The sequence below is a fragment of the Anopheles stephensi genome, chromosome X (genome assembly GCF_013141755.1).
Source record: "Anopheles stephensi strain Indian chromosome X, UCI_ANSTEP_V1.0, whole genome shotgun sequence".
Lineage (NCBI taxonomy): Eukaryota > Metazoa > Arthropoda > Insecta > Diptera > Culicidae > Anopheles > Anopheles stephensi.
The window spans coordinates 10,356,438-10,928,609 of record NC_050201.1 but is presented as its reverse complement, the minus strand read 5'-3'; the positions used below and the strand labels follow the sequence as shown (position 1 = coordinate 10,928,609).

The following is a 572,172-nucleotide window of genomic DNA, read 5'->3' as shown; positions in this document are numbered from 1 at the left end:
AAAAATCCACCCCAACCCAGTGCCTCCCTGGCAAATCTACTCTACGCACCAGGGTGTGGTGGTGTTCCGAAGCGTAAGCGGCTTCCATCCACGGTAATTCTGGGCCTCATCCAGCTGCTACTGAGCGTTACGTTGGCAGCGCTCGGTGGACTCGTCATTGCGCGGAACGCTTCGCTAGCGATGGCCGGTACGGGGTTGTGGTGTGGCGCGATAGCTGGCATTGCCGGTTCACTTGGTTTGATGAACGTGAAGATGGCCAAAACCGGGTTTCTGGCGGTGAATCTGATCTGCGTTGCGTCTAGCACGCTCGGGCTAGCGCTCACTGGCATTGGAGCAGTTCGGGACGCAAATTTGGCCCAGCAGGATGAGGTAAGTGGACACCGTGGAGTAACCGTCGACCGGTAGTATTAGGTGCGAATTCTTGGTAGCTGTGCCAAAGCGACTCATTTGAAGTACTGCATCTGCTGGCATCCACGAAAAAATAGCTTTGCAGCTATAGAATAGACAACGCCTTACGAGTCTTCTGGAACATATGAGCTTGTGGAACTACTTTGCTAAGGTTCAGATCACTGCTATCGGGGCCATATCTCTTCTACCACTTTGAGATCATCGCCGTCAGCTAATATTCTGCTTCCCATGCGAATTCTATCCCTAACACAGCCTCCGTCGAACTTGTTCTTCTCTTCTTCATTGGCACTACAACTTCAAGAGGTCTCGACCTGCCATTTCTAGCTTACTGTGACTTAATTTAACCCGTAGTAAAGTAGTCAGCCCAACGTACGGGGAACTTGTTCTTACTGTTAGCCAAACTGATCCTCAATCAGAATTCTCAGTCGACCTCCTGGAGCTCAGTCCGCATACGTGCGCCTTATGAATCCAGTACCATCATTTCTTTATCCGAAGTTGTCAGATGATCCGTGTTCCGGATGTTGAAGTCGGGGGTCACTTCTCAGTCCTGGTGCATCCTTAAGGTACCTGTAAGCATCAGGACTGAGGATTATTGGCTCGAACCATCATTCGAGAACACTAAGATCTGCTAGTGATATCTCTCGTGAAACAGCTAGTACACGAGATGCGCACCTAATATTACAGGCCACCAACACAACCATAAGACAAACCGTGTTTTTTTTTGTCAAAAGAGATCTCTTTTTAGTTTAGGAAAAGTGAGCGAGAATACAATATGATAAATTTGTTCTATGGTCTTTCTATTTCTTTTCTCTCCCTCTCTCCCTCTCTCCCTCTCTCTTCATTCTTATTGTGTTCCTTCCTAATGCTCGGCGCACACACACACACATACCAATCGGCCTCATCGGTCTTCTAATCTGGGAATGCTGCAGCTTATCTGGGGTGCTGTCACAGCCGGAACGGGGCTGCTGGTGGCGCTAGCGGTACACTTCCTAATCAGCGTCTTTTCCGTGTACTACTCGGCGCTCAAACTATGCTCAAGGTAGGTTAAACGATTTATACCAACATCACACGCACACACAAACACACGCTATGGAAAACGGAACCACTAAGCAATACGGCACTTCCACGCGGCGTGTATTCTATGTGTTGTTCCCAAAACATGATGCTCTAACGGATGTATGCGTGTGGATATGTGACTGCAAGTGTTTCAAATACTCACATAACGTCTATAGCTTGCATTGTTGCAGCATACCACACCACTACTACAGCCTAGATTTGTGTTTTGCTTGGGTGCTAAGAGCATGCAGATAGTTGTTACTGGCGACCCTTGATAAACCGTATCGTGCTGGTCGCGTTTCCTAGGAAGGAACGTTACATTGTTCTAGCCACACGTCTTACCGCTTACGTATCAATACTTCAAAGTTTAGTTATGCCTTTAAATTTATATATATATATGCTACACACTGCACGCTCGCCAAACCGACTTCCGGCGTACAGCTGTCCGATAAGATAAGGTGTTTGCTGTCTGCTAGCTTCTAGCATTAGTGGAATATACCTTTTCTTATATGTATAATTCATTATTGTATTGGTTTGAGCGCGCTCCTTTCTCTCCTCCTCCCCCATCGCTTTCCCCTTATTGCTCTCTCTTCCTCTCACTCTCTCTCTCTCTTGCCGTACCCCTTCGGTGTTGGCCGGGGTACGTTTAAAACAAAACATACATCTACAAAGCGCATTAAGAGACATATATCACTAGAACACAAAATTTCAATACAATGTGTGATTTCTACAACACGCGCGCCCACACACAGTAGAGTTCTTCCTATCGCCCGGCGGCAACCAGCTTTTACTTCCCCGGAAGTGCATCCGCCAGCCCCATCGGTACGGTTTTGCCTCCTGCCGGCTGTAGATTAATTGTGTTGAGATTGTTTTCGGCCTCCTGGCCTTCCTCCGGCGGTTCGGACGATTCGGACGATGAGCTGTGCTCGGTGGTGGTGGCCGAGCCCGGACCCGACGGTTCCTGGGTCGCTTCCGCCACCGGTACCACCACCTCACTCGCTGCGCTTCTCATCTGATTTCGGGCGGCAACCGTTTGCGTCCACTCGCGGTACTCCCGGTAGTACTGGTAAACCGGTATAACGATCACGGAGATATCGTCCACGGTGGCAGCGGCACGCGAATCCGACAGCCGCCAGTGGCCGGATTCGTTCGCGCGGCCCCGCGATCTTGCCACCAGCTCCTGGGCCACCATCGTGTACCGGTGCCGTTCGGCCGGGAAGCGTTTCAGTGTGCCAAACACCGTGTTGGCGACCTGCTGCGATTCGCTCACGTCCCACAGACCGTCGGTAGCCATCACGAGAATGCCGTACTCACCGTCACTGTTATCGTCCGCACCGGGCTCGTTGCGCACCTGGCACAGATCGAAACACACCACGTCCGGGTGTGCGCTGAGGAATGGTTTAATCGGCAAGTTGCTACCGAGCGCCTTCAGATCGTGATCGCCGAACCCACGCGTTACGCCAATCGTGCCGAGCAGCCGGCTCCGCTTACCGGCGCCGGTAATGAGCGGTATCTTTAGATCGGTTGCGGTAAGCGTCTTATACGTCCAGCCCTTCATTGCACCCTGCCGGTACAGAATCCGTGCCCCAAGGTCCTTCGTCGTCGGTTTCTTCGCGTACTCCATCGCGATGTACTCGCCCCCTAGCAGGGCCGGATTGTGTTTGCCCACCGTCAGCAATCGGGGTCGCTCCGTGTCCGGTGTGTGGTCGAACGAGCACGGTTCCGCTACCACCTCAAACTCATCCACCTCCTTTTCTCCATCCAATTCCGCCCCACCATTGCATTCGGGCCGCTGGGTCACCGTTGGCAGCTTCCGGCGCTTCACCCGCCTACACAGCACACCCCGCGAATCGCCCGCATTCGCCACAAACAGCTTCCCGAGTATGAACAGTGCCACCAGCGCGGTACACCCGCCCGCATTCCGATACTTGTCGCGATCCTCCGCCAACACGGCATCCATGTCGGCGAACGCTGCCTCGAGCGCACCCACGATCAGCTCATCCTTCGACACCTGCTTGTGGAACAGGCTCGGATGGGGCAGTGTCGCATGATGGTGCAACGGCATCGCGAACCCATTCTCACTCTCCACCCGCGGCATCAGCAGATCAATCACATCCACCAGCTTCTCGTGCAGTATGTAGTGGAACTGGTTGGCGGCGGCCAACGCTGCCCCATACCCGGCATGCCCATCGTAAATTCCAAAGTACGTGTACGGCAGATCGTGATACTGTTTGGACGGGTGGGACAGCACCTGCCGGTGAAATGCTGCCTGATCTTCGTTCCATTTCGATTTGCCCGAGTTAACGCACTCCGCGTACCCGGTGTTCCACGGCAGCAGCGAAATGTCGCGCGGCACTATGATCGGCCGGACGTTGTGGTCCGCGCTCGCCTTCAGCTCGTCGTACGTCAGCAGCTGCAGAAAGGGGGGCCGGGCGTACTGAAACTTTTTCGGCAACCGCTTGCCACCGGCGTCATAGTCTTTGCCGCTGCCCCGACTGCCGCCACCGGCGCTACCTCCCCCACCGTACGCTTGATGTCCCGGGCCGGACGGAAGCGCCGGCTGGTCAAGGGCCACTGCCGTGAGCACCTTGTTCTTGAAACGATTAAACATCTCCAGCTCGACTAGCTATCGGTTTGGCGGTGAACTGGTATCACCACCGTACGTGTTTAGACCAATAGAAATACAACTGCCTTCCAGGGAACGTTACGCTCTTGCTGCTGCCGCAGCTTTCCTTCGTCACACTTGAGTATCTGGAGGCAGCATGTGCATAGAAATGGGAAGGTACAAAAGAAACAAATTTCACATTTCGCTGAAAGCGTACAGGCACACCGACACAGAAACACAGAGACACTTACCGCAGCAGCTTATCACCAAATGAAAAAAACCTTCCACCGACAAGCGGTGCTCTCTACTGCAATGCTGCTCCGCCTAACACCAACCGATCGAAGCAACCATAAGGAAACGCGAATCGAAGCAACTGTGAGGTCGGCTCGTAAAACAGAAACTGAAACACTGGTTAGGGCCCTTAATCCGCTTGCATCGTTACTTCCATCGTGTTCGGCACCGCCTCCGATCCGGTGCTGCGCCTTCTCACTGGCCACACTACCGTAGTCGAGTATTTAGAGTTACTTTTTTCACGGAATTGCAGATAAATTAGCAGTTCATGTTTTTGTTCGGCTGTGTGTGTTTTTTTTTTCTTTTCACCGTCACCACCGTCACCCTGCCGTTCCTTTGCGCAATGCCTGCCTGTATCTATCATCTGCTCGGCTGTCAAACGCCGAGCTGGTGAGTTTTGCTTCACGCACCTCTCACCACAGTGAGCAAGCTGGCGCAAGCTGAGAAGGCGATGACGTGAAGCTGTCTCACTATAGTGAGCAGCGCGACTGTGTCATTCACTTTTTTGTTATTTGATTGATTGAAGGTTTATCACAGTGCGGTTAGATTTTTTACTTGCTTATTGTTTTTAACGTACATTTGCTCGGCTGTATACGATTCGGCGTAGGGGAGCATTTTTTTTCCCGCGAACAATATAACTCTATAGCTTGTTTTGTACCGTGTTAACTCAGCACATACAGCACAAAGCTGCTGTCACGTAGATGTAACAGATGGTGAAACCCTGCAGCGCCATCTGTTGGTCGTGTAGCGTAAGCTTGTAATTCAAAATTTCCACCAGCTCGGTATTTGCACGTTAAAGCGCTTATGTTTCTATCTCTATTTTCCATCCCCTGCCCCACCAGACCAACGCAGAAGCTGCAGATGATCGATAATGTGATGCATAGCAACTCGCAAGCGTTCATGACCCAGCAGAAGGTGGAGGACTACATTAACTCGCTGCACGTGGAGCCGGGCGTTAAGGACATGATGTATCAGACCATGCTGAAGCGTAGCTACGGCTCGATGTACGGCGAAAAGCATCGTGGCGATAACTACAGCACCGGTACCTCACAGCGCGTGATGCTCGTTCCAGCGGGAGCAGGAAATGGGGTAAGTAGTACATTCCTCTGCGGCACAACGCTCCTTGTTGGCTAACGTTTGCACGCTTCGTTTCCCTGTTTAAGCTCCCCCCAATGATGCCAATGTACCCGCCGGTTCAAACATCGCCCGGCAACTCACCGATGATCTACCCACCGAATCTGATGCCTCCCGGTGTGCCCCAGTACCAGCCGTACCCGGAGAGCGCACTCATGGAAGCGCAAATTAGTCGCGCCAACCGGAAACGGTCGACGATGCGCATGAACAACGAGCGGAACAGTGCGGAGATGGAGCGGCCGCGGCGAAAGTCCGACTCCGATCTGGAGAAAACGTTCACCTACACCGGGCTGGACCGGGACATTGCGGACAGCTATCTGGCAAAGGAGGAGGAAAAGCTGACGGGCAGCATTGTCAGCAACGGTGGGATGCACGTGACGCCACCCCACACGTACCATCACGATCTGATGCTGATCGATCATCGTACGCATTTCGAGCGGTACAACGATATCCACATGTGAGCGTGTCGAGACGATCCACCCCTATTTCATTTTGCTACCAACGCAGCGGAAGCTATTCAATACCACCCCCCCCAAATGCTCAAGAAGAATCGTTAGTCGTTAGGGAACTTTGTTATACATTGTAAATGTGTTTTTGTATAGTATTTGTATAAACTATGTTTTACTATGTTTTCAGTGCATGTTTGATTTAAGCGAGATAGAGAGAGAGAGATACAGGAGGAAAAGGTTTGAATGTTGCGAAAATGGATAATGAAATAAAACGCCAAACTACTCCCGGATCCGAGCGCACTTTAAAAGTCCTCATCGCTGAGATCCACTTTCGCGCCCCTGTTGATGGTGGAGCTTTCTCTGGGCATTTTTGCGAGACTTTCATCCTCATCGTCATCGGTACGCAGGCTGCCATCGATCACTGAAACGAACGAACGAAAAAAAAACAACCCCATTTCAATGAAGACATCCTCAGGGTGTCTAGGTGCAATGGATAGTTTCTTCACTTACAGCGATTGCCTCCCATTTCGAGCTCACTTTCCGACTCTTCCGAGCTCATCGAGCTGTCCAGCGGTCCGAGCTCATCCTCAATGCTTCCAATCATTTTCGACCGATCTTTGCCGCTCGGCGAGGCCCCGTCGATGCGCGACCTAAACCTGGTAGAGCCACGATCGCGATTAAGTAGCTCACTCCTCAAGATGCGCCGGTCCGTCTTCAGCTTCACATCGTCCCGCTCGTCGAAATCATCATCCTCGTCGTTTTCATCCTCCGACTCGATCAACCCTTCCGGCAGTATCGTCATGCTGCTGTCCGTGATGCGGGCCACCGGGGAGGTCGGTGTCGGCGTACGGTTTTTGCTGATCAGCTGGGACCGCAGCGCATCCACACACCTTATCCGCACGATGTACTGCTCGTACATACCCTTCAGCTCCAGCTCCAGCTTTTCAAACTCCTCCAAATATGCGGGCCGCACTTTCTGCAGCGCTTGCAGCCGCTGCCGGGACCGTTCCAGCTCGGACGCTTTGCGCGAAATTTTCGACGCCAGGTTAGCGTTGTCCGCCTTTAACCCTTCCAGCACTGCCTTCGAACTGGCAAGCTTGGACTGTAGCGAGGCAATAGCGTTCTTGATTATCTTCTCCGTAGTTACCAGCTCCAGCGAACGTGTCGACTGGACGTTCCGTATTTCGCGGTTGATCAGTTCCTTCTTTAGCAAATCGTACAGCGCTGCACCACGGTTAGTAAGCTCGGACGATAGGCCACGCACCTTCTTCAGGTCATCGATTTTGTCGGACAGATCGATCTCGACGTGCGATTTTATTTGCTCCTCCTCATGTCCGGTTACTTTGGGCGATGAGATTAGCAGCGTAGTTACCTTGAGCAGTTCTTTGGCCGCCGCCACCGAGCTGGCGTACAGTTTGCGGGGATTTATTTTGATGCTCGATTTGGTCACCAAAAATTCGGTAGCCGACCGGACGAACTGGATCCGTTCCTGTTCCGTGCGGGTGCCACCGCTCAGCACCAAATTCGGCTCCAACCGATTGATCAGCCATTGCAGAATGTCCGAGTAGGCTTTGAAGCTTTCCGGACCCCCGTACGGAGTGTTAAGCACCGAGATGGGAATGTTGTTTGGATAGCCAAGCAGTTTTAGTTGCTCGGCAAGATCTACAAAAGGGAAATGAACGCAGACATGGTAACATTTAACCGAATTCTCCGGAACACACTTACCTCGCACATCCTTGAACGCCATTATTGATTGCGAACAGTGCGGCATTTTCTGTGTGTACGCTTTCTAGTTACCATGGTGATTATGGTTGAACGGTTTGCTGCGTAGATAAATATTTCCATCAACTTTTCCGTGCCTGTTTGAATCGGAGAGAATTGGATGATTGTTTTGTTTTATCTATGGTAAACGTGTTTCCGAAAAACATTTCGCAAGCTTTTTAACGTAATTCGAAGCTAAACTGCGTTAATAGTTTCCACTTGCGTAAAAGGTAACGAAATGAGCTACAATAATGGATTTAATTTGATTTACCCGTTTATTGCAGATTTTGCTTGTAGCATTTTGTACGCGCCAAATGTCAAAATTAAACTTGACCCATGGCTTCGCTGTACGGAACGAAGGAAAACAATAGCACGCTCAAATTTATTGAATTTTTACTAAATTTAAATTCTAAATTTGCCACAATTTTTTCTAAGCATTTTTTTAAATGAAAATTCAATTGAATAAAACCCGCCGTTACGCGTTGCCACAAACCCACCTGTCAAACTGTCAAACGGCATTGACGTGCCAGCTGTCAAACGTGTACGAACCCGCTGCACATTCCCATTATCGATGTTGAAAGCAAAGCAGCTTGGCATTTTGGAGCCGAAGTTTTTTTTGTTTTTTTTGTGTCCCTCCTCCACCATCGGTGTATTAAAACAACACATATTTTATCAGCAATCAACGCAACAAATCGTAGCGCAGCTGTGCGTAAAGCCCACCTGAAGCAAAGGTAAGGGGTCGCGTTATAAAAGTGCATTTCGGGTCCGGGTGCAGGCTAGAGCCTGGACGTGCAGGAAAGTGCATTGTCGGTAGCCAAAATAGCAGCAACTAGCCATATGCAGGTGGGAACGATACGAACGAGGCGAAAGCATCCGTGGAGCACGTTCATCATCGGTTGCATCGCCTACACACGCAGGAAATGAACCAAAAGCTAGCTATGTGTGTGGTTGGCGTACGTGCGTGTGTGTGTGTGTGTGTGTGTGTGTGTGTGTGTGTGTGTGTGTGTGTGTGCGTTTGCATTGGCTGGAATAAGAAGGAGACCTTTTTTTTTTTTGTTAGTTATTTGATAAATAACTTGTTTGATGCTATCCAAATGGTAAAGCTCCACTGTGGGAACCTGTGCGAACATGGGTGAACAGTATTGCAAAAGGTTGCAATATCGCAATGTGCCCCGCTTCCAGGCGCCGTGAGACGCTGTGTGTTTGTGTTGAATTCACACGCAAAACAGATCAATAGCGGCAACAAAACGATACTGTCTTATTGGATTTGATGTGGGATTCGGTTCCCGCTTGCTACTGGAAGTTGGCTGGAAATCGGCTTTGAACGTTCTGGAACAAGGTTAAACTTTAACTCGTTTCCAATATTCGTCAACGTCACCGCTGGTTGATCGTTTTGTATGTTTTACAATATCTTTTTAGGATCGTACCATCCTGTGGGCTCAACAAGGAACAGTTGAACGCTCAATTATTTGTCGCTAAATATAGCGAAGCGGATAGGTAAGGGGTCACAGGAAGCTAACCGACGGCACAAGCCATGCCTGCTCCAGGTGTTGACGTGCCTGTACAGAATTAGGGGCGCTAGCTATTCTCCTGGGAACCTGAGTTAATTTCCCGTACCGCACGACATCCGTAGGACGCAATAGCGATTCCCCCGGGGGTTGCGGGAATATTACGTTGCCAAAATAGCTTTAATGTTCCTTCGAGCAGTGAGCTTCGTTCGGCGCGCGGCTAGAGCGAGCGCCTTATACCAAGGCTAACGAACGGTAAAAACCAACAACGGCAGCTTCAAGAGCTGCTGTGTTTGTGTATGCGTGCGCAATTCAGTGCTTACCTATTACTTCCGGTACGGCCTGGTCTGGCGGGTGGGCAGGGTGGTAGGGAGAGATGGTTCATTCTGTTGCTAGTACCGATGACTAACGGGCAATGAAACGCGTTGGTTCATGGCCATGTACGTACAGGTTAGAGTAGCTGCCCTCTGACTCATAGATAATCGCGGTTTTCGCTGACTGTGCGTTCCTTCCAGTAACTCGCTTGTGATGCAGTTTACGTTGGTTGCGTTTTTTTTTTTATGCCAGACGTGTTTAGTCTATTGACATTCCACAGATAACATCCCAGCGAGTAGGTTGCAGTCGGTATCACATTTAACCTCCTATGTTAATATGTTTTGTGCTTCTCCTTTTGTGCATCTTCCAGCTGACACGTTCGTGTAGCAGTTCTCACCGAGTTAACCCGTCCAGGACCGCAATCAATGCAACGATCGAAGTGAGCAGACGAAACAGAACGCACTTGTTTGTCTCGCCAGTCAGATCGGCAATCGCAGAGGAGAGTTATTCGGCAAGTAAGCATACGTAGCAAGACAACGCGTCAAGATGCCGGAAAGTGGACCCGTGTATCAGCCGACGACGGTTTCGTTCGAGGCACGCCCGAGTGCCGGTGGTTTGCTGGCCCAAACTACAGCCGCCTCGTCGATGAAGATGCTCCGCAAACCGGCCATACAGGTGTCGATACTGGTGTTTGGTTTGATCATGTTCGCTACAGGTACGTTCGAGAGTTTTTTTTTTTCTCCTATCGCCCGGAAGTAACTAATCGACCGCACGGGTCGCGTTCCATTACAGGAATAGCACTAGTGGCTAGCGGATCTGCAGACTACTCCGATGCCGAACAGCATCCGGAAATCAATCCGGAGGGTAAGGTGCAGGAAGAGCAAATCGATGTGGGATTGATCGTGACCGGTGCGATCATTACACTGTTCGGAATCATATTCTTAGGTAAGCTTTGTCTCGCACGCACGCTTCCCTGCGCAACACGGACTCATTTTGCATCGCATTTTGCAGGTCTGTACGTGAAGGTAGCCGATTGGCGCCGTAGCTGCGTCTGTCCGTGTGTGCTGTCGAAGAAGCAGGGCCTGGCGCGGCAGCTGCAAGGTAACGGCGGTGGTCAAATACTTGCCCTGAACCCGAGCACGGATCCGCTGGTGTCGCATACGCAGTATGCGCCCGTGTCCGAAATTCCGACCCGCCAGGAGGACGAGGAGCGACGGAACCTGATGCCGGACAGCAAGGATTCGTGCATGAGCAGTGCGGAAGAGTCGGACCGGATGCTCGATACGGATCCGCGGATCGTGCTCAGGCCGATCGGGAGCACCCTGGAGGATGCTTAAATGTACGTACAGCAAAACCACCCTCCCCCACACACACACCGATGATAGAAAAAGAGTGTAGGCGATTGTTTGCCAAGTATGTCAAGCAAGGGAAGGCATACAGAGAAAGAAGGCAAGGTAGTAGAGGAAAAAGGAGGAGGAAAGGTTTGCAAGGAAACACCGGTGTTATCATTTAAGCGCAATTTTCCTCCATTTCCTTTTGGTTCATTCCTTCGCGAGACCAGATTAACGTACGATTAGTATTCAAATTTATTATGTTTTTGACAATACACAAACAGAGAAAGAGATCTTACAACTAACACACATACAGTAGCATCACACTATTGTGAAGCGAAGGGTCAGCATTCTTTAACGTGCATTTTTGGTTTAAGCAGCCGCATAGAGAGAAAGAGAGAGTGAGGGAAAACCGAAGCAAACAAATAGTATTGATTTTGTTAACTGTGTGGGCGCTATGTGTGGAAGTGTTTAAGGGAATATTTTTTTCGAGATATTATTATTTATACCTGATACAAATAATGTGCTTAAATGCTAGTGCTTTTTTTTTTGTTAAAGTAAGAGAAAGTGCTTGTTTAACGTTTATCTCACGAAAGGTTCACCGGAGTACCTTTACGAAGCAGTCTATTAATAAGCGCGTTAGGAAAATTGTCTTTTTTGTTTAGATTTTGCACTGATTTTTTTTATATATATGTAAGGGGTTCGCGCTAGGTGAGTGAGGAAGATGGAAGATAGCAAACGCTATACGCAAATGAAGCAACTTAGTGACAAAACAAAAATGTACCTTTTTATACATTTCATTACTACTTATTCGTACTTAATTTTCTACTGCAAGGAAGTACTGGAACTAGTGAAGGACTAATTAGCTTTTCATTTTTTTGTGTACCGGTTCGGAATTTGAAACGTTCGGAATCTTTTTAATCAAAAAAGGCAATTTATGAACAGGGAGAGAACCGTCCAAGTGCATCCTAATAAGCAAAAAGTCCCTTTTTTTCTCTCTCGCTCGCACGCCAGTAACACAGCAAGACTTTAGGTTGAGTGAACACCGAACTAAGCGTGTTGTAGTGTAAGCAAGGGCGCGTTAGCATATTGTTCTTCTGCCGGTGCTTGTTTTATGCTTGCTTTTCCCACGCGCGAATCAACGAATCAGCAACAACAACTAAAAGAGCCAAGATTGTGAACAAAGATGGCCTAAACTGTGTATGGCTGACTAAAATCAACACGTTTTTCCTTTCGATTCTGATGTTCGGTTGTTTGTAATAGTGCCACAGGGAGCGACAAAGCAAAAAACCAAACATGTTACAAGGATTCAGTATTCAAACAAGGAAAACACAACACATTGGTCTGGTTTTTGTTGGTGTTTTTTTTTTACGTTTTGCGCCAGGAAGTTAAAGAAAACAAACAAATTCATATTTCAAAAGAAACGTTCGAGCAAAGGCAACGGTGTTCCAAACATATTCCACGGAACCCACGGAACAGGGGGAAAAAACTAGAACGACGATCGCAGTACACATTTTTAAAATAAATCTCTTAATAGTAGGTTAGTTTACGGATATGCTGATGTATGACTATTATATTGCTGTTAAAGAATGGTGTGAGAAATAGTGAAGTTAAACAACTGTGTCATCAGCGTTCAAACAACCCTCAGACAGCTGAAATCCCACAAGTCGGCTGGCAGCGATGGGCTGGTGGCAGAACTGTTCAAGGTGGGTCCGGAGAGGCTTATCGTGCTTTCCGCGCCATCACAGTCCTGAATGTTGCCCACAAGATCCTGTCCTGCAGACTTGCGCCCCTTGCTACAGTTTCCTTATGAAATTCCTAAGCTGGATTTGTTGGCGGGACATCGACGACCGACAAAAATCTTCATTCTACGGCAGACCCTTCATCCTACAATACCATAGATCGGACCGAGCCTTGGACCATCATGCGGCAGTATCGCTTCCCTGCGAAGCTGGTACGGCTGTTGATCACTACTATGGACGGTGTGCAGTGGAAGTTGAGAGTGTCGAACATGCTGTCGGGTTTCGCGCGAATCTCATCGGGAACTGACTCAACATCGCTCTCGAAGGTGTCATGCTGCGGGCTTCAACATCAGGGGCACGATTTACACCCGGTCTCTCCAATTCCTTAGCTTTCTTCGCGGTTGACGTCGACATCATCGGACGGACATCTGCGGCGGTGTGCGCCAGATTTGATTTGTGATTGAGGATCAATGCGATCTGCTTTACCTGCTTGCCAGAGTCCCTGACCGTGATGGAGCACGACTATGATATCCTGGACTATGCTGGAGGAGCACACCAATGCGCTCGCCATTTTCGAGCGGCGGGTGCTACGGAGAAGGAGAATACCAGCGACTCGTTCGGCACGCGAGGCGTACAGGAGCACAGCGAGCTCGTTGGCTGGATCAAGTGGAGTCATACCTGAAGGAGATCGACCTCTCTTAGGGTCATGCCTGCCACTTCTGGCTTACTAGACTTAATGCTACCACGTAGTTGGCATAGTCAGTCCTCACGGGGGAGAATGGGTCGGATGAGATTGCAACTCCACCACCGGACCTCTTCATCCCCCTACGGACACATAAAGACCCCAACATGATAGACCAAATCCTCCTTGAGGTTTGATTCTGCCGTGTGTCCGTCGTGTTACATTCTTTTGCTTAACCGAGCCAAACAGCTTTCTCAAACACCCAAACCCCATCGGTAGTACGTCCGTGTGCTTAAGGAAAGTGAAAAGTGTACAACCCAGCTTTATTTACATTCCTGTTCCAGATGCGCGCAGATCGAACCACACGCACACAACGGCTCCCCTGTATGCTGTAGCGCTTCATTCGAGCAGCGCACAGAAATGCCTAAACTGATATATTTAAGCATTCAATATCCGAACCCGGCATCGGCAGCTTATATTTATGCAAAACACACGCGCGCGCACACACACACACGTAGTCACGGTGTTATGCGCCACGTCCGTTGTCCAAGTCTGCTGGAAATGGAAATCGACAAACGTTCCCCCGCGCGTGTCCGCTTACAGAACGCTTATGCATGATTTAACCTTTTTCGAGTGGGTGTCCACGCAGCCGGAACTACAGCATACGGAGCCTGAAGGCGCATAATCCGAGACCCGCTTAGCGTGATTGCGAGTGAAGCTTCTTGAAACGCATCACGGTGCAATGGTTGCTCAACTCAGGGAAAGAATTTCTCCGAGTCGCGCTGTTGTTAGACACCCTATTGTTGTGTTAGTCGCGGGCTCTGCACAGACCTCCAGACACCAGAGGAGTTTGTTGTTATGTTTTACGCCTTTTACTATACGGTTGTTGTTCCACAGATTGATATGCTTCGCGTCCCTCATGCAATGCGGATCGCCGCCACACACACACACACACGTTTCCCTTGAGGTTCCCCATCGGGCAGATTGGAGGGTTGTGTTGGAGGTGCCTGTATCTGTCGCTCGGAGGCCGATCGAACGATGCCGACTTTCCCGAGGACACAACACCCTGATAGCTGTGCAGCCTAAAGGTATTCTCTTCCACACCTTAGGTCCGGTGGTAGAAAGTTGGGGCAGGCGGGAGGAGACATCATTTGGGGGGAGAAGACATCATCTGGAGCCCGGCAGCTGCTGCGCAAGTATGTTGGGGCCTCGGAGGGTGCGCTCGTCATGTACTGTGGGAGAACTAACTCCCCCCCCCCTCCTCCCCCTCGGTTGGGTAGAGTGGGGGAGATCGCCGTATCTCTGCGTGAGCCCACAACAGGAGGGTGTGCGCGTCGTTGGCATCGCATACGCGGGTTTGCTGTGCTGTGCGCTGCTCTCCCTTCAGTGCCAACTAAATGCTTGCTCGCGACGGTCGTCAGTGTTTCGGTATTATAGTGCGCGGCTGCACGGGAACATCACGCCCGGGGGTTTTAAGGGTGACCAAGAGTCAGAGTGAGTGAGTGAGTGAGTGAGAGAGAGAGAGCGATAGAAAGAGAGGTACAAGAGAACAACAGAAACGAAACGGAACGAAACCAGAAGTAGAAGAGCAAAAAACAAGCGTCGCTCAGTTCTTGTTTTCCCTGTACCCTTTTTGTTTTGCTGACCTGGGTGGGTGCGTTTGTGTGTGTGTGTGTTTGTGGACCTTGTTTATGGTCGGAAGAATAGGGGGCGACATCACACAAATCACATCAATCAACGCGTGTGGTGCATCAGCGACTACAAGTGGAATATAAGTTGGAAGTTGTAAAGTGCGTGCGGAAGTGCGGTCTTCTACCATACCAAAAAACGGAAGTTTGCAATATATTGTTGTGATCGGTGTTACAAATACATCGGAGCACAAACAGAACGTGCCTACCTTGGCATTACGGCGCCATGTGCAGTGTGGTGCGATGTGCGCTAACGTCTAGCCAGAACGAGAATCACCCATCAACAACCTGTGTCTGCTGCTAGTAAAGGTGGACCACCGGACGGTGTCTCCTCGTATACGTCGTACACCTCGTACACCAAACAACCCATTCAACCTACCCACCGAACAACCGACCGACCGGGAAACGGCGCACCAGAAATGGAAAGTGACGAAAAGAAGGATCAGGTGAAAGAACCGGCACCATTCTCCTACATGCGGGTAAGTGTGTGAGGCATCCCTCATGACGTCAGCTAGCAGAAGACTCGCTCTCGGCGCCATTAAAAAAGAAGCGATTCATAGCTACCATTTGCGAGGTAACGATCAACAACCGACGACGACGTGACCAGGTTGTTGGTCGTGTACAGAGCTCTAGAATGTACCGTCAAGATAAGCGGACCCTGGGACCATGGAACCAGTGTTCCAGTAGAAGAAGCAGGGGGAAACAAACACAACAAACCTAAGACCCACAGCTAGGGCTCCCCCCCCTCTTCTCCGATAGTCTGTTTTTGCGTTTTTGGATATCGCGTACGGTGGTGTGACTCAGCCAAACCACACCGAGAGCGCTGGTACGTGTCTATTTACGACGGACGGTGCCAGAAGCCTTGTGACAAAAGACCGTATTTGGGGTAGCATTAGGTACGGGCCCGCGGAATGCAACAGGTTGCCGCTGCAGGTCAACCTGCAGCCATGGTGCGTGCCACGCAATCACGTGGCACGACCGGTCCTACCTTCCTGCTAGCCTTGCCGCGTAAGGTCGGTGTAGTTTGCGCGCGCGATGTTCCAATTTGGGTTTATCTTCTCCCCCACCATGCGCCCTTTTCACTAAGCAGTTGTTTGCCAAGAAGGTAGATTTGTAATTAATACACAGGCTTTGGTGTTTTTGGCCGAAATTCCCGCAAATCCTTGCGCTCGTTGGTCTTTACAGGACCCTCCCGACGATGATATCCCAAACTAGCATTTGCTTTATCTTATCTCGAATCACCTCTCACGCTCACGGAATTGTTGCGGGTGGTTCGGATGAATGTTCTAGCAACTTCTTCTAGCCATCGACCGTCTCTGAGTCATCCGCTCACCAAGGAGATGATTTATACGGTTGTTATTGCTGGATTCTAAATGAGATATTAAGTACTTTGATGTAAATGATTGCCCACCGCTCTGCAACTCGTAGCCGGCGTTGTTTATGAGCTCACTATCTCGTGTATGACGCGAGGATACGTCTGTAGGTTGTATAAATTCCAGCGAATGATTTATCTGCCCCGATAGAATTGCTGGAAACGGGCCGTGTCGTTTCCGGGTTTGATTTTTGTTTTCAAAAAACATTCAGCGATGACTCATAGCGGAATCAATTGATGCTTTGTGATGAAGTTGCTAATTCTTGAGCATAGAACAGATCCATGAAGTCGTTCCTGATAAGAAAAGTACATCCTCAATCTCAATATGAAGCTGATGAAGAGGGGATGAGCTGAGTAAGATAGTTTCACAATAAATACTTAAGGACTTCTCCGAAATATTTCCACGTATCGTGAAGTTTCACTGGTCGGTATCAAATTCTTGCTCACGATAGCCATTTTGTTGTAAGAGGGAATCGACAACTTGTTAGCCCAATGTCCAATGTTCGATAGCAATACATCTTTTACTCAGGAACCGTAGGGCGAGTACAGATATCAAATTGTGGCTTATTTGACACAGGTTTTTATAGTTATGGATAGCGTATATTACACCAGGAAACATAGCGACAGCTCCCGGGTCATCCTCCGGTGGATGGCTTGGTGTTCGATGTTTATTAGGAGGCCAGTTAGAGCACTGAGCGGCTGGTTACACAAACAGAGCCGATGGCCGTCACTAGCAGACCGCATCCGAGGATATCTCCAGGTCTGCATGATGTGGTCTCATAACAGTGGATTAAGAAGTATCCGGATCGACCTCCGAAACGGGTTGGACACGGAGTGACTCCCCAGAAGGTATTAGACCAGCCGAGAAAGCCACGAGACGTCCCACCGGCATATCAAACTTTCGGGACTCTGGCAATGTATGAGAGGCATTTGCTGGAACGCCTCAACAATACTCTCATAACAGTGGATTAAGAAGTATCCGGATCGACCTCCGAAACGGCTTGGACACGGAGTGACTCCCCAGAAGGTATTAGACCAGCCGAGAAAGCCACGAGACGTCCCACCGGCATATCAAACTTTCGGGACTCTGGCAATGTATGAGAGGCATTTGCTGGAACGCCTCAACAATACTATTACTATGCTATTAGATAGCCAGTAAGGTGAGGTTTGGCGTGGGCGCAACTCCACCGGAGGAAGATGCTTTGATATCCAGTTTGCGCCCAAGATCGATGGGAGGTCTCAATCCACTTCAATAATACTGTTTGCCGTTTCCAACAGGCATTAAGGTACCTATTAAGGTTTGTGTAAGTCGCAAGTCAAGAAGTCCCCTCAGTGTAGTGAACATTAACCGCTAGCATTGCGAGGAATCACAGGGGTCCTCACTTGACGACATGGCGATCATAATCAATCGAGATTCCTTTATATTCCCTGGCACACATCAGAACGTTTAGTTTCGGTTGAAGGAACGCTTTGTGTCAATGAAAGCGTAACAGCAATCATGTGGTCTGGTGTGGCTGGCGTCCATCAGCTAGCCGGTATGAGTAGTCGCGAGATGGATTTTCATTTCACCCAGGGAAATTCTAGGGGAATGAAGATGACCACATTTAGTAGTCAATATGTCGACACGTGTTGTTGAATGATAAGATTCTTCAGGGTTATTTGGAGTTCTTTCTTGACCTAACGACCTCTTAGGTGCCGGCATGCCTCATGCCTGGTATTTCTGGCATACTATACTTCTTGATACTACGTAGTTGGATAGTCAGTTGTCACTAAGGGTCCCAGATGGCCGTCCAGATGGGTTTTGAACCCCGGTGTGTAGACCGGCGCCGCTGTCGCATCTATCAGGCGGGCCTGTCAACTGTCAAAGGACGTGTGTCAAAATGGCCAACACGAAAATGGTTTTCAGAACAGAAAAGTATCCTGCAATCGATTGTCTTAAAATTCTCGATCCAGATTGAAAGGACTCGAGAACCGGAGACTATCCGCCCGGCATCATCAAATCTTCACACGTGTCTGTCAACGTTCAGCAATCAGACTGAAGTTGGTCTCAGACGATGTGCTCATAGGTTGTGTTACATGTTTTTACTCAAGAATTGAAAACCTTTTAAGCCTCGTTAAATGGTTAGTGTTGGACGGGGATTAAACAGCCACAATAATACAGTCCCCGTACTCGCCTGCACCTCACCCCTGTCCAAAGTCGGACGTCAAGCCTCTTAGCGCTTGTGTGGAGGAATAATGGAGGAGTCGCACTACAACGGCGACCATCTACACCAACACAATAGACGATGACCGACGCACACATACCTTTACCTTTGATGATAAAAAAAAGCTCCCACACCCCCTTTCCCACCCTCTCCTCACCTCTCCCAATGCTGTTGCAATTGTTATCCAGTTTTTCGTAGTTGTTGTTGCTGGCCGTCTGTTGGACCCTAACCGTCAGCGAAAAGATTTCGCTTAGGTTCAGCCCTTGTTTCATGTTTTCATGTTGTTTTGTTTAAACTAATTTATTTCCATCTCATTTGTAGGGGGTGTGGGGGGGCGAGGGAGGCTCCGGAAGCTGGGAATGGTGGCGAAGAAAAGCGAATGTGTGAACGCCAGACGCTAACGCTAAACGCCCGCGTGTTTTGTGCCGGGTGTTCGAGCAGAAAAACTGCCACCATTTTTGTTTTTTCTTTTTTTTTCTTCGAGTTGTAGCCCATTGTTGTGCGGGCCCGCGTGTGCCTGCCAATCGACGTAACAATGGGTTCGTGTGTGTGAGTGCCTGGTTTGAGTTTGTTTCGCTTCTAAAAGGGCAGAAATAAATCCATTTGCTGCTATTCCAACGGCCCAACCCATCGGAGGAAGATATACAGATGTAGGCGATGATGGTGGTGCGTTTGGAGGATTTTTGTGTGTTTAACTCCCACTCTCTTAACTTCCAGCCAAGATTAGCAGCTAAGGGTTATTGCACCAGTTTGTACGTGGGCTTAAGCGTTACCACGCCGATGGGCAACATCTACGGTAGGCTGGATTTGTTTGGCCCCTTTACAAACTTCTCGACCTCCACTTGAGGTAGAGTGGAGATAGCGAACCTTCCAAAGATAACAACCAAACCAAACATAGAGCCAAGCAAACCTGATATATCCGATGTGCCAGTGAGATTGGAAGGTCTTATCTGCTAGAAGTGTTTATCACCGTCCCGATTTGATTTCGTATCGTGTGACCGTACCGGAAAACAGGTTTTCTGTTCCTGCACGAACAAAGCATTATCCGGCGCGATAACAATCACACGGCCACGGTTAGGACTTGAGACCTCACCAGCTTGGTTCTTGATAGCCACCAAGAGAGCCTATCTCATTGCAACGAAGACATCGATTAATCGATTATTAATAACAATGATTACAGACACAGATACACACACACACTTCACAGCCCACTGGTTCCCCGGTGTCTTCAGGGAACACTCCGCAGGGAAAAGAGATCACCACAGAAGGGCCCGCAGCAGCGGTCCACATCTTCAGCCAAGGAGCAACGTCCGCAACACGTCGGCAATTAGCTACTTTCCGAGATAATTGTCTCAACACCGCCTGCGGTGTGAGTATATTGCCCCCTATCATTGGCTGGTACGCACCAGCATGAAAACCTCGCGGCTAGAGGGTTGCAGCCAAGGTGCGGTGGTAGATAATCACAGGAGCACGATGGCAAGATGAATTGTTTAGCTGGGCCCGTCTCTACCGGCCTGCTATGCTTAGTGGGAGTCCACAACTTCCCCCGGCGGGATCTGATTCATTTACATATCGGATCGGTTATTCTTCTGCTCTCGGCTTTCGTTCGCCGGCACGCCATAACCGGATGCTTGATGGTTTAGCTCTGGCAGCTTCCTCCCCAGGTCATGCTGGTTTTTTGACTGCGCTGTTTAGAATTTTAAAGGGATCTTGTCTTGTCTGATGCTCGAACAGAACGGGTCTGTACAATAGGGATAGTAAGCATATAGGGAATGGGGCATTTTATTTAGCTTTTAAAAGCAGATTTCACTGTTATTCACGGTGTTGAAATTAATCACCTAACTTCACGGATCGGTGAAGAACCGTAAGCAATATTCCGATTCAGGATCACCTAGGACGGATATGTCAAATATGCGATCCGTCGACCGGATGTGACCTTCTAGTGCTAGGAATCCCACAAAACAATGTTGAAGGAATTATCTACTAAGAAGTAGTTTTTAAGGATGATTTCTAGGAGACATTTTGATACATCAACCTTGATACCTCGAAGCATGACATCATTCAACAACACGTTTTTTAACAACAAAATGGCCTCTTCTTGAGAGTAATTTGACCATAAAATACAAAAGACCCTAACGTTTGTGTCATGTTGATTAGTTTTTTAGGGCAGTTGGAGGAAGATTTCGCTCGAAAACTGCTTGACTTCAGCGATGAGGTTCCTTTCTGGATGAACACTGTTGAGTCGGGGAAAAAACCAATCCACCCGGAGTTAATCAAGTCGGTATCTCCAGAAAGTCACTGTTAGGTTTTTACCCTCCGAAACAAGTAATGACTCTTTTGGATGATGATGTCAAGATCTCCATGTTAGCAGAGTCAGTCATGATTTCATTTCCCCACCTCCATTGATGCGCTAGAGGCATGGCAAGTTTGAAATCCCAGGTGCACGCTCGCTACTAAATGGATTCTAAGCGAAAAATTATTATCCTGCATTAAAGTTTTATTCCCACAACTTTTCAGACCCGCAGAAGCTCTTTTCGGCTCTTCTCTTCTTCTTCCTTGGCTCTACAACAGCCTTGAGAGGTCTTGTGGCCTGCCACATTTCTGGCTCTCTGTAACTTAATTTTATCCGTAGTAAAACAGTCAGCTCAACGTATGAGGATGTGGTCTGAATGGGATATGAACCTCGGTCCTGCCGTGTGAAGAACTGCGCCGCTATCGTCTCGGCCACTGGACCGCTCCTCTTTCCCCGAGTTAAAATGAGTTTTACATCATTGATCTATATGTTGTAAATTTAAGATCACTTTAAAAATAAGGAACTTCGAGAGTGCCTGAAGGAAGTTCTACTATTGGAAGTGTCTACTATTGGAAAGTATTGGACTCTTGCTATAAGTGTGGAAGAATATCTCAGGCTGAAGGATGACTGGTATACCCGACAGCCTTGCCTACATCTCATCATCAATTTTGTTGCGCGTGGTGAAAACTTTTGAGCGAAGATAGAAGAGCTTTGAACGAAGACTTCCAAGAGGTCTCGTCTGCGAAGAGACCTCACTTTCTGGGGGATTTGTCGTAGGAGCCTAAGAGATTAAGGAGACTAAGGAGAATAAGTCTTGACACAGCAGTGCAATGGTGTTGATGTCTGTGGCATATGTCAGGACTCTGGATAAAATTGTAGAAGATATTCCCCGCGAACCTCTCGCGAGTGTCCAGCTGTGTTCTTGCCTAGAGAGTCTGGGCTTCAGAAGATTAAAATTTGTTCCTGAAGTTTCTACCTTCGCAATTGCCTAAGTCATAGAGAATTGATGGTAGCTTGCTTAACGACCTGACAACAAGAATAAGTTCTGTCCCAGCAGGAGTATCCCTAGAGCTAATCGAGATGATGCCAACAAAACGTTCTCATCGCTAGATCTTTCTGCATGTCTCTCTACAGCATCCAATTTTTTATTTTAAACCGTTTTTCGCTTTATGCTTTTCAATAGCACATTAATGCGTTAAAACAAACGGTTATAAAGCAAAAAAAATCACACATCATTCTCGCCACAGAGCTACCAGCTGTCCGTATAAAAAAAATAAATCCCACAAAAGCACATTCCACTTGCCGAAGTTTTCCTGGACCCCGTAAACCATCCATCCAGCTGCTGCCCGGCGCACTGACTGACTTAATGGTAGCTCTTGTTGTTTTTTTTTTCACGGCAATCCACATGTAGATTTCCTTCGAAAGCGAACAACAGCAATATATGAGGGATTCGACCAGGTAAGGGCGGATGCCATACATTAAAGAGAGGGAAAAGCCCTCCTCGAACGGCCTGGGGAGGGAAGGGAAATTGTTGAACGTTGTCCCGTTAGATTATGTGATGTGCATTGTTCAATTTTAGTATCGCTCTGGCTGGTCTTGCTAGAACGCAGCACGAACGTGGCACGGTTGTGGTTAGCCGCAACCCACCGACCATATCTAAACAGCGCCAGAGCTGCACAGAAATGAATGGAAAAACGTGAAGATGCAGGATGGTGGTTGCGAGGCTGCAACAGCGAGTTGATGTAGGGAAGCTTGTGTTTCGACACAGATTTTCCGTTTGTCCGTTAGCCCGGGCTGCTTGGGGTTTTGTTCGGCGAACAGGGAGCCATAATATATTATAGCATTTTTTATGGCGAAGAGATATTGCAGGTAGCTGCTAGAATTAGTTAGGCTTATCTAGGGTGAAGATCTAACTTTTCTATCCAAATTCTGTTATCTGGAGAGTAGATCCAAAGACTGGGATCTAGATAAAGAAGAACCAAATTCTCTGTCCAAGTTCTGTTATCTAGACATGGGATCCAAAGTCTCTATCCATATTCAATTATCTAGACAGGAGCTCCAAAAAAGAATTCTTGAACAGCTCGAGATAATAGTGAGGAGCTCCACACACACACACACACACCAACCCAATTAAGCGAACTCCCCAACGTTAATCGCGCTTGTTGCTCTGAGCATCATCAGCAGTTAAAGTTGCATCAAATTTTCATAATCAGCACGAAGCAGAGACTCCACCAAAAAACAATGAAACAACGTTTTGACTGGGCTATTTTTCTTCTCACGAACTTACAACCGCCAAGAAATTCTATTGCTAATCTCTCTGGAGTGCGTTGGCGCAAGTTGCCGCAACCAGCGTTTGCCGTGTTGCACACTAAATAGCATTGAGCGCGTTGCGTATTCTTGTGAGCTAGAAGTAAGCTGAAGTTCCCACGCCGTTTGATTTAGTTTTAGACTTTTCCCAACAACTTCTTGGTTAAGTCACTGTATCGCGTGTATATATCTACTAGAATCAACCGAATCTATCACAGACGCTCAACACGATTCTGGTGACCTTGGGATGCATTTCGAGTTTGATTTGATTCCATTTAAGAAAGCTTTGCGATATTACTCAAACTTCCTTTAATCTCCCGGCTATGCCCGGGGCAGCTCTGTTACTGCATCGTGCCAGCAAGTGCATGACCTTTCGAGCAAAACACACAGATGGCACAGGTGGCGTAACACAGGAACAGAGCACCGGCATCTTCGATAGGGCAATCGGCCCTTCCCAGCACAGGGTTGGGTGCATAATTATTTCGCTCTTCTCCATCCCCGTTTTACTTCGGCTTTTCCGCCCTTTTTTTTCAATCATCCAGTGCCCACAACCAGGCGGCACGACGACGACCCATTACAACCGTTACAATGCCATCGCAGAAGCTCATCGCGTGGTTCTTTTTTTTCTTCTCCCTCGCCGTACGAAACACGGCGATGAGCAACGGGCGGACAAAACCCCCCCGAAGCTCTTCTGCTCCGGGAAAAAGGGAATCCGCAAGCGTATCGTGCCCGGCTTCGGAGAAGGGCACAGCATTGAAGCGGAACCGACGCGTGGAAATGTTGATGAAAAATGGAAGGCCCCGCGCAGCGAGCCCGCAACGCGATCGCTTCCAATTGTGTGCTTACGGTGGGAGTGGGCAACCAACAAAAGGGAAACAAGGGATGCGGTATGTGGAAAATTGTGAGAGAAATAGATCCAGCAAATTGCTTCCCTGCAACGAAACGCTAGCCAATGGCGAACACACACTGTGAATCAATGATCAAGATTAGATAATTGTGCTCAGCAACAAAAACTGCTTCTTTTAATGTAAATTTTAGGAACGTGTTCTGGTGTGAAGCGTATAGGGCGGCTCGTACCGGCTGGAACCTGTCAAGGCCATGTGCCATGATGGGCGGGCGAAGGTTTGGATGGGCGAGTTGGGCATATAAAGGTCGGCGCAACATGCGATAATGTATGATGCAAGGCAGGAACAGCGCACCGGTGCGATACACACCTGACAGCAGGTGCTGTGCTGTTATCGAATGTTCAGGAAACCCATACGCCGATAACGATCAAGATATCGAATATTAAACATGTAATGTGGAAACAGAGTGGGCGTGTGGCGCAATGTCATCAGTAAATTACAGGCAGCAGCCAGAAATTCTGCCGAAAAGTTAAGAAGCTCTGAACACCATTGAGAGTAATAGTTACTTTCCTGTAGAATATCTACAGGGACATGTTTTGGGAGCGTCAGGAATATGCTAGAGGATGATGTGGTAGGCTCAATCCTACAGAGATGTTTGAGACTATCGTGAATATCCAGAAAGTCTGAGGACTACGTGACCTTAGGCGTCAGAGTAGTTGGTGCTGGATATATGAACCTCCATCTCCACTCCATTACGAGTTGTAACGCAACCAACAATAATGATATAGTCCAGATAGACAATGTTACCTATATCAAATAACAGAGAACTTTAGATTGATGGTTACTAAGGTATCAGACAGACAGAGATAAGAAGGCACATTAAACATCTAGAACTGATATCATCATAGATGTCAAGATACGTTCCTGAGTCCAAAAGAACAAGACTTGTTCCAGACAATGTCTTGTTTCAGCAATTCTGTCTCAAAGTTGGAGATCCTCAACGGCGCTCATGTTCTCTTATGGAGCAGCTACAAGAAGCAACATGCTGAAATTCTGTCTCAATATTGGAAATCCTCAAAGCTGCTTATAACTGTTTAAGGAGCAGCTACAAGGACCAACATGCAGAACTTTTGCCTCAAAGTTGGAGATCTTCAAAGCTGCGAAAACTTCATAAGGAGCAACTAAAGGGACCAACATTCGGAAAATCTGTCTCAAAGTTGGTGATCCTCAAGGACACTCATGACCTTTTACGTCGCTTCTACAAGAAACAACATGCAGACATTTTGTATCAAAGTTGGAGATCCTCAAAGACGTTAAGAACCTGTGTGCAGAGCTGCTACTAGGTCCTACATATGGTGAAAGTTGTCTGTCTGAATCTGTCTGAAAGTTGGAGATCCTCTAGCATGCAGACATTCAATCTCAAAGTTGAAGATCCTCAAAGCTGCTTATGACCTCTTACGGAGCTGTTACTAGGACCAACATGTAGAAATTCTATCTCAAAGTTGGAGATCCTCAAAGACGCTCTTACGGAGCAACTACTAGGACCAACATACAGACATTCTATCTCAAAGTTGAAGATCATCAAAGCTGCTTATGACATCTTAAGGAGCTGCTTTAGCACCAATAGCATTCTAGACAATCAGTTGTTGATGATTATATCACTTGTATACAACTTGCAGTTAGAGCTAGAAATCAATGCATCAGCTTTGGAATCAAGCTTTGGAGCTTTGTTGAGATTTCCACCACATCTTCAACATTACCCAGTTTTGCTCCGACAACAACAAAAAAGCCGTACACAAATGCCAATGCCAACGTACCAGCGTCTTTTCGACCTACTAACCTCATCCACCACGAGAGCAATCCGATGCAAATGCCAGCATCGCGTTCGTCCACCATCTAATGGTGAATAGCAAACAGCAACAGTACCGAAACAGCTCGACAACTTGTGTACCAACACCAAACAACAACAAAAATGGACCCCCCAGCTCAAGAAGTGCAGTTTGGTGAGTGTAAAGCAACGGAAATGGCATGGAATCAATTGGACGGGAAATTGGGAACAATGTTATGGGGTACGATTGTCTTTGCTGCTGGTGGCTTCTTATTCGAATAATGACCAGTATGGTTGCTCCTAGTGCTACTACTACTACCGCTGCTGCTACCACTACTACTGCGCTGCTACTCCACGCCGGAAATGCGGCAAAGATCGAAGTGACCTTCTTTCTGCGTTGCTCGTTTGTTTGCTCGAATGGGAGTGTTTTTGGGAAGGAGGCGGGTGGATGTAGAGTGGTGTACCCGTGAGGGAAGAGGGGAGGGAAGGTGGATTGAAATGTTTCTTACTAGCATCCCCGCTTGCCTCTCTCTGTCTCTCCCATCTACCGTGTAGCAGGCACATTGAGCGTAAGAGACCGTGTTTAATAGAGAATACAACAAAATATGAAACATTCACTTCACCTACCTTCTTGACTTTGACTTTGGAGTGTATCGAGTGTGTGTGTGTGTTTGTGTGGACTTTACCACGCTACAATTCATCCACCAGAAAAGGTAACAGTGATTGACTGTACCGAGCAGCAGTTATTGCTATTGGTAAAGATCTTTCAGCGCGCTGTGATTTCCTATTATTCCTCCGTTTTCGTCTTCAGATGTGTACTTGGCAGCTTTCTCCTGCACACTCTGTCCACTTTACATTGATGATTGATCGTTTGTCCGGTAGGCACAGGAAGCAATCGAATGGTAACAGCCACTCTCATCACCAGGGTACACATATCCCAGCCCACAAAGGTGATGGAATGTAATCTAAATAGTTTCATCCTAAATGCTTTCCTAGTACAGGGTTTGCCACGACAAATTGGAGCTGGAAGATGGACAATGATTTGCTTGTTTTTTTTTTATTAATTTCTACTCGCTAAAATCTCTCTGTCTCTACGGTAATAATTAATAGACAATCTCTAAGAGACTCTCCAGCATCATTTTACCTTAATACTTTGGTTCATACAACAGATACTTCGTACCGAACACTTGCATGACAGTTGCTATTTTGGTTTCCAATACTGTAGGTGGACTTTAGAATAAGATCAACATTCTTAGACTAGCATGAGAGTTTATAGCACATTTAAAGTCTCGCCACATGCGCCACGTAGAATCTATCCAATACTGAAGAAAATTCCTCTGAAAAAGAAGCTGCTTTCGAGCGTAAAGAGCCGAGAACGATCTATGAGCCTATATGTGTGGAACTACAATGGAGAATGGTGCTTTGGACTGGTCACGTCATGAGAATAGTACCAGATGACCCAACCCGAGAAGTCCTTTTAGGCCTTCCACATGGACAAAGAAGGCGTGATAGGCCGTTAAAGAGTTACGGGTTCAATTAACGCTATCAATGAGTAGGCCGCAAGTCCAGTATATGGGATCGGTGAAGGACTGCTGTGAGGTTATGGCTTCAGGTAAAATCATAGTAGATCTTACAAAGATGTAGATAGCAGTAAAACTCTTTTCCTGATAAAAACTTAGATAATGCAAATGAGAGAATAAAATAAGACCATTCATTTATGTAGATTTTTTTTCGGAAATCATTTTGGGCATATCCTACTAAATTTTTTTTATAACTTCAACTTTTAACTTCAAATCGTATTTAGGCGATTTCTAATATTTTTACCATATTTTACTATGGATATGAACCTGCTGTAAGTGATAGCTTGGGTTATAGATATATGCGACAATTGATTGATTTGTTTGATGTCCTATAAAATATTGGAAAGTAAGTAATTTTATAGCATTTCAAGTGCGTACTTAAGCTTTCAGGAGGAATGTAAAAATTTGGAAAAACCCTCCTAAGACAATGTTTTTATTCAAAAGTTATTCTCCCGCCCCACCGATACTAGCGCTGTGTTGGCAAACCCTGTAAAAATAAAAGAAATGATGTATACCAGCCGTTGTTACCCTTTTCTGTTTGCACCAAACGCACGAAGAAAGTCCTCGTCCTATCGACATTGATTAATTAAATCAACCAGTTTGTTTTCACGTTTCGATCCGTTCCGATATCGAACCGATATTGCCAGAGAAGCGGGTAACTCGTCTGTAGAGACCCGCGTAGCGAAGGTGAGATATGCGTTACAAACTCTGGCCGGGCGCATAGTGATCTACTTCGCGCCCGAAGATCGTAACCGCAGCGTGGTCCACCGCTGTGCGGTGCTTTCTTTCGCGCGATCTCTTCTGCGCCGTCCAATTTTTCCCTGGTAACCGGGACCCCTGGTTGCAGAGCGTGACTCTCTCTCTCACACACACACACTAAACCACACGCATCGGAGTTATAGCAGGGCTCCGGGTTTGGGAACGGACCGCTTGGTGCCGTCCGTCGACGCGGGCTCCACATTTCTTCGCGCGACGTTATGCAAGACGGTTCAGTTTTGTGGGTTCCGTAGACCGAAGGTCTCACACTCATCCGTTGAGGTACGGCGGGCGTGCATTTTGTTGGGTTGGCGTCCGTTGGTTGGAGGATCTGCTCCAACGCCGACTTCGGTTCCGCTTCTTCACATTGACTTTGAAATTTTCAAAGGCCAAAAAAAGGCGATGCAATCTTGCCCTGCTCGCTCGTGTTGTGAGTGTACGTGTGACCAACGTGGCGAACCGTGTGCGCGTGTGATTTGTGCATAAGTGTACGAAAGGAAATTGGACTGTTTGTGGGAAAAGATGTACGACCACACTAAATCACAGCCATCGGACATCGGTCAGTGGAGGGAAAAACAGTCACAAATGTCACAATCAACCTCTGGAACGAACTTCAAGATATTCAGCGTTTGTGCTCTGTGACATTATTGTTAGTGACAGCTGAAGAACAACGGATCGTATCTTTGGACTTAGTTTAAGAGTTGCGATCCATAAGACAATTGTCTCAAAGTGCTTTAAACTGTAAGTGATACTGCTTGATCAGTGTTGCCAAATCGTTCAAAACGACTCAAAGCACCGCCTGAGGCCGAGTAGTCGGAATAAAGTGTCGATCATCCATCCGACACCGGAAACGGTCTTTTGTCTTCTTTCCTTCATCACGTTCGTTCTTCGGCTGCGATCGTTTGGGCGATGATGGCCGTCACCGGTACCGTTGGAGTTGGAGCAACCGATCATGCTCATGCTCACCGTCCCATGGAGCCGGACAATCAAGCCACCAGTCAGTTCGTTCCCTGCACGGGACTCGCAACATCTGCCACCAGTGGTAGTGGGGCGAACGGTGGGATCGCTGCTGCGCTCCCATTCCCTCTCACTTTACCAGAACTCACCGATCAAAAACACTGTCTTTAGTGTTGCTTCGTTCCCTTATTCGTGCGCCTGCAAGAACGTGACCTACGGTGAGGTAGAGAATTGTCTGTAACGCACCAACGAAAAATTTATTGGCGGTGAGCTGAAGCCCACAGCGAGTGCGTCGCCACTGTCAACACAGCTTTCGGGGAGGGAAAAGATTCAATTGTTTTCCTCGTCAAGCTCGGTGTCACATCGTTTCCTCGGTTTGGTTAGCTAGCTGGGAACGTTTGTTTTGTCACCACCGAAAGTCCGATCCCGAGTGCACAAATTGACCTCAAAAAAACAGACAAGCGGCGCTGTCAACGGTGTGACGCCAATGCTTCTACGATCAACCATGTTGCGTACTACCCGTTGCTGGAAAAGGCTGGACATGCAGTACAATCAACCGTGCGAAAGGGGAATCCGATTGTGAAAAGTTTGATTTGCGAAATGTTGGTCTGTGACTTGGTGCATCACAACTTCAACTCCAAGAACATGAAAGTGGACGCAAGCGGACGTGATAGTTGTGTAGACTTGGACTATACGAGACGAGCAAAGCTGTTAGAAAACAAGCAAAAAAAATAAAAAAAACAAGATGGCATCTCTGTTTGACAGTTTATTGAAGGAGAAAACATACTGCTAAAATAAGAGTGAGAGAGAGAGTGTGTGACGCTATCGAAGTACACCAGCGGAATACTAATATCCTGTGGCTCTGCGTGTTTTGTTTTTCCCCGTATTTAAATTAAACCAGCTAATAGCTTGAACGGTGCCAAGATGGCGGCGCATCTCGTTTAGTACAATGAGTTTCCATTTCCTTCCCTAGTTGCATCGTCCATCCATACCGTCTACTCCGGAAATTAGTTTTTTTTTTCCAAGGAGAAAGAGAAATAGAGAGAGAGCGAGGTAACTTAAAGTTCCGTTTGATTGATGAATTGGAGATTGAGTACAGGAAAATGGAAACTCGCAAGAATGTACAAGTTCTTGAATATCTGAGGCATGGGTTTTTCGGCGTATTAGATCAATTTCGAGGTTCTAGTACGCTGGAAGAAAACAGTCCATTCTAAGCATTCCACAACAACCATTCTTGGAGGTACCTCGTATTGTTCAAGTTTTGGAGTGATACTTTTATGGCACATCCCGAGGGGAAAACATGGCTAACCTCCAAATTCATTTCACAAAGTCCGTTTGTTGTTTAAAGTTGTTTAAAGTCGGGTTCCACCCAAAACCCTCCACTTCCAACCGTTAGCGAGCTTCCGTACCAGGCAAACGCGCGAGCAGCGGGCGACGTGCGAGTAGCGGAAGGAAAACAAAAATTCTCCGTTACGGGAACCGTTGAGCAACCGTGCTGTGTGTTAAAATGCTGTTAAAAGCCCTTAAACATTCCGGACATGCACGTCGATTGAGTGCTGCGTACTAAAAACGCTGGTGGGGAACAACAACTTCCATAATGGTGTGAAGGGCTCGTGCGAGTGCTTTAACAGACGGAACCCTATCACACCTTTCGGCGGCACCTTCGGCAGCCATATTGATAGGGAGGCCATGTTTAGTGCGGTACTGCATAACACCACCAGTCGGTGGCCCCAGTGGTGGAAAGTGTTTCCTGAAATAAAATATATCAAATTAACTACCACGCACACAGTACTTCCAGTATCGTGACTCCTCAACACGATACAGCCAGTATCGTGACTCCTCAACAAAAAAGAAAAGAAAAAACAGCAGAACAAAAGAATTGCGTGTACTGGGGAAAGGTACTTAGCGAGTAGCAGGTTCACGATTTTTGAGTACTTCAGATGTCTTGAGGAGTACACCAAACCTAACCTCTCTTATACTAATAGCTTAATCGTAAAGCCCTAAAACATTGCTTCAGTGACTTCAGTGTGCAATAAGTGATTGATTCTGGAGGTTGAAGAGTGTGTTTGCAGCTGTGATCGTTCTGGACGAACCGGACGGCCATCATGGGCTTTTTGCAGGATTTGCAACTAAAGGTATTGTATGAAGATTTCATATGCTAACATCCCTCCTGTATCTCAAAAAATTTTACCTTCCTCATACGTGACATCAGTTTTTTAAGTTGTAAGTGAACCTTCAAGGGTTTCGGAGTCCTCCCAAGGAGCTGACCTTGATTAGCATCCTCCCTGTAGCGGCCTGGTCCCCGGACCGACCATCATCGTCTGTTGGCCTCATTCGCTGACCCAGCTGGAACTCTTACGTGGGCGTAGGCCAAGGTCCCTCCTCAGAAAGCCGTAATTGACGTAATGGATACACCGACGATTCGGTTTCTTCGATCCGGCGGGCAAAAAAAGGCGTTTGGAAAACTTTTTCTTTTTTTTCTCCCCCCCCCCCGGCTATCGTGAGCTGGGGATTTCACTGTTAAGATGTGGGCTTTTTTTGGCTGCTGCCAAGATGGGGATGACAATCAAGATTTAAAGTCATCCACCGAGTTGGTGGACGTATTACCCGGATTCGCGTCACCAGACCAATTCTTCATTTTGTACATTCTTCCATTTCCTTACCACTGATGTCGATGAACTTGAGGTGTGTGTGTGTGTGTCTCTATCGCCCCTTCCTTAACGCTGGATTGTTTTGATGCAAATTTACAATTACTCAACCGTTGCAAAACGCCTCCATTTCCTTCGTCATTTCGTCCAAGGCGTTAATGTTACGCCTCTGCTGCTGATGCCCAAGGTTATCATCATCACGATTCCCTAAGCGAGTCGTGCGTCTTATGGGGGGTTTTAGCTTCTTCTTTTTCCCCTACCACCATCTTTCTTGTCCGCCATCCGCCAATGCCAAACTTTCATTTCATTTCGAGAGAAACTCTCGTTTGCAGCGCCCCGAAGGGAAGTCTAATTGATGGGGTTTTTCGCTTGTTGCGTGCGTGGTGCCGCAGGGTGGCGCAGTTTTGTGTTTTGGCGAACGTGCCCCAGCTCCTTCTAGCTCCATTTCGTACCTGGTGGAGCGTAAATCATTATCATCAACCAGGACCCTCGGCACACGGCGACGGCGGACGCAACCGTGTGCAATAATGCGCAATGTAGTGTGATGGCATGAAAGTAAACAGTGCGTACTTTTACTCTATTTTCACTTGTGTGTACAGTGAGTCGGTGTTGTTTTTTTTTCTTTCTTGGCGTCTAGATGTGCTTATTGGAAAGCTGCTATAATATTAGACGATGTAAGTGCCGCCATGTCAGCACAAAAAAAATGTTGTATCGTTATCGCCATGCTCATGGCGGATCGTTCCGCCATCTTTGTTGAAGATACTTGGCGAAGGTGCTTATTGGAGATGATTGATAGGGTGCAACCTGTACTTGAAAGATGTCGAAGATGTTACTACCTCCAGGGCAAATGAAGTCATCAAAAAATGCCAACTCAAATATCGCTCCAGACCTCCTTATGTCAGCAGATGATATAAGAAACATCAGTAGCGCCAGCTAAAGCGTGAGCTACGAGTAGAAACTTCTATTTTCTGCGCCTCACCTAACCAGCAATCCTGCCGGTCACTCTTTGTTTCACCTGCTCCGAATACCGACTTGACACAGTTTTGCCCAACCACGCGCAATGGATCGTAATTGAGAGTTGCCCGATTACCCGGTTATCGCAATCAGCCCGCAGCCTCCAGCAGCCATCCAGCAGAACGGAACCTCATACAGCAACTTCCATGTCCAGCGCCCCCAAAAAGCGAGAAAGATGGAGGTGGAGGACACACTGCAAAAATCAGGCTAATGGTGGCTCGCATACGCACGCAATTGGAAGCGAAGAAGGCGCACGGCGAACAAGAAACAAAGCTGTTTTGCAAAGAATAGAAACAACAGTGGAAAGGAGAAAGCGAAACGATGCCAGGCAAGCGCCAAGATTGCGCGCACTTGGTATACTTCCCCGGTTGCCCTCCAACCGGCTGGAGGAGGATCGCTGGCGAGTGAATGGAAAACCAGTTAGACGCTCCAGAAAAGCGGGATGCAAGTCTCCCGTGCTCCGGTGCGGACGGTTTTTTTCGAAGCGTCCGAAGGAATTGGGTCAACAAAATGATTGGGCAGGATTATTTATTTCCCTTCCCTGCTGGGTCCAATTCTTGTAAGCCGCTTAGACGTAAGGGTTTGACCAAGAGCAAGAAGACCGGCTGAAGATGTCCACCCTACGGTATGCGTTAGCTAAAAACATTTCCCTTCACACGCAGCAATCGTACAGGAATGGTGTAGCGCGGGAATGTCCGAATCTGACTAGCGAGAGCGTCCTCGGCACCGTTCATTATCTTTCCATCATCGCGCTTTCATCGCGCAGCTTCCCGGGGCTTATTACGCAGCACGGAGAAGCGATGCTTGCCATTACACACTCCACACACACACACACACACACGCACACGACGTAATGATGGGCATATCTGAAGCCATTATTCTCGGTTACGGCCAAAGTGTGCCAATGTTCCCCTTTTTCGGTCGTGGCTGTGCCCGGGTACGAGGAATGCTCGGAGATGCTGACGAGCCTAGTGACCCATTCATTCGGTCCACTTCCAGGAACACCAGCCTCCGGTGTGGCTTCGGTCCAACCGTACCATTAGGGTTGGTTTCATTCCGTTCATGCCGCTAACGGTTATTTACCTCGGATGCCACCTGCGCACCGGTGAGATCGGCCACCAGCATGCCGCCCGTATTACGAAATAGGACGCGCAAGATGGCGTAACTATGGCAGCGGACCGACCGCGGGGGTTTTGCGGTGAGGACGCACCACCGTATCTAATCGTTAGACAATATCCCGGCTCGTACAATCCCGCTCATCAACGCCACGCCGGGAAGATCTTCAGGTTAATCAGCCTGCATAGGGGGTTGGGGGATGAAGATTTTATCTCCAGGCTCTCACAGCCTTAACTACTTTATATGCGGTTCAGCGATACGCGTTAAACCTTGCCGGAGACATTTCTGTATCCGGCATGCGCAATCTTCTCGTATGCGAGTTGATGATGCTGTTTGGGCAACGAAGATCTCCCCAAAACGTACCAACAACAACCAAAAAGACACACAATAAACCACAACAGGACGCGCAACATGGGTGTTTCCTCCTTACGTCTTGATATACCGGCCGAGCATTAATGCGCGTTGGCTTTCGCTACTCGCCGCCTGGAATGGAATGGAGGGAAGAGACCAAAAAAACAACAACAACACCCCAGAACCGGTAGGATTGTGTGTGCCGGCACAGTCTTTGTGGTGTGGACATTATGTTTCAAGCGGTTTCCTGCATAGTTTCTCAACCTGCCTCGTGCTCGTTGTGGCATGGGAAGCCTGGGAATTCCGAAGGGGAGGGGGATTTTAATATCATTGTGAGGGCTTTATTTTTGTCGCTCGCTTTCCTCGGGGAAGCAGATCGTTATGTGGTGTTTGCTGGCGGATAAGGGAATGTTGTTTTTTTGCTTTTCTCTCTTTCAGACTTTTTTGATGTCATTCAGGGTGTGTGCTAGTTAAGCGTAGCCGCACGTCACACCGGCTAGAAACCTGCCGCCATTTTTGTTGTTGCCTTTTACGTGCAGCAAAGCTAAAGTACCCACGACAGATCGCTGCCACAGATAGCGTGCTGCTGCATAGGGTCTTGCGTAACGAACCCGATTTCCCGGACAGGTGTTGGTGAGAGTGTGACGGTGTGTGCATAGAAGATGACACCTTATCTTGACATTTCACCACCGCTGTTAGCAAAGCCGCAGAAAGCTAAATTTATTCTAGTAACGTATGCAAAACGTTAAACGAAGCGAACTAATTTGATTAGCAAATTTGTAGCCAAAATATCTTACGTAACGTTATCGGGACTTTCACCTGTACCTATGGCTTCTTGGACTGGGGATATTGTATTACCAACAAATCAATGTCACCATGAAAGTGTCGCACCAAGATACGACGCAACCCCGAGCCTTCCTGGTCCTTTTCTAGCTGACGCATTATCACTTCTTCATGATGCAACGATACATATACGTCCGTTCTCTTTTGCTGACGTTGCAGGGTTCGGACCCGAGGGTGGCTACGTGCCGCGGTAAGCTGCAGAGCAAGCGGTGCAAGCTTAACCAGGAAATCAACAAGGAGCTCCGGCTGCGGGCCGGTGCCGAAAACCTTTACAAGGCCACCACCAACAAGAAGCTCAAGGACACGGTAGCATTAGAGCTGAGCTTCGTCAACTCTAACCTGCAGCTGCTGAAGGAGCAACTGTCCGAGCTGAACTCCTCCGTCGAGATCTACCAGAGTGAAGGGTAAGGCCGGGAAGCATTCGCCAGTCCCAACCCGGATACGCTTGAACCGTTGGCAAAATGAAAAACGGGTGCCATAAAACGTTTACCAAAACCAAACCTTGCCCGCTACCACTACTACTACTTTCAGTCTCGACTACGTTATACCGATGATACCGCTCGGGCTGAAGGAAACGAAGGAGGTAAACTTTATGGAACCATTCTCGGACTTTATCCTGGAGCACTACAGCGAACCGTCACACATCTACGAGGATGCAATTGCCGACATTACCGATACGAGACAGGTATGGTGCTCCCTCTCTCTCTCTCTCTCTCTCTCACACCCACTTGCCGACACCCTGTCTGGATACGATTGACTGATCAGCAAGTCTTGATGCAAACTTTCGAATTCGCACAACTGTTTTTTTAGGCCGCAAAAACACCAACCCGAGATGCGCAAGGTGTATCGCTACTGTTTCGCTACTACAACCTGCTGTACTACGTGGAGCGACGCTTCTTTCCGCCGGACCGTAGCCTGGGCGTGTACTTCGAATGGTACGATTCACTGACAGGTAAGCGGGGTGGGGCACACCGGTTCCGGTAGAATGAGAACGGTCTTTGTTAATGATGGGGGTTGCGTTGACAATCACGCTCTCGCGCGTTACAGGCGTACCCTCGTGCCAGCGGACGGTCGCGTTCGAGAAGGCCTGCATACTGTTCAATCTGGCCGCCATCTACACGCAGATCGGGGCCCGCCAGGACCGCTCGTCCGAGAAGGGTTTGGATGCGGCGGTGGACAACTTTCTGCGTGCGGCTGGCGTGTTCCGCCATATCTTCGATACGTTCACGAATGCACCATCGATGGATTTGAAGCCACAGGTAGGTAACGGGGGCCATGAGCGTGGCGGTTGGCACTAGCGTAAGGTAATTCTGATGCTTTCTCTTAGGTGCTGGAGGTGCTAGTAGCGCTTATGCTCGCCCAAGCACGCGAGTGTTTGTTCGAGAAGTTGCTGCTGCAGGTGGAAAATCTTCCCGCCGGTAGAGAGTGTGTGCAGGTAAGAGAGGTCCAATTTGAAACACCTCAATCAGTCAATTAATTCAATCACTCTCCACTCCAACATCTAGAATCATCGTGATCTTTCCGGTGAAGCGACGCAACTGGCTCTAGAATATAGGGAGATACATCAGATTATTCACAGCAATGATGCACACACATATCTACCAGAATGTTGGGCAGGACTAGTTCCGCTCAAATCCGAATACTACAAAGGTTAGTATAATTAGAGTAAGACTATTGAGTCATGAGGACCTCGCTACCGCTCATGGTCTAGCACCATCGTCTCCCAATCAAATGTCCATGGCAGCTGTTTTGTCGGGCGTATCAACGTCATCACTCAATCTAAATTAAGGTCTACGACGGCTCCTTTGTCCTTGTGGATGGGCTACATGACATAGACAACCCACAGAAGCCTTGTGATTCTTTATTCGTGGTATAGCAGTGAAGTCATAGTACTTATCATAGATCTCTTCACACATATGCTTCTGAGCATCTATCTCTCGACCGTCACTTAGAGGATTTGGTCAGCTTTTTCCAGAGTCCACGCCTCAGAGGCGTATGTGAGTGCTGGGACTATAAATGTTCAATACAATCGAGAATTGTAGTAGAGAAGCTTGCTGTAGTATCTTGCTGGCTGGCTGGCTGTAGACCTTTGATTTCAGATAGATCCGATGAACCTATCTGCTCATCATGTTGGGTATCGCCTCGTGAATCTCGTGAATCGAGGTTTTCGAAGCCTGTTCGATCCTTAAGTATGTCTACGTCATCAGCATATACCAGGATCTGTATTGAGTTAGAGACAGAGAGATGGTCCCCGAAGCTTCCACCTCCAAGTCCAAATGGCCCATCTCCCTGGCGCAGATTATTGGTGGTAGTAAAATGACCTGGGAGGTTTTAGAAGATGTTGTTACCTTATGTAAGCTGACCTACCTACAATTTCCCTTCGCGTTCCTATCATCAGCACTGGCCCACTATCACGCAGCAAAGACGAAAGTCGGATCGAGCAACGCAAACGAAGACAGCTCACTGATCAGCAACACCGGCAACAGTAATCGGTGCAAGCAGCAACAGCAGCAGCAACGGTACGGCCGTGGTCTCGAACCGAAGGATACGTTCATTTTCGACGAAACATCGTTCGAGTCCGATCTCGACCCAACCGCGGTCCGGCGGGCGCACCTGCGTGAATCACTCTCTAGTCACGAGGAAGCACAACGGCTCCAGCGTATGTGCCGCGAGCTGAAGAACAAGATCGCCCTCTCCAAGGTGCTAAACTACGCGCACGAACGGACCAGCGAGGAGCTGGAGGAGCTCGAGATCGATCGGACCTGCACCGTCAGCTCGAACCTGTCGTCCGCGCTGGACGATTCCGACCTGGACGTGCTGGACGTAACGCTGAACGCGACCTCCAAGTTTACGATCTCGCTCACCGGGCCCGACTTTACGATGCACAAAATTGAGGACCCGTTCCGGAAGCTCGGTCCGATTGCGATCTTCTCCGCCCGACGTCACTGGACGGCACCGCGCAGCGTGCGGCTGCAGAAAGGTGGCACATCGTTCATGCTCGGCGGTGGTACGCTCGATCGCCGACAGCCGTACCGGGACGGGGCCAGTGTGGGGAACAGTAGCAGCAGCCGAAGCAGCAGCAACCAGCTGCAGCGCAATCAATCGAGCCGGTGCTGTGGCGAGTGTGCCAACAAGACGAACTACTACAACGATAGCCGGGCGTGTGACGTTTGTCTGAAGGATGTGTGCAACGTGTCGGAGCGGGAGTTCCGGGAGCTGAAGCTGCAGGACGGTGCCGACCAGCAGACGGTCGGCAGTGAGAGCGACGACGGTAGGGATATTAGCAGCTTCGGCTTTAACGTGCGCGGTGATGCACCGGTCATGATATCGACGGTGGAAATCAATTCCCTGGCAGATGTAAGTATTTGTTGAGGGCCGACTGTTGTGTTTTACTTAACTCATCTTCACCCTGCTTTCCGCAGCTGGGTGGCATTAAGGAAGGTGACTTTATCGTCGAGCTGTGCGGTGTTGACGTCAAGTGGTACACGCTCCAGCAGGTACTGAAGCTCATTCGCAACTGTGAAAACAGTCTCGAACTGAAGGTCATTACACCGATGGATCGGAACTATCTGAAGGTAATAGGGACCTATTCCACACCGACCAAACCCATCCAGACGATTTCTCTAACCTATTTGCCTTAACATTCGCAGCCAATGGCGATGAGTCACAGCAGCAAGGGTTCCATCTCGACGCTGTCCGGCAGCTCGTCCGGCATCTCGTCCGGTGCACCGTCCCCGACCGGTACCACCACCAAATCGACCAAGACACGCTCCAAGCTGGGCAAAACGCGCCTGAGCAGCTTCACCTCCGGCAACTGGAACCCGTTCCGGCGAACGCAAAGCTTGGGCAAGATATTCTGATCGAACCGTGCTTTTGTTAACAATTTTAAGAAACAGTCCCATTCACCGTACAATGAATGTGTCTGCCATGCCATTTCCGTAAAGCAAACAGTGTATAGTGTAGTAGAAGTATGCTAAACTGTGCGAGTAGTAGTGTATGTTATTAAATAGTAAGCTTAACAGAGATTACTTTTAGGTAGTGCAAAACGATTGCGATAGTGCGGACGGGAGAGGAACACACTGGAACAAAGTGTAAGAAAGAATTAAATAGATACATCATGAAAACTGTGCTGTAGAGTTTAGTGGTTCCAAGACAATAAAATTTTACACATAATAAATCTTATAACCATATAAAGCAATAACCATATCGTCTAGTTTTAATAATAAAAGATGTGCTAAATCGGTTTCACTTACTTTATGATGATCAGTATGCTCCAGAAATTTAAACTATTAGGGTTATTGAACTGTATGTGTATAACTCGGATTTCTACTTCCGGATCTCAGGACTAAATTCGGGTCTCAGGACCCATATTCTTAGATACTGGAACTCTGATTTGGGACTAAATGATCCTTTCTCTGCTCTCGGATCCCGTACCGTCTTCTTCTTGTTTGGCACTACAAGGTATAGAAAGGTCCCGGGAGAACATGTCCTTGACTTTCCTTGATTGAATTCTACACGTCGCTGGTTAGTCCAGGGTACGGGGGGACAGTTCGGACAGGATCCATACTCTAAGATACCTGATCCATGATTTGGGATCCAACTCACCGATCCCGAATACCTACTTTCAGTCCCAGACCTCTGTTTTGGGATCTCTTTTTCTTGTTCTTTGGCATAAGAATCTAGAGAGGTCTCGACTTATCATGTCTGGCTTTCATCTTCTTCCTTGGCACTACGATCCGAGAGGTCTCGGCCTTTCTTTTCTGGCTTTCTGTGACTTAATTCTCTGATTTGGGGTCCCAGGATCCTTATTCTTCGATGCAGTATACACTGCCCTCTGTCTCCCAGATCTCTAATCATGGCTTCTAGATCCCTTATTTCTTGGTAATCAGGGATCGGGGATCGCCAAAGTCGTATCTCGTCTCGTGCGAAAATCCCTGTTACGTTCATCACAGGTTTTCTTTACAACACTCTCGATTCACCGTGACCAGGCCCTAGAGGGGGCTGGAGTGAAGTGTTGCGACCCGAACACTAGATGGCGCTAGGCTCAGGAGAGAGGTCTTCAACGATCAGTTTACGAAAGAGAAGAGCAAATTTATCTCAATTAATCAATTTATTCTTTAACTTTTACTAGCAAACGGTCGATTTGTGAAGACATTTACTGTTTAGTCGACGTTCTAGCAATTGTCATCCACGGAAGGGATAATGTAACAAAACATTTACTTCACCTTTTACTGTACGATCTTAAATCTACTTTGAGGCGATGTCTACGGTTTGGCCGTTCTGTCTAATCCCGAGTCCCCGTTGCAACGAGACCGGCCTAGCCGTATTACTATAGGACTATTAATTACAGATAGTTTACTAAAATGCAAGCTAACAGCCGTAAGAACATCCGGGATGGGATGGCAGTGTAGAATGCTTTTTGGTTCCTAAAATTCATCCTATTTGTGTATTGCATGCTTAAACGACTCTTTTTTACCCTAACTACGAAGGAACGGTCCGGGATGAATTCACTACCGAAGGAACGGTCACCAGACCACTCCTTCATTACGCTATCACCCCACTCGGTTTCAATAGTAACCGCTCCCGCAAACATTCCCTAAAACAAACGCTTCCATAGCACATAGAAAACACTTGCCAGAAACATTAGCAACCCAAAGATGGCCAGTATTTTATCCGTACAGTCTCGCCGGCTATATTTTTGGAGCAGTTTGCGTGACTGATGGATCTTACCAGCCGTATTGAGCAGCTCGTCCCGGGTGCTCTCGACCGTGCCACTGGTCGTCACAAGCATGTCAAGTGTGGCGGCCGACTTCTGGGTCGTATCGTGCAGCTGCTTCGAGATGGCAATCATCCGATCGGTTACACTTTCCTGCTGGAGCAGCAACGACGAGCTGCGGTACGTCTTCGAGCTGCCAGAAGCTGCGTTCGCTAGCTTGCGCTGTCGCACCTCGCTCGCTTCCGGGCGCATCGCAAACAGTTCCTCCTTGTTGGACTTTTCGATCTCCAGCATGGTCGTTATGTTCGCTTTCCGGAACGCTTGCAGTGTTCTGTGGAATAGGGTGAGTGCGTAAGGAAAAGGACGAATTGCGAAAGACTAGCGTTTACCAGCGTCTGGGAACGTACTTGGCATACTGTTCGCGGTTCTTTTCTACCTCCTCGGTCAGCTTGCTGTCCGTTTCATCCCTTGCCAACACATCCATCTGGTCGATGCACCTTCGCAGAGCGGCCAGCTTATCCCTGCCGGCTTCGTTCAGTGTTTCCAGCTCGAGCAACGTACCGCGGAAGTTGGTGATGTCCTAATGCAAAAAAAGAAAACAAGTGTGAGAAAAAATGGGAAGCAAACACTTTTCATCGCCAGCTTACCATGATGATTGCTTTCGCACGCAAATTATTATCCAGTATCTCTTGCCGGACTGCCGACAGGTCTGTGTAGTTGGGTAACACCATTCTGATCGGTATCGGAAACGTTACTCGATTAATCCTTGGAATGTATCTTTGCCCTTTCAAAGCTGAATTAACACAATCTTTGGGTTACTTTCCGCGAGTTTTCTTTTGTACATACGTGGTTCTTACTTTTCGGTGACTCGATGAGGTACTAGGTGATCCGATGAGCCAAGCTTCTATAATCCTTCGGCAATGGGTAAAAATGAACGCCGATTTAATTGCAGAAACAGTTTGTTTGTGTGGAATATGGTTGAGAATTTACGTTTCTTTTTCCGCACGTTTGAAATCCGGCAAATGTTGGCCCTTTGCCCCAAGAAATACGCTCGAATCGCTGTTTTGATGTAAATAAACCAGCCACGACGACTGACAGCATTGAACCCGACAATATAGACGGCAAGGTTGGTTCACGCGCACTACATATCGCAGTTGGATTGTTTTGTAAACAATGTTTCCCACTAGCAGGAAATATTAAATAAGTCTTTCCACTAACTAAGAATGTGCCTAAAAAAGGATGTAATTTTTTATGAGATTTTATTGTTTCATCGGTAAATTGATTTCTATCCCCATGCTCAACTGTCATGCTATATGTCACTTTGGATAAATGGATTGTTTACATCTGTCATTCACTTTCGTGTTTGGTTATGTTTATAAGACCCGGAAAAATGCGTTTGGTTATGTATTTTTTTTAAAGAATTGTAAATGTGATACTGATCTTCTATTCCGTACACGCCGGTTTTTCTTTCCCCGAATGCACGAACACATTTATCATCATAACGCCACTGGCAAATTAGCGCACGGAGTAGACAAAAAAACTGCCACGATAACAGTTTGAGCGATGTTTGTATCTAGTCAAACCATCCCATCTGATCACCCCACCCTGAGACCACCCACCAACACCACCCGTGAGCGTTGGAATGAACGAGCACAATGGGCACGGAGGGTGAGTCCGGGGTGTGGGCTTAAAGATTGAGTTAGGTCCAACAACAAAACCACCCCATTCGCCCCATCCGCGGGCGCCGTTTGTTTGCCCATTCACAGCGGGGCCTTTCGCTGCCAGTCTGCCGTAGCCAAACTCGTTCAGACTATATTGCTATGCAAGCGCATACCGGACGCATTCAATGGCGGGATTCCACGCCAATCGCACGCCAGTACAGAGCGGAAAAGCCACGCGGCGGCAAACCAGATCCTCCAGATTTGCGTCTCGTTTGTGAAAACGCCGTGGGTGTTTAGTAGTGGTGAGTAGCAACAAAAAAATAGGCTTGATAAACAATACAGCAAACAAACTCGCGCGCGTGTCAGTGTGTTTGTGGCGTGTAGTGTGACAGAACCCCGAGAGGTTACCTGAGACGATTTGACCAGTTGGCAAGGTATCAACAAAAGCGTGGCCACGGGACTGAGTGAAAAACCATCGCTAGAGGGTACTGAGATGCAATACCCTGCATCCGCTATCGTACGTCTACGATTTTCTTGCCCATATTTTATGCCACAAGTTGTGTTCCCCTAATCTCGCGGCAAGGGACTAAAGGGTTCTTGGTCCTTGCCGCAAGCACGCGAAACCGGAATAGGGAGGTTGTTACAGTTGCAAAATTCCGTTTACTTCGAAGGTGATCCAGAAAACGAAACCGATTCCGCATTGTACGGCGCGACCGCTCCAATCAACACAAAACCGCCACACGAACCACTTCGAGGACGTCGTTCCGCCGCACTAGCCCGGGGTGGATTGTGGATGATCTGGTTTCGCCGCTGAAGGGAAAGTGCACCTTTAAAGCAGAAGGCCGTCTCGTGCAGAGTCGACGTGCTCAACCACACAACACCGAAAGTTCGCTGGTGCGGTGAGCGGAGTTTTCTTTTGATTCCCGTTCGAATCTTACTACATACATACAGCGCGAGAGAGAGAGAGAGAAAGCTCCACGATGTATATCGGAGGTGTTGAAGGGTAAGTTAGACCTTTTCTTGTTCCACTTCTTTGGCGTTAAAACTTCTGGAAGTCTAGGGGTCCTACCATTCCTGGATTCCTTGGCTTAAATTCCCTGCAGCTGGTAGTCCTTGCATACTGAGGAACAGAGTCCGGATGAGATTTGATGCCGGTGGTCCCATGTCTTCATGCCCGCCATCTAATGGCTTACTAGACTTAATGATACCACGTAGTTGGATAGTCCGTCCTCACTTGTGGTTCTGGGATAGGATTTGATCCTCGGTCCTGCAATGCAAAGACCGCCTAGATTACTGGATCGCTCCAACAATGAAATGATTTTTTTAAACTATTCTAAATCGTACGATACGTACGAAAATATGTTCTGCGATATAGTTAGCAATTAGAATAACTTGCAACAAGATCAACTAACTTAAAATATTTAATTATTCTAAGTTAGACCAACATGCATACTAGCCAGTGAGTGCCCTTTCGCACTTCGGAAGCAATTTCGCTTCCATAAAAAACCAATCCAATCACTCTTCACCCACTATGCTTCGTCAATTCCAATTTTAGAAGAAGCTTGGCGTTTTATTTTTAGAATCCCGTGTTTGGAATTGATGGTAGAATTCAATCGCTAGCAGAAGCGGGTGCCCCTCTAGTGGACACACGAGGAAGCGTCCAGCTGTTGAAGTCTTACAATCTACACCCGGAAGCCATTGGACCGGAATCAACCCCATCCTAACGCTTTTTACCGATGATGCATTATTTCATCCAACAAAACGCAAACACCACCACCGAACAACATGTGGTTACGAGTGAGCGAGAGAAACAAAATTGACCAACCACCAAACACCGTACTTTCATAACATGCGACGTAACAGTTCACTGCAGAGAAAAAGAAAACCTTCGAAATCAAGCAAAAAAACGAACGCAAAGCCTAGTTTGCTTTCCTTCACCTCACCCAAAGCAGCATACAGAAAGGAAAACAAATATCCAAAATGAAAGTGAAATCATAACGATCAGAGTTGATCAAAACTGGCTGTTCCTTCAACGCACATCCATAGTATGAAGATCGGCACCGGAAGCAGTTGAAGTTCTTTAACTTTTTCTTGGGAACGTAAGCTTCCATAGTTAGCAATAAGGCCAGGCAGTCTTACAAGACTTAAAAAAGCCTCCATAATGGTTGAACCTAGCGAACCCTTACTTCGTTGACTTTAATAGTCCTCTACTCTCTATAGTCAAGTCTTGCGTACGAAGTTACGGTCCTGATGAGAGTTGATACCGGTACTTTCGTGCTACCAACCGATGCCACTACTACAAAACTCCTCCAGGTCCAAGGCGACTATTCTCTTTCACTACCTTTTCACCACACGCATTTCAAGGTGAGCGATGCAGTACCATAAGTACCCTGAAAGGTACGGCCCCACCGTCAAGATCAATCCGTTTCAGATGAGTGATTGTTTTGCATTAGCCGGAGGTTTGTTTGTCGTAAAGCGTTGTTAGCCCTTCTGGCTGCGGCTTATCAGTGGATGTGACACATTAGCCCAGACCTTGCTCTACAGTTGTAGTCAGGCGAGTGTAGTTCACTGCCAAGTTTAGAGATTGTAGCGACGAGAGTGCTGCGGGCTTAGCTTTTCATGGTTGATGCTCGACTTAGATTAAGGTTCTCGCTCTCGCTCTTGCTTCCATAGTTGCTGTACATGACCAGCGTAACAATCCTATCGAGTGTCTATTATTTGGAACTGCAACTTCGAGAGTACTTGGGGCTTCCCATTTCTGACTTCCTTGACTTGATTTACAACCAACTTGTTAGTCAGTCCTACGTAGGGCGGGAATGTTCTAGATAGATTTCGGTTAGGGTCCTGTCAAGTCTCCTGTAGTCAGCCTAGGAGTGTCTATTAGTTGGAACTACAATTGCGAAAGATCTTGAGGCTTTCCATTTCTGAACTCCTTGACTTGATTTACTACCAACTTGATAGTCAGTTTTATGTATTCTGGATAGATTTCGGTTAGGGTCCTGCCACATCTCCTGTAGTCTGCCTAGGATTATATGCCTCAAGCCTCCTATATCCATAGGATCGTCAAATTCCTATTGACAATCCTATCGAGTGCCTATTAGTTGGAACTACAATTCCAAGAGATCTTGAGGCTTTCCATTTCTGACTTTCTTGACTTGATTTAGTACCAACTTGATCGTCAGTCCTATGTAGGGCGGGAATATTCTGGATAGAGTTATGATAGCGTCCTGCCAAGTCTCCTATAGCCCCCCCTAGGGGATTTTGTGCCCCAAGCCTCCTTTATCCACAGGTACGTCAAACTCTACGTTACCTCCAAAGATACCTCCAGCGATCGTACACCCAACACCAACAATCTGTATCGTTTCCGGTTTCGGTGAACAAGTGGTTCGCGGAATTGACGTTCTAACCTTGACACAATCTATATCCAACGTTCACCACACCCACTGTGGGATGCACATGGGACATGGGTTCAGTGCAGTGTGCAACAGCAAAGAAAGAAAAAGAAAAGATTAACCGTATGCTAGTTAATTCCGGTTGTATTTTAATTGTACCGACCAAGTGCATAAACACTCCAACCCATCCAAAACAAAGCACTCGAAGTTTAATCGTGCGTCCGATAAGGCGAAATCAATATTCTTTTCCTCCCGCGGCGTGTTTAGGCTAATCGGTAGGGGATTTTTTTTTGTTTGTTCTTTGTTATAATTGTTTGCTACATTCGTGTTACGGCATTACCCCTGTTTTCTGGTTGCATCGTTTTATTAGACGTCAATATTAGGTTAGGTTTATCTGTAGCTGCTTGACGACCCTGCAAAAGTAGGTTTTTGCGCATTTAGAAACGTTTTGATAATCTAGCGAATGGTGGTGATGCTTTACTGAGGCTTCGCGACAAAAAGTGTTAATAGTTTAGAAAGGAAGTGAGTAGCAAAAAAAAAAAAACCCCCCACCCGATTGCTTACCATGTCCGCCGGGGTACAATTGATGGGCTTGTGAATAATCGCACCAAAACACCACATGCCATAGCCGAGATCCACTCCAGATAAGGGGGCGCGTGTGGTGTCGTAGGGTTCGATAACGCTGTCAAATTGTTTGTATCGGACGCCTGCTGTTGGTTGGGAGAAATTGGCAGATCCCGCGATGCCGATAACACGTCAGACTTTATGGGTCTAGCCATCATCATCATCAGCAAGCGCTACAAGCGATATATGGTGAGCGCCGTGTTACATCAGCCCTTTTTTTTTCCTACACTTCTCTCCATCTTCTTGGACCTCGCCAACACCGTCAGAGCGCTAATTGATAATTGAAATTTCGCATTCATTGTGCCCTCACACGCGCACACGCACACATAAATCAGCGGTCGTTCACGAATAGATCGTACCATATGCCGGCATACAGTGGGGCGTATGGGTTTTGATCACCTCGCCACAATAGCTGCCAATGATTGACTTCAATAAGTGCACGAGCCCGATACGTGGTGCTGTCAGTATAATCCGGACCGGTGATGTGAGGATGATGAATGCTGCAGATTGAGATAAAAATAGTCGTTTGTTAGTGGTCAGCTATTCAGGCTACACGAAAAAGCCCCAGTGGGCCATGAAAGCCAGACCAAGAATTGCTGTACAATTTCATGTCTCGATGGACCTGTGTCCTTAGCACAACTGGTCATCTTTTTTTTTGTATCGTGTACGGACGTACTATTACGACAATGTCAGTTGATTCGAAGTAGCTATCGCTAAAACAGTTGAAGACTTTTGATGATGAGCACAAAAGTAATAGGGGATAGATTCCAGTCACCAAATAGTGTTTTAGGACCTCCCTAATGCATCAGAATTTATGAGAATTTCAAGTTAGTCCAGTACTTCTATTGCTGTCAAAATTGCATCCAGGAGTCGGGAGAGCATACGTCTAAACGGTGGTAAAAAACTTGAATAAGATGGATATTGTTTGTAGTAGCGGATTAAGCCCGTTGGAAGCCCTAAGCGGAACGCAAGTTGGGAGATCCTGTCACATCAAGTTTGCTGACTATGGAGGAGGTTCTGGATGAATCTCTGATGCATTCCGCTCTGAGCCCTCAGTCCGCTTACAGTGACGAATATCCAATTACCAGAATCTAAGCCAGAGACTCAGAGGTCAGAAAACACTGAAAAAATGGCAAGATTTATTTCATGGACAGCCATCGCCACTTACTTATCCCGGACTTGGCCAACTTCAACAATTCTCGATACCGCTCACGGTCTAGCGGTCTACCGTATCTCAATTGAGGTCTACACCTTCGCTGTCCATGTGGACGGCCCAAAGGACTTTACTGGGCTGGGTTGTCCGGTGCCTTTATCATGACATGCTCAGCCCACTAGAGCCTGATGAGTATAATTCGCTGTACGATGAAGAGATCACGGTATAGTTCGGTTTTCATTTCGTTCTCCAACACGAGGTTTAGTGTCGATTGCTTGATCCTTTGGTAAGCTTCTGCTACATAGGAGAGACTCCAATTAATGATGTCTAAGACAACCATCCAGGCTGACTTCATACGGCAGGACCGGGATTCAAATCCCAAATCCCATGAGGACTGACCATCCAACTACGCGGTATCATTAAGTCTAGTAAGTCAGAAATGGCAGGCATGACCTACGAGGTCGTTAGGCCTAGAAGAGAGAGAGAGAAGACAGCCATCGTTACGATCCACACACAGCAGGGCCACACAGATTCAAACAGCAGGAACTCTCATCTCCAGCTACCCATATAAATAGCTATTAACCCGGTATAAATTTATAAAGAATGCATGAAAATTGAATGTCTTCCTAAATATCCTTACTAATTAAAACAATGTTATCCTCTCTTTTAGCGGTGCGACACATTCCACCTTGGTGATTTGCGATGAGGCCGGCCAGATTGTGGGTCGCGCAAAGGGCCCTAGCACAAACCACTGGGCCGTCGGTATACCGGGCGTTGCCGAACGTATCGATGCGATGGCGCGTGCGGCGAAGGCGGAAGCGAATCTACCCCTCGACCAACAGCTGACCGCTGTCGGGCTGTGCTTGAGCGGTGCCGAAGCGGAGGAAACGAACCGCGAGCTGGAACAGTATCTCCACACGAACTATCCGACGGTGGCGGAACGGTACGTGGTGTGCAGTGACACGGTCGGCAGTATTCAGGCTGTCTCGAACCTGGGCGGCATGGTGATCATCGCCGGTACGGGATCGAACACGCTGCTGCGCAATCCGGACGGAAGTACGCACGGGTGTGGTGGATGGGGTCACATGATTGGGGATGAGGGTGGTGGTAAGTGTACAGCTGGTCGGGGTGTTCCCGACTGACGTTTATCGCTCATGCCAATGCATTTCAATCGCTCTTGCAGCTTGGTGGATTGCAAGGAACGCAATCAAGACCGTGTTTGACCATCGGGACAATTTGAAGCGTTCGAAGCATCCGATCGAACGGGTCTGGCAGCTGATCCAGGAGCATTTCGGCGTGCGAACGTTGCACGATCTGCTCGACCATAGTTACGGGCGGTTCTGCAAGACGGCGTACGCGGGGCTGTGTGCCAGGCTGGCCACAGCCGCCCTCGACGAGCGTGATCCACTCTGTCGCAAGCTGTTCGACGAAGCGGGCCAATCGTTGGCCCGGTCCGTCTGTGCGTTGCAGGATAAAATCTCACCGGAACTGTTGCGCCCCTCGGCGTCCGGTGCGTCGACGCAGCTGCTCGATATCGTTTGCGTTGGCTCGGTGTGGCTTAGCTGGGACCTGTTGCGGGATGGCTTTGTGTCCGAGCTGCGGATGCAAGGATTTCCGCACGATTTGCGCCTGCTGCGACTGACCACAACGATGGCGCTCGGTGCCGCATACCTAGCGGCGGACACGTTCAAGCTGGGTATGCCACGCGACTACACCGGCAATTACGACGTGTTCTACACGTACCGGGCGGTCGCGAACGAGAACGGGAACGGAACCGACGCGGAGCATAAAACGAACGGCCGCAGCTAGGCAGTGTTGCTGAGCAGGAGCTCGAAGCCGCGTCCTATGCCCGTACGGTACACTTGCAACATTGAGATTCGATACCGTGTGATACAAGATTAGTGAGAAACAGATACTGTCCGAGTGGGTGGGCAAGCGCATTGTGAATGTGCAATTGAGCGAAGGGACATGATAAAGCAACGAGACCTGATTTAAGAGGCGTACGACACGTACCCTTTTCCCGAGCGTCATGTTTCCATTTAACTAGTGAATTTGTTTTTTAACGATAGTAGGCAGATCGCTTTCCCGGCAGAGGGAAGCAACCCTATTATCAATCGTCATTCTATTTCAAGTATTCAAATGCGCGCCGTGTAATCGAAGGTGTTTGATAGATCTATCACGTGTCCTTTGCTTTTGGTTATTGCATTCTGTAATCTGTAAAAAAATCACACACACACCCCCTTGATAGGTAATGCATCCAATATATCGATTTCAATCTTATTGTTGTGATGTGTGTGTGTGTTTGTTGTTGTAGTGTCTTTTGAAGCATAATAAATAACGTTTATGTCTATATGCGAACACAGATAGCTCCCCATCTGGGCCTTATTTTGTACAACAATGCTTACTTCTATAGAGTTATCACGTGAAACATCATCATCTCTTAATGCACACGTTACAACAAAGAAGAGGTTAGCAGAGATAAGAAGAGAAAAAGCTATTACTCGATACTGTCCCTATTACCGTTTCTGGCGGACGCTACAATGCCCATCTCAGTTTGGCCCTACCGCGCCTTCTCTGTCCATGTGGACGACCTATAAGCACTTTACGGGCTGGGTCGTCCGGTGTCATTTTCATGAGATGACCAGCCCACCAGAGGCTGGCAAGTCTTATTCACTTCACAATGGTGAGATCAACACTTCGTGCTCGAATCTGTAAAGGAATCTTCCCTCTCGAACGTGGGGGTTTCATCAGATTTGGAAAGAGTCCATGTCTCAGAGGCGCATGTGAGTACTGAGATCATAAATGTCCTGTACAGTCCCAGCTTCGTCCGTCGCGACAGGTTTTTAGAGTGAAGTAGTTTCCCCTGGCTGTAGTGTAACCGGTTGGCAGCCAGCACCCTTGCGCGTCACAACGAGAGTGTCTGCTGAAAGCGGCGTTCGCATTCAGAACGGTGAAGTACGAGACAGCTGCAGTACTTGCGGGTGTAATACCGATCTGTCTGCTGGTGAAGGAGGACGCTCGCTGTTACCATCGGCAGCACGCTGCAGCAGACATAGCCATCAGTGGGACACCAACAGCAGCGCAGATTCGGCTGGAAGAACGCCAAGCTACGATCCACGCTTGGCAGGAGCAGTGGAATACTGACGCGGCAGCGCCGAATGCCTCACGATTCGTTCGTTGGGCACACCGCGTCATCCCCAACATCGAGCAATGGCACTCGCGGAAACATGGAGATGTAAACTTCGCTCTGGCACAGGTATTGTCGGGACACGGATTTTTCCGTGACTACCTGTGTCGCATGCGGTTTGCATCGTCCCCGGAGTGTCACCGCTGCTCCCACGAAGCTGATACAGCCGAGCATGCCTTCTTCCACTGCCCAGCTTTTGCAGCTGTTCGGCATCGGCTCCTGAATGGTGGAGGGTTCGAGGACCTGAACCCAAATACTCTGGCATCGTATCTCCTTCGCGATCGGAGATCATGGAGCACCATCACGGAGCTGGCTGCAAATATTACTTCCACACTCCAGCGGCAGTGGAATGAAGAACGTGCCAACTTGGCGGCCACAAATGCAGCAACCAGTCAACCGGAGGATCCGACAGCACGTCAGGCCGTGTTGACTGCCCGCAACCAACGGCGGAACGAAGCACGGCGTATTGCTCGTGCCGTTGCTCGCGAAGAGAGGCGCCGTAGCGGCCCTCTTCAATCGCCCCCGTCATTGGCGACTCTCGCGAGGCGGGTTTTAGTTCGTGAGCGGGTGCGACGCCATAGGGCACGAGTTCGACAGCACCAACATCAGCGTGAGCAGGAAGAAGAGGAGGTAGCCTCTTCTTTGCCCGAACTGTTCCGTAGCGTCGAGCCCAGAGGTGATGAGTCTCGGCGACAGGCTATGTTGTCGGACGAAGATGCCGCCGTCACCTCTGCTACAACATCCGGCCGCTAGCTGCGCTACAACATTCTCCATCAGAGTGGTGAGCCAGTCACCGTACAGCGCCAACATCAGCGACGTCCACTGGATGGCAAAGAGCGGAACAAAGGGTCCGAGCATTAATGCCCGTTATAAGGGCCAGATCCCACCCTCCACCATGCCTCGCGGCGCTTGTGGAGGGGATGCGGGCTGCGCACGTCGTGGGGTTTAGTCGGTAAAAATCCTGCATGCGGCTTCGATGGAGAAGCCGTATCTAAGAAGATTCCCCACGACGTAAAAGAACAAAAAAAAAAAAAAGCATCCTTGCGCGTAACTCAACATCAATGTTGTTGCCGGTGCTGACTTTTGACCTCAGAGAGGTGAAGCTCCAGATGACTTCAAAAGTGCGGTCACTCGTTTGTACATCACCCCGGCGTAAATCAGTGCCTGTTAGCAGTGCTACTTGAGATATCACCATCACTTTAGATTTCGCTTTGTTATCATCCTACCCGTGGGTTAGTGCCGCTCGCTCGATTCTGTCGTAAGCTGCTGCTTTGTGGGAGAGCTTCTAACAAGTGATGTCTATGTCATCAGCGTATGCCAGGATCTGGGTCGACTTATAGAAGATAGTCCCCGAAGTTTCCAGCTCTGAGTCACGGATGGCTCGCTCTCTCTCTAGCGCCAGATTGAAAAGACGACAGGCAAGCCTATCACCCTGGAGCAGGCCTTGGTGGAGAGGCCAACTTCTCTTAGTACAACATGGCTGAGCCGATAGCTACATGTAGCCTGGGGCTTAAGGCTCCTAGATTGGTCAGACGACAGCACTCCACCATTAGCTGTTTAAAAGATTACTACATCAAACTGCTTGTAGCACCCCGGATAGCTATCATCTTAAACGCTCTATCACAAGTAACTATAATTCAAAACACTCTTCGTTTAAGTCTCATAGGTTCTCTTTTTTTTTTAAATAGAAAATCATACAATATCTACAATCGATTAGTCAAACTCCTAACAAACCCTTTAGCATGACGGGAAAATAGATACTCTCTTCCGCCATTGCTCTATGCAGTAGTGTCCTCCGGGAAGACGTGCACCGTGGTAAGCTGTTGCCCGCGGTAGATCGATATTGAAAGCTTTTTGTCCTGCTCGAGCAACAGTTCGTACACATCGCTCGAATTTTTAATCTCCTTGCCGTTGATGTGCGTTATGATATCACCCGGTTGAAGTCCTCCGCTGTGAGAACGAAAAAAAGAAAAGAAAATGGAGGAAAATATAATTAGGAGAGTGCCTTTACGAAGGATTCCTCAGCTCATCCTCTTCCGCACCTGTAGGCTGGCGATCCTTGGATTACTTTCCACACCAGCACACCGCCCCGCACGCTGGGCGGAAACTTGTGATTGCGTTGCTGCAGTTCGCTCAAAATTTCCGGCGTAAGGGTAAGCATCGTAATGCCGATGTATCGCCGGTACGTATGCGCATCACCAGCCGCACGCCGATCGGTCCCGGCAGGTGATTCGTTAATTTTGCGCAAAAACTCCTTCGCGTGGTCAATCGGTATGGCAAAGCTGATGCCCGGCGTTACCTTCATGCTGTTGATGCCGATCGCTTCACCGTCGAGGTTTACCAGCGGACCGCCCGAATTTCCGAACGTAATGGCCGCATCCGTTTGGATGTAGTTGATGTCCTTCCCGCGCAGTCCCAGCTCCTGGGATGGGCGCTGTGTCGTGCTTATCACGCCCGCCGTTACGGTGTTGTTAAGGGCGAGTGGACTTCCCAGCGCTACCACCCACTCACCCGTCCGGAGATCCGCCGATTGGCCCAGCTTCATCGTTGGCAAGTTGTTGCAGTGTACCCGTACGGTAGCCAAATCCGACGCCGGATCCACATGCTCCACGTAGCCCGGGAAGGTGCGTCCATCCGGTAGCTTTACCGTTACCATCGTATGCGGTTTACTCACGACGACGTGTGCATTCGTTAGGATTAGTCCGTCCGATTCGATGATAAACCCGGAACCGGTCGAAACCGTCAACGGTTCGCGGGTGAAAAAATCCACATGCTGCCGGTCACGTATTTCCAGGTACACCACAGCCGGGGCCGATATTTCTACAGCGTCCGCGATGAAATTGAAATCTTTCCGCTGGCTACGTTTTGTGGTGGTGTCTGCATTCGTTTTCGCACCAACCGTTGGCCAAAGGGACCAACTGTGGCGCCGGCTTTTATGTTGTTCGTCGTTGGACAGTGTCTGTTTGTAGGCAAGCAGTCCGAACACACCGGTTAGTGCCATCGTTGTTCCAAACCTGCGGTGTTTTCCCTGCTCGTGACGTCCATCATCATGGTGCTGCTTGGTAGTTTGTATAGGCCGTGAGGAATGGTGTGCAGATAGATGAACACCGACCAGCCACCGGTGCTGGAAGATGCTGGCGGACCTTCTCAGTGCACAGCAGTACATGGTTTTCGCCGGCTAGAATTGAGCAGGAAAGGATGACAATATATTTTTGTTTGGCCGCGTCAACAACTTGGCCGATACATACGTGTACTTTGATCATCCGTTGGGTACGAAGCGCACACGTTTATAGGACGGTTTGACAGCTCACCTACACCGGGTTTGTTTTGACGTGCCACTGGTTTTGTTTACGTTTTTTTCTAGTGCGTGTAGCCGGAAGGCGAGCGATGCGACTGCGTGCTAGATGCGTGTGATTACCACACCGGCGACTATCTGTGAAGAGAAATATATATTTATTTGTTAAAAATAAATCAATTGTCATACTTAAAATCCTACATCATCAAAGTTCATTTCGTTTCCGTACAAGAATATCTTTTTCTTCCTAGGCCTAACGACTTCTTAAGGTCATGCCTGTCATTTCTGGCTTACTAGACTTAATTATACCACGTAGTTGGATAGTTAAGTCCTCACACTTCGTGGGAACGGTCCGGATGAGATTTGAACCCCGGTCCTGCAGTATGAAGACCGGCTCTGTGTCACCTCTACCACCGGCAACAACTCACCAACCATCAGCTTCCATCCATCATCCAATCTACCCGCCGGGGTATACGTCCCTGGTATCACCGTACTCCTGCAATAGACTGGGAACTAAAACTCAAACTCCAGGGGATCGGAAAAAGCAGCCACATCGCCAATAGCACCTTTACACACCCGATCCGTACCAAATATAAACACCATCAGCCATCCGACTTGCCGCTGACGAAGGACATCGCACCGACATACCGAACGTCATCCTCCCCGACAGTGCCTGTGTGCTGTGGCTCCAACACGGCACCTCTAAAGATCCGCACATCCAGCTCCTAGATGACATTCCTTCATCTCATGCAATAGCCTTCTGCGGGATTCCGGGTCATTCCGGAATCCAAGGAATCGAGATAGCCGACCGACTGGCCAACAGACAATCGGCTCCGTCAAACTGAACCACACGACTCCCTATCTCGCCGAGAAGCCATCCGCCTCATCAACACGGCAATCGCTCAACATTGGAACACCACCTGGTACAACCTAGACCTCTACTCGAAACTCCGTACGATCAAACACAACGCAGCACCATGAGATGATCCTGATTCCAGCCGCAACCAACGAGTTCTTTCCCGTCTCCGCATCGGACACACTCGCCTGACGCACTTCTACCTCCTCGAAAGAACCTGTCCTCCACTCTGCAGCTTCTGTGGCGTTGACATCACGGTCCGCCACATTCTCACCGATTGCCATGGTTACACTATATACCGAAACACCTGCCAACTAGATAGCGACCTAGCCACCATTCTCTCACCCGACAAACATCAACAAAACCGCCCAAATCGATTTTTACACATCAGTAACCTTTATAGAGCAATTTAGTTTTAATCCGCAATCCGTTTTCTATGAGCCACACTTGTAATAGTCCTTAGCTACAATCTAGCCATAACCACAATAGCCATGTAACCTTCATACCGGAAAGAGGCGCATGAAGTCTTTAAGACTCAAAGCCTCTATAAATAAATGATAAAAAAAAAATCTCTACCACCGGACCATCCAATACAAGGATACAAGTATTTAGTTCGTCTTATTTATAATAATTGAACTTTTTTTCCTACCAACAAAAGTTCTAGAACTTCAAGCGCAAGCACAAGCGAAATGTAAACATTTCCTCTACGCAATACGGCATCCATCTGATTTTCACTCGACACGTGGGTAAATATTAACACGACTTGCCGAAAGGACCGATGCGACATGTGTTACCACCGAGATACGGCAGACTCATACCGGCCAACCTCTACCGTACAGGCAACACAACAACAAGTGGTTGGTTCAGAGGGAAACAGTGCCGAACCTTTCATCCGATTGGGCGTTAGCAAACCACTTAGTCACACATCTGTCTTACCCCGAGACATTAACAAAACAATCTAAACCGCACAGCTCTATTACCTAATACAGATGGTTGTGTTGAGGAAGGCTTACTTTTAAAGGATTTCACTGAGAAACGTTGTTTTTCATAACAACGTACATTGTGCTCCACTTGAGATGCGATGCCAGGTGTTGGCTACCGTTGAGGAACAGTAGCAAAAAGTGCAGTATGAAGGTAGAGATCGTCAGCCATTACAAAGCATTATTAAAGCATCATTAAAAAGCAAATGTTTTATGTTAAACACTTCAGTACATTAACTTGCAAGAAAATGCATTTTCTGCCCTAAGCAGAAGACCACCTGTCCAGTGCAAAATGTCTATAATTAGTAAATTCCGAAGTATTTTTAGCTACCAAGTCTTCCGCAGAACCCTTATCGCAATCAGGCTTTCGGGAGTTCAATGCTCAAGAAGCTCCCCAGCAGCTCTAGAGCCGCCCAGCCCAGAGATGTGTTTTTAAAATACGTACCATCGTTTTTTTTTGTTGGTTCCAAACTGATTATCGGTACCGGGGGCTTGGTCTTGGTCGTGTTCGTATACATCTGCTGCTATGTTTTAACTTATGTTCTAAAGGTGTTTTAGGTACTAAGTAAATGTTTTGACTCAATAAGCATTCATGAATGTCTATACTTCAAGAATTCTATAGAGATTTATCGTAGTTGCATAACGACAAGTTTGAAGAATGTTCATCACTCTAGTAACCATGCGCTACTGCCCTATCATCTCTTTTTTGTGTCAAAATCCAATTCAAAGTCACACCACAACGGATTCAGGATCTTTAGAACACAGCCACGATACAAATAATAGAGCGTTTCATAACACCAGCGCCGTAAACAAGCTGCCTGATCGAACCATCTGCACACGACGTACACAGAATGGGGAAAATTTGTGTAAAGTGTAAAGTATATAAAGGAGATAATGAACGAAAAAAAAAATGTTCTCGCTACTGCTACCGTGTCACTCACAATGCGCAAAAAGGCACAAACGAATTGTAAACCCACGGGCCTCCATCCAGCATCGACAGCGTAACTGCTCCGAATCGAAGTCGGCCGCTTTATAAGAGGCGGTGCCAGCGCGCACATCCTCCATTGCTAGAACAGCTGCTACTAACGATGGAAACCGTCTACACCAGCAAGCGAATATTTCTCAACGGTGCAAACGTCCCGGCGGAAGTGTTTCCCGGTGGGATCGTCGTGTCAGGGATCGATGGTAAGGTGACACGCGTGCTCAGCACCTGGGCCGCTGTCGTCCGATACTTGAAGGACAACGAAGGTGATTTTGAGGTTAGTTGCCGTGCACACAGTCACACTATCAATCAAACCAACCTATCAGGATGCCAAACTGAGCATCATTAGGACTGAATAAGGTGAGCGCTTTCCTTAAAATCCGTGTGACTTTGTCCCTTCAACAGCATTACGATTTTGGCGATCTGTTGCTGATGCCCGGTTTGATCGACACACACGTCCACATTAACGAACCGGGACGTACCGAATGGGAAGGATTCCATACCGCGACAAAAGCAGCCGCTGCGGGTGGTTTTACGACGATCTGTGACATGCCGCTTAACTCCATACCGCCGACGACGAGTGTGGCCAACCTGCGTACCAAGGTGAAGGCGGCTAGAAAGAAGATATTTGTGGACGTTGCGTTCTGGGGCGGACTGATCCCGGACAATCTGGGCGACCTGCGCCGCATGATTGCGTCCGGTGTGATCGGGTTCAAGTGTTTCCTGTGCCCGAGCGGTGTTGAGGAATTTCCGCACGTCACGGAGGAGCAGGTGTGTGCGGCGGCACGCTTGATCGAGGGAACCGGGACAGTGTTGGCGGTAAGTGATGTGCTGTGAAGTGAACTACGACATGTGCAGAGATTAGACTGTTCAGATACGTGGCAAAACTAAGTTTGGGGCAAACGAAGTCGTTGAGCTCAATCTAGATATGAAGAGGTCTCTTCAGGAAAATTTGTAGTGGTTTCAGGAAAACGAATCTGCTTCATTTCGTACCGTTTTTAACTTATACAAACAATCCTCTTCTTGTGTGTATCCTGGATCCAGTTCCATGCAGAAGTCGAATGTCACCGGCAACAACCCGATAGCCTGATCAACGATCCGTACAAGTATCGCACCTTTCTCGAGTCGCGCCCAGATAGTATGGAGCAGCGGGCGATCGAGCTAGTGGCGAAGGTGGCCCAGGAGTACAACGTTCGCACACACATCGTACACCTGTCGTCGGCACAGGCACTACCTACGATACGTCACGCCCGCGCACATGGTGCCGAACTTACGGTCGAAACGTGCCATCACTATCTTTCACTTGCCGCCGAAGAGGTCCCAGATGCGCGTACCGAGTTCAAGTGCTGTCCACCGATACGCGATCGTACGAACCGGGAACAGCTGTGGCGTGCCATCCAGGCGGGAGACATCGATCTCGTCGTATCAGATCATTCGCCCAGTACGCCACAGATGAAGCTACTTACCGATGGTAAGCAGCGGGGTAACTTCCTCCAAGCTTGGGGCGGTATATCTTCCCTGCAGCTTGGATTACCACTGTTCTGGACGCACTGTCAACGGTACGGGCTAACGTTGGTGGATACGGTACGCCTGCTCTGTACTGAGCCGGCACGTCTGAGTGGACTGGAGCATCGCAAGGGCCGGCTCGAACCGGGCTACGATGGGGATATCTGCGTGTGGGCCCCGGAGGCCACATTCACCGTCACGGAGGACATGATCGAGTTCCAGCATAAGGCAACGCCGTACCTACACCGAACGCTGCAAGGCGTAGTACATGCGACCATTCTTCGCGGTACAATCATCTACCATCGATCGGAAGTACCGGCGTTTGGTCCACCGTTGGGCAATATTCTTCTTGCGCGACGGCACGAGAATACCAACAACGATGTTGAAGATAACAAGCTGAAGCGCTGCTTACGTCAACCGGTGAATACATCTTCGGAGGAGGAAGAGATTGAGGATGATGTAGATTTCTAAAGTTCGATAGTATTTACATTCTAGTATAAATTCTAGCACACTGTTAGATGTAAACTCTCATGCGACGACACGCCACCATAAGACAATCATCAGGCCTATAGCTCAGATAGGAGTCGTTTCATAATTATTTACTGACCAACCTATTGACGGTGTACTGTGGCGTGTGACGTGAGCACCGCACCTCTTGCCACGGGGTCATTGAGCCAATACGTAGATTAATTGAGTGGAAAGTTTTCAACATTGTTTTGCGTTTAATGAGACTTTTGCTTGATTTTTGGTCAACAGGTCGGATCTTCCTAGATGATAAGCGATGGATTGCGTGAAGCGCGATCAGGTTTAGCCTCGCCATACGTTTCGGCGATTGTGTTTTAAAAACTGGAGTACAAAAATAAACTACAATATGCCATCTGACCTTGCGGATATGTTGCTGTAACTCTTTCAAACAACCTTCTGTTGTTGTTTGGCCTTCTCTCGCATGGCTTGCTGGGTCATGGCACGTCTGCCTTATGTCAATGGCTTGCTAGGTTTCTTAAGACATCCTGGGGAGCTTGAGGCTGTCTATTTCTGTGTAGAATATGAATCATGTCGCTAATCAATCGGACGGGCCTCCGCACGCTCAGACTCCACACCCCAGGAAGACTCTATTTCTGATGCTGTCACTGAGCAGGCTGTTTGAAGTCTTGTGGACTTCAAGTGGGCTGGTGCATTATGATATTGTTTTTTTTTTTCTTGCCGGACCGCTGAACTGGACCAACCTAGGGTGAAAGGGTATCTGGCGTGTTTTGAGAGATTAAGAAATGATCAGTACGGGTGCAGCTGATAATCCCAGACCCCCCCTCGAAAATTTGACTTTTGCATTTAGAGTTCAGAATCTAGTTCTAAATGGATTGCCATTTTACCACCTGGCTGATTATAAGGACTTAGAGCTGGACTGATGTTCATGTGAAGCGTTAGGAAATGAATTGCGGTCGTCAGAGGTAAAGGACTTCTTCTTCTTGTTCCTTGGTACTACAACCGCGAGAGGTCTCCAGCCTGCCATTTCTGGGGATGGGATTTTAACCCCGGCGGCCCTGCCGTGTGAAGATCGGCGCCGCTGTCGCCTCGGCCAATAGGACCCGGAGGAATAGGACAGCTCCTCTAAATTACATCCGACACTATACACACCCCGTGATAGGTTTTTTCGCCTCGATATCCCATCTCTTGAAACACCTCCATCTTTTACAGTAATGTTTAAAAAAACGTTGTAAATGAACTACCCTGGCGCAACAAGTTGTGCCGAAAAAACGTGTTTAGAGTCGAACACCATTGAAATTAGGATTTCCAACCTGTCTCGGTGGCTCAAACCCACCCATGATCTAACCAAAAAGCATCTTCTACCCAACCTCCCTACCTCCCACCACCCCTACTACCAGCAGCTTGAAACCGCAACAAAAAATACACCAATCGGAATATCATATTTCGAACTGTCAATAATTTTGGGGGCCCACAGACTGCCGCCATACTGCCACGGGGTGTCGTCTATCGTGCGTGCCTGTGTGTGTGTGTGGGTGCTGGTTAAAGTTTTTTTTTGTTCGCTTCTTAATTCAAATTAACGCCTATCAAGTATCGTTGGTGCGAGTACATGTGTGTGTGTGTGTGTGAATTTTAAGTTGCAGAGATGCCTCAACTGATGCGGAGATTCTACCCACCCTGACGTCATTCGGTTCTCGGAACAAGTTTTATTTTCTAAAGCCGCGGGTGTGAAACAGATTAGTTCCATAAACCATCACACACAGCAAAGCAACGTCAAAACAATCGTGTCGAAGTCACCGGAACTTACCACGCGATACCGCTTTGATTGAGCAACGTTGTTTGAAACGAGAGATGCGACTGTTTGATAACCCTCAAGCATCACTTACAGTCGGGTTGCAATCAGATGTCCAGGACTCGTCGCATGCCCGTACTGCACCATTAGCCGTCGGTGTCTAAAGCGCGACCGAATCACGTGTACTGTTATAACACACCAGCATTCACCAGCGTGGTAGATCCTCACCGTGCCAAAGCAGGCGTAAGAGGATAACCAGGAAAGGAATAAATCAGTATCTGACGCTGTGTGCCACTTAACAGCGCACGACGCGCTAGATGCGAAACCCCTGTTCCGGTGCTGCCTAGGATCATCTTCTGCTTGGTGTTCGTACCCCTTCTTTCAATTTTGGGACGCAACCTGGTGGTGGGAGAAATCTGTACTACGAGCAAAAGCTGACACTGTGACATTGACGGGAAATCGCACAGACTACGCGGTTTCTGTATCTAATGATCTAGCAGGGATAACAGCGGAGATAGAGCTTACATGATCCCAATCTCGAAAGAGGAACGCGCCTCGAACGTTGTTCCAGTGTAATCTGATGGAAGAGAGTAAATTTATTCAGCCACCGTTTTGCGCGACTTCTCTAGGGATCTGTGCCGCAAAGCTTCAACCCACGAGAAGTTTAGGCGGTCGTACCGATATTTCGCGTGGCTGCGAGTCGGACGCTCTGCACACAGGACCTGTCTTAAGCTGGACACGGTTGTGCGCCCCTCTCCAACCATCTCTCCCCCCCCCCCCCCCGCCCCTACCAGCTGTACTTCTGCAGCTCAAGACGACGAAAGTCGCCAATCCTCTCGCACAGCACACCTCAACTTGTCTACATCAGTCAGAAGACCTTTATCGCTCTCCGGCCGTTTCGCTCGCTCTGTCTTTCTTGCTTCGCTTTATCATGTTCGCTGGCGAAGTGGTTCGTGCCGCCTCGACCACTTCACACCGCTGCAGGATCCCAACCCGCTCGAACCCACCCACCCACCAGAAAACCAAACCCCCCCCCCCCCCCGCCTCCTCCACCGCCCCCGTCGTACTCGAGCAAAATGTCGCGCGAGGTTGGACGCGCGCGGATGCTGCAGGCGACGGGCCACGACGCTGCAGTGTGTGCCCTGGCGAATCAGATCGAGTCCGGAGAGCAAGCAAACAAAAACAAACCCCTACCAAGGCATTGAAAGGAAGGCGCTGAACGCGCTTGGTGTAGAGAAGCAGGCAAGCAGCAAAGGGAAGAAAAAGACACACGGCAGAAAACCTGCCGTAAAGTGACACTCTGCCGCAACACTCTAGGCTCTCTCCTACAACTGTTCTGCGGTAAAACATCACAACCACGGGCGGAAGGGTAGAAGTACAACAACAGCAGCAGCAACAACAACAACAAAAACGCACAGCCCCCAAGTGTGAAGGTTTCCCGCGTATCGAGTATCTCCCATTCAGGCGCAACCGTCTTAGCTCATTCGACTAGTTAACGCCGGACGGTACAGAGCAGGCTTGATACCGCCAAACCGCTAAAGCCTAGACTACGCGCGCGATCTCGCTCCGTTTGAGCTCGGGTGGGTAGGACCATATAAACATCGATCTGAATCACTACTATCAAGCCGCAACACACACACACACACGCACACTAACGTGCAGAACAACACACACACACACGCACATGGCGTTGCACGCGGATGTATAAGTGATGTGTTGCTTTGTATATTCATTCGCTCTACGTATTCTTGCTGAGATCCCCGAGTACTAAGTGCGTTGGAGTAGTGTCTACGTCGAGGGAACGTAGTGGCCAAGCGAGAGAGAGAGAGAGTAGTGTGTGCGATTAGTAGCAAACGAGCTAGTGTCTAAGTGCGATACGATCAGTGATCCTCCGCCATTCTGTCTGCTGTAAAGCCTGTCAAGGCATTTCGCGTATGTCAAAGCAGGTTGGTAAATGTGTCGTGTGTTGTTTACTACCGTTTAAAGTTTGTTTATTTTTTTATTTTTGGGAGAGAGAGTCCTGACACTAGTGACACGAGTGCCATTAGAACAATTTTTGATCAGAACTCTCAAAGAGAATTTAGATATCATTACACATAAGCGTATTCCCTCAAATATCCGCTTTTGAAAAAGGGTGGAACAACTGAGTAGTAAAGTGTCAGGAACTCGTTGTGTGGGAAGCATGTGTCTTGTGTAGAGCGACGGCGGGGATAAGTGAGCAACAGTTGCAAACAACTTATCTGATCAAATCCGTGCTCATCTACAATCAAATAAATCCGATCATCAATCACAGGAAGCAGATGTCCTACGCTCCTTACTTTCCCCCTTACATTCGTAGGCCATTTTGAGAAGCGGTGTTTGTTTTGTGGAGCATTGGAGGTGGACTTCAACCTATAGCTAGTCAACTCAACTTAAAGTCACTCGAACGTTGGATTAGCTTTAGATGTTTTTTTTTTCAATCGCCAACTTTACCAAGAAATCATTATCTCAGCTAAAGCTGAAAATCAGATCGATCGTAAGTCGCTAGTGCAACCAAGCAAAGGAATGTGTTTGTTTGTTTGTTTGCATTATTGCTTTGCATCCTCTGTAAACACAGTACCCCCACCACAAACCTAACGCTTTGCACTTGTTTGTTAAGGAAGTTGATGTGATACTACTGCTACATAGGCAGACTCTAGTGGTGATGAATGTCGACTTAGGGCGAAGAATAATGTCGCAATAAAATCTCACCAACGAACAACATAGCCAGAGAGCCGTGGTAGACTCTGTCGGCTTAGGGGTACAAACAAATGTGTTTTGAATCGTCCTCCATTGATCAAACACATCTGAGAGTCGATTCTCCTGTTGCAAGGCTTACCAAAGTGATATCATCAGAGTCGTCTAGAACGTCTAGAATGTGTCGTGAAGAATGTGTCCTAGAGCGCATTAAGTTTTGGAGAAACTACTTTGCAGTACTCTGCTCACTGGACAACCGGGCGCCATTTTTAGTTAAAACCCTTCCGCCAGGGTAGCAGCTCCGGCGAGCTCGAATGCAAACAAGTGGTTTTTTTTTATCACCAAACCAGAAGCAAAAAGTTAATTTGCATCCAATTAACCGCACGGTACAGCCACCCACCCAGCCCTATCCTTAGCGTACCGAACATTATACCAAGTCGTCCAAACCGTCACCGTGATGAGTTCGTTCGGTATACACGGCCCTGGGGTTTCCTCGCGGTTTGCTTCAACTGCACGGGGGACAACATCCCTTTCGGGCATCATTACACACGGTAGTTGGAAGCTGGACCATAGGTTCAGATCCGGCACCCTATTAGCCGTTGGCCGGATCAGCGGCTCGACAACGGCAATCACGCAAACGACAAGCCACTGCGCAAATAGTGTTGAAGGGGTGGTGCTGTGTGTGGCGGTGTTTGCATACTGCAATTAGGCGTACGAGATGCAATGAAACAACTTTTCCACATTCCACAGTGTCGGAGCCCCCCTCCACTCCCATTCGCTCCGGGCCACTGTTCTGTCCCACATCCCTTTTACCCTTTATGTAAGCACCTAATGCCTGGTTTGAGGTAGAGCAATGGAAACGGACACGCACACACACACGCCACTAGGCAAACACCCATGTAGAGACTTGCTGGACATACGGCTGGTTCGAGCCGTGGTCAGAGTTAAGGGTGAACGCAGTAGTCGACTCCTCTTTCCGCACAGGAGCTATTGTTCGGTTGCTTCCTACCTTCGAGCTGGCACATCCATCCCAGTGGGGAGTCATGCAAAACGCGAACACTCCTTTTAGTCCTAATTAAAACGCCATTTAATCCTAACTTTCACTTACGATTTGCGATCGTCGAATGCCTCTTGCGCAGTGAAGCAGCTGTCAAGTCTAGATTCTAGTGAAGAAAACGAAATAAATTGTCTCCATCCATCTAGCTTCTAGGCAATGGTGGCAAAGTAGGATATTCAATACCACATCTTGGACCTCCGCTTTCACCGTTCCAGCCTCTTCTTGCTAGTCACCCAAACCAAACCCCCGCTTGTTTTTTTTTTCATTCACCTCACCATTCACACTTCCTGCTCAAACAAATCCACCATCTGGCAAAAGGCAGAAAATACCGTGAAGTTATTATTTCCTAACATATCGACATCGGCGAATGCTTTATGTGGATGCTGCTGTCTCGCTGATAAACATCACCCCACCAGCCGAGACGGTTTGGCTGGGTGCGCGCGTACGTACCGGTCCCTCCAGACCCGCCAAGACGGGTTTGTTAATGAACACCTGTCCTGCAAATTTAATCCCCCCCCACCCCCCCCCCCACACACACACCTTGATGAGTCACTCGCGCAGCTAACGTACGCGGATGACTTAAACCTCCCCCACCTCCCCCTTGTACAAGGAAGCCATCAATCATCCTGCGGTGCGGTGATTTTTATTCACCAAAGTCAAAGCTTTCTTCCACTGCAGATACGTGAAAAAAATCGTGCACAACCGTTTCGAGCACAAACACCGGTTTGCTTGCATGCACTCCGGTTAATTAGAAGTCTTGAAGTTTGCTCGTTCAAGCCGCGTTGAGACAATCGGTATGTTAATTAGGCAGCAACACAATACGGCGGACAGCCCACGAGACCATCCCAAGCGTATTGATAGATGTGTCGAAAAGTGTTCGCTAAAATGTGTGTCTTTTAGCAATAACGGCACTGGCCTTTGGTGTGCCTTGCACGTCGCGTTTCTCCAGCTCGAGTGAACAGCCCAACGGCTGGCGAAACCGTGCTCTGCCACCCGTTTTCTTACAAATATTCATGCTTAGCTTATCGCTCTGTCAACCCACACGCTAAGCTTCACCAGCTCCTTCATTACCTTGTTTTTTTTTTTTGTTGTTGTATATAGTTTTCACCCTCTCTCACGCTTTGCGCCTCCACCGAATTATTCACCCTGCCTGCCGTGTGTTGAGCCGCCGGGTGGTTTGAGGAGTCGAGACTCCGGTCCGCTGAGGTCGGGTCCTACCCTTGTGTGTCGCAAGGTACAGCTCTCAGCGACACGCAAAAGCTCGCTACAGCAGCAACAACAACAAAAAAAGGGCAAGAAAAGAAATATGCACAGTGTTAAGATTTCCATGCCCGGCCAGAAAACTTGTTTGGCGAGTAGCCGAGCATGGAATTTAGCGATAGTTTGCTGCGATGCTAAGTGGTGTTAGATGATCGAAGCTAGAACTAGTTTGCGCCACGTCTGAAGCCAGCCAAATCCGAACAATGGGAGTGGGGGGGGGGCGATTGGGGTGTAGGAGAGAAAAACGCTTTTCTAATCCAACACTCCAACATCCCGCGCGGGTGCGCCACTAATATTCGCCAACCAGATGCAACCACCCCTATCAGGGGTGATCAGGAGGCTATTGAAAATGAAACTAATACTTGTATGTCTCTCGTTTCGTTTTTTTTTATTTCGGTTTGCTCCCACCCCACAATACACAGCTCCACTAGACAGGTTTTGGTGGAACCAGTGGTGGTGGACCACACAGTCAAGGTAGCAAGATGGCAACAATGCTGAATGTTTGGCTATCGCTGGCAACAGTGATCCTTGCCACGATGCATGGCATACCGGCAACGGCAAACCGAGAACACAAGGTAAGACCACGGGCAGGAGAAGGACCGGGACGCAGCTGTCCAGCTAGCCCAAATACTAACCTTTGGTGTTTCTGTCCCAGGTGCACAATATTGTGCTTTACCCCAACAAACAGTCCTGGTGTACGACGCGTAACATTAGCCAGGTGATAACGGAACCGGGCTGCAAGCAGGTAACGATCGACAACAATGTTTGCGTCGGTGCCTGCTTCAGCTACTCGATCCCCCACACGGAACCGTCCGATCCGGGCGAGATAATCGGACCGTACTGCGATTCCTGTCAACCGTCGGACGTGTCGTACGTCTTCGTGAGTAGTACCACCGGCAGTAAGTTGGAAAATCTTCCTAAGGATCTCATCAATTCTCTTTCATTGCGCAGGTTAAGGTGGATTGTACGGAAAATGTGAACATGAAGAATCCGTACCTGTACAAGCAGGTGCAACTGATACACAACTGCACCTGTACGGCGTGTGACGAGCAGTCGACGCATCGGTCCACCCCTACCGGTAACCATGACCCGTCGGACGGTTCACAGGAGCAGGTACTTGGTTCTGGGGAACAGATTCACCATCACCCAACCCACCATCAGCCACCGCTGGCTTTGGAAAAGGAGCAAAGTTTGAGCCCGTCCGAGCATCAGCACACGAAACACACTCCGGCGGGTAGCGTTGGGGATGCGGAAGAAACGCCGGCGGACAGCGATATGATCCAGGACGATATACCGGAAATACTGGAGGTGGTACACTACAGTGAGAACGATACCGAACCGATACGCCACACGCCGGTGCACGATCTGCAGTCGCCGCACAGTGGTACGACGTACCTGGAGCAGCAGCAGCTTAACCACTACGAACACAACAGCCACACGGACAACGTGAAGAAGCTGTTGCATCAGAAGATTGTCAAGCTGTTGCGTTCGATCGAGGAAACGAACTCCCAGTCGGACCGCGAGCAGCTGATCGAGATGATACGGTTGATCAAGGGTACGAGCGACCGGAACTGGGACGAGCTGGTGGAAAGCTTACAGTCCGAAAATTCCATCCTCGACTTTAACCGGCTACGGTCGGAGCTGGTTGAGGATGAACCGCTGAATGTGCCATCGTTCGGTGCAGCCAACGGTACGGAGGAACCGGCCAAGAAGCAGGCCGAAACGCCGGAAATGGAAGATCATCAGCGGTTGATGCATCACCAGTACGATACGTTGCGCCATCGGCCGAACCATCTGCCGAACGAGCATGAGGATGGTGGTGCAGCGGGCACGAAGGAAACGGTAGCAGATACAGCGTCACACGAGGCTGCTCCGGTCGGGACACACAGCCATCATGCCCATCCGCACCATCACACGGTGGGCGAGCGTATCGATGCGCATCATCATCTAGGGCGTGGACCGCACGGTGCACTGGTGATCCAGGCGGACCGGGACGAGCTAGAGATTCACCGGAGCATCCAGAACGGGCACGAAATTAAGGAAAAGATCCACATACAGGCGCATGAACTGAAACCGAACCATGCCGGTACGGTCGTCACGTACGACGGGCATGTACCGGTACAGGTACCGATCAGCTCCTCTAACGTTACGCCGGCACAGGTGGGCGAAACCGAGCAACGGGAGCAACACCATTTCCAAACACCTCATATGCACCCGAGACATCCGCCGGGCCATGGTGGGCATCATAACAATCCGGCCCGATTGCACGGACAGCACGAAAGTGACCGGCACACCGGCGGACACCACAATCACGACCAGCATCCGGACCAGCATCACCAGCAGCAGCATGGGTCACATCAGCACAAATCGCATCAAGTGGCAGTACCGGCACCGGCTGGCGATACCGAACACTGATTGGGAGTGCTGCAGGCATAAACCGTTTTTTTTTTTTTGTACGAGCTATACCACCATTCTATTTGCACCATTATTAAAAATGCCCCGTTTAACATCGGTTCGCCATACCTGTGCGCAGAGAGGTGAAGGAAGTGGCAGAATGCAGCGGGTGAAGCAATCTTCTAACGTTAAATTTACTGCAAGGATTGCAACATGATTTACCTACAGTTTAAATTTCTAGTCGCTAGGCGAGGGTTTTTGTTTTTTGGGAGATGTGTATGTGTGTGGGGAAGTGACTAGTATGCGAAGATAGGGAATATTTCGATCAAACCAGTACCTAAGTTTGTTACACAAAACAAAAATTGAGCAAAATTAATTTAGTTTTTTAGGCTTTTTCTATTCAGCTTACCCCCATTGGAATTAACCGTAGGAGACGAACGAAGGCGAACAAAGAACAGGACAGGGCAGGCAAGGGCTATTGGTTATACATGTTATGAACACAATTCAATCAGAGCAGCAAGCACCACACGCATTCGGTTGCTCGTGAGCTGTGTGCGCTCCTCAAGCAAAACTTTGTATAAAAACATAACAAAAAACGAAAGAAAGAAAGTAATACATTCGATTGATGCAATCTGTTTCCATTATGCAGCACGGTGCATGTGCAGAGCGAAACCATAACTCAATACTATCATTGTTGTATAAACACCGCTTTTTCTGGCAAGTTTGTTATAAAAGAACTTATTAAAAACAGTAATTAATACTCAGGTGATATTTGAACGAGATATCACTGTTACACGCGTGTACCATCATTTTAGGCCCCCTTTAATGCCCGAATAGTACCATCCAAAGTAGTGAGTTGCAATAACTCTTCATGATGATTTAAATGGCTTTAGAATATATTTGGCATTCACTTATTCTGACACATGACAAATCCAAAGGCGACCATCTAACACACGTTTGCACGCCTCCTGATGCCACTTTTTTAAGAACAAAATTGGTTTTATTTTACAATAATATTTACAATAATAGGTCGCTTTGAACATCCTGACAGGTATCCTGCAATTTAGTGTTTGCGCTGTAGTTTTCTACTGAATTTAATTAATTTGAAGAAAATAAGTCAGAAGGACTATATTTTTATGAAGACCAGTTACACTAGCTGGTAGTGCTTAAGCTGCATTTAAGCTGCCTTCATGGAAGGAATCATCCCATTTATTATTTGAATCTACTAATCTATCTTACGCACCCAACGTTTCTAACTAACTTGTATAAATTATCTTATTTTAACAAGGCAATATTTAAAATATGTAAATTTTCGAATCTCCTGCCTAATCATCAATGAACAACGTCTGAATCATCCTAAAATTGGATGAGAGACATTTATGTTTAAGGTTATCCAGATTTTGTTGGATCTGATCCCTGACAAGAAGTGTTCCAGCTTTCTTGTGAAGCTGTGCTGTGCGGTATCTTAGCGGGTGATTGAGGATCATTTTCAAAAATTTGTTTTGTATTCGCTGAACGACAAGCATACTCCTGCTGGATCATGACCCCCTAGATGTGTGATCCATATAGAATTGCAGGAAGTATAGCCTCCTGATGCCACAGATGCAGCATGCGCTTAATGTACAAAATTGTTCCATTTTACACTTTGTATGTTGATTACCCCGCTTGATATGTATGGCAAAACAAGGTAAAATAAATAAATTTAGTTTGGAACCATCTTCGAATAAATGAGTTCAGAACCGACTCCGGTGCAACCGATGGCCCAATGGACACCCGGCTACGGAGCAATAGGTTTAACATTAGCTTCGGTACAGGTGATTTGGATTTGTTCGGAACCGGCACCGGGTTGAAGTCGGTCCGTAACTCCCATCACTGTTCTGTAGCAGCACCACACGCCGGGAGAACCGCTTTTCCGATGGAAGTCTCAGCATCAAAACAAGAACAAAAATGATAAGGCCATATGACCCACAGTTGTCGGTCCTCTTTAAAAAAAAAAAAGGTAACACAGTCACGAACACGGACCGGACCAGGAAGCTGGATTCCGTTGCCACATAAGAAGAAGACGAACAAAAAGCCGGCTCCGGGAGGAGAAATAACATTACAAAATACATAAATTACAACTTAAGCTACAAAGAAATGCAAAGAAATTTACCTTGTTTTCGTGCCGCCTGGAACCGGCACCGGGACGGGAGCAATAAAAAAAAGGTAAACAATGATCAACCTTCCCGCTCGAATCGAACGTGCTACAAGACGGCCAGGCGCACAGCGATCTTTCCGCACCGAAATGACAACAGTGGTCCCGCGGATGCAGTACGGCCGCGTTGTGTCCCACAGCACCGAACCGGAACCCTGCTGAAAATCCTGCGATCCTGGTAGAGGGCTGTTTTTAAGGCACTAGTGCCATAAGCGCTATATAGTTTTATAGGACTGTCACTGTGTGAGCTGTCATCGTGGTGGCAGCTCCTCCGTATCGTGCGGCCGGTTTGTTTTCTTGCCGTTGTTTTCCATTGGTTTTCTTTTCGATGCCGGAACGTGCGGGAAATACCCTTGCAAATAGATAGAATCGATAAAAAATCAAATTTCCCATATTTTAACACCCCTTGTACGATTGTTTTACGCTCATTTTGTACAGGTACACCACAGTCGAGCGTGCAATCCGGCAGTATAAACCGACACCGGTGCTGGAACCGATCACGATGAGGCCTTCGCATACAAACACGTCTTAGTTCTTTGCAGAACGAAAACACGGCAACACATTTTCCGCGCTGCATGAGTTTTTCCTAAGGAATGAAGCTGTTTGTGCATCTATATACTACGAAACAAACTATTCGAGGGATCGATTCAAAATGATTTATCAAAAAATCGCTTTACAAACCCGGGCATGAATTGTAGGTTATGTTTGGCATTCTTTAAGGGGGACTTTAGAAGGGAGGAAAATGAGATGTTTTTTTTTGCCAATTATTCTGCCTACAGAAAAAGAGCTGCTTCCGATGGGCTATGTTTACCCTCACATTTCCACCTTTAAACGTTCCTTAACGAACCGAAGTGCGGCATAATTAGCTTCCTTTGATTAAGATGTTGACCTTTTTATTTTTATTTAACGAATGGTAAAAGGTTTATTGCACTGCTCCATAAATGAAAAGGGCAGACACATTAAAGATTGGTAATTTTCTTGAAAGAAAAAAAATGCTAACAAATGAATTGCAGTACGATTTTCATTGCCTTATTAAATATTGGCCCCAAGCAGTCCTGACCCATACACACACACGTACATAAATGGCCAAAACCTGACCGACGCCTGAATGTCGGTGCTGTTGAGTGATTACGTTATGGGCCTCTCTTCCCGGTTCAAAGCCGCGGTTTCCAGAAGGTTCAAACGCAAGAAACTCCTTCGACACACACACCCATACACGCACATGCATATACTGTAGCATCGCGAGATAATAAGCAATAGTGTGTGTGTGTGTGTGTGTGTGTGTGTTTGGGAAGAAAACAATGCAACGCAGAAAACCATTGGGCCAGCTAAATATTGCTTACGTCGCGATGACGTAAGCGTGTGGCGTGTAGAAAGAGAGAGAGAGAGAGAGAGAGAGAAAGAAAAAAAAACGAAAAGGAAGCACGGTTCACGGTGCTTCGACGAGCAGCTTACCGACACAGTAGCCGTGGTACGAGTAAGCAGATGGATGACGTGATGCTGGCAAACCCGTACCTTCATGCCCTACGTCTGCGTGTGTGTGTGGGTATGTCTGTGCGCACGTACAGCGCTTTTGCCTGTCTATTTCGGTAGGATCGCATGCAGTTTGTCATATCCCGGGGATTTTCAACGATCCGCGCACATGCGGATACAATAACTTTTCCGACTCCGCAAAGGCGAATCCTTGCTGGCAGATCGCCTTTCTAACGTTCAAGGTGACCACCACCCCAGCACTCCCCACTACCGCTGGAAAGGTCTGGTGTGTTTGTGTGTGTGTGTGTGTGTGGGGATGACGTCATCGCGTGATTACGTATGCCATCATCGGATGACATCATCAGCAGCGCCCTAGCGAGCAACGTCACCACGGAAAGGGTGGTAGGGTGGTTTGGTTGGCCTCCACCGTTCGACAATTTATCTCGCCGACGTCGACGGCACAGAATCGTGTTTGAACCTTTTTTTTTAAGCTGCCTTAATTTACAGCCCCACCAACATCTCTCGCACTCGCTCTCCCGCACGCTGGTGTACTGCTTTTCCCCGGGAGGGGGCTATTCACATGTGCAGGCTTTTAAAATTCCTTGACTGGTCGGAGCAGCCGTTTCGTCGTAGTCATCCATCGCCGTCATCGTCAGCATCAGCAGCAACGTTTACTACACCGTCGGTGGGATATCAAATGCGCCGGCTGTGTGAAGCAGGGCGTGGGGGGAAATAAATTAAATTACATTTTTACGATTTTTAAGCTTAAAATAGAGCGCAAACTAGCTTATTCAGAATTAATTTTTTTTTACAAAAATTTGCGCAAAAATTTTTCACCCCAAAACAGGGCGCCCCATTGGAGTATCCCTCTCCCGAGATTACGAAGCTGTTGAGCTTGTCAGTAGAAGAAAAAGCCCCTCCCCCCCCGCGCTGGTCTCCCTCTCCCCACAAATCAATCCCTTCCACATGCTCGTGACGTTTAGCTTGCTATTGCGATATAATGGGAGAGAGCGAGATAGAGCAAGTACATTCCAGCTGCTATTGGTTTTCATGACACACTCGGGGCGCGCGCTTGTGTGTGTTTGTTGTACCGCTGGCGTAGAGCTCCGACACTAGTGCGAGTAAAAGAGAGCGCATGTATAGAGGGTTGTTGTGCACACACTACCATCCGCTATCGAAAGGCTGCCAAGCGCGCGTATGTGTGTGTGTGTGTAGGAAAGAGAGCGAAGAAATCGCTGTTCTGTTGCACGATGACGGCGCTCAAAAGATCCCGACTTTGCAGCGCACAACGGCCGGTCGTCTCGCTCGCACGCACACGCGCACACCGTGCACCAGGGCCAGGCCAGCACTGGCAGCGGTCTCGCTCGTGCCGGGTACGAGCGCGGCCATAGGCTCGGCCACCGCGATGACGTTCGAGCTAACTGTCAAAAACAACGCCACAATAGTTCCGTTTCGGTGTTCGCAACGAATATGACGAATTGTCCGCTTGCTGGCAAGCGTGAATTGTCGTCGCCGTCGTCGTCGCTTTCATCGCGCTGTTATCGTTGTTGTTGTTGTTGCCCGCCGCCAGCAAGCATTGCCGTCGTAAGCATTTATCCTGTTGTTTCTTGTTTGTTGTGCTATTCTTACACTGGTTACCTTCCCATTACCGAGCACACACACAGTCACACACACGCGCGTGTATACTCCGGTGCTTACAATGGGGAGGGGGGGAGGGGGGGGGTTCTATTCGCCACCACCACACCTCCCTAGTGGTTCCCTAGTGGTTTTCCCTGTGTTTGCGCGCGCGTTCTTCCAATTTCCAGGTGTAGGCAATATTTTCGGTTGTGCATACACACACACACACACGCACACATGGGCGCACGCGCGTGCATACGCGCCAGCCAGCCAGTCGGCCAACCAGCCTGCCAGCCAGCTAACGAGCCAGTTAACACCACACACAGGGGGCCACACAACGGTCAGCGGTGAGTCGTGTAGAACCCGAGGCCCCGTGTGTGAGCCACAGTGAGGGATCGCGCTCACTCGCCCGATTAGCACCAGCAAGAAGCTGCTATGTTGTGTATGCGTGCGCGTGTGTGTTGGTGATGGTGGTGATGTGTGTTTGTATACTCTTGATGGCTATTTTTTCTTATTGTTGTTAAATGTGTTGTGTGTGTGTGCCCTTCCCACTGTCTCTCTCTCTCTCTCTCGCGCTCTCTCTCTCTGCGGGTGTCACGCTCTAGGACGCCCATACGGCCTCGAAGACGTTCGGTCAGCTTCCACCCTATGGCCTACTAAAAGGGGGGGTAGGGGGACCACCGGGAAGGTGCGGTGGGCGGTATGGATTCTTCGCTTTCTTCCCTCCCCCCTCCCCCCAGCTGTCTTTTCTAAGTGTGTGTGTGTGTCGCGGCTGGCCGAGCCTGGTACGCGCAGTGTAAGGCCGAAACCCTTAGCAGTTCTGTTGGGGAATAATATTATTGTTGTGCACCGTGTTGTTGACGCGTCCGAGAGAGTGTGTGACAACCGCTGAAGGCCGCGAAGCAATATCAGCTCGCCAGCCCCCACCCTCCCCTCCGTCGGTGTGGATGGGCAGCAAGACGACACCGAAGGAAGGCGTTTGTGCTTACCGAAATTCGGTCCGACTGGTGTGTTTGTTATCTATCTGTCCTATCTGTTTATTTAGTGTGTTTAACCTACGCCCCGAGGGTGCCGGTGTGCTCCGGTGAGCCGCCTTACTGCAGCAGGGCTCTGTACGTGTGTATGTGTGTGAATCACAGTGTCGGATGCCGTGTTGTGTGTGTGTGTGCGTGTGTGTATGATAAGAACCACACGGTGTTGTAAGGGAATTTTTTTGCTCTGGGATCCGCTCACACGGTGTGACGAAAGTCCGTTTTTGGCGGCACGGAACCACTAGCAGCCAAGTGTCGCCGTGACCCGTGAAAGCAGCACGCGCTCGCTCACGCTCACTCCACCGCCGTATGGTACGCCTACGCCAGGCACACCTATCGCTTTCTCTCGTTCCCATTTTCTTACCAGAATGCTGAGCTCATCGATTGCCGAGTCGAACGGTGGACGAAGTGGAGGATGGTAGAGAGAGAGAAAGAGGAAGGGGGGGGGGGGGGGGGGGAGGGGGCTGTGTTAGGAACATCCACACTGCGTGTGACTAATATGTGAGGGAGACTTACGCGTGCGTGCCCTTCGTGTGACGGACCGTATATGCGTGTGTGTGTTTGTGCAAAACGGAAGGCACGGTATGTGTGTATGCACACGACGGTGGCGGCTATCACGCGTTTGGTGCGTGACCGTGTTATAAGGACATAGGTAACCTTCGCACAGCATAATACCTATATAGAAAAGGTGCAACACATTCGCAACACCATCACACACACGCACGACACACTGCAGTATTATTTACAATGGCACACACACACGTACAGCACTTCTTGGACGAAAAGTACGTTAATTGTTGTTGATCGAAATGAGTCCATCAAGTCCACATACCTTTTTGACCCAGTGAAAACTGTGCAATGGTTTCCACTGCAAACGTGCCCAGGTAAGAGTGTGTGAACGTGCCGTGCCTATCATGTGTATTTGTGCGACAGCTGTATGTGTGTTCTCGGTGCTGTGCTGGCTGTTTGCAGCAGTATGAAGTTGGTTTATTCACTAGATAAGATAGGCAGTGAAGCAGTACGCGCGATATCAATAGTCCGTACATGCACACTCACACACACACACACACACATACACCCGAAAGTCCCAGCGCCGGTACTAGACGGACGTTCTTCTTGGTGGTTTGCTGCATTTTGCTGCGTTCAAACTCAACTACTAGCAACCGGCGTCCACCGTGATGATGGTGATCACCCTACAATCAATGTTATCCCAGCTGGTCAGCAAATCAAACCCCCCGTGATCGCCACCCAGAAATCCTCTCTCGCTATCAAACTGCCGTCGAATATCATTCGTGGCGTGCCATTTCTGGCTTCCTTGACTTAAGTTACCCGTTTGCCGCATGTCTTTGCAAGGATGTCTTTGCTCTAGTAAGGAACGAGAGGCTTGCTCCAGACAGCGAGACCCAACAGTATCTTGAACGATCCGCAGGGTGAACGGTACACGGACGCACGGAAAAGGTTTCCCGGACACACAAAAAACTCGCTTCCAATCCGCAAAATCGATGTGACAGGTGGCCCCGAATTTCATTCCGCTTAGAGGCAAAATCCGCTACTGATGATCAGGAATATATCGAACGAAGTGCTGCGTATATCTTCTTCTTCTTCTTCCTTGGCACTACAACCTCGAGAGGTCTCGGCCTGCCATTTCTGGCTTTCTGTGACTTAATTTTACCCGTAGCAAAGTAGTCAGCCTTACGTACGGAGAGGCGGTATGGATGGGATATAGGCTGCGTATATCAGACTTGCCTTATTTGCCGACAAGCTGCTGGCTTGCTTGACATACCCCGTTTACCTGAGGGAATCCCCTTATCTTTATCGGAGCCATTTTGAATATCCTTACAATCGTTCCCTGCACGGAAACGTCGCCATCGCTCTGATGAATATGAAGATATGGAGATTGAAATCCAATGGCTGTGTGGTGGGGGGGGGGGGGGGGTGGTGGTGTGTAACATGAAGCAATTCCACGGCGATGTAGGAAATCGGAATCGGATAAGGCCTCTTCTTTGGCACTAGAACCTCAGAAGGTCTTACTTTACGAATTATGGAAGCACGCCAGATGAGTTGTGATACGAATACTAACGTATGAAGGATCACCACTACTACTACTCCTTGGTGAATGTTTGAATCCTTACAAAAAAGACGAGACTGAGGGAGACTCAGAATCAGAGGCTGGATTCCTGGTCATAAGTAATATGCATTAAGTGAACCATGGAGACGACGATATGATTAAGGGTGCCAAGTAGTGGCGCATTATATCCCTTGGAAATCTTAAGCAGCATGGAATTTTGTGGCCCTCTAACACTTCGAACCTGCTGTCTAGGCCAGAGTAAGAGGCCAATATATTAGTATAGGCTCTTTATGGAATACGTGTCCCTCTAAATGTCCGAGGCTCACAGGACCTAACAATCAGCACCGGAAGACGCTCCTGGCGGCTACAAGCATCATATGTTTCATTACAACCACTGCGCTGACTGTTTACAATATCTCCATATATCCCAACGATGTACTCCATTGCACTCGGCTGTTTTAACCTCCGGCTAGAAACGTCCAACTGTTGCGTACTAGCCGCATTCCGCATTTTGATGAGACATCAATCTTCCGTTCTAAACCGCCCGTTCTGGCCTTGCATATCAAACGGAGGCCAATCGCTCGTGGGACCCACGTCTTTATTTGCCTTCGTCATAAAGCCGGTTTTTCGGTTGGTTAAATGACGTCATCCCGCAACGACGTCGAGCCTACAGCCGACGTCAACCAGAAACGGTCACACGCCTGTCACGAAGCCAAAAACGTGGGGTGGTTGGGGGAGGGAGTTGTTGCTGCCCGCGCCTGTTGCGTATGGGAGCAAGTAAGTACATCTGGAAGATGTTTCTTTTCGTTTCGCTTCGTTGTTTTTAACGAGCGTACTCCACGAACTCCTTAATTAGCAAAGTTAACTAGTGAAAAGTTCTCGTTGTTTTTGAAGCTCCTCGTCCGGCGGCGCACATCTCGGTATGCAAATTGCATAGATGCTGTTTGCAGTACATCATAACAATTACCAGCCCGAAGATCTTCGTCCCTAAGTGTAACCATCTGGCTGCGGCTGCATCTAACGTCAGCATGCTTGCCGGTTTTACGCTACGTTATGTCCGTACGTCTTTACTACCAAGAATTCCAATGTTTCTCCATCATCCAGCTTCCCATATGGACTGACACAAATTCGGAAGACCTTCTGGGTTTTGCACCACCCAATTTGCGCGTCCAACTCCACCGATCGACGACTTACTGGTGGGTGTTCGGTTGAAAGATTTTTCTCACCTACATCCCGTACCCGGTTCGCCAACGGGGGTCCGCACGCATGTTTTGCATTGATTTCTGCACCGTTTCACCTCACCTAGCTCGCTCGTTGGAATGTATGCAACGTCCCCCCCCCCCCCACCCCTCCCACCCGTACGTCGTGCTCGTTCCAGCAGATCGCGTACTGTGCGGCGTATGTTGGGCCGCAAAACCCTTGACGTCGTTCAGATCGTGTATACGCTAATCGAGGTAACCCTTTACTGCCCTGCCCTGTGTTGGACAAACACAGCCGCTTGTGCCGACGGTGGAGGCCTCACCCAATGCCAATATTATCTTTCATCTCATCCTGATAATCACGTCGAACGGGCGGGTTTCGACCCGAACGGTTTCGGATGACGTGACGAACCGTTTTATTTTTCGCCTGCGCCAGTGTGTGCTGCTGTGTAGCAGGGGCTCGCAGAACGCTGTTGCTACGTCAGCGCGATGAGTTTGCTTACGTACGTAGTTGAGAGAGGTTATGTATAAACAAACACACAACCAACACCGTCGCAAACTGTGCGGCGCAACAGTGTCGAAAATGTTTGCTCTCCGCGTTCGATGCGTGGCCGCTGGTTCGAAGCGATTGCTAACCGCTCCTCTTGTTTGATCAATTCGAAAAATCTGTTTCAAATTTTCGAGGCCCACACCAAGGGTTTTGCAAGCTGTAAGTGGGGCCGGGTTTGGGAGCAATGTAGGTGGAATAGTTTTTATTTTTTCGCTCTCAAAATATTATTTAATGATTTTATATTACTGAATTTTATTTTTAGGACGTTTAATTATGCAAGCGAATCCATGTCGACTAGCGCTTGTTGTAAGAAAAAACAGACAGGAACGAACTGCCTGATTTTCCTCTCGCCTCATCCGTTTTTGTTTCCAACTCATCCATACTTATGTCCTTGAGCTAGCACTTAAGCGCCCGGAATAGGATGGTACGCGTTTGCTAGAACGAGCCAGCTACTTGGCAGCTCTAACAGAGACAGCCGGTGGTGACGATGTCGGAGTCATCCTTGAAAACATATGGGATCAAAGACACATGTACCCATCGCACCAACTGTAGCGAACCGCAGTAACGAGCAGCAAAAACGCAGCGAAAAAAAAAAGGGGAAAAGATTTGCCTTCGCCGAGTGCTCCGCCAAAGTGAATTCCGAGTCTTGGCGAACCGCAATTTTATTTATTCTTTATTCCACTATTCACCATCGCAGACGTGCCTGGGGCGGGTGTGTAAGCGGCGCGAGCAATCATGCTCTACTTTATTGCTGACGCGATTTTTAATGTTTTGTTTTGTATGAGTCATGGTGAGCTGCCTGTCGGCTGCCACGGCTGATGGCGAGCTAGCAGGAGGAACGTATTGGAAGTGGATTTTTCTTGCGATGTAACATACCAAGCAAAGAAATCGTAATCACTCGCGGCTGGGGGTGGAGGTTTGACTCACTGCTACTCACTCGCACGGCTTCGCTTGAGCGAGAAGAAGGAAGGAAGGACGAAACGAGCTCAGACACATATACATACACACACCCTCAAATACTTCGTGCCTGTATGGGTGTAATGCTCTCTCGATTTGTGTTGTCGGAAAATTGGAAGAAAATTCTCAAACATAGCAACGTGTGCGTTGAATGTCTTGAAGGCAGCAGTGAGGAGAACATGAAGCTGACGAGATGACCGTGAAATGATGCGAACTATTTGCTTGGCTAGCAGTAGGATGGGACTGGGTGAGCACATCAGAGACAAAATGGAGCATCAAACTGGAGCAAATGGGTGTGTAAAATCGTTGCGAGGTTTATTCGACGTCTTGCTACTAGACATACAGAAGCACAAATATTCACGTACACAGGGATAACGCTCAAGCAACCGGTGGTAAAAAAGGCAAGGAAGCCAATAATGCCAGACCAAGTCCTCTGGAAGTTATAGATCCAAGAAAAGAAGACAATTCTAAGGCACGGTTCCCGCCGCACAGTATTAGCTGCTTTAACAGATTAAGCAAAGCACTAGACGGACGCTCTAATGTTTCGAACGTGGTCCGACCATTTAGCGCCATTCTTCACGCGAGGTGTAAATTGACTCAGCAATAGTTTTGCGTTGTTTAGCACAGCGCTGTTCCGTCCTGCACAGCTTAAATCCCCAGCGCTATCTTTTGCGAGGAAGTTGTTGCGCACAGAGCAGCTCGTCTCGGTGACCATGACGTATCGCGTAAATAGTTGGAAACGGTCCAGAAAATCGCCAAGCGAAGTGAAACCACACACATCACATGGAAAATTTATTTTTAATCTTTCGAGCGCAATTGATACACTGGAATGTTTGTGCATTACTTCCTGGTTGCTGAAGTACCGCAGCACGTGGTATGTCCGCATGCGGTTGCGAAACAACTGACAACTAGGAATTTGGTGTAATAACCAGTCTTGTTCCCACAAGTAGTATAGAGGCTTTGGGTCTTTGAGACTTCATTCGCCTCTAATACGTCGAATAAGCAATACAGGGCATCATTGGTGAATCCTGGTACTGAGAAGATAGCTTAAGACATCTAAGATATTTAATCTAAGAATTTTTTTAGGCAGCTTCGGAATGAACTGGATCTTAGAATGGAACTGATTTTAAGATCGGTCCGGTGGCGGGGCGACTGCGGCGCCGGTCTTCACGCGGCAGGGCCGGGGTTCTAATCCCATCCATACCGCCCCCCATACGTAGGACTGACTACTTTACTACGGGTAAAATCAAGTCACAGAAAGCCAAAAATCGAAGGCCCGGAGACCTCACGAGGTTGTAGTGCCAAGAAAGAAGAAGAGGAAGATTTTAAGATCTTTCCTATTTCTATTCCAAACCAAAGTTGTGAACCGTGTGTCGAAAAAGCGTTCCTTGCATCATTACTGGGCTGTTAGATCGCCTGGACTTCGTGAAGAACTCTTCAAGAGCCCAACGTAACTCGAAAGGATACAGATGATTTTTTGATCAATGTTCTGGGCAGCCACTTACTCAGTCGAGTGAGTTTCTTGGCTAGAGGGACAAATGTATGGTAGGAAGCTAATCCTGATGCAATAGTGACTTGGGTATGATAGGACATCAGATTTACACATCTCAGCACAAAACACTACAACCGAACCAGAGTTGGTGAACAGAGCTCTAGTAGAGAAGAAATTAACCTAACAAAAAAATGTTAAAATGAGTACAGAATGCTGTAAATAATATGGCTACTCTGCTCGGTAGTCAAGTCAAGAAGTCAAGGTGAATTAAGGTCCCTTACGGTTTGGAGATCGTAATTCTAATGAGTCTTACATATGTATGCTACGGCGATGGCCTTTGTCACGCAATGTTCTATTAAAGCAGATAGTTACGGAACACCTAACCAATTTTCCTTTACCTACCCTCCTAGCACATACAGCATTTGCGTTCTGTGAGTACACGAGATGATTTAATGCTATGACCTTTCGCGTTACATTATATTTTAGCAACCTTTTCGATGCTCCACTCGCCCTGTAGTAAAGCGAATCATTATTTTTTGCCCAAACAAAGACGCTTCTGACATTCAAGGACACAATGGTTGGTTTGCCTTCTCCAAGGATATAGCAATTGTCTAGATCAGTTTCAAACTCAACCTTAATCCGATCTCTTTAAGTCCTAGAAATATTCTACCTCGATTCTTGAAAGTCTTCGAATGAAACTAATTTGAGGTAGCGCTATCTCTTACGCACACACACACAACTTTCTCGTGTCGTTGTATTGTCACTTACAAGATTATATCCGGTGGACCAACACCGTCTGGGACGACGGCGCGGTGTGCATTGACGGCTGCGTGCGTTCAAGGTCATGTAAGCTCCTCAAGCCGCACCTTCCTATTGGCTAACTGCCATCTTCCTTCCGTTGCTGGTGGGTGGTATACCGACGTAAAGGTGTGATATATCTCACTCGCTCGATTGCTTGCCCTTGACCTTTCGCGACACACAAAATCCGCGATACTGTTACAATTTCTATGAAACGCATTATTTGTCTTCAATGGTTTGTGGTCATTCAGTGGTCAACTCTTTGCTCATCCCATTTTTTTCATGTCTCATTACAGCGCTCGCTAGTGCCGGAATGCTAAAGCAAGTGACGATGAAACATTCACGGAAGGTTCCATCGGCAATGTAATGCAGCAGCAGCAACAGCAACGGTGGACGATTGTTGGCCACATCATCAGGACGAAAGGGTTTTAAGGCGGGACATGCCTTGGTTTGCGCACGTGCGCACCGTGCAGTAGTGTGTAGCAGTGCGCAGCAACGGCTCTGATGCTGCAAAAGCTTAAAGCTTTGCCACCCGAAACGCAAGTGTGTAGATGCGCGCAACAGCGAACCCGCTAAAGACTGGAATGTGAGTCGATTGAAGGATAGAGGACACACACATACACGAATTTTGTGCGTACATGATTGGCGATAGGCGATAGTCTGTTAACCAGTAAGGACATTCCCGGAAGAGTTGGAACCGTGCAAGTGTGTGTGCGTGTGCGTGTGTGGGGTGTGCTTGTCATATATAGAGTTTCCGTCCCGGGTCCGGTCCGGGTTTTACGGTACGTGGACGGTGCCGAGGGTACGAGGGTATTTTAAATGGTGCGAGAGCGTTTAAACAAGCACACAAACATGCAACATACAACCAAGCTAGACAGTGCACAAGAACTAAAGAGAAAAACGTACTTTACTATACGGTTTCAAGCGAGACGTACTTAATCCGGTGGTCTAGATGAACGAACCGTCTGGCCTGGCTGCTCCGTGAGCTGTTGCTTTACTGTTCCGACCCAGGACGCAAGGGACACGATCGTCTGCGGATCAGAGGCGTCGTCGGGTTTTGTCGTCCTTTTTTTTTTCGATTGACACGTAGCTAGATGAAATTATACCCTAACCACCCGACACCCCGTGTGTGTAGTTAGCCGTAAAAGAAAAGAGCGGTATTGCGGTGTAGAACGTCCGTAAGCGGAAAGTGGTGAATAGTGTTTGGAGCATACCCCACAAAGTTAGGCCCGGAAAATCTTGCGACAAACGCGTAGCACACCAAAGCATTCAGCTATACGGGGGCAGGGCACGGCGGTGACGGTGAGGGCCTGGAAGAGGCGCAAGACCAGCGGGCGGATTATGGACAGTAGTATGGTCGAGGAGAACGGTTCCTCGGCGATAGGCGATCCGCTCGGTGGTGGTGGTGGTGGTGGTAGTGGTGGTACCGGCCCAAACGCAACCGGTTCGACGGTCGGTGAGGCGGTGACCGGCGGGGGTGGTCGTGGCCCCGCGTCTGGCGTTGGTACGCAGCATCCAAACGAGCTAATCAATACCTCCAACAACGGCAGCACCGACAGCAGTACGGCAATAACGGTGGCAGCATCTACCGGTGAAGGTGGTGGGGGCGGAGGTGGCGGCGGCGGCGGTGGTGGTGGTGGTCCGGCTGGTAAGGGTGCGGTCGTAACCGGAAGCGGCGGTGCAGGATTGGTGGGTGTGTTAGGGACGGCCGGGTCTGGCAACAGCAGCACGGTGACGGTCGGTGGTGCCGCCGGTCCAGAAGTGACGCTAGTGCCGGCAGCAGCAGCAGCGGTAACCGCCACCGGTACCAACATTGTCCAGCTACTGTCGACATCGCAATCGCCCGGGCAGGTTAGTGCAAATGCGTGTGCTTCCTTCGTGCGGTTTCCGGTGATTTTTTTTTCTTCAATTTTCCCACTTACAAAACCGAATCATTGTAAACTGTAAGCTTAATAGGCGTTATTACTAGAAAAGACCGTAATTAACAATGTAGTGACTGTGTGTGCGTACCGTGTAGGGCCGTTCTAATTTTATTCGTTTCCGATTCTCTTTTCTTATCCCGGTGCAGGCACAATCTGTTATACAGCAGAACCAGCAGTCTGTTATACAAACGGCGGCAGGCAACGTGCCGATAGCGAGAAGTGTACTATTAGTGTGTAACAAACCAAACTCCGTGATCCACACAACTACGGGCAATTTGCAAACCATACACGTAAGTTTTGGACCTACTCTGACATATCTACCCACCGTGGGCAAGCATCAAACCAACGACTGCAAGGAAACGAGATAAGCTTTAGTAGTGATGGGAGTGGTTCAACCCGAACCTACCGGTCGAACTCGACTCCGGGTTGATCCGTGAAAAGATTTGCATGATCCATATACTTCTTTACCGTGTTTACCAGCCCAAAACGAATAGCGCGTCAGGATACTTATCAGTTCGAATTAGTGATGGACGCTCGGAATCGGAAGTACCTGGTTTCGATTGCGTTGTCGGAATCCATTCCAATTCCGATTCTGTGTTCGGAATTGATCTTCGGTTTCTGTTCGGTATCTGATTCCAGATGCGATTCCGGGTCCGGTACCGTATCTGAATCTGGATCTAATTCCGGATCCGAATCAGCAGTTAAGATCTGAATCACATTCGGAGTTAAGTCCGTAACCAAGTCCGGACTCAATCCCAACTACGATTAGGTAGTAAATTTCGGCACCAAACTTCTTATTCCTCTGTTGTTCTACAATATCGAGAGGTTTCGTAAAAATCATCAATGCATAGCTAAATAACTCCCGATCCTGATTCCGAATCCGATACCGGAACCAGTTCCGATACCAGATTCAATTCCGGTTCTGCTTTCGGATGCGGTTCCGAATCCGATTCCGAATCCAACTCCGGATCGATTCCGGGCCTACTTTACGATACCGCAAAATTCGGTGCGCTCCGGGCTCGATTTGCTCATCACTAGTTCGAGTTTCAAGCCTCCTTTGCTTTCTTCTTGTGATTTGGTTTTTGTTGTCCTGGTAAAACTCTGTATTACAAGTAATACGGTCCGCAAGACATCAATTTAACGTTTGCTATTCATCTTGTTTTTTGTATGTACACCCACAACGCGATTACCAATACGCCAGATCAAACCCGAACCGCACATCGTCACCGGATCCGGTAGCATTATGACCGACACAAACAGCGACGATACACTCTCGGACGAGGAAGCGTCTCCGAAGAAGCGGAGAGACCTGCTAACAAGGCGACCATCCTATCGTAAGATATTGAGCGATCTCGGCGGAGCGGAAATCGGTACGTTTAGAGTTTGTGTGTGTGTGTGTGTGCGGGTGTGTGTGTGTGAGTATGAGTCTGCGTGCGTGTGTGTGTGTGTGCGAGCGCCCGTTGGAAATGACCAAATCTTGACCCCAACTCTTCTCTGCCGAGCGCCGAAATCAGTTGCCCTTTTCACCACCGCGAGATAAGGAGGGGGCGTGTGTGTTTTTGTGAGTGTGTACGTTTGCTTGAATGTATGGAATGAATGAAAGGATCCCCCCTCATTAAGGATCTTTGGTCATTTTTGTTTTCTACTCAAAACCACGAAAAAAAAAAAATGAAATTGACACAAAAATTAAGAGCATATACAAAACGAATTGAAAACAAAACGAAACATCACCATCGACCACCATATATCGCCTGTAACGCACAAAGAAATGCATCATTTAATATCAAAACCTCGCCTCTCACTCTCTCTAACCACCCCCCCCCCTCCCATCGCCCCCTAAACTACTACTACTGTTACTGGTAGCTTACAACACTAATCTGAATGATATCGGGCCTTATATCCTTTTCGCCAGTTTCGCCGCACACTACTACTATTAGCATCACTTTATAATACAATCACACACATATAGCGATCGTGCAATGCAAATTGGAAAGAATGTGTGTGTGCCATTGGCAGCTACTAAGTGTTAGCTGTCTGCTGACGCATTGGATTCATTTTTAATCAGGTTTAGCAAATGTTTGTTTTCTTTTTATTTGTTTTAAAGTCATTCTTTTTAAATGATTTTATTATATTGATAAAATAAAATAAAAACTTTAACTCTTGTTTGATTTTAGTCCTAATCGTGGGCTACCTGTCAGTGTTGTTTTTATTGAGAGGATATCAGTACAAATTGTTGAAGAGACTGCAAAATGTTCACAAAAACACACAATCTTATAATAAATGTTCACACACATTGTGAAATTGATAAGCACCCGGTCACATACTCACATCGTAACCAAGAGGAAGAACAAAAAAGTTGACAGCTATTAAGTAACGCTCTCGTAACGCTTCTTTAACGATCAACCAGCAAAACAATAATATTACAGTCTTTTGTCATAAGTCAGTCGTTATTGGAAGATCAAGTAGCGATGATAATAATTTTGTTTTTGGTAAAAAATGGTAAAAGAATACCAAAAAATTGCTAAATGTAATTATTTTGGTTGTTTGGAAAACCACTGAGAAGCGTTACTTTAGTAGCCGGCTATGGTTTCGTTGCGATGGTGTTTTTGTTCCGTGACTGGTGTCTAAATTTTCCTAAATTTCAGTGCCATTATTTTGAAATATTAAGAAAAAAAAGTGTCCCAATATTGTTGCGCATGATTAACTAATTATTTTTTTTAAATTAGATTACTCGTAGTGTTTTAGATGGGGGTTGCGAGATTAGTTGTATGCGTTCTGCGCATGCTGAAAATTGTTTTTCAAACCCATTAGCAAATTTTCGGGTAGTAATATGCTTTGTTGTTTGCTACGGTTATTTTTTAAAATAGAATTTCTATACGAGCTGTTATACTTTTAGACCCTATGCTTATTTTGTATGTTTAATACTGGAAGCAAAAGTACAACAAAAAAAAAAAAACACACAAACTTTAATTGTTAGATTCTTATGCTTTAGCTAGAGCTCGTTTTGTGTTTTTATTTCTTTCTAAAATTTTAAATCTAATGGATCGATATTTTAATATTTCGTAGGGGAATGCATATTGTAATGGTAGTTTTTATATTACAGTTGCGACATGAAGACTCGAGTAGATCTCCATTGTTCCTCCATATATTTACCTACAGCTCCATGACATTCACCGACTTGAGCAACTGCTACAACCAGATGAATTCTTTAAGAAATAAGCATTTTTTTGCGAAAAAAAAATTTACACAATTTATGGACAAAGTTTTTATTAGTTTTTTTTTATCGCTCCATTATTTGACGCTTCACGCTTAGACGTGCCTTTAATGGCTGAGCTACTCTCATTTTGCCAATCGTTTTTGTTTCTAATATCAACGGCTAATCGGGGTACAGTTCGCACACAATCTACGTATGGTATGCTAACAAGCTCATCACACTTCAAACTTCAAACCCCTCCGCCCCCCTCCCCTCATTACATACATCTTAACGGAATTGTTACATCTCGGGGAACATAGCTACCTTGGAAAGCATTACTTGCCATCGTCCAACGACGTCCATTATTCATCCCGAATATCGCGCTCTCCACCCTACGAAGAAACGAACCATCCTTTTACTAGACCGACCGTTACTGTTTTGTTCACACACGCACACATCCGCTTTTGAATGACATATAAATGACTACAACTGTCAACTGCTACTACCCACTACCACAGCCAACACCCCGAGCGATGGTTCCGGCCTGCACACGATAGCGACACCTGGTGGTGTGGTGCAATATTCCCAGCCCCAGGAGGGCATTTACGTACCTCGTAAGTATGACCATGCTCCGTCCCGTAACGTTTCTCCCGTCCCGTCCTTTCTAGTGCCTCCCCGTACTCCCACCATACGCCCTTGCTCCTCTCTTGCCTGTGGGCGGTGAAAAGCTCCCAGGTCCTCTCACAACACCACATTTCCTGTCGATGTCGATTTGTCGTTTCCATGTCGAACTAGTAGTAGTGCGCTAGATGTTAGATTTGATTTTGACGGTTCGTTTAGTAACGTTGATCGTAGGGTTTTTTTTTAGCATTGTAAACGTAGTTAATGTAGCATTTCTGTAAAATTTTGACATGTGTTTTTACTTCGTCGTCGTATGTGTGGTGAAACGAACAGGATTACTTTATTGCACCCGAGACTACTGCTGATGCTAGAATGAGATGAATGCGTAATGTCAAAACTGGCCAATCAAGCCTAAAAAAAATTGTTTAACTAAAGTGGAATATTAACCTCGATTGGAATATCGAAACAGGTCGCAAACTGCTGTGTTCCATATCCTTTTAGCTGTGAGGACACCTCTTAATACATCTTCTCACCTCAGGACCCGCCAGCAGAATCTAGCTTCCTGGGCCTTCCAGAAGTAATCCACAGTACTTAATTATGTTAATGAAACTCGTAACTTAGGCCATAAGTTCCTAGTCCCTATGTTCGCCCAAGTCATGTAAGAAAATGGGCAGCAAAAAAGGCGTTGATAATTGTAATCGGTGGGTCGATCCGTACCTAATGGGTCGGAGCTATCTGTCATTGGCCCGGAATCGATCGGGTTGTATTTCTAGGTCCAGCGAGTTCCGGACCGGAGCTTCCGGTCCACCCGTGGATGTGACGAATCCGTATTGACCTGGAGGTGCAGTGAGTTCTACGAGTTAGGTCTAATCCATGGGTCGTACCGAAATTGCTACGGGACGACTTGGAATCGTTACACCTAGGGGTCGACCTGAACCTACGGGTCGAACTCACGAATGCTTTGCTGCACATACGGGTCGACTCGTACTCATTGCACCCTCGGGTCGAACTCGATTCCTGTAGGTCGATCCCTGAAAAGAATCGTATGTCTTTCGTCATTTTCTTCGGTTTTAACGTCTCAAGGATATTGTGTTAAGACCTAAAATAACTTGAATTATCTCAAAAGATCGGCCATATTTTCCCCTTACTTCATGTCAGCCATATAATGGCTTACTAGACTCATTTATACCACGCAGCCGAATAGGCGGATTATCTCTGGTGTAAATTTGTTTACCATACCAACATAAAAGCATCAGCAAAAAGCTAGTGTTCAGTTAGCAGTAAACAAATCGTGTTTAGTAGTAGTTTCGATCTCTTATTCTCTTCTAAGGAAAAGGCGCATGTTGAGTTTTCTTCCCTATCTCTCTTTCTCTCTCTCTTTCGCTCTTTATCCAATGTGTCCCCGTTAAACTGTTCCTTTTCTTTGTTCCTTTAGAGAAATCTCTCTAGAATCGTTCGGTATTTGTACGGAGAGTTCGTAGCAGTAGTAGTTGTACGTGTTGTATAATGAGTTTTTCTTTTTCTCTTTTTTTTTCTTTTTTTTTCTTTATTTTTCTACTTTTAATTGCCTTCTATTTGCATTGTTTTCATCTCTGCCACCCACCCCCCCCCCCAAAACCCTTCATGCACCACTTTCAACTGTACACAAAACTATTGGCTACTGGATTGTTGTTCATCGCATCACTTCAAAATGCGTTACTGGCGCCATCTTCTAACCATTTACCTGCTGCTACTCGCTACTAATAAACATTCACATACTGCCCTTACGGGGGTTGCCCTATCGAAACGCGTACGGAAACTGGCCTATAACACTGACGCAACGTTGTTGATAACTTGTTTATGTTTGTTTAACTTTCGATGTACACTCCGCTGCTCCCTCACACACACCCATACTACTAATCTCTTCCAAATCTCCTCGTGGACCTTTCCCTTTGGTGGTGATTTCGTTTTATCATGTCGCCTTAAACTCGCTCGCCAACTTCGCCATTGTGTTCTCATGCGTTGTTCATTCATACTGTCTGTACGGAATTTCTCATTCGCGCGCAAATACCCTCACCGGGCCGATACCCGAACCGCTCCACCGATGAACGTGTCATACTATATATATATATATATATATATATTTGCATATAAATGTTCTCCCCCATTCATCCTGTCCCGTGTCAATATCTAACCCTTGTCGAATTACTTCCCAACCCGATCCATTCACCATCATCCCTGAACGCGGCCTTGCTCATCTCATCCCGAATGCACTTGCCGGTGTACTGCTGTCACGATGCGTTCTGTTCCGTCCCAACGTCCCAAACCCCATCGTACCCATCATCATTACCATCATCGCGGAAAACTTGAGCAGATATTTTTCCCAACACAGTCATGGGCGGTAACGTGCAGCTGGAGGATCAGTCGCGCAAGCGGGAGATGCGGTTGCAGAAGAACCGGGAAGCGGCCAGGGAGTGTCGCCGGAAGAAGAAGGAGTACATCAAGTGCCTAGAGAACCGGGTGGCGGTGCTGGAGAACCAAAACAAGGCCCTAATCGAGGAGCTGAAGTCGCTGAAGGAGCTGTACTGCCAGCAGAAGAGCGACTGAACGTCACCGGCCGGCGGTGGCGGCGGCACGGTTACTGCCAGCGTCGCGGTCGAGGCAGACCGGCAGCAGCGTGAACGTGTGGAACCGGTCCCAGACAACAGCTTACCTGCCGCTAGTCCATAGTGTCACACTGGCACGACAGTATGGCCGTCGAGCATCTGCGTAACGACGGCAGGCAGTGTAATCCTCCGTATGGAGCACGCCGCGCCCAGTTGACAGTTTTGCGAATCCTATCTCGATATAGCACCCGTGTTTGTGTGTGTGTGTGTGTGGGGATGCGTGTCTGTGCCGCAAAGCCGCAACGATCGAAGACTAGATGCCAGATTTCAAGATACTAGTTTAATCCTTGCAACACTTGTTGTCGCAGAACCAGACCGACTGGTTCCCGCATAACTGTTGAAGGTGACGAACCATCTCATCTTTATTTTTATACACCATAGAGTTTGTGCCCCCGGTTAAAACATATGGGAAAAGCATAGGGGTTTAAACAGTTGCCGCCACCTGCACAACGATTTTTATTTTTGATTGAAAAGCTTACCCAAACCGTGATTCGTACCGGCATCTTGTTATCTAGGGCGTAACGCCTTACCGTTACGCATAGTGGTGTGTATGGATTTTTCTCCTTTAAAATTTGGCACCGTTACCGCTGCTTGCCAACGCTCGCTTTGGCAACCAACCTGTTCAGCCACCGCTCCAAAGTGACTAACATTAACAGAATTGTACAGACAAGGGATATTTTTAAATTATTATTTTTTTAAACAGCGCACCACACGCGCCATTGTTCTGCCTTTATATCGGCTAGATTAGGAGTTATTGGTTTAATGCTTGTGGCAACCGGGAAAGGAAGGAAGGAACGGTCGTTTGTTTGTTCACGATTCTACCGATTCCGTGTGACACAAACGGATGTGTACAGAAAGTTAGGTTACTATGAGTTATGGCTACCACTACTACCACCCCTGCACTACTTAAGCGATCCCATTTTTGGCTAGACGAATGCCTCTGCCGGATGATTCGGATGGGAGGATTTCCGATGCTGCAGTCGATACTTTCGTTTGCCATAGGTATTTTAGTGTTCAATGTTACATTGGCGCCTTTCTTTTATGTTTCCCCCCTTTCCCCCGTATACACGCAGACACACATGCATGCTTTAAATCAGAACTAGTGCAATTCCGGATTCCGGGGCTCCTACACATAGAGATATTGTTTTATTTTTTTTTAACCGCAAAAACGTAACTTTTCCCCCGGGAAAACTCAAACGAAAGCGAAAAATAGCCTCCCCCCCGTCACGCGGGGGTGTACCGTTGGTTAGCTAGTGTACAGAGACTTTGGGGCGACGTCGAGACTTCATCCGTCTCGTACCACACAATGTATGATGTAGATACTTCTTGCGGAAGAGATCGACCCGAAAAAAAAACAGCTAGGACACAACAAAACCGAAAGCGCGCGCTAGCTTTAAGAAACAAAAAATAGGAAGTGATGGAACACATGGAGAAAAAACGGAAAAACAAAATGGGAAATTGAGAACACACAAAGCAGGGGGATGCGAAACATTGTTGAGGAATTGAGTTTGTTTTAATGAGGACACAGTGAACGAACGCTAAAAGAAAAAAAAAACAATCCCGAAGATAATTAGTGTGTATGTGTGTCTGTTTGGTTAACTGTTTGGTGTGTAGCAAATCAAAAAAAAAAAACGAGGCAAATTTGTGTACAGAGCCAACCAACAACTGAAGCAGGTCCGATTTATATCTCAAACAAAAATTCAAAGTTGGTGGAGAAACGTTGCGTAAAAGAAAGGAACACTTGACCAAACACCCGCTAAAATGGCGAACGATTTTATTGATATGTGTGTGTGTGTGTGGGCACGCGACATGCAACAATCGTAATCAGGATACTTGTTACTGTAGCTTCTATGTGTTGTGTTATGATTTTCTTTAAAAGAAAAATACCTTCCCCCCCCCCCCCCCCTTACTACTACCGTACCCTACCTTCCACACCCCCCCCCCCCCCCCTATATCACCATATTTGTAGTGTGCAAAAATGTATTGCAAAGTAGGGTTAAAGGAAGCTTTTTTTTAAGTTTTTTCTCTTGTTTCGCTCGGCAACCCCGTGGTGTGTTTGCTGCGTCTCTTACGGAGGGTAGCAGCGATGTAAAACTGCTCGCAACAAAAAAAGAAATGAGAGTCAAGTGCGCACTAAGGTTGACACGGGATAAAGAAACAAAAAAAGAAGGATAAACGGAAAGTAGAAAATAATGCAAGCATATTAAGTTAACGTTTTAGATGCTATCTTATTACACACTGAGTAATGTTCAAAATGTTCGTGACGTGAATGAATGGTGTGGAAATAAAGAGACGAGACATACCGGCAGTTCCTGCAAAATGATGCGCGAACAACTAACACCGCCTTTTCTCAACCTTTTTTTCTGTCTTCCTGTTTTTTTTTCTATCTCTCGGTTGTTTGCATTAAATGCGTTCAATTATGTTGTTTTAGAGCAAATGATAACATATAATGCGTAGGTGCACTTAAAGAGCGTACCCCCTCGATTCCGATTGTCCGGTGGGTGTTGGCACCGTGCGTACCGCAGTGGTTGCGATGGAGGGTTATTTTTCCGGTTGCCCGAGCTGCAGTCCGCTTGTCCGCTATCCGGAGCGGCGCATTTTTTGTCGGCGAAGGATAGAACACTTAGTACACAACGCGGGAGAACAAATCGATCTGCGTTTGTGGAAGGATTCACACAAAAATCCAGGCAAAATCCAGGTGTAATAAGGAGTTTTCCTTTCAAAGTTTTTTTTTGTTGGGTTAAATTTGTGCCTACCATCATCCACACACACACACACACACACTTACACACTCGCGGCTGCGGTGTTGGCTGAAAGCAGAGACTTCTTATATACCAGCTCGAGTTCGAGTTCACGGTTGCATTACAGCTATTCTGTTGCTGTGAGTGTGTTTGTGTCTGTGCGTAAAAAGCTTTCGTTAAGCATTAAGAAGTAGTTGTGGTAGTAGTGGTAGCACTACTAGCAGCAGTATGTGTATAATCCAAATGATCTTAATTTGAGATAATTTGTTAAGGTTTTAATAAGTTGTTGCTTTATCGATACGTTGTAAATGTAAATGATTCTAATTTTGAAGTGTTATTTTTTTTGGGCCCTTAAAATAAGCGTCTACATGTGTGTGTGTGTAATAACTAAAAACAGTAATATTTGTTTTATACATACTTAGTTTTTCCGGACCTGGTTTTCTTTTCTTACCTTTCTCTTCTCTTTCCTGTTTTCCCATTTTATCCCCTGTGAGTTTTATTAAAATATTAATTATTACAGAAAAAAGGGCAAGTCATTGCTGTTAATGCATCCGTGATTTTTCTGTTTGTGTGCATGTGTTAGTTAGATAGAGTGTTAGGTTTTTAGTAAGTGTTTCCTGATGTTCCTCCAAACATCCAACATACATCGCGAAAAAGAAAGAGAAAATTAATGAAAGAGAGAGAGAGAGAGAGAGAGCAAAGAAAACGAAAACATAAAATCAAAACCACAAAAAAGAAATAAGCATAAAACACAGACAAATAGACACACACAGAAACAAACAAACAGTATCAAAACAGTAGATAACGAATAAATTAAAAATGATTTGTAAAAAAGCATTGAAAAGCAGCCAAATAATAATAGCAAAAAAGCCACAAATACACACACACAAACACACACAAACGAGAAGAAAAAACGTACCAACACACCCATACAGTTGAGCGAACACTCGTTGTAAACAAAAACAAAGGAGAAAAACCAGCAAGCTTGTTTGTAAGAAAATAGTGATCGAAAACAAAATGGAAAAATCAAAACCCTCCCAAGAAGAAAAACAAAAAAAGGGTAAAAAACAAAGAAACAACTGTAAAAGGGATAAGAAAAGTAAAGAAAAATCGAATTTGATTAAAAAAAAAGCGGAAAGAGATAGGAGGAAAACCGGAACAGATCGATCAATCGAGAGCCTTCGTGGCGTGTTATCTCTTCGGTGGTAAATATTTGATCGTACGGTGCACGATGTTTGTAATATTTGTATAAAAAAGTAAACAAAAAAAGGGCGATCGTTAATGTGAGGTTCTCTGCGACGTTTTTTCTTTCTGGTCCGCGTTATGATTCGAGAGTGTAGTCGTTTGGATGTTGGCTTGAGCGGTCGCTTTTAAGGTAGAACCGGGTAGTAGTACGAAGGACCAGATAGTAAGCAGCCAGGCTGACAGTAGGACTGTTGTTGTTACTCCGATACGCTCCGGACGCATTAGAATCGATCTTAAAAAACATAATGGCGTCAAATGAGCCTACACTCGGTGCATCATACAGTGAGATCGTCCTTTTTGGTTTGACTTTCCGTGTATGTGTGTGCGCGTGCCCAATTAGGAATGTTCATATTTGCCTTACAAGTACGGTTTTGGGTTCATTTTTTTCTTGTTGGTTTCCTGTTTCGCGGACCAGCCACGCAACCGACATTTTGAAAGTCGTTCCAACGACATAGTTAAGAAATCTGTGTTGTGAGTGAGGGACTCGCAAACCCCATCTCAGCAGCAGCTAAACAATGGAAAATCGTAACTATAGTGAGAGCAGATTATTTACAACAACAAAAAACTATTTGAAAGACGCAGCGCAAAGAAGCTAGATGCATTTGCATACTTTTCGGCGCACGAAAGCTCGCCATCTGATATTTTTGTCTCGTTCGGTGTGGATATTTGAATGTCTCCCCGCCCCCCCCCCCCCCCCCCCCAATGGTGTGGTTGTATTGATGGGTGTTTTGTAGGTGTGCGTGTGTGGAAGGAGACACACGGACATCCTTTTGGGGCGAACCGAAAGGCAAAACAGGAAGGAAGTTTAATGAAAGCGAAGCAAAAGCGAAGAGATTCATGTACCTTACCACGAAACGCTCCGTGTCTATTAGATAGATTGCGCATGTGATACGTACGTGTATGTGTGTGTTTTTGTGTGTCCTGTGTGTACTATTTCATTTCTAAGCGTTTCTGTGTGTGAGTGTGTGTGCGTGTGTGTGGGGAGCATTATTGTACGTGTTTTGATGTATGAGGAAAACAAAAAAACCAATGGAATTATTAATTCATCAGAAACAGGTGGGATTTGTGATTTTAGTGTGTGTGTGTGTGTGAGAGAGAGAGAGAGAGAAAAAAGCTGGGAAACAAATTTACTCTTAACTGATCTGTAACCACCACTAACGGGTGACAGTTAGTCCGTGTTTTAATTGATGTAATAGTGTGTGTGAGTGTTCTGAGTATACAGAGAGAGAGAGAGAGAGAGAGAGAGAGAGAGAGAGAGCGAAAACGAAGAAAAACAAGCAGACAGGACTAAAACAACGATCTTACGCCCTTTTTTTTAGAAAAGGCGGCCATTTTTATTGATAAGAGAGAGAGAGAGAGAGAATATCCTTTTAATGGTAATCCTCCATCCCTTAACCTGTTCCACGTTTGATGTTACACTCACACTCACTCACACACAAACACGTACAGATGAGTAGGACTCACACTAAAATGTTAAATTTGTATTTTAAATCCCCCGGGACGATTGTGTTGGTGAGATAAAGTAGTAAACCGGTCCAAACTTGATTCACTCCCCCACACACACACACATTAACCGACTATTAGTATACCACAGTAACAAAACAAAGTGGGATACTAGAAATCAAACCATTTGCACGATGAAGAAGAAAAAACAAAATGGCGTATCTTTGAGCACCTGCAGATTAAGATGTGTAAAGAGAGAGAGAGACGGAGAGTAGGAGATAGTTTTTTATTGGTGTATGATAAGAAAGGAAGAAAAAAGAAAACAAAGCACACATACATACACACACACACAAACACGCGTGTTTAAGAAGTGAATTGTGCTCTTGGAGATAAGGCGGTGTAAGCGAAGTGGTAGAGAAAGTATGCTAGTAAGTGGTTGAGTATAAGATAAATGGATCTTTTTGTTAATATTTTAATATAATATAAATACAAGTATATATATATACATATAAAAAGTAATAATATATACAACCACACTCACACACACACACAAAGGAAGATAGTAAGAGGCTGAGCTCTACTGTGTGTGGGTTACAAACGAAACCAGTTGTGCAGAACAAAACCGTAAACTGTAAATGTGTATAAGAAAATATTTTTCAAACAAAAAAAAAGGGAAATAAGAAGAGAAACAATGCAACAAGAAACGAGCGGAAGCGGAAACATTTCGTTTTGGGAAAAGGGAAACAAAGAACAGGAATCGTTACCGTTCAACCCCATTTTCTTCACCGTCCTCCGTGGTGGGTCTCTCCTCCCTCTTCCCCCCTTAAAAATTGTCTCATCTTGGGTGTGTGTGTGTGTAAGTGATTGGACACACAACACTGTTTTGAGATATGAAAAAGAGAGAGAAAACCCCCGTTTTGTTGCAATTTGCTCGAACCACGCGCTAAGCTAAATGGCTTAATACAAAAGGAAAACAAATTAACCTAAAATGAAAATTAAAAACGGTAAAACGGGCAAACAGCCAAGTATAAAAGCAGCAGTGGAGCAGAAGAACAGACAACAAGAACAGAAGCAAACCAATTACAAAGCGGAAAAAACAATGGGAAACAGTGTGTGTGTGTCTGTATGTTAAGTGGACCGAGAGGAAAAATGTTACTTTGATGAGATAGATAAGACAAAGAGAGAGAGAGAGAAAGAAGAAAAAAAGAAAAAAAAACGATTTACATCTTTATCTTTATTATCGCCCAGGAGTTCATTGTCTGGAATAAAAACAAAAAATGTGAACAGAAAATAGAAGAAAAAAACGCAGAAGGGAAAAATCGTAACTTGAGAGTGTTAAAGGTGCGTGTTTTGTTTTTGAAGAAAATTGAATCCGAAAATGGAAACTAAACGGCATAATTAGGTATGGTAACTAAAACTTACTTTTCACGGTGCTTCACGATCTGCAGAAGTCCTCAATGCCGGTCATAGTCGAGCGTCGTCATCTGCCACAACCCACTATATATTGGTACCTCTGGCGGACATATCAAAGCCATCTCTCCATATCAAATAGGTTCTATCATGGCTTCTTTGACCATGTCTTCTTCTTCTTCTTTTGCCTAACGAACTCTTAGGTCATGCCGGCCACTTCTGGCCCACTAGACCTATTGATACCGCATAGTTGGATAGTCGGTCCTCACTATGGGGGAACGGCCCTGGTTCGGAGCTGCTGTCGCATCTACCACCGGGCTGTCCCCTGACCATGTGGAAGTCCTAAAAACAAATTACAAGCTAGATAGTCCGGTTCTATTCTAATGGCATGATCAACATGATCTAACTCACTTCGGTTCAACTGACTCACTGAGACCCTTGTTCCCTAAAGGCCTTAGGTAAGTTCGGGTTCGTACCAAGTAACGGTTGGATCTAGAGATCTACTGACAGGGTGATCCCCCGAGCTACACTAAAATAATAAAAAAATCTTATGCGACGCTGGAGGCTGGGGGGTGGCATCTCACAGGCAACTCGCTGCGAGGCACCTCAACTCACAAGTATATTAAAACTTCAGTGAATGAGTGGCTGGTCGGCATGGAGAGTTAAATCATTTGGAGAGAGTGAGTGAGTTGGAATAACTCTTAGTGATGATTTGAATCATCTGATTCTATGCTAAGATTTAACACATTCACCTGTTTCTGACTCAATTTGCACTTCACTACTATGTACGCACAGTTGTAGTGATGGACAAAATGATGGTTTGGTCGGAATCGATTCCGGAGCGCTCCCTGAATTTTGCGGAATCGGTTTCGAAGCGTAAGTCTGCAATCGGATGCGGTTTCAGGTTTGTGGTTTTAAGTCTGGTGAATGATGAACAGCGGACTTTGGAACACAATGCTCAATAAAAGGTAAATGTTTAAAAGTAACCATCTACTCGTACGCTGGGCTGATTCTTCTGCTGTGGGTATAAAACTAAGTCAAGGAATACAAAGATGATAGGCCTAGATGTTGTTTGGTTCTGAAATTTGTTACCTGTTCGTAATTGGGATTGATTACGGATTTGATTCTGGACTTGTTTTCGGATCCGGAATTTGGTTCGGAATCGAAAATCGAAATTCCGGCAAAGGATTCGGAGCTTGTTAGTATCGATTCTGAGCTCCCACCACTACACAGTTCTACACAGTGTCTATACCGTCAAAACCAGTTGATTTGAGAAGAGGAGTTTCCTTCGACTATAGTACGGCAACATCTCTGTTGTTATCTCTGCTGACTTTTGACCCCAGAGTTTTGGAAGACACAGATATCGCTTTCTAAACTTACCAGTTACTTGCATGTTCCTTACAACTTTTGCTTAAGACGAACCCAAATTTAAAATATATTGTATTATTCTTTTAAAGAGATCGGACCTCCGTTATCAACCATAAAGGAATATCCGAGCAATCCTCGAAACTGTTATCCAATCTAAGAAATTATCCCAAGTATGTAGTCCAGTATTGTCAAGAGTCTGGATTGTAAAGAGGTCTGTGGTCGGGTCGTAGATGCTATCAATACGTCAGTTTAATCTGCTTTTGTTCGTGTTCCCCACAGTACCCTTCAGGCGATTCTCCACAAAGTGGTATTTCGCAATTCTTTCGCTTTTTCTGGTTATAAACTCCTTCCGTCTTCTTCTTGGCCTACTCAGAGTTGAACACGTCTATTAGACCATAGCTAGGTCGTCAATCCTTTTTCCAGGAATCTCTCGACTCTGAGGTTCGAGTCCATCTGATCTAACCAAAGTCGCTGACGAGCATCTTTCTGGCAGGAAGACTGCCCTTCTCACGCTACTCCTATCCTTCCGGCTTTAGTCACCGCCAGTTAGGTTGCTTCTCCTAATCCATCTCACACACATCCTGGATCCTGGCAATCGTCGATGATATAGACATCTTTGATATACTGTTCGCCTAAGAAGCTTCAAAGCTTCAAACATGTTAGCAGCACAAAACATGGGGTTAGAGATTAACGAGGTGAAAACCGAAACGATGTTGTGCAGCATCAGCGAACCTGCTAACAATACCTTTTTTTTGGCTGACGGGTATTGCAGTCGGGCCAAAAGCCATCACCTACAACAGCATAGAGGTTGAGAGACGCGCAAGAGTACAGTCTTCATACAATATACAAGACACCTCAGTCTTAACATGCACTCACTCCAAGGACCACGAGAGAGACTTGACTATTTGACCGCGTACGTGTGGTCGCTACGATGAGCTCACAATTGCACAGCGAATTAGACTCGTCAGGCTTCTGGTATCTGTTGGGCTGATCATGTCATGAAAATTGCACCGGACCACCCAACCCAACTTTGGTTAAGTCGTTTTACCCTGTCCACAGGAAGAGAGGACGCGTTAGGATAAACTGATGGCGTTGATACATCCAGCTAGAAAGTCCCTGATATTGGCCCTCGTCTGTGAGCAATATCGAGGACTCATACCGAAGCCCAACACGACCGCAAGGTTTCTAATACTAACAAAGAAAATAATCGTTTTCGGCATTGGTTTCGTTTTGTCTTTCTTCTAGTTCCCAAAATGCTTTGCCCAGTTTTGTTTTGTTTTGTTTGTGTTTTGTTTTCTTCACCTCACCTTTATTTAGCTCAATAATGTATTTTCTATGGATGAGACAACCAAATATATTGCGTCTTTTTCTTCTTCTTCTTCTTCACTTCGATCTTTTTTTGTTTGTTTCAATGTGTGTGTGTGTTTTTAATGTACTCGTATTGATATTTGTTCCTTTCCCATGGTTTTTTCTCTTCTCTTTTCCACTCTTTTCTTCCTGGCGTGGTTTTTGCCCATTTCATCACTCACACTGTTTGTTTGGCTCTCGGTCTCTCTCACAGCGTTACACTTAGCTATTCCCCTGTGTGTATGTGTGTGTGTGTTTTTCCTTTTTCTTTTTCTTCCGCTTTCATATAGGTAGTATCAACCCCCGTTTCGAAAGATTGATACTATTGTTTCTTTTGTTTCCTTTTTTTCTGTCTTGTGTTACCAATGTTGTTTGTCTGTTTTGTTGTGTTTTCTCTCTCTCTCTCTCGCTTATGCTTGCTCATTAATTCATAGATTTTTTTTTTGGTTGGTTTTGTTTTACTATTCACGATTTTATCGGTTAAGTTTTGCTTCCTTCCGTTTTGCGCCTTAATTTCATAAACTTTGTTCAATTTACCTAAACGAAGAGTTTTTCTTTTCTTATGTTTTGTAGAGTGAAAAGATGAAAGGGAAAAGTCGAAGGTAGGTGTGTGAGCGAGATGAGGAGGTGAACGACATTATGTGAGGGGGGCGTAGGGGGAGGGGGAGGGAGGGGTGTGATGTATTTTACTCCACACAGCTTGCTCTCCTTTTCTTTTTGTAAGTTTTGATAACCAGCTAATAAGCACAAAAATACGATTCGATACGAATTTTGGAAGAGATTTAGTGTTACCTACTTCCGTTTGTTTCTCTTTTTTTTTTTGGTTGTTTGCGCTTTTTCCTTTATGTTTCAGACACCGATGTTTAGTTTTGTTTTAATGTGTTTCTGTTCTGTTGTTTTTTTTTTCTCTCTCTCTCTCTCTTTTCTTCGGTTTCGGGTTGTGTGTGGTTTTTCTTTTTCACGTGCTTCACTTCACTTCTAACCTTACTTCATTTTATTAAGTGTAACAGCAAAACAGTGTTGACTTTTCTTCTCTTCTTCTTGTTATTGTATTGTGTTTGTGAGCGTATTTATGTATTGTGGCAGAAGTATGGAAGGTGTTAGTACATGTTCCGGTTTGTCGTTCCAAACAGGGGGTTTCCGGTTTCCTGTAGTTTTGCTTGGGCAGGGACAACTAAGAAGTAAAGCTACAAGCGAGCCAGCGAAAACTAGAGGATAGTGCAGCCAAGAAGGAAGGGTGAGGGGGGGGGGTAGTATTCAGAAGTCTTTCACCTGTGTTTGTGTGAGTTTGTGTGTGTGTGTGTTTGTGTACGTATGATTATGAGCTTTCTCTAACTCCCGGTAGGACCTGCCTGATTATGGGAGATTTTTTTTTTATATAAATATTTATATCCATAATTATCTTATATGATTCTTGTTTTTCCTTTTTTGGTTTATCCACTCTTGCATTTGCTTCTTTCCACCTTTCCACCTTTCCTTTACTGCTTCCTACTGAGACTTCATGTGTGTGTGTGTGTCTGTGTGTTTTTTCTTCTTCTTCTTCTTTGTCTTACTGCACGAATCAAACTTGCTTTTTTCTTTGTTTTTTTTTCTTCTAAGTTACACTGATATTGTTTTACTTTTTCTGTTTTTAACCTTTTTCTATGTAATGTTTGTTTTTTTTTGTTGTGTCTTTTCTCTCGTCTCGTTTTTCTGTTCTTTTATTTCTTTTATCTGGTTGTGTGTGTGTGTTTTGTATCTCGTTTCTCTTTTTTTTCTATTAATTTCCAATTTACTTCTCTTTTCTATGCTTAACCGACACATCTCTCTCTCTACACATACACACACGCACACGCGCTCTATATACCATTACAGGGGTTTCCAATTTATAACAAGCCATGTCAGTACACCGAAAAATACACCATTTTCCGAACGAACGCGTCTCCATATGTTATTTGAGTGTGTGTGTGTGTGTGTGTGTTTTTTTTCTGTCTCCACAACATATATCTCACGGCGCGTATGCGCAGCACCTCTTTGAAATCCAAAATCATAATGTTACAGATATGCTTTTTAAGCTATTTTAAGCTTTTTTTTTTTCAAAACTTCTCCTCCATTTTTTGTTGTTGCTTTTTCGTCTCTAAGCTTTGTCTCGAGGGGGGTGTTTGGTTTTTCCTTCTCATTTTTGTTCTGTTTTGTTTTTTTTTCGTGTATGTGGTAAGTACAGAGGCGAAAAAAAATTCAAACCAACAAAAAAAAACGAACCCTCAATCCTTCCTTCGGTGGTGTTTACGTATATGTGTGTGTGTCTCTGTGTGAGCTAAACCTACTAAACAAACAACTGAAGAAAATCATTTACACACACACACACACACACATCAATTACTATACAAAAATGGAGACAAAAAAGTATAACAACCATGTTGCTTTCAGAAGGCGTTACTTCCTGTTGTGTTGCTATGTGTGTGTGTGTGTGTGTGTTTTAAGTGTGATTCGTGGACATTCCCTTACTGCTACCTCTGCTAGTGCTACCAGCACAGCTTAAAAACGATAATAATTGGTAACCATTGATACTTTTTTCCTTGGCGCGCGTTTGCATTTTTGGTTTAGCTCCTACCAACTTTCACTATTCTAATCCGCGGCGTGCGCACCTTGACACTAACACTGAGTTACTAGCTGTGTGTTAACATTTGTCTGTCTTTCTCTGAGTGTGTGTGTGTGTCTGTAATACAAGCTGCAATGAAAGCTTGCCCCTAGAACCATATTCTGCCACCGGATGTCAGCCATATTGCTCCCGCGGTCCGGTGACTTACATCCACACCACCTAAATGTTTACATGTAGACACGACGACTCACTGTAATGCAGCATCCACTTCCATTTCGCGCCTAACACTGAATTGCTATACCGGTTGGTATGGTAAATGGTGGTTGGATTGGTGCGATAGCCATGAAGGATTAACATCCACGTGGTTAAGGAGCTGGTCAAGACCCTGTGTGAGGTGTCTGTGTATGTGTGTGTGTGTGTGTGAGTGTGGCTGCAATTGATTGAGTTCTTCACAGGTTCTTTAGGTTCGGCAGAAGCTCAAGAATCGTTTGCTTTTCTCTCTCTCTCTCTCTCTCTCTCTCTCTCTCTCTCTCTCTCTCTCTCTCTCTCTCTTGACGCTAAATACTTCTATCAAACACAAACACTCTCTTATATGTATATGTATATATGTATATCTATGTATATATATTTGTATGTGTATATATATCTCTGCAATTTTTGCTACCGATTCTGTTCATTGAACCAAAACTCAGGTGTACTGTTCATTTGTTTCTTTTTTTTCCCCCTAACATACTAAACCCACTTCCTTCCCGCAGAAGAAGGGTTTATCTGTTGTTTGTGTGTGTGAGTGTGTATGTATGAGATTGATGATGTTCCTCCCCTTTTTTTTTTGATAGCGCTGCACCGTGTCTGTGTGCACTCCATCTGTGTTCGGCGCCATTTTGTCCACGAAATATTAACTACCATTGCGCCTAGATACACTCTGTAGTTTCACATAGGCAGCTTACCATATTGCTGTCAAATTGTTCGCATGCGGTACCCGCCAGCTGATAATATCGTCTGCAGTTATAATTTGCTAAACACCCACCGACGCACACACACACACACATAAATATACTACTGGTTACCAATACACACACACACACAGCTACAGACATGGCGCGTACATCACCAAACCCCCTGTTTTTTCCCCAAACCCATCAACGTTTTTCAGTCCTTTTTCTTTGAAGGAGTGTGTTCTTGTGTCTTCTTTCCAGCAGAAGATCCTTGTGCTCCAATATGTATGTGTATGTACGCGCGTGTGTGTGTCTGGCACAATTTACAGGCCCCCACTCGGCTGTTAAAGGGCCGGTTGTCTGTCTGTTCAAACTTCACAACAAAGTTTCCAAAAAAAAAAACCAAAATGAACCTAAAACAAAAACGGCAACAACAATAACGAACCATTTTGAATCGTTCCGTTCCACGGTATAAAATCTTTGCTCAACAATTTACCAGACAGTAAACGATACGCTGGTGTGTGTGTGTGTGTGGTTCAGGGGTTAACAAACTTTGACGTGGAAAGGATGGAACGGATAGCCTTTGGCTCAGTTGCTGCGTGTTGGTGCGCATTGTCATTTTGCTTTCCATTTTGCTTTCGGCGGCGCTTGGTGTCGGTCATGATGATGCCGTTCACTGTGGTTCCTCCTGTTCCGGGTTAGCGTTACTGTCTTGCTCGAACTCGTCCTCCTCCTCGTCATTCTCGGCTAGTGTCATCTAAAATGGAGAATGAAAGCGAATCGATCAGAGGAAGCTCTCATCTATCAGGGTTTTTTGGGATATTGGAAACATCTGAGGTAAAAGTACTGGAGCAACAGACAATATGTAATATCTGAAGAATCTCTGGGTTTTTCTGAATATCCTTCATTTTTTGTATACTTTGACATGGGAACAAAGCTGCCAAACAGAATGCTCTTTAGAGTCAAATAAGTATCCAAGAGGTGAGATTTAGAAGCAAGTCCTATATTGGAGAGATCTGGGGCAAGATCAAGAATAGCTGTCAATGTGTCGTTCCTGAGGACCTGTTAGGATTTGGTTAGGTTAGGACCTGTCATGTTTTGACCTCGGATAGTACAGTTTTGTATCCCAGTCATGGCGATTACTGGGCTTACTATGTAGTTGTATAGTCAGGATTCCTAGGGAAAGAGTCCTCTACAGAGTGATTTTGAACTTTGAAAAATGAAAAAAGGAAGGATTTCTTGGCACACGTTAGAATGATCTAACTACCAAAATCGAGAGCAAACGAGTTGATCTGGTTAGCTAGAGTTGGCTTGTATCCTGGTCATGGCACCAAAAACATCGCACTACTTACCTGAAATCGTAATCTTGCGGCCAGCGCTTGCGGATCGATGGGCATGGGTTCCTGCTGCTGTGGTTCGTTTCGCTTACCACCATCCTTGTCCCCCTGTTCCTGCCCACCCGTCTGAGAGCTTCCGGACTGCTGCTGCTGCTGTTGCCGATTCGCTTGTTCCTGCTGCTCCTCCTCCTCCTCCTCATCTTTCTCCTGCGAGGGTGGTGACGGTGGTGGTATTAACGCCTGATAGTACGCACGATTCTCCTCCAACCGGTCCAGTATGTCCTGCGCATCGGGCCGTACCAGCTCCGCCCAAGCTTCCCACAGCGGATGGACAATGTAGTCGATAAAGCCCACCTGCGAGCTTTCTACCGTGGCCGACCGTCTGTCACACATCGGCGACACATCCATACCGGCCGCCCGTTCACGGTCACCCTGCCGGAAGAATTCCTCCATCAGCCGGCGTACCCAGCGCCGGTAGAGCGGCAGCGGTTTGGTGGGATTGCTCAGATCGGCACAGTGGACCAGATTCTGCAACACCTGGATACGGTCGGTGTAGCTGTCGAGCAGGCGAAGCAGAACGCCGCTACCGCTGGTGCGCGATTCGGATGGGTTCTGGTTGCCGGATATTGCTACCTTCTTTGTTTCGACCATCGTCTTCAGATCGGCCAGCAGCGTCATGTGTTTGGACATGTCCGTCGACAGTACCATGTCTATCACCATCTTCCGGAAGGTCGCACGTTGCTTTCTGTGGATTATTTGAAAGGCAAGCAGTACGGTGTGATTGTACCTCAGGCGTCGTGAGGATCAATATACTCACTTGGGAAGATTGCGCAGGATGTTACAGTCATCGTTCTGCATAAGTTTGAAGGCCACCGCCAAATGATGATTCTCCAATACTGATTCGTCGTTATACATAAGCGCCAACTCAGAGCCTGCGAGGTGGGTAAAGTAAGATTTTCCATCCAAAACATCATCTCTGCGGGTGGCTATACTTACTAGAGTTAATAAGAAACTGATTCGTCAGACCCGGATGGTCGACGTCGTGTATGCAGGCGGCGACCAGTGCCGCACACACCTCGAGCGGCGTAAACACACCGTCCAGTGCCGGACTGTGCAGTAGCGCGTGCGTACTCTGGGTCACGTCAGCCGCATGCAGCGAATTGTGGAACGGATTGTCCGCGACGTAATGATCCTCGACCGTGCTAACGAATGCCAGCAGTACCGTTGGCGGTATGGTAAGCGTGCGTGGGATATTTCGATCCTGTTTGATTGACAGAGCAACCGAGAGTGAAGAAACCGATTATTAGATAGAGTGCTGTTGGATGAGATCTCTCCGATAATCAACGTCACCTGGAACACGGTGTACGCAACCGCTGTCAGTGGCCGGCTACCGCTGAGCGTTCCGATGCGGAAGATGTCCACACCCCACTGGTCGATCTGACCCAGCAGAGCCCCAAGTTCGGCTTCGTCGGCGGCCGTCGCCGTCGGCACACCGTACGGTGGTAAGCGTTCGGCCAGACTGTTACCGGCACCGGCACCGGCCGCACCGGAGAACGAGTTCGTGTGCTGCAGCGGGCGCTTGAATCCGCTGATCTCCGACATTCGGCCCGCGGCACCCGTCTGTCGACCGATCAAGGCACTACCTACTACCGGAGCGGATGGTACGTCCGGTTCCTGCTGTTTGTCTGCAAAACAGAAAGGAAGAATTCTGATGTCTGATCCTTCTTGCTTGCATCAGTCTCGCGCACACATACCCAAGAACGTTGTGCAGATGTATTCGCTGATCTGATTGCCAGATTTGCTAGATTCACTCAAATGGGACAATTCCTTGTTCAGTAAACGTTTAAACTGTGAACAAACGAGGGAAAGAAGTGAGGTTAAGGAGAGGCGGCTTTCCGAAGTAAAAATCAAACCCCGTTCTTACCTTAAGAGATGCCATGTCTGACACGCTGCGATGCGTTTGAACTGTTTCCAGCTGCTCCAAGCACCATTCAAGCTCATCAATCGTTTCCGTGGTAAGTTGTCGCAGGTCACCTTCCTTGTCCGGTTGGCTGTCATCACCTTGCCCACTGCAGACATGACAAGATGTTTTTTTTTTTCTTGCATTAATATCACCCTATCTCTCTCTCTATCTCACTTGTGACCGCTTTACCTTCCCGGATCAGTTTCAGCACTTTCGGCACCGGCAGAAGATCTCCGTGTAGCCAGCTCACTCTCTGCTACCGATGCCGGTATCGCGGACGAAAGGACGTACAGGTTGGAACGCACCGTGCGCAAACTAGCTAAAATCTGCGCAAACGGTGTCACGATCAGATCATCATGATGTCCACTGGAGCCACCACCACCGGAACCGCTCATAACCCTAACGGAAAGAGAGTGGTGAGAGTTTGTAGTGGCAGTGTTCGCCGATAAGCATCCGCTGACTTACGTAGTTCGCTCGGACGTGGAGGACGTGACGACGGTGGAGGCGGCACCAACCACGGTCGTCGCACTGCTGGACGGTGACGAGGCGATCGACGACAGTACGGTCGGTTCCTCCAGCGTGGTGCTTTCCTTCCAGTGGAACGCCCCATCCCGGCCACCGGCGTTGGATGTGAGCGTTCCACCGCTGCCGGTACCGCTCGTCACGTTCGAGGTGGACGTACCGGACCCACTGTTGGCGCTGCATCGTGCTGCCAGCAGCGATACGGACGACACCTTCGGCGATATCTCAAAGTCCGAATCGGACCGGTACAGGAACGATTCGCGACGCTGCGGCAGGGCGGCGGACAGTAGCGTTCCCGGTCCACCGGGACCACCGTCGCCCGACGGTAGCAGCAGCGGCGACCGGCGGCTCGTGTATCCACCGACGACGCTCATCACACCGCTCGGCGGCCCACTGCCGGACCCGTCCGCATTGTCCATGAAGCTAGAACGAACGATGGGTGCAATTAGTGGGTTAGAAAATGGCGTCACCGGCTGTAAAGATTAGCAAAAACATCAACGTGTACGGTCTTGATGCACCTGGTGCGCATCGATCATTCTGGGTCAACGGCGAAACATCTGTTTCGAGGTTATCTGGCATACGTATCCAACACCCAAACAACCCGCAATAGATAGCTACCTCGGTTTGGGGTTTTGCTGGGGGGACTTGATGGGTACCCCTGAAAAGCCGAAAACAAGCGACATTTAGTCATCAGAACATTGCCCCACTCATTGGGGAAAGATGTCGGTAGGAAGCTCTTGCTCCTGTGCTCAGTGCAGTTGGGACCAGCGCCAAAGCACGTCATCCGCAGAGTGGCGATGACATCTGGGTTTGATGGTAATTGTCGAAAGGTTCGCAGTAAGTGAAACAACTCTCTCTCTAGCCTCTCGGCAGAAACTAAACCCTGTGCTCTCAAACCCTGTGGGTAAAAGGTGCTATCAGTGGAATGACGCGAAATTATGTGATGACACAACACCCTGCTACCCTGCATAGAGGGCACGGGTAGAGCAGTAGTAGTAGCTCATTAAAGACCGACCCAGGCAGCAGGGGGAGCAGTAAAGGAAGAGAGCAAAATATATCGTAGAGAACCGCACAATGAAACAATCTGGCTGATTTCCCGAAGCTTTCCCCAACCGTCCAAAGTTCCCAGCCAACCATCCACCCGCATGTGTAGGTCTACGGGCTTAATGAATTGAATCAATTACGCGCGCCGTATAACGTTACACGGCTGCCGCCTGCCACTCGCAGTCGCCCATCTCACTACCAACAGGCGTGAGTTCACGTCCAAGAATCAATGTCCATTTTGGTATTGCCTTAGGGTATTGGTGTTGGTGGTGTGTACGCGTGTGTCACAAACTGTGGCAATCAATAAACTTTCGTTAAAAAAACTCTGGTTGGTAGGTAGGTTTTGGGCGCACACGAAACAGATTCTCACAGCTTGCAGCGCTGCTGGTGGAAGTTGCCGATGCCTCCCGGACCACCGAGCAGCGCGAGCGCCGGGTTCTGCCGCATCATGGACGTTGTCATCAGCATATTTCGCGACGGCCTGCTGGCCGCATTCAGCTGTGCGGTGGGTTGCCACTGTTGCTGCAGTTGCTGATAGGGTTGGTCGACGCTGGTCGCGATGCCCGGACCGCGCGCATTGATTGATGAGGCGGCCGAGTGCGATGTGGAGGACGAGGTGGAGGACGAGAAGAACACTTGCTGCTGGCTGTTCTGATGGATCCGGACGGTACGGTACTCGAACGTGGACGAGTCCTTTGATCGTAGCGCACTCGCACACTGGGCGCGTGGTGGCGGCACTGGTGGCCCATCCGGTGTGCCTGGTTCCATATCCTAGAATTTTTTGGAGCTTCAGCAGCTCTGCCACATCCGTTCCTGACAGCTGTTTCGCAACAGGATGCACAAACCACACACACACAGAGTGAGAGTCACAAAACTCGAGAAAACGGGGGAACACTAGCACTCTTCCCACAGTCTGGCGGCTTCTGCACACGTTTGCTGCTCGCGGACCTCACGAAACCAACTCGAAACTCCCGACCCAGACTCTCGGGATCGTGAACCGTGATTGCACACTTCCAATGAACCCCAAAATCCCGCGCGCATGTCCGCTTGGTGGTGTGTGTGCGTTTGCTTTGCCTCCCCCCAGAAAAGAATGCTTCTGCCCATCTAGATAAAATCCAACATTGCAGGTTGGTTATGTGGCCGGTGTGTATGTGTGTGTGTGACTCTCGTACAACAACGGTTCGCGGTAGCGTCGTAGTTGTCCATCGTCGTGGTAGGCCCTTCAGCTTCACTGCTCGGAGATCGGTGCTGATCACACCAAACATCTGACACGTCTCTACATCTCTCTCTCTCAGTCGCTCTCTCGCTCTCGCTCGCTCGGTCGGACGTTCGGGACGATCGTGGCAGCAGCCGTGGTCAACTATATTTAGAAAATTTCGGCCACCAACACTCCCCACAGGCGGAGGGACTTCCCGCGGATCTGTTTCCCTGCCCATGCGTTTTGTTGGGGTGGTCGTCGCGTCCGGACGTGTGTTTTGCTGGTGCTAGCACGCGCCAATGTTACGCCACCCTTCCCAGACCTCCCTCCCACTCCGCATTTCGTCCTTATCCCTCCGAAAGACCGTGTGTGTGTGTGTGTGCGTCTTCTACGGAGACATTCCAACGTCTCCACCATTCTTCACACGATCCATTCTTTGACAAGGGGGCTGTCGGCTGTCATTCCTGTGGGACGATCTTACGGTGCAAAACATATCACACCGCACTATGCCACGGTCGGCGCCATCCCAACCAGTCCGCGTGGAAGGCAATTTTATGACCGCCCTCGCCCAACCGATGCAAAGGAAGGTGGTGGAGTCATCGGATATTATTAGGACCATTAAGAAAACACAACAACCCCGCTTATGGAGCGCGGCGTACGCTGTGTGCCGCTGATGACGCTGATCAGCAAAGCGGTCTATCATCCCCACATGCGGATGCTATTTGAGGATGCTGTTGATGATGCTGGTGACGATCGAAATTGATTGTAGATTCGATTTCCCCCCCCCCCCCACCCGACGTGCTGACGGCCCACTGTCTCTCTGTCTAGCTCTGTTCGTCCGGCCGGTCGGAGGTAAATACTAGTTGGATTGGACCTTGGATTGGACCCCCTTTGCAAAACATTAATCGTACTTAGAGCCGTGCATCTGCATCTACTATACACCAAAGAACACATACCAGTTGGGTAGAGCTGTGGATCCTCTGCGCTTGTTGCCACTGCCACCACCGGTACCGCCGGCGCCACCGCCGCCACTACTGCTAAAGAAGTACTTGTTGCGAAACATGGCTAGCAAGTACGGACGGCGAATAACGTCCAGCTTTTCTCAGGCTGCTAACCTGCCACTTTCCACACACTAATACTATTTTTGGCCAGCTGTTGTTGCATACGGCGTCAGGATCTATAGTCACACGCTGCTGCCGTGACAACACCGTTCGCGGACGATTTCTCCGGCACTCTGTCACGCTGGGTTTGATTTTGGATCGCTGGCAGCGAAACCGTCAGCGATGGTGGCAGATTTGATCGTGTGTGGGTGGTGTGTGTGTGTTTGGTTGTTGGCATACGCCGGGGTCAGGATCTCTGGAGAGTCTATTTTCACCAGAAAAGCGCGCGCGCGTTTGCTCGCCTGCCACAAACTCACACACAATTATGCACGGCACACACGGGCACAGGTAGGCGCTGGCACCGATGTCTCACACATCGGCCTTTTTGTTTCCCCCTCCCCCCCCTCTTAAGTGCAACCTTGAAACAGTCTGTTTACCACAACACTAGCGACGGTAAGGGTGGAGAAAGTGTCCACGACTTTCCGCGAGGAAATAGGAATTCTACACCGTAGTTCTCATCAGGTTTCGGCGCGAGGTTTGTAGAACTAGAATGACCGTCAGCTACACACGTCCACCGAACCGTGGTTCAAGAGCTCCAGCATGGCCAACCAGAACCTCCCGCTCGGACAAAACTCCACGAAAATCTAATGTCACAACTGGGACGTTTTCAGAAAAAAACACACGGTTGTCCAACCGGTGAGGTTCCCCGGGGAGTGCTCTCGGACGCACGACGTCTCACGACTACCGAAGGGACGGACCTGCGGATCCGTCGCGAACCGGTGCCATCGGGAACCCGGGCGTTCTCGTGCGACGACAAGCCCGGGAGGGTGGGGGGGGGCGTGTGTCGGCAAGCGCCCTAAATCATGTAGAACAAATACGCAATCATCGGTGGAACGCTGCACTGCCCGTCGCACGCATCCCGGACCACCGATCTGCGGAGCCGTTCGCCGTCAGTGTTCAATTGAAGTGAAGTGAAATAGAAAACCCACTCACTGCGTTCGCGCGCGCGCCATTTTTCGATGGCGCATCGGTGTCGAGAGTGCATCATCCGAGTGAATCTTCGAACGCGCCCCGAGCGGGAAAGGGGACCACCGCCCAGCATACACACACACACACACGCACACACGTGCATACACCAAAAACGAAACGTACGGAAAACAAAAGATCGCGAAACCAATCAATAGGCTCAATGCCTGCCCCGCTCGCCCCAAAACCGGTGGGGGGGTGGGGGGGTGGGGAGGGAAGGGGTCGGAAACACTCAATCGGTTCGGTCCGGGGCTGTAATCAGCGTCGATTCTAGGTTTGGTACGCGCGGGGATGCTGCTAATGATGATCATAGTACACGCAGTAGTGTCTCAAACCCATGCAAACTGCAGCTATTGCGCTCCATTTGCAATGGACACAGCCACACACACACACACCGAGTCTCGGAGGAACAGTTCCCACGCGACGTCACGCGTCACGTCCCACCGTTGTTTTGAATGGGTTTGCCGAAAGCTGGATGCACCGGGCGGCTGTTTCGGTACTTTAGCGGCTTTGTGTCGGACGCTAAGTTTGAACTGTTTTTTTTTGTAATATTTGCGAAAAGTGAGGTTAACGTTATTGGATATTGGGAACCACCTGTTAGCGATCTCTGGGATGTCTCAAAACGCCGTGAGTTGCTTTCTGTATGGCGTTAAACGATCTAATACCTCGCGATTAGATTTAATACACCGGAAGCCGTCGATCGGAATACCATCGGATGAAATTCCAGCAAGCGCGGGCTTCAATATCTGAGAGTTCCTCAGCGTGCCATACCGCTGGAGATCAGTTGGCATGATCTACTAGCTCGTTAAGCTAACGACAGGGCGGAGACACTAAAGCGTGTAGTGTCCATTAATAATACGCTACGATGAGAAGCTGATGACAGTAGCAATTTATGCGACAATGTCTCAGTACAGCAACCGCTCACCGGTTTGTCACCTGGCGCACACCAAGATCGAGCTTGCGCACCCTTCAACATTAGAGCACAACTTAAGGTAGCACCCAATAAATCGATACGTGTCTAGGGTTCCTTTGTGTTTGTTTACTACCTTCAGCGTTGTTGCATCGAGCGTAACCTGCCAATTAAATGCCAGCGCGCAAATGAATGCCGATTCTACAACACAACCGAAACCGAGGGAAGCAGATCATTAACTATCGAGGGGGGGAGGACGGGTGGAGGGCAGATCGCGGTCCAGAGCGCGATCAAACCCATCCCCCATTACATCCGAACGCTCACGCGAATCCGATTACATGAAGCGCACCAAGTGCTCGCGAGCACTCGAATTAACTCGAACCTCGGACGGCGTCACCCTGCCAGTGAGGCAGGGCAGTAGGTCCTCGCGGTGGCGGTGGAAAATGGTGTAACCGACTTTATTCGGCGATTCGGCATTATAAACATCTGGTTGATGGGTGTTGGGCGGTATGTCTACCCATTGCACTGGGGGGGGGGGGGGTTTCTTCTCGTGCGCAAACAAATCGCATCGAAGATCCGGCCTCACCGATGTACGGCGAGACGTATACACAGACTAAAATATTGACAAGAGTAGCCATTGAGGAACGATTGTGTCTAGGAATTGTTGATAGTTTCAATTTTGTTGTTTTTAGTACTTTTGGAGACTCTAGTTATCGAGATCTTCAAAACCTTGATCTCGGATATAGTCAAGAATGAACTAGATATAACTAGACCTAGTCAAGAAGCGTTCCCAGAGTTCAATACACGACAGAGATGATGGCATCTTCAACTGCTACAATAAACCAAGACACATCTTGGACATCTGGACGTACTTACCGCACGTTCGCTAGCGTATGGCGCCGGTTACGATGATATTTGGGATGGGGCGGTGGGAGTTGTTGCTGTTGCTTGCCGGCCGTACTGTTGCCGCCAGCCTGCTGATACTTGCCCGAACCGGCTACCGTCGGTATGAGTGGAACAGCGAGGACCCGCCGCGCCGAATCGTCCTCATCCGCACTGTAGCCATCGTCGTTCGCCTCGTTCTCGTCCTCCTCCTCCTCGTCGTCCGGTGCCAATCGGTCGTCGATCGGCAGCTTACCCTGCCCCAGCTCGATATCCGCTTCCTCCTCTTCCTCCTCGTCCTCCTCCATCATGGAGCCACTGGTGTCGGCTTCGTCTTCCAGCGTAGCACCACCACTGCCATCCTTCCGTACGGTCGCGTCCGAGCTACCGTTCCGCTTTCGTTCCTCGCGTATATGGGGCAGTGATTGTGGGTGCTGTTGGGCCGATGTTCCACGATGCCTTCCGGTTGCCCGCTGATGTCCACCCGTTCTGCCACCCGTTCCACCACCAATTATGCCCAGTCCGATCGACGGGTGCGCATGCGATGGCTGAACCGGTTGGTCCGGCCCGATCCGTCCCTTGAGTGGGTCGTCCTGCTCCAGCTCGTCCGTGTCCGCGTCCTCGTCGTCCTCCTCCTGTTTGGCCAGCGACGCCTGCAGTACACCGCGCGCATTACTGTTCCGTGGCCGCCCATTGCCGGTAAGGTGGGTGGTGGTGAGGCCGCCGGTTGTTTGCTTCCCGTCGCTCGACACAACCGTTGCCATCGCCACCGGGTCCACGGAGCTGTTGGTACCGGCGCCGGCGTCGCCGACACCGGCGGCGCTCACCGCTGGCCCGCCCGCCGCGCTGCCGTCCGTCGAGTCGGTCGCCTCCCCGCCGGCCGACCCCCGTCCGCCTCTTCGTCCTCTTTCTCCTCGGCTGCCGCCGTCGTTCCGGTCTCGGCCTCGGCCGATCCCGGCACGGTTGTCCTTGCCGTGCGCTGCTGTCCGGCCCTGCGTACCAGTGTCCTTCACTGTATTGCCACGGGCCGCGCCGGTATCGCTGCTGCCACTCCCACTACTACTACTGCTCCGTGCACTGTCTCCCCTTCCTCCTCCTCTTCCTCCGTCGCCTCCACTTCCACCTCCGCCTCCGTCGCCGCGGCACGGCAAACAGCAGCGGAACAGTCTGGCTGCCGCTTTCCGGCTGGGACTTTTACGCAGATGACACACAGACAACCGGGCACCGGCGATCGCTTGCGGGGCTGTGGTGGCGGCGGTAGAGGAGGTAGCACCGGTGCTGGTGGTGGCAGTGGTGGTGTTGTGACACCCCCGCAACAGTAGCTTCGATTCGTCGTCCTGCCCAACCACGTCCTTCACTTCACTCTCTTCCTCCTCCTCGTCCCCGTCCCCGTCGTCGGTGTCGTCTCCGTCGTTCTCAGCGTTCTTTGCCGCACCGTCCAACTTTTTGCGTCGCCTCACACAGAAAATCGCTACCGGAGTACGCACGGTGACGACGGGAGGCTTTAACGGGCCACGAGCGACAGTGGAGCAGCAGCACCGGCTACGTTACAGCACCTGCAGCGAGGCACGCACACTAAACCACACGCGTCCACACGAAAGCCACGGGCAGGTTTACGCTTCTGCTCCATCCAGGAGACAGCACACAGGTCTAGCCTAGCTGATGGTTGTGGTGCGGGCGTACGGGCTGCGTAAGAGAAGAGAGCGAAACGATCCAATCGTTAGAAGAAGTGTATTGCAAGAATGTTAGTACTCTGTGATTAGGTCTATTATATGTAGGGCTACTAATAATAATCCTCCTCTTCAAAAAAACTTTATTTCAATAATAATCCTTAAGAAGACTTCACTAGACTCCAGACCTTCGTCCTCTTCTTTCTCTCTATACCCTCGGGAGATCTCGACCTTCCATATATAGTTTCCTAGACCCGTCTTTGGATAGTCAGTCTTGCTAAAGATTTCTAATACTAAAAATGACGTCCGATTACTTCTTCTAGGCTTAACGATCTCCAAGGTTACGCCGGCCATCTAATGGCTTACTAGACTTATTGATACCACGTAGTTGGATAGTCAATCCTTACTACAGGGGAACGGTCTTGATGGGATCCCTGGTCGGCCACCGGACCAGGTCCAGTTTAGTTTAGAGTCCTCTGATTTCTTCGATTTCAATTCCAAAAATACAAAGCTTCGAATAAAGTTTTCTTCGAGAGCTTATAGGAGTTCTGGTAAGAGATTAAAGTTCTTACAGAAATGTTCCAGCTACCAACAAATAAGAAACTATCTTGACCGAGTTTTTCTGAGGTTTGCACCAACTTGCGGTTAATATCCGGTGCAAGCAACCAAGCAATCGTCGTTAGTCTCCCTCCCCCCGATCAGGCTACCAGACTAACATTTTCTCGGCTGAAAAGCCCGGTACCCCATGCCACAACCACAAACAAGTTACAGCAATAATCTGTTTGTGATTAAATCACGACAAGGACACCTCAACACACACACACACACATACAAACACACAATTGCTAGTGCTTGAAAAGTATCAGGAAAACAGAAGCGCGAAACCGCGCAACCGAAGCCGAGGCAAGTGGATCTGATAAACCCTAAACCATCTCTCCTGTATCGCGCTGAAGCAGGTGCTTACGTAACGCTGTAGCCCAACAGCACACGGACGCTGAATAGAACGAGAACTCTTTTTTTTTTGCTCGGCCAACCGTTTGTTGCGCTTGCCCTTTTTATAGCCTTTCTGCAGGACACTTCTAAAACGGCACAAACGCTACAACGGGCCCGCCGCTGCATCTGCGATAGAGCTGTGAGCTGATGTGCTTCGGGACCGTTTCCTGGCATAATGAATCTTGTAGCAACGAGGGTAGCAGCAATAAGCGGTGCCTCTTTTTACATTTCGCCAATGCCACACACAGCTGTACGGCCAGCACACACAGAACACACCTCCGCCCGGCAGCGCGGGGGAACCCTCTGGCCACGGTTGGGTTCTTTTATTTCGCCTCCTCCCAAACCCATGAATGGACGGTGAAACAACGCCAATCTGTTGCTTTGATTGTGGGTAGCTTAGCACTACAATACTTCTGTCTCCGTCCGTTCAGTCCAAGGTTGGGTCCTTATGCTATGCAAAAGACAGAGACGCTGCTATACCGCCTGGACTGTGTGAAAGATGGGACCGCAAGCAGTCGGGTGGGACACACTGCGAAAAGAGCACACTACCTCCTCCCCCCCAGCGAAGACCACCGCGTTTTGCTGAGAAAATCACACACAGAGACGGATTTCCAAGTGTGCATCAATTAATGGCCGCTTTTGCCTGCCTAGTTGAACTAGTTCTGCACTCTCTCTCTCTCTCTCTCTGGCTCGCTCGCTCACGCTCGCGGGTGCCTATGATCGGTGCTCAGATGCTTCCTGCCTTTTCGCAACGCGGAACGCTGTTTACATTCATGTGTACACGGTCGGGTGTTATTCTACTGGGCAAACCGTAGCATGCTGCTGCTTGAGACAAGCTCGAGAGTGTCCGTGACAGATGCTGATAGCTATCGGGATGCTTACGTAACGGGATGCCCAGGCACGGATGAAGCACACTTCATCACGACCGCACACAAACAGCACCGGGAGAGTGGGTAAGCACTGTACATGCCCCGGTCAGACTAACGGGAGCCGTTATGCAGCGTACACATCACTTAGTGACACTTTTAATCAGCACCCAGGTAGCACGGTCCGTGACGGTATTCACACCAGCCGGAGAGTGATGGGTGATTAAGGGTGAGATAAACAGGACGGAGGCGCATACAACTGTAAGCACCCGAAACAAGATAATCACGGGCTTGTTAATGGTGTTATTAAGAGATTGTTCCGTGGGCACGATTGTTCTGCTTTGAACGTCCTTTCCCATCCTCGGCCATTGTTGGGTCAACCTGTGAAGGTGTACTCCTGTTGCAGAGTAGCTACCTACACTCAAACAGAGGTTTAAAAGAGTGGCTGACCCATCTATACGGGGTAACTCTAGGTGTTCGTTGCAGGTAGTCAACCATAGGTTCCCATAGTCGTTTGTTTTGCTTTTGTGTTTTTTCTTGTGAACAGCTCCACCAGAGGTAGAAGGACGTCACTGTTCAACACCACACAACACCGCTTTGATCTAGCTAGCTATCTCTCTGTATGTGTTGGCTGTAATATAGCGGGCTTCTCACCGTTTCAACACACACACACACACACCACGCGTTGCGTTTGCGCGGAAAAAACATAACAGCTGGCACCTACTCGCTTACTCGCTCACCAATTTTCCAGGCACGCGTTCTCCGTCCATTTCTCTCTCCCACGCAGAAACAACAACACCACATGTACGGGTGGTTGTGTGCCGTTCTGTTGTATCCTTACTGTTGTATCCCCCATTTTTTTCCGGTTCGCAACCAGCTTTTCCACTTCTGTCACTGTTATTCGCAGCCTTTTCTACTCTTGAGGAACACTTTCCAAAAAAAAAATCCCCCAAGAAGAGGTTTTCCAATAACAGCAACAACAACAACGGGGGGGAAAACAGTTTTACTCTCTTGCTCAATGTCACAATTTCCCTAATGTTGTTAGCCCGTTCTTGTAATCGCTGACGATTTCCATGAAAGGAAGTGTGACTGTAAGAGCTTGTAACGCTTGACTGACATTGCGGGGAGGGGGGCGCCCCGATTAAGAAGTAGATTAGAAATAATTAAAGAAAGAAGAGAGAAAATACATCCACACACACACACAGACACTAATGAGGATGTAATGAAGATGAACAAATAATATGAGACCCTTTTTTGGTGTTTTGGTCAAATCTCCAACAAGAAAGGATATTCGAAGGACACCGGGAATTTAGTAAAACTTGGATCCTCCGTGTACGTCTCTACCGAGGTAGTCGGGATGCCCTGATCGAACGTCTTGATTGGTTGGTAAAGCTCTCTCCCCCCCAAGGCAACCTGAACGCCATTTAACCTTCGTAGAATTTTCAGGTCAAAGGAAACGGTGCTGGTTCACGCGTGGATCGGCTCCGATTACGTCCTTGGTTCATTATTACGCTTGGTTCGTTATTACTGTGACCTGCGTGCGTTACCAAGAATCTGGTTCTGCGTGCGGCGAGAAGGTGTATCACCTTCTAAACGTTCCGATTAGTGTCCGATCCGATCCAGCAGTCCAAGAAGTAGTCCAGAGCATGGCTAAACCGGGTAGCGATAAAAGAGTTCTGACCGAGAATAAAAAGGTTTACTACCGAACAAATTTGACACATCTTGACCTACACACACACACACACGCACGCACACAAACACACTGATAGACACTTTCGACTCTATCTTCTTCGACCAGGCGTCTCCATCAGTCAACGCAAATGGCAGAGTCTCTCTCACTCGCTCTTTTGATAACGCTTATTAGAAACATTTCATTGAGGCGGTTGGATCCTGAACAGGGACAGGGACAAGATTGCTATATGATTGGTGTGCCTATCCCTCCAACACATGCGAGCGCCCCCGTTGGTGGTCCACCACCACCATCTTGGTTACCTGGTGGCCCGAGAACATCATACCTTTGGGTGTTTTTTTTTTTTGCTTCACGTTGTAGCAGGGCGCCCAGCAGCACACACACGAACCAACAAACTGCCCATAGCCGTAGCCTGCCTGCGATATCCTTCGGCCGGGTGTCCTCCCAGGACGGCTAACAGGGCAAACAGGCAGACCCGAGGAGACACACACCAGCCAGCCGCCCTTTTTACTTTGATTTGTATCGTTTCTGTTTGATTGCTTGCGTTTGAGTAAACGGGGATGTTGGGGGGGGGGGGGGATCTCTCGTTCGTTCGCTCGTTCTCACGGACACAGGCACACACACAGAGACGCGCGCGTCCGCACACACACGCTTCACACGCAAGGCTGATATAATATGAACGTTGCTGGGGGTTTCCAGCCAAAGAAAAAGCCCCCAGGGGCACGGGCTTTTGTTCGTCCTGTTGGTATTGCTAAGCGTCGTGGAATTGCTGCTGACGACGGAGGGCTTGAACCGGTTGAATGATGAAAGCGCGGTAGACACGAACCATAGAGCGCACCCAGCTAACGTGGACCCCGCTGTTGAGTTGATGCCAAAGCGGGCAACCAGCACGGTAACGCTAACGCATAAATGCTCAAAACACACACACACACGCACAAGCACGCACGCACTGGTCCAGGGACACCAAACACCGAAACCTTACTCCAGCGCGATTAGGGTCTATTATGGATATTATGACATCCTGGCTGTTGAGAAGCACGCGCGTCTCAGATATCACCACACCACAGTCACTGATCGTGTCATTTGGCGGTGTCCTTCGACTGTGTCGGCCCCTCTTGGACGGTGGTGGAGAGACCTCACGCGCACATTCTTCCCGTTCAGAACTCCCGCAGCTACGTTACGTCGACTGTTGCACCAACTAACCTTCGGCACTGGCTATCCTTGCACCGTCGGTTTGTTGTGTTCCCTTCCAGTGCTAAAGACCTCTGCTCCTTATCAACACTTCACAACGCGTTTTTTGTTTGTCTTCTGAAAGGGGGGCCACACACGGGCGGCACGTTCTGATTCACACACCGTATCTGATTGATGGCAGGCGGTGACTAGCGTTGTCGATTCCAGGATGATCGTGCCTCGTCCCCGGTGGTACGCGCGAATCGGATGATTGTGTGATGCGCGTTTCGCCCGTTTTCTTTGCTGTCCTCTGTTTGTTCTCTGCAACGGGCGCGAATGTGGCCACTGCTCTGCCCGCGAATGGCGTATAACCCGCGTTGTGTACCTCAGCAACCAGCACAAAGTCGAGCTCGAATGGAACGGATGGAAAATTTGTTGCTTCTTCGGCTCGTGGAGAAGCGAACACACGACCGCTGCGTCTGCGCAGCCGGGATCCCATTCCCCCGAAAAGAAAAAAAAAAACAGAACCCTCCCTGACGGTGGTGGGTTGTATCGGGTGCTGCTGCTACTGCTTTGGCTCGATTTTCTGTGTTTCGTACTCCGCCACTCTCGCCGCCGCCACCCGTCACGCGTTTTTGTTTAGAGCGAGTTCCCTCGGTTCCGACCAGCGCCAAAGGTGACCAAGGACGGAACGGAAAACGATAGCTGGAAAATGGGAAAAATAAACACACGCACCACACACTGAGGGAGAGAGAGAGAGAGCGATAGAAGGAGCTGGGTGGGAAATGGAGCAGGATAGGCAATTTTGAGAGACTCTGCGTTTGCTACTGCTCCTTGTTTGCTAAGGTCAGCTACATATATGTGGGATACATTTTTCTTTCCGCCTGCTTGACGGATGCGAGAGACTGAGTTCGGTGTATCGGTATGTGTTGAGGATAGGTTCACACTCCTACACTACCTCTCATCCAGATTCTCTCTCTCTCTCTCTCTCGCTCTCGCTCACGAATTCCTCACAAAACCCGTCGCAAGTGTTGTGGGAGGAAGTGTCAGCCGCTGGACGTTACAGGATGCGAGTCCACATGGAGAGACAGGTCGGAGACCCAGACACACCACCGTGAGGACTGCCCCATTTTATAATTGATTGCACCCGTAGGCATCCGCTCGTGGTGAGGGGGGGGGGGGGGGGGAGGGATCCCCGGAAGGTGAGCGCCTCTCCCTAGATGGGAAGGGCAGAGTGTGTGAAGCGTGTAATTGTCTCCGGTTTCGGGACGTACAGTACGAGCGGGTTCTAATTTCGCATCCATGATGTCCCCAAAACCTCCGCTTCGGTGTATGTGTGTGTGTGTGTGTGTGTGTGTGTGTGTTATACTACCCCCAGAACCAGATCCACAAATACGTCTCGGATGTCTTTGCTTGGGCATCCCCATCGCCCATCGAGTGGAACTGCTTTTGATGATTGCCCGGTCCAGTATCCCTCAACTTCGGATCCTTCTTATTCCAGTGGCCTGAAGTCCTGCCCCGAGTGCAGTCCCGGGAGGGGGAAGAGTTGTGCAACCGATTACTTTCACTAGACCTGTTTGCTGCTTGCTGTTGGTGCTGGCGCAGGCATGAGCATCTAGTTGGGTGCTTCTGGCGGATAAGGTAAGTGGTTTCAATCTACGGGATTACATTCTCAAACACTATTAGGTTGGATTAGAACGCCGGCGAACGTCTACGTGGTACGTGTTGAACATGCACCCACTGGCGGATGTTAAGGACGCAGCTACCTAGGCATCGTTGGTTGCTTAACCACAAGAACCAAATAATCACGAAACTCAATTTTGGCGGCTCTACTATGCCTACTGAGGTAGACCGGGAGGTAGGCAAACTAGATGAGAGTTTAAAATTACGCCCATAGATAGCTGCTTCCTTGGCCAGCACTTCAATGCTTGCGAAACCACAGATATTCTAATGTTTCGGTTGATAAAATTTAAAACCAGAAGAAATTGGTTTTGATAAGGACTGTTGAACATTCTAGTAATGCACTGTGCATTCCTAGAAGGGCAAGCAATAAAACAGCCGACCATAACTATAACATCTCGATCTTTGGTTACGGTAGCAAACTAGCTAGGTTAGAACTAGCTAAGGTTCGGAACACCACCAGTCGGAACACCAGTTTGGACAGTGGTATCAAGAACCTAGTTAAATATACGACCGGTTACGGTTCTCGAGTCCTTCTAATTCGATTCGCAGAGGTGTGACGAAACAATTGACTACAGAGGAGTAGTTTTAAGAAAAGATTTTCTAGTAGACATTTTAGTGCTTTGAGTTTGTGACAGTTTCAATAGACATCACAAGGGTTTATAAATTAGGCTTCGGGACAGTTGGAAACAGACCGAATACAGACCCAAATATGCGTGACTCCAGCGATTGCGGAATTCATCAATTTCTTGACGAAAAGGTAAGTTTTACGTAAAATTGTAAAAATTGAAACTAGTCAAATCCACACGAGGTTCATAAAATTGCGAGGAACATCTAGGAAGACTACTATTTGGTGAGCGATCAGAGGTTGGGAAACAACAGATGATTAAGATTTCTTGATGAACTGATTGACTGTCTTTCGATGAAGTGCTCAACCTATCCTTCATGATTCCAACTCGATAACTTCCCACAAAAATTGTGTGGTTAAACCCTGCTAGACTTTTCCTTCTTTTTGGGGATTTGGTGAAGAAGATGGCGTCGGACTTCCCCATGACAGTACCAGACATCAAATCCTGTCCCTCAGAATGCTAATGCTACTGGGCTAACTATCAAGCTAGGAGTAAAATAAATCAGAAGTGGGGGTAGACTTCTTTATTTTGTGGAGTTGTGCTCCGTGTGGCTTGCCAAAACCTTCTCCTGGATCCTGCCTACATGTGTTCCTTATTATTATTTATGTAAACTGGTTGCCTCGAGAGCTTTTCAGTAGCGTCAGATACAAAGCAGATAAAGCGCGAATCCAAGGGACATATTGAGAAAAGCGCGATCGTCGCAATGGGATGAGAAGTGGAGGGCGAACACGCAAGCGGTAGGATGGGATATAGTTGGGAATGGCTGCCAGGAAGGTAGAGGAGTCAATGTTGGCAATAAAATAGGCTGCGCGCCTGACAATGACGATCTTTTAAGCCAACCAGTCCCAGCAACTGACACCGCACCGAGTATGGAGGAGAGGCCGCAGTGGGGTCGTTTAGGAGAATCCTTATGGCGATTCTAGTACCCTCTCCAACCTATCAATAGAGTTGACCCCTGGTGGGGACCAAAGGACGCTGGCGTAATCCAAAATAAGACGGATCCAGCAGCAATACAACACCCTCAAGCACAACGGATTACGGACCTCCAGAATAATCCCAATCCCAGAATATCCCAGATAATTTGTTGACTCGCTCGAAGACTGAATTGATATGTGGCTCAAAAGACAGTTTATCATCGAGCCACACACCAAGATCCTTTACCAGAGTGACTCGTGGGAGTGGTGAGCCACCGAGAGTTGGTAGCTATACAGCTGCTTACTGTGAGAGTGGTCGAACGAGATGAGACCGGTAGACGAACACCAATCCGCAAATGCATCAGCGTAGCTTTGAAGGCAAAGGAGGTCTTGAAACGAGGACACAGGAAGACAGAGCGTAACATCATCAGCATACAACAGACATCCTTTGGGATCCTTCCTTATACTATCCGTGCAACTGCTAATCGCACCTTATTCGACTGTATCGTTGGTACTTTTGTTCTCACACTAGTAACGTGGGCGCTACAAATGCAAAGAAATCAGAATTGACAGGCCGCGAGTTCTTGAGGTAGTAGAGCCAAAGAAGAAGATGACCGATTCTTATGAGGTTATGTTTAATCCCAGGTCTATGTCAATGACTCACAATCTACTGATGCTCTGAAAACCAACTATTCGTTAGCCATCAACGAGACTTTACTAGACTTAGGCGCCAGAGTCACGGACATTTTGACCACTCAAAGCAAAGTCTAGGCGGCGACCAATCACGAGAGGCGACAATGACGCTGGTCTTCATACGGCAGTGTCCGTGTTCAAATCCCATCCGGACAGTTCCCCCGTAGTGAGGACTGACTACCCCGCTACATGGTACCTATAAGGTCTCGTTCTACCATTTCTGGCTTCCTGTAACTTCATGTTACCCGTAGCTGGATAGTCAGTCAGTCTGCATACGGGAAGGAGGCGTTCTGGATGGGATTTGAACCTCGGTCCTGCCGTCTGGAGACCGCTGCCGCTTTCGCCTCTAACATACACATTCCTAGACTACTGCTCCATGTGTCCAAAATATGCTTGACATCACTGAGGTAGAGTTTCTGAAAAAAAAAAACAGAATCCACAGTAAATCATACATGACCAGTAAACCAACGGCAACCAATTCAATGGAAAGAAAATAATTAGCTACCTACAAATCAGCCGATAAGTTTATAACAATTTCAAACACAGTATGGATATGCAATCCATACTCCAGGAAAACAAAGCAAACAACTTTGTGGCGATGATCTGAGCTACATCATGCCCTTCGCGGGGGAAGTATATCAACTAACCCATATCATCCTTCTTTTCAATGTCCTTTTATCCCTCCTGCTTCACGCTATTAATACCATACGTTACCGATGGTTGAAATGATAATTAATTTCTGTTTCCTTTTCCATAAGGACACACCACATGCTCGGCGGAAGGTATGCAAAAGTTTTTTTTCGTTTTTATCAACTTTTATCAAACTCTGCGTAGGTTTCACATTCGCTCGGTGATGCTCGCTACCGCTAATGAAAGAATCGACAATACACGCGACACAAACATCTCACCTGCTTAATTAATGAACATCCGCACCATCAGCTGCTAATTAGCAAACTAAAAAACACAACTCAATAATTTCCTTCAATACAGTCAACAATAAAATGATAGAGGCATGCAACAAGCATTCACAACACAAATTCGTTTGGTTTTTCTTCCATTTGTTTTTTGTTCGTGTTTTTTTTTTTTTGTTGTGTGTGTCACATTTTTGTATATTTTATAGAATATTTATTTCTTTAGTAAAGGGTTGTTGTAGTAGTGTGATAGGGGTTTGTTAGCGGTAGCAGTAAAAAGTTTCATTTCGTCATTTGATCCCCCAACCGAGGATTGATTTTCGTTTCGATTATTGTTCACCATTCCAGTTTTTTTTCTTCTTCCAGCGATATTACTAAGAATACACACACAAGCGAGCTTCACTTGGTTGGGCCTTAAGGGACCGGGGTGTCCGAGGGTATCGCCCCGCCTCACATATCATATCGGGCTCTGTCTTCGCTATCGGTTGGTTAGCCCTTCATGGAAGCAGACAGGATGGGTGCGTGTAAAAAACAGGAACCGTAACCATATTTGTTTTCTCTTTTTTTTTTGGCGCAACCACTACTCTGTCCTTGGTTGCTCTGTTCTGTTTCCATAGAAAAAAGAAAGAAAATTAATCCTCAACGTTCTACACTGTGTGTGTGTGGGTGTCCTTTCTTGTGTTCTCAAAATGTAACTTAATTGCAAAAGCTTGCTCTTGGTAGGCGAACAAAAAAAAGGGGGGGGCTCATCTCCAAAGGTGTTTTGAGTGAGCTGAGATGTAAAAGAAGGTTGAATAAATCATCAAATAAAATAAAAAATATATAAAATAAACAGTGTGGTAAATATAAATACACGCCAATCATACCGAACACGCGACATGACAAGAGTTGTCATTTTGATGCTTTTTGTTTCTCTCTTTCTCTCTCCACAAAATTGTTTTGGGTTTCTTTTGAATTGTTACTGACTGTGTTTAGGCTGTTCTCCCTTTTTTAATACCATATTTTTGCGTGTGTTCTTTTTTAACATTTACCGACAACCCACCAAATACAAATACAAATACTCAGATGGTTTGACAAGAGAAATATACTGACAAACAAATACTGCAAAGACTACTAACACATTCGACACACGCACGATCAACACGTCCGGAGCTATCCTAACTGTCAAAACCGTTGGGCATTAGTGTGGCGAAAAAGCACACACACATACTGATCTTCAAACTTCACTCAAACTTAGTATAAGAGATCTCGCGTTCGGGGATGTTCGGGTTTGCTTGATCAAATAAGACTGGAGTCACGCTGCGCAGTCGTATACGGCTGTGTTCACAGAATCTGTCATCCGAACCGCCATAACCGACTGGTGCAGTAACTGCAGCCTAACTCCACAGGCGTTTCTCAGATTGTAAAACAAGTGTACACATGTTTAAAACAATCGAGCGATTTTGTCACAACACACAATCGAAGCAATATCGACGGCTACGTTCTGTAGTTATATTTCACCGTACGACCTTGTTTTAATCATGGAGCGCCTTGTTTTATGATCTGCTAAACACTCTCGTGTCTCTATACGCGCGCGCGTGTGTGTGTGCTTTTCCTGTAAGCCTTATTATCACTTTTGGTCTTCGGGGTGCTCTCGCCGTTTGTTTTGCATTTTCGTTTGTTTTTTTCCCCCTAAAAAATGGTAACATACAGAGAGCTGGTGGAGGTGGGGCGTTGTGTGTTGCATAGGAGAAGTCGATCACATGCACATTCGGACATTCACGTTGGATGTAGCTTTTAACCAGCGGATGATAAAAAAAGCAATCCTCTACCGCCTGCAATAGTCACACGGTATTTGCCAAATCGAACAACAAAATAATCCGCACGATCTCGCGATCCTCCTTGGACCCCCCGCGGTACTGAGATTAATGTGGTTGAGGAGAAAGAAAAATATAAAAAGGAAAGGATAAGCTACTCTTCCCACACACACACGCATCTACGGACAGAGGACAACCCACGAAACCGTCACAGCTCGTTGAAATTCTTCATCACACTCACATCTATTCTACATCGCTCGCAAACTGTTTTTGTTTTTTTTTTTTTTGGGGGGGGTCACCCTCAGTCAGCGTACAGCCCCCCACCAGGAGGATTGATGCCTACGTTTGTGTTTTCCTGTAAATTTCCTTTCCAAAGTTCGCGGCTCCCGAATTGCATCCCTTTTTCTTTTCTCGGTTCTTCAGTTCAAGGTGGTTTGGATCTTTCGATGTTGGTGGCGGGAGTTTGTTGAATATTGTGTGTAGTGCGCACACGCGCACCACTGAGTTGTGGTAGCAACTGCGGGTTTTAGCGTGGCCCAACACATCCTGCCTGTTTCCTGATGTCTTTCACATTTTTTTTCTTGCTTGAAGCTGAGAGCTTTACAAGTAGGCAATAGGAAGGAGAGGGGGGGGGGTCGTTTTAGAAACAGTCGGCAGTGCGGTGCCTATGGCAACCGACCTACCCGCGGGCGTTTGATTTTTTAAAGTTGTTGTGGGTTTGCTGGTAGTTAAAAACTTTCATTCCTGACTTTGCTGTTCGCTCCAAAAATACACTCACCCTATACGTTATTTTAGTTCTCCCTACATGTGTGTGTGTGTGTGGTAATGGAATTATTGGTTTTTGGGTGGGGCGTCGTTGTTGGTGGAAAGCCCCCACATATCTAGCAGCACAGTTCTACTGTTTTATCACTCAGTGTCTATCGATATATCGATGTTTCATACGAAAAGGAACACGAACCAGATGTGCGGGTCCTTGCCCTAGTGAAATATAATATCACTCTCTCTCTCTCTCTCCCTCACACACACCTTCTCTTGCTTTGCAGTAGAAAAAAAATACTAGTTAATAGTATTATAATTTGACAAAATACACTCGTGAGGACGTAAATTCGAATTTCGGTCGCCCTTACGCGCGCACACACACGCACGCTAATTTTTGCTGTGTGTCAATTATATCACCCCCCCCTGCCATATAATCAGCAGCAACAGTCTTTTTTTCATTGTATATGTAAGGAAAACGAAAATGTATGCGTAGGAGCGGGATTCTATACAAACCCCCCGCCCACAATACGGATATCTTATGCAGTGGTTCGCCCAATATTTGGAAACTCATTTCTCTTCGTGTGTGTGTGTGTTTATGTGTTTTGTTGTTAAATAATAATTATTATTTCTATAAGTAAATCATCGCACCGCTCATCCATCATCCCTACCCGCACAAAACGTACAAAAAAAGCATGGGTTAACATTGAATCTGTGTCTATCTCTCTTCGTGCTTTATGCTGCTGTTACTATTGCTCTTCTATTGGTTCTTTTCTTCCTTGTTCCCTTTTTTTCATCCTTTTTTTTTCTATACTTCCGTCTACATTTCTTGTTCCTTTTTTTTGTGTTATAAAATTGAAAAACATATCAATCAGTCCCAACACCCTCACCATTGCTAATAGCTGTTCTGCTCCTGATCGACTGGAGTTGAGAGGGTAAGTAGAGGACGTGATTGTGTAAATGCGTTTTATAAATGCTGTCCGTCCCCTTTACGCCAGCGCGCAGTCGGACGTTCAATTTGCTATTCTGTGCTTGCTGCCGATCGCCATTATGGAAGGAACGTGTATTGGTTTGCTGTTTTAGATCGAAGACTGATCGAAGTCGTCTAGCAGATGATGGATCTCGTTTAAAACAACACAGGAAGCATTCGCAATATAACAATTGTTTCTTGGTTTTGGTTTCCCTCTCCGTTTTTTCTTTTTTTCGTTGAGCCCTTTCAGGCTTGGCTGACATGTTTTTTGCATAGTGGTATTAGAGAGAGACAGAGAGGCTCCTTAGCAGGTTTAGATGTAAGGTTTAGAGATGACCAGATACAATATTTCCAGAAATTAATTTAGAGGAAGGATATTTGGGGGTTGGAAAATACTGCCGAAGAGGTAGGTCGGGTAGGCATGATGGAGGAGAAGAACGGATTGCGGGGCGAATGTGTGGCCGGGGAGGCGTAGACAGCAATCATAAATGTATATCCTCCTTCGGGCGAAGGAGAAGAAGGAACATCAAATGTCTCCCATCATGATGGTGTGGTGGTGGTGGTAGTGTCCGATGTCTTCTCCTTTCGCAGTACGATCGCATCGATCTTTTCGCATGCCTGTTGGGCTCCTGTCCACAGGATGATGAAGCTTTTCCGTGTTGTCAAGTTCTGCCTACCACTACCGCTGCTGGATCGTACTCTTCTCTGTGTCTTGTCATGTTGCTGCTGCTGTTGCTGTTGCTGTTGCCGCCCCCAACCAATTCTGCGCCCCTTTTCTATGCGCCGCGCTCCGCGTGTGTGCGTTGTGCCCTAAATTAACACGACGACACGGATGGTGTTTGCGGATGCGCTGCCCCCTAAGCTGGTGCGCACTTAGGCGCGCTTCTCCTCCTCGATGGTTTCGCGCGTCGGCAGTGGATTTTTCTCCAGCGTCTCGGCATGCTTCAGGCGCGAAGTATCGAACGATTCGATACCTTCGATGAATCGCTGGACGCCCTTCTCAGCCTGAATAGCTGCAAATGAAAAAGTGAAGAAAGAGGTTAACATTTTTATTTAAAGTAATCGCTCAAAACTCGCTCTTCGTGGCCTAGGGGGGGGACCTCTCTGCTTATGAGTCTGGCTCATTTCTGGCTTACTAGACTTTACGATACCAAGCAGTTGGATAGTCAGTCCTCACTACGGGGGAACGGTTCCGGATGTGGCAGGAATTCAAGTGCGCTTGAGTCAACAGGATATTACTCAAGATAAAGAAAATAACTTCAACATTGCAAAGCTAAGCATAGCTATCATATAACCTGATCGTTTTCCAAGGTTCCCAGTTGCTGACAAATGCCTGGATCTATATAAAAAGCCCCATGAAAAGAAGTGAACCAGAGTCCATTAGGAAAGATTCACCAATGTAAACATCATCACTGCAGAGGAATGTGTTTGTCACAGCATAATGTGTCGATAAAACGATGAAGCTACTGCAACTGTGGCGAAGAACATGGGCACCACCACTACTACTACTGCGCTACCCCCCCTTGCGCCTGTGCTGAACGGCACAAAGCACAAGTGCAAAACGGACGGTAAAGAAATTCCTCGCCGATGTTTCATTGCAAACGTGAGTTGCCTTGGCAGTGCAAAGCAAAATGGAATCCATAACCTTGTGCACACGGGACACATCCGATGGGTAGGTAAATAATGTTTTTATTCCGTTTCAATCAAGCCGTCACCACGTACGCATCTGTGTGGTTGCAGTTGCTGGGACACCGCAAACCCACCCCCTTTCTTAGCACGACTCTGGAGGCTATGCCGGGGGACACGACGGAACAGCGGACCGTGTGCCGATGCATATCTTGTCTCGCGTGTGACACAACACGGCGCTTGATTGATTCGCTCACCAACAAAGAGCGTACGAGAGCCAGGACACACGGCGCAGCGAGTTCGGTCGGGTAGTGGGCGATCAATTCTGTGCCGTTTGTACAAGTGCACAATTTAATTGCGTCGCAGCAAACGGTACAGAGCAACAACAAAATGTTGCCTATTAATCACACTAATACCATCCTCCCCGCCTTGCTTTGTGGTAGTGTATTGTTACATACCTTCCGCATCCGGCAGCGGGTTCTTCTCCTTCGTTTCGGCGTGCTTCAGACGGGATGCATCGAATCCCTCAATGCCCTCGATCACGCTACGCTGGGCCTTCTCGCTCTGTACGTCGGCGGCGGTCGGCAGACAGTTCTTCTCCTGCGTGTCCGCCTTGGCCAGCGTCTCCGTGCGGAACGATTCGAGCTCCGACTTGAAGTCGGGCTTGACGCGTGGGTACGAGGTGGCAGTGCTTTCCTGTCCGGCAGCTTCCATCTTTGCTGTTGGTGAGGGTTTTTTTTTTTTGGACGTTCAGAGAATACTGCTTGTTAGCTCCTGGTGGATGGCTACCGCTGTGGAGAATACAAGTGGAAAGGTTGCAGGTTAGATTTGCGATGCAAAATATTGTTTCATTGAAAAGAGGTTATTTAAAATAAGACAACGTGTAAAAAATAGTAAATTCAATACTTCAACTTGAAGTTCGATGTGGACACCCGATGTGGACACCCGGGATGTGTTGAGTTTTCACACTCAACACTTTCTCGATCGATCTTCAACACACTCAACACGATCCTCCCTAGGTGACAGAGTTCATTTAGCAAAACAAGCTTCATACGTATAGCTAATTAGCCACAAAACCATTCCAAATCATTGCCCAACAATGCATCCACACGCTAGCCATTCCACGTTTTCGCGAAACGCTTTAAATAGAAACATCAGGGCAGGCGCAGTATAAAGCTGTCGGGCAAGAAATTCGTCTCCAACCAAGATCTCACGCTCGCCGCTCGCAAGGATGTTGGTCAAGGTCTACACTCCATCATTCGTGTGTCGTCGTCGTCGTCGTCGTCGTCTGTTACACCTCGCTCGTTATGACCTCTCCTAAACCACCCTTTTTCATCAGACAACCCTTAAAAATGGAATTATCCAAACGTACACACACACACACACCAAACCGAGAGGTTCGATAAAGAGGCAAATTATGGCTGGAAACATGGCCACAGCAACACAGGCAAATGGACGCCACCGGCCGACTTAGCGGTGAACCTGATGCGCACAAATAAGGCAATGGGCCGACGACGGCGACGATTACTATATATTACGGATTGCAGTCGTACACCACCACCCTACCAGACCCAAGAGCCGAGGGGGAGGGGGGTCACAAACCCAAATGCGGTATCTCGGCCAACAGTTACAAAAAAGGACCGGATCGATAGAGGGACCGGAACGGGGGGGGGAAGGGGCAGTGTAAGTGATTGAGTGTGTGTGTGTGTGTGTGTGAGGGGGAGCGACAGAGCGAGAGAAATTCGGTCATGCCCCGCCGGGGTGTAATGGGTGGTCGGGCAAAATGAGGAACCAGCGCGAGCCAGCCACCAACGGGTTACGCTTACGTCGGAGGCACCGTCCGTTTCCTTTGATTTATTCCTTATATGGTCATCTGCCAACGAGTGGTATTTTCGGTAGGGTATAACACCGCACAACAACACGTCGTCGATACACCGTGTGGCCTCCTCCTTCTCCTCCTCTTTCTTTCTGACGCCATCTTTCTCCTCGGCCTTTTTTTTGTGTGTGTGTGTGAGTGGCCATCCTCCTCCTCTTTGGAGGTTATGCGCCTTTAAAACACAGCCTCAGACATGTTGTACCACTGTGCGCGTTTGTGTGTGCATGCCCGTTTTACGATATATTCAAGTGAATTGGTAAAACCGGCTGGGAAATGGAGGGAGCGGTTGCTGGTTCTGACGTGCAAACGCCGCATGCTTTCGAGGTTAAGATTTTTATGGGAGAGATGAGAGATTTCGGTGAGCGTGTTTACCATACTTGGCAAATTAGCACACCGATTCTTGCGGTGCGCGCCATATGTGCACCAGTTACTACTACCCTAGGGCCTCCAGAGCTGTCACTGGGAGACCTCACATATATGGAGTGATCCAACGTTGTACAACCGACCCCCTCCTTTGCATCGTGTACATGCTCCGTTCTCCATCGCAGAATAAACGGCGAACAGTGTAAGACGACTTCACAGCCTCATACATATCCACCAGAAGAACTATATCTTCGCACAAAGTTAGCAATAAAAAAAGAGCTCCTATCAAACCTATCAATCCAAGAGAAGGTAGCAAAGCGCAATAAAAATCTGAATCCATAGACATCTCCCATTCCCACGAGCAATCAAACCGAGCCTTGTGGATAGCTTAATCACAGCTTCCAGATAACATCAGCTTCGGGGTTTTTCATAAGTGCGCAAAAAAAAAAAATTAAGAAGCGATCCTAGCATCCCTCAAACACGGATGGTTCAATCCACCAAGAAGAAGGAGTTCATTTGCGGCAAATCAGAAAATTGCACTGCTTCCTTTGCTTCCAAAGTTCGCGTGCGCCTTCCAATACTCCAGAGGCAAGAATCTAGGCAAACAAGAGAGAGAGAGAGGCGTGCTTCTTTTTTATTCGTTTAATTTGATTTTCTATTCGATTCTGCTGGCAGCAGAATTCACCTGTCAGTCTCGAGTTTCTTCGCCTACGAGCGTTTGGTATCTAACCTCCACCAACCCTCCTCTACGGAGCTATCTCACCATCCGGCCTAAAGTATGAAGAAGATACATACTAGATGACGTTGGTGTACAACACCACCCCACACAACGGCACCAGCAGGAGGCAATGGGAAGTAAAAACTGAAAAATTCTGATGATCCTCTCGTCAGCAAAGCCATTCCAGTGGGTCCGACGGTCTCGCCCGTTTCTATCTTGGTGGGGAGCTATATGTGCGATGGGTTTATACACAGACGTTTCCGAACTTCGTGCATAAAAGATGACAAGGCATCGCGCGCTCACCACCCCCCCCCCCCCCACCCAAACTCACTCAGACATATTTTCTACCGGCCCTTGAGAGCTCCCACAGACGTAGCAACTCTTCGAGAATAATATAATACAGCAGCAAAGTACAGTGTGTGCGGTGTTGCCCGGCTATTCTTCCTTTGCCGGTTCTTTCGTTTTTCCTGCACACGGCCACCATTCGCTTCGTATCGAAGCGGAATCGAACCGGAACAACTGAACTGAGAGCATGTCGGAGGGGGAGTCGGGGTCTTGGTCGTGTAGGGGGGGGGGGGGGGCGTGGACGAACGAGTGCGCCCGCGCGTGTTGCTTACTTATGCTGTGCTGCACACAGCGCAAAAGCCGCTTAATCATCTCGCTCCCTAAGCTTCGCTTCCCATTCCCGTTCGTTTCACAGCGTTTTGCATTTTCTCCTTTTTCCTTGCGTCGTCGTGATACCACCAATTCAGAGGATTTTCGGGGGGTGTACGCGACTGTGTCTAACGCTACTTTTATAATCCATAGAGTGCGTTAATACTGCATGTTGCGAAGGTGTATATAGAAGAAAAAAAAATGGCGAAGCAACCATCGCATCTTTCTGCGTTGAAGTTTTCTCGCTGGCCACCAGCAACACTGGGAACGGGTCGGGCAAATCTGTCCAGTTCGTGTTGCTTCGGTGTGTTCACTTCCACCATTTCTGTGCGCTGCTGCTTCCTGCGGGTTGCCTCTTCTTGCCGATATCGATTGCAAATTTCGAATTTGCTCAATCGTGTGCGCCTATTTTACGCTTTCGTTCCCTTGCTGGGCTCTTCTTGATGCACCATCGCAACGGATCGCCATATTTTCGAAGCTCATTTCGAGCCTCGTTGAGCATGTGGCCTCTCCTCGAGTGCCTCCGGCAGGTAAAGGAAGAATTGATCATACATTAAGCAATTTAACCGAGACGGTTTTACGGGCCGCGCTGGGGCAGGCACGTCTACTTTACCGGGATGTGTCAATGCTTCTCTACGCGCCACTTGTTGTTTCGTGGCAGATGTACAGCATGGACAAGCGCAGGATGGTTTAAGCGGCCGACAAGAATTTTTGAGGCGTGTTAAAAATTCTACTCCATTGCCCGTTGCCAGCTCATTAATAATACATACTTCAATCATTTTATTGGACCTCTTTGGTTCCACACAAAAATGCATCAGACGGTTCTACGGATGGATAGACAATCAGCTACCAGGTTACGAGGGGTTTCCAAAGCTTTAGGGTTCGTCGAGTTAACTGCTTAATTTGCTGCAACTCTTTACTTTCGACGATTGCATCGGAGGGTTCGATGGATAAGCTACGCGGATTTTCAAATTTAACGGTAACGGGATCTTGATTCATGACTTTAAGATATCAGTAGATATATTAATACATCTGTTACTTCGATATCAGTGATTACTTCGGTAATTTTATATGTAGAAGCTCCCAGTTCTTCAGCCGTCAAATGTCTCTAGAAACGAGGATTTTCCTGGACCACATTATCCATGAAACAACTCTCTCTGTATTAAGCTACAGAACTACAGCACTAAACAAACTCAAAGCAAATCTTCAAAGACCCCAACCAATAAAAAGAAAATCAAGTACATCCCTCATCCACAGGGTCAATGGATTCTATTCATCTTCTTGCAGGGAAAAGAAAAGCCCGACAGCATGTCTATAATTTCAGATTTTCAATCCGATTTTCCTTCGCTGGAACAGGAACAGCAGCACGTAACGAAGTAACCGAAGGAATAGAACAAAACTGAGCTGAACAGCTTATGGCAAAGAGCAATTCACACATATTTTCCCCCAAACCCCACTCCACAAAATGGAGGACGAGGGTGGCGGGGTTGCAAATGGTGGTGGTGGTGGGTTTCCATGCCGTTTCACTTCGATGCCGTTCCAATTTCGGAACGGCAATACCGCCTCCTCCTCCTCCATTTTGAGTTAAAATTCATGAACACAGTCATAAAATTCAAAAACGTTAACGTCAACGATGCAAACCGCCGGGGGACCGGGGGACCGGGGGGTCTTGGCGCACACATGAAGTTTTCGGTTCGGTAAAATGCTTCTTTCTCTTTAAGTTGCTTGCTCACTTGTTTTTTTTTTCTTTAAAGTAAGAAAAGAAAAAGAAAACTGTTACCGATATACAGCACACAAGTGTGTCTTGCAGTTAATGAGTGTAAGGCCCACGGGTCTTGCACAGAAGACCCACACACGCGGGGGTTTTTTTTCTGAGGATGCTTCCACTGTAATGTTGTACATTTTATGGACAAGATTTTATTGCCTTTGTCCAGTTGATTTTCGCTTCACTTGATTTGCGCTTTTTTTCTTTTCTTTTAAATATTGCAGCGCGCAATTAATGTGTCAATGCCGAAATTCGATCCGGGTGTACGGGGGGGAAGGAAACAGACCCTCAGGAATGCGCTTATCGCCCGGGACATATGCTCCCGGTGTGGGTTGGGCGGGTTCCTGTTTCGTTGCTTTAATTATGAATGTGAGTGGTTTCTTTGTTTGGTTTGCTGCGCCTGCCTTGCCTGACTGCACAAGAGATATCGGCAGAGTGATAAGAGGGGCAAAAAAAACGAGCAAGTCAACGCAACTGCATTCGACTTTGAGGGATGGATTTTATTTGCTGCAAAAGTTGCTATCTCTTGCCCTTTTTTTTAGGGCACACACACACCGAGACTTCCGTTTGAGTTCGATATTGTTTGATTCTACATAAAGAAGGCGAACAAACAAAACAAATGACATTAAATTGAAATCAGCACCGTCATAGCGCTAATGCATTTGTTTCCTGCAACAAAAGAAGGATTGATAAGGGCTGGAATTGGGGTCATCTAATAGGAGGATTCTTGAGAGATGTTTATTATATCTGCTGTGTGTGAGAGAGAGAGGTCTAGTTCATATAAAGACAGAACGTCAGATCAGAAGTCTTCCATAGTCTTCAAGGAAAACCTCCCAAGATACTTATGTCTAGATTTCTAGATGGGATGTGAGGTTCAAGAGATAAATGTACAGGTACAATTCAGTCCTTGAAGTTGTTCTAGCCCCGAGAACGCCAAGTTTAAATACGCCAGATATAGAACGCCAGTTCAAAACTTGCATAGCCCGCTAACTTCCAAACGAATCTAGGTTGGGCATTTGGAATAAATAGAAAACATTTGAAGTACAACTAAGTAGGACGTAAAAATATAGGAATTTTCCATAACCCACTCGCAAATTCCTAGTACAGTTGTAAGTCTTGAAACTAGTCAAGTTATTTTCGGCACCGTTCCCGAGGGTGGGATGTACACTTGCGGAGTAGCAGCCAGATTGAGCAAGCAAAAAAGAAAGGAAACTAAGAACTTCAATGCGCGAACAACATCCAAGATGTTTGTTGAAACCGTAACCCACTCCCAAAGACCACACACTTACGCCTTTGAACATTTTCGGAGAGTTTTTGCGGGCCGCAAGCAAACTAAAAAAAGACTTCTCCTACTGTTTCCGCTCAAAGCTGCACGAATCAAGAAGTTGTGCTACCAGGAATTTCTCCAACCCAAAAGGGTGTGTGCCGCACACAGGTCGATCTTTCCGGCCGCCGTCGTCTTATTTCACCTCCGTTCGTTTGAAGTGCTTGCATCCCGGACAGCGAACCGGAGAACGTGCGGGAAATAGCATCGATGCAACATACACCACATGCTGGGTGTGTGGTGTGTGTGTATGCTGCATCGGAACGGAAACTCTTCAGATAAAAGGCAGCACACAGCTCTCGGGTGTTCTGTATCCCCATTGGAATGTCGCCCGACGAATGTGTGGCAGCGAGCAAGTGGGTTTGTTTACTGTTTTTGTTGTTGTGGTGGCTTTTTTTTGCTGTACACTCCTTTCCTGGCCGTTCGCAGTTCCATGCTAGAGGAAACGCCCTTCGAGTGGGGGGGGGGGGAAAGTTGGGTGGCCACACTACACCATCATTCCACCAAAACACATCCGCAGCAGCGACAGCAAAAAAAAGAGAGGCTTGAATAATGCTGATTGTCCCCCCAACGGGTTGGTTCTCGGGGCGATATCGACGGTGAACCGCGGACCCTCCCCTCCTTTGTACAGTGGTGTAACCAAATTAATCGCCAGCCCGAAAAAAGCCCCGAAACCGATACGGGGCCACGTAGTACGTGCGGGGAGTTTTTTTTTTTTTGTCCACTGTTTACCATGGGCGTAATGAATTCGTTGACTCATCATAACTTGGGCCCACCACGCCCAACAAACCAGGGCGTGTGTGTGTGTGTGGAGAGGTCCACCACCCATCCGCTGGGGGAAAGCAGCGGAGTTATTTGCACCTAAAAATGTTCGTTTGAAAAACGTTCAATTAGTATTACTTGGGATGCAAAGAAAGAAAATGTGAATCCTCACCAACGATACACACGCTCACATGAAATGCACCGGAAATGAACCAGACGCATGTGTGTCTCGCGGTATCTCGCGCCCGTGCGAAGAATACTGGAAGTTCGACAGATGTTCACGAACTTTCTCAGCACTCCCACAGCGAGACATTCGCGCGAACATGTGGCAAGTGCGAGATGGAGTTACTCTTCCAGTTTTCGCCTTCACAATTACTCAAATTGGAAGGTTTGCGGCTCCGGGAACGTTTCAATAGAGCAGGACCGGGGTTCAAATCCTATCCGTGCCGTTCTCCCGTAGTGACTCCAACTCGAAGGATGGAGAGAGAGGCTTTAACCTCACTTCCGGTATGGTGCGCTAATCGAAGTAGTGATAGCGGTGCTGGTTGCTCACAAAACAACCGGCATCAAATTCTCTAAGGTACACGGTACGATGGTAGTGCCTCTCTCTCTCTCTCTCTCTCTCTCTCTCTCTCTCTCTCTCTCTCTGTCACTTGCTCTGTATTTCCAAGATACAGTTTGCAGAAGGCATGATGCACCCGCAAAAACCTTAAAAGTTATCAGATTTTTTTAGTTTTCACATGCAGATCTTATTAACTCGTGCACAGAACTGATTGCTAATATCGTTGGTACTACAACCTCAAAAGGTCTAGATGGTCTGCCACTTCTTCTCCTTCATTTTATTGAACTCGGAGCAGAGACAGTACCGAGACGGTATTCGATATCCGGTTCCTGTCGGGAGTGAACACCGGTACCGCTACTGTGTGTGTCCAAGACCAAGAGAAGACGACCTTCTCCCGAGGTTCTTCTGGCGTTACAGAGTGCCAACAAGAACAAGAAAGTTAGGTCGTAAATGAATCACAATTGTATATAATAAAACAATAAATACAAATCATTGCTGCAATTTCATACCACTCTTCAGCAACTCAAGTCTCTAGCGTTATGACTCATACATATATCCCCCACTTAAGTTCCCCGATTGGCTCTTTCTTCGTTTTCTCTCTCGCTTTCCTGTTGGGGTACGGGCGACTGGTGATGAGTCATGTCGCAAAATGCATCTGTGCACACAAGAGCACACGCGCGCGCAACACCGCCAGATAACCGGCATTAAAAGGAAAGACAAAGGAAGTAGCATTCGAAATATTATGACCGTGGTATGACTGCTTCTGACAGCATAACAAAATTGCCAATATATCCTCAACCACACACACACACGCACGCACATGCACGCATATTGCTACTGGCTGGAAGTGGTAGTGTCTTTGCCTGCAGCAGGAAAGACAAACTTAATTTTTCGTTTTCCGCACACAAACACAAACACTATTGTGCAAATAAAATTGTTGTTTAGTTGTACCTAGAAAGAGAAATGATAATGTAGCTCCCTTTTCTTCGAATGCGTAATAAAATGGACAGGAAAAAGGTGAAATCACCCTCCTTCTTCTAGACCCTCAATTTCCCTCTGGGTGTGTGTGTGTGTGTGTGTGTGTGTGCAAATATATTCTTTTCTCCTTTTTCCAGCCATCCAGCCAGCCAGCTAGCCGGCCGACCGGGGTCACGCACTCACACAGCGAAATGTACGCACGCGTGCGTCTGCATCCATACAAGCGGCCCTTAAGAGAAAAAGCCGGCTATGAGTGTATGTGGGTGGTGCTGTGCGCGCCATGTAAAACCGAATCTGGGGGGGGGGGGATTAACCCCGGATAATAATGCCGGCAGCGAAAGTGCGTAAACCCGCAGCGGGCCCCCGGACCGGGGGTTTTTTTTTTTGACAGTTCTTAATAATAAAGACGACCGATGGAAAAGATGGCGTCGTCCTGGATTGGGAATTCCACATTCACCGCTGGCCGGCTGCTCTGTTGGTTCTCCGGTAGGACCTGGGCTGGGAGGAAACTATTTCCAGACACCCAGCCAACCAAACCCCAGCACCAAAAGTGCCGGAGGACAAATGGCTACGTGACGTTCCGTATTTCCCCCCCACACAACACACAACCGTAGCCATAACCTAATTTAGCGAACACTGCCGGGATTTCGCCGAATATGAAAGCAGCGAACAAGCCGGAAACAAAAAAAAAATGGAAAGCGTCTGTTCCAGGGGAGCATTTTACATGGAAAATAAAAAAAACCTGCGTAACCTAACTTTTTCGTACGCTGATCGCGAGAGATATCCTTTTTTCTTCTGGGCGGCAGACAACGCCATTTCGCACACAGAACACAGGCGTTTTTAATGCGAAACAAGAACACACACGCACACGCACATTTGCGACCGGCAGCCGGTACAAGGAGTGCTGCGACCAGAAAAGGAAATTCTTTTCTTCATTCTTTGCTGGTTGATATAGAGATAGAAAAAGGGCTGCTGAAGTGGTAGTGTATTCACCTTGCGTTTGTTGAGGTTTGCGGGGTTTTCTGGTTCTAGTTGAAAGTTGATTCGGCCCTAGTTGGGGTATGATCGGGAGAACACTGAAACACCGGGACACGAAACGACGGCACGTAATACGAACACGAATGTCTTGCTGCTGCGAAAGAGCGAACCACACTGCACGGAAGCACAACTGCAAATGGTAAGCGTCGCGTGCCGAACCGTCGAATACATAGCTGGTGGCCGTCGAAACTAACACACGCACACCACCGGACACGGCCCGCTGTGTAGCGGTGCATTGCGCTGTGCGCCGCCGTTCTTTTCTCCAGCGGCAACGTATTCGATACACTGCGCGCGTGTGTGTGCGTGCGCTTGCCGGGTGAAGAAACGAACCTTGGACGCGTGTGTGTGGGTGCGTCAACAGGAAACTTCTTGGTGCGTGATCGTTGGTGCTGTTGGCTGTTGGTGTGCATGCAATATCTTCAGCCGTTTTTGCTGGTTCGGACTTTCGGAAGCTGAACAAACATGGCGACCGATGGATACAAGGGGAACATTCGAACGGACCGATCCGATGGTGTGTAAAGTTGGTAAAGTAATTTTTTTTTGTTTCAACCCTAGAGAAACATCTTACCCACCTCCCGCCTCTAGTAGCGGCTTCGGCCGGTCTGCCGTTAATGTGTGGCTTTCCGTTTCGTCCAAAAACGGTCAACGAGCGGACCAAACCGGCTAACCATGATGATGCTGATGATGTTGGAGAGGACCGCAAAACCACCAAGCACGCGAGAGTTTTGGACGAAAGGAACACAATTTAGGGCAACCACCAGTGAGGCTGATTTTTTGAAGAGACATGCAAACGACCCTGGACCTCACACCCCTGGCTGGGGGTGGGGTGAGACATTGTTTTTCACTCCCTCCCCGTGCTGCTGTTTCTTCTGTTGCTTTTCGCTTTCTTTCCTTCCATTGTTTTGATTCTGCATCTTCAAGCAGTAGGGTCTGCGACATTCGAAGACGAAGCGTACTGTCGTTTAGCCCCGGGTCGCGACACATGTGCACACACATGTTTTGAATTAACAAGTTCAATGCACCCGGCACTGCAGTTTTGCTTGCTTTGGGGTGGCTCGCTAGGGATTTTTCAAATACTCCCTCACAAGTTGAAGCAGCACACTAAACGCTCAAACGGAAGTAAGTTTGAGGATAGATTGTCTCCGGTCGATTCGGGACAGAAGACTCGCTGGTTGTTAGCAGATGTGCTCTTACTTGGTAGACCATTTTCATTTGCTACTTCACAGCAAGAGTCCACATGTGTAAAACAGCACGACGATGCGAACTAACAATGATCTAGTGTGATATGTTGAGCCATGCAGCCATAGCCAGGTACGTGCCAGGAGAAAGCTTGCAGACGCCAATAAAGATCATCCAAATTGGTGTGGAATCTATAGCCCTTGCAGAACCTACCGCACGTTTGCCGGCAAGCACCGGCTGGACCTAACGTCACATTTTAGGGTGTCTCGTACATTCGACCGAGCACGGGACAGGGTGGAGGGTTACGGCGAAGGGGGTAATGTGGCAAGTGAATGTGCATTCAAGAAGCGCATGTGGCAAACCTTCGAACTCGTCTTCTCGCTTTTGTTCACCCCCTCATTTATGATATCCCATCCCTCTCTGTCTTTAGGTGGTGTTCGGTGTCTTCGCACCCGAAGTTCACCACCCAGCCCCCAGAATAACCCGAACTCCCGATTGGGGGTATTCACTTTCTTCCCCAGTCCCGGGGCTTTGCACGAGGAAAGGGTTTGCCCCTAAGGTTGCCGGTGCATTCATGCGCAAAGTATAGTCCGGGGCCGGATGGCTAGCAACCATGCCTACCATCCTAGGTTTAGCGATACGAATGGATGGGTACACATAGGGGGGGGGATTTTTTTTTCGGGTGGTGATTTCATTCTTCAACCTCCGTAGTCGTAGTTGACTGACCGTTATTACCTTTCCTTTCCCGTTTACGCTACAATGCAACTTCCAGGCGCACACGTGGCGGCGAGGGACGGTCGAAGAATCGTCGGCTGTACCTGATTGAATTATTGATCGTAATGGGTGCTCGGGCATTTTCTTGGTGCTCCTGCGTTCCTGACGGTGCTCCTAAAACCCAAACCTTCATGCTATAAATTGAGCAGTTGGATAAGTTTCCGTTGGCCGCTTTTACTCTTTGTTTTGTGATTTGCGCGTGATAATGCACAAGGAAGCCACGTGCCTTGCCATGCTTGTTTCGGTATTCTAGCTTCCAAGGGGGTGGGCAAGAAACCCTGGACAACAATCTATAAACTTTGCTCCGTAGACATCCGGAGCAAACATTGAAAGAATCGGAAAGGCTTTCCGGCTGAGAGATTAATAATTTCTGATCGACATTTAATCGGCCACATGTGCTTGGTTCCCTCTAGCGTTCAAACATTGGAGCAACCGTATCCGGCACATGTATCGAGAAAAAATATGGAATTATTGAAAACTCACCATATTTGTACATTATGTTGTACTTCAACATTCAAAAGTTACATACTTTTTAAGTACAAAAGCGTCTCGTCAATGTTATTTCCACCACATGGGTTTATCCTTCAATGCTGCAACACACCACGCGCAATATGCTGGTGAAGGCCGCCTGAGGTCTGTCCCATCCACTGGCATCACTAATCTAGGACGATTGGTTTTAAAAGGCATCGGACTCAGAATCGTTAGGTCCAAAACAAGCAGTATCAATAGCAGTACCATCAGAAAAGGAAAAAAGGTCATTGTGATGCATATTGGTGCCCGATGCGTTCGTGAGTCTCCCTATCGGAGTATGTGTGCGTGGTGTGTGTGCCAGCTACCTGTTTTGGTTCCTTGAGATGATCCACCACAGAGTGGAAAACATCAACGATCTGGTTGATCGCCATCATACAATCAGCTGCGCTTTCAATAACCATTTTGAAATAGATGTTTGCCTTGAGGTTAGCAGTGCATCTTTGCACGTTTTGTTTGTTGTTTTGTCGATTGCCGATGTCCAACCTTCATAACGATACATTCGGAGATTAATTAAGCGACATAAAAAGAACGCGTGTGTCGTGAGCGTATATTTTAACCCATTTAGTAATTTGTTGTACGGTAGCAACTCTGGCAACGTGCATCATAAATTGTCCTTGACTGTAATCGACACGACCGTTTTGAATCAATGGTTTGTCAAACTTTGACGTTTAGGATTTAGAGCATTCAAGAGCGCAAAGCAGACGAAATAATGATAGCTTATCGAGGAGGAAATTGTAAAAAAGCTTATAAAAATAATTAAAATAGCAAGGAAACTCGTTTAAAACATTTGAATACAAAAAATATGAAAAAAAAATCAAATGTAGATGTGAACGTCACTTTCCGATTATGGTTATGTCGACTAGAGTCGACGAAACGTCGACTTTGACAGCTGCTTGCCGTTCATCGACAGCCGTCACTGGTCGATGGTGTCGATTGTTGTGATTCGCCAAATAAAATCAAAACAATAGAAATGTGTTCGGAAAATGGTGAAATAAAACAGTAACCATTCATTCCACAGTTTTGCCGTATTGCGCGGAATAATCTCGCCCGTCCGCTGGTGCATAATTGCAGCTGCAACGAAATCGCGAATTTTATTGCAGTTTTAGTTGCTTTCTGTTTCCGATCAGTGTTTGTGTATGCGCGTAGCTGGCAACGTTGATGATGTTTAATTTTAGTTTATTTTGTACCAAACTGTGATTGTGTGGGCTGTTGAACGGGTGAAGCGTATAAGCAAGAAGGTATGTAAAAAAAAAGGCGATAGTCGATAAGTTTCTCTGGGGAATGAATGGGTAGCTGCCTGATCTGTTGTGCACACGATGCACAGTACCAAATTTTAATCGTTAACCGCCTGTGACAGTACGTACACGGACGGTCCGACATTTAGCTGCGAAAGCGCCAAAGCCTGGCCACCTGTCAACGACGGTACATCGTCAGCCGTTTCCAGCTGGCCTTCGGATGTTGTGGCGGATGACGGTGCGTTAAAACCACGCAAACACGCACACAGACACGCATCACGTATCATATCCTTGTCCCTGGTGGTGTCCTGGTGGTCGGTCGTCCGCTTTGGTTTTAATCATCCGGCGTCCATCCGCGCTTCATACGTGCCTGGTAGCTGCCTGAACCTGTCCTGCTCTGCTCCAGAACTGCGCTGATCATCCTCATTGACAGGTAACAGAGCTTCGAACGGTGACCGTGAAGTGGGCGAACGAAAACAAAGACCACCACTGCGCAATCGTCCTCCAAAAAGCACAAAAGAAAACCCTGCCCTCCTAACACTCCCCCCCCCCCTCCCCGCGGCATCAGTGTTGTTTGCTGCCAAGCATCCCACCCCTCCTGAAGAGAGCCCAAAGGTTTTCGTTTGTTTGGTTTCTTGCACGAGCTGTCACGCCATCTAGTCACCATCTGTGGCTGCTGTCACAGGCGTGAACGTGCAGTGTGTTGTTTTCGTTCACGAAACTATTTTGCATCTTAATAAGTGGCCGCAAACCCCTCCCCCCCCCGCCCAATTAGCAGCTTGTTCCGATGGTTCGATGTGAGTTGAGCTGCAAGATGATTCCGTGACTTTTGCAATATCGCAGCAGTTGCTCGGATGCATCGACGGATCGCTCGCAACGGGGCCGCGATTGTGGATTGCATAAAGGCAGCAGCAGTATAAAGGATGGTGTATGGCTGTGTTACGCTCGTCATAGGTGTGTTTACGATTTGCTAGTATCTGTCGTGTGTGTGTGTGCGTGCGTGTGTGGTTCAGTTTTATCTCAAACCCAACGGGTACCGAAGGGCTCAATTTGCGCGATGACGGACGGTATACGATGTGCAAAACAAATGTAAACCATTCCCTCACAATCAATAACAATTCACATCATGTAAGTGTGTGTGTGTGTCTTTGTACGAAAGGGGGTGGGAATCCCCAAGAAGGGAGTTGGGTGTGCGATCTCACTTTCATGCATCGAAGGAGATAACCTTTTTCTCGGTCCCATTTACTGCGTGTACTCCCAGCTGCAGGTGTGCAATCGAGAGGCAATCAACCAACAGAGCAAGCATTATGCATGCATTCAATCAATCTATCAATAATAATTGATGTACAGCTTGCTTCGGAAGACCCTGCATAAGTCTTCTTCTTCTGCTCTACAACCTCGCGAGAGCCTCCTTTGGACGGTCCTTCAGTTCTGGCTTCCTTGACTTGATTTTACCCCATGGCAAGATTAGTCCTGCGTATGAGAGGGAAAGAAAGAGCTACAAGTCCAGATGGGAATCGATTGCGATTCTTTTCACGTTAGCAACCTGCTCACCACTCCATCTGCTTCCCGGGAGGTCTTGGCCGGGGCGATTACCCGGCTTCCTTGACTATGTGAATAGAAGATAGCCGATCCTGGCGTGTGAGAAGTCAATTCAACCGCCACCTCATACGCAAAAATCTCATACCATACGTATTTCTCTAAAACCTTCTTTCAGCATCGTACGCCATCGAAGCCGCCACTACGGAACCATCGGTAAATCGGGACGGCCACTCGTTAGTTGTGTTTGTTTCTGCGTCCCGCTGTCGCGGCCTGTATGGGCAACGGGGACATCCGGGCTACCGAGCCTGCGATAAGCTGCGACAGCAATCCCACACCACGCACGAACGAAGCAGTGAGCGTTCATAATCAGGTGGACGTACCGGTGCAGGTATTGGCGCGACCAGAGCGAAGAAAGGACAATCGGGTCGTAACGTTTCAGGTATGTGTGTCCTTGTACGCATGCAAGTATAGAATCTTCCTGTTGGCTTGAAGGCCTATCTGCATGATCATCCCGGCAATCTAATGGATTACTAGACTGACTGGTACCACGTAGTTGGATTCCTTCAGAATGGGATTCGTCCCCTTCTAACTATGCCCAGTGTACAGTATCGTAAGGCACTTAAGTGGCAAGAGAAAAAGTTGTTTCTTCTGTCGGGTGTTTGAACATATTTTACCAATGGAATCGTCTACCAGCACATCCCTAACGAAAACGGTTGCAATAAGCACGTAACGGCAGTAAACACGTGTCAATATGATGGTAGTAGCGATGAGTAGCTTTAAAACAAAGGAAATTGCGCATTTGCGCGCGTTAATCCTTACAAAATGCGCTTTGCGCTTTACTCTATTTCCCATAGAACCTGTCACATGGGGGGTTTATATTTTTCTATAATTTATAACCCTGGCGTGCATTTACTGGTTGGCGTTAATTGTTTTGTTCGCTCTTCCTAATGATGTAAACAAACGATTTTGTAATGTGCTTTCTTTTCACACGCGCAAACTGCACACTGCCTGCGGCCCGTGTCAACACGACCGACGTGTGTGATCAACGTTACCACTACTTATCAGCTACCACAATCAGCTGACGGTGCGAATTTGGGTCTGGTCGGGCGGTGGTACCATGAAACATTAGCACATCGCCGCTCCATCGTCTGGCTGCAGGGTGTTGTCTCGCGGGTGGCGACTGTATTGCGTCCCAACGCTTCCCGCCAACACGACGATACTCGCCGGACACGACCACTAGCACGGATTTCCCGACGACGGTACGTTGCGCGCTTTCACGCCAAGTTTCCCCTGGACGGCCTTTTTTTAATATGTACAATGCTGTTTTTTTTGTTTTACAGGTGGCTTCAAACGACACTGGACAGTGAGCCACAGCTGCTGAAGAGTTGCTGGCCGGTCCCGCAAACTGAACGCCTCTTTCTGCCAACATTCCCGATCGATGAGCAACGGTCGGAACGATACGTTCGTCGCACGCATCTAGCGAACGGTGCATTCGGTCGGGTGTATCGCGTACTGGACGACGGTGCACAGCATGGTGTGGAGCGTGACCAGCACTGGTACGCGTTGAAGGTTTTACAAAAGTCCACCGTAAGTGTGTGCAAGTGGATTTGTGTGCGGGATGTTCTAACTTGCCATTTATCCACCTTTCCACCATCCAGATCGTACTGTCTAATGCAGTTGGGCAGGTAAGGGACGAGGTGAAGATACAGACAATCTGTGGCCACCATCCGTTTATAGTGCCGTGTGTCGATTATTGGCAAAATCGTACGTGCATATTTCTGTGTAAGTACCGGGGAGGCGGTTGCAAACACACCTGGTATACTAACTATACGAACACCTGGTTTTGTTTCTGTAAAATTTAAACCAAAAATCTTGATGCAATAGAGCAAATTGAGGTTGTAGTAAGTTGTTAAGGATATGAAAAAATATCGCGGATTATTGCGGATTATTGCGGAAATTATTGCGGAATGAGTTTACAAAAATTTGTATAATTTTTATTAGCTTAAAACAGAATCGGCCTACATTAAAGTTAATATTGTTTTTACTATGTGAATCCCTTACTAAAGTCACTTACTTTCTGGGCGTGTCCTTCATGCTTATATATATTTACAGTGCCGGACAATGGAATAAGACCACCTAAATATTCGATTTTCATTACTTCTCGCAGATACTAATCACACCAACATTCAAGAAAAGCATAAAAACAACTTACCTTTGTCTAGCACTAGGGTAACTGCTCCAGTTTCGGCTTATTTGTACTTATTTTCGGCAGGTCGGCAAAAATAGCAAAATTATGGGAAAAATCGCACAAAATGATCTTTCAACTACTTTTAAAGGAATAAATCATTGTTTATTCTTTAAATACGAAGTTTTGACGCATTTAGATCGATATTTACCGAAGTATCGAATTATTTGTGCCGAGCTCAAAACATTTCGTCAGATTGGCTTTGTGCCGATAGTTCGGCAGTTCTGAGATTTAGCAAACTTGAGCTTTGCTCTAGCGCTAAAAAATTTGGGTTTCGATTTTTCTGAACAATAAAATAAGTTTTAAATTTATTCAAAGCTCATTGATAATTTAATAATCCAATAAGTGATTAATTTTTCACTTTAAAGGCTGCCGAAAATAGGTACATGATAAATGTTGATTTTTGACAGCTCAATCCAGTGCAATACATCAAAATCTGGTAGTTTGATATCCAAAATGGGCAACATAAAATTAATTATTTAACTACTTTCTATCAAGAATTTTAGCAAATTAAGAGTAGAAAATTGTTTAAAATATTCTTCTTTAACTAATTACACCTTTTCGAGTGTGTCAAATCGTCTATTCGTGCTGCCGAAAATAGGAACACAGCCTGCCCAAAATAGGAGCATTCTGCCCAAAATAGGAGCAAAACCAATGTTTGCATTTTTACTAATATTTATTGAAAACTGATTTAAATCAATAAATCATGTATGCTGAAACATTTTTTTGATAGTTTTACAACCAAAATAATACCACTTTCAATCAAAATTATTGAGTTTAATAATTGTATTTGTATTTTTTTTCTGATCAGCTGCACTAACGTGTCGAAAACTGGTACAGTTACCCTATTGCTTTTCTTCGACACTCTGACCAAATCTTTGCATAAAAATTATAAACCTGAAACAAGTTTTAAAGTTTTGCGGCATGAAAACAAGTTTTTTTTTTAAATATACAGGTTACTCAGCCAATTGGTCATCGTAAAGCGCCTAAATATTTTCACGACCTGTCACTTTACCATCGCAAAACTGCAATTCGCCATAGTGAATAAGGTGGAGTAGTCACAGTTCCAACGTATACTTTTTCTACGCATGATTTTATATGGGATTTGACAGCAGACCTACCTAAAACGATTACTTTTTTTTCGTAAGGTAGCAATTTTGTCAAATGAGATAATTTAAAATATAAAATATAAAAATATAAAAATTATAATGATGAATTATAAAAATTAAAAATGATGATCAGTTTTATTTGAAGTCTAAAGAGTTTCGGCCATATTGTTATCAGAATGGCAAAAGGAGACACAGGATAGGTTTTCCTCAATCCAATTTTCCGCAATCATATTTATCAATATTTTCAGTTTCTTTTTTTATTTTGAAAAACGGTGTTCGTATAGTTATGTTTAGCACTGTATTTCATCACGATGGCTACGATACGATGATCCGATGATCTCTTCTATTTTACAGTGTCCGAATTTTACGGTAACGGAGAATTGTTTCATCGTCTTAAAACCTTCACCGCCCAGTTGGTGCAGCTGTATGTGGCGGAGCTAGCCTTAGCCATTGGTATGGATGAAAATTCTTACCAGTAACACAACTGATTTTCCATTTTCTTTGATTATCGTTTACTATTCTCATGCAGCTTCTCACATACATTTATCTTACAGTTCACACTTGTGTTGTGGAGTTTTTAGATTTAAAAATTCTAATTCACGGTCCGTTGGGTTTTGTTTGTTTGCTTTAAGATTTTCTGCACAACGCCGGCATCATCTATCGTGATCTGAAGCCGGAAAACATACTGCTGGATGATCGGTTCCACATCAAGCTGATTGACTTTGGGCTAAGCAAGTGGCTCAGCATCGGCAACCGGACTACGACGCTTTGCGGCACTGTACAGTATATGGGTAACGAAGCATACGTACTACACAACCAATAGCAATAGCCGTAAGCCTAGTGTTAGTTCTGTGGGTGGTTCTGTGGATGCGTACCGGTACGCCAAACGTTTAATGTCGGTTCACGTTAGCCTGGTAGTAACTGTTGGTAATGCAAAACAAAAAAACTAAACACGCAACCACACTAGTAAGGGTTAAACATGTTACTTCCGGGCTATTACATTGTTGCTTCACGGTGTCGATGAACGCGTTGTGAGTTGGGGGCGGGTCCGTCCGTAGTACGGGATACATTATGAGATTTAAAATATTACTTTTCGGCTTCTAAACAACCAAACTGCAAAACCACAAAAAAAAAATCCATTCCTAACTGTAGGAAGGATCCATGCATCAGTTTTAGTTGGCAGAGAATGATATGTGAATGTGTGAAAGGTTGTCTGTATGATACCGTTTGCACCGACACGATTACAACGTACGAGCAGTTGAGCAATCAACGCATTCGAGGAAACGGCTCCGGACGGTGTCTAGCTTGCTGGTACGGAGTGAAAGCGTGTAAAGCGTCACCATGAACGCCCGTTCGCAAACGTTCGATCTGCGGATGGAGGGCCGGCAGGTGGACGAAGCCGTCCTGAGCATCTTTCACACGATACTGTTCCACCGCAGTCTCGGCAAGTTTATGTACACCGAGGAGGCGATGTATTCGGTCGGCACGATCGGGTACCGGGATGTGGACTGTGACTTTTTCGACTTTACGTACGTTTGCTGCACCTCGCCCCGGCTGGAGGAAACGCTACGGCGGGAAATTAGCAACTTTAGCCGGCAGCTGCGCAGCAACGACAGTGGCGGTACCGGGCAGATTAGTTTGGAGTTTTTCCAGCGCAAAAAAACGCGCTGGCCGTTCCAGACCGACTGCATACCGTGGGAGGTGTGGACGATACGGCTCGAGCTGCTGACGCTCACGAACGAGGACGATTGGTTGGTGTGCCGGGAGCGGGTCAGCGACATGCTGACGGACAAAATTTTCTGCATCACCGAGATAATGAACCGGCACGACTACGTGCCGAAAATACCGAACCAGACCGAGCTGGACATGGTGTTCGATACGACGTACCCGGACGTGCAGCCGTACCTGTTTCAGTTTAAGTTTAGCACGGCCGGACCGAGCGGTACGTCCGTGAGCAACACGATGAAAAAGCTGATCAAGGAAACGTTGAACGTTTCATTGTGACTAACACGCGACCGGGTACGCGTACGGTGCGCGGCACCATGCATCCGCTTGCATCAAACGGCTTCGTTCGGCTTCGTTTGCCCGTGGCCGTTTCCTTCTCGCTGTTTGCGCTTTACACTGTCCCTGCTGTGAAGAATGGTGATTTGCGAGGAACTGAGGTCCTTCTGATTTTTCTCCTGTGTTTGCATGCGTTCGAATGCTTGTTTGCGAAGTGTTTTACACTTGTGTGTGCGTGCGTGTGTTTCGTGCGTGTGTGTGTGTGTATAGGTAAAGTAGATCTATTTATTTTGTAAAATTTTGGCGCAAAACTGCTGCTATTTTGCTTTGGAAATGCTAATTTTCGCTTAATAATATGCATCACATGAGCTGACAGTTGCTTGAACAGCTTTATGTCTTTTAAACGGTTTTAATTTTTGGCTTATAATTTATAACTCTATGCGGGTGTGTTTGGTTCGGTAAGAATCATTATTTGAGGCACAAAAACCGGAAAAAAAGAAAACGCATTTCTAATCAAAAAACAGGACAAATGAACAGCGGAATGGAACAAGTTAATCAAAGGCGTGTAAAAGAATGATTGTGTGTAGAGCATACTACGCGGGGGAGGGGAATGTTTACAACCACTGCAATACATATATCCATACATACATAACCCAAAACTCAAACAGATACAGACAGAAACCGTCGCGAGTAACAGTAGAAATGAATATAGAGATTATTAGTTGCCTACATCGAATAGTTTACAGGCAAAGGTTAAAGAAAAGAGGTTTTTGTTGCGCATCTAATTTAAGATAGCCAGCGTGTTGTATTTGCAATCCAAGTGCTGTGACTGTGTACAGACTGTGTCCGCTGTTATTATTCACGCTTGTGCTTTGGGATTCGATTGGTCCAAGAGTCCCCTATCCAAGAGATCTTTGAGGCAATCTTGGATTCTAGTTTTTTTTTTCATGGAATGCTGGATGCTGGAAATAAAAAAAAACAGTTGTTTCGTTCCTCTTGCCACGAGTTGAAGTATTTAAAGCCACAACAAGTGTTGAATTTGAACTTGAAGACTTCTATAGAACCGCAACCCAAACCACGTGCTGATGTATACCAACGTTGGTGGGTTAAAGAAACGACCTTCTTCTTCTTCTTCTTCTTCTTCTTCTTCTTCTTCTTCTTCTTCTTCTTCGGAACTACAACCTTGAAAGGTCTCGGCCTGTCATTTCTGTCTTTCTGTGACTTGAAGTTTACCCGTAGTAGCTGAACAGTTTGCCCTATGTACGGGGAGGCGCGGTCTGGATGGGATTTGAACCCCGGTCCTGCCGTGTGATGACCGGCGCCTCTGTCGCTTTGACCACCGGATCGCCCCTACTAAAGAATCGACCTACTGCGATCCAAAGCACGTTGCAAACAACAAAGTACTGCAATCGTTCCGGGAAGCGATCGAAACCGAGCATAAGTGCGAGCACGCGCTTTTTGATATTCTATCCTATGAAATATTAATTTAGCTTTTTAACACAATCGCAATCAACACGGCTGTATCAGGCTATAGGATTGTAGCCTTCTGACGAACAAAGAAACATCACTATAATGGGGGGCTTTAGGTATTTGTTTGCACTATACCTTATCCCCCTTAGTTAGCTGTGTACGACCTTTGCCGTGGCGGTTGGCTGTCTGTGACTTACACTTCTTCTTCTTCTTTTTTGGCCTAACGACCTCTCTTATAGGTCATGCCTGCCATTTCTGGTTTACTAGCCGACTTAGTGATACCGCATAGACTGGATAGTCAGGCCTCAATATGGGGGAACGGCCCAGATGGGATGTGAAGGCCGGCGCCGCTGTTGCATCTACCACGGCGTCCATCAACGTCGACTAGGTAGTCCGATTATCCTAATGCACCGGCACCTTACTTTTCTGTTTTCCTTCGGATAGCCTAACTTAATGGCCGCCAATCTGTGGGATGATTCAAGCGGAGATGCATATCAATGATTTATGGTCACACAGCAACGTACGGCGTGATAGGGTGGTACCGAAGAAGTGTTCTAATGTTTAAACCAGTGTGCAGTTTGAGATACAAGTGTTGTTGAGGATATAATTGACAAGAGCATTGAGATGATTGATTGAAGATGATGATTGAATGTTACTGTCGCTTAAATACACCCACAAACGAGCGATCGAGTCGCTGTAGTTGCTCAAGGAGTAGCCGAAGGATACAAGAAGGAACGCTAGATCAGCCTCTAGTTAGGATTTTGCTGTCCACAATGTGATGATCATGCTTGAGAGATCCTTAAAGTTGAGTTAAAAGAGTCATTAACAGACGAAAAAGTTAACAAGAGATTCTGAACTAACACACTCACTAAGACCAATACCAGTACTGATACCGATGTCTCAAAGAAGTTGCCAATAATATCTTCATAATTCTGATTACAAAAGAGCGGTCCAGTGGCCGAGACGACAACGACCGTTCCCCCGTAGTGAGGACGGACTATGCAACTATGTGGATACCATTAAGTCTAGTAGGCCAGAAATGGCAGGAATGACCTTTACGAGGTTGCTAGACCAAGAAGAGAGAGTGAGAGATCCTCAAAATTCTTGCAAATCGTAGATGGCTGTGTGTATCTCAAACTGTGCTTTGTGTAAACCATATGAACACTTGTTAAGTAACCTGAAAAAATTTATCCACCATTCGGCGGCACCCGGACCGTTTTGTTGCGTTACTGACTGTTCGAGCTGTCAATCCCTGCCCCGCACTTACTGAAAATTAACCCTTGTTTTTGTTTTGTAAATACCAAACAAAGGTCCCAAAGATATAACCACTCAAAAACGAACAATTTTGGATGGTCTTTGTGTGCAGGTGAACACACCTGCAAAGCTTTTAACTGACAGTTCTCATACGTACGGATACAAATCAAAATAGCTTGTAAGACACTTACCGGATACTCTTAACCACAAACAGTACACCGTCAGGGTTTTTGATGTACAATGCAACCCACCCAGAGGCAACTCTTTAATACCATCACATACATCGGGAAGAGGAGGAATATTTTAGGGGAAAAAAAGTCGATTAACTTATAAACAACACCTGCACTAGTCTTCAACCGTTGCTCTGTACACTGGCAAAGTCCAAATCGGGATATTATGCCGTACCTCATCATAGCTCCTTCGAATCGTACAATACAAGAGCCACCCAATACAAGAGCCAATACAAGAGCAAAAGTGGGCGGGGGCGTTTTAAACTAACGGAAAACTATAACCCCAAAGCTCAACAGACTTTAATGTACCGTGGTCTCTTTATCTTTTTGTTTCATCTGCCTCACTGATAAGCAAGCGCTTGTGGCGCTTGTGTTTGCTGCTAACGAGCGTTTAAGTAGCGTGAGAGTAACAATTGATCTCCAGAGACAAGTTATACAAAAAGAAAGAACCTGCATTCGAACCGCCTATTAACAACACACGGGCACTACTAAATTGCAAAATGGCGGACACCTGATTAGTGTTGCTGTCGTGTTGTTGGACGTTACCAATGGCTTGATTGAAGCGATTTGAATGGCGCGTTTAAACTGTGTGTAGTTTCGCTACATTTTAACGTGCAGCAAGTGCTTTTTTCTGTGATTTGCTTCACTTTTTTCAATATGTCTTGTGGCAGATGAATTTTATACGGGTTACGCGAGAGAAAATTTGAACCTACACCGTGTGGGAAGGCTTTTTGTTTGTAGCTGTATGGATTCTTTCTTCTAGTTGGTGAACGAGCGTGTGTATGCGAGCATGTATGTAGTGTGTGTGTGTGTGTGGGTGGATAACGCCGAACACTTCCTTTTGCCCCGAAAGACATCTCAATAGCTTTACGCTACACTGAGCCTACATAATGCTTCAATACGTAATATACCGTCGATTATACCTAGTAATGAAACTTAATAGATTTATATACCTTTTTTTTTCGCTCTATTGTTTCGCTTTAATAATTTTTGTTGTTGACGTTTAACCGCCTGTGGTGATATAGTCTGCTCTGATGAAAGATTTATTCAAATTCCACGAAAGATTTAATTTTACCGACAATGAAAGCTCACGACGCAATACACCACACTATGGAAGCGTTGTTCTTCATGCAGGGAAAGATTTTTGTTGTTTCTGTTTGTTTTGTGTGTCTTTTACACTTAACAATAATTGCATGACGTTTGTTCATCATACGAGTCATTATTTTAGTACTATTAGCGGTGATAAATTGATTACAGATGTTTCTTTTAATATAGTTATAGTTTTCCGTGATTTTTTTTGTTTCGCATGTTTTCAATTTACGTGTTACGATTCTATTGGTACAAGCGCAAATGGTGAAATGGTGAAAAAACAATATATAAGACATTACAGAATAAAAAATAGAAAGATAATTTAACGTAATAACAAGAAAAGTGAATAGAGAGAGAGAAGAAAATAAAGCACTACAAATAAAATCGAAGCAAAACTCCAGATGACGAGAGCAACTACAAGCAAAACGTAGAAACAAACGAACGAAGTAGCTACTGAGCAAGCTACAACAAGCGCATGTAAATAACGGTGACACACTAAATACTTGTACTACGCAATGTTTGTACTATCGTTTAGCCTAGTAAGTCATATTACAGACAGCAAAAAAACAAAAAGCCCTCAATAGACCTTAAATTAGTACGAAATAGTGTACATGTATATAGCAAGAAACAAGATTGGTGTGAATATGTACTATGGCGTTCGATTGGTTAAAGGCAGGCAGGACAGAAGTAGTAGATTGTCACGCCATTATGTTTTTGTTTCTATACTTGCTTTGCTTTAATCTATGTTTGGGATTCCTTGTTGAAGTTATAATCACACACACATACAATTTACCGCCCCTATGAAAGACCGCTTATAGACCCTTTAGGCTGTATGTATTTCGTTGTAGTACGCCTGTGATTAAGTGTGTATATATATAAATATAGTAACGACTAGGTAGCGGCGTATGTGTGTGTGTTAATAGTGCTTTTTAGAAGTTGACGTCTACAGTTCGTGTATATAGATTCAGAAAAGAAACAAACAAAAATACAGCATAAGCAGAAGTTTTTACTATGACTCTTTCGCTGGTACAATGCGGATGGTCAACACACATACGGGGTGTCCAATCGTATAACGAAGTCATTCAGAATCACTCAGTAGAATATTTCGGCTGGAAAGTAGAATATTACAATCCCGTTGTGGAATGTTGCAATCATATAATGGAGTTTTACATTTAGTTAGGGGGCCTTGCTTTGCAATTAGCTGTGGTGTAAGGAAATGAGTATTTAATAATAATATTTCCGACTAATATTCGTGCCAAACCTGTTCGAATGACAGGGTGTGGTGATGTAAACTAAAATGACAGATGGACAGAATTGAACCAAACAGCTCGGTCCCCAAAATTTCCATTATATGGTTTGCAATTCTCCCCAACGGGTTTGCGACATTCCCCTATCCAGTTGAAACATTTCAACAAGTGATTCAAAACTTTCATTATATGATTCGAACGCTACCCCGATCCCTGTAACTACAGAAAGCCCTCGATTTTGAAAGATCCACACAAAAACACCCACGATGCCCGTCATCGCCAGCAAATGGAATGGCAACTACTTAAAGGGGCTATATCTGTAAGACGCGGATTTATGTCGAACGTAGCTTTTAGTGATTCGATTTCAAATTGAACACGGTCTACCTTTAACCTGCTAAGACAACACCGCGTTCGAGAGTGCATTAGAAACAGTTTAAATGAAACAGAGAAAGAGAGAGAGAGAGAGTGAGAAACAAAATCGGCGTTTAAAAGTTACGTTCTGTATTCGCTTGGTTGCTGTAGGGTTAGTACTTAAGCACAGTGTTAATTTGATGTTGTTTGCTCTTTTGCTAAACAAACTCACACACGCAAACACACGCAACACACTCGGGCCATGCAGATACCTTTTTGTTTTGTTTTTAGTATTAACGCACAGATAATATGCTCGGATGTATTAGCAGTAGGGCGGAGATGATTAAGGACCTGCGAGAAAGAAAACAAAAAAAACCAAACCTACTAGCTCCGGGTAAGCTCGGACAGTTTAGGGGTTCCTGAACATCTGACACTAGTGGACATACGGAGAGTGTGATGCCAAAACAATCACTATCACTAATGCGATCTGTCACGCGATCGTTCGCCTGTCACAGTTGACGTAAAAGTTGTACAGTAGAGAGCGAAGATACACTAAGTTGTTTTGCAATGTCAATTTAAGCATTAAAACAATACAATGTAATTGCGAAACAAATGAAAGCCAACAATATGTTTAACCATGTACCGGGTGTCTCACCAACCAGGGCATCAAAGCATGCGGCTGAGTGGGTAATGTCAAATGTCAAACGAAGAACTCTTATACAAACAAACATTGCTTAAGTGTATGGGAATAAAAATAGATATGGTTGTCGTGTAAGCGAAATAAGTTAGTAGTAAAACATCGCAAAAATCTAAATATGGTGGAAAAGAGCGACAAATGAACGTAAAGAAATAGCGATGTAATCAAACTGTAATCAGACGAAACAAACAAACGACAAAAAAAAAGAAGCCAACACGTGGACGAAAAACTTGACCAGGAAGTGGAACAAAATAGAAGAAAAAACACTCCGGTCAAGCGAAGTTGTACAAAAAAAAAAAACACACACACACAAACTGCAAGAAGTATAAAGAAATGATTCTTGAAAACAAAACCCCAACAAACAGAAACCGCGCCATGGTTATCGAGGTTGAGAAAATTAGTTAGCTCTCTAAACTGCGTAACTTCCTAGTCGTTTACGTATGTCTGGAACATGGAAGTTGCATTACTTAAGATGATGTACTATACACCCCGCTATACATCTGCTGACGACTGACGACTTCTTTTTTTTCCAGGTAAGTAACTGCCACTGTCTGTCTATCTAATTGGTTTTTATGTTTTTTTTGCTTCTCTTCTGTCTCCCCCCCCGTTTCTCGTGTCCTCATCCAGCACCGGAAATACTGCAAGGAATCCCGTACGGACATGCGGTCGATTGGTGGGCGCTGGGAGTGCTGGCATGCCGCATGTACACCGGCCGGGTAAGTACGTGATACGTATTTCTTTCGGCCCCTCGCGAGAAAACAAGCTGTCAATCTCTAGACCTTCCCGCCGGTTAGTGGTTTTGTCAAACGCGTTAACGAGATTTTATTACGGAAAGTAAAGTTGCTGTTTGTTTCGGATCCGCCCGCTTCCGACCGTACCCTCTCGCACGCTATCGTTTACACTAGTAGGTACGGTACTTGGTAGTAAATGCTATGTCGTATGTTACAATCTACAGTTTCGTACCACGCACGCAGACACGAGTTTGCTCACTTGTTGGCGCTCTTCTGTGCCTAAGTATGTCGCTTGCTTCGTGGCCATCTTTCTTCCAAAGGGGTTTTTGCTTGAAGTTGAAAACTAGTGTTGAGAGTTAGGTTTGTGTGGAACGTTTTAATATGTGGTCCTCTGCTCGTCTAGAAGTAAACGGCGCATGTATGATGGATACCCTCGCTAAAGTGTTCCTTGACGGATATGCCGGTGTTTCCCTACCTAGTGAAAACAGGGTTAAGCTTTACGCACTCTCCGTCGACCCGGACGATGAGTCGTTGGACGCATCAACCTCCGTCGAAGCAGCGGTAGTAGTGGTGGTGGTGGTGGCGGTGGTGGTGGTAGTAGTAACGTCAGCCACTACCGGTGCGGCAGAGGTGGTGGATGCCGATTCTGTAGATGACACAGCTGCAGCAGTCGATACGGTTGAGGTGGATGTAGTTGTGGTCGATTCGCTCACCTCGGCAGCCATTACAGCGGCCGGAGAGGTTGCGGTTGATGATACGGGCGCTTCACTTGTCTGTGCCATGCTGGTGGCGTCGCTGCTGTCAACGGCAGGAGCTTGCGTAGCGTCGGCGTTCGATGCCGTCGTCGTCTGCTCGGCTGCAGGTTCCGTGTTGGTATCGGACGGATCTACCGGCGTGCCGGTTGAAGCTACCTGAGCGAGTTGTGTTGTGGCGACGTTACTAGCCGGTTCCTCACTCGTGGCTCCCTGCACACTGACAGATTCGGTAGCAGCGGACGATTGTGTGGCGGCGGGCTGGCTAGCGGTGGAAGACTCCGTAGCCGCTTGACTGGCAGTGGACGATTCTGGGACCGCCTGACTGGATGCTTCCGAGCTAGGAACTGCCGGCACGACGGTGGTCTGCATCACTTCGTCCATCGCGGAAGAACTCGCAGCAACCGAGGTAGTCTCCACGGGCGTCACTGGCTGTTGGGAAGATGTGGACGGTACGGTGGTAGTAGTAGTAGTGGTAGTCGTCACGCTAACCGTAGTAGCTTCTGCCTCGGTTTGGGCCACCTCCACCGGCATGTCTGGCATCTCTTGTGGGGCAGGTTTCGCCCAACAGAAGGTGACACCGAGCGTCAACAGCAGCACGGGTAACAGTTTCATCTTGATGCGGAAGCTTTTGAAGAGATGAATGAAAAGAGTTGTAACATTGGCGATTTAAAGAGGGACGCTATTCTCGGGGTAGAGTATCTAAGGGTATCCAGGAAACATTTTTTCCAACTAAGACTAAGAAGGCTGTGACATTTTGCGTTGTTACAGAATCCTCTCCATTCTTAACATTCCTACATTCAATGATCACTTTGGAATGGGTCCAGATTTCAGGATTCCTCATGGAACTAGTTTGGAGACTCTCAGGTCTAGATCACTTTTGATTGCATATTCACTTCAGGGCTTCACACTGCTTTTTTAAAAACACTCACACAAGCACTAAAGAAGAAGCAAAAAATCCACCTTCCAAGCACACTGGTACGCTCTGTCTCTGTGTTTGCTGTGGGGTAGGTTGATTGAAATGGTTGCCAGAATGCTGGTGGGACTCCTGTTGCTGGACGATACACGCTTTCGGATTCACTTGGTAGGCTGCGCACTAACGAAATCCGCGGGAATGTTCAAACTCCGGACGGTCGAACGAGAACCGCCCAAGCTTCAACCCAACCCAACGGCGTATGTCAGTGGGATGAATGAAGCACAAAAAAAAAAAACAAACCAACAACCCTCCAACAAAATCTACGATAGCATACTTACGCTTTTAAGGTCTGCAGAGGCTTTCGAAGCAATAGAAAAACTTGTTGTCTAGTTGGCGTGCGAGTACCCGTACTCGAATTCGGCACCGGTTTTTTGTTGTTTGTTGTTTGTTGCTTTTGCAGTTTGTAAACTCGAACCTTCGGCACGTTCTCTTTTCAACACCGTACGATTCAGCTTCCGAATAAGCAATGAGGCAGGAGCTGGCTTGCGGTCCGGTTTTATACCTTCTCGCCTGCCGGTGCCTACTTTGCACCGCGAGGCGAACGAACGAGCAAGCGAGCAAGAGTGCACCACGAGAAAACTGAGCCCCCGCCGCCGGCTGCGATGCGCGCGCGATGCCGTTGGCGATGATCTCCCTCTAGGTTGGCACGGCGTCTGTGTGTCGGTGTTTGTTTGTGTGTTTGTGTGTGGCTAGTTTTGAATTTGGTTGCTTCTTGGGCTGGTCGCTGCGGGAGGAAGATTTTTGTTTCCCTTCGTCACGAAAACTAGCCAACGATGTGGGTTTCCTTTACATGGGTGTAGCGTGTACCGGGAAGCAGAAGGGACCGCACATACAATTTGGAAGCGTGTGTCTAAATTATCTCGCTAGATCTCCAGCCCTCCCGGAGATGGTGCTGGATGGATTATTTTAACTTTACCGAACATCAGCAACTTGGAGAAACCTTTTTTGTTTACCTTCAAGAGCCCTCTGCTTGAAGAATCTTTGCAATAACCCTAAATTTGGGAATATTCTTGTGATGACCCTCACACACACACACACATTTACTCCAGATTCTACGAGACTTCAACTTGTTTGGATGCTTTCGCTGCGGTGTATCTCCGCACAATCATTCTTATCGCATCCACCAAAACTCGGACTGTCATCGATCGATACTACGTCCTTCAACCGTGCCGCGCACACATATTTGCCGGACGGGGGGTTGGAATTCCGTCCGTCCGTGTCCTTCGAGAATTATTTATCCTCCCCCCGGTTTACCATTTCTTCTCCGAACCCCAATATTCGTACGACGGCGTGGAAGATGGCAAGAATGGTTGGCTTGTTGTGTTTTTTTTCTTCTCTTGCAGTAATGTTTAAAAAAGCAAGCTGCCGTAACTGAATATTTCAGCACGGGGTACAGTGTGCTGTACTTCCTTTAGCCTTTGCCTTCTTGAAGCAGTGCAGGGCGATCGCAGTAAGGGCATCGGTGGCTGGGTAGAATTCGTAATTCGTACTAAAATAGTACGAGCAAGTAAGCGAGTGGCAAAAATCAATAAATTCCTTAAGGGATTATTGCAAATGGGCAACGGGGCTGTGTTTCCACCCTTTCGTTCGTTCGTTTATAATAAATGTTACGCTGATTGGCAACGTGCAGAAGCCGTTGCTTTGGGATACGGTGGAGATCCGCAAGTTAGCGCTAAAGCTTCGACAACTGTCAAAGCTCACCAACACCGGATTGTGAAGTTGTTTGGTGTAGTAGGCGACGGCAACCATCACACCGAAATAGCTAAACCCCATAAAGTCTGCTGATCTGCGCAGTTCGCTTCCGGAGTGAAACAGTTCACACGCCACCGCCTCCGGGCACACAGCCAAGCAAATGGGTGTCAGATCACCAAACCCCCAAAACCCCTCTTCAAAGGATGGTATCCTTCCCTCTTCCCTTCCCCCGGGAGGGGGGTTTCGTAGCCACCATCCATGACCATGAGCAGCGTGTTTGGACCACTCCTTGCGCAGGTGGGGGGGGGGGCCTGGGTTTTTGGACCAAAAAGATACAAAACAGTGCTCAGAACTTCACAGAACCCTATGGCAGCTTTTGGAGGCGAAAAACTTTAAAGGCGCAACACGGGTTTCGCGGTGGGGCAAAACGAAAACCTCATGCAACTCGTGATCACGGAACGGGCAACTTATCTATCGGCGATCGGGTCTAGCACCGCCAGCACCGCCAGCATACATCCCAAGACAACAGCATCCACAAACGTGGCTGCCCGCACACCCAGAGAAGCTCTGGTTTTTTAGCATGTGCTTTTGTTGTTGTTGTTGGTCTTCTTTCCCTTAGTTCACTCCCACTGTTTTTATTTTGTTCAAAATCATCGTGTATCGTGTGTGCCGATTTGTTTTCTTCTCCCCCCGCCGGCCGTGGGCTCTATTATGCTCCAGCGCCGTATGTTAGACCGTACAATATACGTCTTCTGAGCGCGCTCGGCGGCTGTGTCGATCAAGGCCGGATCGACGGAAAGGGACGGAACGTCACGATGCGCTCTGTGGCAATGTACCACGCCGTGCGTTCCGATTGCGCATTTGAATGAATGGCTGCGGTGGCTGGTATGCCTCCGGTGCCTGTGACTTCGCTCTGCATTCGGGGCGCTCGAGGCCACACCAAAAGGGTAGTAACATTCGGCTGTGTGTCGGCTCTATATCTATCCATATAAAATATCGATCGGCGTAGACCGAAAAAAATCACCAACACCTCCCCCCCCCCCCGGCTGATGTGCGTACGGTCTGTGTGTGTGTGCACCGTTTTTTTGCGGTGGTGAGATAAATTCCGGCAAATGCTGGTAAGATTCCAGCTCTCATAGGTTCGTGCACTATGTGAAGGTGAAAGAGCAAAAAACTGTGGCAATAAGGAACAACAACAACAAAAAAAAACCCAAACCTAAATAAAGACGCTATATTGAGAAACGCCGCTCACAGCCTGGGCACGCCTTGCCCGGACACTGTGGTACGCCCGCTTCACGGCGGCAAATGATTATGGGCCTCCGAAGTGTGTGTGTGTGTGTCTGCTGTCCACGACGTCCACACAGCCTCTGGGAGATAATGGGAAAATAATTATGGTTCGCGGGTTGCGGCAGTCCTAGGACTTTGAGAGACCTCACTAAGGATTACTCAAGCGCGAAGAGAGCTGCACACACTGCAGCTCGTCGCGGTGTGACCTTTCGGGTCAGAACCGAATCCCAGTCCCTCCTCCCCCCCTCCCATGTTAGACGATGAAACGATGCGGCCACAATTGAACACAGGGGGCCGGGTACCAGCAGCTGCAGCAGCTAATGACGATTGATGGGCGAACAACAGCGCCGCCCAGCCACACACCGCTAGAGCTTAGGGAGCCGTGTCGCTCTGTCCCGTTAACAAACTGTTAATCGATGGCGATTAACATCGGAAGTAGCAGCCGCCAGCGTTGATCAGCGCGCAGTGTCCTCCCCGATCCGGGCGCACATATTGCCATTGCTGGAACGTTCCGTCGCATGGGATTGTACTTCCCCTACGCGTGTTTCGCTCTGCATTTTCCAAGTGCAGCGCATCGGTGTGGTACGGGTGCGCATATGCATCTGTCGGCATATATTCCCAAAAGGCTGGTCGGTGCTGCCCGGGTCCCGGGATTCGGGATATGCAGCTTCACACGGCAGGTTTTTGAACGCCCGGGAACTCTCGGGGCTCGGGGATTGAATTTAATAGTAATAAAAATTTCCGGTCGTTATTGAATTATTTAGCGTCGTTAGTGGCGGCGGCAGCTCGCGGCTGCTGCTGCTGATGGACCCGTACTTGCCGTCTCCGGACCCACCAGCACTACGCGGGCGTCGGGGTTGGGTGAGAAGGGAGCAGAAGACGCGGATCGTATGCAGTGCTTGCGAGGATGCGGACGACTACAAAACCGCCACCGATGACCAATCGCTTGGACCTTGGTCAATGACCACCGGACGGTACCGTGGTGGCGCAAGAATCCTCTCAAGCCCTCGGAGGTCCTCAAACATTGACCAGCAGGTTCACAAGCGGCAAGCGATTGCGCGGTCGAATGTCATTGCTTTGCAAGCGCTCATGCAGCTGTTGATCCGTGTGGCGGAAAAACGTATCTGTACGGTGGCGTGTTGCGTGGCCGCTGTTGGTAGCCGCGCGACCTTCGCCCGGGATGACGCATTCGCTGCCCTGATGCCTCCACAGCATCCGGAAATACGTGAGGAAAAATGTAATTACCCACGGTAATAGATTAGCGATGTACGGAATGAACGGGTAGGACAGGTGAAGGACAGGGGGCAAACAAATGGAGGAAGAAAATGGCTCATCGTGTCCTTGGATGGTGATGGTGAGGCGAAGATCGCTCAATTTCTCCGCGCCGCGCTTAGCGAGATTAGCAATTATAGAATTTTGTTCCTCCTTTTCGTACCGTTTTGGAGGCCTTTTCACCTGACGCATCCTTTGAATGATCTGCTCGGACAAGCCGTGTGTCAGCCATGGTTTTTGTTTTGTTTGCCCTCGCTGGTGCCTGCAAGTGGTAGCTTCCGTCAACGGCGAAGGTAGTCCGGGGGCTCGATGTGAACACCCCCCCCCCCCCCCCGGGTTGATGATTGTGGAATTGCGTAAATTGTCGTAAATTGGCATGCGACTCCAGCGAATCAGCCTTGCTGGTCCGAACCCCTGCACGTTACGCTATCACCTTCTCTCCCGTACTTCCGACTCCGGCTATCGGTAACACTTTCGGTATTCTTTGCGTTTTGTTTCTCACCCATATATAGTACCCGAACGTGGATCCGACCGAGTATTTAAGGGCGGCAGCGACAGCGACATCACCACCGCTGGTGGCTCCACGTGCCTCCGCATACGCCAGCACCGCCATCAGCAACAATCCGCCGCCGAACGTGGAGCGGCTTCTGCCGGCCTCGGTCCAACGCTTGGTGCCAGAAGGACGTGATCTGCTGCAGCGGTTGCTTCAACCGGATCCGAAGGATAGGCTACGGTCGCTGCTGCAGCTGCAGCGTATCGCGCTCTATCAACGCTACAGGTGGGAAGATGTACGCAGCATGAAGGTAAGAAGCGATTATCGTTTCAGAGTGTTGTAAGCGTACGGGTAACATGCTGTTTGTTTTCTACTCTAGATTTCACCGCAAGATCTGTTCGATGAAGAGTGCCTAACGGAAGTGGAAGATGTATCGTTTCCGGAGTTCTAGCGAATAGCGTGATCGTGTCTGCACATACTAGAACCGCTCATCACCTTCGAGCATTAGGAGTAGTTAAGAAATTTTAAACGTCCAATAGAACAGTATTGAGTATTAGCATAACATTCGAATTCGATGCTTGTACTTGTGGTCTACATCCAAGAAGAACTTACCCTACTAATATGTAGGTCACCAGAGGCGAATGACACATTCGGGTGATTCAGAGTAGCTGATGCCCACTTATCGAATTCATTTCTGTGCCGGTAACGCAACCATTAGCGTTACAATCACACCTCCCCAACCCCCCATCCTCAGCTTGTAATTGTCCGGCGCACGGATTTATTGGTGCGAACATGTTGAAGGTGATGACGAGTGTGATCGTGATGTGATTAGAGCGATCGTAATAATGATGATGCTCAAGAGAGTGCGAGAGACGTCCAATGAGATGATGATGAACCGAATGCGCGCGCTCGATCGCGTGCCACGGGGCTTCGAGAGAAGGACGCGCTTTGCTGCACAGCCCACTCATTCGCGAAGATGAGTGTGCGCGCGGCATCACAAACGCGGGGAGGTCGCGCGCGTGGTGGGCACGTTCGTCGAAACGCTATTATGCCACGATTCGTTCGCAGCGAATTAATGAGCGGGTTAGGTGTAGTGTACGCGATACCATCACCATTGCATTTGCGGAGGCTTTTTATCTCGACGCAAAATTGGTAGCGCGTGATGCTGCCGTGATAGGGCCGGAAGAAACTAGATCTACGTGCCGGTGGAAAATTGTTTGATAAGCCCGCGAGTTGGTAACCCCCTCCCCCCGGGCATAAAACCTTCCATTCATTCATTGACGGTGAAGTTTACTGATTTAATAATCTCACGGTCAAGTCTCGCTCGATTGGTGTGAAACTGTTAGAGACCCTCGACAGACGCCATCGAATGCGATGCAAAATGGGGTTCGCGCCGGGTCCAGTCGATCGATCGGGGGTGGGAGGCCGGAAATTCGGAAGGTACGAAAGAAGACATTGATCATTTTCCGATCACGCGAAAACAACAACCACGATCGCACGTGCTCCAGTGTGCGTGTGTATGTGTCGGGTTTATTGCTGGTAAAGAGGGTGAAAACAATGAAAAACGCAAATAAGTGTTCAATGGGGGGTTTTTTTTTTCTTCGCTGGAGACAGAGACCACACGTCGGCGATTTTTTGTTGTTGTAGGAAAAATAGCGTTTCCGGGGTATGCTCCGGGCGAAGGTTGCCTACAATTGGAGGCTTAGCTGTTTTGGCCGGTATAGGAGGTTTCCGGATAATTTGAAGAGGATCTCCAAGGTCACCAACCCATTAAAGACCACAATTTGTGCAGCACTTCAACAAAGCGCCACTTACACTGTACAGTGTGGGCTTAATTTTTTGGAATGGCTTTGGTGCAGTTTTTCCGGCCGGTGAGGGAGCCTAGAATAGAATCGTCCGAAATGTGTTGTGCTATTCGATTCGAATTTTAACTGCCATTTTATTTAAATTACTGTACGAAGAAATTAAGGTTAAGAGATTTTGTTCCGTACAAGAAAATTTGTAAAAGAATATTTGTTGAACCCCCCAACGTCTAGACTTCGCCAGGAGTTTGATAGTGAAAATAAAATATTCTCTTCAGCGTTGCATAGAAATGTCAACAATGTTTGATATCTTACGGATTAAAAGATTTTTTCTATTCTACACATCATCTCTTTCTTCTTTTTTACTTCTTCTTTCTTGGCCTAACGACGTCTTAGGTCATGCCTGCGATTTCTGGCTTACTAGACTTATTGATACCGCATAGTTGGATAGTCAGTCCTCACTTTAGGGGCATAGGCCCAGATGAGATTTGAAGTGCGGTCCTGCCGTGTGAAGACCGGCGCCACTGTTGCATCTACTACCGGGCCACCCCGCCGAATTATATGATGGCACTTTTGAATCACTCAGTACAATATTTCAACTGGATAATGGAATATTGCAATCTCGCTGTGGAATGATGCAATCATATAATGGAATTTTGCGTTCAGTTAGTGGAACTTTGCAAACTCAGCTGTAGAGCCTTGCAGTTAGCTGTGGAATAAAAAAGTGGTAATTCAAGTGGGGTAAAAACGGCACCGATCTTCACACGGTAGAACTGGGGTTCAAATCCAGGGGCCGCCTCGCCGTACGCAAGACTGACTATCCAGCTACAGCTTAAAATCAAGTCTCAGAAAGCCAGAAAGGGTAGACTCCAAGACCGCCCGCTGTTGTAGAGCCACCTAAGAAGAAGTTGGAATTAAAGCGACGATCTAATGACATTTTCGAATGACAGAGTTGGACGAAAGATAGAAATTCCATATCACTGATTTGCAAAGTTCCACAACAGAGCAGTTTTCCCCTAACTGATTCATCATCATTCCATTCCACTAATTAGTTGAAAAATTCCACTGAGTGAACCACAGTGATCCAGCTATATGATTCCCAGTATCTGTTCTTTATACCTCAATAGGTATGTTCTGATATCTCGATACCTCAATACCTCGAATTTGACAGCTACCGTATATGTAGCATTTCAAACCCGAAAAGCTCTGAAGCTCGTTTTCTTTGTGTTCACAGAGATGACGTTTATTCCTTGTTTCTCCAAATCGCCCCCCCCCCCCCCCCCTAACTCCTCTACGGGTTTGTTTTTCAACTCACGTTTGACGGTTGAACTTCTACGCGCATGTGCCTACGTTAGTGGGAGAAGCGCATCTCTGCTGACGAGCACGGGAAAGAATCGCCTCCCAAGTCGATGTTTGCAGTCTGGGCGCTTACCGTCCGGATTGGTTTGTTCCCGAAACAAACAAACAAAAAAAAAAACAGGAAAACACACATTGTTTCTAAAGTAAATCAGAGTTTAGTTTAAGTGATTGGTGCAAGGTGGTTTGGTTTTTTGGCTGTGCAATCGATGTAAGAAGGCGAAGGCGACTTGGTGTGGATATGGTAAGGTGAGTAAAAGATGCATCGTTCGCTACCATCTGTTAGCCCTCCCGCTATGCTTTGTGTAGTAGTAGCACAAATAAGGGATTGTAGGACGTCTGTGTGTGTGTGTGAGAGAGAGCGAGACAGGATAGAGGGAAAGAAAAGAGATGAGTCAACCACTACCATCAACCAAAACCGTTGCGTTGGCGCCTTCCACCTTGTGAAACGTAAATAAATCCCACAAGTGTCGCTAGGACGCTGTCAAACGTACTGCATCCGTTGGCGTTGTTTGTGTGCAAGAACGGGGTGGTTTTTTTTTGTTTGTTAGCGAGACGCATTTATGAGCTCTACGCAACAGTGCCTCCTGGTGCAATTCTTCTTCTTCGGCAATATTTTGATATCCTTCCGATCTAGTACTATTATTGGTGAGAGGTTCACGTGAGCGGGATAGGGGCAGACAGGTAGGTATCGCTGTGCTGGCAGAAGGTAGATAACACCTTGTTGTTCACCATCAAGAATAAATTCCTTAATATGTTTGAAGAGTTAATTCTGTGACTCTGGTAACTATTTGCAAACGAAACCCGAAGTTGAAGATATTAGTCCACAAGACTTTGTCCGGAGCTCAGGAAAATACAGGTGTTACAGATATGTTAGGTGGGGACAAGGTCTAGCGAAAATCTAACGAGAGCCTAGCGGGGCTCGGAAAAAAATCTTCCCGGAAAGAGGAACTTCCCATTCCCCTGGAATGGGGGAAAAAGTGGGGGACTTGCGGGAAGTGATATGCAACAAATATCAACCTCACATGGATCGCACGGCAGGCAGAGTCGATTTGTGCGCATATACGCGCGTCCTTTGTAATACAAGCGCGCGCGTTTGGTGGTGGTAGTGGCGTGCCTGGTAGAGGAACGTTGACCGAGTTGCAGTTGGACGTCGGCAGCATTACAGCAGCAGTCTACGCTACCATCGGCCTACCATGAAGAGTCCTAATAGCTGTGATGGCGCGTGTGTCGATTGTCTGTGAAAAGATTCAGGATCCTGCACGGGATGGGGTTTCGCGTTACCAAACACTGTTTCAAACGAATGTTTGTTTTCGGTGTGTAAGTTTGCATCTGTGTGTGTGTGGGAGTATCTGTGAGTACTGTTTTAACTGCAACTGAAGGACCTGCTTGTAGCGATTTAATGCAGGGAAGGCCTGTTAATTAGTTGGAGTTGTGTTATCCCTGTGGAACTCCAATATTGTTCAATTTTCTTGAACACATCAACTCTCAGTGTAGACTCTATATCTGAAGAGATTCAAGAGATAGTGCATCTGCCCATATAAAAACATCTAGACACGGCATTTTACACATAGGGAAAAAGACTCACACACACACACATACACACATTCTTTGTTCCCTGTTTTGTCAAGCCACTCGAACCAGCCTACCGATACGTCCGTCACCCTGAGCGTATATAGCGCGCGTCTCACTCATCCTATTACTCCAGCCCTCGCTTTTCCAGCATGTGCATGTGTGGTTGTGCTAATTGATGGGTTGCAAATATGCGAAAAATGTCCGACAAGGCCGTACGGTACGGTCTGTAGCCAGTTGGTGGTGTGAGACCACGGAACCCAATTATGTGCATTAGTAGCGGTGGCTATCGGAACGGTTGCTGCTGCTGTTGCTGCACATCGACGTAAACGTGCTCCCATTTCTGGCTGTGCTAGCCCACCCCCCCAACCTGTACGTACAGAGACGTGGATAAACGAAAAGCACAGTGCAGTGGGCATATTTTGATGGAGAAGAACGTATACGACCCAAGGTACTGAACGCACGGTACGAGAATTCCTCGCGACTCTATTTAGCAGTAGCGCCCGACACTCACGACAACATGACGGCGCACGAATCGTACGGATTCATCGGGACGTGGGAGGTAAGAACTGCAACAGCTGTTGTTGAGTTGTGCAGCTATGTTCACGCCTCTACATCCGTTTCAGATTGTCGAGTCCCATCTGGAAGGCACCACGGAGAAGCTAGGTCTCGAAGGGTAGGTAGAGGTTGGGGAAAGCCACCAAATTACGACACTAACCGCTCACTATCACTCCTTACTCCGTCAGAATCAAGTTCCGGCTGGACGAAATGGGAGACATTATCTGGTACAATGATCTTATCAACACGACCTCAAACTCCCAGAATGGCGGCGCACGGGAATCGCAGTTCAGCAATCCGCGTCTAAGCTCCCTGAATGGGGCGGGCTTCTGTCCGATCAATGATTCGGCGGCAGTGCTGTTCAGCTGTGAAACGTTCGAGGTGGTGGAACTGTCGTCGAACGGGCCAGGTCTGATCTTCGGTGCGTACACCGGACATAGTATTGAGTTTCGCACCAACCACTACAATCCGGGTGAGCAGATGTCGCTGCGGTGTGACTGTTGGTGCGAGCTGCACTGTCAGCGCGTGAAGGAGGACCAGTCGGTTGGGCAGGAGGAACCGTTCACGCTGATCTCGGTGCTGGATGATGGCAACTTCTGTGATGTGACTCTCAAGAGTTGTGATAATGTAATCGTAAGTCGTGTTGACCCTGTTAAATGTTGGTTGGAGTCCCTTAACCTAAACACTCTCCTATTCCCATTTGCAGTACAACGTTCACTCGCCGATTTTGCGTTTGAATGGATTCGATTGCAGTAGTATGACGGCGGCCTCCACCTATCAACATCTCGCCAGCCGGTTTGAGTGTGCCGAAGCGCAGGCACAGCAGGTTGCTGCCAGTGCCGCCGCCCATCCACCACTGATGAAGGTTTCCTCGGTACCGTGCGCCCGGGCTGTTCGTACCGGTGGCAGCACGTACGGCCGTGGATCACTGGCAATGATGTGCAGTGTGAGTGCGAGCGCAACGCCCAGCTTGCATCCGAGCGCTCACGCCAGCCCAACGATTCTGAACCCAAACTTTCTCCTACCGCCAACATCGCTCGACTCGTACAGCCTGTCCCCGAAGCTGGTGGCCAACATATCGAACTCGTTCAATTGTCTTATGCCGACGGATGCGCACGGTACCGACGGTGGTAACACGTCCTCCATCTTTCTCGATGTGCCAAAGCGGACGGCTCACCAGACGTCCTCGTGCTCGGACTCGAACCTGCACATCGATCGGAACGTGTTCTTCTTTCCCGACGCGGTACCGGTAAGCTGTCGGGTGAAGTTTAAACCACCGTCGTCACCGTTCCGCGCCCGGAGTCCTTCACCGTTTCCGGTGACGACGCTCGATACGCCACCATCGTCACCGCTGACGCCACTGTCGGTGTTGAACAATATACCGGCGAAGATGTTGTCGACGATACTGCACTGGCTGTACTGCGAGTGTTTGCCGGATCAGCTGGATGAGGAGACGTGCATACAGCTGATCAATATGTGCGAAAGCACCACACCGCTTAGCCGCATGAGTGAACCGTGCAAGAACTATCTGCGAAACATACAGCTCAAGAAATGTAAGTTAGAGACCGTTTGCGGTAGAAGATTGTGTGTAGTCTGTTTAACAAGTTTTTATCTCGCTAGTTGTAATCGATATCATCAACGATCTGCATGACAGTCTGAATAATATGATACAGATGGTCAATCCGAGCACCATCTCTCATAGTCCCTGTGTGCTGTGTCAGGTGTTTAAGGAAGGCGTTAAAGAGTGTCTCACAGGTAAGTGATGTGTTTGGCAAGCTATCGCTTTTATTCTAATCTCACTAAATTGGAACTCTCTTTCGCTTTGTTTTGATCCCCTCTTCAGCTTTTGTGAAGCTGCTCCAATTTTGTAACATCTTCACCAAGGATGCTACAACCTTCACCCGCCAGCAAAGGCATGAGATCATCAAGTACGTTCGAACCCGGATGCCAATCTATCTGTCCCAGGTGCATCAACTCCTACAGAACGTGAACCTTGTCCTAGGCAGCCTATCGCCAGACGATCGTAACGATCTCGTATCGTATCTGGTGCCAGAAATAACTGGTGCCCTAGAGGTGCTAACGTCTGCCGTGTCCGAAATCAAACTCTCCCTGGAGGAGGTCTGTAAGGATCTGAAAAGCAGCCAGCAGGAGCAACAGCAACAGCAGCAAAAACTGCACGAAAGCTCCGTTCAACCTCAGGGACGCTCACCTACCGGGAATCGGAGTGGTGGATGTGGACGCAGCACCCAGTACGCACAGCTAGCCGGGAACCGGTCCGGTACCGAGCGGAACCGTAGCCATGGTCGCAACACGTCCACCACAATGCAGTCCCGGCTCGGCCAGAGCACGTCCGAGTCCGACCTAAAGTTCTTCCTGTACATGTACGAGGTGAAGAAGATGCGTGATATTTATGGGCGCGTAACGAATGCGCTCGAGGTGCTACTCCACAAGAAGAACACGTTCAACGAGATGAACCTGCTGCATCAGCATCAAACGGTGCGGCGCAATTTGGAGCAGTTGGCGTTGGAGGTGCCGGCTGCGATCGGTCAGCTGGAGGAGCTGTGCGACACGATCGACGAGAAGATTGGCTGGAAGGAGTTTAAGTTTTGCTTCAAGTTTCTCACCAGTCAAGTGGTATGTGGGTGTGAGGTTTGGTTGTTATGCTCTAGAGGGTTTAGCAGGTCTACACTCACAGTCTACGACCATGTCCACATCTAAATATTGAACTTCTACTAGGATTATCAGTTTGGCTGAGTTATCTTTATCAACTATTTGAGTCTTGCCCAAATAGTTCAGTTTGTGTACAAGTCGTAGACTACTGTGTATCTCGTACTTTGAACTTCTATTGAAGGAGAGGTTGATTGGTTTTAGTCTTGTCTCATAATATCCCATCCCGTTACAGAATGGCATCGTTTCAAAGCTGCTGGAACACAAGTCTGCCCTGAACGATGCAATGTTCTATGTGAGTAGCCTTTCATCAGCTCCGGCATTATCCGAACCATCCATTTGCTAACGATAGCCTCCAACACATTTCTTTCAGATCTCCACACTCGTACAGAAGGAACAGTTTACCTGTGCGCTTGTTGAGTTGGGTCTGCTAGACAAGCGAAGTGTCGATCCGGCCCTGCTGCACGAATGTGCTGCCCGGCGCAGTACCGTACGTTCGAGCAGCCAGCGCCAGCTCGAGTATGCAACGGTGAAAATGAATCTGGTGCAAAACCTGTGCGAATCGCCGACTGCCTCCCACAGCAGCCTGTCGAAGAATGCGCTGAAGTTGTTGCATTCGGGCCAGTTGGCGGATATGGAGTTTGAGGTGGTTGTGCCGCAGATGGATCTGCAGCACGAAACGACGGTCACACCGACGACGGCGGCCTCGTCGTCGTGTGACTTCAGCCCGGACGAGGGCCTATTGCTCAACGGTGCGAACACCAAGGGTGCTATCGGTGGTGGAGTGGGAAACGAAACCGCAACGGCTGTGAATGCTTCCAGTAGTACCAGTAGTAGTAACGCTAGCAAGGGTGTGAATGCGCGGGGCGCTCAGTCACACTGCTTCAAGGCACACCGGGTGATAGTGGCGGCCCGGTGCGAATGGTTTAAGAAGGCGCTACTGTCTGGTATGCAGGAGGACATTAATCGGTAAAGTGATGAAGCTAGCTGGTTCGGCGATGGACACCGGAATCTAATGGTGTTTGATTGTATCTTTGCAGTAAGATTATTATTTACGATACCTCACCGGTAATATTTCGCCGGTTGCTACTCTACCTGTACGGCGCACCGGTCGATCGATCCGTTGGTGTGGATCAGCTGTGCGAGCTGATGCTGCTAGCCGATCGGTACTCGGTCGACAATCTGAAGGCTATCTGCGAGCAAACGTTGGTCGCATCGATCGACAACGAATCGGTCATCTGTCTGTACGGCATCTCGGATCGGTTCAATGCGGCCGCCCTCAAGGCCCGGTGTCTGTCGTACCTGTCGCAGCACACCGAGCTGACGCAGCTTGACATCTTCCAGGAGCTGCCCGTGTATCTGCAGGTTGTATACCGAAATTGTCTACCGGTTTTGAAATTAGGAATTAAGCATGGGTTTCGCTCTTTTCCACAGAATGAAGTGCAGGAGCTGATACGGTGGTGCGGACGCGCACCGGAACCGTGGTGCGATCGGGGACCGGAACGTTCCAGATCAGATCGTGGCTCACGCCACAGCCTCAAAAGTCCTTCGAAGGCGTCCAAATCGTCACGGTCGCGCAAAACGTCACCATCCTTCATGTGACCGTGATGCCATTACGCTTAACCGAAGAAAAAGAAAACTTACTTATATAATTCATTGATTGCTGTGACTGTTAATCATCTGCCCTAGGCAAACGATTGCCTGAACCGGTGTTGGGCAGATGCTTAATGAATACTATACCTAAAAAAATGAAGAAAAAAAAAACACACACACACATACATCTCCGGTAGTAAGTAAAAAAAAGGTCGAGAAACAAACATGAAAAATCGATAACAACTCAATACATACATAAACACACACACACACACTTAAAAACAAGGGATTTACTTTAAGCGGCTTCTGTGGCTGTAGATAGTATTTGAAAATTTTGAACCGGAACCGACCTAAAAAAACACCGGCTGTGCAAGGGAATGTAACGCTTCCTTCAGATCGCGTGCACTCGCAGCCGTGAAAAAATAGGAATGATCAGGTGCAACTACACGAACGAAACGGGCATTGGCGTTGACGTGCATAGGTACAGTGCAGGCTAAAAATTGAATCGTTGGTATCGTGATATCGTTTAATTTTGATTTAGTTTTGGGCACTCAGTAAACGATTGAGTTAATGATTGATAGAGGACAAATAACATAATACACCCACCAGCAGTAGCAGCAATCCAATATGGCGACGTTTTTTTTGTTGCAATTTTACGGTTATCGGTAGTTAGGATAATGGGTAGGATGGGTAAGAAAAGATCACAATCTTTTTTTCGGAGGAAAAGAAAGCAGAGAGAGAGAGAGAGAGAGAAAGAGAAAGTGGAAGAGAGAGGAAGGAAGGGAGAGAGAGAGAAGAGAGCGTGCGAAAACGGTAACGATGATCAATTGCGATGGGATGATAGCTAACAGAAACTCATTTGTTCAACATCATGCGCTTAATGGATTTAAAAACCTAGCAATTAATTGAGATGTGTATAGATGTGAGTGTGTGTGTGTGTGTGAATGTCTGTGTGTGTGTATGTGTAAAGTGTATGTTGGCATGCCAGAAAAGTGATAATTGTTTTATGGTTTTTCTTTGTGTTTAATCTGTTTCGTGATTCCTAATTCATTAAAAATGTCGTGCAAAGTGCATACATTTAGGCGCTCCTATTTTAAAGGACAATTAATCTTCTCTGTAGCCACCTTTATGACTGTTTTAGCCAGGGGTCTAATGGCGTTGCAAATAATGGATGGATTTAGACAGTTCGAATAGTTGCTAGCCAAGATCTTAATCTAGTTTGTATTTTATGACATTTTTTTTTTAGTTTGAGATTGGTGATTTAATTTACTCAGTGCTCTGGCATTTAAAATTGCTGAAAATTGAAAAACCACAGTGTTTGTCGTTTGGTTTACAAGGCAATTCGTTTACGTTCTGTTTATCATTTAAGATTCTTCAGTGTGATGCACATTGCATACCTCTAGGCGCCAAAAACTTTGTTTGTAGTATATGAGGCAATTTTTCTTACATAAAGTAAATGCTATACTTTAAACTAATGCGTGTGTTATGTGGAATCAGGATAATGTTAGACCCGTGCCGATTCAAGGTTCAATTAGACAAAAACAAACCAGACAAACAATTTCTGTGGGATTGCGCGAATGTGATGACGAATTCAATCGTTCTGACTGTAACGGATAGGATAGTAGCTTCTATTACTCCTATCACTACTATTACTACATCTACTACTACTACGCGGTGCTATACGGTAGAATTGGCCGTTTAATGTTAGCATCCTTCTTGGTAGGGGATATGCCCTAGTGGATCATATGTTACCGCTAGCTGTCTTGTTCAAATCATGTTGGTCGTATCATATCGTAAGAGGGCTGCTCGTTTTGCACGGTTTTTTTTCCTCTATTTTGATTTGTTTAGCTTTGTTGTCGAAAAGTTTCTAAAACAAGCAGTTTGCGAAAGTTGATCAGACGGATTTGTGTGTGGAAGCATTGAGAGCAAATCGCCAGTATCTGTAGAACATCAGCGACTTGTTAGTGGTTAGGCAGTTTGATTTATGCTTCACCAAGATTGACTGATCTAAGAACTGTAAGAGGCTCAAGCACGTGATAACTGACTGGAACCAGATTGTAGCCAATGTCATTTTTATGCTTAAAAGAAACATGATTTAAATGGAAGGAAAATAGTTTATAAAAAAGTAATTTAATTAAGTGGTTTTTAGGTAATGAAACAAGTGTCTACATGTCTAACACAATAAGCAATTTTGATACCATACACAATGGAAGTACGTCTTATTGTTGATATGCCTCTAACAGCACAGCATTGTTTTGGAGACATGGTGACATTTGTTTTAGGATCTGAATGGCACTGTACATTCTTATAAGTTAGCAAACATTTCTATGTATTTAAAAAAATATTATTATCAATATATTAAATTATATTATATTACCAATGGAAAAAGTAATTCAAGTGGTAATGTTCTAGAATGATTACAAGTGCTTACAATACTTTTCTTTAGAGCTATGCCTACAAAGGGAAAGGTATTGGTCAGATCTTAATGTTTTTTTGCTATATCAAAAGCGCAGAAAAACAAAATCTCAACCAAACGCTTTTGATTGATTTATGTTTAGGAATTGAGCCTAAAGGACTACTGAGCATAAGTGAGACTGGTCTGCTTCCGTGTGCTGAGTGCTAGCGACACGCGATAGGCTATATTGTGTCTAGACAACAATAAGAATTTGACGAGGGAAGCAAAAAAAAACACGTATCAGCTAACGAGGAAATGTGCATTACTGTTCTAAAGTAAATAGCTGGAACCACCACCACCATTAACACTAGAAGTCAATATACATACAAAAAAGTAAACAAAAATAATAGTAAAAAAAAGCAAACAAACGATTAACATACAAATATATAAATATAGAAAACAAAATAATTATAAAATTGAAACAGAACACATTGCGAGCAGGCGACGAACAGAGGAACAGTTGAAAAGAGGAGTGGCAAAAAAAGGGGAAGTTGCTAAGAGGAGCGAACGGGAAGGATAAATTCTAAATTACATTAAAGTTGCTGTGAATGTATTGTATTTGCCATCAGAACCTTGTGCAGAAAAAAAAATTGTTCTTCTTTTGTCAACAAAACAAAACAAAACAAAAACCTTTTTCACTCTCCACACATTGTTGATGTGAAATGCTGTTAGGGTATGAATACTTGTAAGTGAGTGAATTATCGATGCGTCAATAAACACCTACATCTACTTAGTATCGGTTTCTCTATATTTTTTTAAAATATTTTTAGTTTTTTTCTTAGTCAAAAAGATTGGCGGTTAATATCAAATTAAAAAAAAATCGGTCATTAAAAAGTTCGATTTTTTTCAGTAGTTTGATTTGATTTAAAGTTCGTTAGGTAAAGTATTTATTCAATTGTGGTACAATTTTTTTTTAGTTATTAGTAAAATTTGATTGAGTACAAACAACTGGCTGGCTTAATTTGATAAAGTACTGGGCGCCTCCATAATTTGAAAAGTACTGGGCGCCTCCTTTTGACAGCCAACGTTAGTCCTTCAAAAATTAGTATTTTTTCCAAATTAAAATTAAACATTTTTTTTATGATGTTTAAAGTATTGTGGTATTGAACTTTGCTAAACACAACTCAATATTACTCTGTCTTCACCGAAAAAAAAATCTGCATAGCAGTACCCATAAGATGAGCGATTTCTTTATCGTTCTCTGCCTGTTATCAGTATCCACCGACGTGCACAGCCGCCGAAAAGCTAGGCAAACACACGTGCGTTGCAAGAACCGGGGCAAGAAGTCTGTCAACTGCCAACCAGTGTCCCATGTCCAATGTAAACAGTACGGGATTGTTTTTTTTTGCCTTCGCACGATTGCACAGTAGATGCGGCGCATGAGCAATGCAACCCCCGTGTAAACATCATAATATTTCCAAATCCGTTACCATAGCTACAAAATCGGCAAGTTACTGTACGCTGTAAGTGCAGATACCGCCCGTGCAGGAATACTGGTGCAAGCGGGTGCACACGAACTACTAAATCGATTTCGACATTTTGTTTTGTTTTACAGAACAGTGACATACAAAATGAATTGTCAGTTAATGTTTTGTAGAATACTCAAGCTTAGTAGATTGATGGACACCAGTTGAAGAGTTTATGGAGAGAAAATGCTCGAGTAAAGTCTTTCCTTCCGAAGACAGCACTTCTCCAAGTATCATCTCCAACTGTCAAACTGTGACGTTTGTTTACTATCAAAGAACGCAAGTTGGGATATTTAATTTCTTGGAGTACCGAAGGAGCTCCTTCCAAGGTACATCTCCAATTCCAGAAAATTTTTGGGATGTCTCCAAAAAACTAAAAAACCCTCCGAAGCTAACAACCCTCACATTTGACAGTTTCTGCGCTCCCAGGTCTGTCCTCACTAAGAACAGACAGATGGCAGTTTTACCCGCTCCGGAACTCCGGACCAAAGAAAACAACACCTTTCCCTCCTGGAACGTGTAGAAACAGCAAGCTCTCCTGTTTCCTCTCTTTGAACGCCGAGAATCGAGAAGTCGCTCATCTTTTCCCGGGAAGATGCTTTTCTTCCGTCGGTTTTTCGTTTGATACCCTCCCACCGACCACCGACCACCCTGGAACTGCTGGAATAGCAGTAAAAAAAAAAAACGGTTGCAGCTCCGGCGTACAATGCCAAATAGCTGGAGACACCACGATGCGAGCACCACACACACACACACACACACACACACACAGATTGCCACAGCCTGGGCTGAAGAGTATTTAGAGTGGGAGGGAGGGGGTGAGGGGAGGAACCAGTATGGAACGCGTGCGCAAACATCGTCCAAACATCGTCCGAAAGGGAGACAGGAAGTCGCGTTCGGGCCACACTCTCCTCACATACACGGAGCCACACAGACACACGGCGAGGTGGAGACGTCTTGTACAAAACGTCAAAGAAACGCATACACGTGCGAAGACACGTACAGGCGCGGGATCTCGGGTTCGGTGAAACGTTTTTATAGTTTGTCTTCCAGCTCCAGTCACATCAAGACTTCCTCTGCGATGAGTTTACATAACCCGCGCTAGATTGTGCCCGAAACCGTAGACGGGGTTTTGTTTGTATGCCCATATCTCACTAGCTGGCTGCTGTTGTGACATTTAGCTGGACTTGGTGCGTGCAACGTGCGTGGCTGTGTGTGTGTGTGTACGTTCGTGCGTGACCCCGCACGGCAAGGTGGCCCGCATTCTTCACGGATTTCGTTACAGAAGTATGTGCTGGTGGTGGAGCGGGTGGTAGTGGTTGTCAGCACCTGGCGTGCTGTTTGTGCGGTCTGTCAAGCTTGCCTATTGTTTTTCTACCACGCCTCGTGCTGTTAACAGAAGGAAATGGGTTTTGCCGATGACTGCCGACCGTGCCAGTGTGCGGGAGTGCGACAGCACGATCGGTGGTGACGTTCGGTTTGGTGCAACAGAGAGGCACAACGTTGCATGCGTGCGTTCGCCAGTGAGCGAGTGAGCGTGTGAACGAGAGAGTGAGTGAGCGAGTGAGTGAACGGTTCCTTAGTATGGAATGTTCGCAAGTGATTCCTTAGCGTGTTACGTAGGTTGCTGGCTTTCGTTTAGGTAATAGTAATTTAACCCCATCATCCTCGGTCAAACCGTTTGCCCAAGCGCTGATTGTTGTCATCGACGGCGAATCCTTCAACGGTTCTCTACACCCCAACGATCAAGCTCCAACCAGTAACGGCTCAACACATCGCTTACCGGTCGGTACGGATGACGCATGTGTGTGTGTGTGAAATTGTATGTGTGTGTGTGTGCGTGTCGTATTCCGGTGCCAACAGCAGTAGCCCCCAAACAGACACCGATCAACCTCCAACTCCAAGTAAACTCTTCAAACGGCACGTACCGAAGGTGATCTGTGTCCTTTTGCGTGTCCTTTGCAATAAGGAACCGAGCATAGATTGTATGCGTGTGTGTGTGTGTGTGTGTTTCGGTGTGTATTAGAAAGAGAGCGAGCAGAAGGCAGATTGCTATTTTTTTGCGACGTTACGTCTCGTCTTCCCCGCTTCGCAACGGCACCAAGCCATCTTCTGCAGGGAAAATGCCCACAAATTGGCCATAAAGATGCGAGCGGTATCGACGAGTCCCAGCTACTTTTCCGTGCGACCTTGCCCTTTTTGCCTGGCAAACCATGCAACGCCAACCCATCAAACAACGCTGCGAGCTGCTTGGGCCGATTACGACCCCCTTGCAAACAGAGCGATAAAAACGGTCTCCACCTAGGGGAGGCACCCTCGTGCCAAATTGTCTGCGACGTTCCTAGCAGTGAACTTGTTTCGATTGTCCCAACTGTCTCTGGTTCGTTCCAACTGTGCAAGTGGAACCGAATTGCACAGAGGTACCAGGTTGCGTGATAGAAACGGTCTTGCTGGACGACGAAGCCACGGAAGACACGGGGACGGCCTCTGTCAGGTGTAGTGAATAGGAAGATGTAGGGATCGTGGGGGTCAGTGTGATTTTCGGTTTGGAGAATGATTTACTGTCTCCGTGCAAAATGACTCTGGTTGATTCATTGCCGTGGAGCTTTGTTTTCCACCGGTCCTCCTGGACCGAGACAAAAACGGCAGGTTAGATTGAGCGTATCGAGGATGGTCCGTGTAAGGGGGCGCTCGTGGTAACGCGGCAGCCACTTAGGAGCCTTGGAGCTTGAAGTGTACCGTAACCTGAAGGATCCCCTCTAACGTGGGGTAAACTCACGAAGTGGCAATCGCTGTGTGTACCGCTTATAACCGACCGTAGCAAATATAGCTCGCTCTCCGTGCACGTCACTGCACATGTGTGCCCTCGACGAAGAAAAAAGGCGAATCCTGAGCGACTCGGGGTTTTTTGGTGCGGTTTTGTTGTTGTTGTTGTTGGTTATATTTATTCCTCCCATGCTTTCCCATCCTCTACCGCCCGCTGAAGTTTGACAGCTCTGCTAGATCCAGCTAGCGCTCCGCCACCAGAGCGTCATCTTCAGGTACTGCTACCCCGGGCACGGTGCTCCTGCCGGAACGAGCGCGCGCACCGTATGCGTACAGCGCTGGGTGGGACAGTGCTAGGGGGTTGTAGGGGGCACATCAACATCTGCCGATTGCGAATGTGAAGTGGTTGGAGGCGTTCTCAAGGAAGAGCGAGAAAAGAAGCAGGAACGATACAGCCTGCTCAAGTCGTACACTAAAAAAAAAGGAACACTAGACGGAAATGTCGTGAGAGAGATATAGGGAGAATGAAAGACAGAGAGAGAGAGAGAGAGAGAGAGAGAGAGAGAGCGAGAGTTAGAGAGCATCCGTACCAATCTAACGTCGTCAATCTTGAAGCAGGTAACAGCAAAGACGGTAGTAATTGTAAAAAAAACTGTGGGGCGGAGGCGAAGGAAGATCAAGCGAAAGCCACAAGCCCCGAACCCTGTGAGCCGGGCCGAATCGGGGGTGGGGTGGCCGAGAAAATCTGTTCTTTGATGAAGCGAAGCGCGACTTCGTATGAATCGATGCGAGCAAGATTGGCAACAAGCGTATGGGGTACGGGAAACCCGTGGGTCCCCAAGATATTGAAGATGCTAAGAATTAGCAGCAGCAGCAGCAGCTAGATAAGAAGCATTTGTGGGGGTTTACCAGCAAGAAGAAGAAGAAGAAAAAAACACTCCAACAGACAGGAAGGCATGGTAACGTCATTCCGTTCAGTTCACACTCGGTTCGCGCGCGCGTGTGTGTGTGTGTGTGCATGGATGAGTTATCTACTTGTAGAAGTTACCAACCATTACCGGGAAGCAATGTGATGACGACCCTGCCAGTGATAGTCTTGAGCATTTTAAAACGAATTCTACCAACGTCTTGCGTTCTAGAGTTCTCGCTACGGATCTCTCAACACGCTGAAGCCGGCAGGAGGGAAAAGATTGTTTGCGGGGGGGAAGGGGTGGGACTGGGGACATTCCTTTACCGTGCATAAAGTATCTTCATTCCATCGCAGCCGCTTTATCGATATAACTTCACCAGAATTAGATGGTGAACTTTATGGATGCGCACGGTGAAGCGCCTTGGTATACGGTTGCTTGCGATTCGGTTCACCTTTGCCATCCAGTTTTGATACCTTTGAAATAGTTGATTAAGCAAGCTGCCTTTTATAGTTTATCGGAGGGGGCGAACCATCCCGGATGAAGCACGATAGTAATCGCACCACATGTAGCTATTATAATACTAATCTAAAGTGCACACATATATTCGTTAATGTAAATCAACTCCCCCGGTTTTCCAACTGTGTGAATCGTCCCGCAGGGGATGAGTGTATGTGTGTGTTTGCTCACCCCTCCCCCCGTTCCCCTCTCGGAACTCCCGCTTGCACCCCCCTCATTGTTTACGTAACCTGTCTCTCTGTCGCAATAAAGTACACCCGATCGAGCTGCGCTTGGTTGGAGTGGTGGTTTTATTTCTTGCTCTCCAGAAGATGCTGTTTGTTTTAGTATGTTTTTTTGCGCGCCCGTCTTCCAAGTGTAGTCCACTTACGGGCCGGGTGCTTCGAAGGTGGGCCGATTGCAAAAACAGCACCACGGTTGCTGCAAAGCACAGTGCATGATGTTGTTTGTTTGGGTGACATCGAGCCGCATCGAGTGCAGCGAGCAGAAGCGCACTCGGTGGACCGTGCACGCACTTTTGCGTTCGCGAGCGTCATAAAGATCAACGCTGATGGTTGGGTGTGCAATAAATTTGCGTCGCATCCTGTGTGAAGGAATGCCCGGCTGGAGTTGGGTTATCGAGTTGTGAGCGCCTGAAAGTATGCAACAAGCATTACGTTCGGTTGGAATGCTTGTTTCTGAGGTATGTGCATGCAATGCAATTTCTGTTTGTTTGGATGTGCAAGCCAATATATTTCAACTAATCATAATAGTTCGATCGAGCTTTGGTGGTAATGGTCTTTATACGGCCAGTGCATCGTTTATAGAATTCCGTCCTTTCGAACCCCAGGGCCAGCAATTAAGGCTAAAGCTTCTCTAGGATGAAAAATTGTCTCCTTCTACCTAATTACTTGCCGATCGTCAGCAAACATTTTTCGATCGATTGCATACTTTTAGGCAAAGTCTGACATTTTCGAAACTGGAATCTCAGCGAAACCACTTTGAGTTATTGTTGAGTGGCACTTATATTATTGAAATCCCCGATGGAGGGACGATATCGAACAGTTAGAGCCTGAAAGTATGCAACAAGTATCAAATTGAGCTGGATTACGAGTGCTGAAGCAAGTCCGTTTGATTCTGAAACCTTCTGGCCTGTGGAAAGGGTGTTGAAACGTTAGCATGGGCTGACTACCGAGTTTTGGTTGGGGTGCTTGATTTGAGTTCTTGGAAGAAAAGGAAGAAGAAAGAGATTACGTGCATTCAAAAGCAAGGACAAAACTTATCTCCCAAGCGATTGCATACTTTTAGGCAATGGCTATTATTTTAAAAAGACAATTCCGAGTGAACCACTTTGAATCATCGAGCTCTTGGGAAAGGAATAACGAGCTTCCTCATGACGTTATGATTTCGAATAGGGGGCCGCCTAATAGTATGCAACAAGTATAGCTGCATTCAATCCAATTCTATTGTGCGGTCTGCCGGTCGAGGTGAAAATGGCGCTGCCGCTGCGGATCATTAATCGAGTCCCGTCCGAACCGGAGTAGGCTTCCTCCAAGTGTTTTCAAAGGAGGTAGATCGTAGTAAGACCCTTTTAACACATTGAATTAGGAAGAAATTGATCGTTTGACATTTAGTTGACTGTAGCAACTGTTTGGATTTTTCCTAATTATTTCTACGGCGTAAAACCACTCATCAAACAACTTTCAATCGATAATACATTCAAAGGAATCTTTTTTAATCGAAAAGTTGTTGATTTATTTTTTTGCATCGATCATTCTATCTATCAAATATTCATCTCAGTGGCTGAAGATGCAAAAAGAAGAACTGGCTCTTACGTTGGTTGGTACGCACGGCAGGCTATAAGCTTGTTGACGTTGGAGAGACGCAGAGAGAGGAATAAGAAGACGATGTGCATTTAACAGGAAGCGCTATTTGCTACTGTCAAGAAAAAGATTAATAACGTACAAATTTTCTAGCGATTGCATACTTTTAGTCAAACCCTGAAAATTTAGAACAACAATTTCAGTCAAACCAAGCTAAACGTTTTTGATCGCTTGCGGCTTACGTTTTGCTTACTTTGGTTCATCTGTGTGCAATAAATGCACTTATGATAATGAATTTCCTGATGGAAGAGTGATAGCAAATTATGAGCGCCTGAAAGTATGCAACAAGTAACAAGGTTGGTTGAATATCGTAAGAGTCCATTTTGTCATATACTTGAGCGATAATTTTCTTTATCCAATCCAGTTTATATTGAACTATGGAATTATAATTTCCTTAGCTTATTGATAGAAGCAACAAGCTCTCCTGAAACACACACATTACCTTAAAAACAACACCCTTCACAATGGTCGTTTGCTATCTCTCTAGGTTTGTGCAGAAAAATAGCAAATGTATTGAAAACATGTAGGAATGGAAATTATGACAGAAAGAGCACATAAGATGCAAATCCAATGCATCTAATAATTGTGTTGGATTAAAACATTCTACACCGATTGTGTAGTCCATTGTTGTCAAGTAACCTGCCAATAACCCCTGCATCATGAGGTTCGACTCATCCAAATCTATATGTCTTTCTGCAACCGTTGCATGCTTTCCGGAATTTTCCTGATGGTCCAATTTTATATGCACCTAGCACGTTGATCGATCCGAAGCCGTTCCCTCTTAGTGAGGGAGCTGACTGTTCAACTGCGTGATATAAATAATAGTCCAGTAAGACATTCTATGACCGGCATTGATCTAGCAGATCGTAAATACAAGAAAGAGAAGTGCTGAAGGAAATCGATGCCGGTTCACATGGCAGGAATTGATGTCGAATCTCATAGACCCCGACTGGCTGTTCAGAAATGGTAACACCCGGAGAACATATGAAGTAGAACAAAGTGTCTGTACTTCCAGGAAAAAAATTACGTACTTTACAAAACAAATAAGGTTTTTTTGCTTCTGAGAAAAGATTGAAAAATGGCTGAAATGGTCGAATTGGCGCAAAAAATCATCATCAATCAATCAATCAATTCAATCAATGTGCTTTGGTCAGTGGTTAATGTAAAGGATGTACATCAAGATAAATGTGAAAAAAACCATTTTGTATTAGTCGTGGACTTTAGAATCGTTCTCAAAGTATAGTAAATTAATTTTACATGTAGAAATACTAAGTCTGTTTTGGACTGACCTATACACTGATCTTCATCGGAGTAAAGAAACGAGCACAGGCAAAATTCAAAACTATTGGTGAATATAGTCCTTTTTGTATGTAGATGTAAAGGCGGCCGAGGTGGTAATGGCGCCTGTCTTCACACGACAGGACCGGGGTACAAATTCCATGTAGACCTCCTCTCCGTACGGAGCGCTGACTACTTTGCTTCGGGTAAAATTAACTCGCAGAAAGCCAGAAATGGCAGGCCGAATCTTTTAGAGGTAGCAGTGCCAAGGAAGAAGAAAAAGAAATATTTTTTGAAAAATAAATAAATTGAAAAAAATTTTTATGCAATTTGGAGACGGATATAGACAAAGTCATCTCTACGGCAAACTTAGCAGCAGTTTAAAAATAATTACTTTACCATTGATAATAGATTTTTCTATCTATGGGACAACTTATTCTTCTTCTTCTTCTTCTTCTTGTGCCTAACGATCTCTTAGGTTATGCCTAAGGTCTTAGGAACTATATAATTTTCTATCAAAATAAACGTGATTGACTTATTCTTATACTGAAGAAACATAGAGCGAAAATTTCATAATAATTTGGGCGGCTGTTTAATAGGAGGTCGGTAACAAACACTACGACACTAGATAAATTTTATTCTAAGGATGGACATCATCAGTTGAATTCGTTTAAAAACGAACCAAATAATCCTCTTGCCTTCTTTAATACACACAGGTCTTAATATTGTGAAAATTTGTTTATTATTTCTAATTATATAAAGAAATATGAAATAAAATATAGAGCAGTGTTGATTTTAGCACTGATTTGGCTGTGCTTTTCTAAAGAAGATGAGCTATCGCTGTCTTAGTTAAATCTTGCCAGCTATCGAACATTGGCAAAGTTTATTCCATCACGCCGATTACTCGTGGGATGAAATCAAACCTATTTAGGAACGGGTCAAAAAACAATCTTAATTAAACATGTGAAAATAGCTTATGTGAAAAAAACTGGTTTGACGTAAAACATAAAAAATTATAGGCTAAAAATTATAGGCTAAAAATTGAACAGGTTCGAAAATTTTGCCTTTTACCCGCAACTAATTAGTCACACTCCAATTTATAAGCGATTGCATACTTTTAGGCAATGCGTAATATTTTAGAAAATCAATCCGATCCAAAGCACTATAAATCATCAAACTCCCGGAAAAGGCTTAACGAGGTGTTTGAAGTTAACCTTTCACTTGGACTTTGTTTCACTTCTGGGCGAATAGAATGCGTTGCACTTATGCTAACGAATTTCGTAAACTTGTAGCGATTTCAAACTGTGGTCGCCTGAAAGTATGCAACAAGTTTTAAATTGGGCTTGAATGCATGGCTTTGAAGCAGGTGCATTCAATTCAATTCGATTGGATGGCCCGCTGGCCAATGCGATATTGGTGCCAGGATACCAGGGACCGTTTATCGAAACTTGCTCGCACCGGATAGTCTCCCCGTATACAGAGGCTATCCAGTGATGTGGTAGGCACCGAAACCGCTTGAGATTGGCGAGACAAAGAAGAAGACGATTTGCATACGCAACAACTATCTTCTCGTGTTAAGTATACTCAAGCACTATCTCATGGCAATTAGCAGATCACTAGCAAACGATTCAATTGTTTAGCGATTGCATACTTTTAGGCAAAGTCCGATTTTTTATAACAGCAATCTCGGCGGAATCAATTTGAATCATCGAACGCCAGGAAACTTTAATTTTGTTTCACGTGTGTGCCAATAAAAATCGGATTGTGAGCGCCTGAAAATATGCAGCAAGCATCGAACTGGGCTTTAAAACATCGTCACTGATGCAGTATTTATGTACCAAATATTAATAATATTTGTTGTCCTTTGTTGTTGCCTGTTTATCGGATTCCGTCTCGAACCGGATAGTCTCCCCATACCCAAGAAAGCAAGTTATAGTAGACCAAACCCTTTAGGATTAGAAAAAAATCAGCGGAGAAGACAGACACACAGCTAATAAGCATTGAATAACAAGGTCTTCAAACGCGCTCAAGAACTATCTCCTTCTACCTCAGCACATCATTAGCAAACGCTCCAACGTACTAGCGATTGCATACTTTTAGGCATTGGCCGATAGTTTAGAAAACAACAATCTCAGCAGAATCGTCGAGCCCCGGGGATATATTTATTTTTGCAAATCTCAACGAGCTATTTCGTGTGAGCTGATCGAGAGGGATGTGGGGGAGAGGAGAATGCGGGTATGGTGGGAGTGGGTGGAGCAAAAACAGAAAAAAAGCAACAAATGGCACACGCGTTCGCGTCGGTCGCATCGATTCCCGCGTATCGAAGGGAAAACAATAAACGTCGCGGGCAGCAACAAGCAGAAACAGGCATACAATCCTGGAGAAACCATCGCATGCCGTACCCGACCCTGTCGATGCTGTGTTGCTCTCGATTGTACCAACGCGGGCCATGGATGCTTCGTGCCCTTTCTGACCGCGCGCCGGTCAGATGGTTTCCTTTCGATTTTTTTTTGTTTTTTGTTTTGGTTGTTGTTTGGGCCAGGCAAATGAGCAGCATTGAACTTCGCGCCGAGCGTGTTGCATCGGGAGAGCCATTACTGGTAGATCCCTGGTGCAGCTGCTTACCATCGAAAAGGGGTTTGGGGGATAGCGTGCGTGTGTGTTTGTGGGTGTATGCGTATGTCTGTTGCTTCCTCGCTGCCGATGAGAGTGTGCGATGATCGGCAAACGGTAGGCAATGGGGGATGTGCGTGTGTGTGTGAGTGTGATTGCAGTTGGAGGGTCCAACTCCCGGACGCACCTCGGAATATCTCTTCCAGCCCGAGTGACGACCGATACGATTCTCTCCCATATACCGACGTCCACTGCGCTGCGATCTCCGGGCAGCTCACGCAACAAACCTCCAAACAAAAACAAAAAAACCCTCCCCCCGGAGAGCGAAACGGGGCCAACTATCAACCGACCGTGGGCAGAAGCGCCGGGAAAAGAGCGGAGGTGTAGGCGAGTTGGTCCGGGTTGCGTTTGACTGCATATAAGGCGGCCACACGGCCGACAAGCGTTATTCCAGTGCAGTGTCTCGTGCAGTGCGTGCAGTAGTGGTGCAAGTGCAGTCGCTGGTGCGTTTGCTACTTGTCATAGCGTCGGTTGGTTTGGTTCGCTCGGTTATAGTTCTGGTGTCGTGCAAACTCCGGTAATTGTTTGTATTGATGTTACCTTCCACCGAGTGCTAGAGAAATTCACCTAGCGAGGGTCAGGGTTTGCGCTTCCTTTTTTTTGTGTTGTTGAACCTTGCTGGATTTTGTGCAGACTTTTGGGGCAGCCATCTATCAACATCTTTTCCCTTTCGGGGGAAACGATACGCAACAATCAACTCGCCGAACTCTTGCCAAAGCAGATGCGTTGATGAGGTTCGCTACAGATGCACGAATTTAGGGTGTTTTGCGCTACATTCTTTGTTTTGTCCTAGAGTTGCTAGAGAGATCTCTTGTCTTCTGCTAGCAAGAAGCATAGCTCAACTTCAAAATATTCGTTTAATCCATTCGAGGAGCTCAAGAAACGCTCAAGTCACAGAGAGAAGTCCCTTTTGTTTTGCTATCTACCGCATCAGACACCCAGTATATCAAACTCCCTTTACCGTCGATCGGTTCCACAGGGCTTCAGTACCATCTGTTGCAAGTCCAGTACAGTGACGATAAACCAGAGTGATCGAGTGTAGATCAGACCAACCGAACCACTGTGTGTGAATTGATAGTGCACAACCAACTGTACGGCGGTGGATGGAGTAGAGTGGACGGACGGCGCCATGCAACACGCTTGATTCAGTCGGTAAGTACCGTGCATGAGCTATTTTTTGTTTTTTAATATCTTCCACCCAATATCCTCCCCAAAAAGGTGTCCTTATATGTTCAGTGATGTGTTCAAACCAGTGCGCAGTGCAATATCTGGTTAGGTATGGTCGAGCATTGTGAGGATCGCTGGAACTGAAAAGGGACGCTTCAATTATGGCTTCCAGTGAAGTTGGTTGTCATAAACGTCTGCCTTGTGCCGCACTGCAATATCCATTAGCCAGTCCGGGCAACCTAAACCTTCCCGGGCAAGGTCTTCGAAAAGGCCTCACGCCAGCTTTACCCCGAACGGCTAATTGTAATAGCGCCAAATTTCGGCAGCATATCGCGATTGATTACTATTAGCGTGAATATTACCGCTGCCCAATCGCACCAGCTCGGCACGAGTTCGCGCCAGAGCAGACTGTCGCCAGGTGGCAGATGATACACCTCTGTTCTACTGCTAAGGAAATCTTGACCAGGGAACATGCACCACCGGATGTGTATGTCCGCTTGGCCGTGTGGGTGTGTGTGAGTGGTTTGCTGCTTGCATCAGCCTGCTGGTTTTCCCTGCTTTGGAACCGTAAACCACCATTAGCCATTTGTGATTTGCGATTGCTCACCGGTGGCGAAGAAGCGAAGTTGACGCCGTCGTCGCTGCCATCCGGGAAGGATTCCATCCGGAGCTGTTTTGGGGGCTGTTTCTGTCCCAAGTTCAATTACTTAGCCACATCGGGTTTGATGCAGATGCGGTTTGTGGTGTCGCCTTTTTAATCAGACACTTTGTTGATGAATTGATTCTGTGGTTTCGGCACGCGATTCCGATACAGTGTGTGTGTGATGTGTCTCATTTTTGTTCCTTGACCGAGCATTCCAGTTAAATCTGTCGTGTTTTGGCCCACCGTTTATTGGTGGGGGGGGGGAAAACCCACCCACCCACTACTAATCACACAGCTCGGTGATCTAGTGTCAACAGGTAATTTAGTGTCGGTTTTGTGTGAGTGTGAGTCCATTTTTTCTCTTCCCTCTGTGTGTGTGTGCGAGTTTGATTTTACTGAAAGCTAAAGCAACGCTAGCTAATTGCCCGAGCATCCCTGTATCTATAATCATTTGTAATTAACTAGATTAAAAGCATCACAATAGTTGGGGGACGGCTTTCTAAGAATAAAAGCAACTATTTATAGGCAGATGTGAAATTCGAATTTCACTACGTCGGAAGGAAGGAATGAACGTATGGGTGCCGATCATTGTGTGTATGTGGTTAACATGCATTTCTTACTGGCTTACAAAGCTATGTAAGTGTTTATAAATTGTTAAGTGATTTAGGAATACAAATCTGAGTTGAAATGGTAAACATAAATAGAGTAGAGTGAGTGTTGAGGTCAAATATTAAATTATAAATAAAACAAAAAAAAAAAAACAGGTTTTAGTGCAAATATTTATACAAATTGATATTTTCATTAAATTGGTAAGTATTTCAATGTTTGCTGTCTGCCAATCTAATTTAAAATTCTTTTCTTGACAATAAACCGGTCTGGCTGGAATTTTACCTTCAAGTTGCTATTTTTATTCTAAATTGTTTAATCTGTTTAATTGTGTATTATGTATTCAGCTGTTATCAATCAAATGAAATATTTCACCTAAAGTAAGCTTAAATTTCTTATTTTTCTACTCTAAACCAAAACTTATTTCCTTATAAAATTTGAAATAAAAGAAAACCTTGATGGTAATACATTGCTCACATCAGACCGCCTGCAAGTATGCAATCACTGTATTCACTTTTGATGATGATCGGCGTGGTTTCAAGTTTTGCAGGCCAACAAATAAACATTTATTGGCCCAGGCCTGACCCGAAAGTTTCCTGTACCTCTTCCAGTAAAAGATTTTTTTTTATTTAGAAGTAGATAACATGTTTTTTCTAGAGAAGTAACACCAGTTTATCAAAAACATTCACTAGAACCAAGTTCTTCATAAGGACATTATTTTGACATTATTGTTGCTTTTTCATGAACATTTTAATAAACTACCGAAAATTTAAGTATTTTAGTTTTTTTATAACAAAGTAGACTTACTTTGTTATAAAAAAACTAAAATACTTAAATTTTCGGTAGTTTATTAAAATGTTCATGAAAAAGCAACAATATGGAAAAGTTTTTAATAAGTCATAAAAGTTTTTTTAATTTTATTTTACTTTTTTTAATGAAGAACGGGCTGGCTGTATTGCTAATTTTGAATTTTATGTTGAGTAATCGAAATCGAAAAATTGAAACTTTATTTTCATTAAAACCAAAATTTTTTTTTTTCCAAAAACTTTCTCGCATTTCTTTATAAAAATTTTCAAAATTTTCAATGTCTCATAAATCCAATAAATATTTTACAAAAAAATGAAAAATATCCTTATCAGGAATTTTACATGTGTTCATATATGTTTTTATAATGAATATATGATTGCGAAATGAATGTGATCACCCTCGAAAAAGTTCACTTTTATTTTGAAAATTCAATAAAATTAAACTTATTGTGAGAACTTAATACAGAACTTTATAAATTGCTCATGGTAAAGCAACAGATTAGTGAAAAAGAGATAAATTAAGCAAATGGCAAATGAATATATTGATTCATCTATGAATAACAATGGAGGAAAGAACTTCAATGTGCGATCAGGCTTTAAATTTCGCTGCAGAATTTTCACTGATCGCGATCGGGAAGCGGACTTGTGATATTTGGCACTGGTTTACTCAAACTTGTGTTGCTCGCTTGGCATTCAGTTAGTTACTGTGTATGCATTGTCCGTTTACTTGATTCATTTGTCTGAGTTCATTCTATAATTCATTCATTAAACGTCTAACCATAAATTCATACCAATACTTTAATCCAATTGATATGAAAAGCATATTCAAATTGCAACAAATACCTAAAACTTTGCTTTTAACCAAGAAATTTGTACTTTAAACAAATGTCTCCAAATAAATTGTTCATTAAAAAAACAATAACCTATTGACAACCGAATAATAAATGAACTTTTAATTATTTTCTAAATTCATGATTCAATAACAAATTGAAAATTTTACATCACAGCACAACGCAGCTTGAAAAGATTTAGTTTTATTGGAATTTCACAAAGCTTTAATACATCTACCCGGCGTGAAGCTGAATGACCGAACAGGCACTTGTTGCATTTGATGTCCATTGTAGAATGCTCGCTGCCTGTTGTAACCGGGGAACAACAGGTAGCTGCAAGAGCAGAATTTTGCAAATGCACCGCATACAATCGGGCTGGTTGCCGCACAAAATCAATTATTCAAATTGTCTCTCGCTCTCTCTCTCTCTTAGATAAAAGCATAACTTAATTAAGCACTGTCCTTCGGTTGTCAATCGTATTGCAATTGTTTCATTCAATCAATTTGGTTGATTGCTCGATTATGGAGAATTTCCTGGGGCTGGGTGAGAATGTGGTTTTTGGAAAAGCGTAAACATATTTCTATCTATACTGTTTTGCCATTATTACTCATGGAAATAGCTGTGGACGCAAATAGACAAAGGATCCTATCGGATGGAGAAGTCACAAGTGGTACTGGTGCAATCGCTTTATAATGTTAAATGAAATGATTATATCTTTACAAATGGATCATGGTTCAATCATAATCATAATGTCAAAAAATGTAATTTCATTTCTATTTTTTTATTCAAAGAGTTGATTTATTATTCATTTGTTTATAAAAAATGTATTACGAGCATATCATACAGTGCAGATGATGAGGAGAGGGTGAGTTAAGGGTTAACGGTCAGAAAAATGTGATTAGAAAAACATATTTAGGCACCTTACGATGTCTGATTGACTGTGCAAACCCTGTGTCTCAGGTCATGATCAGTTATAGATGATATATTATTTAGAGTATTTTACAATATCATTTCAATTTGACATTTTTTTTAAATACAGCTCTGTAAGCAAATTAATTATTTTATTTTTATTTTTTGAAATCTTAAAATTTTATTATATCTATTTGGCTTAATAGTTTACAGTTTATTTGTAGAGATTTACACTTTTAAAAGATTTCGTTGTAATGTGCTGAGTGCTCGAGTTCCAATTTGCTACCGTTTATTCGCTGGTTCTCCGGGCACGACCGGGGTTCAAATGCCATCCAGACTACTTTGCTACGGGTAAAACTAAGTCACAGAAAGCCAGAAATGGCAGACCGAGATCTCTCGAGGTTGTAGTGCCAATTAAGAAGAAGTAGATTCGCTGGTTCTACAAAATGATTGCATTGCACAAGTTCATTTCTTTAGAGTTCATTAAGAACTTGGTTCATTCCTATGTTTACTTTTTGCGTTCGATTTATACTGCTAGCTCCAAGCGTTGTTCAATTCTATTATATTCAAATAAATTATTCGACGAATCGTAAATCCATCAATATTCATTAAATTGGGTTTTGCAATATTCTTATCATAAATTAATTACGAATCTCAGTTCGATTTTTTAGTATGAAAAAAAATCTCCCAAGCTCAAACAAGCAGTGATTACGTTAAAATAATGTAAATCAGTTAAAACCTTGGATAAGGTTTTCAATCTCAAGCTTGCAAAGGTAATGCGAGTGCATCAGTTTGAGCATGCAGTTGTTGGAAAATTGATTGTAATTAGTCATTTTATATCAGCCAGTAAATGATTTAACCATGTAGAATATCTATTTTACAACGATTTTCTTGTGGTACAAAATTTAAAATATTTTGAATGCTTTAAACTCTTCTATTCTCATGTTAAAACTGTGATGTTTTCTCATGTTTTAATTTAAAATTTATTTTGAATTACGTTGCAAATAATGATTTAACATAATTATCTCAAAATAATAATTTTGAGCAAAAATACTTTGTGTGCTGGGCATAATTCTCATCAACTCAATCCAGCATCACATAAACCAATTAAAAGTTTTATCAATTGCAGAAAATCTGCAGTAAATTTTTAACGTGCAATTTTTTCACAAAAAATATCAAATTTTGTAAAAGCTTTCCCCCCCGCTCCCCAATTTTACCTTACCTCGAGAACCTGACCTTACCTCGAGAAGCGCGCCGTTTCACAGTAACAAAGGTTATAATTATAATGAATACATTTCCGGCTAACTGCACGCCAAAGTACGTGGGCCGCAAATATCATTTTACTTCAGCCTGGCACACGAAAACTTGCCGCGACTGCCGCGTTTTTCAGTTTATTTTAATGGGTAGAAATATAGGTTTGGATTGATATCTAGAGGGCAGTCAGCGAACCAATCGCTTGCCCCCAGTTGCCTTTCGCTTTGCTGACAGTGAGTAACAGTGAACAGTACGTTTTGCGCGTCACATTCGATATCGATAGATGCTCGCCCCCCTTGTGTTGTGCTCGTTGGTTGTGGGTTTTTGTGCGGTGCAGCCCGAAGGTATGCAATCATTTTAATGGGAATTGTTTTTCATATGTAATGCACCACACGTGCTCCGGTGGAGAGGAAGGGCGAGGGGAGGAGGGGGAGGGGTAGAGGTTTTGAACTTTTCAATTCACCAATTTGATGACCCCACGTTACCGGAAGTCAACTCACTGGTGTGACCCCGTGTGATCGGTGATAAGTGATTTCATAATTAAATTGCATACTGGCAGGCGTAAAAGCCATCAACACGGGTTTAATATTAGGATCGCTTTTGTTTTTAAGAGCTTTTGGCACCTTCCAGATGCATTTTTCCTTGAGACAGAAGCGAAGTGAAAGCTTTTGTCGTAATAAATTAATTAATAGTAAAATCTCACACTAACAGCGCATGTGTTAAGGTGAAGTTTTAATTCCACATCCAAGCTATTGTGCCTAACATACTCGGTATGGTACAGAATGCAATAAACCACGTTTCTCAAGTGGCAGGATGTACAATTGGAGAATGGCTGTGTGCTGGTTGCTAATTAGCGCAAGAGTTTCGCAACAGGTCACGCAAAAGAACAATCGGTGCTCTGTTCTCGCGTTGATGTCGTTGGAAAGTTGAGATATCCATAGATACACCGGGATGTCCTGGATATACTCGAGAATAATGTGTCAGAGCCATACTCAAAACTCTGTGGCGGGAGTTTGTTAAACAAGTCCACCGACGCTAGCCGATACATCATTAATGTGATCTGTGCTCATCGAAACAGGCAAACGAAAATGGCCGACTAGTTTGCCGAACTGTTTTTTTTTTCTCGATAGAAGACAAAGGGAAGAAGTTTGTAAAGCGAAAATAAAAGTCTGCATCTGCCTGCTTGGCATTGAAATGGAAATCACTAACGATGGCTGAAACCCGTCGCTGCAGATCAGGTAACAGGAGCCCATCAAGAGTGGTTGGACAGTTTTGCGGGTCTGCTTCCACTGGGAATTTCTGGGAATCGGCTAGGCTTTGCGTGAACAAGCTAACGAGCGCAACAAGTTGTGGCAATGCATTATCCCGGAGATCGTGGGTGGATGAGAGCTTTTGTTTTCGTTTCGACGGTGTTTTGCTAGGGTGCACATTACGCGCCATTCCGCATCCCATTTGCGTTGCCAGCATCAGCCGGTTTACCATGCCCGGATCTAATTGTTAAGATTCGATCATGGATGGCAGATGAGAAAGCTCCGTGCTGGTCGATGAGTCTGGCTGTTTTGTTGGTCGAAGGGTATATTTTTAGCCGCTGACTCGGTGGCGTTCCATGGGTAAGGCATCCTTGGAGCCACTGAGTGATGGGTGACCGGGCCTGACATTGATGCTCACATCATCGGTTCGTTACCCCGATATGCTGCTGCTGCTGCCGGTTTTTCGCATCCAATTTCGCTAGGCGATAAGTGACTTGATCGAGCCGGTCCGTGGATAGTGGATTCCACCCTTAATGGAAAGCAAAGTCAACCGTGACAGCTCCACACGCACGCCATGTGTTCATTTCGCCCTGCAATGCGAACAAACAAAACTGACCACCCCCGAATGGGTACGAGAGATATAAATAGGGTCCCCAAAAAATTGCACTGTTTTCCTGGGTGTGTGTGTGTGTGTCGCCAGTCGCCGTCGTCACCGCCACCCGTGCGTGGCGACAATTAGGTTTAGCGCGAATGATGGATACGCGGGTACGCTCGAGCTAACCTCGCGATAGCATTAATGGATTGATGAAACCCGCCTGCACCAAACGCTATATGGGACACCCGAAAATGCAGTCCCGGTGGTGTGGTGTGGAAAACGCAAAAGTTTTGCAATCCAATTTCCTTCACATTGACGGATGAATTTTTCGGGGGTAGACACACACACACACACACTTTTCCGCGAAAATGCTCGCTCGGTTCGGGAATTGAATCCGACAGGCGTTCATGCGGGACTGGCCCATCTGCGTTTTTGCCAGTTTTTCATGGTCAATGTCACTCAATTAAACGAGCCGGATTTAACATCATAAATGCAACATCATGTGAAGGGAGAGGGGCGAAGGGGGGGGGGGGGGAGTTGGTGCTGTCGGGGTTAGTGGGATGCATTTCTTACACGATTGCACCGTAAATCGAGTGTGAGATATTCCCGGTTACGACGACGCGTTTTGACGCAGTTTGACAGGCTGCAGCTGTCAGGGATTGTGAATGGATAATTGATTTTGAGGGAATTTATGGGGCAGTGGGTTGGAGAAGAGAGGGGGGGGGGGAAAGGGATTTTCGTTTTCCGAAAAGCGTTCGGCCCCATATTGGATTGGGAGCCTTTTTTTCGGGTGCGATGAGTGCGAGCTCTATTTAATTTTCTCATTAACAAACGCTGCATCGGAACGCCCACAGACAGTCAATAGGGAAAATTTTTGGGTAATAATTTTGTTGAAGTTTTTGATAGAAAGTGATTGGAAAATACATTATTTTCGGATAAAACTATCTTGGCGGTATCCTTATTGTCATTCGTCTGTTTTGAACCGATATTAGGGGCGGTCAGTTGGATCGGCGCAATGGTGCAATCGTATAGGTGAAGATCTTTCACACAACATGACGTGGGAACGAATCCCATGCGAGAGGGAGAGGATCCTTTTCTTTAGTATGAAGGGGATGGTTGTTTTTGTCTGGGAGTTATGGAAGGCTAATTTGTCAGTTAGCTGTGAAAAGAGAAAAAAAGTTCTTTCGTTTGTGTAAATATGTTAAGGGAATCACGAATAATAAACAGAACCGTTAACTGTCATATTTATTTTAAACAACTTGGGCATTTGGGAGACGGTAAAAAACCTGGGACTCTAGTATTTTTAACAAAAGTATTTGGAAGCCGTTACACGGCAGGAGCGGGTATCGAATCTCAACAAGAAAGTATACTTGAACAAGGTGATTACCGATGGGTCATGGGGACAGATCTTTCCACGGATCGACCCGGAGTCGAGTTCGTTCCTATAGGAATCGAGTTCGACCCGTGGTTGGCAACGATTCCGGGTCGACCCGTAGGTACGGGTAGACCTGAGGGGTGTAACGATTTCGGGATATGAGCCATGGATTACGCTAGGTTCCGCTCGACCTGCTCATCACTAAAGGAGGTTACTATCTTGCTACAGTGTAACATGATGAAGTCAAAGAAGCCAAAAATGACAGGCCGTAAATAAAGGTAAATATTATCAGTTATTTAGAAAATACGACGTAGGGAAGTATGATACACCCGTAGTTATTTACTTAAATAATTGAAAATGGGTATTTTATTTATAAAGCTATAGGAGCGGATTAAAGGCCACATTAACTATGAAATAATGTAAGTGTATAATGAGGGCGGTCCAGTGGTCGAGGTGATAATGTCGCCGATCTTCACACGATAGGATCGGGCTTCAAATCCCATCCAGATCACCTCCTCCTACGCAGGGTTGATTACTTTGCTACGGGTAAAATCAAGTCACAGAAAGCCAGAAATGGTAGGCCGAGACCTCTCGAGGTTGTAGTGCCAAGGAAGAGGAATAAGAAAGTCCTTATTACCATACTTGGGAGTTTGGTATAAGCTTTTTAAATCGAGAACTCAGTATTATGGTTATCAATTTGGCTTTCCGTTAGAGAGTGAAGAGCGATTGAAACTTAACGTATGCTTTTACTCTAAATATACACAGAATAGAGCTAAATATACACAGCTAGGGTTGTCGTGACTTAACGTAAGCACCTAGCTTGATGAAAGTTTGACTTCTCTAACTCGAAGCCGATAATATCGGTCCACTCGATATGTGATTAGCAATGGTTTGTTTGGGCATTTTTTTTTTAATTTCACGTGGTGAAGTGGCGGTTGTCGTCACGTGTTTTCGGGACGGGAGGCAGCGCTTCGAGAGTTTGATGACGCTGTCCTCTGCGTCGAACTCCCTCGATAAAGCTTCGAATCTCCAAACCGTTTGTTCCGGATTGCGTGCTAATGTCGTCACGGGTGACCATGCCGCCGGCAGAATGCCTGGCTTCGAGCACCACACCAGCTTAGTTGACTGGCGCACCGTTGGAGTTATTGAGCGGGACAAACGAGGAACAATAGTCACATAGTATACTATATTATCTTGGACAATCAATAGTGCGTACTACTACGGGATAGGAAGTGGGAAGGAATCAGAGGGTGATTCCCATCTCTTTGGCGAAGCCGAACAGGGTCCGCGCGTATTCGTAGTCCTTCTGACCCAGGATGGCTGATAGTAACCCGGGTCTTGCCGCATCGAATTCCACGCAGGGCCAGAGGATGTGGTCAATGTCGTGATATCCGTGGCTACAGCTTCAAACCTTGCTGACGGCACTGTCTACACGATGGAGATGCGCGTTCATTGCATAATGGTTCGACATGAGTCTAGACATCATGCGAATAAACGCACGATCCACCAGGAGCCCTTGAAACCAGGGACGCAGAGATACCTGTGGTGAGATTGAGTACAGGAACCTCCCTAGTTCATCCTCATCCGACTGGCTCTGCCAGCGGGCTATGCAAAGCTTTTGTGGGGTAAGGAGGAACTCGTGAGGGGGAATCAACCTCTCAAAAAAGTTGGAGGCACCTCGTTTGGTCAAGGAGTCTGCCTTTTCATTATCGGAAATACCACAATGAACAGGCAGCCATATAAGCGATATTCTGAATGCTCTGTCGAACAGAGAGCTGAGAATATCCAATATTTTGCGGAGGATTTGCGCTTAAAATTTGAAGTGCATAACAAATAGCAGCCAGCTCGGCAACATCGATAGAGCATCGCTGTCTAAGCTTTTAGAAGGCCTCAGTATGCACTGATGTTATGTTAAATACACCGAAGCCCTTGCCCGCCTTCGAAGAAGATCCGTCTGTGAAGAACTGCTGTGGGGTAGGACGGCCATACTTATCCACAAAAATGGTGGGAATGGTTCTCCTGCGAAGAGCATCTGGGATGTTCTTCGTGTCTTCTCGCAACGAGATGTCGACTACCAAAAGGGAATTGTAGGACTCTGGTAAAGGGGCGCGAGTTATAGTTCTAGTACTACAAGGGTTCGCCGGTAAGGAGACAAAATCATGGTAAACCATCAAGTTCTCAATCACCAGCGGGTTTGATACTGTGGATCTCAGTAGAAGGCGAAGCGATAGCTGCAAAAAACGTAGTTCTAGCGGCATCACTCCGGACATCACTTCTAGGGTTGGGCTTTTGTCTATTAAAGAACTGTAATCAGCCCTGTTGCACCATCTAAAATGGAGAAATCGTGTGAGTTCTTCATTTCCCACAGAAAACATTCGTCGGATGGTTTAGCGTTTGCTCTTTTGCGCCTAAATGTAGACAAACACCCTTTCCGACCGCTACAACGGCCTTATGCATTTTACTTTAACTTTTACTTTATTGAACTTAAAATATTCATCAAGAATGGTGTTTTTATTTCCAGCAACCGTAATGCAATACGCTGATAGGTTTTTCCTGCGGCAAAATTCGGACGTAACACCCCGTAACATAAAAAGGTTTTCGCACAGAAAGAATTTTTCCGATAATGCATCCTACACGCATGGGAAGCATTAACTATCATTTTACTTTCGACGGAAAATTGAAACCTGTGCCCCATCCACCCATCGAGGGTAGTTATTTTTAATTGCGTTGCCCGTACGTCTTCGCGCGTTCAGCTTCAAATTGATGGTCCGTTCGTTTTTTCGAATCCAAAAGTCCAGGAAGCGTACGGGAGATTTTTATTTTGGTTTAAATTTTAAAAATATGTTCCATTTTGTGGAAAGGAAAAATGCCATACATCTTTATTTATATAGGTAAACGACACGCATTAATTCTTGAAAAATCCGGACGCGCACTCGACAGGCTTCCGAGGATTGGATATGCGATTGCGTTGAAAACAGGCGGAAAAATATGACGAACCAGATGACATGGTAGGTTGTCATCTGGCCGATCGGGCCCCATTTTGTTTTGTTGTTGTCGCATGCGGTCCTGTTGTCGTGCCGATATGGCGAGCGTTTTCTATTTAATCATATTTGCAAGGATAATCCCAAGAATCGCAATCACAGCCCCGGGCAAAAGCGCTCGGATAAGAAGCACGAGGCAACTAGGCAAAGGCAACACGGAACAGGTTGGCCACCGGGGGACGGGTGGCCACGATTGTAAGCGGGAATCGAGACTGATCACCGCACCACAACTCGACGGGCGACGTATTAGCGCCGTCTCATTAGCGCGATATGAGCGGTCGGTGTACATTACCGATCCCGTGCTCCATCAATTGAAAGCGGACAAGATTGATTGCTCATCGCTTGCACGCGGGCAGCTGGGGACGGCTGGTTTGGTCCGGTAGTCGGCTGGAGCGGGAACCACCGGGCTAATGGATTCGCATGAAATCTGGAACCACTTGTAGAACGCAAATAGAGAATGCAACTGAGTACACTTTCTTTCCCGAAGCCTGTGTGCCGCAGCAGCACCGGACGTCCTCCTCCACGCCAACGTTGAGCGTGTTGAGATACGCTGCCCAACGATGGCGTGTGTACCGAACGAACGTCCGTTGTTTTAATGGTGTCCTGACACGACAGCTGGCGAAGCACACGAACCACGGTCCACGGCAAATCGAAAGCGCTGCAGTTCACCGCTGTGTCCACACCAACGGGGGTTTGCGTGTGTGTTTTGTTTTTCTCGCCTCCATTTTCTAACCGTTTGCGGTGAGTCAATATTAAATCGGTGTCCGATTCATTGAGTGCGTACTGTGCGCTTGATGTGATATCTTAATGGTCCGTGCCGAGCTTTGCGGGCAGATCGAAAATGGTTCGCGAGCGCTCAAGCGCAGAAGGTCGTCACATCTTCCGCCATCATCATCTGCGTGGCAATGCATATGGCGTGGAGATGCACACCGGCCGGCAAACGGCATCCGGTAGATGAAGGCGCCGGAAATTGCTTTACATGCGACATTTCTGTATCATCACTTGGCGAAATCCTCGCAACCCTTTTTTTCTCTCTCTCCATCCAGCTGTTTGTGTATCAGCCCCGTGTTCTGCATTAATTGTTTTACGTCCTGGGTGGGGGCGTTTGAGGGAGTTCGGTGCGAGGAAAAGCACTTTGCTTGGAGCAGTAGTCTTAGGTTTTATCGGTGGACCTCTGCTGCTAATAGAACCGGTGTCGGTGTGCATATCGCGTTCTACACACACACACATAGATATACCAGGGCTGGTCCACATCGGATGCTTCGGCACGAGTTCTGCTATCAACAACCCATCCCAGGGTAGCAGGAAATGAGCACCAGGAATGCAGGAAGTGTTTGGCGCATCGGGAGAAGGATCACAATCGCATCGTACGTCATTTACCAGTGCCGAGCATTTATTTTTATGCGTTGCGGAATGGTTCAAGGTCTGCCTGGCGTTCGCCTGAGGGGACAAATTAAAATGGTAAACCTTCCGCAAATACGGTGGCACCGGCTTGTCTGGCCACTTTATCAACCGTTGGGGAAGGGTTCTTGAAGTGCAGCTTTTATTTGACAATTATTATGATGTGGAGTTCTCGCTGGATCCGAAGCGCAAGGGTAGCGGAGCGTTGAGGTACTTAATTAGCTGAGATAAGTTTGACTAGATGGGTCTGAAGTCTTGCGAATATGTCTAAGGGTGTAATTTTCGTGGAGTTCGGATCGGTTTAGGAAGAAATCCAGATATCCTAAGAGCACAAACTAATCTAGCGTTTATCTTGGAGGGCATGACACTATCGAGTAATTTCTGAAACGCGGAGTTGAAGCGTCCGGGCTGATAATTTTGCAAAGATCCTAAGATTAAATTTACATTCATCAATTCCAGATATCCTTAGAGCCCAAACTAATCTTGAGATTATCTTGGAGGCCATGCAACTATCGTGTGACTTGTGAAAGGCGGAGTCGGAGCTTCAGGACTGATAAGTTTTCGCAGATCCTAATATCAAATACATATTCATCAACTCTAGAGATCCTAAGAACACAAACTAATCTTGAGGATGTCTTGGAAAAGATATGAAAGATTCGTCTTACTACTGAAAGGTGGAGTCGAAAGCTGCATGGCTGATATAGTTTCAGAGATCCCAAGGTCTAATTCAATTTCATCACCTTTAGAGATGCTAAGAACACAAACTAATCTTGAGAATGTTTTAGAGGATATGAAAGATTTGTCTTACTTCTGTAAGGCGGAGTCCGTAGCTCCAGGACTGAGAAAATTTCAAAGATCTGAGAATCTCAAGCCAATTTTGCGTATATTTAGAACAGATTGATACTTGCGTCGAGCCTTGAGCAAGCTTCCCACTAAGAACCCGAAGCTCCAGGACTGATAACACTGCAGAGTTCCTAAGATCACAAACAAATTGTGTGTATGTTTGGAAGCTCAACGTTTCAGCACCAATGTTGACCACAGATTTGATTATCCTGAGGCACAGAGATGGATCTTTTGAGCATCGGCAGTTCTTCAGAATGTCTTCAGGAATTCTACGATTTTTTTGGCACTGCAACTTCGATAGACCTCAGTCTTCCATTTTTGGCTTCCTGGTTTTGATCTCGGGATTTTGTATCAGTATTACGTGCAGATATTCATGTTTTTGTTGGCTCAAATGAACAAGATTTCTGAGCTTTAGTTTAGCCAAGAAGTTAGTTGCTTAAAGCATCAATATTTGTAAGATCCTAGAGATCGTAAGAGCTTGTTCAGGCTGTTAATCAGAATACCTAACAGGCCCTGAAACTCTCGGCTGTCCTAGAGCTAGTAGTCTAAGAAATTCGTGGACCATCATGGACTAGGTTGTAATATTATTAGATATTACGCAACAGTTCAATTATTACGTAGAGTTCTTGATGACTTAGAAATCTAAATAGTATCTTGGTTATCTTGGTGTTATCTGTTTCCTGTACCGAGTGCTACATTTCACAGATTCCAAGAGTCTAACCAGGAAATTTTCAGAATATCTAACAGAGTGCCTGTGCCACTCTCAGTTGACCTTATGTGCGTTATCTAAGAAATCATGCATATCTTGAACATAACTTGACTCTGACATCTAAACTTTAAGCGTTGACTTCAGGCTAGTTGACCGAAGTTGGCAACACGCAGCAGAGATTCCCGTGCACCATACATCATAATCTTTTCTTAATCATTTAGAAAACAGCCACCGATTTACCAAGACGTTAGAGATACCGAGGAATGCAAACAACGCGCAAGAAAGCGATTGTTTTGCATTCAAAGTTGATGCTCATTTCATTACCAAGAAATGTCACGATTTCACAGGATGCTTACCCGGGTGCGCTCCTGTCAGGTATAAAAGAACGCGGATGCGCGATTATTGATGCACCAACAAATCGGTACGTAAACTTGGTGGAATAAACTTGTTTACCCAACAAAAATTCGCTACAATTCGTTGGACAGGGTGAGTTTAACTGAAGTATATTTCCTGGAGGAGATTCTGTTCCTCCTGAGTTATTTAAGAGCCTATCCGGGGGTAAGTCGGGAGGCACCACAAAAGCAGGTGGTGTGGGTAGATTTGAAGTTGGGATAAAAATCTCGTCTAATCGCACTCCAGTGCGCATCTCCGGAAGACGAGGGCCTGATATTGATGAGAATGAGGAGGCATGTAGAAATGGCGCCTCTCATCGATTATTCACAGATTTTGCATACGGTTCGAATGAGTCCCCCCGGGTTGCGTGAAGTAGTTGCGACTCCTGAGCTCCTGCACGCCGCTCCATCGTTGGTCGGTGGTGGTGTTCAATCCTGTCTGCGCTGGCTTTTAGGCCGGGATGGGTGTGTAAACCTCTAACCAACGTCTGGTTTCGCCCCGATGCTGGCGCTGAATCCGTTCCGACCATTGTGTCGTAGCTAGTGTTCATCGTTACCGGGAGTTAGTGAAGCTCGTTAGCGAAACTTCTCGATGCATCATCGTTATCGATTCAGTATCGTGTCGGTTTTGCGCGAGTTTAGTTGAAGCGCACTGTTTTGATGATTTGTTTGTTTGTTTTTTTTTTTTGTTCCGGACCACTGGTTTAGTTAAGGAAACGAAGCAAGCAGCTCGATGGTAAGAGTTTGTTGTTGTTTTTTGTTTCGTTTGCGCTTCGACTTTCTTCTCCGTATTTTGACAATCAGCAAATGTTTATTGTTCATAATTTTATCTCGAAGCTGCAGTGACCTTGCTTGCTTTGGTTCGGGATGTGATTGGATGCATATCCACGGAACCACCGGAACCTTGTCTTCCAATATTACACCCCCCCTCCCCCCCTCCCCAGGGGCAGCTGACCTGTTGCTGCTGCAGGCAGTCAGGATTAGCAGCAGTTAATGGAAGTTTGGACGCTGCTTACGCTGCCGGATAATGCAGCCCGTGTTCGATTTCTATTGTGCTTATCCCCGGCGCTCGAATGCCGGGAATTGCATCAATGCTTTGTGCAAAAACTTTGAAAATAACTAGTTTCCCGATGAACTCCCCGCTTCGCTGCGAAATGCGTTTGCTGCGTTGTGTGATTTTGCGCTGGTCTTTTTTCGTTGTTGTGCTCGCGTTGCACTGCAATTGTACCAAGCAGGCAAACAAGAACGAACGTTTCACGGGAGTTGTGATTAGATTCGGCGTTGATTAATAATCAAAACAGCAGTTTCAAACAATTGATTTACCGATAATTGGGAAAGGAATAGTTTTGCGTACCGGTGCCGTTTGTTTTTTTCCCCATTTTTGTAACGGTATCGGTGTTTTAGCGGATCATTGCAAATTTCGGTACATTATTGTTTGCTACCTGGTACGTGGTGCATAGATATAACATGCATCGCGCGCGCGTAATTGTAAAAATATGTACGGTTTTACAAAGCGTACGTGGTACGAGGCACTGGGCGCCTCCATTAGGATCGTCATCCACCAGGCGCCTCCATCGTGCTGATTTGGCAAAATAATTTGGGGGAAAATAATGTCTATTGTTGTAATTTTGGTTTTCAGAAAAGGAAAAAAAAATGCAACGAACGTGTAATATTCTTCACCGGCAGACAGTGCACATAATTTTGTGAAATTCAGGTTCACCCCCTTTGTATAGCTGCTTGATTTGACGATTGAAAAGATTGCGCTGGGTGGTAAACTTTTATACACTTTGGTGAGATATGTTAGCTTGATATTATTATAAATAAATTAATAAAAATGCTGAAATTTTCTCCCCGGAGATTAGCGATCTTTCAGAACAATGTACTTGTTTTTGCATCCATCACAATGGTATTCATTCCATCCGAAGTGAATACAAATATTGCCTCTTCTGGATGAAGCAGTGATAATGTAACAAAAGGGCACACAAAGGGTTTTTACAACTAGATACTAGCGTTTTCAGCCGTAAGATTCGTTGCAAATTAGGAAGTACCCTTTTAAACAAAAAAAGCGGTACTAGGAATGCTAGGCTAAGCATTTTTAATGCCCAAGCAATTAACTTGTTGATCGTATGATTATAGCAGGAAATCAGCGCATAATGCTAAGGAAAATTGTTCTAGTTACTCACAGTATTGCGTCGCATCACGCATTGTTTTATCTCCAAGCATGCATTAGGCATAGGAGGGCAGATAAAAAAAGCTTTACGGATAAAAATTATGTTTGGAATAAAAAATGAAAAAAAAACACCCACACACACGATGGAATAAAACTAATTACGCCTTATTATGATAACAAGCAGTTTTTAATGGGTTTGTAGCTTGTTAAATGCAACAACAAAAAAACATTCCTCAACGGGCCAACGGGCCAGGTGTAGGTAAAAAAGCAAACGCAAAATGCTAGTGAAAAGAACCAATTAAAATAAATATTGAATGGATAAGCCGTGTTGCAAAATTTCTTAGTAACGCTAACGTATAAAAAAACAAATGGCAACTTTTTGGTTGTTATGTTAAGCACCGTGGCAGTGTGGTTAAGCTGTCATCCGGGAAACCTCGTGCATATGCATTCGCTTAATTAATTCCACCCAATATAGTGAACACATCGGTACGGTTTCCATGCTTTTTTGCTTTTATGCCGCGAAGCTTGACGGGATCCTCGTGGGCGATTTCGCTTTTCGCTTGATTCTTTCGCCCATAATGATTATGGTGAATTGGTTTGTCTGTATGCGCTTCACGTACGCTTCACACTTTTCATCAGAACCGAAGAGTTAATGATACAAATTTTCTCCGAAAATAATTGTGTTTTTCACCATTCGGGTAGGGTGGCGTAGCAACTTTTACATTCCCCATTTTGTTTGTCGCCGAATAAGGCTGAAGGCTCAGTTATGGAAATGGATCATTTGGGGCTTAAAATGGGGTGGTGTTTTGAGCTGGGACAAAGAGCTGTAGCTTCTTGCATTTGCATGCGTGCAAGCAAAATAAGCAAATATATTAAAATTTGATTAAACTAGTCGTTGTGGCTAGTACCGAACTCAGAAACTATCGGCGAGTTCCATCCCGTAACAGCAGGGTCTCTGCAAATCACGAGGTTAGACCCGCTGACCACCTTTGAACCCAACGCTAGGGAGAACGAGCTCGCTCCATCAAGGCTAGATAGAGATGAAGAATACTGTTACAGAAAATAGGCAGCATCCCGGTTTCACGACAAAGTCGAAATTGACCCCGGATGCTGTTGCTCCGTCAACGGATCACCCGTGATAATACAAAACACCCTTAAGGCAAAAACAACGCAACGAATAACAAAAAAAGAAAGAAGAAGAAGGACTAAGGATTGGAAGGATAATGAGTATATGGAATCAAAAGATAAGACTGTCAGTCTCTGGTGAGTCGGTATATGAGCCTCATGTAGACGAGGTCTCTGGTTGCCAACACGTCTCTTATGTCTATACCCATTCGTCTGCCGATGCTCTCGACTGCGCTCAACATGGAGAGTCTTGCGGTTGCAACTCCATCCAGGACCACACACATCTTCATCCGAGCCAGAGTTAAACGCTGTAGATGAGCATTCAATGCGAAATGATTCGACATAAGGCTAGACATCGTGTGTATGACTGCCCGGTTTACAGAGAGCCCACCGTGCAAGAATAATTATTTTGGTTTTGTTGATGCTGTTCTGCTTTCTAATCATGCGTTGGATATTTTCCACTAAGCTTTAATCCAACTGTTGACCGAAATAGCTATCCAATTAAGCGTTGCTTTCATTGGAATAAGACTTTGGATCATAAAAGTTATAAACAGCTATATTTATTACAGAGGGGAAAATGGTTTGTTTCGGTGAATGTTTGTTTATAAATGCTTCTAATTCGTTACAGGGCTACAATTAAATCTATTTGAGTCTATTTCACAGTAAAGTTAAAAGCTTCATAGCCTCCCAAACCATGCCTACATATTCTTCAAAATAGCTCTTTATATGTATCTAGGTTTTAGGACTCGGGATCTGGTCATAGGCTAGCATATTCACTTTAACAGTCTCTATATGGACCGGAGAGCGTGCCTTTTTCAGCATAAAAAGATCATCTCAGCAAATACTCATTAAACAGTTGTTGAGTTTTCATGAAAAAATAATTTTATACAAGGAACATATTCTACAACACGATCATATTCGGATTCTTCAATTTTTAATGATTCGATACCCGATTTTCGGTCCCATAATTGTTTACAAACCATAAGTAAACAATTTTTTTCTCCGGTATAATAAACACATTTTGCATCTTGAGCCTGAAAGTATGCAATTCAGTGGATCATGTGTTTTATTTTTTTTTAAATCTTCAAGGCACTGGAAGCTGGCCTAACGATCCCACTATGGGTAAAGTCAATGGAAGCTGGAAAATGGTAGGCCAAGAATGGTAAAATATATCTAATTGTAACGTTGATTTGATACTACGGGACGAAATTAAGCTTTCTTCTTTAAAGATTGCTATCAATTGCATACCTTCTGGCGGTTGCAGCCAAAAACGATTATGACCAGCTCAATTTGTATTTCTATGAGAAACTGATGAGATAATTTTTTTTCTCATATATTTAAAAAAAATCTTTATTTGTTTTTAATTTGTATAACTTTTATAACACATAATACTACAGCAAACTCTAGATGTATTATCGCATTTCTTAGAAGAATATACACTCCCTAATAAAAAAAACCAACCCTATTATTTGTCAAACAAATGTTTTCCTTTTTTTCACTGAAACCCCCTCAATTATCTTCTCTTCATTTTACTTTATGCAACTACTATTACACCAAGCAACATTTACCGAACAACATCCTCCCGACATTCTGCTAAAACCTAGCACGTGTTTGTCTTTGCGTGCGTATGTTAGGCACACACAAAAAAAAATCAGCACAGCCACCATCTTGTATGGCAAGCCGCAACGGTCGCTATCCATCGTCCAGTGGGCCACGCGCCGTTCGCCGACCAACGATACTGGCCAAACAAAACTGTTCGGCGTAAAATATTCATGTTTCCATTACCCCACGGGCAACGTGTGGCATGGATTCTGCTCGGGTGTACTGTTCGGGTTGAGAAAATCACTTCCAACCACTAGGACGGGACCACGAGGAAGGGGGATGAAGGGAGGACGTCTGGCACAAAACCAACACCAAACGATCGTGCATCAGGGGGGGGGGGGGGGAAAGAGGGGGCCACAGATTACAAAAAACCCTGGAACCAAAACTATGTGACACGAGCGAAAGCGTTTAATCGTTCAAGCAGCGATAATAAATCGTAACTCTTCTACGTAGCGGGCATGAGTCAAAGGATGAGTAACGGAGTGTTGCTCTGGGAAAACGGGATGAAATAGTCTGCTTTCTGTGTCTTTAGGTTTTTTGTTGCCTGTCCTTTTTCTTTACATTAGCTCTATCGATTGTAACGAGCCGTGCCTATCTAAACAACTTCTATCCTATCCCGGTAACGAGCTCTACGAATTAATGCTTTCGAAAATTAACATTTCGAAGGTTTTCTCGAAGGCTGGAAGCTTTATGTACTATATTTGCGTACTCTAGAGGTGTGCATGTCCTTTTTTATTGTATAAGAATATTTTTTATGCATTATTATGATTTGTCTTACCAGACCAATACCCAGTAAGACAAAAAACCGTGCCTCGTACATATTTGCCAATAAGCCACCCTTTACGAGCCGCTCGGTTAAAGACTCGAGAAGGACCTCTCCCGCCCCTAGAATCTTTTCGTTTGCTAAGAACATTGTGCATTGTTCCTTAGAACTGTTATTAGACAGCGAGTAGAGCATGATAGTGCACATTATAACAAGTGATTTGCCCGGCTTAAATTCAGCTTTCTCCTCCTTCACTGCTTACGTGTCCGAGAATAAGAACATAGCCCCCTTAAGCCAGGATGACTGCTCAGGAATTGGGGGGAGAGGGTGGTGAGAGGATTTAATTGAATATTATGCAACATTTCATTCGACTTTGTTCAACAATGTTTGACCACATTGAAAGCACACTGTGAAGCTTTCGCAACGTGTACTGCGGTTTGCATACTGTTTGGCGTATAGCGTATAGTGACAAACAAATTTCATCATGGGGGGCCTTCTTGAGTCTTTTATCCTACTTTTCTCTGTTTCGTATTACATATTACTTATATCCACCCCCTAACATAGTAATCTTATCAAAATGATACTCTTATACGCTTTGGGATTTGGTTTTAAACTAGCTCTATTCTCAATTCTATTCGTTAACTTATTGCTTGCTTAAAACCTAATAATTACCGATCAGAAATATTTGGAGATGTTGTGTGAAATCGAACCCAATACCATCGCAATGGATAGTAAAACAAGCTATCGAAAGTTGGTCTTCACATCTTCAAGCTTACAAGAATCTCAAGATATAATTACAGTCTTGCAGGAACGTTTGCCCAGAATAGCAATCAGGGTAATGTTCGTCATATTTTTAATTTAAAGTAATAAAATATTTTTAGAATGCTAAAATTGAGAAGTAATGTGTTTGTACAGTAAATTATGTTGATAACTATATTGTATAAAAAAATCCTTCATGGCGAACAAATTTGTTGAATTAGAAAAAAAGTTTTAGCATTCTGTATAAGTTATGTTGAATTTTTAATTTCCAAACCCCATAAATTTTTATAAAAATAAGAAATAAAGAGCTTGAACTAGATTAAAATTGCCAATGGAGAACTGTAGAATGTTGTAAAAGCTTTAAGTCACCCAAAAGTAGAATGACAGCATAAAATAAGCTTCGAACCACCGTATGGCAGCTTTGGAGTTGAACACACGCTACTGGATGCTGTTTCGTTGAATGTGCAGAATAAAATAAGTTTCAGTAGCGAATCACGAGTCGCTAGTTTGCTATAAATTAGCACCTGAAGAGATGTTTAGAAGTTTATAAGCCCATATTAAGACAACGGCACCGGTCTTCAAACGACAGAGGCGGGGTTCAAATCCTATCCGGACCGTTCCCCCGAAGTGAGGAGTGACTACCCCAGTTACGTGGTATTATTGCGTCTAGTAAGCCAGTTATGGCAGGTATGACGTTTACGAGGTCCTTTTGCTAAGAAATTTGTGTGTGTGTGTGAGAGAGAGAGAGAGAGATAGCTCGAAAATCTGTCATCTAGAAGAGCTTTGATAGGCCAATTCAACATGGTTATTTCGATCTCATATACTGAAAAGAAGCTCTCTCTTGCGGGTTCAAGTGAATTGTGCTGGTTATTGGCCGTATCCTGAGTAAGAACTGGCCCATTGTGACGTTCATATTTTGTATGGAATGAACTAAAATGGGCCCTAGTAGTTGGAGCACTTTTACATTGAAACTTATTGGAATCGGAAAATGGATATTGAAAGGTTTTTCTTCCAAAATGTGCAAACTTTATCTATTAGTAAAAATATTAATGATTAGCATCCAAACAATTTGTTAAAATTCAATTTTAAAGCAATGTCCTTTGGCAGTGCATGCGAGGCTCTAATAAAAGTGCAGTTATGCAGTATTAGTTCATTTTTGATATTTTTTCCAAGTTTTATTATGATTCTGAAGAGGAGTTATGTGTTTTATGCTCTTAATTTGGCTCATCTCACGTTAAATCCTGCTGTAATTAACACATATTGAATCTAGGCGCCTGAAAGTATGCAATAAAGAAATATAAATATAATTTTTTAATCATTGCGCTGTAAAGAGCAGGTCTAACGATCCAGATACAGATAAAATCAAGTCGATGGAAGCCAGAAATGGCAGATCGAACATGGCCCGAGACAACCAGGCCGGCAATACCTGGTTTTGCAACGTTGGATTGACTTTCCTGGAAGCGTTCGCTTTGCTTCCTTTAAGTTTGCTGTCAGTTGCATACCTGCTGGCGCTTGCAGCTAAGAAAATCGTAACCTAGAACGAATTATAAATCCCTGCCCCTAACCACCAATCCACATTCACCCTCATTTATGGCAATGTTTACGTACTGCGGCAACAGGGAAGCTACATTTTAGTGATTTATCTTACCGGTCGTATGTTTTCGCCTGCAGGTAATGGGTGATGTGCGATTAATATATATATAAAGAGAGAGAGAGAGCGAGCGAGCTAATCGATTACACTGCTCGCCAGTCTTAAATGGCACCCATAAAAGGTTATGATTTGCACCGTTGCCGCGGGCAGAAAGCCATCACAGCCAGGGACGCTCGTTGCTCAGAAATTGCGTTTGGGTGCAATTGATGCCGGATCAGCTGCAACCAATCCCGGCCAATTGGGGCTAAGTATAGATTTTTAATCGTCGGAAATCATCGCACCACAGAGCTTCATGCCGTGCTGTCCGATTTTATCCGTTTGCTTTATATTTTGCCCCCCTTCAAAGCAAGGAAAAATAACATTGCGCTGTCATCGAGATGGTTTAGGTGCTCTAGTTTTTACGATTCTTTGTGAGAGTGTTATAATATGTCGTTGAAGGGAATGTTCTTCCACAGCGAATGCATGTTTGGTGAAGAAGGGGTGAAAGTGTATTCGGCGAGGAAATAATTTCGCCAAGGGAGATTTAATGATCGATTGGGTGGGTGTAATTCAGCCCGAATACTTCCAAGGTAGTTGGTTTTTGACTAACACACTACTACTACTACTGGCTTTCGTTAGCGCACTATGTGCCTTTTAGATGAAATTTGGTAAAAAAAAATAATTTAGACGTTTAAATTTTTATTTTTTTTAAAATTTAGTTTGCCTTTTTTATTTTAACTTTACTTCTTTGCATTTCTGTCCTATGACATCAGGTAGTGCTAATTTAAGTTTCTATGAGTGCTTTTAAAATTTTATTAATAAAGCTCAGTGAATTTAGAATCCGGACGCGAATTGCTCGCTAAAACTCGGTTGATCTTTACAATCAAATACGTTGTCATTGAATGTTCAATTTTAATTCACTTTGAATGGCGTCGCCGTATTTATGGATTAAAAATTTTAAATTATTTAAATAGAAAATAATGAAAAATATAATGTTGGCGTTTGGTTGACTGCGCGGACCTATCTCTCGATGTCAATTATTAGCTTCTAAAACATCGATCGATATTGACTTCAGCAGCTATTTTTTTTAGGCAGGTTTCTTTGACCGAAAAATAAATTTTTGCATAAAAAACTGCTTGCAGTTGGCTCAAAACTTTGGTGTCCCAGGCCTTATTTTTAATCACAAATCACATCATATACTCAGATATTTGATCAACTGTGGAGAGCAAGGCGTTTTGTCTTTCAAAATGGCTCATTAAAATCTAGCAATATTATGGCCAAATTAGATGAACTGTCAATGTCAACAAGGTCAACAAGTGGTTCAACAATAATTTAGTGGATATCATCAGAAATAATATGACTTGACTGCTCCGATAATCGTAAATCGCTGCTTGACTGATAATATGACTGTATATAGTTGTACTGTACTGTAGTTGTAGAAGGGGAAAGGGTTTTGGGTTGGAGGAGGTTTCTGCACTTTTTGGCAGGTTCTTTACTTTCTTCAGGATCGTTCTTTTTAATAAGTTTATTAGGTTCAAAATTTTCGAGCTTTTGCAGAACGGAACGAACCTGCCAGTTTCATTCCGGAACACGACAGGAGCTGGAATTGCATCTCGTACGGTTTGTCTCACAGTACTCAGGACTTGCTATCCAGTTACTGCTGCTATATTAAAGTCAAAGAAAGTCGGAGGTTGTTGGCCGAGACCTACCAAAGTTGTTAACGCAAAGAAGACAACGAATAGTGCTGGATATTGCTACAATATTCGACTCTTTTATTAGCTTGTGACATTATCCATAACTTTTTTCAAAATTGAATATGATACATAGGTTGTTATTTTGTCTTTTTCTTATTAGTAATAACCTTGAATAACTTGATGGGAGTAAGGAAAAATTTAATCAAAGTTTTAGAATTTTATCCACTTATGCGCTCATAGTGCGTTCATGCGGTGTGTTAGCTTTGGCTTGCTTTGATCAAGGGCGGACTGTGATTTATTTATTTTATTTGCGATTGACAGCTGAGTGTGAGAGCGGGAGAGAGAGAGAGAGAGAGTGGGTTAAATTTATCCACACTTACAGCTTATTGACGTACCTGTGATATGTCCGAGCGCTAGCAGATTAGACATTTAATATTCCTCACGGAAGTTCTAGAAAATTATGCATAAAGTAATATTCCTTGCTAATACTATACCTTTCCTAGTTTTAAGCAACATCTAACTGTCTACCCATATCCTAATCTCCACTTTCCTGTCTCTTTACATCGCAACATCCCGGACATCGTCGGGGATACGGTTTTGACGGCCAACCATTCTGCCCTGCCGGACACCAACACACCTGGCTAGTCTGGATACATGAGGGGGTGACATCGAGATGGGCCAGGGGCTCGAACCGTCAACTACAGATCTCTTTCTGTTCTCCCGGTCGCAGCCCCCCCAGCTTCCGTCTCGTACCGATTTCTTCGAGCGATCGAAGAAGCAAGCGCATACTAGGGACAACAACCGAGGTAGTAGCAGCAGCAGCAGCGAGGGAAGAAGCGGCAGTGTTGCGAGTGACTGTAACGAACCGAACGGCGTACGGTTTGCGTTGAGTGGATGCAGCAATAGCCACTGTCCGGTCGAAACTTGTGCACAGTCCACAGGTGCAGTTGTCCATCACGCACAGCGACGGTGGCCGCCGGTAGTAACGTACAACTCACACTACCAACTACCTGCTGCAGTACATCAGTGCGATTGGCGTACGGTGGATGTCATTCGTTTGACGTAATTCTTCAAAAACTTTCATGGTAGGTAGGTGCCGGACACTCGGACGGCACCTCGTTTGCATTGAATGAATAATTGCTTCCGTTCTCATCTCATCTGTACGTTTGACTAATTGTAACGTTGCACACACCTTTTCACACAGAGTTTTCAACTAACGCACAAACGATGGAGTTTGGCTAGGAATGCAACGCCGTCAGTGATCAGCAGCTAAGGTGTAAAAATCTCGTTCCGGATTGAGAGTGAAGGCAGATGTAGTAGTGAAAACGCACATACAACACACACAAACACACGGGTGACCGAACTCCAAAAACTGAACACAAGCTGCAGCAGCAGTAGCAGCAAACAACTGAAGACGACTATCGCAGACGCATTCACATCACAAGTCCCAGTAAAGGATTTGAAGCCAGCGGCAGATAAGAATACAAAAAAAAAAAACCATCACCAGACACCGTCATCGTCTGGACGGATATTCCGACTAAACCATCCTTCAGCATCCGACTTGTTATAGTTCCCGCACAACACCTAACAGGCAGGCACTCGACGAGGAGCAGTTCCACGGTGGTACGTGGTAGGCGTTGGAAGAGGCACCATCAAGCTGAACCAGTACACCGAACCCGTACCTCTCCGTGGAGTCTTTTAGAGTGCTTGCTGTCCCATCCACTTCAACAGCAAAGTAATCTCAACCTGCTATGACTACGTGATCCAGCGTAGTCAGATCAAAAATCTTCACAAACACAATATCTTTGTAAGATTCTGTTACGATACCGGGGAACTACTTTTTTGTTGCTGTGAACTTCCGGGCTCTTCGACTGCTATCATCACTTTGGACCTATCTGTTACGCTCTTTGTCTGTTTTTGTGAAGACATCCACCGTAGTCAACTTGTTGGCCCGAGTTTGAAACTAGCGGCGTCAAATCTGCATTGTTGGGGATATCTGGACATCTGGCGTGAACCCGCAAAGAAGCAGTCCAATAGAACAGATCACCCAATACCCATAATCGAAACCACCATACAACCAGTCCCGTAACAAACATCCACTATCAATAACAATCACGGCATATTGACGCAAGGTGTTCCAGCCCTGTCACGGACGTGAACTGCACACGCCTGGTGTGACGGAAACAAGCACACGAACACACACGCACACGTAAAGATACTGGCAATGGCAATGGATCCTCCCGATGTAGTTCTATCGCCGGAACGTGAGGCAGTCGGTAGCAGCAGTAAGACAACGCCGGCAGCACTACTACAGCTGCAGCACCGGGCCCATCCACAGACACCACCGGCTGCCTTCCATCTAGCCGGTGATGGGCACCAGCGTTCGGTAGTGTTACTGCAGCAGTCGTCCACCACTACATCGACCGCAACGTTGGCGACGGTAACGGGTCCGTCCAGTAGCAGCGTTGGCAGTGCTGGTGCTGCGCAGCTCACCAGCATTGCCGTGCCGACGGCATTGCTAGCCTCTGCCGGACAGCTGCAATCGGTAGCGGGCGGTTCGAACAGTTCGGCTGCCGCGACTCCTTCCAGCCTGACGGGTACGAACGTTTCACAGCCAGCGCCACCTATCGAGCGGTTGTCGCGTCCCATGGCATTCGACAAGGTAAGCTAGTTGCAGGTGGACGTTTTAGCAGGTGGACTTGAATAACTCCAAGCTGTTTCTTATGCTTTAACAGATGGAATCACTAGTGCGTGAGATGCAAGACTCGGAGAACGGTGTACCAGTACGCAGCCAGAAACTGTTCCTAACGTCGATTCCTTCTGCGTTTATGGGTATGTTTGCGGACGATGGAGTACGTCACCGTAGCCAGGTCTTTAATCTGTGCTTCTTGTGCATTTTCTCCGCAGGATACGACCTGATAGAATGGTTGATGGAGCGATTAAGCATCGAAGAGTCGGAGGCACTGAACATAAGTAATCAGCTGTGTCAGCACGGTTACTTTTTTCCCGTCTCCGACTCGAAGACGCTGATGGTGAAGGATGACTCCTCACTGTATCGCTTCCAGACGCCGTACTACTGGCCCTGGCAGCAGAAAGCACCCGATCAGATCGAGTACGCAATCTATCTGGCGAAGCGGTCGCTGCGCAACAAGCAGCGCCACGGCCTGGAGGACTACGAAACCGAGGCACTGGCCAGCCTGCACAAGAACCTCAAGGGCAAGTGGGACTTCATACTGATGCAGGCGGAGGAGCAGGTGCGGTTGGCGAAGGATCGGAAGAAGGGCGATAAGATCGTGGGCGATTCGCAGGAGCGTGCGTACTGGCGGGTGCATCGACCACCGCCGGGACAGTTCACACCGCTCGAGCCGTGCCCGATACCGTCCCGTGATCGGCAGGGTAAACCGCGCAAGCGCACGGTCGAGGACTGGCAGCGCGAGGTCGACATCCTGAAGGCGTCGCTCGGCCGGAACCGTGTGAAGATGTCGCAGGCGTGCGAGAGCCTCGTCGTGTACTACGAAACGTTCAGCGAGTACGATCCGATGATGCAGCCGCCGCTACCATCGAACCCGTGGGTGACGGAGGACGTAAGCTTCTGGCAGCTGAACAACCCGGTCGTGGAGATACCGACCGAGAAGCGCGTCAAGCGCTGGGGTATCTCGATCGAGGAGGTCGTGTCGGACCCAACCGGGCTGCAGGAGTTTACGCACTACCTGAAGAAGGAGTACTCGCACGAGAACATACGCTTCTGGATGGCGGTGAACGACCTGAGACGTTCCTCTCACTCGCAGATATCGCGCAAGGTGAAGGAAATCTACGAGTAAGTGTAGCGGCGTTTAGTTGTTGCGAGTAATGCGCATCGTTAACATGTGGGTTTTATCTTACTGACAGAGAGTTCCTGGAGCCTGGTGCACCCTGCGAGATCAACATCGACGGTAAAACGATGGAGAAGGTACAGCAGGGTCTAAAGAATCCGTCCCGATTTGCGTTCGACGCGGCGGCCGAACACATCTACATGTTGCTCTTGAAGAAGGATTGCTATCCACGGTTCGTGCGCTCGGAACACTACAAGAGCCTGATGGTGAACGCGATCCAACCATCGCTCAAGAAGCGTTTCTTTGGCTTTGGTGGTGGTGCGAAGAAGAAGGGTTCAACCTCGACCGCACCGAATCCATCGATGCTTACGCAGGTAACGATCAACTGACCTCACAAAACAGTGTGTCGTTGGTAACTATGGCGTCTTATACGCTTTGTTTTTTCCTCGCAGCCATCTTCCGGACAATCAGGATCGGGCAACGTAAACAGTCTGTCCAAACGACGCGGTAGTGACCGCAGCCTATCGGGATCAGCGCACGAGCTAGCGATATCGGGCGTGAAGGATTGTTCCAAAGTGCCACATTCTCATAGCCAAAGCAATCTGAGTGACATTCCCTACAGGTAAGCAGCAACGTTTTGCAATTTTGCCTCCCATACTCTCCGTACACGGTGTAGACGAGGTGTTCGAAGGTCAGCATCACTGCACTCTGCCGATGTTCACCATTCATCGATAGCTGCGATCTGTTGCAAACGTTGAGGTTGTTCTGCTCAGGCGTCATACGATTGCACTGTTTGTTGAATCTGTTATCTGCTATATCTACCACACTTTCGGCTTTTGCTGAGTTGATCGTTTTTCTTTCCTTCGTGTGTTTTGCTCGGGACGACCTGGCAGCGTGTCGATCTACCGTGGTGATATGCCGTCCGGTGTGTACGAGGGTGTCTCGGCATCATCCAGTAGTACACCCGTGCGAGGAAACGTACGCGTGACAGGTGGAAAGCAACAGTAAGAATACCCCGCTAGCACGGCTAACAACACCTTGATACTAGTAAAATGATCCGCCCGCGGACCAGACTATACCGTTAACGACTACCATCGCTACTACTACCCTTTACCACTATCTCACTATCTCAACAACACCTCTCATAACAGATGTTTGTAGATTTCTTGTACCCTCTAACGGTGGTGTTTATGATTGTGGATCCTCAGATATTGGAATATCCTAGCATTTCGTTGAAACAAGTGTTCCAAGTTCAAACGAGTCTGGTTTGAGTAGTTCATTTCCTCAACAACAAAAAGCATTGATTCCTTAACGTTTACTGTGGAGTGTATGTGTGGTAAACAGCTTTTACAATCATTAGTGTGTTTTGACGTGACGCCATGACTTCATCCAGACGTACTCTTTCTCCCAACCTTCACACTCTCTATCTCTCGTACTCGTACTATGTATTCTCTGTGTCTGTGTGTATCTCTGTGTGTTCTTGCTGTTCCACCATACCAGTCAACTTTGCCAATCTGATCCTCCTTCGCCGTTGTTCCCTTCTATTCTGTTTGTGCCTTCTTACTGTGGTTACTACGTTTCTCACTCTATACTACTGACCTACACATCATTCTGAGTGCGTTCTGAAGTTGGTGATAGTGGTATCAACCGTTAATCCTTTCCATCTCAGCTAACGACTGTTAGACCTGTTCTGATTCTAGCTTACAGCTGAACCATTGCTCTCGGTCATGTCTTAACCATAATTCGTAGTGCATCTTATCTAGCTAGTACTAAGATAAATCACCACGAATGTTGTTCGAGATGTGACCCTCCCCTTAGCAGGCGTAAACACTGAGCCATATTCGAGTGATGTCAGGACCGAACCTATTGAAGCACTGTATTATTGTGACTATAGACTTCCTCCGTCTACAAATCCAAGTATCCGAAAGTTTCGTTTCGTTTAGTAGCGGCACTATACAAACGTTCATTTCTTACAAGAAGCACCACCATCTCTTTAACTGCTGTCCATAAGATATACCTCTTCGGTCCCCACTCTTTCCAAGTTATTACTACCCTGTATGATGGCTTCAAGCCGTTGTTGATTAATAGTTTTGTTTTCGTTCCCTTAATGGATGTTACGGCGTTTGTACGACGCTGTTCGACGTGTTATGTTCTATCCTCCTTCTAGCACAACCATTCACCCATACACACTTCATACACCTTCATCTCGTTCGCGTACTCTGTATCTATAGCATCATCCAGAAACGCCATTCATGCTTTCCCGTGTCCTGTATTCTGTTCTAAAAAGCTTGTTCTGAACACCACACGCCTACGTCTGTTTACTGAATGTATCCGTTGTCCGTTGTGTACCGTTGTACCGCATTCCAGCATCTAGGTGTCTTATAATCCGTTCTCTCTCTCTTGCACTCTAGCTGAGTGTTTATATAACGTAGAACGGGAGGCCCCGTTCCGTACGCAGCCTCGCTCGAAGCTCAATGCGCAATCATACTTCATCACCGTCTCTGTATTCTTTCCCACCTGCTAGGGAGATGAACAAAAACCTAGGAACTACACTGGAGGTAACGTTGGAGGGTTCAGTATCGGGATCGTGTGCCGTATGCCCTTGGGACACGCCCGTCATCGAGAAACCGGCCTCGGATAGCTCCGTCTCGGTGTCTGTATGTCCGTGGGACAGTGCCGATGCAAAACTCCCACCAAAGGCGGAGTAAGTGTTAGATAAGTTTGGTTGCCCTTTTTGCTAGTCGGTAAGGCTAACAGACCTTTGTATCGTTTGTACAGCAACAGCAAGCTGAAGCAGCACAGCGATCTACCGCACAGCACTACCGAGATAAGCGAAGTGTCCGAACGAATGAAGAGATCGTGCGGTTTGCGCCAAAACACACTCGACGGTGACTTTCACAGCACCAAACGTTTGGCACCGGTTGTGACCGAACAGCGACGGGCTTCCATGACGATGGCTCCGAGGTGAGTAGAGATCTCGCGGACGAAGCTGCATATCTGGGTGAGGGTAATGTAACTTCCTCTTTTTTTTTACTTTGTCGTCAGATTGTCGGATCTACAATTCTGTATGCGTGCTAACTCCACCGGTAGCGGTGCGACACCACCCGACAGTACTGCTTGCTTGGCGAACCTGCAACAACAGCCGCAACAGCAGTACCTGCAGCACCAGTCGTCGATCCGGATCTCGCAAGGATCGCTCTCGACGAGCTTCGAGGAGAAGGAGGAAGGGTCCGGGACCTCTTTGTGCCACATTCCAGAGTCCGTCCCGGTTCCGGCCATCTCCAAGGAGACCGTTGCACCGGCTGCGGATGGTACCACGCACCGAGAGCGATTGCAGGACCGTCACCGGCAAAGGTCGGGCGAGGAGGGTGGCGAGGGTGGGAGCAGGAGTGAGGGTAGCGATGTTGGAGCTACCAGAGCACGCGACGGCGCCATACAGCAACCATCGCCAGGCACTGTCTGCAGTACGGGTACTATCTATGCTGCGCCGGCAGACACCGCCGGCACGGCAGCAGCACAACACACAGTGGTGGCGGTGGACAAGGTGCAACAGAAAACATACGGTACGGGCAGCGTCCCAGCAACTACAAAAGCGGTGTGCCACACACCGACTACTACTACTATATGCACATCGTCGGCTGGTATAGGCGGCGGCGGCGGCGGCAGCAGCAGGGAGACGATCGGTGCGAACAGTCAACGTCCGACGAACGTAGACACTGCACCGGAATCAACCACCAGCACACCTAGGATAAGTGTAATCTATGCTAATACACCGGAAGAAGAGGAGGAGGAGGAGGAGGAGGTGTTGGAGGAGAATGCGCATGAAGCGGAGGGAATGAACAGAGTCGGGAAGGAGGAGCAGGAGGGGGAAGGAAAAGCTATTGGGAAGCAGCAAGTGGTAGACCTCTATCGTATGCAATCGCTCGACAGTAGCGCTAGTAGAGGCGCGGACAGGCATACCAGCGTAGCGGCCGACGGTGTCAGCAGGCCTGAGCAGCACCACACTGCTGGCATGAGCAGTACGGCGGCTAGCGTAGCAACGCAAACGATCGACGTGCTGCAGGGCGACGCAGGGCAAGACATGTCACCGCTCACCGAGGTAGAGGACGGGTTCTATGTCGAGACGCTCCGGCAGCAACCTCACGGCCCCGGAGGACTCGACACCAGCGAGTACGACATCATCATGGAAGGTGGTGATAGCGGTTTGCTGCCGGGTTGCGTCGCACCTGCACCGACACCCGCCCCATCGATTGCGCCGCTGGCCGAGGTAGAGCTGGACCCACCGGACGACGAGGCGGACGTGGACGAGCCCGAGCAGCAGCAGCAGCAGCAGGAGCAGCCGCGCCAGTCGACAGATCCACCGGAGCCACCGTCTGGCACGTCCGGTACGGCGACGGTCGTTATAGTGGACGATCTGTCCAAACGCCGCAAGCGCAAGGAGCGCAGGGATCGAGGTCAGGAGCCGGACACGATTCGTGCACAGAAGAGCGAGGAGGAGAACAGCGAACGGAAGGGCGACGCCGTTTGCCCATGGGACGATGAGTAAGCAATCCCGCTGGTGACATTGTCTAGCACCGTGTGTCTAATGCCTTTTTTTTCCTTTCCTTTCTTTTGCAGAGGAGAATCAGCAGCGGATGACGCACCGTACGTGAAGACTTACTCCACCCTGGGATATCTGTAGATAGTTTTGCTCTGAGCCCGAGACACTATCACGGAGTGTGCGTGGAGCAAGTGTAGCACTAATGTGTGAATTGAAAAAGCACACTCACACATATGCATCGTCGGCTGCTGAGCAGCGGGTGCAAGATCGTTGGAATGACCCTAAAGCATCATGTATTGGAGAGAGAGAGAGAGTGAGAGAGATAGAAGTGTTGCCATCGTGCTGCTGCTCTATTGCTTACCCAGAGCTATATTGAGTCAATGTCACCAACATTACTGTCCACCAGTTGGATGTTTAGTTGTCATCAGTTGCATTTTTGATTTTTGTTATACGTGTGTTAGTAATCAATCGCAATTCCTACGTTTCCGTTCCTGCACAGAGACTTTTGGATGGGTTTTCTGCCAAGATGGCCTTTGTTTGCCGAGTTTTGTTGCTAACTTTTTGTGTGTTACAGATAGTATCAAACTGTTTGTAACACATGCTTACCCATACATGCCTGTTAGTGTTAGATGTACGCGAAAGTGACGCCACCTGGTACGTCTTGCAGGCCCGATATTGATTCCCGTGCGTGTCGTATACAGCTGCGCAAGTTGACTTAGATAGGCGGTCGAGGGTCGCGAGACGTTCGAACACCCTGGACATGGACGATGTAGATAGGCTGTAAATTATCGATCACTCTTGCGACTTGCGGCGGTAGCTTACTGTGAAGCGAAGGCATTGTTATACTACGCCCCGAAATGTAGTATATCAGCATGCCCCCCCCGTGCACTACGGCTACATGCCCAGCAAGTCGTTCAATGTGCGATCTTTACCTACCTATCTGCGACTCCCTATCCGTTACACGCTGCAGGAGCCTGTCGTTTGTGGAACCAATCCAACGTATTGTCAACCTGCCAAGCTATTTGCACACGCCGGTGCAGGTGGTCATGCGTGTCAGATTTGTGCAGTGAAGTGAAGCCATTTTGTATGTTTAAGTAAGCGTCTCGGTTTGCCTCGGCGCTAACCGGGTGTACATCGCAGATAGCTAAAAGAAGCAAAGAACAAAACAGCACTCTTTTAGCACTTAATATCAGTCTTCCGATTCGAGAGTGATTTATAGCGCGTACGAAGGATGTGCGGTGCGCATAGCTATACGAAGACTCAGGACAACCCAGTTGAGGTGCAATAAATTCAATATCTCAACGTGTTTACTCATAGCATACTCGTACTCGTAATCTTAGCATTGCACACCCCTTGTATGGGTGTATTAATTACCGGTTACAATATTATACAATATCCCACCCGTTACTAGGAGCGGGTTACATATAAACATAGCGCATTACTCAAGTAGAACGTTTAGACAGAGGACGCGGAAGGATCGAATCAGCTGTATAAGTGCGAGGGAAAGTTTGATAGAAGCGGGGTAATAGATACAGCTGGTAGACAGGCAACTTATCAGCTTTATATACCACTTGTTTTGGTACGGTCGCGTCGGTAGTTCAGTGAGGGCGTAGAACGCGTAATGTAGAATAGTCTGTTGCAGTCTATAGCTAACAAACTAAGCTCTTTGCGTTCCCGTTCGGTTGAGGTTTCTTCGGTTGGTTTACACTCAGTACACCCACAAAATAGCCAGGTTATTAGGATTTGTTGTGATTTTTTCACCGTATGAATGGTACACTTCATACACTTTGGTGAACATCTCTTCCCTGCGGGGCACCCATCAAAATGTTGCTTTTCGGTTGCGTACCGTTTCAAGGATTCACGAAGGAATCGTCTAGCATCAACGTTCTTAACCTTGGGTTGAAATGGGTTTGTACAGCAAAGCAATAGATTAGCGCTACGTTTCACCAACCATACGTTTTGGGATTGGTTGTTTGATTTTGGAAACCATCGTAGGACACCATCGTAGCAATGGGTCACTACAGTGTTCACACGCAATATAGAGTATAGGTCACATCGTTCACCCTTTCATTCAGCACAGTACGAATGCTCATCTTGTTTCACCCTTCTATCACTTTAATCGACAACATCGCTACCGCTCGGAAAGCCAGAGCTGCTGGGAGAAGCTGGATCTGGATGATGCGTGCGTGATTGTCTACATTTAGGCGTTCCAAATTTAAATCGCCCGTTACGGGGGGCACCAATACTCCACTCTAATCAGCAGTACATATCGAGAACCATACTAAAAAGCTTCACCTTTACCATCTCATCATCAGAAGACTTAAGGAAAAGAAAATCACACAAGCAAAACAACTACTTCAACAGAACAGCAAAGCAAAATAAAAAAAAAAAAACCATCGCAATAATACACCGTAGACGGTTGTAAGCAAATCTAGTAACCGATGCCTCTAGTCAACCGATATGCAATACAGACTGGCAGCAGCAGTGCAACGCGCAGTCCGGAATCAAACTATCTCAAGTAGTGTTAAGAGCTTTACTTAGCGCACTAGTAATGTAGGGTTCAACACACACACACACACACACACACACTAAATGCCTAGAGGAATGGCCATGGTTGCAGCTACCGTGGATACACGTAGGGTACAACAGTTCTTTTGCGTTTTGCCGGTTGTATGTAATACTTTCGGTAAACAGGAGTAGTACACAGGCCAGGGCAGTATGGTTTTGCCGGTTGCAGCTCGTACAGCAGGTGTCTTTCATGTTTAGAACTTAGAGCTGACAACAACTGATGGGCACACGTTTTATAGCAAACAAACGGAGTGTCGATTGTGTTGTTATAAACATGTGGACACTTGCTGTATGCCACTGTTGCAAACGCTGGCGGTAATTTGGGATTGAGCTTTGAATGCTTTCCAAAGCTTAGGTTTATGCAGACGGGAATCGGTATCGGGGTTTGGGGATTGGTTTAGCCTGGTTGGCTTTCGCGGATTTTGACACCTCGGCTCTTTTAGCTTTCGCGCTTTATTTTAATTTTGTTTTTGTTAGCTTTTCGCTGTGCGGTGTGTTTAATTTAACACACATTTTTGATTTATAAAAATATTTAAATCTTACTTCAAAATTGTGATAACTGACAGTGAACCGTGACAAAGATTCGATAATGGGTCGCCTAGAAGTATGCAAAACGGTTGCAAACTCACCACTAATGTGATCGCTCTCACCCTCTCTCTCTCTCTATTTGGCGCGTGTGATGCCGTCATGAAACGTTTGTATGTGTGTGTTAAAGTTGTATACAAAATGATTGAATCCAGTCAACGGACCCATCATCACCACAATTCACCATTTGCTACACACGTGCTATTTGGAACACGCCTTCAAGGTCACGGGTCACGGAATATTTGACAGCTGTCAAATTACGTTATTTATTTTTATTTACATTTTCTAGTATGACGGCTTGGCGCGGTATTGACAACAGCTGTCAAATTGTTACTCAAAAAAAGGTTAAAAGGTTAAAGGTAGAAAGGTTATATTCTTCCCTTTTTAATTAGGACCAATGTACTGTGATTAACTTAATAGTTTCTACATAAATATTTAATCTTGAAGTATTTTTTTAATGCAGAAAAATAATTGGCGATTTTATTTAAAAAAAAGTTCTAAATGCCATTGAGTAAGATATCAAAATTTATTTATTTTCGAGATTTTTTTGTTGTAAAATTCAAATTTCACCTCCAATAACGTTAAGCTCCTGGCCGGCGGCCTAGCCCAGTGGTTGAGGAGGACGAAGCGAACGTGTGTATCGACGCTGTCTGAACGGTACGTACGAACGAATGGGATGGAAAGAGTACAATAATTGTTAATGATGGCTAGGAGGGGGGAAAAAAAACGGTTAAGCAAAGCTACAGAAGGATATGGCAAAGGCACAATAGAATGGCGAAGCGAAGAGAAAAGATGCAAGACAAAACTACTTAAGCATAATCCCAATTTTCTCGAACAATAGATGACAAACAAACAAACAAAAAAAGAGATGTCTGATTAACACACTTCATATTAATCCATGTGAATGGTTGTTGTTTTACATATAAATCCGTGGAAGCAAGAAAGAGGAGGAGGAAGAAGAAGAAATCTACATTCAAATAAGCAAACGCGCACACACACACAAACACACAAACATGCAAAAACACTACGATGCTGTTTTCTATTTACCCGATTGCTAATGTTGAAAAACAAAAAACAAAATAGAACAAATCTACAGGAGATAAACCGAACAAAAACCCATCATTAAATGTAACAACACACAACAAAACACACACACATACAAAAAACGCGTAAAATTGGTTAAAGCAGTAAGAAGGCAAACGGTACACTTTCGTACAGTAAAAATGAAAGAAGAAGAAGAAGAAGGAAAATGGGAAAAAGAAACGGATCGAGAATGAAAACGAAAGCTCAAGCTCAAGTAGGAAGAAGAAATTGGAAAACAAAGCAAAAACAAAGAAACCCCAAACTGATTGTGAACCAATCCGTACAACCGTATTTGTGTGTATGTATGTGTGTAGTATTTAGCTGTTTTTTGGGCCGATTCGAACGTGGAAATAATACAAATGGAATGCAAAAACAAAACCCCCCCGAAAATCATCTTCTCACACACACACATTGGCTAAACGTCTTGCTAAACACGCAAAGTCCCCGTTCGGGATTTGCCTATTAATCAATCATAAATATCTTAAACGCAGTAAAAACACCCCTTTTTCTAGCCAAGTGTTGTTTGCTGGAAATGGATAAAGTTGGGCATGAAACGGGCATCGATTGAAGTCACAACAGGGCCATTGAAGTCTGGCTGACCATGTTTGCTGCTACAGATATAAGAGCTCAGTCTTTGCTGCCCTTATTTTCTCTTTTATCTTCTTATCCTTTGTCTTATTAAACATATGCTTTTTTCATTTCCCTTTTTCTTCCTCTTTTAACTGTTTTCTTCGCGTTATCCTTTCTATTTTCCTTTTTTTCTCTTTCTCTTTCTCTTTCTCTTTCTCTTTCTCTTTCTCTTTCTCTTTCTCTTTCTCTTTCTCTTTCTATTTCACGTTTTCTTTCTCTTTCGCTTTAATTTTGTTTTAATTTTCTTATACAATCCTGATTCACTTTATACTCCCTTTTTCAACTTCTGCGATCAGTTTCTCATCTGACAGCTGTTATAAATGTGTGAGAAGAGCGATAAAAGATAACGAGTGAGAACAACAGCACAAAACGGAAGCATAGAATTATTAACAAATCAAAGCAAACATGAACAAGAAAAACAAAACAAAACATCATGCCCAATAGTATTATTGCTAATGGAAAAGAGACTGTAGCAAGCAGCGAAGAAAGGAAGAAGAAACGGTAATGCGTTGAAAAGTGACACAGCACGAAGTAACGAACGTATGGAAAACATGCCACCGGTTAGGAAGTATTTGAATAATCACACTGGATGCATACTCAGCTATACCCTATTGCACTACAACGTTTAGCCTGTCTGTAAGCGTATTTGTTAACTTCAAACCTTTGGTCAAGAATGGACAAGATGGATGAAGAAAAAAAAGCAGCCTAATTAGAAAATGGAACATCAGAAAACAGACTTTTCAAAACGTAAATACTAGACGGTAAAAAACAACCATGAAAAACAAAGAAGAACACAACGTCTTTAAAAGGGTATTATTATAGTACAATGAGTAATAAAATCTATCAAAAAATGTAAAAAAAAACTCGAGGAAAGATTAACAAAAGAAGGAAAACGAAAAGGAAAAAGAGAAGAAAAGAGAGAAAGTAAAGAAGGAAAACAGATGGCAAAAAGTTAAAAAAAACAGGACAAGTAAAGGGATCGATTAGACGAAATTGGTGAATTTATTAAATTGTTACAAAATTCCAAGTCTAAGTGTTACAAAAAAATGAAAAACTAAAACAAAAAATTATTCGAAAACAATAGCTTCATTGGGAGGTTTAGCAAAACAAAACAAAACAAAAAAAAAACATAAATTTAGGGGTGGGCAAATGAAAAGGTAGGTTTAGCTAAATTATGCGTTTTACGTTTTACCATCGGTAAATTGAACATTTTTGCGCTTTTTTTTCGGGTATGGCAATACTTTAGAGAGAGAAAGAGAGGAAAAGAAAAGAATGTGACACGAAAACGATGCGGCATACAAAACAATGTTATCTTACACACACACACAACACACACACATGTGCACGTGAGTCGGTGCGTGAAGGGTTAAAACGAGTGATAGTGATAGTGCGTAATACAGTGTAGAGAGCTAAAGAGTGTTAGTAAATAATAAGCAAAAGACAAAAAAAGAAACATTATATAACAAACAAACGGGAACGGCCCTTAAACCGGGGCAGCCCTGGAACGCTAGATCGTTCAATCAAACAACTATATACTCAAGAAGAAAAAAAAAACCCCATTTTGAAATCGATATGTATAGGAGGGCAGATATGTAAGCGTGTTGTTTTCCCGCCACGGGTGCTTTTTTGTTTAACCCTTTTGCTGATAATGGTTCGGTTTTCTATCTTCCATTCTATTCCTATTGTTGGACTGTTTGCATATATTCGTAATTGAAAGGTTTCTTATTTGTTAAGTTACTTTTATTTATTTTATATTTGTTTTACTATTTTATTTCAATTTTATTTATCTTTTGATTACTTTTACTACTTTGATATGTTTTCTTAATTGTTTTTGTTTCATGATTTGATTACTTAGTTCGTCATACATTGTTCATGTTAAGGTAATTTTATTAAGTTTTTGACTGTTTACTTATTTGTTATTATCATTACGTATTATTCTCATCAAGTTACAAGCCTTTTATTTCAACATTTTAGCTTCTTTTATACGCTTTCGTTATGTCTTTGTATTACTTCAGCTACTCCAGATCTGTTTTCTTTCTTTGTTTCTTTGTTTTAAGGTTTGACGATTTTTTGCTCGTTTCTGCTTTATTTAAGAAATCTTTTTATATTTATTGGCTGCTCTAGCATTAATAATTTAGAGTTTATATTATTTATATATGTTTTTAAATTGTTTTACATATTTTTTATGAACTTAACCTTATTTGTTCCTTTGATTACTTTAATTACTATTAATACGCTTTGCTAACTCTTAACTGTTTTCGAACGTTTAATTATTTAACTCGTCATGTACTTATAGTTCTCTTCAGTAAAGATTTAGTTTAGCGCGTTAACCATAGCAACAATCAAAATGATGTTTAGAACAGGCAATAGGTGCTTCACTTTTCCGTTTTCTTTCTATACACACACACATATATATAACTCGCCGGTGGTTTCGCTTCCACGTACGAGAGGACGTAATAAGTTAGCCTTGCGTTTACCTAACTAAAGAAACAAACCCCAAAACTCTTAAAAATTGTACTTGTACTTGGCTATTATAGTGACATCGAGTGGCTAGAAGTCGCTTTCGCAGATCGTTCACACCATCAGACTCCATACTTTGGGAGCAGCTTCACCGTAGCGGTTCCTTGTCTATCTCTCTCTCCCCCCCCCACCCCTTTTTCTATCTTTCTCTCTTACTATTACCGATTGCTGATTTAGTTTGGTGCGGATGGTGCTGATGAGGTGTTTAGTTTTAGTACGCTTTGTCCGGTAAGCTCGAACCGGAAGCTCCGGTGTTTGGCGCAAGATGGCGTCCGGCCGTTGGCAAACCAAAAAACACACGCACAGACACAAAGGCTGCCAAACACCAGATATGTGTATATGTGTGCATCCTGTCAGTAATGTATGGTAATGGAGGTAAAGCAAACCAAAACAAGGGTATATACATAGCGAGCGCAGCCAGAACAATTTCCCGGATTTGGCATAAAATCAAAAGCATCTCGTCACCATTCGTTAACCTAAACATAAAATGCAAGCAGAAAACAAAACAAAACAAAAAAAACCACCAACACGACCACCTACCCCCACGCAGACCCCACGTACCCTTTCTGCAGTTTGGCATTGGATAGATGTAAAATTCAAAATTCAAACTCTGCTCCCTCTCGAATCCCCTGCAACAAAACAAATCTTACAACCGCTGTGAATGTTAAGAATAATTAAAGATATAAACATTGATGCGGCGCGACTGGAGCGAATGCTGTGAGTGTGAGGAACGGAACGACGCGGAACGAAGCAAGACGCTTGCTAATATGGATGCCCATCTCGTCCTGCACGGGCGTTGAGGGTTGGTTAAAGGTAAACGTCAACATAGTAAACAACGGGAGCGACTAAGTACAAACGAAAGATTTTGGCCGAGTGTGTGACAGCTTCGGAACAGGCATTGTGATGAACACACGGATTTAGGATACGGTGATGCTTCCCGGAATGTGAAAGAGACATGAGGCAGAGGCGCTAGGGGTTGGGCAGGGTGAGGGTGAGTGAGCGGGAAATGGAAGGTCACGGGAAGCATTGACAGCTGTCACACCCAGTCTCACGCACCATCGAAGACGCTGGAGGACGGATGGAGAGAAAGAGCAGTTTTTGGCAAAATGTTGGCAAACGTGTTGAGAAGAATTCACGTACGTACAAAGCGAGAGTGGGAAAAGAGAGAAAGGAACGCGAGAAGAGAAACACAGATGAAACATTACTATATCATTATGTTGTAGAGAGAATCAAATAAAACTACAATAAAAATATAAACACGCTGAACGGGATGAGTGTTTTATTTAGAGCGGAGCTTTACCATGACGTGACATTGTGTATTCTTGTGGCCCTTGTGACGTTTAGTATAGATATGTGTCTTACTAAGTGCATCGTTTGAATTGTTGGACAAGCTTCTCAAGATTTCTTGAAGTTCAAGTTTAGAACTTCTGAAACTCTTCAATGAAAAGCTTCTAAGGATTTACTGAAGCTCAAGGACTACTACAAAGACCAGCTACTTAGAACTATCCAGCGTGAAGTTCATCAAGATTTCTTGAATTTCCATTACAACTACTTATAATTTCACTATTACGCATAACTTCTTATCGCCCTCTCATGAACAGCTCCCCAAGATGTCTTGAAGTATAAGTACAGCTAGAAGCGCCTCAAGAGAAGTGCAACCTCTTAGAATTCTCCAGCTAAAAGCTGCTCATAATTTCTTGAAGTTCAAGTACAACTTCCTAGAACTCTCCAATGAGAAGTTTCTCAGCATTTCTTGCAGTTCAAATACAACTACTTACAACGCTCCAGTGAGAAGAACCTCATAATTTCTTGAAGCTCAAGTACAACTTATTAGAACTCTCCAACAGGAAGCTCGCCAAGGTTTCTTGACGTGTAAGTTCAATAACTTTAAAATGATTTAAAACTCTCCAATATGAGGTCCCTAATATTTCTTGAAGCTCTAGTAAAACTACTGAGAATTCTCCATCGAAAATATCCTCAAGTTTGGTTAAAGTTGAAGTACAGCTACTTAGAACACTTCAGTAAGAAACTCCCTACAATTATTTGAAGTTCAAGTACAACTACTTGAAGTTCAAGTATAATTACTCAGAACTCTCGTGCGGAAAGCTTCTCAAGATTTCTTGAAGGTTAAGTACAACTACTAAAAACTTTTCTATGAAAAATTCCTAAAGTTTTCTTGAAGTTCAAATACAACTTCTTAAAACTCTCCAGCGAGGACTTCCAAAAGAGTTCTTGAAGCTCAAATCCAATACTTAGAACTCTAAAGTGAGAGGCTCCTCCAGATCTCTTGAAGGTGAAGTACAAATACTAAGAGCTGTCCGATGAGAAGTTCCTCAAGATCTCTTGAAGTTAATGTACATCCTCTTAGAACTCTCCAGCCAAAAGCTTCTCATGAAATCTTGAAGCTCAAGTACAACTATTTAGAGCTCTCCAACGGTATCTCACCAAGATTTCTTGACGTGTAAGTACAATTATTTTACAATTGCTTAGAACTCTCGAATGAGAGGTCCTTTATAGTTTTTGAACTTCTAGTACAACTACTTAGAAATCTTCATCGAAAACCTGCTCAAGATCTTTAGATGTTTGGAGTTCAACTTCTTAGAACTCTTCAACGAGAAGCTTTTCAACATTTCTTGAAGGTCAAATATTACTACTCAGAACTCTGCAGCGAAAAGCTTCTCAAAATTATATGAAATTCAAGCCCAACAACCAAGCAGACTGTCCTTCATGAATAAAAAAAGCACAACAACCACTAAAAAGTTCATGAAGATTTCTTAAGTAAAACTTCTTAGAACTCTCCAGTGAAAAGTTCCACCAGCTTAGAACTCCCCAGTGAAGAGCTCCTCAGGATTGCTTGAACCTCAAGTACAAGTGCTTAGCAACTCTTCAGCCGATTGTCCAATTTTAGACGCCCTCTTTGCTCATACGCGGCTTTGCCATTATCGAATCAAGGTGGTATCAGCGATATATAAACCGTGATATGTGTGCAAGTGGCTGCAGGTTCGCAATTACGTGAACCAATCGTCATGGCTCGCTTCAATAGAAGCTCGCTACCACACGCAGGCGGACTACAAATCACTACCAAACTACCGGGCTAGAGACTAGCGCGTGTGTGTGTGAGTGGCTATACGTTTATGGATTATGCTTCCCAATCCAGCTATTTAGTTTCGTTAGGCACCAATCTCGCACCGGTCAGGGCACCGTGCGCTGGAAGACGTAAAGCCCGTCGTTCCGCGAAATAGGTAGTCCACCGCAACTGCAACCGGAACGTGCGAGTAGGAGAGGCCACTCGGCCACGAATCTGGCCCGGCGGTTTCGCCTTCGTTCCACGCTAATGGACGTTCGGCCGTAAATAGGATTATGCAAAACCTGCGAATTGCGCGAAGGCATCGACACCGGGCCCTGCATTGCCTGTGCAGTCCTTGGAAGCGAAGACCCGACGAGAATCGGCCGAACGGAGCGACCCTAGCGGGTGACCGCGGGTGTTGCTAACGGTTTTGCGCGAACGGGCTCTCGTGCTCAGTTCGATCCCGAAGATAGACCGGACACTATCGTCACCGTGGTGCTGCTTCCTGCTCTGGGGTTTCTTTGTAGTAGGTGTTTTGGGTCTCGCGACGCCTCACGCACACGGTGGATGAAGGTTACAGTGGTAGCTGCGCTTTGTAAAGTGAGATTAGCTCTGCTCTAACAGATCTTCGGAGATCCATCGAGAGGATTATCAACATCTGCTTGTATCATGCTGACAGACTAGTGGTTCATCCTCTCCCAGAGTGAATGTCCCAGTGTGCGATCGCAGTTAATTAGTGGCACCAAACTCAAGCCTCCTGTTCAGCAGTTCAAGCAGTCAGTAGGTCGCGAACAGGGGTACGATTACATCAGCCCGTAGGCCCGTGTTTTTTTTTCTTGCGTTCTCTGCCACCGGCCAACAGCACCGACCGCAATGAAGCCCAAACCAAGATGGTGGTACAAGTGAACGGGCAACCGGGGGTTCGCTGGTAGGTAGGTGGTTGGATGGGGGGGGAGCGAAGAGGTGTGTGCGGAAGTTAGTGCAGCTGTAAACGAGGCGAAAACGCGACGACAAGGTTGTTTATATCACACACAGGCAGGGCAAAAATCGATGACGATTAGTGCCGCAAAGGGCGGGGAGGACACACCGAAACACAAAGTACGGCCCATCACCCCTACAGTGTCACCTCGCGCAACACGGGAGCACACCAACACAGGGCCACACAAATTACAACAATCAGCATCATTACTGGCGAACCAGAGACAAAAAGGCAAGATTGTAGTGAGCTGGAGGTGTTTGTGTGTGTGTGTGCTGTTTTTGTTGGTATTGGTGTGGGATTGGACCTTGGAGATTCTAAAGATCTCTCCAACGATCTCAAGGGAGTCGTCTTCTTGGTGTGAGGACGATACGAAGCTCACCAAGTAAAGATATCCGGAAGTTTTTGTACTATTCCCGTCCGACAACGCCACAGAAGGCTTTCGACCGGATATGGCGACCAGGGTAGCGGTGGTGATTGGTTTGGTGTTGGCCAGCCTGAGACCGATGGCAGTCGATGGGAAGAGCTATAGGTAAGTTGCATTTATAGTGAACCAACACATTACTAGCAATAGAGCAATGTGTCATACTGTGGTGTAAAAATGGAAGACTCGACAAAAAACTGCTGCTGGCTGCTTGAAGTAGGTCAGCATAGTCTCGCTGCTGGTTTGGGACGCGTGGCTTGCAGTTGAAACACTTCTTTCAATAGAACTTCTATCAACACGATACCGCACCATGGTACAATCAACTACTTGCCACTACCTGCTCATCAATCACAGATACACAAAGCACCCACAGGCTGTTTGGGCTCGTTGATAGCATCGTCAGCACTGTTCCTGATGTTAGAAAGCTCAACCACTGGTTCCGTTACCCTATTTTGCAGAAACTATTCCGACATCGGTGAGCTGTCCAAGAATCATGCGAGCTTATCGCTATCCGACATACTGCCAACACACCAGAAAACGTACGACAAAAACCGTGCACCCAAGCTGCTAGGTCAACCGACCGTCGTCTACTTCCATGTCACCGTCTTATCGATCGACTCCATCAACGAGGAGTCCATGGTAAGCGTGCTACGACAATCTGTCAACCGGTACCCATCCACTTGCGCCCTCTTGCAGACGTACGTGGCGGACATCTTTTTGGCACAAAGCTGGCGTGATCCGCGGTTACGGTTGCCGGAAAACATGAGCGAAGAGTACCGGATACTGGACGTGGACTGGCTGCACAGCATCTGGCGGCCGGACTGTTTCTTCAAGAACGCGAAAAAGGTAACGTTTCACGAGATGAGCATACCGAACCACTACCTCTGGCTGTACCACGACAAGACGCTGCTGTACATGTCCAAGCTGACGCTCGTGCTGTCCTGTGCGATGAAGTTCGAGTCCTACCCGCACGATACGCAGATCTGTTCGATGATGATCGAAAGTTGTAAGTATGTGGGCGTGCTGTTGGGGAAGTAAGTTTTGGCGAAGCGTTGTCTGGTTGGTACGATGGAAGGACTTTCGCAGAAAACATTAATGAGATGTGGGGAGTTCCTGTACATGTGAGATCTCCAACAAGAAACAGTCAATTGTAGGTAACATGTAAGTAATCTTGAAGACTTTTGTCAAGGCTATGGTCTATATTCTGTAGCACTAGACATCTGTATCTGTTGCATATAGTATTCCATACAAAACCTTGAAGAGATGTATTTAAAGGTACTTCAAGGACTTGAGGTTGTAAGCTGTAAGTGTATGAGCTGCATGAGTACATGATCAGTTCCAGAGATAATTGCGGGGCTACTTTTTACTAGAACTGGTAGAGATCAATGATGAGTATCTTCTTGATGATGCCTTGGTCTAGTAGAGTATAGCTATAGTAGCAACATTGATAGTTTGCTGGAATATCTAGCTATCCCTGTAAGAGCTTCGGTTTTCCTTTTCAAATAAGTTGACTATATGCTAGCCACTTCCAACTAGCGATTTAACTTCCGTAACTCTATCAAAAACATCATCACCGAGTAGCTTGTCTTCAGCATACTTCCAAAGGTTTCCCAGGACACTTCGACGATATCGCTGCCATGAAAGGACAAGCTTCGCTGTGACACAAGCAACACAATGCTCATCGTGATGCGGAACTGGCGTAATGCACCCGGCTGACGCTTTCCATGCTGCAACCAGGCAGGCCAGTCATCAGTGTAAAGCGCCCATCCGATACGTTTGTTCTACGACAGAGACAGTGTTGAGGTGAGTGGATTTTGGTCGATTGCTTAACGCAAAGTCTGTTTACCGTAGCTTGCAGGTCTTCGACGAGTTTGCAGCAGTAGTACCACTCGAACACGAGCAGCACAGAGAAGATGAGCACCGACAGCGAGACAAAGTCTAGACCGTTGTACGAGATAAAGAAGGTATCGATGGCGAGTGACAGGAGTGCGGTGTAGTATTGTACCGTGATGGAGAAGCTGTGCACCCGATGTACCTCCCGTATGTGTCTGGAAGGAAGGAGTTGAGCTGGATGAGGTGTTTTGATGTGGGTTCACTATGCTTCCGGGCACACTGTTGCCACGTACTTCACAACCTCACAGTGTTCCCGCACGCAGATGCCAAGCTCACGATTGAACGTTTCCCACAGCAAGCGTTGCCGAGCGTCGTCCTCTATCGCACCCTGCAACACCTGCTCCTCCACACGCTTAAGCAGCCCCACGAACGCAAACTCCACCAGCAGAAACTCGGCCTGCAGCCCCGTAAGCAGCGTGTGCATGCTCAGAAAGCTCGTCACGTACGCACCCAACCCGTTCAGCGTCATCGGATGCATGATGATCTGCAGCGTCCACGCTAGCGGACGGTTCATCTCCATCAGATACGGCGGCATGCGGAATATATCGTGCCACTGCAAATCGGACGCTTCGTAAATGAGAAAGTTTATCATGCCGTATATCATCAGCCCGATGATCAGGATGTTGTTGGTGCGAAACACACGCTGTCTCAATCCTTGCGCTTTGGTGTGATCGCGGAGAAAGCGCCGGGCGTTAATGTAGCTACGGACGGGCTGTAGTTGATTGTGTCGCAGCAGCAGCAGTATGAAGCGGAACATGATGCTGGTAAGGGCGAACTGTCCACAGAGCAGACTTAGCGCGAGGTTCTTGTTGCGTTCGACGTACGCCGCAGCCCAGGTCCGATACAGCCAGATAGCGCACTGCGCCGGGAGCAGTAGCCGATAGAGCAGGTACAGAGCCCGCAACCAGAGACGGTTGGTTTGAAGCTGTATTCCTGGAAGGAAGAGGCGGGATTTGGAGGAGTTAAATCTAAGATTCTAGCGATAAAGAGGAAACCTACCATTGAAGGCATAGAGCCACTTGAGCAGTACAAAGTAGTCACTATCTTGACGAAGATCCAGAATCGGTGATAGCTTCCGCCGGAGATAGCTCCAGAGCGTCATTGAGGACAACCAGCTAGCACTGAATGGTAAACGCTAAGTAAGGAAGACTCTGGTGGATATTGATTTCTTATATACAGTAGCAGGTCTCTTGAAATATTTATCAAGAAAAATGTTTCCTGTAAGAACTTCGTTTAGTGATGTCCAAATTAGGGGGGTGAAAAGTTTGTTTGACTTGCGTGCTCTCCTGTTTCCAAACAAGCGGTGAAAACTTTGATAATTGACGTGAGTCAGCAACGTGCTGGCTGCAGTGAGAGTTAGTCATACAGCCGTACAATAATTTATGTTCCCCTGTTGCCATAAGAACCTGCCAACTTTAAGGTCCTTAGTGACACTGCTCGGTGTAATTGTTTCTCGTTTTCCAGTTCCACTAATCAGTTGCGCGGTGTTTTAAAAATTCCACACCGTAATGAATATTCAACCCCGGGTTCAGTGGTAGAAAGCTGAATCTTCAGCAGATAAATCAACACGCGCTGACATGCCTGTAATTTATCCGTGATCGATGGATGGATGGTCCACCAGTGGTCGTTCCCGTGGCTGTGTGTTTTTCTTCTTCCGCTGCACACGCTACAATAAAGTCTTTAATTTACAGACTTCTTCCCGATGCGCGATCCACTGCACGTCGATTAATTGCCACCGCGAATTGGCAAACTCCGGGGGCGAAGCTGCGTGTTTAATTGCAGCCAATGTTGAGGGGACAGCCCCGTCGGTGCAGCGTTTCGTGAATAATGAAGCCATAAAAGTGTTAGCGCAGGGCAGCGTAGTACCATCGCATCAGCTGCCCACTCGCCGTTACCAGATGAAGCGTTCAATTTCCCCTGGTGCACTCGCGCTGACAACTCTTTGTTTGCGGTAGGCGTACTATTATTATTCATCTGGCGACTGGTGCACTAGGGTGCCTGCAGGAAGAAATTTTGTTTGGAAATTTAATAGGCGCTTAGCAGGGCCGATTAGTGCGCGCGTGATTCTTCGCTTTGATTTATTCGAGGAACGAACGCTGGCTAGGCACAGACCAGGAAGTACCGGGAGCGTACGGGAGTGCGAACGAATTCTTTGTCCATGTTTATGAGGAATGTAACCTTGTAGGTGGTGGTGGTGGCAGCCCATGTCTGACCAGGACAGAAAGTGAGATTCATTAGCTATTGAAATGTTCGCGAGATAGGGACGAGTTGCGAAAAACGCGGAACAGTAAAGGAAACTGTAAAATATGACGCAGCGTCTACCGGTCTAGACGAGTTTGAGTTGTGTTTCGGGAGAAGACCTTCGAAATCTGGTCGACTCAGTGTAATGGAAGGTTTCCACGAAAAATAATGTTCTCCACGTGGAGAATACGTTATTATGTGTAGATTGTGTCCTTAAAAGCAATTTAATAAAGTACTTTCTCATGTAAGACTATTTTTTTTTGAATTCCTGATGAAGCCTTAATAATCCTTAACTTTAACCAAGCTTGGATATTGAAGCTATAGACTGCAAGATGATAACCTTTTCAACAAGTTAAATAGCCTCAGAATCTAGGGCTAAGATGCGTCAAAGATTCCTTGCAAACCCCTATGTGTATATCCAACCCAATAGAGAATTCTTCACCCATATGGCCACACAATTAAGGCTTCACTGTCACTAGGGCAAGGTCCTTCAATTAACATTTGCGAAACGAACACACATTCAAACACACACACCCACACGAATGCAATCCTTTCATACATACTCGACCCCGAAATCAGGTCAGTGTGACAGTGCGTGACTTCCATCGCTAAGCCTAGGCGCATTCTCGGCGTATGCTGCGGGTTACCCATTGGATTGTCCGAAAACAAAAGTCGTGCCACTGCCATACACACTGTCGGCAGTGTGATCAGAACCAGCGGTGCAGTTTCGACACAAAAAAAAAAACAAACCAAAACAGAAGTATCACGATCAGTTCACGAATACTGATTTCACATGCGGTGCCCACGTTTGTTTTTGAAGCAATGATCGTGATCGATTGTCTCTGGGACTTGATTATTGGTAGTGAAATGGGGAAAAACTGTGTCAATAATTTATATGCGACCGAGGTTAGTTGGGTGGCCGTTATTTCGTCACCGGTTGTAAGGGTTTGCTATATGTGTTGGATAAGTTAAGCTGGCCAAAATGCAGTTTGGGAATAGTAACCAAGTTGTTCCTTGGGTAGATATTGCGTCAGAATATTGCCACGGTTGGATCTTGTGAGAAGAGCCAAGGAAACTCCACCAGATTTTATGGCGACTTGGTGTCTGTAGAATCCATGTGGTTTCAAGACCCTGTATGTTGGCTTTCTCCTCAAGTCGGCTAAATATCCTCAGGAATATCCCACAAAAGAGTTCTTGTGGAGACCAACTCTCTTCAAGCTATATTTGTTACCTTGCAGCCATTTGAGTTTAGGGAGTTTGAATCACCGATCAAATTCAAATCACCGAACAAGGTCAACGAAGGACCCTTTGCACTTGGTCGAAATCTGAGAATGGAGGCATCTCCCCTCGATCACACCGATGTTACGTTATAAGACGTCCTGTGGTGATATTTATCATCTCCTGTGAGTAGCATCTGAATGTTTCTGGTTACGTACTCATTGGCCTAATGTATAAGTTGTTAGCTGCTACAACTGCTTCTTGGTCTCGGTCTTGGCGGTGTCTGCTAATCAGTTACCTCGGTCTTGCTGGTGGAAGCATCGATGCCATCACTTCTACTCATTTTGAACCTACCGTCGCCTTCTCTGTCCCATACGGATGACTTAATACGACTTTAAGAAGTAGGTCGTCTGGTGCTATTCACATAACATAACAAACCAAAGAGAGTCTGACGAGTCTAGCTCACAGCCACGACACATATGGTACCATCCTTCTGAGCAACATCCTCTCGAAGGTGGCTAAGAGGGTCTCGTCTCATTGTTGGACAGAGTTTATGTTTCAGAGGCATATGAGATTATTTGGACTATAAGTGTTCTATCCACTCCGAACTTCGTCCATCGCCACCAACTCATGATGTCAGTCTCGATGTCATCGAGGAGCAAAGCTACTGGAGCGCAGATTCTGACGCCCGAAGGTTTTTTTTTGCCGAATTTTTAGCTCGATATTCCCAAATTACCTATGGTAATGCGCAGCTCGAATATGACTGTAGTATATATCATCGATAGCGACGCCTGTCTTCACACAGCAGGACCAGGGTTCAAGTCTCATCTGGGCCGTTCCCCCCATAGTAAGGTCTGACTATCCAACTAGGCGGCTAACATAAGTCTAGTAAGCCAAAAACTGGCAGCCATGACCTAAGAGGTCGTTAGGCCAAGAGAGAAGAAGATAGTACATATCATCGAATAACTTCTGAGTTCTTCTCTCCTAACATTCACATTGAGTGAATATTTAAAATATGAAATTCTTGATTAATTTAACTAAATTGCAAGAATTGATTTCCTCCACAAAAGTTTACAGTGTACCGGCCCTCGTCCACGGTGCGCTGAGTTCGCTAAGCAGCGAGAGAGGGGAAATTTCCATTGCCGTGCCGCTTCCATGCCACGGCTGGTGGACCAATCGCACGCCGCACTCGGTCGACGGGAACCGTTCGGGTAACGTGAGCACCCCTCGCTAGACCAATCCGGAAAAGACGACTAACCCCCGAAGACGATTCACGCGAGACCGACACGAAGCGGACGCTCTCTCTCGCGAAGTGCCCGAAGCGCCACAATGGAAGTCACTCATTTTCCTCCAAACGAAGCTCTCTTTCTCTCACGTGTTGCTCGCTCTCTCGCTAAGCCGCGAGTGTCTTGCAACGATATCGCTTCTTCCGATATCTCTCGCTTTTCCCATTCTATGCTCTAGCAGTGCGATTTTCCCATGTTGGGAGTCGGGCACTCACTGTCTCTCTCTCTCGCCGACCGTTCGATGGCGACGGCGCTGTTGCGCTCGTTTTTCTGTTCTTCGTTTTGGCTAAGCGGCACCGGGGTTGCCGAGATTTGAGAGCCACGCTGCGAGGATACTGTGCAGCGTCGAACGCGGCTTTCGTTCAGTTGAATCTGTGTTTCACGACCGTGTGGATTGTGGTGTTTGGCGGGTTGATCGTTCGTCCGTTTAGACGTCGCCTCTAGTTTAGCTTTCTATGCGTTTGCTACCCCGTACACACCACACTGCCTTTCGTGTGTAGTTTCCGGTGTGGCTGTGCTGTTTTTGTGTGGTGTGTTCTTGCCCCTCGGTAGTGCAGCAACAGTGTCCAACCGGTAGAACAGGGTTCACCGAAGCTGCAAGGGGCCTGCAAGCATCCTTAAAGTAGAGAAAAAGAGTAGAAACGTTTGCGTTGTCCTGAGGTTATCCCGACAGCACAAAAAAAAAGGTAAAAGTGCGCGTGTGCCCGTGTGTTTGTGCGCGAGTGGTGTGTTTGTTTTGGTTAGTTGTACGCGCGCTCGGGCATTGTTTTTCGCAAAACAAAAACAAAAACCCGAAGGAAGTTTGCCTGTGGTGTTTTTGCTGTCTGCCGGCTGGTTGGGTTTGTTGGTGAGGTGTAGCTCCTAGTGGCGTTCGTGTGTGTGTGTGTGTGTGCGTATGTGTGAGTCTTTTTGAGGCAGAAGTGAACGCCGAACGTGAAGAACCCACTACAATCAACACCGTAAGCTACTATCAACAAAGCAGTTGAGCAGGAGCATCACCTCACGAGACATTGATCTGGCGGAAGCTGGAAGCACATTTGAAGATATTTGCGCAAAAGCGCATTCTGACTGCATCTCTACTCCAGGAGATAGTCGGAACGCGGATAGAATCCATTGCTTGACACAGCTTCCGATAGCGTTTCTGAAGTTGAAGATTTTAGAGTTGGAGAGCACTCCAATTTCTATCAGGACAAGCCTATTTGCGTGTCCTTTTGTGTGTTTCCGATATATTAGAGGCATTTGCTAGTTGGGGTGAATCCTTCAAAATTTAACTTTGGGTGGCTTAGAATTTCGATTCGAACCAGCTGATCTAGAGCGTGGAATTTTCTCTCGCAGGTTTTCTACCCCATTTTTTGTCGATATCTCAACTCCGCGTCAACACCCTCCTGAAGGCGCAGGGTAGTTCGTTGGTGTTTCGCGTGATACGCCCCACGCGGAAGGGGACGTGCAGTGTGTCGCCAGTATGCGACGACCGACAGCGACAATGGTGCCCGGCGTGCTGCTGTTAGCGCTGCTGCTGGCCGGTGACGGTTCGCTGGCCGTCCACCGGGGCCAATATCTGCGCAGCTTCCCGGTGCACCCGGTAAACGATCCGTGCTACGACGAGGATCGTCCCCGCCGCTGTACGCCCGACTTTGTGAACGCGGCGTTCGGCGTACCGATCGAGGCGTCCTCCACCTGTGGCCAGGGTAAGCCGGCCCGGTTTTGCAATATGAAGGAAGCGACCGACGGTACGCATGCCGGTGGCCGTTCCGGCCTGGTAGAATCGAGCTGCGAGATCTGCGACGAGGCGGACGCAACCAAGCGCTACTCGGCGCTCGCCCTTACCGACGTGCACAACACGAACAATGTGACGTGCTGGCGGTCGGAACCGCGCAGCGGCACGCTGGACGCCGGACCGGACAATGTGACGCTGACGCTGTCGCTCGGGAAGAAGTTCGAGCTGACGTACGTGAGCCTGATGTTCTGTCCGCACGCGATCCGGCCCGACTCGATGGCAATCTACAAGAGTGCGGACTACGGGAAGAATTGGCTGCCGTTCCAGTTCTACAGCTCCCAGTGCCGGAAGCTGTACGGCCGGCCGACGAAGGCAACGATTTCGCCGAGCAACGAGCAGGAGGCACGCTGCGTCGACCACAACCGGTACAGCGTCGATGGGGTGCAGGGTTCGCGGATCGCGTTCAGCACGCTCGAGGGCCGTCCCTCCGCACCGGACTTTGACAATTCCGTCATCCTGCAGGACTGGGTGACCGCCACCGACATACGCGTCATCTTCCACCGGCTCCAGCCGGCCAGCGGTGGTGGTGGTGGAGGTGGATCCTCCTCCCTTGCCAAATCGCAATCAACCGAACTGCTCGGCGGTGGCAAGTTTGGCGGCGTGCCGAAGAAAGCCGCCGACTTCCTGACGCATCCGAGGGATGCGGGCTCGCCGGGCGTTGGTTCGGGCGTGCTGACCTACGCACTGTCAGACTTTGCCGTTGGTGGGCGCTGCAAGTGCAACGGACATGCGTCCAGGTGTGTGAAGGGTGCGGACGACAAGCTCGAGTGTGACTGCAAGCACAACACCGCCGGGCGGGACTGCGAACGCTGCAAACCGTTCTACTTCGATCGACCCTGGGGCCGCGGTACGATGCGTGACGCAAACGAATGCAAAGGTAAGTCACTGACTGTATTCCGGAGGGGCTTGGGGAGTTGCGAGAAAAATTCGAACGAGTTCGAATGTCCGGACTAGCTGAACTCCGTACAACAAGTTGTGCGTGGTTTGAAGTTACAAAAAGCTATACATTACGGTACAGTCGAAGAAGAGTCGGGTCCCGGTGTCCTTACCCATGGGAGGTGAAAACATTCAATTTTAGCTCTACGGAAGCATCCCAGCTTCGTTGCAGAATGTAAAAAAACGACTTGGGAGCACGCTTAATTCACCAACGGGAGCTTACCTTTGAGACCGGAGCTGTACAAGTTTTGTGTGTGTGTTTGTGTGTTTTTCTTTCCCATGCACTTCCACTCCTGAGATGGTCTGGGTGCAACGCAAGAAAAATGGATGCTGTGTCCTGTCCCTGCAACATGCATCCTAGCAATGTCGTTGCACAAACACGCCAGATAAGGGTGGCAAACGGGAGGATAGAAACCAAAAAAAAAAAGAAAAGAAGAAGAGAAAAAACACTGCACACGTAAAATGTAGTTTTGTGCCCGTGTTGTTGCTCGCTAGGCACCATAAGCCCTTGCCACAACCAGGAAAAAAAGCAAACTGGAAGAAAAAGTTCACCGTCTAGCAACCGTTTCGGAGGTAGTCCGTGTCGTAAGGATAAATATTTATGCTTTGCCGTGTTTGTTACACACACACACACACACACACACTCACCTCACGGAGCACGTTTCGCCACTCGGCCCCATATCGGCCCTTGCACGCAGGACCTTCCGCACGGTATTCAGCGACAGCAGGTTCTTCATCATCGTATAACTTGATTATTTGCACTCGGCACTGCACCCGGCAAGTGTAATTGAAAATAAGTCACCCAAACCTCTCGCCCACCTTGAAGATTGAGGCGTGCCGGGCCGCATGTCTGGAACCGAACCTTCCATGCGTATGGTTGACGGGAACGGATTCGGAGAATATGATACAAATCTGTTTGCAATCCTGCTAGACAAGCTGACTTTCCAGTCATCGATGCGTTCCAGATGTCTGGGCTTGTTGTTTCGCCTTCTTCGCAAAAGAAAAAAAAACCTCCGCGTCCCATCCATGACCCGACCGGTGATACAATCGATCGGTCCTAGTCGGGCGAAATAATCTAACGCGTCCCGAGATCCCGGAACGTGACACTTGCCAAGACCACCGGCGACGGGCTGGCTGGAGATGCGAACCCAAACAGTCTGTCCCGCGCGTACGGGACACCGTTTTGCATCTTTCTTTCTGCTGGACGGCCCTCACAATATCGAGGTCGCAACACGCTGCACGCGATCGAGAGAGAGCGAGAGAAGAGGAAAGTTTTGGTTTTTTTTTTTTGGTTTCATCTTCCCTTTCCGGGGTTCGCCCTGTCCGAACCTGAATCCTCGAGTGCTCGAGGTTTTGGCAGGAGTCCTTCCCGCGCTGTACCGTGTTTTGTTCGATCGAAATTTTCCCTTTTACAGGTTCGTTTCTGTGTGTGTGTGTGTGTGTGTGTGTTGTGCTTTCCCTCGGAAAAAGGGATTACTGTCCACAGCAGGCGGTCGTCTCCTGCCTAGTGCTGGACACGGGCGTGTGGGCGAACCACAGACGGGCTAAGCATGTCGTCGATCCTTTCCGGGACATGGACGACTGCACGTGATGGGTTTTCGGGTAAACACTGCTTGTTCTGTGAGGGTTAATTTTGCATTTGTTTGCAACAGATGCAGAGGGTTGCTTGAAAGAGGATTGATAGGTTTAGGTGCCTAAAACAGGCTACCAAACACATAGAGTCCATGAATTTTTGAACCAAATTCTTCCTCTTCTCCAGAATTTCTTATTTAGTTTCCTCGCGAATTGTTTGAAGTTAAATTTAACGTAAGGACACTTTATGGATCGAGAATGTACATGTATAAATGTCCGAAAAACATTCATCAAAATCAACAATCGTCAACCGAATCCTTCCTCCCTCCCTGTATTATCTGCGCCCAACTTATTCCTCCCGAGGGCGTATCGAATCCCGAACGCTGTGCTCGGTTGGGATGAATTTTCCACCACTTCCGTGCTTCCTCATCCTTTTGTCCGTGTTTTGCCTTTCCTGAGGTAAGGTTTGCCTATTTTCGCAGCTGTGCTCCACCACGCTGACTCGTTGCAACACGCATCCCGTAATCCCGTAAGCCCGAGAGCACTGTGGATGAAGCAGAACGAGCGGAAGATGAAAACAACAAAAATGCTCAGCCGCACACACATACATACGCGCCTCAGGGTCCTTGAGCTGGTCTGCTCATGCATCCATGGTCGAGAGCCCGGTTGCCTGGCTCTTGTCTGCTCGATGTCTTTATCGCGTCGTTTCCGCGGGGGTTACACCCGACGGTGGCTTACGACGCTGAAGAGGAAGATTAGAGATATCCTTGTTGTCGAATATATCGGGGTTGGTTTGGATATTCGCATCCGTGCGCCGTGTGCCCGCACGCGCACGCTTGTACGATTAGCCGGTTTGGTACCTTTCGCAAAATTGGGACTGAGTCCGTAACGTTTCTCCTCTCTGCTCAGTCACCTTTCCCGGGTGTTGCTCTGCCGACCGGCAGCTGGTACGCGAGGGATTCAATGTCCGCCGATGCTCGTTTGCCCGGCGCTTGGAGAAATTGAGGAAGCCATTCGCCTTAATAGGCTGCATTTATATTCATTAACCTTACCGCTCACCGTGAAGACCGCGGTCCAACCGTTAAGCGTCCTGCGGCTTCGGGCAGCAGCATCCTTGCCGGGAAGGCATCCCGCCCGGGTTCCGGCTTCTCCCCAGGGCGGTAGGTCCTGCTGCTAGCGATTTGTGGTACTTTTGCGGTTGAAAACAGGCAGACGGCAACAAAAAAAAACCAAGAAAACTTTGCTTTTTTTTAATGACTCGACGACGCGAAACTGCTTGTCACTCGGTACGGGAAGTGTCACGCGACTGGTGTAAAGGTCAGTTGCCGACTCGTTTCAACCCGTTTCCAAGGATGTAAGAGATTTGCAGCTTAACTGGTAGATCGGGAGTGTGGGCAAAAAGCAAACTCAAGTACAAGTCCCACACCCAATTTCCGGTCAGCTCCCCGACAATAACGAGAACACCCAACAAGACAAGAAAGACAGAGCATCGATTTGGATTCCATTTTTACTGGACATCGTTTTTGAGGCACATGTGAGCTACAAACGTCTGCTATCAATTGCTATTTATGGTAACACGAGTTGGAATTTATGTCGCTAGAATTCTGAAAACTAAGAGTTCTATGTTTTCCCTCGCCAGTCGCATTACTCCCAAAACAATACGCTTTTGTTGGAAGTGTATTCCACCGGGCGGGCAAGGCTATCATCGCCCCGGATCGGTTCGGAGCAAACGGCAAAACGCTGTATAAGGGTCGATTGCTTGCCCGACGAATGGATCGAAGCCGTATGTGAAGTGGGCCCTTTGCCGCTTTGTGTGTCTCGGGACGTTCGGGCTAATCGGTACAAATCTGTGCGCACGGGAGTGAGAGGGTTCGGGTTTTCGATTTGGAAATGCGATTAAAATGCCGGCTTTTGTTCATTTTTGCAGCAAAGCAATGTTTGAAGTTTTCGGGAAGAGCTCTGTAGCGAGCGTTACGGCTTCTCAACAAAAAACGGCAAAACATTCCTGAGCGTTACTTCGTTAAAGGGAAAATTAATTCTTTGCTTCCTGCTGGAGTGTTGTTTGATTGGTTCTGTGTTCAGATTAGCAAGAGTATAGGCAGGCTTCAACTATTGCTTCGATGTGTTCCGGTGTTTTATTTGTTTTGTTTCCCAAAACGAAATCTGTGCATAAATCCGAACATTTCACACACCGGAGGGAACACCCGTTCAGCCCCGATTAGATAACGCACTATCGGGGCGGAAGTTCTTTGACTGAGTCATCGGCACCGAGCATCGACCGTTTCGAATAGGTGTATCACACGTCAAGGTGGTTTAGGCTAAATGAATGATTCCCGTTGTCCATCGGGAACACAACGCAGCGAGCTGACATATCGGCTAGAACCAAGTGTCGAGCGTAGATAACGTCCACTGTACAAACAGTCAGTAACTTTTTGCTCTACGTCAGCCGTGAGCTTACGTCAACCCGATGTCTTCAGTTTTGGAACGCAATCCAGGACAGCAACAAAAAGAAAAAAGAAAACAACCGCTTTCCGTTCTTATGACACTTGAGTTGGCTGAGAGTTGGTCATCCGAAAATGATCCGTCGAAATATGAGTCACGGTGTGATTGCTGCTGCTCGGCAAAGCACATCGGACCGGGAGGGGGAGGGGGGGGGAGCAGATTACAATCGAGATGCAAAAGTTTTCGTATTAAATCACATCACCACAGCAGGATCAGCTCGCAGGCACAGGCATGGTGACTGTCTGCCAAAGCGTCCTCAGCAGGCGACTTCATCTCTTCTGTTTATCGTCGTATTCGCGCACTTCTGCCGAATGTCGTCTGACACGCACCCGGCACAGGTTGATGATGGTTCTAATCGTTGCCAGCAGGCTCCAACGTTTTCCGATCCACACAGTGGGCAAATATGGTGGACAAAAAAAAAAACTTTTTTTTTAATTTGAATATTTTTGTTGTTGTAATTCTCAATAAAGTTTAATACAGGGGTTTTCAGTTGATAAGGCAATAGCATCCATTTTTATGGCAGGCTTCTTCGATGAAATGGCAAACAAATTTTTTTGAAATGGAATTGGCTTCAGATGTAGGGGAAATCAAATATCTTTTATTGTGATGTCCTCAGAAGGTATGGTCATAGTAGCCGTTGATATTGTACGCGTCCTCCTAACGCACAGGTAAGTACGTACTATATCATCGGCTGCTGTGACCATATCTTCTGAGGACATCACAATAAAAGGTATTTGACTTCCCTGTCATCTGATACAGTTTCGATGTCAACTAGCTTTGTTTGCCATTTCATGCAAGGATCGTTCAATAAAAATGGATACTTTTGCCTTATCAACTGAAAACCCCTGTAAGTTATGCTATAGTAACTTAAACTAACCTAAATTTGGTGCGGTCCCGTGGAAGAGGCGATAGCGGCGCCGGTCTTCACACGGCAGGATTGGGGTTCAAATCCCATCTAGAGCGCCTCCCCGTACGAAGGGCTGACTACTATGGGTAAAATCAAGTCAAAGAAAGCCAGAGATGGCAGGCCAGAGACCTCACGAGGTTGTAGTGCCAAGGAAGAAGAACCTAAATTTCAAAGTCAAAAATTTCTTACACTCCGTATCACATTCTTGCTCACTGTTCCGAGGATCACAGTTGGCAAATACCATCATATAGCCATTAAACGGCTGACGGTCGGCCGCTTCTTTCTTTCGTTGCCAGACGGTCGTAATTTACACATTTTCAAATATATTAACATTACTAATGGTTGCGCGGTAGCCGGCAGGAAGATTCACCATTACCAATCCCACCAGACATCCTCAATCCACCATCGACTATTAGAAGTTAACAAGAAAAAACGGCGAACTGTCGTACGGAGAACACACGCAAAGGTAACTATAACAGGGTTACATTATCTGGTCGCAAAGTTACTTCCTAAAAAACCCCTAACGAAAAATGGTACAATTTTACCTTCATTCGCTGTGGTGTGCGCGTGGTTTTGTTTTGTGTGCTCACGTTGCGGACCACATCCTGCTCCATCCTGGCGAATGGAAAGCTCGCGAAGAGTTCCCAACAGCAGCAGCAGCGTTCGAGCTGGTTAAAGGTTGCTCCTAATTAAACATCTTGCATGTAAGTTGGGGCGCTAACTTTGCAGCACAAGCTGAATGAACAGTTTGAACGGGGAGTTTTGAGCCCCGGGCTCAACGGCGAACCAACGAAAAGAAAAGTTGGGTCATGAATAATCAGGTGAAAATAATAAATATGCTAGCTGTGTAGGAAGTAACGCTTGAAACGTTCGTTGCAAACAGGGTAAAAGTCAGTTGGAAAAAATTGGAGTCTATGACGTCCTGATCCAGCTTTTTTTTTTGGTATGCGTTTTGACATATGGAGGCTAAAGTGTTCTTGGATCTCGGAATGAATTTTGGATTTTTGAGAGAAGCAGGCAAAAAACTTTCAAATATTCTAGCTCAAGTCTTCATACACTCCCACTATGGGATTTCTTATCTACTCATCTCAAAATATTTGCTAATGAAAGTGACGTTTAAGCTAATGGACGTTAGACACTGGGCAAGTGACAGCTCGCCTATCGTACTTACTACTACCGCCAGCGCTCAGCAACCAGCATTGGACAGAAATTGTTGCACCCGGATGACGCACGGCCCACCGGTCTTTAACTGGTCCACCGCTTCCTGTGTCCGGTGAGAGTTTTTTTCTTCCGCACGCTCCAAAACCCAACCGAGACTCCCTCCAACGCTGACTGACAGTTAAATTAGACCCCAAAGCGGTTTGACCCCAACGACGGGTTGAGCCCGCCAACAGTGCCCGGCGGATCGAGTTATGCCTTCCTGCAAGCACCTTGAGCCATTCCCTTCCACCGGCGGGTACGGGAGTTGGGACTTGTGAGCTTCTGTTCGAATGTCCAGATCGTTCGATAATCAAAACCGATCGGCATCCCCGCTGCGGGAACCCAAGTGGTGCGCGTCATGGACATTTCGGGCGGGTCCGAACGTTTTTCTTTCGTTTTTGCGTGACCTCGTAAACTATTCCAACAAGGGGGTCCCAACTTCCCCCTTTCCCCCCTCAAAAACGCAGCAAGAAGCGGAAGGTAAGAATGGACGGAAGAAAACGGCTAGACAGTTTATCGAACGGTAAGATTGAGAGATGATACCCGATACCCTCGGCCCGCTTGCATACGGTCGAATCGTTTGGAACGAGAAGCGCAAAACCTCCCGAGCGCAACATGACATCGATACACACCGGATTGCTCTCCTGCGTTGAACCGCACGCCCGGACTCGCCCTAAACGATCGTCTAAACGTGGCAGAAAAGCGATCGTCGCCGTATGGTGGCAGCGCAGCGCCATTTTTGCTGCGGCTAATTTGGAGCCGCGCAAATCGGACAGGCGGCAAGTTTTCGGGAAATGGTTTTTTTTCCTTCTTCGATGGCTTAGGGACCTCAAGCCGAGCTGGAGCTCACGTGCGTACAATTAAATGCGGCTCACCCGGTCGGGGACGTCTGTGACGGCTGTCCGGTGCCCCAAGGTTCCATGAGACCTCCAGCTACCTCTGCATGTGCGTGTGTCCTGCAGACGCGTTCTCAGCATCACAAACTTCTGATCCATTTTTACCTCACCCGCCATGCTTGTTTTTTTTTTTTTTGTTGCTCGCCCCGATCTGATCTGATATGCATAGAAAATCGAGCAGTAATGCGAGAGATACTACGTGGAGTTGTTGATGCGAACCACACGTCGTCGGATATTAAGCGAGCTGCAGACCAAGAAGCAGAGGGAAGAAAAACAAGCATCGAGGATGTATATAACGCTCAGTTAGGAACGGAGGATAGTGTTACGGTGCCACATCGCCCAGGTCCGCAAGGTTCCGGCACGGACTGTCCCGATCGCGGTGGAGCAGAGCGCACCGTTGACCGTTTGCCTAATTGGATTTGATTTAACGAGCTGGCAGGCGTCTACAAATTTGCTTCTTTCGCCGTTTTGCATTTCGGGCAACGATGGATTATAAGGCTCATCTGCGAATCCAGCCCATCCAGAAATGTGGAATGCGCACCCAAAAACCGGGCCGCTAATGAAGTCACCCATTTGGGGGTTTTTTTTTTTATTCTGTAAGCCGGCTCCGGAGGTGATATATCTCGCTATAAAGTTAACAGAAAACCCTGCGATTGGGTTGTTAATTTTTGGAGGTCGAGCAAACGTGCCGGTAGACACGTTTTTCGGGGACGGTTACCGTTTCGCCAGCGACAGACGAAAAATAAAATAAAAATCGATCAGGTCTCTAAAACGATCAACCTGCCTGGGCTAGCTTATCTGGATCCGATATCTGCCTTTGAATCATCTTTAAAACTGCGTCTTTCCCGCTGAATCTTCTACCTTGGTCTCGTTGGATCCTAGCTGGATCGCTATCGCGTTTCCCACGATTTTTATTAGCCGGTTTATGGGGTTTTACTTATCTTTAAATGGTTTCATCCTCGCTACCTGCTACACGCTTTCGGCCAGCGCTCCCACTGATTGACGTGCCAGCTTACGGTGGGTTTATTTGTTTAAAATCAGTAGCCGAAACGTCTCACACCGGCTTGTACGTGTGCGGTATCGGTCGGTGGAAAACCAAGCAATTAAAAAGCGACACCAGGCTAGTGCCAACCTTCAGGAAGGAAATGTTCCAGCCCGGAGTTTCACCGCCCAGCACGGGACACGAACTCGGGAAAGGAATTTCAATAAGATTGTGTTTGAAAATATTTAATTTGTAATTAAAATCAATCTCCAAACCGAACGTCGGTGCGATCGAGGAATCGAATTTCGCCCTCGTGAAAGAGGGACAGCCGTCGTTTCTGTACGTGGAAGCGAGTGAGCGCTCGTTTGTGTGAATTTGAAACTTCCCAGCCCCGAGGACGAACGTTTCGAACGAGGGCCGCAAGAAACACATTTGGATACGTTTCGGAAGCCGAACGTGGCACAGTCGCCACCTCCACCACATCTGGTCCGGCTGCTTCCGTGCTGGTGAGATTTAATTAGCTACTGTCACTTCACATTTGTCGAAGTTGAGCTGAATGGCAGTGCGACAGGCAACAACCGTCAGGTAGAAACCGGTAGCCCTGGCTGACAGGTTCGATATTGCTCTCGGTGTCTCTACCGATTTTGCAACCGTTGCGCTGGCCGGTGGGCGGGCGAACGAGCTAAAGCACGAAGAAAGAGAAAAAACTGAAACACATGTTTTCATTTGTGTGATTTGTTTCCGTTTTGAATAACATTACTGTCCGGCCCGTAAGCGTTCGGCTTGCGGGTGCAGGCCCATGCAGACGGTAGCAATCGCCTAATCGTGCTAATCGTTATCACAACCAAATTTGCCCTCCCCAATCGTCAACACAATAAAAACAAGTTGCCGGGGGGAAAAAAATGGGAATGCAAATGATGTTATGACGGTGGTTCGGGCGCGGCAAGACACGCCATCCTAATGATGCTGTGAAAATAGACCCGGCTTTTCCTAAGAACAAATTAGCGCTCTCTAACTGTAAGCAAAAGTCTGGAGTCTGGTGTGTGTTTTGCTTACCATTTCGAAACAAAACAAAAAAATCGTTCGTGTTAAAGATGATTTCGAGCGCAGCCCAACGAAACCTGCGTTTTAATGGTAGGTTTCGGCTGCGCTGTGTTGCATCTCGCTTAGCATCAGTTCCGAAGTTTGTGTGTCTCGAGGAGCAAAAAAAAAAACAATCCCCGCACTACCTTCGAAGATGATCGAACGTATCGATCCTGCTGAAAAATCAGGCACTCGAAAACAACATAATTCCGGCTGTATGTATCCCTCTCTCTCTCCTGATTCGCAAACGAGACCAAGGCTTAGGGTTTGCTGATTTTTTTTTTATATCCGTCCTGTAGCTGAAACAGATAAAAAAAACGATGCACGAACGGCGGCCATTCAATTACGGCGATGAAAACGTGCCTATCAAGACTGCAATTTACGAGCCACGCACACACAAACGGATCGGGAAGAGCTTCGTGACTACTGCACGGAGTCCGTTGCGTTCGAAGGTGTGTTTTGGGTTTGATAGTTGAGGCTCTTTATTTATTCTTTAGCTTGTTTTTTGTTGGTTTGGTCGTGGCTACTGCATTTTGGTACGTTTGGAGAATTTTTTAAAACTGATAATCGTGTAAAGGCTGCTTTATTATTATATCAGGCGAGATAAGGACTTGGAAATAGATAGAATAATAGAGGTCTTTATATGGGTCCTATTGAAGCCTTTCGCTAACATGTAGGCAGATAAGTCTAGGTGGCCGAGGCGATCTAAGCGCGAAGGTCTTCAATCGGTAGGACCGGGGTTCAAATCCCATGCAGACCGTCTCCCCTCGCACGCAGGGCTGAATACTTTGCTACGGGTAAAATCAAGTCACAGAAAGCCAGAGATGGCAGGCCGAGACCTATCGAGGCTGTAATGCCAAGGAAAAGGCGAAGTATGAATTTGACAGCTGTCAGGCAATTAATCTACGAGTCAAAGTATTTTGGGCTAAGTTACTATTGTTCAGGAAATCTAGTCACTGGAAAGAATTCTTCAAAACTGATTCCTATGTTGAGGCTGAAGACGAATGATATTACAAAAATATCTTTGAAAAGTGTTGCTTTAGTGAAGACCCAACTGTTAGGTAGTACAAAGACAAACAATGTCACCTAAGCAATTTTTAATCCTATTATTTTGGTTGTACAATCACGGGAGGTTTTGAATTACAATTAATGACTTCCCTGACTGGATTATACCCTTTAGCTAGATAGTCAGTCTAAGATACGGAGAGATGGTCTGAACGTGATTCGATGTCCGATCTTGCCGTATGAACCTCGGTTAATGAAGGGCTATGAGACTATGGCCGCACTCACCTCAGGAAACTACTAATGGCGTCTATGATTCCTTCGACTAGAAAGTTTGCATAATTCTAGCTAATCTCTGTCCAAAAGTCAAGTTAATCCGAGCTGTCAGTTTGTATGGAGATCTGGCAGCATAACACATACAAAGAAACCTGGCTTAGGATATCATATCACCTCAATAACAGAGGGAGCCACTTGCAGTAGACAGACTGCGCACTGATAAAAAGATCCAACCGAAACCGTGCGACACCACTGTGTGTTGTGTGTGTCTAAATACTCTCACACTAGCGCTCGCCAAAACGTCAAAGGTCAGACACCGGTACAGGTATGTTTTGCCACAGCAACCCCGTATTCACCTGCCGCCGATACACGGGTCGGGTTAATGCATTTTTTTTGTTTCTCGTACATTTTTTGGCACACTCCACCATCCCAAAGCGGCGTCGCACGATGAAGGTTGAGGCTATTTTCAGTACCCTCGGGCGGTACAGCGGCACTGGTGGCGTCAGTGATCATCGTGCAAAGGGGCAACGCCGGGAAAAGCACGGGAGGGGAGGACCGGGCCCAGAAGCCAGAAGTTTTTGACTTCAGTTTCCGGTGGTGAGCGCTCGGACCGGGGGGACGGACGATTTTTGACCATCCGAGCGTTGCGATCACCAGGTGTCAATGATGCAGTCGAAAAATCCGACCCGTTTCTCCCGGGGGAACAATCCGTTGCGGCTCACTGACCAACACCCTCAGATTATACAAAGTGCACGCAGATGTAATAGGGTTAGAGGTGTACTCAGCGTTGTATGCCGCTGTCAAACAAGAATCTGCTCGATCAGCTCATCTCAATCATTTGACACTTTTCCTTTTTGTTGGGGGTCTTGTCTGAGAAGCTGAGAGTTACGCAGTGCGGTTCTTGCCAACAATGCGATAGGTGGGTTAGGTCGTAGCTATAGTTATCTTGCCTTCCAGCTTATTGATCCACCCCCATGTTTTGGCCACAGTTTACACTTCCCAATCACCGTACGAGCTTGCAGCGGAAGAGATGCGTCTAGTTAGCTCTAGTTAAAAGAAGGTACGAGTTCAGAGCAGTGCAACGGTGCGGAATTCGTCCCACTGGTACAGTGCACACATACCGATCACTTGTCCGACACGTCGTCGATCTTTGATCTGACGTACAGCTCGGTTACCGGTGCCCCGCCCTACTGCCGATCGGTGCAAACGTCAAACGAACCACCGCAGGTATCGAGAGGTATTAATCGGATCGCTCCTCAACGGTTGGCAGCGGGCCAAGTTCGGGCGGGTAGTCTGAGCCGTTCGTAGACGGTGGTCTACGGTGTAGTTACGCATTAGAATCTTTCCGTTGGAGATCACACAAGCGATCTTCGCTAGAGCAGAAACATCCATCGGGATTCTTGCAGCTGGTCTAGCAGCGGTCAAACACGATCGGAAGCAAACCCTCACTTCCAACAAACGGCACAGAAACGGACTGAGTGGGTCGGTTCAGCCAGTAGTAGTAGTAAAATGTCGCACAGGAAATGGGGCGAAAGTCGCGCGACTCGGCTATGAGTAATCATGAGTTCCGACCGGCCTCCTCTTGCACGTCCTACGCAGCAAGATATTACAACCGGCCGAGGTCTGCGAGACATAATTACGTGGAATGAAAAACGGCTGGGAAAATAAGCAAAACAAGCAGCAGCAGCAGCAGTCGAAAGCAACACGGAGAGAATAGGGGTTGTCTAGCGACTGTTAGGTGAAACCCATAGTACGCGCTACATGTTGCGAAAGGAAATGACACAACTGGCCGTGTAAAATCCGCCCGGGGGGGTTTTGCACCAGGGTTCGGTGACAGTGTGGTGTGTGTTTCCATAAATTTAGCCCCGGCCCGTCGTCTGGTGCACTGGTGTGTCTTCCGTTTTTTTTTTGCGGTCGGGTCGGGAAATGGCCCGTAAGAGATGCAGCGAAATTGGGAATCGGGTGCATCGGCACATCGGCTCGGCACGGACCATCATCATGCTGCAAACCGCCGTCTGTCGATGAATGTCGTTCGGCGCCTTGGTGTGATAAACAAAACGCCGAAAAGGCAAAATAAAACACAGCAAAGAACGAACGGTCGCACAGGCCACATCACTTTCTGTGCAGCACACCGCTCGCCCTCCGGTGGTTGTGTCACGTTGTCTTACCGTTTGAGGTCCGCCAGCTACTTCCGCTCACTGCTTTGCATCCGTGGTCCTGGGGTGGGGGGTTTGTTTTCTTTTTCTGATATCGTTGTGGCGTAAACCGGCATACTAGTGGCATTCCACATGTGCGGACCGAGCTGTGATGATTCGGAGGAGGAGGAAGCAGAAGCTGGCATATATTTCGGGTGTGCGAATCGTTGAAGAAAGAATTTGGGGTTCGACGAGCGCCTCACGCCTGTCTGCTTGCCGTGTACACGCTAGACGAGCGCTGGGTGATGAATATTTTAAAGGTAGGAAGACGGAGCGAAGCTGCGCCGAAGAGTATTGAAAGAGATGTCTGCGATTTTCTGCACCGTAGTCACTCACGTGTGTGAAGCACGTTGATAATGGACTCTCGGCACTTAGAGAACACTATTTGATTAGTGACCTGACTTGGCTGAGCGTGCCAGGTATGAAAGCCTATGGCGGATGGGAGTTTAGCGACTAATCCACCAGAACCGTACCTCAAGTAGGTGTAAGGTAGACACTCCTCTTGCGTCCTCTTGAGAGCGCTTATGAATTAATCATTAGCGAGCACCGAAAAGTAGCGGAGCTATCTGGTAAAATGTACGGCCCCGGCAGAAACGTGCCCGCGTGTGTCGTACAGCCACACAGACAACACCAAGTACAACACGTTTTGCGCTGCAGGTAGTTTCACCAGTTTTCCAACCAGCTCAGCTGTCACGATATGTGCGCGATGCGTTCGGCTTTCCTTCGGTGACACCCGGTTCCCGATCGTTATCGCAGCCAATCGATCGTATCGATCCGCTGCACGACTGCCGTGGCCAACATCGCTGACCTGTCAGTGGTTTGCACATGCGGCTGATTCTACATTAACATACACACACATACACACGCGCGTATAGAGGCGACACGTGACGATGGACAAATAATATTAAACATGCAAATTTCGTCTCGACAAACAAAAAAAAAACTGTATTGGATGGTCGTGTCACGATTTATGAATGGTTCGCGTAGGTATCTTGTCGCGTACATGTCGTCGAACGTGGCAGTTGACGATTTATCGGACGCACCCTTGAGCGTGACCTTTGGTTGGTTATGACTGTGACGGCGCGTCAATTCTCGCGAAAGAAAACAGTTTATAGCACGATTCCGTAATTCAATATTACGGATATTATAGCACCGAAAACACTTACCGAACCAACTGTCACATACGTTTATAGCAAGTAATTAGTACGCGCTACAAAAAAAAAAACTGACTTCTTCAAAGACCGGCTTTCAGTCTCCCACACAAGCGTCTAACAGGTGTACGTGCGCTTTCGATTGACCGGTGACAATAAATAACCACCCGAACGATGGTCGGTGAGCGTGTGTGTGTTTGGCTACGTTGTTGCTTTGTTTCATCCTAGCTTCCGGCGGTTGATGCTCCGAAACACGCACTCTAGCGTGCGGTGCGAACATTTTAGCGATGGCGTTGGCTATTTTAGGTCCTCCGATCTTGCATCCGGCACCGCGGGACGCCGGCCTGAGGTACATCCCTCAGGGAGACCTAAGTGACTGAGTGATATGCTCATTTATTTACCCCTTGGTCGACAGTGTGGCAAAGAAGGTGAGATGCACGGAACGAAAGAGAGGGAGGGAGAGAGAACAAAAAGCTATCCACAACATGCTAGACCACATCCACGCCATTGGTGCTCCCTGTAGTGCTATAAATCTAGCACCAACTATAGGGCGGTGCGGTTTCAGTTTTATAGCGGCGAGGTATATTAAGAGCAACATCTGACAGAGTTTTTCTCTTGTATGGAGATACTGCTTTCAAAGCATTGTGCAAATATCTATCTGGAAGTTCGCTGAGGTCGAAGTATTGAGGTGTCTTGCTCTACATCATATATTGAAGAGATCCATATTGTAAATGCTCCTGGCAGTTGAATTGTAAACCATTTAACGCTACTTGGGCCAGATTATCCAACTCGCAACACAAGCAATTCCTGGGAGTTCTTTCCTCACTGACTCATCTTTTGAAGTAGCTACTTCAGAATACGGGCAACATTAAAGATTAATAGTAAGTATCTTAAAGTATCACAACAAAAGCTTACAGGACATTCCATCCCCACTCGTGCTTAGACACTGGAAGCCGCCAGGAAAAGCCTCTCGAGAGTTACCATGACTATTCCAGCTGTCATGCGGCTAAGTCACGCCGGGCAGAAGTCCTTCCCGGGACGATTCTTCCGGAACCTTAACTCTACGCTTATTACTAGCACACCATCCGCACCGTGCGAGTTGTGGAATTGTACTTGAGCAAAGTGAAGTGGTTGGTGGTTGGCAGGTGCACCGTATCTAAAACTAGTTATAACTCAACCCCTAAGACGCGACAGACAATGGCGCTTCGGAGGCATAGAATTTTTTTTCGTTTGACTTTTAATTGCACTGCAGCCTAGGGTCGTGCCTTCGTGATGTGGTTTGGTGAGTGTCGCGTCGAGTGATGGAGTACTACCGCCCATGCTTATGCTATCAGCATGATATGGTTGGGCAGACTTTGGGAGAGAAAGTGAAACCTCTCTAAAGTGATGGGTGACTTCTTCCTTTAAATTGAGTGCGTGTGTGTGTGTGTCGCACCATGCACTTCAAGCGTGGAACTTCAAAAAGCCGCAAGTCGCAAATGTTAAGGACATCATCAAGTGAGCCTCCCCCACAGGCGGGTTTGCGAAATTCATCGGGTGATTGACATCATTATAGCTAAGCGGTGGGAAAAGTGTATCGAATCTCGAGGACACTCTCCTGTCAAACCGCGTTAATAGAGCGCCAAGTGATGTCACACCGTACCGCATGCCGCGAAAACCCATAAACACCTTCGCAGCCCCGGGGGCAATGAGCAGCGTAAAAGGTGTGGTAACTATTGCACTTAGCAAACTAATTGCCACCGCTAGGCGTCGACAATATCGCGTCTTCTAGCAGAATGTGAGGGGGAAACTAGCCCTTCCCCTCCCCCCCTCCCTCCCGCAAAACCTAGTTCGCACGGATGCTAGAGTATCCCATCTATGTCGCGTTCGATGTCGCGTGAGAAGCGCCGCGTGTATCGGTACCGCGAATTCGCGGCACACCGACCAGGGCGTCCGGAAGGCGTTTTCGTAAAAAAAAACACGTTTGAAGTACACCGACACCTCCGATGTTCGGCTGCTCGCAACCATGCTGTAGCTCGGCCTGCTCGGAGGAAGTGCAAAATGTGCACGTTTACACTGCGCTTCATACCGGCCTATCTATGTATGTGAGACCTTGTCAGGGTTTCCTCGGTCCTCCGACGGCACTGTACGGTCGTCGAACGAGGTGTTGAGTACAGAGAGAAGCGAGCAGACCGACAACAACAACAACAACAACAAAAAAAACGGCAAAAACCTTTTGACGAAGTCGATGATCGATTGCTTAATACGAGAGCGAGAACGACTTTCGTCTTTAATAATAGTAGCCCGCGCGTGTAATGACGGGTACGCACGTGCTTTTTTTTTGAAGTTTTTCTTCTCCGTTTTCTGTCCGCTGTGCAAGTGTCGCTCGCTGCAAAGGCGCTATGCTGCTTGCCCTGCGGAGGGTGCTGATATGCCGCTGTTGGATGATGTATCGGTGCGTTCCGGGCGAGCGCAATGCTGGCTTGATCGGAAGGAAGAACCGGGCAGGTGCAGCGAGACGATGGGTTATGATTAATCAGGCTCACGGTGCAATGCATCATGCCGGTCGATTGACGAGCTTTGGCTCGGTGGAAGGGGACAGGAAGAAGAGCAGGAGGGAACAGGCTGTCACTGACAAAGTCGCAACCAGTATCGCAGATAGCTTAACTGATTGGGTCAAGTCGTTACGCCGCTTGTTTTTTTTTTTTGGGGAGGACAGTTGTTTTGGGACGTCATCAAAACATGACGAGATACGTCCCAGAGCCTATTAGCGCTTTGTCATTGGAGAATGTGAGAGTGAATGCGCCTCTGATGGAAGAAGTTAGCAAAGATATTGATATCTGTTTAACGTATAGTGTATTGGAATTTCTGTAACGTCTAATTTGATAGAAGTTGCAAGACATTCTAATGCAAGAGTAGGATCCTTGCAGTGAAAGATCTCAACTAAGTCTATAGCATTACAGTAAAAAAGTTCCTGAGGAGGTTCCAGCATATTATTGGAGCTCAAGCCAAGATTATGAGCTTCATATACGATGCGAACTAGATTTCTTTAATATTCCTGGAATCTCTCATCGCTAAGATATCTAAATCCATATGAATAGTTGGAATCGATCTTTACATCAGTATATCCATACTTGGTGTATGGAGTATTCTCATTAACATCTGCCATAATAGTGATTCAGGTCTTCAGAATATGATTCAACATCGCATAATTCCCGTAGCTGAATAATAAGTCGGCCCTGCGCACTTCGAGTTTTGATACCTCGTTCTGCCATGTCCGCCACAGTAAACAACAACAGGAAGACGTTTAAGAACCGCCAACAAACCGCCAGAAAAAAACCAACAATCGCGATCGTGGGAGTGTCCGTACGGTACGGTAGCCAGCGGCAAGCGGTTAGTTTGTTAGTTCAGCAGCAGCGGAAAAGGCCAAAAGTTTATGAGCGCACAGTGACTAAATATTCCGCCCGCTGTACCGGCGCACGAACATCGAAATGTGCAACTTGCCTACATCAAAGAGATTTCATTCGCCGGTGCTCCGTGTAGTTCGTGCTCCGCATTGCGCAAAAACAATGGCGGAAAAGGGGAAGCGCATTCATAACTAGCCGGTGTAGAGAATTGGTTCACGTTGTATGCTCTAATGTCTAACACTTGCTAACCATGTGGGCCGGTAGTGTGGCGGAATCTGTAGATACTCTGTGCAGCAATAGTGTGCTGCGATTTACGATCGATAGCGCTGGTAGTCGAGCAGCGTTCGGCAGGATGCTCACGAACTAATATTATTAGTACTATCATCTCCATTACCATTAACACCAGACCCGGCTCAGAATTGCTCAGAGCTTATTTTTAACAGCTAATTATCTCGCATACTTACCGATCGTGGTTACCGGTCTTGGCACCGGGGAGGGACGATTAAAGGTGACAGGATACAATACTTCAACACGGCAATTGCCTATCAAAATGAGGCCCGTAATAGCTCGAACACAATATGGCCACTTTGTTTACAATACAGGAGAGTTGACAAGATCGTATTGCCTTACGCAGCGGGTAAAAGCGTTCCTTAATTGAAATCATGACTAACGACAAACACATGCGAGGTTCGCGCTTACCAGTGTGGTGGTACGGTTTGGAGAAAGTACACACCCTGAAAGACCGGATGACAATCTATACACACAACCGAACGCATGATGATGAGCAGCAGTTTGAGTGGTTTGTTTTATGTTATTCCATTTCGGCTTCAGTGACAGTTGTGTCGTCGGCCGGCCCAGTGCTGTTGATGCGATATTCTCAGCGTAATTGAGGGTGTATAATTAAGGAGGTGTGGAAATGAGTGTGCGCGCGCGTGTGTGTGTGTGTGGGCCATTCAACCGGTTAGCATCAAAAGGACTGGGGAGAAAAAAATAAACACCACGTTGACAGTTCCCTGTCGTGATTAGTTGCGATTAGTTACGATCAAGTACGGACACGGGAAAAAAAATCCCAAAACAAATTAAATCTATCAGGGTCGCTTGGGTTGCTGTTGTTTGCTTTCCAGTGATGGTTTCGATTTCACACTGCTTAAGTACTCCCGGCTAGTGATAGTGTTGCGGCATAAGGGAACCTTGAACAGCCATACGTCAGTTTGTTTTAATTATTACATGCTGCGCTGCTGTGAACGACCCATTCATACATTAGCCGGCCCGGTACCGATGGGTTTCGGGTTTTCCCCTTTTTTGGATGTATATTCCATTTGGGGTTCTTGGTTGCACTTTCCGTATGGTGATGTGGACGTACATTTGGGGAGAGAACGATTGTTGCTACCATAATTGGTGTGTTTAAGCAAGCGTTCGCTGTTGCTGCTCAAGCAGTGTGGCGGTGGTTGAAAGATTTAAAAGACAGCTGAGGATTGGTAGATGCATGGCGTTGTTACTCTAGCTCCGATAGGTAGCTTCACATCTTCCCGCTGTAATGGGACATAAAACAATGGAGTTATGGGCGATGTTGGACGAGACTCTTGTGTACGGATCGATTGATGCCGATGCTTTCGCACCAGGAAGCATGAAAGATTTCCCACCACTGGTGATCGAGTCCTGAGATGATTCGCTTTCGCTGATGCATCGGCACGTCTCCTACGATTGGCGACGCATCAGTGCGTGTGGATGACTTTTATGACGGCAGGCTGTGGTTAGGAGCAGTTGGTTCGACCGCTCAAGAAGCAATGCGTGGGAACAGGGCCCAGGCATCCTGCAAAACCACGCACTCCGTACGTGTGCTTCTAACACTGTCGGCATTAGATCGATCGGCATGATCGTGATCGATGAACCGATGGCCGCCAGTTTTATGACCCAGCTAGCCAAGATGTCATATGAAATACGAAACGCAATCTTACTGTTACTCCACATCGCTGGTGGTGATCGATGATTACAGTCGTGGAAAGAATTTGCCATAAAGTCTCTCAGGTATGCGAGTGCGAGTTTTGGAGTTCTGAAGCTCTGATTAAAAGTGAAGTGATAGCTAACAAGACACAGTGGGCGGCAGTAATTACCGTACTTTTACGACCGCGGGAGCTAACAGTGGTTCGAAACAGTGATTTCGGTCTAGGGACTTCCAATTCCCGACAGACAGTCTGGCTGTGCTGATGGCTGTGGCCGAGAGCATCTACCGTGTGGGTGTCGTCTCGTTCGCTCGTTGTGTAAGGGGGAGCAGTTTTATGATGTGGGAGGCTGAGACAGTTTTTTGGGGCAATCGTTTAAAATCGAATAAAGTCGCCCCCCCCTCCACGTAATTGGTGGATGATTCTTGATGACATCTATACTGGTCTGGTGTTGTGCAACAGTTGTGGTAGAGGGACAGTCTCTTTTGGACACATTAAAGTCAGTTCGCGGAGCTATTAAACTCGAGCGTGAGTAGCTTTATATAGACGAGCTAAACGTTCTTCAGTGTTCACAAATTCTTTGTGCATGCACTTTATGGCATACGGCTACGCACGTACTGATGACACTCCATTTTCACCTGTCATATACGGGCAAAGGAGCAGACGAAGGGTTCAAGCAGTGGAAGGCACTCAACATTATCGACAGTGCTCTCAGCAAATGGATGCCCGTAGAGGACCAGCAAAAGAACGCTCCGTGTGCAATCGATACATGGCGACACCTACGCGACTGGTGCAGCTTCCTTCCGCACAAGTACTGTCGACCCGGGGCAGATCTTCGACCTTTTCGCTGGTCTCCATGAACCTGCCCTAACCGAGCAGAGCACCGAAAGGCTCAGCAACCGGCTCCGGTACAATGCGTTGCCCTGTTGTGCCTGTCGCCGGCCCTGTCGTGCGTGCGTGGCTTGTTTGTCGAACGATTACGACCCCGTTGATACGTTGATGGTACACCACTTATCTCGATTGGGTTTGGGAGCTGCAATCGCTGCGCCTATGGATATCGTCATCCGGTGTCTACAACGGGGCAAGACCAACGCGCCCCGGGTTCACAGATTATCGTGCCGATACGATGTGACTTTTTTGTTTCTTCCTCCGACATCTTGGAAACACTCGAGCGCAATGAGTACTTGCCGATTAATGGACGGAGTACGCTCGTAGCTCCGTTTTCTTGCCGAGCAAAAGAGTCAAAGTGTCGAGCATCCACGCTAGTAACCGGCATATCGTAGATGACCTCTCAAATCGGTACGTATTTCGGGTGGATTTCTAGCGCGTCGTTTCTCACTTGACAGCTACGGCGTAACGTTCCTTTTTTTTTTTTTTGAATGCTAAAAATAACATTTTGTGTACCTTTTTTTTTTGTGTGTTTCAGTTTATCTTTGTTGTTGTTTTCGGGGATGGGTATGTATATCTGTTCCGCTGCCCAGTTGCATTCTGTCGAGCCCTTGCGTCGCGCGCTTGCTTCAACGCTTGTTTCCGACGACAGCTTCGTATTTTGACGTTTGATTGTTTTTGTCTACCCATCCGCGTCACGGACAAATTGTTTGCATACCTCTCACTCGCCAGTGTGCGTGTGCCGGGTGTGACAGTTTTGTGCTCTTATTTTATTATTTGTCTTTAAAAACGTAACGGAATCGATACAGGCGAAGGTGTTGATGATGATGCGGCACTGCGTCTTGCCGGCGATGACAGACAAGATGGCGAACAGATAAACAAAAAAGGCCCGTTGTCCAGTGAGTGAAACTCGCTCACTGATCTCCGGGAGTGTCGCGCGCGCGATACCGTAGACATGGTGTCGACGCCACTGCTCAGCACGTCCATAAATCTTCGTGCAGGCTTTATCAACGAGCCCCCTGTTTCGTGGGGCCGGGCAGGTACGGAGCAACCTGCCATTGGGGCAAGTGTCGCGATTAATGATCGTGTGCACCCTCTCTCGCCAACTCCAAGGACTCTTGGGACTCCGGTAATGGAGGTGCGAATTGTAGAATACCTGTTCCGCGCAGGCCGAATCTGACAGATGGTTAGTCGGGCTTCCTTGTTGCTCTTTTGCGAGCTTCGGCCTGCTTCCTGTACACGGTCGGTAAAGGTCGGACATTGCGGCGGTGCAGAACATATGTAGTGTGTAAGTCTTCACGATAGCGGGTGAATAAGCGGGATGACATTGTTTATCGAGATCGTGCGCTCAATCGTATCGTTCGCGATCCCTCTCCTGTCTGCTTCTCGACGCGTAGAGGAGACATCCCTATCACTATCCTGCACTCCGCTGTTGGTGTATGTGTGATAATTAATGTTCGGGATCTGCATGCGTCGAGTGCTGCTGGGCGCGCTGCTTTCACTTGACACCCGAATATCTTACTTATCCAAACATTTAATTTCTATTTTCAGTGTCTCGGGGCGCTCGGCGTTTTACAGCAAGCCCACAATTAATTTATTATGTTGTTAACCTCACTTTCTCGCACTCTTACACGCGGCGTTCTGTCTCTCTCTCTCTCTCTCTCTCTCTGCTACCTCCTATTTCGTGTCTGTCATTTCGACGCTTTGATACTGAATTTCTGAAGCCGAAACTCACACAGTCCCACACCCCAAACACATTTCATCACTAGAGATGGTGTTAGCTGTTTCTGGTTCGTTTGTCGCTGCTTCGCCGTGGTGTGGTTAACTCTACCTCAGGCGCGTTAAGAATTTCGGGACGAAACGGCACCCCAGCGCACCAACAATTTCTCCAGAATGTTTCGCAAATTTTCCGGATGACGAAGACGCTACCCCAAACAAAAAAAAACCCCGTGTTGAGTGTGGTGTCTTACTCGGAAAGCCGGCCGTGTATACATTCAGCATCATCAGCTAATGATCATGCTGACAAACATATGTGCAAAAATAAATCAACCAAAAATGTTTCATCCACACCAACAAGATTCTGGGGCCGGGTCTGGCTAGGGGTAGACATGTGTGAAGGTGAGGAGCGTCAGCGTACATCTGCCCAAACCCAAGTGCGCCAGAACGCACCTACTTGCCCTGATCAGGAAGATGCAGATTACATGGCCGGCACATGTAGTGAGACCGATTTTCAAACTTGGCTGTAGCGTGAGTCTCTCTCTTTCTCTCTCGCGCAGACACAGAGGTATCTCCATTGGTCCTCAAGAGTCTTGGGTGCTCTGTCAACGCTGTCTTAGAATCCTATGTGTACGTGTTTTCGTCCCATCGCAAGAAAAAAGGGACCTGCAGAGGGCTTGCTGGCACAGGCAATGAAAAATGTCACACGATCCATGCAATCGTTGACAGATGGTGGTGGGTTTTTCTCTCGCTTCTGCTCGCCCTACGAAATTCGTGCACTCCTACGCACACGCGTGGAACCCGATTTGAGCCCCAGCGAGGGACGAAGGTGCGAAAAGCTGTCACACTAGCAGCTCGAACGGCAAATCAAACTACACGGCCGAAGGGACGCGGCGTATGCAAAAATTGGCAAAAGATGAAGATTTATGTCCGCCTCAGTGGACGCCGTCGCCCGCTAGCTGCTCGGCGTGATGATGGGTTCGTAAATTGAAAATCCACCGCCTGGAACGTTCCCGCCGAACAGGGCGAAGCGGAAAGCAGTTTGGGAGGATCTGGAAGCTTTTTTGCTGTTATTGTATATCATCAAAAAAATATTACGATTCAAAAATCTCTGTCTCGCTCATAGTACGACGGCGGAGATATCACGTTATGGATGCGCCCGGCTCTGGTTGACATCTCTTCAGCCTGACGCGAAAAATAATAAAATCGTTTGACAGCTTGCAGTTTGATATCCACTATGCCAACTATATCCGTGCCGTATGAGGCGTATCTTCTTTCCATCGCAATCTCGGTCGTTCTCTCCGCTTTCCGCTAAAAACACATTACCGAACTCCTGTTGCGCGACGCCCTCTACTCGGTCATCCACCACCGGGCAAAGCGAGCTCTAAATCATACAGCAAAGGGACGCTCACGGACAAGTGTGCCCCAGTGATAGAGTAATACGGTAGTTTACGAGCCGTAAAAAGCCCCCGAGACCGAGGATACTGTCTCGCTTCGCTGCCCGGGACCCCTGCCGGGGCCAGAAATCTTCACTCGCTGATAGCTTATCGTTAATTTCGGCCCCAACCGGCGATCGTGATTTATCATCTGATGATATTTAGTGTCGCTCGACCAAGGCTCGCCATATTCACCAAATTAAGCTCCGCTTCAGCTGCTGGCGGGATGCGTATTCGTTGTTTTTTTTTTAGTTGCCGCGGCGAAACCGCATATCATCCACGTTCCGTAATCTTTCTTATCTCCCTTCCCAAAAACGGTTGTCTCGTTTTGCAAATCGCTTTTTTGGGCGAGGTGAATTCATTTCGCCAAAAGCTCGCCCCCCTTCCACCCTCCCGCGGCCCCGAGAAGCCATTATCGTCGGGTTTCGATCACTCATTTTCGGCTTATCCGTTTAGCATAGATTATGGGCATATTATGCTAATTGCCGGTCGTAAACATTGGCAGCGATAGCGACCATACCGTTAAGAAGCAAATAGAACGGAGCAGCCAAAGAACGGCCAACGCGATACGGGAATGATAAACAAACCCCCCGCCAAACCATCCGTACCTGTCAAAATGGAGCTTTCGGATGGGAATGTGTGTGTGTGTGTGGTAGTAGACAGTCTCCAGTGGTGACGCATCACTAAGCGCGAAAACGTCACATTTGAATAAATGGTTAAGATTCGCCTGCGACTTCGCCTGTCGCCCTGGGGGCACAATGGGTGTCTTTTTGTGAAAGTTATACGTGCAAATTTAAATGCAAAACTGATGCTGCGTTTAATCCTTCCTCGCCACATATGACATATGAATGGCTTATGTTTACTTAACCGACATTCGTCGGCGACTTATTGTTTCGGTGACCTCCAGCGGTGATGCGCTATTTTGTAACCTTCTCGGATCTCGGCCGGAGCGGAACAAAAAACAGTCGCCTCATTTGTTCTCCGTTTATAGTTTGCGGTTTATTACTTCGCTTACGTACAGGGATGCTGTCGGTGCCGTGTTGAGGAAGGTTTTGGGAAAACCTTGCCAGCACTGATATCCTTCCCGGCGAAGGTCTCGCTAGATATGGGTCTTGTTTGTTTTTCCCGCTCCTCACGCACCTTCAAACCCTTAAAACACGAGTTTTGGGTGGCGCTCGGTGGAAAGGTAAATAATAATAAAAAGCGGAAAAAGAAATGTACGTCACCGCACATTGCAGGGCGGCAGTTGCGACTCGGGTGTGCGTTAAAGCTGGCTGTCCGTAATCGGTGCTTTCACAACTCGTAAATTATTGCTCGCGTCTTTACTTTGTTTGTTTTGATTATTTTTGATTACGCCTTTAACGAAGCGCAGTGTTGATGTCTTCCTGGTTCCTCTTTCGGGACATCTTTCGGGGGGGCTTCGAGGTAAATGAAATAAAAACAGAACAAGGGATATAAGGATAACCCTCCACTGCACCAAAAGCTTTACGGTACGGTCGAACGAGAAGATATCCAGACGCGTTTGCTTGTTTTTTTTTTCTTCACTTTCGGTCTCAAGTCTCCATTCGTAGTCATTCGTACATTCCCCAGGCACCTGAAGAACAGTGCGTCTTCCTCACTGTTACCGTACGGAGCGCGATTTTCGATCGTTTTTTTTCTTTCTTGGTAGTGTCCACAAGCTGTACCAGCTTCGTTCCCACCTTTCGACGCGATTTTGGACGTGATCGAGCTCCTCCACCAATCCCCCTTCGGCTACCCTCGTCCCACGGCAGGAATGGGAGATGATTGCTCCCGCCAGGTTTAGTGTCTGCACTTGCCCGTGAACCGTGCCGCAGAATTTCACTCAAATTGTCGATCAAAGTAATTATGTTAACCACCCGGTCCCGGCCGGCCATTGGGTGATTGCAAATCGGTTTCTTTTCTGTCCGTTTCCACGCATTTCCGCACAATAATTTTGGACCATTTTTGTTGTTGTTGTTGTTGTTGGTTAGTTGGGCCCACAAAAAAAAAAACTGGACAAGCAAAAACAAAAAAAAGGCATCAGCCGCGTCGAAGTGCACGGGCTCCAAAATTGCATTCGAATGGGGGTTTGCGCTGATCCGGTTTCGTGTTTCACAACCACACAGGAAGGGCTGCGCCGATTTACGAGTTAATAACTTTGTTACCTTTAGCGCGTACATTGAAAAGATGTTAAGGCAGGGCAGCACAGAAAAAAAACCCGAAACGAAAACGAAACAAACGAGACTAAAAGTAAATAAGTGGACCAACAAAAAAAAAATAATGTTTTTTTCTTCCTCTCCCTGGGTGGACCAACATCGGTCGAAGAAAAGTGCCCACGCCATGGGTGGTTGGACCCGTTCGCTGTGTATTAAGCGTCACGTACTGTGTTCGGGATTGGGACACTTGTGGAAGAGGAGCACCGAGCGGGAGAGAGAGAGAGAGCGAGCGAGGAGCAAAGGAAGAGGGTAGATTCTTGGTTTATCTTGTTTACCGAACGATTCGCCCGGGTCCGGTGACCACATCTTCGACGGTGCAGGACTAACGGGCGCGAGTTAAGCTGGCACGTGCTTTATCGCTGGTGATCCTTGTAAAGGGGTTTTAAGCGGCTACTTCAGGCATTGAGCAACGAGTTAGATTAACCTTTTGCGAGGTGGTTTTTTTAACTTCCAAGATGCTCTTCATGACAAAGTGTCATAAAAATATTAACCGAAGTTCGTTTTTTTAAGGCGACAAAATCGATGTTTCGTGTGTGCTTCGCGCCTTGAAGTATGCAATAATTGATTTTTAAACTCGTTTTTAAACTAGAGTGGAATCTAGATATTCTGGAACAGCAATAAGAAATAAAACAAATATTGATTTTAGGAAAGTCAGATGAAAACTGAAAGTTTCAGAAATATTTAAAATAATGTTATATCTCTCCACAATTATGCACCCACTCAGCCAGCTTTAGAAGAGAAGAGATTTATTGCTTCATTAGTAAGACACCTTCATATAAATAGGAAAACAACTCCAAATAATGGAAGCGATGATAACTTCAGCTACAAAATCTGAACATTTTCACATTTTTACGTTTGACATTTGATCTGCCAATTTGACAGATCAAAATTTTCAGAATTATTCAAAATAAATTGATTAATATTTTAAGAATTAACAGCATGAAACTATAAATCGAGTCGAGCTTTGTCTATCAGTTTATATTGTTAGCTAGCAGCATTTTAGGCGCAAAACTTACGATGACTTAGGACATCAATAACAGATTCAAATGACATTTACAAATTCAATGTCACTTTTAACGCCTGAAAATAGGCAACAGGTGAACATTCTGTCGCGTAAGATTTATTGCACTTTTTTAACCCTTTTTCCTTCCAAACTTCCATAGTCAGAATTTCTTTTTTTCTACCTGGGCTAGAAAAAATGTGACTTAATTGCTAATCAGCTTCAGTCCTGCTCCGGTGTGTGATGTTTAGATAAACGCCGCACGTACCAGATAATATGCGAATTAATAGGGAATGCTAAAATAAAGCCAAAAACGCTGCTGTTGCTGTCCGCTTGTTGTTCATAATTTATGGTCCAATCGGTTTGAAGAGGGTCCGAACGGTACGCTGGTGCCCTCCGGTCAGTCCCGCATAAGCTTAAAGCCTTTCTGGCACCGGATATTCGATCGGTATTTGTATCGGTGGTTTCTTATTTGCTCTGTCTCGCGTTGTTGCTTTCGCACGCAAGACGAAATAAAATCTACTTGCGCCCAGTAAGGTGCCCATTCGGTGCTGGGGCTGGTGGTCCTGGTGGCCAGGTGGGAAAGTGTCGAACAGCGTTCGATGTGATTGATTTACCGTTTTGATTGGAGGCATCCAATACCAAACCGACCGAACGCAACGCGTTGTCGTCGCCGGTACCCGTGCTGGCAGTTCCATTCAAATCTCACGCCTCGATGGAAATTGGGAAAGTGTTCGTGTGGTGGCAAAGGGGGCACGGTAAGAAACCAGCTGACAGTTTCATTTGACATTCGCAACGTGTGTCGAACAGGTTCGGTGTTCCGACCTCTCCCGCGTTTTGGCAAACGGCCAAGATTTATCATTAAACGGTTCGTGTAAACTATTAAACCGATGCGGTGCAGATGATAAGTGTGATGCGGAAACAAGCCGTACGGAATGGGTTGGAGCGTTATGTGGGTCCTGTCCGAAGGGGAAACGTTTTTTGATGATGGTCGATAGGAGCGGTCTGTGGACAACTGTGGGTTCAGAATGAGATCAAAGGCAAAGTAGGGACACGATTGGTCGCAAAAACCGGTTAGAATGCGGGCTCCTAGCGCAGGTAATGTCCAATCTTTCTGATCCAATCATCAACCACAGAGCTGTCACATCGATTGATGCTATATGCAAGGTACAGTTCCACTCGGTGTAACTGCAATGTAACGTTGGTGGGAGAGTCTTTGCCTTCCAACGGCAGGTAGTAGAAGGAGAGCTATGGGTGACCTACTTTAGACGTATGAATTTTCGCAGGCATTTAAACACTTCGTCTAAAGTAAGCCATTAATTGCTCTACCACGCTCAAAGTTCGTTCTGGACATGCATCCAACACTTGGAGCACCTTTGGCTCGCGGACGAAAACAAGAAACACATCAATATCCGGCCTGGCAAACGAACCTGGAGGCGGCTATTTTGACTTGCCGCTCAAAACACACTCCAGACATCGTGGCCATCGTCATCCATCGAACGGGTCATTCTTGCCGTTCCAAGCTAATTGTGTTGTGTCTTCTCGCCGCGATATATATATGGCTATGGGACAGTTAAACGGTTTGACGTTGTAAGACACTTCTTAGACAGCTCGCTAGATGGTTTGTAAACAATGTAAACAATCAGCGCCGGGCAAGATCGAGAGTGCAAAAACATACATTTGGAAAAGTGAAGTGAGTGAAAACATCAGCACCGTAAAACGTGACCGAGATGGTCGTAACGTGGTCATTGGACCCTTTACTTCGCCCCGGATCTCGCTGCCCACGAGATCTCCGAACGTGCGTGTACGGATGCGGGTGCATTGATTTTTCTTTGCGCTTTTGGGCCGACCTCGAAGTGATGATGGGGGGAATGAGCATTCCCGCCACTTCATTAATCCAACCAAGGCACAAAACCAGCAGCATATCAGCGGTGCGATATGATTAATTGTCGTGCGTGTGTGTGATGGAGGGTTTCTGGCTTTCCGGGAATTTCTTCCTGCTGTGAGCTGTCAGGAAGAGTAAGGTGCCGAAGGTAGCGATGACTTCACGATTGCTAAAAAAACGATTGCTAAGGGCCTTAGCCCGTTGGCACGCACCGTATTAATTATGGCGAGAAGCTGGTTTAGGGGCAGACTGACAGAGCGAGAGGGACGCACCTCGAACGGCCAACGCCGGTAGCCTTTCACACGAAGATGCGACAGATCGTGGCAGTGTGGCACTGATTCTGAAGCGTCCCCTCGGACCAATTCCAACCGTCGCGCCTAGAAGCGCGCTAATTAGCGACCATAAAATTAATTGAATGGTCCCCGGGATCTTTTTTTTGTTGTTGCCCCTCGAGCGTTTGGGCAGGAACGCTGTCTGCGGCGCTGATCTGGTTTCTGTCTGCTGGCAATTTAGTAAATGTGGCAGGGGTAAACGGGTGGCTATGGGTATTTACACTCCATTTCAACACTCGACGCCCATCGTTCGGCCCCGGTACCGGTAGGAAAGCTAGGGTTGTGATGGGTTAAGGAGATGCAAGAATGAGAATGCCTCAAACAAAATATTCGAATCGCGCGCCGAGCTCTGTCGCTAGGGTTGTTGTAGCTTTTTTTTCTTCTTTTTCTCTCTCTCTTAACAGCAGGAAAAAGGGCCTCGGGGTGCTCTCTTTAGAGCAGTTTCGATTCGATCGAGCTCGAGAAATCGGGTGTCGATCGTACCATTTTTTTTTTTGTTTTGGGTGGGGAACGTCGATTTGGAGGCGTCGAAGAGTGTTGCGCCAACAGATGAAGGTGGAGTGGAGTTCGTTCAGGGAGTAGGAATGCGGACATACAAGGGGCTCACCCGATTTTTTTTCTTTACTATTATCAAGATGGAAAGAGTTGTCGTCACGTTGACTTGGGTCATAAATTTGTTACGGGGTTAAGTTCCGCACCCGAAGTATCTACTTCAACTTCACGCGGGAGAGCCTTTCTCGCCCGCTGTCAGATCTACAGGAAAACAAACACACACACACAGACTAAAAACCTTGATTGCTTTGGGTGGGATTTAGTATTGAATGTGTGTGTGTGTTGTTAGCTCATTTCCTGAATGGAATCGGCTTGCCTATGAATCGCTATAAATATGGTGTAGGTTTTCGTGGCGCTGAGTGTGGATGTGGGCCTTCCGCATCACACAAACCCCCCCAGTGCATCAGCAGCAAGGCAAGGCAATAATAAAATGTAATTAAAAGCAACCCTTCGAGCAAGCTGTTCCCGGGCTATCAAAACGCAACTTCAGCAGCTTTGACAGATAACAACCCCTGGATGGGAGATGAATCCTACTTTGCATGCATCCTCACGACAGATTGCAGGTGCTTGCGCGCAGTATTGTGTCTCATTAGTGGACAGCAAACTGCCCGGTTGGGACGGCGAATTGAATATAATATCTTCAACCACCCCACCCCCTTCCCCGGTAATGAGCATCATCGGGACAGCAAAAAAAAAACAAACCGGGGAAATAAAAAGTAAACACCAATAAAAGTCAGTCACGGAGGTGATGTCGCCGGGTTGGAGAGCCAAGGGCCGTGGCCGAGACGCAGCAAAACGGTCATCATTCCATTGGTTCGCCAATTGTTGGCCGCGTTCGGGGCGCAGGCGAATCGCAAAGGAGGGTTGCGCGGGAGTTAGGAGAAGCCTGCAAAGAGGTTCCTGGCGGATGATGCATTCAATAAATTTTATTATTCTGTTTCTGTCCTGCACACCCCGTTTCTTCAAGCTCGGGCTCAGGAAGGAAGCTCTTGGAAGGTTTTATCGGCGAAGAGATGCTATGCTGGGTTCTCTTTCCCCACAAAGAAAGGGACAACTTCAATGCAGAAGAAGTGGTGGCTTATGTTGTGGGGGGGGGGGGGGGAAGGGATTGCGGGATGGGAGAGGTAAGAGGATTGGCTTGCTTTTTTGTTTCGCTTCTTCTGCTCCTCAACTCCTCAACGCCCTGAACACCCTGAGCACCATTCGGCCAACTGATTGAGTCGTACCACGGCTCTCAATGAGCTGACTGGTGATGGTCAGCGCGCGTGCAGTGTGTGTGCCGGTCGTAGATTAAGTAGAGTAGCTTTGCTTTTCAATTACACGGCGCGAACGGATTCCGTGCCGGACGGTGCGAAGGTAGACTTAACGACTCTCGGCAACACGCTGCTCTCCCTTTTCGGTACCGTGTGAGGGACGCGCGTCAGCCAGCGTGTTGCATATCGGTGGATATGTGTATGCGCAACTCAGAATCACAATCCGAATCAAATACGCCTTGACATTTACGACGTTAATACGGTGCAGGGGGATAATCCTCAATAATTTTAATTCTGCACGTTGCATGAAATTTATCTTGCTTTTCTTACACTGTTGGTTGCTTTTTTTGTTGTTGTTGCTGCTGCTGCTGTTCCCCTTCTTCCCGGTGTTATTTATGCGGTGTACCGTGTACCTGGGGTAGGGTTTGTGCGGCATTCGTCAGAAGCTCGGTGAGTCGCGGAGTAGTAGACCTAGCACGGTGTAGTATATTTCATCATGCTGTCACTATTTCACGATAAGGCGTCACGCTCGCTCGCTCGCTCTCTCTCTCACTCTCTTTACAATCAATTTGTCGCACGACCTACTCGATCCTTGGACCAGAAGTTATTTACGATGTTTGGTTCCGATATTGGAACTGACATCTGTTAAGGTGAGGTACTTGCGTCCCATCAATTGTGGGCTAGAACTCTGGAACTCTGAGCTCCAACAATTGTTGAACCACAGAGAGAGAGAGAGAGCTAGAGAGTTCCCCCCGTGCTAGATCTGAATGATAGGCGACTTTCTTCCGAGAACGCTCCCAAATATTCCCAGACTCTCTCTCTCTCCCCCAAGGAAAACAAAACCTTGAGTGCGGCTGTGCCGGCTTTATTTATGGTGTATTAAAGCATGTATCATGCCACTGTGGCTGTTTTATGGTCCGCTAATAGGACGCTAAAAACACGAAACATTGCCTTTTGTTTTGGCTTTGGCCTCGCGTGGCCCCGTGTGGGTGTGGGTTGGAAAATATCGCGTGTTTCGCTAAAAGGGCAGGTCGAGCAAACTAGCTGCTCGGAGATCGGATTGGAATCTTCCTCCTTTTGTTTTTTTTTTCTTCTTCGAGTCACATTTTAAAAGCGCATCTGTCAAACGGATGAACGGATGACTCATTAGTGTTGGTGATTGGGCAGACCGGACAAAAAAAAAAAACCTGGCCGACGAGGGCAGGGAATAAATAAACATACCGAAAACTGTTCGATCGTACTGGGAGTACCGGGCCGAGGGCGGAAGGTCAACACAATTAAGTGGCAGATAAGAGGATGCGCCATCTGGCGGGATCTGGCCACCAAACGCGGACAGGAGCGCACAAAAGCAAACACACGCATAAACCTGCTAATGCGTTCGAGAGAGAGAGTGTTTGGTGTTGGTGGCTGCCTCGGACTGGATAATAAGTTTTACAGCCGTACCGGTTCCGTCCGGTCTAATGCATGCGGTGGCTGTGTGCATTAGGATCACTGACAGATGACACTCGAAAACATCTTGCTACCGCAGTTGCGGTGTTTGTGTTGGAGAAATTAAACCCTTTTGCTCGCAGCGCTTTCGTACGATTTTGGAAATCAATTAGTACCCGCTTGTGGGGCAGGGAGCAGAGTCTAATAGCAGAGGCCTTATAGCGCGGAGTAGCAGAGAGAGAGAGAGAGAGAGAGAGAGAGAGAGAGAGAGAGAGAGTCTGGCAGAGGCCTTACAGCTTTGAGCGGTACCCCTGTCTCGTCTGTGCTGGAATGTTTGCAAACGGGTTTTGTCTCGTTCTTGACCACCAGCAACATATTCACAGTCCGCGTGCGTGGTTGCTTCGTGTACTAGTACTTCCCGGTTCCCCCGGCAGGCACTTGGGCTCTTCCCACAGCGAGTGTGTGACGGTGCAGTGCTTGCTATCTATCTGGTCCGACACACACCGTGTGTGCACCGGTATCTATCTTTATCCTAGTTCAGGGATGTTTACCCAACGACTCTAATCCCGTTGGCTTAACAAATTCGTTGCTCGAGCAGTTAATTTATTGCCGCAAGATTTATGCCCGACCGCACCACTTCCACCAGCGCGTCGCCCGGAGGCCTTTGCCGGTGGTGGACGTTTAGGCCCCTACCACACCAGAACCACGTAGGAAAGAACGAACCCCAAGGAGCGTACACAGACTGGGCACTTTTATTTTCAACCACTCTGCCCGTGCACCCGCACGCTGGCGTCACCAATGGAAGAGGCACAACCATTAGAGGCGAATCGGGGTCTGGATGGAACGTGTCCCAGCAGTCCCAGCATGTCTGAGGACATCCTGTGCACGATCGAGGAAAACAAAAAAAAAACGAAAAAGGGGTACCCAACGATAACTCTTCGTGCGACCGGGTGAGCAATGAATTGCTGCCAGGGAGAGGATGTATTTATTTACGAAAAGACATACCCCGACGACTCCGCCGTGTTGAATGTTTGGACGTCGGTAAATAAAAAAAAAACACACACACACGCACACCCTTCCCGAAAACTTTCTTGAGCACGTGTCCTCTAACCGGCCTGGTGCTAATACCGCCGCCTGTCACATTCGGCCCGAAGCGGCTTGACGGCTTGCCGTTGTTGTTGTTCCGTTAATCTTTGCCCGGCAAGATGTTGTTTGCTTGCGGATGTCTCGTTATCATCAGACACACCTTCCTAAGCTACATAATACGTGCATTGTTTTGAAGTGGAAGTTTTCACGGGGTAGGATTCAAACTCTGGGCCACCCGAAGGTGGTAAGAACATGATCCCACTCATCTTAACCACCCGCCCGCGGTGGTTAATATCTCGCAGCCGAGAAGACACGCGGTTTAATCAGTTTGCAGCAATCGGTCTTGATTGTGGGCGGACCAGCGTACTGCGACTACTGGGGCGTACGGTCATTCGAATCATTTTCGCCATTCGCTCACACATTCGCGCGTTTCGTTTTACGGCGAAGACATTCATCTTCACGCGGAATCGCTGGCATACGGTGCGGCAAATTGCACGTAATCGGTTGCGCGAGCGAGATCTCTGGAGGTGCGCTCGTCGGACTTCCAGGTCGAGACATTCTCGAGGCAACTGATTTTGTTTTTTTCTTCGGTCCGTGGAGAACTTGGTCCGTGGTGTGGTCAGTGCTGGTACAGGTCCGGTGGTGCCGCCTGCTTCACCTGCCTCGGGTGCTCCACACAAACGCTGAGTGACATTGGCTTAACATGGCTGACGTTTATGATGACTAAATTACCTTCGAATGAAGATTTATGATGGCAATTTTATGCAAAACCCCGACCGAATGGTTGTCTGAGGGCATGGAGATGATGCCGATTGATGCACCCGTGGGACTGAGGTTTTTGGGCGGAACTCTTGCGGACTTCCAGAGAGTGTGTTGCGTGTGGGATAAAACAACATTGCCTTAACTTTAATGCAGTGCGGATTACACGATAGTAAGGTTTTTGTGTTGTGCCCGAGGAAGATAAATGAATCGCTAAACTCTAAACGCATTCTTCTAGACTTTCCAAAGAAACCGAGCGAGGGAGCGAGAGACCTTAGTGATGAGAGATGTAGAAAGCAGTCAATGCTACGAAGTACTTGCTGCAATCATACCGATGCCACTTGTGGATACAAACATCACCGGTCTTGCGTCTCGTTACATGTGATGTGTTGCAATCACCTTCACCTTCGCCGAGCCAATAAAGTTAATAAGGCAGCACGGGTAGCAACACCCTCGGCACCCAACATCAGCAGATGGTTTGCGAAACTCAAAATGGCGGAACAAGATCAATCGAAAACCGAATATCTTCACGTCTAATTAAGACTGGCCCGGCAAAATTTGCAACTCCCTTCACTGACGCGTATGCGTGTGTGTGTGTGAGCTGTAACTGCAGGGATTAAGGTTATAGACGGTAGAAAACCGTGGAGCACTACTTCATCCATTAGCGTTAGCAGCTAGATCTCAGTGCTGTAACTTCAGCTTGATTCTGTCGAAATCTTTCGGAAGCAGTTGTACGGTGTCACCAGCTCTCCAATACTCCAGGGTTTACCTAATCCGTTTATGTGCCTGCACGCCGCCACTCGGTCCTTCACATCGGTCAGTAATTCGCTTGAGGACCTGTTGGCCTTACGTTTGACTCATAATACTATTTTAATAGTAAAACATGCTTCTTAACTTCAGCCGAATTTAATGATCGCTGCTCGGGCTAATACTGTCGCTCGTCAGCTGTTTACTGTAGTAGGTCCAAACGGTCCTGCCGGAGAGCTGGGAAGTTTCGCTGTTATGGGTGGAACCCTGAAGTACATTTAAAAATTACGATACCTCCATTAACGTGCAATCAAACGTGCGCGCTCCGGAGGGGAATTATCATTACCCGGACGACGATCGGGATGGGCTCTGGCCACCGTCCGTGCCCGCATTCGGATCGTTAACTCTTGCGCAGTCGTTAAATCGTCGATCGTTGAAGGTTGAGTCGTAAACGCTGCATCCCAATCCCGCAGTCAGTCAACGCCTCGCACCCGATTATGAGCGTGGCTCGCCTCGTGGCCGTATTATCTCCGCATTGATGATGCGATTGGGTAAGGCATGTAAGCCGTTCGTTCGATGGTGGTCCTCGGTTTCCTGCACTCGGTTCGATTGCAGGGGTGATATGACAGTTTAATGTCGAGGAAAGTTGGTGAGTTGTTTACGGCGCAAACCCACCCAGCCTTAGCAAATTGGAACACGCGAATCAAGCTATAATCCCTAAATCTTCCGATCAGAAAGAATGGTCCATTATAGGTACACACTGAACAAAACAAAAAAAATGGCGATTGATTGAAACGATCTATCAGCAAGATGGATTGGTGCTATGAAACACATTTGGTTTTGGCATAAATTTTAAATCCATCACTACCGAAAGTGCTCCCTGGGAATCACGGAAAACGCGCGTGTGTGGTAGGTCTGAACAGAATCAATCTCTCTCTCTCTCCCTTCCTCCCTGTGGCGTTCAATAATAAACTAACCCGATTAAAATTTGAACCTTTCGGGCTCACCGAAGTCAAACAGACGAGCGCCATTTGGTAGAAAAAAAAAGAAACGTCAAACGTGCGTGTAGGGGGACGAAGATCGACGAAACCGTGGCGGACGGTATCAATCGTGGTTTCGTGCATTAGGATCGATTTTCTGACGGATTAAGCGGGCCAACCCGAATGGGTTATAGCCAGCAGCGGAGCCGATGAAACGTACTCGGCTACTCGAAAATGTCTCCGTTAGGCTGACGCGCCCTGGGAGCTTACCTCACTGGTGTTACTCTGGCGCGGAGTTCCACGAGACACCAGCACACTGCGATACGATTTTATGTACGTCAGCGGTCGGTGTAACAAATTGATAGTGATCGTAAAAATGGACCCTCCGAAACGCACCCATGCCGCGATGATACATTGATCGTTTCCATTCCATGGGTAAACTGATACTAGCAAACAACATGTCCCTCGGTACATCGCGAGTTTAATCGGCGGCACAGAGTTTGATGGAATTTCTCTAAACGAGCGTCATTGGCTTGGGGAGATGCTGGAAACTGTGGCGTTTCAATCAAACACCATTTACTAGCGCCCATCGATTGTATGACCGATTGCATCGAAAAATGGGGGGATGAAGGCACGCCGGACGTTGTTGCGAGCAGATGGTACAAGGTTTCCCTAGTAGGGCTATAGATTAGACCTTTGTTTACCTTCCCTGCACTTGTGCACTGTGTCTAGAAAGATTTCTAGAAAAAGGCATCGATCTCGATCACTGACCCGGAGGGATTTGATCAACCAATCAACCCGCAACTGGCTGCATACTCACGAACCGGTACGAAAGATCCCACACGATGGGTCTTTCACAACGCTCGAGCAGAAGATTGCTTAGCGATCTCGTTTACTTGCTTTCGCTGCGCGGGAACAGCACTGCCGAAAACTGAGGCCTTCCCGGACGTTAACCGGTAATTTGGAAATTATTATAATTCGATCTTCTCGAGCCTCTGCTCATTCTCGAGCCTACCGTTTTCGCAAGACCGGAGAGCCCACTTTAACCTTTTTCCCTTCCCATGAAAGATGTGTGTGGTTGTGTGCTTATGTAATTAGTGACGTAGGCTAGCGAGGCTTTTACCTACCGCCCAGTTGCGGCTCTACCCAGGCCTTACATTGTGTGTGAGCAAAGGGACCGCGCAACGGTCAACATTGATTGGTTTTAATAGCCTCCCGCCCGTGATCGCAAGTGTGAACTCCACCATGGGTGTGGAGGTCTTGCGTTGGAGATGATTATTTTTTTTCGTTAGACGTACCACTTCCGTAAGATCGTTGAGAGAGCGAACCCAGCTTCACGCGTTAACAGCTGTGTGCAATCGTAGTTGTCACGTCTCAGATGGTAACCATTAGCAAGATAAAACTGAAGCTTCTCAGTGGAGGTTGATCGGTGCTAGTAGCTCATTGTTTAGCGACCGTGGCCACATCCGGTCTAATGCTCCGGCGTGCAATTTGATCCACTCCGTCGATGCTCCCTCGGTCTAGAATGTCTAGAAGATAATATTGACACCATTACTGTTCTGTAGTTTAGAATTGCTGAGCTTTATCACGACTCTATCTTCCCTGCAGACAACAGTACCTGAGTCATCTATTCTAATGCCGCTGTGTTTTGATATCAGTTTTGCTGTACTGCACTCGTCCAACGACTGTTCCATGGAATCGGAATCGCGCGATCCACACACAGTTCGCTTGGTAGCAAAAATAAAACTTGTTGAGCGTGTTGTAAACAAACGAGTTGATTTATCGACAGACACGCGATTGCTTTCTCAGCGATCCGCTACTGCAAACCATGCGTGTGATGTGCCGTGGTGTGAGCAGCAAAGCATGGGAAGAAAAATCGCTTATACTTAAACGGGCACTAATTAAGTGATCGCTGTCAATAGGCAATCCAAATAAACAATCCGCAACGTTTGCAGCGGGGACGACTCAACAATGCTGAGCCGGGTTACAAAAACAAACCCTTCGGAGAAGATGCGATAGTCTGGATTTGTTGTGAAGAATTTTATCTCTGCTGACTTTGCGCGATGTTGAAGAATAGAGTAGGTTCGATCATCACTGACTAAGACTGTATCGAGAGTTGTTTGTACTTCAATGTACTTGAAGTCTTCTGGCATGAGTCACTAGAAGGTTAACTATCGTTAGGAGCTACCGATGTCTCTTTTGCATCTATTGCGCTAGGTTAAGCTACTGAGTTGATACTTATTCTCACAACTTATACTTCTTCTATTGGAAGCTGGCAACAGACCGGTCTAGAGGAAGAATTCGCAAGCACTCTCGTGTGAAATACGCAACCACACAAACGCACACGAGTTCCTGGCACAGTTGTTGACCAGATGCTGGCCGCTATTTTACGACCGCACTGCTCAGGCTTCCCGGCAGCACGCTGTTTATTTGGAATAGCCCCGAAGGTAAAGTCTATAATGTCTCGGCAAAACTGAACCGTTTCCCACGGGGAAACGTAACTGGCCCCTCCCGGCTCCGAAAAGGAAACAAAAACCAAAAACCACGACGTCAATCCTCATCCTTCCGGCGATAGCCTTCGGTCACGCTTCTGACCTAAATGGGGCCATCTCTTTCCTTTGGTCTCTCTCTCTCGCTCTCTGTTTCCACTGATCTATAATATAGGTAGCTCGCTTTTTGGAGCTGTCTACAGCACTTGACTGGAGCTAAAGCTCAATTTTCGCAGTTATCGCGTGGTGCGTTGGGAAGAGTTTAGGAGTGAAAGTGAAGTTTTCGTTGGGGAGATTCGTGACAGCTTGCCAACCCACGCTGTCGCTTCCGCGGGTTCCGATTCCGTTGTTTTACATGGCGGGAGAGGGTTTTTTTTTGTTGTGGTCGAAATGATCGAAGATCTGATTTCGTCCGGTAAATGACTGGGGGTGGTCTAGCGAGATCCAAGAGGGAAGCTAGTGAGACCTTTCCCAGCGATTTGGAGCATGAGTGAAAGTGATTCGATAAATCTGATTGAGAATCTATCTCGCGCATCTAGACATCAGGTTTCAATATCACAACGGATCTTCAAGGTTTTCAGGAGCTCTCCCAGATCTCTTGCTCAGGTGCTGAGTTTTAGTGAAGTTTTTGTTTTTGATTATCAACGGGAAGTATTTCACAAACACCCATAATCCTGGGCGTCCTACTCCGAACGAGTTCCACGCATTCCGCATACCGATGGCCCTTTCGTCTGGATGCCATTTAACCCTTTGTGCGCGATCATGGTAGAAGTCAAGAGGCCGTTGTGCGTCTTTATCTGTATCCTACATTTAAAGCAAACCCCCCTTCTTTCGGTACGTGTAGGCAGACCTCACCTGGGAGTGTACTCACCAGGTATATAGGCACCCCCTTCTGAGGGGTGCCCGCCCCGAACAGCGGAACAGCAAAACAAAGCATGCAATATTATTGCGCTCATAATGGCCAACCATAATCGGTGGTACCGCTGGTAATGATCACCATTACTGGTAATTTATTATAATTTTATTGTAACCAGGCAAACGCTCGCACAGGACGCAACGTGGTGCGCGTGGTGGTAAGACGATTCCGTGCGCAGTCATTTGTGCCAGAACGACCAGTGAGAGGCGTTGATGACAGTCGCGCACGTACCTACTCGCATCGTCATTCGTCAGCGCCGGTTGCAGAGGCGAAGGCCGCTGGTGTGGAATCGTGCGGAATCGGATACGGCTCACCGCAAGGGGGCACAGCAGCAGCAGCAGCAGCAGCAGCATCCGCCAAAGAGATCCCAGATGTGGATGACGCGTTGGATCCGCGGTACCGCGTTCTATCCGGTCGCCGATTGTTTATTTACGCGATTGCCAAACGCTTAGATCTGATGCCGTCTAAGATGGATGCCGACGGGAGCAAACTAGGAGTACCTAGCGTAGTGGGACGCGCAGCGGTGGCGCTACTGATCGTCGACTTCCAAGTAACCAGCACCAAAGTCGTCGATAAACAAGCAATAAATCATTGCACATGCTTTGCAACGCAACGACTGCGTTTATTTGTCTTGGCATTTCCTTAGATTTGCTCTGGGACTGCGTTGGCCCAGAATGGAGCGGAGCGCACAGGATGCGATCTCTTTTGGGCAGGATTATGTGTGACGCGTTGCCCAACGACCGGACAAAAGCGTCACACGTTACGCGTGGTTTCGGCGCCACGCCACAAGTATATTTTTGAGTATCGTCCAGGGTTTGAAGTACGTCAGTGAGGGCACCACAACGTTTTATGACCAGCTCGTGGTCAAGTTGACCGACGGTGCGATGGGCTGGGTGGGTTACAATGTTTTATTTTCGTAAGGGCGACCTTCAGATATTGGATTGGATTGCTGTTTGGCGAGATTTACGAGGCGAAAAAACACTTAAAAAGCAAAAGGGCGGGTGATAAAATCCGTCCACAAAGGGAGTCATCCGGTCGGTGTGGGAACGGTGGGAAACGTTCGAAGAAGTAGAGACCATTAGGTAACCGCGTACTTGTATAGGATTTACGTTGGGTAACTATGTAGTTAAGAGTCATCCTACGGGGTTTCTTGTTTTTTGCTGTCGATCCTATAGATGCGATAACTCTTTCTTACGTCTGAGAAGGCAAGACACTTCGGAAATGCACTTCTTGTGGGCGAACCCGGCAACCTTATTTGGAGTGTGCCCATGTGCACATCATCAATCTAAATTAATTCGGCTCTGTCGCCCTTTATGATGGGAATCGTTTCAAATCCGATTAATTGATCACATCAGCATTCGAACAAGCTGGAAGAAAAGATTTCAACTACACTTAGTGCGATGCACACACCGTTCCATTGCTTTACGGGTCATACTAGAGATGGACACAACTGGGAAGAAAAAAAAACTCGGAACTGGTTCCGGAGGGTTACAAAAAAACCGGAATCAGTACCAGTTTCAAACGATCGTTTTGGAACCATTCGGAACCGTTGGGAAACGTTCGGAACCGTCGAAACCGTTGGAACTGTCGATACCGTCGGAACAATCCGGAACTTTTGGAACTGTCAGATTTATCTGGAATCGTCAGTAGCCGTCGGGAACCGTTGAAAACGTCGGATCCGTCCGAAAACGTTAGGAACTGTTAGAACCGTTGGAACTGTCGTGATTGTCGGAACCATCCGGAACTGTTGGCACTATCGGTTCCATCCTTAACCGTCTGAAGCCGCCCGGAACCGTCGAAACCGTCGGAACTGTCGATGCCGTTGGAATCATTCGGAACTGTTGGAACCGTCAGATTTATCTGGAATCGTCTGTAGCCGTCGGGAACCGTTGAAAACGTCGGATCCGTCCGAAAACGTCAGGAACTGTTAGAACCGTTGGAACTGTCGTGATTGTCGGAACCATCCGGAACTGTTGGCACTATCGGTTCCATCCTTAACCATCCGGAACCGTTGGAATCGTCGGATCCGTCCTTAACCGTTCGAAGCCGTTCGAAACTATTAGAATCTTCTGAATCCGCTCGAAATGGTTGGAATCGTCGGAACTATATGGAATCACCGGTACTACTGGTACCACCTGGACAGTCTAGAATTATTGAATCCGAATCACAACCGGTCAGTGTAAGTTAGCAGTCCGATGATTTTAATGGAGTAAATGAACGAAGCGATCCGAGCGGATCTGATCGATTCCGGACGGTTCTAGATGGTTCCGAACGATTCCAGCCGATTCCGAGTGGTTTCGCGTGGAACCTACAATTCCATTTCCTCGGAATTGGAAGCAGAGTCAAACTGGTCGGAGTGGAACCGTGGGTGTATTAAAAAAAAACTACAACATACTGACACTCAAATCTTCTTCACAATCTCTATCAATCCCTGAAGCTTTCGGAGTGTGTGTGTGTGTTGTGTCGTTTTTTTTTCGCGTGAGGCAAATCTTTTGCCAGCCCGCACCCGCATCCCGGGTACGATAAATCGATATTAATTGCTCAGATCGTCATAAACACGGACCCCACTCACATAAATTCCAATTTGTCCCGTAAACCTCAATGTGGAGAGATCTAGCGATGGGAGCGAGAAAGATCGTTTAAGCGTACGCAGTCCGGCAACACCCCCAAGCAAGAGGATGAGTCGTCGCCATCGTCGTCGGGTCTCGACCTCGCCTCAAATTCCTGTGCCCGGCCGGACGGATTGGAATTCAAATAAATTTTCCATTAAAAACCATTTGATGCTTTTCCGATGATGGATCCAAGCTTGATACGAAAGGTCAAGACTATCACCACTCGTGTGTGTGTGTGTGTGCGAGATTGTGGATAGGATTGATGAGATATGTTGACCAGGCATTTTGCAAACGATCAATCGCAATCCGGACCAGTATTGGTGCCGCTTTACCCACCCGGTCCTGTGTCTTCGGGATATTCGAAACCGTTTTTCTGCATCGCATGTCACCGCAAACTGTCACCAGCCCCCCCACCCCCATCCCGGGAGAAATGGAAAACGGAATGGATTGGCGGTGATGAATCGAAAGACTTTGCCGACATCGAACATAGGGGACGGCACGAGGACTAAGCCTTGTACCTGTCCTGTACACAAGCCACATTCCAGATCTCTACCAGATAGGAATCGATACCGTGCACGCTGTACGCCGTTGAAATGAAAGAGTTTGTTTTGCCTTCATTTCGCACAAGCTTTAAGCCGTATGCAGTATGGAACCAGGTCCCATTCGCAGATGGGCTGGAAATGCTAGCACGAAAGCGTGTAACACGGCGAGACGGCAGGAAGCGACCGGGTAGGCCGGACTGATTATTCGCTTCACGTTTCAAGCGCCAACCGCTCATAATCGTACCACTTTGTTCCTGCTCGCCAAGAAGCGGTAAACATGTGAGGCAACCTCACCGACAGCTGGCGAGGGCCGATCGCGAGTGGCGAGGGCGCAAAAAACTAATAATAAGGTGTGAGAGGCTCGCAAACCCTTGCATTCCGCGGCCGGGTATACTCGGTTCGATGGTTGGGCCGATCCCCGTGCATGCGTGAGGTGAGAATTATTTTAATTGGCGTGTCATTAATGCTAATGACGATCGTCGTAACCATACTGTACCCGGTCGAGCGCACTGTCAGCGGGAGACACAGGTGACGGTGGTGAGCCTGGGCGCCTCAACGTTTTGCTCGTACCTGCAGATCTCGTAGCAATTCAAATATAGAAAGAAAGTGCACTCGAATTCGCGCCTCAAGATTGCGCTGTCGATTGCTCTGATTTTTTTTTTCTTTTTTGGACATTAAACTAAACACATCTGGTGCTCGGGGTGAGACGGTGTTGGAGAATGAGCATGTAAAAGACATAATAGCGGTTCAGTATCAGTAATGAGTGACATTACCTGTGGCTCTCTAGACGGATAATGAACGCCGGTAATTTGTGGATGCCGTCCTCTCGAATGCGCGTCACTTTAATTGTTCGATAGCGTCAATTTTCGAGACCTGGAACTGAACTGTGAGAGAGTGAGAGAGAGAGAGATCATCTCCATCATAGCGCTCATCATTCTCCATGCCAGGAATATCCAACACATCTCCATAACTTCACGAATCTGATGTATGAGTGCTCCAGGTTGACGCTTCGAAAACAGAAGCGCCTTGTGCCGGGGTGAATAATGTGCTAGCGACTTTTGATTTGCGTGATCAGGTTACAGCTTTATCTTCCACGGTGTACCAGTTACCCTGCCAAAGGCGTACGATATTTACGAGTTATCACACACCGCCTCGCTACGAGTGTCGATATGTGTCAAACATGCGACCTGGTGAGTAGATAAGCTCTCGTCCGTAGTAATCCGAGCACACGGGCTAAGGTCGGCGTCTTGCACAACGACAACGGCACCAACACGCGCTTCGCTTCCTTCTTAAACCAAAACCAAAACAGAGGAAAACGAAACAGAGAAACAGATATCGGGGATATGGGTATGTTCATTATTTTTATGCTGTTTGCATAATTTACATAAACACGCCCCGATAGCAGAGGGGGGGGGGGAGAAGGGGGGAAGGGGAGAGGAACAGGAAACCTGTTGAAGCTGTTGAAGTTGAAGGAATCGGGCGCTGATAGCAATTTATGATAGACGAAGCAGAAGGCTATGAATTTCGATCGAGCTGTCACATCGCGTTTGACACGTCGGGCCCATCGTGGCGATTGGTGGGCCCGGATTTTGTCCGTTGGATCGGCCGCGCGCGGTAACCGGTTGCCACCGGTTGGTTGGAGCTGGGTTCATCTTGTGCTAATTCTAGCTATTTCTTGGAAATGTCACCCAAAACGAGAAACAAAACGGGAAGGTAAACAGAATCAAATAAACATGAGCGGTTCCCAAAATCAAGCGATTTGCGCGGCGATTCCTGGGAACGTTGCGTCTATCGAGGTTTCGCGCGGAATTCGATTATCAGCTCAATATATTGTGGAGATACGCTTCGGATCTGTATAGCAGCATCGTTCTACCTGTGCTCCCCAGCAGCAGTCGACTCTGGAGCCCCTTCCAAAAGGCTTCGCGGCTAATCGAACTTTAATTAATATAATCAACTTTATCTCTTGATTGCCGCTACTGGCAGAACGCGTTTCTCCGAAGCGTGTGCAAACTGCGAACTAGCGTCCGGAGGTAGTTTACCCATATGTATTCTTGACATATCAAGCGCACGTCACTGGGGACTGCTCGCTAGGCAGTGTGGAGCATTAAATGCGACCCGGAAGTCAATGGCACCATTGGTTGGACTTTCAGGCGAATCGCTTCCAAACTCCTGGGGCTTATCGAAATGGAAATGTTAACGAAGACGGGCCTGCCCCGAAAGAGCCTGCCAAAAGTTTCTGCTCACTCAAAGAGGCGCAAAAAAACACCCGAAAACGGGGCCAACCAAATCCATCACCCAACTTTATAGCCACCGTTCCCATAAACTGATTGGAGAGGGCACCGGAGTGGTTTGTTAGCTTTTATGTCGTTGTTTTATTGGACGTGTGGCTTTCTACCCTCTCGTATGTGTGTGTGTGTGTGCCTTTTTTTTCTTCTCTATTTCACCCAAGTGTCAAGCGGCAGGTTGCGTTTAAATTTCAATTAATTCCGTTTGCCACTCGGCCCGTCGAACGTCGTAGGTCAGAGGCGTTAGCAGGCACTAATTAATTGATTTATTGTACCTTTCTTTGTTCCTTCGCTCCGTTGTGAACTCGTTTCGGGGAACCAGTAAAAAGGAAAATCCACACAAACACGGATGGGCATTAGAAACGAAGGGAACGAATGCTTTGCTTTTATGCTTCCCATGCGCACCAACAGTCAAGTGAATTTCCTGGAGAAGAGCCTCTGGATATCCACCGAAAAACTTCCTCGATGGCGCTCTGCGTGTCAAACCTTTATCGGAAACATAATTATTATACGACAGAACTTTAATAGTACACTAACGATGGACGTATATCTCACGGTCATACATCGAGCCACTTCTTGCTGAGCGAAACCCTTTGCACGGCTAGCGACTGGTGCATCACCACCCGACCCGTACTACACTGTTGTGCGGTACAGAAGCAACACATGTTCCGTGTGTTGCTTTAGTGCCATATTTGGCTGTTGCCGATTTGATGGTAAAAGACCCCGATTTGGGTTTGGCAAAGCTGGAGGTTGCTGTAAATGGACGTGTCTCGTGCCTCATCGTGACGGTGGACTGTTCGCTGTACGAGCCCTGCGGCTACCTTGAACAATTCAGATTTTAAACCGTTCTTGCAGCTAAAAGCTCGCTAGCCGTAACACTGTGTCTGTGGAGGAGCTTTCCAGCTTTCTTTTAGCGACGATTGAATGGTTTGCATACGGTAAAGAAGGATTTCCTTCTTGTTGCAGCATTAACTGTTATGACAGCAGCTGTTGAGAAAAGGGGTAGCGAACACGGTAGCGCATTAAAATTAACATTTCTGATGATGAATTTGAAAGTTCGGGAAGATGATGCGCGAAATATCAAGCAAGAGGCAATGTCCTCGTTTATAAAGCGTTTTTTTTAGCGCTTCTGGGCTATTTTGCGACTCTCGGAGCGGTTTATGATAGACTTACGGATAGGGGCGGCCCGGGGGAAGAGGCAGAACTGGGGTTCAAATCCCATCCGGATCGTTCCCCCGTGGTGAGGACTGAATATCCAACTACGTGGTACCAATAAGTCTCGTAAACCAGAAATGGCAAGCATGGCCAATGAGGTCGTTAGGCCAAGAAGAGAGAGAGAGAAAGACTGATACCGATATCAGCGAGATTGGGTCTTTATCTAGAGTCCGTAAGCAGCACAAAGACTCTCCAGATTATGAAGAACTCAAAGCTACAATGTATACACGCGCGTTACATCACATTGACCCTTACGTATTATCTTCCATCGGCCATCTTGATCGTCTTGGTCCATAAGCGACTGGATGACCTTTACCGCTCACAAACGCTCCTGCGCAGTGATGTCGCAGTGATGCGACCAAACAACAGTATCAGCGGTAAGAATTTCGGACTGATCGAACGGCTGACGCGGAAACACGACATCTTCTCGGCAGTGACACAGTTCCCGCCTGAAGCTAACCTTCACTAGCTGCCCTTTTCCGTATCCTGCCAGCAAACCACACACGCACGTTTGCGTAACCGACCGCCGAAACAAACAAAAAAGCGTCCATCGTATAACCAGAAACACACACACACACACGCGCGCACGCATGCGAGTGCTAGTTACTGAAGACGAATTGTCATGAGGTTCCAGTGGACCGGTTGCCGTAGCATGCGACTCCAATCGATCGATCGATCGATCAACGCCAATACGTCACTCACTCACTCGGCGGGCTCTCAGGGTTTTTCGTTTCCGTTCGTGGCAAATGATTATTGATATTAATTTGACTGCCTTTTCTGGGCATTGCTGGGGCACCTGCACCACACGACACCTTTCCACAGGAATGTGCGAAACGGGGCCAGAGGATAGGAGGCGCGAAGCGAAGCGAAAGAGACGGATAAGGCCGTCTCGCACTTGCTGGCAAGCTTCCCAGAACGATCCCGCACCAACACGCACCCGGCAGACGTGTCGACAGTCAACCGTTTCGGTGTCCCTGCCTGGTGCGAGCCGGTGTGGAACCAGTTCGACGTCGCGCCTGGATCTTCACGTCCTTCGTGTGTTCGCCTGTTCGTTGCAGTTGGCAGCGCGGCCAGCATGGTGGCTCCTACTTTGGTGGAGTTGATTGTGTGAAGCTCACGGCATGGGAGCACCAAGCCTTGTTAGATATTAGTAACAGAATTAGTAAACTGTACCATACCGAAGCTAACAGAAGGGTGCTCCCAGTCACCGACAGCATTGCACCAACACCTTGTTGTTTCGGTTTGTGACAACGACTCTCGGTACCCTTTACGGTAAAGGTTTTAAATTGAAATCCGCCCCAAGAAAAAAGGTGTGGAAGTTAAAACTTCAGCCCGCTTTCGGTTGCACTCCCTATCGCCTATCTTACTCGAGCGAGTCTCGCTGTCGCCCTCACGCCAAGTCGCACTGCTGAGTGGTGGTGGTGTAGCAAATTTGTTGACAATCAATACCGGAGCACAGAAATCGTGTCCCCCGGACGGGTTGCCGCCTGTTGGAGACAATTTTTGTGGCTGGTGAGCCCCGTAACCTTCAACCAGACTCACGGCTCAAAAGGGAACTGTCACGAACGGCAGCTAAAAGCTTGGCGGCATCGTACATCGATCGCACGATCGCAGAAAACCGAACATGGCTCCCGGTGCTCCCGGATGCTTTTATTGTTCCATTGTGCTCCTTCGCAGCACAGGCAAAATGGATCTCCGAATTATTTTCGGCCATACACACACACACTCCAGAGCAAGCCCATTCTATGGGGCACATCCATACTCGCAGATCTCGCAGAGGTCCAGGCTAGCGCATACAGTCCCGAGGCAATTCCCGCGAGCGTGCGCGCCCGATCCGAACGATTGACTTGCCATATACGCGAGACTGTGCGGAACTGTGCAGACGGATTCCACGATTGCATGGGGAGGTTCTTCTTTTCTGTTTTGTTTGCAAAAACCGCAATAGCCCTCTATCACACGGTTTCGTATCTTGCCGTTTATCATGCCGTTTCTGGGCTGCATTGCCTTGTTGGTGGACGACATGGCATCACGCAGGAGCAGGTTTCCATATTCGTCGACACGTCGTCCGCTGCTCGATTGATCGTCCGAACATCGTTCGCCGAACGTACGAGCCTGGGAAGAAGACCCACCGTATAGGTGTCTTTCTGTCTGCGCGTGTGTGTGTGTGATCAGGGGTACCTCAGCAAATGCACTTTCTCATTGAAGCGACAAATTGCTGATGTCTTCCTTTTTGCTTCCTCGCATCCTTACCCGGGGTAATTCTCTATTGGCGTAAGCGCCTTAAAAGGGGTGCTGCCTGCATGCGTCCATGTCGGCGCCCTTTTCCGTACAATCGTTCTTCAGGTGTCTCTCTCTCTCTCGGTTGCTCTCCCCGGGGGAGCAATGAATTATCAATTACGTCCTTTTTTTTCTTCTTCTTCTGGCCCCATGCACTCCTTCCACTCCACAGGGTGTCGAAATGGGGGGGAGGGTTTGTGCCTTTTGATTTTTAAAATATGCGACCCAATTTGCAGCCCATTCCAGAAACCTCGGTGCATGGAGTACAAAGGGGGAAAAATGCATACCAATTCCAAGGCAATCTCGCCAACAAACAAAAACACTCTGGGGAATGCTGCTCCACTGTCAAATAGAACCTTTTTGGAACGAACGGGCTTCTTCGGTGGATATATTATTGATCTCTCTCTCTCTCTCTCTACCCGTCCTATTTCAGCCTGTCAGTGTAATGGCCACGCCAGGAAGTGTCGATTCAACCTCGAGCTGTACAAGATGTCGGGACGCGTTTCGGGCGGCGTATGCACGGACTGCCGGCATGATACGGCCGGGCGCCACTGCCATTACTGCCGCGAAGGTTTCTACAAGGATCCCACCAAACCGATCACGCACAAGAAAACTTGCAAGCGTAAGTATCCGCAGGTTCTAGTACCATTCCGGGTGATTGTCTAGATCCGCTTGAACGAAGGTCGTTACACAATGTTTGGTAGGCAGCGTCTTTGGCGAGACAAAAATATCAGCTACAACCGTAAATATGGCATCAAATCAAGCTTCCGAATCATTCCGAAGCTCAAGAGTCTTGAAAACACCCGCGCTACTGGGACGGTGGTTGGGATACGGAATGAGCTCACGTTGTTATGGTAGCGACGTGGATGATTATCGCTCAGCACGAGGCACCATTTGTCATCGCGGCACAAGTTGCCCTACGTCTCGGTACATTACGAGTCAAGGCAGGGTTCGTCAACTACTAATCTGGAGGTTGTATTAGCAATTCTCTCAAGTATATCCAAGCAAGTATTTTGAAGTATTTGCTAGGTGTCCTTATTATTCTGAATGTAACGAAACTAACCTCAATATTGGGTGCTTGGAAAGGAGTTATTTCCACCAGGTTTTTCGCTCGGAATACTGAATATATTAAGATAGAGATAGTGAGCATCATCGAAGTGATTAATGATGAGCGGCATGTCTGTAACTCACCCACGCCACCAAAAGTCTGCCAACCCCTGGTTTAAACTTATCCGGTTTGATTTCAATAAATAATTGAATTGAAGCCAACATTACCGAGCACTTTTTGCTGGAGCACCAGTGTGTGTGGTAACGGACCCGCGTGCCTGGGTGAACACTGTTCGCAAGTTTTCGCCTCGTAGTGCGCTAGCCCGCTTTGAAGTTTGGTGCGGGAAGGTGCTCTCGTTGCTTAATTTTGATCCGCACAGATGTTACCCCACGTGGCGGTATTGTCCTTCAACACCTGGACGATTGGGCGGCACCGCCGTACTGCCCGTCATGTACATGTAACAACCGTCAGATATCACCGTCAGAAGACGAATTCTTGAACCCCGGTTGAGCCGTTTTTTTTCCTGAAGAGTCTCTCTACTGCCCACTCACTCGTTAAATGATTTGGATGTGTGTGTGTGTGTGGTTTTAAGCATTTGAAATGATTTTGCTGTGTGACGAAAAAAAAAAAACGAAAATGGAAGACATTACAAATCCGAAGCCCGTGAAGGAGCATTCACCTTTTTGGCGTCGTATTACGCTCCGGCTCTCATTCATGTCGGTCGACAGCTTCTGTGCGGCCCTTCTGTGTTTTTTTTTTTTTGTTGCTCTTCTACGGGCTGTGCGTGATGAACGAATGGGGTTTGTTTTAATTAAGGTAAATAATAGAGACGTTCCGAAGTTGCACTGAAAGTGAATTGCGGTGCCGCGGTCCCGTCACGCGACAAGATTTATATGTGCTGGGCGGTCGTATCATGCGGCCCTCCTTTGGATGGTCTGCGGTGTGCTTTGTTGATGAATAGAAGCTGTTGTTTGTTCGTAGCAAGTTCGAAACAAACGAATGGGCTTCAGAATATCTGAGGAACTCCACCAGCGAGCGTTTCGAGTGTTCTAGCCTCGTTTGATAGTGCGCTATCTTCAACCAATGTCCGGTTATCGATCGCTTTTGATTAAAGATCACTGTCAAGGACAGACACTGCAGAACCTAACTACTGCACCAGACAACAGTCTAGTTAATGCTCAAGGTTGTCCAGCAAGCGTTTCCGGAGACATCCCAGACAGACAGGACTAATTAGCCTACTGTGTACCGTCTGCATCGGTCGTACAGGCGGGAAACGCATACGCTCGATTTGCAGGAGTCAATCATCATTAGCGTTCGCTTCCCAGCGAACCCCCGCCACTCCAGCGCTCGTTCCAGCCAGGTTCAAATCAATTTAATAACGGTAAAACGGTATTGCTACAACAATATGAATTGGAATATTGGACGGAGATCTACCGCCTACCGAGACTTCCTTCGAACTGCATCGTTTAGTTTCGCTGTTCGGCGTGAGCGGAGCGTTCGGGCGGAGGCTCAGGCAACCTTCACCAAAAGGTTGGGAAGCTTGATGCAGGCAGAAGATAACAGTTCCCGGTGGCCTTGCCTCAACCAGATACCGTGAGGTTACTAACAATCGATAGATCTCACTCTCTCTCGCGCGCGCTGGTGCCTGTCTGTTGTACTTCCTTTATTACCTCCTCATCCACCAAACAGAGCGCTCTGGAATCGGAAACACCGCCGTACCAAGCTCCATAAATCATTCCACTACACACTATTACTCTAGTTTCGTTTGATTTATTTTTCCTTGTTCGACGTTCGCCTCCGTTCCTTTCCCTTGCTTAACTCGCTCTTCTTTCGCACTCTCCCACCAGCCTGCGACTGCCATCCGATCGGGTCGTCCGGCAAGAGCTGCAACCACACGACGGGCCAGTGCACCTGCAAGGAAGGCGTAACGGGACTGAACTGCAACCGATGTGCCCGCGGCTACCAGCAGAGCCGCTCGCATATCGCACCGTGCATAAGTACGTAAACCTAGACCACGGAACGGCATGGTTGTCCAACAAACAGCGAACCGCTACGCCTCGTCTACCTTCTCGGGCCCCAATCATCGTCAAAACGTCCGTGCGTCCGTGGAGGAAAGAAAGTGGAAGAATCACTACACTCGAATGCGACAGTTAATTAAAACTGAAGCGCAAAACCAACCGTCCAACAACACTGTTTCCATTCGGGGTTGGTTTGGTGTTTCTGCTGAATGCCCCAGTGCCGTCGTAATGCCTTATCAGAAAGTCCCAGAAGGTAGAGCGGGCTCTCGGTCTCTCTGTTTTGTGCTGTGCAATTTGAATGACAAAAAAAAAGCCATTTAAAATCTCTTATCGTTATTGAATTTGCTTCTCAATTTAATGCAGAAATTCCGCGCGTTATTAACATCAACCATCAGGCACAGAATACGGCCCCGGAGTCCTACCAGTACGATCCAGATGCAAGCGAAAGCACCAAAGAAAGTAAGTAGAGGGCTTTTCGCAATAAGTGCGCAACAGAACTATTTTGCTTGTTAAATTAACTATCTTTAAGGTATAAAAAATCCTACGTTTTTCGCTACTGTCCAATTATTAACCACCATCGTTGGCTTTTCCTTCCTGGAATATTTCGATTTTCGCCTCACCCTCCGATGTTGTTTGGTTTGATGTGTTAGTTCTGTTTTTTGTTTTGTTCTGGTCTAGAGCCAGAAAAGTATTGTTATTGATTTGCGATTCGTTTCGCAGCATTGAAATTTATATTCCGTATAATTCTCATTCGATGAGACTAAGGCGAGGCGAGCGCAAAACATAACAAAAACCAACACGCTTCACGTTTCGCTTATCAAATCGTGGGAGCAAAACGAAACAAAACAAAAAATACTGACAACCGCTGAGAATTACATATTCAACGGGTTGGAGCAAAAATTTGCATATAGATATAAAACTGGCCACAGATTAAAAACAAAAACATTGTTCTGTACGGGTTTTGTTATGGCTGCTGGGCCGAATTGGTTAGCTAACACCCTTTTTTTTGCCTGTGTTTGAAGGGGGATTTTTTGTCGGGTATATCCATGTTATGGATTATGCAGAATCGAGTGATGTAAACATGTTGATGTAAACATAAAAATAAAGAACAGAACTGTAGCAAAATTGTGAGAAAATTTGTTTTATGAATAGTTATGAATTTCGTTGAAATTCGATTAAAATATTATTTTTTGCTTTCTCATATCTAACTCATTGTTGTTATGTCATTTTTATAACTTTATGTTTGTTTTACTAAAGTTTTATTTTATATTATTTCAATCTTTCATGCTTTTGATAAATGTTTTTGTTATTTTTTTCTTTTCTGTTTCTTATTTATTTATTGCTTCTGCTAAACCCCTTTAATTTTTTAATTTTAATTTTTAAAAAAATAATTAAAACTGATTTAATATTTATTTTATAAAATGAGCCAAATACAGAAATCTTCAAAAACCTTTAGAGGTATAACTCAGGACTGAAATTTTTCCATCGTCAATGGGTGCGCCTGGTTATTTGTACAAATTGGGAAATAATTTATTTAACCTCCGTTTTACTGTACTTATACTGCTCCCTATTATTGTGTCTGCATTCATAAAAACTAAAATTCGTTTTAAGAGCCTCAGATCATTTGTATTGTATTCTTCATTTGTAATGCCATACATATCCTAGTAGGAAATATATTTTGTACGGGAGTTAGAGGTTTTTCCGGTTTGTAAAGCTTATATCTTTCATTCTGATTGTAGTATTTAATTTACAGTAATTATGAGTCTCTTTGCCATCAAACATAGAACATTTCAGTTATTAATATTTCACATCTAAATCATTTAACTCCTTATCGATATAAAAGTGTACCAAGCGCCAAACATACATTTTGTATGAGAGAGCAGGGTTGCTCGGATCAACAAATTCCATGTTAAGATTCAAGTTTTAATTCATTCAAGTTTTATTTTTTAATTTAAACATGGAAACACGTGTTTTATGACTTGAGAACTATACGTTCCCTGCTGCTCAAATCTTTTTAAAATAAAATAAAATTTAAAGAAATTTATAAATAATGTCTGTTGCGTCATTCATACAGCTTTTCTTGGTCTAAATAATTTATACCACATCGTTGCTTATCAAAACTGAAGACAATAAGATAAGTCTAAAGCTGGACACAATCATCATTGTTTTACTTACTTAACCAATGGCAAAAAAACTGAAGAATCGGTTACTTAATGAACGAAATGGAGTTCCGGAAGCTTAACGGAAAATTGGACCAGGTTTTTATTTTTGAATTATTTTTTGCAAATTTGTTAATCATGCTACAGCCAATCAATTAGATAATCAATTAGCAATTTATTAGAAACAAAAGGACTAAACTTTATCGAAAATTTTCAAGCAAATGTGACGACCAAATCAAACGACACAAACGTCAAAATCCGTAAAAAATCAGTTTTTGCTGTGCATGCTTGAACGATTTCCCCTTACAAAAAGGATGAAATTGTCAAAACTAGAAAAAAAAATAATCAAGAGAAGGATGAATCAGTGACATACGGGTTGAGACAACATTTTCACTTTTTTGTTCTTCTTATTTTCCTTCTGCTCTCTAGACTGTGGCAAATGCAAATTCGATACGAAGCGGCTCAACCTCAACAAGTTCTGCAAGCGCGATTATGGTAAGCGATTTTTTACTGTTCCAATTAGGCACCGCTGGCAAACCCTGCACGGTATCTCTATCAACAAAACCATGTTACCTTTACAATAACACCTTTTCTTTCCTCTCTCTCTCTCTCACACACACATGCTTTTAATAAAAAAAAATACAGCAATCATGGCGAAGGTGACAGGCCGTACCATCCCCGGAGGCAAACATTCACCCCGCGACGAGGTACGCTTCAATCTCCAGGTACAGTCGGTATTTAAATCGAACGGACCGCTACTGCTGGCGAGCCAGCGCAAGTCGAGTATTGCACTGTTGGTACCTTCGAAGAATCTGGACTGCCGCTGCCCCAACATCAAGATCAACAAGTAAGTAAACGCTGTACTTTCGGGTTTGGGCCGTTTGGTTTGTATGCGCCGCACAACAAGTACCAAGCATCGCCGTCTCTCCTTATCACGCAGGTCCTACCTAATCCTCGGCATGGACGCGAAAAGCAATGGGGAAAATCTGCAGCTCGGCCCAAAAACGATCATCATCGAGTGGAAGGATGATTGGAATAGGCGGCTGCGCCGGTATCAACAGCAGGCCGGTTCGTGCTACTAGACGACCGCTGCTGAGCGAGATGGCGTCTGGACGTGTCGACTTTCCGTGTATTTTTTTGCGCCCACTCTGCGTACAGCGTGTCGAGGCAGGAAACTCCAGAGTTGCTGTGGAGTTGCTGTTCTACGACTTGGAGCTGTAATCGGGATGGGTGGGCATAGCGGTGGATCGTCTGCAGCACGTGGCATGGCATACCGCCAATAGTATTGTGTCCTTCAAAACAAAAAAACAAACCCCCCCACCCCCTCGAATAAAGCAATCCCCATTCGACACCCTGTTTCCACAGCCCCGATTGCCACCGCAACAGTTCAATCTGATTTGTGTTTAGAGAATCTGGTTGCGAATCATGACGTTTCTTGCCGGCACCAGCAGTAGTGCGAAGCTGTTTTACTTTTCCAAGCTAAATTATTATTATTACCCCTATGTAATCTCTATTAATCGTGCTGTACGCGTTTAGTGTCCGTGCCGCTTCATCTGCGCATCCGGTAAGATGTTGTTTTATTTTTTTTTGTTTGCATGACCAGAAGGGTCATCGCACTCTTTCGATCAGCATCGTCATATCATTGAGCGGTAGTTGAAGTACACTTGAGGTTTTTTTTTTGACATAATAATAATTTAGAAGCTTAATTGTTAACAGATCGGGGAAAAGAAAAAACGATGGCGAACGCGAGTAAGCAAGGATGAAACGGTGGAAGGCAGATCAAGCTAGAGAACCATTCTTTCCCAGCTATCCCCTTCTCTTCGATATCTCTCGGCCATGTCGCTATCCACTGGATTCGGTCCTGACTGAACCCTGTTCGTTTCGGTGCCATTGCAGTTTGCAGGGAGTTTTGCGAAGCTGCAGAGTAAGCAAAGCACAAAACCCTTCCCCCGAGAGAAGTTAAATAGTAGAACGTAAGCGTGTGTAGGGATCGAGACTAGGGACGTATATAGCCGTGGTACCGTGTTGCATGTATGCACTTAGCGTGACAGTATCAATCGTGTCGTGTACATCGATGCAAGATCGACAGTTACTCGTTACTTCAGACCAGGGACGAATTAGCGCGTGTGTGTGTGTGTGCGTAGGTGGGCGTCTGGAAATACTAGTGTGTGTGTGAGTGGCAATGTGATTGACGTTTACAGTGGTTCTCAGGACATCCAACAGGTGTCTCGATGAGAACCAATGTAGAGATTGTGAGTTGTGTCAAAATTATTGTATTCAACACGGAAACACATGTTTCATGATGTGTGAGAGATTTTTGTTTTTTTCTAGTATTTGTATTATTTTTTTTGGTATTTCTTTCTTTTATTTTCTACCAGTTTTATTTGATATTTTTTATAAGCTTAATGCATTCTTGTCGATTTACTTTCTTCTACTTTCACACAATTTTATTTACTCTTCGAACTTCTTTTGTTCTTCTTTCATTTTATTTTTTTTCTAACGTTCTTTACTTTCAATTGTAAATAATTGGTCATTTTTCTTTTATTTAAAGTTTTCTCTTGCTTAACTTTTTTATATTTTTAGTTTTTCTTTTTATATGTTCACGTGTCAACAGCACAAGCTACATATATGCATACATCCGACGCCACACACACACACGCACACAAAGAACTAATCTTGACTTGACTTGGTAGGGTCCATGTATGATACTAAAACTATAATTAAAAAAACAAAACAAACCGAAAGCACACAACCCGAAAACGAAACCAGTATAAAAGTTTGACTAACCGTATAAAAAAAATACACAAAACCAAACAAAAAACGAAATAAAACGCACAAATAAAATGCCGTTCCCGATCGGTACAGTAGCGCAATATACATGCGTACGAGAACAAACAAAAAAAAAAAAAAACCAAGCGGTAGATAGCGTTTTGTTTTCTTTTGTGCGTTGTTTTTCCTGTGTTGTTGTTTCGGTCATTTAGGATTCACTTTTACATACAACCGAACACACATAAACAGCAAGTAAGTATAGGCAAACCACCAATTGGGTATTTTATGATCTGTGCATGGTCATACATGCAGCAGAGATCGTTTACGAGCGTTACTTTCGATAAACATAACATAAATCTATATATACATGTATACACACAGAAAAAAAAATGAAAACACACACACACGCATATATATAACACTTTAGCTGTAGTTGAATCATCTCATTTTTTCATCCTTTGCCGTTCAAAATTAAAAACAAAACAAAATCGAAAGGATGCGAAGGCAAAGGCGAAAACCCCTGTAGCGCATACCTGCTACACACCAAGCATAATTAATCGAACGAATACTAACACAGTCACACACAACCACACAGAAACAAAGAGAGAGAGAGAGAGAGAAAGAGAGAGAGAGAGAGAGAGAGAGAGCGAGAGGGAGAGAAAGCGAATGGATAACATCTAGTGTAGGTACAAGCGTAGTCGATGTGTAGTAGTAGTAGTGACGGCAACGTTCAAGTGGGAAAGAATTTGACAGTTTTGACAGATGAAGTCACGGAAGTGAGCAGGAAAAAAAAACGCAAACAAACAAGGAAATGTGTGCGTACACACGCACACACACACACATCCACACAGAGAATGGAAACGATTTGCATGATGATTGTGATGAGAATTTTATCTGTATATATTATAAAAGTTTTCCTAACCAATAAGTGTCAGCGCTTTGTTTTGTTTTTGCTGTGTGTGTTTTTCTTTTTATTTTGATCCCGTAACGCATCAGCGATAAAAGAAATTCTGCCGGTTGTTCGGCGTCCATTTTCGTGACGTGAGCTAGGGTCAAACGTTACAGCCAAGCTCCAACTAACCGTTCCTGAGACCGTAGCGAACGCTGTCCATTATTTACGTCGAACTGCTTGCAGTTAAGTGGTGTCGGTTTTTTCTATTTTCAGTTAAGTTTTTCGGTTGTTTTCCGTCGGTACACGCACGTGGTAATTTGGAATTTCGGAAAACAAAAACGTGTACACAGAGAGCGTATTAAGTGTTTTATGTCGAAAGTTTTGTGTCGTCCACCGTATAAAGCTACCGTCCCGACGGAGTGGAAAGCAAAACATAAAAGCACAGAAAAGTGTGTCTGTGTGGGCACACCGAGGAAAACTCGGCAAAGTTTTTCCACCTGCCGTTGACGGGTTTGAATTTGGTGGGGGGGGGGGAGAGAAAAAAAGGAGGCACACAAAGCATTTCGGTAAGGTCGAGAAACAAACGATCGGAATGGAAATGGTTTCCTTGGTGAAGAATGGTGAAGAACAGCCGGACGTGAAAAAGCGGGGGAAAAAAGGTAAGTGAAAATGTAAAAGTGCGCAAAGAAAGTAGTCGTCTTTGACGCTGGTTTTTGCCCGGTAGTGGGAAAAGTTGGCCCATTTTGCTTCTTTGGCAGCGTTGTGTAAGCATTATTTGCAGCAAACACGACCCAGCCGACAAATGGTGCTGAAGCGCGCCAATGGTTGTGGTTCTGGTTGGCATTTTGTTTGTGTGTGTGTTTGTGTCACAATATTCTGGCTTTAAAAAAAACAATGGAATGGTCTAGCTGTAAATAGATGGCCGCTCTTAACAGGGGCAAAACTTTGTAAAGGTAAGTTTTCGTCGCGCGTCTGTTTTTAATATATCTTTCTATTTTTATACCAAGTTTTTATTCCAAGTTCTTTGACATATTTGTTTTATTGTATCTTAAAAGGGTTTTCCAGGTTTGAAGTTATCGTAATATATTTTTCATAGTTTAATGTCTTATTTATTTATTTTTTTGCTTATTTTAAACAAAATATTGTTTTGCTACCTATGTTTTATTCTAGGTATATATTTGATGCTGTAGCAATGTGTCTTATACATTTTTCAGGTTTATTTTGGTGCATTTTTGACATGATAAAGGCATCACTATTCACAGCATATACATTTTTATTACATTCTTTTGAGTTTTAACTTCCTATAAAATTTTCCTATTGTTTGTTCTTTTGTTATTGCTCATGTTATGTCTGTTTTTTTCTTTTAGTAACCTGTTTTTAGTTCTGGAAGTGTTTTTCAATCATCATTATTATATGATCAAACACTATAGTTTTTTTTTGTTTCTCTTTAACAAGTCTTTTATTGAAAATGAAATGTTTACTCAATTTTTCTTAGAAAATGTTTTTAATTAATACATTTATTTAAAGTACAGGATAAAATAAAAACAACTCCTTAGTATTCAATATTCGTTACGATTGCCTACGATACTGACAGTGAAGGGCAATCAAATAAGGCCACTTAATTTTTTAAATACATAAGACAGAGGTTATGTTGGCGATTTTCAAGAAAACTGCTTTGTTTTGTAAAACTCGGTTAAAGATCATGAACCATTCCACTATTGAATAAATATCAAATAGAACAAAGTCTTTTTTCGGATAATATGAACAAAACCTGTCGTCAGATAGGCTTGTAATAAGATCCGATCCAGTTCGACCTATTGGAATGCGGAGGGGACTGGGCCCAAGGATGCCAAGATCAGCAAACTTGGTACTCTTTTCATTTCGTTCTATATGGTCAATGTAGATCTTGGCCGAAGGTGACCAGATTCGCAAGCAGCACTCCAACAGCGGCCTGAGTAGCGATCAGAATAAAGCCTGAAGGTGTAGAGGCGGCCCGGTGATACAGGCGACAATGGCACCGGCCATCATACGGCAGGACCGGGGTTCAAATCCCATCCGGACCGTTTTCCCGTAGTGAGGGTTAATTGTCCAACTATGTGGTATCTTTTAGTCTAGTACTATGAGGTTGTTATGCTAAAAAAGAAGAAGAAGAGCATAGTGGGGTAGCCAACACTCCAATTTGTTTTCTGATCTTTAGAGGCTAGGGAGACGATATGGTTTGGGAAAGTGAGATCAAGCCAACCTTGGCCCTTAACGATTGAGGCTTTTCTAACAGAGGCAGATAGTGATACAGTTTTCCAACTATTGAATTTTTTCTTTATTTATTGGAAACGGCTCGGCCGTATTGCCGGAATCGGATATATGGTTGGTTCTAAACCAGGAGATAGAAAAAAGTACCAATAAAATCATAATTTTATAATAAAATGTTGAGTACCATCAGCTGCCAAATCTTTGCGTAAGAAACAAAAGCCTGAAAGAATGTCATATAATTTTTTTTTTCATTTATTTAAAATGGCTTTGAGTCTTTGGGACCTCATCCCCCTCTAGGTCTTAAAAGCGATATAAAAGACACATTTCATCATGAGCCGTCCGTCCTTAATTTCAAAAGCTTAAGGAAAAAATCAGCATAAATCTTTTAAAAAAATTCAAATTTAATGAACAATATTATTTTACTAGCATCAAAATATGACCATAATAAATGAGAATCGATTTTTTTAAATTCAGCCAATTATATTCTCCATTTGAGAAGATCTGAAATTAAATTTTACTAAATTAAACATCAAGCCATTTCTTTGAGTATAAGCAGCTTATCCTTACTTTAATATTTTTGCAAATCTAGGTGTTGATAATCTTTTGTCCATCACTGTATAATATTATATTATTACCCAACTACGTGGTATTAGAATAAAGTCTAGTAAGCCTGAGATGGCAGGCATGACCTGGGAGGAAGGTAGACCAAGCATAGACAGAGAAAGGCATACATGTGTTATAACATATTATTGAAATATTCTTGCTTTAACATTCTCCATACGAAAACAGAGAGTAACGCAAATATATCACATCCGTCCCCGTATCGTCGGTGCATTCACAGGCTATCTAGACATGATATTCGAATTCTTCAATATCCAATACTTGCAACTGCTCACGATAATGATCGACATTTAATAGCCTTTAGATACCCATCCACCTTCCACCCATTTCCTCTGGGTAAGCTATTCTACCCGCATCTCCCCGTGCGGCGGCTCATGTAAAAAACGCTTTCCGTAAAGCAACATTTATTTTGCATACCACAAACCGCAGACAGAAAACAAAAAAAAAAAGGCCGCACTTGCGCGAGCCCGACTGCAGCGAAGAACCTGCTGCGCCAAACTCGGCACCCCAAACTTTCACCATTCATTGAACAGCGGGAAGCGCAGCGATCCTGGCAAACCTGGCCGCAACAGATCTTCGAGCACCCTCATCTTTGACCTCCTCGACGCGGGATCCGAGCGCCACCGATCGCCTCCTCACGACTGATTCTGCCGCGTGGATTCGTGTGCATCTTTTTAGCCCCCCCTGTCTGCCGAAGAAAATTGTTCACCTTTCCCGGGCACCCCAAGATACCGACGCTAGAACGGAACGTGCAGGGTATTGCTGCCGTTCTAGGGTCGGTGGTTACACGGTGGTGCATTAAAATATTCACGTTTCGGGTTTGCTGTTTTCTGCTTGTTCAATGCAAATGCGCAGTAGTCGGCGAACGGGGCGTACTCCGTGCGACGACTTTATGCAACGTCAAACAATGCACCCGTAGGGAGAGCCGCGATCGGGAGGGCGGTTGGAGGAGCGGGAAGAAAAAATGGCTCTCAAGCCCAACACCATCCGCCACCTTTTTCTCCCGTTCCGCGCGGCGATGTATTGTTACAATTATTCCACGATCCACGATCGGTCCACGCCGACTTCGCCATCTTCATTCTCAAAAAAAAAAAACAACATCCCAGTCCCCAGGCCCCAAAGGTATCTGCGAGATCCCGTCCAAACCGGGGAAGCTGGCACGCCGGCAGGATCGGTGAAGCAGCGCAGCCAGCGGGACTGACTGATTTATACATCTCTTCAAACGGGACGACGTAACAATGGTACGGAGCTAGAATGCGCGTATGCGTAGGACCTCCCGTGGATCTTCCGGTTTTTACGCGATGCGACCCTGTTGACTTCCCAAGCCTGGTTATTCAACTATTTGCCGGCAAAGTGACATTCAGACATTCAGGGAAAGATGCCTTACTGGTCGGTCACTTGTACCTTGGGCGAAGCGTGTTGCGGACCGGGTCATGGAAAATGCCGTGGGATAGTGAGCGGTTTGGAAAGGTTGAACCGTTTCTTGCTGTGGATCGATAAGAAAATGAAGTTGTTACTGATATGGGCATTTTATGAGAATCGGTTAGGATTTGACATTTCTCAGACAAACAAGCTACATCTCATACTCAACTTCTTTAAAATGTTCGTGAAAGTAATTTTGGCCTAATAAAGTTCAAATGCCGTGATAGAGGACCTGACTGTTGACTAAGCGACAGATTAATAGGGGGTGACTCTAGAATTCAGAACTTCACTTTAATCCAACACTGTTAGAATGATCATCAACACTATGTAAATGCAAGGATTATCTGCAGAGAATTTAGTATCACATTTAGAAGTTGGTAAGGTAATATATTGAGAGTCCTGACATCCTGAAAAATCATTAATATTATCAAGCTTTCAAATAAATCCCCTCCTACACACTTTGATAGATACTTCTGTGTCTAGAATTCGCAACTTCATCATCCTTATCATTAAACACCTCATGCTTCATGTCATGTCTGAAACGCACAGTTGCCTCAAATCCTGTTTAGCATCGCTCAGTTGTATCCATTAATCTAATCCACTTGAACATTTGAAGCGTTTCAAGACTATGTCATGGATGTAGATCGATAAGAAAATGAAGTTATTACTGACATGGACATGTTATGAGTATCTCTAGGATATTGACATTTCTCAGACAAAGCCTCCAGCATTTCGTGCTCAACTTCCTTCACAAGTTTCTGAACGTAAATTGGCCCTGTTTTTAAGCTCCCACATTGAGTGGCCTAGTAGAGATCATATTTCTGATAGAGAACTTGCGACATACCTTAAGATAATAATAAAGACTCCAGGATTAGGAACTCCGAGATGTTCCAATGGAATTAGAACGATTTTCAACGCTTTACTTATGTAAATATTATCTGTCGATAATGTTACACTTTATTTAGAAATTGGTAAGGTTACTTGTTGAGAGTCCTGCCATCCTCAAAACTCCTAAACATCATCAAGTTTTCAAATAAATCCCCTCCTATACACTTTGATGGATGCTTCTGCGTCACAGAATTCACAACTCCATCATTTTTATCAGTAAACATCCCCATGGTTCATGTCCTCTTAGATCCTCGCGATTGCACCTACTGCAACTTTGCAATCTACCATTATTTTCTCTTAACGATAAACCTCCTTCCAAATCCCTCCAAACATCTCTCATTTTCACCCATTAATCTAATCCATTTGAGCTTTTGAGTGCTTCTCCCATCGCGAAAGAAAAAACACCTGCAAGAAACTTTCGAGCCATTCTGCATCGAGAACTGCATAAACGGCAACTTCCAGACTGACAATGTGACTGCCAGGTGTAGCTGCTTCCCGTGCCGCAAGCTCAATCCTCCTGCACACCCTTGCACAGGAAAACTTCCTTAAAAAGTCATCAAATGTAATTAGCCGCGGAAACAGTTATGCTTCCAGCAAAGCCCGGTAAGAAGTGTGGGTGAGTCGTCGGAGTCGCTTCACCACCGGTAACGATTTACCAGTAATTATTTCATGAAATTTCATCCCCATTTACACCCACGTGCTTCCGGAGCGTCTCCCCGGAGACGCACTCACTCACTCACGGCATTTGATGTGAATCAGCAAAGTGGCAGTAAAATGGTTTGCGGGCTGCTCGCGACTCCATCCAGCAACACACAGCTTCAGGTTGCAGCAGACCTGAAGTAATGCGAACCGTCTGACGGGGTTGCGAGACGCGACCAGCAGACTGCAGTTGGTGTGCTTCATCCTGCCCGTGCCAGTCGCTCACAGTTTTCAAGTTTTGCAACGTGAAAGTATCCTTCCGTCCCGGGTAACGCTTACCTCCGGGTTCGGCTTACCCACCCCAGCTAATCATTCACACAGGTCGCCATATTAATCTGCCTAACGACCTTCTCGACCTCTTCGAGGGCCCGGGCCAGTTCGGGCAGACGAGGGCATCTTGATCTCTCACTCTCTCTCTCTCTCTCTCTCTCGACGGAAAACCGCCATCAGCGCCAGCGGCGTAGCAAATTCGTTTAATCCTAATTTAATTAAAAAACATCAATCTTCGTCCTCGGGACGGTTACTGACGACGGGCGGCAACCGACCGACAGGGGTTTCGGCCATTTTTCTGTTGCTCAACTGCCTGCTTAGGCGTACGATTTTCGTGCCATCGACAGTCCATCTAATCACGTTAGGCGTTACGAATCGGAGATGTTGCGCGTCGCCCCAAGAAGAAAACTACTTTCGGCTGTTGGCTTTCCTATTTCAAATCTCCTCCATGGATGATGTCGCTCCCTTTGTTTTTTTTTGCACGTTTTGCTGCCGCGAGGGGAGTGAATTTAGGGAGTCTTGGGAATCCTGCAACGCTAGAACTCCTTGCAGATATTCTGAGCATCACATTATTATTCACACCCGTTTCAAGAGTAATTTTCTGTTTACTACTTCCGCCACAATCTAGCATTGCTGTTGAAAGGGCATCAGGTTATGTCTTCAAAGCTGTTATTTGATAGTAAAATATTCTCCAGCGGTGTAAGCCGAACCGAGAAATACCACCAACTGGAAGCTACATCATGCACACGTGCTCATGGCGGCGGCATCCACTTTGCCGAATGCGAAGGAATGAAAATTAATTGATCCTATTACGACTGCTAACCGACGGCTGCTTTACGAAGCCACTCGCTGGAAGCGTTAGCGATCAGATGTTGCACATTCGCCCGTTACGGCTGAACTTATTAATCAGCTCACACACCTTGCCCCCCTTCGCCCTAGCGCTTCTCCTCCAGCCCAAAGGACATTCTAGGCATTCTTGTACGGTTCGGCGTACGCGAAAGGATGCGATACGCTGTGGACGAAAAACCAATAACGATGGTTCGGTTGTGGCTTACACGGGGCCAATTCGTTTAAGCAAAATTTCTACTCATAACTCAGTTCTCTGTAGCGTGTGCCTCTGTGAGCTGGAGAGGCACGACGGCAGAAGTGAAGCTTGGCTGAGCTCGGACACGCATGCCTGTACGTTATTACTTCGCATAAGTTGTGCACGGTTCAGCTAGCGTTGTTTATAGTACTAATCAACCTTGGAATATAAACTGGAGTGATAAATAAGCGCTGCTCAGTGTGTGTTTGTGTTGCGTGATATGTGATAGATGTAGCCTCCGAAGGGGGCCAAGTAATTACTCTTCGATTTAGCAAATGAAATGGTGGGTGAAATAATAAATTGTTTGTTTTATGTTGCACACCGCAACATATTATTATAATAAATGTAAAGTGTACGGTCGCTGTCGAAAAACATAGTTTATTGAACATTATCTACAATTATTTCTAGTGTATTAATAACGGTTAAAGACAGGCTACTTAGAGAAGTAAAGGAGTTCGATTGTCATAAACATAATACAAGAATTTATTACTCTATTTGTGAGGGAAGATCTAGAGCGTGTTAGACAGGATCCAACAAGCCATAAGACTGGAACAAAACCATATAACTACAATGCGTTACTTCATCACAAACCTTAAGAACATACGCCAATAACACACGACATCGAACGAGACAGATTGATCCTGCCTGACATGACCATCGGTAATATCTCTACTCTGAGAAAATAGTTAGAACTCTCGTTCCTCCATCCAGGGCTTGCTTTGATGATACTCTGACGCTTCGGAACAGCTGTAGTTCGATGTTGGTATCTAAGCAAATGGAGACTTCGGATTGATTTTTTGTTTTAATTAAGTTGAAGTAGTTATCTGTCGAATACAGATTATACCGCAAGATGATATCAGATCGAGACGAATAGTTTTTGTCTTTCACTAGGACATCCAGATGCCATCCCTTCGTCCAGAATATTCTTGGTCATCCTCATGGACCTACACTTAATGATACCATGTGATAGGATAGCCAGTCCTTACTACGGAGAAACTGTCCGGATGAGTTTTAAACACCAATCCTGCCGTATGAAGACCGGCGCTTAAGACCTAAAATTAAGACTGCAAGCTTCTTCTTCTTTTTTCTGGCTTTCTGTAACTTGATTTTACTTGTAGCAAGGTAATCAGTCCTGCATAAGGGGAGACTGTCTAGATGCGATTTGAACTCCCTTCCTGCGGGTGAAGACTGGCCCCCTTTTCGCCTTGATAACTGGGACCCCCCAATTACCCAGACTACCAACTGTCCAAAATTAGAAGTTGAAATGTGCTATACTTTCTTCTCAATCATCCAAACCAAAACGAGTCCGGAACCCAAACGAGTTCGGAATCAAAACGAGTCCAGAATCGAAAACGATTCCGGAACTGGTCGGAATCATTCTTTCGGATCGGATCGGACTCATTTATATGCTGGATCGGATCGGAATCATGATTCCGAACCGGAGCAGGCATCCCTAGTTCCTTGCCGCATTCAGATTTCTCAGTTAAAGTTCTTCTTCTTCTTCTTCTTTGGCACTACAATCTCGAAAGGGTTCGGCCTGCCATTTCTGGCTTTCTGTGACTTAAGCAAAGTAATCAGCCCTGCCAAATAAGAGGCGGTCTGAATGGGATTTGAACTGAGGTCTTCCCGTGTGAAGACCAGCGCAGTAGTCGTCTCTACCACCGGGCTGCCCCATGAAGGATCATTGAATCTATGTTCCGGTCCATATCATTGAACGAAGATTAATTCCTTCTATGAGTTCATGATACGTAGCTTCGATTGTATTCTGCTGGTTCTTGCAGTAACGAAAGTCAGGGATATAGACTTCAGCGATGTTGTTATGTTTTGACAACATGCAAACAAATTAAACAAATAAAAAATGCAAAGCCCAAGCTGCTCAAAGCTCAAAACCAAAAACCTTTTACGAAGAGAAGTCTGACCATTTCTCAGTTACTTTGTTGGCGATATCGACAGCAAATGGAATGTTTTTTCTTTATAAACGAATCGCATTAAACAGAAGAAAAACAGCGCGAAAAACAAAACCTCCCGAAGAGTTTTAGCTAAAGTGCCATAAGTAGCGTTTTACCACCGGATCGTAAAAAAATAAATCTTCCATTCCTCACCTTACCACAACCCGCCCCCACCTTTCCCATCCGGCGGTGTCTTCCCGGGCCCGGTGCTTGTAAACCGAAAGTGCAGCGGATCGCCTAGAAGCGAGATAGCGATCGGCAGCCATAAATTCGCCACACACAAACCCGCTGACGACGTTGTCATCGGTTCCGCAAAAAGCAACAAACGGAACGAAAAAAGAGAAAAAGCCACCGCCGTATGCACCGCACAGCGAAACCCGCACCGAAAGTCCACTTATGGCACGTATAATTTGTCAAGCGTCGATCAATGTCTGATTTACGATCGTATTATGCGTTGCACAATTGCTTGCCGGCATGCATGTGAGTGGTTGTATTGTGGTGGTGGGGGGTTTTTTTTTTGCTTCCCCTGACTTTTTCATTGCTGTATCTCACAGTCGGAATGCTCGCTCACCTTCCTTTTGCCTTTTTTCTTATGTGTCGTGTTCCAAAAACTGTCCGCTGACACATACACAGCAAAATCTCCAAAAACCGCGAAAATATTGAAGACGAACCCCGGTAGCGAAACACAGCAAACACGGCAGCAGCAAAACAATTCAATTCGATGATGAGAAATGTGCAAACGGAACGGTACAACAACAGCAAAGCGCAACAAAAAAAACACACATACACACACCGCAAAGTCCTTAAAAGGCGAGTGAAACATTCTAAAAATTCGCTGCATTCCACGCCACGCTGCAGAACAGTGGGCCGGAAAGCGGTCCGCAACCAGACTAATGCGAAACAAATCGAAGTAGGGACCAAAAACAAAAAGGTGCATCTTTTCTTTAGAAATCAACAAGCTCCTGGTTTGTGCAGGATGATTTTATATGCGTTCGACTAGTGAAGTGGACCGTGTAAACGTGCGCACACGAGATGCGCATCTTCGTCTCCACCGAATCCGTGGCTAAGTTCGTCTCATTTACACACAATGGCCACAGCAGCGGCTTCCAAGGTGGTTCGGGTAGGGGGCTGGTAGGGTGGAGGAGGGCGGGAAAACCCAACCAACCAACCCAAGATGCCTTACAGAAGACAGCAGCAAAGCAAAAAAAAACAGTTCGAGGACAACAGCTCACCAAAACCGATAAAAAGAGGACGACCTTAAGGTCGAGGTCTTGGAGATGGTGTGTTTTCTCCAGAGTTGGTTCCCGAATCCCGAGTGATTCTTATTTTGCACAGAATTCTTTGTTTGCTTTTGTCTGCAATTTTATACCGGGTCGGCATATTAAAAATTAAATTCATTCCCTACCACTTGCTATAAAAATATGCTATAAAAGCTCTTACAAATCATTTAGCGAGTCTGAAAAAAGCTCACTCGCAGGGTGCCATGACCAGGATTTACTACCTACAAAACCAACCCTTCCCCCCCCCTCCCACCCGGCACACTTGTTTGTGCAGCAAAACGAATGTTGTTCAAAGAGCAATTTAATACTGTCAAGAATCAAAATTATAGTTGCTGGTGGAATCTCTTGGAAACCAACAAGGATACTAAGTACACTCGTGCTCGTTTCCGTTCGCTGTAGCAAAATGGTGGGTTCGGGTGGCCCCATAAAAGCTGCCCGGTGTCGATGTTACATTAGCGCGCAATTAAAGCTCGGCAACGCGGGCGTACGTAACTTGCCCCCTCCACAGCACCCGCACTCGCGCCAACACCCAGCCAAAGACTCGGCAAAGGGGGATGATTTATCGCTCACGATATCGCACCGTGCGCTGCTAATTAATGGCGCTCCGAGCTTGATCCTTAAATGGGACCCGACACTGGCGGGCGGGGAAGGGTGAGCGCGTGCGGTGAGTGCAACCACGTGGCAGGGAAAACGGCGGCAAGTAACGTACAAGCCGTGAATCGATAAATTCACGCCTCAACCCGGCTCAGTGTGTGCGTACAACCAAAACCTACCATCGCCTCGGTCGGTAGAAATGCAAATTCTCTGACTCCCAGGCTTCCCTAGCACACCATCTTGTAGCGCTGAAATCGTTCTAGAATACGTGCACGTACGCTTCCCTGGACGGGGCGTGTGAAACGCGGTGTCGCACCGGCACGATGTACCAGGAATAGTAACAGTGCTCAAGCTTCGGAAAGCTCTACCGAGCTGTGTCATAAATTGTTTCGTTCCCATTTGCTCGCAACAACTATCCTGACGTCATACGCGTGATCCTCAACATCCACCTTGGTTGGAGCAGCAGGTCCTGCTCTTGGTTTGGATAATTAAATGGGTCACCGTTTTAACTGCATTGGTCAACACGGCAACCGATTTAATGACGCCCGCAAAAAGGGGCAAATCGGCTATATCCTCACCAGTGAAACCACCAGCAGCTGACAATCGACACTTTTAAAATTTATGAGAAGATAATTACGGAAGTACCGTGGAGGTGACGTGCGTAGACCTGGCAAGCAGCACCGGCACGCAAACTCTACATTCTGACCTTACCCATTAGCGCAACCACCGGTCCAGGATGGTTGAGCATCCGATCTATCCGTTCGATCGGTTGATTAAACGGCAGCGACTACTGCTGAAACTAATCGGTGTTGATAGCTTCGATCGCCGGTATCGGTTCAACAAGCTAACCGTGATGGTGATATTTCTCGCCGGGTTCTTTCTCGTGGTATCGCTGTACGATCTGTACCTGTTCCGGCACGATATGTTCAACTTTGTGTACGTGCTGATAACGATCTTTTTCGCCACGATCGGGATCGGCCGTATCACGGTGTTTCTGTGGTACAGCAGTACGCTGTCGGGGCTGCTTTCCCAGACCTACCACACGTACCGGCTGGTAAAGGAGGATGACGAGCGCAAATGGAACATTCTCGCCTGGTACACGCTAATGTTCCAGCGTGCGGTGAATGCGTACACGATCCTGTTTATCGGGACGTCCATTGCTACCGGTATACTGCCGCTCGGTATCTATCTGCTGTCCGGCGAGCGCGTCCTGCCGTACGGTGTGGTGCTCCCGTTCGTCGATCCATCCTCCCAGAAGGGGTACGAGCTGAACTATCTGTATCAGGTGAGCTGCATCATCTGGACACCGCCCGGGCTGGTTGCGTCGGAGTGTATGATGTTTGCCCTGGTGCTGAACATCTGCATACAGTACGACATACTGGCGGTGCAGCTACTCGATCTCGATCAGGTGATACGGTCGCACGATCCTGACCGGGAGGCACTGATCTCGCAACAGCTGCGCGCCATCTTGCATGGTCAGCAGCGTTTGATTAGGTGAGTAAACTACCTGCATAGCCGTAGCCTTCTAACTGACCTTTCGAGACTCTCTTTTTCTGGTGGCTCGTTCCTACAGCTATATCTCCAGCATTGAATATTCGCACACGGTAGTGGCCGGTGTGGAGGTACTCTCAGTTGGATTGCAGATTGTCATCACGCTGTTCGTAATGCAGTTTGTACGCATTTGGATCCTTTTATCTCACACATCCTTCAATCTTATCTAATATAAATTATTCCCTTCCCTTCGCCGTTTCTTCCTTCTGCAAAGTCTCTCTGGATCCCTGGACTGGTGCTTATTCCAGTCTTCTCGCTGCAGCTGTTTCTCTTCTGCCTGGTCGGCACCATCATCGAGCAAAAGGGGGAAAAGTTTTCGGACGGCGTGTACAACCTAACCTTCAACGAACTGTCGAGGGAGCATAAGCAAATCTTTCGTCTGCTGCTGCTGTGCTCTCAGCAACCTAAAACACTCACCTGCGCCCGTATGACACGCATCAGCCTAAACCTGTTCGTTAATGTCCGTACCATGGGCCGGATTGGTTCTTCCAATCCAAGAATCCAAGAGGAGCAAGATTCATTGCACCATTTTTGTTTTTTTCTTTCCCGTTTCAGATGTCACAAAAATTTTACTCAATTTTCATGATGTTACGTAACATGTAACAAGCATTACACTCCTATCACAGCCAAGAACCTGAGCGATTCTACTGCATGCCCTTCATCAGCAAAGTGTTCCCACCAATGTAAATGCTTCTAGTGTATGTTCACGTTTGCTCTATGAAATGCAAATGCAAAAATTAAATTGTGCCGCACACTCCCACACATGCACACACACACGAACGTGCCCTTAATGTTTGATTCTTCAAAGTCCGAAATGACCTCGAATGGAGTTTTGAATATTTCAGCAATACCCGGTACTGCGCTAATGACGAAACCTTATTAAACCTTATGTCAGAGTTAATTATCTTCGCACCAATTCCGCTGGTCAGCAGTTACTTTGATGTTTTTTGGATTTAAATATCATTCCAATCAGGTACGGTCGGTACATACCAACTCAGTGACCGACCGGCACCTCGTCTGTTCTAAAATGGCAGCGGTCAAGGAAAGTCCAATCGACAAGTTCAATCGTATCCTGTCCTGGCAGTTGCACATTCTTCGCATGCTGGGCCTGGATGCGTTCTCCTGCAGGCTTGTGCTTAACCCACTAGCCCTAACCATATTCCTGATGGCGGGCCTGTTTATGGTCGTGTCGTTCTACGATGTGCTGGTACTGTTCCGCGGCGACCTGTTCGGTACGTCGTTTGTGTTGACCACCATATTCTACGGCTTTATCGGGTGGGCACGCATACTGGGCGCGCTAGCGTATCGCAGCAAGCTACCGCTCCTGATGCAGATGACCCGTGACACCTACCACCGTGCGGTGCGCGACAAACGGCAATCAGCCATCCTGGCCCGGTACACCGGCATCTTCTGGCGCGGTGTAATGCTCTACTCGCTAATGTTTCTGGTCGGCGTAGTCATCGCGTCGGTCGGTCCGGCCCTACTGTTTCTGTACAGTGGCAAGAAGATACTGCCGTTCGGTGTGTACCTGCCGTTCGTCGATCCGAACAGTGGGACCGGATACGAGCTGAACTATCTGTACCAGATGAGCTGCATCCTGTGGACACCGCCCGGGTTGACCGCGACGCAGAACATTTACTTTGCCTTCATACTCAACATTTGCATCCAGTACGATGTGCTGCAGCTACAGCTGGCCGATCTGAACCAGCTGATACAGTGGTCTGGGGTGGAGAATCAAGATAACGCCGTCCGGAAGAAGCTGCGTGAAATCATCGTCTACCAGCGACGGTTGGAGGTGTTTGTGAACACCATTGAGCAGGTGTACAAGATGCAGGCACTGGTGGAGGTACTGTCGCTAACGTTCCAGCTCGTCCTGACGCTATACGTGATGCGTACCGTAAGTTATCGATCGCTTGCTTGTGCTTCCGGTCGAGAATTTCACCTTCCGTTCGACGATTGCAGAGTATGTGGCCCCCGGGGCTGATCCTGATACCGCTCTGCACTGTACAGCTGTTTATCCTGTGCGTACCGGGCACGCTGATCGAGATAAAAGCTTCCCACCTTACGGAAACGATCTACGGCATTGACTGGCACGATATGCATCAAAAGAACAAGCGCATCTTTCAACTTCTGCTGCATCGGAGTCAACACCCACGCTTTCTTACCTGTGCCCGGATGGCCATCATCGACCTGAATCTGTTTTTGAGCGTAAGACGCTTGGCGGGTGTTGAGATGAGATTGGGCTGGGTTTACTATACCGATCCATTTCGTTCGCAGGTTATGAAGAAGGTGTACTCCATATTTATGATGCTGGAAAACATGTGAAACCTTCAAACGCTGCTACCCCTGACGTAAGCCCTGTCATGCACCTGTAATCAGTGCGATCGCTTATTAACCTTTAGCCTAACCCGCCGATTTCAAATCAAACCTCCAATCTACTTTAATCTCATATCCACTCACATACTCACAACAAAAGCAATCACAACTAAGAGTAGCGATGCACGAATGTCGTGCAGATAGAGAGCTCATAGCATCGGCATAATTAGTTTGACAGCTTTACTCGTGCTTGGTACAACCAGGATAGCTTTGATTGGTGTTCGCGACTGACTGGTAGATGCTGGCAGGACGAAAACCGCAATTAACTGCGCTTCGCACGGTTCGTCAAACAATGCTCACTGACTGTCTGGATCATGCATCCGGCAAGTCAGGCTCTGAAAAGTATGGCTTTCTCACCAGGCCGAGCTAATTAGTGGGCACCGAAAGGAACGCTGACGCCAAACCCAATTCAAGGGCAAACACACGAAAAAACCAAACGACGGCTAATTATTAGGGCTGATGTATGTATGGCCCCGTGTGCCTATAGGACGTGGGCGTTGTTGTAATGATGCGCGTTTGCTTAGAGATGCATCGGATAAGTTCAACCATTTCGGACGAACAAGCGCTTCAGCGTGTGCGATGCGAAATTTCGTCTGACACCTTTAACCTTTGCTAATCCTTTTTTTGTGGTATATGTAACATTCAATACGGCAATCGAGTGAGTAGGAGTATTGGTGAGCTGTACAACTTTCTGCAACGTTAATGCCGTGTAGGTGCGTTCTCGTTAGTTCTGTGTTTTTGTGTTGTAATGAATCTTTTCTGACATACCTGCCGATATGCGTACCAGCCAACCATCACCACCGTATCCATCAAAGCATTTACGCAGCAGATCGCTCACCACCATTGCGGAGAAGAAAACGTGATTCCGGATGTTGACACATGCCCCGCGTCTCACTGCCGCACCATCCCACCGCACCTTGCCGGGTGAAGGGGCACTGCCGTAGAGCCCTTTAGCCTTCTGTTTACTTGTTTGCCAAGCGCTCAAAAGCGTTCGCACGCATCGCCCCGTACTGTTTGATGAGAAACGTGTTAATACATTAATTTGTCTAATTAATTTCATATCGCAGACCACGAATATACGCACTCCCGCGCTTCTGACGAGCCTGGCGAACGCGAAGAATGTTTATCGATGAACACTTTCCGGCCACACTTTTCCACTGGCGGAGTTTTCTGTTTGGAGCACCGTCCCGTTTTTGTTGGAGTGGGACCCGGACCAACATCTACGTCTAAGTTTTCGGTTGAATGAGCAACAAACTCGAATAGCTGCACGTTCTAGAAAGGAAGTGTGTGTGAGTGTGTCTGCAGAGCACACCATCGTTGCACAGTGCGAGATTGTGTCCTCGTTCGATTACGCCAGAACGAGAGCGAACAGATTGTACCTCCAGTAGTGCCATCTCGCTCGTGTGCTTGTGCTGATATCGTGGGCGTTGGGAGAACGATTCTGGCACATCCACACAACCACTCGAATCTAGCAGGAGAACACTGAAGAGTTTGAAACTTTTCAAACTCAAACATCGACACCGGTAGGTAAACAGTGGGTACAAGACGACTGACCGGGCCAACCGGGTTGGGTTGGTAGGTGGAAGCAGAGCGGAGAGAGTGTGAACAGACGATAAACGTGTACGGTAGGTACAGCTTCCTCTCGAAAACGACTGTCAGCGAGGATGCGTTAGCTCGAGATAGAGCTCTAATTTGCCTAACTCGAAGACCAACCGTCACCGGAGATCAGGAGATCAGATGTCACTAAGCTGTAGCGCATTGTTTTGCGATTCCTATTTTCCACAATGTTTCGGCGGTACGGTGTCCCGTGAACCTCGCTGTGGTTAATGGCTGCAGCTAGGTGAGCCGATGACTGCATAAGATATCCATCACCACTGCGCCTGGTGTGAATTCTGATTCTGAAGGCATAAATATGGCGGACGATAAATCATCGGCAATCTAACGTCAGACATTAAATTATTCGCACCGTTCGTTCACGCATCTCAATGAACCAGATACATCGCAGAAGTTAGTAAACACAAGTAGCAATAGGGCAGGAACAGCCGTAAAGCGGCAATGTTTATTTTGCCTTCCACAGCAATAATGTTTGCATTTATGGCACCAATAACCATTCCGTGTGGCAGTATCTAGTGTCCGTGCTGATTAGGTGGTTTCGATTAAGAGGACGCAACATTGTCTTCACAGCGGAATCTCTGCGATTCTGAGTAATGCTGGGCTGGCAACAGCAAAGGAAAGAAAACTGCTCCGCTTGAGGTTTGGTGAATGAGACCTTCATTAAAATCATTCAAAATCTTACATCACCCGGATATCTTGCCGGAAATAAGATCTTCTAAAGTGCTGAAGACGGGCTCTCGGACGGAAATTAGAACGCATTCTCAAGTTCGTCGGTTTCTAGAACGAAGCGTAACGAAAAAGAAAGCACAACAGACACGTTACTTCTGCCGAGCGAAAGGTCACTTCCGTCATGACGCACTCTCAAGGGTTTGCCGATAAATTGTATCTCCTAGTTTCTCTTCGCTGTGCCTCTTTAGCCTTCGAACCTAGCCAGAGCGCACACAAACACGCCGGGCACACCGAAACTCGCTCATTTAATTTATGCCTCGGTTTAACGTGCCAGCAGCTTCACGCAAAGGGCGCACCGAAAGATCACGCCGTTTTTTTTTTACGGCCCAAAACACACGCAACGTTCAACGCGACCGGTGGTGATGGTGGTAGGCTCGCACCGTCCATCATTCCCAGCGACCCCGAGTCGAGCCGCTGTGTGCGAGGCATCAACTTCCATAAAATATGATCGAAATCAAAGTAGCCGATACGAGGGAAGCTATTAGCTAAGACACTGTGACGGGCTGCGCGCCACTAAAAAACCTACCACGAATTCACCGTTAGCCCACCGGCTGCGTGCGGCCGGTGGGGAATGACGGGAACGCCGTGGACTCGGCCCAGCATTCCCACACCACCGGCCGGGCAGGCTCGCCTCGCCAGCAGATCAATCCGGCAGATAGAGAAATCAAAAGTTGTCCAAAGATAACACCGAAGTGCTAAAATTTGGAACAACGCGTCATTTAATGCACCGCTGGAGATTTTCTTGATGGAGCCATTCTTCAGGTTGCGGAAGGTCACCCTTGTCCACTGTCAACCGCTAGCCCACCACCACCACCGCTGGACCCGGTCTTTGGGGATCCATTTCAGAGGCTTGCCGACCGTACGCGGTGGATGTGGAGGACGAGGACGCCTTTTCACTGGGGACCCGAGTCGTTGGTTTCGGATCTCCGCCTAACGAGAGTGACAGAAAGCAAAATCGAATCTCGAATATCTTGCTCACCCCCCCCGTCCCCCAAGACGGTGGTTTCCTGAGTGTTGGGATTTCTAGGCGTGTAGGGTGGGCAAATTTTGACCACCGACTGGCTGGGTCCGCTCAGGGGAATGAAAATCTTGTTTCACTTTTTTTTCCCCACTCTCCTGCATGTTCAGTCGCGCGTACACCGGGCACGTCTAAGTCAGCCCACCTCATTCGCTCGCGCGGGCTCGTGTAAGAAATCAAATCAAATCGATCCGAACATGATTAAGTTGACATAATCGGCGAAGGTACTCGGGTGTTTGAGTGGCACGGCGAGGCTTCAAGCGTTGGCTTCAGCGGTGAGGCAGGGTGTAAAATGGATTTTGATCGACGACGGAGGCCAAACGACGGTCCTCCCCATACCGGCCGTGTTCTCAGAATGCGCGTATGTGAAACCGGCGAAGTCGGACGAACATTTTCATAAAATTCTGATAACTCATTTCATCGCACCATGACATCCGTTGGACGACCGATCAGCATACCTGATGAGGGAATTGGCTGGTTGCGGCGGAGCAACCGCGCAATCTCCGCGAGATAAACGGGATCTCCTCGGGTGCCCCGAGAGCTTGCCGCGCAGAAGACGGCGTGCGGCGGTTTCGAGCAGGTGAGCGCTCATTTGCGCAGCATTCTTCCGCCAGCACAATTTGCATTGTTAATCATCTGTGCGCAGCAGTAATCAACGGGCTCATTGTCTCTGCGTGCATTCCTGCCTGTCAGCTCACGGGAAAGGTGTTGGCATTATGGCGAGAATGTCGGTGAGTGTGACTGACGCGGCTGCAATTGGCGGGACCGCACGATGCAGTTTTATTCTTTACCATCCGGCGCAAACCGATCACGTACTGGCGTGCTAGAGTGATAAGAATGCTCTCCTGCAGATGGCACTGTAGCTGTGGCACGCTGGAGCACGGTGAGACCCTGCTTGACAGCGGCACAGGACGCTGGATGGCGGGCACGGCCGTAGCAAATCGATTAATTGCTGGGTACGAGATTTATCGATGTCAACCTGGAACAGGATCGTGACACCGAGAAACATTTGATTTACTGAGGCTTATCAATTAACCCTACCACAATGTAAGGGCCGTTTTTTTGTGTGCTATTACCGTTGGTCCTCCCAGGGCAGGGAATGCTCCCAAGTGGAGGTGATGGTGGTGAGAACGCTTGACTACGCAAACGCTTTGCGAGACGTTCTATGGGTGTAAATTGGTCCGGCAACCTGCAGCGTTCCACCTAGTGTTAGCTAAATGCATGCAGCCCATTAACACCTACCGGTGCACCGTGCCTCGTCGTCCAATTTCCGCCAACTACTCGTTCTGGGCGCGCGCGCGAGTGTTGCATTTTTGTTTTCCATATTTTGATTTATGTGCCATACGGCTCGTTGACGCACCCCCCCCCCCCCCCCCCCCCGACGCGTGACCACCCGTCCTCCGCGCGCTCACATGACAAAACCCTGAAGTTTGAGCCCGTGGAGAACCTCGGACCCGCTCGGATGCTCGAAGTCAATTAGCTAATGGTTTCGAGTGGCGATAGTTGCCTGGGATTACGCACCGATGGTATTCCAACCGATCCGATATGTGTGTGTGTGTTGGTGCGTCGTGGCTGTGCGTATGTCGATCTGCCGATCGGCAGGGGTGGACGGCGCAGTTTCTCACAAATGTCACCTAACAAAGTGACGGCCATCAATATGCTGCCGGTCGCTGGACGTGAGCGGAGTTTGATCCTGATAGCCTGCCCAGTGGACGTGCGAACCATCCGTAACCGCCATCGGCCGCTCTTCCCATGGTGGGGGTCCACCTACACCGAGCCGGTTTCCACATGGTTTGCCAGTTTTGCGAAACGGGGTGCGTGATAAAGTGGCAACTATTATTGCTTTCGCCGCGTTCAACCTGCACCACCAACTCCCGGCCCGGCCGTACCTGGGGACCGGGCTGGCAGGTGACAAAATGGTTGCTCGCTTTATGCGGGTGCTAAATGGCTGCCGGCCATTAGTCAACCGGTATGTTTGCAGAGGTCCACCCAACCACGGCGATACGCTTGCCTTGGTTGAGACAGTCGGCAGCAACACAAATGCGGAAAGCGAAACAGAAGGGATCCGAAAGGGAGGACATTCATTAGATCATATCGTGGCGGTTTGATTAATATTTCAGTCATATCAGACCTGCTACCTGCCGCCGACGAAGGCAAACCCTGCGGGCACGATGCAAAACCGTTCGTGTGTGAGATATGGCACAGTCAACTGTGGGCCGCCGATTAGAATCTAAAACAGATAAATTCGCATAATTTAACAAATGTCTCCGATATGTAAACACTGCACCGAAACGCTGGAAACCCACGCGCCCGAATGCTTCCGCGTACCGGACGGGATCGTTCGGAGTTTCTCTCAGCAGTTGGACATGGAATTGATATCGGGGGATTTTAGTGTTCGTTTGTCGAGGGATCTTTATTGAAGGTGATTTTGAGCTAAAAGGATAGCTCAAGACATTAATACTCACAACGAATCAGACTTGTATCACAATATCTGGAACTTCAAATTTCTAACCTACAATAGTCAAAAGATCTTTACTCTGAAGCATTGCTGGATGAGGTCCGATAGTCCATAGGAAACATAGAGCTCCCGCAAGTCAAATATCTCATCACTGCAAACCCCAACCGTCATTAGATTTTATTGGACTCGATTTCTTCGTGCAACTACCGCAAATGTGGTCCAGAGAAACGATTCTCCCGTGGTTTGTTCTTCCTTTCTTTTTTTCTGTTGCTTCTCAGAGTAGACCAGCTTAATTGTACCAGCAGTACAGCCAGCCACCCACAGCCATTGGCCGATCATAGGCACGGTTTGCTGCCGGCCAACTCATAAGCAGAGAAATCAACAATGGGCAATAAAATGGAGATGGAGAGTTCATCCGCCAACCCCCTCGGTTTGGCAGGCGACTCGTGCAGCAAAACCCCGCCATGCCAATGGGGATTAAGTGATCCAAAATGTATGCGAGCGAAATACGTTTGACCACACGGTCCTGCGACCGAAGCTGAAAGTGCTCTGAGCGAAGTGGAAGCCGAAGATGACGAAGCGGATGAATAAAAAGGGTAGAAGTTCTTGGTAGCCCAGTGCGAAGGATGCCGCCTTTAATATCCGTCCCGGTACATCCGAACGGCTACATCACATCTTCCGATTGGAATCGATGAATTAAATACGATGTCGTATTCCGTTTTGGGGGTGGCGAGGGCTTCACTTGCTTCTGGCCGGTCCCCTCCAACCCATTTGGACCTTCGGTTTCCGCGCGGAACACACACACACACACACGTTCGATAAATATCAAAAAATGGAGGCAAACAGCAGCGACAAAGCGATCGGGAATAGTCGCGTCCTCCAAAAAACCCGGGAAGGTTGGAGTTGCGGGAACGATTTGCACAAAACGGGATCGGGTTCGGACGATCGATAGGTGTGGTGGTGGGGGGGTGGGGGGGATCGGTTTCCTTTTTCTTCTTCTTCTTGTTTTTGTATATAAATCTGCAAAATCGCGCACTAGCGCAATGCGAATGCCGACAACAAAGGTCCCTCGTGTGGCAGCGGCCGGCCCGACATTGGAGCGTTCCATGTGGCTACGGTGGCTGCTGGAATTCTGGAGGCAGCAAATGGGAACAGCCGCGTCCCAGGGTTTAATGTAGCAATTGAAAATTACAAGCATAAAACCGGTACCGGTGGGGACGGTTTGTTTTTTTTTTTCGGGACGACGATTCTGCATATGCATAAGGAGCGTTCTGTCGAAGCGATGCAACGTTCCGTCGTGGGGCACAATGACCGGCGGGAGGGTTTTCCTGGAGAAGGGGCGTCAAGAAAATATGAAAAATATGTTCCATGATTGTCATCGGTTTTGTCGTGCGATTGCATTGCGGAGGTCTGGTTGGGACGGGCGAAGCTGCTACAGCGGTGTTTTTTTTTTTCTTCCGCCTGCTTGGAAGTTCCAGGGACTTCCGAGATATCTACGGAGCTGGAGGATATCTTGGAGCATGTCTCGTGGCAAAGGTACAATCATTCCGCTTAAGATTGTAACCGGGCGTGATTGTATGCGTTAGACATACTCGACACACTGCTTTTGGTTGGGATCTCCGTGGAGGATAAACCTTGAAGAGTTTCAGCAAGCCTCTAGCAGCTGTCAAACTTTAGCGGCAAGTTAAAGATTCATCGTCTAAAGTCTCTAAGCGCAAAGCATGTGGACCCCGGTTTTGGTGAGTGTTTTGATTTTAAAAACTTTCGAGTCTTTCTTGTGAGCGGGACTTCGAAAGTTTCCGCTTAAGCTTCAGGTTGTTGTTGTTCTTAAAGGTACCATTTATTCATACTCCCCTCCGCCGTGGTTGGATACTGCGAGCAACAAGGCAAAGCGCCAGGCAAAGGAAAGGTAAAGGTGAATATTTTATGAAGTTTTAAAGAATTTCTACCAAAGGTACGATACGGCAGCAGCAGAAAATATGTAGCGAGCGTTTAGTGTCACGTTTCGTTAGAATGTACTGAAGTTGTTGAAGGCCTCTCATATGGGAAATATGTATTTATGGTTGAACTTTGAGCGTTCGTCGTATGCCTGCCGAGTTACGGCAACCATTTCACCAGATTCCTTTATTGATCTTCTTACGCTAACTGGAAGTAAGTTGTGAAAACTTTCCCATTCCCCGGCCGAAACTCTATCGCGTCCCCTATGGTTTCGGATGGTTAAAGTTTTGGATGTTTTACTATGCATTCATGCGTAAACTATATACTCTCCCGCCCGTACTGACACACAACTGACACGGCCACCTTTTCAACACCTACTAACACAAATTTTCCGACAGCATCGGCCGGCTGTTTTGTTTCTTTGAAGGCCCCCCCTAGTTGTTGTGGTCAGCAAAAGCCAAACAAGTGACATGTGTTTCGGGCAGGATTTACACACCTCCCTGCGCAAAACGTTCAACAGCGCACTGCCAGGTGCATCGAAGGTTGGTAGTGCTGACGATGGGGAAACTAGTTACCAACCAATACATGGCCTCCGGCAAAGTTCCGTATAAAGTCGGCGGAAAGATGGCATTAAAGCTGAGGCTCCCTATGGCTGCTGTAGTAAGTCCGTCCGTACGCTTCACTGTGGCGCAGAGTGTTTTAGATAGTTACTGGCGGGGGAGCCCCACATATGAACCAACAGAAAAGTTGGTGGTTTTCGTGGCACACGGTACGTCAGAATATCCGATAGGAGGTTACCACTCATCGGAAGGCGCGCTTACCCCTTTTTAACCCACAGCCGAAAGCCTCGCCAGGAGAAAGCTACCATAAAACCAATATAAATTATTCATAATTTAATTAAATATAGTAACGATAGCTGTAATTACTTCTAGGTGATCCCTAGTTTTACGAGAAGCGATTGGCTGTCGTGCCGGTAAAGCGTGCTGTAAAATTCATCACCCTACGACGCGTTCCAGCACCGGCCGGGTTAGCCTACAGCGGGGTGTTGATGTGTAGGTGTATGTGTTGTAATTTCGATTATTTCCATACCACAGCCACGTTCTCGTGGCCCTTCCCCCCTTGTTTTTCTGCTACTCAGCAGATTAGTTTTCAATCTTGCAGATGGTTAACACCGGGAAAATGGATTACCTTTTCCTGTTTGGCCGTGTGTGTGTGTGTGAGTGGGCTCGAACATGAAAGCAACAGCGTTAAAGAGACGTACGATATGAGGACACCGATATGAATATGAAATTTATTTGCAAAACGATGAAAAAGAATGTGAGAGGAAGAGGGACGATAGCAGACCAAGCAACACGAGATAGAGATGAGAATGAGACAGAGCTTTGTGTGGCTGGATGTGATGAGAAGCAGAGAGCTAGAGAACAAAGCGGAGGTTGAATGGCATTGCTAATTGTTTGCCCGATTGCCTGGAAACGAAATTATTGATTAGGTGCACAGGTGTGAGTGTGACATCGAGAAGATCTGACCTACTGATACACTAAGCTACGCTAAAGGTGTCCACCGTGTGACTCGTGCTCGGTCAGTTCTCTTTCATTAGTGTCCAGTGACGGGTGTACGTTTGTCGCAATTACTTCACACGCTGCGTATCGGTGATAGAATTTCTATCTCGGTGGTCTATCCCAAAGACCAAGCGTTCTACAAAAGCGCTACAGCAGCAGAGCCCTCACATTATCTCGCCGATGATGAGCAATAATGCTACAATCATCATTACGGAATTACAATAATTATTGTAACATTACGCGTGATTGACACGGCCGGGATAACCTGTTTCAGTCACAGGTTGCTGCACAAAAAAAAGCAACAAGACACAGGCGAGTAGAAAAGAACGCGCCGCAACGCAGCTCGCTCGAAGAGATCAACCGGAAACAATTGACACCAGGCAAAAGAGCACTCGTGTCATGCAGTAAGACATCAGAATTTTGCTGTCATGCGGAGCCTCCCGGCAATGCTAATAATTGAGCATATATTATCGAGTTGGAATGTTGGAAAAGAAATTAAAACGAAATTAGATAAAGAAATTGTGAAGCCGAACAGACAGTGAATGCTGAGATTGATGAATGAAGAAAACAGTCCCAGATGGTGCTCGTCTCTTCATTGCTTCACACTGGAGCACAATCTGGAGCATAATGGGGACTGTCACCGTGTGCTGAGGGCTGGAAGTGTTCTGCAAGTTCCAGTGCTGTGTGTTTCTGCTCATCATCATCATCATCATCCTTGCAAAAGCGTGCAATGCGTGCGCAAACGTCAACGACACATTTTGCGTGCGCCCCTCTGAACGGTGTAAACAAAAAATTCAACCGTAACTGTTGGGACAGCCAGGACCCCCACCGACACAACACTGTCATTATCGTCATCTTCATTACGCCGCTCTCATTCCCAAACGTGAAGACCATCATTAACGGGACGGATCGGGCAACCCCCGGCCGAAGGTAACAATAAATATTTACATTTTACTTCACCGTGGCACCGCCAGATATCAATCAATATCTGGATGGAATGCTTGTGTCGTCGGTTACAACTGGTTCGGATGCAAAGGAAAAAAAACAACCCTGTTTAGACCATGAGCAGCCATGAGAATAGAGAGAGAGAGAAAAAAAGTCCAGTTCGCGGGAGCGACTGGCAAGAACGGCATTTGCAAGCAGAATGCGAGCGCAATTGATTGCATTGTGTGCACGGGGCTAGACAACTTCCCTGGTGCCGATTCTGCACTGACGTACGAGCAATTATAACGTCACTTGGAATGTTGGGTGATGCAGCAGGTCGTCGCAGGTCGAGTGACAGGCGGCCCGACTTGACTGTGGATGTGGGATGTGTCTCAAGAGGACGTGTCGTCTGGACGACCCAGGCAAGCACACACCAAGCAGGGGATTGCCTTAGCTGACAGGTACAACAATCCGGGACAAGCCGCGACACTTATCAGCTCCTATTCACACCTAATCGAAGGTGTCAAAGATCATCTCGAGGTGATGATCGCTCTGGCTTGGAGCAATGCAATGGAACGACGTTTAGTGCAGGAGTTGGTGTTTTAAGAGTAGAATAGCGATCTAGAAATTGTACCGAACAGCATCTTTGACCCGAATGACTTCATCCAGCAGAGAGCAGCTAGGTCAAGTGAAGGAACTAGTGTTTACCTATTACCAGCCGGATTTCTAACTTATTGCAAGGAATCTGGTTTCAATATCCTCCCAAAAAGATCGGAATGAGCAAACAACGCATAAATGAAACATCGCATGAAACCTCCAGCCCCAAACGCACATAGTTTTGTTCAATCTGCTAACGCCTCTGCTGGCCTCCGCTAGCGAATCGATAAAATTCAATTAACATGGCGCTTCCGCCCTACCTAACACATTCACCTCCCGAAATGTGGCCACATTTTCCAGACTCGGTCCAGAGAAAAGAAAATACGCAACGGTGAAAGAAAACGCCAATGGTACGCAATAAAAATTATAATTAAAGGCGAACAACAGTAACCGTCGGGCCGACGCTTGGTATTTGAGGGTGGTGCATGCGTCGAAGATGAACGTTAATGGTCACAGCTGAAATCATACAGAAAAATTCCGTGGAAAATCTGTGCCAAAAATTCCAACTCCAGGTTGGGGTGGCGAAGCATAAACATCGATATCTGCATTTCCGGTGTACCTGTGTAAATCTCTAGCAAAGGTTACAGAAAAGTTCCTTGACCAGTACCAGCAATCAGCGGTGTTTGGTTTATGTCTGCATCACCTTTTTGGAGTTCAAAAATAATCCTGGTTAGTTTATTACAGACAAAATGGAGCTGTAGGTAGAAACAGGAAACGATATAGGATAAACATAGTTACGCTGAATAAAATTATCGCATAATTGCAACATGTTATAATCCAGTGTATCATTCTCGAACATACTTCAAAACCATACAAAACAAAAAAAAAACGTTTCAGTACCGATAACACAATGGTGAAATCGTTACATATATATGTTGCGCTTTGTTAAGTTAATAAAAGCAAGTCCCCATGGTAGCAGAAGGAGAGAGAGAGCAAAAAAAAACGATATACAAATATGCACCTCCACGATAAGCTTGCCAAATGCAAACAAATAACAAACACGGAACGGAAACAAAAACCCTACCGTTTTGATAAGCTTCTCTGTAGGTTGCACCCAAAAAAAAAGCTGCTTAAAACCTCTCACACAGATAAAGAACAAACAGCACATAGTGCAACAAACAACCGTACCAACACCTTACCTCACAGCCATGATCCATGCGGAATTAATTGCCAGCAGTAAAATAGTAGTAGTTGTCGCTCGCTTGTTGTTCGTCCTGTCCTACTTCCAGCGGCTGTTTTGCACCGGTCCCATGTTCGGGATTAAGAACAAATGCTACGCCTGCAACAATAACACGGGCGGACGAAACATATTTCGTATGTGCGTAAGCTGTGCTTAATGTTGAAAATGCATGATAGACGCACATGTACACAGTCACACACGTGTACGGGATAATTTTCCAACATGCTGTGTGTGTGTGTGTGTGAGTAGAATTTTCAACTGCACGCTGTTATTGCCGAGTAATCTGCTGCTTGCCTCTGAAGGGTGAACGACACAATTAACGTTTGTGTTTTTGTTTTATTTACATGTACATGTTGCATGGTGATTATCGTGAACAAATTTTTCATAACCATTCATAATGTGATAATTAGTGTATGGTTTAAATTAGATTATATTTTATGGCAGCTGCGAACCTGGTGTGGTTCGAGCTTAAACTGACCAGGTATGAGATATTACCATTTTTGATAACCATTTTAATAAGAATATATTAAAATAAAATTCAAACCAGTTTTTATACTTAACTGCTTTTGTAAAAATTGCCCAACATACTTTTAATCTGCACTTAATTACTTTTAAAACTAGCTCACAAGCATCATTGCTGACGCCGAAGCGCTAAAAACAAAGATTTATTCATGCTAAGTATGGCCGCTCAAATAGCTCCAATAGGTAAGACATAACTCTATCAACACGCGCTCGGCCTGCGTTCAAATCTCATCAACTCCTTCACTCACAGCAGTGTTTTTCTGCTGCGGGTAGCTATATCTCACTATGTTTTGGAATCGAGTGAGGCATTTCAGAACAGAATAAAGTTAAATCCTACGCTGTTTAAAAAAAAATAAAATAAAAGTAAACTAAACGATTTTGAAGAAACTCTGTATTTTTTCCTTAAGTGCTTCATACGCACTAACCGAGCATGCCCTGGATAAGGCAGAATAACAGGTAGGAAATGCCTTGTTAATTTATTTGTACTTGTATTCGTCAACACACGCGGTGTTGTCAATACGGCGCCAAGCCGTCTAACAAGAAATATAAATAAAATAAATAAGCTTCATACGCTTTCATTATAACAGTCTGGTCTAGTTTCAGAAAATTTACAAGAAACCCCAACATTCATGAAAATTATTTAACAGTGTACAGTTTCATCCTCATCTTTCCATCTCATGTTGCACTCGGCCCGAATGTCCATCTGGCAGTAATCTGCACTCGGTACGACGCCTGTGAGTCTGCGAGTGTCTTGAGCTTGGCACCGAGCAACCAAGCAACAGCGTGATGGTCTCCCGAGTCACTCACCGCTGAACAGTGCGCGTGCGTCTAGAACGCCGAAGATGGTTCGTTCGCACACAAAAACAGGGGAAAATGGTCACTCACGGCCAGATGCTGAACATTTCCAGCAGACACGTAAGGCGAAGACACAAACGCAGCATCCGGAGTAAAAGAGGCTCTCATTCCTTAGCTCTCTCTCTCGCGTTCTCTTTCTCTCTCTCGCTCTGCCTTTGGCACGTTCTTCTTAGGTTTGCATGGTTCCGGTTGTGTACGGTTGCTCTTATCTCTGCCACCCTCTGGGCGCAGGTATCCTTCCGGGGAGGCGCGTCTTTCGCTACCATCAAGCAGGATTCGTTACAAACTGAAACGAAAGCCCCCAAAACTCCTATGTCGGTCGAAATTCGCAACAACGGAAGTGCTCTGAGACCTGAGAACGTGCAGGCAAGGCGCAACACCGGGATGGGTTCGGGTCAACGTTTCACCAAGCGCTTTCCCGTCCTGTGTCCTGTGCGGCAAACAAACCCCCGGTCCCAAGAGTTCCCGAAAAGATGCCGGGAAAGGCCGAACTCGCGCGCGTTACTCGCCACGAGCAGCGAGATGAGCCTGTCGGTGCCGAATTGTTGTACCCCGTAGTCAGTCAGTCGCCAGCCGGTTTATTTAACGGTGTGCAGTTCTTCGACCAAAGTCCTTTCGGGTGGACGGTAACGAATTCGCTCTGATGTTCGGATGCAGCACGTCACAGGACACACACACACTTCCAGATGGTGATGCATGTTTGGTGAAGTAGCAAAGGACGTTTGACATCCCGGTGCGCGGTGTTGCGATAGGATCGTGAGCGATCGGTTGTGATGTTACGGTGAGAAGAAGTTTATAAGTTGTGGAATTATAGGTGAAGATACGTCGGTGTCACATGATCTGCAAAACAAAGGAAGAGAAGATATTGTGAGATACAAGAGACAACAGTGACTAGTGCGTGACTCTAGCGGGAGATCCCTTGGTGAAGTGGAAGATTCAAAGTGTAAGTTTAGTTTGTAGCGCGCGTTGATCGTACATGTGGTTCAATATGGTGCGTTTAGTGTCCGGAAGATGTACACTCTCCTTCCCGGTTTTGGTAGTACTGTTTCTAGCCTCAACACCGACCCACTCCGTCAATCTCGATGAGGGTGCATTCTCGAAGCATGCCTCGTACGATCCTTGCTACGATGAAGATCGTCCACGGCGTTGTCTTCCCGACTTTGTGAATGCCGCCTTTGGCATGCCGGTGGTAGCGTCCTCCACCTGTGGACAACGATCTCTCGAGCGGTTGTGCGATGTACAGCAACCGGTACGGCCACGCTGCCTGCAGTGTGACGATGGGAACCCCCGGAAACGCTATCCACCTTCCGCATTGACCGACGTTAACAACTCCAACAATGTGACCTGCTGGCGTTCCGAACCACTTCGATCACCCGCGTCCATCAACGATCCACCGGACAACGTCACGCTGACGCTGTCGCTCGGCAAGAAGTACGAGCTGACGTACATCAGCCTAACGTTCTGCCCGGGCACCATCAAGCCGGACTCGATCGCGATTTACAAGAGTGCGGACTTTGGCAAGTCGTGGCAGGCGTTCCAGTTCTACAGCTCCCAATGCCGGCGGGTTTACGGCCGACCCAATCGGGCCACGATCACGCGCGCCAACGAGCAGGAGGCACGCTGTACCGATGCTCATCGGCATGGCGGTGAGCTGGGTGTTGGTGGAACCGGACCGAGCGTTTCGCGGATCGCTTTCAGCACACTGGAAGGACGACCATCTGCGCCCGATTTTGATTCGTCCCCTGTGCTGCAGGATTGGGTCACCGCTACCGATGTGCGGATCGTGTTCCACCGGCACCAGATGCCGCCGGAAGATTCGTTCGAAGATCCTTGGTATTTGCTGCACAGTTCGGCTCAGGTACCAGCATCCTTCCGCCGGCAGCCACGCGAGCTGGCGGAGTCACTAGAGGACGAACACAACATTTCCGAGCAGGATGAAGTCAGCACCGTGTCCACCACTCCAGATTACCAGTCGGAGGAGGCACCTCCGGTACGACCACAATCAAACGCTTCGGAACCGGCTAGCTCATCCATCAAACCACCAGCCGAGGTGATTAGCATCGGGCAGCGGGCTGGATCCTCTTCACGGCAGCAGCAGCCACCACATCACCACTACGCGGTGTCCGACTTTGCTGTCGGAGGACGCTGCAAGTGTAACGGGCATGCGTTCCGCTGCATCCCGCTCGGGAAGGATGGTGAGGTGAGCTGTGACTGCAAGCACAACACTGCCGGCCGGGACTGTGAGCGTTGCAAGCCGTTCCACTTCGATCGCCCGTGGGGACGCGCCAATGCTCGGGACGCCAACGAATGCAAAGGTAGGTCTGCTCCTGATAACTTTCACCGGTTCAGAAATGGCTTTGGACGCTGCCGGAGATGGTTGGCATTAGTCGTGATAGTAATGCTACATCTCCTACTCAATAATTAGACTCTCCGAGCTGCATCCGGCAGTGTTACTCCTACACCTTCCAAAACAATTCAGCCCGGTCACCCGGGCTCGCCCTTGTGCAGCATGTACGAAAATTAAATGTTTGCCCGTAGTTTAGGGCAACCCTCCCGCTACTGGACAAATCTAAACAATCTGTTTCACATAATTGTAATAAACCCAACCCTCTGATGGTGTGCCGCCTGTTGTGACCCACGGCACGCGCTACAGTAGGCGAAAAAATAATTGATTTACGGTCAATTAAAGCAAATATTGTAGCACCCCCTCGACCGGCACGACAAACCGGGGTTTCGCTTCCTCCCGAGATGCCGGTTCAATGAAAAAGAGTCCGCTGGCGTTAGAGAGAGAGAAAGAGGAATACAGAGAGCGAGTGAGAGAGAGCGAGAGCTAACTGAAATGGGTTCTGTGTTCCCTTTTAACGTTTCGTACTACGGAACGAAGGGGACCGGTCGCTTTTGTCGCTAGCTAGCCGGATAATGGATAATATTTTCGGGAACAAAAAGGGGGACTCGGTTTTCATCACCGTGTCCCTATCCATTTCATGGATTCTCAAGCTGTCCGTACTTTAAAGTTTTTCCAAATCCCGATATATCCCGAGGTTCGAATGAGCACACGAGTAGTGCAAGGGTGTATGTGTGTATGTCTCGTTGGATAAAAACCATTCGTGTAGTTCACAGCTAATGGCCGAAGGGTCAGAATCGCAACATCACCGTCGAGCTTATGGAACACTTCTTACAACAAAATCATCCTGCACGAGTTTAATTGTGCACTTTCGAGGGAATGATGTGAGTCAGCTATTTCATTAGCTTGTGGGTGAAGTCTAGATGACGTTTCGTGACGTTCTCAAAAGGAGTCTACTTTGAAGTTCACTAGCTAGATGTTTGTTTCCTCTGCGACCAGAGCAAGACATTCCAGGTTCGATGTAGTGTTGAGTAGAGCAAACCAAGTACGGAAATCTGCACGTATCTTCCGATGACACATGGTCCGCATGCAAATAATGAACAACCTATGCGGTAGGGACCGACCAGATTTAATTCCTTATTGTATTTGTTCAGCGTGCGCCGGGAGCACTCGGCTGGACGTTAATCCAATAAGGAATGTTTACCGACCGAGTCCCACTCAATTCCAGGGTGAGCATGGGTTGTGTTTTTGGGATATTTGTTTTGGAGAAAAACTGAAAAAACCGTATGAATTGCTAATGTCTGGGTGAGTCGATTCTGAAATGTTTTGCAGCGTTTTGAGTGCGTTGAGAAATTGGAGATATGTTTGTTGTTGCTTGTTGCTCCCGAAAAACCACATATTTCTTTCAATTCATCCAGCAGGATCAACACCTCCAGCTCGGCAACTAATCATCCCCGTGCACGATAAATCACTCTCCCATAATATTGTACGTTATGTCCCGCCCGGCTCAACTCGTACCTCGAATGTGTTAGAGATTAAATGCAACAAAATGGCGGAGCTCGATAGGGGACATATATAAATCAATCGCTAGTGTCTGTTAGCTGGTGCTTTTCAGTTGGCGCTCCTTACACCTTGAAGAGATCTAGCGCGATTGTACTACCGGCAAAGAAAAAAAAAAGAACTGTAACGCATTGCCAAACGGAACGCCAACGCCTTGGTAGTTACCCCATACCGAAGCCAACCTTCGCCCGTCACACACGAGCGCAGTTTATCGCAAAATTTAATTTAAGGTGCCGGGCACGATCGCTAGTGCACTAGGCCAGCTGATAGGGTGGTACCTTCCCACACCCGGGTTTAGTTCGGGTGCCCGCACCAGGACGTCCTGCTGGGCGTCCCTGGGTTGGAATGTCGTGCGCACAGCCTCCTCTAGCGCAGCGCAGGCTCATTTACGCTGGGCCCCCGTTCGCGTCTGTGAGATAAAGAAATGGCTGATCAATTTATGACTCTTGATGACGAGAACTTGGCCGACCGGAGCTGGTACACCCGGTAGCTTGCCCCCTACGACCGGGACTTACACATTTTATCTATTGTGCAAGTTGATTTCTTGACGAGCTGGATGGGGTGATCCCGTTCCCCAACCTGCTAGCTGCTGTCATCAGCAGAACCTTAGGGATTTCAATTTTTAGCTCGCAACTCGCAGGTCAGGAATCGTAAATCCTTGGAGGAGCCCGCAGGATGGTGGGAGTTTTTAATTATTCGCATGAGTTAGCTCACAGTTGAAAAGGATTTTCAAGCGCGGCTATCACCAGTCCAGATCACGGCATGGCGTACTTCAACGAACTGTCTCGCAGGAGATATACCTGAAGCGCACGGTAGCGATAGCTCCCTCCTAATAATTGACTCTGTATCACCCATTCGCCTGGAGGTATGGACGGCTTTTGATTTGTACATTATTTGATTGTAATGTACGTCACGCAGATCTCCTGTGCCTGCTTTGGTTCCCGTACGTGACCAGATTTCCTACGAGTGTCACGAGTGTCCTGACATAACCTCAACCAGAGCATTCCCAGTAGCCGCCGCAGCTAGGAAGATAAGATAAGAGATTCTTTGGAATTTAAATTCTCCACCCAAACTGTAACGTACCGGCGCGCGAGATGAGAGCACGCTTTTCAATTAACCTCTTTTAAATGATTGCTGTTGACGGCATCGAGATGAGTGCGGATCGATAGTGACGTTATTGAGCACGCAAGCCATTAGATACGTGATTTTGTAATGAAGATTTTTGCTTGCTTGCCTGCGCTTGCCAGCTCGAATGCAAGTGGCCGGCAAGAAAAGCTGAAAGAAAAAAAAAGCAAACACATACACACACCTTTGCATGGTACGTGCCCCGTGGTCAGAGCAGGTACGTGCGAAAGCACCTGACACTGACGAAAAACTGATGTTATCCTCACACCGTTCGCTGTATTTTCCACCCAGCAGTTTTCGTTCGGCTGCCGTCCACTGTACACTTCATCCTTCCAGCAGCCGAAAAAAGAACCGGTCGCCCCGGTAGCCCCGGAGGTATTCGCCGAAAAACTTATTAAATATTAAAATCGCATCAATATCTCGTGATCATTAAAATCATATTCAGCTCATTAGCATACCTGAGCGAATGCGCTGCGTGCACGACGACCTCGGTACGTTCAGGATTCGGGGACGCATTGCTATATAGTTCAGCGTGCCCTGGTTTGCTGGTGCCAGGCCAACACAGCATTAGCATGCAACGGGGCTTTCGCCGCATCGTTGATCCTTGATGGGCTCTGTGAATGTGTGTGATGCAAGAAAGAGCGTCCGTGTGTGTGTGTGTGATAATGGTTTTGCAAGCCGTCCACGTAGCTCGGCTTCGTCGCTCTGCTCTTATGAAAACGGAATCCCAAAATTCGCTTACATCTGACCGACGCCTGAAGGGGCTTTTTCGTTGGGCTGACCAAAACGCGTGTTCTTGCTGTTCTCTTTGCTGTAAAGCTGTGAAGTAAGTGAACGTTCTACACCTCAAACAGGGAACGTGAGCTTTATTCGAAAAGGGAGCTGTTCTGATTCCAAGTGATTGGCGTTTTTCCGATAAAAAATCCAACGTCCAATAAAGCAACTGCGGCGGTACTTTGCTACAAATCCGTGAACTTGTAGCTCTAATCAAGAGCAAATCACACGCTTCATCTAAAGGAACGTCGCATCCCGTTCCACATTATTAATCGATTCCAGAATAATCACACGAACAATAGTCTAATGAGCGCATTTAGGCTCTCGTCCACGTGTCTAGGCACTTGGTTTTTTTGGGCAGATTGTTCGGGGCGAGATGTGGCCGCGTTAGGCGTTGCAATCAAAACCACAACATCCCTGATCTCGTTTCGATTGTAAACCTAGAACAACTCCCCAATTCCAACATCCCAACCCCTCCCTCGCCAGGGTCAGTTACAGCCCGGCTTACATAGACCTACAAACGCCAACCGGTTGACGTGGGTGATGTTCAACATGTTTCGGTGTGGTCCGCGTATCGGTAAAGGTGATGCGATGTAAAAATGTACCAACGAGCGGGGGGGACAAACGAAGACAACAACAAAAAAAAAGCATCACCATAACAATAGTGCCTACGAGCCTACGAGTTCTCCCGAAGGGACCGTGGCGCGGTGGAAGGGATTAAAATCGATCAAACTAATTCAAAATACATGTTAGATGAAAATGATTCATTTCTACCTTTCGCGATCCCAGCATTGGCCCACCCGTCGCCAAACACCTCACCAACAACCTGGTGTGGGGGGGGGGGGGCCTGCCAAGACTCCAAGCTGGAGATGAAAGTGATAATAAAGCGAAGCTTGAGCGCAATGACACGCAACCCCGGTGAGCGAGCGGGCGAGCGAACGAGCCAGCAGAATAATGGGTTATGGGAGCGACCGACAGGAAACACAAGAATCCATTAGCGGTTCCTGCGCGTTCAACCGATGCCATGCTAGAACGGTGGGTCGGTGTGTGTCTCCCAACCCTTCCGACAAAACAAAAAAAGCTTTCGAAAAACAAAACTGGTTCCCCACTGGTAGCCATCAAGCGCGAGAGTACCCTTTTAAAAGCTCTTAACAACATCTCTGCATACTAGGTCAAACAAGCATTTGATTGGCCGGACGCAGTGATGCAAATATTGAAAGTGTCCTGAGGCGACAGTGATTGGAAGTTTTGTGCGTTTAATCACGATTCCGTATTGCTCTAGGTAGTAAAAACTTACCAAACTTCAATAGCCCATCATACGGGACTCATGATTACAGAATGATTTGCCTGATTTGATGACTTCCCCAGTCGAGATGCTCGTATTGCGTAATATTTATGAAGATCTACCCCGTGCAATCGGGCGGCGCTTTACGCAACCGTACAATAACTTTGAATGGGAACTATATCCGGCCCCAGAAGTGCCGGAAAAGACACTAAGCACCTGCACTCGCCAAGCAACTCAAACTCATCACTGTAAACGAAACAAACCAGAACGGGAAGACCGATATTTATGACTGTTTTCCCTTTTTTGCATCTAATGCCCGACCCGACACGGATTAGAGTGGCCAGCGTTTGAGAAATGGTTTCGTTGCCGTGTCGGGTCGGGAACCCTTTTCAGAGTACGGTCACGCAGCAGGGTAAGGCTTACTGACCACTCGTCCCGATCGCATCCTTACGAGCGCCGTACAGTTTTATGGCAAATGGTGAAAGTTTTCCCCCCCCCAAAGTACAAAAACAAAAGGAGCAAGTTGATGTAAAACGGGGCGGTTTTTCGAAGGAAACGTCCATCAAATTCCTGATGATGATGGGGATGAATGTCACCTTCTGGGGGTATCGAAGTTATACCGTACCGTATTCATAGGACACTTTACGGCTCTGGCTGATGCGTGATGGATAGTAAAAGGTGTAAGAAACTGGGCGGCTTTAATTACTGCCCAATCTTCATTTGGGAAAGTCCCCAGCCATATAAAGGCCACACATTCAGTAGAGCTGTAGTAGGATGGCTAGTAATATCTATTAAAAATTTACAATGAACACCGAGTCGTTAAGGGGAATCGCCACCTCAAGGATTAGTATCCAATTTCAATAGAGATCCCCGTAAAAAGCCAGGTCTTTAGTTTCTGTTCTCCAGGAAACCAGGAGCACCTTTTTCTTGATGAATGATGGATCAAATTCAAAACGCACCAACTGTGGGGTGGATAGTGATCTCTACGACAGAGTCCTGGTAATCGTTCTGTCAACCAGCAATCGATGTGAATAATGTGATGCAGATATCTTGTCAACAGTCAAATCATTTCTTCGACGATGTTTTTTTGTATACTCGTCGACCACCGATCCTAAGCTCCAAGAGAGGAAGTTAATAGCAACAAGATAACTGCATTGGACGTAGCTGTCCCAACAACGAACCGCAGGGCAACAGGAAAGCAACAACAACAACGAAAAAAACTGGCCCACCAAAGCAAGTAAAGGAACTCCCGAGGAATGGGAATGGAAATTAAATTAAAGCTAAATAGATGCGTACGAGTTGGGGTGTTTTGATTAAATTTATTAACCAAAAAGGATCCGGCCTACAAACACACGCAGACGCAGGGGCGAGGACACAGACTCGCTCTCGTCGTGCATCTCGATTGCCTCCGGCTGTATCGGGTTAGTCCGGGACGAGTGGTGTCCTCGTCAGGATACGAGTGGCAGCAAGTGGTAGAAGCAGTAGCAATCGTCGAGTTTACGAACTTCATACTTTCTTCCACCATCGCTCGACGAGTTGTCCTCCGGGCTTCACGGGAATGAAACGATATTTTTTTCCACCCGTGCCTTCTCGGTTCGCCCCTGCCCCCAGCATCACAGCGGCCATCATGGAATGCGCTCTAGCGCTCTTAGCGTCGTCCGCAACCCTACCCGTACCGGGGGCTTGGGTTTGGAATTCAATCCATCTTTTCCTTATACCCGGGACATCCATCATTGAGCTTCCGGGCTGTGTCGAGCGAACTGCTGCCATTTTTCGCTACATTTTTACGACGTTCCGGGGTGTTTTTTCTTTTCTTTTTTTTTGCTCCCTCGACAAACCCCTTTGCTGCTCTATCACAAGTGAAGACCCGCCGGGGTGGGTGAGAGAAGGAGCGAGTGGACGTGGGGGTACTAGACCAGGAAGTACGCAGTACGCTTTGTGTAAACAGCAACTGGTATGTCGATGAATTTTAATAACCATTAGGAATTTATGACTTTATGATGGTAGCGCTGCCGGGAGCAGAACAGCCACCACACTTGCCGTGCGTGAGTTACCCGGTTTGTGTTTGTGTGTGCGAGTGCATCCTTTTTCAATGCAAAGTGGTGTGTGTGTGTGAGCTTAGGGGGGGGGTGAGCTATTTTCAACGATGGTATTTTAATTTCATCCTTACGGTACAGCACACCCGGGGAGGGTGTTCCGTATCGGGATTCCAACGTTTAAATGCTTGTTATTCAATATTTGTTTGGCTCAAGCCGCTACAATGGGAAGGGAGCGTGAGAGTTACTACGACTTCACGACACCAGTGTACCGGCGAGTCATTTATCTTGACACTTTTAGTAATTGAACGAAGGTATAAATGTGCTTGTAGCGAAATTCCTTCCGGTTGGTTCCAGAATAATGGTGAGTTCCTGAAGATAATGAAGTTTTTTTTTTATTATTATGATCTTTTAAAATCAAACAACCTTGGAAAAGTAGTTAAATAGTTGAGTTGATACATTATTTAAGTTTTACAAAACTTACTACCACCACATTTACCTATTCGAAAGTATGAACTACTCGATTTGAAAAAGACGCAAAATGGCGTTGAAGCTATGTCATAACACATTGAAATAAGCGGTATGGCACCAACAAAAATTCTGAAAGGATTCTCCTGGATCTAGTGAAGACTGTGGAAGTTGTAAAGTTTCATATTAGATCCTCTTTATTCCTTCAAGTGGTTGATATAGCTCCTAGTTCTAGTTGTCTTCGGTATACTTATTAGCGTTTGACAAGTAGTTCGGTTACTGTTTCCATAACCTTTCAGAGACCTTTAAGCGTTCCAGTGGCAAGGGAAAAATCCCATCCAGACGGATCCCTAGTAATGCGAACGGACTATCCAACTACGCTAGCTATCAACAAGTTTCGTTTGCTATTTAATGGCTGGCATGACCAAGCAGATCGTTAAGCTAAGGAGAAAATGAAGAATAACATTTCATCAACTACCTGCAACCTGAGCTAGTATTAGCACTATAGCGCTTGCCTCTTGGAGGCCCTAAACGGAATGAAGGAGGCCCCTAACAAGTCAAATCTGTTGACTAGACCAGAGTCAGAGGTCAAGTAAAGATATTACACAAATTCCTTTATGGAGTTCGGAGCCTTCTACATGATCGAGGCTTCCAGGATCTCTCAACCAGATACTCCATGGGACCCCTTGATAGTTCCGAATCTGCTTCTTGGTCTTCTTCTTCGTCACCACAACCTGGAAAGGCTTTCCGTGACTTGATTCTTCCCATAGCTGAATAGCTAGTCTTGTGTACGGGGAGGTGTTCTGGGATGGGATTTAATGACCAGTCCTGCCGTGTGAAGTCCTACACCATTATCGCCTCGGCCCTTTACCTAACTATGCTTATATTTTGTCTAGATTCACTTTGTCCGGATCCAAAACTTGTCGTAAGATTTCGTCTAGGGTTCTTGATTTTGATCAAGAAGTCTATATTCTAAACCTGACAACTCTGGCTTGCCCAACATCTTCTAACAAGGTACATCGAAGGTATCTGAACTCTAGACATTTGATGATGTTTTGGATATGAAAATTCTTCCATCTAGAAGAGAGTCTGGACATGCATTACTGATATGCTCATGTATGTACTATGCATAACAGCATGTACTATAGAGCCTAAAGCTCGTTTACACTGTAAGAGCTTTGTCCAGGAAAAGAATTCGAAAATCGTTGACCTCCAATCCACCAAACGTCAACTAACTAGACTTGCTCCACATCTTCACCACGGTTCTACACGAAACTAGAGCGTGTGAAAAATGGCATAATATCGACACAAAATGCTTACAGGCTCAGAGGCACGGCTTAAACCTGAACCGTAACGAGCATGCCTGCACGCTACTACAGAACGTCTTCCACATGTCCGTCCAAAAACCTACAAAGCGAAACCCCTTGCCGCTCCACAAAAGAAGACAAAACTAATAAACCGGTACCGTGTCGGTTGTCATAAAAGGTGTTGATGTTCCTGGAACAGATGATGGTCGTAACCGAGGTCCGGAGGTCATCATTTTCACCTGAACGGACTTTCTTCTTGCTGCGCTTGCTTTACATCAAACACACACACACGCACAACCTCAAACTTTCTTTGGTAGTTTCAAACCAGGTTTATCTTCTTCCAGAACTCATCCAGAGCAACAACAACCAAACCTCTGGGCGGCGTTTCCACCACGCACAAACTTAGGGCATCCAAAAAATTGGGTCCTCAACAATATGTCCACACCACCGCAACATACCTGTTTTAGTGAGGCAAGCCGAGGGTGGGGTGGGGAGGTTTATGATTCCGGCCCCGGCCGAGTGGTTGGCTTGCGCGACCACCGCTTATCGGTGGCATTTATCATCCTCGTATTGCCGCATCGTGCGCGCCCCGCCCGATATCTTCATTAGGAATGAAAATATTTGTTCAAGAAATAAAACCACAGCCTGCGGGCGGCTTGGATCGTTGGGTTTTTGGCTGGTTGGTTGAGTTTGGTTAGTTAGTGGTTTGCTGGATGCGAGGAAGCTGCCGCCAGGATCCACGGGATGGTACTTTTGGCGGGGCCAGTTTAATTAGAGCCGAAAGATTTCGTAGAATCAACCGGGCAAGGCTGAAGTCACACGAGTGGGCGAAGAGAGCGCATTCTACGGTCCTGGAATGCTACAAACATTTGGGGGGAAAACTTTATCCTGTAAGATCTGTTCAGGCGTTCTATCTGCGGGGATAGACATCTTGGTGGTATCTCCTGTTGGGAAGGAGGCTTTAATGTGAGCTTTTAAAGTTCGAGAACAATAAAAACCTGCCAAGCTCAGTAAGGTATGTCTTCAATGATTGCTAGCCCTCCCGTAATCAAACACACCCGGGTTCAAGGGACACTTTGAATGGCGTTTCACGGCTTGATTTGCAATCGATCATACCGTATGCCGTATGCGCAAACAGGCGTGAGGTTTTAACATTCCGCAATCATTACTGTCACGATTGGATAATGAACATGACTTTCCTGACACACACACACACGAGTACACGGGTCCGCGAGAAGAATGGGCCACGGGCATGTATCCATGACCACAAGTCCATTAAAGTCTCGATGACTTCCCGCGATTCCACACACCATCATCACCACCGTGAGCTCCCCGGCTACACCTTAATCAATTATCGACTAATAGGATTGTGCTCGGAAGCTGCCATCGGTGGTTTGACGTTAGCGCGGGTCAGCACTAACGAACACATTTCAAAACACAAATTCTCCTAACCGCCCGTGCTGTCGCCGAACCGCTTCCAATCGTATTGTCTTAATTTCAATATGCCTTGCTGCTGGCTGCGTTCGGGGTTAGACCGTTTCAAGGCAGTACCGAGCACGAACCCATGATGACAGGCTGGCTGCTGGAAGCGGGATTTCTGTGTCGCGAGATCGGCTTCACAACCGAAAGCGTTCCCACAGGTACGACGTATTGTACCGAGTGAGTCATTTGAGTCCATCGGTATTGTCTAATGCGTTTGACTAGCCTGAATGACTTCATCTCACCAGAGTTTTTTTCTCTTTGTAGTTAGCTCGGAGGTAACTCAATGAAGATTTCTGGACTTCGTATTAGCTCGCAGTAAATAACGATTCTTTCGCGTTTAATGTTTGTATTATTGCTCGGCTCCAAGAATTCCACTTGATATCACATCGGAGGAACCGCTCCGTCCCGATGCCCGGGAGGAAGTAGTGATGAAGGCGGAACACCGATTGAGCGTTTTATTACACTTTCGATCGAGCCCATGATTACAACAAGATCAAATGTGGACGCGCGTGTGTGTGTGTGTGTGTGTGGTTTTGTTTAAGATGAAGCGAGCAGACGAGATAAAGAGCGAAACAATGTGAAACAACACCGATACGAGAAGTGGTTGGTGTCCGCTGGTGTCGGGGCCTCTTTCCACCCGACCAATCTCCAAGCCGTCCCGGAATTCACCATCATCACCCGTTGGCATCCGTTGGATTGCATCGCGGCATCGGTATCGATGTATCGCACCGGTCCACGACCGACGATCACAGTAAAGGGAGCACCCATAAACGTCAAATTAAAAGGAATTGAAAAAAGGGAGAACATGGCTTTTAGGGAGAGCCCAGCCAGAAGAACATCAAGAGGATGAAGGGAAACGGCCGTGATACCGGAATCAACACTTCGACGAAGGTGAGACGGAAAGAACTAAAAGGTAAAGATGGCGAAAACAACAACCACCAAGCAAAGAATTTAGCCCCGAAAACATACCTCCCGAGAAGACGGGACCTCGCTAAATCTGGCCCGTTGCGTGAACGGAAGACCCAACGCAACGGCACACATACCCACCGAAGCATTCCCGTCGGCCAAGGTTTTGGACGCCGGTGTGCTGGGTGTAAGTGTGTAAAAGCCGTAAAAGAGCTTAAAGTTTTCTGAAACCGGCCATCCGCAAAGAGGATATCCGTCAGATCGGGCTATAACAATATATTGGAGATGCAATGCGAAGATAAGCGGAACTCCGGCAGCAACCAGGAAAAAAAGACCGGGTATTTACGGCACACATTTTGCCATCGGACGGTTCAGGGTGGACAGAACCTGATGCCGTTGCTGAAGCTGCTGGTGCTCTCTAGCTTTTGCTACGTATGTGCCATTAAGCAAGCGCTGCCATTTCGCTTTTGTCTTACCGGTGCTCTTTCCCCAATGCTCGAGCGCAGACTAAATCGAACTTCCTTGGTGGGCGCATAGCTCGGTACATATTCCCAACACGTCCGGTGGCCTGCCTTGAGCGATATGGAACCATCGAATGTTGAAGCATGCGATGAAGAATTCTAAATACGCAGCTTGATGAGCGCAGCTTTCACGCTCCGTTCCAGTTCCAGAGGGAAGATGAGCATTGGAGACTCGTACGGAATATACCGAGCTCCAATCGGAGGGTATTGATGAGGAGCATTGACTGTGGGACTCAATTAGCTTTCTGAGATATGTATTACATTTCAAATAGAGCTAGCCATTGTCCAGAGCTCTTGCATCGTAATTGTGAGGTTGTTTGCCATTTTGGAGCACACCTCCAATATCCCACCATCCGGACATCGCATCGGAAAAGGATCAGGATCGGGTCTCACTTCTTCATCGGATACCAATTTCTCCAAACAGTCCCGGAGCGGTACACCCGATTTCACGATTCGGGATCAATTTCCAAATGCTTACTCCCCCCCCCGGAGGCACATCCCTGTACCCATCAAATATATGTCGGATATCGGAAGTCAATGCAATTTATTAACTGCCTGCCGGGCAAATACACATCTCCCAACTACGTTATACACACACACACACACACACACACCGGTTGGTGGCTAGTGGATCTTCGAAATACCGGATCGAAAACCGATGCCGGCTCGGCTTCCGTGCAAACAGTTCGATACATCTATATATATTTCATTCGCTTCAAAACGGTAAACGGTCCCGCTCGACTTCACAAAACTGGAGCACCTCCATTGAGCGAGCGGTTGAGGTTCGGTAAATACGCAAGACAAATAGCGCGTCGCACCGGCTTTGCAGCCGACGGAATCCGGCCTGGAAAATATATGACCAACGAGGCTGATGCATCTCCTCCTGGCGGGGTTGCCCGGAGGGCAAACTGGGCTCGCTCTAGCTCAGTGTTGTCTTACCCGTTGCTTAATTGATGAGGTTTGTCAGACGGAGGCCGAAACAGTGCTGGAAGCGAATACAAAAAACTAATGCTAGAATTGGTGACTCGTTTTTTCAATGCACTTCAGACATGCCTTGCTCCAGCAAATGATACCTCAGAAGGAAAAAAAAATCCCGGAAGTTCTTTCAGTCTGGGTGAGATGAGTTCCGTTGGATAATTAAAGTTGAAGACCCCAAAATCCGACTAACTGATGCATCGGAATGCTCAGATCTGGTTATGCTCAGTAGCTTCAGTAGGTCTTGTTTACTCCTATCACGGTCGAGCTGTATTGTGCAACGTTATGCGTCATAATAGCACAATGACTTTCAGGGAGTCTTTAGAGTGAAAAGTGTACCTACCAATAATAGAATTCCTACCAGGCGTATGTGTTTATTGATGTATGGACAGCATCCTCCCATAGCAACAGCTTCAGCATTGAAAGGTCTCTAAATGTCACCGAAAAACAAACCAAGCACCCACAGTTATTGTCACAATAAAAACACACACACACACAGCAAATCTTATTTTTGGCCACACATTCCCCGAGCACACCTGTTCACCCATGGTGTACGGTCACGTTTCCGAGAATCGGTCCTTAAAAAAAAAACAACTGAAGCTGACTCTTCCAGCGTGGTAAGGCAGAAGGTAAAACGTCACCGCACACCGTCCCATTGTCCATCGGGTTCAGTACTCCCCGGGGGTAAGCATTGTCCGCAAACATTCCATGTTTCGTCCTACCAGCTTCCAGGGCCCGGTCCGCGGGACGGACGAACGGGTACGTTGGGCGGGAGTGTTGGTTACCACACACGTTGAACGTCGGCGAGTCGGGGCAGTTGTCGAAACACTTTGCTCGAGTATTGTTTTGCTGCTCCGAAAAAGTGGTAGCAGCGGTACCGAATTTGTGTCATTCTTTTGCGGCGTTGTTGGCATGTGGCTTGTAGCTTGGTAGCCTTGCGGTAGCTTACCGTGATGAATTCCTGGACAATAGAGCGACACAGTTCACACAGTCAACAGGCTTAGAAGGATGGGATAACTCCGGCGCGAGAGATAACACTTCCTCGACGGGAACGTCAACAGGCGAAGATACCACCGATTGAAGCCAGCTGTAATGCGAGAAGTCACAACAAACGCTAATCCGATGCACTAGTGTACTAATACCGTGCCCCGTCAACTGGGTTGACAGGTGTGACAGGTGGGGTGTGACAGACGATGACAGTTACAAACGGTGCTAGCGTATAATCGACTAGATAAAAATCACCCCCCACCACAACCGTGCGCTTAATTCACTCGGCAACGCGGAAGATCCCGATACATAACCTCAAACACACCGATCCCGATAGCTGCGTAAGTAAACGAACCGAATGTTTGTGTAGCCGTATTTATACACGGACGATAAGGATGCTGCGGAAGACGAAAACAAAACAAAAAAACGACGAAGATTAACTAGTACACCGAGCCCTCGGCGGACAGTGCTGAGCTGTTTAATTATTCCGGACACTATTAAAATCGAGCGAGGGCGGTAGGATGGTGGCGGCAACCAGATTACCGGCAACCGAACCTCAATCCCTGCAGTCAACCGGCGAACATCCAAACCGTTGGCGAAAGCCGGATAACATTGCCAACGGCCGGGTGATTTGCAAATCCGTTCCGTTTTTGTTTGTATATCATTAGTGCGGTTATCACTGCCGTACCATGCACCGTTTGCCCGGGGAACGCATCGCCATCTGTCGGGGTTTGGAACGGGCTGCTTGCTTTTATGTCCTGCTTCTTGCATCGCGAACCACATGTAGACTTCACCGCACCGAGCTTGGCAGGAAGTATCAGGAGACTATTTTTCTCCCCGCCAGCTTCAACCTTCTTCGAGTTGTTGGTGAGGGTGACGGGTTCCTCTTCTTCTTTGCCGCTTCCGATTGCGAAACGATGGGGTTTGAGGGGTTGGAAGGATTTTTTTTCTTCTCTTCGTTCACCTACAGTTGCGGAAAGGCAAACACGCTGAGCTCTCGCTACATCTCGGGCTATTATCCCACCACCTCCAGAAACCTCCACCATCATCATCCTCAACCGGTGGTATCATTGGTAGAGAGTCGTTATTTGTTTAAGCTGCTGTCACGTGTATTGTCTTGTGCAATGTTTGAGGTTAGGCTTTGCGCTGCTGTCCGATCCTTGGGTTGGCGCGCTACCGGCAGACGTCTGTATTTGTAGCCGATGCAAAATGTGTCAACATTTGTTTACGTCGCCGTCACCGTTCTGCTGCTGTGCGTGTTCCGGGGGTTGTTTTTCCGTATTGCTTTGATTAGCTTGCTGATTTTCCGTTTTCTTTTTTCACTTTCCTTCACCCCTTTTTTCGCTTTTCCCTCTTTTTTATTGTCTCATGAAGTTTTGTTTTATTCCTCTGTTAATGCTATCTTCTACTGCCCTGTTCTCCTTCAAATAAGGCTGATTTTTTATTTTCTTTAATTTGCTGTAAGCATTGCTGGAATTGATGGATCTGACAAGTGGGAATTTCTTTTTGGCTAATTTAAGGGTATTAGATAACTTCATTTCCTGTCTCTATACTATTTGTTCCATAAGAGAGATCTTTGTCAACGGTTTGAGCTAGAATTCCCATCTCTCTAATACAATAGCCATTATGAAATAAATGAGTCAAGATTCTAATAGGTCCTCCTTGAGAGTTCCTCATCCGATCCTGTCAAAAGCAAATCGTACTTTGTTTTTTTATTGGAGATCGCATCAAATATTGGGATTTTGCATCAAATATTAACTTTGGGAGCTCATTTCATCTTCATTTTCATCAATTTCCTTAGATATCTTAATGCTCAGATCCTATTTAACCTGTTGAAACTCTAGTCTATCCTGGAGATTCCCAAGTGACTACAAGTACTCTAGAACATCTAATATTATCGTCAGGATATACAAATCTCTCCAATACAATTGCCTTGATCAAACGGAAAAGTCAGGATAAAAGGAAGTTCTTGTTGAGAATTCTTGTGGCAATCCTTCCAATAGCCGATCATGTTTTTTTTAAATGTTACTTTATCACCAAGAATTAACTTTAGTATCATTTATGACTTTATATTGACCAGTACAGCATTCGTCAAAAACAGGTAAACTCTAGTTACTTACTCACTTATCAGGCGTTACGACTGCTTCGCGATCTTAGCCTGCTGGCGGACGCATCAACGCCGTCACTCCATCTCAATTTGGGTCGTACACGCCTCCTCTGTCCGTGTGGACGGCCTAAAAGGACTTTTAGGGCTGGGTCGTCCGGTGTCATTCTCATGACGTGACCAGCCCACCGGAGCCTGGCGAGTCTAATTCGCGCTGCACGATGGTGAGATCATCGTATAGCTCGTAGAGCTCGACATAGTAGCGGCTCCTCCATTGTCCTTCCACACATACGGGGCCAGAAATCCTTCTGAGCATCTTCTTCTCGATCGCGACTAAGAGGGCTTCGCCAGTGTTGGACAGAATCCATATCTCAGAGGCGTATGTGAGTACTGGGACTACAAATGTTCTCAGCTTCGTCCGTCGCGACAGGTATTTAGAGTGGAGAAGTTTCCTCAGGCCTGCAATATGACCGTTTGAGAGCCATGCAGCCTTGCGCATAACTCAACATCAATGTTGTTGTCGGTGCTGACTGTTTGACCTCAGATAGGTGAAGTTTTGGACGACTTCGAAGGTGCGGTCACCTATCTGTACATCACCCCTGCGTAAATCAGTGTTTGTTAGTAGGGCCGCTGGTGGTGCCACCATCATTTCGGTTTTCGCCTCATTAATCTCCAACCCGAGGTTCTGTGCCGCACGCTCGATCCTTTGATAAACTTCTGCTACATAGGAGAGTCTCAAACCAATGATGCCTATGTCATCAGAGTATGCCAGGTCCTTAATTGACTTATAGAAGATGGTCCCCGAAGTTTCCACCTCCGAGTCGCGAATGGCTCTCTCTAGCGCCAGATTGAAAAGGAGACAGGCAAGACTTTCTCCCTGGCGCAGGAATAATATCTGCTCTATATATAATAGAATATCCTAATATTCTAAAAGATCCTGTTAATCTCTCTTGTTGAACTCGCGAATCACAAATAGGTTCGACAAGGTAAAATGTCAAATTTTATTTGTCAAAATGTGAAATTTGAAGTTAAAGAAATTTATTCAAATTTATTAATCTAAATCAGTACAGAGTTCCGTTCCATTTTCAAAAAACTTTGAAACGCTCAAGTGATGATTATTACAAGTATAATGAGGATTTTTGCACTCAAACAATGGAATCTTGCAATGGCAAACTAATTGTACTAACTGACTGATTTCAAATCCTCAATGTCGCGTTGCAAATTTCCCTTAAATGTATGCCATTTTCCTTTATATGATGGTAAAGTACCAAAACACGCTGTTGATACTCCATTATTATTTTAAAACAGAATATCTTATTTTCATTTTTTTTGTTCGTGAATGAAAAAACATAATTTATCTTTAAAAAAAATTAACAAAAAAAAATTAAAAGAAAATGACTCAGTATTCTTTTTTTCCCTTACTTTATATTACTTTAATAACAACACAAATGGAGAGCAAGTGGAAAATTAGGGACAATTTTTCCGCTCCTTCCATATTGCCAAACTTTCGTTACCTTCGTCAACTCATCATTGCGAAACGTCCCATCCAAAATCACGCAACATTTCAAGCGTCTCTCGCTTTATTCCCCAAATCCAGCCCAGGAAGTACTCAAAACCTCTTACACTCGTTTGAGTTTTTCAAACCCACTCACACACACACATACATACTGGCATTTTCCCGGGGCGGGAGACAGCCAAGCAAAGCAAGGAAAAAAAGACGCAATTTTCCATTTTGGCTTCGTTATTTTCCAAACCCCATCCCACATCCCAGTCAAACGATTGTTCGTCCAGTCCGGTAAAGTAAGCCGGAGCAAACAAAAAGGAATGGAAATCTGAACCCTTTTCCCGGCCAAAAACTGAGGAACAGGGGGTAAAAAAATCATTTAGAGGCTATCATTCATTTTGACTCGTTGTGTTCGAGGCAACAACCAACAAAAAAAGAGCCTCAGGCAAATATCTCCAAACCAGCGGGAATGGCGTGACGATCGGGTTCGAATTTTGCACCATCGGCCAGGGAACGTGAGACGCGTAATGGAAAATGCGTTCATCTGGGCTGGGCAGCGTACGCCAGCCAAAGTCGACCGAAGCTTTATAAACACCTTATGATTGAGATGGATTTGCGTGAAAACAGTTCCCGTACAGCTTCATAGGAAAGATTGTTGTTGTGCTTCGTTTTCTTTGCTCGCCATATTTCCTCCGTGAGTGAAGTCCTGTCCGGGAAGTTGGCTGAGCTGAGCGCATCCAGCCCAGTGCTGCCAATCGATGTCAAGTGGGAAATGGCCGCTTTTTTTCGGTGTTTTGCATCCCTTTCTTTTCCCTTTTGGGACACAGACTGGCCACACAAGCCGATCCGTTCGGTGGTACAGTGTCCAAGTGGGGAAGGTGCGGGAAAATTCATAGAAATTCAATGAAGGTTTACTTCCTGCATGTGAAAAGCCGACGGTGGGCCTGTTTTTTTTTATTCGATAGAAAAACGATCAGTTCCGTTTTGGGCCAAAGATTTTTTTTCCCCTTCGAAGGAAAAAATATTTCTTGACGCATTGTACGGAGTTTTTTTTTGCGTCTATGTGTGTGGAAGATGGGGATGGGAGGGAGGGGTGAGGAGGGTGGAAAGGTATGGGAAACGTCTTTGTTCGTATCGGTCCTATGATTGATGATGCTGGTGGAGAATTTGGACTTTTTTTCTGCTCCTTCAAATCACTCTCACTCTCATACACCCGTACATTGGTGCATTGCGCGAATCGGGATGGACGATGTGTCCTTGCTGTTTGTTTTAAGTTTTCGGCAGCACGGGGAAAGTAATTTTTCATACCAACGCCGGACTAAGATTGATACCGCTTGCTGCGCAAAGAAAAAATGGCCCCCATGATTAATTACGCAGACAGTTGTTGCAAAATGTTAAGCATATTTTTTGTTACACACCTTCTTACGTTTGTGATCATAATCGCTAACATTTGGGTGGGAAGGATGAATCACGGGACTTGACACGGGACGAAGAGCGGCAGCAAAAAAGGGAGCAAAAGATAAAACATTATGAAATATATTTTGATTGAGATTACATCTTTTTCCCGGTTGATGATTATTAATGTTTAACGCTTTAAGCGCTTAGAAATGGTTGTTTGGGAAGAGCTTTCCATTCGTAACACCCTAACGATATCCATCACACGAGTTGCTATAAAAAATTTAAGTATATTTATTATAGTAGTTTCCAGGATGCTATAAATTAGTCAGTTTGCGTATCAGAACTTCATGAAAAGTAAAACTTCCATTACAAGGTTCAGTCAATATTCTTCTTCAAGAGTGCTGATTGCCAGCCGGTCATACTACAGCCTGAGGAAACTTCTCCACTCTAAATACCTGTCGCGACGGACGAAGCTGCGTTCTGTACAGAACATTTATAGTCCCAGTTCTCACATACGGCTCTGAGACAAGGACTCTGTCCAAAACTGACGAAACCCTCTTACCCGCGTTCAAGAGGAAGATGCTCAGAAGGATTGTTGGCCCCGTATGTGTGGAAGGACTATGGAGGAGCCACTACAATGTCGAGCTCTACGAGCTGTACGATGATCTCGCCAGGCTCCGGTGGGCTGGTCACGTCATGAGAATGACATCGGACGGCCCAGCCCGTAAAGTCCTTTTAGGCCGTCCACACGGACAGAGGAGGCGTGGTAGGCCCAAATTGAGATGGAGTGACGGCGTTGATACATCCCCCATTACGGTCGGGATAACGGATTGGCAGACGACGGCGCTAAGCCGTAAGCGGTATCGAGGATTGTTGCAGCAGGCCAAGACTGCAAAGCGGTTGTAGCGCCTAATAAGTAAGTGATGTGTATTCTGGCCGTTTTTCACGCAGTGCTCGGCTAAAACTCATCAATTGTTTCAGGCAGCGGTGATTGTTTCTCCCGGTTTCGTAAGTTTGTAGTAGGTGAAGCCGAGCTGGTCCCACCAAATAATCAGTATAACTTACGAGCTATGGATGTTCGGCCGAGCTGATGTTGTTGGGGAATGACCGGGCGATCCCCATGATTTTTTGCGCTCAGGATGGCTGAACAAAATCGACTTCTCATCTCCCGTCACGATTATGTGCGCGAACCCTTTTTTGTTGTGCCGCTGGACCAGCAATTCACCCATGACGAGTCTTGTCGTTCAATGTCCCGTGGCATCAACTCGTGTGGTATCCATTTGCCCTCCTTCTGTATCATGCCTAATGCGTTCTGTCGTGATGCTATGGCCTGACGAGCTGCACAAAGCATTGCGGCAAGCTTTTCTTGCGTTTGGTAGTGATTTTCCTCCAGTAAAGCTGTCAATTCTTGGTGGACGAGCGTTTTGGCGTCTTCCTTCACGTTCGGCAAAATCACCGCTTCAAAAGCGTCGAAGCCAATCCCGACACCTTGTTTCGCTTAGAGCAGCATCGCCGTAAACAGTCTCGATTCTCTCGATGCGCGTCGATTGCCGTTTTCTTTGCCTGAAACAGAAACAGCAACACCTCCCGCATATGGCGCTTATCCGGCACAAAAACAGACATTTTCAAGAACTAGGAATTACTCGCACGAAATAATCACTAATCTGTTTACAGGTTATGTCAAAATCGCGCCACAGTCCACAGTGGCTCCATCGATTTTAAAACGGCCGTTATTTATTTGCGGACCTAATAACATAACTTACTATACCAACTTACTGGCCGAAGCCTCCATTTTTATGTCTTACATTCTCCAAACGGCTATTCTTCAGAATCCGCATCAGAGTGAGGAGGTCTGGAATACTTGGTAGAGGTCCATACTCCTACTTACTTACCTACTGACCTATTGTAGTGCAGCCATAATGCTATAAGTGCTATAATTGCAGCGTAAGTTAATATTAATGTTAGTGATAGCGTTAGGATTAAGAGTCGCAAGCGAGAAGTCAAGAAAGAACGTTGTGTCTTGTTCCACCTGTAAAGTAAGATACTTATCAGAGTCTAAATCCGCTTCGTTGTAGTTGTTGTTGTTTGTAGAGTTTAAAGAGACTTTGGGACTTCGTTGTAGTGAACCTTCCTCGACCGCTGAGAGTCTAGTATCGTCGTATTCAATGAATTCTGACATTCTCATTACATGACTTGCCCACCATAGCCTGGCGAGTCTCATTCGATGCAAGATGGTGAGATCATCGTACAACTTTCCTAGCTCGTCATTATAACGGCATTGTCCTTTTACAAATCCTTCTGAGCAGATCCATACTCCTAAGGAACCACAAATTTTTGGGCGAAAACTTGCATGCTTTGCTTCAGACATTATTTGGTCCTAATTGTCGTATAAAATTGTGCTCTACCTCTAGATTAATCTAGAGTAGAATCTGAGTCCTTCAAAATCCCGATACACACAGATTATTTTATTTGATATCAGCCTCAACAGAAACTGGCACGTGGCGTTCAGGTATTCAAAACATCGGTCGTCACCATGCCAATCATCCTGAGACAGAACTCTTGGCTTAAAACTTCAACATTCTCCACTCTGACTGATGTGTGCAGTGACCTGTGTATGATTACTGGTGACAACATCGATACTGAGCAGCTTTGCGTCGGGGGACAGCATTATAAGCTACTCCCCGAAGCAATTTCTTCGAACGAGTCACTTGTAGTTTCTTTGCACTTTCTTTCGATCTAGAAAGTTGCGTAAAAGTCTTCTTTGGTGATTCTCTGCATGGATTTTGCAATTATATTTGCAGAGGTATCGCCATTTTTTTCATAGATCGATTATCTACTCATTTGGCGTACGCACGGTTATATGACTTCTTTTTTCCCGGCATTCACATTCTAGAAACTTCCCGTAGAACATCTTCAAGTCTTGTAAACTTTTGTTGGAAGACGGCTTTAACGCTTTTCCTTATTCTTCGCTATGTTCTAGATAAGAAGGAAAAAGGTTTGCTATAAAATAGTTCGAATATTCCGATGCTAATACTTTTCGATCAACGTAAGAAAACTAGTTGATTTTTAACAGCTTCGTACATGTTACGATGCTATAAAAAGCTAAATTGAAATGCTATAAAAATTAGAGTAATCATTTCCTCCTATTGTCATTCTTACTTTATTTAAAAAGCTCCATTTTATTCATTTGTAGTCCATTGATCCTTCGACTCAGTCTCTACTAAATAGATTGATGAGAATAGTTTCGGTCGTTTTACGCTAGATGGCGCCTTAATTTTGTTTAGTACTGAATGACCACTTAGCTCCAATCTTATAAGATCGAAGTGCTTGAACAGCATTAAGTCCAGCTAATTTATTTCTTAAATCATATTTTAAAAAGCACATGAAAGCGTTCAGAAACCAAATGTTTACCTGAAGCGCGCACAATGACATTAGAGACGAAGAAAACTGCCTGTTAGTCATCTTCAAAAAAAAAAACAGTCATCCAGCTGAGGTATTGGTTCCGGCTTAATTTACTTTGCCAGCAAACCCCTTTCGATTTCGCGGGCCACATTTCTTGCGCCAGCAACATTTAATTGAACTGACGAATCCTCTTAGTGTTGATTCAAATTTAATCAAGTACTTCGCCGCACCGGTCCCTACTTCGCTGACACTAATGAAGCAAAGTTTCTTTGTGTGTCACCGCCAGTTTTTACCCTCTCTCTCTCCCTCTTTCTCTCTCTCTCTTGTGGCATCTATCACTATAGTTCCAAAAAGACTGTTCCAAAATCAAGAAAGCAATGGGCAGGGATGCGCCCCATTCAACCGGTTGGCATTTAACGCCGAAAACCGGTGAGCTTTAATTACGGTATTATCGTCACAGCACGGAAGCGCCTAAAGCGACAGAGCGTCTACGGTGCCCGCCAAACAATTCCCGAACGAAGACGATGACAATCAATTTAATGGAAATATTTAATTAGCCTAATGGTGGCAGACGGTAGCAGAAGACGCTTGTGCCACGCGTTTTTCGGCCGGCGTAACGTTGTAGGCCGCGGCTAGCTGCTCCCGCTGTAAAGGATTCTCTATCCTCTCGGCCAGCTCCCGAGAAGAAAATGTGATGGTCGTGTCGGATTACACTGCTTCTGTTGCCTTGGTAACGTAACGGCGACAGTCTGTGGTTGTCGTCGTACTGATAACTTACTTCGAGGACGTACTGCTCGGCTTCACAAAAAAAGAAAGAAAAACATGAGCAAAACATTGAAGTTTGGGCCTGCCTTCTCCCCCGAAAAATATCTACCGCCGGTAGCGTTCGGAAAGATTGCAAAGTGAAATTTCATGTCACCAACGGCCTAGAACCGGAAGCGTCCTGTTCGGTCGGTTGTCGAATGTTGCAAAAGTGAAAATGGCAGCAATGGAAGGGATGGATCCACCATCTCACCACGGGGATCCGTTCAAGTCCCGGAACGTCGCGTACAACTTGCGTTACAAGTTGGAATACACAATCCTTCTTGACGTGATGCGAGCGCGCGGCGAGTAGACAGCCAGACAGACAGACGGACAGATATATGTATATATGGTTGGCAGCGCGTACCCCCTCTCGCCAGAATGTGCCGGAATGTGTGGTTCGAGACGCTAGACAGCGCACTCGGGTTTCGGGCACCGGGAGTACTCGAGCACTTCCTGGAATGTCAAGGATTTGCCAACGCGACGTGTGTACCCACGTCCAACGGAACCGCTCGCAAAGCTCCGAATCAGCTGATGATGGATGGCAGGAGAAGTTGCAGGATAATTCGCCAACGATGTCGAGAACCTGTGGTACTCTACTCGGGCCGGGCCGGGCGGGAAGTGTCGAAAGTACAAATTACCGTACTGTACGTAACCGCAAACTGGTACGTGCCATTTTTGCTCGGTACCAGTCTGACGGCTGCGGGTGAAGAATTCCTGGCGTGAGTGATGAACTTATCAGTGTGCGGTAATATTTCAATCTCTGTTAACTTCGCTTTGCTAACTTCACCGGCAGCGAAGATCTAAGGGAATGCAATGCATTCTGGAGTGAGCGCTCATGTTACAGGAGTGAATGATTTGTGAAGCATTCGTGTTTTTATTGGCTTACTTAGTCCTCTGTTTGTTTCTCGGTACTTCTAAGCACGCCTCTCTGGTTTATTGTGTTTACTCGTTGAGTGTTATCATGTTTTATATGCAAATGTTGAGATTGTATTATTATTTTGCGATTTATTTTAGTTTTGGGAGTCTCTTTCACTATAAACTAAACTCTTGCACACAAAAATTACCCCATGCACGTACTAAGTACATGCAAAGCACGGCACGGATTTCACAGATGTCATTGTTGACAGATTAAAATTTCCATCTCATTTTCGCCCGAACCAAAAACAAACCAAAATCTGTCATTCAAACGCGTGAACTGCATGCAGCCGGACATAGAAAATGGTGCTACACGGTATAGTAAAACAACTGTCAACCCAGCTGTCAAAATATGAATATTTTAGCGACGTAGCGAGCGGTTGCAACACACCCAAAAAACCTCAAAATAGTACGTGATGGGTTGAAAAATTGATTAATAGCATTAAGTTTTCGCTGTGAAACCTTTTTTTATTTTGTAACTTCCCCATTTTATGCACCTTTGCAAAGAGCGATGTGTCTCTGCGTTGGTCCATATTGGCGTGTCCCGGTGCGCTACTTCCATCGGATATGTGCATACGATACGTGCATACGGACGCCATTCATATCGGGCGTCTCTGACCAACCGTAAAATCCCGGCCGCACCTTTCCTGCACCACCTGGCTTCCGGTGGCTTCCATGGGTCGGTCAGTGGGAAATTGCATTTGATATCGTTTTGTGTGTGCTGCCGGTTGGTGCACAGGTATTAAAATTGTATCTAGCCGTACTTCCAGTCCGCTGGCTAGCGGACAGTGTGGGTAGTAGGAATAGGTGAGCGCGTGATGGATAAATATTTTAAGAACTTATTTTTTATCATCAAATTTGTTTTAATATTGGAAATTGTATCAATAATTTATAAAAAAAATACATCCTTATTGCAATTTTTTTATTTACTTTATTTTTATACAGAAAATTTGGAGAATAGTTAAATTGCGAATGTTTGAATTAACCACGCTGGGTAAATTAAAAGAAAAGCATTATTTTCTTTTAAAAAACTAGTTCCACTTATGATTACATAGTTAAATGAGTCACTGATATTGAGATCGATGATGACTTATGATGATGAAAATATGAACCTTGCTTCTGTCAAAAATTCATTTTGATCAATCACTGGAAATATTCATCCCGAAGCGTTTAGCACGAGATATGCCTATTTTACAGGTCGTTACAAATATTTAAAATTTTCGAAAAAAAATGTGCATAAAGTGTAATAAATTAATAGTAAAAGCAAAATAAATGAATCTGAAACCATTTTAAAATCTGTTATTTGAGAAAAATAAAATTGCAATATTGCAATATTCCGATTCAATAAAAAAAGTTCTACTGCACACTTAATAAATAAATATAGACCATTTGCTTTTTTTAGAAGGTGCTGGTTTTTTATTCAATTTGTATACCTTTGCTTGAAAATTTATTTGAAAAATCTAAAACTAGTAAGCGGTGACTTATTTTGACTGTCAATTTGATAGGAAGCAGCGTGTTACGGATGACACGTCAAAACACATACTAAAACACTTGGCTGTCTTCTTCTTCCTCTGCTTATGTGGCGATAGATCTGATTTGGTAGTAAGCTAGGTTTATTTTGATTTCCTTTACCTAAGCTACCCCGTTACCGGAGAGTACCTCCTGCGCACGGTAGGCAGATCCGAGTAAGATTTGAAACAAGCCACTTGGTCTTAGCAATTTGCTACCTAACTATTCCGCACAACTGTCTAAACAACATTATTTGAATTGTTTCACTATTCACCAAATGGATTTGAGTAAATTTTTATGGGAATTAAAAACGGCCATTAAAAAAATCACAAATAAAATTTATTATTTTAAATTCTTATAGTACTTAAGTTTACATAATATTATAAAATACAAATATTAAGAGTCATTAGTAATAACATGATTCAATTTATTTTCATTGCTCCTGTTAGGTTCATGTTGAAAAGTGTGGAAAACATCATTTTTCTTTTCATATAATTTAATTTTAAAAAATACACTTAATTTATAATACTTTTTTATAAAATTCTGTATTACTTTTCACCAATACGGCACTAAAATGTTTTTTAAATCTTTTCTAAACAGCGTCAAAATTTACATTAAAAAACTGCATCACACTTACAGCCACACACCGCACTGTACGGCAAATGGAAGCGACGGTGGTAAATGGGAACCTCATGTGCATTCCACACCGGGCAAAAGCGACGCCCGTGCCCGGCTACAAGACCGCAAACGATTGGAAGCAATTTTGCAACATGTGTGCACTCTAATTGATCGGCAGGTTGAAGCATTTTGTATACCGTCCACCGCCGCTTTGTGCGCCAACCGCACACCTGGGCCGGGGGTTGAAAACATTTCAATGGAAAGCCTTTTTCCGCTTTCACCTTGCGTACCACGGTATGGGCATGCCTGCGCGGTAAGTGCAAGCGTACGTCGTGCAAAAAAAAAAACAAGCCCGTGGTTGTGAGGGGATAGAAAGAATTTAAAAAAAAAACGGGGCTAGAATTAAAATTTTAAAATGCTTTGGCAGTTACGTGTGATGTCTCAATAGTACGGTGGCAACAACAAGGATTGAGTTATTTGTAAATTGAAAAATTCAATTGCACGATTCAAATCGATGGAGAATTTTTTTTTTTTTTTTTTTGGTAAAAAAGATGCATCAAAGACTTGCAAAATATTAAAAATAACTTTTAATAGAACAGAAGTCTGCTAAGGAAAACAATTTGCACGCTCACTACCTTGTTTACAACCTCGTTTTTCTTTCTAACAGCACCGTTCCACCGTTAACAACCCTCACATCCTTCCACCGGCTAAAAACTTCTCCTTCCCGCAAAATGAAATTATAAATCACACAGTAAATCGTTGGCAGAGGCCATGACATGACTGCAATTTCCTGATCGAGAACGAGCCAGCCAGCCAGCCATAACTCAATCAACCACCACCGAAATGCCTTTCGGAATATTGAACCGATTAATGGGAGTATCCGGGAGAAATTTTCCTTTTTCCTGCTTCCCAGCACCCCATCCCCCGTCGGCCAGCGCGTGCTTAGTAAAACGCTTCTTTTTTGTTTGTTGCTGAGGGCGGGATTTACGTGGAAAAGGAAATTGGGGTAGCCTTAGTACGAGGGAGACCAACCCTTTTTTCCCGGCGCTCCGCTTTAGGATGTGTGAGGGATTTTCTTCCGCAGGCCGTGGCCGATGGAAAAGGGCGTTGTGGAACAATTTTGTGATGTAAATTTCGTCACTGGGCATATTTGGGCCCAGACTTGGGGATTGCTTTACGCCCCCGAGAATAAGTAAAAAAAAACCGCTTTCCACTCCACTCATACGCCCGTTAGAGGGATGAGCTGAAAATATGTGTTCTCGTGTATTTTGTTTTCAATTTTTCGCACGCTTAAAACACCCGAGCAAAAGATGGTTTGCTTTCGGTAAAGATGACACTGGTTGTTCGGTTGCTTTCCCCCTCCCTAACTATGCGAGGAGTCTTAATCTCGGCTTATCCCAACAAAGCTTGCCAATTCGGAAGCCCCGGTACGACGATCTACTGCCGACTCGATCGTATTATATTGGCACGGTGGTTTATTTTGTTGGCATTGATGCGATAAATCCTACGCTTTACGAAGCCAGTATATTCTTGTTCGAGGAATCTGTTTCCTTTTTTTGTGCGATAAAAAGAATGCAAAGTATTGTGAATTCAATACCGAACCTTGTGTGTTTGGTCTAGATAATGGGATTGCTTTTTTGTAGTCCAGTGGAGTATAATGGGTGATTTTTTTATTTTTTTATTATTTTACCGTATTTCTTTGCGGTTTTTAAATCCATAAACTAACTAGAAGTAAAATATCTAAAACGATAATTAAAATAACAAACTTAAGTAAAAATCGTAAAAAAGTCAGTACGATTTTAATGAATTTTTAAGTAGCTATAAGAGCTTCAAAAATATTTTATTTTTCACTATTCATATAGTTATGCTAAGCACTGTGAGTCACCTGCATCTCCTTTATTTTGTCTATATTTTTATTTTCTACAAAGTATGACTTATAGACTAAAAAAAATTATAAAGTTGACGGACTAGCACCGTCGTATGCCATTCCAATATCGCATGAACGCCATCAATTCATCTCAATTGGAGCTTACCAACACCTTCTTTGATAATCTGGACAACCTAAAAATACTTTAGATCCTGGGTCGTCTGGTCACCGGCGTCTGGTGACGCTATTCGCTGGACAATAGCGAGATCAACTTAGAGTACCATGTTGTCGTCCTTTCTTCCACAGAGCAAAGCGGCTAATAGGGTTTTGTACAAAGTATAAGTCTCAGAGACGATATTGAGTACTGGGACTTTCAATGTTTTATTCAGACTCAGTTACAACGCTACATGATATTGGATTGGAGAAGTTTCCTCAGCCTATAGTATGACCGGTTGGTAGTCAGCTCCCACGCGCGTGAATCAGCATCAATGTTGTTGTCGGCGTTGAATGTTAGTCCCAAATAGGTGACAAATTATCGCGCACCAACAGGTACAGTGTGGATCGTTGCCTTGACGACAGTCTGTGGTTATAGCCGTTTTTCCAGATCCTTCGCCAGTCAGTGGAAGGCTACTCCACTGCCATTTTAGTATCCGAAACTCTGCCACTTATTATCCGTTCGTAGTCCTTTGACAGTGATGTTGGATGATATACCTGGTGCAGGATCACCGTACGAAGGCACGAATACGTTGAGGAAATAAGGCTTACATTCGGAGGGCTCCCAACAACGTCAACAAAGTCTTCCTTTTTAGATGTAGTTCCCCATGGATTATCTCGTATGCCCGATAGAGATTTCATCTGGATCAGGAGACTTTCACAACGTCGAGATTTTTTAATTGCATGCAGTTTTCCATCTGGTGTGGTCTTAACCATGCAATTATTCTTGGTGCTACAATCCTGATCCTGACTGATTTGTTTGCAAGTAAACTATTAAGCTTCAACTTCACATAATATTTTAGCTTTTATCATTCATAAAATCCTGAAAAGCTTGGATGATATTCCGAATAAGTTCATTACTTTGGGACTTTAAAATAAATGAAGAGATGATAGTCCATCTTCTCCAAGAGTTGCACATACCGTAGATCTCTTCGATGGCTGTCTTTCCTTTTGGGAGTCTTCTTGCATAGGTTCCACTTATTGTAGTATCAGCAAGAAAATCTTATGTGTGATATTCAACACCGTAATACCCCTGTAGTTGCTGCTCTCTAGCCTATATCCCTCCTTGTACATAGATAGCTGATGTTGCTGGTAGATGATGCCAATATTCCTATCACAAGGCAACGATTTGCTCTCGGATAACTCTACAATCATTTGAAGATCTTTCCATTCACCAGTTGAACTGAAATTCTTGCTCAGTTCGGCTATTATACCGTTGGTGTATGAAGCCTTGTCGTTTTTGAGGCAGTATCATGACATCATCTGTTTGTGGATTTTTCTTGAAGTTGTTCGCCGAACTGATCATTTTTGTTTTGGTTAAAAAAGGCTTGGAATCTTAGAGACCTCATTCGCCTCTTTCCTGCCTATTGTTACATATTGTGTCCTGCCTATTGTAAAAACTATTAGGAGTATGGTTTAACTATTGCTTAACTATCTTGCTTCGTGTATTATGAAAACTATTGTGCTATGGTTTTATAGCTCTCGGTACAGGTTGCTGATGCGTAAAAATCGGATGAGGCGGTCCTGCTTGATAGTATGATGGCTAGGTTGGTATCAAGTAGGCAGGTGGCACGGTGTGTAGTGTATCCATGGCAATCGGTAAGGATGTGGCGGACGGTAATGTGGTCGACGCCACAGAAGCTGCGTGAAGTGAAGAATTGGATCAGTCGAGAAGGTAGGAGTGTGTCAGGCGGGTGTGATCAATGCGTAGGCGGGAAAGTACTCGTTGGATGTGGCTGGAATCGGGATCGTCCTAGGGTGCGTGTGGTGTGCTTGACAGAGCGGAGTTTCGTCGAGTGTTCCAGTGTTGAGCGACTATTGCGTTAGTGAAACGGATGGCATCGAATAAAGGGATATCGTCTAGGATCTGGATGTGAGGGTCTTTAGAGTAGCCATTTTCGAAGGCGGTTAGCACACTGGCACTGTCGGTGAAGATGACGTACGGAATGTCGGTCCGAAGTCCTTCGTCGACGGCAAGTCGGATGGTTAGGGAGTTTGATGGCGCAGTCGTCGAGGCTGGAATGGATCCTTCATCCGGCTGACTCCCGATTAAGGGAGCTGTCTGTGGAGATGTGGTGATAGTGACAAGTGCATCAAAGTTCTGAGTCTTACGCAATAGGACCTCTGACTGTTATCTACCCGGATCTTCATTCTTATGACGACAGCAAGCACTTTTGATCTGAAGTCATTTAGATGATCTACCATCTTCTAGTATAAATGGGCCATGTAACTTATATCTAATATATGTATCAGAAGTAGTAGTTTGAGAAAAGTATATTAGGGTCAGGGGTGGATAAGGTAAGGTAGAAAGGTATATTTTGTCCTCCACTGTACTCTTTGTGTGGGCTACTTTGGGGCGGTCTTGTGGCCGAGGCGACAGCGTCGCCGGTCTTCACACGGCAGGGCCGGGGTTCAAATCCCATCCAGACCGACTCCCCGTACGTAAGGCTGACCACTTTTCTACGGTTAAAAATTAAGTCAAAGAAAGCCAGAAATGGCAGGCCGAGACCTCTCGAGGTTGTAGTGCCAAAGAAGAAGAAGAAATACTCTTTGTGTTCCCTCCTTCAATTCCTAGATCCTTTCTAGTTGATCTAGTGAACTCTTTTTAATTTTAATTAATTATTTACAGATTTTAATTTAAAAAATTGAAACAATTTATTAAAACCGGTAGCAATTGACACGAACTAATCCACACCAGAAAAAAAACAAAACCAAACAAAAAAAACTTAAACGAACACGCTTTCCGGTTACGGTTTTAACATTCATTTACCTGTCTCGTGTATATATCCCGGCTCGTTCATAGCTAATAAAAAGCCACATGAAATAAATCATCAACATTTACTTCTTCCACACACCTCATTCCCGGCCCAATCTTTATTGCAAATCCCATTTTTATGCTGGTTTAACATCTAAAGCCAACCTCCGAAAAACAAAAAACACAACCTCCCCACAAAAATACAGCGGACATTAACGGACAAAGCATAACTCGGCTAACAAGCACGCGGCTGCTTGACCACGTAAAACCGATGTAAACGTGTGATGAAACGGTACGGCACAAACATAAAGGGCAAGACAACTGGCACACACACACGCACACTTCAACGTATCCCCATTCTGGCTTCATTTCATTCAAACAGCGGAAAGCTGGCAACAGCTAGAACAAACAAGTGCACGCCCGGTACATCGTACAAAGCGCTTATTGTACATTGACGGCTTATGACAGTGGCCGGTTGGCGACAACAGGTGTTTGGAAGGGTGACGGCAGGTTGGAGCATAAAATTTGACACCCAACACACACACACACATCGTGTCCAACAAGTCCCGCTGGCTAGAAGTCATTAAAAATATCGCTGTTATGGCGGCGCTTTGGAGGTTTTTTGTTTTTTTCGTTTGTCCTCCATCTTTTTTTGTTGTCCCTACTCCAACCTGTTAGCAGCCTCGTGTCCTCTGTCCTAAAACAAAAAAGCTCCAACGGCAGACAACGGCATTCAACATATTTTAACGTCACACGGAGGCGCATACGGTGCGCAACCACATCAAAGTTAATTACCATTTCCCTTCCCGGGTGTCAGCTCGATACATTTTTCCTCCCCCTTTTGGCTGTCGTTTGTTTAACGCCGAACGGTTACTCTCGTGCCATTTTGTACCGCAGCAGGTCTGAACGGGTGGGTCGGGTGGGTGTTTTGCTGCAACGGGGGTGTCAGTTGGGGTCAGGTCAGGCTGGAGCGCAATTATGTTTCCTCCTGATCCTGATGCAGCACGCAGACAACCAGTGCCATTCAAACGGTGCAATGGTAAAGTTTTTTACCGGTGTTTAACATGTAACATGGTCGGAACGGGGGTATCGTGCCCCTGCTTTGGCTACCGGGAGGGTAAAGGATGGCTGATGTGTAATAAAATAATTTTTCATTACTGATTAGCAATCAGCGTTGAATTGTTAAAAAAGGGCAAATCGAAATTTAGAATGTGAAAAAGGACGCCAATCTGAGGAAAAAAGTAAAATAAAGTGTAGTAAAAGTAGAAAACGTAAATAGAAAGAATGAGGCTAACATCACAACAAACATATAAATGAAGAAACGAAAAGCACATTAATAAGGAAATTAAAAAATTGATAAAAACTAGAAACTTCTTGTTCCTTGGATTCTTCCTTCCTCGAGAGGTCTCGGCCTGTCATTTTTCAGGTTTTCTGTGACTTGATTTTATCTGTACCAATGTAGTCAGCCCTACCTACGGAGAGGCAGTCTGGATCGGATCAATTTTGTGTTATGGATAGCAAGCGATCGACTCCTTTAGCCTTCCGGCCACGACAGCTGAAAAACGTTTTCAGGTGAAAAAAATATCATTCTTAGGTAACTCACGATGGCATGGCTCTGTAATAAGGCGCAAAAAGTTGTCTTGATGAAGTTTATCTCTTTTTTCACTTACTTCACGTTATGGCAGCAGCATTCACAGCTCTGTGATCTATCTTGCTTTCCTACTTTACTAAAGCACACTAAAAAAGAGCTGTTTGTATACATGTTGATCTGTCAAAAATTTCTAGCCCATTTTTCACCTTTTTTTCGTACACCTTCTACATTTCCAGGAAAAAGTTTTCAGGCACTCAAGCCGTGAAAAAGTGAGTGCCGAAAAAGTTTCTCAACTGTCGTGGCCGGGAGGCTGCTGATCGTCTTTCAAGCGAGGGTAGACCTTTTTTTTAGATCAGGAAACCGATGCATCGATCTGGCTGAAATATTTGGTACGACAAAGCTTCAAAGAGTACATTTGGAGTACATTTGTTTTCGGCTGTCCCAATAAAAAATATACAGCCAATGTCACCTTGAACCGATCCTATAATCTTTACAGAGGAAGGAATCTCCGCTAATATGCCAGTAGCTTTTTTAGTGATAGTAGATGGCTTTGGAGTAATAGTTCAATATATATGATAATAGGCCTATTCTTCTTCTTCCTTGGCACTACAACCTCGAGGGGTCTCTTTCTGCCATTTCTAGCTTTCTGTGACTTGATTTTACCCGTGCCCTGCGTACGGGGAGGCAGAGGAGGCGGTCTGGAAGGGATTTGAACCCCGGTCCTGCCATGTAAAGTCTGGCGCCATTATCCTCGGCCACCGGACCGCCCCTGCGGACTTCTACATCAGGGGCACAAGTTTCACCCGAGCTATCCAATTCCTTGGCTTGGCGGATGGCATTGTCATCATCGGACGGACATCTTCGGCGGTGTGCGAGGCGTACACCCGACTGAAACGCGAGGCTGATAGGATTGGAATGAGAATCAATGCGACGAAGGATAGGTACCTTCTTGCCGGAGGCTCTGACCACGATAGAGCACGACTCGGAAGCAGAGTATTAGTTGACGGCTACGATTTTGAGATAGTGGAGAAGTTCTTCTACCTTGACACGATCATATCTTCGGACAACAAGCATCTAAATCCGAAGGCGCATTGTTCAGGGGAATCGTGCCTACTACGGGCTCCTCAAACTCCTGAGATCCAGAAGGCTCCTACAACAATATTGCACACAGATACGGCCGGTAGTCTTCTACGGGCACGGATCCTGGACTATGCTGGTGGAGGACTCCAATTCACTCTCCATTGTTGAGCGGCGGACTATCTTTGGTGGAGTGTGCAAGCAGGGCGTGTGGAGAAGGAGGATGAACCACGAGCTAGCTGAGCTCGTCAGGTGCTCGTCAGCGACCCGTTCGGCACGAGACGTAGAGGAGCGCATCGAGCGAGCGTTGGCTAGACCAAGTGGAGTCAGACCTTAGGGAGATCGGATACAGCCGGGGGTGGAGGAGTGCCGCTATGGACCGAGTCTTCTGGAAACGGATTGGACACCAGGCCTTGTCTCTTAGACGTCCTCCCTCCAAAAACTTTTTCTCCCCACAGAAAAAAACATGCTTCACATGTGATAGCGGATTCATGTATTGGTGTGTTGTAGCAGAGTTGGCGAATCTTTTACGACCACAAAACATTATCCAATTTTAGCGGACAACATGAAAGAAGCGTTTTAGAATAGATACCCGATACACTGGTCTGGTTAGAAGAAATGTTTCAGAAAAATTAGCTTAATCGTTTGAAGTACATCATCCTTCAGTCATCTTTAAAAAAATCAAACAGACAATCCGATCTCGGACCGATTCTCTAATTCGAATCTACTAAACAATTGTACAAATTTGAGTATTTGGACACACTCGTTTCAACCTAAAATATCGATTGAGCAAGGAATCACCGTTGATATGTCAGTATATATGACTTTGAAGTCATAGTACTGATGGACTGGTCATGAATATTCGAGTGACCGAAAGAAACATAACCTTAGTGAATTATATATATTAGTCTCCAATCCAAGGATTTGAACCGATTGCTCATAGGCGAGGCTCAAACCAAAGAGATCTATGTCATCAACCAAGATCTGGATTGACAAAGATGGTCTTCGAAGTTTCCACTTCCATCTCTCGGATTAACACGCTAGATTGTAGAGGACTCCGGAGGAAATTCAGATTAAATGATATAGTTCTTGTTAGCATCAAAGAACTCTACTTCTTGAATGATTCCGGTTTCCAGCTTCCAGCTAACAAGTCATCTATTCTTGGGTGATTCTTGCAAGCCTGGCAAGATTGGATTCAGGAGGTGACTATACTACAGACTAAACTCTAACAAAAACTAGCAGAGACTTGGCAAAAGTTGATTTTTTATTGAGCAATTCGTTTAAGATTTAACTCCAAAATGATGCTCATGACTCAAAAATTTGCTCAAAAATCTTTAAAAATAGAAAGACGAGTCCTATCAATTACAACAAAGTGATCCCGGCAACTGCTGTAAGGCAGCCCAAATACCTGAAACCACGATAAGTCATCGTAAACATCATTAAGCATACATAGTAATGCGCCCGAAAATGAAGCAGAACAGCGCAACGGTTTAGTGCAGGAAAGCATCACAAAATTACAACCTAACCTACCATAGTGACACCATTATCTCCGGTGGTCACGTTTGAAATGAGCTCACGTTTTTGATGAATCCACACCGCCGCTGAAGATGAACCTTGGCACTTGGTTTACTTGTGCTTCGTGGGGCCAAGGTGCCGGCCACCTGCTGACGTTTTCGAATCGGATGTGGAGCAACCGGGCCAGAAATGGGCGGAAACACATACCGCAAAAGCTGCAGCATCATCGCCATCATCAGCACCATCAGCATGCCCCATCTTCGGCCATTACGCGCCTTCAACTCTCGTCTTTCTTCGGGAGGGGGTATCGGCAAACGAAGCGGTCCTAACAATCACACCTCAATGCGAGCGAACTACTATAGCGGGCCGCTCTAAAAACAAACATCTTTTAATTGAAATTAGGTACCGGCGGCAAACTGCCTGTCGCTGCGTACGGTGCGCCTGAGACGCCGAGACACAGTCGCACAGTCATTGGCAGTCCGGGATAAGCCGGTGGCGGTATCCAGTGCAGTGATCATGGCGATACTTTGAAGCTGTAGCAACAATACAGTGACGAGAAACAAACACAACACAAAATACCCCCACCATCTTCGCTGGCAACACAAACAACCAGCCGTCTGACGCGAGAGCCTCTTGACGTTTTGCTCCAAAATGCCTGCACGCGGTACTTTATTTGTAAGAGACGCACACACTGGCCCAGGTCACCGCAGGGTAGAAATCTTGAGCTGTGGAGCCTCGTAGGAGGCACCGGCTCAAATGAGAAGATTATCGTGTGACCATTTATCTTGATTAAACTCACCGCACCGTTTCAATCGTTCTCGCAGTGGCCCATCCAACCACTCTAAAGCTCCGAGCGGTAGGTGCGCGCACCCGCGCGTGTGTGTGTGTGTGTTTTTTGCATTTAAATTTGAATTAAAGCAACTCATCGTGAGGTGTTCGTTGGTGCTTCGCTTTGGCCAACTTACCGTCGGGAGTGATTTTGATTCAGTTGCTTCCACTTCGGTGTCAGAGGGTGGCGAGATTTTCTGCACCTCATCTCTATTGTGCGAATACGATTTGTCCTAATTGACGGAGATTTCTAATTTTTGTGTATTCTACCGCTGGTTCCAAGCAAACCGGGTTTTGCCAACAGGTTTGCCGATCGGGGAGTATCGGACAGCGCATCCTCTAGGTTTAGGCTCCGGTAAGCTCAGGAAGGACTTGACATATGGGAGAAGCAACTCTTAAAGTTGTGGACTAGAGATGGGCGCCTCGGATCGGAGTTACGATTCTAATCCGACTCCACATAATAATGAGTCCGATCCGGTCCAAAAATTCCGATCCGTTTTTGATTCCGGGATTGTCGCTCTTGTTTTGTGACGGTCCGGTGGTGACACGGCACTCGGTATCAAATCCCATCTCGATTTCGAACTCGATTCCGGTATCGAAGCGCTCTGACCAGATCCAATCCGGCAAATGGTGGGAACAGCCCATCCCTATTGTGGGCCCGATCAGGTCCATTAGAAATTCTGGTTGAAGCACCGAAAACGACCCATGGGAATCATGCAGCGACTTGCCAGCTTCTTCTCCTCGTAAAGGGCAGCCATCTTGCCAAGCGTCGTTTGCCCCATTTTTCTCGTTAGCATGATAAATAGCAACATTGAGAAGGTTTTGTCAGGTTGGGCGGAAAACAACCCTGAAAAAAAAACACCGAAACACACAATGAAAATGTAGACAGACTCTGCACAAATTGGCATTATTTATTCGATTGCAGAATCTCTGGAACCTGCTCTGTTTGTGGCAGTAACGAGCGAGCGAGGTGGGTTGGTAAGTGTTTTCGTTTGAGAGAGCACATTACGTGTAGATGTCGTGTTTACTGTGTCAGATGTGTCATAAAAAAAAGTATAATCGAGACGAATCACACACTCCTTCAGCTCGGTTTCCTGTTCGCCGCACATTGTTGCTTCGGTCCCGACTCAATGCGGTGGACGCCTTCTTCTCATTTGTAGCTGCTGAAATAATTATTATTTACAAACGAAACTGTCACAAGCATCGCACCCGGCCGTTTGTTGTTTCATGCAGATCGGAGTTTCGTTCCTGTCGGCTGGCGGAATTCTACGGAAGTTCTACGGGCGGCGAAAGAGAGCGCCAAAAAAGAAAACAACACATCACCTCACGGGCACATCAACATCATCATCATCACCAGCTTCGTTTCGTCCCGGGTGCATTACTATGAATAATTTAAAATCCGCGCGCCCATCTCCTGGGTGCGTCACCGGTCGACGTTTCTTTCCGGAGAGTGTCTGGCGGCGGAAATTAAAGATTAAATAGACGAAGCCTAAACCTTTCCAACATTCTGGAAGCTCATTGTTTGACTCATTGGCTTGGTTGGTCGAGTGGTTTCTAGGTGCGCAGGTAATCATAATCGGTTGCCTTCCCCATGCGAACCAAGCTCCAAGTTAATCCAGTGCCGGGCGGTTGCAGTCACGTCTTGTGGAGTCTATTTTCGGGTGGGAAGATTCTACCAACATTTGGAGGAAAATGTTTGGAGCGTACCGTCTCCGGGTCTGATTATCTGAAAGGATGCTCCACGAACTGGTCTTTAGAAAAGATCCATCCATCTCTGCTGACGTTTAGACTCCCAATCTAATCTGGTCTTACTCTCTCTCTCTCTGTTTCTCTCTCTTTTTTTGCCCTTCATTTCCGGACAACCGACCATCGCCATTGTTGACACCGAAAAAACCTCCCAAAGCCTGCAACTGTAACGGACACGCACGCCGCTGCCGCTTCAACATGGAGCTGTACAAGATGTCCGGCCGGATATCCGGTGGCGTGTGTCTAAGCTGTCGGCATGCGACCACCGGCCGTCACTGTCACTACTGCCGGGAGGGTTTCTACCGGGACGCTACCAAACCGATCAGCCACAGGAAGGTTTGCAAAGGTATGTACACCAGTTTGTCCCAACAACGCAGATGTTTTGTCAATATCCTATCGGTTTGCGAAGATCTTTAGCGATTCGCCTTAAACTAGTCTGTCACTGTGTCAATGCTCGTTACGGTTTAACCTCGCCGCGTTACGGTGACGAGGGCGAGCGGGAAGCAAAATTTCATCAGATCACATAATTTAATGAAGATTTATGAATCCCCGTCTGTCGGACGGCGTGATAGCCGACGATGTTCGCAACACGGTTTCGCGAAACGCACCCTATTAATCATTTCTCTCGGCCCGGGCCGAACAACCGGCGCGACTGCCGAACACTGGAAGCTGCCATCTTTTTTTTTCTTTTGCAGCACGATGTCGGTGTGAACCATTGGGCAAATGGCTGCATCACACGAGGATCCGCGGTTACCTTAATCGGTAGCTAGTTTGAATTCGCATGCCGGCTGTAAGTAGCTGAAGGTGTCAAATCTGTCTACTCGGCATACTTATCGCCCCCACAGTACACTGTGCTATATTGTTGGTGAGGTACTGTATCTCTCCAGGAATGTGGCATGATGAACTGATGCAATATCTTAAGTATTGAATTCCGAATTTCTGGAACTTTTTGGACAAGTCCAATGTCAGAGTTCCTGATGCTGAGTCCCGGAGTTAGTTTCCTTGTCCATTTTTGTGTCCTGATTCAGCTGTAATTGTTAAAGTCTATCTAGCAGAAATTCTATCATATCACTCCCATCGTCCCGCTTTCACGCTCTTTAACCGATTGACTTGGTGAGCTTGGTGAGTCCTGCTCCCTCGTTTAACTTCGCTAACGCACGCCTATTGCGAAGAGCCCCGGAAGTGAGACTGTGTGCGTACCGCACCAAACCACCTCTCCCCCACCAGTCACCCCCCCCCCCTCCCAACGAGAAAAGATTCCGGATATCCGGTGGTGGGTCTTCTTTCCGCTCCGAAAGTAATTTCTTTCTGAAGATTATTAATAATTCATCACCACGCTCGATGCGATGGCGTGTTTTCCGCGCATCGGAGGCCTTCCTTCACCATTTCGGTCTTGGAACCATCTTTTTTTGCTGTTGCTGTTGCGGAAAGTAGACGGCGGACGGTGAATGTGCCGGGGTGTGTCGCTTTGTGCCTCCGTTCCTCACCCATTCCATCCGTCAACCGCACCGAGCGTTGCTAAATGTATTGTTGAATGTTTTGGACCCTCCCCTTTAGGACTCCTGCTTGGGGTGCTGATCAGGGAAAAACCTTTACACTCGAAGCAATTTTCCGATTTGTTACTTCGGCTCCGGGTAGGACGATTTCAATTTACGCTCTACCGTTCGGTTTCATTTCCACCCACGGTTTCATTAGCACGTTCAGCACCAGTCGCATTTCGGGTTTCGGTGGCAGCCTAAATCAGGAATTCTACATTCCACAAGCCCAACGTTCGCCCCTTAATGGTTGATGGTTGACCGGGGCACGTTTTTACGTCTGGCTGCATTTTCGCTTTTCCGACCTATTTATGCTAGCAAAACCCCTAGGCTGGGCGAGGAGAAAAATCGACATCCTTCATTCAAACCCCAAACAGCCAGAAATTCGGCAGCATCTTTCGGGCCGGGTTTTCTAGCTATTTTGACTGACGAGCCTGACGTAAGCCTTGATGTGGCCGGAATGGTGAGCATAGAAAATGGGAAATAAATCACCTTCAGCCCTGATTACACGGGCAAGCAACGGCAACAACTTCGAGGGAGCATTTTAAAGTGCCGTCAAATGTGGCCCTATAAACGTCAACTGAGCCGATCCCTTTACGTGCGGGTAAACAAAATAAATTTCCTTTCCAACTTTTAGCGTTCTGCCCATGTAAACACAGCTTCACCAAAGATTCTACCTAGCAAAACCTTTTTCGCAAAACCACAACAACCGAATGCAGGGTCCCACATTGTTCTCGACCGTTATTATGTCTGTCAGCTTTCTTTATCCACCCACCAGCAACGCCTGGTACCGAGCGGCCTGACCAGTGATTATAGATGAATTATGGATGTGCCAGTTAAGCGGTTCCATGTTTGCTTTTCCCGAGGATTCCGACTAAGAAGTTCGGATATTTTTAGCACGCCGCTCCTGGTGTGTGTGTGTGTTGGTACGTGCTTGTGTGTCCGTTAAAGATCCCATTAAGTAGAAAGTCATTCGTTTTAGGGTCTCGTGGATTTCTTTTTTTTTTGGCTCTGAAGATATACTAGGAACACGTAACAATTTCCAGTTCCAAGGACTTGACTTGTCTGGCTTTGAGGTGAATTCTTCTCTTGGTTTGAGCAATGTTGTGACTTTACATTCAACAACGGTTGAGATGCTTTGTTCGGGAAGGTGTGTTCAAACGCTTTATGTCACACGTCATACCTTAGAAAAAGGGAGATATTTATTGGAGAAGCTAATGATCTAGAATACGAAGTACCTAGAACTCTTGATGCTATGGCAGATAGTTCATTTCACTGTCAGTTCACACGGCAGGATCGGGATTCATCTGATCTGATTCCCCATAGTGAGGACTAACTATCCAACTATACGGTATCAATAAGTCTAATAAGCCAGAAATGACAGGACCTGAGGTACGAGGATGTTAGGACAAGAAAGAAAGACGAACTTGTCTGACCTGGATTATCGAAGTCGAACGGAGTTCTACACACAGTAGAGCAATGCCTCAAAAACTTTGCTGGGCTGGATTAACTTATCAGATATTGACTAACGGCAGGACAGGGAATCAATTCCAATCAATAAATCTAGCAAGCCATCAGATGGCCAGAATGTCCTAGCATCTCTATTCCTTCTTTTGACGTTAGCATACCCTCCAGAAATTCTTTAAATATTTATTTTGTTGTAGTTCATTGTTTTACCAACTCATGTGCAGCCTTCTAAAGCGTTGCAGAGCTTCTTCTGATTGGCTTTAATATCCTCTCAGGACTTACTAGACTCGCAGGTCTCATATAGCTGGATAATCAGTCATTTCTACAGGGGAACAGCCCGGATGGGATCTGAACCCCAGTCTTGACTGGTGAAGATCCACGTCACTGTCGCCTCTCCCACCGAGCCTCCTTCCGCTTTACAGAATAAATGGAGATGGAGATTGGAATAACTCTCCACTGCTCATATTGAGATGATAACACAACACTTTGCGTTATGAGGATTGCCCATTAGTAAGTCTCTAGTACGCCATTCTCCAGTCTCCAGTAAGCTATACTAAGTCTACCACCGGGTGGCCCGCTAGTTAATGTGACAGTAGCACCAGTCTTCACACGGTAGGACCGAGGTTCAATTCTCATCTGGGCCGTTCTCCCATAGTGGCCTTAGGAGGTCGTTAGGCCAATCAAGAAGGAGAATGCATGAAGAAGAGAAGACGTATTACTGATATTATAACTTTTCACCTACATTTCTAAATGAATGTCCTCAAAGTTCATTGCTTTCATTTCTCAAACAATTCATCAAGACTTCACTGAATCAACTTAGACATGCGACATTCAACTTTGATAACCTCCAGAGACTAATGTCATTATTACAAGCCATGGAAATTCAGCATCCAAGGTGTATCGCATAGTTATCATTTGGGCTTTTCGGTGCGGATCGAATGTTTGTCTCTACGACACAATGATCCAAGCGAACATTCGATGCGTTCGAAATAACAACTTACGTACGAAATTGAGCAGTCATCCATCCCCAGGCTGATGGATGGGTCCGACAAATGTTGCTCTCCAATGAGCAGTACAAAAAGTACGAGCTAGGGATAAAAGTTAACTGCACGTTACGCATATCCCGCACATCGCTATGGCCGATAAGAGTGCCCGGTGGTATGATAAGGCGCACAGAAATTGCCAGTACACTAGCAGCAACAGCATCAGCATCTACACGGACCGTTGCCTCCAGGATCAACTTCAAACGTAAACCAATTGTTTGGTGAGTGTGTGCCAAACGTCCGGACGGTGAACGACAACGACAGAGGCCACACATATTGACGAAGCGTTTTCAACTGGCCGGCTCACCAGCTCAAGGGCATAATTTCGGATCATATCAACATTAGAGAGCATCGGACAAATGGACGAAACAAACAAACAAACAGCGAGTCGAGCGTACCCCAGCGCACATCGGCTACAAATCTGTCGAAGTCGATGTGGTGTGGCACACACAGCGGAGTTGCAGCATATCCGGGGACGCGCTGGCCGAGGCTGGCCTTCGAATTTGTTTTACCAGTGCCCGGAATGCTCTGCTCTGCTTTATTGCGTACGCATGCACGAATGTGCAAACAGTACCGGGCCGGGTAATTCGTGCGTCTCTGTTCGGTACGAGGAAGCAGGGACATCTACTCTGTATCTGCCGCTGTGCTGCCAACAACAGTTGGGAGCAGCCCAATCTGTTGGGACGGATTGGGTGTTGACTCGGGGTCATCAGACTGTTTGTTCGTTACTGGATTTTTGGTTCATGTCCGAGAGTCCGATAGCTCGATCGGGTGTGCGTGTATGTGCGGTGATTAAAATCTATTTAGTGAATCCAGCAGAAACAACACCGTGCGAGACATTGAGCCGATGTCAATTTTTCAGAAATTCATCAAGCGAGAATGCGATAACGGCATTATCAGTATTGAGCCGTAACAAGAGTCGACAGCAATGCAGCATTGCTAGGCTGTATGGAGGACAAAAAGTTGGTGCTGTGTAGCAGCACTTCCAGACATTCCAGAAATACTGCCAGTTAGACAGAGTTCTGGAACTTTTTTGTAGTACACCAACGATATCCAGATACAGAGTTTTGTGGAGTATCAAAAATGAATTGTCATCTATTCATCCAGCAAAACAACAGTCAAACGATGGTGCGTCAGCGTACCAGTATGGCATCGCAAACGCTGTAAGCCAGAGCCTCAGATCTCGGAGGCTCTCGCACAAACTCGTTCGCACAGCGAATCAGTCCCATCAACGCCGCCGGGTAGATGATGGACCGAAATTTAATTTTACCAGGTTCTGGCGGGATGCGTGCATCGGGGCGCGTGGATCGGTAAAGCCCGATAACGGCAGCAGCAGCAGCACAAAAAGAATGCAGCCTGCGGGCAGGCAAACTACCAGGTTCCGTACCACGTTTCCGCCGCAGCCCAGAATTACGCCGCCAGATCAGCCAGCGCGTTTCGCCACAGAATCCTCGCCCATTCCCCCGAGAATGTGGTGAGATGATGATGGCGTACGCTGTTTTTCGGGACAAGTGGTAGGGATCAGATACAGTGTGCGCACTTATTGCTACCGGAGGCCATCTACCGGAGTACGATAGCGCGCGCGCTTGCAAATGATTGAATTTTAATTGTTCACCCGTCCTCGTCCCGGCTCTTCGCTATCCGTGATTCACTTCCCGGAACAGTTGGTACGAACGTACGATTACGATAAGCCTCCGGCGGTGGCGGTAGGCCAACTCGGGCCGGGCCGGGTACTTCACGATAAACACGAGGCTCGAGGTTCGTGTCTGTTGGGAAGTTGGTACAGTTTTGGGGCGAGGACGAGCGCAGGAAAATATATCCCCGCAGTTGGCAATCGGTGTGATTGGTCAGTTTAATTGTTGTTCTCATTAATGATGAACGGTTGAAATGAAACTGTCAACTTTCTGCGCTAATCGATCGTACAGCGATTGAGGTGTCGATGTGCACACGTTACCGTACAAAAGCTGCGATGAGATGGGAGGGTGCTGCTGTACCAGTAGCGTACCGGGCACGTTGCAAATAATGGACGCTGTGTGCTTCGGATAGAGCGTAACAACACATCCACTAGATAAACGGCAGCTGTAAACATCAAGTACCGTAGGAGGAGTCAACGCTCGATTTATGGAAATGACCTGTGAGTTGGGTAATGAATATATAAATATTCTAGCAGATGTCCAGGTGTACTAAGCACCATTTTCGATGAATGGACGTGAATTGCCTCGCCAGGGTATCTTCCCAATATAGGGATCGCTTTGTCGACTATGTCGACCGAGTGTACCCAATGGCCCATTAATAATTATTACGGGCTTAGTACACATTGTTTGTGTTGCAGTTGAGGATATTGTGAATTGAGGACTTATTCATCGCCCCAGAAGCGTTATCACTACACCGACTTCCAAATACTACAAATAATCGCAATGTTCCGAACAGACAACACACACACAAGCTGTTTCCAACAAGTTTCAGAAATGGATCGTTTGCAACAAACTATCCGAAGGTGAAGTAACACATCAACCCAGGCACCATGAAAAATGCATTCCACATTAGTAGCAAAAACAGAACTTACTTTACCTTGTCCATGGCACCTCCATTTTGGCACCCTGTTCTTGGCTTCCGTGATGATGGTTTCTTGTGCACACAGTTGGTGCACACTGGCGGCGGATGCAAGATACCTCACCGAGTGCATACTGCTGGCGAGAGAAGATAGAGAGAGAAAGCGAAATGAGTGAAAATATTTATGACTTTGGTTGCACCAAAATATCGCATTAAATAATTTTTAATGTACATGCGCTTCCACCAAGTGCCCGTGAGGGGTTGTGTGTTGGCTGGTGTCGTCTCCGGTCTCCGTCGAATGCATGGGTACGTTGCAAACCGTAACACCGAACCACGCTGTGTGTGTGTGTGTGTGTGTGTGTGTGTTTGTGCCTGAACTAGCCCAGCAGCGATATTGCTATCAACATCATCATCGCTATTATTGCTACCTGCCTGCACAAAAATCCTGCTTGGAAGTAGCAAGCAAGTGTTCCCGCCTTTTTTTTTTGTCTTCCTGGCTGGTGCAATTTTCACAACCCACACAACGAGTGATGGGAACATGCTAGGTTTTTTTTTCGCCCCGGAACGGCACGAAACCAGTTTCTTTTCGGAAAGGAGCGGAATGAACGTAGTAGGTTCTTTGAACCTATGAAGCTTGTAGGTTTACTTGGCACATAGTAGGTTCTTTGAACCTACCAGGAAACGGGAGCTGAAAACTGTGACAGTGAAAGCGTCTACCGGGCAGTAGTTGCTAATGTACTCTTCTTTTCGTTAGTCGATCCCTAGACGATCCTTTCTTTAAAAAAGCATTTAAACTGGAAAAAATCGTTAACATTTTCGTCTCTACGTCTATGCGGTATCAATAGGTTTAGTCAGTGACGGATCAACCTAGGAGCGGAAGGAGCAGCCGCTCGAGGCCTCGTCGGTCAGAGGCCTTTCATTGCTCGTCGGTAAATTATTCACTACTAGGAGGTACCAAACCCTATGACTTGCTCAAAATAATTGTTGCTTGAAATGTTTTACCTTAAAAATTAGATAAAATCGTATCGTATCAGATACCCAACTATCATCTAATTTTTAATTCTTATTCCAAGAGGGCCAAAACTCTACCATAACGATACTTGTATATTCAATAGTCCTTCAAGTGCACCCTTTAACCTTATCATGGATAACACAAACTAGATGCTAAAAACCTACTCAGCTATTTTATTTCATCCTTGGTTCAACGCATTTCCGTTGAAGGAACGGTCCGAACCTAGTAGTTTCGAAACGAAATTCCCATCACTACACACAACCGTTGCCTGTGCCGGGCTGACATCGTGTGAGGCCCCCACGTATGTGATGCCAAGGTGTGTGTGTGTGTGTTTTGATTTAATACACACACCGTGTCCTGAGGACCCGGGATGCCTTTGCACGTTTCGATTGTGCGTTCGTTTTGGCAAGCTGAGGCGAACGGGAGTCGGCGGCATCGGCGGGCAGATAATCTAAATCGTTGCGAGACCACCGCCCAAGCAAGTGTGAGGTAAGATTTGCCGATTACCGGCCCATGCCGAGTGAGAGACGCATTCTTTGCATGATGTAGTGTGATGTGATGTCTCGGTCTGTGACGTACGAGTCGTGCGAATAGGTGTACGCAGTTTCGCACTTTAGCTCTTTGTCCATAGTAGCTGGACTGGTAGAAACTGCCGAACGGGGCACGTCCGTTACACTGGACTAAAGGAGGAAGAAAAACTAGCAACTTCCTCGACACGCAGACAGGGCGAGAGTTTATGAAGGATTTTCAATTCCATCTGAAATTAAATTAGTCCGACCACACGGATGGGAACTATGTCCAGGGCCACATAAAATTGGACCATACCTAGTTAGTGCTGGTGCTCTGACAGCTCTAACGCACACACACACATACACAAAACGCACGAAAATTCCCCAGAGTGTCATCCACCCACATCGTACGTTTGCGTTTGACCAACAACAACAACCACATTTTAACACTGTACTGTAGCGTGGTCCACTGCAGACAACCCCGGGAAACAGTATTGTAATCTGCCGGCTGAGCTGTTACGGCCAAAGCCCTGGGAAGCTTCTTGACATGCACCGACGTGAAAAACGTTCAGCAAACCCTGGGGATGAATTGATGGTGGTGGTGTCGGACGAACCAAAAAAAAAAAAAGCTGGTGAATTGAGCCGACCTTTATGGCGTACTTTCATTATCGAAACGCACGCTCGTCCAGAGTTGCAATGTCTCCCCAGTGTATTTCGTCACGTTATAGCCTGGGCTCGTTGATGTGCCGCTTCAGCCGCCTCGGTAGCTGAAGGAACCCGGCGCTCTCCGAATCTCTACGCCGTACGGCCAACCAAATAGATACGTTGCCGTTGACAAGGTGCTCCATGGGTTTATGTGTCAATTTCGTTTCTTCTTCCTCCGGTTCCCTGGTCTAGCGTTCCAAACGAAAGTCATCCTCCTTTTTGTTTACGTTTTTATTTTTCTGCGTGTGTATGCGTTCCTTTTTTCCCCAAACCCGTAAGGATTCGGAGATAGGTACCGGCCTGGTTATCCTTCCAGTTCTACTAGGTGTAAAGATATGCAAAATCATTGTGTCTCAATGTGGTGTAGCGCAAAAACAACGAGAATCTATAATGAAAATCAAGCGAAATGGAAAAAAGGGATCCCTGTATGAATCGTTGGTGTGTTGGTGAAGTTGGCGGATAGATAACATACGAGCAAGGGCTATGGTTGCGTTTATTCGTACGCCTATCTGCAAGATACTTAAACGAATCTCTTTTATTACTTTTCCCACAATGAATACAAATAGAACTGAGAGGGGACATAGCAGCTACCCAATTCAGACAGTCTCTAGAGGGGCTAGGAACACCCTTTGAAAGTCGCTACAAAACTTTACCCAACGCTGGATGGTTCATAGCAGTAGGATATGGCTAGGAGAGTTGGTAGGGAAGGTGTAATACTAATTTTGGATTTGCATTGTTAAGTGTAAATTTAATAATCTTTGACTGCTTGTAGAATTTAGAGTAATAGGAATTAATATCACAGTAAGATTTAATCTGACATTTCGCTAACCTCAAATAAAAAGTAGATTCTAAAGGGCTTTCAGCGTAGGCTTTCCATAAAAATTTAAAGGTTGTTTTTGAATAAAATTATCTAGACATTGGAACGGCTCTCAAATACGTACTAAGTCTGGATACTGGACTCTTAGACTGGAGTTCTTAGAACTAAGTCTTGTCATACTAGGACTTCCAAACTACCAAGGATATCGATAGCTACTATCATGATGATCAGTTTCAGAGATCCTCAAGCTGTTCAAATCCCATAAAATAAGGAGACTGCTTCTTTGATGGTACAACAACCTCAGGACAACCATGCCGTTCCATTTCAGAATTCCTAAAGCTGAAGTCGGTCTGTAAGGAATTTGATGTACGGAGCTAAAGCGTAGACAAGGTAAATAGCTAGACTTTAAATCTTCACCAATTTTAATGTTCTCATTTACCTCAAATAAAACATGAATCCTTGAGGCTTTTCAGCGTAGTCTAACAATTTAGAGATTATTTTTAATTTGTTTTGAGTTAAGTGAAGAAAATATAACTGCTTCAAAACTATGTCTATACGATAACTAGACATTCGAACAGCTCTCCAATAAGAATATTCTGGAATTTCTAGAACAAATCTGGTCATACTAGAACTGAGTAGGATCCTAAAACATGTTTCAGAAATCCTCAAGCTATTCAAATCACATAAAGTGACAGCACTTCTTCTTGTTTGGCACAACAACCTGAGAAGGGCTATATCTGATATCCTTAACTTAAGCTGTATTTGGTCTGGAACAGATTTGATATCCGGAGCTAAAGCCCATTACTACTACGCGCAGACTAGTTAAAAAGCTAGACTTTAAATCTTCCCCAATATTAATTTACTCGTCTAGGATGAATGAAGGTAGCTTCACACGCTTCATCTACCACCAGACAGCTAAAACTCCTTTAGATCCTTCGTTTCCCACGGAAACAATAACTTTGTTACTTCCCTGTTTTTCGAAAGCCCCTCCGTAGTAATCACTGTTCCGCACAAAGTGTGCCCAAATCTACCATCCACCAATAAACCGTCGGTTAAACTCCAGATCAAAGCAAATGATCCGTACGCAGTGGTAGTATAGCTGGACACTTAGACCAGTTCTCCAACCAAACAAAAAAAAAATCCTCTCGAAAAGAGCTGGTCCTTTGCTCCGTCTAACGCTATCTCGTTAAAATGGTCCCAAGTAAAGTAAACGAACCGCGGGCGTGCCTGAATCGTCGTCCGGGCAAAACCCCTTTTATTGGGTGGCCCGAGATGCCGCGAAACGCTACCGAATGCGTACGAGCCAAATTGAGCGCACGGGAAATGTCCTTTTCCTCAGAAGATTGACTCGATTCATTCATTCAATCGGGCATGGCGGTTTTTGGGATGGGGGGAAGAGCTGAAACCCCCGAGGAAGATGGGACGTTTGCGGGGTGCAAAAAATAACGCAGCAAATGCCTGCCATCATTAACGAGTTCATGTGTGCGTTAAGCCATGAAAAAGTATCACATTCGCAGCCTTCAACTATAACCTCGCCTGTTTTTTGCTACGTCGGTATTTTGCCCTGGCCCTGGAGGAGTTGGGGATGCTGGAGAGGGAAGGATTTTACCAACGATTTCCACACCTTTGGAATGCATCCCGAGGACGAGAGGTGGAGGTGGTGGCGCTCGTGCGGTAAAACTCCAAACCCAGACGCAGAAATGGGGAACAAACTTTTTGTGACATTTTGTTTCACCCGAGAGAGCTTGAAGTTGTGAAGTTGTGGAAGGATGAAACAATTGCAGGGTTTCTCGAAGCGGGATCACCAATACAGTCTGCTTGATGTGCGTGGAGCACTGGTTAGAATTAATAAAAACGAATATTACTCTAACTGCTTTGTGCGCAGCTTATGGCAAAGGATTTCTTGATGGCGTTCGGCGAAACTTTAACAGTCCTCGAGCAAAATCGTAAATACCTTCATCTTCCATTTCGCGCACGTAACATAACACACGACACACGAAAATGGTTCTCCCCCGTCCCGGCCGCTGTCTGTCTACCGGAACGTGCTCCGAACGTGAACCTAGGCCAGCCAGGCAAGAATAAATCCATCACACAGAAATTGCCCATTCCAATAAAAGAAAACACAGGAAAAACACACACACAGAGAGAGTTCCCCGGGACTGGCAAAAGGCGACTTCAAACGCGCTCCACGCACACGACCATTTTTCTTTCACTGTTTCACTGAGGCTGCCGCGAAAAACCTAGGGTTCGGGATGAAAAGTAAAAAAACCTGAATCGAATACCGGATGATGCAAATCCCTGCTCGGTGTTATTTTGATGGATTTTGCTCCCTTTCGCTACTGTCGGTTCCTCCACCTGCCAAGGAAACCAAGTTCGTTGAGTTTTTCGTACGCAGGAGTCTCGAGTGCGGAGGTTGCCCCTGTTTATCTGCACCGGCCATACAGGAAGACGAGTTATTTTCTCAAATAATTTAACCAACACTTATTTACCCTCTGCGCTCTGGTTTTTGTTGTATCTCCGGGGTCGATTTATTTTCTCCCCACTGGGTTTTTTCGCTCTATTCGACGGCAGGATTTCAATTCACTTTAAACTGTGCGGTTGTGGGAAGCGAGTTCGGGCAGGGAACAGTGCGATAGAAGAACGAACTTTATGCTACCGTTTACCCTAGGACATAGGACCAAGTATGCTAACTCTTGATACATATCGCCTATGTGCGTCTGGTTTTATGTCCCCAGCCTCAATGGGGTTTATTGATTGATGCTGAGCGGTTTAGATTTCATTAGGCAATATTTTCCTATTCTCCACAAAATGTTTTACTTCACACCAGCGTTGGATCTCATCTTGGACATATATTTTACAGACTTAATTAGCTCGAAGTTCAGAACATCCCAGCCCTCTCTCTCTCTCTTTGAACCATAAATATAATACTTAAAAGCACCGTGGAAAATGGCACGGAGAAACTAATACCTCCAAGCGACGGCACGCAATGACCAACTATTATTTCTGGCTATTTCCGCCCGGCCAGCCAGATAAATACACAGTCCAAGAACAAACATAAATACACTCCGTCGGTTTTCCGTGCGAAATACTGCGGCCTCACCAAAAAGTCCACAGTTTTGCCGCAGCACAGAAAGAAAGCACAAAACAAACAACCGCACCAGGAGAAAAAAAAACCTACACGAACCGAATTCGGTCCGTGTCGAGGACTCTTTCCCACCCCCCCACCCCACAGTATGGAAGAACCGTACGACCAGTTCCGGCTGGCTTTTTTGTTTGGTTTTCTTCAAGATGCTACAGTGCATAAATAATTGGAGCACAAATTTACGACTTCGAACTCTTCGCGAAACGCACCGTCCTGTCACCCTTTTAGCACAGGGGGGGGGGGGGGGGGAGGGGGGGGTTGATTCTGTTCCCGGCCCGGGTGTATCAAATTCGGTCCGATGAGCGTCTCCCCCCTGTCGTTGCGAACCTGTTCCGTTTTGCGGGTGCTCCAGGTAGACACGGGCGAGACAGTGCCGTTGTCGTTTGCGCCCACGCAACCGAGCTCCAAGTACAATGCTCAGGTACAATGCGCGGGATGAAATTAAGATTGGACGTATGGCGACTCGGCACCGGAAATGGCTTTAATCAGGCGGATTGATTAATGCATGCAAATAGGGCTACACGACACGACACGCACTGCTGCAAAGACTTCCGGAGTCTGGGCGCAGTGATACATGGTGTAGCTTAAGTTTTACAAGGCTCCAGATCAAGATGTAAATAATTTAGAGTAGAGTTAATACATAAATTGTGATTCCTTTCAGAGATGCAGAAGTTCACCTTTGGATGACAGTAACTAGACAATGGATTCGTGTTGCTTAAAATATCTGATATATAGGTCCATATTCCCGGAATATAGGTCCGGATATTCAATCTCATTCTCGGAACGATCCCCCGGAGCAAGGACTGGCTATCCAGCTTCTTTTTATTTGGTTCTCCAACCTCAACATGTCTGAGCATGCCTTTACCGGCTACGGAGAGGCTAACTGCTGCTACTTACTTACTAACTTACTTATCAGGCGCTACAACGGCTTTGTGGTCTTGGCCTGCTGCAACAATCCTCGATACCGCTCACGGTTTAGCGCCGTCGTCTGCCAAACTGTTTTCCCGGCCGTTCTGGCGGACGGATCAACGCCATCACTCCATCTCCTCTGTCCGTGTGGACGGCCTAATAGGAATTTACGGACTGGGTCGTCCGGTGTCATTCTCATGACGTGACCAATCCACCGGAGCCTGGCGAATCTAATTGAGATCATTGTACAGCTCGTAGAGCCCGTCATTGTAGCGGCTCCTCTATTGTCCTTCCTACTACGTGGTATTCATTCGTTTAGTCCAATAGCAATTAGAACCCGATCATGGCCTAGCAGGTCGTTAAGCCATGACGAAGAAATAAATTCATATTCTAGAATATAGGTTCTAGGATTACTGATGCATCAGCAAGGAACTCTGACATATACAATATATCCTGGAATAAACAGAACAATGCTTCAAAATCAAAAAAATTCTCTCAGAATTAACGAAATGTCGGATCACAATATTTTTGTACTTGCAAGAAATATGTAAGGCATCAATTAATATAAATTTAACATAACATAAGAAGCCAGAAGTCCAGATCCTTTCCAACTGAGTCGTAGTCACCGAAGGCCTTAGAATATGGCTTCTTAAAGTCCACAATCTCTTGAGGAAGTCGTTCTTGGTAAAAGTTGTTGGAAGCTAGTTGTGGTGCTTCTCTACCTACTTTCTTAGTTCAAAAACTGAGAAGTCAGTACCTGTGAATATCTGTCTTCGATCATTTTAGTTAGAAAGTAGTTGAAGTTCGTTTGAAGTTCGCTCAATAGTCCCATCGCTTATCAACGACCTGAAAGATGCAAGTCCCGTCTTAATTCCTGTTTGTTGAAATGTTGCCGATATTCATTAAGTTAAAAGCTAAATAATGTTTTTTAATCTCTTAAACACAGTGCTATAAATAAGAAGAACGTAATACTCATTCCCACAATATCTTCAGAGTTCATTTTAATAAATTAAATCTCATCCATACTCGATTAAGCAAATCCCGTACCGAGCAGGCGTGACGTGTGGTTAAAAAGAGCTACAACACGGTCCTCCACACCCTACAATAACCACTGCTCGAAACCTAGTAAAAACACTTACGAAAAACCGTACAGTTAAGTAAAAAAACAAACCCATGCTAAAATATACTCTACACGTACCGTAGATCCCAGACCCGACGCTTCCGGGGGCACGATTTACGAGCTGACTAATTTTTCAAATTACCCACTAAACACCGACACACACTTAACCCCCCCGAAAAATTAGCAGTAACTCACGACAGATAAGCCGACGGATTGTGCGTCCGCTACGTTGTGACGGTTGTGACATTTCCGGTGCAGAATCGCTTTACCCACCGTGAATCAATCAATGCCGTGTGGATGTGTGTGTGTGTTTCTTTAAGCTGCCATAGATTTATGTACAACTCTAGCGATTTACGAACGACGCACACACAAGCACCTGGGGAAGCTGGATGGATGTTGGGTGGATTTGACTGAGCTGTAACCTTACGGTGAGAGGTTGCTGTGGTACATTAGACGTGTTTCTACTGATTTCATTATATCTGCACGGTCGAGTAAGTATCACGTCGCACGCCTAACGTTCGGTTCGCAGAGTGAGGAAACTTCAAAAAAGCCTCGAAGCAGGATGGTGCAGGAGTGTGCGTGTTGCTCCTCGAGCATCTCTCTCACCCACATAATCTCTTCACCCCCTCCGACTTTCCTTGAAGGGTGGTAATTGATTTTCCTTGCTGGTTGGAGATTGCATACTTTTCTGCGCGATTTAAATTTATTAATCACAGTGTAGCCACTCTCGGAACGCAACCATCGGAGATACAGAGAGAGAGAGAGAGCCGAGGTAGAGTCTAGTGGGGCCGATGCCCATGGATGGTGCGGAGTTTAATCTTCGACATCAACGAGCCGAATACAAATCGATTAGTGTCGGGGAATGTGACGGCATCGTTTGCCGTTTTAGGAAAATCGCATTCAAATTCTTGCTCCCCCCCAAAGACCGGGGCTGTATATTCTGTAGCCGGCCAAAAAAAAGAACAACTGATCTCGTTATCTTCTGCAGTTAACATTCTAATAAAATAAGCGTTTGCCCGGCGTTGGCTTACTGCCAACGTTCCGTACTGGACGAATTTTCTCCCACTGTTGCGAAGTTTCACCCGTGCCACAATACATTGTTGTTCTTCTGTTGCTTCTTCGCCCAGTCGAACCATACGACACGGGCTCCTTTACCCGGTACAACTCGTTCATCCGCACTTTCCCACTGTACCGGGTGCTCTTGTGAGCGTACGAGCGTACGAGGCAAAAAGAGTTAAGCTTCCTATTTATGGTCAAGATTAAGACAGGATGTAAAGTCTTGAAATATTTCATGCGTTGCAAAATCACGAGCACGAGCGGATCCTTGGTGCCGGCACTGGTCTGATCAATGGGAGCAGTCCATGACTCTTCGTGCGAGGAAGGTTGCCCACCGCTTCATGCAGGAGGCGGAGATGGTGTGTACTCGGTTTTCTTCTCCCTTGAGGGCAAAAAAAAAGGCAAACGGATAATTTGTGTGGTGGATAAAATTATGGCCCTTTCCAACGTAAAAAGCTAGCCTTGTTTTATTCTTCCAGGTTGCCTACAAATTGACAAATCTGCAAATAAATGTTACGGCTAATGCGAGCAAGGTTAGAACTGGCAGCGCATGAAACCCCTCTTTTGGGGGCCTGCACAAGTTTCGATAACGACCAAACTTCAAATGCCGGTGGTTTTTGGACCTCTGGAACATATGTGAAGGTAACGCACCTCACAAAAACTTTATTCGTGGCACAGAATTTAATTCGCATCGGAATCATTCTTGTTGGACGAGTTCGCGACGACAGAAAAAAAAATCAAAAATCCTCTAATCTCTACACCATAATCCCTCCGAGAGCTCGAATGGTTAAATTACTACACGGTGGCTTCGATTATGACACACCGATCTCCCTGCTCCACACCGACGAACCTTTTGTAACGTCTTCCTTTGGCGCTGCTTAGCATAAATTATTGCACGCTGCGTTTCGCTGGTCTGAGATCGCTGGCAAAACCAATCATCCCGAGGTCTCGCCCGTCGCGCGGTATCTAAACGAGAGATGCACCGACACCCAGTTTCCTTGTGCTTCTCCTTTATCGGACAACATCTCCGCACCGGGAGAACTGGACCAGGTGATGGGCACCAGCCCTCTGTCAGACTCCCGAAGCGAATCCCCAGTCGGCCAGGCCCTCGGCACAGCTCGGATCAGCGCCCGCGCGACTAGACTAGCGGTGAAGGCATCAGCGATAACGATAACATATATTTCATAGCGTTTTTATTACAACCATCATTACAAGTGCCGAGTGATTGGGTGTTGCAGCGTTTTCGGGGTGGCACCAAACCTTCACACACAGCCCGTTCGACCGCGTGGTGGAACGAAATGCCGGTCAGAGCACACACACGCTTACACGCTACAGATCACGAGGGTGGCCAAGAGTGAAATGCTGGGCAGCAGACATATCACACATTCTACCCACCACCACCAGCAACAGCAGCAGCCGAGTCTGTCTCTTCCCTTGCGCCCAGCAGAAGAGTGGCGAAGCAACAGACAGCATAAAAGAAACGGGGAAAAAAATGGGTGGGCAAAATTGACTGAACGAAAGAAACGAGGTGATAAATTACACCAATTACTGGAATATCTTCAACATCAATAAATTCCATTCCATTCCTGGGGGCCAATTTCGGGAACCCGAAACGGGGTAGTGTCCGGGCTCCGGTGTGATGATGAACAGTTCGATTCTTTCCCCCCCTTTTTTTTTTTGTCGGACGAAGATTGTGGAAGAGTTTGCTTGTTTTCTTGCTCGTTGTACTATATTTGTATTTCAAGCTGTACGAGCGGTTGGCTGCAAAACGGACTGCATTTCGGTAGCTCCTACACTTCGTTGATTCTATCTTTATGGTTCGCTTGTCGTGTAACGGTTAGATTCGTTCCTCTCGCACTGCTGATGATACGCCCGGATTTATGCAAAATCCATACGCCGATGCATCATTAACTCTGGAACGTGTAGGATAGCTAGCCTGGAAAAACCTCCCATCAAAATATTGTATCCGAAGGTCACGTCGTCTCGAATAAACAGACATCCTTTTATCGATATGATCTACGAAGTTTTGTACAAACGATCTTGCACGAGGAAACTCGTAAAGCTTTATTGCACTCAGCCAGTAAGTTTCTACCACCAGCCAAACCCCCTTTTTTGCACTACTGTTCCACTTGCACGTACCTTCGAACTCTCGTCCAGGTACGAAGAATGCGTCCCGAAATCCTTAACTCCCTAGAGATATTTTTACTCCCAATTTATTCGCAACCGAACCGCTCGATTACTCTTGCGTACGGGGCGTTCGGGGTAAGGTGTATTTGGCGCGCGCGCACACAAGGTATGATATATCTGTATTAGAAACCAATAAACTGCTGATTTATGCCTTGGGGGTGTTGTGCTCGTTATTAGCTGCCCGAACTAACCATCACCAAACTTAACCACCCACCAAGGAGATCCAAGAGGCGAGATGATGATGGCTTTTTTTTGCGTAGCTCCAGTAGTCCATCGTTATGCCTCGTTAGGGAGTGGAGAATTCAAATGTGTGTGTGTGTCTATGGCTCGTTTAGATTAACATAGAAAACAAATAAAAATAAACTTTATACATATAGTTCGACATTGTTTTCTCGTGCGCTCCAGGGTGCGCTGCGTTCGTGATAAACGTCTATTCCTGATTAGAGGTCAGGGTGTCACATCCATTTGCTACAAGTTAAAACCTAATAGACCTTTAGCACGAACTATTGGTTGGGAGATTCTTGACGGCTTTCAGATGAAGCCGATTTTAGTCGGTTCTTTATTGTACTGCGTTTGTTGGATTTACAACCCCCTCTGACGTATGAGGATATTGTCGTGGAGCTGGATAAAGTTATCTGACGTATATGGGAACCAGATGGCATTTCTTGAGGAGTTAAATAAATTTGAATTTTCCGTCCAGCGTGGGACACATTTCATAAACAACTCTTAATAGAATCCAGGTGCCATTAGATGCTTATAATGAAGTCCTTCTACTTCAGTGATACGGCTACAGCCTTCTTAAGATTCGCGACACCTGCGGATTAATTTGCTAATGACGACTAATACGCTCATTCGTTTTTCTTTTCAATTCCAGCCTGCGACTGTCACCCGATCGGATCGTCTGGTAAAACCTGTAACCACACGACGGGCCAGTGTCCGTGTAAAGATGGCGTTACGGGGCTTACCTGTAACCGGTGTGCCCGTGGCTACCAGCAGAGTCGTTCACACATCGCACCCTGCATCAGTAAGTAGCGTCCAAGAAGATGTTGTCCCAGCAGGTTCTAGTTCTAATTGCGTGTTTTGTGCACCATTTTCCAGAAATTCCGAGAGTTATCAATATGGTACATTCGCAAAACACGGCACCGGAAGAGCATCACCAGTACGCCGTCAGTGGTGGTAACCATGAGCCGGAAGCACCCACCTACCGGATGCATGCCGGACGGGGTAAGTAAGTGCCGCTTTTTCATCACTCTTCATCTGACCCGTCCCCATCGATCCCCTCTTGATTGGTCCCAGTTCATCAGCCACAAGCAATGTCTAAGTCTCCGCAATGGAACTCGTGTCTTGGTACCAAGCTTGTTTTGAGATTAATCTACACAAAAGGGTCGAGTAATTAGTTTCGAGCGAGTCATCCAAAAACTGTAACGTCCATGTCAAAGCAATGCCCCGACCCATCCGGGTATATACCGAGGTCCGGAGAGGTCCGAATGATCTCCGATCTCGCGTAGCGGTAACCTGGGCCAGTAGCCAGTAGCCAAACACGCCCGTTTGATTAATGTCCAAACAAATACCGATCACTAGTTTGATCACCATCGAACCACCCGGAACCTCCAGAAGAAACACATCGAGCTATCTTCAGCCTCCGGTCACTTTAATGAGCGCAATCAATCTTCGCCGCCCTATCTCCACGCTGCCGTATTAATCAATGAGCACGCGAAAGTATCCCCTTCGATACGCCTTTCGGCTGTTTTTGGGGATGCACGGTGTGGGGTGTTGTGGTTGCTGCGGTACGCGTGAACGACTATTGACTTATGGGAAATGGTGGGCCTTGATCGCTGGAGGTCACAACACTGGTTCCGTAGGTTTGCCATCGATAAAGCTAATGGCTACCTCCAATCAAGGATGGTGCCGATGTGGACGATGCATTCCACGACCAACGGGGGAGGCAAAAAGTCGTCGCAAGTGGATCGGAAAACATGTGTCCAATAGCTCATCTGATCAGCTGAACGTAGTAGCATTTACCTCACCTGATGTTGTTCGTCCTGGTGGTCGAGGACTCGATCCACCTGCACCACTCATCTGCTCTAAAATTAGCGGCTAGGAATTTATGGAACGGTAAACACACTCACGGTGTGATATTCTACTGCTAAACATCATTAGAAAGAGCAAGCAAAAAAAGCGAATTTAATTCACCACGACAGTTACTACCTACGAACGTCCCAAAATTGCCACCCAAGTGACATATCGAAAACTGACAGGTCCAGTTGCAGTCGTACCCCGGTCGTGTTCGCTGTGGACGACAGTCTACTAAGCAGCCGATCTATCGGTCCACCAACGCATACACTCTCACCCAGCCACCGGTTTTTCGGTTGCCAGTCCATTTCGCAGCTAATTAAAACGGGATGATACACCAGGCGTGTGAAAGAGAGAGAGAGAGAGGACCGCCGATCAGCCGTGTTTAATTTATCGTTACCATCGCGCAAAGTGAAAAGTGAATGAAAAAAAAAGCAACACACACACAGAAAAGCAAAAAAAACATCATAACATCTACGAGGCGTACACAAGCAAGCAGCAGTAGGAGAGAAAAAAAAGCACATGTTACACTTTGCTTCGATACTGTGAAAGATCACACTTCCAATAACGCCTTCTGTCGGCCGCATCTGGTAACGGAGCGTCGTTTTGCGGCAAGTGCCCGACCAGCGCGGCACAAGCGACGCAATTTGTTCAACAACTCAGCGCTTAATTATGTATTGCTTCTTGAGCGGATGTGCCAACCAACCTTCCTGCCCTGCCTCCCGGGTCCGTTGCGCGGAGAGTGATAAATATGGTAATAGGGCCAAAGTGTTGTTAAACCTTGCTTCTTCTTCTTCTTCTTTTTTAATGCATAATTTTGTTCCATGCTCATTTTCGATCTTTGATTGCTTTGCGACTAGTTTGCGTTACACGCGTTTTATGTGTTTTATCAGATGTACTTAAATGATTTTATCTGTTTATGTTGTGTACACTTCTGCTTCTTTTTTTCATCGTTTTCTTTTATCTTCTATATTGTTCGTTTTATTTTATCCGTTTTTTCCTAATTGGATTTTCATGTTACACTTTTGTTTTATTAGTTTTATTGTTTATTTTATGCTGTCCTTCTTTCCCTTATGCTTTATATCGTTTCGTTTTAATTTTTGCGTTTTTGTTAAATCACTTAACTTTTTTATCAATTTTATATATTTATTTGTTTTTATTTTCTTATTATATGTTAAAATTATATTTCTGTCTGATCAATGTTGTTGTTTTTATCTATATTTTCTCTCGTTTTCTTATGATTTATCTCGTTTCATTTTATTTTTTACGTTTTGTTTAATAACTTTTGGTTTATTTTCTATTTTATATTATTGTATGTTCAACTTATATTTCTGTTTGTTGTTGTTTATTTTATATGTTCTATCTTTCCCTTATGATTCATATTTTTCCGTTTTATTGTTTGCATTTTTTGTTAAATGACTTTTAATATATTTTTGTTTTTTTTTTAATTCAATTATTCTAAACCATTCCAACAGTTTTAGCATATCCAAATGGTCCTTAACTATTTCTTACACTCATCAGCACCTACAGCTACGGTTCACACTTGAGGCAATTGCGCATGCATTTGCGAACCAACCGCTTCAAGGCCACACGGAGTGCACCCCGGTAATCTCCGTGGTGCGGGAAACGAATCAAGACACCGTGGCCCAAGCTCAAACTTCCGCCCCTGCCCGGAGAGGAACGCGAGCGAGAAGGGAAGCAAAAAAAAAGCAACAGCATAATATAAAACTCCCCGTCAGCAGCGGCAGCAGCGTAAACGCGCACCGCTATTTATCATACGTTCATTAATTTATCACATCACCATTACGGGCGAAGTAATTTCGCATATTATGAAGATTTATCATAATCGTGCAGCTCGACGACTCTGGAGGCTGGCCAGAGGGCGCTGCAGTCGACGACCGATTACTCGCGTTTCGCGGCGCAGGCCGAAGATGATCGCGGCCGAAGCATTCGTTAAAGAAGAAGAGGCCGCAACAGCCAATGTTTTGATTTAATAATGTTTCTGTGGCAAGAGCGCGAAAACAAGACGACGATGGTACGGCGAAAGCAGCCAACACTGGCAGCCGTCTCGCGTGCACATCTTAGCGCACTAGCCAAGAGCTTCGTCAGACGGTCTCGACCATGTCGTCACCTTCACTTTACACTGCAACTGCAAAACAGTTAATGAATGAAACATGTTGCGTATTGATTTAGGGCGTCCAAACGTACGCCGGCTTCACCAGCCCGGCACACATTGCGTTTGTTCGCAACCCTGCCAGCAGCGTGCCAGTTGCAATGGTTTTAATTAAAAAGTGCAGGCAGCGAGCGCGGAAAGATATTAAAGTGCTGCTTACTTGGTGCCGTTTCGCTTTATCGAGACAAATAAATCCAACTCCCGGGGCCGGCCAGCTGTTGCCAGTGTAGCCGTTTTAACATCCGAGCGGGTGCGATCAGTTTTCAGCCGCAATGTGCAGTGCCGTTGCCGTTGTTTTGTATTTTTGTTTAAGTATTTAAACCATTTGGAGTTGAAAATGGTTCATAAGTTGTGAGGGCACTGAGTGTGGAAGGATGCACTGAATAATTTTAATTGGAATTATTTTATTGGCTGCTCATTTGACTTCAACTTGACTCTCGTGCACACACGACATAGTTATAAGGCGTCCTGGATGCTGCTCACGGTCGAGTGTGCTGTCGTCTGCCAATCCAATATCCCGGGCTTTCTGATGAACCTATTGACGCCATCATTTTCATCTCGGTTTTGACCTTCCAATACTTCTTCTATCCATGTGGATGACCTAAAAAGACGAACTGGGTCGTTTAAGTCCATTCTCACGAGACAAATAGCCCATCAGAATTCTCTGATATGCTGTAGAATAGTGAGATCTCCACCGATGAAGTATTATTTTGCCCCGTAAGTCTGTAAAGACTCAAGTACCTCTGCTGAACATCTTTTTTCGGTCGTGACTTAGAGGAATTCCTTCAGAGATTTACATTCAAGTAGAGTCCATGGCTCCGTACTCAGGAGTGACTGTCCACCTACGGTTATGTAATACCAGTAGAGACAGGCCAAGATCCCCCGAGGTCGTAGAGCCAAATAAAAAGAAGAGTCCATGCCTCAGAGCTGTCTGGGACTAAAAATGACTTATATAGTCCCGGTTTCATCCTGAAGGCTTTAGTGTGGCCTGTTGTTAGTCAGCACCCTAGAGCGTATCTCAACATCTATCCTACGATGGGAGCTGAAATTTTCCTATGATAAGTGAAGTTTTGGACGACATCTGAGTTGGGGTAACCTATCCATACATCATCCCGGCATAGATCAGTATTTGTTGGCAGGATCTCTAGCAGTTCGGTATTTGAGTCTGCTCCGGAGTGGACCGATGGCAGAGGCCGTAGTGGCGCCGGTCTTCACCTGGCAAGATTGGGGATCAAATCCCATTAAAACAGCATCCCCGTATGCTGGACTGTGTCTATCGAGCTACGGGTAAAGTCAAGCCACAGTAGACGGCAGCACCAGCGCTCAAATCCAATCTGGACCGTTCTGAACTGACTATCCAAGAAGGCTAGACCAAGAAGAGAGAGAGAGAGAGAGAGAGAAAAGAAAGAAATCACCGAAAGGATCACCTTTAAGTAAACTAGGTTTTGTACACAGGTCCTTTAGTAGTTCGGTTCAAGTTGGGATTTTGTGAACACAGAAAATGGTCCCTGAAGTTTTCACCACAGAGACTCCAATGACTTCAGAGACGTGATCCCCTATTACCTGTTACATATCACCTGGATTAATCCGGCTGGATTAGCTAGGTTTTGTAGGGAAGTCCTCTAGTAGTTCGGGATTTTGTGCCACCTGCTTGATCCTTCGGCATCTACTACATAGGAGATCTTCAAACTAATGATGTATATGTCACCAGTGAATTTGGAAGAATTTGGACTAAGTTCCCACCTCATAGACTTGAATGACCTTCTCCGGAACCCACTCAAAACACACAAAATTGCATAACTTTGGTGCCACTCCTCGAAAAAAAAACTGAACCCACACATTCCCACGGTCGAGAAAAATAACACATATATAAAATCTTTTAAAATTCCCTTAAAATCCCTTTCGTGCGAATGGTGAACAGCCCACTAAATATCTATTTCGCTCACTGTTTTCTCCCCCCCCCAGGAAAACAGTTCATCCAGTCCAACATTTCTAGCTAATTGTTTTTCAACAATCCTTACCCGTATTAGCGAAGATTTATACACTTTACGACTAAATCTCCCAGATAGTTTTTTTTTTTCTTTTTATTTTCTGTGCCCCACATCGGTACACAAATTGCAAAACATTCCCCGAGTGCAGAGGGGAGAAAAACAAACCCAACAAAAATTAACAGTAAAATAATACCCAGCCGGCACAGTCTGCAAAACCCTGGTGGTGGTAGTTATTGTTTTGTGAAAAAGTAATTAGTTTAACACAGCGGCAGCCCCAGTAGCGCCAACAGCCGCATCGGGAAAAAAAAGAAGCGTAAAGCATGCAAATGTGTTTTGGATGTCTGTCTGGATGTGAAAATAACGAAATAACGAACCAAACGTATTGGCATGAATCACTGAGCCGAGAATAGAGGCGTAATGGTACCGTCCGTTTCGGTAACGTCATTTGCACGATTTTTCTCATCCTCATCCAGACTCCGGCCTCGGACGACAAGGATAACGGTGTGCGGTAGTGCATGGAAAGGAAACACTTTTCGGCGGACGTTTTCAACATTTTCACCAACATTCCAACTGGCTGATACGTTAATCTCGCCAGCCTCCAGGTCTGCCCGGACCACAAGTGCGTTTGTTTGGCCATAAAACTGCACAAAGGACTGCCGGGATGCGGAACAAAACGGGCAAAAAGCTATACTGCTGCTGCACACGAACGGTTGCCATTTCCTTTTCGCTCGTTCTCTCTCTCTCTCTCTTTCTCACTCTGTTTTTGTCTCAACGCATTCGGCTACCGGATCCGGGTAGCGTGTACATGCTTAACCACAGACAATCGAAATAATTACATTTTAATCCAACTCGATGCACTGAACCCGTAGGGCGCAGCGGTCTTGGGTTTTCCTTGGAAGCTACAGGTTGGGTACGCATGAACGCTAACCGAAAGTTTTTCGTATGATATTTTCATTTTGCGCATCGCACGTCCTGGTCTGGTGGAATGTTGCTGTTTTTAACCATAAAACCGAGCTAAATCTGTAAATCTCATCTGGTGTTGATGAGGTTGTTGAGCGCTGACAATAATCTTTCTCTCAGACATTTTCTTTAAGCGAATAGAATGCAGGATAAAAATAGGTTGTAGTGCCAAACAGACCGCAAAAAAAAACAACTACTTCAAGGTCTACGATATCTAATCTGCTTCTTTTTCCTTGGCACTATCAGCCTCTGAAGGACTCCATTTTTGTCGGCCATTTTTGACTTTCTGTAACTTAATTTTACGCGTAGCAAAGTAGTCAGTCCTGTGTACGGAGAGATGCGAGTGTTCTGGATGAGATTTTAACCCGGGTCTTCTTCTTCTTCTTTGGCCTAACGACCTCTTAGGTCATGCCTAACATTTCTGGCTTACTAGACTTAATGATACCACGTAGTTGGATAGTCAGTCCTCTCACTACGGAGAAGATGGTCTTGATGTGACTTGAACCACGGTCCTGCTGTGTGAAGTCCGACACCGTTATCTAGTCTAAGATTACAGGGTTTCCGAGAAGAACTAACGATGTGCGAGCCATTTCTGGGCAATGGCTAGGATGAAGTAACCAACTGCCAGGTAGAACTGGCGATCTGTTGCTCTTTCTGGACTATGGCCAAGTTGATCTAGACACAGGCTAGGTTGAAGTGGACGATGGCCAGGTTGAACTGAAATGTCAAATTTGAAACGATTGCTGAAGCGTTCGCAAACGGTTGGGGTAACGCTTGATTTTAAAAAATATTTAAAAAATGACCGGTAAAAACCATATTATTTGTAATAAATTTTTTTAAATGATAATAATTGAAGAGAACGCTTAAAGACTACAAAGACAGAACCAAGCCATGAAGCATCATGTAGCAGAGTACGGAACTCCTGGAAATCTGACACGACATCTGAGGCATCAGCATCACAGGATCTCCCCGATTTCTTCGATTCACGGATAACATTGATAACATCACACGTACATCTGTAGCGTTTCTGAAGGCGCCTGGGCCAGAATCGCGAGGCTCTCAAAATTCTGATAGAAGTTCATGGCTTTGGTCCTGATAGAGCTCGCAGAGTAGCGACGGTCCAGCGGCCGAGGCGATAATGGCGCCGCGTTCCACACGGCAGGACCGGGGTTCAAATGCCATCTAGACCGCCTCCCTCGTACGTAGTGCTGACTACTTTACTACGGGTAAAATTAAGTCACATAAAGCCAGAAATGGCAGGCCCAAAACCTCTCGAGGTTGTAGTGCCAGAGAAGAGGAAGAAGAGCCCGTGTGGTAAGCCAGAATATTCGGTTGCCAACGACAATGTTCCCGAGCTGATAAAGGTGTACCTGCTACCTTAGCACGATTTGTGTACTTCAGCAGCAATATCCGGAGAAGCAAAGGATATCCAGAAATGCAAAGGAAATGTCATCGAATTCCTCTCCTAAGGGTACGAGTTGTAAGCTTTGCGAGCGAATAACACAAATGGATTACACGACTATCTCTGTACGTCTGTCGACCATCATCATATCGGAGAATCAGATATCCTCACCGCAGACAGGTTGGTGGTTAAAACCTCCCAAGATATAAGCGGGTTTGAGTTTTCGATGTGGAATTCCGCATTCATGCTGGATCAGGAACACGCACTGGCAGGATAAGTTCTCAGGATTTCAGCACAATCAAAATGAGGGTTCTTCAAAATTGATCCAATGAAATCGCTGCTCGCTCGCTCCCTTATCCTAGTTGTAACACCCAACTCCAAAAACACCTCGTAAAAATTCAATATGCTAGTGCGAAAAGCAGTTTGCTCTGCTTTTATCACACCCCTCATATTCATCGTCCGCAAAACTCTCCGGAAAAATTATGTTCTCCATTTAATAACTACCGCACGAACCATCCAGCAACCAGCACCGAAAAGCGGGGGCAGAGTTTCGACGAAACATAAATCACGTATGATGGCACAGCGACAATAATTCCGACGTGACAAAACCCCCCGGACCATCGCCAAACGACGATAAAACGTGTGATAACACCCGCCCATAACACGCTCGCCGGTACGTGTCCCTGCTAGTAATTGGAATGCAAAACCGATAACTCACCCGACCCATAATTGCCCATGGCACGGAGAGTGTTGAGTCTACTCCTTCTGCAAAATCGCATCCGGAAAAACGGTCAACTCAGCGAGAACGACTTTCGGTTTGGGTTGCGAACCTTGGAAGCTGGTCGTCAACATCAACATCATGTCTAAGTTTTACAGGCAAAAAGGGAGGACGCGGTAGGCAAGCGTCCGGATGGCTGTGATTGTTGAGATTGGTATTGTTTTATTACTTGTTTGTCAACGGGTTTACAAATTGCCTCAAAAGCTTCGAGGCCCAGCAGCTGCCCAGCTACGGATCTCCGGACCGAGGAACTTTACGATAACTCCGACCAGGAACTCTGCAACGACTGCGGGGCCGAATGGGTTAACTCTTTTGGGTAGTTTAACACCCGTTGCTTTCTAGATCAAAAGCACAAGCAAAAACAAAAAAAGGGAACCATCCAGTCACCGAGAGAATGATTATACACTGGGCGGCAAAAGTGTCATAACCACGCGTCAAACAACATGGCGCACCGGTACGGTAATTGTGTCGGCAGTAAAACGAAAACAACAACAAACAAAAGTGCCCGAGATTATCGTCCGCAACACCCGGGATGCTGAGCTTCACCAGTGTTGTTTGGTGGGCCTTTGGCACTGGGAGGCACCATTAACACTTCCGCCAGGCTCCACGTTATAATCTCCGGGACGGTTGCAAAACCCCCGTCAGTAAATATAAATTATTACCCGATAATGCTTCCCGGCGAACGCTAGAAACGGTGTTTTACGGGCACCACTTACCGCGGAGGTAAAGCTTGCGTTTAATCCTAACTGCCTCCCGACCCGATCCGTTCGATCTCGGTTCGATCTGCCCCCGATCGGAGCCACCAGTTTCGGAAACGGTGTCAACCATTAAGCCACAATCATTAGTGAAATCGAAACACGGCGGAGAGACTTCGACATTGCTTGTTCCGTCCATAAAAATCGTCCATCGTAAACGTCAAACCGTCCTTCGCCCACACCCAAGCACTACTGATCGCTGCTCAGACCCAGGCAGATCTGCTGATATCCCGATATCCAATCTTCACACACATGCGCTTTCTTTTTCTCTTCTCTCTCTCTCTCCCTTTCTCTCTTCTATTCTTTGTACAGAGTGCGGAAAGTGCAAAATCAGCACAAAGCGGCTAAATCTAAACAAGTTTTGCAAAAGAGATTACGGTAAGTGTGCACCAACCCAGCGTGAGAGTCGATAACTACAGGTTCTCTTTTTTTTGCTGAGCTTTCTTTTACCTAGACCTCGAACGCCACAAGTGGTGTCCGTGGTACGAGGGTACGAGATGTGCTACGGGGCAGCGACAAAATATGACGCTCTAAAGACCGTGCTCACTACCGGGTAGAATTTGCAGAAAAACCTGGTGTTTACATTGACAGCTGCAACGTGCAAACATGGTTCGATGTGTAGCGATGCCGCATCGATTCGTATTAACACCTTCATCTGCGTGTCTAATCGTTAGACGACATGTCCCACGTTTGGAAGGCTTCCGTTTTCGCACACAGTGCTAATCCATTATTCTCACGCCTAGGACTTAGGCCGAAGAAGAAGGCCGGGATATTTGTCCGACTTAAACAAATCGGGCGTCGAAGCTTGCCGAAGGTTCGGTGTGCCAATGCCAAACAGATGCCCGTCATTTGTCAGAGTCTTTCTCGAAGTTGGCGATTTTTTTTTTAGGTTTTTGCAGCTGAGTTTATTAGAAAAATAAATATAACACGTGGTATGTAAACCGTCTACTTAAACAGTGACGGGAAGTTCATAAAATGTCGGCAAGCGGGAAGTTCACAGAGATTTCTTTCGTGCGCTTGTTAACTGTTTAGCGTTCCGGATGCGTGGGACAGTGTTCATCAGCAAGATCAAAGTATTAGAGGATTTCCATTATGTAATATGCAAATCGTCAAGGGCACCAGGAAGAAGAATGTTTTTGTTTTTTAAATAGAAAATTAAATCACGCAAGCAAGTCACTTTAGATTTGCTGGCCCGTACGGTCCCGTCGGTTTAACCATCAAACCTGTCACGATGGTTTAAGCTCTTGTTTACGATCTGCGCAGGTCAGAAGTTCTGCGCTGCTCATAGCTTATTCGAATGCGGCTGATCGGTTTAAGGCCACTGTGAGCTATTGAACATTTGATATGCAGCTATAAATCGTAATGAGTCGCTCCTACAGGCTAGCAAATGCTGGGGTAAGCTGGAGCAATAACAGTTGTGATTGCTAGCATATATCAGGCTTCAAGTTGTTGGTATTAAAATTTAGACATAACATTTCTTCTATCTCAGCGCGAAACGCCATGATAGGCCTTGACCGGCTATTCCTTGTCCGTACCTACCTATAGCTGGATAATCAGGTATGCGTACTTCAAGATTCAAGTTCCGCAAGATGAGATATTTCTGAGGTCTCTTGATCATAGAATAAAGTTCATCGCCAAGTTGGCTATCAGAGATCGCTTTCAGAACTTCTCAACCTACCCAGAGAAGCTTCCTGATAGCTCTGTTTTTCAATGCAATGATTTATCTTCTACAACGATTAGTAAACAGTAGTAACTTGCGTACCTCAGCCTTCCCATACTCGAAAATTTATGCAGCTTAAGCCATTTAATGACTGGCTCGCTTCGCGCAATGCGTTAAGACTACTAAAACAACTTTTCCTTCTGACGCTGAGCTGAGCAACGACTTACGGGTGGATAATAAAAAAAATCAGCACTTGCTTTTCGCAAGTGCTTTTAGCAGGCAGAGGGCACTGTACCATGTACTGCCCGATTGATTTTCATATCGTATCGCGTATCTTTTACACTAATTGCTTTGCCGCGGAACTATCTTCGCGGTACGATAAATGTTCTAACGGTGGCGCCTGCGCCGTGTCTCAGCCCAGCGTCCTATCTGGACCGAAATCTCGTAAGCAGCTTAAGCACATAAATAAACCGAGTCGTACCGCTTCGGGGCAACACCGTCGAACCGTGCGAATGCTAGCTGCATCAGCAATGCAAGGAATGTGCGTTATGACGCAAAGCAGGAAGTGAATAAAATGAGAGTTCTTGAACGGTGTTTGTTTTTAAGTTGCTAAGCTACACACTTGTTTTGCAGCAATAATGGCCAAAGTGATCGGAAAGGACACGAAACCCGACCACGGAATCACGAAAGGCAGCACCGGCAGCAGCGGCCCCGCCAACCAACACCCGTACCAGCAGCACCCGTACCAACCACCGTCGCAACGGTACCGAGGCACACCACCCGAGGACGCCGTGGTCCAGTTCCGTCTAAGCGTACAAAAGGTGTTCAAGCGAAGCCGCAATCCCGCCAGCCCGCTGGCCAAAGCGTCGAAATGGTCGGACGTACCGTACATCGTCAGCGCACACGATCTGGACTGTCGCTGTCCAAAGCTCAAAGTGCATAGGTACCGGTGGACGCCATATTTGCTTTCTAGCCTCCGCCATAACTGACGCCAGACATTGTCCTCTTGCAGATCCTATCTCATCCTGGGCAACGATTCCGAGGGACCGACGGGGATACTGGGAGTCGGACCTCGCTCCATACTGATCGAGTGGCGCGATGAGTGGCATCGGCGATTGAGAAAGTTCCAGCGACAGGCGGTCCGGACCTGTCACTGAGTGGACAACATCGGTGTGATATGAGGCAAAGTAAGTTTCCTTCTTCCCCCCCCCGAAGCACAGCCCAAAGCGAAACCCCAAAGCTCCCGCACACGATACGTATCATAGTGCTCCGGATGTCACGACCAGGATGACAGCGTGACGTTAATGGCCCAAGAGAGAGAGATATTGCAAGTTCCACGCAAGGCTCCTTGCCGACGGGCCTGTTACACTTCCTTTGCAGAAGATCAGAGTTGGGATAATAGAGGAGTAAGTTGTGCTCTGTTCAGTTTGCGCCATTACTCCACCACGATAACTGTCCTGGGAAGAACTGTATTAGCTCGATATTCTATACCCATTTAAAAAAACACACTTATCTTTGAACGAGTAGTTCCGAACGTACCCAGCCGATGAAGCTGCACAGTATTTGTAAAACATATGTATTTTCTTATAAATTGTAGCATTTAACGTAAAGCTCCAGCGAGAGTGCGTGCTCGACCAACATTGGGAGCATGAAGCAAGATAGTGAAGATGATGAGGGCCACACCACTAGTCAACAATTGTGTCATACAAACAAAAATGAAGGCTGATTAAATCGCATCAATATCATCGTTCTTATCACTTGAAATAGACAGGCTTTGGTTAGCAGCAGCTAGCGAGATAGAAGATAGCATTGCGATGCGTATTGCATAACGCAAGGCGTACTATTGAGGTTTTAACCCTCATCAAACGAACCTTCAAAATCATGGGTTTTCGGAAGAATTATATCATTGTCAGACAGTCCGTTTCCGGTCCCTTTTTTGTTGCTCAACCACCTTTGTTGGATAGTTATTGTAAAGATTGAACCAGTTGCTCATACAACGATGATTCGTCTTGTACAAATACGTGAGCGTTACAGCATCGCATTCGAAGATCCTAGCCCCAAACCATCCCGATTACACTTAACCACTGTTCGATCGTTCAAAATGGCTGCTGTAATATTTAGCTTCCACGATCGTAATGAAGCTTTCGGATATCATCAAGTTAACAAAGACAAGTTAATGGTCAGTTTAAAGCAAAAGAGCGAAGCTTGTTTGAGAACAAAACATATATCAATTACTTCATTTCTCATCAGTATTAGCTTGCAAGGAACCCGAAAAGCTTCAAGTTGAATGTCCGTAACTCTACGCCATAATCACTTCTCGGGAGGCGTCTTATAAGCTTACACGTATTCCAAACGGTTACAGACAGACGTGTGTCGAACTTGTAGGATTAAGAGTTTCCATTTCCCTATCACTAGAGCGCGTTAATAAACGGATGGCAAGCCCTATATTTTAGAGCTATATATATATATATGACCTGTCATAGCTAGATCTATATCGTCCGGTCCACGAGAAGTAATCAATCTTTCGAATCTTTGTACATTTAACGCGACCGCCCCGCTTTGTTTTCTATGTATAGATTCCCGATCAATGTGTGTTGAATGGTGGAAATTGTGCCAATACGACTACCCTTTGGCTAGGTTAATGTCAAGCGTTACGATAGAACAGAGTTTTGTTTTTTTTTTGGTTTACCATCGGCCATCTTCTTTTCCTGCTTGTCACAGTGTATACATTTAAAATAATATAACCGTTTTAACTACATTTCAAACACATGAAACTCACATGACACATCTTGTATCGTGTTGTACGTGCGAGCAGCAGCGAACTATAATAATACGACTACTTTTACTGAACTGGTGATGTATTGACAACAAAGCTGAACGTAAGGAATGAAATAAAGTTTTGATTACTAAAGTGGAAAATTGGAGCTGTTCGAGAGAGAGATTCGTCCTAACTTCGGTGGTGTGCCTTGATTAGCGCCATCTGTTGCAGTTTTTTTTCAAGACATAAAGCAACATTGCAACGTTCCAGATGATATCATAAAATTAACGACAGATTTTCACACCATGCACAGATGATATCACAATTGCAAGGCTAAATTTCGTCACCCCGATACAGCAGCTACAGGAAGGTATGTATTTAATTATTCTCATTGTTTAACCCTATTTCGGGTAACCCCGGCTCCCTGTTGTGAGTGAACTACTTTTATGGGTTTGAACTAAATTCTCTTGAAGATTTTGGTGGTATAATTTGAAAGAAATATTTTTTTTTAAATACAGCTTTACTAACCCACATCAAGCGATGTTAGAGACTTTTATTTTAAAATATAAGCCGAAAATAATATTGTATAGCCAGTTCCCGGCATACGCGGTGTTTGGGATACGCGGATTCGGAGAAAAAGTGGTCTATGGTGGATTTTACTCCAACAAGTTCAGCTTAGTAGCGTCTGAAGAAATCTGCAGCGAAGAGCGCAGGTCCTCATCAGAGTGTTTGGGACAGGATCTCACAAGCAGTATTTAGGACTGTGAAGGGTCGGAAGATAGCACAGTCCAGTCTGTAACCTTTTTTGTAAACTGAGTCAATGACACACAATTTCCACTTGTCCTGTAGTTCTAGTCCACAAATCCTTAGAATTGAAATGTTTCTTTCAAAATTATCATACACTATTACAAAGACGACCTCTCTCCTTGAAGTTTAACTGACAAAAGACAATTTATTGGCCCAAATATTAGTCTTTTAAGCTTAACATTTAACCTACATTTAACTTCCCTACATTTCCTTCGCCGTTTCTCCTTCCTCGTCGATCCATCGAGGTGTTGCTCGTTCGTGTCTGCATCGTCAGCACTTCGGTGACGGTGGAGCCTCGATGACTTTAGTTGATCGGTTGACAACGGCGGTGTTTCGATCGGTAAATCATCGTCAGCGAATTTCTTCAGCAGCTTACTGAGCTACTCCGATCAGTAGAATGTGTTGTCTATAGTTGGTAGCATGTAGAACGATTGGTAGTCGATCGTCAGCAGATTCTTTGTCATAGGCGGCTTGCTAGTCTTCTACGTCCGTTCGGTGGTCGTATCTATATCCAGCCGTTTTGTTCGTTGTCAGCAGGTTTCAGTATGTGTTGTTGGCTGTGCTTTAATGTGCTTCAAACTATTGCATCGATATTGAATTATGTGTTGCAAAATTTAAAAAAGGCTACAGTTTGAATAAGGACCCCCACTCCCCCACCAATCACGAACACTCACTTTTCGCTGCTGGATCAACCAAAGGACTTTTTTATGCTATCTCGCTGCAGCCGAAAACTACCATGGAAACGCATATCAAGTGACAGAGCTGTGGGCTAGAGTGAAACTAAATCTTTCCGAGATTTCAACTCGAGGAGGCGACATCTTTTTGACATATAGATTTCGCATATCCCCCCCTTTTTAGTGAAATCTTTTTGGCATCTCGCACCATGTAGCCTTGCTTTTACAACAGTTTTTCACATTTCCCCACAAACTTGGGTTAAAGTCTGAATAAAGATCTCCCCACTCAAGGCACTAACTTTACGCTGGTAAGTTTCCCAAAAGGGTATCTGTTTCAGACTTTTTACTATTATTATTTTTTAATATATTTTATGTTTTTATAATTTATTAATATGGTATTACGGCTTGACACCGTTCTTTTCATATTTTAATTTATTATTACAACAATTTTTCTTATTTTAACCTCCCCTGGGCTAAAATCTGAATAGATGCCCCCACTATTCAGACTTTACCCCAAAATTGCTGTAGCCCGGTTGCCTGGATTTTCCTGATTGCTCTTGAAAGGGTTAACATTTAAATGTTCGTCCGTTGGTCTTTATTTACAACAGGTGGCGCTAGTGTTTTTGTTGACAAAACTCATCCTAAACACATTTTGGAAGAACACCGATGTGAAATCTCATAGCCTACATTTAGGGGCAAACTGCTTTATTTTTACTGATTTTTAATTTTCAATAATTCTAAACAGCCATTCGCGTTCATATTAATATAGCTTGTAGAAGCAATATACAAACATAAATGGAGAGTTGAAATGTAGTTGAAAGCATATAGATTATTTAATTTACATATTTAATCAGCAACATTTGGTACTGTTTCTTGGGAAGCATGCGAACAGCGCCCTCTGTTGGATTACGGTCGAATCTTCCGCCTTCAATCTGTCAAATTGTTTTTTTCCCCTTTTTGCTTGACATCAGCTGTCAAACGCGTTCTGGGGGATGGCTGTGTCCCTTCGCATTTCGCTTCAGCTCAGTGCGTAAAGTAAAACAGTCCAAAAAAGTACAGGCAGTGCGTCGAATCGCATCGCGCGTGTGTGTGTGTATGCTCCTCGTGCTCCGTGCAGCGTGAAACGGTGAATGCGTGAAGGTGTGACGTGTAACAAAAACAAAACAAACGAACAACGCACCCCTTTGCATCCCTTCACCACGGTACACCATCCCACCCTACCGTCCCGCTACAACCCGTACCGTGCGTGCGTATTTTTAACAATCGATTGCGAACGGTCTTTGGTTGCTTCGGTCACCATTCCGGTCCTGGGGTCCTTGTCCTTGTCGAGCTCGAAGGTCTGTGTCCCGGGTTATCCTTCGCGCAAAGGGGCAGCATTTCGGGCTGGTGAGCTAGTACGTCGGATGCTGGAATGCATAAAAACACGCACAGCCAGCTCCCAGGAGAACCATAGGCAGCAATAAACGGGGCAAAATCTAAAAAAAAAAGGACCCACACGGAACGAACCAGCTCCAGCCGAAAAACCAGATGATTGCGGGCTGCTGCACCGTGTGAACCGGAGCGCGGAAAGCCTGGGGTGGTAGGGGTTGACGAACGGTGGTGGGCAACGACATTTTACGCAACGAGCTCTACGCACGCAAAACGTACCCCAAAACGCACCGAGGGAAACCACGGCCCATCCTCTTTCGGCTTGTACGCCCAGCATCCAGCAACCGAACCGAACGACGCAAATTTCAATCAATCCCAGAGGTCGGGCAGGTCCATCGAACCACTCTCGTGTGCGTGTGTGTGTCGTCGTTTGTCTATTTTGCCACCTAACAACGTGAAACATGGTAGACAGTATGTCGCAGGATGTTGGTAAGCGAAACGGACATGAGCCAGATGGGGTTTTTTTTTTTTTTTCGTTCGGATTTAAACCCGTAAATTGGATGGATTGAACCCGTTTTAATCGTTATTTTTTTCCTACTGTTTTTTTTTCATTGCGCCCGCATTCTTTTCTTCTCGCCTATCGTTATCTGGCTTAAACCCACACCACCCCGTACGCCGTGAAGAGTCCTTTGAGATGCTTAAAGCACTGTACGACTTCACCGCCGTTTATCCGAAGACGATCAGCTTCGACGAGGGCGAATACTTTATACTGCATCAAACGAGCGCCCGCCAACGGAACTGGTGGCAGGTCGTCAGCATGAAGGGTAACATCGGTTTCGTCCCGTCCAACTACGTGATGAAGCTAAAGGTAAGCGCGGTTGTGTGGGGATGTTTTGATGAAGAGATATAGCGCGCGCGCCTCTCCGGATAGGATAGCGAAACTATAGGAAGGAAAAACGGCATACACCGACAACAAAAAAAATGCTTATGCTAGTTCCGGGGGGGGTGGGGAGGGTGACTTTTTGCACCGTGAATCGCACACTCTGTTATGCATCATTCAGGCAGCTTCCACACAATATTCTGACCGGATGGCGGAAGATTTCCCTCTAGAGCAGGGAAGGAGCAATGGGAGGTATGTGTGTGTGTGTGTGTGCGAAATGTTTGCCTAACGGAGGCGAAACTGTACTGCACACTAAAGATTAGACACACAACCAGGCAACTAATAAACAAGGAAGCCTGCCCTACTGCTCATCATCGTGTGGCGTGAAGAGAAAATCAATACAGCATGCATTTCACATAAGCTCTTCTTTTCACTGGAGGATTTGCTTGCTTTTTTTTCTTGTTGCTCGATGACTCTCTCTGTTTCTCGCAACACAACGCTGTGCCATCACCAGCAGCGTGCTGTCGCAGCGCGCTGAAACCTCCTGACCTCCCGAGACTGATGGGCTTAAGTTTGTTGCATTTATTTTAGTTTTATGCTTTCTAACCCGGTTTCTTTTATTTTCTCGGCTTGTTTGGAGCGACACTCCATTCTAGCCCGGTTTTGTGTTGTACGGTAAATGAAGTAAAAAAAAAAAGCGAAGCCACACGTCCGGTACTGGATGCTTCCCGGAATAATCGTCTGCGAATTTATTGCTTGTTTATGTATGTAGCTATGCGTGCGGACTAAAGAAGGGAGCATTAGCTAGTTTTGGACATGATTTTATACTTAAAACATAGTAAGACGATGAAGTGCTCTATTAGCAGGAGGATTATAAGGAATTACTTTTAGTGATGTGCAAACTGAGTCAGGATAGGTGAATAAGTTAAATCTTAGATTATGATTGAGATGATTTAAATCATTACTAAGAATAATTTAAACTCACTTATGATTTAACTCTCCGTGCCAATTATCCACTCCCCACTGCGTTTTCGGTTTAACATCAGTCCACAAGATTTAACTCTTAAAGAGTGAGTATAAGATTTAACTCACGATACTGAGCGGTTATTCCCAACACTAAATAATTTATATCTTCTTGCATACTAACCATTAGCACGATAATAATGTGTGTTTCCGTTTGTTCTATTTTCTTTTTAAATGCATGTAGGTGAATCCACTCTTTCTAAATGGTTTCCTGGAATCAAGCATAGAATCATTGCGCCTTTCGACGGAGAAGGAAATAAATGGCATCATTGGCCGGGAGGAGCTGATCAGCCGGTTGGTCGAGAAAAAGCGGATGCTGGAAAAAATGCTAAAAGTACGTAAGCACGAACCTATCTTTTCCTTTTCATTGAAAAAAGAAAAAAAAACCCAGTCGCAGACGAACACTTTGACCTATTTGGCCGCGGTCCCACAACACACGACAAATGCGACCGCCTTTTTCTATGCCGTATGAAATTTGCCACCATTTGCTCCAATTTGTGTAACCTTAATTGTGTGCTATTCTTTTATTCACCTTCCTTCCGGCTGTTCTTGCTCGCTCGCTTATGTTGCGATCGGTAGTATGAACTGTCGGATAGTGAGTCCGAACCGCCCTCACCGATCAAAATGAGCAACGGGCACATCAAACAGCACGATGGTTCCAGCGGTTACAGTGGAGGTAAATCTATTGAATATAAGTAAAAGAACGATAAGTATTTTTTTAACCTATTTCTCTTCTTTTTCTTCTCAGATCGGAATGCCCAGCTGAAGAATGGTCCACAGCGCCAGTCACCACCCGCCCCATCCGATCATCAGCACCAATCAACAGCGGGCGTACAGACGGCCAAAAAATCAAAGTCTAGCCCTGCGGTCGCCCAGGCCGCCGTGCCACCGCAATTCATCCAGGAAAGTCCCAGCACGGGCATACTGGCGACCAAGCATTCCCAGCCAGATGAACCCCAGACGCCGGTTGCCACCAGCAGTTCTGCCCAGGAACCGAGCAGCACCCTGTCGGAGCTGTCCTCCGTGTCGTCCGAGCAGACGGAACCGACGAGCAACAATACTGCCACGACCGGTACGCTTACCACGACGAGCGATGAGATAACGGCCATCTCGCGGATCGATGACCGGGCCCAGCCGGGCGAAGAGCCGGCATCCTCGTCCGTGCCAACCGAGGCCGAAAATCAAACCGATCACGAGCTGAACGAGTTGGAAACGACCAACAACGATGATGTGACGGAAAGCGAAAATGAACCGCAACCGTGCTCGGTCAAGGAACCGCACGGTGGCCCCGCTGCCGATGGCGATGAAAGCGGTGCGATGAATGGGATGGATGGGGGTGCCGGCGTGCCACCGCCGGGTGATGACGGTACGTTGGCAAGCGATACGGAGCGTGAAGCAGGCTCGGGAGCCGAGTGTGGGGAAAGTAGTGTAGCGACGGGGGAGGAGGTAGAGCCGGCGGAAGATCTCGCCAAACAGCCGCCGGCAAAGGTGGAAGCGTCGGAGGTGTATCAGATCGTGGACGCCATACGGAAGAGTACGAACCTTAGCCACGAACTGTCGTGCGTCGCGTTGCGTGTGGTGTTGAGCGAGCTGGAGGTGCTGCTACCGCCGGCCGTTGTGCGCCATCTCGAACCGGTTGCGGTCCATCTGGCGGCACCGTTCGATGTGTCCGATGCGCTGCTGGGCAAAACGCACGACGCTCACCGGTTGCGATTGATCTTTGCCGAACTGTCCGACTGCAAGAACGATGCGGAGCAGCGCACCTGGATGCTGCACGAGGATGAGGCCGACATTAGCCAGTACTTGACCGAGCTGATCCGCATTCTTACCGATGCGGATCCGAAGATCTGTCGCAGTGAGATGGCGTGCGATCAGTACCAGAGCATCATCAATCTCGTGCTGTACTACCAGATGGAAACGCGCTGGTCCATTCGGAAGCTGCTGCTGGCAGCGTTTAGGGCCATGTGCCATCTGGACTACACGACGGTGGACATTCTGCTTGGGTCGGTATTGCCACTCGAGCTGGTGCAGGATATGGTGTCGAATCCGCGCAATATCGAGAAGCTGCAGGAGCTGGCCAATATGCTTATCATCATCTTTTCGATCGGCCGCCGAATGCCAATCAATCAACAAGGTAAATGATGCTTTCGCTTTTATTATAATTAGCAGGTGTTTCAGACGAGATGAAAAGCAGACACCAGCTTCTATCAGCTACAATCAACTTCAACCTCTCATCTATCATCTGCCTTCGAAGCGAAACTGTGTGATAGGGCTAGGAGAGGATCAAATCCTCTCTGATGCAGGTCAAGATCTCTCGAGGTTGTAGTGCCAAAGAACAAAAAGGAGAAGCTCTATCAACCAAACTATCAAGCAACCTGAGTTATGCAGTCGACTCCCCTAAAAACGAAATGTATCTGCTCCAGAATGTCAGTGCTTCAGAAAAAAACTCGTAAGAGAATCTTCACACACCGCGATCATCGGTTGATTGACAGGATATGGGATCAGGAAGAACTACCGGACGAGTGCTGCTTCCGAGCCATCACAGTCTTGAATGCTGCCTGCAAGATCCTGTCCCGCATACTATTCTGCAGACTTGCGCCCTTACTAAAGATTTCGTCGGAAGCTACCAAGCTGGATTTGTTGGAGGGAAATTCACAACCGACCAAATATTCACTCTACGACAGATCCTTCAGAAGTGCGCTGAGACCTAGATCCCTACGCAACATCTGTTCATCGACTTAAAGTATCTTATTCTTCTTCCTTGACACAACAACCTCGAGAGGTCTCGGCCTGCCATTTCTGGCTTTCTGTGACTTAATTTTACCCGTAGTAAAGTAGTCAGCCTTACGTACGGGGAGGCGGTCTGGATGGGCTTTGAATCCCGGCGCCGTTGTCGCCTCAGCCAACGGACCGTCCCTTCAAGTATCTGCGATACCGAAGATCGGTCCGAGCTATGGAACATTACGTACAGTACGGAAGCTAGTAGGGCTGTTGAGGACTACTATAGACCGTGTGCAGAGCAAGGTGAGCAGAGATCGCTCTGGAAGGTGTCATGTACAATGCGGGCTTCGACATCACGGGCACGATTCTCATCCGGTCTCTCCAATTCCTTGGTTTCGCGGATGACATTGACATTATCGGATGGACATCTGCGGCGGTGTGCGAGATGTTCACCCGGCTGAAACGCAAGCCGATAGGATTGGAATGAGCATCAATGCGATGAAGACAAAGTACCTGCTTGCCGGAGGCTCTGACCGTGATAGAAGACGACTCAGAAGCAGAGTATTGGTTGACGGCGACGATCTGGAGGCAGTAGAGAAGTTTTGCTAACTTGGCACGATCGTAACTTCGGACAGCAAAGTAAGAAGCTTAATCCGAAGGCGCATTATTCAGAGGATATCGTACCTACTGCGAGCTCCACAGGCTCCTCAGATCCAGAAGACTCCTACAACGCACGAAATGCGCCATATATCGCACATTGATACGGCCGTTAGTGCTCTACGGGCACGAGTCCTGGACCTATGCTGGTGGAGGTCACCAATGCACTCGCCATTTTCGAGCGGCGGATGCTAGGGACTATTCTGGCGGTGTGTGCGAGTATCGTGTCGAAAAATGGTCTATCAACTACTTCAATCAACCTATCCAGCTTACAAGCTTCTGTGGTATTTTAATAACAAACACGCTACATTAATAATGAAAATAATGTAAAACACATAACCCTAAGGTTAAGCCTCCTCTTATCCTTTTATCTATTTTTTCTACAGATCATTTGCGCGCCGATTTCATCATCTTTCTGCTAAATATAATCGAAACACCGCCAGAAAACGACGTCCAGGAGATGCTGCCCGACATCATGATCAACCTGATACTGTCGTTTAACCTTCAGTTTGAAAACTTCGCCGAAAACGTTGTGCTTGAAGCGATGGAACAGTTCAAGACGGCCAAAACGTTCACCGAAAAGATATTGCTTTTGATAAATCGTGAAGGTACTGCACTCTATCGCGCACTGCATGTTGAGGCTGTCTAGCTAACTGTTGTATCATATTTTTACAGAGGATCCGGTACACACCTTAAAGCATACGCCGATGAACATTAATCCGGTGCTGAAAATGCTTGTCGATCTGTTTAGCCGACCGGAGACGGCATCCATTTTCTACACGAACGATAACAAGGTGCTGATTGACATTTTGGTACGGCAGCTGTCCGATCTGTCTGCAGGCGAACCGGTAACTATATTTCTCGACTGCTTCCCGGGTATCGGTAATTGAGTGGAAGTTTCTTTTTCTCAGATTCGTAAATGGTACCTCGAGCTGTGCAGAAAGATCCTGCGCAACACCAACTACCCGGAACACCAGCACCGGAAGCAGGATCTGATGAAGATCTTCACCCGCATCTTCTGCGAAGAGACAGAGTGCAGTGCCAGCGATCAGCAGATCGTGCGCGAAATAGCTAACGAATTTCCACAAATTTTCAAAGCATGAGCTGCCGTTCCGTTTACTGTCTGTCGGCCAAGAGGGGTCTACGATTGCTCGTTTCGCGGACCTGTGTGTCCGCCGTATTTTTACGGTTAAGCTAAACATTGTTCGAATGCGTACCACGTACAAAGTAAGGAAATTGCGCATTGAAACTGTTTGTTTGGAAGGGCTTTCGATGCAATTCGTAACCCTTCTTGTTATGCTAGTCACAACTGCGTCCTTTCGCGTCCGACCGCTCTGGGTCGTGGGGTTGCCTCTGTGACATACTGTTACAGTGTTGAGAAGAAAACATCCAGTGAAAAGAATAGAGCTGTTTAAAAGAATGTCGTTAATAGTCGTTAAAATGCTTACAGAAGTCGTATTTGTTTTCTTTTTTACTGCGCATTTTTAACCAAGAGCACTAGTGTTCTTAAACACACAACTATTCGAAGCCAAAAACAAAGCAAAAGCAAAAAAAAAACAATCTACGATCGTATCTGTTGCTGTATTGATCGCATATAAAATATGAGGAAAAAAAAACAATTTATTAAATAGTGGTAACATTTTAGCTAAGTCAATGAGAGTCGGGCTGGAAGGTAGCGCGTCACCAACGATGTATACATTTTGCGGTTTGCAATTTATGATAGAAACGATTACGCCGATTGCATTCGAAAAAAAGAGAAGGATACAGGGTTTCTCAGGCCAATTCAACATTTTAACTCTCTACGTCAACAGCATTAAACTCTAACCGACATCAAATATTCAATTCAAGCTGGTTAACCCTTCTCAACATAGGAAAACAAAATTTAAACTCCGTCAAATTCAAAATCAACGTAATTGTCATACAGCGGGTTGAAAAAAAAAAAAGCTCGAAAGGACTCGGCCTGCCATTTCTGGCTTCTGTGACTTGATTTTACCTGTAGCTTGAAAGTCAGTCCTGCGTACGGGGAGACGGATGGGATTTGATCCCTCGGTCCTGCCGTGTGAAGACAGGGGCCGCTGATGGCTTTGCTACTGGGCCAATGTTATACTGTTTAATATTGAAAATTTTAGCCTCGAAGATTTTATTTTTGAAACTAAAATTAATTAAAAAAAAACTTCTTTTTCTCCTTCCTTGGCACTACAACCACGAGAAGTTCTGCCATTTCTGGCTTTCTGTAACATAAGTTTACTCGTAGTAAAGTAGTCAGCCCTACGTACGAGGGAGGCGGTCTAGATGGCATTTGAACCCCGGTCCTGCCGTGTGGAACGCGGCGCCATTATCGCCTCGGCCACTGGACCGTCGCTACTCTGCGAGCTCTATCAGGACCAAAGCCATGAACTTCTATCAGAATTTTGAGAGCCTCGCGATTCTGGCCCCAGGCGCCTTCAGAAACGCTACAGATGTACGTGTGATGTTATCAATGTTATCCGTGAATCCAAGAAATCGGGGAGATCCTGTGATGCTGGTGCCTCAGATGTCGCGTCAGATTTCCAGGAGTTCCGTACTCTGCTACACGATGCTTCATTGCTTGGTTCATATTTAAAACATAAGTCTGTTAAATTTGTACTGTTTATGATGAGTTTTTTAATGCTTTTCTATTTCAAAAAGCATTCTGTGTCAAAGAAGAAGTTGACTCCCAAATCTCGAAAGGTCTCGGGCTTACATCTCTAGCGCACTTAGACTTGATGTTACCCGTAGCTGGATAGTCACAGTCCTGCCTACGGAGAGGCGGTCTGGATGAGCTTATATCCCCGGTCCTGCCGTGGGAAGACCGGCGCCGCAATCTCCTCGGTCACCGGATCACCAGGCATTTTCAATTGTCGAGTTGGAATTTTACGGCGTTGAATATTGGATTTCCTGTGTTGAGAAGGGTTAACGAGGTTGAATTGCATATAGGAAGTCAGATACGCGTTTTATACTGCTGACATCTAGTGTTACAATGTTGAACTGGCCTGAAAAACCCTGTAACAACGTGTTGATAGCTTGATAAACTTAATTTATAGAATTGTATGCCTGGCTCCGGTCGAAAAGGGAACCGGCTCCGAGCATTACTTGAACTGTTTTTTTTCCTTGTCTCGAAACCGCTCGAACTCACGATAATATTAAATTTAAACGTGTTTATGAATATCGATACACAAAGAAAAGAAAAAAAAGCGTACATCTTAAGATATATTCTCTCTAGCTCACGCGAGCGTCACTGTTAAGCGTAACGCTTGTGCGTTACACGTACGGAAGCGTGTTACAATATTCAACCAACATACAGCAAAGGAACCCGTTTACGTTTTATAGGCGCAACCGTAGGGCATTTTATAATACAACCAATTCAAAATGTGGTAAATGTTAAAAAAAAAACACACACATGTAACATGTTTTGTTAAAATTAACCTGTTTAGAGCGAGCGAGCGAGAGAGAGCGTTAGAGAGTCCACTAGGCTATGATAGGGTGAGAGCTTCAGATAGTTATGATGGTCAGGTGCATTTAAAGAATAGTACTAATAATCTACACTACAGCACCAAGAAAAATGGTGGACGCACACACACACACACAACTCTGAATATGGAAGGCAAAAAAAGCACGAGCAAAGAAAGCTTCCGTACTCTCTTCCGTCTTCGAAGAAGGCTCTTTCAAAAGAAGATGTTATTAAGTTTTTATATTTGCCTGGTTGGCCTTGTCGACGGCAACGTGTCATTAGAGAGAGAGAAAGAGTTCATGTTCTCCAGCAGAATATAGGACCCACAAGAAGTTGTGTTATTCCCTAAGTAGTTGACGCATAACGAGTTCACGAGAGTTCATCACTCTTGATCGGAACGTCCAAAGATTTTATTTCCGTTGAGAAGTATGCGATGCAACATATATATACGAATTATTATCTATTAAGTCCTACTCAATAGTGCCAATCGGACAGCGAAACACTCTCTTGCTAGAGGACTTTTGTTCTTTTTATTCCAAAGATATTAACGTTTATCTTCCCCTCTCTAGATTTTTACGAACCAAGTCAAAACTGCTTTTAAGTAATGTTAGGTAAGATCTAGTCACCATGACTAATGCACAATTCTTGTTCCTTTTTTTTAAAGTTTGGTCAAGAATCTCCGATACAGAGCGCAACGAAACAGAGCAAACGAGGGCGCAACGGCCGCATCTGGTTATACGAAGACCAGTTTGAACAGATATTCTAAAAACAAAATTTAAAACGTCGTTAAAAGTACCCTTAAAAAGAAGAGAGTAATGATACACGACTGTATGCGCGCGTGTGTGTGTCTATTTTTGTTTCGCTTCGATTAGCCTTGAACGAATGAACGATGTTTTCAGTATGTTTGTCAGTGGCACTGAAACACTCCCAACCAAACAAGAGATGCCAAAATGAAACATTAATTGCTCCTGAATGAAACAAAAACTTAAGACAAACAAAAAACTAGCCCCCAAAAAAAATGTTCCACGTAGAAAAACGAAAAAAAGAAGGAAAACCCCAACAAGTACTCTTATAAGTAGTAATGCGTGCAGTGTTCATCGATATGGTACAATACGCAGCAACAACAAGAACAACAAATACCAAAACATGAATCAACAACCAAATTTGCAAATGAATCCTTAACTCGAAACACTTTTAAATGAAAGTTAAAGAAATGTTACTTTAAATTCAACGGTTACATACTTTTACTTGCATTGTATACCGAAAGATCGAACACTTTTATTGAATTATTTCATAAATTTTACTTTTTTTTTATTGTTTCATGATATCATTTATGTCTTGCTTTTGATTTAATTTTCGTTCTACTTCTTCTTAAGCAGGCTGCAACCTCGAAAGTTTCTGGACCTGCAAAGGCACGATGCTTCTTTGAGATAAAACCCTTGAATTTATCGTAGTCAGTAAGTATCTTTTATTTATTTATTTATTATGACGGCTTGAAGCCATATTGTCAGCACCGCATGAGCTGACAAGGTACCAATGTAAAAACAAAACAAAAACAAAAAATTCACAACAAAGCACCAAGGTATTTCCTCCCTGATATTTCGCCTTATCCCGGGCGTGCTCGGTTGTAGATGTGTGGAAGTTGTGGTGTGTTTGTCCAGTTCTATCGTTGGTCCGGGACTATTGCTGTGTTGAGTGTGTTGGTGGTCAAGATGTGTGAACACGGAATTCCATCCTTCCGTGTAGCGGATCTAAACTGAAACAAAACAGAAGGAAAACAACAATTTTGACAGCACAAACATTTGCCTGGGTACAGTGTTCCTCAAACTGCCCAGCAGTGATAGCCCAAGCTCGATTAAGCCAGCATCGAACTCAGAAGCTATCGGCGAGTTCCATCCTGTAAAATCAGGGCCTCTGCTAATCACAAGGTCGCACTCGCCGACCACCTCCGAACCCAACGCCAGGAAGGCCGAACTCACCTCATCAAGGCAAGGCAGAGATGAAGAACACTGTTACAGAAAATTCTGCTTCTCTTCTTACGACAGTGTCGATTTGACCCCGGATGCTGTTGCTTCGTCAACGGATCACCCGTGGCACTACAAAGAACAATTAAGACAAAGACAAAGACAACACAACGAATAACAAAAAAGGAATGAAGGAGAGGGGATATGGATTGGAAGGATAATGGGGATGCGGAATCAAAGGATAAGACCGTTGTCTCTGGCGAATAGGAAGATAAGCCTCATGTATGCGAGGTCTCTGGTCGCCAACACTTTTCTTATTTCTACACCCGGTCGTCTGCCGATGCTCTCGACTGCGCCCAACAAGGAGGGTCTTGCAGTTTCAAACTCCACGCAGGACCACAGAAGGTGATCTTCAACGTGAAATCCGTCACCGCAGCCACACACCTTCGTCTGAGCCAGAGTTATACGCTGCAGATGAGCATTCAACGCGAAATGATTCGACATAAGTCGAGACATCATGCGTATGAATGCGTCAGTAAGTATCTACAATTTTGAAATCATTTATTTTGTTATGTTCTTTAAGTTGTTATGCCATGAAAAAAGAGTTATTAAATTCTGTTTTATTTACATGTTGGGTTATACACCTTTTTTAATTTATCTTTAATTGCACTCTATATATTTATATATTTTATATTCATTATTGTAACTGCTGTCCGTAGTCAATAGGTTACTTGAGGCAGGGTGACTGGCCCTGCGCTCAAGCCCACAAGGTACCTCTGGAGGGCCTCGTGGCAGTTCGGTTTAACTGTTCGGCAGTTCGGATGGAGAAGTTTCCTTAGGCTGTAGGATGACCGGTTGGCAACAAGCACCCTTGCGTGTAATCTATGTTTTTGCCGTTACTGACTTTTAAATCCTGAAAGGTGAAGACTTTTGGAGAACTCCAAAGGTATGGCTGACCCCTGGGTTGGCTTTCGATGTTATCATCATTTTGGTTTTCGCCTCCCTGATCTCCAACCTGTGGTTCTATGCCGCCTGCTTGATCCTTTGTTTTGTGTTTGTGCACTGGTACTTTTTTTTTTTATTTCACTTAAAACACAATTAAAACGAACATTAAAACAAACGTAAAATACGAGGCCGCGCGCGAGCCACGTCTGTCCCGGAACCGTGATGAGCAGAGAGTCCTCCAGGATCCGCATGATCCTTACTCACGAACTTCTACGCTCTTAAAGCGCATCCCCGATCGTTGCTAGAGCGAGACAGCCATATCCGCTACACATCGGATGCTGTCAGTTCCCTGACGGCATAGAGCGCACGGTTAGGCTACGTTCTAATCAGGATGCAACACTTTGGAATGCTTCAACTACGTGGAAGTGCGTCAATAAAATGAGATCTATGCCATCATCGTATGCCAGGATCTTGACTGACTTATAGCGGACGATCGTCGAAGTTTCTTCCTCCGAGTCTTGCATGGTTCTTGAGTCTAGCACCAGGTTGAAGAGAAGATATCCGTTAGCATAGTAGTCTAGGACTCGTGTTAGTAGAGGACTTCCGGGACGTATCAGAGACGGTTGCTCCTGATCTTTTGTGAGACGCATAAGTTTGAGGAGTCCATAATAGGTAGAATACGACCCTCCTGATGGCGGAGCTCCATATCCGAATTTACGATCGTACCAAGGTAGTAGAGGCCCTCTAACACTTCCAAATCGTCACCGATTGCTGCGGAGATACGTGTCCGAAGCTACGAGCCATCTTGAGGTAGTAGAAGTCGAAATCGTCGTCGTCTATTGTTGCTCTGCTTGTCAAAAGGACTCTATTGCGATCAAAACCCCATTAAGCAGGAACTTATTCAAGAATCAGGATTCTGAGGACACTCCGCCGATGGTGTTGCATTTCACATGCAAACCTAAGAATTTGAATGATTGGCTACACCAAACCAACCATGAACATCCAGGTCCCATGGCTTCCGTTCTCCAAGAATATCCGAGAAACCATGCACCTTAATTGGGACTTCTAGATCTACCAGTTTCACCAGCTGGTGTGGCTTCATCGCGTGCGGGACCTGTATTTGGTGCAGAAGGTTGTTATGTTGCATCCGGGTGCCTCTTCAGCAGCTCCCAACCTTCACAACCCAGGCGCTACTTACGAACCGGTATATTGCCCGCCAGGAGTGTCTACGAGTCGGAGCACACCACATAGCATCCAAACATTGCTTCTACATACCCTTGACTGCGCATCGTCATCCAACAACTACTAGGTTATGTTGCAACGCCATCGAACCTCACCTGACGGACGGTTTACCTGAGTCTAAGTTAGTCTTGGAGACTCCGTCAGTAAACTCGTGAAGAATATGGCAGTGTGTGAGGCATACATCCGGCTGAAACGCGATGCCAGTAGTATTGGAATGAGGATCAATGCGATGAAGACAAAGTACCTGCTTGCCAGAGGCTCTGACCGTGATAGAAGACGACTCGGAAGCAGAGTATTGGCGACGATCTGGAGGCAGTAGAGGAGTTTTGCTAACTTGGCACGGTCGTAACTTCGGACAACAATATAAGTATCTAAATCCGAAAGCGTATTGTACAGGGGAATCGTGCCTACTACGGGCTCCACAGACTCCTCAGATCCAGAAGACTCCTACAACGCACGAAATGCGCCATATATCGCACATTGATACGGCCGTTAGTGCTCTACGGGCACGAGTCCTGGACCTAAGCTGGTGGAGGTCCGGCTTCCAGGTCTAAGCCGGAAGGATACGCTTGTTAGAGCACGTGATGAGGATGCCAGACTCATGCCCTACCAGGAAATGGCTCGTCAGCGACTCGTTCGGCACGAGGCGTAGAGGAGCGCAGCGAGCGAGCGTTGGCTGGACCAAGTGAATTCAGACCTGAGGAAGATCAGATGCAGCCGGGGATGGAGGAGTGCAGCTATGGACCGAGTCTTCTGGAAACGGATTGAACACCAGGCCTTGTCTCTTAGACGTGCTCCATAGGAGCAGAAGGCCCAGAAAGAAGATGGAGTCATATTCACTGCTCCAACATGACGTCCCTTGAGCGCAGCACGCTATACCTCATGAAACATACTTACTTCATTGCTACAGTTATCGACTGCCATCATCAACACTGAACCGATTACCGCACAAAATGAGTAAAAAGTTTGTGTTTATTATTCCCAAAAAACATGTGTGACTAGTGTGACATACATAAAAATCAAACATTTATAGAAGAGATAGCCCGGCTACGGTACGGCCCGGTGTACACATACACAGTGGGGGTACAATCATCCTCAATTCTGTTCGTGCCTGGATCTCAACATGTCAACGGTGCTACGCTCAATGGTTAACGCAACGCAACTACTTGCGACCTACGCGCACACAGCTTTTCTGGCCCAATCGAGACAAGCCCATGGTAGATTTTAGATGCTAGGAAAATGAAAAATATTGAAAATGATTTACTGTAACTGTATTTGTGTGTGTACATGTTTTTGTGCTTTTGTTTTATTTAAATCTCTCAAATAGCTCCAACTGTGTTTCTTTGCCTTTTTTGTTGTGCACCCAACTACTCCGGAGACCGTACTTTGCTCGTATTCTTTTAAACACGGATTTAGCTTTCAAATTCGGACGTTTGCATATACATATTTTGCTCTTTATCTGTTACTGTTATTTCTATCACTTCATTAAATGAAACAATAGCTACATAAAACGTATCATTAGTAAATTCAAGAGTTAGAACACAATTCGTTTTCGCAAAGGGGTTTGCTGATGCGTGTCTACGCTCATTTTGGTAAGTAAGGACATAATAGCGCCTGCTGTCGCGGCTGTATAAGCTACCCCATCCACTGTATCCAAAAAACCAAGCAAACTTGCTCTGCTGGTCTTTATCTGTATCTGTAAGCTTCTTCTCGTGAAAATGGGATTGATTTGCTTATTTTTGCTTCACTTATCAACATGATTAAATATGCTTACAGATTGGGTTTTTTAATTAAATTACAATTATTTCATTTCCCCCCGTTTTTCTTGCAACAAACACCGTCTCTTTCGAGGACGATTTGAATTCTATTTCCCTTTTTTACATGCATCAATGATTTGTAGTTTTGCTGGCGGTGTATTCACAATTATTACTCCAGAACGCGTGTTGAATGTAAGTGTGTATAAAACTCTGCCCTAGCACTGGTTTTTTGTTTTGTGTTTTGTTACTCTCTGTTTAAAATTACGACATTTCAGTGAATTTGCGCTTGCTTGCATATTTTTGGACAATTTTTTTTTCTTATTTCTGGCTTTTTTCCTTTGCCACTCACAAAAATGGCCAAGCAACTTTTATTAATGTGTTCATTTAAAAACCAAAAATTAAAAAAAAAGATTATGAGAAATTATATAAAAAGGAGGCCACTCGATATATATATGCAGTTTGACAGTATTGGTGATACAGCATTTGTTTTTATCTAACGACATTATCTGTGTCTGTAATACTGAACAAGTTTAAGTAAGTTCTAAATAAGTCCTGACAGCAACAAAACCACACCCACACAGCTTAACCACCTACAATCTTAGGCAGTTGGATGTTGCAGTGTGCATGTGTGTGCGTGTGTTACCGAAAAAAAGAATTATTCAAACTCGATGAATAAATTAGGGGTTTAAATCCACCTGGCATTTCTGTTTTTATATTTGCTTTTCCTCAATAAGAAAAAACACACACACACACAAAATCACTGAACACACATACAAATAAAATAAAAAAGTCACAAACGAAACGGTTTTATAGACGCAAACCTTTCTTTCTCAGTCTCGCATGCACGTGAAACAGTTTTTCCTTCTCGTTGTTCGACGCTTGTATTCAAAAACAGTATAGCTTAAACAAACAGCAGCAAGAAAATAAAAACAACGCGACTTAAAATAAATATTTTCCTTTATAAACTTTCTCACGATTGCCCTACTCACACTACTTGGTTTATAGCGGTGTGCCGGTACACGGTGCCACAATGTTTTCACAACATTTTCCCTAACGTACGCTTTTGTTTGGAGAAAAAAAAAGGAAAGAAAAGACAAAACGAAACACACACACACAAGCATAAAGAAGAACAGTCTGTTAATTTGTCAATAGTTGGCAAAGAAAAATAGGAAACAGAACAAAAACAAACTAACTCGAGTAACTGATTGAAACAGTATCAAAAATAAAAAGGAAAGCAGAAAAGATAACAACAAAGATAAGTGTAGTGGTGTCAACCGGGGCGGACACCGAGAGGCAGCATTCGCTAAAGTAAGAAGATAGTAATTGAACAAACAAACGAAACAAAAAGGGGCTCAAATCTACCATATCCTATAAACATCACTGTTGTCCGCGCATCGGTGACTTCACTTCACACTAAGGTTTAACATTTTGTTTAACTTATCGATCTCTTCGTTCAAACTCATTGCTCCTACACTTTCTGGACACATTTTAAGCCTACTGTACCACAGCAACCGTTTACCCTGTGTGCTTTACATTATCTCTCTCTCTCTATCCCGGTGCTCGGTCGGATGCGTTGATACGCATCGCTCTATCCCTTCTCCTTGCATTCGTGTTTTCGTTCGTCGGATGAGTCCCGCGGTTCACTGTTCGCTCTTAACTAATAAGCACGATTTTACATAATTTACATAATTTTCTTTTTAAAACCTTCTTAAAAGGAGCAAAAAGAAAACAAACAGCACCAGCACTCAAAGCATTGGAAATTGACCTGAAGTTGCATGATATTAGTGTAATGTATCGAACAAAAAAAAGGCTAGCCGAAAACTACACCTCGATGACCACGGTCCGTCAGCTCTCAAACCCGCTCGGTGTGGTTTTGGAAGGACATCACACACACACAAACACACTGCCACCAGCCAGTTCTACCCTTGTGTGGTTTTGATTCCCGCAGAACGGCCAGGCCGTTTTATTTTTTTGCTGGTAAATTTATATCTAGAAATAGAAGAAGAATAAATGGTTAGCTTTAGCAAATTCAAAACACCTCACATCTGTAAAACAATGCGGCTAGAGCGTTATATAGGAATATTTAAAAAAATAAAAGGGGTTTAAAAGTAATTTACTAACCTTGCCAATGATTCGCTTATGCAAATCAGAATATTTAAATACAAAATCTACTGTATGCCAAATCTACCAAGATGATTTTTCTTGTTTTTTTCAATAATATATTTTAAATATTTAATACAAAAACTAAAATAAAATCAAGGCAAAATACACCTTTTCATACGTGAAGTAAAAATTCGATACCTTCTAAGAAAATAAAAACAAAACGAAGATGAAAATGAAGATTTTTTAAAAGATTTAAGAAATGATGGAATTTTCTATATTATTAAACAAATTGGAAAGTTATTAAATTAATTGTTCTCATCATTTCAGTCATAAAAGATTTTTTTAAATAATTTTCATCAATATGAAAATCAGCCGCGAATTGCTAATATTTTACTTGTGGCACGACATTTGCTTATCATTTATACATTTAAGATAAGTAATAAGTAGCTTTTGATTGAGAGAGCGTCAGATACGTCCATTTTTTATTTTGATTCAGATGCTTAAAGCTGGATTCACTGCTCTGTCGTATGGAACATGGGGATGGGAATTGACGTATTAGCTCTCGTACTATTGAAACTGTCATCCGACAATTTATAAACGACTAGTAGACTCCATAAAATGTGGACTAGTCATATGCGACTTAGCAGAGACTCCAGCCTTGGTCGTATATGGCTAGTACATTGCATCAGATTTGACCGATAAGGTCGGACTAAGGCTGGAGTTACTTCTCGATCGTACGAACATGATATGGAATGGTACAGTCCAAACTGTCTCTCAACCTTATCCGTCGAATTCCATACAATGTTCGTACGACTAGTCTTATAGGATTGAGCAGTAGCTCCAGCCCAGCAGGCAACTCTTCGCTTCATCAATCCTCAGGCAATTGTTTAACTAAGTAGTAGTATAGATAGTATTGCTAGGTTGGTGTGATTAGTGTACTAGACCTGGAATGACCTACAGTGCGGAACAGAACAATAAGACCACTAGATTTTTTGTAAAAACTAGAAAATGTTAGCAATATGGTCAGGCCGGCCCTAATAATAAAAAAATAGAAAATTTGAAGGTATAGGTAGGTAAGTATGATGTTTTGCAAAGTTATTTATTATTTATTTACATATGACGGCTTGACGCTCATAAACAATGTAAAAACAATTTTTAAAGATTTGTTGAAAGATTCAGTAAACCTCGGCATGCAATAATTGGAGTTTTTATGCAAAAATTATTATATTTTTATTTTTAGTATTTTTTCTTGCAATTCTTTAGATCCCAGCTTTTTATCAAAAATCATTTTTCAAAATATGTATTTACATTCCTGGCACAGTACCCATAATAAGTATTGTGCAGCTTTGTAAATGCAGTCAGAAATGGCTATTTATGGGATATGAATTGCTTTCAATGCATCGTGAAGTTCGAAAACCAAAGAAAACAATATATTAAATTTAGACATAATCAGAATTTTAGGAAATATAAAAAAAAATCCTGCAGTCTGTGTCTGTAAAGTAAATGGGGCGCTCAACCCCTGTTGTTTCTATGGGAGCATTTCGTCATTCATTTTTTTACGAATATTTCGAAAACGATGGATTTTCGTAAGTGGCCTTTTAGTTGTGTTACATGATGCAATTTTCAAACCAATGAAAAAATATTTGTTAGTGTGCGTAAAAATATATATATATTTACAAAAAACTATGAAAAAAACCTTTGTTTTTACTATCTACACCATTGCAAAACGCCATATTTACCTATGGCTTCAAATTAATTCTCAAAAAAACTGGTGGCCTTATTGTGCTGTTAGGCACTGTATTTTAACGCTACAAATACTAAAAAATATATTTATCTTTGTTTCGTTTTGTTAAATGTGTGTATGTTCCAGTCTGAATAATGTGTAACGCTAGGGAAAAAAAGTGCAGAAAATGTTTAAAATAAAAACAAAAATTGTGCAACATGCGTACGAATACAAACACACTTAAACATCTAAAATAAAAGAAAACGAAATTATTATTGCTGTTATTAATTAAAGAGAATATATATATTTTTTCAAGTACGTAAACAATAACTTTTGTTACATGGTTAGTGCGAGAAAAAAAAACGAAAAATAAACTGAATCTAACGGAATAATTTAAATAATATACCACATTCGAGCGGTAAGATGACTTCACGGATCGTGCGTATCTAATGTACAGTGTAAGAAATAAAGGCAGGTGATAATTTGGTTTTTGTTTGTGAGTGTGTGTGTGTGTTTAGCCGTGCGTGGTTTTACAATTGAAAAGGGTGATCTGGTTGTGCTTTTATCTACATGTGCATGTTAGCAAAAAAAGAAAACTGTGCATCGTGCAATGACCGTTGACTAAATACTAAAGACTAAATGCGCATTACTCCATTCTCTGTACATCGTTCTCGTACTGTTGGATAGCACTAGCTTGTAAAGGTGATGGATCCGACTACTACTAAGCAACAGGCCACACAGCAAATTACGCCACAAATGAGGAGTGGGAAAAATTTGGAAGAAAATAAAGCTTTAATGCTTACATCGGTATCTTTAGGCATCCGGGCAGTGAAGGTGGTGTTCGGTGCGTTCGGTTTGGATGATAGGGTCGCACCGGCAGCAACCGCCGCGACAGCGGCCGCCGTCGCCTTCGTATCGGGCGATGGCCGCAGCGCCTGCCGTTTGGCCACGATTTCAAGCATCTCGTTCAGGATCGCACCCTCGGCAGCAACGTCCGAAGAGTTCTTATCAAGCTCTGCGCAATGGAAGGGAAAGCGTAAAGGGTGTGATTAATCAAAATTTCCTTCCCCCGGCGCTATGGCAGCGTGCGCCTGCCCGAGTACTTACTACCGTATGACAACCGCATGTTGAGCTCTTCCTTTAGTTGCGCGTGCCGATGTTCGAGCTGTAGCTCCTGCTGCCGTATGCTGAGCTCGTCGTCCCGCACCTTCAGCCGCGTGATGCTGCTCATGATTTCTAACCATTCCTTCACCAGCCCGTCGTCGTTAGCACCCAGATTGGTGGCGTTGCCTTTCTTGAGAGTTTCACTCTCGCCCCGAAGCTCCTTCTCGATTTCTACGCCGCGCGTTTCCAGATCTTTGATCTTTACGTCTATTTCTTCCTGTTCTCGTTGTATCTCTTGAGCAATTCTCAGTCTGTGGATGGGTAAAGAGGGCAAGGGGAGTTTGCAATTAGTACTGAGTTCCACTTTCGTCATGCCGCTAAGCACACTACCTTTTCAATTCCGCTTGCCTCGATGTTTTGGACATTGCACGTATTTTCTTCATTTCGTTTTTCGATTCGTTGGCGGCACCCGCTTCGTCTGTAAATGAATTGAAAATTAAATTAACTTTCTGCATAATATCTTAAACGAATGGGATTTTCCCTCTTCTACCTACCATCCGAGCGCTCGTAGTTAAGCGGAAGCGGTGGAATTGGTGGTGGTTCCAGCTCTTCCGCTTCCTTACGCCCGATCGGTGTGTAGCTGTTGTGGTGCACATAGACCGCATTCATATCGACCCCAGCAGCTGCAACGGGCGATACGTTGGCCGTCGTCGTTGGCAAACCATTCGGTACGTTACTGTTCAGGCAATCGTCCGAAGCGCACCTTCCATACGGGGAACTCTCCTTTGTCTGGCGAGTCAGTTTGGCACCGGGGAGAAAAATAGGGATTAATAAGATTCGTACGCCTTTTTCGAACCAGATACGTGTACAACCGAACTCAAACCGAACTTGTTTGGTTAACTTTACTTCTCTACTTTGTGTGTGTGTGTGTGCGTGTGTAAGAGTGGTTTTACTAGCTAGCGATAACCGGCTATTTTATATGTACATCAAAGTGAGTTAGTCGAGCAACAACACAACTAAAATAAAACAAGAAAATATATGTAAAATCTACGTTAGAAAATAAAAATGTATTGGTAATGCGATAACTGGCACTTAAGGGTTAGATTAAGGCAACATTAAGGGCAAATTAAATTTTAAGCTTATTTATAGCATTTTTTTACCCTGTGTTTCAATTAAATGATAAGTAGAAAATCTTTTTTAGAAGCTTTAAGCACATTAGCACATTTTCTTTAGAAATTATCAAGTGGCGTTTATGGGTATGAAAATATTATCTATTTTGAGTTTGAGTATTTAAATGGTTTTAACATTATTTTTTGTATTTTACGCTTGCTAAAAAAATATTTATCTGACTGTTATAATACATTCAACATTGCACAAGTGCTCATTTAGTGTGATATATTCAAAATTATACACATGGTTATAACGATTCTTCTATAAGAGTTGGCGGACAACTGAGTTAAATTGTAGTAAAGAAGATCTATAGAAAGAAAACATATTGAAGAAAGCCAATTTGGAAAGTATACTCTTTGTATATATTTTTTTACAGGGTTTTTCTGTTGATAATATAAACGATTCGATCCTTTTTGTAAAATATTTTCATAAAATGGTAAAAATTAAATTGGGGCGATCCGGTGGCCGAGGCGACAGCGGCGCCGGTCTTCACACGGGCAGGGCTGGGGTTCAAATCCCATCCAGACCGACTCCCTGCACGTAAGGCTGACTACTTTACTACGGGTAAAATTAAGTCACAGAAAGCCAGAAATGACAGGCCGAAACCTCTCGAGGTTTTGTGCCAAGGAAGAAGAAGAAGAAGATGGTAAAAAGCTCGATGACATGGGAACGGCTTCATATGACAGGGGATTTATTGTGCAGTTACCAGATGATATTGTAATCGAGGCCGATGATATATTGTACACGACCTGTCAGCGATGGGGTAGGGGAACGTAATTCAAAGGTATAAACGCGGGCTGTAAAATTGAGCTGTAAATGCAGAAAATCGGTTGTATACGAATTGTAATTTTACGCCAGGAATCAGTGTTTTGATATTCAATAGCAATATTTTTTTTCGATTTCCAAACACAAAGAACTTCAAAACAAGAGCGTGTGACAATCTTACATCCTGCGCTAAAAACGGTAGGTGACGCACTTACACGAGTGCTGACAGGCCGTGTACAATATCATCGGCTACAATATTACAATATCATCTGGTAACTTCACAATAAAAGGTTATTGCTTCCCCTGTCATCTGAAGCCAAAAAGATCGATGCTTTTATATTATCAACTGAAAACCCCTGTACCATTAGAACTTCTAATTCCTTTAAGTAATTTTAAGGTAATCTTTTTACAACAGAAAACAAAACTGTTTTAGCTAAAAAAAATATAGAGTGTTCAGTAAACAACATGCTGTTAACCTAAGAAAAAACATTAACACAATATAGCATGCAATTCAAACATCCAATCAAAACCAGAATGCAGAATGAAACTAAGTGAATAACATTAAATATACTCCTAAAACAATGCACAACTAGCAACAATCGAACAAACAAACAAAGCAACGAACAAAAAAAAATAACCCAAAACTAAAAAAAGCGCTTACACCACAACTAATGTTCCTCATATCAAAGCATGACTGTGGGAGAAGAGAAACAAAACGCAGACAATGAAAATGATCACAAATATGTCACTAAATCAATCAAGCGAGAGCATGAGCTTTTTTGTAGCGTTGACCGTCACCGTGGAAAGGCAATCACCACCATCACCAGTCTCGTGTCCCGCGCATCTCCAAGGATTCCCTGACAAAACCTCCCGCAAACGTACCTTTGATTTGTCCTTCAGCTTTGGTGAGATTTTAAACCGCAAGAAGCCTCCTCCACCGCTAGTGGATGAGCCAGCGCCGGGTACAGAATCAGACGGACCACCGTTGGCAGTGAGCAGTGTTGGCCGATCCTTGGTCGGTGACGACTCCTTACTGCCGCCATTTTCCGTTTTTTTGCGACCGTTGAAAAACTCCGATACCTTCTCGATGATGCTTTTGCGCCGTTCGCGATCCTTGCCCCGTTTGCCACGGGTGCGCAAGCGTACCTCCGAACCGGTGTCCTGCTCAATCGTGCTCGTATGCATCAGGTTCGGGTCGGAGATGTAGTCGGTCAGCTTTTTCGGCGTACTGTGCTGTAGTTCTCCAGCGGACACGGATGGGTCCACCTTTGCAATGCTGCTGGTGCTCGTTACCAGCAGTCCCGGTTGGTGATGATGATGGTGGTGATGGTGATGGTGATGCAGCGAGGATAGAGACTGCTGCTGCTGTTGCTTCAACATCGATACATCGTTAACGCTCTTGGAGGTGATGAGCTTCGTACGCGCCTGATCCTTACATTTCGCATCGTCCGATTTGTTCGGATCAATCGCGTCCACGTCATCGTCATCGGTGAGTCCGCGCATCGTGATGTGATACTTTTTGCGCAACAGCAGTAACCGATCTTCGGGCGACAGACCCAAATCCTGGTTAGATTTTAGCCGTGCCCGTGAACGTGCCTCCTCGCGCAGCTGCTCCGTAGTTAGCGGTTGCTCACCGTCGCCAAACGTACCGGCCGCATTGCGGGGCGTTATTAGCTGCTGCTGGTAGGCCGCGGATGCCAAGAGCTGGTCCGGGTGAGGATGCGGTGCTGATTTGCCATTCGCAAAGCCAATGTTTTCCTTCAACGCGTCGCAGGCACTGCTGCTCAGCACTGCTGAGGAGGGCAAGGCGCGCATTGACATAACGCTACTGTACACGTTACTCTGATTGCTAACCGGTAGTGGCGTTCGTTCCAACTCCTTTAGCGAAGCCCCACCTCCAGACCGGAAGCTGGCGGCTGTCGCCGCAGTTGGTGAATCGCCGACGGATTCCACCGCTGCACCATTGGCACCACCATTACTACTCTGGCCGACTAGGACATTGCTACGGTTACGGCTGCGGTTGAGACGCTTTTCCGCGTTCAGCTGCTTCTTCGTTTGCAGCTTATCCATGACTAGATCATGTATGAGATCCTTCTGCTTTACGCGCTCTTTCGTGATCTCTTCAATCTTTTTCTCCACACTCTTCGGTTGTGGTGTGTCCGGTTCGAGGACGGCAGAGGACGAAACGGTTCCCAGCTTCTGCTGCTGATCGGGCGTAAAAAGCTCTGCCTGCTGCCCGGTGGAACCGGACGCAGCACCGTCACACTCCTGCTCGTCCATCCCTTCCCTGTTCGCTTCCGAAAGCGTCAGCACCATCTCACCCTTGGAAGACTTTCGCTTACCCTTCTTTACCTCGAGCGAATCGCGCGCATTGCTGATCTGTTGAATCTTTTGCTGCAAACGCTTCACGTACTTCTCGTACCCGATGTCTTCGATGCCTTTGAGCGAATCCTTCCGTACGTCCTTGCGCTCCAGGCTGCTCCGTTTGCCGGATAGCGATTCGACGGAAATTTTCCTCGCCGGGCTTTCGTCTCGCGAGCGGGAGTTGGATTTCGCTGCCAGTTCCGGATCGGGTGTACGATCAGCAGCAGTACTGCTATGGCCATTGCTGTTAATCGCTCCACCGCAGTGAAGCGATGAGCTGTACGAAGTAGCGCTACCTCGACCACTGGTGCTACCGGCGTTCGGGTTCGCCGGATCTGGTTCGTGCCCGGTGGCAGTGGATGGTGCTGCCACTACCATCGTTAGTGCGTCACTTTCGTCGTTTGTCGCGGTACTGTTCGTTGTCGTACCCGGGGCCGTACCCTGGGAGGAGCTTATCAACAGCAGACTATCCTCCTCGATATCGGGCGCACACTCGACGGAGCAGACCTGCTCGCCAAGCTTTATGTTTTGACTAGCGAGCGTGGAAAAGGTAATTTTCCCGAGCGGTTCCTCGTTCATGGGCGTTTTCGCGTCATCGTTAGCGAGCAGATACGAACCCTGCTCGATGTAGTCCATCTGCGGCCGACCAGCAATTTGATTGTTGATCGCTTCCACCAACTTTGGCTGACCCGTGCCGTACGCGTGACTTAATGGAGGGTATACGGCACGTTTGGATTCTACCGTCGGGTCCATGATTTCCATGTAACCTCGATTCTTCAGCATCATCCGATTCGTGGTGGAGTACGTCTCGATACAACTTTCCTCCTCCGACCCTGTGTCCATAAATTCGATATCTTCCAGCGCCAGGTTTCGTATAATGCCGTCCTCGGTGGCAGTGATTCCATTGCGAGGCTGCATGCTGGCGGCTGTGTAAGAGGCCGGTACGGATCGTACCATCGCCGCTCCATCCCCACCATTACTGCTGCTCGGTAGCTTTTTGTGCTGCAGCCGCGGATGCTTTGGTTTGTGATTTCGCCTGATGGTGCCTTTGTTGGAGTTGAGCGCAAATTCCAGATCGACAAAGTTCTCCGACACTGCGTCATCCGCTGCCCAGTCGGATAGTTCCGTTTCGGTAAGATTGTTCTGCGTTGTCACTTCCGTGTCATCCTGCGAGTCAGAGTCCGCATCCGGTGCACCCCGCTTCGTGTACGGGGGCACCGTCGGTGAGGCAAGCAATGTTCCACCCGGTACCTCACCAGCCATCGGCGTTTGCTCCGTGTCCGTTTCAACGTCCACCGGGGGCGCATTGTGTGGGTTGAGGTTTAGATGCATCGACTTCTGCAAGGAGGTACGCTGATCGGCATCGAGCACGAATGGGAGATTTTTCAGCGTATCGATTTTGTTTTCATTACGCGAATCAAACTTAAAGCAGGGATTGCGTTGCGAGACAAAGTTCGAGAGAGATGAAACCGGGTCCGCCTTCATCGGAAGTGGTGTTGGCGTGCTGGCACATTCACCTTCCTCCGTATCACTTTTCGTTTGCACCGCGGTGTTTTCGTCGGGCTGATCCATTCGCTTCCCTTCCTCATCCGGCGCGCCACACGACGGTAGAGCACTTTCACCTTCAAGGACCGTATTAATGCTATCCTGATTGATCTCCGCCTGTAGCATCTGTGCCGCTATCTGCGTGTCCGGTGGTAGCTTCTCCATCAGCTTCAAATCCTCCGGATCGCCGATGTAGCGCCCGTCGATGATCATTAGGCTGTCGATCTGCATCAACTCGCCGGTTGCATCGCGCACTTCCAACCGTGGCACAAACCGCTCATCGTTCTGCGTCTCGGGGCTGGTGGTAGAATCGAGTATGAAGTGCGGAATGTCCTCTACGCTCGAGGTACTACTGCTACTGCTGCTGCTACTTGAACTACTGATCTCGCTACTATTCGAACCAGATTCCGAAATGCTGTCCGATTCAATCTCTTCCTCCTTCGTCCAGGGCACATCCAGCGGTACCTGCAGAGTGGTTTCGTGACATCCGTCCTCTCCTTGCTGCTGTTGCGCTTGTTGTTCGGGAGGCGTATTGGATGTTTTACCCACCAGCAGCTTCTGCTTCACCACACCGTTCGTGTTGGCTGCATGCTGTTCGATTTTATTCTCATTACTATCGATCCGAATGTTGCTGATTATGTCCGGCACGGCCGAAGAATTCGTCGGCCGCTCGTTACCGAGCTTCGACGGTGCAATGCTAAAGTCGAGCGTTGTCTCCACCAGTGAACGATCACAGTTGGGCGAATCAGTCGTTAGGTCGATGTACGTGTGCTTCAGGTTCGTGATGTACTTGTGCTCCACTAGGCCACCGGTTTCGTTTGCCGCAGTGTCACGATGCGTTGCATCGTTCACCTTCTCCGGCGTAACGAGATCGATAATTTCCAACACTTCCTCCCCATTGTTGTTGTTGTTGTTATTGTTGCGCTTATTGTTATTGTTGTTGTTGTTGAGGCTGTTCTTTAGTTTAGCCGTATGATCAATGTGACCATTGCCAACACCGTCGTGTTCCGCCTGTGGTTGCTTCGTCTTGGAAATAGGCGATGAGTTTTGTGACCGTGCCTGTTGCTGATCGGTACCAGTCGGCTGCTGCTGCTGTTCCGACTTCTGCTCTTCTTTCCCAGCGAAGCTTTCGTTCGATTTGATCTCGTTCAGCTTGTTCTCGACCAGTGTGGTGTTGATCGTTTCTACCAGCGAGGAACGCTTGTTAGCACCCAACGCCAATGCACTACTGCTACCGTTAACATTGCCCGTGCCGGTCCTTTTGCCTTCGTACACATTCTCCTTCTCCGTATCGTTAACAGACTCCGATGGAAGGGTTGGTGGTGCTGGGACGGTAGAGGATTCTTCTCGTGTTCGATTGCCCCCAGCCGACGGAGGGTTCGTCGTACTGTTCTTCAGGAACGTCTGCATCGTGGGACTTATTTGGGCAGCCGGGTTCAGCAACTTCTGGCACTCGGTTATGTTCGAGTGGAACGATTTGAACTTCGAGTCAAGTGCCGACGCAGAACCAGACTTTAGAATTCCGAGCCCGGTCGTACCTTCGCCAAGCAGATATTTCTTCTTCAGCTCCAGACTCTTCTTCGATGCAATTCCTTCCGTGCTGGCAGTCTTACTGAGCACGTAATCGCCTGGCCGGGGAACGGCCAGTGGAGCACGGTTCTGGACTAGCTTGATCGTTGGATCAACCTCCACCAGGGGTTTAAACTCCAGATGGAACGAAGGCGGAACACGCTGCGGCTGCTCATCGTCAAACTCCGAATCGGTAGATATCTCCGTTGAGTTCACCTCGGAATCGGTAGCACCCTGGAAAGGTAAAACGGAAAAAAAGAACGTAACATTAACACTATCGTCTCAGTCAACGACACGTCAACTCGGTACGAGAAAACATTTATAAAGTTTAAGGTAACAACACATCGGACACATTAGCGTTTCTGAGCTGGTTATTGTGAGTTCGTTTGCTGGTAACGACCCCCGAATACGTATCGCATCACACGGCAGCAGCAACCGGAGCAATATGTACGATACGTGGTTGCGAGTTAGGGCACAACATTAGTCTGCAGAGTTTGAGGATCGCAACAGTAGCGTGCAAAACAACGGCACAGCTCCCGTATCATTGATTATTTGCTGTTAGTAAAATACGGAACGTAAGCACGGTCGGTTGGATTGGATTTGTAAGGGTACGATTTAATCGCATCGAAAAACATTTCCCCTTGCTATCATCCGATCATTCAGAACGTAAGTTTCTATTTTGTGCTTTTCCGCCCTTTTTTATCTGGCAGTCCAACTTGAACTGAAGCAGTAGCGATTATGGAAATCAAGCGTCCTTCTAAAAAAATGCAGTTTCTTTTTAATGAAGTGATGTTCTTGCAAGAAAAAAAAATATACAGAACGTGTAAAATAACAGTAAAGCATTGATGAACAAAAAAATAAATAAAACGCAAACTATAAACGAACTGATTAGAACGCACAAGTCGCAAAACAAAGTTAATTAAAAGAAAAAAAACAGCAGAATGATCGCGCAAAAAGTCAATAAACTCAAGTATGTAATGAAACAAAAACAAAAACGATAAATCAAAAAATAAACACAACTAACATCGTCACACCGAAACAGCAACAAGAGTATTACCTCCGGGGGGGTATCTGCGCGTCAGTAACGCGCAGTTTAGATTTTATATTGCACTTGTGACGACTTTTTTTTTCGTTTTTTATTTTTCTTCTAGTTTTTTCCCCCTAGTGCCAGCAGCGAGGTGAAACAGTGTGGTGGAAACGATTTGCAACACAGTGCGTGGTGCGCGACGCGTTGGTGTGGGATGATCTCACTCTCTTTCGGTCGCCCATCCCGAATATTAGCCAGCGCACATTCGATCAAATCGTACCCACAGGAACAGTAACAGCAGGTGTGGACATAGGTTTGGTAGCCGAATCGAGACGCCAACATTGGACGCAACCGTTGGTGGGATGTTAAAGAGTTGGTGATATTGGTGGTGACAGAGTATAGCGTTGGTGATTTAAAACACAGATGTGGAGGATGGCGTTTGGAGCACGACAGGTGACATACACAAATACATGATCGACACACGTTGAATGGTTGACGACATTACAGACCGGTGGCTCATCATGACATCGAATGTAAGGGAAGGGGAGCGAGATCACACGGTCACAGGGTAATTATAGGTGTTGACAGAAGTTGTTATGCCCAGTGGTGTTGAGATGTGGGTGTTGGAATTTTTAATCAAAAGTCCGAATAGATTGTTGTATACAGGAAGTGTGGAGGAGACTTTCTAACTTCTGGACATTGGAGGACATTCGAGAACGACGGTACACTGCACTCGCATCGGTCCACACGTTACGAAATATTGCAGTTGTCACGAGTGCGCGATGTATCGCCACCACGACGACGATGGTCATATGAGCTGCCAGCACCGGTACGACCAGCACCACTACCGGACATGGTCGTCGAAGGGTAATCTTTGCGGCCACCATATTGCAACATGCGTGACGGTTGTGTTATCGCCTTCGTCTGGATGCGACTCATGGCAGCTGCTCCCGAGCTACCGTACGTCGAACCGGACCCATACGCCATACTGCTGGAGGTGCTCAATCCAGGCCGTTGATGGTGGTAACTGGCCGCACCACTGACCGACGGAAGATGGTACTCATCGTCGCTGTCGTTCTCGAGCATTTCGCGTATGTAAGGGTTCGGATCGTTCCGCGTCAATTGTGTGCGTATGAACTTGTTCGTCTTCTCGTGCAACCGGTGACTACGGTCGACGATGTGACGGTCCTCCGCATCATACCGACGCGAATACTGCGACCGAGCGATGTCACGTGCCGGAGGTTCACGATCGTATCCTACTCCACCCCTGCCAGCAGCTGTAGAGATTGGCACAGCTACACTACTAGTGATAGGCACGTGTGCCGTAGTTTTCGATCGACCGAGCGGTCGTTCGGCAGGGATTGGATAGTGTGCCGGTGGCATTTCTTCCATCTGGTGGTAGTACGGTTCCTTGAAGTATTTCGCCGGGGTACGCTGTATGGCGACCGGAACTTCGTAGCATGCCTGTTCGCGTCTATTCGCCTTCGGGATGTACTCGTCCGGATCGTACGAACGTGGCAGCGGTTGACCCGGTGGCGATGGGACCGCATGAGCATGGCGGGCCGGTTTCGGTACGTACTCCTCCGGATCGTAGTCCCGTGGCAGGGTCGGATCGGGATAGTCGTACAGATCCACACCGCGGCGATTGATTCGTGGCACGTACTCGTCCGGATCGTAATCTTTCGGGATCGCTTTCCGGCGCAACGGGCGGGCACGGCGCACATCCAGATCTTCCACGCGCTTCTCCAAGCTCTTAATGTCCAGCTTCGGTTTGGCACCACCCTCGTAATATGTGACGCCTCTATCAAGAATTGCTTCCCACTTGGAGAAGTCCGTTGTGCGCGGTCTGGGTGACTCGCGGTCAATGTCCACCTTCGGTGGCTCAACAGCACGCGTATCCTTTGCTGCCCGTGCGGACCGCCCAGTTGCTACGTCCGTCATTGATTTGTTCTTGCGGAACTTGCTCGCACCGGACGTCTGCCAGCGTCTCGCAGGATGATCGCGAAGACTTGCCAGTTCCTCGTCCGAACCAAGATCGAGATCGATATGACGCAGACGTGGATCGACCAAATGGCGTGATCGAGATGAAGGTTCCACGTCGTATCCAAAATCGCGCAACTCTTCGAGCGATTGCTTCTGCTTGATCGAACCTCGCCGTTGGCCACCCATCATCGGCACTGCCAACCGGTCGTATGACTTCGAGCGACGTAATTTAGATGACCGTTGCACGGACTGTTGTCTGTTTTCCGGCACGACAAAGAACGTGTCCACTACTGCATCGTTTTGCTTCACAAACACCTGCTCGATGGCAATGTTCTCGATGCTGGCAGATTTTCGTGCCCGCCACGGATCAATGCAGATCGAATTGTCGAACGCGCGCACCGGTGAGGTAGTGTCAGTACGATCGAATTTCTTCTGCCGGCGAAGTGGACGTTGCGGCTGTGGTTCAATCACCGCTGCACTGGTGCTGCTCGTCGGGATCGGTTCTTCGCGGGACGATTTCTCTTCCAGCAGCTGCTTGTAAGCCTTAAAATCGGGCCGTTCTTTACGGGGTGCTGGTTGTTCCTCACGCACCGGTGGTTCATATACAACCGGTGCGGCAAAGTCTGCACCCACCAACCCAGACGTTATATCCTTGAGGATATGTGCATAATCGCCCGACATACCCTGAGTCGAAGGTTGGGGTTGAGTGTCCTTCTCCGCTTCCTGTGAGCCGCTTCTAGCCGTGTGAAGCGTGTAAACTTGAATCGCTTGCGGAGGCGGCACCAACGGAACTGATGGAAGAACACTATCCACCTTCATCGCTGCGGTACCTTGCTTAAGTGAGTCCATACACTCGAGAATTTTCATCGCCTTCGGTTCACCGATAGAAGACGGTTTCTTGGTGGAGCTAATCACATCGGGCATGACAGCAGCGGTAGGTGATCCTCGCCGAGCAATAGTTGAACTATCGACCAAATCGGATCGATTTTGTTTCGGTTCTGGGTCTTCCTTCTTGCACAGCTCCTCGAACAAATCCAAGTCCGTTTGAGACGAATCAGTATTGTCGAACAGCTTCGTAAACGCATCCTTGGACAGGTCCTCCTGCTTGCGTGGAGAAGCGGGTTTCGTCGCAACGCTGATGCGTGATTGATTCATTTTCTCTGTTAGCTGTGCGATGGTTTCGCTCAACATTGCTTCAGAGATAGGGTTTGTGGCAGAACTGTTCGTTTTAACATTGCCCGCGGGTTCTTTAGCAAGAGTCGACATCTTATTGTGTCCTCCTTCATATGCCTTCGCTTCCATTTTAGTTTGGCCAAGTTGATTCGCTGCTGATGCTTCTGTTTTCCTTTCTGTCTTCACACCACTGTTCGCATTGACATTGCTCACTGGTGCCTTAGAAGCAGTAGATTCCACAGTCTTATTAACTCCTCCATACTTCTTCGATTCCACTTTAGATTGCTCCTGTTTCTTCACTGCTGTTACTTCTGGGTTGTTGATTTCGCGAGAAGCTGCAACCTTAGCGACATTCTTTTTCGGCACATCGTCGGTGTCCGACAGGAGCTCGTCCAAATCAATATCCACAGTCGCTGCAGTATCAACGTCAATCTTATCCAACAAATCGTCAAAGTCTTCAATATCCTGTTTCTTGCTCGGCACCGCATCCCGACTGAGTATACCCCGATGTTTATCAATATCAGTGGGTACGTTTGGCATTACAAAGGTTTGTTTTTTACCAGCACCAGTAGAGCTAGACGATGGCACAACGGTAGGCAATACCACGTTGGATTTTTTCACGTACTGTTCCTTTATCTGCGTCGAGCGCTCTAGACGTATCTGCATCTTTTCTTCACTTCCCTGTCGTTTTTCCATCGATCCGGTGGTGGTAGGCTTCGTCGTGTTTGCCGCACGGATCACCTCCATCTTGTATTCGGTGGTATCAGCAGGCTTTGGTTTTACCTCTACGGCCGTGGGACCTACCACCGCGCTCGAGTTGGCACGCTGCAGCTTCTGCAGCTCTTTGTGGAAAGAGGATTTCTGACGTTGCTTCGGTATTGGCACATCGTCATCCAGCGCAACACCCGGCATCAGTTCCATCATCAGCTGATTGATACCCTCCCGATAATGGGGATCGATACGTTCGTCCAACTCCAACGCAGCTGGAGAAACGGTAGCGACGGGTTGTTGAGCAGCTAGCAGCGAGCTGCGAACGTCCGACAACGTTTTCGGAATTGTTATGTCCGGTTGTGTAGCAAGTGGTTTGACGATCTCTTGGTTCGCAAATATAGCTTCATGCTTTTTACGAAGCTCTTCAAAGCACTGCTCATCGGATGAGAGTGTACGCGAGCGGGTGTGTGGTGGCATAGGCTTGGTGCTACCTGTTGCTTCTGTAGCATTCTTATCTGTGACAACTTCCACACTTTGCTGAATCTTTTGAGGCTCTTGAGGTGTTGATGTAGACTGTACTTGTGGTTTAGTTGGTTTGTTTCCATCCTTTCGCTCAGTCTTCAGATGCTTCACATCAGGAGAAGAGGCTTGCTCAGGCGCAATGATGCTTGCTGTTGATTTGCTCGCATCCCTCTGCCCCACTGGCTGTGGTTTTCTCTTCATGGTCGGGGTAGCAAGCCCATTGCAAACAATGGTGGACGTTTCCAAGCTCCTGTCCTGTTTGGTCACTGTTGGAGTACGGTGCAGCTCAAGCATCGAGATAGATTTTTGAGACAGCGGATCCTTCGACACGGGCGCGAACGCAGATTTAGCAGCCGTAAGGGATTCTTCACTCTTTTTCACATTCGTAATCGAGACAGAAACTGTTTTCTTGGGCGATGCAGACTTAGGCTCACTTTGTATTGGCTTCGCGACAGGAAGTTTCGTAACAGCAGCCGGCTTCGGCGTATCGTTGGTTAGTGCACTGTCACGCTGTTTAATGATCGGTTCCGGTGGAGTAGTAGCGGACGCTGTTGATTGTTTTAGCGAAATCTGCACGCTAGAGATAACTTTCCTCGACGCAGTCGGTGTTCCAGTCGATGGCGGTGCAGCTTGAATTGAGGATGACAAGCTCGCCTGGCTGCCAGCCTTCAGATTTGCTGCTGTGTCCGCTGGACCATTCATCGCTTGCTGCCTCGTCGTCGTCGTCGTTTTGGACACTGGTACCGCCGGCGTCGGCATGGTGTTGTTCTCCTGCCTCGTGGTCTTCGCTGACGGTATCGACGTCGCTTTCGAGTCTTTCGCTTGCCGGGTGGATGGTGCTTTCGGAGTTTGCTGCTTCGGTTGCTGGGGGGCCTGAAAGGGCTGCAAAGTAAGTTCAACGCTGTCGCCATTGCGGGACCCAGTGGCAAAGGAGCTCGCCGTGGGCGAGCTCGACTTTTGCACCGTGTCTCCCTCAGGCTCTTCCAAAACTTTACCTAGCTGTGTGGACGCGATCGGTACGGTGTTGCTACTACCAGATGCGTCCACCGTCTCCGTCGAAGCTGAGAGGTTCGTTAAATCAATAAGCGAAGATGAGCGTGTATCGAGCTTGGATAGACTTGCGAGGTATATTTCCTCTAGCGTTTCTTGCATCTTAACCGGCATCGTTATCTTAAACGGGGGCCTTTTAATGGTCATTTTCGGTACAGGGTGTCCCATTACGGTGGTTGGTTTCTGCTCATCAGAGGTACATCCTCCGCCATTTTGTTTCTTCGTTTTCTTGGGCGATCCCTTGCGAGTTGCATTAGCAGTGGCGGCTTTGTTCTTTCTCGTCCCCTTCGGACTTGATTTGTTTGATCTCGATTCTTCCACTATGGCATCGAATGTGTCAACCAACTCATCGTTTACATCCTGCAGTAGATCTTCAAACAATTGCTCGTCTGGATCGATTAACGCCATCTTCTTCGGACTTGTGGATGGAGCGGCAATCTTCTTTGCTCCCATTTTTGGAGACCCAGCAGGTTTCGGTATGGGGGTAGCTTTAGGTTGGATAGCCTTCGGCTGGAAAGCGAGGACATTTTTCTTCGGCTCGGCCGGTTGCAGCGTAGCTTCCGTCTTTGATTTCCTGATCGGTTGGAAGGCAAGAATATTTTTCTTCGGCGGCAAGGGTACAACGGGCGGTTTGGGATTTAAGGCCGCGCTGGTACTCGTTTTGCGAATCGGTCCTGGTGATTCAATGCTGCTGTTGCGTGACATCACAGGCGACACTACCGACGAGGGTGGTGTAGAGGACGATGCATTCGACTTACCAGTAGCTCCGAAATACTTTAGCAGATCTACCTCACTCGCCTTCTTGCGACCCAATGCTGGTGATCCTTCCACACTAGACACCGACGATGGTGTACCGGTGGCGCTAGTGGTACCTTTTGCACCGGAGCTACCGGGGAAATAGCGTGCCAAACTGTTCGCCTGCAGTGCAGTGACGTCCTTGTTCGGCAGTTGTTTCGGTTTCTTGCTTGCGTGAGCCTTCTGATTTTCGGCAAAGAACTTCGCCACATCCTGTTCGCTTTTAACTCCAACCACCTTCGGACCACCGTCGACGGCTGACCGAATCGATTGCATGTTGCTCTTGAACTTCTTCGCCTCTTGCTTTTTGGAGCGCTTTTCCGCTTCCAGCTGTTCCTGCTTAATCTGGGCAAGGAACTCGTCCGCTTCGTCGCGCGTATCCTTGGTCGGTGTTGCACGGTGCCGGCTACTAGAACGGCTGGTGGTGCTAGCCACCGAACCGGAACGCTGACTGCGAGGTGAGGAGGACAGCTGGTGCGAGGAAGCATCCTGAACCAGCCGTTCAAATTCTCGCTCACTATTGCGTGACGGCGAGGCATCCGATTTCGCGTGCTTGCGATGCTTCTTCAGTGATGGTGTCGGTGATGGTGGTATGGTTTTGGAACCTTTGACCGACGACACCGGCGACGGCGGTACGATCTTATCGCTCTTCAGTGAAGGTTTGGGAGACGGTGGAACAGCAGCTTGGTAGTTAGCGGTACCAGTGTTTGTGGTGATTGCTGTAGGTGTAGGTGCGGAACCTGCCTTTACTGCCGACTGCTGTGCTACGGGCAATGATAATGATGGTGAAACAAGCAAAGGTGACACTTGTTGAGACACGACTTTCTGTGTTGGTGGTGGTGGGGATGGTGTGCTTGCTGGTGGTGAGTTCTGTGATTTCGGTTTGATCAGTGTGGATAAACTGTTCATGAGCCCACCGAAGAACGAGGTACTTTTGACTTTGCCCATATCACCACCGGTTGTTGCTGTTGCCCCTGCCGGTGCCAATTTCGTGTCGCACCGTTCCGGAGAGGAACCACCTTGCGCGTGCAGCCACTGTTCGCGCACGCTCAGCTTCTGAAGCATACGCTCCTTAATGGCACGATCCTCAGCACTTTCTTGCGGCGCTTGGCCCGGCGCCGGGGGCACACTCTTCGGTGTGTCACCGATAACACCCGCGCTAACCTTCTGCATCGTGACGACCTGGACAAGAACATGATCAGTATGGTAATGGATGAATGGTGTGAACGCACGCCGTGGTAGCGTGGGTTCGGGTGAAGTTATCATCATGGCGTATGTTTAACACGGTGAAGTGTGTGGTAAAGAAAAACGAAAAGAAAAACATTGTAATACTCGTCTCTAGTCCTGCGATCACCTACACGGAGGAACAGGCAAGCATTCCCAGCAAACAGGGTGTGGGGGGGGAGGGTGTTTGGAATGGCAAAAATATCACCCAAGAGTCGGGAAAAGAAAAAAACAAAACACGTCCTGCTACGATGTGCTGGGGAAAGGGAAAATTCAAAAAACAACCGACGGAAACAGCAACCACCTGCAGCATCGCTTCCCGGGACGATTCGCTCTTACCTCAGTTTCGGTGTCGGTTGGAAGTGTTGGCGGTGGCATCAGCTTCACTTCCTGTCGGCGCATCTCCCGTGCACGTGCTAGCTCTTCGCCTTCCGTTTGCGAGTCCGCATCATCATCTAGTGGAAAAGAGACAAACGAGAGCGTACGGTTAGATTTCAGCACTTGTTAGCACACGATACCGATCCTACCTTCACTGGAGTAGCTGTAAAAATCGGCATCACTGTCCACCATGTTGGAAAACCGTTTGTCACTGATCCATTCCGAGGCGAGCTGCAGCGTTTGCGCTCCGAGCGGCGAACCGGCCGTTTCCTCGTAATCCGACTCACTGTCCGTGTCCGATTCGTCCGAGCTGGACAGTTCCGCTTCGGATACTTCCGACTCCGTGCCAAAGTTACGATCCGTCCACTCGTTCTCGTCGATCACCTCCATGTTCACCTCACCGTCCGAATCATCATTGTCCGGAGTTCTGGTACGTGCCAGATAGTCCACCGTAGACGAACCCAGCTCGGCAGGGATCGAACTCGTACCGACCGTACCGACCCGAACGCCCGCATCACTGGCATCGTATACGCGCCCGATGACTGGGCCCGACACGCGTGACTTTGCCTGCGACTTACGGGATGCCGGTTTGAGCGTTTTGGCTGGCAGCTTAAAGTGCTGCGTACAGTAGAACCTTCCCTCCGTGTCATCACGATCGAACGCGTACGAACCGAGACGCAGTATCGTGTGGCAGTGATGACACTTCAGGCAGGAACGATGAAGCGTAAGGCCTTCGGCCGAAATTTTCTCCATCAAATAGACACGCTGCTTGCAGAAGTGACACTTCTCGGCCACACCACTGGTCGTCAGGACGAGTGCCTTTTGGTTCTGCAAGGTAAATAAAAACATAAAGCGATTAAAGCATAATTGTAACGGACGCAAAATTAAGTTTATCTTGCTTACCGATTTTTGCTGTTGCTGTTGCTGCTGAACCGACGGTGGCTGCTGCTGCTGCTGCTGCTGCGACTGCTTCGCTTGAGCCTGTTTGGATGTTTGCAACTGGCCCGCAATCAGTGCCACCTTATTCTTTCCCCGCTCGCCCAAATCAAGATTGTGGCCCTCCTTCAGCTGCTTGTCGATCGCCTTCAGCGAACTGTCAATCTCCTTATACTTCTCGTCGTCTTGCGGTTGCATCAACCGATTCTGGCGAGCCAAAAACTGTTCCCGGTTCCAGTTCGGTACCCGTTCGCGGCTCTTGCCGATGTCGGTCGTTTTCTTCGACTGTTCAATTTTGCGCTCGATCTCCTTCACATTCCAGTCGCTGCTGTCGATCTTACCGATTGCACGGAGCAAATCTTTCGGTTTCTTCTCCACCACCGGTACCGTTTTACCGTCGATCCGTTGCTCCATCGACCGTACGCGATCACTGAACTGATCGCCATCGTTTAATCCGCGTGGATAGGCTGCTGCTAGACCCCGATCACGATCCTACCGATGGTAAAGCACAGTTCCAGGGATTAGCAACTCATCGACAACATTTAGAAAAAAAAACAAAGCATGTGTTTTGTAGGTTATGTTGTACTTGAGTTTCAATGTTGTTTTGCAATGGGTCAACGTTTACAGTAACATCAGCAATTATCATTATTAACATATGTGCAGTACAGTGTACATGTGTGGAACGGTGTTCATGTGGGTTGTGTCGATGTGGGTCTTTTACACTACATTACCAGAAGCACCATTAATGTTCAATTTTGCTACCACACACATATACTTAGCGAATAATGAGCGAACCGTCACACAGAGTGGATTGGGGCATGCACATGCAAGGGTAATATGAGAGAGGAAATCTAAAAACATAAAGAACATAAGCATTACATATCATTGGGTTATTGATTTTTTTGGGCTGAGAGCAAGCGGGACAGGGTTTCGTTGTCAAAAAGGAAAGGTGTTTAGTGACAGATATGTTATGCTGGAAGAAAAAGGTAAAATAACAGTAAGTAACAGTAAGGTATAAATAATAATAGATTGATCAGCTTTATATCAGGGATTGGCAACGCGTCCGGCGAAAAACGGCCTCTGGGAAGACATTTATTAATTCTGTGCGCTGGTACGGAAGCAATTGTGCAGGATTAATAAACTTCTTCTTCTCCTGTGACAAGTAGTGGAAGCTTCAGAAGCTGCTTTTTTAATCTTCAAACCGTAGTTAGTCAACTCAAACAGCTCTCTTTTCGTTTTATATCTCTGCGAAGAGTGGAACATCAAAGGACACAGAAAATCTTGGTTAGGAGAACACAGAACACTTATTACAGAACATCACACACGAACAGCTGCGATTTTTTTTTACAATCGCGATCGCTCACACGGCCTTGCTAATATCTGACGCAGATAGGATGCAACGCAGATTAGGTGGACAAAGAGCCTTTTTTAAGATGGTTTAGCTAGAAGGCACACGCGCAACAGCAACTACAACTACTCGCCATCCGTCGAGCAGTGCAGCATTGTTAAGAGGCCAGCTATGTAGTGAGGCGGTCCGGAGCCTTCCGAACAAACACTTGCGGACGGGAGAAGATGGTTAAACATCGAACACGTATAGGATTTCGGGGGATTTCGAGGAAAAAAAAACACACAACTTCAACACAGCATCATCCAACAACTGCTTACGGGATAGCGCAGCTTCAGCTCGAGCTCGCGGACACGATCGTTAAACTGTGGCGCCGACTGGCGGTACAGGTAGAGCGAATAATCGTCGAATGCGCCGGCATTATCACTTTCCCGCAGCAAAGTGTTTGCCTGCAGCATGTGGATACTCTTATAGAAGTTCTGCGTTTGCTGGGCACGCTGTTCACGGCGCTTCGACTGCCGATCGAGCCGGTTCGCTTCAATCTCCTGCAGTCGGCGAGTGCGCTCCTCCTAGTGTGGTTGAGAATATACACATATATATATAGAGAGAGAGAGGGAGAGAGAGAGAAAAAAGAGGAAGAAAAATAAGGAATGCCAAAGCCATGGCCATGGCCAACTGATGAAGTGATGTGAAGTGTGAAACGGACCGCGGGCAGGAATGACACACTGTTTTCTTCGTCGACGAACCCGAGAAAACAATAAAACACGTACATACAGTATTGGAATTGAGGAGCACATTTCCTCGCATACTTCCTACCATAAACAAAAACAAAACATCACGGCACAAAGTTCGGTGGAGAGCAACGGTACGGTTCTGTGTGTGCACGACTGTAGGATGTGTAGGGCGCGGCAATAGTTTTGCAACCGGCGACGCTATACGACACAGTGTAGCTAAATACATAATTTATAATAGAGTGTTTTAGTGTTAATTGTTGTGAGTAGAGGTAGGGAAGGATGTTGATAATGCAGTGGTTGTCAGTCAGTGTAATGCATGGAACGTTATAAATCTACCGATATACTGAACTAGAAAGAATAACATTAGTAGCCTTATGGATGATTTTAGCGAATGAACGTTTTATTAAATTAATGTTGTGGTTTTTTTTCTATTGCGTTGGTTTTAATCGTACGAGTTTTGTTTCTACAATTATAGATATACATTAAACTATACACAGATTTATTACACATGCACAATGATTCTTCGGACCGAGAACAAAAAAGAGAGAAAACAGGTAACCGAAACGACCGCAACAAGGACAAGCTTAAGGAAACGATTTAATAAAAAAAATGGATATAGACAATAAGCGACAACATTTATGATACAACCCGGGCGGTGACACAGCTGAACTAGCTGTAGAGATTTTCTTTTTTCTTTTTTTTTTTGGATGATTTACTATGCTACTTTCTATCGGCCCACGCTGAAGACGAATGACAGATGTGACATTAAACATGCAAAGGGGAAGTGTGTTGTGTTAATCGATCACGGGAATGATTTACAGTTGTTATGCGCGACTACTGTACACAAGAAGCAGGTCACTAGTCAATCGTTTGCAACTTATTTATAATGATTTTTTGTTGTTGTTGTTTCTTTTACGCATTTTGCATAATTATCAAAATTGTTATGAGTGTTTGAATAATTATGAATGATACAATATGTGACATATAAACATACATTAGGTGCAGTATTCAATCGAGAATAGTTACTGGGTATCAACGCAGCATCGTCCACAAATCACCATTTTAAAGGCCGTTATATTTTGACATTAAACGCTTTCAAATTTAAACGGAAAAAAGATCATTAAATTGAAATACGGATGTGAGTTAATGCTTTGCTTTGCACATAAATATTCACATGAAAAAAGCTTTTTAGTAGATGTATATTTACAATTATAAATATGAACGTTGCAAAACAAAATGGTAAACGATTATTTTAAAAAGCATGAGCAAATTGTTAGAATGACTCTGAATGCAGTTTTCTGTTTAAATTTCAAATTAAAAATTAAATTTTAATTACAAAAAAAATGCTTCTCCCTCTCTCTGTATGTGTGACAAAAATGCGTCGTACGGCCTGTGGACGATGTTGCGTGGACAGTAAGACACCGTGAGGAGTAAGGCGCAATGGGTGATTCGTTACTCGTCTAACTACTTTACGCCTGGTACGAGCGCTTAACAGTCTCTTGGACGGGGAGCCCGGAAATTCCCAGGTAACTCAATCGATCGACCAAGACATTTAGATTTACCGATCAAAGCCATTTGGTTTTTTTACGGGCTAAGATTGGTGCTGCAGGAACCGACTGTACCCGATCATGCGGGTGAACGGTGGCGTGAAAGCAAAGTAGCTAAGACAGATGGAGATGAGAAATATCCGCACGCAATCGATACTTACGATATTGCCGGACTTCTCGTTGCTGCGTCGCTTGCGCATTCGCCGCATCGTATCGTTCTGGGGCGATGCAACACCACCGTGGCCACGCTTGTAGCGTTCCTCCTCCGCATTCGGATGGTAGTAATTTTTCGCATTGCCCCGCGGACCGAACGATGCGCTCGATGCGGCCGCCGTCGGGATGACATCCTTCGAGCCGAGATCATTCTCGCCCGGACGCACGCCGCTAGCGATCGCTGCCATACGTTGGACGGCGGCCATGCGGCCCAGTTTCGCCCAGGCATCGACATTCGATTCCTGCTTCTGCTTGAACTCGGCGTAATCCAGCTTGATGTGCTTCACGTGCGGTATCTCGCCACGGAACACGTCGCAGATCTGTTCGAGATAGTTGAGCCATACCTTCGGATCGACACCCGATAGCGTAACCGACTCCTGGCCGGACATTACACGCGGTATGCCTACGAACATCGGGGGAGGAAAAACACAAGATTAACAATAAGTTAAAAACCACCTTACAGAGCAAACGCAGCTACATTGAATTAAACCAGAAACTCCTCAAGAACTCACCCAATTGATTTTCGAAAATATTGAACGCATGCTCATTACACACATCGGCACTGAAGTCGGTCAACTCCTCCAAATTAACCAAATCAGGCCGGTAGCGATGGATCAGCGTACACAGCACCTTCCCGTTGGTGAAGCATTCCGTCGGTTCGTTCAGCTCCTGCACAAACCCACTATCCTTCAGCTGACCCTTGAGCCAACGCAGCAGCGTAGCACCGAGCGGCACCACATCGATCGTGCGCCGCTTGCGCTTAACTGGCAGCTCGGTCGCGGGCGTTACGCTCGAAGCAATCGCATTACTATCGAAGAACGTCTGCTCGAGCAGCACCGGATCGTCGGTGTCGAGCAGATGCTTCACCTGCGCAATCTGTACCGACGATTTGTTAAGGTTTTGGTAGCGCGTTGACGGATCGAGTGTGTAAGCACCAAAGGCGCGGTTCAGATTTTCGGGCGTCGTTTGCCCGAGCAAGCGGTACACCGATTCTCGCTGGGCGATCGTCGCCAGCAAACTGTTTTTCGGGTTAGCGAACAGCTTGATCGCGTACGCCGCATCCATGCTGGACAGGAATCCTCGGGCACATCCCGACCCGGTGGGCCAGAACGGTTCCAGCAAACTGTCACCGACCAGACACGACAGCAGCCGATAGTTTTTGCGCACCGTCACCTTGCACGAGTTGTGCGCGGCAAAGATGGAGGTGAAATCAAACACGGCCACGTCCGGTGTACCGTAATGGTTGACGGCAAACTCCAGGTTGGGCATCTGGTACTTGGTGGCAAAGTTGGCCGCATCCCGCGCATACTCGTACAGCTTCGGTTTGTCCACGTTGGACGGTGCGAGCAGTTCGGCCGGATCGCTCAGATCCTTTATAATCACACCGCGGTGCAGCAGGCTGTGCTTCTTAGCCGTCATCACAAAATAATGCGTATCGTCCTTATAGTACACGATGTTCTCCAAATCGCAGCCCGTCTTTTCGTACAGCGCTTTGAAGAACGGTTGATCGAAGATGAACGCCACGCCGCTGATTTCCTCCACCATCGCTTCCGCCTCCGTGCGCTTGTTGATGAAGTTGGCCGTGATGGCGATCGCCAGCTTGCCGCGAAATTCTTTACGCTGGAAGCCTTCGAGCGTGTTGCGCTTGCCGTCCGCACCGATCAGCACATCGAACTCGTAGTGTGACACGGCGTGATCTTCTGGCGAAACGGATGCGCGCCACCCGCAACCATCGCCCGGTTCGATCTCCTTCACGAACGAGACGCCCTCGTGCATTTCGACGCCGAGCAGCAGGGCCACCTTCAGCAGTATGCACTGCAGCTGCCGGATCGAGATGTGATCGATCGAGCCGGCACAAAACTTGCCGTAGAACTTTTTCGCACCGAGCGCTTTCAGATCGTGTATGATGAATGGCCACAGGTGCAGTACATTGTTACGGCTAATTCTGTCACGCTTTTCCACCACAACCTAAAACGGAAGGAGTGAGTAGATATTATTAGGACGTGGTTGACTTCGCCAGAATTTCCCCAGATGAAGTGGACTCTGCCGTACTTTCTCGACAACGTTCAAGATTCTAGGACAGTTTTCCTGGAGCATTTCAACGCATTAATTTCAGCAATAGCAGGACTGAAATATGTATTTCCAGTTTTACTTGTTAACTACAAATCTTAAGCAACGTCTAGAAATTGTGACAGAAACCAGTCATCTTGAACATAGGCTCCAACATTACTAGCCCATCTCAGGAAACCCTGTAACCCTCCGAGGAGTGCTCTATCTGCTTACCACTTTGGCACCGAGAAGCTGAGCATCGATCGCGGTACGCAGACCGCAGGGTCCGGCACCGACGATCAGGACGCGTGTGTTGGTTGCGGCCTTGCCCTTGCTGTACACCTTGTGGGCGGCGCGTGCATCGAACTTCTTGAACAGTGCCTGCGCTCGCCAGTCACGAATCGTCGCCTTCAACTTGGGATAGAACTCGTTCAGCGGTCCCGGTCGCAGCCCGATCGTGTCCAGCATGTTCCAGTAGAGACCCCGGATCTGTTTCATTGTAGTTGCGGCACAGAAATGTAGAAACATTTCTGTTGCCATTGCGGCCCGCTCATGGTCGACGACGAATTCTTCACTCATCGTGTGTGTGTTGGATATTGGTAGATATTCTGAAACGGAAGGAAAACAAAACAAATTACCATAAATATGGCGTACCACGGAGATATCCTTATCAAATATATTACTATTTGTTGCAAACATTTTGCAACTTCTTCAAAGGTAAGTATTTACATTTATATGCGACAACCTCCCGCGTATGTGTTCATTCGCGGATCATTTCTCGGCAACTGAATTACCCTCCGATGTTTGCTTCATACCATCATCCAGGAAGAAGCGATATTTTGCACGACACTATCAACAGTATGATTCACACCAACACACAATTTGCACTGTTGAATATAGGGCGCGTTATCTTAGCATTGAACCCTACACCCCCATCCAATCGGCAATCGGATGCCTTGGTATTCGATTGTATGTCCCCCTGCGCCACAGAGTACACTACTGCGTATGGAGAGATAGAAAGCTGGAGGTCTCTATCTACAACGGTATGAGGATTTAGATAGCGCGAGCGCGTAGTATTGCAACCGATAACTGTTCCGTTGACATTGGTACCCGGCGTCACAGTGGATGGTGATGATGATGCGTACCAATCGGCCAGAGAATCCGTACTTGTGGAGTTTGTAAATACAAAGACACAACAATGGCAATGCGCCGCACAGTTACAGAGCAACCGTTCCTGACGAACTGTAAGGTCCTTCGGTCGGTGAACTAAGAGTGAACTAACTTGATCGGTCTGCTGTCACTCTGCGGTGCCGTTGTGCGTTAACGGCGCGCGCGCGCGCACTCGGTTCAACAAACGACCTTACAACTAACTCTGCCTCATCACACTTCATCATAACCGAACTGCCCCCGCCAATAAATGTTTGCCCCAACACCCAATTACTACCGAACGAAAATCAGCCAGATGATCAGCAGCAGTCGCCTGGTCTCCCCCCCGATTGCTTTATTTGTGCGAGAAGGTAACTCTGTTTCTCAATACTTTGTTTTGCTTTTTGAACCGTATGGAAACAATCGGCGCAGCGTGTAACGGAGACCGTATTTTGCTGGCAAGTCGTCTGTGATCGCGTTCAAATTGCCAAACAGTACTGATTTAAAAAGAAGAGGTTGAGCGCACACCTTGCCTACCTCAAAAGCTGGGTGATGTCACGAATGACCCAAGTTCAGCCGCCGAAAGGAAATCTCTACCCACCAGTATAATTTGGTTGTGAAAAACAGTGATTCATAAAGGCAATGTTGTTTGTTTGGGGATTATTTTTTTCCCCAACTGCAGAAAACGTTTAATATTTTGCCGACTATTTTGGCACAGATTTAATATATACCACACGTGTTAAAATAAAGTTAGTCATGCAAATTGGAGGCAGTTTTTTTTTTTTATTGACGCGCACACTATTTTCTTCAAGATTTGGGATTGGCACCTTCCATCCATTTCTGACCTTGTATGGATTTATTGCTTTTCATTCGCACCATTATAGACAGGACACTTAAAATGTTCTACAGGATTATCGTGGAATGAGATTAGAACTCAGGCTCTGTGGGGTGAAAGAGCAGCACTATTACCATCATGCCATCGGGACACCTCTGCATCGCTGCGTTAGAATTACAACATAACTAACTGGTTGGGACAAATCCTAACGTTTACAGCGTAGGACGCTGTAGGACGTTATGAATCATTTTAGGAAAACAACACTTAAAGAGCTTCAAGACAAGAGAAGAAAAACAAGATAATGACCGTATAGATCACATCGTTTTATTTAACATATTTAACATATTTTGTAACAGAAGATCGATTCACACACCACACCACATAAATCTTCCCTTTTGCAGAGGCCCACCCCGGTGAATCATCTCCGGTTGCATCTTTTTTTCATTTAGAGACAGCGGCACCAGATCAACAACCCCGCAACGCGCTAAACCTCGCTCGACCGTGGCATTCTGTCCGTTAGGCGGGCGCGGTGCGATCTGGTCAAAACGGTACACCGCAGCGCACTCTCGGGCCTTATGGAGCTGGAGTTTCGGTAAAAAGGTACGAAAGCACCTGTGCCGCACCGAACACCGAAGCGGCAACAGAAATTATTTATATGCTCATGCTTGGGCCAGCAGCAGCAGCAGCAGTAATCGGGGCATGCAATGCACGATGATGATTATGATCGCACAATTACATTGCCTTTTGACGCGCGCGAACGCCCTCTCCCCATATTCGCATGCCCCGGCGTTATCGATCATGTAACTAGAACAATTTCGCGCCCAAGTGTGGAAGCTGAAAACCGACACAGTGGAGTAGATTTGCGCCCTATTTTTAAGTGCACTTTGATGGCAATAAATGAAACAACCACCGCGAAAACGGGGACTTCAAAATATTATTCATATTGCCAAACCCAAAAGTCTTCTTGCCCTGCTAACGTGTTGCTGCAACTGGCTTGCGTGGGGTTTGTTTTTTCGCGGCAATCAAAATATCACAACGTGCAAGCGAGGCGTAAATGCATACAATAAATAAAGTCCGGTACATTACGGCACGCAGTTAAATTAAAACAACACATCTTTGGTACGCATATGTGCGGCTTGCGGATTCTTACTGCCACGAATCACCCCTTGAAGGCGAAACCCCCCCGCCCATTGTATTGGTTTGAACTTTTCCAAGCAGTAAAAATACTTTGGCAGAGGAAAAACAACATATTTACCGCTGCAACGAAGGTCAATCGTGGTGAGCAATATGTTTTACAATCGGGTCAAAACGGTAACGTTATTCTTTCCCGAGTGCGAAAAAGGCTGAACCATTTCTATTTTCCCACGAGCTATGGCGATTATTTTTCCGAAAATGATTGCACTTGCCTCAAGGTTTCAGGTTTGGTGAAGCGCCAAATTTAAATTGCGTTGCGTGTTTCTTCCAGTGTTAGGTAAGCCAATAAGTCTCAGAGAATTCGAAAGACACATACCTTTTGGAAGAAGACACTGGATTTTCTATAATGTTTTGTAGCTCCAGACTTCAAATTGCTATCTGGCAACCGATTATACTACAGTCTCGGTAGTCACGGCACTTGCATATGCCTCTGAGAAATCTACTCTTTCCCAAACTTACGAAACCCTCTTAGTCGCGTATATATAGACTCATCAGACTCATCAGGACTGATCACGTCACGAGAATGACACTGGACGTCCCCGTCCGTAAAGTCCTTATAGGCCATCCACATGGACAGAGGAGGCGTGTTAGGCCCATATTAAGAGAGAATCATAACGAAGACTGTGAAGCAGTGGTATCGCCTAGCTATACTCCAAATTCTGAGACAATATCTCCAACTATTATATAAAATTCAGGAAGAAAAGTATCAAAGCACCGAATGGTTGAGGATTTCAAGTTTATAATGCTCGTTCGCATCTGAAGCGCCCTATGCTCGCCTTGTAATCTTTCTCCAGCCTAAGCTCGAGTGTGACAAGCATCTCGTCGGAGCGTGTTAGTCGAGACAGACGATATTTGCCCACCACCGCCGGGCAGGCTCCAGCGTGTCTCGAAAACTCTCGGTCGAATGCATCGTGGACGCAATCAAAAAGGCCCACGTTGTGATAAGGCGTAATCAGGCGAAGGAAAACCCCTTGAAGATCTCAGGCAAAGAGAGATGGAAGAGAACACGCCGGAGACGTTGAAGGGATTGCTACACACTCACACACACACGGACATTGAGGCTCACTTTCTCCGGGAATCGTTTGCCCAGTTTAATCGGTTTAGTGCATTACTTTCATTTTTGTTTGGATTTTCTTGCCTGATTCGTTTTGATTCGGTGTTTTTGGGGAATGTCGAGAGTCGAGGTTTTTGGTCGACCATCGAAGTTCGACAGTGAACACGGAATTTTGCCGCTTGTAAATGTACAGTGAGGGGACGATTAAAAAATATTTAAAATGTTATTAAACAATAAATGTAAATTAATAAACATCGAATAACATCGCCTGCACGCTAAAGCAAATGCAAAAAATCTTCGATTTCAATATTAAAGCCCCAACACACCTTCCCAAAAACAGGTTATCATCTCCCTGAAGAACACATTCCACCTCCTTCCAGTTGCGGTTTCTCGGGCGGGAACGAAGGTTTCTGTTTGAATTTTATTTTCGATAAACGAAAGTGAGCGTTATTCCTCCACTCCTTGTGCATTGAACTTGAAAATAGGAACACGAAAAAAAAGGCCAAAATAACAACAAGAAAGAAACCAAAAAACCAACCCAACCCCCGATGGGAGAAATAAAACAGCATACAGAAAGTAACACAACACACATCAAATCCCCGCACTTCTCGTGTGGACACACCCTCCAACACACACACACACACACAGATGCTTCGAAGATCCAAATTAGTTAATCATTCGCGGCCCGGCGGTGAATGGTTGGTGTGTTCGCGTGTTCGTTGGAGCAACAATTTCACTACACAACCCCGACATCATGTGTGTCGCCCCGCATACAGAAAGCTTCGCACGGTGAGCGGCTTTATGCTGTCTCTTTCTTCGTTCATATGTGTGTGTGTGTGTGTGTCGTAACGAAAACAGCCTCAAGATCGCGTATACGCTTTTATGTTAATTTCTGTACCGGGGCTAGCCGACTAGCATAGAGCAGGCCCTCAAAACACATCCCAATTGACATCATGCTCTAGCAAACATCGAGCTTTCTGCTGTCGAGATAAGAAGAGCGAAAGGCAGAGCGAGCTGCGGGTGGGGAGGAATCGGTATACCCCTTTCTAGCTAGAGTTTGGGTAAAAGAAATGAAAGGCGAGAGTTTATAACGTCTTCGCAATTAACAGCGGAAAGCCGTGATTGAACGTGGTAGCTTAAAAATGCTAACCATTTGAAAAATTTGCCAAATAAATAATATTCGTAGGGGTTGCAAAAAAAAGGAAAGGATTTTTAAATTAAAACATAACAAGCACAATAAAATCTTGGAGAAGATGGCGAAGCAGCAGCTCCACCCCTACCATCTCTTCGTTGATTTTAAAGCCACATATGACAGCATAGCATAGCGTAAAGCTGTACGACGCAATGAGCTCTTTTGGAATCCCGGCCAAGCTTACCAGGCTTGTAAGAATGACAATGGCCAACATCAGATGCCAGGTGAAGGTGGATGGAAAACTCTCAGGACCCTTTGCTACCACCAAGGGCCTGCTGCACCAGGGAGATGGGCTTGCCTGTCTTCTTTTCAATCTGGCGCTAGAGAGAGCCATCCGCGACTCGGAGGTTGGAAACTTCGGGGACCATCTTCTATAAGTCAATCCAGATCCTGGCATACGCTGATAGCATAGACATCATTGGTTTGAGGCTCTCCTATGTAGCAGAAGCTTATCAAACGATCGAGCGTGCGGCACTGCAGAACGGCCGGGATAACGGATTGGCAGACGACGGCGCTAAACCGTGAGCGGTATCGAGGATTGTTGTAGCAGGCCAAGACAGCAAAGCGATTGTAGCTCCTGCTAGGTAAGTAAGTAAGTACAATATAGAAAGCTGCGTAATGGCATTTGAACATTTGAACGAAATAATAACCGTAAGAGAGCTGCCAGCTCGTGATTTATACTCGACAATTAAACGTTACCTTCTGGTCCCCGACAAATAGTGTAAGCGGTAACGAAGGATTTTTCAACACGGTGGAGCATGGGTTCAAATCTCGATTATGAACTTTGCAGGTAAATCATGTTTAACACCTCTTCTTATACCGGTGGTATATTGATATTTACGGCGTTTATACCTCTAGAACAAATTCGTGTTTATTAACTTCACAGGAGAGAGTGTGTATAAAAATCGTTATTAATTAGCACTTTGCTTCGACTCTATTAGAGAGAGGATTCCTTTATTTGTTTTACCCACCTCATAGATCACTGGTTCTACAAGGGTTTTGCTGCTTCGAAGGTCGGTGACAATGACACATTTCTTGGCCCCTGGAACACAGTAGTATAACGCAAACAAAAACCCCCCACCTCCTAGGTGAATGCATTCTAGGGGAGCTTCTCCTTTACTTGTTTCATCGACTTCCTTTGTCAGCCAATAGGTGTCTGTGGACAGCCGCAGACAACGTGCCGCGCGACACCCAGACGTAGACAAACAATCGTGTAACCCAAACGGAAAAAGCTCAGTTTTGACTGAATAGCAGCAGCAAGGGAAAACACATCGCACTGGCCTTTAAAATAGGATGTCACCGGTACAAATAAAGAAAACTTCGCGACAGAGCGTCCCTGGGCAGACACTATGCATGTCTGCGGTGCGTAATTTTCGTGCGACGACCGTGCTTCGTTGCTCCCAGCCGGCTAATTGAAAGCAGAAGCAGATTAAAATGTTGCCTCTTTTTTTTCTAGAGAAGTTCTAGGGTGTGGTGGGATAGTTCTACACTAGACAAAAACAAAAACTCCACATTTATAGCCACTCTCGGCGGACATCCATTTCAAATAAACTCTGATGAAAAATATTTACACAAAGAACAACTTTTAATTAGCTGTTCCAAGCGCTCGTTCCAGCTACGAAGCGAAAGGAAGAGGCGCTCTTATTGGCAGTAAAACAAAATGCCAATGTACCTACATACACATTCTGGCCGTAAAGTCGGATTAAGGCAGATCAAATCGATTCTGCAGCAGTTCAAGAGAAACCACCGATCACAACAATCATCAATAGAGGGATAAACTCAAATTTACACAATAAACGCGATATCCTTGCCGACAGAATCGGTGGGCAAACGAGACTCGTGGCTCATTAAAATTTACCCATAAAAATTCAAATTATCACTTGGCCCGGGAGCATGATAACTGGGCAAAGCCGTAGCGCTTCAGGTTTGCATCGGGAATGCAGGGTAATAAAAAAAATGCACACACACACACACACAAACATAAAAATCGCAACGACACCGAAATGCAGTTGAAGCGCAACAAATAATATAAACATTCTGCCGTAGCGGACAGGTAGATGGCCATGCACAGCCAGACTCCACCGAGGGCAGTAAATGCCATTTTTATAGACCATAACTATTTAACGCCTTATTTTCTCATTCTGCCTTCCACCAACCCCTCCTCTCCCTTCTTCTCCTCCACCTTTCTCCCAGTTATTATTACCTGTTGATGCACACGAGAAGCATAATATTGAATGCCATAAAATAGCAATAAAAGCTAACATGCAGCTCCGATCGGGTGCAAAGCGCACTGTTTGCAAATCGCGCAACGGCCAGCGAAACCCATTCTGTATTGACATGTTGGGCGAGAACAAGATTTTATCTCCCGAATGGGCAATAAAATGTTTAACCATAAAACGAAATAACAAAACGAAAACTAAGGCTTTACCGTTCCAATTAAAGAATTGTTGGTTTTTTTCTTCTCACGCTGATGCGAAATTTTTAGCAACTATGTAAATCACAGTTTTTTATTAGTGAGCTACAAAACTATGCCTAAGAGATTGCATTGGAATCATTTTAGCCGCGTTAGCGAGAAAGATGCTCAGAAGTATTTTTGGCCCCTTATGGCAGGACCTGAGATCGAATCCGGGAATCCCTGCACATGAATGGTGATGTTATCATATGTCACAGTCTGAACAGTCCTGAACAAAAAATATGAACAGTCTTAACGATTCCTTCAGAAGGAGACGGTAGCGCGCCAGCTTAAGTAAAGTAAGTAAAGATTTCATAAAACATAAAATGGAAAACAAAACTCCACGCAACTAAAACCGATTGTGATGCAATCAAATTAAAAAAAGAGCATGCGAGTGCCCTACGATATCCATTATTTGACGCCGCTTTTCTCGAAGAACTCCAGCATTACGCACTCGACAGGAGAGTGAAATATTTGCAACGCACCAGAAACGATTTGGTGCGCATCGAAAACAACGGCATTGGCGTGGGAGCCAAACACCGCGTGTGGAGCAGCAAAGCGAATGATTCCCTGACGTGTGCCACTAACCGAACCGAACTGCCTGCGATCGCCGGAGGAATGATGATACCTTCAACAACCAAAAAAAAAAAAACAATACTGAAGGTACATCTCTCACCCTGCGATACGGCTGGTCTGGTGCAGCGGTTCGATCGAAATCGTACTCAACACGCGCGCAACAGGTGTGCTGTAAAATGGGCAAGCGTTACATCAGGCTAGTCTTTTGCATGGTGGTAACCTTTGAGGTTTGTGTTGTAAATAAAAAAATGAGAGTTGCAAAATCTTTTTGATTGATTGATTGGCAAGATTATTTATTGTGATGTCCTCAGATGATATTGTCATAGTAGCCGTTGATATTCCACGCACTTACCCGAGCGCTGAAAAGGCGTGTACAATATCAACAGCTACTATGAGAATATCATCTGAGGACATCACAATAAAAGGTATTTGATTTCCTCTGCATCTGAAGCCATTTCCATATCAACTAGCTTTGTTAGCCATTCCATCTAAGAAGCCTACCATAAAAATGGATGCTATTGCCTTTTTTTTATTCATAAAGAACGGCCTGGCCGTATTGCTGATGCTATTGCCTTATCAACTGAAAAACCCTGTATTTTATATTTTTTGTTTTTTGTTTTACTTTTGTTTGCGATGTTTTTGTTTCTGTTGTTACTTTCGTTGCTTTGATCTGCTTTACTTTCATGTTTTTCCTTTAATGATTTTTCTGTGTCATTTTTTAAATATTATAAGCTTTATAAGATTTTGTTTATCACAAACGTTTCCTTTTCTTCATCGAAGCCTTTTACGGTCGACAAATAGAAGAAGAAAAAAAAAACATTTCCAGTGTGAATAATTATCTGATTTTGTATATATTATCTTATTGGATAATAATAGTACCATAGTGTTAATAAAGTTAAAAGAAATCTAATAAAAAGGTTTTGGCTTAATAAAAGAAGTTTTTCGATTAAATTTGCTGATTCATTTTCTCTTATATTCCTTCTTCATCATTCGCAGGTCTTGAGCATTGAAGCACACTACAATTACACAACCCTTGGTGTGAAGTTCAGACGGGGTCCTTGGATGGGATTTGATAACAGTCCCTCCCTTTGGGATAGCAACTGAGGTCTCTACCAAACACATTACCGGAAAATCCCAAACCTCTTAGGTTATTTCTAGATTTCTAGTTCAATGGATTAGCTTGGTTCCAATACAAAGCGACAATATTATAAACAAAAGATCAAACATCCGGCGTGTTTATCTGGAATAATCATTTACTTTTAATCTCCCAAATAGATTAGAATAGACGGACCGGTACTAGATGCGACTGCGGTGCCGGGCTTCACACGGCAGAGCCAGGGTTCGGGGCCGTTCCCGCATAGTGAGAACTGGCTATTCAACTATGCGGTCACAATTAGTCTAGTAAGCCAAAAATGGCGGGCATGACCTTAAGAGGTCGTTACGCCAAGAAAGAAGAAGAAGAAGATTAGAATAGAAATGTCACTACATTCTTAGAAGTATCACTACTCGATAAAAGAATCAAGGAAGACCCGGTGTGTGTGTCTGGGTGTCGCACCGTGCCTTAAAAAAACATTTAGAGCTTACATCAGTTAGTAGTTCGCCTACATAAGTCTCCATACAATTAGGTGCCTAAATATTTTAAAACATTATTTTAATTATTTCAAATTTAAATTCGGACCAGTCCGGCTACAGGGGTCTTCACACAGTAGGACCGGTGTTTAAATTCCATTCAAATCCAAATACTTTTCTGCGAATGTAAAATCAAGTCACAGAGACGTTTCAAGGTTTTATAGTGCCAAGGAGGAAGATATTCATCTCTCATATATGAAGGGCATCATCTCACATACAATGCTTGAAAAAGTCATGAATATAAATTACGCTAACCACTCACTAAAAATGACAATAAGGTATTAAGCCGTAGTACTTAAAATATAAATAAATGAAATAAAATATAACTCGTAAAAAAAATTGCATGACCTTAGGTCACAAACAACACCTAAACCTAGCAAGAAGTCTATGGCTAAACCATGAAGAAATATATTCCAAATAACTATCAATCCTGAATGTAATAAGTAAAAAAATGTAAAAAACAACATAATAAAACAAAAACGTTTCCCTTGCTCACAATACTAGTAAGATGTCGCAAGATAAATGATAGAAAATAATAAAATATCGACCAAAAAAAATCCAAGCTAATTATATTTCTTTGAGCATTTGCATAAAATGATGACGGGCGACAAAGACGATTCCCAATTAATTATATTAAAGCCGTTTGTCATTCTATATCAAAAAATTATCTAAATAGTCCAAAATGTTCGTGAATTGAAACAAAAAGATGCCATCCAAATTACCATCCCTAGACGTTCCCCGGTCGATATTCATCATCGACTACATCTGACGTGCAGCTAGCGCAAAGATCAACCTACATAACACCTGCATATGTCTAACCTCCTCAAGCAGAAGAGGGTGGCGGCGGTGGTGGGTTACAATCGTACGTAACCGCCGTGACCATTGGAACGTAATGCGCTTCGAATGTTGTTGCGCCATGCACACATCCGCACGGAAGCCACATCATATCGCATAATGATCGCCGAACAGTGCAAACGTGATGCAGTTCACCCACAACAATGCCACCGGTAGCAGCTGCTTGAAGAAGCTGTGCCTTACATATCCTCGTAACCTGGTGCTCGCTACCCACTACCCAGACCGCAGGCTTTTCCACCATTGGCTCGGCGTGTGAGAGATTGTGGCACGAAAAGGTAGCGAACAGTTCATTCAAACGGAAAATAAAATGCATTCCGCGTGCCGGGAGAGAAGAAACAAAATAATTAATTCACCCACGCGGCACACACACACACACACACGTGCATTCGTAGAAGCAAAAAAACACATATGCAATTCCGACTTCCTCGTAACTCATCCACCGCGAGACGTCAGAGACCTCGTCGAGGCAGCGCCAACGATTACACAACACCTCCATTGGTGCGCGTGCCCCATCCCCGTCTAGCCCGTTAATCTGCGCCTTTTTTCCCAGGTACACACAATTTTCCACTGCACACGTTTTCTTCCTTCGGTTGCACGGTTCGGGTGTCTTCCTTACCGGAAACGGCATACCACTCTCGTTATCACACACATATGCCCCGTGTGACGTCGTCGCGCATGTTATGGCCAAAAATCATAAACATTCAAACAGCCTAAACACCGGCTGGATACAAACATATATCACGAGGGAGGAAGAGGGAGAGAGAGAGCGGGAAAATGAGAGAACACACAATAATAAGCGCATCTAAACACGCACTACAAACAGCAGACAAATAGCCATGAAACAGCTCCACCAAACTCGGCGATAGTTTTTCGGTAGGCGTTGGCTCTGGTTGCGTTTCGTTCGGTACGCTTCGCTTTGTTGTCGAATTTTCCGGAAGAAGCCGTACCCCACCGGAGAGCCCACCGACCGGCAATAGGAAATGGTTTTGTAGGCTAAAATCGAGATTACGCTCCACTGAACGCCTGTCATACTTGCCGCTCCGCCAATGTGGAGGGTGTTTATGGTAATGTTGTTGTTGTGTGGAAGGGAAATTAATTTAGAATAAAAAAAAGTTCTTGCACGCATCACCAACTGCACACATGAGGGTGGGGGGGGAGAGTGGAAAGAGAGTGAAGGAATCACGATCATGATCGTGTTGGGCCAACAAGTATGAGATTACGTTCAGAATCTGTGTGATGAAACGATTCTGTGTGTGTGTGTGTGTGTGTGTGTGTGTGTGTGTGTGTAACAACCCGTTACTCTAGATGTAATTCTAGAACATTTTCCCCGAGAGTTGTGAGAGATTCCGAGGTTCCAACTTTATGGCCACTATATACTATATCTTAGCTCAAGTCTCGACCAGACCTCGCCCTCCAAAAATTCAGAGTTTGGATACAGCCAGTAACGAGAATTTAGTCTACTAGTTCGATTCTTACGACCCTCGGCCGAGACCCTTCATAATATTCAGGGTTTGAATATTTGAAGTAACGAAGATTTCGTCTTCTAATGCGACTCTAGTGACCCTCGGCCGATAATTGTAAGAGTCTTCAAGAATCTTGCACCTAGGCCCAAATCTCTAAATCTTTACCATTATATCCAAGCTCAAGTCTCGACCAAGCCAACTCTTCCAAATATTCAGAGTTTGGATATAGTCAGTAATTTCAAAAGAATTTCACGCAGAGAGAACCACAACCTCGTCAGAGAATTTCGAATCCCTCGGCCGAGAATTCTTAGAGTCTTCATGAATCTCTATAGTGCTATATATGAGCTCAAATCTCGACCAGCTCTCATCTGTCAAACATTCAGAGTTAGGATACAATCAGTAACGAATATTTTGGCTTCTAGTTCTGGAGACACTCGGCCGAGAATTCTTAGAACCAAGAATCTTGCATCTTGAATCAAAACTCTGCTGGTGCTAGTCGTCCCATTTTCTAGAGTCCTGAAGTTCTTATATGTCCAAGTGCATTACTTGATGAGATAATGTCTTCAAAGTTTAGCATTGTTTGCACTATGTTTCCCCCATGGCGATAGTTTACTCGTTCCAATATTGAACTTGGCATAGTTTTTTTAGCGAAGTAGTGTTTACTGCAACTCGCCAATAAACTAAAAAGCTACACTCGCTAAACTGCGCCATCCACAGCAATAACGTAAATAGTTCACCACTACTCGTAAAAACGGCTAAAGCTCGCACGTACGAGCTTCCCGTTTGAAACGTGCATTAAGAATTTCACCCCCCCCCCTTCTTTTTAATTCTATTTCCCGTACCCCGGTGTGGTTGGCTTTGCAGACAAAGCGTCGGCAACCGAAGGCAAAGGCAGCCATCGCACTGTTATGCAGGAAGTAAGGTGAATTGCCCTTGATCGATCGTGGTTCCCGGCACGCTGCTGCCAATCGAGCGCATCGGAATGGTTTGTTTTAATACACAGAAATGCAGAAATTGAAAAAATGAGAGAACGCTAGCTGAACCGAAACCGAAACTGTGCTGCACTCGTTGCACTTCCGGTACCCGGCGGGGGGGCCAGTGTTTGTGGCTGCTATCGGGCCTCGCTCAGGCTGGACGTAAAACGGGGGACTCGCGAAGTACACACATATCGGTTGCTGTTGTTGCTTTAGTGCTTTGTCAACTTCCCATTTCCCGTAGCCCAACATAACCTACTCATGTGTTCATCTGCGCATTTAGTGGTGCTATCGCTAGAATCGCTGCTCGGGGTTGGATGAGAGCCAACATCCGGATAAACATTTGAAGAAAATGGGGAAACGGATGCAATCAAAGAAATCGAAGGAACTCTGGTGGTAACACGCTTGTTGAAGTGGGCAACGGAAACGAGCAAACTTCCACCGCTTACAATAGTCGACAACAACAAAAAACGACAACTGTACTCTATCTAAACTATGCGTGAAATATGATCCACGGCGGATGTGCTGACGACAAGTCGCATATCATAACAGACCGACCAACTGACACCAAGTGACAAAGAAGAAATTGACAATTGGGAGAATTGCTGACGATCGTATCAGCGAACGGCACGCGGCGAAACACACTCTGACCTTCTACCATCTAGATCGGATATATTTATTTTCATCTTGGCCACCACTCAAATTCGATCGGAACCGCCGCTGCTACTCCGACTCTGCCGAATCTGATCGGCGCTTTCTGCAGATAAAGTAGAGCACACTGCTCACTGACGGACGGAATTGCGCTCCGTTTCTCACCGCGCAACTCCATCAATCTGTATGTGCCACACTGGTCGAAATAGTAGTTATCTTGTCCGGGCTGGAATTTCGACAAAAACGTCACAAAGTGTACATAAAAAAAAAAACTGTCAGCAATATAGTTGTGTGACACACACACGCGAACCATATGGTCTAGTCTATCTGACAATCTCCAGAAGGCCAGGGGGATTGGTTGCAAACGCAACAGATCTATACGCTAGAGCCACTGACCACACACATACATACACACGTTCAACAACCCTGACGCATATAGCGTTCCGAGCGAAAGTAACGCAAGCAGAACGGGTAGGGTTTGATTGTTACTTTAGTTTTCTTCGCACGAGTGAGCGCACACATTAATACTATCACTAGATAGTACTATGGTGCAAGCGATAGTGGTCTCGCTCTCTGTACACACGTCTCCCTGTCGCTCGTACTACCTTAAACCCAAACAAAATACGTCCGATCACGTTCAAGCGCTTTGTTTTTCAACTCTCCAGGGCTGTGTAACGCTCCCATCGAACGTTGGAAGCGGAGGCGTAGTTGAAGCTGCATGTCTCTTGACCATAGTTCAAGCGATAGTTGGAGAGTAAAACTTGAGTTCCAAAATTCTCTTGCTGAGTTCATGATGATGTACCTAAAATATCGTAACATAAGCCAGAACACAGTAGTTACTGCTGCATCCAAACTGTCCCAGTTACAACAGCTATTGGGCTGGTACTGTTTACTGTGGTGGTTGACACTCCAGTTTGCTCTGAAGTTCGTTGCGTCTACCCTACCCAATGTCAGACCACATCATGATCGTTGTTCATGCACTGATAAACGGGCTCGGGTACGTATGAGCTAGTTGTTGCGATCAATCTTCCCCGATGCGGTTCGCTTCCTTTAAAACCAATACGCGTACAGACTATAAAACAGCAGCATTGCCCCATTGACGGGTCACTTCACGAGGATGGGTTTTATTAAACTGTTTGCTACGTTTTCTTACCAGACATTCGCAAAGGTATGGCCCGGTCTTGACCTACCAGATGACTTTTTAGGATACGATTTATTGGGTATACTTCAATATAAACTGGAGGGTATTACTAGCTTCATTATTAGCTTACTGAACTTCACTAGTGATGGAACAGTTAGAATTCCATCTCTCGGAATCTAGAAAATCTAGATTAGAATGATGTTCCTGTTTACATCGGTAGGATGTCCGATGTGATTTTAATCGCGTTACTAAGATCATATGCTTTGTCTATTACCAAGCTATTAAAATTGGTAAAAGAGTGTAACGACAACCTTCACACAATGTGTAAGCCCCACTAAAGCAATGAATAAACCTGAGAGGACATTCACAACGTTTACAGGCGTAAGCCAGTAGATGTTACAGCACCAGATTAACCAGGCTTTCGAAAGAGGATTGCCGTTCTTTAGTGGGATAAAATTATGTGTACATCGCGCGACAACAAAAATGATTTATAGCATTATCTTCAGCTGACCTGAGCAATTTAGCTGTGACATGCCGTTCGTTGAGCAATACAGGCAATAATTTTTAATGTCGGTGATGCAATGTAAATTTTCCGGTTAATGTATTCAAGCAAGAGAAACGGTGCAATACAGTCTCATAAAAATCTTAACATTTGCCATAATATCATGATTGGACTGAGCTACTGACAGAAGCATCAAATATTAGATTTGCAACGCCAGAATTGCTTTTCGGCAACTCCATCAGGGTTCATAGAAAAATAGATAGTAAATGTATTATTTTATTATCCTGGTGCCAGTTGATGCAATCGTGTGTAATCATGTAACCAGACAGCCAGATAATAGAGAGGACATCGTATCACTTTAGCTGGTTATCTAAGACTTGAAAACTTAAACTTAGCGAATATTAAATGGATAGAGTAGGCACCTCTCGCGAGTCTCTCCAAATATTCTACCCTACCTAAGGAAAGCAGTGTGACTTAAACACCGACAAAATAATAATCCTCCATGCTCTGCCATGCCACACATGTCAATCAAAACGAAACATTTTGAAGCATTCCATACCTAACACTTGTACGAAATGTTTTAATATATTATTTACATCTCAGCTGTAAATGCATGTTTCTTTCCTCTGCTTCTGCCGCGCAGTAACCGACCATAAACTTTCGCAGGAATCGTTCCACGAATAGCCTAATCGTGATGCGTACGGATGGGCGGCCGACGCACGCCCGAATCAGTTCTATATTTAAATACGATGAGTCAGAGAAAAGCAGATCTCTTCAGCTCATCGCCGATCGCTAAATCTAATACGAACAACGGGCAGCAAACGGCAGAAGATGGTAGAGAAAGAAAAAAAAACATAACAGCCAACTACCACAGTCTCGTGTGGAACGAGGACGCACCGGGTCGTAAGTGACTGGCAGCACAAACTGAAAGCAATAGAAATCTTATTTTGCCGCGAGCGAAAACTGCACGGCCCCGGAGGCGTAGAATATTTGCCTGGGCGGTTCTCACTCCAGGTGTACCGCGAAGCCGAAGGAGTCCAGCCGTTAAGACATTTGCATACTGGCTTTGCACAATTTGTGCATTTCGTTTTCGCGTTTCACGAGGCTTGCGTCGTTAACGCCCGTCTTTTACTGCTGGTAAAAAAACCAGTACCAGCACCGACCGAGGCAAGACAAACGTTCAGCGTGCGTGGTTCGAAAGGAGGAAAGTGCAACGCAACTATATAAGTCGAAGGCTGACAAAGTCATAATCATAATAAAATTGTACCGGGGTTTTGGATGTGATCGAACGCAAACCTTGGGGGGGCAGTAGCAGTAAAATGGCAGAACCGGATTTCAAAGCCATAAAAGCGATGATTGGGAAATGGTTAAACGTCTTCTATCTGTTAATGGTTGTGTCCGAGCATGGTTTAATAGTGTACAAATCGTTTTTTTTGGTTTTTGCTTTCGATATCGGCAAAAGATATTGCATCGTTTGTATAAGAACGTGTCAAGGCGAAAGTATATATATTTTTTAATTTTAATCCGTAAGATATGGAAGATATGGCCTTCCGAAGTGTATGGGGCCGGTATTGAACCTCATCCGGACTTGTACTTCGGTAGCAAGAAATGACTCTGGTTCACAGCAAGACCCCGTCAGGCCACCTTAATCCAACAAGAGGAAATATCGCCATTTAAAAGCAATCACTTGGAGTGCTGTGCCTAACAACTTCATCTCCAGTTCGCCTAATAGGGCAGGTTCGCGAGCCATCATTAAAATATCAATCGCAAAAATCCTCTCTCTTTTCGCGCATGTTCTATAAAAGAATACAGATTTAATTGCTACCTTTCCGCTTTACAGTGTCTCTACAACACTATAAAATATTGTAAGAAGAGCTAATTGCTAAGGATACCGCTCTCACACACACACACACTCCCGTAAGTCGTAAAATGAAGCCTACAGTTTAGTTCACAGTTGCCTCAATTGCTGTGAAGGTTAAGACCCACACCAATAAACGCGACCTGGAGCTGTGTCTGGCACGCACGTTCCGGGCTCGCCAGAATCGATTAAATGTCTTTATTACGAAATGACCAGTCAAATGGACAACGGTTGTAAAGGAGCACTAGCAAAAAAGTGTGTTCTACCACTTCTGTCAGACATTGGAGAGAAACCTGTCACACATGTGGTCACCAACGTGCACTGCGGGGAGAACAGGGAACCCCACGCACAGTTGTTTTTTGTTTTCGACACGTCGGGTTAGGCGAGACGTTCTCTAATAGGCCGCTGCACCAAAGTTGTGTTAAAGGTTGACCTGAATATAAAATTATTTTCACCACAGCAAGTATTTTGTGGGACTGTATTACTTCATATTGAAAATAAGAGATACGTTGTTGTGGGCGATCCGGCGGTGGTAGGGTGGGAGAGGTGTCAGTGCTCCACACGGTAGGATCTGGTTTCGAATCTCATCTTAGAATTAGACCAAGGACTCATTATTTGCTTACGAGTGGTATAAATGTCGTGTAAGTAAAATGTTATATGACATCATCGTCATTCTTGGCGTAATGACCTCTTATAATCTTAAGGTCATGCCTACAATTTCTGGCTTTACAGAGACTGACTTATTGATACCGCATAGTTGGAGAGTCCAGTTATCACACTATGGGGGGAACGGCCCAGATTGGATTTTTGAACCTCGGTCCTGCGATGTGAAGACCGGAACCGCTGTCGCATATACATACCACTGGAGGAAGCCTTAATTATATGAAATGAAGTAGGCAGAAAAGCTAAGTGAAGAGAGCCCCATATCAATTGGAATTCTATTAATTAGAGTTAACAACTAAATTCAACGAATAAAATATTGCTTTGTATAAGACTTAGTCTCCAAACAGATTACTAAAGCAGACTTGTATAGGGACATGAGTAATTCAAAAATATCAACTTCCAACAAAGAAAACCCGACATAAATCGCACAAAAATGAAAACCCATACTGTGTCCTCACCACCAAGCTAGCTAAAACAGAAATCAGAACACAGTGCATGGAATTTCCGCTTACGATGGCCATCAACTGCAATGTGCTGCATGAAGATAGAGAGAGAGACATATATCCAACCAATAATCCGCGCTGGAGATGCTGCTGCTGCAACCAGCAAATGAGATGGAAGCTTTGTTCACAGTTTCTCTTTGTCCAATGCTATTCCCGGCATTACGACCGTATAAAACAAACCCGCGGGGGCGAAGTCTACATCAACAGTCAGCCAGCCAGCCAGCCAACCAACAACAGTGTGCCCAAGCAGTGAGCGGTTTCGCTAATGCGCGGGGAAGCAACTATAATCCAATGCAATTTCTGACGCATCATCTCTCCTGCGATGTGCGGATGCGAAGTCTTGCGGACACATACCAGGCAAAAAAGAATTTCCAGCCCAGCTTCTTCAAGGCGGCTGGGAAGCAAAGCGCCGATACACGGCAAAGCAAAACACAAACATGCTAGCGAGAGGGTCTACCGTGCCGTTTTGTTGCATCCACAGCCAGCCACCACAGTTCAACACGCCCTTGGTGTCAATTTCTCTGCCAGCGATCGATCGATAAATTCGATCCATGACATCATGCCTAGCCGTGGAGTGAAACGTTGCCTCCGAGGAGCATCACCGAGTGTAGCGGAAGAGTAGCGAACCCGAAGGCGCCACCAGCTGATACGATACGAAATGTTGTTCTTCAACAGGCACTAAATGATACATGGAATGTGAAACACATGATGGGCACAACAACCATACAAAAGGCGAGGTTGATTCTGCACAACAAACTGCACGCATAACTCAGGGCGAAAGATTATTTCAATCTCATACTGTCTGCCGGCGGAGAGTTACGATCAAGTGGATTTATGAAATGCTGGATGAATTATTTTTTGAAGAAAATGCGTCGTCCAAGTGACTGCGGTATGTGGGCATGGATGGTCGTAAATGGGTTACGAGGAGCTTTAAGTGCATTCTTCAACATGACTTCTTCGGAGTGGCTATGTAGCGTAAGATGACGGCGCCGGATTTCCACGCGATTCGACCGGTTATCCAATACCAGCCTGGTCATTCCTTTTGGATCTTTTTTTTGGCTCTACTACTACATATATGCGCAATAGAACTTTTGCATAGTTCTCTTGGAAGGATAATTAGACTAATATTCTCATCTAAATACTGGATAGCTTTTTGGTTTGGTTTTCGAGCTAATCCTATGCAAAAATAGCATAAGTTAAGAACGTAAGTAGGCTACAACGAGCTTTAAGTGCATTCTCCAACGTGCCTTCTTCGGAGTGGCTATGTAGTGTAAGATGACGGCGCAGGGTGTCCACGCGACCCGACCGGTTATCCAATCCCAGCCTGGTCATTCCTTTTGGATCTTTTTTGTTGGCTCTACTACTACATATATGCGCCATAGAACTTTTGCATAGTTCTCTTGGAAGGATAATTAGACTTATATTCTCATCAAAATACTGGATAGCTTTTTGGTTTTCGAACTAATCCAATGCAAAAATAGCATAAGTCAAGCACGTAAGTAGGCTACAACGAGCTTTAAGTGCATTCTCCAACGTGCCTTCTTCGGAGTGGCTATGTAGTGTAAGATGACGGCGCAGGGTCCACGCGACCCGACCGGTTATCCAATCCCAGCCTGGTCATTCCTTTTGGATCTTTTTTGTTGGCTCTACTACTACATATATGCGCCATAGAACTTTTGCATAGTTCTCTTGGAAGGATAATTAGACTAATATTCTCATCAAAATACTGGATAGCTTTTTAGTTTTCGAGCTAATCCAATGCAAAAATGGCATAAGTCAAGCACGTAAGTAGGCTACAACGAGCTTTAAGTGCATTCTCCAACGTGCCTTCTTCGGAGTGGCTATGTAGCGTAAGATGACGGCGCAGGGTGCCCACGCGACCCGACCGGTTATCCAATCCCAGCCTGGTCATTCCTTTTGGATCTTTTTTGTTGGCTCTACTACTACATATATGCGCCATAGAACTTTTGCATAGTTTTCTTGGAAGGATAATTAGACTAATATTCTCATCAAAATACTGGATAGCTTTTTAGTTTTCGAGCTAATCCAATGCAAAAATGGCATAAGTCAAGCACGTAAGTAGGCTACAACGAGCTTTAAGTGCATTCTCCAACGTGCCTTCTTCGGAGTGGCTATGTAGCGTAAGATGACGGCGCAGGGTGTCCACGCGACCCGACCGGTTATCCAATCCCAGCCTGGTCATTCCTTTTGGATCTTTTTTGTTGGCTCTACTACTACATATATGCGCCATAGAACTTTTGCATAGTTCTCTTGGAAGGATAATTAGACTAATATTCTCATCAAAATACTGGATAGCTTTTTGGTTTTTGAACTAATCCAATGCAAAAATAGCATAAGTCAAGCACGTAAGTAGGCTACAACGAGCTTTAAGTGCATTCTCCAACGTGCCTTCTTCGGAGTGGCTATGTAGCGTAAGATGACGGCGCAGGGTGCCCACGCGACCCGACCGGTTATCCAATCCCAGCCTGGTCATTCCTTTTGGATCTTTTTTGTTGGCTCTACTACTACATATATGCGCCATAGAACTTTTGCATAGTTTTCTTGGAAGGATAATTAGACTAATATTCTCATCAAAATACTGGATAGCTTTTTAGTTTTCGAGCTAATCCAATGCAAAAATGGCATAAGTCAAGCACGTAAGTAGGCTACAACGAGCTTTAAGTGCATTCTCCAACGTGCCTTCTTCGGAGTGGCTATGTAGCGTAAGATGACGGCGCAGGGTGTCCACGCGACCCGACCGGTTATCCAATCCCAGCCTGGTCATTCCTTTTGGAACTTTTTACAACAGATTTTTTTTTATCAAGTCAGTGCGTAATCCATAATAATTATTAGACTGAAACTTAAACAAAAAAAAGTCTATTTCTAATAATATAATAAAAAAGAGTAAAATTAAGAGTGAAGAAATAAAATCCTACTTATCTTTGATAAAGAGTGGCAAAATTCATCGAATCATCTGCTTGTCCAAAAAGTTAGAGTATGTGAAAATATTGTTGTTTTACAAAAATTTTGGTCATTAGCAGCCTTTTTGTCAAACTGTTTCTCACTAGTAGCCTTGCCTTAAAAAAAAAACAGTTTTGTCAAGTGTAAAAACTGCACACGTTCAAGTCCGCAGCGCAGGGTTCAAAAGAAAAGTCAAAGTCGAACTTCCTCCACTCGTCACCCATCCCCATCATCCATCCAATCCATCCCATCATGGATGAAGCGAGGGATCCATCATACGTCCGAATAAACCGGTTTATCTATTCTCATCAACATATCTCAACCATCCACGCGAGATTTTTATAAACATAAACGGCTAGGGAAGCGCTAGCTTGTGACTCGAACCCACGACCAGTGCCAGCAATGTATCATCCTTGTCCAGCGCCTTGACCACAGCACTAAATGTCGTTGGTGGGGCGTAATGTGTTAAAGTGCACTATAGGCAAGAAACGATTTGCATTCTCTGTGCTGTACATGCATAAATGACGGGGCTTATCGATGTTTTACCGAAGAGCCCTACAACAGTCCCATGCATCAATCGATACTCGGTTGAGGTGGTTATGGACAATAGATTTAAGAGAATTGTCAATTTGACGGATTCCAAATAATCTGTTCTGTTATATAATCATGAAAATTAATAAAATTAGTAAACAAAACGTTGGTGAATTTAAAACGCTTTACTGATTGTTTTAAGCAGCTCTCAACCGAGTCACAGAAAATAAGATTTTCTTTTGTTTCTGACTCTTTGGGAGTTTAACCACGGATTAAAAAAAAAATCACCCCCAACTCCAAGTGGTCGGATTTGGTGTGTGGGAAATTCCTTAATAAAATCTAATAACGTATGAAATGAAAGCTAGTGGAGCAGCAGCAGCACCAGCACGGGCCTACATTTTGGGTGCAAAATCGGAAAAAAGCAACTCAAAAAAAGGAAGGAAGGAAAAACAAACACCAGACACCCGGGACGGAAAAGTGCATCCGCTAAGTAAGTGTGCAATGTAGTGTGTGTGTTGGTGGGTTGTTTTGCGCCGCGACGACCGGAATCGGATTTTATTTCCGGCTCGTGGGAGTGAATTGCACGCGTATGGTATATTCGTATGTGCAACCCTCCAGATCCACCCACCTGAACCATTACGGCCCGTGTAGAGCACCCGGGAATGTTATTTGATTTATAACAGAGATTGATTATGAATCGAACCGAACGGTGTGCGTGTGCCAACCATTGCGGTGTGTTTTATGCGGAAACGGTAGTAAACCCCCCCACCCAACCAAGAAAAGGTGGCGTCGTGAGGAGAGGAGTGTGGTGCACTGGTGGAAAAAGGGGTGGGGGGAGAGAAATGAAAAGTGCATTCTCCTTTCGCAAAAGTTCCAGTTATTAAGCGCATTTGGAAGCAATTTGCCGCTCTAAACCAATACTGCACTCACACACAACTTGAATCGCTCACTTCTTCTTGGCAAACTCCACCGCGACCGAGCACGCTTTTCATCGGTTACTTTGTTGTGTGTTTTGTTATTTTTTTTCTTGTTTCGCTTTTCCCAACAGCGGATTCATTTCCTTCCGATGAAAGTAACTGGGTTGGGTAGGAAAAACACAAACTTCAGATCGCCGTGGAATAGAGAGGGGAGAAAGGAAATCGTTTTAAATGTTTGAAGTTTTGTCTAAGCGTGAGCAAACCTCACATCCTTCGAGAGCTCGAGTTCTAACATACTTCCCAGATTTTTTGGGGGCGAAACTTATTTGCTCCACGTTCTTTTGATGATTTCGTTTGTTTTCTCGCGCAGTCCTACCATAAAGATCAATCCACTAAGTGTACCAAGATCTTCCATCTTTGATGCCCCCCAACACGGAAGTGTCTCTCTGGAAAGCCTTTGTTTGATGAAAAGCGGTGAGAATAGCCAAATGCTAGAGGGGACCTAAATCTGGAGAGAGTAGGCTTGAGGCTGCAATAATGTTGCTCCAAATGTTGCTCAAAACTTCAGCTAAAACATGCCATATAATTTATAGTTTTCCTTGTGAGATCTCTGTGGGGTGCTTCAGCTATAAATATCACAACATCACCATTGGGGTGGGGTGGTCCATGATATTCCGAAAATCACATCACATAACTAAACTAGCATTTTCGCTATGATCTATGGGTGCTGAGAAGTTCTGAGAAGTTGAGGCTTTGTACGGTACCACGACCCACGTTAAAAACTCCATAACCTTTCTTCGACCATCAGTTAAATATGAAGAGAAGCGACAACATACCAGATCAATTTCTTTTTCCTTGGCGCCATTTTTATATGTCCTTGGGAATGCGCCACACAGCACAAAACAACAACATCGTTGCTCACATATCCCTTGATCTTTCCTTTTGCCTTAAGAAGACTTAGAGAGGAACTTAGAGAATTGTAGTAGACATAGAGTTGCCCCTTACAACAGAAAAGCGTTCTCCGGGATGGGATTTGAAATCGTCCCCTTCGAGTTACTAAACTAGTGCCGCTACTAATATTGCCACCGTGACGCCCCCAGAACACTCTGTTAAACAGGCACAAAAATATGCTAATTGATATGGACTCATGGGTTCGATTTGTCGCTTGAGAACCAAATCATACAACTTTTCGAAATTAAAACTTAAAGAAAGAAAAACAACTAAAATGGAATTGTATTTTTTAATTCATTTCTCCTCTTACAATAGGCATAGACGACACACACACAAATAAAAACCAATCAAAAGTAAAAACCGATTATCCAATCCAGTTTCACCGAGCGAACTCTTTGTAGGAAAAAATTAGCACCGGTTTCCAAGAAGAAAAAAAGAAACCACGACAGCATTTTCCTACCAGCGAACGCTGCATATTTTCTATTCGCCGAATAAATAGAGGAAGAAAAACAAAACCCCGATAAATCACTTGCAGACGCAGAAATTGGAACCTACGCCTATGCGAGTGGTTAAAAACGTCCGATGAAAGATTAGATTGTGACAAACGCAACAGCAACGCTTAACCATACGGCTCACTTTCAAACCTTCAAACTACCCTAGAGAGCAAAAATTTTAACGAGATATCATCATCAGCATCATCTAACCCGTACTCTACCACAACTTCTGGGTGGTTCGTGCGTGCTCTGTCAACTTCGCAATGCGTACTGCAACGCGATCATAAAAAAGCATTAATGGATGAGAAGGAAAACAAAACGAACACGAAAAACCCACCCCGATTCCGGTCAGTTTAAACGCCGCTCAAAAACGACAGTAAAACGCCACGAGCTAGAGAGAGCATGAAGTCAATTCGTCTTAAAGAGGAGAAAGGTTTGATTATATACGGTTGCGGTTTATGCTTTTTTTTGCTCACTTTCTTAGTGAACTTTTTCTTAAAGGTTTTTTTTCTTGCTGTTCCTGGCGTGTTTTTGTACATACTTTTATACGCTTTGGTGCTGTTTTTATTCCATTAATTTTGCTCCCCTTCCCGGCGAAACTCACGGTTTCAATCGAATTACTTCGGTGTGCTGTTTTTTGTTTTTTGTTCGCCCTGATCTTGGTTTTGGTTTTGCAGCAACAGTAACAATAAAAAAAAAATCCACTGACATTCATGGTGAGTGCGTATTGCCATTCCACACCCAATGCAGTAGTGCCTTACCTTTTGCCATTCATTTGCTATTTCTCGCTGAGCCACCACTGCTGATCCGGTGGTGCCTGACCGATCGGTGTAGTGTCATTTGCGGCACTGCGGACTGCTCATTTTCCAATCATTTCGCTCGTGTACAACCAGACACAAAAATCATTCGAACGAAGAAATAAAATATAACGACCGTAGGAAGAAAGTTGCTGTACTATCTGGTTTGAAAAAAAAAAAAATCATTAGCAAAATACATTTCCGGTGTAATGCGCCGACAAAACGGAAATTCACCGTGCTTACAACGGCAACGAGGAATGTGTGTACTCATTTAAATTCCTTTAGAAAACACATCGTTGTGAAAGATTTATGCGACAGGTACAACCAACGTACATATAAATAAATAACACACACCTATGACGAACAACAACATAGGCGGGTATTCCGCAAACAGATTTGATTTAAAGCAGCATTCTTGTCTTGGTTGTCACATTGCGTTTGAATCGGTTTACAGCAAAACGCGGTAAATCCTACCGTACCGCGTTCCGATTGACGGCCACGAAAACACCCGCACCGAACCGAAGTAGGAATTTTCCTTTAAAATGGAATGCAATTTTCTTTCTTCAAACCACAATCATCGAGCCCCCTCTGCGTCCCTCCACTCCGCACCTCTGGGGTCGTTGCTGGCACCGCACGATTATCAGTGCACACTCGGAGATCTATTAGATATGGAGGGCAAGGTAAGACAATACAAAAAAAAATACATAGCTACACACACACACACCCTTACAGATAAATGTAAACCAGATCGAACGTCAGATGCTGGCGAAAAGTGAGAATGCTGGTGCGTGTGTAGGGGGGGCGGAAATCTGCCCCTAGCGAGGAGCCGACCGGTACGCGCGTGCGTAACACAATTTTCCGTATGCTCAGTGCGCAATGGAGCACGAAATCATTATCCTAGCCACCACGGTACAAACAAACAAGAAACAAACAAAAATGAGCCGAAACAACAACAACCACAAAAAAAAGGACAAACATGGAAAACGTGTGTACCGGGAATATGGACACTTTCACGCGGTATTGTCTGGTATTGGAGAAAGAAACGATTAGGAAGCAACCAGAAACAAAGAGAAGATCGGCATTAATTTTCTTCACACCATACACCGGGTTGTGATCGAAGAAGAAAAAAAAACACACGGTGCGGTTAAATGGGGGGGGGGGGGGGGGGGGGGAAACAACATAAAACAAAAAAAGGGAAATAAACGATATTTTGTTTGGATTTGAAATTGTTCAATACAGAAATCCGTAAACTCAAATGAGAAAATGATAAAAATGATAGAAATTGATTTCCACCCATTATTAAGTTTTTATAGAGAAATGGTCAAATTGTTTCAGCGCGCTGTATTCGATTAGACATGTGTTACAAGTGCGTTCTAACGGATATCAATTCGATCCGGTCAAATGGTCGTGATCGGTAAGGCACGACTCCATAACATAAGCATCCCAGGTTCAGTTCTCGTCCAAAAACTCTAACGTTTCCGAATCGAAAAAGATTTCCCTGACGGGTTTCTACTTGCTCTCTGATGTATATATGATATATATCGAAAATGAATATCTTTATCATCTTCTCTCTTCTTCTTATTATTTTCTTCATTGGTGCTACCAACTCCAGAGGTTTTAGCCTGCCACACATTTCTCTCTCTCTGGCTTCTTTGATTCGTCTTTAACCCATACTGATCCAGACGGAATTCGCGACCCCGATCTTGTCGATGCTTCTACCGAATCAAAAACCGGGAGAAACCCTCTCCATTTTTAACTTGAACTTGATACAAAAAAAAAAAAAAAACAAAATTTATATCTAACAATCATACCCGCCATTCGGGGTACATAAATTCTATTTTAAGCAAAAGCCAATCAATCGTTCACTCAATTCGTTTACAAAATAACTAATCAATCACTACCAAATTCCTTCATGCTAGTGTATGCCGTTGCGTCTCAGGTTAAGTACAACTTGTCTCTTGCCACCAACAAAAAAAAAAAGAAATGTCCTTTAAACACGGCCCGCAAACCCCATCGTGACCCGGACGACGATCAGGTTCAGTTCAGTACGCCACCGACGGGGGAAAATTCGGAAAATTCGGTCACGCATTTGTGCAATGGGCTGAGCTTTTTGGCTGACTGACAGGTTTTTGCGGCAAACGCTGCCACCGCAATCAATGTGCACACTCATCCCGAAAGGCGAGCGACCGTCTCACGCAAATTGAGGACGCGAACCGTGTTTATTTGTCGCTTCTAAAGACGATTGCTAAATGCATCCACAACCCTTCAAAAAGGGGGGTTGTAGCGTGGTAGCGATATGATGTAATTGCACGATATGATTAAATCTGGCAGAAGGAACCCTCAAAGAGTATATTGAACTTGCAGAGCTTGCTGAAGAAGAGATATTCGCACCAAAAAAAAAAACACATTCACACGGCAAGGTACTGGCGCCAGTGAATAAATTTGTAATTTGTCGCACCCGGTATCTGCCGCCACCGAAACAGCAACAATCGGAGCCAAAGCCAATGCCCAATGGGACTAGCAAACACACTCGGAGGAGGTCGGAGATGATTTTTCGAGAGCGAAATGAAAGCAAAAAAGAACACAAAACAAGAAATGCACACACTGTGGACGACCGACCACCAACTTTCCGCTGGCGAGTGAGTCGTTAAAATAATCGGTTAAACAAAATAGTTTCCGTATCGCATCATCTAGCGGCTCACGTAGATACGCAAGGGGTGAGGATAAGGTGGGCGCTGGCCGAAGCAAACGAGGTCCACGGCGACCCACATGATTTCGCCCACTGGGGGATGGGGTTTGGTTCGGTGGTCGAATAATTTTCCCGCGAAATCGCAAAGTACATGTGTGTGGCTGTAGCACCCAGAGGTGTGTAACCGTTCGCTCTCGCCTAATTTTAGGTACAATCACCGACGCCGGCTACATGACTGCGCTGTACTCTTTTGGGGGTCGCTGATCGGTGGAGGGGTTTAATACCGTGCGCCGGCTTGGGCGATGTTGGTCATCCAAACGGTCGACTTGAAGCATCCGAAAATGTTTGCGCCCTAATGCTTGTGCTGTACGCATTTCCACGCGCGCGACCAGAACCGGTGCGAAAAAGCTAGAAAGGGCCACCAGAAGCACCGATTCATAAATAGGAGAGCGAGAAAGGAGAACACGGGAAAGAGATGCGGGGTTGTGCCAGCAGTAGGTGCGGCCCAGAATTGAATTTTCTTTAAACTGGCCGGTTAGTGTACGCACACACACACACACACTTCAGCTGCCACCAACCCAGCCATATGAGTGTTGTGGCCGAGCGGCGAACCGAAACACCGAAGAAGAATGAATGTGTCCTAAATTTAGGATGCATTCGTGGCGAAGAGAAGAGATTTCAGCGAGTCCGCTTTTGCTAGGCGAACTCTTTTTGGCCGTACTTTACACGAGACTTCCTGCGCACCGGCCGCCACCAACGATGCTACCCCGAACGCTAGTAGCAAGGAAGGAGGTGATAAAACCCCTTGCTAGAAGCATTAGTATCCGGTGACAGGATTACGCAACGCTAGCGAATTAAAGATAATTTATTAGATCGTAAGAAAAAACCCCCGGGGTACAAAAAACAAACCCCAAAACGCAAGGAAACATGTATTTTCGCAATTACAATAGGTATACGATCCGAAGCAGCCAACAGAAAACGGCTTGCTTATCATGGTGATGCAAAACCGGTTATTTGGTAACGATCGTATCGCACTGTTCAGCAACAAGCAACGATGCGCGACAAAATCTCGGTAAGACCCACAGAGTAGCTCATAAAGAAAAAGGGATCTTTCTCTCTGTTTGTAAACCTTTACTATGATGGAAAACAATCTCCTTATGCTGGAATGAATTGGAAAAATCTCTCACTTGACAGATTTTAGGAGTTTTTAAATTCTACTGTGGGATGAGTTGTTTTCCCCCATTCTGTTTGTACTCTCTACTAGCAGGAAATTTTCCTGAGAATCGCTACATATTTGTCACATAGCAAGGAAAATCTGCACACAAAAAATCCAAACGTTTCAATTCAAAAATTTAAATTGTAAAAGGCTAGAATTTTATAGCAAAAAGCAAAACCTAATTGGAAACGTAAGACGACCCTTCAAAGATGATAGCAAGCACAGTTGATGGCAACTTTAGCAAACAACGCGCATCATATTACAGGACATCCGATGAGTAATATGCGCCATTTTAACCGTCGCGATATTAACACTCGAGTGAACATCAGGAATTTACACGATTGCATGGGGATCGTTTGAATGTTCCAGAAGAGTTTGCAACGCTGAGTTGTTACATTAGATAAGACTAACATGAATCATCAGCTAGTTATCTAGGCTGCAGTGTGGTTTCATATCAATGGATCTCTGTGGCAGTATGAAATATTATACTTCAGGAATAGAAAGAGCATACATAAAACTGCTGGAAGTGCACATCTCTTTGTAAGGCTGCACGCTCTATGTTATCTCCTCTGGTGAACAACTTTAGATATGTAGTAAACCTTATTGTGTGTTCTAATACTTGAAAAAAATGATGATCATCGACATAAAAATTCTAGGCCAATTGCTGGCTGCTTTGCTGGCTATCTAATAACTCAATAAAGACAACAACACAAACACAGTTCTCTACGGGGAAACGATTTTCATCCGTTATATTCAAAACCTCAGTTTGATGAGCCTATAGCCAAACGCACACAGGTCCAGATGTTTTCTAAATCTAGCTACGACATTTTACTTAATACAATTATTACAGATTAAACACAATAAAAGCTTCAAAATATTCTGCATTACAGAACATTTTACTGAGCACATCCTGGCAGCTTGGACGTCGAAGAATCATCCAAGCTGTAAACTCCAAAACAAACCCCCCTAGATTTCCTCAAACTGCTCAGAAAGTTTTCTATCCAATTATCAGGTATCCATTCAATTAAAATCATGGACGTGGAATATACAGCTTCTAGTCTATGAGAAACATAAAAAAAACATATTCTGTATTTGTAATGGACACAACCGGAAGTGGATCAATTTCCACCTAAAAATATACTAATCAAATAAAGTAGGACGTCGTGTAGCTGGTAAGAAGAATGGTAGATGATTTGAATAAATCATCCTGCATCGGAGTGAGATAAATACCACTGATTGCTAATGACAGCAGCTTCCATTCGCTTGTCCTTGCACTGGAGAGGGCGAGTCCCCAACCATTAGCTTGGGTATAAATTCCACGAGTTCGAAGTATCAATCCTGTGTGTATTTCTAGAACAGCTATTTTTTGCAACCTTCTGTTGATTCTATTTTCCTGGAACGTGCTCTTTCTACTGAAACTATCCTTCCCAGCGATCCAACTACTATCTGTGCTGGTAATGGAAGAACTAATCCTCGTTAGCACAAACTGTTCCCTTAGCTCTCCCTGCCCCGGTATGCAGCTATGATCCCCGGGAACGGTGTGAAAGCATAAGCGTTACTCATTAAAACTTATTTGCATCCGTTATGAATGCGCGACCGTTGCTGCTGCTGCCGCCGGAACACCACATCGGAAAAGTTCTGACGGGTAACCATAGGCACGCACGCACAAAGGGGTGTGCGGATTTGGAAATGCAACAACAATGCGATATCCAGTGCAAAACTTCCAGGTGTGTAGAGTGTTCTACGTATACCTTCGCCGTCCTGCGCAGCAGGTTCGATGAGGTGCAAGAGTGAAGAACTCTGCTCCATTGATTCGCACACCAATCAGAATGCATAATCACATTTTCATATTCGTTAAATGTCTGTTTTATCACCGGAGTTTACACCAGCAATTGCGCACCAACCAGCCATCTTCCGCCTGTTGAAGTTTTCATCCGGACGTCAGGTGTTTCGGTCCAGCTGGTGGCAATAAATTGCGGCAACTAACCTCGACAGCACATCACCGCTGGTGTGCTGGTGACGACGCACGGACAACATCGCACCATTTGCCGCTTGGACAGTATCGCCAACCGTTCCATTTCTAGCCAGCGTCGCAAACCTGTTTGCGATCGCCGTACGTCCCAAAACGCTTCCCACCACTGCTCGGCCGTGCCAATTCCTTACATTCTGCCACTGCTCTTCTGCTGTGACCACTGACACTGGCGGCAGTGCAATGGCACGAAACGTTGCCACAGCCGATCCATACCGTGACCTTCGCATCCGTGGTTGTCCAAAACAGGAAACCCGCCATACCCGCCATACTCTTCCGGTACCACGGCGTGTATACGCTCGCCCGTGCGCCTGCCTGAGTCGTGGCACTCTGATGGGCTCGGTACGCTGTACGAATAGCAGCCCCATTTTCGGTGGAACGGGTCGGCGAGTCTTCGTCATGTGTCGATCCCTCCACCACGAAAAAGCCCGTTGAGGGGTCTTTTATTTATTCGCGACGATGATGTTGTTCGATTTTTATTGGGCAATAAATTCATAAGCTCGGGCGGCCGCTACTCCGACGCCGCCACTGAGCTGATGGAAAGGGAAGTGTCGACAAGCTTCGACTCAATTGGTTAAAGGATTTCTACAAAGCGATCCTGTGCTCGTCAGACGCACAGGGAGCGACTCAATTGAGCGAGCCGACATGCACACGGTGTGTGCCAGTGTGATTAGTGCTGTGTTCCGCAACGTCCCATACTGTAAATTAAGAAAGAAAAGGGATTAAAGATGAACGAGCTGCATCGGTAGGAGCGCGGGGTCCCGGGCGTGGGTTTGATGACCGAACCAGCGCTTTATGCCATTTAATGTTGAGAAATTCCAGAAGTCTGGGCAAATCTTTGCGAGTAGCTTGATAATAGTTTCTCGCTGTAGCATCTCGCTGGAGTTTCTCCAAACAGATTACCTCATGTGAGCCAACAGTGAGGACAATTAAGACTAGCTGCTAGCTGCGAGATCGTTTTTGCGTCAATATAACACATGCAGGGGTAATATAATCTCGCCCCGGGGGGGGTAATTAACATTTTCAACTGAGCTCGTGTAGGAGATAGACACCATGACACAAATACTCTCGTAAAGCAAATCTTTGAAAGTGCTATTCAAAAATGTTGAAGTAACAAGGACTTGCAGAAAGCCTCAGCAGTACGTTGATCTACCAGCTGAGCCTGGATTTTTAACTTTAGGCTAAGTTCTTGATGGCTTGGACGGCTACGAACGGGCGTTACGAAATGACTTAAAAAGGAAAACCTTTCCTTGACAGTCATCGTGATGCTGCTGGACATCATCGTCGTGTCGCAGGCCTGACGTTTAAGGACGGTGCTCCCAAAAGCGGATCTTACCGACCAGTTGACCCTAACCTTGACATAGTTTGCCCTTCTTCCATCCGGGAGCGTATCCGCTCGGAACTCTGAGCTAGTAGTAGTTGCTTAGATCCATCCTACGTTCCCTGCGACCCATCAGACGGTGCCGCACCTTGGAAAAGTTTGGTGCCTTCCAACGAGTCGTTCCAGACTTGTTCGAAAAAGGACACGAAGGACACGCTCAGACATCTTCCGTCCTTAAATGAACTACCAGCAGTGGTGTCACCTATTGCCAGGGTTACCACCAATCGTTACGCTCTTTTAGCCGGTATCTTTTTCGATCAGCACCAATAGGAATGTCTAGGTTGCGGGCGCGATGATTGCTGCATCGAATGCACTTTAAAAAAGGGCATAGAGAGAGAGAGAGAGAGAGAGAATGAGACGTGCGCGGTACTACACCGTACAATGCGGAACTTCGGACCCGCCGGCATCTGGACGCAGTAACACATCACGCTGCACCTTCAGCTGATAAGGGAATCGATCGACGGAGCAGGCCCGACACGCTTCCGACAACCGACACACACGCCATTGACCTTGGGACGGTTGGCCACCACCAGTCAGGGTTTTCCTGATTTGGAACATAAACATTTCGTCTGCTTTCCGCATGACAGATATTGGACGTACGTGGATGATATTATTGTGCACGAACCAATCCCCCGCCATCCAATTATACACGCGCGTCAGCATCCTGCACAGCAGTTGCTAGAATTGTTTACCGCTACAGAAGCATTCGTGAAATTAGTTCAGAAAAGGGCACACGATTGGTTTTACGAGCTGCCAGGCTCCAATTAACGCGGCGGAACCTGTGAACTATTCAGATTGCGCACGTTGTAGACTTTTAATAGCGGACGCCATTATAATTGGTCCAGCTTATCTAGTACGAACTTAATCGGGCATGTCACACAAACAAGGTTTATCACCAAATCATCCATCATCATCGCGTTATCGACATTGCATGGCAATTCTTTGTTTTCGAATCAAAGTTTCAAACAATTTCGCGAACGCTTTGTCTAATGAAAACATTGGTAAGTAAACATTGGACATGTGTAGAAGGTTAATTAGCAACCATTCAATAGGCTGAACACGTGTACAGAACATTTGACATTCAAACTTCATGTCGGTATGCGCACTCCGTTGTGTGTTCCACTGTTAACGCAAGAACACAACGCATGAAGTATAAGCAAAATTGCAAAACAATATAGATTGAGCTGTAGGATGCAACAAACTATTACTGAAGTTCTGGGCCTTTCGGGCGATCAATCGAGTCTTCAGAGTCTTCAGGGTCACAGAGGGATTGAAAAAGTTCTGGTTGCTGTTGATCATACATACCAATCAAACAAAGCAGATGCTTGGGGCCCGACCTTACAAGGCGCTCTAGGGGCTATCTTCCTGTACGCTGATTGTGAGGTCCTGAAAGCCTCGAGGTGTCTATAAGAAGTCTCCGTATGATATCTCCACTTGGCCTCTATCTTACTCTGATCCAGTCAATAGATTCGACAAGTGAGGGGCCTTCGACTTTCATTCTGCTTAGGGACTCCAAGGGGTCTGGCTCCTGGTGATAGATAGTCTGTTTATAACACACACGATAAACATAGTCTTGTGACATAGTTGGATAGTTACAAGTCAGTCCTCACTTCATGGAGGAACGGCCCAGATTAGATTTGAGGCTCGGTCCTGCCGTGTGAAGACCGGCGCCGCTGTCACATCTACCACCGGGCCGCCCCCGGACAACTTGAGGCCTTAGTGCCAAATAAGAAGAATCAGAGGATTATATAAGATCGTAGTAGGATATGAAGTCTTACTGCAAAACAGATAGAATTCTCCCATGTAGAGTTGTGCTTAGGCAATTCTCGGAAGTTCCAGAAATCATTGCGAATAACAGATTGGAAAGTCAGTTTAAGAAAACGTTTATAGAATATTCTATATAACTAACAAAATATTATGTTAACCATAAAGACCTTATATATTACATAGCATCTCGAATCCTGTGGAAGGCTTCACCTGAAGCATATCACTCACCTGTAGCGAAAAAAGGATTCAGTCAGTTGAGACTACGGCGCAACGGGCACACAGCCTCTTTTGATTGACTGCCACTGACTGCTGATGCTGCCCGTCTCTTACACACACACACTCCCTCTCTCTCTCTCTCTCTCTCTCTTTCTCTCCCGCCCTCGCTCTACCTTTTGTTCTGAGTAGATTGGGGTCCAGCTGACTGCTGGACCTCACACACGCACACGCGTTCAACGCACCGCTGCGGTAGAAGGCACACGCACGCGCCTACACCGCGTGCACACAACAGAACGAACACACCAAATCTATACACCAGCTACAAAATACACATTAACACACATTAGCAAACACATACACACAAACCACACGTACGCGGGTCACTTGTCGTCGGATGTGAAACGAAGCGAACTGCCGGTCCACACACCCGTACCGTAACGGGTTCGGATGCTTGGCCCCGGGAACGTGCGTCCGTCCGTCACACAGAGTCAGCAGAAAGCGTGGACACGGCCGATTCCCAACACACACACACACACGCACGCACACACACACACACACAGGAGTCTTAGTTGATTGTCTTCGGCTTCCGGTGGCGCTCTCCTTCACTCGTGAAGTCCGCCTGGTTGATGGTTGAGTTGGCCCCAAACTACCTCCTACCCCCCTTCACCACTCTCTTCCGGCACCAAGTGATGGAGCCGCAGCCACCCGCGCCAAAACAGAAACGTTCGTCTCTTTCTAGCCGCTTCGATTGATTGAATCTTTCGCCGAGTGTTTCTCCAGGGGTATAGGGGGGGGGGGGGGGGCGTGTGTGTGTGTGTGGGTGTATGGGTGTGTTCTATCGGTTGGTTGAAGGATTCTGTTTGCGATTGCGCTTACGTTTGACACTGCTACTACTACTACTGCCGCCGCTATCACTGTGTTGTTTCCGCTACGAGTGTGCGAAGAGCCGGCTGGATCGCTCGTGTAGCACTGCAAAAGGACGACCATATACATATACATAGAATTCACTCATCGGTACAGGGATGCGTAAGCAGGTGTTTGACATTGGCTGTGTGCCGATTGCAGTGTTTGCTCAGCAAAAAGGGGATTTGATGAATCAGATGTCATTATTTTAGAAAAAAAACTAACTTTACTAGTTGCAAAATATGCTTCAAAAATAAATTACAGATCTTATTGTAAATAATTGTATTTTTTTTTTTGCTGAATTCTGGTGATGAGAATTATCTATTAAAATTATTGCCTTAAAACGGATAAACGTTTATGCTACAAATGAGCCAAATATTAATTTGAGTAAACGAGATTTGATGCCCGGTTCTGCCATGTGATGATCGGTGCTCTCTTCAAATTTTACACCAAAAAAATTGACATTTAATGTTTTTTTCATTTTTTCAACATTCCAGCACGTACGTATTTGATTCCTAGGAAATAAAAGATTTCGTAGAGAAGAGGATAAGACAAAAAAAAGAAGAAAGAAAGAAAGAAAGAAATATTGCTTAGTAATCCGGTAAAGGTTCCGCATACGGCGCTGGAAATGCATTTCGTAGAAGAGAAAGAAACTTATCAGCCCGAAACACCACCAATATTTGCCCGGTCGAAAGGAAACGCATTACCCCGCCGTACTGGTGCACAGCAAGAAAGGAACAAAATTTGGATCCGGGGGGAGGGGGGCACCGCGGCGGGAATGGGAAGGAAAATGGTCAAGATTATTTTCATTCCACTTAGGAGGGCCTCCCCATCCCCCCTCCTCCACCCAACTGGTGTTTTGGTACACGAATTTTCACCAGCTTGCTCTAGAAACCAGAGTTCGGAGCACCGGGGCTTGATCAGCTGAACAGAAAGCTGAAATTTAATTGCAAAACAAATAGGCGGCCATGGAATCGGAGGAAATTCCACACCGCAGGAAAAGCGTATAGGAGGCAAGCTCAACTTGCGGCTATACGGCTCTCAACGCAAGCAGTTTTGAGGGAAGGGGGAAGTTTGGTTGACGGAAGATGAAAAAAAAACGAGTACACCCGGAACATATTGTGGACCTGATAAGCATATGAAGCACAGGAAGAAAGTTTTTTTTTGTGTTACAGAATGCACCACAAGTACGATTCAAATGTTTGAATTTCGGTAAAGGAAGTACATGTTCTATAACGAAATTGATCAATGAATAAAGATGTCTTACTGGACGCATCGACGTTCGTTAAAAGTGTACCCATTTTCTTCTATAACTCTACAATCTCAAGAGTTCTTTAGGCTAGCAATTACTGGTTTCGCTGACTCGTTTGCCAGAAATGGGTATGTCTGTTCCCTACAAATCAGCAAACCACCACTTTTATCCGGGGCAAAACCGAAAGCCCCATAAGTCAACCAAAAAAAAAAGGGCAAAGATTCGATTTCGTTGGAACGATTATCGGAACGGGCGAATGATAAAGATTTAGCTAGAGACCGTTGATAGCAAACAACCCGGGTTCGATAAGGGGTTCTGTGTGTTGCATTACTGTTTCCGTTTAAAAATGTTGCACACAAAAATAACCCCTGCACAGGGATGAATCGGGCGAGAGATAAGCGGTTGCCCCTGCCTTTCTGCTGTTTTGTTTGGTGTATTAGTTAAGATTCACCAGCAGACGGAGTCACCGCGCGTACGATTAACGCCATATTTGGTGGTGATTTTATTAGAGCGAGGGAAGGGGATCGTTGACGCAAGAGGCAATTTTTTTTTTTTTGCTGTTGTGCTATAATATTGCCGGATTCACACACATTGCATGAGATATAGATTTTCATTAGAAATTCATGACCAAATGACGATCTCCCCATTGAAGCGCTCCGATGGTGAAGGCGGTATCGATTGATGTGCGCTCGGTTCTTGTTTGCGGAAGGAAAAATATTCTTCACAAGGAAAATGGCTTTCCACGATGGACGGTCGGTTTGGAGCCAACTTTTCACCAGCCAGAACAAGAACGTTGCAAAGGTTCGTGCGGCTGGAAGCGAACGTTTTCGGTGTGCGCATTCCTCAACCCTTTCTCGCCACCCGCAAAACCCTTCCCCGTACCTCCCGGGCTAGCTTAGGTGCTATTTTCCACCACCATGGGCGCACACATTTTCCACTCCTATTTTCCAGCGCTTCTGTACTAAGCTGACTGACTAGCGCGAATCATGTGAAAGCCCTCTCCAAAAATAAAATGATATTGCTAAGAGTAAACACACCAACCGAAACAACAAAAAAAAAACCACAACACGCACACATACGGATACGCACGGTGCGCTACACATACCAAGACGTGCAAGAGACACAATACACAGACAGACAGTCAACGTCTTTCAGTAGTAGAGATGTGCAAGCAAGAGTTTACGATTACGGGCCGAAAGCGTACGGAAAGAATGGGAAGATGAGTTATTGCTTTCGCACAGCCTTCACACGTCGGGATCTTCACGGCAAGGCCCGCGTGGATTCTCTTCCAGCGCTTTGCACAAATGGGGATTATTTTGGTCTGTTTTTTTTTTTTCGGGTGGCTTTTTTCTGTGTGGCCAACTCTGCATCTTTCGGTTCGGTCCCCTTGTGGCTCGGTAACATTCTTCGAGGGCCACACCACACGGTACCACCACACACCAGTCCCGCGGCGACCCCACGGACACGAACGCACACACATCGCACGCACACGAACGCAAATCCATAAAACCCCGCTTGTGCGGCCACTCCCGGTCACGCAACGGAACGGTTGGGTTCGTTGACGGGACGGGATGAGAACAAAGGGGAGCGGGGCGCGCGCGGGGTCCATCATTTGTTTTTGCTTGCAGAGTCTACCATTGTCCATGCTTCTTCACGCGTCCCAATTCAAGGCACCATCATTGCAATCAAACACAAAATCATTCACACTGACACATACACACACACACACACGTAGAGGCACATAGTGGTGTGACACGAAGAGCATAGAATGCACACCAACAGCAGGTAACACGCTCAGAAAATAGTCTTTCCACACGGCAGCATAAATGGAGGGAAAAACCCCCGCGGGCTCATTGATCGATTCATATTCCAGTTTTTTCTTAAGATGGTGGAAAGTGCCGTAGAAAGAAAACCAGGCAAAAACAGTGATGATTCCTGACCATGACCGACCAGCACTTACCGTCGATTCCGGCGATGTTGCTACTACTGGCTGCTGCTGCTGCTACTGCTGCTGCGGCTATGTTGGCGATGCTACTATGTTAATGTGCGGCGTTACCTCCGCACATCAAATTCCGAGAACGACTGAGCTGATGTTGTACACAAACGTATCACGTCCAAAGCCGTATCGTGTCTGGGGCAGGAGCGGGACCGATACTGGTACCGTTGCTCTTGGATGGTCGCTTTCTCTCGTTTGGCTGCGACGGCTTCCTCTCTCCCACCCCCCTCACATAAGCAAAACGTAACAGTGGGAAAAGTAAAGAAAATCCTGGTACACTGAACCCTATAGTGACCTCTCTTTCGCACGGTTTATTGGCCGGCGATACATCCGATTGGTTCGGATGCCGAGTGCGGTGCGTTTGATGTTGGATTTTTGAGCTAAAATGTCACGGAAAACAGGAAGAAATTGTGAAACATTTCCCCAAGCTACCATGCAACTGAAACTGAATGAATAGTGAATGGATTACAACTATAAAAAAATGTACAAAAAATGTCAGCAAATAGTATGTAATTAATTAAGGAAGTAAAATTGCGGTTCGGTATCTCATCATAATTTTCCAACCAATAATCCTTAACATCGAAATGTCCAGCATCGTAGCAGAGATCCTTGCTGAAAGACACTATTGTAGGGCTCCGTTTCGGCAAGCACAGCGCAAAAACAAATTCCTTCCGAGGTTATATTGCAGTTTTAGACGCGCTACGTCATACAGATTTTTAGCTCCGTTGTTAAAGTGATAGTCAAGGAATGATGCATCGATGCTGGCAGCGTGGGTTCGAATCCCACCCAATGCAGTTTCTGCTACAGTTTTCTTTATTGTGAGAATGCTTTGTTTTAATACGATTATCTATTCCTGATGGGATTCGATCACTGGCCCAGTCGTGTTAACGATCCTCATTAAGTGTGTGAGATGGAATAGAGTGTTGATTAAGAGAGAACTTCTGTAGCAATCATATTTTCACCGTTTCTGAAGCAACTTTTAGAAAGGAAATTAAGCAAAAATCTGTTCATATTCAACGAAGCGTACAAATTGCCTCAGCTGCAAGTTACTGGATCTCCAACAGTGAAACATTCCCTCAAATAATCGGTTGTCATTTTTCTCGGCTCCGTTTCTCATTACATTCGATTACAGAAATCGATTTGAGTTGCAGAGAAGAACAGTTTTTCGAAGGAGCCTCTTAACTTCACGAATATTTACTGCATATTAATTCTTGCCGGCAAGTTTATCGATGATTCGTTCATTTTCCCTTTCTTTTAAATTCAATTGTAAACACAGCGCCATGTTTTGTGCCGAATTGTCATTTTATTTCCGTTGTGCGCAAGGTATACGGATATAGGAGGTTGTGTTGTATAGAGCAAATTGACATTTCTCAACCTCAATCTGACATAACAGTTCCTTGGTCATCGTGGGGAAGGGTATTGAGAAGAGTGATGGAAGCGTCGGAGGAGGCGCCGGTGGTGGTATCGCTTGCGATTTTTTGACGAAAAATGCAACCAAATATCGTCAATTCTCTGTGGGACAACATTTGATATGCGGAAATGACCCATAAACTAGCGAAATTGCACAAAGGACTGAGAATGTGACAGAGAGGGCTAGAGAGAAACGAAATCTTTCCGAGATTCCAGCTCGAGGAGGCGTAATCTTTTTGACGGATAAATTTTGCATAATCCCCCCTTTTTAGCAAAATCCTTTTTTCATCTCGCATCATGTAGCCTCGCTTTATGATTTTGTAAACAAACTCTGACATATCTCGACCAAAATGGTGGGCTGTCAAGTGGATAAACATTTACCTTCTATATACATACACCTTGGTTGTGCGTACCAACCACAGGGCACATTGTTGTCAATCAAAAAAGTTCGTTGACAGCTGTCACTTACATTTGATTCCATGTTATTTTGAAATATGCGTTCTGTGGCGTCCAATCCTTGCAAAGCAAACGCGTTCAATCAACCCCATCAAAAATAATCAATTACGTTGCGTTTCCAAGCAAACCTAGCAGTACATCATGTCAGGTATGTTTCTAAACTGTTTATCATCTACCCGTTTTTCTTGTTTCAATCCTTCTCACACTCGTTTCAATCTCGCGTCATACCATCAACCAGCAGATAAATCAACCCCAAGCGTACCTGCTTCCGAGTGCAGCAGCAGCACCATCGAACAAGAAAACCGTTGCACGGCACCGACCAAGACGATTCAGATGGACAGAGACGAACATCACGATGCGGCCAAGAAACCGGACGTATTCGAACGAAATTACCAGTTTGCCCGCATATACCAGGACAGGCGGCGCGCCCTAACGGCCAAAATGGAAGCGAACGAAACGGGCCAGCGTTGCTTCAAGGCACAGCCGATCCGTATTGTAGAGTTTCGGGAAGCGGAAAAGAAGCTCAAGTTCACCGTCCCGACCACGCCAGAAGTAATGAAGCACAATTTTAACAAGCGACCCGCGAAAGAATGATGCGGTTCGAGCGGAGTGGTGTAATGGGGTGATGGGGGCCCAAGTGGAAGTGGATAACTTTTCCGTTTTCGTGATATTTTATAATAATAATGTATGAATTCAAGGGAACAGTGTTTTATGCATCTTTTAAAGACAGTGTAGTGTTGCATCTAGCAGATGGGGGAATCGTATCGCAGGTGTGGATAATGAATGCTTGTCGCTCTCTACTTTTCACCGGTAAACCTACCTGCGAAATCTCGGATCCGGTACAAGTGCGGATTTTTCCTATAACTAGCTGTAACAGGTATGCATCAAGCTTAGAGTAGCACAGTTTATTTACATTAATATGCGGACAATGTTTTAACTAAAGAGTTTGTGAAAATTGCTTCGAATGCAGTGAAGAATGATCGTCCGTGACTCATTGCAAATAAAAACAGTAACAAAGGATCACTACGCTTATTTACATTCGCCATAGTCCTGCAAACGGATACTCAATCAGCCAACAGTGAAGTAGACGAGATTAAATAAGATAGTACGTAAAAACCAAACAAACGGTTTATCATCAATCAAAAAATAAATTGACCGTACGGAAAAAAGCAGTTAAATTAAAACGACGATTCTCCATAACCTCACTTTTCTCGCTATATTTACGCGTTACGGGCGTTACGGACGTTACGGATGCCAACTGACAGTCGATGGCGTTGCAAGCAATAATAACAACAACAGCAAACGATCAAAATGTAAACATACGTCGGTGTGCAGTGCAGCGGTCTAGCCACGGCCAGCTCATTTCCAGCCCGTAGGTGAAACGTGCACAACCTCGTCATACAGTAAACAACGCTCACCAGCGTTACACCGCATTTGACTTACATTCTAGCAGGAACGCAAAGTTAGCTGCGTCGTGACGCCGTTACATCCGGGAACGTAAATCGGAACCACAGACGGGCGTCCAAAACATCCGATACACATTTAGGCTGTGATATTATAAGGCCCTGCCGAACCCCGCTTGCGTCTGTGATACTCCCGGATACCGCGGAACCGACGCTCGATCAACCATGCAGTCAGCGAACGAAACATACCTTGGGCTGGACCTAAGCACCCAGAAGGTAAGCATCCACGATCGCAATGTGACCTTCCGATCTCCTTCAGAGTGCGGACTCGGTTGGCCCCGGTTGGCCTAGGCAGGGTCATCCATGCCAACGCACACTCGCTCGCGGTTCGAAGTTAGTTTCTTCCGCTTATCATGTGCTAGCTGGCTGGCTGGTTGGCTGTTGTAAAAGTGTACGCGTGCAATAATTACATTATCATCTTCAAAGCGATAGATGATGATGGTTGTTTGTTTAATTTCTTTTTTCGTTTTACAGCAACCGATTATCGCATCTGTCGGTTGTACGGCGATTGTCAGAAATCGTCCGCTCGGGCCGATAAGCCAATGACGAGCGCGCTATTCCGCTGGCCGTGCTCAATGTGGGACGCGTAACGGTGAAATTAAAACAGCAAAAACGGAAGGAAAAACGGGCGATCAGTCAAATTTGGAACGGCGTGGCTGATTTCCAATTCCAATCGGGCATGGTTTTAAAAATAATTGTAGCTGCAACATTCACCAGCTGACCGCTTTTTGAGGAGTTGCTATTTTTTTTTTTGGTACATTTTTGAGGGTTTGCCTTGTCTAAAGATTTATATTTGCAATTAAATATGTAATTGAGGAAATACGTTATAATGTGGGGCTTTTCGGGAATCAAGTCAATGGTTTGCTGGACCATGGGAAACATGGGAGACGCTTGCTGTATGGACTGAATGAAACACGCCGCATTACATTTATTTTTTTAATCCATTAAATTAATATAGTTATTCCATTTTTCAGCTAAAAGCCGTTTTATTGAACGCAAACTTGGAGAACGTTGCACACGCGGAAGTAAAGTTCGACTCAGACCTGCCAGAATTTCGCACCACAGGCGGAGTAAACGCGGGAACGGCCAAAAATGAGTAAGCTACCGTTCCTTTACCTTTACCATTTCCAAGTGCCGGCACCATTACTTACCCGTCCGACATTCACGCAGATATTACGTACAGCCGGTCATGTGGATAAAGGCGATCGATATGGTGCTGGACCGGATAGTGGTGCAGGGTGCGGACCTGAGCACCGTCGTCGCACTGAGCGGTTCCGCACAACAGCACGGTTCCCTATACTGGTCACGGGCCGGCATCGAAACGCTACGCAATCTGGACGCGGACAAGTTTCTCCACACGCAGCTGGACGATTCCGCCTTCACCGTGCACCGGACACCAATCTGGATGGATGGCACTACCGGGCGGCAGTGTGAGGAGATGGAGGCGGGCGTCGGTGGCCGGGAGCGAATGGTACAGATAACGGGCTCGCGCTGTTACGAACGTTTTACCGGACCGCAGATCAGACGCATCTTTCAGCAGCGGCCCGACTGTTACCGCAACACGGAGCGCATCTCGTTGGTGAGCAGCTTTCTGGCGTCCATCTTTCTCGGCGATGTGGCACCGATCGATTGTTCGGACGGGTCCGGGATGAATCTGCTGGACGTGCGTACCCGGGACTGGTCGGACGACTGTCTGGCGGCGTGTGCACCGGGACTGCGAGCGAAACTGGGCGAACCGGTACCGGCCGCTACGGTCATCGGTGCCGTTGGTTCGTTTTTCGTGCAGCGTTACAACTTCAACACCGGATGCCGGGTGGTGGCGTTCACCGGTGACAATCTGTCCGCACTGGCCGGGATGAATGTGGGGAAGGATTGGTTGGCATTGTCGCTCGGTACAAGCGACACGGTTATGATGAAGCTGAATGCGCCATCGAATCTGCAGGAAGGGCACGTGATGGTACATCCAACGGACGATGGCTTTATGGGATTGTTGTGGTATGTATGCATGGATTTGTGATAAATGTTTGGTTATAATTTTAGCAACAGCTGTGTGTCTGGCGGCCGATGCGATAGCGCCGCCGGTCTTCATACAGCAGGGCCGTTCCCCCGTAGTGAGGACTGATTATCCAACTACGTGTTATCATTAAGTCTAGTAAGCCAGAAATGGCATGACCTAAAAGGTCGGTAGGCCAAGAAGAGAGTGAAACACAACTATTCAATCAAGCGTAACGTCATCTTCAATCAACGTACTATCAAACCTATTGCCGTATTCGAGTCAACAGTTCTTCAAAATGGAAAGCTAGTGAAGGAGCGACCCGGTGCCGGTCTTCATACGGCATTCAAATCCCATCTGGACCGTTGCCTCGTTGTGAGGACTGACTATCTAACTACGTGATATCATTAAGTCTAGTAAGCCAGAAATGGCTGGCATGACGTATATGAGGTCGTTAAGTTGAAGAAGAAGAAAGCTAGTGAAGAGTTTTAACTAAACGAGAACTCGGGGTGGTTTGATGGTAGATGCGATAGCGGTGCTGATTTCCACACAGCAGGACTGGAGAACGGAACCGGTCCGGATCACCTACCTGTACGCAGGACTGACTTAACAGCTATAGGTCATATCAAGTCAAAGGAAGCCAGAAATTGCAGCCAGAGTCCTTTCGAAGTTGTATTATCAAAGAAGAAATTCATGTTGATAACAAAATCCTCTCTAACATCACAGAACAAGAACGAAAGACACAATGGATATCAAATCGCATTCGGTCTGTAACGCCGTTTGCAGGATTGATTATAATGACAAGTCTTCTTGAAAGTTCACTGGTTGTCACACCGCAAGACCAAGTACTGGAGGACGCCGGCCTGTCTATCCAATTACGTGTTCCAGCAAGTCAAGGAAGCTAGAAATGACAGGTCTAGACCTCTCAAGGATTTAGAGGCAAAAGAAGAACACATCATTAATATTGTTGTCGATTTTGTATGTCAAAATACTAGAATCTACCAGCGCTTCCTTCTTAACTTACATTACTTTTACTGCCGATGGCAATTACCATGAATTTGGTCTTCTGGCCTAGTTAACATGGAATCCAAGGTTATTTGTTGCGGTGGTTGATTTGCTCCATGTACGAAAATCACTTCACGGGAAGTATTGATCTAACACGCTTTATCGATTGGTTTGGTCGTAAATCATGTTTCACGCAACATACCTTTGAATGTCTTACTGTCCTTAGACATAGGAACGTAGCAAGACTCCGTGTGGTCCGTGTCGAATGGAAGGGCTTCGATATTTATCGATCGATTTACAAGCTTTTACGAGAGTCCATTTTGTTGTAGACTACAAGTTTGCTTAGCGTCTCATAAATGAAGATGTGCCGTGCGCCATGACTTTGGGTTTTGACTTGGAATTTTCTTCGAGGGCCGATGGACTGCGTAGCATCTTAGGCGGACATACGATCCATAAACGACGATCTTGAAAGACGAAGCCGCTCTTGGCCTGCTATAGCAATCCTCGATATCGCTCACGGTTTAGCGCCGTCGTCTGGCAATCCGTTATCCCGGCCCTTCTGGCGGACGCATCAAAACCATCACGCCATCAGTTTGGCCTAAAAGGACTTTACGGACTGGGTCGTCCGGTCTCATTCGCATGATATGACCAGCCCACCGGAGCCTGGCGAGTCCATATAAGCTCCATGTCCATGAGCTTCCATGTCTCAGAGGCGTATTTAAGTACTGTGACTACAAATGTTATATACAGTCCCAGCTTTGTCCGTCGCGACAGGTATTTAGAGTGGAGAAGTTTCCTGCAATATGACCGGTTGGGAGCCAGCAGCCTTGCGCATAACTCAACATCAATGTTGTTGTCAGTGCTGACTGTATGACCTCTGATAGGTGAAGTATTGCACTCAACGTCCTTACCTTCATCAAACGGAGAAGCTGAATACTAAAATCAGAACGAAAGTGTCCTCTGTGAAGTTTAAAAAACAGTTGTCATCTCTCAAACTGCGTTTGATGCATCAATGCGATTATGATAAGCGGTTGTAAAGATTTCTTTTAACAACTTGATTGGTAGCTTTTATGAGTGTTGTCAGTGAAATCAGTTTGTATTTAAGATTCATTATCTCAAGTAATCAGTAAACAAATATGCTAGTCTTATATACCCTTTGGCATGAGTACTTCTAAGAGATTGTAGTTGTACCTAAGTATTATGTAAGCCAGTGTCAAGGGTTATCACTTTTTGGATTATTTCCCATTCAATTTTACTTTCAGCTTCCGGAACGGTTCGCTGGTGCGCGATATCTTCAAGCGTGCGGAGGCAAACGATAATTGGGAGAACTTTAGCGAACTGCTCGATTCGACACCACGCGGCAACTTTGGCAACCTGGCGCTACACTTCATCTCGAAGGAAATTCTACCACCGGTCAAGGGTTCGCTGCGCTGGAACAAAAACTCCAACCTGACCAGTGTGGAGCTAGCGAAGGGCGTGCTCAAGTACAGCTCGCCGCAAAGCGAGATCCGTGCGCTGGTCGAGGGGCAAATGCTAACGCGAAAAACGTACGCCACCGAGATGGGGTTCAGCTTTGGGGAGAACACCAAGATACTTGCCACCGGCGGTGCGTCGGCCAATCGGTCCATCCTGCAGGTTGCGTCCGACGTGTTTAATGCGCCCGTTTACACGCAAAAAACGACCGAAGCAGCACTGATTGGCGCAGCATTTCGGGCCAAGTACGTGCTGAGCGTAGCGCGCGCAAAGGAAAGCCCGTGCGGCGACGGTAAGGGTGTGGTGAATGCACCCGGACCGTACTATGACTTCATTGCCAATCTGTTGCCCCACTCGGTAACGCGTGTGTGCGATCCGAGCAAGGATAGTGAGGAAATCTACGGTGCAATGGTCGAACGATACCGGGCGATGGTTAGCTTCATGATGGAGCAGCAGGATTAGATGTTTGCCGGCGTTGCCGTTAAACGTTCCAGGGAGTAGAGCAGGGCAAAACACTAATGCTATCAGCGAGAGGAAACAATTGTGTAATAGGGCGAGCAATTTGCAATAGGATTTTGACCATTTCAGATCCACGAACCATTTTTGGGACGCCCACACTAACGTCAAGCTAGGTGTAAAGAATTTTAAGAGGGTTTTTGTTTGAGGAACATTATAGTTTGTTTTTCGTGATGTACACAAAGCTACAAGCTTCCACTTTAACTTAACGACGCAAGGACTTGCGAAGAAATAACTAACCACTCCCAGCTAATGCTACATTCCGTAACCAGTGATAGATAACGCGCGCATTTGTGCTATTACACACGGCAGTGTATTAGAGCAATACCGAAAGCGTAACGTTATCACTAAATTGCCGAAACAATTTATTAGTAATTAGAAGGAGCGATCGTGTGCGTCAGAAAGAGAGAGAGAGAGAGAGAGAGAGAGAGAATAAGAGACGAAAAATCGTAACTAGCTTTTATATTTCTTTTGTTTTGTTATATTTTACCAATGCTAAAGGCTTAATGTTATTCACGTCCTTTTTCCAATAAAACGAAACACGCATTATTGACCGAAAAACGCAACTACCGAAAAATTGAGATGTGTTTGGGATGGCAGGTTTAGTTTTTCAACTTTAGGCAGGTTTGCAGAGTAAAGGCATCGAAAGATTTACGTAATTTGAATTCGTCGCAACAATCACTTCGATCGTCCCATCCGGGCGGATCTCTCGTGGGGAGTAATAACTATCCAACTACGAGGTTACCATTGAGTCCGGTATGCCATAAATGACAGGGGAGCAGTACTGCAACATCCAGCATGACCATGACGAAGTGCTCCTGTCATCGTTGGGTGAAGTCATCAACTGAAATCCCAAAAGTCGGCTGGCAGCGATGGGTTGCAGGCAAAACTGTTCAAGATAGAAACTGTTCATCGACTTCAACGCAACCGACGATATCATAGATCGGACCGTGCTATGGAACATTATGCTGCAGTACGGTTTCCCTGCAAAACTTGTACGGCTGTCTAGGGATACTGTGAACAATTTGCAGTGCAAGGTGAGAGTGTCGAGCATGCTGTCCAAATCGTTCGAATCTCATCGGGGACTGATGCAAGGGGACGGACGCTCCTGTCTACTGTTTAACATCTTTCCGGAAGGTGTCATGCAAAGCGCGGGCTTCGACATCAGGGGCACGATTTTAATCCGGTCCCTCCAATTATTTGGCTTCGCGGATGACATCGACAACATCGGACAGACCAAAGTACCAGTTTGCCGGTTGCTCTGACCGTGGTAGAGCACGACTCGAAAGAAGAGTATTGTATGACGGCGATGATCTTGAGGTGGTAGAGGAGTTTTGATACCTTGGCATGATCGTAACTTCGGACAACAACGTATGCAGCGAAATCCGAAGGCGCATTGTTCAGGGGAATCGTGCCTACTACGGGCTCCACAGACTCCTCAGATTCAGAAGACTCCTACAACGCACGAAATGCGCCATATATCGCACACTGATACGGCACTGATCGTACTCTACGGGCACGAGTCCTGGACTATGTCGGCGGAGAACACCGAGGGTCTCGAAATGGTGAGTGCATCATTTTTCGAGCGGCAAGTGCTGCGGACTATCTTTGGTGGTGTGTGCGAGCAGGGCGTGTGGAGAAGGAGATAAACCTCGAGCTAGCTGAGCTGTTCTACGATGCAGACATCCTGACGGTTGTCAAAGCTGTTAAGGTACACTGATTGGGGCACGTAATGAGGATGGCAGACTCTTGCCCTACCAGGCAGATGCTTATCAGCGACCCGTTTGGCACGAGGCGTAACTGACGGATATCGGATGCAGCCTGGGGTGGAGGAGTGCAGTCATGGACCGTGTTTCTTGGAAACGGGTTGGACACCATGCCATGGTTTCAATACTTGCTCCATAGGAGCAGGCCAAGAAAGAAGGAGAAAGAAGATGCCACAACATGGCCGGCATGACCAAGCTGGTCGTTACTCCAATAAGAGAGAGAGAGAGAGAGATACCATCACTTGGAGATCTTTTTGGTACAGGTATCAATGCTATCACTCCAACTCAAATTGTTCCTACAACGACTCTTCAGTTCATCTGGAGGGCCCCGGTGAAGACACACTATTGGTGTCTGGCGAAACTAATACGAAACGAAACATTAAGGTCGTTCAATGTATATAGGGTAAGCTTCTGATACTAAGGAGACCATCACTGTAAACCAATGTTGCCATTAACGTATGCTCGACTGATGGTCTCCAGAGTTTCCATCTTCGAGTCTAGGAAGGGTGATATATGGCCTAAGTTGCCGGCCTTTACATTACTGTTAGTCTTGTGGACTGCTCGTGGAAGGCCCAGGAAGCTGCATTCTGCAAGTGGACCAAACCAGGATCACACAGACCATGAACAAGAAGAAGAAGAGTCTAGTAATGTTCTCATTAATGGAGTATTGAAGAGGAGACTTTAATAAGCTTCTGATACATAGGAAACACTAAATCTAATGTATGCCATCAACGTATGCTCTAAGATGGTCTCCAAAGTTTTCACCTCCGGGTCTAGGAAGGGAGACATATGGCCTAAGTTGCCGGTTTCTACATTACCATGATTAATTCTCATGGATTACGTGAGGGAGAAATCCCAGGAGGCCAGGTTCTACAAGCGGACCAAAGCCGAACCAGACAGACCAGGAAGAAGGAGAAGAGTCTAGGCTCTCACTAACGGTGTATTGAAGAGAAGACAGCCAAGACCATCCCACCAGATGGTATAACTGCAACTGCTGCTCTGCTATTTTCTCCAAGATTTGCTGCATGATACGCAGCTCTACTTAGTTGATGATTTCCCCTTTTCAGAATTCTTTCTGATAGGTATCAACTACCTTCTCTATAAATGAGATCTTGTAATACCCCTGTATGTGCCCACAGAACCTGATCGTACACCTCATTACCAATAACAAGCAATCAAGTACATTTGTCTGGAAATCTAACAAATTCAACGATGTGGGCCTTTATTGTGTTTTCTTTTTCGTACGTGTGTTAGCCGGACCGCGTCGTCCTCTCTATCGCTTTCCAAATTGCGCTACCAGAGTGATAAGATACGTTGTTTGTTGTTTTTTTTTGCGAACGATATAGGTATTTATATATGTATAGTAGAAGCAGAACACAACTGACAAGCCGGGGACGGGGGATCGACATCCCTATTAGAAGTGTGCGTTCGTTCAGGGTGTGCGCGGACGTTTAATATTTAATCGTGTTGTTCACCGGGAAGGAGCGTCGCAGTCCCATACACTTCTCGCGATCGATGAACAGTGCGTCCACCTTCTGCTTCAGGTTGCTCTCGAGCTGAGACTTGGTGCGCAGCAGCTGTTGATGCTGCGCTTCGGCTTCCTGCAGCTTGCGGTGTAGCGTGGCGACCGAATCCTGGATCGTGCACACCTCCTCCACCAAACGTAGGTGAGCGTTATCACTGTGAAAAAGGAAGAGATGGGAGATTGTAGGAGCTGCTGGGAGGATTTCTGGCTGCCGGAAACTTACCGGCACATCTCGATACCGGGACGGTGTGCTCGCGCTTCCAGGCGCGTTTGGGCCACCTTCATCGGGTTTGATTTGTCGTTAATCGCCTTACGGAGCAGCTCGATGTGCTTCTCAACGTCAAAGATTTCCTGCTGGGTCTGCAATCGCGAATCAGAACGATAGGTGAAGATGGCGCTGAGTTCCTTGAAGGCGGGTATAGCGATACCTACCTTGTGCAGATGTAGTTGCATCTTGCTCTTTGCTTCCAGCATCTCGGAGGCGCGATTATTGAACGCGTTGTTCGTGTTGCTCCAGCAGTCCCACACGGAGGTCGCCACTGCGTTGATCAGTGATTCGGCATCACTGCGCAGCTGGCAGGACTTGGATCTTTCCGAGTGTGAGCTGCGTTTTGGGGGGGGGGGGGGGGGGGGTTTAGATTGGAAATTGAACAATGCGTCTTTGAAGCTGCGCAAAGCGAATCTTACTTGTTGATCCTTGTACTGCTCGAACCGGACCACGTACCGGGTGTACTAACGGTTGGGTCATACTTCTCGATTCCACCGTAGTAGTTAATGCCTCGGCTATAGTTGTTAAGCTATATTGTTGGACAGTGGAAAATCATAAGACCTGCTTTATAACGAGTGATTTCGAGTCAATATAACCTACCTGGTGACAGATCGAGTCGATACCGAGTGCCGACTCTTTATGGCTAATATCGTCCTCGAGTGAGTGCTGCGCCGCCCGACAGTCCGCCAGCTGCTTGGTGATCTTCGCCAACAGCTGCGACAGCTTCTCCTGGCTCGCGCGCAAATTGTCCACCTCCACCAGCAGACTCTTCTCGACGTGATCGTGCACCAGCTCGATACCTTTGCGCGACTCCCGATGGTACAGACACTCCTGGGCGATGTGAAGCGGCGGATCTAGGTCCTGCAGTGCCTTCTGCACGTTTCGCTTCGTGTCGGTTAGCTGGGCCGATTCGGCTATCAGCTTCTCCAGCTCGGTCGTTAGCTCGTTGCGCCAGAAGGTAATGTCGGTGATACGTTCACCGAGCCGACGGGCCGCATCTCGCTGCCCTTGCGAAGTTTTTTCGTCCGTTTCGCGCATCAACCGTACCGCCTCGGAGCGTACCTTCTCCGAGTAGTTGCGGTTCTTGTCCGCGTCCGCGTACGTGCAGACGTTCGAGGTGGTCCACTCGTTCGGTGTGTAGCGCGTGTACAGGGCGGCACGGGCAGCATGCTGCGGATTGCGCTCGAACCCGGTGACCAGGTTCGGGAAGGTGACCGGATCCGAACACATGCCCGATGGGGAGTAGGACGATGCAACGAGCTGGTTGGTGATCGGTTGCTCATGCAGAGGCGTCACTTCGACCGCTTCGTAACCCATCGTGGGACGCCACGGATGTGAACGGGGCGTTTGGTAGAAGGTACCGGTCTTGGCCGGCGGACCGGAGATTTGTTCCATGTTGTGCGTTGCGTGCGTTGTCGAACTCCAAGGCTTGAGCGGCGAAACAGATGATTAGTAGCGAAACGTAGCCAAAAACAAATCAGAAGCAAGCGAAACAGTGTCAGAGACGTTGACGATGGTGATGTTACAAGCTATTTTAGCTCTTGGTGCTATTTTGAAATTGGAGTTATGTAACTTCTATTCGAAAGCCTGGAACTCGGCAACATGGAAACACTTCGAATCATCATTGGTTTATATGCTCCTCAGGTGGCTTTTTGAGCTACGCTAACCTTTTGCTGGTGGACAGACCCAGATAGAGTATCGGATAAGACTGTGAGCTTAGAACACGCCTAGTCTGGGTTCAAATCTCAACTGACATGTGGTGTGTTGTGCTATTCATACTGAAGAACTTTTTCATTGAAATATTCTGGACAATAGGTAAATGGACACCACTAACAATGGTTTTAATAATGTTGATAATGCACAATATCATCAAGCCTTTAGAGGCAAAGTTGGCTAAGGTATTCTAATTTATGCCAATTATAAATAGATAATGTAGCAATACGGCCAGGCCGTTCTTTATGAATAAAAAAAAAAAAAAAAAATAGATAATGCTTCTTCTTTTCCTTACTCATCAGTCGCAAAATAAAGCTACACATTCTCCAGTTTTTAAGGCGTAAAAATAGAATGTTGAACCAACCGGACCAATCTCTCCGACTCATGCTGCTTTGTTGCTAATCAATACTCTATTTTCTTGAGCATAGTTGCCTCCAGCACTGGAAAACTGGCTCCATTGGCACTTAATCAAAAATAGCAGCTAAAAACACAACAAATCGTTTTAAAGCGGGGTGTGCTCAGGGATGAACTTTTTGCCGTTGCAGGGACGCCAGGAGAGAAGAAGGGTGGACAGCTCTTTTGTGTAAAAATGGCCATTTTTAGACCAAGACAGGGTGGCAACAGTTGGAGAAGGAAAGCAAACAACAGTGGTATGACCCCGTTTTCATAATTGGAGCAGGCTACACTGTCATGGCGGCCTGTCAGGTGCTGCCTGACGGCTGCTTGACGTAGTTACCATGGCAGCCATGGGGAGTTTGATCGTTGACGGGTTAACGAAAAAAAAACGGTTCTCCCGCGCTAGACCTCCCCTGTTGTTGTTGGAGTGGATTGCTGCCCCCCTCCCTCCTCTCGCCCCGAAATCGTGCCTCCGACTTTAGCGTTTCTACACCAGCAACATTCCAGCACTTGGAAACATGCGAATAGCAGTAATCCTGCAGGGAGGTGTATCGATAATCCTTGCATTATTTTAAACCTTGATGGGGGAATTCAGGTTGCGCGCCGAGTGTGTTGAGTGTTGAGATTTCACGGTTTAATTACTTGCACTTCGTACATCTGCATCATTCGATGCAGCTCTGTACATCGATCAAGGATCTCTTCCGACGCCTGCTGCTTGCGGTGGCAGTATAGGCACGTACACACACATACGAAAACACACACACACACACACGCACTTTAAAACGGTCGCATTCGGTCACCAGGTAGTAGCTCTACTTGCTATAAGAGTGACCGTAACCACTTGCTATAATTTGTGACGTGTCCATCGAGCGTCTCGCGACGAAGGCACCAGGACCCGCAGCGCTTTGGGGGAGTAAGAAACGGTTTTCCCACTCGTCACTGTACGGCACAACACATGCTTCTGCTCGAATGCTCTTATGACGGTTCGCCACGCACTTGGTTAGAAAGCCCACTGGGATGTCGGGTGTCCGGAGCGCGCCCGGAGCACGTCACGAGTCGCAACACACTGGTTGGCCTCCCGCATTCGCCAACGGGCAATCGCCGAATGAGCTGCTTCCGGGCCCAGACGGACCCATTTCTAGCGTACTGCGGTACCTTCCCCTTCTTACCTTCACCTCACTCTCCTACCTCCCCCCCACCCTCTTCCCCTCTCCCCCCTCTCGTCAATCGAAAGACAGTCTATTTATTGCACTGCCGCTTCGGATGGCTCGTTATGCCTCGCCTTGTTTTGTGACTCCCCGGTGGGTTTTGGGCTAAAATTTGGTGCGCCAGCCCGCTGAGCCCGAAAGAACGCTCGTAATCGATCCACCATTCCGATGGATTGAGTTTGGATCCACCATCCCGGTGCCGCTCCTCTGCTCGGGCACCCTTGCGCCGTACTCTGCGCAAGTCCTCCACCGAAGAACCTCCAATGGGCTGATTTATGGATATTCCGTAGGTACTCCCCATTTATGAGCCGTGAGCGGTGGTAGCACACACACACACACACCGAGGGGGTAGACACCAACTTCCGATGTATAGTTTATGATTGTATCGTATTGTTTCGTGGCTGTGTCCGCCGTGTTGCCGCACCCCAATCCTCAACCAAACTCGCTCCAACACTCCGGCGAGCGGGACGGAACCGTTTTGGGCCCCACAACCAGACGCGCGGCAAAGGGTGGCCAACAACGAATGGGGATGACCTAAACAAAACACGTTGGAAATCAACCATATCCTTCGATTGCCACGGTCGGTTTCGTCGGTTTGTATAATCCATACTGTCAGGGAAATCACAGCAAACTGGGCAAACCCGGTTTGTCGCGGAAACCTCCGGTCCCAAGACAGACGAGTAAGTGTGAGTGAGCCAATCTTGAACACGCGGTGAAACCATTGTTTCGTTTCCGCAAGCGCAATTTTGTTGCGGTACGGTTGAAGGCTACGTTGAGCGTTTTACCAGTCCCGGGTTTCTGGCCTCGCAACAGTTACGATGGAAAGCACGGTTTGGGGCGTACGTTGGAAAAACGGAATTGCTTGTTTCCGTTCCTTGCGTTCATCACACTTTATTGCGGAATTTGTTACACGATCTTCAGGCGTTAATTTTACACAATGGAAGTATGTTTCACTAGAGTTGTAAGTTTCGCAAAGAAACTGAGCATTCTACAGCATCCAGAGATATCAAACTCATGTTCGAGCTACATATTACCGGGAAGATATTGTGGAGGATCTCCACTTTAACGACAAGTAACTCGGTGACGGGGGATGAAGCAGGGACTTTCAAGCATATGCGTTGTACAACTAATGGCCAAAGTGGATGCAAACAGAGGATTTCAACAACATCACTAATGGCACGTGTCCGAACACCAATAATCACAGTGTACCGGTGAATGTACACGGAGACCACGTAGAGCTTTCCAAGAATTGTGGCATCAGCTGCAATCTAACAGGGAGCTTTGTAAATGCAATAAATGAGAACTGTGTTGAAGATAATGATGATGCACTCTCTTATGTGCGGCCGAAGACTTGAGAAATTCAATATCATGAATTAGACAGAACAGGGTGACGGGGGTGAATACCGAATCTCGTCCGGACTGCGGTTGCCAACACGCGGGGGGCTATCTATTCTAGCTTTTCTAAGTCAAGGAAGTCACTAAACGAAGGACAATTTCTCTGGATGTTGTAGAGCCAAGATAGAGCTAAAATTCTGTACTCGTATCGTTGTAAGAAATTCCTTATAATTCATTTCAAATAAAGCTTCAGCACATCGCTTTTAATGTGGATGACAAAGGCATATAAGAAAGACTAAGTCTTATTGCTTTGAAGAAATGGAGTAGAGTGCATAAATGTGATTTCCTCTTCCTGCATTTATTGTCATTGCGATGCTCACTTTGCGTTAATGGATGAGAACCTTGCACGGTAAAAGTCTCGAGAAGGCCCCCCTCCCTGGAATCTTTTGTGTGCAGCACTGTGGCCTGTCATTTTTATTGCACAGTGGGATTTTTGTATGGTCATAACTCGTTTGCTATAAACATTGTGCATTGTTTCTTCATACTGTTACTAAACAGCGAGTAGAGCTAGATAATAAACATTGGAAGAAGTGATTTGAAATGTTATTATTCTTATTTTTCCTCCTTTTCTGAATATCTATGCCCGTTAACAAATATCCATTGAACCAATGTTCCGTTACAGTCCGGGAACTCCGTGTATGTTGTAAGCCTGATTGGTCTCTCCTAGCGTGACCAAAAATTATTACGTAGCTCCTGTAAGCCAATATAAATGTTCAGGAGAGAGGGAGGGGGATTTAATCGAATAATAAGCAATATTTCATTCGATTTTTTTCAACAATTTTTGACCACACTGAAAGCACACTGTGAAGCTTTCACAACGTGTACTGCGGATTGCATACATTTAGGCGTAAATCGTACAGTATCTAAAAAAATTTGTCAGAGGGGGGCCTTCTCGAGTCTTTTACCAAAAAACCATATAATCCGATTAACACTTTAACGTTAATAGTAAAATGATTTTCAATGTTAGACAAAAAAACACTTGCTGTATAACAATGGCTTGACTGTATGGGTTAAGCTTATTAGGGAAGGAAAGCTTTTTTCCATGCATCCATATACTTTCGAACTATAGAAAATACAGGGTTAAAATACAGCGGTTGATAATGTAAACGCATCGATTTTTTTTTCGTAAACCCTTTAGATGAAATGGTGAAGATGAAGCTAGATGACATTGGAATGGTTTGAGATGATTGGGGAATCTTCTTCTTCTTCTTCGTTAGCACTTCAACCTCGAAAGGTCTCGGACTGCCATTTCTGGATTTCTATGACCCGTAATTACTGGTAGCCTGATAGTGAAGTCTTACTTACGGGGAGACGGTCTGGATGGGATTTGAACCCCAGTCCTACCGTGTGAAGACTGGCGCAGTTATCGCGTCTGTCACGGGACCGCCTCAAATGGGGACTGTGAGATTATATTTTTACATGATTTTATCGCGTTTATAGCTGAAGGTTGAACACTTACCCGAGCACTGACAGGCCGTGTACAATGTCATCAGCTACAATTACAATATCATCTGGTAACTTCACAATAAATGTTAATTGACTCCCCTGCCATCTGAAGCCCGTCCAACGTCATCTTGCTTGGTTTATCATTCCATCTAAATAGTTTACGAAAAACTTTTACATTATCAACAGAAAACCCCTGTACGTTATCACCATTCCATTAAAACGGATTAAAATTTTAACCATCATCGGAATTCCACAATAGACTGTAGGCCATATTTTAAGAGGATTAGTTTCCATTTTGTAAATGGTTTAAGTGGAAGTGATGAGTGATGATTGTTTGATAACGTTTTCAACTCGTAGAATTGTTATTTGAAGTATACAAGTCTGTTGTAGACGGCTAGTTTTTGAAAGACCCTTTTCTCAACAAGTCTTTCAAATAAAATCTATTCTAGGGTCGAAGGTCCCAGGAATTGATAATAATGCTCCAACAAGTGGCTAAAGCGCGAGTTTAGATGCAGTTTCCAACCTTATCATGACCTTGAGAGATACTGCACACAGTTTCGAGCCGCCGAAGGCAGTTTGGTAGGAAAAAGCACAAAACAACCAACAGGAAGCCTGATCAACTCGATTTTCCTTCCACCCGGGAAGGGATGTTACTTGTCTGCCCGTGGTCAAAGTGCGTGCCTTTTTAAAGCCCTTCGCTTCTCACGCTATGCTGGTGTGGCCCACCGAACTTGCCACTCACGGGGGGGGGGGGGGGGGGCTGAGAATTTTCACACTTTCCACCGGTCGGAACACCTTCGGTTCGGTCAGTTGGTTTTAATGTTGATTTTCCGGATCAGATAGAAGGACACGATAGGTGCACGATATGGCCACCGGGCTACCAGCCATCTTCGGTGCGATACCATCACCATGAATAGCTCTGCTGCACATTCGCACACATACACACTTACCAATGGTACGCTGGACTTCCGGCTCGAGTGCATGAACGTGTTGGCGTGTAGTGCCTGCGAGGATAGATAGGACCCGGCCGGCGTGGCATCGTAGTCACTCGCTCCTTCCCAGCACAACATTCAGTTGGGACACAAAATTGTGCGGGCGTACCTTTCGGAATAGTTGAATTGGCGACCGGCAAGAACACACACACACACACACACGCACCGTGGGTTGATGGCTGGCGGGTGGCTGTGGGTAAAAACAATTTCCAGAGCAGCATCAGAGCACGCATCTTCACCGATCAGGCCACGGATTTTGTCTACCCTGGACCCGGAGATTCAAGTGTGATCTCACCTTCAAGCCTACCGCAAAAGTTTTCACACAGCACAGCAAATAAGCAACAACAAAAAAAATGGTGATCTCACCCTCAGAGCACTAGCAAGCACTGGACCACCGTAGTAGAGCTGATTAGATCGGGCATGCTTACGCCTTCACAGCCATCGGTGGAATATTTTAGGGGTTCCGCGTTAGGTCTTTACGCGCTCGGAAATCGGAGCGGCAGTAGTAGCAGGTTAACTGGCGAGATAAGGCTTTACCGAGCCTGAGCCCAGTCCTTCGGTGCTGCCTTTTTTTTCCTTTTCCAATGCGAATTAGGACAATCGATGCGCATGCAACCGAATCGAATCCACGCTACGGGCCGCGTATCGAAACGAGGTCAACAACGACTAAACAACAATTTCACCTCCGGTCCGTTCCCATTCGCTCGTGATCGTCCTAGAACGAGGACGCTTCACCTTTTCGCAGTGGGATCGGGACGGGGTGAAAATCCGTTTTACAAAGCGTTCGCTTTGTTCTGTCCGTACCGGTGACTGTTTGCACAGCACAGACAGTGTGCCCAACCTGTGTGCCCGCCTGGTTTACTTGCCTGCCGAGAGCGGACGGGGAACCGCAAACAACGAAAAACTCTTGGTGCTGGATTAGCGACGGGCGTATTTTGCCCAGTCCCGAGGCACCAAACTTTGACTTCCTGTGTGTGGTGGCGGGATGCGACACGAGAAAACAATTGCCGATTGTTCGGTGGCGATAGGCAAATGAGCGCTGTAGCCCCTTTTGCAGAACAGCGCGCTGTAGTGCCCTATTACGCCAGGGGCGCCATTTTGAGTGGCCCATTTGGGGGACAATTTTTTGAGATATCATTGTAAAGAAGCGGTGGCTACTGTCCGATGAGTAAGACAATGCTCTTAAACGGGTTTACTATTTCATTGGGTAAAGAATAGTTTTCGATAGTGGCCGGGTATGGGGGACGCTTATCATTTTTGTTTATTTGCAATATTATCAAAGCAATATTTAGATTGGATTTTATTCGGTATTGTTTGGGATTCTGCACACATATTGTTTTTTTCTTATTTGTGCAAGGTACCAGACTGCGGTTGAAAAGTAGAAAAAAGTTAATTTCAATGAAGTACTGGGCGCCTCCACTGGAAAACTAAGGAATTGCTACTGCAGTATCATACAGTTATAGAATTTGATTTTTAAAGTAATTCATTGCTGCAGATTGAGAATAGTGCATATAAAAAGATGATTCGATTCAGAAACAAAAATGCAAAGCATGTGCAATGTTCAATAAAGTTCTGAGCGCCTCCACTAGACTACTAACCGATTACTAGCGCAGTATCATAATCTTATAAACATGCTTTTCTAAACAGATTGGATGCCGCAGATTGCAAATGATGCATACATAAATTGATTCGCTGGGGCAATCCGGAGGCAGAGGCGATAACGACATGACTGGGGTTCAAATCCCATCCAGACCGTCTTCCCGTACGTAGGGCTGACTAACTTACTACGGGTAAAATTAAGTCACAGAAAGCCAGAAATGGCAGGCCGAGACCTCTCGAGGTTGAAGTGTCAAAGAAGAAGAAGAAGAAACTGATTAGCTGTCGCAGGCAATGAATGCACAAACATTAAAACCTGTTTACTGCTTATTTTAGTTAAGTACAAGGCGCTTCCTTCAAACTTCTAAGTGATTACCAGCACAACGTTTTGAAACCTTTAAAATATTATTTACTTGCTCTGCGTCGCAGGTCGAAAAAATAAAATCAATTTATTGTGTCACGTGAGAAATATTGAGTGCCAGCTAGAAAATAGTTGATTACATATTTCCTCAAAGCACTGGGCGTCTCCATTAAATTACTCAGGGAATATAATCTTAAAAATATAATAAATTATTTTTAAAGGCGTTTGGACACGACACATTTGAAGTAGCTCATAAATGTATTTATTTGCTGTTATTTTAGGTGTTGGTTTTCCTCCAATTTATTTTCCTGAAAAATATAATGTTTTGGTATTAGGTTATTGAATTTATGAATTGAATGTATAATTTTGTTCAGTAATTAGGCCAGGCCATTTGAACCGTATAAAACAAAAATCGATTTTTCCATCAAAGCTTCAACCTGTAAGTTTTCACTTGATTTTTCCCTCAAGAGTAACGCACTGGGATGGGTTTAAATTATCAATTCGATTAACGCCCACCTAATCCAATCCAGCGCTGACCTCATCTCACCATTCCATCCAGCCGGTGATAATCGGTATGATAAATTGCTTTATCGATACGTATCGCAACCTATCGGCGTATCGAATGGTGGAACCATCTGCCAGGTATAATTATCTACTAACGAAGCCTGATCAATGCTCAATAGATGCTCGTTTGGTGATTGGGAAAAGGAAAAAGTTAATACCTCTTGGTGTACCCCTGTCCCCCAACCATATCATCGGCCAGGTGTAACTGAAGTGTATTAATTGCGTTGCACTTCAAGCCAATCAGCTGTGGAAGGGCACCAGTCTGCACAACCTGGTGCACCCGGTGCCCGTCTAGACGGCAATGGAATTTTCCTGGAAAAAAAAGGATACGGGTTAGCGGAGCTCAACATTGGTCATGGGTATTTATTATTATTGAAGTGTTAAATTTTTACTATAATGCTATTTACGTTTATGATCCTTTGATTGCACATTTAAAAAAAACAGTCTGGCTGATCATAAGTGAAAAGAGGAAAACAGGAAATTTTTCTTCAATAATTATTCAAATTTTATTGTAAACTTATGAAGACAATGTCTGGTTTAAGTTTTAAACGATCAATTAATGTCGCTAGATAAAATTTTTCCTCGTTGAAAGGGATTCTGGCAAAAATTGTTGTGGACTCAAGCAAAATGAAATAAAAGCAAATATTTTACAAACGCTGCACACATATGGTAAACCTCCCAGGAGGAGTAAAATTCTGTAAAAAGAATAATCTAAAGCATCCACCGTCAACCAGCACGAACAATTAGTGTGGCACTACACTCCCCTGCAACATGGTGAGCTCGGATCGAATGGAATAATCATAAAAGATGAGCAGAAATGGCAAAATAAAACAACAACGAAAAAGAAAACCAAAAAAAAGCGGTACCGGCAAAAAGCCATGAACGGATCTCGGTAAAGTGAGCTGTTCATTCAACTGCAAATACTACTAACCGATTTCGAGGTGGAGAGCGAAATAAAGCGGAATAAAAATTAAACTAGCCTAAAGGGCACTCGGCTGTAGCGCCTGCATGCGCGAACATATCGGGTATGATATGAAGTGGAGGGGGTTGAAGGGAACGAGGGCTGGAGAGCTTGGGGAGAGGAAGGAGGAAGGGGGAAGGAACTATTCCTCACCCCCACTTCAAGCGATGTCGAGCCCATTCCATACCTACCGGCAACAATGCGGAGGAGATTTATTTTCTGAAACAAATTTTTATTTTCCGCTCGCTAGTTTTTCCGCTTCGCCAGCGCCATGCTGCTATAATGAACAGGAAATGCAAGACAGCAAATGGTATACAAAGACTCGGGGGAGGAAAGCGTAACGCGAAATAAGAGAGCGAGAGAGAGAGAGAGAGAGAAAAGGCAAAATAAAACAAAAAGAAGAAAAAAATGGGTGGAAAACATCATCGCAACGCTTTTCGCTGATCCTGATCCTGGCAGATTGGCTTTCGGAATGGTTCTTCACCGTTCCGCCCGTTCAGCTGGTAAAACGGTTGGGCTCCCGAAACACCCGAAAAGCTTACCGTTTGCTGGCTGATGGAATGGCTATTGGAGGGTAAATAAAAAAAATGTAAAAATGTGAAAAAAGCGCCTCAAAAAAAAAAACATGGCGAACTACCCATCACGGCTGAGTGTGCTGCATGCCGGTGCTAGGCAATTGTGCTTACGGGTCCCTGCCCGCTCGATGGATCGTTTTTCCACGGAGCTTTTTTTTTACTGCCGTTGATGCAAGCTCCATGCACAAATTGATGTTTCCCATGGTGGCTGGAATACAAACTCCCGTCCCGAAAAGGTGAACCGAGCGAAAAATAACGCAAATCGTCCATCGTGTTTCGCGCGCACTCACGTTCACCAACACACGCCTACGGGCGTATCATTGTTGCTTCCGTGTGCCATCGACTGTTCGGACACTGTCTTGCGTGGCCGTATCGGCACGCCGTGTATAGACAAGCGAGCAAATTATTGCTGTGGAGATGGTGAAATAATTTCGCTTTGGCATTGGATGTACTGTCCAACACGCGTAGTAACGGCGAGCACCGACGGCGGGAAAGGTGATTGACACGGCGGACACTCAGTAACCGCGACCCTGACCTCGGAAACCACAATGGTTGGCGGGATTAAAGTTGTGTAAGTGCCTTAGCAACGGATGAGCACATATTGATTTTAAGATATTGCGGTTTTCGTGCAACGGAATTTAAATAATTTCAAGGAAAAAACGTTTCTCTCGAAAATTCTTAAAATGTCAAATATCCGCGAAATATTATTTTTTATATGCAATTGAAAACGGAGATTTGTTCTATTCCGTTTGCTTTAAAAATAAAATTTAAGTCTTGAGTGACAAAGAAAAACAAAATGGAGTAAATGCACTCACATTGAGGTTCAAAGACTGAAATAAAACATTATTTTCATGGAGACGCCTGGTGCTTTATGTGGTTTGGAAGTAAAATTACGAAAATTATTCATTATGAAGTTTTTTTTCTGTTGCGAAAATGTAACCAAATTAATTTTAATTTTTCAATTTCGTAAAAGTAAGGGATCCGGGCTAGTATTGTTTTTGCTTTTTTTTTCAGCTATGCGGAATAGTGCAGAGAAGCACTTAAAAATATGTTAATCAATTTCTGATAAAAAGATATTAAGAAATTAATGTTATGTTGCTCCTTTTGATCATCTAGCTGTAAAATTTTAACGTATCTAGAAAATCTTCCTGAAATGGAATTGGATTGAAATGTAAAAAATCAACATTTACCTTGTACCCATTTTCGGCAGCCTTCAAAACGAAAAATAATTCATTAATCGAGCTTAAAAAAAACATTCACTGAGCTTTGAGTTCCTGCATGTTATCGTGCTGAATCCGAAATTTTGGGATCCTTGGGATCTAAGGAAACAGGATCAGGGATCTTAAGATCCGGAATCCTGGAATCTGGATTGTTATGTATATGCACCCAAGATCGTAGGACCTAAGATTTCAAGGATGAAAAGATACTGGATTTTGAATCCTATGATTCCAGATCTCAAGATATTCATTTTCTTCTAAAACATGATTTTTCTTTTCTAATGGAGACGCCTGGTACTTGACGTGATTTTTATTAAAAATTGTATTTTGCACCAAGCCAACGTTCAGGTGTTTAAATCAGAATAAAAAAATGTATCAGCTTTTAGACAATTTGTGCATTATTTGTCTATGTCACAAAATGATTCAGAATAACACAATTAATCTGATAATAAATGATAATGAGTGTTTGAAGACAAGAACCATTTTAGTCTTATTATATTTTAATTATTTTCTTATAACCTGACTACATCAAAAAATAAGTTGTCAGTTTTAGCACTCTAGCAATAGACGTTTCTTCGTAAATATATTTCTAACCGTGTAAGCCTCGAATTAAATGCGCACCCGGAAGCAAAACGCACAAAGCAAGGATCTTAAAATGCTGCTCGTAGGGAAATTATTCATCTGCCTAATTAGATTAAGATGTCAATAGAAGACTGCACTTCTATGCCCGCTGCTACATATGCACAGCAAACCCGTAAAGGTAGCTTGAAGAAAATTTGCTAACTGAGTGCGCGTGTATGTAGCAGTTTCCATTCTCGGAATGCATTACTGCTGAAAATAGAAAATGGAGTGTTTGTGTGGATAGACGTTTTAGCAGGACGAAAAAAAAAACTCTCACGAGTAAGTGCACACATACACAAACACACATATATAAAACTGGCGGGTGTGTGAAAATAGTGCTGAGCGAGAGAACATTTTGACGGAAGCTGTTTTTGTGTGCCGGAACCGCAGGAAACCCGGGCCCCCCGGGCAAACGAATTGTTGTGGCCCTTTACCCGGCCTCGGTCCCGGTATTGGTGGCCGTGTGCAGCGAACCGTGCCTTACTCCGCTGCTCGCGAATCGCGTGTGCGTTACGCGTGTTTGCCGTGAATTGCCTGCTCAACTGACAAGGCTTTCCCATCCTCTTTCCACCCCCCCCCCCCTCCCAACACCCTCTCTGCTCCCCCCCACAACGAAGCGTAAACCACGAGCCGGCATGCCGCACGCGAAAATTGGGAAAATTGTGATGAAATTTGTATTCACCCCTCGGTGTTCCGGAGGCCCGGCCGCTGATTGTGTGTGTGTGTGCACGGCGCGTCTCGATTGGCACCTTGGAGGATTCGCGGCGAGCAGTAGCAGAATTCGTGTTAGGTTTTCCACCTACTACTCGGAAAAAAGCCCTCGTCAGTGTCGTGTGTGTGTGTGTGTGTGCTCTTGGTGGCAAAAACCAAACCATACCTTAGCTTTTTAGCTGTTCAAACCGCTTCAAAGACATAAGCCTACGGACCTGCATGCCGACGTCTTCAAATTTCAACCCACCTGCTTGTTCCGCCCGGGGTGAGGGCCAATCATATCCTGGCACTAGGATTTAGAGATCGTATCGGAGCTTGAGCGGGGGGGGGGGGGGAGGAAAGGAGGGAGAGCTGAGCAATTTTGCAACCACCGAGATATCAGCGTGCCAGCGAGCGAAACATCAGTTCCAGGATTCGCCAGGTTCCTCCCGGCGCCCATCAAAAAACCGTTCCCCGACTGCTGCTGCTGCTGCTGCTGCTGTTGTAGTGTTCTAGTTCAGCGAAGCGGTAGCCCAACAAAAGGCTGCCAACCTCCGGGGCTGTGTTCCGTTGTGAGGCTTTTGTTGCGCGCGGCAAGCGGGTTTCCGGGTTTGGCCCGACAGGGAATTATTAACGATAAGTAAAGCCTACAGGAAAATCTAATAATGTCTTGAAAATATCTTCAAACGTGATGAAACTGCTGATTTGCCCCGGGACGACGCAGACGACGATGACGGCCCTGTTCGCTTCCCAAATCGTTTTGCCTATCGTTTTGACAGCTGTGTGACAGTGTGTACAGCGAGACGGCTCTTTGTGTGTGTGTGTCTGTGAGCCACGAGAAACTGCTTCCTTCCGCACTGCTTCGTTCGACTAGGCATTTCAACTTGCGCTAGCGCTCTTCCGTTGCGACACACACACACACATACACACACACCCACAGAGAACAGTATCGTCATCTCTAGTGGTGCAGAATGGCAATTTCTTTAACCTCATAATTGAGCAATTCCCATTACGCTCGGTTGCAGATTGAACCGCACACATCGTACACTGCTCTACAAGGGGATGGGAAGGGAGGTGGGAGCTAGGGTAGCCACAAAAATGGATCCGAAGCTCGGCAGCCCCGGCCACCGGCAAAAGGCCGTGTCCCAGCGGCCGAGTCTAGCGAGGTCGAGAATTAAGCAGGCAGCTACCGTTCGATGCACTTGCTGCCGTAAGCGTTCGTACGGCTGCTGTTGCGCTCGCTTGCGAGTCTGTCTGTGGGTCCGTGAGCCTGTGACGTGGCCGAAACCATCCCCCTTCCTCTGCCCTCCCGCTTCGAGTGACAGGGTGTCATGAGCAGCCATCAATTTTGTAAATATGCCCCGGAGCACCGTATCGTCTGGGGCCAGCCGTACGTCCGGGGTTCCGCTAGTCAATAGGCCACTAATGAATTCCACTTAGCTGCCCGGTGAGAAAACGCCGTTCCCATGCAGGTTGGACGCATCAACTGGCTGGCTAGACCAGGAAGGTGGGGGGGGGGGGCAAGTTTTCGGGCAAAATGGTAGCGGTCGATCAGCTATTTAGCGTCGGCAGCTGTAAATTGGTACAGTTCGTCCTGTCAAAGTCGGTGCCCAAGTTTTGAGGAGATAGTTTTGCGCTTCTTAAGACAAAGATTTTCCTTTCCAAACGGGGCAGGCGAGAAGCTAGGGGGGGAGGGGGAGGGGTAAGCGCTTGTGTAAATCGAGCCGGATAATGATGGTGCTGAAATTCTGAAGAAGAGCTAGCAGCTGTCAGGTGCATCACGCGTCACGTGCGGAAACGGAGATCAAGCCTCAGTTTCGGTTTGGTTGGGTTGGTTTTGACGTGGTTTTCGGGATGCCTTCAGGACACCTTCCCGTGCGCAAATACCGATGTATCTGCGGGGGGATGTTTGAGGTTTCCTGCAACACAAAGTCGAAGTTGATCTACTGAGTCACTCGGTGTGTGTGTGTGCCAGTGTAGCGTAATCATAGCGCTGCTTCAAATTTCACACTAACTCTCGAGATATCGTTAGGAAAACACACGGACTGTTTTATCTCCGAAATATCCGGCACAGTCGTCCGAGGTTACAACCACGGCGTCTGTCCAGCCAGCCAAACACGGGGTGTAATCTTACACTAAAGCTTTTTATTTCAAAGAGCTCTAACCGAAAGACCACCTCCATCTTCCCATCGGTGGCAATAGTAGTGGCCATCATTATCCCATTATTCCCCGGGGAGTGTCGAGATCCGGAAGGGGTGTGGACTTGGGACACCAAACTTCTCTCGTCCCCTACCCAGAGTTTCCACGTTACACGGCTCTCAGTGCATTGATGTTGGTGGCGGTTTTCGCATTTGGCCGACGTCTGGAACTGGCCATCGGTTCTGGGCTTCGGTCCGGTTTCGGAGCGATGGACAAGTATAATGGCGGACGGGCTGTATAATTGGCGTAACCAAAGGGTCTCGGACAGGAGCGCTCAATTTACATCACCGCTACACGTTCGATAATGTTTGCACACGGCGAGGCGCACAACCGATGCCGTTGTTTGTTCCGCACCGGCGTGTGTGTGTGTGTGTGTGGTTTTCAGAAGATATTTGAGTACCGAAGCAGCAAACCGAGCACACCCACACACACACACGCTGATGCTGGTGAGGTAAACTTAATCAGTAACATAAACAAATAGGGTTCGTTGCAGCATCGGTTTTGTACATGGCTTTGTAGCGCGGTCACTGGTAGTCAGTGTAATATTATGCTTTAATTTCTCTTTTGCCATCTAGGGACTTTTAGGGTAACGGCAGCGGAACAGTTGGTTTAGGGTAGGTTTAACGTTTTACACAATCGAATCATCGTATTGTATCGTTTGAAGAACCAGTTAAAGTGCTAGTAAATGTATATGAAAATTGCTGCTTAGTTTTTCACTTCTTTGGCTATACTTCCAATTTCTGGCTTGCTAGGCCTAATGATACCACGAAGTTGGATAGTCAGTCCACACTAGGGGGGAACGGTCCTGATGGGATGTGAACCCCGATCCTGCCGTGTGAAGACCGCCAACTAGAAAAATAATATTTTTAGACGTCTTCTGCCACCTGTCATTCAAGCAATCAAACAGCAGTTTTGTTCAAAGCAGGCAAATGCATGTTGTAGCGTTTGAAAACAAACATATCGTTTTGAGTGAATGGTAGCTCGACGCATGTCACGAAGAGCATTTTATTTTGTAAAAATTTGATGAAATTTAATTTGTAGATACAAACTCAAAAATAAATGTAATGTGTACCTCGAGGGCTCTCATGGTCTCGTATGGGGCTGATATATCGATCCAAACGAGCCCAACTGATCGTGGGATCGTCGTAAGTATCGGATTCCACCACGTGGACACACTTCGTTTGGAGTTACCGGATATGGTAGCTGCTAGGGTCAGTCAAGGGTAAGTGATTATTTGATAAGTCTATTTTAATCATGACTCAGAAGTAAAGACCATGTATCTTCAACATCTTTATATTGCATAGGGTCGTAATGGCCGTAATGACGAATTATAAATCAATAAATTTAAAAGCAACCATCCAGGGCTTGATTCGTATGTCAGGTTGTATCGAGAACCACAATACCTAAAAAAAACTTGCTGAAGTTATCATAGATCCCAATGATTTTTTTTTTGTATTATTTCTGCAACCCCATCAAAATACCCCAATATACGTTCGTACGTAAATTGAAATTTCTGTATTTGAAAGAGTTTAGTAGATATTTTGTCTAGAAGCACAAGTAACTATCCTTTCAAGAATACAAACAAACCACAATTTTCGATAGTTCGATAGCAGGACTGGGGTTTAAGCAGGATCTGGGCCATTCCCGCATAGTGAGGACTGACTATCCAATTATGCGGTATCGATAAGTCTAGCCAGTTGGAAGCCTTAGAGGTCGTTAGGCCAAGAAAAAACAAAGAAGAAGAAGAAAATAAATAAGAAGAAAGGTTTTTTTTCATAAAGAACGGCCTGGCCAAGAAGAAGCAAATAAATTGCAGTTAACTAAGCTACTAAATAAGAATGATGGAGGCGCCTAGTGCTTCAGACGTTAGTGGAGAAGCCTAGTGTTTCTTTAACCGTGAGGTCCTTAAAAACCTAAGCCATTTTTTGTATGTGTTTTGTTGTTTTGCGACTCTAATGAGTCTTGATTTTCATACAAATCAAGTCAAAACAATCAAACCTTGCTAGCTTCAAAATGATTAGATTTTATTCGAGTAAAAACCCAAGTATTGGATTTGAGCAAAAACCTCATGAATCGTTTTTCAAGCAACGATGCTTTCGATGCTTTAGAAATGTAATCGGAAGATGTTAAAGAAAATATAACAAAAATCAGATTATAGCACGCTGATATGAATTTACCGTACTTAAATCGTCCCTTGACGATGTTGTTTCATGAAGACTTTGAAAATTTGTTCTAAAAAACTTGATGCTTGGTTTTTGACGTGCTCAGCGTATAACCTGTTAAATCGCTATATTAACTAAATATGGACATCATAATCAGAACCTTTTTCAGGTTGAAATCAAATTAAACCTCAGAAATGGAGAAGCCTGGTGCTTAAGACAGAAATGGAGACGCCTAGTATCCGTGAAGGCAAAAAGAAGTTGAGCACTTTAAAATTGTCTCTTTTTAAAGAAAATTTTATTAAAACTAGAAATCGAAAATATTTTAGTTTGAAGTAAGAAAACATCAAAACATTGTACAATTGAACTGCTACTCATCCGAGCAGTTCTTTTCGAATATTGCACAGAATTGCAAACATTGCAATCTATAACGGTTTAAGCTAGAAAAATAAAAAAATATAGACAGCTTCTTTTGAACCACTGAAATGATCAAACATCAATTGTATGAAACAACATTTTATCAATTTCATAGCGAAAAACATGTTCGACTTCATAGTAATTCAAGCATGACGGACCAAAACCAGTTTCCAGTGAATTTCATCAAAAGCAGGAAAGTACCCATTGCTCACCTAATTCTTCAACAGGCCAGCATCATAAATCATCGAATAAATAAGTCAATTTTTCCGCGCGCGCTCGCGTCGCGTCAGTGGCGGAGTCTTGATTTGACGAAAACCCTACCTGACAGCTGGTTGGTTGGTTTGCGGAAAAGCTCCGTGTTTGCCCGACCGGGCCCAATCGTGGCAGTGTCACGGCAAACCGTCAGCCGAAGAATGCAACGTGACGGATGAGCATTTATCATAAAGTGAGCAGTCGTGCGAGGCAAGAGATACATTTTCCAGGGTGAAACAAATTTCGACTCCATTACCTTTACACAAGCTTGTACAGACGATCGCTTCGCTCGAGGTTTGCCAGTTGTGGTTTCGGTTTACAAATGTGTACGTTGGTACTATCGCGCACAGAGCCCGATTTTTCCACCAGAATCGAAACGATTTCCATTTGCCGGCACACACCAGATCGCCGGGAAGGTGGACATCAAACTGAAGGGGCTGCATAATTTAAACTCTCACCACTCGCTCGAATTCAGGAAAATGAAAACGCAGACAGGGAAATGGCTTGAAGGGAATAGGAAAAAAAGGCAAACAAAAACAAACATTTGTTTGCTTATGCTGCATGCAAAGTATGCAAAAAAAAAAAACGCTTCCGGGCAGTGGTGGCATTATACTTGAGTTTTCCGTTCGATGTGTGGCCGCTGGTAAGTGCATCGTTAATTTTTCAATACAGTTCCTAATAAAAACGAAGCAGACCAAACAAAAAAAGAAAAAGCGATGCTTTTTCATTAACGCACGCCCACACGCATCGCGCGAGGGATGAATTTCAATACAGGGCCAATTAATTGCAGCACGACGCGATTTTCTTTCGCCACAGGGGGCAAGAGCGGGAGGGGGGGTCCGCGAACGGGAGAGGGCGAGAAGGGTGGTTTGGTCTGTAAGGATAACCCAATTAAAAGAAGAAAACGCTCCGAAACTCCCTGTCGGGAAACACCGTGGGGCAAGCGAAATGCGTAAATAACGCAAATGAATGATGATGGAAATCAATAAAACTGTTCATTTCACGATGCAATTGTCCGGCAGGCAAACTGGCGGCCTGCCGGATGGGTAATAAACGTGCTATTATTCATCGTGGTGACGAATCGAGTATCCCGAATGCATTCATTACACTGCACAATGCAATGCAATTGGGAGGACAGAAAGGAACACAAAAATGAAATAAACGGCAGCAGAAGAAGGAAAGCTATGGCACGCTGGCATGGATATAATAAAAGGGTAATTAACCAACACCGGCGCTGTATTTATCGGATCAAAACGGTATTGATTAAGGATGAGGTTTTATGTCTGAGAGAAAATAGTAGTAAATACATGGTAGAGAATATAATAGTTTAATAAACTGGTGCAAAGATTGTCCGCTCGAAGAAGATATGCAGGGTTTCTCAGGTCAGTTAAACATTGTAACGCTGGTGAAATATTTAATTAAGAATTCAATGTAATGCAGATTTTATGATTAAACTTCAAATGCCAGAAAAATTTAGAGATTTTGGCGGATCAAGCACCACGGAGGTTTTAGGCGGATCTGCCACTGCTTAGAAGGGTCAGCTAGAGTCAGCCAAAAAATTTCGCAGAATTCTCATAATATGCTATGACTTATACATAAAAACTGTTTAAAATACGTTCCAATGATGTGAAATGTACTCAATGCAATTTAAAAAAATACTTTAAAAGCAGAGTGAAAGCATCTTTACAATCGGTAAAACGTCTCTAGAAATGCGAAACCTTCTTCAAGTTTAGTGAGTGTGCAATAGGGGAAGGTTGATCTGACTTCCATGTGCCACTTCTTCCTTAAATCGACTGTCCAGGTAGTCCTAAAGATTGTGGATGCGTCCTTACCATGGTGGGGAGAATCTCGATACTCATCGGCGTACAGTCGGCCAGGTGACTTTGGATATTCGGGAGGAACGTCCTTCACTGGTATGTTAGAGTTTTGATGACCTTGGGTATGGAGACATTCAAAGTCCTTGGAAGAGAGTTGAAAGACACGTTTTGTCTTTTTCAAGTCGAATCCCGTCCGTCTATTCGCTTCGACTGCCGAGTAAAGATGCTTTTATTTATAATTATTGAGAATAATCTTTTTTTTACAATTGCTTTTGCTCTCTTATTTTTGCAACCAGTCAATGCTGCAAATGTTTTTCCTATTTATTTATTTATTTATTTTTTTATTAAAGATGACGGACTGATGCCGTATTGTCACCGATAGCCGTATTGAATGTGAATTCGGAAGATGGCTGGTTGTTGTCCATTTCTTTTGTGTGTGTGTATATGTATGTTGTGGTTTATTTTGGTCCGGATCTATTGTTGTGGCTATAGCTTCGATGGGGGTTGATTTGTTCCGGTTGTCTGTTGTGGGTCTGGACTGAAACAAACAAGCAAAGTTATTTGGACAGTACAAACATGAATTTTTCTGCGTGCAATGTTCTCCAAGTAGCCCAGCCATGACACAGCCCGCGATCGACCAAGTCAACATCGAATTCAAAAGCGATCGGCGGATTCCATCTCGCAACAGCTGGAGACTCCACTGTTTGCGAGGCTGTACACGCCGACCACTCCCGAACCCAATGCCAACACAGGTGAACCCGCTGTATCAAAGCTGGACTGACTTGGAGCACACTGCTACAGACGAAAAAGACTTCCTCCTTTTTACGGCAGTGTGGAAATCGCCTTCGAATGATATAGCTCCGTCAACGCATCACACGTGGCACAACACATAACAAAAGGAATGGGGGATATGGATTGGAAAGGACAAAGGTGATGCGGAATCAAAGGATAAGACCGTTGTCTCTGGCGAATTGGTAGTTGAGCCTCATGTAGGCGAGGTCCCTATTCGCCAACACTTCCCTTATTTCTATACCCGGTCGTCTGCCGATGCTCTCGATTGCACTCAACAAGGAGGGTCTTGCGGTTTCAAACTCCACGCAAGACTTATTTTTACAACAGGTTTACGATTTTCTGTACCCATGTAATGCAATGTATTTCCAATATTTGCCATGTTTTCTCTTTGCTTATCAATTTCTATCACTGCTTGTGGGTGTCACATGTCAAATACAAATACATAATTTGAAAGGTTATTAAAAATTCCTCATTTAATAAAAAATTGGTATGAATGCATGCGATATGAAAAATACTAAAAATAAAAATAAGACAAAAATCGTGTCATTCCCGTAAAAACCGTATGGCAGGGAGCTAAAAACGTTTACTTAACTATATCAAAAATATTTTTACGTTCAAAAATGGTTGTCTTAAGCTACTCGTGTTTTTGAACGATTTTTAAAACCATTACAATAGCGGAGAAAAATATTTTCCATAGGTGATCGTATAGTTATGTTATATGGAGCAATTTTGCAGGTGCTAAAATAATTTTTTAAAGTTTGTGTAAAATTATACTTTTTTCTTCAAAAAGCGTGTTTTGTAATTTTCTACAACTTACTTTAGCATCAGTTTCAGCTAACGCTTCTAGTTTTTATTTTATTCTTAAAAACAGCTGTTCGCATAGTTGTGTTAAGGACTATACGGGTAAAATCAAGTCACAGAAAGCCAGAAATGGCAGGCCGTGACCTTTAAAGGTTGTTAGTGTCAAGGAAGTACAAGAAGAATCTGGCTAAGCTGCACAACGACGGCTTCCAAAGTTTGGAAAGACCTTAGAGAGGTTCCCATCTTACAGAACAAAAAATATAGAAAAGCACGTTATGGTGGTCTTGAATCATATCGTTGCTAAGCAAACCAACATAAATATAATACATGTGTACAAAAAGATAAGAAAATTGCTGACTTAACGAATATTCCTGCGCTAATTTCATACCTAGCTCAGAGAACAGACACCTTTGGAAGGATTTCTATCTGAGAGAACAATGACATGTGGTTATCGAACATAACGATGTTCGATTAACCGCGTTTCATCATTGCGAAACCCCTGCTTTCGAATGCGTTTCTGGAGCGCTAAGTGCGTTCTTATTGCTTGTCAACTGCGTGAACGCGTGGGAGAGAGAGTTTCCGGCGTGGATCCTCTCTCCGATCCTGCGATTGACGGATCGATCGCTCCCTTCATCATTAGCCTCCGAGACCAACGGACGTAAATATACCCACACTACTTAGAAAAAAAAAAAACGCTTTATTTCTTCCGCAAGATAAGATCATTTTTAGACGCTGCATCCGAAAGACGATTTCCATGTGACGCCCCTTTACTTCGTGCGTTGTTCGCTGCGTGAAACTACGTGACGGCTGCGTGCCGAAACATTTGGTGTCCCCGACGTGATTATGACGTGATTGTGGACTAACGACGAATTCGTGCGTGAGTGCCAGTGACGTGTGCGTTAGTGTGAGTGATTGACTACTGAACGCGATTAGTGCTGCGTGATGTCGCTGGAAGAATCGAAGGGCGTGATGGCAGCAACGAGGCACCTGACGGCGCTGGAGGGCGCTATACAGGGCTTGTTAAATGAAGCCCGAAGTGGAAAGGTGAACCCAGCGATGGTCAGCATAAAGCTGGATATTCTACAATCCCTGTGGAATGATGGGAATAAGGCTCTCCTGAAGCTGGAAGAGTTTCAGGGTGCGCAGCCGCGTCGTGCCACATTTATGGAAGCCTACGCGACGACAAAATTCGAGCTAAAGAGGATTGGCTTGGCCGAGGCTCCGGCCAGCCCTCAGTTCGACGTCACCCCAGCGCCTGGGCCGAGCCGATCGGATCACCTCCCGCGAATCAAACTGCCAAGATTCAATGGTGATCCCACCGAATGGCCAGCGTTCGCCGGCCGATTTGAAAAGCGAGTCACCGGCTTAACCGGAGACGCAGAGCGGTATGCGTTTCTAAGAAAATGCTTCCAGCGATGCGATATTGCTCGAAACAGCTGTGAGTTGTTCGAAAACTCCGGAATGCCTTTCAGCAAAGCGTGGAGTAAGCTGGAAGAACGTTTTTACAAACAACGTGCGGCCTTCCTTGGGCATCTTAAAAACGTTATAGATATGCCCAAAATGACCAAGGCGTCTTCCACCGGTTTAATGCGAATTATCGATGTGGTCGAGACATCGATTTCATCGGCACGTCAAATAGCCGGTAAATGTGGGACCAAACCGACCGTGGCCGAAGATGGTCTTCTGGTGCAACTCGTGTTGGGTAAATTGGACGACGATACCATCATGAGAATCACGAGCAGATTGGATGCCCAAACCATTCCTCCGTGGAAAAAGCTACGCGAAGAGCTGGACAGGCTGTCAGGCCAAATCTACTACGAGCCGCGTAGACGGGAAACACCGCGTTACGATCGTGCCCAATCCACGAGTCAACGAGCGCCCCAGCCACGGGTGGTGCTCTCGGCCACGACGGGAACCAGCCAGCCTAACAACGCTACAAGGCCATCTTACAAAGGCGTTTCCCTGCTGCACGGACAGGAAGCGGCACGTCGTTGCTACGCGTGTGCTAACTTAGCCCAACATGTATATGGAAAATGAAGTGAGTCTCGAAACTGCTTCTCTTAGATAAGTTTTTCATTTGGGAGAAGCAACAGCTTAGAGAGATTTTACTGTATTTAGATATTGTAATGTTTAATTCAATTAATTTTTTGTTTATTATTTTTTTCATAAGCACCTTCCACCCCCTTCCATGTTCAATCGGGATAAGGTACAATTCAATGACAGGAGAAGGAAATGTCTTCCAACCCAAATAGCATATAAGATCTTTAAATTAAGATAAGATTTACGGCCTAGCCTTCACTACGTAAAATAAAATAGAAATCGCTTTCATAACCATACTGACAATATGCCAACTATTTGCATCACAAGGAATCGACCCGGTTAACGAAACTGTTCAATCAAATAATGGAATCTTACAAAGAATTAGGAGAGATTTGGAACGAGCTTATGAAAATTGTTTCAAGTCGCTTTTGCTATGGTTGCATCAGCTTGAAAAAAAGCAAAACCAGATTCAAATTCTTGATCCATACAATAAGATTTTCTAATTTTCTTACATGAACAAAGTGTTACATGAACATTATCCCACTTTCATACTTTTATAAGATGTAATTATTTTTTCCTTTTATCAGTTACTGTTTTTAAATAATTTATTTTAATGTTTAGATGCTTTCTGACAAATTTGTTAATTTTTGCATTTTTTTTAATTTTGTTAATTGATATTCTTGTTAATTTAAATTGATTTAAATATTTTCTTTTTGGTAAGGACGACTGTTTCTTATTTATATACGTTAGTAAATGTTTTCGAATTTTATTTTCATTAAACATGAAAAAGGTTTATAAAATGTAGACGCATTATATTAAGGCATCTTGGTAAGCTTCGTTACCTCACCTCTATGAGCCTGGCAGCCGGCTGTCAGGTCATATATCATAGTAATCTGTAAAATGGAATGTAAAAAAGATAGTGAAGAGAAAATACGGAAAAACCTTGGCTCCGTTCATTCTGAATAATTGCAGTAAAATATCACTGTTTACAAAAACAATGACTTAATTTGTGCCTGGATGGAAAGAAAACTCTTCGATGCTTGTATGTCGTGATTAAGTCGTTGAAATAACACGCAGAATGAACATCAAATAGTTCGACATGAACAAATTGACGCATAAACTGACATCAAGTAGGCAGTGACAGGTTTTTGCCTCTGATTACAGCACAACATGACTGATAAAAAAACGACACGATAAAACTGACCCTGTCAACTTAGCAGCCGTAGAAGGCTTTATGTTGATCGTACAATGGTTACGGTAAAGTTTTCCTGGAATATGGAAAATAAATTGCTATCATCGGATGCTGGTCAGGATGAGATTTATTCCTAGAATTTCGGACTACATTATACAAAATTGATGAAACATTTCCAAGCGGTAGATTTGTGGCCTTAGCCTCGATATTGTTGTTGGTCCTTCACTCAATTGGAACAAAAATTGAACATTTCTCCAGATGTACAGCGATGTGTGAAAAAGTGTTTAAGAGGAAGTTTCTAAGGAAAACCCGTAACGCTGTGCCTATGTGAAAGCTTCCACCGTTCATCGGCAATGCAAAATTGCAACGCTCGGGTACAAAGAGCGAGCGTTGAAATGTGCCGTCCCGGGGTGTAAAACGGGCTCGGATAAAATAATGAAACAGAGGGCTATGCATCCTGCTTCCGTTCGATGTTCCAAATTTCCTGAGAGGGTCCGGTTCTTGGGCTGTGCTGCATCGTGCTGCAGTTGGTTGGTGTTGCCCGATCGAGCCGGCGACGTTCCACGACGATAGTTTCCAGCATCATCGGATGTAAAGAGACAGCACACTCCTTCTCCCCCCGTTTTTCCTCCTCTCTCTCTCACACTATTTCTTTGCTGGCGCTCCTATTCGCCCGAGGGATCATCATGTGTCAGGGCTAAGCAAACTGACGAAGCGAATCCCATCGGCAAGGGCACCGTCATAATCCATAAATTCTACACTGTAGCGCAGACGACATCTGAGCACAATTTATGGGGCCTCGTTGTCCACTGCGAGCCCTGCCTGTAACGGGAGAGACACATCGGCACACGGCATTCGCAGGCGCGTCAGTTTCACTTGCCTGGGGTTGGAATTGAATCCGGGGTGTTTTTTTTCTTCTTTCGTCTCCGCATTCGAGCTTCCAGGCCCTGGTAACTTTAACTGGTGTGCGGTCCACCAAGAAGAAGGAGTCAAAACCTTTACCCGGAAATGTCGGCACAGTGATCAGGAACTCTGTGATTTCTGGTGCTGCGAGGAGCTCACAATAGGTGTTATACATTGGGGGATAAAACCTTTTTTCGTTTGAACATTAACTGCTGCTGAAGTTCATCGAGAGGTCGTTGCGCTAGCTCCAGATGTTTCGTTTAAAGATTTTAAAGTTAAAGTCCGTTTCTTTACGAATGTGCAAGCACGAACGAATTCATAGAAATCCACATAAAACAGCCATTAATTTAATAGCACAAATAGCTTCCGAAAAAAGGGGATCGCGTCAAATCCCTCGTGATCACTTGTCGCGGTCACCTAATGCAGCTAGTGCATCGTACGCGCATCGAGCCACAAAAAACTTTTTCCCAATCTCCCGACTCGCCTGCTTTAACGAACAGTCGGTAGAAAAATTCCATCAAGAAGGCGCGAGGACCTCCAGCAAATGAGCAACTTTTCGCACCGGTAAACAAACCAATCGATACGTTGGTTAAAAACTCGGCTTTGGCAAGCACTCGGTGGCTTGGTATGGTCCATCCAGTATGTATGTGTGTTGGAACCCACACACACACACGAGCTGCCGGTAAAACTAAAGATAATGAAAGAGAAATTATAGTGTGACATGATAACTTTCGTGGAACTCCGACTACGCTAACCGAAGCCCGAATAACTTCCCGGACCAGCCGGAGTAAAGAATGCTCCGGACCACCAAGTTTTCCAAGGCCCAGAATTACCGGGCAAGAACCGGTTCTTGCAGTGGCCCAAGCCCAAGTGGGTTGCGGGTTGCAGATGGGGGAAAAAAAGTTTCAACCTCCTCACTGCTGGTTGGCTTGAATTTATGAACCTCGCACATACGGCACCCCGGAAATGGACTCCCGATGGTGGTGCCCGATTTGTTCGCAACATGTGTCCTCGCATGTACCCTGTTAACGGTCTGCCTTTGCACCACGCGTCTATCTGTACGGCTTTCTAGAATGGGTTTTCTCTCTCTATCTCTCTCTCTCGCTCTCGAGGGAGCAACATACGGCGACCGTATCGATGTTACTTAATTGAGAAACAATCAAACCTCACACTCGATTTTATTGGAGTTTTCAACTAGTTGCGAGTGAAACTAGGGGGCGAAGGGTTCACTGGGCTAGGCACACTGGAAGGGTTCGGGATGCACTAGCCCCGGTTCTGTCTGATGCGGGTTTTTACTCTGTGTGTGTGTGTGTGTAGTTGTTCCGTGTTGTTCTAATCGATTCATTGTTTCGTGCTAATATTCTACCGAGGGTTTAAAGTTTCCCGATTAGCTCGAGCGAAGGGGATTTAGCGCACTGGTTGAATTTATTTACCCACACCCACACATCGGGGAATAGTGTACACGCAGGTGTGGACACTCTGACCGCAATCTTAACCGTAAGTTAGTGTTGCCGTGTAGTTGCTTTAAAATAGTTTCGCATCAGGTTTTGGTATAGCGATGTATGGGATGATTTTTGTTATTAATTGATGTAGCCTAAATGGCTGTTTTCAATAAAGCTTTAAGAGCTAAAAAGTAATAATGCACTTTGTCAGAAGTCAGAAAAAAATGATAAGCAAAATCAAAAATTGAAAAGCCGTTGAATAAGAATTCAATGAATAAGAAAAACAGAAGTAACAAACAGAAGCAATAAAATAGTAAAATTGAGAAAACAACTAATTAAAATAAAAGAAAAAAAAGAAACATATTGAAAAATGGCAAAAAATACTTGAAATAGTGAAATGTTTTTTACAAAACAAATTGATTTAAATTACTATCGAAAAGAAATAAATTGAACTCACGGCCTGTCAGCGTTCGGGTAAGTGCGTAACCTACAGTTATAAACGCGGGCTGTGAAATTGTGCCTTGCCTTGCTGAAAGTGTAAATTGAAAAACTCATATCTCTAAGCATAGTATTACGTAAAACATTCAAAAGCGTGAAGGAAGTAGTTTTAACCAAGAAAGTAATAAAACAATTAAAAACATACTTCACCATATGTGTGCGGTTCCCAGAATCTCGCTCTCAAGCATGCGAACATATGCAACGTGCTGCAATAATCCTTACACACAAAAGGGAAAGCCGGTATAAAAAAGGAAACCTCAGCAAGAATGCGAATAAAACTAAGTAATCGTAATAGCAAATACGTATATTGCATCAACGTTCGTTATTCTTTATACGCGCAAACAGCAGCGAGGAAAAAGATTATTTTACACAAGTCTGCACACAGCGCGCTGCCGGTAGCGAGCGATGCAGCAATGCGTAAAGCTCCGAAAGAATCTTGCCGTGCACCGGCGTATACGTATCTACTCCGAAACGTATAGAAATGGTAAGCTTTTCGGATTTAAGATGCTTTACTTTTTTTTTGTTTGCAAGTCTTTTTACTCTACGTTTCTTGTACGGGGTAAAAGAGAGATATAGTTTTTGTTGTTGTTGGTACATTTTTCCAAAGGTTCACTTTAATACAAACACACACACAAACGAATACACGTATATGCGAAACATGTGCTGGATACGTTCAGGATGCTCTGGGAAGCGGAAAATTCGTTCGCTCGTCAACTGGTGTTTTTCTGTCGCGTTGCAGGGTTGCTCAATCGTTACACAATTGTAAAAATAATTTAGTTCCAATGCTTTAGATCACTTAAACAGAGTTGCAAGAATGAATTTGGCAGTGCTAATAAGGCTGGGAATAATTAAAATCAACCTAAAAAGTCATCACGAAGAGTCGAATATTTTAGTAATACTCTTTGGGACTCAAATCTCAGATAATTATTTCTTTTTGGAGTTGAATCCCTGCCAAGAATTGAACACTTTGATACGAATTTTATCTTTCTGATTCGTCTGATATTTTAATATTGTTTATCTTTTAATTTTTTTCATTAAATCAGTTTTTTGGATTCGAATCACTGTTGGGTACAAAAATTATTGTAACTCTTTTTTATTTTTTCATCACTCCATTTTTTCGACTCAAATCTTTGCTTGGAATTGAATTTGCTAAGCTGTCATATAACTCATTTCAGGTCACTCTTTTTGGAGTTGAATCCCTGTTCAAGATTCAATTGCTTTGAGGGATCCAACAATATTGTTTTTTCTTTGTTGCTCACTTCATTTTAGAACTTGAATCCTTAATGGGGATTGAAATCCCTAACGTGACTAATGGATTATTTTATAAACTTGATCACTCTTTTTAGAATCGAATCCTTGTTAAGCAGTCATATCTTTTTGGTGATTGCTCACTCTTTCATATTTTTGTCCCTTCATTTTAGGACTTAAATCTCTGTTTAGAGATAATAATTGTTGGGCCGGCTCTTAAACTCATTTACTAACTCATGCCCTCTTTTGAGATTCAATTCTTGACGTTTATAGTTCATTTGACGTGTTAAACATCACAAAAGCGTAATAAAAACCACCTGTGACCATTTAAATCAATCGATTCAATGATTGACATTCAAGTCACACACTACATTTTACTCAAAGCGCATATCATCAAGAGGTCTTGATCGGGCATTACTGACTTGATTGCTTTATTTTATCCGTAGCTGTGCAGTTAGATATGTCAGAAATGAGCCTAATTTATTAAATTTTTACTTAGCACATTATATTGAAGTACTCAAAATAAATTTTACCAATTCTTGAAAGCATAGTTTAGATGTAAATGATTCCATTTTTTTGGCTGTAACAAATAATAATAAAAATAAATTTGATTCAATGCTTACAAAATGTATTAAAATTTTGTATCAAACAGCTAAAAGTACGTGGAGATTTGTTATCTTCTTTTATACATCTTTGTTTTATCTTTTGATGCATGTTTTATTTTAAAATGTTCCAAGCTTCAAAAAAGCCTCAAGCTACCGTCTGAAAACCCCTGCATTTCTCAATGTTCACTCAGCTCAGCTCAGGCCTCTGCCCGAGAGATTGGGTCACATTGAGTTGCATCACCCAGTGGGGGCAAGGAGCATATGGACGCGTCCTTTGGCTTTGAAATATTTCCTCCATGGGTTTTTTTTCCTTCTGTCGTCGTCCAGGTCTTCGTCGTCGTCGATAGGGCTCACCCCTTAGGGATGAGCGAATGCAATTTTGTAGCGCTGCATCCAGAACACAGACACACACGTACACGGATCTATACGACTGGCACCGATGCCTGGGTTGTGTGTGCCATATGCATGTTTTGTCTCTCCGCACGACGCGGGCGACGAACCGTGAAGCAATCTTGTCGAATTTGTTGTCCGTTGCACCGATGCACACACTCACGCACACACCAAACGAGGAATGTGAGCTCGCTTCCCTGGGGGCATTCCGGGCAGGCAATGGGAGAATATAGAACACGCTGCACAATGCATTAAATTTGCAGAAAATGGCAATTTTCAACTGGCAAACTGAACTGGGCGTTTGGGTTTGGCACAAGAATCAATCAAGTAGCGCGAACACAGAACGGAATGATGATTCTCGCCCGAGCGTCCCCTCGAGGGGAGGAAGAAGGGGAAGGAAGGGGCGGAGGGGGCTTTTCGGGTGGGTGAAGCACAAATTCTACTAATTAAGTCACACTGCACGATAAAACTTGCGGTCCCCGAAATCCCTGCACATCCCGTACCCATACCAATTTCCCTCCTGGACCACATTGGCTTTATGCGTTTGTCCTAGACATCGTTGTGTGTGTGTGTGTGTGTAGGTGTGATGGTGGAACACTTGAACACTTTCCCACATGGGCCAATTGGGAACAATTAATTTAAATTCGATACGAAGCGCTTATGGTTCCGGAGCGGAGTTCTGGAGATTCAAACGGAGACGGTCTCCAGTGGCAGGGATACTGTGGAGAGGAAGCCCGAAGGCTGTACGGAGCGGAGTGAAGAGTTTAGCAAAACGGGGAACAGAACAAGGCGTTTATCCCTTTAACGACACTCCTTGAACCTATTAAGTTAATAGTTTTCGTTTTGTACTCACCAGAGACAGCGCCGGGACGGCGAAGGCCCGACAATGCCCGGGACTGCTGTTCCGGCTTCTACCTTCCTTCAGCAATGGTTCTGTTTATGCGATGTTAATCCCATGATTTACATTAACGGGACAGCAAACGCTGTCCGAGTGAGCCACACACACACACACTCGCTCTATCTTAAGGGGAGCTGTCCACTTGTAATGGATGGTGGAAGAAGCATGGGAAGAAGCAGTACAGTGTCGGTGAGTGTTTTAATGCCGGTAAATTTTCACAACCGTCTCACGAACGATTCACCAGTTCGGTCACTAATCGACGCCGGCCAGCGCTGCGGCGCGTGCTTGCATTAAAGCAGTATTATCCGAAATGGCCGACGCCGAAACGACTCGGCAAACGCTTGGGCTGATAATGCATTGCATATGCGTGCTACTGTTGCTGCTGGCGGTTGCGACATTTTGTTCCGCAGTTAAAATGTTGATGAACGTTTCCATTACACGAAACATCCGAAACTGTACCGGGTATGAGGGTTGCTTTGCGTTAAGATGGTGGAGTAGCGAACACAGAAAGGCAGGCTTTCACACAAGGTTTTTTTGTTGTGTAATTTTTAGCATTTTTTTCGCTTTTCTGATAGGTTAAACTTGATTGTGTTAATTAATTGTGGAATTTAGAAAAAAAAACAGAGAAAATTAAATTACCGTCATTGCTGTACAAAACAGTCGACAATTTGTTTGTTCAACCAATTAAAACGTAATAACAGATGCATTAGGAGAACAAAGCTTTGAGTTCGTTGTATGAACGAAATCGAAATTAACACATCAATGGTAGCGTGTTGGTATTGGTAGTTCCTTTCACACGATTGAAGCTAGGATTGAATCCCATCCCAATATGGCTTAGAACATATAGCCACAAGTTGCAGTCTTATAGAGTAAGTTTTTAGAGGTAATTAAGATTCGCTGTTCATACCAGTGAGGACTTTCTTAGGAAAGGTCAAATAACAACACAAATTAGGAAAGGTCAAATAACAACATAACACAAATAAGTAGAAGAAATAGAAAGGATTGTTCACTGCATATCCATGTCTGAAATAAAACTCCGAAGACGTTAAGACAACAGGAAAGTATTTATTCAGTTTGTGTTGTAGTAATGTCTAACAGCGCCTCCAGAGCTGTGAGCAATTTTCCCGTGGCGACTTTGTTTAACGTTTTGATTTTCCCGCCAAAAAACAAAAACAAAACTCCTGTTATATGCTACATGGAAAAGACGGTTACCATATTACGAGCGGAAATCGGCGTCGGACTTCTACGCGATGAGACGTTGCGTACTTGCGCCGTATTTACGAGATTCGTTCGGGCCGTGTCCAGATCGACAAACAAGCGTCTGAGTAAATCAATTCTTTCATTTTTCGACTGTCCAGGTCAATCGTGAAGATTCTAGATGGGAATATTCCTTACTGGATTGTTGGAGGCATCGAGGCGTATTGAGTCTGCCAGGCGACTCTGGATATTCTTAGAGAATATCCCTTACAGGCTCGTCAGAGATTTGAGACCTTGCCTTGAGTAGGGGGACTCTCAAAGCTCTTGTAATGAGTTGAACGTCAGATTTTGCATTGCATCAAGTCTCAGCCCAGAACCAACTCTCTTAGTTTATAGTTAGTTCATTCGCCTTCAATTAGGTTAAGACTTTTTAGTTGAGTAGTTTGGATTGAGTTGTTTTCATTTGTCTCTTCGTTCGCCTGCTAATATGAAATCATCATTCATTGATTTGCTTGTTTCGGTGCGATTGATTGCTGCACTCGCATAAAATGTGTCGCTATGGATGAGTCCGGTGGCCGAGGCGACAGCGGCGCCGGTCTTCACACGGCAGTACCGGGGTTCAAATCCAATCCAGAACGCCTCCCCGTACGCAGAGCTGACTACTTTGCTATGGGTGAAAATCAAGTCATAGAAAGCCAGAAATGGCAGGCCAAGACCTCTCGAGGTTGTAGTGCAAAGGGAGAAGAAGAAGAAGTTCTTCATCACTGTCTTGCCTTGATGAGGCGAGTTCGGCCTTGCTGGCGTTGGGTTCGGAGGTCGTCGGCGAGTGCAACCTCGGGATTAGCAGAGGTCCTGATTTTACGGGATGGAACTCGCCGATAGCTTCTGAATTCCAGTGCTGGTCTGGTCGAGCTTGGGCTACCACTGCTGGGCAGTTTAAGGAGTTTTATTAACACATCACTGCCAGCAATGGACCCGGACCAAATCATTGATACAACTTCTACAATAGACCTGTATATCCACACTGCACTCGCCACACACCCACAACCGAGCATGCCCGGGATAAGGCAACATATCGGGGAAGGAAATGCCCTGGTAATTTTTCTATCAGATTTAATTTCGAAAAATTGACGCATCGCATAAAGGTCTGACAGCTATTAAATTTAAATACTTATCTCTAAAATGTTGGAAATAAAGCTGGCTTTAATTGTAGTAGTACCATTTATGTGTCAGAACAAAGTTTTCTCTAGTCACAAGAAAGAAAATGAATGTCTCTCTCTTTCTCTCTCTCTCTCTCTTATTCTCCACGTCTTTTTTATATGGTTCTTTTAAACTCTTACCTTCGGATCAAAGGTTATGTTACGGCCTAGACCCTAGATTTATTTTTTACCTCGTAGTAGGTGTTGTTGCCGTAGTAGGAAAAAAAGTTTCTTTCTCCCGGATGAGCTTGGATGGGAATAGATACCATTCCCTAAGGTGTGAATGATTGACGCCTCTTCCAGTACACCAAAAAGTCACCTGAAAACCATTACTGTTACGAGCCTGTTTTAACTGAAGAAATCTTATCCATGACTAGTGTACTTGCCTTGTTAAGAGGTAGCGAACCATTTGCATGATAATTGTACGATTAAATCGTTGGGAAACACTAAAAAATATTTAAAAATAAATTAAACTTGATTAAATCAAAAGAAAAAAAAAACACTTCAAAAATGGGTGGTAGAGCCTTTATCCGAATCGTGTTCCGACCAATCATATACAATAATCAAAACATTTTGGATGACTAATTGGTGATGGATCTATGGGAGAAAGGAAACAAACTGAAGCTCTTACAATTATTATAATAATTCGCCTTATCAATGTGTCCGGATGCGTTATTGTTTTCTGCCAGAGAGGTTGCCAGAGAGTAGAAACCGAACCCGTTCAAAAATTGATTTCCCCTATCAGAATATCAAGCTACACTAGGCTTGTCATCGATCATTCTTCGTTAGGTACGTATTTTGTCCTGGATAGACATCCATTTGGGAGCAATGCAAAAGATAGCAGCAGCAGCAGCAGCAGCATCAGCAGATGGAGCACACATCACGACAAACGGGCTGTTTTATCGTACCGAAACCATCAATGCGGCACATCGTATACGGGGCAACTGTTAAGTCTCCTGTCCCCGGCAAAGCGTCTTTACCCGAGCATCCCGCGTGACACGGATCAATAAACGTCACTTTTGCGGTATCGTCCATGCTCCACCCTAGTGTTCCCGTATCTTTTCCCACTGGGCATTTTCCGATACCGGCGGCCGTACAGGCACGATGGAGCTGGCACTACGCACCAAGCAGCGGGTCCGTTCGGGTACGGTCGATAAATTGTTCTCGAGCATCAGTTACGGGGACGAGCCTGGCCCGTACTGTAACGCTTATTACACTCGATAAGGAAAAGTGTGCAGATTTTTGCCTTTTCTTCCTGCGCTGGTCGGTTTGTCGTGCCATCCGTTGAGATGGTTCTTTGTAGTTACGTTTGGCGTCTTGCAAAGTGGGGAATAGTGCTGCAGCACTGCTTTCTCGGAAGAAATCGTCATCTTATCAGGCAACGGGTAAGTCCAAATAGCTTTGGGTTCCGGGTTTTAGGTTACATGTTCGCTACCTGTAAAGGCTAGGAACCCATTGCAACAATCTCACCCACTTGTCAGGGTGAGTTGGCAGAAAGAATCAACTCAATTCCTAGCCTTTACCGGCAGAAGTCAATCTCGGCAATGTACATTTTGTTTTTGGCTTATCCATTCCCGCACACATACACACACGCACGCACACTCAACACCGCAAGTGGGATTGACCAGACCGAGAAGATTAATGCTTTGTGGGTTTTGTGGGACGTGGTGCAGACCAGACCAGCATGATTGTTCAGATGGTAGATGGAAAGGTAGGGTGGCACAACCAGCACGGACCGGGACGCTCCAAACAATGAGCGCAGCAGTTTCAGTCATCATCGATGCAATTTGACAGGTGGTAATCTTATATTCTTCCATTGAGATTTATCGCTCAACTATATACATTGCTGCAGTGCGCTTGCATTAACGCGTCAATCTTAACGGATGCGTGCGTGCGGGCAGGGAATTATTAGAGGTTTGGTTATGCACGCATTACAACATGTGATGTGCTGTGCTGCCAGCCAGTTTTGTATCGGGTTGCGTTAAAACCTCCCGATAGAATTATGAGTTGATTTATCGATCGATAGTAAATTTGATTGTTGATCTAGTTTTACAGCAAGTGACCGGGTAATGTAACGCAATGGGAAATAAGGTTTTTAGAAGTATTGATCGAAGGTTTTGTGGTTTAGATGATGTGATAGTTTGCTTTTTTTTCTTAAAAAAAATACATTACCTCATCATTGAACAAGACTTTTAAACCAATGGTTGATGTGCGGGGTTGGTCCTGTTTTTTGGAGATGGATAAAAGTCTGCATCGTCACCAAGTACCCTTCTGACCTTCGTCACTGTCACTATAACTTCTTGCTCATCCTTCCCTCTGCCTAGGATATTTTTGCAAATTTAGCTAAAAATAGTTCAGTGACTCACTCATCTTAATGAAATATTCAAATATTCCCTAAGTAATGCAAATCACCATTATTTTCTAAATGGATGCGCGAAGTAATAATTGGTTATTAAACTTTTCCTATTTAAAATGTCAATTTCCTTAGTGAAAGTAATGGAGGCGCCTAGTACCTATTAAGATAATGGAGGCGCCTAGTACTTGTTAATCTTGTCGGATTTTTAGGATTTAATTTATATCGTAAGTTCGATTTTTCCACAAGTAATAGTTTTGTTATGTGCTTTTTTATATACCATATAATTTAATTTTTTTTGTTTAGAAATTGAAGAATTTGAAAGAAATAAAATACGGAAGATTTTTCAGGGCCATGATTTAAACTGCAATAAAAATGGAGCAGCAATTATTATAACAATCATATGGAAACATCTGAAAAATTACTTTCCACGAGCCGTACGTTCGTTCGTCCATACGGGGTTAAGTAGCCTTCCATCACGTATTCCACGAGACGGTGGATCCTTTTCCGCTGTTGCATTCGGGTGCATTCTCGGCGCATCAGGATTGGAACGAATTTATTTAACTCTGCTCGCTCGAAATTCTATGTGGTCGGCCCATCTAGCGTCGGGCCGTTGAAGGGGTTTTTTTTTGCGTTCCCGAGTGCTCCGCTCGAGAGGACATCCGCTTTAATGGCGTCTAAGGTGACGGTGACCGAGTGGAAAACCGAGCGGGTGTATAAATCCCGTCCCGAGGTGCCACGTAACCGTCGGATCGTATCGCTCGACCGATGAATGGCGATCCGGCATCACCGTAGATCCCTGCCGTTTCGCCATGAATGGATTCGCCGTTTCTCGTGCGCTTGGATTTTTTTCTTCTTTTGCCTGTTCGCTTCTTGTTTTTGTTTCTTCATCTCCTCAGCACACGCGTCCTTTTAAGGACGTCCCCTCGGTGCACGGTACGCTGGCAACACGGGCAAAGGGGGTTTGCAACCGGACCCAGCGCCCCGGTGTCGGTGTAGAACACGAAAATAAATTTCCGGGTAATTTATGTTGAATAAATTTCATGTGTATATGAGAAGCGCCATAAATATTGTCTGTTTCAACATGAATACGTAATTTATTTTCGCGCTCTCGAGCATCGAGCCTTGCGCCCAACTATCTCGTTCACTATCAACACACATTAACACGCTGTTTCGCTGTTCGCCATTTCGCTACGGTCCGATCTGGGGCGATGGTTTTGCCTGCTCACTCGGACACACACACACACGTATAAACACGCCGAAGCCGACGACTCTTTGTTTGCCGATCTAATATTCTTTCCTACTCCTACTTTATCTTCCATCTGTTTGCACTTTTGCATCACGGTGGCCTTAATGGTGGCATTTGTTGGAAAATTGATGTCATTGAATGGGAATTTTATCCTTTGGCGAGTAATGGACCCGAATGCACGTAGCCGCAGCACCCGGACAGCCGAAACTCTGTGCTTATGAGAGAGCTGATGCGAGTGAGTGTGTGCGAGTGTATGTGGAATGGAATTGTTGTTTTGAATTTTGATTGCGTATTTGTGTATTTTATTACGGATTTTGTTTTGTTTGTTGTTTCTGATTTATCAGTAACAAGAGATTAGGATAATTTTTTGGTCAGGTTTTAGATTTTTTATTATCCTTTTAACACACATTGTTCCGAAACGCGTAACAAATCTATTTGATACCCACAGAGTATTTTATCTAAGCTTTGGAATTATTTTTTTACCATATTAATTGAGAATATTTGTCCATTCTTTTACAAAATATGTTCCCACAGTGCAAAAAAAACTACCGTTGTCCCCGAAAATTGGCTCTACTAGGCTGATACGTGCGAAGAAAAACGGATCCGTATTTTATGGCTTTTCTCCACAAAACCACCGCGAGACCGAGATCGTTGTCCTCGGTCCGAAGGCTGGACAGACAAGATGCAACGGCCATGTTGGTGCTGGACGGCGCCATATGGCGAACCGTATCAAATGCGGGTTTTCGGCTAACCGAAATATAAATTATGTAATTCAACAGTAAAACGTATATTAAACTGTGTAAGCTTCATGGATGTCTACATCGATCACGGTGCCACCGGGTCCATCTCCATCACCCGGGATAAAAATGGCCGATGACACCCTTGGGGGACACCGAGCAAGGCTAGTCGTCTGTCCGAGACGGATCTCCGGACGTAGGGAAAAACTTTGCAGACTGAAGATGCGTGATTGATTGTTTAGTGAATAATAGGCGTTTTTTGCTTGCTTCTAATACTTCGTACTTCAAGATATCTATTTGGTTTTTACTTGGAGATTTTGGGTATTGCAAGAGATTGTACACCTTTTTTTTAAGGGTTTAGGCTTTTAAGCTTACACACATCTTAACTTACTTAAACTCAGTTATTAACACAAATAAAAAGAATATTATTATTTAGAATATTAGAATATTAAAAGTATTTTTTATCTTGGATACTGAGGGCAAAGGAAACGCCTAGTACTTGCAATTGTAATGGAGACGCCCAGTACTTTATTCCGAAACGTACATTCGCAGAGTACATGTGGGCGAAAGTCTGAATAGATGCCCCCCCCCCCCCCACTCAAGGGCACTCATTTTTGCAACTACATGTGAAAGTAAAATACATGTTTTAAGTTTTAGAATTTCATTTTTTTTAATGATCTTTAATGAATCATTTAACTATTTTTTTAACTTATTAGGGAAGGCCCTTTCGTATAGCTAGATTTAAATAGTTAATTGATTCAAAAACAAAAAATAAATAAAAGATCGTGCGGGACTTCATATAAAACACACAAAAAAAGCTACGAACCATGATTTTGATATCTACTCGCTTTGCCCCTTATGCTGTTTGCTGTAAAACAATCACAACTAATAATCGTTTATGGCAAGCAGGGCAACGTCTCAAGCGCTGGCGTTACGTTACGTAAGGAGAGAAGAACAAGCAGCTAAACGTTCCAGTTGTAAGCATTACCGGAGGAAAAACGCTCCCCAAAAGGCAGTAAAGCCACAGAACGTAGTATCCAATATGGGAAAGAATTATAGCTTCCCATATGTGGATGTCTCCAAACACACACACACTCACACACACACACACATACGATTCAGGCAAAACAATTGCTTCACACTGCCTGCCAGCAAAAGCACATCGCGAAATGACGCAAAAACGGAAACTTACCCACGGATGTCCGCTTTTCTCTTTCTTCTCGGTTCTTGCCTGCTGCAATATAAATTACAATCATACTCTGGCGATCCACCCCGAAGGGTACGGTTCCATATTCCTTCCCCCCCCCTCCCCAAGCGCGTGAGCACCGATTGCTTCAGCATTCAATGGTTGGCGGGATATGATTTAGATAAGCCGATTAGATTGCGGCCAGGTTTTGGTTCTCCTCCAACTCATTCTCCCGCTCAGTTCAGGTTACAGGTCGTAAGAAAAGCAAAAAACAAAAGATGGCTCGCGCGTTTGAAGCGTTGTTTGAAGTATCGCTCGTAAAAGTAAACTTATACAAAATTATATCCACTAATGTGTCATCTGCAACAAGCTCCCGGATGAAGGGGATGGGAAGGTTCTAGATCAGGGGTGGCAAGGAGAAGTGAGGGGCGAAATAGAAACGAGTAGTAAAAAAGGTAGAATGACTTCGGACAGGCACAGGTGGGGAAGGGGGGGGGGGGGGGCAACAGCAAATGTAAGCAAGAGGAAAAGAAAATAACAAACGTAACGTGAGCAATAAAATGAGGAAAAGTGGAAAAGCGTCGGTAGCATTGTGAGCTGGTTTCGGTGAGCATACAAAGTGGGTGCTTGCCACCGAAAAAAGTCGGAGCACCGGCTGGCGGGTGGAATCGCTGGTACACCCACATCCGACAAACCCAACCTAGCCCACCCGACCCACAATGCTACAGCAGCAGCATGCACGGTAGTGTGGCGCATCGGCGAAGCGCCCATTGTAAGCGACCCGTAAGTCCGTGACGGAAGCAATAAACGACAGCAATGAACAGCAGAAGCACTTATCCTTCTTTCCGTGCAAATATCCAATGTAGATGAGCATAAATTTTCATCCTACTTCCGGCGACTTCCGTCCATCCCGAGGACGCTCGTTCGACGGTCGGTAAGGCGAGGAAGGAAAAGCGGAGGAGGGAAGGAAAGGGGAGGTGGTGGTGGAGAGGGTGGGGGAGAGGTTTTCCTTTCCGCGTGCTGGTGTTGGTGTGCGACTTTTGCCCGGTCGCTCGCACGCTCGCCTGTAACTTGCACTGTAACGCGGTGGCGCGTTCGCCGGGATGTTTTCGGCCATTCTTGTGTGCTTTCGCCATTTGCTCGGCGCAGTCGGGCGGGTGAACATGGTAGACAGGGAGGACCCTTGGCGCTTCTGTCTGCAATGCGGATGGCAACGGGACGTCGTGCCCCTGGAACGCCACCGGCAGCCAGGAATCAACGCGGAACTAGACTCCTGCTCGTTCATATACTCACACACACACACACACACACACACACACACACACACACACACGGGAGGCTTGCGTTCTTCCAAACCGACCACAGGATATCGTAACCTAATTTGCTTCTTCTGCGAGACCTTCTCACACTCCGTTATTCGCTCTGTCGCCCGTGTGTGTGTGTGTGTTTTTTCCTTCGTTTTCGGCAGTTTGGGGTTTGTCTCGGGAAGCAAACGGAAGTGTGGTCGGCTTGAGCTGAGCTTTTCCGACCCCGTTGGGACCTTTGCGGGCTGCGGGAGAATGCGGCGGGCTAACAAACGTCGGTGGATCAAAGATGGCGGCCGCGGTGTTCGTGTCAGGAAGTAGTTTTCGCGTGAGGCGCAGTAACTGATCCCAAAACCTTCGCACGGTGCAAACCCATCGGGCGACTTGTTGTAGCATTTTCGCCTGTTGAAGAACAAAATACTTCCACGTACACACACGCGAATACACAAAACCACACATACACATACATGATTGGTTACATTGGGCAGGCAGCACCGACCTGTTGCATAAATTTTATATGAATTTGCTAGAAGTAGATGTTGGCCAGGGATGTCTAACTCTTGCATGTGTAATTTCAATTATAAAAAAGATATTCAATCAAACAAATGTAATTTCCATAAAAAGCAGTATTTGAAGAATGCTTTAAAGTACAAAATCAAGGAAAAATATTTGATAGTATTTGGAAACAATTTTTTTATCGTACAATGCAGAGAAGACTTTATATTTTCTAATTCTGGCTTTACTCCTACGCAGTAAAACAGCTTTGATCTACAGGATTGAAAATACTTTCTTAAGCATTGACGGTTCATCGAGATGCTACTACCATTTATGGCCAAGCTTATTTTACTCACTCACTACAGCAATAGTTGAGTAGACAGTGGTGAACTTTAATAAAAAATGAAAAGAAAACTAATATAACAAACATCTCGCGACCATCCTAACTTTCTAACACATTTTTTTTAAGAAAATAAAATTTTGTACAATTTAATTAAAAATAAAAAAAATCGATATTCGAAGGACTTGATAAAAAAAATCTTTTTTTAATAAATGGGCCGTAAAATAAATAAATAAATATCCGTTCAAGTCAGAAAGAGAGGACCAAAAGATAATAAATATATCTAAAATATTTATTTTTTTATTTTTTATTGTATGTTCGAACTTATTTTATTGTATAATAACCGGTCTACCAAGCAAGGCAACTTGCTGCGTAAACTTGATTTTCCTGCAAAATGATTTTTTTTGCACAGATTTTTTTTTGCAAATTGTAGTTATCAAAATTGAAAAAGTGAATCAAATTTGAATTTTTAAGAACTCATTTTTTATTATCCCAATTATTGCAAAAAATCACAATTTAAGCAAATACGTTGAAACAAATTAGATTCATTTAGCAGTCCATCTGTTTAAATTTATTGTTTTTTTTTCAATATTTTATCAAAGTTTTTCACTATAAAATACCGATATCGGATACAGATACATGAGACAGATAATTGAAAACTCCTGTTGATATCTTCAGTCCTCAAACAAATTTTTAAAAAACATCAAAATAAAATTGAATTTTGAAAAACACTATAGAACAATTTTTAAAATATACTGAACTAGTTCTTATGCTTTGTTTTGACAGAATTTCAACAGCAATAAAGGTTTGAGTAGATGTACATTTAGACATACATTTTCAAAAAAAAAGCATATTGCGTTTGACAACCCTGCTTCAGTGGATTCTTTCGCAGGCCATCCGTACGGGTCGATCGATTGATGGTAACGCGGAAGAAGTTGTTAACTGCATACGGTTTGATGAGCAGCAGCGATGCAGTGAAGCAGAATGTCGCATGTCAAACATTATCGTACATTCTTGACAGCAGCATATGGGTAGAGCAAGCGGACAAGCAAGCAAAAAAAAGCTAAATAAATCGATCACAGTGCATCACCATCACCGGGGTTGACATTTTTCAGCTGGGATGAAAAATATTCCTATCATTCGTCATACGCGTGCCGATCGTTTGTACGCTAATAGTTAGCTGTACGCTCCGAATGATGGGGCACATCCTATTGCGCTTGTTAAAGTTACAATTGGCATAACACGGCTAAAGGTAACCTTCCGACAGCACTCGCTTTAAACAGGGTGCCAATCTGAAGCATTTTTGACAGATACCCATTTCCTCGCATCGGTGATGCTACAGGTTTTTGTTCTCCAACACTCCTCAAGAAAATATGCGATGTGCGTGTGAAAAATGCTCAAATCGGAAATCATCTTTCAGCCAACCCGAATGCCGAACGAAAAGCCCCATTCTCTTGGTTTGCTTGCCGGGGAAGATTGTTTTGGTTCCGAGATTTCGAACAATGTAAAATATGTAAAGATCAGATTAAACACCTACTGCTGCTGCTGCTGCTCGTTCCGGGGCTTGCCTTCCGGTAACGCAGGTCTCTGCTTGGTGCGTAGGTTTCTTCACGCATCCTCGGCTGCTGCCCACCGATGCCTCTGGCCTGCCATCGGAAGCCGTGCCGTGTTGGGCCGGGGTGAGGTTAGATGTTGTATGGTGCTACTGTCACGCTAGGTAAATAAGCTGTCACTTTGATCGTCATAAATCATGATTATCGTTGGCTACTTCGTGTTAGCGAGCGCACGCGTGTGTGTGTGTGTGTGTGTGTGTGTGTGTGTGTGTGTGTGCTGAGTGTTTGCGTTGTTGTTTTTTTGCGTTCTGTGCAGCTACTATTTTTATTGTTATTACGGTGGTTATATCAAGGGAAGATCTGGCTGGAAGCTTTTACACTTAACGAAAAATCAAATTCGAGATGTTCGGGGCGCGCTGTGGTAAGCTCAAGCTGTGGGATGAGCAATTTCATAGGAACTACGGTCCAGGAGGATGTCTGCGTGTGTGTTTGTGTTTTTTCCGACTTGCAATTTTTTACCCCTCTGGTATTTGACAAGCAATACCGGAGCATTATTAAATTGCTATCAGCATCACCTCGGATAAGGGCAGGGAATAAAGTTTAAGCCGCTGCCGGGCGATGAGTCGAACGCATTCCATCGTACCATTTATTATGCGAAGAAATTGAAACGCAACGTTTCTTAGTGCTGTTCCGATGGGATTTGTTGCATATGGCCAGTATGTACAGTCTCTTATCACGCAAATCCGGATTACTCACCCGATGCAGCTGCAGCGTTCTGAAAACGTTTTCCTCCTTGTAATAAAATAACTGTGTGCTAAATGTTCCCTGAATGCGGTATGACCATCGGTAAATTTAAACGGAACAAATTGTTTCCGGTTTCTTGCATATTAATTTCTATACCCAGGAAACCTGCTCCATCAATCGTTAGATTACAAGACTGTTGCGGCGAATATTCATACCGCCTGACGTGACGTTGTTGTCGACCCAAGCAACGAGTACCGGGCGGAGTATTGTGGCGATAGGGTAGTTTCGTTTCAGTAGAACAGATACCTCAAGGCGTTGCATCTGAATGATTGGTAAGGTTTTGTACGAGAGGCGACATATTATCCGCATGTTATTAGTAATGCTCGGTAGGGCTGGATGCATCTTCAAAGAAGGACGGATGCATCAGTCAGATTAATTTACCGTGCAGTTGTGCATTGCTGGACCGAACAATCCTTTTTTGACACGTGCATTGGTGCAATATTATTTTCATATTGATGTAGGGATTTTCTTTATGTTGCTGTTTGTTGTTTTTCTTTGTGTAATGATTAAGGTTTTTGCTTTGTCTATTTAAATCTAGCTCTTCAAAATACTGTTTTTTCTTCAAACTAGTTTGAAAGTTCTTATGATCATGAATATGATTGATGTCATACATTTGTTGTTGAGTGGTTTTGGATTTCTAATCATGCATTCATGGCAAACATGATAAATGAAATAAATCGGAATACTTGAAAGTAGGACAAGAAGTTGCGAAAATGGTCATAGAATTTACAATTTAAAGGAGTCATCCTAAATTTAAATAGTTGACTAATTTGATACGGGAAAAATCAAGACACGGAAAGCCGGATATGGTAGGCCGAGACCAAGAAGGTTGTAGTGCCAAGGAGGAAAGTCTTGGCCTGTTGCAGGAGTCCTCGATAACGCTCATGGACGAGCTCCGCCGACTTGGTTCCACTTGGTCAAGAGTTCTGCCAATTATTGGTATCATTGAATAAGTTTACCCGTGCTAAGTTAGTTAGTTTGAAGTCATGCTGGATTGTCCGATGTCCGATTCTCATGATATGATCAGCCCGGCAGAGTTTGGTGAGTATAATTGACTGCACGATGTTGAGATCACCGTAAAGCCGGTAGAGCTTGTCATTGTAACGGCTTCTCCATTGTCCTTCCAAAAATCCTTCTCAGTATCTTCCACTCGAACTCAGTTAAGAGGGTTTTTGGTCAGTTTTAGACAGAGTTCTTGTATCAGAAGCGTATGTTCTATACAGTCCCAGCTTCATCCGTCACGAAAAGTAATCTGGCTTCAGAAGTTTTCTCAGGCAGTATAATGAGCCTAGCAGTCAGCCAGCACCCTTGCGAGTATCTCAGCGTCTATGTTGTTGATAGAACATCGATTTTTGATCTTCTATCTGTAAGGATAGTGCTTGATTCTTACCGACTAAAACCACCTCGGGTCTTCCTCGTCACTCTAAGAGACTAGAGAACTAGAGCTTTCGGCATAGACGTATTTGTCGATGAGACATGTCTAGGCATCGCGCAATGACCACCTGGTTAGGGCGTCTGGCGTGTCAGTTTACGCTCACCACCGATTGCTGATTAAGTCAATGGGATTCCAGCTACGTGGATGACCAACTGCCTGTAGGAGTACGCCAGAGGAGTACAGTACTTCACTACAGTTTACTGTCGAGAGCCTGAACCTTTCAACACGAATGCATCGCTGTTGCAGAAGAGACATGATAGTCTTGATCGGTTCTGCGTTACCTTGTCAGGTTAGACAGCATCAGCAGGGCGATATTCGTCGAAGTCCCTTGCTCGGATATGCGACGACGAACGATAGTGAATCGGAGGCATTCAAAGAACACATGTATCGGAGTGTTACGTTTATCCCGAAATTCTAGGCATTGTGATTCTCTGACGACACTTTCCTCTCCGCTTCTTTTTCTTCTTCTTACGTGGCTCTATAACTTCGAAAGGTTTATGCTATCATCTCTGGCATTTTGTGACTTAGTTTTCCCCTACGTAGTCCAACGTACAGCTAGGCTCTCTGGATGAGATTTTAACCACGCTGATGTCATGTGTAGACCGACGCCACTGTCGCTTTGGCCACCGGACCAACTCTTTCTCACATCATTCGCTGTTATACCCATTTTAAAAATCACGCCCGTTAGTGATCTGGTGGAATCATTCCGCTGACCACACAGCAAGAGATGTATGAGACAGTTCAGAGTGCGCTATACACTCGCTTCACCAATGAACGGAGCCTACTTGGTCCTTAAGAGAGCTTCTATGTCATAAGCATATGTCAGGATCTTGATTGACTTATAGAGGACAGTCTGAGATTTTATCATCTCAAAAATCAATGAAGAGTCGGTGTTGGTTTGCAGCAACCGTTTAACCATTCACTCTTAGATCTGCAACGGTGGCGAAGCAACCAATCACTTGTACATTAAATTAAGCAAAGCTCAATCACTCCCGGCCATAATTTGCCGCATTCCATCCTTCCGCAGAGGAATAAACACTGGATGCGGAAGGCGGCCTCACCCGTGTTCTGCTGAACGTGCCACCGGAGCACGCTAATGAAAATCATCTGTTAACGAAGTTAATATACACCACCGTTTCGCTACCCGGGCTACTTAGCCGTGTTTAGTGCACACCGGTGCACACGGCATTAGCAAAATGTTTTAATTTAATTACGCTCCGTTGGGGAACCGCGTTCTTCGCGTTAGCGGCCAGCGAATCTTCCGATTATCGAAGGTCCGCTCCTGACCTGGCTCATTTCTTGCGCTTCGCGATAAATGCACCAAATCGGTAGCGCTGCAAACTCTCCCAGCTACACAATTATGCAAATTAATGCCGAGCCGCGGGATTTCGGAACGTTAATTTGATTTATAGCATCATCTCATCCTGAAAGATCGATTTCGCTTGGCGTCCGGATGGGGGCAGCAGACAAGTGGCAGTTGGCACTAATTGGCGCCTGAAGATGCGCCTTATATCCCTTTTTTTTGCCCCCGTGTAGCTGAAGGTGCATTTGCGTTTGCAGGCGTGTATATGCTTTTTTTTTGCTTCTCCGAACACGTTCCTAAGTGTGTGCTGCTATAATGGATCACAGTGGGATCAGCGCTATGGAGATGTGAAGTAGAGGAGAGAACGAAAGAAAGAAAGAAAGAAAAAAAAAACTGCCAGGAGAGAATACGAGACTGCTTCGCGTTCCTGTCATGAAGTAGGTAGGACCAATTACCTGAACGTTTTCTGGCCAAGAGCCTGGCACGGACCAAGGGTTGGCGTCCGTGTGATCGGAACGTCGAAGCGGATCGTCGGGCGCACTTGGCGCGGTTCCGACGCTCTTCATCCGCGTGAGTCAAACGGAAATGATTGAGTACGTGCTCGTCGCCGTAGACAGCCCCCCCCTCCCCCCCTCCGCTGGATCGTTTGCTCGTCGAGTGCGCTATCTCACCGTGGCGGTCCCACGTCCGCGGGATATTCATATCCAGCACCGTTCCCGGACTGGTTTGCCACTGCTCGTGACCGATGTTTCGTTATTTTATTGGTGTCATTCAAAAGAGCATTAAACATAAGTGGCTAGCTATACACAAAACACTCGCTCGGATAAATCCACCACCACAAAAGAAAACAGAGAGAGAGAGAGAGAGAGAGAGAGAGAGAGAGAGAGAGAGAGAGGAGTGAAAACGAAAGAGAATGGAGGAGATAAGCTTAGATGGAGGTTCGGTTAATATGACTTGGAATATTCTCTATTCTAAGCTCGTGTGAAGTTTCGGCGTACAGCGTAAGTTCTTCATCCTTCATTTTGCTCGGCCATTTTTGGTTTCCTCTTTGCACGCGACACACACGGACGGACGGCTTGTGGTCCCTTTTCCCCCCTCTTCAAACATGTGATTCTCCCGTGCTCTAGCTGTTTTTCTTTTTCCTTGACGTTATTATTCATTTTCATTCTCGTTTTTCTTGCTCAGTTCCACCCTTCTTCTTCGCCTCTCACCCTGCAAAGCCCGCAAAGGGGGAAAAAATGTTTGCTGTGGTGGTGGTGGCTGGTGCCTGGCGGTCGTAAATAAAGTTGAGCTACGTTCTCGAGTGGTCGTTCGTATGGTAGATTAAAGTTTAATGTCAATATAAGCAAGTTGATGCAATATTTTTCCTTTTTCCCGTATCTGTGTGTGTGTGCATCTTTCTTCGCCGGAGTCACTTCGCCGCGAAACACCGCGTCTCGTTGACTTAATCTCTGATGCTCACACACACACATACACGCGGGGGTGTGCCAAGTATTTTATTTGGCCGGAGATATTCTGTCATTTCGATACACTAGTACACAGTTTTGCGACTCATACCTCCAGTATCGTGCTGTTGTGTTATGCTTTCGAGGCAGGGTTATGCTCTCGCTCTCGCTTTCCATAGCTCCTTTCCATCATCATCTTTAGATCAGCTGGTACCATCGGATCAGCAGTTTGTCATGTATTTGTGAGAGAATTGGTTTGAAAGGGGGGGTGGGGAACTGTTCGCATCTTAAATCTTCCCGCTCACTGGGGCAGAATGGCTGTAAGAAGGAATGTTTTCCAGTTTTTCTTTCGGTTTGGTACGTTTATGAATCATTGATGAGAGGAAATTGATGCTTTTGATCGAAAAAAAAACGATCGATCGATTTTTCCGTTGCATTTATCTTGCCTGCTTTTCCAGCACGGGTGTTGTTTTTAACTTAAATTTTACTTACCAGCATGCTGTTTAATAGATGGGAAAAGTGCGAGCTCTTGACGTACTGTAGTTTTTATTTTGTTAATAATTTTACAGTGCTGACCGATAGTTTTAGACCGACACATTTTGTGAGTCAAAAAAGACAAGAAGATAGAGCACTTGGCATAACTATAAGAACATCTTCTTCTACTTCTACTATCTTCTTTGGCCTAACGACCTCTTGGGTTATGCCTTCCATTTTTGGCTCGCTAGCTTTATTGTTACCACGTAGTTGGGATAGTCAGTCCTCATTACAGGGAGAACGGTCCGGATGGGATTTGAACCCCTGTCCTATCGTATGAAGACCACCGATCCGCTCCCGATATATTTTTCCAATAACTCCTTATGTTGCTTCTTGTTCGTGGATTGATGTGCTGCTAGGTTCTGCCTGTATAGTATAAAGGTTGATGCATAGCAAATTGACTGATTTATGACGTTTAGATCTGAAACTGTAGAGAACCAACTGCAGTAGCATTGTACAATGAGGATGTGCTGGTGTTTTACAAGCGTACAACGATTAGTTTTGGCTTATAAGGGTCTTGAAGCCTAATTGTTAAGACACTTAACAGTTATAAGGATAAGAACGCAGCGCGTGGCATATCCGGTTGGTGACGATTACTGATACAATTATATACACGGTACAATTATCCTCTACGTCAAGCAGCGTCCTTGGACAAAGCGGCCTGGGGTGGGACGTATAAGTTGAGCCCAGAGAGTAGTGTTGGGGAGTCGATCCGGTAGTCCATAAGTCCTGCAACAAATAGTCTCTGGGCGTTGAAGTTTCACTTGTTCTGAGACTCGATAGCCAAAGGCGCACAGCGAGCGTCGTAGTCCACTTGAACCCTCCAGAAGCGCAAAGCGAAGAGCGTCTTGATGCAGACCGGGTCCGTAAAGTCGCGAGCAAGTTGCTTAAGCAAACCCATCAGCTGGTTGCCCTTGATGCCGACGTGTTCGAACTGTTCCTGGAATCTCAACTTCTCATCGAGGAGCACTCCGAAATCCCTGACACAGCTTTTGCGGACAATAGTAGAACCGTTTAATGTGTAGTCATACACCGGAGGACAGCGCTTTCTCGTGAACATTGCGACAACACACAACATCAGGACTGGAATGAACAGAGTGTAACTTGAAGGCGGAGTTGGTCGGACCGGTCTTGGATCGGCAGAAATAGCTTCGCATCATCAGCAAACAGTAGGTGGCTTCCAGCGGAGAGCACCCTAGTTACGTCATTGATGAAAATGCTGAGATTGCTGCCTTGAGGCACCCCTGAAGAAGCAGGAATACAACGCGACATATGGGGTCCCATTTTCACGCGGTACAATCGGCCGACGAGATATGAACGCATCCAAGTCAGCGATTGGACCGGCGTACCCAACACCTGGAGCTTGGCGAGTAGCAAGGAGTGCGGGACACTAGCGAAGGCAGCCTTGCTTTGAAGTTTGAGGTGGTTGAGCGCTTGGGGACGAATCCGTGTTGAGTAGTTCTGAGGTAGTTCGAGCCAGCAGCGAGAAGAGGTTCGCACATAACAAGCTCTGAAAACCTTAGCGCAGGCGCAAAGCGATGTGATGCCGCGGTGCATTGCATAATAAATTTAATAATTATAAGTGTTTCTTATTGACAGTATATTCTAATGACAACAAAATTACTTTTATCGTTCTTAAAATGTTTGTGGAAAGCAATACAGTCAAGCCTTTTGTAATGAATTTTTTTTTCCTAAATTGTCTTTGAACAAATAGTCTTATAATTACGTTGAGCACTTTATAATTCATAATATTTCCAAGGCTTTAGTTAAATGGAAAGAAACTTTAATTTCTTTTAACTCTGTTTTCGAATATATTCTGTTCGTTGTATGATATAAACCATTCAATGCATCTTTTGACCAAACAAACCATATCCAAACACACACACTCTAAGAAACAGCCAAACAGGGCCAAAAATATAAAAAATAATTAGCTCTTCCCCGATTTCTTTCCGCTTGGTAAAAAAAAACTCAAACAAACACAAACATTCAATCCACAATGGTCTCACTTCCTACACATTAGAAATAATTTAATTTATTAGGAATATCCTCACCATCAACCGTTTAAAACCCATCGATCGGTACGGTTGATACCGTTTATTGCTTGGGCACAATAAAATATTCCAACCAACGATTATTCTAACGATCGCACGGCTTAGTGGGGGAAGCGAAAAATTTGCAACCGCTTACCTACGTGAATAATGATTGCAAGTAATTCGTGAATTGATTTTGTATAAATTTTAATGGTATCACCAAGGGCCCGGAATTGGAGGGCTTTTTTTTGCGCTGCTAGAAATCGAAAGAAAAAAAAATCCAAGAAAAAAGCTCCAAACTGACGTCGAAAGTTTAATGTGCCGCCGGGCGATAACGTTAAATAAAATAACAGTAATAAAAAACAAACAAACACAAAACCATCATCATCATCATCGGAAAGCTATGCTGCCCTGGGACTGCCTTTGCCTATCATTCGCACCAAATCTTTGAGCTTAATTTCAATGATAATGATTTTTTTGTGGCTGGGGCTGTTTTTTTTGCTGCTCTTGTCATTCCACTTTGTAGCCGGTGCATGGTGGCGTCCGAAACAAACCCGGATTCGATGGCAGAAGTGGGCGATGTATTCGATTTAGAATTGCTATAGGCGTACCGTTTCCAAATGACAAATGAACCCCTTTTTTATGTTTCCATTCGATTTTATTTGATGTTTCGATTTTTCCTCGGCTTTTGGGTGAGGTTGAGCGAAATGTATTTCGATGCGTAGTTGAGTCGTTTGAACAAGCGAGGCACCAGGCTTTTGAAAAGCTTCAATTTAATTTTTATTTTTAAAGTTTGGTTAAAGTCAGCTATTCGGATAGGCCCTTCTACATGAATAAAAAAAATGGTTTTAGTGATATTTGGTCTCTTTTCAAGTTTTTTTTTGAGGCCTCTGGACCAATTGAAAATAGAAAAGTAATGACGTAATTTTTTTTGTATTATGAGTTCTCTATTTTCTACTTTCTATTTTCTATTTTCTATTTTCTATTTTCGATGTTCTATTTTCTTTTTTCTATTTTCTATTTACTATTCTTATATTTTGTTTTTTTCTTCTCTTGCTTTTTATTCAGTTTTGAGGATTTTGGCACGTCGTGCTTAGTATATTTTGTAATTTCTAAACAACATATGGGTTGTCTGCCATTGTTTCATCAAATACACACATAATTTGTAGCTTCATTTGCTATACTAACTTTTGTAGCAGAGAGAAGCTAGAATAATCAATGCTGCCTACCTTTCCCTGGCACCACCGGAAGTCACACCCTGTGGTTTACATCCGCGCGACAACAGCGGCACAGCGGACTCGACCGACAAGCTTCCGCAGCACGGTTGGGAATTAACAGCAATCGCCATATTTTTCCCAGCAATAAAAATTGATTTATTTCAGTCAGCTTCAGTGGCAATGTCCCACCGGTGCAGGCTTCGACCGAGCGGATGCTGGCCGAGCTTTTTCTGTAACAGTAGCAGCAACATTGATCGACAGCACAGTGTGTGAGGGTGTGCTTTTACCGTGATTGATTTTTACGTAAAGCGCGGTGCGAAAACCTTTCCGCCGTTCGGGGTGCCGGGGGAAGCGTTAGAAGGAAACAAAAGAAATCGTAATAAAAATAAATAATGTAGCATCCTTTTGCTCTCCAAAATTGGGGTTAAAGGTGACTGGGTTCCGGGCGTTTTAGGGGCGATACCTGGTTTGTAACATTCCTGGCCGAGAAATGCTATCCCTCCCCTAGGTCACCTCTCACGCTCACATTCGTTTCACAGCACAGTTCCAAAGTGGTGAATGAAGTCATCCAAATCAAAATTCGGGTCCGATTGATTGGTTTTGGAGCTGGGGGTGAAGGAAGGAGAGGGGGGGGGGGAAGAGGGTTGGGTGCAGGGCGAGTGAGGAGGGATGAATGTGGTCGCTTGTTTTGGTAAGGGGAGTGGGGGTTAGAGGGACTGAGGGTGGATGGGTAGTGAGTCGATTCGTTTTGAATTGATGATGTTGAATACGATGCCCTTGGGTGCGCTCTGACTTAATTTTCATCTTCGCATTTTCGGGATGGTTGACTTGTCTATGGAAATCGATCAAGAAAATTTATTTATATAAACTCCTTTTTGATCGTTTATTTTTGCCATCCAACTCCCTCGTTGGGTATTTCGCTTTGTTTTTTTTTTGTGAAGAAGCTGTTGCACGATGCTACAGGCTTGAGTGGAATGTAACGAGTATGTTAATGTGGTGCCTGCTGACTGCTGTACAAACGATGGCAGCAATAATCTGTTTTTAAAGGTTGAGGCAGCCGCGCAATGACCTTGTGCAATGTCATTCTAGCCAGTGAATTGTTATTGAATGTGTATTTAACAAGAGTGTGCAGGTGTTTGTCTCTGTCGCTTTAATGCTCCGTGCTGCAACGGAAAAATCAAGAGGTCTTGAGCGAACAATTACTGACTTACTTGCTCTGATTGTTGCTGTAGTTTTGCTGTTCGGACGGGATTTGATATCCTTTCTGCTCGAGTGTATACCAGCAAAGCTATCGCCTCGGCCACTGGTTCGCCCCTGGTGGGTGCGTTAGCTTTCCAATAAGATCAAGGAATTTGAAAACTTTGAAAAAGAAGCTCTATGAATGGAAGCAGTTTTAAAGGATAGACTGACGAGTGTGGTTGAGAGTAGATAATAGAACATTTGGAATGAGAAGAAGTTGAGGTTGGCTTGGAGTGAAGAACAGTTTGCCGCGGTATGATGTACAGCTGAAGAAGAAATAATTTGAGATAATGAAATCTACAATCATTAACAACAATGTCAGCAAATGTCAGTAGACCATCCGACCCCACATCAGATGTTGGTGGTAGTTACAAATATCCAATGCAATCTGATGGTCTGGGAATTAATTTTGCTATAATTTTAAGGCAAGGACGGCTGTTTGTGTTTGATGTTAATGGATGTTAAAACAGTTTTTCGTACTATAATTACGTAGTAAATTGTTAAACAATGAGAAGCTTTAGCTATAATTAAAGTATTCTTTCTTATTCTCTTCTCTTTTCTTGTCCTAACGACCTCTCTTAAGTAATGCCTGCCATTTCTGGCTTACTAGACTCATAGTCGGAAAGCCAGTCCTCATTACATGGAGAACGGTCAGGATGGGATTTGAACCATAGTCCTGGCTGTATGATGACCGGGCCACCTCTAGTATTATTATGTTATCTAATTAGATCGTATTTTTAGTTCAAGCTGTGGTGCTATAAAGCATGATAGCATATTTTTAGGCGCATCAAACTCTACACAAAAATCAGCATAGTGGCGTATGGAGAAGTGTTATATGGTTATACGAATAGTAAATAGCAGTAGGCCTATAAAATTCGTAGGGTTCTTAGAAAATCTCCACGTGTACCTGCTTCTTCTCAAAGCGTTAAATATAAATTCAGAAGCATTTCTTGCATGGGGTCGAAAAGAACGAACGATCTCATCCAAAATAATTAACCACACAAATCATGTTGGATGCCGCTCCTAGAAGTCTAGAGCACAATTTTCCTTTGTGTTGTTTATTGGCATTGGTAGCTTTTCTTTTGATTTTTGCATCACACGAGTTAGGCAGACGATGTACACGCGTGCGTCACTGAGCAGCAAATTAGCTACGGTTTTCGATCGTAGGTGTAAGATGGTATCTTAACCGTTACCCATCGGAACCATATGCTTGTTATGAGGTACGAATGGAGTGCGTCTTGAGCAGTGCACGAAGCACACCAAGCCAGAAAGCCCCAGTTTTCCCATGCTGGGAAAATCCTATTTGCTAGACTTCTGGTGCTTCTGGTCGTGATTTTTGAAATATTTAAACTAATCCATTTTCCTCGCACTTCTTTCGCCGCCAAGGGTGCGCCAGCGAGCGACGTGCAAAAGGTTTGCTTCCGTGTGGGTTTTACTCGCTGTAACCTTTTGCGCTTCGAGACAGGTAAACTGTCTAGCGGATGGGTTTGCTTGCATTGGTGAAAACAAGGCGGTTCAGACTGTTGGCTGAACCCCAGGAAGGTGGCAGAAAGAAAAAAAAAAAGCACACGAGTGTGACGTTTGATTGTCAGCCGTGTTGGCGATGCGTTCGGTGCATGTCCGTGTGGTGCGCTGTTGGGAACGTGTGGTGCTGATCAGCTGTTGGGTCGATGAAAAAAGGATGGTTGTTTTAAACATTTGGATTGCTTAGTAATAGCTTGTTGAATATAAATCTGTTTTATTATAGCACGAGCTTCTTGAAATAATTAAAAAAATGGCCGAGACGACAGCGGCACAGGCCTTCATATGGCATGGCCAGGGTTCAAATCCCATCCAGACCGCCTCCCCGTACGCAGGGCTGACTACTTTACTACGGGTAAAATTAAGTTACAGAAAGCCAGAAATGGCTCGGCCGAGACCTCTCGAGGTTGTTGTGCCAAGGAAGAAGAGAAGCAGTCAAACGCTACATATAGGTCAAGTTAATAGTTGCTTAAAATTTTCACCGCATTCAATATACATCAACATCAATATAAAATCGTGTCTACGATTCGGACTTCCAAATGTCAACTTATTTTAAAATTTTGATTCCTTAAACCTTTCTTTAACGAGACCTGTACATTCAATAGACCTTGATTCCGAGTGAAAAAGAAACGAATAAATAAATAGAGGAAGTAATTATTTACTATAAATTTGCTATAAATATTAATATTTGTACCTGGCAACACTGTAGTGCTTGTAAATATTCGTAACATTGCTAAATAATTAACAGAGGAAATATTATTATTATGGTTGTTTTGTTAGTGAGAATCGGCCTGAGGAATAATTATTCATTTAATATAAAAATCTACAATCTACAGCAATTCGCAACACTGCTATTTCTGTCAGTTTTGGTGAATATGCTAGTAATTTGGAGAAGAAGTGTCAAAACAACTGTTCCCTATTTATTTGAAGTATATATACATTTTTAATTCTGGCAACGCTGCTGTCAGAGTAAATTGTCCTAATAGAGCTGGGAAATCAACAAGGAAGGTTGAAGCAACTTTTCATAATTTATTGTAATTGGAAATACGCTTCGCTACTAGGATTTGAGCCACAACATATCAAAATACATACAAAAAGCTAAAATTTGCTGGGCAAGCAGAAAATAAGTAGAGAGTAAAACGACTTAAAAATGGCATAACAAATAAATCAAATCCTACCAAGCACTTTTCAGTAACTCCCGGCAATGCGGTGAAACTTTTTCATCAACCTCACCGACATACTGTGGGCAACCGTGCTCCGCTGCATTCGTGCGGTAAACATGACTCGCATTGCAAAACACGATTGCACCGTTCTTCGCACACCGGCAGGCAATTCCACCGCACCTGAGATCAAGATCACCGTCGGCAGTGCATACGATGCGCTCCATCACATCCCATATGCATGAAATGTTTACTATTTCATAGAAAATTATGATTACAGATGAAGCGAGGAATGTAGCGACAAGCTGTTGGGGCAGCAACAAAAAAGGAAGAAAACCGGAAGGGATAAAAAAAGAGAATCCTCTGCTCCCTCCAGATTCTATTGCCCTAGACGTGGCAAACAGCGCGCGTTTAACGCCTGCACCATTTTTTTGCGACCATTGTATGTGTGTGTGTGTGTTTGTGTCTATTTGGAGGCCTTTTGTTGCTTTTTGCCAGTTGGCTTCCGCCTTGCATCCGTAGCAAATCGTGCCATCGGTGGGGTGTAAGCATTCGGTCGTGCCTGGTGGGAAAAGTGCTCGCAAGCCGATCAACAGGCTCCGGTGGATGTGTATCGTCTCATCCGTTTACGAGGTAATCGAGCCGAGATCCTGCGTTGGCGATTGCTTCACCGTTACCGGTGCACGAGGCCCGCTTCGCGAGGTTTCCCGCTGCCGCACCATTTCCCGGTGTGTTTTATTTGCGAGTCTTTATTTTTCTTCTCCCGACGACCCCGGTCTTTCGACGGTGTAAGGATTCCGGTGGTTCTTGCAAACGGCTTGAACGAACGGTTTATCTTTGTCACCCCACCGAAGGCCGGGGACTTGCGGAATCCGCGAGATAACAAGCGCGCAAACAAATTCCAGCCCGCGTGCCGCAGGTGAGCCACACCGAAACCGGTGGCGGCGGTGAAGCTTATGTCGGAAATCAATTTTGATTCACCCCACGATAATCTGCACAATTTGTCCTTCCTGTGGTGTTTTTGGGGTGGGGAAAAATGTGAAAATACTGCTTGGCGTACAGTTTTCCTGTGTTGGTTTAAGAGGCTAGGGACGAGGAGTAGGGGCTCGCGTTGTGATATATTGGAACCCATTTGGCATTAAGTGTTAAATAAAAACAAACCTTTCGACTGCTCCCGATCAACATCCGCAAACCAGGTGACACAGATTGACTATTTTTGTTGGGTCGGTTTTAACTTTCTGAGTAAGGCTTCTTGTGTTCTTTTTTCAAATGGGTTGAGTGTAATTTGTAGGAGATTTTTTTCTTCAAACTCCACGCAGGACCACAGAAGGTGATCCACACATTGAAATCCGTCACCGCAGCGACACACCTTCGTCTGAGCCAGAGTTATATGCGGCAGATGAGCATTCAACGCGAAATGATTCGACATAAGTCGAGACATCATGCGTATGAACGCCCGGTCTACAGAGAGCCCACCGAACCAAGGCCGCAGGGACACTTGCGGAGAGATCGAGAAAAGAAATCGCCCGAGATCGTCCGCCTCCCACATGCTCTGCCAGCGAGACAGGAAAAGTTGCTGTGGTAGACGAAGAAACTCTCGGGCCGAGATTGGACGGTCGTAAAATGCGCCTTGTTGGACGTCTGATGTCCCGAACTGCCTCCAATAAGGAGGGTCGTACTGCCTCGTACTCCAGACAAGACCTTAGAATATGATCTATGTCATGGTATCCGAGGCCGCAGCCACATGTTTTGGAGTCGGCCCGTCCTATACGCTGGAGATGCGCACCCAATGCGAAATGATTAGACCTAAGCCTAGATATCATTCGAATGAACGCTCGATCTCCTGAGATGCCTTGGAACCAGGACTTCAAGCAAACTTGAGGAGTGATCGAATATAAAAACCTCACAAGCTCATACGTGTCCCACATACTCTGTGTGGGGCACGCATGTGCTCGTGAGGTAGGATCAACCTATCAAAAAGAGTCCCCTTCCGAAGCGCCCTTTTTGGCCAATTGATCTGCTCTTTCATTGCCTAGAACACCGCAAAGGAGCTTAAGACCTTTAAAAGCTCACAAAGTAGTCTGGGCTCTTAATTGCCTTCACAGGCTTTAGTGATTCGGCAGCGCTTAAGCTGTCGGAGAAGATGAAATATTTGTCTGGAGGACAAGCACTCATGATCAATAAAGCGTAACAGATTGTGACGTGCTTCGCTGTATACATTGAGCATGATCGACGTAGTTGAAAAATGCTACAGAATCGATTTTATATACTCCAAAACCAATGCCCTGCTCTTAGGAGGATCCGTCTGTATAAAATTGGTTTCGGTTGGCCTTACTTTTCCACAAAAATGCTGGGAATTGTCGTCCTGCGAAGACTATCGGAGATAGACTTTGTATCCTCTTTTAAAGAGGTATCTACTATAAAACGAGAACTGCTGGACCCTGGCAAGCTGGAACGATTTAGATTTTCTGGACTGCTAAGGTGTACCTGTAAAGAGGCAAAATGCTTATGCTTATGTGCTTATGATCTTGCATTTAGATCTCATCCTCTCATGCAGTATGTTCTCTATTATCGATGGGTTTGAGACAGTAGAGCGTATGAGAAGGCGAAGCGAGAGTAACTCAAAACGGAGCGCAAGCGGCATCACTCCGCACATCACTTCGTGCGACATCGTGTGGGTTGATTTCATACAGCCCGATGCAGTTCTCAGCCAACGATACTGGATGCGTGCTAGACGGTTCAGATGCGTCTTGGCTGTCCAATGGAAGTATATGCATCCATATTCTAAGACGGACAGTATCGTTGTCTTGTACAGCTTAAGGATGTCTGATGGGTGCGCACTCTACCAGCATCCGGTAATCGTGCTGAGAAAACTGATTCTTCTGGAGCATTTTTTTGAAAAGATAGTCAATATGTGACCTCCACACATTCTTGCTATTGAAGCAAACGCCTAGATATCGGAAAGTTCTGGCAATGAATATCTTTTTCTTATATAGGAGTATATCAAATTTAGGGTTCACCAATTCATTCAATGATTTTAATGGTAAGGAAATTCTGACTCTTAACAGCCTCCGGGGATCTTAAAGCTTCAATATCGCTAAGGCTATCGGTAAAGATGAAGTACTGATCCGAAGGTCTCGCTGCTATCATCAAAAGAGCGTACAAGATTGCGGCTAGTTCTGCGGTGTAAACACTACACAATGTGTTTACATGTTGTTATGATTCTTTTGTCATTTTTGTCATGTTTCTTCATCTTTGCAATGCAATTTCTTCTTGTTTTATTTGATTTTTTTTTAGTTTGAGTTGCTTGTGTATTTAATTTATTTTCAATGTCTTTCATACCTGATTTTTCATTTTTTTAATTTTACTGATAATTTGATGATTGTGTGTCATATTTATATTTTTCTGGATTTTACTCAGCATATTTAACAGCATATCCAATCCAGAATGCTTCCCCGTATGCTATTCAGTTACTATGAAAAAATCAACCAGAAATGACAGGCTGAGACCTTTCGGAAGTGGAGTGCAAGAAGAAGAAGAAGATAGACCTTTGATATTGTAAAGTTTATATTTTTCTACTGATTTAATCGCAGCAAGCTATTTCGTGTGTTGTAAACAATAAATCGAATGAAACCAAAAAGTTAATATTAAATATCTTTGACAGTTTTTAAATACTGTACAGCAGGTACTTACTAATTTGTGAATCAAAAAGTTATTAAACTGTTTTTGATAAATATAATTTGTTACCTAAAATGAAACACATACCTCAAATGTCATATTCAGCACCGCGATGTTCATTTCAATCGAATGCTCTTCTTCTGCTGCTGCAGCAACAATTATTATAATATTCGATTTAAATGAATTTCCTCGCAAGTTTTTATTTTCGCCCTAGAACACAAATTTCAACGTTACAAAACAAAAATTCCTTATAAATTTGGCATTGTTTTTCGCTCCTCCATTTGTTGTTTGTTATTAAATAAACAAACTTGTTTTTCCCAGCCGTTTACCAGGAAAACAACTTGCGAGCTTTGTTATTGTTGTACGTTTGTTTCGTTTTCTTCTTCCACGCGCGCTTGCGAATTTGTGTGACCAAAGCACCATCACTTAATCGTGAGGCGTGTACCGGGGTGGGGGAACAAAAGGAGCAAATAACATATTGCGGCAGATGCTTCACCAAAGCGCACCGTGACAATTGTGTGATTTCAATCACTAACGCGAGGATGGCAAAATTGGAAAGCGCTAGAGGAGAAAAATACACCCCATTTCCCCCAGTATTGAAACCGAAGCCCCGTTTGCCATTTTGCCAAAACACCGGCGGGATCATGATTTGTCAAGCAAACGATGCTTATTTTGGTTCTTTGGAAAACAGAAAAACCAAAGCAAAAAACACACACACAGAAAGCACTCCGCGGCCTAGCTTTGATGTTTCCACGGTGATCCGTTTGCCAAAGTGGCATAGTGCCGGTGTCGGTCGGTGGTCGGTTTCGCCCTTCACACGGTTAGCGTAAATTTTGCCTCCATTTCCCCCCCTCCCCCCCCCCCCCCGTTATCTGTCCCGCAAACGCCGTCGTGCGGGGTGGAGAAAAATATCCAACTGCAAAGCTGTACGGCCACCGGTACAGTGCGCTCAGTGCAGCCGAAGAAAAATATGAGACATTCAAATCTGGTGCCAGTGACGGGTTTTTCGCAAACAAATAAATAAATCAATGGCTGCGGTTGTTTTGTGCCTTCTTGCACATGCCGGCTGCTGCTCTCTAGCTGGCTGGCTGGCTGGTTTACGGTGAAACGTAAATATTTTCGCCCACGGATTGTGTTGCAATGAGGCTACATTGTAGGATGTGCGCCGTGCGCGTACAACAAACTAATAACACACAAACGCTAGGTTTATTTTCCTTTTTTCGTTGCTGTTTTCCTTCCCATGTGCTACTAATCTTTGGCACGACCGATTGCATGGAAGCTGCTGTTTGTGCCGTATTCTTTCCCTAGGCCGTGTTTTTTTTGGCGCATATTGGTTAACCAATAAACCTCTTTGCGCTGATTGATTTTAATTAACGGTCGCTCATTTGTTGTTTGCCACGGCCGTTTGTTTTGTTTGTCTGCTTGTTTGTTTGTGCCGAGGAGACGTTTCGTTTTCTGCTTTTGTTGTTTTTTTCTTCGTTTCGGCACAATTTTTGAGCAAAAGTTCATTCTGTGACAGATGTTATTATTGGACTTTTGGAGCGGGCATGAGTGAAAACAAAGTCGCTGTTGGGTTTTTATTTGACTCGAGAGAAATTGGGATTGTTTTTGCCAGGATTTTTGTTTTGTTTCGGTTTGCCATACTGATTTGGTGCACCTGGTGTGAGTGTGCTGAGGCAGGCAGGTGTGTTTAAATAACAATGAAAATACGGTTATTTAAAAACCATTTGTGAAGGTCCTTGTTATTGAGGGTATATCAGAAAACTAAAAGGGATATTTAAAACTGAAATTGTAGCCGAAAATCGGACACATACTTTAATGTGCATAGCCGATCCGAGCAGTGGATGTATTTTTGTTGTTGGTATTTTACTTATATCCTTTCACAATATTTCTTTATGAAAATTGTATTGCACTATTGCAATCATGCCTTGTTTGTCTAGAAGAGCTAGCTGAAATCTCTTGCGCCCAACTAATAATAAGTGCTTAAAACTCAGATGAATATTTTTAGTTCTTCAGCTTCTTCTTATTCTTCTTCTTCTTCCTTGGCACTACAACCTCGAGAGGTCTCGGTCTGCCATATCTGGCTTTCTGTGACTTGATTTTACCCATAGCAGAGTAGTCAGCCCTGCGTACGAGGAGGCGGTCTGGATGGGATTTGAACCCTGGTCCTGTTTTGGAAAGACCACTTTTTACTATTTGATTAAGTTTTAATTTTTATATGAGCGTGCTTGGAACAATATTTAGTTATATTAATTATTATTAGTCTAAGGGCTTTATAAAAAGTTTATAAAAGAACACAAAATACCACCGATTCTTTGTTTTATTCTTCTCCTCAATCGTTCGTTCTTCCCTTCGTTCCTGTTCTTCAACTCATGTTATGTATTGTTTAAAGTTGTTTCGTTTTTAAATAATATTTTTATCTTTTTATAGGCTAGTTCAGATAGCTATCTCAATTTTTTTTTTTGCTTCGTTAGCTCGATTACTGAGCCGTTATTTATGTTTTCTATGTTTTGTCTTGTTTTTATTTGTTAAAAATGTTTTTTCATGACGTATAATATTTACTTGCATTTGCATGGTGATTTATATTGAGTTTCAGAAACAATATTTATTTATTTTTTTAATATCGATGCAAATAGAACTTGTAACGTGTGTTTTACTTTCTTGACGTATATTTTCCGTCAGAGCCGTTGGCTGTTAAGTAAGTAATATTTTTTTCCTTTACCAAATTTATTTTTTCCATTCATGAAAGACTTTATATCTGTTCGTGTTTTATCATTTTTAGTTTTCGAAATAAATTTTAAAATTTTAGTAAAATTTGCATGGTTTTGCAGGTCCTTGTGAGTTCTATAATTCTCAACTAATTTGTATGCTTTGTAGCAGTCATTTATCTTATAATAATTTGGCTTGAAACCCGGCCAAGACTTTAAAGGAAACGCTTTAAGGTGCGTCCTGTGACAATCGTTGGTTTAAAAAAAAGTTTCTGTGCATCTGTGCTAATTGGTAGCACAAATAATTACCAACAGTCCCAGGGACTTCCACACACACACATACACATACAGCTTCCATAGAGCTGAAGCGTCTTTCGTTTAACAAGGCACATACACACACAAACTGCAACGGAACCGGAGTTGCAAAAAAGAAAACAGATCGAGAAACTTATCTTGGGGCGAAAAGTAAAAGGAAACAGGAAAAATCACCGATGCACCTACACGCTCCCTCACAACGACTCGTTGTCGATGCCGATTGGTATTCGGTCTTGTTTGCGGTGCGCATGGTAAAGTGGGCCACCGGGAACGAGTGGAGCAATAAAGTTAGTTGATTAAGCTTCAGAGGTTCAACCCGAACGCCCCCTTGAATTTCCCTTGGTGTGTGTGTGTGTTTTTTTTTTCTTCTTTCGTTCGGTCGGAACCAATCGGTGTAAGTATTATAATTTAATATAAATCGTTTGCTCGTTTGACTGTGCATACATGCTGGAGTGGAGTGTAGCTAACAGGGGAAAGAAGAAGAAAAAAATGGACGAGGGAAAAAAGCCAAAAAAATAGTGGCTCTGTATGTAACCCCAGCTGTCGATGACCAGGCGCCTCCACCATGGATAAAGGTGGATAAATCAAAGCTAGCTTGCTACGTTGTTGCACAGCGAGGGGGGTGAAGATGGGGGTGAGACAGAGAGGGGAAAATCGTTCATACTTTCATACCAGTCTACCGACAACCGAACGGCAGCAATGTTAGCTTATCATAAGCCGAGCAAAAGGGGATCGAGAGATTTTCTAGCTTTCTCGTGAAGCGGGGGCTCAGGATCGCTTCCGAGAACGTATAGATTAGCACGTGAGTTGTTTTTCCACCACCCTTTTTTGCTGTTTTTTCGTCTCCACCTTCACATTCGCACCGTCTTCTCGGCAGGAGCACGAAAACACTGGACCCCGATAGGCAGGAGCAACCCTAGTTTAGTTTTTATTTACACAGCGGAAAATTAGGAACCAGCGAACCGAATACGGAAACATCAATCGCCCGTGAAAATGGGATAATTTATTCGATTTTCCCACCCGTCGAAAAGAAGAAGAAAAAAAAAACCTTCGGAGCGTCCGTGTACGGGTTTCGGTTGAAGAGTCTGTTGTACGTGCTTTACGAAGTGAAGAGAGGAGAGGAGGAGGGAGGGGAGTGAGATAGAGGTGGATGAATGGACAGTGTGTAAGTGAGTCGGAATGAACTTCCGGGGAACCGTGGGGAAGCAGGGAGACGCGGCGGATCTACGCGTGAGTCTTCGGTGATGCTTGGAAGCTGCATTAGGGTGACGGTAAGCTGCTAAGCAGCCGTGTGTTGAATTCGATCCTACCCATTTACGGAGCCTGCTAGACACACATACACCGACGCTTTTCGATTCCCTTAGTTTGATGTTTTTCACCCTTATCCGTCCCGTTCATACACACATCGGAAGCTAGGATTGATAAGCCACCGGTCGGTTAAGGGTTGAGTTAATTTTCTGATATCAATCATTCCACCACAAGCTCGAACCGAATGCGAAATGGGCCGAGCTCTTCACCCGAGAAAATCGGTACTCCCAAAAATCCGGCGTTTTTCGCACTCCCCTCCATCACCCACCTTTTTGGCAGTGTGGTAGCGGATCGGTAAAGGAAAAACCGTTCCCCCGCATCGGAGATGATCCGAGTGGGAATATATTTAATGTGATTTGTAACAAATGGCATTTGGCATACAGCACACGTACATACCTGGACACACAGGCGATCAACCGTGGGTGTGTGTTAGCGAGCAAGCAAAATTACGATGAGCGAGAGAACAAAAACCCGCCAGGCTTCATCTGGCCTCTAGTGATGGGAATAATTGCCAAAAAGGCGAATTGGTTTCAGACGATTCCATAAAAATCGGAACCAGTTCCAGAAGAACTTGGTGAGAAACTCGTGAGAATTATTAGAAAATTTTAAAATCAATGAGCCATTTACCAAAGATGGGCTAATACTCACTGATACTAGCCTATTAAGATGCAGTTTCTACGGTTCCTTATTCGGAAACCTGTTCCACCGATTCTAGCGGTTCCCGACAGTTCTGACTATTCCAACGGTTCCGACAATTCCAACGGTTCTTGACGGTTCCAGACGGTTCCACCGATTTTGGACGATTTAACCGCTTTTGATGGTTGTGATGATTCTGGCGGTTCGGATGGTCCAACGATTCCGACGATTCCTACGATTACGGTGACTCTGACAGTTCCGAGCGGTACCCGACAACTCTGACGATTCCATCCTTGACCGATTACGGACGGATCGACAATTCATTACGGTTCCAGCTATTTCGACGATTCCAACGGTTGTTATGGTTTTTCCGATTCCAATGAGTTCAAAGGTTCCGACGGTTCCAGTTGATTCTGCACGGTTCTGAATGAATACGACGGTTCCGAACGATTTCTCTCGGTGTTCGATTCCTACGATTCAGGCGGTTCGCAATGATTCCATTTCTTTGAAATCGGAATCGGAATCGAACCGGCCCGAGCCGGAATGGAACCGTCACTAGAGTCCACCAATAGTGGCCATCACTAGTGGACGCTGTTCGATTGACGAATGTATTCTCCTGCTCGATCTCTTTGGATGCTTCTTCTCCACCATTGTAGTTTTTCCTTTTCTTTTTCTTGTGCTGCTGGTTTGCTGTGGAAGAATGTCGACAAATCTATATAAATACTTTTTTTCTTCTCTTCCCGCAACGCAGAAGCTAAAACCGATGGCCGCAAAACCGGAGATGCCAAACGACGACGAATCAGATCAAAAACCGATTTCGCGCAGCGTTCAAATGAGAACAGCTCGATGGCGAAGGGACGAAATGCCGTGGGAGGGATGTAAGACATTTTCCTTAAAATTCAACCCACGTGTTTCGTTACCAGCACCGCGCGCGCCATTTCGCGTAATCTGTTTCTGAGGGATCTGTTTGGCGAGGGAGCCGTCGGCCGAGTGTTGCGCGTGTATGTGTGTGGGTATGTGATTCTCTTTTCGGCTCTGTTTTCCCGAGCCTGCTGTATAACATTTCCCGACTTCTACCGGGGCCAAATACGCACCAATGGAGATGGATTTAGTGGTTGAAGCATTGACGAGTTTTCATCCGGTTGGTGTCTAGATTGAATTTTCCCGAGGCTACTGCTACTCACATACCGTTTCCGTCTCCGTAATGGGAGACTGTCCTTCATAGGGAAGTCTGCTCCCCCGCCCTCCCTTTTCCTTCTCCTCCCTTACATCCCTTAGGGGATGTGGTTTACACTGACAATCGTTCACAGTGTACCCCGAACCGTGTAGGTTTTGTTTTTTGCTCACCCACTGCTCGCCGGATGTCGGAAGCGAAGATACCCGTTGAGGAAATTAATTGAATACTAAACCTTGACGAGTGGAGAATAATAACGATTGTAGAAGCCCTGTACAGCACGTTTGTGGCAGCGTTTGATGTGAGGTTACGCCGAAACTGCCACCGCAGCCGGCTGTGTTGAGCACGATGAATTAAAAAGATAAAAATTATACCGCGTGTGAGTGTGAGTGTGTGTGTGTGTGGTGAAAATGGAAAAATCAAAACAAAAGAGAAAAAACAACACGTCGATGATCCATTTGCTTTTGCAGCGAGTAAACATACTGTTTATCATTTCTTGGCATTAGGGTTTGTAATTGAGTTGTTTGTTTGGTAAAGCGACATGGAAAGCTCGCTGGAAAGCGGATGGGATTTGGTTTTGCTAATAATGGTATTAATTAATTAGCATTGTTAGCTTTGGGTATTTTTATTCTTCTTTTTTCTTTTTCTTTTTCAGCCTCTTCTTGTTCTCATTGCTCTTATTATCATTATTATTATTTTTATTATTTATTTATTTATTGGTTATTACGGTCCGATGTCGTATTGTCATAATATTTTTATTATTATTATTATTATATTTGTTATTATTATTATTATTATTATTATTATTATTATTATTATTATTATTATTATTATTATTAATAATAATATTTTTATTATTTTTATTTTAATAATAATTATTATTATTATTAATAATCTTTATCATCTCCTTTTCCTTCTTCTACTACTTCTTCTTCTCCTTCTTTTCCACTTTTCATCTGTACTGAATATGTCCGGGAATATTAATTTTGTAAACAACTTCACAAATTTTACAACAAAGCCAGCAATATTCAAGCCATCATAATTAAATATAAATAAATAATTTCACATATTTGAAAGAAATACAGCTTCTAACTGTCATAATATAACATAAACCAAACTAACAAATAAAGATATATAATTCGCTAATTTAAATAAATCAATTAAAATTAAGACAAGGTCCCTTTTTGTTTTATTTTGGGAAAAAAAAACTTTTTCGATACGAGCAAAATGGCATTATCTCCTTGTATTTTAATCATGATCATAGGAATAGAGCTGACTGAATTTATTTTTGTAAATAATAGCTAACTCACTTTTAGCAATACGGCCAGGCCGCCCTTCATGAATAAAAAAATCATATTTTTTCTACAATCATGAGAAACAGAATATTTCCTTTTTATTACTAGCATAAACAACCTTTTAGCTTTTTGCAATGATAAGAAAAGAAGAACAACCCTAAAATGTAAATGTAAAAAGTCCTTTAGACCTGTTGAATAAATTGAACAGTTTGATGTATAGTTTGAAGATCTTTCAAAGTTTAATTTCAGTGTAAAGATTCCGATTAACTTTTTCGTTAATTTTTCTTTTCAAAACATTTTTTTTATGCAACTCTTACTTACGTTATGTAACAACTACTTATTTTACAAATAATTTTTTTTTCTTCAAATCATCATGATTGGCATTGTTTTAACTTTGCCATTTATCAACTACTATTCTATTTAAATAATGGTGAAACTTGTTCATTTCTTAGTTTTGATTTTAAGTTTTGTAAATTGTGTTTGATTTCTTCTTAGAACAATTTAGATTCTTCTTTTCTTACCGCCAAACACCCAACGTGCATGGAGACGCCTAGTGGCTCACGGTTGGCATCGATACTTTCAATACCGATTTATTGACAATAATTCATCAACTCTTGATTTATTATAGCAAACTAAGTTAATCAGGTGCACTACAATCACGAACCTGGCTTAATGATAATCCCATGTCTCTGAAATTAATCAATTCACCATGGCACAAACCAGCACAACTGAAACACGCACAACGCAGAACAACTCTTCGCCAAAACAGGAGCTCAGGGCGATAAAGTAAAACTCTAAGCAATCGGAAACCATATGCCCGTTTGAAGTTTCCCGTCCTCCTGTCTATTCGTTCGTACCGCTCGTTCAATGATCTTCGGCCCAATACCCGGTCAGAGAGCAATCGGTCGGACCAGGAATGGAAATGTTTCACTCGATCAAACGAGCACGAGGTTCAGCACTGTCACGCTGTTTGAAATTATCACGGTGAGGGGTGAAACTGACGGGGAAGGTGGAAGAAGCTGACCATTTCCACCCCACCGGTACGACTGACGGTCGGGTGAGACCACAAGGACAAAATGCCTCACATCTGCAATGCGGAAGTTGTTTGTGCTTAAGGATTTGTCGCGTAAGAGCGTTCGGAGATTTCACGATTTCCCTCCCTCCTCCTCCTATGGCTTGCGGTTTCCACACCACTCCCACCCCCCCTCAGTCCTCCATCGATTCCTTACTCATTCCGCTCTCTGTTGTGCAAGAATAGAAAAACAACTTTTCAACAACAACGAAGAAGAAAAAAACGGTTCTCCCGTGTATACATACACCAAGAAAGCTATCGGTTGATTGAGCCAACACCAACCGAGCACGAAACGGGAATTGGGAAGAAAAAGACAAGCTGGTTTTAAACAACCCGTTAGTTGAAAGGTATTTTAACCCGAACTTTGACCGGCACGGTCACCGATTGTAGCCGTGCGCAATCCGTTGAGCGAATCCGTTTCATCTCCCCACCAGACTCCATCCCTCCTTTCCACCCCCTTTCTCCCCCAGGCACCAGAGACAGGGTGACTGTTTTTCAACAAACCGACAATCACCACAGCCCAGAAAAAGGATCATGCAAAAAAAAAAAACGGCAAAGGAACGATGATGCCGAACTTGGCAACTTACCAGTAGCAAGGATGCATCGATTTCGCAAAACTGCTCTGCTGGTTCCTGGCCCTGGTCCGACCCCGGCGGTCAGACTGCGCCGGTTTCACACCAGACGAACCGGATCATCAGCATGCAGGAGGCCTTTTACGGGTACAGGCCCCGTTCTCCTTTTTTTGTGTGCCACAGAAACACGACCAATCCGACATGAAACGAAAACTGCAACTGCCCTGGAGGTGGGATTGGATAAATTAATTTCTTACCTTACCGACGACGGTCGGACCGACCACCGAAGAAAAAAATAGGGGCCACTCATAAATATCAAACTGGCAAGCCGGATCTCAACCGGACTTTTCATGGTCGATGCTGCACGTGTGCTCGTGTACTTGTGTGCGCGCGTGTGTGTGTGGGCTAAACATGATAAATTTATGCAAACGGAACGGATGACAATGGTGGCCAAAATTTGATTTGACTGCTCATTTAATGGTGGTTTTTGTATGTTTAACGGTTGCTGTTTTTAGGTTTCCGAGCGGTCCGGTGGCCGAGGCGACAGCGGCGCCGGTCTTCACACGGCAGGGCCGGGGTTCAAATCCCATCCAGACCGCCTCCCCGTACGAAAGGCTGACTACTTTTCTACGGGTAAAATAAAGTCACAGAAAGCCAGAAATGGCAGGCCGAGACCTCTCGAGGTTGTAGTGCCACAGAAAAAGAAAGAAGAGAGTTTTTAGGTTTCTAAGTTGATGTTCAAATTCTTAACATTGATTACTAACACATGGCTAGATAGATGATTTTATGGAAATGTCTATCATTCCAAATTGATCATTTTATCGGATTACCCGTGGTGATTAGTTTCTTTTTCTGGGAAATATGCATGAAATCGTGTCAAAATTGTATTCACACGCAACGGAAATGAACTAGCAACGGGAAGCAATATAATAAACATTCAAGTATGTAAGCTTTTACAGTCCTTTACAAACCTGTTTGAGGTATTGGGACCTAACATGAATAAAAAAACGAACAAAATGGAGGAAAAAGAGAGGAAGAAAAAGAAGAAAAAGAAGAAAACGAAATAGAAAAAGAAGTAGAAAAAGGAAGAAGAAGAACAAGAAAAAGAATCGAAGTATACGAAGAAAAAGAAGGGGGAGAAGAAGAAGAAAAAGGAGAACGAAGAAGGAGAGGGAGGAGCAAGAGGAGGAGGAGGAGGAGGAGAAGAAGAATGAGAAGGAAGACAAAGAAGAAGTAGAAGAAAAATAAGTAGAAAAAATAATAAGAAGAAAAGAAGAAGAAGAAGAAGACGAAGAAGAAGCAGAAGAATCAAAAGAAGGAGAAGAAATAGAAGCCGAAGAAGAAGAAGAAGAAGAAAAATAAGAAGGAGAAGGAGAAAGAGGAGGAGGAAGAAGACGACGAAGAAGAAGAAGAAAAAGAAAAAATAAGAAGAAGAGAAAACTGTTCAATTGGTGTTCAGCTGTAAAACAGTAAATAAACATTTTCCTAGAGTGTAGAACACCATTCAGAAGGTGCCAAGGAGGCAGAAGAACAAGACAGTGGCTTCTCTATCCTTTGTTAACGAATAGTATTTAAAATAATAAATCTCATCGCAAAATACAGTTACAGACAATAGAATTAGACCAAATATACATTAATTTTTCAAGCTCTTGCTTAAGTTTCTTTTTTGTAAGATTAATGGAACCGAGATTCAGCTAAAGCATCCTCTATATCAATCGTGTTCGGAAAAGCAAAACTAAAATTATTATAATTTCGTACAACTATCTATTTAATTTGTGGATTTTGTAAATCAAAGGTTTCAATTTTTCTATCTTCTCCGCAGTACATTGTAAACAAGAGATTAGCAATACTCGTAGCTCTGGCTCGTATCTAGGTTAGTACAAAGTACTACCATAAGGGTTTTAAAACGTACCAGGCGTCTCCATCGGAGTATCAACCTTACAACCAGGCGTCTCCATCAAACGTTAAGTGTAACGTCGACACCGACAGTTCGTTTGCTGGGCCAATATTCATTTGCATTGCTTGGCTCTACCGATCTGCTGTTCACTCGAACCAGTTTTCAAAGCAAAACAACCGTAACCGGATTGCTCAATCCGATTAGATTCGTCCATCGGGGGATTTTTTGTTTTTGCTGTACGGGACAGCCTGTTTGCTTGTGCGTCCGTGTTCGTTACCATCGTGTGCTTGTGTGTCACGTTGTATCGCTTCTTTCCAGCAAATATGTTTTTCATCTTGAAACACATTTTCGCATTGACGTAAACCAAGACACATAGCACACATACACACATACAAAATCAAGAAAAGAAACTTGGGTCACAACCGGGTAGCGCCACTATCAACATCAAAGATGTTTGCAAGAAAGCTACACAAACCGGGGTAGGATGCCGGGCCCACCCTTTTGGGGCGTTTGAACGGGGTCTAAAGTGTCGCATGTGAATCGTTCCGCCGAGCTTCCCTCGGTCCGGTGGCCGCAATGTCGTATAAGTGGCCACGGGGTTTTACCTTTTGTCCCAGCGGTACCGGACGATTCGTCCGTAAAGGGATGGCGCAAACGGGTGAAAGATGGCAGGTGGAGGTAAAATGTAATTTCATGCAAGTGCAAATGAGCCTGACCTATTCCGGTGTGTTGTTTGAGGCAATTATATGGTGCATGAAAAAAAACGCCATGTTTGCAGACAAAACGATATGAATACAGTAAATCATCCATTAACTTTACTCCTATTTGCAGTAAGCTGCGTTTTGCATATTTAAGCAGCGCACACTGACCCAGCTCACCTAAAAAAAACCAGAGAGTCGCTAATAGGGACGGTGCCTGCAGACTATTACCATAAAACACACTGAAACTAGCATTATTTTATTTTTAAACCCATCTGCAACCATTTAAAACGATTAGTGTACTCAGTGTGTGCTAGGTGGAGGATAGGATGGCTTCCGGGACAGGCGGGGTCCGACAGTAAAATAATAAACGTTTGATTTAAATCGACAAATAAATGAGGCACACTTTGGTACGGGTGAGGATGAGCTATTAAAAAGGTTTAATTTAAATGATTTTATAATTTACAGGTAGTTTTATGCAGAAAAAAAGAAAAACGTGCGGTTTTTTGTTATTGTGCTGCATTAGTTTGCTTAAGTGGTAATAAATACGACACTTGTGAATAAATTAAACGACACGCATTTACATTGAATGTCCAATGTAAGCATCGGCTGGAAAAAAAGGTCAGAGCAATAATGTTATTTTCGGATAATAATTACAAAAAAAAAATTAAAAAATAAAAAAAAAATTATTGTTGGATAAGTAGATGAAAGTCTTTCAAAAATCTTTTAAGAAATTTAAGCAAATCTTCATACTAGTTTAATTTAAGTGTTTGAGAGGCTTTTTGTGCAATAATTACGATTATAGGTTTATTTGAAATTTAGAGCAACGTAAAGGAACCATAAATAAGAATGAATTATTGAATGAGCTCTGACGAATGAATCATGCTATCCGACAATGAATAAAAAGGAGTTAACTGAAAGGCAACAGGGTATTGATTGTCATCCGGCGCAAATATCGCAAGCCCGTTTACGACGACGTACCAGTTACAAGCGTACAATCTGCATAAGATTACTAAATGAACAAATTGAGAAGAGGGTAGCATTCGCATGACATGACCAGCATATTCTGCTGCTTGATGATAATATTGGTAACATAGGTAAGGGTCAAATGACTCCTTTCACGGATCGAACCGGAGTTGAGTTCGTGCCTAAAGGAAGCGAGTTCCACCCATGGGTGCAACGAGTTCGGGTCGATTCGTCGGTGCAACGACTCCGGGTTGACTTGTAGCAATTTCGGAACGAGCCACGGATTAGACCGATTTCGTCGAACTCACGGGTTGGTCCGCAATCGTTGCACCTCCGAGTCGAACTAGGATTACGTACGATTCCGGGTCACTTACGAAACGGAGCATACGGAACTCGGTAGGTTCGTGTCGAATCGCCCATCACCACTGTACTAGTAGTGGAGCTGGAGGAGTTTATAATTATTTAGAGCATCAGCACTTTAATGAACGTAGCTTCGAGGAAACCTTGTCTAATTTGGACTGGGTCCATGTCTAAGAGGCGTATGTGAGTACTAGGACTGTTAATGTTCCGCAGCTTCGTCTCTCGTGACCTGGTTGGAAGCCAGATCCCTTTGCACATATCTCAATATTTAAAATTTGTTTTCCAATCTCGAAATATTGACCTCAGTTCGGTGAAGTGCATATGTGATCACTCATCTGTACATAACACTTTTATAAAGCACTTTCAGATAGCAGGGTCGATGGAAATACCGCTAATAGTTGGGTATTTATTTTGATGATCTCCAATACGAGGTTTATTAGCTAAGTAGTCCAGCCTCTAACAAATGATGTCCTTGTTATCGAGTTATCGAGTGTATTACGAGATCTGGACTTGTAGCAGAAGGTCCTCAAAGTTTCCAACTCTGCGTTACGAATAGTTCTCTCTAGCTCCAGCTTGAAGAGAAGGCAGCCAAGACCGATGCTATGTCGCAAGGCTTTTGGTAATAACAAAGAGTCCTGAGAGTGTTCCATCCAAATTTACTTTGGAATCATGTCCATCTTACTGTTCTGGTAAGTTTAATCGCACATTAAGTCGTATACTTGAACCCAGGCTTTAAAATAAATCAAGAGATGTTAGCCCATCCTCTTCAATAGTTCCCACATGCTAAAGCTTTGAGTGTCCGTTTCAGTATCTTCTCTGATTTTCTATAATTTTCTCTTCAACGAATCTTTTGGGTAGAATTCAAAACCGACCGTACTATCCTTGTCTATTTTGTTGTGATAGTCACAAGGCATCGATATACTATCCTATTCCTTACGAGTGTTGCATCACCATTTTGGATCAGATCGGCTACAATACCGTCGGGCCCTGGTGCATTGTTATTCTTTAGCCAACGGATAAGCCTTTTGTGGCTCACCAATGTTCGGTGGCAGTAATATGGCAGGTCATCTGCTTGTAGAGCCCCTAGCTAATCGTTCAACAATTCAACAAATATTGAGCCCTTCACGAGAGGACCTCTTTCTGGTAACTGATACTAAACCTTAATTCGACAGCAGGTCAAATTATTGATTTGGCCAGAGCAATATGGCCAGGCCGTCCTTTATGTACAAAAAAACAAACAATTAAAAACTAGGAGATTGAAGAACTCACAACTTTAAAATGCCTATGTATAAGAAACCTATGTATAAAACATGAAGATTAAAAAGAATAATTAAAAAAATAGTGAATATGAAAAATTATTATCAAAATGAATAAAAATTCAAACAAAAAACATTATTTGAGAGAAGTAAAAAATATACATTATTCATATATTTTAACGCGAACGCAGTAATGCAACAAAGTAATAGAAGTTAATTTAATTCAACCTTACAACATACCTCAGTTTCCATTTCCATTAACTGTCTTGGCAGGAAACCATCAACATTCACTTGCGGCACCGAGTAATGGCGTTACTGCTGGACGGTTAACAGTGCACGCTCAGCCCACGGTTTCTGATGTTTCGGCCATAATACACGGTGCTTTACACTTCACGGCCATTCTTGAAATATCACGTGTGATATATTCTCCCGAGCCACAAGCACCAACCAGCCATAGCCTTCAACACACAGCTCTCACAGGTGCATCACATGCGGTTCCAGCTCCCATCCTCGTGATCGCACGGCATTTCGCACATCCCGTACTGCTTTGTGCTGCAAACCAGCAGTCCACCTAACCACTCAACCTCCCCCCCCCCCCCAGCTCCCCTCCCTGAGGGGAATGCCGGCCGACCCCGTAAACCAATAAGGACTACTTCGTTTCTGTCACGCAACAATGGTCATTTTAATTTGTAATTATGTAGCGAGGCTTCTCCGTACGCGCAATGTGGGTCGTGGCACGCGTGCTTTTGGCCGACGAGCCTGGCGAGCCTGGCGAGCCTGGCGAATAATCAATCAACATAATAAACCACTCATTGCGGATAAAACCGCTGTTTCGCTGGTGCGTGATGGGAACCGTGGGAGTGATAAGACCTGGTGGGAAAACTCTCTCGCCCCCCCCCCCCCCTCCCCCGCTATACCATACCACTGCCCGGTACCAATTGCACAAATATGGTGAAAAGCTTTCAGCTCCGGTTGGGTCACGTTACTGAAGCGTGGTCTTAGCGTGCGTGTGTGTGTGTGTGTGTGTGTGTGTGTGTGTGTGTGATCTGGTGTACATTCGCAATTTTCCCTCCTGTCAGTAAGTGGAAGGATTACTGGGTGGAAAAACGCGAGTAGCTAGCAGGCACACATCAACGCACGTTGCTGCACACACTCACTCACTTATGGGGTGTTTTGGTTTTTGTTCGCATTTTTTTTACTAACCCCCTTCCCTCCACGCGTTACAAATGCGCAAAGTTTTCCCGTCCATTCAAACCGAGGGTGGTTTTGCGGGAATAAATGCCGCTCAATCGTCACTTTCAAGCCTGGTTTTCGTCTTGCGTTTTATTCGTTTTTTTTTTTTTGCTGCGCATCAAGCACCCCGTGGGGTCAGGGTCAGGGATGACTATTGGAGTGGAAGGGATGAGGAGGTTGGGAAAAGGCGAAGGGGAGAGGGTCTTGACTTTTTTTTTGTACCTTCGAAAGGATGGACAGGATATGAGCGGACGATATGGACGAACAGTTCATTTCCATTCCGCTTCGCCTGCTAATGAGAAAAATGGCAACAATAATCACAACGATTAATAATAATTATGAGTACGAATGGGAGCGAGATGAGCAGATACGGTTACCGGTGTGGGATGAGAGGCTTTTAGCTGTTGTAAGGTTTGTTGTTTTATTGGAGCGAATTGTTGCTGTTCGCTTTCCGCAGTTTGCTACTAGTGATGGAAATAACCACTGAGTGAACGTGAATTGAATCAGAGTGATTGAGTTAGAATGGAGAGTTAAATCTTTTATTCCCTTAAGAGTTAAATCTCGATGCATGTTTTAACTCTCTCTGAACTCACTCACGAGTTAAATCATTCACTAGTGATGTGCTGGCTAGAGATGACCATAATCACTCTTTTCAAAGAGTTTAAACAGAGTTAAAGAGTGGTTATAAGGATTTGAATCTTTGAGTCACTCTTTGGGGAGAGAAAATAATCGTTCAATTGCCCCGAAGGGTTTCAAATTACTCTCACTCTCTATGCCGACTGGTGACTTACACCTTTCGGTTTCAACTCGCTCAAAGAGTGTAAAGTGAGTCACTAGTCGGCACAGAGAGTACGAGTTAGTATTTTTATTTTCCCGTTGTGATGCCATATAATTAATAAGAGTGACTAGACACCACAAGAAGTGAGTCACTAGTGGAGGAGAGAGACACTCACTTCTAATCATTGTAACCATGTCTAGGCATTCCGACAAGTCACTAACTCACTGCATTTTTAATCATTCACTAGATTTAAACTATCTCGCTAAGCTATCTCAATTATCACGAGTGAGTAACTACGAAGTGAGGGAGTTAAAACGAATGGAGTGAGGCAAAACAAATTGAGTGGGTTAACATGAAGTGAATGAGTCAGCACGGTGATCTAAATCACCTAATGAGTGATTTAGCTCCTGAGTGAGCGATTGTCAACTCGCAGTGACTGAGTCAAAACGCAGTGACTGAGTGATTGCTCAGCACGGAGAGTTAAAGTGTAAGTAAATTCAATTAATTTTCATGATGATTTAAATCATTTGATTCATTGCTAAGATTTAACTCATTCACTGATTCATGCTGTATACGCACACCACTATTTGCTATCCATTGCCTGTCTCAATTTTTCTTTTTCACACCCCCTCACACACACACACACACACACACACACTCTTTTATCTGTGTTTTTGCGAAAAATGTGGGATGAGAAACGAGGGGGGGTCGCTGGATGGTTGTGAAGAGAAAATTGGTACCGCAATGAGCCCGGAACTGTATTATTGGTGTCGCTTCGTATTGTCGTCTGCCATAATCCACGATTGTGTATAAAAGTGACGCTAATGAAAAAAAAGGAGTCGAGTAAAATCCTGCAATGATTGAAACCAGAAACCTCGCCTCGCATTCGTCGGCGAGGTGCTGTGTTACTCATAATGTGTTGCTGTCCTTGTTTTTATATTTTATTTCATTTTGCACTTTATTCGGTGATTTGCTACC

General features: G+C 45.8%; 30 protein-coding genes and 1 long non-coding RNA gene across 99 annotated transcripts in view; 20 read left to right on the top strand and 11 right to left on the bottom strand.

The window, feature by feature from the left end:
* The window catches only part of LOC118507044, a 15,625-nt gene extending 9,496 nt beyond the window's left edge, over positions 1-6,129 (top strand). For both annotated transcript variants that reach the window (XM_036045012.1, XM_036045004.1), the window contains 4 exons: positions 1-369; positions 1,338-1,447; positions 5,203-5,449; positions 5,524-6,129. The exon at positions 1-369 is cut by the window's left edge and continues 595 nt beyond it. In XM_036045012.1, the coding sequence (XP_035900905.1) occupies positions 1-369; positions 1,338-1,447; positions 5,203-5,449; positions 5,524-5,955 (1,158 nt within the window). In that variant the 3' untranslated portion in view covers positions 5,956-6,129. The remainder of the gene's footprint in view (positions 370-1,337; positions 1,448-5,202; positions 5,450-5,523) is intronic.
* Positions 1,123-4,769, bottom strand: LOC118507036 (protein phosphatase 1H). The gene is made up of 2 exons (XM_036044990.1): positions 4,321-4,769; positions 1,123-4,215 (listed from the first exon to the last, which is right to left on the bottom strand). Exon 2 carries the CDS (start codon positions 4,073-4,075, stop codon positions 2,252-2,254), a length of 1,824 nt encoding a protein of 607 aa, XP_035900883.1. The 5' UTR covers positions 4,076-4,215; positions 4,321-4,769; the 3' UTR covers positions 1,123-2,251.
* Positions 6,084-9,631, bottom strand: LOC118507057 (clusterin-associated protein 1). Of its 3 annotated transcripts, none has more exons than XM_036045033.1 (3): positions 9,536-9,631; positions 6,454-7,802; positions 6,084-6,364 (listed from the first exon to the last, which is right to left on the bottom strand). In XM_036045033.1, exons 2-3 carry the CDS (start codon positions 7,712-7,714, stop codon positions 6,246-6,248), a joined length of 1,380 nt encoding a protein of 459 aa, XP_035900926.1. In that variant the 5' UTR covers positions 7,715-7,802; positions 9,536-9,631; the 3' UTR covers positions 6,084-6,245. The 3 variants fall into 3 exon arrangements, with proteins under 3 accessions (XP_035900926.1, XP_035900936.1, XP_035900916.1); XM_036045043.1 differs by lacking the exon at positions 9,536-9,631 and having other exon boundaries at positions 6,454-7,605; positions 7,669-7,885; XM_036045023.1 differs by lacking the exon at positions 9,536-9,631 and having other exon boundaries at positions 6,454-7,888.
* LOC118507071 lies at positions 8,256-12,411 on the top strand. Of its 4 annotated transcripts, XM_036045070.1 has the most exons (5): positions 8,258-8,435; positions 9,124-9,201; positions 9,898-10,242; positions 10,320-10,472; positions 10,539-12,411. In XM_036045070.1, exons 3-5 carry the CDS (start codon positions 10,074-10,076, stop codon positions 10,862-10,864), a joined length of 648 nt encoding a protein of 215 aa, XP_035900963.1. In that variant the 5' UTR covers positions 8,258-8,435; positions 9,124-9,201; positions 9,898-10,073; the 3' UTR covers positions 10,865-12,411. The 4 variants fall into 4 exon arrangements, with proteins under 4 accessions (XP_035900947.1, XP_035900963.1, XP_035900971.1 ...); XM_036045054.1 differs by lacking the exon at positions 9,124-9,201 and having other exon boundaries at positions 8,256-8,435; XM_036045078.1 differs by lacking the exons at positions 8,258-8,435; positions 9,124-9,201 and adding an exon at positions 8,529-8,547.
* Positions 12,412-14,606: 2,195 nt separating this feature from the next.
* On the top strand, positions 14,607-39,332 carry LOC118506911 (rhophilin-2). Of its 2 annotated transcripts, none has more exons than XM_036044709.1 (10): positions 14,607-15,449; positions 35,244-35,488; positions 35,616-35,769; positions 35,895-36,036; positions 36,132-36,343; positions 36,412-36,519; positions 36,590-36,734; positions 37,483-38,441; positions 38,507-38,659; positions 38,735-39,332. In XM_036044709.1, the coding sequence occupies exons 1-10, from the start codon at positions 15,390-15,392 to the stop codon at positions 38,942-38,944; spliced, it is 2,388 nt and encodes a 795-aa protein (XP_035900602.1). In that variant the 5' UTR covers positions 14,607-15,389; the 3' UTR covers positions 38,945-39,332. The 2 variants fall into 2 exon arrangements, with proteins under 2 accessions (XP_035900602.1, XP_035900610.1); XM_036044717.1 differs by lacking the exon at positions 14,607-15,449 and adding an exon at positions 31,103-31,247.
* Positions 39,333-40,154: 822 nt separating this feature from the next.
* Positions 40,155-41,937, bottom strand: LOC118507006 (vesicle transport protein SEC20). 7 transcript variants are annotated; one of them, XM_036044960.1, is made up of 5 exons: positions 41,791-41,937; positions 41,647-41,712; positions 41,448-41,532; positions 41,208-41,380; positions 40,155-41,131 (listed from the first exon to the last, which is right to left on the bottom strand). In XM_036044960.1, the coding sequence occupies exons 3-5, from the start codon at positions 41,529-41,531 to the stop codon at positions 40,681-40,683; spliced, it is 708 nt and encodes a 235-aa protein (XP_035900853.1). In that variant the 5' UTR covers position 41,532; positions 41,647-41,712; positions 41,791-41,937; the 3' UTR covers positions 40,155-40,680. The 7 variants fall into 7 exon arrangements, with proteins under 7 accessions (XP_035900853.1, XP_035900828.1, XP_035900806.1 ...); XM_036044935.1 differs by having other exon boundaries at positions 41,448-41,593; positions 41,658-41,712; positions 41,791-41,934; XM_036044913.1 differs by having other exon boundaries at positions 41,658-41,704; positions 41,791-41,924.
* Positions 41,938-42,151: 214 nt separating this feature from the next.
* On the top strand, positions 42,152-49,992 carry LOC118506999 (N-acetyl-D-glucosamine kinase). Of its 2 annotated transcripts, none has more exons than XM_036044888.1 (4): positions 42,152-42,763; positions 43,133-43,464; positions 48,301-48,737; positions 48,814-49,992. In XM_036044888.1, exons 2-4 carry the CDS (start codon positions 43,442-43,444, stop codon positions 49,437-49,439), a joined length of 1,086 nt encoding a protein of 361 aa, XP_035900781.1. In that variant the 5' UTR covers positions 42,152-42,763; positions 43,133-43,441; the 3' UTR covers positions 49,440-49,992. The 2 variants fall into 2 exon arrangements, with proteins under 2 accessions (XP_035900781.1, XP_035900790.1); XM_036044897.1 differs by having other exon boundaries at positions 42,162-42,978.
* Positions 46,143-46,956, bottom strand: LOC118507029. The gene is made up of 2 exons (XR_004905579.1): positions 46,418-46,956; positions 46,143-46,266 (listed from the first exon to the last, which is right to left on the bottom strand). It is a non-coding gene; the product is annotated as an uncharacterized LOC118507029 (long non-coding RNA).
* Positions 49,993-52,469: 2,477 nt separating the features above from the next.
* Positions 52,470-70,773, bottom strand: LOC118506942 (serine protease HTRA2, mitochondrial). The gene is made up of 4 exons (XM_036044763.1): positions 70,290-70,773; positions 54,066-54,250; positions 52,860-53,995; positions 52,470-52,767 (listed from the first exon to the last, which is right to left on the bottom strand). The coding sequence occupies exons 2-4, from the start codon at positions 54,078-54,080 to the stop codon at positions 52,596-52,598; spliced, it is 1,323 nt and encodes a 440-aa protein (XP_035900656.1). The 5' UTR covers positions 54,081-54,250; positions 70,290-70,773; the 3' UTR covers positions 52,470-52,595.
* On the top strand, positions 57,014-59,327 carry LOC118506932 (allantoinase). Its single transcript, XM_036044752.1, has 3 exons — positions 57,014-57,207; positions 57,336-57,749; positions 57,975-59,327. The coding sequence occupies exons 1-3, from the start codon at positions 57,037-57,039 to the stop codon at positions 58,905-58,907; spliced, it is 1,518 nt and encodes a 505-aa protein (XP_035900645.1). The 5' UTR covers positions 57,014-57,036; the 3' UTR covers positions 58,908-59,327.
* On the top strand, positions 61,918-68,930 carry LOC118506926. 2 transcript variants are annotated; one of them, XM_036044739.1, is made up of 4 exons: positions 61,918-62,291; positions 66,166-66,318; positions 66,399-66,623; positions 66,695-68,930. In XM_036044739.1, the coding sequence occupies exons 2-4, from the start codon at positions 66,226-66,228 to the stop codon at positions 68,156-68,158; spliced, it is 1,782 nt and encodes a 593-aa protein (XP_035900632.1). In that variant the 5' UTR covers positions 61,918-62,291; positions 66,166-66,225; the 3' UTR covers positions 68,159-68,930. The 2 variants fall into 2 exon arrangements, with proteins under 2 accessions (XP_035900632.1, XP_035900622.1); XM_036044729.1 differs by having other exon boundaries at positions 61,926-62,657.
* Positions 70,774-73,217: 2,444 nt separating the features above from the next.
* LOC118506952 (cyclic AMP response element-binding protein B) lies at positions 73,218-91,741 on the top strand. 12 transcript variants are annotated; one of them, XM_036044838.1, is made up of 6 exons: positions 73,218-73,388; positions 81,813-83,367; positions 83,585-83,728; positions 84,640-84,772; positions 87,150-87,245; positions 89,624-91,741. In XM_036044838.1, the coding sequence occupies exons 2-6, from the start codon at positions 82,858-82,860 to the stop codon at positions 89,836-89,838; spliced, it is 1,098 nt and encodes a 365-aa protein (XP_035900731.1). In that variant the 5' UTR covers positions 73,218-73,388; positions 81,813-82,857; the 3' UTR covers positions 89,839-91,741. The 12 variants fall into 12 exon arrangements, with proteins under 12 accessions (XP_035900731.1, XP_035900768.1, XP_035900723.1 ...); XM_036044875.1 differs by lacking the exon at positions 89,624-91,741 and adding an exon at positions 88,909-89,038 and having other exon boundaries at positions 84,640-84,808; XM_036044830.1 differs by having other exon boundaries at positions 73,219-73,388; positions 89,606-91,741.
* Positions 91,742-99,375: 7,634 nt separating this feature from the next.
* LOC118506882 (cAMP-specific 3',5'-cyclic phosphodiesterase-like) lies at positions 99,376-120,077 on the bottom strand. Of its 5 annotated transcripts, none has more exons than XM_036044650.1 (11): positions 118,494-120,077; positions 112,944-114,635; positions 106,733-107,212; positions 106,457-106,666; positions 106,229-106,373; positions 106,059-106,152; positions 105,655-105,989; positions 105,301-105,565; positions 105,122-105,236; positions 104,320-105,049; positions 99,376-103,724 (listed from the first exon to the last, which is right to left on the bottom strand). In XM_036044650.1, the coding sequence occupies exons 2-11, from the start codon at positions 113,711-113,713 to the stop codon at positions 103,641-103,643; spliced, it is 3,228 nt and encodes a 1,075-aa protein (XP_035900543.1). In that variant the 5' UTR covers positions 113,714-114,635; positions 118,494-120,077; the 3' UTR covers positions 99,376-103,640. The 5 variants fall into 5 exon arrangements, with proteins under 5 accessions (XP_035900543.1, XP_035900549.1, XP_035900559.1 ...); XM_036044656.1 differs by having other exon boundaries at positions 119,372-120,077; XM_036044666.1 differs by having other exon boundaries at positions 119,522-120,077.
* A 7,222-nt stretch (positions 120,078-127,299) lies between these two features.
* On the bottom strand, positions 127,300-139,503 carry LOC118506904 (thymosin beta). Its single transcript, XM_036044696.1, has 3 exons — positions 139,309-139,503; positions 129,772-130,104; positions 127,300-128,700 (listed from the first exon to the last, which is right to left on the bottom strand). The coding sequence occupies exons 2-3, from the start codon at positions 130,025-130,027 to the stop codon at positions 128,561-128,563; spliced, it is 396 nt and encodes a 131-aa protein (XP_035900589.1). The 5' UTR covers positions 130,028-130,104; positions 139,309-139,503; the 3' UTR covers positions 127,300-128,560.
* A 3,237-nt stretch (positions 139,504-142,740) lies between these two features.
* LOC118506851 (autophagy-related protein 101) lies at positions 142,741-156,641 on the top strand. Of its 4 annotated transcripts, XM_036044591.1 has the most exons (8): positions 142,749-143,075; positions 143,195-143,505; positions 144,790-145,053; positions 145,680-145,873; positions 145,955-146,201; positions 146,273-146,396; positions 148,323-148,421; positions 148,601-156,641. In XM_036044591.1, exons 3-8 carry the CDS (start codon positions 144,889-144,891, stop codon positions 148,789-148,791), a joined length of 1,020 nt encoding a protein of 339 aa, XP_035900484.1. In that variant the 5' UTR covers positions 142,749-143,075; positions 143,195-143,505; positions 144,790-144,888; the 3' UTR covers positions 148,792-156,641. The 4 variants fall into 4 exon arrangements, with proteins under 4 accessions (XP_035900477.1, XP_035900494.1, XP_035900484.1 ...); XM_036044584.1 differs by lacking the exon at positions 143,195-143,505 and having other exon boundaries at positions 142,741-143,075; XM_036044601.1 differs by lacking the exon at positions 143,195-143,505 and having other exon boundaries at positions 142,748-143,075; positions 146,273-146,299; positions 148,601-148,742.
* A 58-nt stretch (positions 156,642-156,699) lies between these two features.
* LOC118506879 (serine/threonine-protein kinase S6KL-like) lies at positions 156,700-165,652 on the top strand. Its single transcript, XM_036044634.1, has 4 exons — positions 156,700-156,840; positions 156,935-157,023; positions 163,530-163,820; positions 163,890-165,652. Exons 2-4 carry the CDS (start codon positions 157,009-157,011, stop codon positions 163,959-163,961), a joined length of 378 nt encoding a protein of 125 aa, XP_035900527.1. The 5' UTR covers positions 156,700-156,840; positions 156,935-157,008; the 3' UTR covers positions 163,962-165,652.
* LOC118506874 (cell wall protein DAN4-like) lies at positions 157,098-159,248 on the bottom strand. The gene is made up of 2 exons (XM_036044619.1): positions 159,045-159,248; positions 157,098-158,418 (listed from the first exon to the last, which is right to left on the bottom strand). Exon 2 carries the CDS (start codon positions 158,403-158,405, stop codon positions 157,536-157,538), a length of 870 nt encoding a protein of 289 aa, XP_035900512.1. The 5' UTR covers positions 158,406-158,418; positions 159,045-159,248; the 3' UTR covers positions 157,098-157,535.
* Positions 165,653-166,690: 1,038 nt separating the features above from the next.
* LOC118506825 lies at positions 166,691-176,249 on the top strand. 7 transcript variants are annotated; one of them, XM_036044521.1, is made up of 11 exons: positions 166,691-166,917; positions 168,392-168,802; positions 168,867-168,916; positions 168,987-169,431; positions 169,505-170,351; positions 170,419-170,553; positions 170,642-171,432; positions 171,701-171,760; positions 171,839-172,434; positions 172,506-172,830; positions 172,900-176,249. In XM_036044521.1, exons 2-11 carry the CDS (start codon positions 168,761-168,763, stop codon positions 173,065-173,067), a joined length of 3,459 nt encoding a protein of 1,152 aa, XP_035900414.1. In that variant the 5' UTR covers positions 166,691-166,917; positions 168,392-168,760; the 3' UTR covers positions 173,068-176,249. The 7 variants fall into 7 exon arrangements, with proteins under 7 accessions (XP_035900414.1, XP_035900465.1, XP_035900442.1 ...); XM_036044572.1 differs by having other exon boundaries at positions 166,794-166,912; XM_036044549.1 differs by having other exon boundaries at positions 166,794-166,917; positions 168,377-168,802.
* A 1,641-nt stretch (positions 176,250-177,890) lies between these two features.
* Positions 177,891-227,330, top strand: LOC118506785. Of its 12 annotated transcripts, none has more exons than XM_036044480.1 (13): positions 186,665-187,502; positions 187,965-188,137; positions 213,195-213,634; positions 213,754-215,211; positions 215,285-215,381; positions 215,457-216,366; positions 216,438-216,735; positions 216,814-216,983; positions 217,255-217,365; positions 218,886-219,065; positions 219,119-219,325; positions 219,407-220,903; positions 220,979-227,330. In XM_036044480.1, exons 4-13 carry the CDS (start codon positions 214,774-214,776, stop codon positions 221,040-221,042), a joined length of 3,972 nt encoding a protein of 1,323 aa, XP_035900373.1. In that variant the 5' UTR covers positions 186,665-187,502; positions 187,965-188,137; positions 213,195-213,634; positions 213,754-214,773; the 3' UTR covers positions 221,043-227,330. The 12 variants fall into 12 exon arrangements, with proteins under 12 accessions (XP_035900325.1, XP_035900335.1, XP_035900306.1 ...); XM_036044509.1 differs by having other exon boundaries at positions 186,668-187,502; positions 219,140-219,325; XM_036044432.1 differs by lacking the exon at positions 186,665-187,502 and adding an exon at positions 177,891-177,998 and having other exon boundaries at positions 215,285-216,366.
* A 3,954-nt stretch (positions 227,331-231,284) lies between these two features.
* Positions 231,285-237,148, top strand: LOC118506778 (glycine receptor subunit alpha-4-like). Of its 3 annotated transcripts, none has more exons than XR_004905547.1 (4): positions 231,285-232,862; positions 233,213-233,393; positions 233,451-234,557; positions 234,613-237,148. XR_004905547.1 is itself a non-coding variant. In XM_036044385.1 (3 exons), exons 1-3 carry the CDS (start codon positions 232,783-232,785, stop codon positions 233,790-233,792), a joined length of 603 nt encoding a protein of 200 aa, XP_035900278.1. In that variant the 5' UTR covers positions 231,285-232,782; the 3' UTR covers positions 233,793-237,148. The 3 variants fall into 3 exon arrangements, 1 of the variants encoding a protein (XP_035900278.1); XR_004905548.1 differs by having other exon boundaries at positions 233,451-234,840; positions 234,943-237,148; XM_036044385.1 differs by having other exon boundaries at positions 233,451-237,148.
* A 2,593-nt stretch (positions 237,149-239,741) lies between these two features.
* LOC118506747 (netrin-B-like) lies at positions 239,742-298,742 on the top strand. 3 transcript variants are annotated; one of them, XM_036044350.1, is made up of 8 exons: positions 239,742-239,922; positions 240,728-242,046; positions 290,248-290,436; positions 292,710-292,859; positions 293,244-293,339; positions 295,469-295,534; positions 295,685-295,886; positions 295,980-298,742. In XM_036044350.1, exons 2-8 carry the CDS (start codon positions 240,855-240,857, stop codon positions 296,119-296,121), a joined length of 2,037 nt encoding a protein of 678 aa, XP_035900243.1. In that variant the 5' UTR covers positions 239,742-239,922; positions 240,728-240,854; the 3' UTR covers positions 296,122-298,742. The 3 variants fall into 3 exon arrangements, with proteins under 3 accessions (XP_035900243.1, XP_035900223.1, XP_035900232.1); XM_036044330.1 differs by having other exon boundaries at positions 239,742-240,078; XM_036044339.1 differs by lacking the exon at positions 239,742-239,922 and adding an exon at positions 240,089-240,351.
* An 11,751-nt stretch (positions 298,743-310,493) lies between these two features.
* On the top strand, positions 310,494-311,255 carry LOC118516006. Its single transcript, XM_036062259.1, has one exon. The coding sequence runs from the start codon at positions 310,494-310,496 to the stop codon at positions 311,253-311,255; it is 762 nt and encodes a 253-aa protein (XP_035918152.1).
* LOC118506771 lies at positions 311,256-312,121 on the top strand. The gene is made up of 3 exons (XM_036044370.1): positions 311,256-311,430; positions 311,523-311,768; positions 311,864-312,121. Exons 1-3 carry the CDS (start codon positions 311,422-311,424, stop codon positions 311,909-311,911), a joined length of 303 nt encoding a protein of 100 aa, XP_035900263.1. The 5' UTR covers positions 311,256-311,421; the 3' UTR covers positions 311,912-312,121.
* Positions 312,122-312,335: 214 nt separating this feature from the next.
* On the top strand, positions 312,336-313,633 carry LOC118514681 (odorant receptor 22c-like). The gene is made up of 2 exons (XM_036061824.1): positions 312,336-313,205; positions 313,271-313,633. The coding sequence occupies exons 1-2, from the start codon at positions 312,336-312,338 to the stop codon at positions 313,631-313,633; spliced, it is 1,233 nt and encodes a 410-aa protein (XP_035917717.1).
* Positions 313,594-315,143, bottom strand: LOC118506761. Its single transcript, XM_036044359.1, has 4 exons — positions 315,064-315,143; positions 314,769-314,956; positions 314,453-314,694; positions 313,594-313,677 (listed from the first exon to the last, which is right to left on the bottom strand). Exons 1-4 carry the CDS (start codon positions 315,076-315,078, stop codon positions 313,670-313,672), a joined length of 453 nt encoding a protein of 150 aa, XP_035900252.1. The 5' UTR covers positions 315,079-315,143; the 3' UTR covers positions 313,594-313,669.
* An 11,989-nt stretch (positions 315,144-327,132) lies between these two features.
* Positions 327,133-399,520, top strand: LOC118506743 (netrin-A-like). 2 transcript variants are annotated; one of them, XM_036044319.1, is made up of 7 exons: positions 327,133-329,453; positions 366,912-367,100; positions 385,684-385,833; positions 385,908-386,037; positions 395,254-395,319; positions 397,235-397,544; positions 397,614-397,753. In XM_036044319.1, exons 1-6 carry the CDS (start codon positions 328,115-328,117, stop codon positions 397,542-397,544), a joined length of 2,184 nt encoding a protein of 727 aa, XP_035900212.1. In that variant the 5' UTR covers positions 327,133-328,114; the 3' UTR covers positions 397,614-397,753. The 2 variants fall into 2 exon arrangements, with proteins under 2 accessions (XP_035900212.1, XP_035900201.1); XM_036044308.1 differs by having other exon boundaries at positions 327,136-329,453; positions 385,908-386,033; positions 397,614-399,520.
* Positions 399,521-401,807: 2,287 nt separating this feature from the next.
* On the top strand, positions 401,808-409,049 carry LOC118506738 (NCK-interacting protein with SH3 domain). Its single transcript, XM_036044295.1, has 8 exons — positions 401,808-402,697; positions 402,892-403,076; positions 404,296-404,445; positions 404,691-404,787; positions 404,860-406,245; positions 407,876-408,097; positions 408,165-408,337; positions 408,401-409,049. Exons 1-8 carry the CDS (start codon positions 402,670-402,672, stop codon positions 408,590-408,592), a joined length of 2,433 nt encoding a protein of 810 aa, XP_035900188.1. The 5' UTR covers positions 401,808-402,669; the 3' UTR covers positions 408,593-409,049.
* Positions 409,050-416,063: 7,014 nt separating this feature from the next.
* LOC118506709 (F-actin-monooxygenase Mical) lies at positions 416,064-483,823 on the bottom strand. 9 transcript variants are annotated; one of them, XM_036044271.1, is made up of 18 exons: positions 483,649-483,800; positions 480,941-480,951; positions 480,410-480,502; positions 479,546-479,852; positions 445,131-445,504; positions 443,360-444,815; positions 442,796-443,250; positions 440,674-440,922; positions 438,976-439,500; positions 438,222-438,900; positions 438,034-438,149; positions 424,614-429,443; positions 424,393-424,425; positions 422,351-422,585; positions 422,187-422,274; positions 421,800-422,107; positions 421,496-421,707; positions 416,064-418,855 (listed from the first exon to the last, which is right to left on the bottom strand). In XM_036044271.1, exons 5-18 carry the CDS (start codon positions 445,473-445,475, stop codon positions 418,850-418,852), a joined length of 9,537 nt encoding a protein of 3,178 aa, XP_035900164.1. In that variant the 5' UTR covers positions 445,476-445,504; positions 479,546-479,852; positions 480,410-480,502; positions 480,941-480,951; positions 483,649-483,800; the 3' UTR covers positions 416,064-418,849. The 9 variants fall into 9 exon arrangements, with proteins under 9 accessions (XP_035900164.1, XP_035900173.1, XP_035900097.1 ...); XM_036044280.1 differs by lacking the exon at positions 424,393-424,425 and having other exon boundaries at positions 416,384-418,855; XM_036044204.1 differs by lacking the exons at positions 416,064-418,855; positions 421,496-421,707; positions 421,800-422,107; ... (2 more) ...; positions 424,393-424,425; positions 424,614-429,443 and adding an exon at positions 430,331-437,652 and having other exon boundaries at positions 483,649-483,823.
* Positions 483,824-485,561: 1,738 nt separating this feature from the next.
* Positions 485,562-486,570, top strand: LOC118506697. 2 transcript variants are annotated; one of them, XM_036044193.1, is made up of 2 exons: positions 485,562-485,698; positions 485,792-486,570. In XM_036044193.1, the coding sequence occupies exons 1-2, from the start codon at positions 485,692-485,694 to the stop codon at positions 486,142-486,144; spliced, it is 360 nt and encodes a 119-aa protein (XP_035900086.1). In that variant the 5' UTR covers positions 485,562-485,691; the 3' UTR covers positions 486,145-486,570. The 2 variants fall into 2 exon arrangements, with proteins under 2 accessions (XP_035900086.1, XP_035900076.1); XM_036044183.1 differs by having other exon boundaries at positions 485,789-486,570.
* Positions 486,571-486,831: 261 nt separating this feature from the next.
* LOC118506688 (xylulose kinase) lies at positions 486,832-492,566 on the top strand. Of its 2 annotated transcripts, none has more exons than XM_036044161.1 (5): positions 486,832-486,922; positions 487,004-487,229; positions 487,988-488,109; positions 488,184-489,008; positions 491,274-492,566. In XM_036044161.1, exons 2-5 carry the CDS (start codon positions 487,179-487,181, stop codon positions 491,944-491,946), a joined length of 1,671 nt encoding a protein of 556 aa, XP_035900054.1. In that variant the 5' UTR covers positions 486,832-486,922; positions 487,004-487,178; the 3' UTR covers positions 491,947-492,566. The 2 variants fall into 2 exon arrangements, with proteins under 2 accessions (XP_035900054.1, XP_035900064.1); XM_036044171.1 differs by having other exon boundaries at positions 486,847-486,926.
* Positions 492,567-494,950: 2,384 nt separating this feature from the next.
* Positions 494,951-503,229, bottom strand: LOC118506676 (tektin-3-like). Of its 4 annotated transcripts, none has more exons than XM_036044131.1 (7): positions 503,005-503,229; positions 502,668-502,899; positions 496,160-496,987; positions 495,979-496,088; positions 495,724-495,895; positions 495,515-495,651; positions 494,951-495,446 (listed from the first exon to the last, which is right to left on the bottom strand). In XM_036044131.1, the coding sequence occupies exons 2-7, from the start codon at positions 502,785-502,787 to the stop codon at positions 495,218-495,220; spliced, it is 1,596 nt and encodes a 531-aa protein (XP_035900024.1). In that variant the 5' UTR covers positions 502,788-502,899; positions 503,005-503,229; the 3' UTR covers positions 494,951-495,217. The 4 variants fall into 4 exon arrangements, with proteins under 4 accessions (XP_035900024.1, XP_035900031.1, XP_035900013.1 ...); XM_036044138.1 differs by having other exon boundaries at positions 503,076-503,229; XM_036044120.1 differs by having other exon boundaries at positions 502,668-503,229.
* Between the last annotated feature and the right edge of the window lie 68,943 nt (positions 503,230-572,172).

Coding starts and splice junctions, on each gene's coding strand:
- LOC118507036 (XM_036044990.1), bottom strand. CDS start 4,075: ATGTTTAATCGTTTCAAGAACAAGGTGCTCACGGCAGTGGCCCTTGAC.
- LOC118507057 (XM_036045033.1), bottom strand. CDS start 7,714: ATGCCGCACTGTTCGCAATCAATAATGGCGTTCAAGGATGTGCGAGGT. Junction 6,365..6,453: donor CGAAATGGGAGGCAATCGCT/GTAAGTGAAGAA, acceptor CGTTCGTTTCAG/TGATCGATGGCAGCCTGCGT.
- LOC118507071 (XM_036045054.1), top strand. CDS start 10,074: ATGCCGGAAAGTGGACCCGTGTATCAGCCGACGACGGTTTCGTTCGAG. Junction 10,243..10,319: donor TTTGATCATGTTCGCTACAG/GTACGTTCGAGA, acceptor GTTCCATTACAG/GAATAGCACTAGTGGCTAGC. Junction 10,473..10,538: donor GTTCGGAATCATATTCTTAG/GTAAGCTTTGTC, acceptor CGCATTTTGCAG/GTCTGTACGTGAAGGTAGCC.
- LOC118506911 (XM_036044709.1), top strand. CDS start 15,390: ATGGAAAGTGACGAAAAGAAGGATCAGGTGAAAGAACCGGCACCATTC. Junction 36,520..36,589: donor CCGGTAGAGAGTGTGTGCAG/GTAAGAGAGGTC, acceptor TCCAACATCTAG/AATCATCGTGATCTTTCCGG. Junction 38,442..38,506: donor AAATCAATTCCCTGGCAGAT/GTAAGTATTTGT, acceptor TGCTTTCCGCAG/CTGGGTGGCATTAAGGAAGG.
- LOC118507006 (XM_036044913.1), bottom strand. CDS start 41,901: ATGCTGTCAGTCGTCGTGGCTGGTTTATTTACATCAAAACAGCGATTC. Junction 41,705..41,790: donor AAACGTGCGGAAAAAGAAAC/GTAAATTCTCAA, acceptor GAAGGATTATAG/AAGCTTGGCTCATCGGATCA. Junction 41,533..41,657: donor CCTCATCGAGTCACCGAAAA/GTAAGAACCACG, acceptor GATACCGATCAG/AATGGTGTTACCCAACTACA.
- LOC118506999 (XM_036044888.1), top strand. CDS start 43,442: ATGTATATCGGAGGTGTTGAAGG. Junction 43,465..48,300: donor TATATCGGAGGTGTTGAAGG/GTAAGTTAGACC, acceptor CCTCTCTTTTAG/CGGTGCGACACATTCCACCT. Junction 48,738..48,813: donor GATTGGGGATGAGGGTGGTG/GTAAGTGTACAG, acceptor TCGCTCTTGCAG/CTTGGTGGATTGCAAGGAAC.
- LOC118506942 (XM_036044763.1), bottom strand. Junction 52,768..52,859: donor CAAGGATCGCCAGCCTACAG/GTGCGGAAGAGG, acceptor TCGTTCTCACAG/CGGAGGACTTCAACCGGGTG.
- LOC118506932 (XM_036044752.1), top strand. CDS start 57,037: ATGGAAACCGTCTACACCAGCAAGCGAATATTTCTCAACGGTGCAAAC. Junction 57,208..57,335: donor ACAACGAAGGTGATTTTGAG/GTTAGTTGCCGT, acceptor TCCCTTCAACAG/CATTACGATTTTGGCGATCT. Junction 57,750..57,974: donor GAACCGGGACAGTGTTGGCG/GTAAGTGATGTG, acceptor TCCTGGATCCAG/TTCCATGCAGAAGTCGAATG.
- LOC118506926 (XM_036044739.1), top strand. CDS start 66,226: ATGGCAACAATGCTGAATGTTTGGCTATCGCTGGCAACAGTGATCCTT. Junction 66,319..66,398: donor CGGCAAACCGAGAACACAAG/GTAAGACCACGG, acceptor TTTCTGTCCCAG/GTGCACAATATTGTGCTTTA. Junction 66,624..66,694: donor CGGACGTGTCGTACGTCTTC/GTGAGTAGTACC, acceptor TTCATTGCGCAG/GTTAAGGTGGATTGTACGGA.
- LOC118506952 (XM_036044775.1), top strand. CDS start 82,858: ATGGACAGTAGTATGGTCGAGGAGAACGGTTCCTCGGCGATAGGCGAT. Junction 83,368..83,584: donor CATCGCAATCGCCCGGGCAG/GTTAGTGCAAAT, acceptor ATCCCGGTGCAG/GCACAATCTGTTATACAGCA. Junction 87,246..89,605: donor GGAGGGCATTTACGTACCTC/GTAAGTATGACC, acceptor AAACTTGAGCAG/ATATTTTTCCCAACACAGTC.
- LOC118506882 (XM_036044650.1), bottom strand. CDS start 113,713: ATGGCAACGGTTGTGTCGAGCGACGGGAAGCAAACAACCGGCGGCCTC. Junction 106,153..106,228: donor CAGACATGGCATCTCTTAAG/GTAAGAACGGGG, acceptor GTTTGTTCACAG/TTTAAACGTTTACTGAACAA. Junction 105,237..105,300: donor TCAGTTTCTTATTAACTCTA/GTAAGTATAGCC, acceptor CCCACCTCGCAG/GCTCTGAGTTGGCGCTTATG.
- LOC118506904 (XM_036044696.1), bottom strand. CDS start 130,027: ATGGAAGCTGCCGGACAGGAAAGCACTGCCACCTCGTACCCACGCGTC. Junction 128,701..129,771: donor CCCGCTGCCGGATGCGGAAG/GTATGTAACAAT, acceptor TTTCATTTGCAG/CTATTCAGGCTGAGAAGGGC.
- LOC118506851 (XM_036044584.1), top strand. CDS start 144,889: ATGGGCAACGGGGACATCCGGGCTACCGAGCCTGCGATAAGCTGCGAC. Junction 145,054..145,679: donor ATCGGGTCGTAACGTTTCAG/GTATGTGTGTCC, acceptor ACTACTTATCAG/CTACCACAATCAGCTGACGG. Junction 146,397..148,322: donor TCGTACGTGCATATTTCTGT/GTAAGTACCGGG, acceptor TCTATTTTACAG/TGTCCGAATTTTACGGTAAC.
- LOC118506879 (XM_036044634.1), top strand. Junction 163,821..163,889: donor AAGATGTACGCAGCATGAAG/GTAAGAAGCGAT, acceptor TTTCTACTCTAG/ATTTCACCGCAAGATCTGTT.
- LOC118506874 (XM_036044619.1), bottom strand. CDS start 158,405: ATGAAACTGTTACCCGTGCTGCTGTTGACGCTCGGTGTCACCTTCTGT.
- LOC118506825 (XM_036044521.1), top strand. CDS start 168,761: ATGACGGCGCACGAATCGTACGGATTCATCGGGACGTGGGAG. Junction 168,803..168,866: donor GATTCATCGGGACGTGGGAG/GTAAGAACTGCA, acceptor CATCCGTTTCAG/ATTGTCGAGTCCCATCTGGA. Junction 172,831..172,899: donor AGCTGCCCGTGTATCTGCAG/GTTGTATACCGA, acceptor TCTTTTCCACAG/AATGAAGTGCAGGAGCTGAT.
- LOC118506785 (XM_036044432.1), top strand. CDS start 214,774: ATGGCAATGGATCCTCCCGATGTAGTTCTATCGCCGGAACGTGAGGCA. Junction 219,326..219,406: donor TCCATGACGATGGCTCCGAG/GTGAGTAGAGAT, acceptor CTTTGTCGTCAG/ATTGTCGGATCTACAATTCT. Junction 220,904..220,978: donor GTTTGCCCATGGGACGATGA/GTAAGCAATCCC, acceptor TTTCTTTTGCAG/AGGAGAATCAGCAGCGGATG.
- LOC118506778 (XM_036044385.1), top strand. CDS start 232,783: ATGGCGACCAGGGTAGCGGTGGTGATTGGTTTGGTGTTGGCCAGCCTG. Junction 232,863..233,212: donor GTCGATGGGAAGAGCTATAG/GTAAGTTGCATT, acceptor CCTATTTTGCAG/AAACTATTCCGACATCGGTG. Junction 233,394..233,450: donor CCATCAACGAGGAGTCCATG/GTAAGCGTGCTA, acceptor GCCCTCTTGCAG/ACGTACGTGGCGGACATCTT.
- LOC118506747 (XM_036044350.1), top strand. CDS start 240,855: ATGCGACGACCGACAGCGACAATGGTGCCCGGCGTGCTGCTGTTAGCG. Junction 295,535..295,684: donor GTTCTGCAAGCGCGATTATG/GTAAGCGATTTT, acceptor AAAAAAATACAG/CAATCATGGCGAAGGTGACA. Junction 295,887..295,979: donor CCCAACATCAAGATCAACAA/GTAAGTAAACGC, acceptor CTTATCACGCAG/GTCCTACCTAATCCTCGGCA.
- LOC118516006 (XM_036062259.1), top strand. CDS start 310,494: ATGGTTGAGCATCCGATCTATCCGTTCGATCGGTTGATTAAACGGCAG.
- LOC118506771 (XM_036044370.1), top strand. Junction 311,769..311,863: donor GCCTAAACCTGTTCGTTAAT/GTCCGTACCATG, acceptor TTCCCGTTTCAG/ATGTCACAAAAATTTTACTC.
- LOC118514681 (XM_036061824.1), top strand. CDS start 312,336: ATGGCAGCGGTCAAGGAAAGTCCAATCGACAAGTTCAATCGTATCCTG. Junction 313,206..313,270: donor CGCTATACGTGATGCGTACC/GTAAGTTATCGA, acceptor CGACGATTGCAG/AGTATGTGGCCCCCGGGGCT.
- LOC118506761 (XM_036044359.1), bottom strand. Junction 314,695..314,768: donor GGCTCGTCAGAAGCGCGGGA/GTGCGTATATTC, acceptor CTCATCAAACAG/TACGGGGCGATGCGTGCGAA.
- LOC118506743 (XM_036044308.1), top strand. CDS start 328,115: ATGTGGTTCAATATGGTGCGTTTAGTGTCCGGAAGATGTACACTCTCC. Junction 329,454..366,911: donor GGACGCCAACGAATGCAAAG/GTAGGTCTGCTC, acceptor AACCTCCCAAAG/CCTGCAACTGTAACGGACAC. Junction 385,834..385,907: donor ACACATCGCACCCTGCATCA/GTAAGTAGCGTC, acceptor ACCATTTTCCAG/AAATTCCGAGAGTTATCAAT.
- LOC118506738 (XM_036044295.1), top strand. CDS start 402,670: ATGGTAGACAGTATGTCGCAGGATGTTG. Junction 404,446..404,690: donor TGCTGGAAAAAATGCTAAAA/GTACGTAAGCAC, acceptor TGCGATCGGTAG/TATGAACTGTCGGATAGTGA. Junction 406,246..407,875: donor AATGCCAATCAATCAACAAG/GTAAATGATGCT, acceptor TTTTTTCTACAG/ATCATTTGCGCGCCGATTTC.
- LOC118506709 (XM_036044204.1), bottom strand. CDS start 445,475: ATGAGTGAAGAATTCGTCGTCGACCATGAGCGGGCCGCAATGGCAACA. Junction 444,816..445,130: donor AGCTTCTCGGTGCCAAAGTG/GTAAGCAGATAG, acceptor CTTCCGTTTTAG/GTTGTGGTGGAAAAGCGTGA. Junction 437,653..438,033: donor CAACCGACACCGAAACTGAG/GTAAGAGCGAAT, acceptor GTTCTTGTCCAG/GTCGTCACGATGCAGAAGGT.
- LOC118506688 (XM_036044161.1), top strand. CDS start 487,179: ATGCAGTCAGCGAACGAAACATACCTTGGGCTGGACCTAAGCACCCAG. Junction 487,230..487,987: donor TGGACCTAAGCACCCAGAAG/GTAAGCATCCAC, acceptor TCCATTTTTCAG/CTAAAAGCCGTTTTATTGAA. Junction 489,009..491,273: donor GGCTTTATGGGATTGTTGTG/GTATGTATGCAT, acceptor TTTTACTTTCAG/CTTCCGGAACGGTTCGCTGG.
- LOC118506676 (XM_036044120.1), bottom strand. CDS start 502,787: ATGTTGTGCTGGGAAGGAGCGAGTGACTACGATGCCACGCCGGCCGGG. Junction 496,988..502,667: donor GGAAGTCCAGCGTACCATTG/GTAAGTGTGTAT, acceptor TCGCCGCTCAAG/CCTTGGAGTTCGACAACGCA. Junction 495,447..495,514: donor CCCGGTATCGAGATGTGCCG/GTAAGTTTCCGG, acceptor CCTTTTTCACAG/TGATAACGCTCACCTACGTT.